Here is a 576,716-nt window from a genome sequence, read left to right as displayed (position 1 = left end):
GTAGTTGTGTTGTCCTTGCAGAAATGTGCCCACCAGTTTCTACTCAGATTTGACTTAGTCTTTTTTTTTTTGGGGGGGGGGGCACTGCCACAGTGGCAATGGTTCTGGTGGGCACGTTGCACTGCTTCCATTGCTAGCCTTGCAAAAATCCCCACACACACATCCTTCTCTTACTGAAGAGATTCTCTGGGACATTTTACTGGACTTGTATTGCCTTGCTATTTTTCCCCCATTGGAAACAATGGAGGATTGGGACACCTTCTTTGGATGCCCATAGAATTTGACCCCCTGGTTCAATCCTTCTGCAATTTGGCGATTCTTTTGGGAAGAGACTCCAACATCTACACTACAAATTTGGTGTCTCTGCTTCAACACCTCCCTCCAGATGACTGAATATACCCTAGGAGATTTACCTTTGACCATAATAGCCCCATACGATATAACGGACCTCAAATAGATTCAGGTTCCCAAATAAGTTCCTGAATCTGAATATCATACCAATATTGATATTCAGGAATATTTGGCAATATCAATATTATTTAGGTTCAATATATCCAAATAAAAATAACTGTTTTGTTTTTTTGCACACCACTATTATCTAACTAGATTTTGCTATGATAACATTACTAAGAACAAGGGAAGGCACTATAACTAAACCAGCATGTGTTTTTGTAAGGAATGCCAGAAAATGCTTTTTGGTATAGCCAAAAATAGTAATTAAAATAGAAGCAACTATCACTTAATTTTAATAGAAAGGGGCATGTAGATATTTTTTTTTCTTGAAATAAGAGAAACCAAACAAAATTAAGTATATATTTATGTCTCCATGTAGAAAGACCAAAGTGTGGTCTGAATTCCACCCAGGATGAAAAAACCTGGAACAAATAGGGAAAAAATGCAAGAGTTTTGATATTATCCTAAATGGCAGTACTTGCATAACATTCCCTAATATTCTTGATGTGTGTCCGTGTCATCTATGCAATTCAACAGAATTTGAATTTTGGATCCACATCAACAGATTCATCCTCTATTGTACATCACATAATCAGAAAACATGGTCTTTGTAACGTTTGGCATTTATTACATCCATGTGAACGCAACTACACCTATTTTTCCTCATGATTTAATTCTTACATATGCATAGACTACTTACTAGCATCACATTCTTTGATGCAACTGATAAATGATGCTGATATAGAGGTTAAACAATGGTCTGATCACTCACCGCTTTCTTGTCAGCTCCATTATGCAAATACAATAAGGAAAACAAACAGATGGAATTTAAACAGGTCAATTTTATCACAGCAAAATTCCAGATAACAGATTTTTTTCCCCAGGAAAACAAAATTGAGGACACAAAACACCAAACTACAAGGGAAGCGATGAAGGCAGTAGTCCAGAACCATGTGATCTCTATGATAACAGCCCTGGAAAAAATAAAGTAATTAATGAGGTTAAAGAGAAAAAAAAACTAGAAATAAAGCATAAGCTTATTGGAGATAATGAAAAAATGAAAAAATTAGTTGCAGAAAGGAAAATTCTAGAAACACTACTCATGCAAAAAATTCAAAAAGAGATATTCACCAAACTGAGAAATTGGATAAAGACGCCACAAACTCTAAGAATCCTTTCTTGGCATGCCAAAGAACAAAAATGCTCAAGACATATATTTATTTATTTATTTTATGATTTGTATCCCGCCCTTCCCACAAAAGTGGCCCAGGGAGGCTCACAACAGACAATAAAACAAAATTTAAATTAACATTTACATATATAAACAGTTAAAATAGTCAAAACATTTAAAACCTTAAAACATCAAGTCTTATAACAATATAAATAGCAAGAGTCTAGTAAGCTACATTTGTTTCCCATCTCAGTTAGGTGTAAACTAGCTGGAAGAGGGTTGTCTTACAGGCCCTGCGGAACTGAATAAGGTCCCGCAGGGCCCTCACCTCCTCCGGCAGCTGGTTCCACCATGTAGGGGCCATAACAGAAAAGGCTTTGTCTCTAGTTGATTTAAGGCGGACTTCTTTTGGCCCAGGGATAGCGAGAAGGTTTTGAGTTCCCGACCTCAGTACTCTCTGGGGAACATGTGGGGAGAGACGGTCCTTCAGGTAGGCAGGTCCCAGGCCATATAGGGCTTTAAAGGTAATAACCAGCACCTTGTACCGGACTCGATATGTTATTGGGAGCCAGTGCAGAGCCTGAAGACCCGGCCGAATGTGCCTTCATCTTGGGAGGCCCAATAACAGCCGGGCCGCGGTGTTCTGCACCAGCTGCAATTTCCGAGTTCGGCACAGGGGCAGCCCCATGTAGAGGGCATTGCAGTAGTCCAACCTCGAGGTGACCGTAGCATGGATCACTGTTGCTAGGTTGTCGCGATCCAGGAAGGGAGCCAACTGCCTTGCCCACCTAAGATGAAAAAACGCAGACTTGGCAGTGGCTGCTATCTGAGCCTCCATCTTTAGGGAAGGCTCCAATAGTACCCCCAGGCTCTTGACCCTATCCGCCGCTATCAGCGGCGCGCCGTCAAAAGCTGGCAAGGGGATTTCCCCCCCTCCCGGTCCCCGACGACCCAAGCAAAGGACCTCTGTCTTCGCAGGATTTAATCTCAGTCCACTCAGTCTGAGCCACTCAGACACAGCCTGTAGTGCCCGATCCAGATTTTCTGTGGCGCAGACCAGTCGGCCGTCCATAAGCAGATAAAGCTGGGTGTCATCAGCATACTGGTGACACCCCAGCCCATACCTTCAGGCAATCTGGGCGAACGCCGCCGATAGGTCCAACAACATCAGCACTGCCGAGCCACCCCGATCCAGATGCCGTTGAAGGTCATCTACCAGGGCAACCAACACCGTCTCCGTCCCATGGCCCGGGCGAAAGCCGGACTGAAGTGGGTCAAGGATGGAAGCGTCCTCCAGGAAAGTCTGTAGCTGCCTCGCCATTGCCCTCTCAATAAGTTTGCCTCAAAAGGGCAAATTTGAAACTGGCCAATTGGGCCGGATCTAGAGATGTTTTTTTAAGGAGGGGGCGGACCACTGCCTCTTTAAGCGGCGTTGGAAAATGCCCTTCCATCAGGGATCTATTTATGATGTCCCGTACAGGATATCTAAGATCCCTCTGGCAAGATTTAATAAGCCAGGAAGGGCATGGGTCCAGTTTACAAGTTGTTGGGTGAGCAGATAAGAGAATCCTGTCAACTTCCTCCAGGCTGAGGGGGCTAAAACCATCCAGAATGTGATCCGAAGACATGCTCGGGGCCTCGGTTACGCTAACTGTCTCAAAACTGGCGGGGAGGTCGAGGCGGAGTGACGCGATCTTATCCGCAAAATATTTCGCAAAAGCCTCACAGACTATTTCCAATTCAATAGAATTTGGCCTGCCTTGTGGCAGCATTGTAAGTTCTCGGATTATATCAAACAATTGTGCCGGGCGCGAAGTTGCGGATGCAATCTTGGCCACAAAGTGTGCTTTCTTTGCGGATTTGATTGCCATCTCATAGGCCTTCAAACTCTCTCTATAAGATGTTCGGGTCACTTCGTCTCGAGTACGCTGCCATTGCCTCTCCAGTCGTCTGAGTCCCCGCTTTAATTGCCGCAGCTCCTGGTTAAACCAGGGCGATGGCTTCAGGTGGGGGTGCAGAGGGCGCCTAGGTGCGATCACCTCAATGGCTCTGGAGAGTCCATCGTTCCAGGACTCTACCAGATCATCCAGGGAATCACCAGTGGGCCAGGTATCCCGTAGGGCTGTTAGGAACCGTTCCAGGTCCATCAAGCTCTGCGGGCGAGCTAAAATACGCTCTCCGCCTAAACAGGTTTGGGGTGACACATCCATACGAGCCTTGAGAGCAAAGTGATCCAACCATGGCACTGCTTCCATTGCAATATCATTCACTGGTACTCCCGCCGCGAAGACCAGGTCTAACATGTGTCCCGCCTGATCAGTGGGCGTTGTAACAACCTGGGAGAGTCCTAGTGTCGCCATGGATGACACTAGATCCATCGCCTGACTGGAGGCCGCGTCGTCGGCGTGAACATTGAAGTCACCCAAGACCAGTAGCCTTGGGCACTCCAACGCCCAGCCCGCCGCGGCCTCCACCAGGGATGGTAAGGCACTGGCCAGTGCGTTAGGCGGTCGGTACACCAGCCAGATCGCCAACCCCTCCCCAACATCCCATATCAGGCTGGCACATTCAATGCCCGGGATCTCCGGGGCCAGGAGAGCCCTAAAGGAGTAAGCCTCTCGTATGAGTAGTGCCACTCCTCCCCCCTGCCCGCTGGTCTGGGACTGGTGAAAGACCGAGTATCCTGGGGGGGTCATCTGGGAGAGAGCCACGGTCTCCCCATCTCGCACCCAGGTCTCGGTCACGCATGCCAGGTCCACATCCTGCTCCAGCAGGAATTCCCGAAGGACAGCGGTCTTATTGTTAATGGACCTGGCATTACATAACACCAGTGTCGGAGGCGAGTGAATTCGCCTGGTCCCACTACTTGTCACCGTCAGGATGGGACGCAGGCTGGAAGGTGGTCAAGCACTCTCATGTCTCGGCCTCCTTCGCTTATAGGTCTGCCTGCTCTCACCGTCATACCTTCCTCTCACCAGGAGTACCGGAATCCCCAGGCCAATCATCTACTATGGTGGGCACCAGCTCGTCAACTGATGATGACAAGTAAATCAGAGGGTAAAATGCTGCTGTATACAGAGTAGCGGAGTGATAAGTGCAAAGTGCTAAAGTGCGAAGTTCTTCTTCTTATGTTATAGAAATTTATGGAAAATTAAAGTGCGGTAGTTTCCAAGGGGTGCAAGGCAGCAAAGGAGGGGGAAATTAGTTCTTAATCTTGATCTTGATCTTATTCTTAGATGGTGTAACTGCATAGTTCTTATTGTTGCTATTGTTGGCGTTGTTATTGGGGAGGGGGGGAGGGTCATGCAGTCTGGGGACCCAAGGCAGCCTCCACACAGCACCAGGGACCCAGGGAGGTACTAGCCCCCCCCCCGTTTCCCACAGCCGCGCAGCTGTCGCCCCAGTGACTCAAGACTGCAAGATAGGCTGTAGTTCTCACTCTCTCCCACTGGGCGTCCTCCACACACTCTCCACCCTATCCGCGGACTCCACCTGTTCCCAGTTCCACAGTCACCAAGCGTTAGGGAAGAAAGGAGGAAAGAAGGGGGGAGGGGGCCGTCGTCCCACTGGTAGCCCAGCTACCTTGGTACTTTGCCCCCCCTTACCCAAAGCTGCCACCAAGCACTGCTGTGGGACTCCCCAAGTCCGCACTCTCCCCAGTCGAAAACGCTGCTCCTCACCGCTCCTCACACACTTGCACCCCCGTCCTCAACCTCCGGCGCTCCGTCTCCAGCCGTTCCACTCTCCGCTTCAGGCCCTATCTCCCAGCGGTCGGTCCACGGTCTCTGCCGACCCAGACTCCCGGCCGTCTCCGCCCGGCCGCGTTCCTGGCTGTCTCAGCACGTCTCTAATATATACTCTATTAGAGATTCAAAAGGTACTCTACATACTAATACCAGGAAAATACTGAGGAGTTTTGAAAACTATTATGCATCTTTATATACCTTACAGAATATAGACAAAGAGACAATAATTAATTATCTTGAATCAAATAAATTATTATGTGTCTTATATGAATTTCCAAAGCTCTCCTGGACAAACCCATTGAAGAAACTGAAATTTTAGATGCTATTAATAGTCTTAAAAATAACAAAGTCAAAGGTAATGATGGATTCCCATCAGAATTGTATAAAACTTTTTAAAATGAACTAAGCAAACCTTTAACAAACCTTTGTAATAGTATATTTGATTCAGGACATCTTCCCCCTACATGGACACAATCTGAGGTTGTACTCATCCTGAAATCCATGAAAGACCAAACTTTCTCATCATTATACCATCCCATAGCACTTTTGAATACAGACACTATGACCTTTACATCAATTTTTGTGAAATGTCTGAAACTTATTTTGCCAAAGTACATACATATAGACCAGACAGGTTTTTTGCCACATCGTAATATAATTGAAAATATTAAAAAAACCCTCATAGCATAATAAATTATTGTGAACATCAATGTAAAAAGCTTTGATATTATCACTTGATGTAGAAAAAGCTTTTGACAGCATCAGTATTGATTATTTGCACAACTTGCTATATTTAATGAATTTTGGTAAATTTTTCAGGACTGCTATTAAAGGCTCTTTAGAAAAATCCCCAGACTAAACTGATTCTACCTCAAACTGGATACCTTTGCATCATGGAAGACGGCAAAGTTGTCTGCTCTCTCCCCTATTGTTTATATTAGCTATGGAACCCTTGGCAATTGACATCAGGGAAAATGTCAAAATAGAAGGAATAGAGATAGATGCAGAAATGCAAAAATATGTTATGTGCTTATCTATCTCACAAACCCTTCTCAATCTATAGAAGAGCTTCAGAATATGATCTCTCAATTTAGTCTCTGTTCAGGATTAAAATTTAGTAAAACAAAATCTATAATACACCCTATAAATTTGACACAACAAGAACTGAAGAACATAGGGGCAACACATGGGTCTGTCTCCTCTGATAAACCATGGAGATATTTGGGGATTTATATCCCTAGAATGTTGAAAGATTCATACCAATCTAACTACACACAGAAATTAAAACACAACTAAATCTCTGGAATATTAAAATTATTTCTTGGTCAGACAGATTAAACCTGCTAAAATTGTACATAGTGCCTAAATTTTAGTTTTTATTCAGGGCTCTGCCGCTTTATATCCCAAATAAAGATTTAAAGCAATGGCAAAGCTCTTTAGTGAATTTTTTCTGGAATAATAACCTCACTTAAATATTAGAACCTTAACTAGATCCTCCTGCAGAGGAAGGATAGACTTTCCAAATCTAAAACTATATTATGAAGCTTTAACTATAGCAATTTTACTTAAAGCAGTGACAGCTGAACAAATACCAACTTGAGTAGAACTTGACTTGCAACCTGTTTCTAATCCTACACTCTATGAAATACTATGGGATAGAACCCATTTTAAATAAAAGTTTTAAAACAAAGATTGCCTTTTAAAAACTTCTCTGCAAATCTGGTTTAACTGGTAATACCCTGGCCTCAGGTATCTCATATCAAACTACTTTTACTCACCTTAATTAGTGTTCCCCAGGTATGTCCTCGACTCAGTTTGTTTTTTGGAAGGGAAAGGTCTGCCACCTATGCTGTCATATTATTGTCTTAATGGTTTTATTAAGTTGTTTTAATGTGTATGTATTGATTGTGGTTTAAATTATGTTGTTCTCCGCTCTGAGCCCGCTTGCAGGAAAGGGCGGAATACAAGTTAACTATAATAAATAAACAATGCATCTGTTGGAAAAAGATAGACTATTAGACAAACAAACATTAGAACACAAATTAAATAGCCAAATTCTGTATTCTTATTTGCAACTAAAACATCTGCTAGAATTTTCCTCTTTGGTTCAAACAAGGAAAAGGCAAATGACAATAGAAAAAAATGTTATGTAAGAAGAATAAGGTACCCCCCTTTCTTCTCAAACAGATTTGACAGGTGTGACCCCACTCTAAAGTGGGACTTAAAGATCACGGGCAAGAGAGGGGAGGTGTGACATCACCCTAAGGGGCATGGGGCTTAAAGGTCATGGCAAGAGAGGGTGGGACCAGGTCAGGGTCCCCCAACGAGGTCATAGGGGACCATGTGACTGTATTTCCCAATGGCGTAGGAGTTGACAGTTTGAATTTGACCCCTCCTCCCTAAGGCAGAAGGTGCTGCCATTCCCCTCCCCATGGGGGGTGTATTGGGGAATGTTGTATGTGTTTTGAACTGTAGGAAATGAAACTTTTGGCTCAGCTCTGCAAGGTAGGCCAGATCAACGTAGAATGGGGCTGCTGCATTTTCCATATCCTGCCACAGCAAAACAAAGTGATTTTAATGTGGCTGGAAGCTTGGCAACATTTAATTCAACCATACTTGTGGCTGAGACTTTTAGCGTCCTTAATTTTTCTAAGGCCTCAAGGCACAGCTATTCTCACTGATTTTAGTAGCCCATTCTTCCAAGCACAGAACCACCAGACAATATTTCATTAGGCTGTACCAGGCTGATTACTACTTCTCTATTCTAAGCACTGTCCTCCCTAAACTGAAGTTTAAGAACATAAGAGAAGCCATGTTGGATCAGGCCAATGGCCCCCATTGTGTCACACAGTGGCCAAAAAAACCCAAGTGCCATCAGGAGGTCCACCAGTGGGGCCAGAGCACTAGAAGCTCTCCCACTGTGCCCCCCCCAAGCACCCAAAATACAGAGCACTATTGCCTTAGACAGAGAGTTCCAACAATAAACTGTGGTTAATAGCCACTGATGGACCTCTGCTCCATATGCTTATCCAATCCCCTCTTGAAGCTGTTATGCTTGTAGCTGCCGCCACCTCCTGTGGCAGTGAATTCCATGTGTTAATCACCCTTTGGGTAAAGAAGTACTTCCTTTTATCAGTTCTGACCCGACTGCTCAGCAAATTCATTGAATGTCCATGAGTTCTTTCATTCTGAGAAAGGGAGAAAAGTACTTCTTTCTCTACCTTCTCTATCCAATGAATAATCTTGTAAACCTCTATCATGTCACCCCTCAGTTGACGTTTCTCCAAGCTAAAGAGCCCCAACTTTTCTTCATAAGGAAAGTGTTCAAACCCTTTAATTATTCTAGTTGCCCTTTTCTGCACTTTTTCCAGTGCTCTAATATCTTTTTTGTACACAGTACTCCAAATGAGGCCACACCATCGATTTATACAGGGGCATTATGATACTGGCTGATTTGTTTTCAATTCCCCTCCTAAAAATTCCCAGCATGGCGTTGGCCTTTTTTTATAGCAATCGCACACTGTCTCGACATTTTCAGCAAGTTATCTACCATGACCCCAAGATCTCTCTCTTGGTCAGTCGCCGCCAGTTCACACCCCATCAACTTGCATTTATAGTTAGGATTTTTGGCCCCAATGTGCATTACTTTGCACTTGGCCATGTTGAACCTCATTTGTCACGTTGACGCCCACTCACCCAGCCTTGACAGATCCCTTTGGGGTGTTTCATAATTCTCTCTGGTTCTCACCACCCTGAACAATTTACTGTCATCCACAAACTTAGCCACTTCACAGCTTGCTCCCAACTCCAAATCATTCATGAACAAGTTAAAAAGCATCAGACTCAGTACTGAGCCCTGCGGAACCCCACTGTTTACCTATCCTCCACTGTGAAAACTGCCCATTTATACTCACTCTCTGTTTCCTATTAATTAGACAGTTTTTTTGATTCACAAGAGGACTTGTCCTTTTACTCCATGACTGTCGAACTTACTAAGGAGCCTTTGATGAGGAACTTTATCAAAAGTTTGGGGGAGTTTGCTCAGACCTCTTCAAAACATGGTACATTTCTGACAATAAAATAGGATTTTAAGTGTTTTTGTGACCTTAAGCCAAAACACTCATCCTAGCCTACCTCAAAAGGGTGTTTTAAAAAATAAAATGAAGGAGGGGAGAAAGTAACATAAATGAAGTAAATAAATAATGATGACAGGGGAAATTACACATTGCAGCAGAATTCAAAGAAGGGGTCTAGACACTCCTAATAACATGGGGTAGAACCTTTTTTTCCTTACTGAATTATCAAAGAAAGCTTATATTCCTAAGAAAGTTCTTGATGTTGGCAAAGGGGCTTGGTTTTATGAAAACCCTGTATGTTTGCAGGAAAATCAAAACTATACAGCCAAAGTGTGAGGCTTTCTGCAACACGGGAGCATGCTAACAAACCACATGAAAACTTTTAAAAGAGTGTCCTACTGTTTCACAGTATACTTGGGGGAGCAGCTACGATTTTTAAAATAAAATTACAGTCTGCATAGAGCTGTATGAAAATGATTTTTTAAAAAATCAGATGATCAGCCCTGCCGAGCAGGCCTACTGCTCTGTCTTCTCAAAGAGGTTTTTGCAGTTATTAGAAGTTTATAATCTATAAATACACACTCCAAATGAGGTTTTCACAACCCTTAACATTTTTTCTCTTTTATGTAATTGCACAAATGCATACAAGTTCAGACTTTATCACTTTTTAAAAATGTACACAGATCTTCAGATACAGCACTGGAGACACAATGTTACCCATAAAAATATGCTATCTAATGTACAATGGGAGAAATACACCAGCAGAGTTCTGGGGATTGTGAAAATGTAAATGAATTTAAGATATACTGCTAAAAACGGGTTCCCGCTGAACCTCCAAAAGAAAAACGAAGTCAGTCAGGTATAGGTTTCCCAATCCCCAGGTTTTACAGGCTTCTCCCTGCCCCCAGCCAGCTGGCTGGCGGGGGAAGCCCTGCCTCCCACAATCACCATGTAGTTTTAGAGCTCCTGCAGGTCCGTTTTTAAAATATGTGCCTTTAAGGCTGAGCAGGAAGCAGGAAACAGGAAGGGCTTCGGAGAAAGGCCTCTCCCTTTGTTTTGCTTTCATTTTCAGATCAAGTAAAGTTCTGCAGGAACAAGTCCCAGTAAGTATTTGTGTGAGAGAGAGAGGGAGGGGGCAGGGGGCAGGGGATTCCCTGGTTTGGAGGCCCTCCCCCCGCTTTAGAAAGCGTGGGGGGAGGGAAATGTCTACTGGGCACTCTATCATTCCCTATGAAGAACAATTCCCATAGGGAATAATGGGAAATTGATCCACAGGTATTGGGGGCTCTGGGGGGGGGGCGCTATGTTTTGAGGTAGAGGCACCAAATTTTTAGTATAGCATCTAGTGCCTCTCCCCAAAATACCCCCCCCAACTTTCAAAATGATTGGACCAGGGGGTCCAATTCTATGAGCCCCAAAAGATGGTGCCCCTATCTTTCATTATTTCCTATGGAAGAAAGGCATTTTAAAAGGTGTTCTGTCCCTTTAAATGTGATGGCCAGAACTCCCTTGGAGTTCAATTATGCTTGTCACACCCTTGTTCACATGGCCGGTCTTGAACTTGCCTTTTTTGGGCAAAATTATCGAGAGGGCAGTGGCGATGCAGCTACAGAGTTTCCTGGAGGATGCTTCCGTCCTTGATCCCCTTCAGTCCGGCTTTCGCCCGGGCCATGGGACGGAGACGGTGTTGGTAGCCCTGGTAGATGACTTTCAACAGCATCTGGACCAGGGAGGCTCAGCGGTTCTGATGTTATTGGACCTGTCAGCAGCATTCGACACGGTCGACCATTGGCTACTGACCTGCCGCCTCGCCGACGTGGGGATTCAGGGGTTGGCCTTACAATGGCTTTCCTCTTTCCTTGAGGGTCGGGGACAAAGGGTCGTGATTGGGGGTGAACTGTCCCGGAAACACACGCTTGATTGCAGAGTGCCTCAGGGAGCGGTTCTCTCCTCAATGTTATTTAACATCTATATGCGCCCTCTTGCCCGGATTGCCCGAAGGTATGGGCTGGGTTGTCACCAGTACGCTGATGACACCCAGCTCTATCTGCTTATGGACGGCTGGCCTGCGCCCCAGAAAATTTGGCCCAGGTGTTACAGGCCGTGGCTAGGTGGCTCAGGCTGAGGCTGAATCCGGCGAAGACAGAGGTCCTTTGCTTGGGTCGTCGTGGTCCAGGAGGGGAAATCCCCCTGCCAGTTTTTGACGGTGCGCCACTGACAGTGCATAATGATATAGCTGCAGGTCCTATACTTATCCCTATAATATTTTTTCTAGGTTGTACCATTAATTCTTTATCAGCACAAAACTCCTCAGTCACTTGAATTTCATTTTTGGATGCTTTTGGTGCCATTCTAGAAATCTTTGCTTTTCACCAGAATGACCAAGTGTATCACCCAATTTAATAACTCCCCTTGGTACTAGTTTACATTCCCTATGATAGTACTTTTCTCCCTTTCTCACAATACAAGAACTCGTGGGCATTCAATGAAATTGCTGAGCAGTCAGGTTAAAATGGATAAAAGGAAGTACTTCTTCACCCAAAGGGTGATTAACATGTGGAATTCACTGCCAAAGGAGATGGTGGCGGCTACAAGCATAGCCAGCTTCAAGAGGGGGTTGGATAAAAATATGGAGCAGAGGTCCATATGTGTGTGTGTGTGTGTGTGTATGTATGTGTATATATGTATATATATGTGTATATATATATGTGTAAATTATATATATATATAATTTATATATATATAAAAAATTTTTACCACTTTGTGACACAGAGTGTTGGACTGAATGGGCCATTGGCCTGATCCAACATGGCTTCTCTTATGTTCTCTCTGCACTCCCATTCTGCAGTGGAGTGTATGGGACAGTCACTTTGTGTTCAATCCCTTCTGCTTTCAGAAATTTCTTAAACTCATTGTTGCAATATTCACCACCTCCATTTGTCAGCAAGCTTTGAGGTGCACGCCCAAATCTGTTTTTAACCATGGCAACATATTCTTTAAATTTATCAAGAGTCTCATCTTTTGATTTGAGCATATAGGCAGTGCTATATTTTGTCTTTACTTCTTTGAAAACTGAGAAAAATTTATTTCTCCCAATCGAGGCTGTTATAGGCCCAACAATATCACTGAATATTGTTTCGAAAAACCATTCATTTTTCCACTGAAGCAAGGTGCAGTTCCTTTTGCTCTCAGACAAACATCACATCTTTCCTTGCATTTATCACAATGCACAACATCAAGTCCACAATCCTTTAGCAACTTCTCAACACTTTGCATGCTTCTGTGTGCTAACTTTACATGCCAAGCATAAACACATCTCCTATGGTCACACTTTCTGCCTTCAGTATGGCAAACAGTCTTTTCCACATCAACAGCATCTGACCTTTCACTTAAGTCCATAACATAATGAGCTCCATTTCTTTCATCCAGTTTAAAACTAATTCTAGAATTCTTCTGAATAATTTCACCTTCATCTCCTTTATCAAGATATACAGCATAATTATTTATTATAAGCACTTGGCTTGAAAGTAAATTCTCAATTGATTCAGGTGCATAAGCTACATTTTTCAGTCTTACTGGCATTAAATCTCCATCAGTGGTAAGCAATTTCATTTTGATCTCATCCACACCACAAACTTGTAAGGGTTTCTGGTTGGCACCTATCATTTCAGGTCTCATTTCATCCAACTCTGAAAACATGCCCTTATATCGACAAATATGCATAGAAGATCTACTATCAATCAAAAATCTTCCTTTCACCAATAAAATTCACATTATTAACATGCATGGTACTTTCTCTGTTCCTTTCTTTGTTCCCACCTGGGCCATGTGGCTTGGAAAATTTCTGCTTTAAAAATTTCTGGCTGCTATTTTTTTTATGGCCACAAGATGGCACCTCTGTTTCCTCATTTGAAACATGTGCTTTAACATTGCTATTCCTTTGTTCAGTAGCAACATCACAATTATTACAATATCTCGCAATATGGCCTCTCAAGCCACATCTATGGCAAATTATCTCTTTCCTTGACTTATTCCTATGCAGTGGTTTCAGGCTTAAAGCAGACATAGAATTAGATAGTTCAGTGTCCTTGTCCCCAGATCTGGAGGCTGCTTCCTCCTTGATAGCATTTAACAGGCTTTCCAGACTCAAATCCTTTTTGCAGTCTCAAAATCATCTTAATTGGTTTGTAAATACTGGGTAGAGCTTTCAATATAGTTGAGATTAAGTCTCATTTTGCAATAGCCTCTCCAAGCTCCTGTAGTCTGGATTGCATGCACATAAATTCCTTCAGACATTTAGTCACATTCTCCCCTTCTTGCACTTGAAAACCAAATATTTTGCCCTTTAAATCATGAATAGTGCTTATGGGAGTTTTGTTATATTTATCTTTAAGGCATTCAAGCATTTGTTTTGCAGTTTTAAGAGTGTGCAGTTCAGGAATTTCATATGCTTCAAGAGATTCTAAAATGAGAGTTTTGCAAAACCATATAGCCGTTTAAATATTATTAGGGTTTGTAGAATCTTTCGGGATCAAGTGCCGTGTTCTACTGGAGAAAGTTTTCCTTCCAGGCGTTTCGTTCTCAGCTGCGGAGAACATCCTCAGTGACGTTGCAGCCGGAGCAGGCGCTCAGACCTTCTTGGCTGCTGTGCACAGCAGCCAAGAAGATCTGAGCACCTGCTCCAGCTGCAACGCCACTGAGGATGTTCTCCGCAGCTGAGAACAAAACGTCGAGAAGGAAAACTTTCTCCAGTAGAACACGGCACTTGATCCCAAAAGATTCTACAAACCCTAATGATGTTACCAGCCGTGAAAACCTGAAATCTTCGTTTAAAAATTAATTTTTCTTGCTCATTCTCAGGGGGATTTTCAGACAAAACTCATTCAGATCCATAAATCTCAAGTCTTTGCATTATGAGCGAGAGTCAGAATGAGAAATAATTCTTAGTTAACTTCAGGGTACTAAATCTAATCACTGGTAGGTTACTCACGGTACCAAAACCAAGATTTGCAGTGGCTGTTCCTAAAGACGTGGAAACAGAAGATTCAGTGGCTCCTCTATCTGGGTTCAACTTTTTTCACAGCAATCAGGCAGGGCAGAGTTAAAGATTCTTCCTTTCTCACTGGAGAGAAAAGGCGCTGAATGTGTGCGTGTGGTTGCAGCAAGGCTCTTCCAAGGACTCCGACATAATCCTCAGAAAAGGGTTAAAAAGCTCAAAAAATTCTCTTTCTAGCACATCTGAGAACATAAGAGAAGCCATGTTAGATCAGGCCATACACACACACACACACACACACACATACACACTGTGGCTAATAGCCACTGATGGACCTCTGCTCCATATTTTTATCTAACCCCCTCTCGAAGGTGGCTATGCTTGTGGCTGCCACCACCTCCTGTGGCAGTGAATTCCACATGTTAATCACCCTTTGGGTGAAGAAGTATTTCCTTTTATCCGTTTCAACCTGTCTGCTCAGCAATTTCATTGAATGCCCACGAGTTCTTGTATTGTGAGAAAGGGAGAAAAGTACTTCTTTCTCTACTTTCTCCATCCCATGCATTATCTTGTAAACCTCTATCATGTCACCCCGCAGTCGACGTTTCTCCAAGCTAAAGAGCTCCAAGCGTTTCAACCTTTCTTCATAGGGAAAGTGTTCCAGCCCTTTAATCATTCTAGTTGCCCTTTTCTGGACTTTCTCCAATGCTATAATATCCTTTTTGAGGTGCGGCGACCAGAACTGCACACAGTACTCCAAATGAGACCGCACCATCGATTTTTACAGGGGCATTATGATACTGGCTGATTTGTTTTCAATTCCCTTCCTAATAATTCCCAGCATGGCATTGGCCTTTTTTATTGCAAACGCACACTGTCTTGACATTTTCAGTGAGTTACCTACCACGACCCCAAGATCTCTCTCTTGGTCAGTCTCTGCCAGTTCACACCCCCATCAACTTGTATTTGTAGCTGGGATTCTTGGCCCCAATGTGCATTACTTTGCACTTGGCCACATTGAACCACAACTGCCACATTGACGCCCACTCACCAAACCTCAATAGATCCCTTTGGAGTTCCTCACAATCCTCTCTGGTTCTCACCACCCTGAATAATTTAGTGTCATCCGCAAACCTGGCCACTTTACTGCTCACTCCGAACTCTAAATCATTTATGAACTAGTTAGAAAGCATGGGACCCAGTACTGAGCCCTGTGGCACCCCACTGCTTACCGTCCTCCACTGCGAAGACTGCCCATTTATACTCATTCTCTGCTTCCTATTACTCAGCCAGTTTTTGATCCACAAGAGGACCTGTCCTTTTACTCCATGACTCTCAAGCTTTCTAAGGAGCCTTTGATGAGGAACTTTATCAAGAGCTTTCTGGAAGTCAAGGTAAACAACATCTATCGGGTCTCCTTTGTCCACATGTTTGTTCACCCCCTCAGAGAAATGTAACAGTTTAGTGAGGCAAGATCTTCCCTTACAGAACCCATGCTGAGTCTTCCTCAATAACCCGTGTTCATCAATGTGCCTACTCATTCTGTCCTTGATAATGGTTTCTACCAACTTTCCCGGTATTGAAGTCAGACTGACTGGCCTGTAATTTCCCAGATCCCCTCTGGAACCCTTTTTAAAGATGGGGGTGACATTTGCTACCTTCCAGTCCTCAGGAACGGAGGCAGATTTCAATGAAAGATTACAGATTTTTGTTAGAAGATCCACAAGTTCAACTTTGAGTTCTTTCAGAACTCTCGGATGTATGCCATCCGGACCCGGTGACTTATTAGTTTTTTATTCGTCTATCAGTTGTAGGACCTCCTCTTTTGGCACCTCAATCTGACTCAGGTCTTTTAACACCCCTTCCAAAATTAGTGGTTCTGGGGCGGGCAAAAAGTTCTCATCTTCCACAGTGAAGACGGAGGCAAAAAATGCATTCAGCTTCTCAGCCGTTTCCGTATCCTCCTTCAGTAATCCTTTTACCCCTTGGTCATCCAAGGGCCCCACTGCCTCCCTGGCTGGTTTCCTGCTTCTAATATATTTGAAGAAATGTTTATTGTTGGTCTTTGTTTTTTGCAATATGATCCTCATAGTCCCTTTTTGTCTGCCTGATCACAGTCTTGCATTTGATTTGCCGCAGCCTGTGTTCCCTTTTAATAATTTCACTTGGACTGGTTTTCCACCGCTTAAGGGAGTCCTTCTTACCTTTTACAGCTTCTATTACTTCGTTTGTTAACCATGCAGGCCTTTTCTTATACCTGTTTGTGCCTTTCCTAACTTGTGGTATGTATTTTATCTGAGCTTCTAAGATGATAGTTTTAAATAGTCTCCAAGCTTCCCCAAGGGTTTTGACCGTATTTTCCTTTCCTTTCAGTTTCCTCCTCACATGCCTCCTCATCTCAGAGAATTTACCCCTTTTAAAGTTAAACATGGTTGTGGTGGTCTTTCCGGCCAACTCCCTATTTATACAAACCGTGAAATCAATAACATTATGGTCACTGCTCCCAAGTGGCGCAATCACTTTTACATCTCTCACCATGTCTTGGGCATTACTTAGGACCAAATCCAGGATCGCTCCACCCCTGGTAGGTTCTGAGACCATCTGCTCCATAGCACAGTCATTGAGAGCATCAAGAAACTCAATCTCTTTCTCTCGACGAGAACACATATTGACCCAATCAATCTGCGGGTAGTTAAAAATCATCTATTACGACACAGTTTTTACGTTTAGCCACTATCTTTAAGCCTTCCATCATATTATAATCGTCCTCTCTCTTTTGATTTGGTGGGCGATAGCAGGGACACACAGGAATGCAGTTCTGGCTGGCTTGGTGTCAGGGGGTGTAGCCTAATATACAAATGAGTTCCTACTGGACCTTTTCTACAAAAAGCCCTATGTGAAACAACGGTGACATCAGGGGGTGTAGTCTAATATGCAAATGAGTTCCTGCTGGGCTTTTCCTACAAAAATAGCCCTGGTGGTCATTATCACAGAGATTTAGGGCAATTCTAGAGCATCATTGTGTGAAAACCATTTTTTCTCCTGCTCTTCAGTTCCTTGGAGATAGAAAATTGGCACTAAGTAGATAATTCTCCACATAGAGCAGGTAAATCAAAGAACCAGAGACAGGGCCCAAAATAATATCCTCTCACATCTTCCAGGTCTTATAAGACTTCTACTCCCAAGCTGTACCAAACACCTGGATGGTAAGGATTGGGTGGTTGCTTGGAACTGAAATAATGTGTGATACACTTTCAGCTCTGATCTACTGTTGATCTTCTTAGTGGGAGCCCCACACACAGACCCTACTGCCCAGGTGATTGGTGGCTTCGTTCAAGAACAGAGCTCCTCAAGGTGCTTACAAGGCTATGCTCAAGAGAGAACTTTAGACACATGCCGCTCCCTGATGAGTGTACTTTTGTGCTACATGTATTTGCAAAAGCTAACTTAGTCACTAAAACGTCTTAGGTGTGCTCTTAATTTAATGTGTGAAGTGCTCCTAAGAAATGGCAAACATTACACATGTTGTTTCATGACAGCATCAAAGGAATCACTTGCACTGCAAATGAAACTATGGGGATGTCTCACTATGTCTCACTCTGTTACTTTGATGACACAGGAATATGAAGAAGGAGCCACCCAAACTTACCTTAGTATTCCACATTCAAAAGATAAGCTTATCTCAATCCATTAATTTGTCAGGGGGTCTCCCCCCCCCCCAGTTTCCTTCTCTTTGATCCGAATTTCTGGCAATATACTGGCTCCAGGTGCATTCTAAGCTCCAATGAACAGTTTCGGACTGATGTTTGGTCCAATAATTAAATTGAGACAACTGCAGTGGCTGGCTGCAGTGCAACCAATTTAAAAAATAAACAAATACCCCCCCCCCCCATTCAAGGGAAAGTTTTTAAAAATGTTCAGAATTCAAATGTTAAATTGATGGTGTGTGTAATTGCCATTGTTTCAAGAGGAACAATTCTTTTTTTAAAAAAAAAATCAATCATGTAAAAAAAACAAAGGATTTGCAGAATTCCAGTAGGAGAGGTTTAACTACAACTATTAACTGTGGAACTAAACCTTCACATCCAGAGGCAAACAACTAGCAGATGCTACAAACAAGTAACAAAGGATGGCTATCACCATCTTGGCAGCTTTCCTGGAACATATGCATCACTATTGAAGACATAGGGCTAAACTTATGGCATCAGTGATCTGAACCAACACAGCAATTTTAAACAGCAATTCAAGCAAACATTGACTGATGTACCAACCTGGAACAGCCAGGAATTTTCTAAAATGTACTGTGGTGATGTTCAGTATCTGGGAGCTTCTGAAGCACCAGACATGCACCAAGAGGCCTCCTATGTTGACAGGGAATGCTGATGTCAAAGAAGTCTCCATGATGCACAGTATTCTTGTAAATTCAAATATGGTGCTAAGATTCCCCAGATCTGAAATTAATTCCAGAAACTGGTGGGAAGTTTAGTGAATATCCAGATGGAAAATAGCTAAACCGTATTGGCACTTTCACCTGTGAGATATCATGATGTGAGACGGCCAGGCTGGGCAATATGTGATATGGTAAACTTCTCTGAGTGCTGTTGAGCTGTTTGTTTTTAAAATGTTTTTATTGTATTTTATTGTTTTATCATATGCTGTACTCCACCCTGAGTCCTACAGGAAATGGGTGGAATAAAAATAAATAAATAAATAAACCTCTGTGCGAATGCAGTTGGATATCGTAAAGTTCCATAAATCTGAATATTACATGCATTTCTATACACCCCATATTTATCACATTTTCTATTTTAATGGTTTCCTTGTATTGTTCTGTTATAGTGGCATTTACCTCTGGAGAAAGGCAGGTTATAAATATTTTAATCAATAAATACATATCCATGGCTCTTTTGTTAACAGCCAGATCCCTCTTATAAATGGGCCGTTTGGGAACAGACACCCCTCTTTAATATCACCACCCAAAATCATGTGTGTCCTGTACAGCCTGACCTAGAAGTGGAACCCAAATGGAGCTGGTACAAACAAAATGTATGCTGGCCAGAGACAAGCTTGGGAAAACATTTTGGAAAGTTACTTACTAATAGCTCTCCTTCCCACCCTAAAAGAGATACTTAAGCTCAACAATGGATTTCTCAGGAAGACAAGACCCTGTCTTGATGTGACTTCATCACACCAGTGTTAGGGAAATTGCTTTGGATCTCCTCTTTAGGTGGAGGAATTAGCATAGGAGACCCTGGCAGAGCATAGGAGAGATCTTTTGCCCATTTATGGAGGTGTAATTTTTCAGGAAGGAAACTCCAACAGTAAAATAGTTTTTAAAATAAAATGTTTTCTTAGAAAAAATATATATAAATACAATCACACATAAACAATCAAACACATACAAACAAGAACTAGGAAAAACAGAGATGAAACATATAGAGACATTTAGGAACATTGCAGGTAGGGGGGAGTGATAAGGCCTGGTCCATGAATCCTTGAAGCAGAAGGCATGAAGGTGGAGAGTGGCCCAAAACAGTTTGGGGGTGCAAGTCTGTGGTAGGGTAAGACAAGACACACTGAACTTGCCATGTGCTGGCCTAGATATACCTGATTGGTGCCTTCAGGTAATGAGGTCATGTGGTGACCTGTGACACTGCAGTGATGTAAGAACCAAAAAGGAGTAGACAGGGGGAGGCTCCCAGGGGCTTGATAGGATTAGTGGGTCTTGATGGGCTCAACTATTGAAAAACTACCTTAAACAAAGAAAAGGAATTGGTCAGTTTAGAGCCACATTGTTATTCTACTGTAACACCAGAGCAAACACAATGAAGTTGTTCTGCATGATGGGCTTAAGACCTTAGGAACAGCCACTTTCTTGGGCTTCTCTGTCGTAATTCAGAAGCTGGGACCGAGTGCGTAGGTCCAGCCTATGCACTGGTGATAAGAGAGAGATTTACACCAAAAGAAAAATACACACATGCACACAAGGAGGCGCCTGGAAAGGTTATCTAGTGCTGCGCAAATCAGTCAGAAGCTTCTTCATAACTCAAAAACTCTTTATTATCTTCTTGGTACATTCTTAGTTCCTCCAGGACCAAAAAAAGAGACCAAAGACAAAAAGCAAAGACCCAAAAGCAAAGAACTCCTCCCAATACCGAGGGCTGCCTTTTATATCTTTCATGACTTAATAACATGCCACCTGTACCAGCCAATTAATTACCCTGTGCATTCTGCCCAGAGACGGTAGCTCACACATGCGTACAATAAAAACAACAGCAAGTTTCTTTGAGACATAAATCAAACTAGGCTGCAAAACATCCCGTCCAAGTTATTATCTCTCTCTGTCCTCCAAGCCTGCATTCCAACACTCTCTGTACTTCTCTGTACTTAAACTGAATGCCCACATCTCCTCTGTTTTTATTTATTTTTTCTTTAGTGGAAGTGTTTGATATTTCTGTTGAAATAATTATCGCCTTGCAACCATCAGGGCTGAAGGAGAACGTTGACTACATGTTCTAAATACATTGATTAATGAAAAAATACATTGTATATAAAAACAAGCTATTAATAATAGGAATATCATAATCACTGCCATTACAAAATTTCCCAACTACTCCCAATTTTGAAACCAGGATCATATTTTAACCATGGCTTCCTCTATAACCCTTGATTCACTTATATAAAAACAACAAGATTGATTTAAGAAAGATATAAAACCTCATTCTATAAAAGTAAGAAATCTAAACCAAGACAATTCTAAAAAACAGTATTCATTACAAAATTCATTTCAATTAGCAAAGCAGCAATAGCTATTTTTAAGCATTAGTAAATAGTTCTATATCTTTAGAAATGGTTAACAATATCAAATCATTACTAACAAAAAGCATAGTAAGAATAAAAACTTATAATATCCAATAATACTATCTGTAACTTATTCAGTGCTTGCTTATACATATATATGTGTGAGTGAGGATTATATGATACCATAATATCAGAATGCTTAACAGTATACATGTCATAAGAACTAAGAGCAATTAGAGTACATATGCTTCTCTAATAAGAAAACAAAACCTTATAAGCACTATGTTTACAAACAAAAATATACCATCTTTCAAACCATAGCTATAATTTTCAGTTGTTTTCACGTTTGTCTTTGATTTCAGAATTACATTTCCATCTCCAACTGTTACTCTTAACATTGAGATTACAAAAACAATCCAAATTCTTTACGCCATGGTTTGACACATCAAGCAGGGATCCATAGAACACCCTGCCACGTAGGGGGAATCTTTAATGCTACTACAATATATTCTCTTCCCCAGGTGATCAGGAGGACAGGACCTTTCCATTCAGGATAAGGAAACTTCTGATAGGTGACAAGTGGTCTAGGCAGTTGTTCTTCTGACCTAAAATAAAGCTCAACAGGAATATGAGACCCTGTTATGGGAAATAAACACAAATTTAATGCATAAAGCACTTTAGCCATGACTGTGGGAATATCTGCTGTTGGAATCTCTTTCCCCTCCGTCTGGCAATACAATGGCAATATAAAGATCAAATGAGCTCTCTCCACAATAGCTTGACCTGTTGAATTGAAAGGAATAGCATGAGTTAATTTCATTCCCCACAATTGACAAAAATCTGCAAATGCTATAGAAACATAGCCAGGCACATTGTCCATTTTTAAACATCCTGGCCTCCATAACTGCAAAAGCTCAAATACAATGTTGAATGACATGACATGATGTTTCTTCTTTCATGGGCATAGTCCAGATAAAACCCAAAGATGTGTTTATTGTGAGATGCAATGTGTTGAGACGAGCTAATGCTGACACAGGAGTCACATCTAATTGCAAAACCTGGTTGGCCTGAGCTTCTTGAAAATTCACTGCATCAAAAGAAAAGCTAATAGAAGTCTTACAATTAAAAAACACACAGATACAATGTCTCTTGCTTGTAACATCGAGGTGAAAAACATTCTGTGCAAGGTCTTTGCAGACTGATGGAATGCAGCATGTGACTGAATAGGATTGTCAAACAAGGAAAAAACATTATTCTGAAGAGATGCATCTGCATGTGCATTTTCTTTTACCAACATCCCTGGTAGGCCAGAGCAGGAACGAATGTGCGTGACAAAACAGAAAGCTCTTCTCTCCTGTAATAAAAACTGCACTGACAAAACATTTCATACAACTCTTTGTCAATAGATGAAACCAAATAAAACAAAAGTAAATGCATCATTAATCAGAACACATATTAAGTATCTACTACAAGAGTAATATCATTATTTTTAAACAACTGAAATGCTAAAATTACAGCAGCCAATTTTGACCACTGGGCTGATGACTGTAAATCAGTAAAGTTCACTTCCCACACTCTGGAGATCCATCTGTAAAAAGAGTTAACACATCTTGCAAAGGGTGTGAAAAAACAAGTTAGTTTTAAGGCATTTGGAAAAACAACAACAACATTTATCTTTGGGGGGGTGTTACAAACAATTGTTCCCAGAAAACCCTCAAAAGCTATTTGGAACTTTGAAGTAGTCTGCAACAACCTGTGAAAAGGGAAAATAAACAAGATTAATATTTTTTCTGTTAACTGGATTGGATTACTTCTGGATTTAAAAAACAAGCCAGAGATTGCTATAATCTTTGAGTACAAGTTCTTTTAAAAAGTATGTGGTAGATGAATCCATTCCACGACAGCAATTTCTTCAAAGGTAGACTTCAATCTTTTCTGCAGGAGATGAATGTCCAGCAAGTGCTAAAAATAAAGGTGACAGTTCCATGGTTGTGAACTAATTAATGTTTCCCAATGTACTTTGTAAGTGTATCAATGTCAATGTCTTTTAAAAGCTGTACTTGTAGAAAAACTGGAATTAATGAAGTTGTGGAAAATTTGTGCCTTAAATACATATAAGGACTTTGACGTTGAATCTTTTCTGGTGCAATCATAAGGCCATATTCTTGAAACACTTGTTACTAAAAAAAAAAATCCACATGATGACTTAATGTCCACTTCCAGCCAGCAGAATGTCATCCATATTTCCAGTGTATAGGCAGGGCATGTAATGACACTGCTGGATTTAATGATCCTTGAGCAGTTAAAACTGCAGCCAACAGGAGGCAAAACCCCACATTGTGGCACACTTTGAGCATAGATTGAATATCAGTGGTGGGATTGCTGTAGATAGGTGTCAAAGCTGCCTTGCAATCCTCATTAGCATTTTCAAAAACCAATTGTTTTCCAGCCCCAGCACTGTCAATCTGCCTCTGCACTGCCCTCATAAGTCCATTAACAGATTCAGCATAGAGGTCTGTAGCATCTTGGCTTGTGTTCTGGAATGTATCAAATCTGCCACAAACAGCTAGCTGTCCTCCCTCACATGAGCCTTCTGGGAAAACAACTTCAGTTTGGCCTTGATGTTCTGTATTTGGGCTTCCTCGAATATTTTCACCCCCCTCCTCCAGCACAGCAGCTTGGAGATCTGTAGTTAATTGTGCTGGCCTCTGCATTTTTGGAACAAGAGCAATGCTGTTGAGTAGCTGCTCATCTGACTCTGAGCCATCTGGTGATTTAGGAGGTAGATGGTAAGTTTGATCGTTCCCAGGGGTTGTGGCAAATGACCCTGAAGGCAATGGGGGCAAAATTTGAGGTAAAAAACCAGAAAACATTGCTCCAGCCTCTGTCTGCTGATTGAATAGAATGTTGGTAGGCTTAAGCCCTTCTAAACAAGCTTTTACTTTGCCCCAGGTACACAGAACTTTGGCTGTGATTTTTGGATGATCCTGAAAAGCATTCCCTATTTTTTGCCAGTCTTGTATTGTTAAAGTTTTACTCTCAGGAACCCACAGACAAATTTCTGTTATAGTTTTCACCAAATCAAAAACTTCAGATTTTCTAACAACAAGTCCTTCTTTGGAAAGAAGACAGTGTAAATATTTTCTGAGGCTGGCTTGGCCAGCTGATAAGGAACAACCCATTTTTTCAGGGTCTGTGTGCTCTTTACTTGACAAATCACTCCCACTGTCGGGATCCTTGTCCGGATGAATAAAATGTCTTTGAAGCGGAGTGGAGTGATTTTCAAGCACTAAATTAGCCTGAGCAGCACATAACGTAGACCCCATCTTCACTACAGTGTGTGTGTGGTCTAACTTGACAAGCCAACTCACCCCATTGGGACCTTGGCCAGGTGAAGTTCGACGTCGTTAGCCCTCGCCGGGCGCAGGGTGTGAGTGATGATCAATAAATCAGGTTATCTTGTCATGCTATCTCTTCTGATCCTCACACGGGGCACCAAATGTCGTAATTCAGAAGCTGGGACCGAGTGCGTAGGTCCAGCCTATGCACTGGTGATAAGAGAGAGATTTACACCAAAAGAAAAACACACACATGCACACAAGGAGGCGCCTGGAAAGGTTATCTAGTGCTGCGCAAATCAGTCAGAAGCTTCTTCATAACTCAAAAACTCTTTATTATCTTCTTGGTACATTCTTAGTTCCTCCAGGACCAAAAAAAGAGACCAAAGACAAAAAGCAAAGACCCAAAAGCAAAGAACTCCTCCCAATACCGAGGGCTGCCTTTTATATCTTTCATGACTTAATAACATGCCACCTGTACCAGCCAATTAATTACCCTGTGCATTCTGCCCAGAGACGGTAGCTCACACATGCGTACAATAAAAACAACAGCAAGTTTCTTTGAGACATAAATCAAACTAGGCTGCAAAACATCCCGTCCAAGTTATTATCTCTCTCTGTCCTCCAAGCCTGCATTCCAACACTCTCTGTACTTCTCTGTACTTAAACTGAATGCCCACATCTCCTCTGTTTTTATTTATTTTTTCTTTAGTGGAAGTGTTTGATATTTCTGTTGAAATAATTATCGCCTTGCAACCATCAGGGCTGAAGGAGAACGTTGACTACATGTTCTAAATACATTGATTAATGAAAAAATACATTGTATATAAAAACAAGCTATTAATAATAGGAATATCATAATCACTGCCATTACAAAATTTCCCAACTACTCCCAATTTTGAAACCAGGATCATATTTTAACCATGGCTTCCTCTATAACCCTTGATTCACTTATATAAAAACAACAAGATTGATTTAAGAAAGATATAAAACCTCATTCTATAAAAGTAAGAAATCTAAACCAAGACAATTCTAAAAAACAGTATTCATTACAAAATTCATTTCAATTAGCAAAGCAGCAATAGCTATTTTTAAGCATTAGTAAATAGTTCTATATCTTTAGAAATGGTTAACAATATCAAATCATTACTAACAAAAAGCATAGTAAGAATAAAAACTTATAATATCCAATAATACTATCTGTAACTTATTCAGTGCTTGCTTATACATATATATGTGTGAGTGAGGATTATATGATACCATAATATCAGAATGCTTAACAGTATACATGTCATAAGAACTAAGAGCAATTAGAGTACATATGCTTCTCTAATAAGAAAACAAAACCTTATAAGCACTATGTTTACAAACAAAAATATACCATCTTTCAAACCATAGCTATAATTTTCAGTTGTTTTCACGTTTGTCTTTGATTTCAGAATTACATTTCCATCTCCAACTGTTACTCTTAACATTGAGATTACAAAAACAATCCAAATTCTTTACGCCATGGTTTGACACATCAAGCAGGGATCCATAGAACACCCTGCCACGTAGGGGGAATCTTTAATGCTACTACAATATATTCTCTTCCCCAGGTGATCAGGAGGACAGGACCTTTCCATTCAGGATAAGGAAACTTCTGATAGGTGACAAGTGGTCTAGGCAGTTGTTCTTCTGACCTAAAATAAAGCTCAACAGGAATATGAGACCCTGTTATGGGAAATAAACACAAATTTAATGCATAAAGCACTTTAGCCATGACTGTGGGAATATCTGCTGTTGGAATCTCTTTCCCCTCCGTCTGGCAATACAATGGCAATATAAAGATCAAATGAGCTCTCTCCACAATAGCTTGACCTGTTGAATTGAAAGGAATAGCATGAGTTAATTTCATTCCCCACAATTGACAAAAATCTGCAAATGCTATAGAAACATAGCCAGGCACATTGTCCATTTTTAAACATCCTGGCCTCCATAACTGCAAAAGCTCAAATACAATGTTGAATGACATGACATGATGTTTCTTCTTTCATGGGCATAGTCCAGATAAAACCCAAAGATGTGTTTATTGTGAGATGCAATGTGTTGAGACGAGCTAATGCTGACACAGGAGTCACATCTAATTGCAAAACCTGGTTGGCCTGAGCTTCTTGAAAATTCACTGCATCAAAAGAAAAGCTAATAGAAGTCTTACAATTAAAAAACACACAGATACAATGTCTCTTGCTTGTAACATCGAGGTGAAAAACATTCTGTGCAAGGTCTTTGCAGACTGATGGAATGCAGCATGTGACTGAATAGGATTGTCAAACAAGGAAAAAACATTATTCTGAAGAGATGCATCTGCATGTGCATTTTCTTTTACCAACATCCCTGGTAGGCCAGAGCAGGAACGAATGTGCGTGACAAAACAGAAAGCTCTTCTCTCCTGTAATAAAAACTGCACTGACAAAACATTTCATACAACTCTTTGTCAATAGATGAAACCAAATAAAACAAAAGTAAATGCATCATTAATCAGAACACATATTAAGTATCTACTACAAGAGTAATATCATTATTTTTAAACAACTGAAATGCTAAAATTACAGCAGCCAATTTTGACCACTGGGCTGATGACTGTAAATCAGTAAAGTTCACTTCCCACACTCTGGAGATCCATCTGTAAAAAGAGTTAACACATCTTGCAAAGGGTGTGAAAAAACAAGTTAGTTTTAAGGCATTTGGAAAAACAACAACAACATTTATCTTTGGGGGGGTGTTACAAACAATTGTTCCCAGAAAACCCTCAAAAGCTATTTGGAACTTTGAAGTAGTCTGCAACAACCTGTGAAAAGGGAAAATAAACAAGATTAATATTTTTTCTGTTAACTGGATTGGATTACTTCTGGATTTAAAAAACAAGCCAGAGATTGCTATAATCTTTGAGTACAAGTTCTTTTAAAAAGTATGTGGTAGATGAATCCATTCCACGACAGCAATTTCTTCAAAGGTAGACTTCAATCTTTTCTGCAGGAGATGAATGTCCAGCAAGTGCTAAAAATAAAGGTGACAGTTCCATGGTTGTGAACTAATTAATGTTTCCCAATGTACTTTGTAAGTGTATCAATGTCAATGTCTTTTAAAAGCTGTACTTGTAGAAAAACTGGAATTAATGAAGTTGTGGAAAATTTGTGCCTTAAATACATATAAGGACTTTGACGTTGAATCTTTTCTGGTGCAATCATAAGGCCATATTCTTGAAACACTTGTTACTAAAAAAAAAAATCCACATGATGACTTAATGTCCACTTCCAGCCAGCAGAATGTCATCCATATTTCCAGTGTATAGGCAGGGCATGTAATGACACTGCTGGATTTAATGATCCTTGAGCAGTTAAAACTGCAGCCAACAGGAGGCAAAACCCCACATTGTGGCACACTTTGAGCATAGATTGAATATCAGTGGTGGGATTGCTGTAGATAGGTGTCAAAGCTGCCTTGCAATCCTCATTAGCATTTTCAAAAACCAATTGTTTTCCAGCCCCAGCACTGTCAATCTGCCTCTGCACTGCCCTCATAAGTCCATTAACAGATTCAGCATAGAGGTCTGTAGCATCTTGGCTTGTGTTCTGGAATGTATCAAATCTGCCACAAACAGCTAGCTGTCCTCCCTCACATGAGCCTTCTGGGAAAACAACTTCAGTTTGGCCTTGATGTTCTGTATTTGGGCTTCCTCGAATATTTTCACCCCCCTCCTCCAGCACAGCAGCTTGGAGATCTGTAGTTAATTGTGCTGGCCTCTGCATTTTTGGAACAAGAGCAATGCTGTTGAGTAGCTGCTCATCTGACTCTGAGCCATCTGGTGATTTAGGAGGTAGATGGTAAGTTTGATCGTTCCCAGGGGTTGTGGCAAATGACCCTGAAGGCAATGGGGGCAAAATTTGAGGTAAAAAACCAGAAAACATTGCTCCAGCCTCTGTCTGCTGATTGAATAGAATGTTGGTAGGCTTAAGCCCTTCTAAACAAGCTTTTACTTTGCCCCAGGTACACAGAACTTTGGCTGTGATTTTTGGATGATCCTGAAAAGCATTCCCTATTTTTTGCCAGTCTTGTATTGTTAAAGTTTTACTCTCAGGAACCCACAGACAAATTTCTGTTATAGTTTTCACCAAATCAAAAACTTCAGATTTTCTAACAACAAGTCCTTCTTTGGAAAGAAGACAGTGTAAATATTTTCTGAGGCTGGCTTGGCCAGCTGATAAGGAACAACCCATTTTTTCAGGGTCTGTGTGCTCTTTACTTGACAAATCACTCCCACTGTCGGGATCCTTGTCCGGATGAATAAAATGTCTTTGAAGCGGAGTGGAGTGATTTTCAAGCACTAAATTAGCCTGAGCAGCACATAACGTAGACCCCATCTTCACTACAGTGTGTGTGTGGTCTAACTTGACAAGCCAACTCACCCCATTGGGACCTTGGCCAGGTGAAGTTCGACGTCGTTAGCCCTCGCCGGGCGCAGGGTGTGAGTGATGATCAATAAATCAGGTTATCTTGTCATGCTATCTCTTCTGATCCTCACACGGGGCACCAAATGTCGTAATTCAGAAGCTGGGACCGAGTGCGTAGGTCCAGCCTATGCACTGGTGATAAGAGAGAGATTTACACCAAAAGAAAAACACACACATGCACACAAGGAGGCGCCTGGAAAGGTTATCTAGTGCTGCGCAAATCAGTCAGAAGCTTCTTCATAACTCAAAAACTCTTTATTATCTTCTTGGTACATTCTTAGTTCCTCCAGGACCAAAAAAAGAGACCAAAGACAAAAAGCAAAGACCCAAAAGCAAAGAACTCCTCCCAATACCGAGGGCTGCCTTTTATATCTTTCATGACTTAATAACATGCCACCTGTACCAGCCAATTAATTACCCTGTGCATTCTGCCCAGAGACGGTAGCTCACACATGCGTACAATAAAAACAACAGCAAGTTTCTTTGAGACATAAATCAAACTAGGCTGCAAAACATCCCGTCCAAGTTATTATCTCTCTCTGTCCTCCAAGCCTGCATTCCAACACTCTCTGTACTTCTCTGTACTTAAACTGAATGCCCACACTTCTCCTTTGTGTCCTGCGGTCTTCTCAACAGCTGACAGGAATAAACCTTTGTTATGTGCAGGTGTGGTAGTAAAAGTCTTTTGTTCAATTGTGGGCTACTCCATCTGCATTGACACACCTGAAGAATGTGACTCTCCTGCTTTACCTTTATGACTGCTGAGCAAGAAGATGGATTCAGGATCCTTTCCATCATGGCTTCTGCGGAAAGCTGCTCTTAGATGCTGTCTTCCTTGGATAGAAATGTAGTTTCATGGCTTGGCAGCTCCTTGGGGAAGCCTGATCTGGAATCCTTCTATGCAGGGGGATGCTCAGTCACAGCAATGGCATGAATAAACAGGGAGGCCTCTTAGCTAAGCTGGGTTGCCTGCTGCTTGGCCCCACAGAGTTAAATGTCTATATTGAGTCAGTTCTTATATCCAATGTTTTCTGCTTAACACTGAATGTTCATAGAAGCAGTTTGCCTGTGTACACACAACATAAGTTCATAACAACAAGAGTCCTGTATCCCTGACACTAGGCCAGAGTTAATTCTGTCCATAAATGGTGACAAAAAGGGGGTCTAGGGAGGCTGGAACAAGGACCAGAGTGAAAACAGTCCATTTAAAGATGGAGGAGGGGGCTTGGGCCCCACACCAGGTCATGCTTCTCCTCAATTAATGGGATTTTCATACCACCCAATAGCCTCTCCCATAGGGTTGCCAAGTCCAATTCAAGAAATATTTGGGGACTTTGGGGGTGGAGCCAGGAGACTTTGGGGTGGAGCAAGGAACAAGGGTGTGACAAGCATAATTGAACTCCAAGAGAGTTCTGGCCATCACATTTAAAGGGACAGCACACCTTTTTAAAATGTCTTCCTTTCATAGGAAATAATGGATAGGGGCACCTTCTTTTGGGGCTCATAGAATTGGACCCCCTGGTCCAATCGTTTTGAAACTTGGGGAGTACTTTGGGGAGAGACACTAGATACTATATTTAAAATTTGGTGCCTCTACCTCAAAAAACAGCTCCCCCAGAGCCCCCGAAACCTCCAGAACAATTTCCCATTATACCCTATGAGAATCGATCTCTACATAGGGAATAATGAAGATGTTTCCCTCTCTCCGCCCCCCCCCCCCCATTTCTGGCTAGTCGGCTCTGAAGAGGGGATTGGCCTCCCTACTCAGGAGTTGCTGCCACAGGAGGTGCAAAAGCACATGGTCCTGGGGCTTCCCCTCCTCCCCGTTTCTGGCTAGTCGGCTCTGAAGGGGGATTGGCCTCCCTACTCACGAGTTGCTGCCACAGGAGGTGCAAAAGCACATGGTCCTGGGGCTTCCCCTCCTTCCCCCCCCCCCATTTCTGGCTAGTCAGCTCTGAAGAGGGGATTGGCCTCCCTACTCACCAGTTGCTGCCACCGGAGGTGCAAAGGCACATGGTCCTGGGGCTTCCCCGCTTCCCCTCCCCCCACCAGCCAGCTGATTGGGGCCGGAAGCAGCCTGGGAAAACAGAAGAAAGGCTGCTGCGATCTGGCTGGGTGGGAAGGGAAGGGCAAGGAGAGAAGCTGCTGGGATCGGAGCTGGGTGGGAAGGGCGGCCATTCCACCCCCCTCCCCCTCCTCCCGCTTTCCAGATTGTTGGCCAGTGAGAGGAGCAGGTTCCAAATCGGGGGTCCCCCGCCCAGGCGGGAGATTTGGGAAGCCTACTCTCCCATTCTACATTCAAAGGTCACCAACTAACTTTAACCCTTTTAGTTTAGAGCAAGTAATCTCATCAAGGAACATTAGCCCAACTCATGCAAATTGTCACGCTTTTCCTCAAGCCTTTGTCTACCCTGGAAAATCCAGACAAGGCACTATTGTAGAGGCACACATGTCAGCCTGCCCCAGGGCTAATATTTTGTATGAATGGTTACACTCTGCCACAGTGCAGTTGTGTGTGTGTGTGTTCTCTCAGTGTCAAACATTGCACCCTTGCTCATTCACTTGTGGGTTTCCTCCTTCTTTCTGGGAAATGCAGGCTGTTTCTTTCACTGTCTTCCATGAGCCTTGACCTCTGGAACCTGGTAAATATCACCTTCCCTGAATCACTTTCCCCGCTCCTACCTTTTATTTTCCTCTTAGATAGTTTGTGTGTTCCTGGTGTGCTTTATCTGTGTTTTGCTCTTTCCTTTTTTATAATAAAAACGCCTTTCCAGTTGTACTGCACTCTGGTTTATTTTGAGCATTCTCTAAGGGAACAATGCCTATAAACATTGACATTGGTGGAGATTCCCTAGTTATCCCCCTCTTGCTGATCTCCAATTATGCTAATTTCCCCAATTAATTAGGAGACCTCCAATTTGAGTAACACTTTAACTCAAATTATAACTTGTTTTTCTTTGTAGCTTTATATATAACTATCTGCCAAGTGAGGGCCTGTCATATGCATGTGATGAAGTGGCCCATGAAGATGTTCATTAAAATAGACAATGTTAATTTTAAGATGCCACAAGACTCCTGTTTAATCTTCCAGTAACATCCTGACATCACTACCCTTCTGGATCATACAGTCAGGTTTTTACAAGAGTTGCAAAAGCTGCACTGACCCCAATTCAAAGCCTTCTCTCTCACTGAGCCTGCAGTATATAGTCCTGTACATAGAATTGCTGTGGAAAGGGTTGGTAGTTTAATCCCCAGACTTCTTTGTGGTAGAAAATGGATCAGAAGGCACCTTTTCTGAAATAATGAATTAGACATGTTTTCCTGCCTCATGTACTTGGGTCACTTTTGGATTTTGTATGCATTGTATTTGTTCATGAAATACTTTGGGATTTCCAGGGTAAAAGATACACCATGATGACAATTAGGGCACTTTCACACATGCTAAATAATGCAGTTTCAGTCTACCTCAGCAACCCTTTGCAAGTGGATTTTGCCTTTTCAGACAGTAAAATACAGTTGCAAAGTGCATTATTTAGTGTGTGTGAAAGTGCTCTTAGTCTATAAATGAATTAGGCAGATAGTTTCTATATGCAACAGAAGAAGAAAGCTCAGCAGAAATGCATCCTAACTCTCCGCCCCCCCCCCCTAGACTGAATTCGCAAAGAGCAGCGCAAACAAAAAATAAGTTAATTGTATGATACAGGAATGCTGGATTGGCATACAAAGAGGAAAAATATGGAGGCTGGAACAATTCTATGGTCACACCTTCGAGATGTGTTAGTAATTAAAAACAGCAGATATCGTGTTGTTGCAGTCCCTAAAGCATGCAGGCTGAACTGCACTGAAACCGTGTAGCTTGGAAATCACCTGTCCAGAAATGAAAGCAACAGTTGCTTGCTGAACAAGGCATGGTTTGCTGCTATTTGCAAGAACAGTTTATGTACAAGAAGCACATCCTCAAAGCCCATAATCAAATTATAAAAGAATTTTTTCATGGACATTGTCCAGCCTGCATGTACTTTTGCAGGGTGTGAATAGCGTGAGTAAATAGCAACAAACCACAGTTAAGGTCTAATAGTGCAAATCTAAGCAGTGTTACACATTTTAAAGCCCAATTCTTTCAATGAATTTAGAAGGGTGTAATTGTGTTTAGGATTGCACAGCAAGGATTGGTTTGATTTCTTTTACATCAGCCTTGTTATTGAATGAAAACACTGCTGATCTAGTCATATCTCTTCTTGCCAATCATGCTGCCAAGCCAATTCAAGGAAGTTTCTCAAATCCTTAAGGTGTTCGTTAGCTTCCAATGACCAGACTGCAAAAAACAGCATTATTTACACCTCTTGGGTAGTCAGTATAATTAATGAGCAATGCATTGTAAGGCAAATGAACATACGTTAATTGATATATGTAACATCTTATTGTGCCAAAAAGAGATCAGAAACATAGGACTGACCACTGGACAGCCTCTCTGAGGAGGATATAATTTTAAAATGCTTTCTGGGACAAAAAATGTACTCTTGATCCTTAAACAGACCTTTTTGTATGGTGACATATTAAAGGCATGTTGTCAATTCCTAAACTCTCCCAGATATTAGAATACACTTTGATTCTGCCATAAACTTTCATGGACTAAATCCAACTTCTTTAGATGCATTGGGAGGATTCCGTCCAGGAAAACTGTTGCTAGAATAATTTTTTTAAGGTACCATAACACTCCTCTGGGGTTTTTTTCTCCTGCCATAGACACAACTGCCTTTCTGAAAATATGAGGATAACAAGCAGCATGTGGCAGTTATTTTCAGCAAACCAGTACAGTAAAAGAAATTCTACCATGAAAGTTCTTCATGTCAACAAATGTGTAATATATTCTAGGAGAAAGTTGTGGAATTGAACATTCTTTATTGGCCATAAAAAGAATTAAAAACACAATTCTACTTCAGGTTAGGCCTATGAGATGAAATCTAATTCCTTCCTTTTCTATACTATTCATCTGGCTTTCTTTCAGGCAAGAAGAAAAACTGATCATTTCTCCTGAGTACAAAGGGGATTGTTCTTTGTAAAAAAAAAAAAGAGAGAGAGAGAAAATTCTGTAGGACAGCAAATGTCAGTCCCATACTGCTTTCTCTTGTAGTAAGTAACCCCACATTTCCTACCCTCTTTATATTCAAATTTAATAAAAAAAAATTAAAATCTTGTAGTAATTATTGTCTCTGGCTGTCTCCCTCTATTGCAGAACCAGAAAGAGGGAGCAAGATAAGGAGGCATTCCTTGGATGTGGATTACAGGAGGAACAGTTCTTCCCAGCTGTGTTACTTTGTTTTTCAGCAGCATGGTTAGATTCATAAATGTGCTCCTGAGTAAGCAGATATAAGGAGCAGTGAGAAAAATAAATCATTCTAGATGCCCAAAGAGAAAAGGAAACACTCACATGAACACACAAATCTTCCTTAATTCTGAATCTGAATTCTGAATATTGGTTCATCAAGGTCAGTATTGTCTGCTCAGACAGGCAGCAGCTCTCTAGGCTCTCAGATAGAAATCTTTCACATCACCTATTGCCAGATCCTTTTTACTAGAGATGCTGAAGATTAAACTTGGGGTCTTGTGCATGCCAAGCAGATGATCTACCACTGAGCCATGACCCCTCCCCTGCTCTACCAATGAGCTGCCCATCTCGTTCCAATTGCCTCATCTAGCACTGATAAGTATCTAGGCCACTTCCAGATAGGGATGCAAAAATACACCCCTGTGACAACACCAATGGGGGCAACAGAGGTTAGAAATAATTTTCATCCCCCTTTTTCAACCACACTTGCTACTATCACCACCCAACCATTACTCATCTCCATTTGTCCTGCGGTGCCTGCTTAAATGAATAGATGCAAAAGTGATTTTTGTCAGGGTTTTGTCCAGAGGCATTTGCATCACTTTGAAAATGGAACTTAGGGTTAGGGTGTGATGGTCACACACAAGAATAAAACAATTGTAAAAACGAAAGCCTAGTGGGAGAGCTATGATAAGTACTCAGAACAAGCAAAGCATAGTGTAGGTATTCTCTTTCAACCTGGAGGCTTTCTACATTGGGGGAGGGGGAGAATATCTGTGGTCTCCCCCAGATCTATGATTTCTAAGTAGCTGATTATTAGGGCAGTAATCACCTTCCCATGCAATGTTCTATATCTCTCTCACCCGACTGTCTGTTGCTACCTGGCCACTCGCTTGATTTATTGAAAGAACAAAAAAAACCCACCCTTAGGACCACTTAGGTGATTGCCAGAGTTAATTCCTGTAGCAGCTAATGTTATGTATTCCCTGGGCTGCATGTCATTTCTCATGGAATTTTCAAGGAAGAGGAATGTTTCTGGTCTGACAGGATCTGTCAATATCAGCAGGGGCAGCCCATCCACTAGATAGACATAGGCCAAGCAGCCTTGTAGCCACCTTGCTCATCTGTTGCACTGGGTCTGCCATACCAATCTGCAGCCCTTGGACATGCCCCTAGCCTTGGCAGATGGTGGCCTGCTGGGAGCCTGCTCCTTTTCTTCCTCCCTCCATCATGGGGTGGGGGTAGGGATGCCAATCCCCAGGTAGGGGCAGAGAATCCCCTGAAGGCCCTCCCCCTGCTTCAGGGTCATCAGAAAGCAGGGGGAAGGAGGGAAATGTCTGCTGGGCACTCCATTTTCCCTATGGAGACCGATTCCCATAGGGTATAATGGAGAATTGATCCATGGGTATTTGGGGCTTTGAAGGGGCTGTTTTTTATGTAGAGGCACCAAATTTGCAGCATAGCATCTGGTGCCTCTCCTAAAAGCCCCCAAAGAAGGTGCCCCTATTCTTCATTATTTCCAATGGAGGGAAAGTATTTAAAAGGTGTGTGGTCCCTTTAAATGTGATGGTCAGAACTCCCTTTGGAGTTCAGTCATGCTTGTCACACCCTTGCTCCTGGCTCCACCCCCAATTTCTCCTGGCTCCACCCCAAAGTCTTCTGGTTCCACCCCCAAACTCCCCAGATATTTCTTGAATTGGACTTGGCAACCCTAGATGGGGATGAGCCCTTTTCCTCCTTCCCTCTTCCACCTCCCAGAGTTGCAGTGCTGGGCAAAGAAGGTGGAAGGCCAACTCCTGCCTCCCTGTGGTGTGGAACTGGGCAACAAGGGCATGTGGCAGACTGCCACCTCCCCACTCTGCAGCTGTGGGGTGAGGTGTATGTTCAGTGCTCCCCTTGGTGCATTGCTGAGCAAGAAGGGTGTGTGGCAGCTTCCCACCTCCCCACAGCATAGTGGTGGCTAACAAGGACATGTGGCAGCTTCCCAGCTTCCCACAATGTGGGGAAGTAAGGATGGCAGGCTTCCTGTGCTGGGTGAGGAGAGCAGGCAGTGGTTTGCCCATGGTGTGGGAGGCAGCTTTCCTGCCCTAGCCTAGGACTCCCAAAATCCTTGGGCTGGCCCTGCATATCAGCACCAAAACAGAAAAACAACAATAAAAAAGAAGACTGATCACCTGCTACAGGACAATAGAACTTTTACCTCTAGAGCTGAAAACAAGACTGAAAAAGCCAGAACAATTACCGGTACTAATATAAAAAGCAGGGCAACTAGTCAGCTTGACCTTGTACTCAAACAGCCCTGAAAGAAATATTCCCAGCTGTACATCTCCAGAGCCATATCATCAGTTTTTTAGGCAGCTTAATCAAGCTGCAGAGATAACTTGCACAGCCATAATAAAATGCAAGCTTGGAGAAAGCTGTATAGAAAGCCTCCAGGCAATGCAAATGGGCTGTAAAGGGTCTCAGTATAGGTGGTGGGGGAGAGCAAGAGCAAGCAAGAGAAGTCTTGCAAAGTGCTGAGGCTACACAACTTAAGGCAAGCCTTGTGCTCCTCTACTCATTGGATGATATGATTGGAGAAACAAGCATCCAGCCCAGAGGTGAGAAAGGGATCATAGAATCATAGAGTTGGAAGGGACCTCCAGGTCATGTAGTCCAACTCCCTGCACAATGCAGGAAACTCACAAATACCTCCCCCTAAATTCAAAGGATCTTCATTGCTGGCAGATGGTCATCTAACCTCTGTTTAAAAACCTCCAAGGAAGGATAGCCCACCACCTCCCGAGGAAGCCTGTTCCACTGAGGAATCGCTCTAACGGTCAGGAAGTTCTTCCTAATGTTGAGCCGGAAACTCTTTTGATTTAATTTCAACTCCTACCTTCTGGAACCACAGAAAACAATTCTGCACCATCCTCTAGATGACAGCCCTTCAAGTACTTGAAGATGGTGATCATATCACCTCTCAGCTGCCTCCTCTCCAGGCTAAACTCAGGAACAATGGGCAGTAGGATCAACCTTTCTTCATAGGACCTGGTCTCCAGAACCTTCACCATCTTCGTCACCCTCCTCTGGACCTGTTCCAGCTTGTCTATATCCTTCTTAAAATGTGGTGCCCAAAACTGAACACAATACTCTAGGTGAGGTCTTAACAGAGCAGAGCAAAGTGACACCATCACTTCACGTGATCTGGACACTATGCTTCTGTTGATACAGCCCAAAATCACATTTGCCTTTTTAGCCACCACATCACACTGTTGACTCATGTTCAGCGTATGATCCACTAAGACCCCTAGATCCTTTTCGCACATACTACTGCTAAGACAAGTCTCCCCCATCCTATAACCATGCATTGGATTTTTCCTACCTAAATACAGAACTTTACATTTATCCCTGTCAAAATTCATTTTATTGGTTTTAGCCCCGTTTTCCAGCCTGTCAAGGTCATCCTGTATCCTGTTTCTGTCTTCTACTGATCTTTGATAATAGTGTAGGTTGGGGATAAATGAAGATAGGAACTGTCCCCCACCAACCTAGTTGAGCTCCTTGTCTTCACCCAAATAATTCCCTTTGTGCCAAGAGACGTGAAAGCCCAGCATGACCTGTCCTGACTCTTGAAATGACAGGCTTGCAACAGAAAACCAGGGAAGGCTGAAGAGCAGAGTTAAGCTATTAAATCTCATTTAATCCATCAGTATCTCTAGATCAGGGGTCCTCAACCTACGGCCCGCGGGACAGATGCGGCCCGCTGAGGACGTTTATGCGGCCCGCCGGGTCATGGCAAAATCAGACCGGGTAGAACGACAGGGCCCCGCTTCGCCCTTGGAAGACTATCTGCCCGGTAACAACAAATGCGCAGTAGCAAACCTCCTCGATCTATTGGCTGTGCAAATCGACGAAGGGACAGGAACAACCCTCCCCCCTCGCAACTTTTGCAGAGGGAGGGAGGACTCCGGAAAAGCCAAGCAAGACCCCTCCTGCGTTGAGGCCGCCACCCTTCTTCACTCCGCTGCAGGAAGCAAAGCGCGCTTATATGGGAACGTGCTCTTGCAATTCCGGGGGCTTTACTTCTGAGTAAATCTGCAGAGGGGCGCCCCCTCCCTTCCCACGCTCAGACTTCAGCCCGATCTCTGCCCTTACTGATTTGGAACTGGTAAGGAATTGCAGACGGCGCTTTTGAATGGAGCGCAGCCAGTGTGGGGGAAGGTTTTGCTCCCCCCCCCCGGGACTGAGCCAGCAGAAATAAACAGCTCCCCCCTCCAATGAGTGTTTTGGGGCGGGCTAGTTGTTCAGGGAGTCTTGCTCCCCAGTAAACCCGAAAGCAGCTCTCCCTTCACATTAAGCAAGTCCTCCGCTTCCTCCCGTTGAGACCAGCGGCGGGGGGAGGGCGATTAACAGTGCACGCTGAGCTCGTCTACTCAGAAGTAAGTCCCACTAGGTTCAGAGGGACTTTCTTCCGGGTAAGCGTGCCTTTAAGACTGCGATCGTTTACTAGCGAGTAATCCCCATTGCATTTAGTGGGGATTTGCTTATGACTCTGAGCACACGTGCCTAGGCAGGGGGTCTTTGGTGGTTTTAGTGCTGCTGCTGCTATTTTATTATTATTATTATTCGAGAAGGCATATGAAGAGCCTCCGGGTGCCACTTATCATTTGGGAGGCTTGAAAACTTGCAAGGGGGTTAATGAAAAATGGCAAGGCGAGTTGTGCAGATGTGCATCCTGCGTGCAAAGTTATCTTTGCTGTGGGGGGGCAGTGGAAATGGCGCTTCCCCTGCTCAGTAATTCCTAGAAAGTGCGACCCAGAAGCCCGGCGGACACCACCGCCTGTCAATCAGGTGCACCCTCGAGGGAAAGGCGGGGCTGCAGGCGAAACTTGATGATTTAACTTTACTTCTTTTTAAATATTGTATTTGTTCCCATTTTGTTTCTTCACTTCAAAATAAGATATATGAAGCATGCATAGGAATTTGTTCATAGTTTTTGTTTTTACTATAGTCCGGCCCTCCAACAGTCTGAGGGACAGTGAACTGGCCCCCTATTTAAAAAGGTTGAGGACCCCTGCTCTAGATAGTACTACAAAGGTACAAACCTGCTAAGTGGTACAAGATAGCAAGCAATCTGTTTAAGAACTGGGCTAAAACTAGACTGGTTTCATGAATGTATTTTGAGTATTTACAGGGCTTTTTTGAATATTAGGCCACACCCCCTGAAGTCAAGTCAACTGGAACAGCATTCCTGTGTGTTCCTGCTCCAAAAAAGACCTATTTAAATTGTTGTGCTCCATGCTCTCAGCCACTTACAACTGCTGAGGACTATTATATATGTGATTGGTAATGTGTCTATTATATGGAGTTCTTGCCGGGCTCATTGGAGCCTGTAGGACCAAGCTTGGGGACTCGGGAACAATGGGCAGTAGGATCCAAATCCCTGCTACTCTGCTCCAATCACGGCCCCCCTGTTGGTTTGAATGGTCCAATAGGATGCTAGCGTGGGAACCTGGAATGTATATATAGTTGACCCTGTTGACCCAGTAGTTAGTCTTGGAGTACAGCCCTATATGATGCTGTATTGAATAAAGAGCTATGTTCACTACCACCTCACCTCATCATTGCGTGGAACCCACTATATTATAAAGACATAGGTGATATCCACAAACATGCTGGATTCCTTGAGATGACCCCTGCACTTTTTAAAGAAATGTGGCTCATGTGAACTGTTTTGTAACTACTTCCCCGCCCCCACCCCAGCAACACAGCTGACAGGGTAGCAAAATAAATATGAGCATACCCCACACCAAGCTATTAACAGTGTTCCTTTCTCTCCTCTGTAGCTCCAAATATGAAAAAACATTTTAGCTCCCTCAGCTTAAATTACTTTAGATGCTGAGTAATCCTGTTAAAGCGGGCTACTGTTATCTCAGCACTTTTCCTGAGAACAACAGCTTCATTAGCACATCACAATGAGAGACATTAATGAGGAGTGACTTGAAGGAGAACTGCTGAATTTCATGGCTGGATTGATTTCTGAAAATATGGAGTATGGAAAAGAGAAACAAGAACTCAAGCTGAGACATAGCTTAAGATGTGTGCTTCATCATATGGCTATGCTTTGGGCCTCAGTAGACAGATGCAGCTTCACATGCAGGAACAAAGTTTCTGTTCCCATCATCACATGCATGAAGTGCATCTTTTTTGGATAAACAATTTTTATTAGTAACATATGGTAGCAAAACTATATCTACATCTTATAAATACTTAAAAAAAGAAAAAAATCCTTCTACCCCATATCTTACTTTTCCCCCACCCCTCCCCACATTACTTGACACCCGCCAGTGTTATTTACTTAAAAAACAAACAAATATTAAAGGTAACTTTAACTATTAAAATTATGCTTTTTTAAAAAAAACCAAAAAAACCCTTAATCATTATCAAAAATTATCCAATGTCCTTTTATTTTCCACTCTTTTTCTACGTATCTTCTGAACTTCTTCCACTCCAATTTAAAAAGCTCCAAATCATAGTCTCTTAATTTTCTTGTTAATTTGTCCATTTCACTCCATGACATAACTTTTATAATCCAGTCCCATTTCTCTGGTATTTTTTCTTGCTTCCACAGCTGTACATACAATGTCCTAGCAGCTGAGAGCAAGTACCATTTTAAAGTTCTATCTTCTTTTGGAAATTTTTCCATTTGTAATCCCAGCAGAAAAATCTCTGCATCTTTGTTGAATTCATATCCCAAAATCTTAGAAATCTCTTGCTGAATCATTTGCCAAAACATTTGAGCTCTTTCACAAGTCCACCACATATGGAAGAAAGAACCTTCATGCTTTTTACATTTCCAACACCTGTCTGGCATCTTGTTGTTCATCTTTGCTAATTTTTTTGGAGTCATGTACCATCTATACATCATCGTAAAACAATTTTCTTTAATACTTTGACATGTTGTGAGTTTCATAGAGTTCTTCCACAAATATTCCCAAGATTCCATCTTTATTTCTTTATTTACATTAATTGCCCATTTTATCATTTGAGATTTCACTACTTCATCTTCTGTAGACCATTGTAAAAGTAATTTGTATACTTTTGAAATTAATTTCTCATTATCTCCGAGCAGAACTCTTTCCATTGCATGAAGTGCATCTTTAACAGGTAGATATTAACAGAGAAAAATTGCAAACAATGGGTCAAGAGGCAATTAAATACTAGAGATCCATTCTGTGACACTTACTTGCAAAGGTTGTAGGCACACCAGGATCATTCATAACAGAAGGATGAGGTGAAAACAGCAGGATTTTCTAAGACATATTAAATGAATTTATCTCTTGTAGGATGAGAGGAAACAAACCACTATTGCTGTTTAGACCTACTGCGTATAACTTCCTATGTACTTAAGCCTAAACTGTTTTTGAAAATATTTATATTTTTCTTTGATCATGGCTTGAGTTTGCTTATAAATCATAATTTAAAGTGTTCCAGTTTTAAATCAATGAAATAGTGCTCGCTTCAGCAGCACATATACTAAAATCAACAAAATAAAACCTTCAGATAGTCCCCTGCCACAGAGAGAGACCTCACTGAAATCCCGGGGATATAAAATGGCCTTGCAGCCTCTCCAAAAATTTTCTCAAGGCAGTGATTCCTTCACCTCCTCGGGTTTTAAAGGGATGGAGAGAAGCCTGCCTTTCAGGCAGTTAGTTGTCATCTATCTTCCCTTTAAATTTTAAATTTTAAATATTCTATGCAGAACGGCTCTTTAAATTTGAGAGGGAATAGAGAAGCTGTTTTCTGGGGCTAAAGGTGTCCTGTCTTTCCTTTCCTCCAGTCCAGTCTTTTGGCCTCCTTGAAGTCCAAATTCCAATTTTGGTTTCTAACAACAACACCAATTATTTAATTTCTATTCCACTCTCCCTGTGGATAGGCTCAGGGCAGATTACAACATAGCACCATAGGAGTGTAATAGGATAGTACTCCCAGAATTTCACAAATGTTTTGGGTCATTTTGAGTATACCCAATCTGCCCCAAAGCAGTGAGTTTAAAACAAATTTTGTGTCCAGTGGCACCTTTAAGTAGGGGTGTGCAAAAAAATAATAATTCAGAATTAATCGGATTTGGAAATATACGGGGCCAAAAAATTTGGAATACTGTATATTTCCAAATATGGGTACTTGGAATAGCCGCATATACGGTAGATGTGCGGCTATTTCTGAATATATGGCCCCATTATACCCTATGGCCATTGAAATCAATGGCAAATTAGGGTATATTGGAAGCCATCTGGAGGGGAGGGGGTTTGAGGGAGAGCCCCCAAATTTGCCGGGGACCTGCAGGGGACTCTCCCCTACAAATCTCCCAAGTCCTAAAAAGATTGAGCCAGGGGGTCCCATTCCAGGGGCACTCAAATAGGGTGCCCCTATCCCACCATTATACCCTATGGGCCATTGAAATCAATGGCAACATAGGGCATAATTAGAGGCTACTGGGGGCAGGGGGTTTGAGGGAGAGCCCCCCAAACTGCAGGAAACCTGCAGGGAACTCTCCCCTACAAAACCCCCAAGTCCCAAAAAGATTGGGCCAAGGGGTCCAATTCCTGGGGCACCCAAAGCCAAACCTAACTTCACACCACAGAATCTCTATAGGACCCAAATGCACTACATCCATCTATCTACTCTATGAACCCTGCTGGCCTGGAACCAATATAAACTCAGTTGCCAATGCCAACATCACTGCCACACAAAACACAATCTGCAGCAAACCCAGATGCCAGCTCTCCAGCCCTGCCCCCAAACAACACAGGGAGAGCTAGCCAAGCACAACAAGCATGCTGGTTCTGGGTCTCTCATCCAGGTGCCAGTTTCCCTGCCACAAAACACACAATCTACAGATGCCAGCTCTCCAGCCCTGCCCCAAACAACACGAGGAGAGCTGGCCAAGCACAACAGGCATGCTGGTTCTGGGTCTCTCACCCAGGTGCCAGCTTCCCTGCCACAGAACACACAATCTACAGATGCCAGCTCTCCAGCCCTGCCCCAAACAACACGAGGAGAGCTGGCCAAGCACAACAGGCATGCTGGTTCTGGGTCTCTCACCCAGGTGCCAGCTTCCCTGCCACAGAACACACAATCTACAGATGCCAGCTCTCCAGCCCTGCCCCAAACAATGCGGGGAGAGCTGGCCAAGCACAACAGGCATGCTGGTTCTGGGTCTCTCACCCAGGTGCCAGCTTTCCTGCCACAGAACACACAATCTACAGATGCCAGCTCTCCAGCCCTGCCCCAAACAACACAACTCTCAAACAAGAGAAGTGGTGGACCACACCTAGCTCCACATCATTCTGTATCTGACACAAAGCAAGAAGCATTTAGACTTACCTTGAGTGATGGATGGTTGGCTGGTCCAGGCTCTTTTGCATTACCCAGGGTGCACCACGAGGAGGTGAGCCAGAGTTGCACCCCAAATGAGGAAGATCACTAGGAGGGCCTCAGATTGTGTGAGAGGAAGGGAGCCATTCCTTCTCTCTCAGCTCAGCAGCAACACACCAGCTATCACTGTCCCATTAGAGGGACCTCAGCATTGGTATGGCTGCTGGCTGCCTGTCATCATCACTGGCACCTCCCTCTTTCTTCCTCCTGCCCCTGAAAAAAAACCTGGGTTATCTTGGCTGGGCCTGTGGGTGCTGTTGGTTACAGTTGGGGGCTGCAATGGCCCTTTCAGTATTATTAGGCATGTGTGGATGGGGACTGGGGAAATTTGGATTGCTTTGCAGATTTTAAACCAGCATTCACTTTTGGTTTGGGGATGGATGAGGGGTGGGGAGGGGAATGTACTGCCAATCAATTTGTGAGTGAGTTTTAGGGCTGTTTTTGGACTCTAGTCTATTTTTAGTGGGAGAGAGCGTTTTACAACCACCTTCCAAGAGCAGGCCAAGAGAGGATGCAGGCACAAGTAGGTGCTCACTTCATTCACTCTCAAAGTCTATGTTCAAGGAGCCAAACAGAGGCAAGTTGACCTTCAGGAAGACCAGCTGCTCAACTGTCCAGGGTTGCAGGCAATTGCGATGTGGGCAGATAATGTCGCCCATATGCGAAAAGACACGCTTGCTCTGCACGCTCATCGGTGGACATGAGAGAAACACTTTGGCTACAGAGGAGATGGCTGGCCAGACCCCCTCCTTCATGACCCAGTAGTCCAAAGGAGACATTTCCTGCAACTCGTTGGGCTTCAAAAGATAGTCCCTCGCCATCGCAGCACCCATCTCCGCTCTCAGGGGCCTACCGCTCCCAGAGGGGTCAACGAGTCGCCCAATGAGTGTCATCTCAGGACTCTTTGTGGCGTGAGTCTGGTGGGAAACACTGCCTAGCCAGGGAGGTTGGGGAGGAACAGCAGTGGAAGTGGCAGATGAGTTGCTTCCACCCCCCTCCTCCTCAGTTACCGGCACTGGGCCCACTCTGACACTGCAACGTTCAACCTTCTGGCTTGCTCGGCGACTGTGCCCTTAAGGCACGGGTCTAACATGGTCGCCATCATGTAGACTTTATTCTGGGTGAAAGTCTGAAAGCAGGCCTCAAGCCCTTCCTGCATCCTAACAACCAGGGTGCACACCACTGGAAGAACGTCTGCACGGCCTTGAGCTGGCACTAAAAACAAGGCCAGGTCCTCATGGGCCATGTGGACCAGGGGGACAACCAGTGCGATGCTCGCCGTGTCAGATGAGAGCTTTTCTGTGTGGGTCTTGAAGGGCCCAAGAACCTCCACAGTCTGAGAAATGACCACCCAATCCTCTTGGGTGAGACAGTTCTCATACCGAAAGACCCTCGTCTCAGAGACAAAGGCATCCAGGGCTGCTTTCTGCTCCACCGTGCGCTCCAGCATAGCACAGATGGAGTTCCAGCGTGTGCTGATGTCACCAATCAGGCGGTGCCCTGGCACGTCTGTCAGTGTCTGTTTCTCACGCAGAAGATATGAGTCCGTACTGCTGCGTGAGAAGTGACCCGTGATGTACCGACACTTCTGGAGCAGAAGTTGGTACTCATGGGTCGCGCCTAGATACCAACGATCCTGGCTTTTCGTCTGGCCCAACGAGGTAGAGAAGGTGGGCCACGCAAGGAAGGCATTGTAGGCCCTGACTCTGGACAGCCGCCTTGATGTTGGAGCCAACATCAGTCATCATGAAGCCCGTGGCGATGTCCCCGCTGCTTACCTAGCCATCTGAGACTGTCCTCCGTGTGTGGTGCATCAACTGCTTCAGCGTGCAGCAAGGCCCAGCAATAGCCGGCCTGGCGGCCCAAACCCTACCTGCCGCTCCTGCCACCCGCACCCTGCAGCTCACTGGGTTGCCACCAATGCGCAGTCAGGGAGAGATACCCCTCGAACGCATGTTGAGAGCTCTAGATATCTGAGGTGAAATAAACAGTCCCCCCGACAGCACGGGACAAATGCGCCTTCACCACAGATCTGGTCGGAGTGCTGGAAGGCAGCTGTGGAGTGGCTGTATGCACAGGTGAGGGGAAAACCTGGTCCTCCCCCTCCCCTCCACCCCTCTAGTCTTCTCCTTGGCCTTGCCCCCAGGGCCCCTCTTCTGCTGCCTGCCACTCATGTCACCCTTGGCCAGTCTCACACAACCTGAACTGAGAGTGGCGTTTTTTACAAACCTAACTTACTGCACTGTACCCTGTGATAGCATTGGGTTCTTTAAGAGAGCAAAATGCTGAGTAATAGTTATGTAACTCCAGCTATACAGGATAATGCATGTCACGAGAGTAGCATGTGCAGCTAGTTTACTAATCAATGATTGTGATTGGCTAGCTGTACTATAATAGCAGAGGTCTAACTCTCAACCACTGTGGGTGATACGAGGAGAGGAGGACAGTGTGTGAGAGAGGAGCAATATCTTGAACTCAGACTGTTACTCTGAAGGATTGGATAAAGACTGGATAAGGATTGATGTATGGACTGGTATGTTGACTACTCTACTGGATACTGATTCTGTGCTGTTGCCTTGACTGGACTGACTATCTGTGTATGAACCTTTGGACTGCCTATAACTGCCTCTACCGCCTTTACCCCAAATATATCTGTTTAAACGGCTGTTTTGGAGTTTGTCCTTTTAGCACAGCAGCTGCAGCTGCACTTATCAGAGTACTCAAACCGAAGAACTTCCCACGCACACTGTCACCCTGAACCAACAGGTGCCCTGACTTCTTTTTAAAAATCCTCCCACCAAAACTTATTTGTTCGTTTTTTTGGTCCCTAACCTGTCGTTCTTTGGGTTGGGGTAGTAGTACTGGTAAACTTTAGGAGACTCGGTGATCCTGCCTCTACCTGGCTACAGTTTTTAAAAGGCTGCCTTGAGATGAAGGCAATCCTTGTTATATCCTCCTAGTTAAACTTTTCCTAACTAGATCCTGGGACAAACCTGATTTCCTTGCAAACTAGAAATCAGGTGTCCCCTATAACTTGAGAGAAGCTGTGGTTTACCCTATGGAAATCTAAGGATGCACTGGCTTTCAATGGCTGAAAGCAAGATGCACTGCAACCCTAGTCTCTTTAAAAGGGAGCCTGATGTGTCCTAGTAGTCATGCTGCCTTTTATGAGAAACCTAAAATCTTTTTAAATCACCCCTATCTGGCCTAGTTGAATTTTGAAAGAAGATAAAGCCCTGAACTGGATTTTTTTTTTTTAATTTCAAAAAACACAATCCCTAAAAACACCCTTATTATTGGAGCAGCCTATTTAGTGGCCCTAGCCAAACCGAAAGCACCCTCAGACTCCAAAAATAACTCTCTAAAAACATGAAAGTGACCCACCCCACACAGCCCATACACCAACCCCCACACCAACCAGAGGTAATTTAAAAAAACCAAAATGTGACAGAAAGAAACTTAACTTTTAAAACCACCCCCCAAAAAAACCAGAGCCAGGAAAAGGGACAATAGGACAGGAGGATGCAAAACCAGCAGCAACAGAGAATAGATCCAAACAGATCATTGAGAAAAGGCCAACAAACTCAACTGTTAAAAAGTAACCTTTTTAACAATGAAAATTAAGCCAAACAGCCCCCCCCCCCGCAAGAACCAGAACCAGAAGAGAAAAGGAACAACAGCAGCACAACACAGCAGCAACAAGTCAAACACAGAATCCTTTTAAAACAGTAAAAAAAAACTTGACTTTTAACAATACAGGAACTTTGCTAACCCCTCCCCCCTAAAAAAAACCTTCACCCTAACCCCAAGAAATCCAAGCCACCCAAATCAGGAAAAGTAAAAGGACACTGCACTTTTAAAAGTCCTCTCACTAAAGTAAGATATGGGCAAACTGGCAACCCCCCCACCCAGGCCCTCACCCCCAGCAGAACCCCCTAACCCTAACCCCAAATAAGCTACCCAGTACTCACCCACCCAAATCTGGATAAGTAAAGGAACTCTGAGTCTTAAAAAGTCCTTTTACTAACTAAAATAAAAACAAGAACCCCAAGACTATCTTACTATCGGAGAGCCAGTTTGGTGTAGTGGTTAAGTGTGAGGACTCTTATCTGGGAGAACCAGGTTTGATTCCCCACTCCTCCACTTGCACCTGCTGAGATGGCCTTGGGTCAGCCATAGCTCTGGCAGAGGTTGTCCTTGAAAGGGCAGCTGCTGTGAGAGCCCTCTCCAGCCCCACCCACCTCACAGGGTGTCTGTTGTGGGGGAGGAAGGTAAAGGAGATTGTGAGCCGCTCTGAGACTCTTCGGAGTGGAGGGCGGGATAGAAATTCAATATCTTCTTCTTCTTACCTTAGACATCTTCTCTACTCCAGGCAAGTCAGGCAAGGCTGAGAGAGAGCAGCAGCAGCTGAGGCCAAGGGCCAGTGCAGCACAATCTCTCTCACACACCAACACAGCAGCAATGGAATGGAGTCCAGCCAGGCAGACTCTGCAAAAAGGTTCTCTGGCCCTACACAGAGCAGTTTCAAAAAATAGCACTGCTCTGTGATTGGCCAGAGAACACTGTTGACTTGGATACCCAAGTAAACAAAAGAACAACAATGTTGCTGACAGCTGGGAAATTAGCCCAGCCATCAGCTACACAACAGCCCTGCAAAGCATGCATTTGCAATGCATTTTGCAAATGCATGCTTTGGATTGGCTGCTGGGGCTCCTCTACCCCTCCCTCCCTGATCCCAGGGAAGCTATGGGAGAGGCAGGAAAAGGTTTCCAAAGGTGGGAAAGGAGGCAAGCAACTCCCCTGAGGCTGCAGAAGCTCCTTTCCCGCCTTTTCCATGGACTTCCATATATTTCCGAATATCTATTCGGAAGTATACGGGGAGCCATATATGGCTTCTGTATAATGGGTCCCAATTGGTGCCGTATACTTCTGAATCAGGGGTGATTCAGTGTCTTCTTTGATTCGGCCGAACCAAATGCACACCCCCTACTTTTAAGACTAACCAAAGTTTATTCAAGGTATGAACTTTCGTGTGTAAGCGCACTTTTTCAGATGCAATGTAGCTGCCCACATGTTGGATGTGTATACCCAAATGCCCACCCATTTGCTTGTTCATTTAGAACAGGGGTCCTCAACCTTTTTAAATAGGGGGCCAGTTCACTGTCCCTCAGACTGTTGGAGGGCCGGACTATAGTAAAAACAAAAACTATGAACAAATTCCTATGCATGCTTCATATATCTTATTTTGAAGTGAAGAAACAAAATGGGAACAAATACAATATTTAAAAAGAAGTAAAGTTAAATCATCAAGTTTCGCCTGCAGCCCCGCCTTTCCCTCGAGGGTGCACCTGATTGACAGGCGGTGGTGTCCGCCGGGCTTCTGGGTCGCACTTTCTAGGAATTACTGAGCAGGGGAAGCGCCATTTCCACTGCCCCCCCCCCAGCAAAGATAACTTTGCACGCAGGATGCACATCTGCACAACTCACCTTGCCATTTTTCATTAACCCCCTTGCAAGTTTTCAAGCCTCCCAAATGTTAAGTGGCACCCGGAGGCTCTTCATATGCCTTCTCGAATAATAATAATAATAAAATAGCAGCAGCAGCACTAAAACCACCAAAGACCCCCGTGCCTAGGCACGTGTGCTCAGAGTCATAAGCAAATCCCCACTAAATGCAATGGGGATTACTCGCTAGTAAATGATCGCAGTCTTAAAGGCACGCTTACCCGGAAGAAAGTCCCTCTGAACCTAGTGGGACTTACTTCTGAGTAGACGAGCTCAGCGTGCACTGCTAATCGCCCTCCCCCCGCCGCTGGTCTCAACGGGAGGAAGCGGAGGACTTGCTTAATGTGAAGGGAGAGCTGCTTTCGGGTTTACTGGGGAGCAAGGCTCCCTGAACAACTAGCCCGCCCCAAAACACTCATTGGAGGGGGGAGCTGTTTATTTCTGCTGGCTCAGCCCCGGGGGGGGGAGCAAAACCTTCCCCCACACTGGCTGCGCTCCATTCAAAAGCGCCGTCTGCAATTCCTTACCAGTTCCAAATCAGTAAGGGCAGAGATCGGGCTGAAGTCTGAGCGTGGGAAGGGAGGGGGCGCCCCTCTGCAGATTTACTCAGAAGTAAAGCCCCCGGAATTGCAAGAGCACGTTCCCATATAAGCGCGCTTTGCTTCCTGCAGCGGAGTGAAGAAGGGTGGCGGCCTCAACGCAGGAGGGGTCTTGCTTGGCTTTTCCGGAGTCCTCCCTCCCTCTGCAAAAGTTGCGAGGGGGGAGGGTTGTTCCTGTCCCTTCGTCGATTTGCACAGCCAATAGATCGAGGAGGTTTGCTACTGCGCATTTGTTGTTACCGGGCAGATAGTCTTCCAAGGGCGAAGCGGGGCCCTGTCGTTCTACCCGGTCTGATTTTGCCATGACCCAGCGGGCCGCATAAACGTCCTCAGCGGGCCGCATCTGTCCCGCGGGCCGTAGGTTGAGGACCCCTGATTTAGAATATGTCGATGCCACCTCTTCAGAGTCTTGCTTGATGTGGATTACAATAAAAAAAACAGAATTAAAGCACAAGCCTATTCATTTCCCATGCCTTTCTGCAAATGTTGTGTCCTTATGGCAGTTTAACACACTTCTGTCTCTGCTGCCCTGCCTCCTTACGGTTCTACATGGCTGTGATTGTCCCTTGGCAGGAGAGAACCAGTGCTTCCCCTTTTGTGCCACTTTCTCCCTTCTGCCCTGGGTTTTTATCAGGGCCTGGGTTGAAGGAGAAAAAGCTGCCACACTCACAGCAGCTCCACATATTTTACAAACCATCTGTTCTTAAATCCAGCCTAAGGTACAGTCAATGTGTAGCACCAGTAACCTTCTGCCCCTAGGCCATTCCACAGAGTGGGATCTACATGGAGAAAGTATGGGTCTGAGTGATGCCAGGTGGGCTACCTTAAGTGTGTGTGGGAGTATATGGTAGCCTGAGAACTGTAGTTAGTATCCTGGATAGCAACATGGAGATATATGGAAGGAGTCAGTCCTTTAGATCTATGGGTCCCAGACCATAAAGTGCTTTAGAAGTCAAAATCAGCACCTTGATTGGGACTTGGTAACAAATTGGCAGCTAATGTTGCTGTTTTAACATGAGATATTCCCACTAACTAAACCCTGGCAGGTATCATATTCTGAATCAGCTGAAGTTTCCAGGTTGTCTCCAAGAGCAGCCCAACATAAAACATATTATAGTAGTCCAACTGCACAGTTACAAAAGCTTCAACAAATGGCTGGATTAGCTAAGTCTGAGAAGGGTGAGAGCTGGCAAGTCAGATGCAGATGACAGAAGGCACTCTTGAACACTACAAAAATTATCACCTGTTACTGAGCATGAGACCATTTTAAATAGTTTCAGGGGGTAGCTGTGTTGGTCAGCAATGGAATATCTAGGTTTGAGTGCAGTAGCAGCAACCAACAAGATATTCAGGGTATAAGCTTTCAAAAGTCAAGACTCCCCACTCCTCAAATGGGTAACACTGCATAATTAAAAACTGCATGTAGTATGTGAATGAATCTATACAAATTAATAAGATGTAGAACCCCTCAGTCCAAGAAGTGAAGCCAATAAGATAGAAGCTTCTTTGTCAGCTCAACTCTCAGTGTGGTTATGAAGCAACACTTTGGAGTGCTGAGAAGTCACTAGCAGCAAGCTTCTCTTTCCCTCTTGAGCAACAAACATCTTTTCTCAGATTCCTAATGAGAAATCAGTTCAGGAACATTTCCAAGTCTTCTAATTGAACCTGTACAATATTATGCATCTGCAGGGAGAACTTCAAGGCCATAAACTTCTAAATTCACCTTTGATTAAAAGGAGTGTAAAAATGAATACTGTCCCAAAAGACCAGCAGGTGATTGGAAGAGGGAAGGAGAATCAGTTTATGCTAGGAAGGTTGAAAACTTTGACAGAAATGCAATCATCATTCAAATTTATCTTGACTGAATTTCCATAGGAATTCAGCCCCTTATTGGATCACTTTGATATTTTTGCTCAAAGTTTGACTTGAACACTGTGTTTAGAAGCTTTGCAACTGTAAAGGCCACTGGAGGAAGCTTCAAGTGTCTTCATGCAAGGAGAACTTGATTCTTTTTTTTAAGTGAGAAAAAAGAGCATATGAAGGTAGCCAATCAGACCAGCACTTCATCATGACACCAGACTAGAGTTGTGCAGTTACTTATAGAACAGGTCTCTTCCAGAATTTTTTTTTTTTTTGAATTGTGGCAAAATGTGAGAAATAAATGTATGGACTAGGTAAGAAATCGGAAATGTAAGAAATAAACACATGGACTAGGGTTGCCAGTGGATCAAAGGCCTTGATCCAGGGTATCTGAACAATCACCCTCACCTATATGTACCCGCTCATCATTTGAGATCAACTAGCACAGACTTCTTCTGTGCTTGTCTTAACTGAGGATGCATAAGAGAGAAGGTTTTTTCCCCCAGCTGCAGTCCCTAGGCTTCAAAATTACCTGATGCAAGAGATCTAGTCAGGCATCTCATAGCTGGACTTCCAGATAGCTTATTTAAGATCTTACTCTGGTAGCAGACCTCTGAAAGGTACTGACCATAGTGAGATTTTTTTTCACTCACCCATGTTTATTAGCTTTTACTGTTGTTTTATTATTCATTATGATATGTTGCTATTTTATTGTTTTTCTTGGTGAGCTTGTATTGTCTATTTTTATATGGGCTTTAAAATTCTCTGTTTCATATTTTATATTTTATGCCTTTTGTATTGTTTTTTTTCTGTTTCATCTTTTTTTAATCCTGAATATTTTTGCAGAAGGATGGGACATAAATATACTTCCATCTCCCATGTCCCCCCAACAGATGGTTTGGGTGTTTTATTTTGTTGTTTTTCTTGCTTTGGTGGCAGTTGTCATAAAAAACAAGGCCTTTTTCTTCAGCTGATGTCTCACCCTTTGAATAGTACAGTCTGCAAATCAAGTAATAAAACAAATTCAAACTATTAATGGCAGTTAAAATGCATAAAAATCACAAAATACAGCTTGGCAGTGAAATCTGTGGAAATAATCAGATAAATGGAAGGCAACAGCAAGAATAACAAACAGCTAGGAAGCTTGGCTGAATAACCCAAAGCTCTCCTAAAATAATGGGAACACTTTGACCAGGTCAGATAAACAGTAACAATGACAAGTTGAAGGTTTCATGCCCAAGGATGGCCCTCATACCAGAATTATTTATATAAAGAGCTATCAACTCTACTTGGGTCATATTAGCCATGACATTTTTTTTTACCATGCACACCACAGAAATAGGCTGCATAGTGTCACTATTATTTAAACTGGAAAGTAAGGCTTCATGTTAAGGAAACAGTGGTATTATATCATAATTCTTACTGTATTTACCCCAAAGGAAGATAACATTCCCTCCCCACCCCCAATTCCTGCTTTTCCCTGTCCTTCCTTTCCGCATTCGAGTTTTGTTTGCAGAATGCACATTGCAACCCCTTTAGGGAGAATGTGTCATCCTTGTTTTGTAAAGTACCTAATCTCCTTTGTGCACTAAATAAAGACAAACAACCACTAATCGTTTAAAGTTGCTCTTCCTCCCCTAAAAAGCTTTTTTTTTTTTTTTTTTTTGCTTTGAACAAATCGGCAGTGGCTTTAAACTGTGTGGCCATTCTGGCTGATCTTGAGAAAACAGACTTAATTCTACTGTTGTATTTTATATATTTTGCCTGTTATCAGTCATACAATACAAAGAGAGAATTTAAAGATAAACACTAACCAAAAGGTTACTCTGACCCAAATTACTAGGAATTACAAATATTTGCAGAACAAATACAAATTTAATAGCACTAGATGCCATGAGACATCTGAATGTTAGCCTGCTTGAGAGATTTGTAGAGACTCTTTATTCCATGGGAGCTGTTATAAATTTGTATATTCATTGACTTTTTAACTTTTTAGTAATCCCTTGCCTGAGGAAATTATTGAAACAGTAAGTGAAAGTCGACGTCCTTGTCACGTATTATGATTTCATGGGATTAAATACGGTCAAAACCCTTGGGGAAGCTTGGAGGCTATTTAAAACTACAATCCTAGAAGGTCAGATAAAATATATACTGCAAGTCAGGAAAGGAAGAAATAGGTATAGAAAAAGTCCTGCATGGTTAACAAAGTAATGGAAGCTGTAAAAGCTAAGAAGGATTCCTTTAAGCAATGGAAAGCTAGTCCAAGTGAGGTTAATAAAAGGGAACACAGGCTGTGGCAAATCAAATGCAAGTCTGTGATCAGGCAAGCAAAAAGGGACTATGAGGAGCATATTACAAAAAACATAAAGACCAACAATAAATATATTTCTTCAAATAAATTAGAAGCAGGAAACCAGCCAGGGAGGCAGTGGGGCCCTTGGATGACCAAGGAGTAAAAGATTACGGAAGGAGGATAGGGAAATGGCTGAGAAGCTGAATGCATTTTTTGCCTCTGTCTTCACTGTGGAAGATGAGAAGTGTTTGCCCACTCCAAAACCACTGATTTCAGGAGGGGTGTTGAAAGACCTGAGTCAGATTGAGGTGATGAGAGAGGAGGTCCTATGACTGATAGACAAATTAAAAACTGATAAGTCACCAGGCCCGGATGGCATACATCCAAGAGTTCTGAAAGAACTCAAAGGTGAAATTGTGGATCTCCTGACAAAAATATGTAATCTTTCATTAAAATCTGCCTCCGTTCCTGAGGACTGGAAGGTAGCAAATGTCACCCCCATCTTTAAAAAGGGTTCCAGAGGAGATCCGGAAAATTACAGGCCAGTCAGTCTGACTTCAATACCAGAAAAGCTGATGGAAACCATGATCAAAGAGAGAATTAGTAGGAACATTGATGAACACAAGTTATTGAAGAAGACTCAGCATGGGTTCTGTAAGGGAAGATTTTGTCTCACTAACCTGTTCGAGTTCTTTGAGGGGATGAACAAACATGTGGACAAAGGGGACCCAATAGATGTTGCTTACCTTGACTTCCAGAAAGTTTTTGATAAAGTTCTTCACCAAAGGCTCCTTAGTAAGCTCAAGAGTTATGGGGTAAAAGGACAAGTCCTCTTGTGGGTCAAAAATTGGCTCATTAATAGGAAACAGAGAGTGAGTATAAATGGGCAATTTTCTCAGTGGAGGATGGTAAGCAGTGGGGTGCCGCAGGGCTCAGTACTGGGTCCAGTGCTTTTTAACATTGTTCATTAATGATTTGGAGTTGGGAGTAAGCAGTGAAGTGGCTTTGTTCAGGGTGGTGAGAACTAGAGAGGATTGTGAGGCACTCCAAAGAGATCTGTCGAGGCTGGGTGAGTGGGCGTCAATGTGGCAAATGAGGTTCAATGTGGCCAAGTGCAAAGTAATGCACATAGGGGCAAAAAATCCTAACTACAAGTTGATGAGATGTGAACTGGAGAGACTAAGAGAGAGATCTTGGGGTCGTGGTAGATAACTCAATGAAAATGTCAAGACAGTGTGCGTTTGCAATTTAAAAAAGGCCAATGCCATGCTGGGAATTATTAGGAAGGGAATTGAAAACAAATCAGCCAGTATCATAATGCCCCTGTATAAATCGATGGTGCGATGTCATTTGGAGTACTGTGTGTAGTTCTGGTTGCTGTACCTCAAAAAGGATATTATAGCATTGGAGAAAGACCAGAAAAGGGCAACTAGAATGATTAAAGGGCTGGAACACTTTCCCTATGAAGAAAGGTTGAAACGCTTGGGGCTCTTTAGCTTGAAGAAACATCGACTGCAGGGTGACATGATAGAGGTTTACAAGATAATGCATGGGATGGAGAAAGTAGAGAAAGAAGTACTTTTCTCCCTTTCTCACAATACAAGAACTCATGGGCATTCAATGACATTGCTGAGCAGACAGGTTAAAATGGATAAAAGGAAGTACTTCTTCACCCAAAGGGTGATTAACATGTGGAATTCAATGCCACAGGAGGTGATGGCAGCCACAAGCACCTCAAAAAAGATATTATAGCATTGGAAAAAGTGCAGAAAAGGGCAACTAGAATGACTAAAGGGTTGGAACATTTTTCCTATGAAGAAAGGTTAAAATGCTTGCAGCTCTTTAGCTTGGAGAAATGTTGACTGAGGGGTGACATGATTATGCATGGGATAGAGAATGAAATACTTTTCTCATAATATGAGAAGTCATGGGCACTCAATGAAATTGCTGAGTAGTCGGGTCAGAACTCATAAAAGGAAATACTTCTTCACTCAAAGGGTGATTAACACATGGAATTCACTGCCACAGGAGATGGCAGCTATGAGCATAGACAGCTTCAAGAGGGGATTGGATAAGCATATGGAGCAGAGGTCCATCAGTGGCTATTAGCCACAGAGTATTGTTGGAACTCTCTGTCTGGGGCAAATGATGCTCTGTATTCTGGGTGCTTGGGAGGAGCAACAGTGTGAGGGCTTCTAGTGTCCTGGCCCCACTGATGGGCCTTCTGATGGCACTTGGGTTTTTTGGCCACAGTGTGACATAAAGCGTTGGACTGGATGGGCCATTGGCATGATCCAACATGGCTTCTCTTATGTTCTTATATTCTAATGGAATTGGATTATCTATTGTGAATTTTGATTTTGGACATTGTTGTTGAAGTTCTACAATAAGTATCGACTACTAGGGATTTCTAAATATATACCTATCTGATCTAGTGTTATTAAATTTGTATTATTTTTGAAAATATTTGTAATTCATAATAATTTGGGTCACAGTAACCTTTGGGTTAGGGTTTGTCTTTGTTATTAGTCATAGTCTGGGATTATCAAATGTGATTTAGATCCTATGTAGAATTCACAGAGACAAACTTTCCCACCTGCTATGCCCCCTGAAAATACATCCCCTGGAAGGTGCAAGGTGGAACTAATGACAATGGACTCTTGTTTTCTGCTGGTGGATGTACTTCCTTCTAGATGAAAGCATAATAAGCAGCTATTTATTCCCAAAGGAGTGAGCATTCTAGGTGACAGAAGGTAAGGAGGCAGGAACAGAGGGAAAATGCACACACTTCCTTCCATTGGTAAATCATTGGCTGCAAATCAATATTTTGTACATTTTAAATTACAGAGGAGGGGAAGGTTGAGCCTCTTACTATTACTGACAGTTTAGTCAGACACTTACAGGCAGGGCTACACACCATGGCATCATTATTGTTTCACGCAGGGCTTTTTGTAGAAAAAGCCCAGCAGGAACTTATTTGCAAATTAGGCCACACCTCTTTACATCAAGCCAGCTGGAACTGTGTTCCTGTTCATTCCTGCTCAAAAAAAGCCCTGCTTACAGGACAGTGAAATTAAGCACATGGCTTATTCCCTTACACTCATTTTATGCTCTTGCTTAGACAATGCATGAACCTAACAGCAGTACTGAAGCAGAAAAAATAAGGGAATTAGTAGATGGGGAAAATGTACCATTCTCATTAAATAACCTTGAATGAAACACTCTAATGCATTATTTTCTCATCTAGAAAAGTACCATTCTCATTAACATGTCCCAGTCAAAACAGTACAGATCAAAAGATAGAGAAAATGAAAGGGAGGGAAAGGGAACTATTACTGGATAGGTACTTTGCTGCTCAAACATATACAAGGACAATATTTTGTTAGCTCTAATCATCATGATATTCAAAGATCTAGGTAAGAAAGCAAAGGGGGGAAAGCTTACTAGAATTATTTAGATACACAGATATTTCTGGCACATTAGGCAGGGTCAAAGACAATCTGACACAAGTGCTTTGTAAGGTGCATCCATTAGAACTTGTATTCTCAAATGCACCCAAATGGAAATGACAGGAAGTCTTATGCTCCTTTGCCTACCACAATTCTGGCAATTTCTCATTGACTTTGGTATCAATCAAGTGGCTGAGTATATTAGGCAACAATGACTACACAATGGGTACTGGTAATAGTTCATATTTATGGCAGCAATGCTCACTTCATGCTCTATTACACTTTCATGTTTTGGAAAGCATTAGGTTTGATATGCCTAGGGGAGATAAATCCAGAAAGTCTATGCTATGAAGTCCTTCCTGTATAGCAGAAATGGTTGTGGTTTCTGCTATATAGCCATTGAATTTCCTTTTTTATATATAGCATGAAACAGTGGCAAGCTCCTTCTTCCTACCTAAGTTAGCATTCCCTACAAAATGAGGTTCTAATTATATTTTTAATACAGAACACAGGCAAGTTATTAAACAATAATGCACACAATTAAGGATAGACCTTCATCCTGGATTTTCTAACTGCCTATTATTGTTCAAGATTTATTTGAAAACAAAAAAGTGCCAAAGTCATATATGCTGGTATGTTAGCTGTGTTCCCTAAGAGTCCCCCAAAGGAATATGAAATACTGATGCAGATGGATCCTTGAAGTGGCCAAAATATTTTCATTTTCTGGTTACAAACTCGGCTCCCCTTTTTATTGCCCTCCCCCTTTCACAGAGGCTTGATAGTATTTTATTTACCAGATGGTGCTATATATTTCTGTGCCATGAAAAGCTTTAACTGCTCATTCCCACAAATTAAGACTGTTAAAAGGACATTTCCTCTATCCCCTCCCCCTGCCCCTCCTCCAGGTTGTTGAAACTCTACTTCCTGTTAATTCTTCTGAAGCTGGTATTGGTTCTGGAAGGGGGGTATCACAAGGAGGGTGGTGTTAAATTAGGGTTGCCAATCCCCAGGTGGGGGCAGGGGATCCCCTGGTTTGGAGGCCCTCCCCCTGCTTCAGGGTCATCAGAAGTGGGGGGAGAGGACGGGAGGGAAATGACTGCTGGGAACTCTATTATTCCCTAGGGAGATTTATTCCCATAGAAAATAATGGAGAATTGATCCGTGGGTATCTGGGGCTCAGGGGGGGCTGTTTTTTGAGGTAGAGGCACCAAATTTTCAGAACAGCATCTAGTGTCTCTCCCCAAAATACCCCCCAAGTTTCAAAATGATTGAACCAGGGGGTCCAATTCTATGAGCCCCAAAAGAAGGTGCCCCTATCCTTCATTATTTCCTATGGAAGGAAGTAATTGAAAAGGTGTGCCGTCCCTTTAAATGTGATGGCCAGAACTCCCTTTGGAGTTCCATTATGCTTGTCACAGCCTTGATCTTGGCTGCACCCCTAATGTGTCCTGGCTCCACCCCTAAAGTCTCCTGGCTCCACCCCCAATGTCCCCAGATATTTCTTAAATTGGACTTGGCAATCCTATGTTAAATTATTGAATGCTACTTTGTCTCATATAAGGAGTCTTCTGGCCTTCAGACTACAGGTGGTGGTAGCTTCCTGGCTTCAGTTTTTATTTGTCTTGGCTTGCTAATCATGCTGGTAAGAAGTAGGCCCCTCTTGGTTGAAAGGACTGGTCTCTGCCCAACATTCTTGTTCACTTCTATGGGACAATCTGCTGTAGAAGCAGGACTTTTTTTGAGCGGGAACGCACAGGAACACAGTTCCAGCTGGTATGGTGTCAGGGGGTGTGGCCTAATATGCAAACAGATTTTTCTACAACAAAACCCTGTGTGAAACAATGGTGACATCGGGGGCGTGGCCTAATATGCAAATGTGTTCCTGCTGGGCTTTTTTCTACTGAAAAAGCCCTGTGCAGAAGTACAGCTCCTTCTTGAGTGGGCACCAGGCTAGTAATCCTACCTCAACATACAAAATTTTCCATTCCAGACTGGAAAGCCAATAAACGAAGTGAAAGAGAATGGAGGCAGAGATAAATAACAGGAAAATATGACTTAATTTTAGTTATATAGACTTAGTTTTGATAAGGTTTGGGGGTTATGGTTTGGGCCACAGACTTCCATAGTAAAAAGAAAAAATAAAAGATGTGGTACCCCATTTGTTTAAGGAACTGCAGGATGACTTGAGGATATATCAGCAATATGCGCTCAAGTGCTCATGAGAAAGGCAGCCATAATTTACATGGGGCAGTTTATCCAGAGTGAATGCCAGGTGAGATTTCAAAACTATTAATTAACTTTCGGAAAAGTTTTGTCCTCAACTGCAGTATTAAATTCCATATACTGCAAGTAGGTATAAAAGTCTGAGATGAAGTAGGCTAGAATAGTTTGGGGTAAATGTTTACCTTTTTGTTGTTGTCAGGGCTTTTTTGTAGCAGGAACTCCTTTGTGTATTAGGCTACACCTTCCTGAAGTAGCCAATCCCCCAAGATCTTAAAGGGCTCTTCTTACAGGGCCTACTGTAAGCTCTTGGAGGATTGGCTACATCAGGGGTATATGTGGCCTAATATGCAAAGGAGTTCCTGCTACAAAAAAAAGCCCTGGTTGTTGTTGTCAAGTCACAGGTGACTTATAGCAATCCCTTAGGGTTTTCAAGGTAGGGGAAGTTTGGAGGTAGTTTGCCATTGCCTGCCTTCATGCCACAACCCTGATATTCCTTGGAAGTCTCCCATCCAAATGCTAGCCAGGGTCAACCCTGCTCAGCTTCCAAGATCTGATAACCAGGGCTATATAGGTTTAAAAGGTAAAGGCAGTTCCCTGTGCAAGCATCAGTCATTTCTGACTCTGGGTTGATGTCACATCACTATGGGCGTTTTCGCACTGACCTTCAAGTGGTGCGACCACCCTCCTCACGCCAGCGGATCTGCAGGGATTTCGCACCAGAAGCGCCGGCGCACCCAAAAGAGCCGGCAACTTCCGTCGCGAAACCAGCTCAAACGGAAACCGCCAAGAAGCAGGAAAACGTTTGAGCTGGTTTCGCGACGGAAGTCGCCGGCTCTTTTGGGTGCGCCGGCGCTTCTGGTGCGAAATCCCTGCAGATCCGCCGGCGTGAGGAGGGTGGTCGCACCACTTGAAGGTGAGTGCGAAAACGCCCTATGTTTTCATGGCAAACTTTTTATGAGGTGGTTTGCCATTGCCTTCCCCAGTCATCTACACTCTACCCCCAGCAAGCTGTGTACTCATTTTACCAACCTTGGAAGGATGGAAGGCTGAGTCAACCTTGATCCGGCTACCTGAACCCAGCTTCCGCCAAGATCGAACTCAGGTTGTGAGCAGAGTTTGGACTGCAGTACTGCAGCTTACCACTCTGCGCCATGGGGCTCTTTATCCAGGTTAGGGCATATTGTTACTTGTTTACTCACAAAAACATTACAGACACAGGAAGCCTCAAACTTGGAAAAATCTTTCAGATCCTCATGTGGGATATGCTATTGTTTTTAGGGTGAATGCCATTATTCCTTTCTGCACTGCAGATAATTTAGTCACTAGCTATTGAAATGGATTAACATTCAGTCTATTCAAATGTGAGTCACCCAGCATCTAACCCCTGCTGAATCCACTATATAAGTTCTTTGTAAATTTCAAGTTTACACTTGAATTTGCCCTTTGGGACACTATTTTCATAATAACTTCTTACAAGTGTATTTATTATATGAATGGTTCTGTTATCAGCCAGAACACTGTGGATACAGTGGATATAGACATACAATTTTGTTTTAGGAATAATTTGGAACACACGTATCAGCAATTTACAGTTAATTCCCCAAAGGTATTCAACATCTTTGCATAAGTAGTTGTTAGATGTGGCTATTATATTCCCCATTATCTCATTTTCATGAATTCACAAATTACTAAAGGCATTTTACAATTATTTGTATATAAAACATATGAGAGCGGCCATAGAATTAGCAATATACTGGTTGTACTTAGATTCAAACATATAAAGAAAAGTAAAGTCTTTTCCACTACAAAGCACTATTGACCTGCCTTCTGGTCTTACTAGCACTTTTGAGGACAGATCTGTAGCACCTCAAAAGCACCATCCAAAGCAGAGTTAGTGGACTTCTTAAGCCCATTGAAATCAGTAGGCTTAGAAGTTTGTCAGGTCACTTAAGATTAATCAGTTAGAGGAGTCACAGAAAATAGCATCTATAACAAACCCCCCCCCCCAAAAAAATGTAAATTAATAATGCTATTAAATGTTATTAAGTTATAGATTTGTCTCATTTTGATTGCTATATATGTTACTTAGGATGGCATTGTAAAAGTGTCAGATGCAACTGGTAATATAAGCTCTTTCTTACAATGGTTTTATGCTACAGTGAATATCAACTCATGATTCAGCTAAAGTTAAAGGCAAGAATCTTAATCCTATTGGCCTTGTATGTCCCAATGGTTTCAGTGGAAGAGCTTCACATATTTTGAAATGAAGGATACTTTAAAAAGTTTGACTTAACCTTCATGGTATGAAAAAAAACCCAGACGCATGTTTTAGATTCAGATTCTAGTGTGATGCCTACAAGCAAGCATCAAGCCTACAGCGAGAGCATGATTCCCTAATAGTATGTGACTTTCCATTATTGCACAAATTACAATTGTGCATTCTTTCAAATCAAATTGTACAAAATATATCAATAAAAAAAAAGAAGTTAGCCACAGACAGTGGAGGTATTATATGCTAATGGCATACACAAAACATACTAAGAACAAGAAAATGAATCTTGGCTTTTGCTTTTACTGCAAGTCGCAGCCAGGCTAACCTCTTCAGCAACATTAGCATAGCTGCAATGGAAACCCTTACTTACTTGATTTTATTATGATCACATATCAGCAATAACATAATCATCAGTCAGCAACACATAAAAAGAAATGTGCACATATAGTAAAAAATAATCTCATTGTAAACTAAATTCCATGTTATATGCACAAAAAGATTTAACTGAGTGCTTCTTTGTTAAACAAGCTGAAACATAAAATCTGGCCACTTTAAAGGTGTCCTTAGCATGATCTGAAAGGGGAGGATATAAAACTTGTTGGTAATAGAAATTCAGTGGTTCTTGCACTTTCTTGAATAGCTTATGATCACTCACTAAAATTCACCTGCACAAGGGTGCCTGTTCAATTTACATACCAGTTCAGAAAAAAGAAGATATCAAAGACCGCAGCAACTATCAGACCTTTGCATTATTTTCTCACCTTAATAAAACAATGATTAAAATCTTAGAACAAAGATGTTGCAGCTGGCTTCAGAAGAGGAAGAGGAACTACAAATAATACTTCAACGTTGCATTGGTTATTGGAGCACATGAGTGTATTTCAGAAGAAAATCAGCTTCTGTTTCATAGAAGATATTGGATTTATATCCCGCCCTATACTCTGAATCAGTATATATTCAGAGCAGTCACAATCTCCTTGACTTTCCCCTCCCACACACAACAGACACCCTGTGAGGTAGGTGGGGCTGAGAGAGCTCTTACCGCAACTGCCATTTCAAGGACAACTCCTGCAAGAGCTATGGCTGACCCAAGGCCATTCCAGCAACTACAAGTGGAGGAGTAGGAAATCAAACCCAGTTCTCTCAGATAAGAAGGAACTGGTGGAAGGAGCATTATCAGTTTGAGATATACAAATTACACCACATTAAGAACATAAGAGAAGCCATGTTAGATCAAGCCAATGGCCCATCCAGTCCAACATTCTGTGTCACACAGTGGCCCCCCAAAAAAATTATATACACACACACACACACACACACACTGTGGCTAATAGCCACTGATGGACCTCTGCTCCATATTTTTATCTAACCCTCTCTTGAAGGTGGCTATGCTTGTGGCCGCCACCACCTCCTGTGGCAGTGAATTCCACATGTTAATCACCCTTTGGGTGAAGAAGGACTTCCTTTTATCCATTTTAACCTGTCTGCTCAGCAATTTCATCAAATGCTCACGAGTTCTTGTATTGTGAGAAAGGGAGAAAAGTACTTCTTTCTTTACTTTCTCCATCCCATGCATTATCTTGTAAACCTCTATCATGTCACCCAGCAGTCAACGTTTCTCCAAGCTAAAGAGCCCCAAGCGTTTCAACCTTTCTTCATAGGGAAAGTGTTCCAGGCCTATCATTCTAGTTGCCCTTTTCTGGGCTTTCTCCAATGCTATAATATCCTTTTTGAGGTGCAGCGACCAGAACTGCACACAGTACTCCAAATGAGACCGCACCATCGATTTATACAGGGGCATTATAATACTGGCTGATTTGTTTTCAATTCCCTTCCTAATAATTCCCAGCATGGCGTTGGCCTTTTGTATGGCAAACGCACACTGTCTTGACATTTTCAGTGAGTTATCTACCATGACCCCAAGATCTCTCTCTTGGTCAGTCTCTGCCAGTTCACACCCCCATCAACTTGTATTTGTAGCTGGGATTCTTGGCCCCAATGTGCATTACTTTGCACTTGGCCACATTGAATCGCATCTGCCACGTTGACGCCCACTCATCTAGCCTCTATAGATCCCTTTGGAGTTCCTCACAATCCTCTCTGGTTCTCATCACCCTGAACAATTTAGTGTAATCCGCAAACTTGGCCACTTCACTGCTCACTCCTAACTCTAAATCATTTATGAACAAGTTAAAGAGCATGGGACCCAGTACTGAGCCCTGCGGCACCCCACTGCTTACCGTCCTCCACCGCGAAGACTGCCCATTTATACTCACTCTCTGCTTCCTATTACTCAGCCAATTTTTGATCCACAAGAGGACCTGTCTTTTTACTCCATGACTCTCAAGTTTTCTAAGGAGCCTTTGATGAGTAACTTTATCAAAAGCTTTCTGGAAGTCAAGGTAAACAACATCTATCGGGTCTCCTTTGTCCACATGTTTGTTCACCCCCACAAAGAAATGTAACAGGTTAGTGAGGCAAGATCTTCCCCTACAGAACCCATGCTGAGTCTTCCTCAATAACCCGTGTTCATTACTGGTAAGAAACAGTGAAGATTTGAAACAACCTCTGATGAGAGCTAAAGCAGAAAGTTCCCAAGCAGGATTATGGCAAACAATCAAGAAAACAAAAGTAATGACTACTGAAGAATTACACATTTTTAAGGCTTGTTATATATTGGAACTGGAGTTTGGCTTTAGGGCCAGCAGAGACTTGGCTGAGCTGGGGACCCTAAAACAATAGCCACCTGGATTCAGGAAGGAGGCCCATCAGGGATCGTTAGGTCAGCTATTAACCTATAGTTGTGTGTAATGGGATTATGGTAATGGGATTCAAGAAGGAGGCCCATCAGGGATCGTTAGGCCAGCTATTAACCTATAGTTGTGTGTAATGGGATGATGGTAATGGTTTTTTGGGCGAGGAGGTTTGCATGCATATAAGCAGGGCCGTTGGTCCTGCCAGACAGTTATGTTCCTATCTCACTGTGCTGAATCACTGAATAAAGAGCTGAACTCACTGTCTCTTGGGTGTCCTCATGCTTTGAACCCAGTACATTTTACTGGTGACGAGGATGGGATCCTGGTGAGCGAGGAGCCCTGGCCATGATCACTGCACTCTGCATCCAGCACCACACAACGCATCGCCACCACCAGACGACATGACTGCCGCTCCAGGACACTTAGATGAGTTCGACGCCACCACCAAGGACTGGGAATCCTATGCCTCCCATTTCGCTTTCTTCCTGGATTCTTTGGACATCATGGACAAGGCAAAGAAGTGGACCACCTTCTTCCGTGTCTGCGGTCACGCTACATTTGAGATGGCACGTTCCCTGCTGGCTCCGGCTGACCTCAAAGACATGCCGTACCAGACCATCTTGAACCGGCTTCAAGAGCACATCGCACCTAAACCCGCCATCATAGTGACCTGCCACGCATTCTACGGAAGGAACCAGGCAGTGGGTGAGTCGATTACAGCTTTCGTTATGGCTCTCTGAAGGGCGACCTGCCACTGCAATTTCAACAACCTGGAGGAGGCCCTCTGGGACCAGCTAGTGTGCGGCCTCAGGAATGAAAGAATCCAACGGAGGCTCCTTGCCAAGAAGGAGCCCATGTTCCAGGTTGCAATGGAAGAGGCCCTCACTGCAGAGACAGCAGACCAGTTCACTGCAGAGGTCCATCTGCCGCCAAGCCCACCAGTTCCAAGAGGGCCACCACGGCAGCCCACTACATGGAATCGGCTGATGAAGTGGAAGAGGTCCTACAGTTGCCATAACCTACTCGCCACGCCTCACACCCGATCGCAACACCACCTCATGCTGCAATCTCAAATCTCTGCGCCAGCAGTGGAGAGCTCCACGAACAGAGGACCTGCCAGTTCCGAGATGCCCAATGCTGGAACTGTGGTAAGGTCAGCCACACCGCCCAAGTCTGCCGTTCCAAAGGGACCTGAAGGTGACAAACTGTGCACCAGGAGTCAACGGATGAGATGGAGCTCCACACCACGTCACTCTAACCACTACAGGTACTGCATCTGCCCTTGACCCCAGATAAAATCAAGGTGACTGTTAAGTTAGAGGGAGCCCCTTGCCTGATGGAATTGGACACAGAATCCTCCATTTCAATTATTTTGGAGGAGACCCTCAGGAAAATCTGTTCCAATGGATGGCCTCGCCTCCGGCCCGCAGGGTTCATCCTCAGAGACTTTTCACAGAACAATGTAGAAATAAGGGGGTGGGGAAAGTTCCAGGTGCAGTTCAGAAATTTTGATGGACTTTTGGACTTGCTGGTGGTGGGTGGCCGATGCACAAGTTTGCTAGGTCTGGCATGGTTCGCGCCTTTGGGGTTTGCAGTCACAGGAGTACATAGCTTAACCCCCACAGTCTTGAGGAGGGTTTGCGATGAATTTCCGTCCATCTTTGACGGTACCTTGGGCTGTTACAAAGGGCCGTCAGTGTCCCTAGATCTAGACCCCCAAGTGTGGCCGATCAGAATGAAGGCCAGGAGCGTTCCTTTCATGCTCAAATCTAAAATTGAGGCGAAACTAGACAGCCTAGTGGCCCAAGGGGTGCTAGAACCAGTGCCCAACGCAACCTGGGAAAACCCTATTGTCACCCCCATAAAGCCTAATGGAGATGTTCTCATCTGTGCGGACTTCAAGTGTACACTGAACAAGGCATTACAAGATCATGCCTACCCAGTGCCGGTGGTCAGCCATGTTCTAGCTTCCCTCGCTGGCGCAAAAATCTTTGGCAAATTAGATCTGGCACAGGCATACCAACAACTGCCAGTCGATGAAGCCACCACCAAGACGCAAACGATTGTTACACATGGGGCATTCAAGGTTAAGATAATACAGTTTGAAATCAGCGTGGCCCCAGGGATCTTTCAAAACTTAATGAACTTCCTCTTAAAAGGTATCCCCGGAGTCCAGCCCTTCTCTGATGATGTTCTGATCATTGCCCCGATGGAAGAGGACTTCATCAACCGTCTCCGCGCCGTCTTACAATGTTTTGACTCAGCTGGGCTAAAAGTGAAACAGGAAAAGTGTCTCCTGGGAGTCCTGTGGGTCGAGTTCCTGGGATTCTTAGTCAATGCAGAGGGCATCCATCCGGCTCCCAGCAAAGTCAGCGTCATAGTCAATGCCCCAGAACCCAAATTCAAACAGGAGCTACAAGCATTTGGGGGGCTCCTGAACTTTTATAATTCCTTCCTGCCCCTCAAAGTCACGTTCGCGGAACCCCTTCACTGTCTCCTTGACAAGAATGCTCCTTGGGTCTGGGATAAGAAGCAAGCCTCTGTATTCCGGGCCGTCAAAGACCTGCTGACCTCCAACAAGGTCCTGGCACACTTTGATGAATCCTTTCCGGTCATCCTCACCTGCGATGCTTCTCCGTATGGTGTTGGGGCAGTCCTTGGCCATTGCCTCCCTCATGGCAGGGAGGTGCCAGTGGCTTATTATTCCCGCACCCTGAATTCAGCCGAACGCAACTACGTGCAAATCGACAAAGAAGCGCTGGTCATCGTTGCAGGAGTAAAAAAGTTCGACAACTACCTTTATGAGTGGCCATACACCATTGCCACAGACCACAAGCCCTTGCTGGGTCTACTTGCTCCCGATCGGCAAACCCCCCGGATGCTGTCACCCCGGGTCCTGCGGTGGTCTATTTTTCCAGCAGGCTACCAATACTCCCTGCAGCACAGTCCAGAAAAAGCAATGGGGCATGCCGACGCCCTTAGTGGCCTGCCATTACCTGCCCAAGACCCGGACCTGGCACCGGCCTACCAGATCCTACTCATCAAGGATCTCCTCAACCGACCATTGCAAGCTACTGACATCGCCCGCCACTTGGGTAAGGACCTCAACTGGGTGGGGAGGAGCCAGACAGGCCCCAAATTTATAGCCTTTTCCGCACGCCAGGATGAACTCTCTTTCCACAAGGGATGCTTACTCTGGGGCAGCCGGGTGGTGGTTTCCTTTGCCTTGCGCCAATGAGTTTTGAAAGCCCTGCACGAGACTCACCCATGCATCATTAAAATGAAAGGGCTCGCCCAGAGCTATGTTTGGTGGCTGGGGATGGACAGTGAGATTGAGGCCTGGGTCAAGCGATGCCAGGCCTGCCAGGAAACCCGGCCAGAACCACCCCTCCCCCCTGTGCAACACTGGGAGTCCACCTGCAACCCATGGTCCCAGTTGCACTTGGAGTTTGCGGGCTCCTTCCAGGGGCAAATATTCTTTATTTTGGTGGACTCCTACACCAAATGATTCACGAGCGGAAATCTGAATGCTCCTTAGGATTTTCTGCACACACGGCATCCTGGACACGATGGTCATAAAGAACGGAATGGCCTTCACTTCAGAGGAGTTCCAAGAGTTTCTGGGTCGCTACCTCATCAGGCACATCCGCTCTGCCCCGTTCCACCCGGCCACCAACAGACAGGTGGAGCGGATGGTGCGCACCACAAAAAAGTCTCTCCAGAGATTAATTCACGGGGACTGGGACCACCAATTAACTGTGTTCCTTTTCAGCCATCAAGTGACCCTAGTGCTACCACAGGTCGTAGCCCAGCAGAGCTTCTCATGGGCTGCCTGATAACCAGACAGAACTGTCTCCACTCAGATAGAGCCCCCGAACCTTGGCCATCACCAGAGTGCCAGGTGGCGCCCTCAAGGATTTTTTCCAGGAGACTCCATATATGCTCGGAACTTCGACAGTGGCCCAGCATGGATCCTTGCCCGAGTCGTCCGAGTCACGGGCCCAGTTTCATACGAGGTCTCGACTGATGAGGGCCAAGTCCTGTGCAGCTACTAATTAAATTAAGAATTTTTAGCTAATCAATTAGAGGGGAGATTACAGGGTTGGGATTTTTAAATTAATTATTAGATTAAATTCTATTAGATTAAATCCCCGCCGACGCGGGGATTCAGGGGTTGGCCTTGCAGTGGCTTTCCTCTTTCCTTGAAGGTCGGGGACAAAGGGTCGCAATTGGGGGGGAACTATCCCAGAGGCGTTCACTTAACTGTGGGGTGCCCCAGGGAGCAGTTCTCTCCCCGATGTTATTTAACATCTATATGCGACCTCTTGCCCAGATTGCCCGAAGGTATGGGCTGGGGTGTCACCAGTATGCTGATGACACCCAGCTCTATCTACTTATGGACGGCCGACCGGTCTGCGCCCCAGAAAACCTGGATCAGGCATTACAGGCTGTGGCTGAGTGGCTCAGACTGAGTGGACTGACACTGAATCCTGCGAAGACAGAGGTCCTTTGTTTGGGCCGTTGGGGGCCGGGGGGGGGGAATCCCCCAGCCAGCTTTTGACAGTGTACCGCTGAGGCCAGCGGACAGGGTCAAGAGCCTGGGGGTGCTATTGGAGCGGTCCCTAAAGATGGAGGCTCAGATAGCGGCCACTGCCAAGTCCGCGTTTTTTCATCTTAGAAGGGCAAGGCAGTTGGCCCCCTTCCTGGACCCCGACGACCTAGCAACAGTGATCCATGCTACGGTCACCTCGAGGTTGGATTACTGCAATGCCCTCTACATGGGGCTGCCCCTGTGCCGGACCCGGAAATTGCAGCTGGTGCAGAATGCTGCGGCCCGGCTGCTATTGGGCCTCCCAAGATGGGGACACATCTGGCCGGGCCTTCGGACTCTGCACTGGCTTCCAATAATATACCGAGTCTGGTACAAGGTGCTGGTCATTACCTTTAAAGCCCTATATGGCCTGGGACCTGCCTACCTGAGGGACCGTCTCTCCCCACACGTTCCCCAGAGAGTACTGAGGTTTGGGACTCAAAACCTGCTCACCATCCCCGGGCCTAAGGAAGTGCGTCTCAAGGCAACTAGAGACAGGGCCTTTTCTACAATGGCCCCTATGTGGTGGAACCAGCTACCGGAAGAGGTGAGGGCCCTGCGGGATCTTGCTCAGTTCCGCAGGGCCTGTAAGACAACCCTCTTCCGGTTAGCCTATGCCTGATTAGATAAATGTAGCTGCCAGATTTCTGTGATTATACTGTATAGTTCTAATGTTAAATATTTTAAGGTTTTTTAGGTTTTAAATGTCTGATTTTAAATGTAATAACTCTGTTCCGATTTTATTGTTTGTTGTAAGCCGCCCTGAGCCACTTGTGGGAAGGGCGGGATATAAGTTACCAAATAAATAAATAAAAAATAAATAAAATTATTAGTGAGCTAGCCAAATTTGATTGGTGAGGGAAGGGCGAGGTTGGAAGTTCAACATCTAATATAGGGTGGTGAGGGAGGTTGTATCCATGTTGGCGAAAGCCATACCAGACACCGATGAGGATGCCTGACCTGGGGATTCCAGTGCTCCTGGGGAGGGGAAGGTATGACAATGGAGCAGACAGAATTATAAAGGAAGGAGGCTGAGACAAAATAGTGCTCGGCCCCCTTCCAGTCTGCGTCCCATTCCGACGGTGACAGGTAGTGGGGTCAAGCGGAATGGCCCGACTCCGTCATTGGTGTTATGTAATGCCAGGTCCATAAATAACAAGACCTCGACCCTTAGGGAGTTCCTGCTTAAGCAGGATGTGGACCTGGCTTGCGTGACCAAGACCTGGGTGCGAGATGGGGAGACTGTAGCTCTCTTCCAGATGACCCCCCCCCCCAGAATACTCGGTCTTTCACCAATCACGGACTAGCAGGCATGGGGGAGGGGTGGCACTATTCATACGAGATGATTACTCCTTCCAGGCTCTCCTGGCCCCAATGATCAATGGTATAGAATGTGCTGGTCTGGCATGGGATGTAGGGAAGGGGTTGGCAATCTGGCTGGTGTACCGTCCGCCTAACGCACCGGCCAGTGCCTTACTATCCCTGATGGAGGCCGTAACAGACTGGGCATTGGAATACCCAAGGCTTGTGATCCTGGGTGATTTCAATGTCCATGCCGATGACATGACCTCCAGTCAGGTGATGGACCTAGTGTCCTCCATGGCGGCACTGGGACTCTCCCAATTTGTTACAACATCCACTCACCAGGCGGGGCACATGTTAGATTTGATCTTTGCGGCTGGGGTTCTGGTGGATGGTATTACCGCTGAGGTGGTGCCATGGTCGGATCACTTTGCCCTCAAGGCTCATGTGGATGCTCCATCCCAACCCTGTATGGGCAGAGAGCCTATTTTCACTCACCCGCAGAGTCTGATGGACCCTGAGTGGTTCCAAATGGCTCTGGAGGATCTCTAGCTCCCTGGCGATTCCCTTGATGACCTGGTTTAGTCTTGCCTTGGCCAACTATCTAGGGCCATCAACGAGATCGCACCTCGATGCCCTCTGCACCCTTGTGTTAAGCTGGCTCCATGGTATACCCCAGAGCTGTGACAGCTGAAACAAGGGCTCAGACGGTTAGAGAGGCAATGGCAGCATACTCAAGACGAAGCGATGAGAACATCTTATAGAGGGTTTATGAGGTCCTCTGAGATGGCAATCAAAACCACTAAGAAGGATTACTTTGCGTCTAAGATTGCGTCTGCAAATTCGTGCCCGGCACAATTGTTTAGGATAATTGGGAACCTTACAACACTGCCTCGAGGCAGACCAATTGCTAGGAAATTAGAGATTGACTGCGAGGCTTTTGCAAAAATTTTTGCAGATAAAATCACGTCGCTCCACCACGACCTTTCCGCCACATAGGATACAGTACAAGAGCTGAAGGCTCCGTGCCTGTCTTCTGGTTCAGTTCTGGATCACTTCAACACACTTAGCTTGGGAGAAGTTGACAGAATCCTCTCTACTGTACACCCAACAACTTGTGATTTGGACCCATGTCCCTCTTGGCTAATTAAATCTTGCCAGAGGGAACTTAGATTCCTATACGGGACATCGTAAATAGATCCCTCTCAGAGGGGCGTTTTCCAACACCTCTTAAAGAGGCTGTGCTCTGCCCTCTCTTGAAAAAGATTACATCAGATCCGGCCGAATTGGCACATTATCGGCCGGTCTCAAATTTACCATTTTGGGGTAAAATCATTGAGAGGGCAGTAGCATTACAGTTGCAGAGTTTTCTGGATGACACTTCCGTCTTAGATCCTCACCAGTCCGGCTTCCACCCGGGTCATGGGACGGAGACAATGCTGGTCACCTTGGTGGATGATTTTGCTGTGCTTTTGCTGTGGTTTCCTGTTCTCCACCCGCACCCCTTCTTTTTTGATCTTCTGTCTCTCTGCTGTGTTTTTTGAGTGTTTGTGGAACTTAGGGTTGCCAAGTCCCCCCACAACTGTGGCGAGCAACTTTATCTCTCACACGCAAAGCACATGTGGCATGATGATATCATCTGAAAGTGATGTCATCGCGTTGGGTACGTCACACCAGGGGCTCTCTAGGACTCGTGATAAAACTCTATGGTACCGTAGAGCTTTACTGAGAGTCCTAGAGCGCCATGCTGGGGACACACTAGGATTCGCAATAAACCTCTATGGTACCATAGAGCATCCCCAGCACGACATCCCTGGCAAGATGATGTCACTTCTGGGTGACATCATTGCATCAGGAACAGCATGCAGCGATGGGGCTCTTTGGGGGTGGGGATGCCCCCAGTGGCCTGCTCCCTGTTATGGGTTGGGGGCCTCTAGACCAGAGGATCCCCTGCCCCCGGTGGGAACTTGGCAGCCCTAGTGGGACTCAGGGCTGTGATCCACACACAACCTCTCTGCTCATGCTAGGCAGTGGGGCATAACTGGTGGGTGCCTTGGCTGAGGGGCCACATTTACACACTCCATATCCCAATCTTCCTTTTTATCTTCTGTCTCTCTGCTGTGGGCTTTGGGTGTTTGTGGGTCAGGGTCTGATCCACACAGCCTCTCCACTCATGCTTGACAGTAGGGCATACTGGTGGATGCCTTAGCTGGGGGCTCATATTTATGTACCTCTACCCTTCCATTTTTGGCTCTTCTATCTCTCTATTGTGATCTTTGGGAGTCTGTGGGTTAGGGCTCTGATCCATTCATCCTCTCCACTCATACTGGGCATTGGGGCATAGATTGTGGGCACCTCAACTGAGAGCCCATATTAACTTCCCTTCCCCCCCCACACACACACACCCCTTCTTTTTTGGACTTCTATCTCTCTGTTGTGGGCTTTGGATGTTTTGGGTTCAGACCCATGAGGATGAAAGCAGGTGGAAGGAGTGGTCATCATGGGGAGAAGAAGCCCTTATCCTCCCATGTTCTGAAGAGTCCTGTCCATGGGCAACAAACACAGTCTCCCCTCCACAGAGGTTGTCCCCAGCACACCATCATCAGGGGTCTTGAAGCTGCCTTCCTCTGCTTTGTCCATGGAGCTCTCACATGATATAAGTTTGTTGCACAGCAGCAGTTGATAACACTGTTTGGAATGGAGAACTCCAACAACAGTGATTCAGAGGGTAGTGGTGGTTGTCAAGCATCTGCTCCTTTCACATCACAGCTCCCTGCTGCTCCTGCTGCTGTCAGTGGTGTGCCCCACCTGGCACTTCCCAGCCCAGCCCAACATCAGAAAGTAGCTGTGCTTTCCACCTGCTCCAACCATGGCTGTAAGATCATTCCACTCCACCATTTGGAAACACCTCAGCACTTTCCCCTGTGACCCCTGTGTGGTGGAGTGCCAGGTATGCCATGCCCCTGTCTGGAGGAGCAGGAACACCTAACACCTGTCTTCTAGCATTCTCCAGAGGCACCTTTAGAGGATTCACACCACTGTCTCAGTGCCAGAGAAAGGAGCGGTGGCCAGTGGGCTGCAGAGGAGATCCACTCTCTCTCAGCAAGGAGCAGCTGGGGGCGGGGGGTGAGTGGGCAGGAGGCTTCTCAAAGAAAGGCTCTGTGCACTGCAGTTGGGACCCCAGGGCAACCCACCCTCTGAGAGGTCATGCCCCCAGGGACACCAACACTGCCAAGCAAAAGGGCAAGGGGGAGGGCTGAGGAAGCAGTCACTCAAATAATCAGTGAGATTATTGTTGTTGATGGCCAACCCTTCTCCCTTATGGAGGATGTAGACTTTCCCTGCCTACTGCACCACCTGGCTCCCTGATGCCGCATCCCCTTGAGGAGCAGCATGAAACAGCAAATCTTGCCTGCCATGTACCACTCCATGGTGGTGCTGGTCAAGGCTGAGCTCTCTAAAGTGCAAGGCCAACCTGTCCATAGTGCACCTCTGGAGTGGCTGGCAGCATGGCTACCTCTCCCTCACTGCCCACTCGTGGCAACCACTGGACCTCTCTGTCCAGACTATCAGGCCCAGGCCCTAGGACAGGACAGTCTACACCTGGCTACAAGATGGTTCTGCTCCATGTGGAGCAGATGGATGCAGACCACATGGTGGCAAACATCGCTGCCATGATCCAGAGTAGCCTGAGGGTGTGGTTGGATAGCACAAATATCACCTGTGGTCATGGATGTCAACACCAAGATGTAGGCAACTGTAAGGACTGTGTGCCTCAAGGAAATTATCTGCCCGGCACACATATTTCACTTGGTGGTGAAGGATGCTCTGGGGCTTGTGAGTACTGTCAACCTCAACAGGATTACTGCCCCCCTCAAGCTTAGGCATTAATTGGAGGTTGCAAGAGACCTCGTCCTTCTTATACCACAGTCTGCAAGTCAGAGACTGTGGGGGAGCACAACATAGGGCATTGAGGAGTTGGGGGGGAGGGTTCCTCCCTTTGTTCCAGGGCTCCAGGGCCATCCTTTTTCACTTGCACCACTGTCAAGATGATTGCAAGGCATGCCCAATTTCCCAAGGAACCAATCAGCAGTTCTTCCTTGTCATGGCACCATTTACTCCCTGGCTCCAGAGTCCAGAACAATCCCCTTTCACTCACTGTCAAGATGATAGGTGTACATGGCCAACCCACACTATTCTTTCCTGTTGGGCATTGGGTGCTAGGTGGACTCAGGACTTCAAGCCAGTCTCTCACTCACACCACCGGCAAGAGCATGGCAATGCATAGCCAAAGTTTCCGGGGTATAAGATATTGGCAGAAGGTTCAAGTCTCCATGGTGTCTAGTGACATCATTGAAAATGTAGAGTTTGGGTGGGCACCCTTTTGTGGGGCCCAGGAGCCAGCCTTTTGGTCACATTGCTGGTGGTGCTCTGCATGGCCTTTCTTGGGGCTTTGTGCTGGAGTCTGTGCCTTCCGTTTGTTCCAGGGCTACAGGGCTATCCTCTTTCACTTGCACTGCTGGCAAGGTGATTGCCTTACATTGCCAAGGCTTTTCCCAGGGCTTTGTTCTGGAGTTTGGGTGGTCCTTCATTTCTGTCTCCCTTTCTCTCTCTGTTGTCTTGGGGCTCCGAGCCACCTCCACGTGTTTCTTCCATTTTCAATGCTGTTGGGTCTGGGTTATCTTTGTATCATAGCCAAGGCTGGTGTGTCCCAGTTAGCAAAGTAGGCGACTGCCTAGGGTGCCACCTAGTGGCAGGGGTGGCTACTGCAGGCCTACCTCTGGTGCCTCTATTTGTTCTTCAGATCTTTTGTCTGCAGACATAAGCTGGTGGGCATGTGTGGAGGCAGAGCTCTAGGAGTTGCTGCTGGTGGGAGGGGGGGGAACCAGGTTTCTCTTTTCCCTTTTTGCATGAGCTAGAGGTTGGCGACCTTAATTGTTGCCTGGGAGCCTCTGGAGCAGCGGGAAAGGGGCTAAGTGGGAGCGGAACAGGGGTGGGTATGCCCCCTCCCAATGCTGCAGCAAGTGAATGGAGTCTCACACACCCCAGTCCCAGCAGGATGGCCGTTGGAGGCTTCTTCTCCCAGCAAACAACCACTCCTCCTGCACGCAGAGTCTCTTCCAGAGCCAAGGCCCAACTTTCCACTAGCTTGTCTCCCCTCCCTGCTGGCCAAATAGTGAAGCGGACAGGATCCAGGAATCGTTGCACTGCTCTTTCACCTGACTTTTTGCATCTCAGAGCTTGCCGCCTTCCCTCCCTCCTTCCTAGTTCCGCCCCTCTCCCAGCCTGCCGGGATGAGGAAAGGAACTTGGAACACTCTTCCTTCCTTCCTTCCTTCCTTCCTTCCTTCCTTCCTTCCTTCCTTCCTTCCTTCCTTCCTTCCTTCCTTCCTTCCTTCCTTCCTCTTCTCCTTCTTTTTCCACCTCTCCTCGCCCCCCCCCACCCATGCATAGTGCATGAAGCTGCCACCACCACACTTCTCAGTGCCCACTCTGGAGCCTTTAAGAGCTGCAGTTAGCATGGGGGGGGGGGGAGTAGATAGGAATTCAAAGAAGAAAAGCCCAGCTTCCCAATGAATTGGGGGGGGGGATCTTCACCAGTTGGATTCTCCAGGCTCTTAAAGGTGCAATGTGTGAAGAGATGAAAGGGACTTTTGAGGGAGGGAATGTTAACCCTTCCTGACTTGTCTTCTTCCTCTCCCCATCCTCCACCTTTCAACCCTGCACCAATCGGATCCCGATTTCTTGCTTTCAGATCTGGCACTGGCAGAAGTTTCTAACGAGGGGACTCTGGCCTCCTCTTGCATTGTAGATCTTTGTAGATTTGTTTGCATTGTGTGTGCATGTTGTATAGGTTGAAATAGCACAGCTGAGAAATTCAGTATCATCCTGAGGCTCACTGAAATATATTGCACTGAAATATATTGCAAAAAATTGCAAAATTGCCGGAATAGAAAGACTCTCGGATGATGCAAACTTTCCCCTTTCTAAAGCAGATGTCATATCCTTACATGGTGAAATAGTAAGGATTGATTTTTCTCTAGTATGTCTTTTGCATCTGTTTAACTTTCCAGGTTCTTAATTCAATTATTTGGGTTAAGTTTTTTGTTCCCTTCCTTTCTTTACTTTTTGTCTAGAATTGGATTGCAACTGCTTTGTGCATGCAATAGTGCTTTTGCAATACTGCCCCTCTTCTCCTCTCCATATTTTGTCATCTTTGTTTCATTCTGGAAAAGAGAGCACTGAATTCTTATGACAATTTTGTAGTATTTGCTTTATTTACAAATACATTGTTGAGTTTCTGGAAGGGACAGGGAGAGGAGCAGAGACTGGCCCTGGCCCTGGTCAAGGCAAGGTAAACATCCATGGGCCAAGGATGGCAGCAGATGTTTAGTGGCCGATTGTAATGGCCTCTGGGGCTCATATGGGGAAGAGATGGTCCCTCAAGTATGCCCCAGGCCACTCAAGGCTTTGAATATCAGTACTAATACCTTGAAGTGGATCTGGTGCTCGATTGGCAGCCAGTGCAGGCTGCGCAACATTGGCCGACTGCTCGCCCGTACATGCGATTCAGTCAGCAAACATGCTGCCACATTCTGCACCAGCTGGAGTTTCTGGGTCAACCTCAAGGGCAAGCCTGAGTAGAGTGAGTTACAGTATTTCAACCTGGAAGTGACTGTTGCATGGATCACTGTAGCTAAGTCCCAGGGAGCCAGATAGGGCGCTAGTTGTTTGGCCTGCCGCAGCTAGTTGTTTGGCCTGCCGCAGATGGTAAAAGGCAGATTGTGCAACTGCTGTGACCTGGACCTCCATAGAGAGGGTAGCATCCAGTATCACACCCAGACTCCTTCTGAGCTAGCACAAGAGATGCACCATCCGGGGGGCGGGGGGGGAGCTGAATGCCCGATCCTAGTCCCCCTTCCCCCGACTCATATATAGGACCTCCGTCTTGGTAGGATTAAGCTTCAGCCAGCTCAATCGCAACCAACCAACCACTGCTTCCAACACCCTGGTTAGATGGTCTGGGGCAGAGTCTGAGTAGCCATCCATCAACAGATAGAGCTGGGTGTCATCTGCATACTGGTGACAACCCAGTCCAAAACCTCTGGCAATCTGGGCAAGGGGGTGCATATAGATGTTGAACATCATCGGTGAGAGAATAGCTTTCTGCAGTACACTACATTCTAGTGGGTGACGTGGGGAGGTCTGCTCACCGATAGCCACCCTTTGTCCCCGACCACGGAGGAAGGAGGAAAACCACTGTAAGGCCTCCCCCTGGACTCCAATGTCAGCAAGGTGGTGGGTCATTAGATCATAGTCAACTGTGTCAAATGCTGCTGAAAAATCTAGAAGCAAGAGCAGTGCTGACCTGCCTTGATCCAGATGCCTTCTAAGGTCATCTGTGAGGGCAACCAGAGCAGTCTCCATCCCATGACCAGGACGGAAGCTGGACTGGAAGGGGTCAAAGACAGATGTATCTTCCAGGAAAGCTTGAAACTGCTCTGCTACCGCTTTCTCAATTATCTTTTCACACACACACCATAGGATGTCTCTCCATGAAGATTAGCACCTATTGTTAAGGGACTAGTTTTGCCATAACCACAGTGTGCAACACTTATTCTTCCATAGGAATGAATGGCAGCCATTCACTTATATTGAAGAAAGTAAAACTCTTGTGGTCATCCTTGTCAAACCTCTCTGTGCTCCTAGTGATTTTTGAAATTCATTTATTTCAAACGGAGGAAGGAGGGTGCTTGAGCCTCCCACCAGACTTCCGCTACAAAGACTGTTTTCCAATCAGAAACAACCCTATAGAGCCACTGTTTGCCCAATGGAATAACAACTTCCAGGCGCTGTCCTTTCAGGTCAGGAAAATTGGGCAGGAGGAGAGGCTGACCTCATCTAGACATGTCACATTTCCAGTCCAAATCAGGCTCATGTGAACCTGAGAATTTAGTTTCAGCACATCATTACCAGGATACATTTGGAGTGGCAAGATCTGGGGTGGACCTGAAAACAGTATCACATGGCCACTGGGGTGGAGGCAAAACTTGTCCCTAAACTTAATGATCTGAGCTGGTTGAGGAGAACCAATTTGCTCCTCCCTGACAAATGTTGCTGATTGGATGTGACTTAATTCGGTGGATGACATTATCAACAGAACATAGTCCTATTCACACATTTTTATAGTCCTGCCAGAGTTACTGTTCTTTGGTTATGGCTAAGTGTGATGTAGTATATTGGGAAATACCTATTGTATCTATAGCATCCTGAGACTATTTGTCGACTGCCAACTGCAGATTTATACCCTGCTCTTCTCTCTGAATCAAAGACTCAAAGCGGCTTACAATCTCCCATATCTTCTCCCCCCACAACAGACACCCTGTGAGGTGGGTGGGACTGAGAGGGCTCTCACAGAAGCTGCCCTTTCAAGGACAACCTCTGCGAAAGCCATGGCTAACCCAAGGCCATTCCAGCAGGTGCAAGTGGAGGAGTGGAGAATCAAACCTGGTTCTCCCAGATAAGAGTCTGCACACTTAATCACTACACCAAACTGGCTCTTTGCATTGCTCCTTTAAGCTAGTTCCACAAAAGTTATGTTGAAATTGCAGACTGATCTTTCAGTGTTAATTATTGTTCTTGGCAAAACATTTGGGGCATTTTGAGAAACCACTAGGGTTTCTCTTCGTGCTGCAAAGTGGAAGCAGCGGAGTCAGGGTGTCTGCTTCCATAGAGCAGAATGGGAGCTCCTTGATTGGCTCCCAGAACTGCCAATCAAGCTATGGACAACTGCTCCCATAAATCCACCCCCAACATTGCTTAGGAATGGACTGAATCAGTGCCAGGCTGACTGGGAAAACAAACTGCAAAAATGAACCAAGCAATTCACAAAGTGAAAAAGGTGGTTTGTTTTCCAGTTTGGGTATGTTGTGAACAAACAAACCAGTTCAAAATGAACCACAAATCAACCCAATTGGTGCAACAATCAAATTCGTGGATCAGTTTGTGCCCATCCCTAATAACTACAATGAAATCCTATCATGCAACAGGCATCCTCTGCCTATTGTGTTACCAACTTTGAGAAATGGAGACAATGTAATTAGTTGTGGAAAATTTTTACAGAGCAAAGAAGCATACTGTGTACATCTGTGCCATGAAGAAGACAGTACTCCCGGACTTCCTGTTTGGACTGAAAGACAGTGCTGCTGCCCTCTAGTAAGAAGGATTTTTTTTCTTCTGTTCAGGGTATGAAAGACCCTTCTGGGGGGGGGGGTCTATGCCCATCAATCTTAGTAAAAGATTAATCCAAGATGATGTCAAGCACCTTTAGCTGTTGATTTCGGTTTTTGGGAAGGTGGGTAGCTGCCTTTTTTAAAAACCTTGAAATCCGGCCAGAAAGGAAAACGTCTAATACACATCTGCAGAGGAATAAAAGTCATTAATTTGACTTAAGCCTGTCGGAATCCAGACACTTAAAGACTGATTTATAATTGCAAGATAACAGAAGCTGGAGTGCCAATGAATATCTGTTTAAGGTACTTTGATCTATTTTTATTTCTACTCCAAGAGTCTTTGAACTTTATCTAAACGTTGTGGAGATTATAAACAGACTGAGCTGAAACGTAATTGAATGAAGATATTTGCCTGCCAAGTTTGAACTTTGTAAATATTAAGGCTTCAGCAGAATTTGGAAAAAGAGGGTGATGTTTTGACTATCTGCGGTTTGTGGTGGGTGACGCAGAATTCTTTTCACTGATGTCCTACACTCCTACAAGTTTTAAAAGTTGCTGGAATTTATAAATAGATTGAACTAAGGCATAATTGAATGAAGATACAGCCAGCCAAAACTGAACTTTGCTAACTTAATAGCTTCAAAAGAACTCAGAGAAAAGAGAAAGATGCTTTAAATATTTGTGGCTTGTGGCTAGTGACGAAGACTATTTCTATACATTCCCACAAGTCTCAAAGGCTGCGATACTAGACATGAGAACGGGGCAATCTGAACCAGGAAGTAAAAGTGACTGACCAATCAAATAAAGTCTATAAGGATTACAAAAGCTGTGACATCTGAACTAGGAAGGAATTAAGACCAAGATCAAGAAGGACCTCTCTAGGAACTGTGTTTAACCATAGAGAAAGAACGATTGCCATTTTAAAAGGAAGAAAAACTGTCAGATTTGTTAAAAATCAATATCTCAGCCTAGGAAGCTAGGAGAAAAACGAAATTAGTCTTGTTTGAAACAGCATGTTCTAAGCTATTAGACTTGGTGTTGAATTTTAGTTGGAAAACCTTTTAAGTTTCGGTGATTGTTTTGCATGTCAGAAGGGAGGGTAACCCGTGCAAGGGCCCACTCATTTGACAAAATGCAATCCAATTTGATGCTCTGGAATCGAGAATGTTAAAAGCAATGGACAAAATGCAACTGGCAATGAAAAAAGAATTTAAAAAGGAAGTTGGAGATCTTAGAAAAGATATTGAGGGCTTTAAAGATAAGGTCAAAGATAGAGTTAAAGAGATAGAGGGAAAAGTGGATACACATGCTTCCATTTTGTTAAAACTCCAAGAGAAGGTTACAATACATGACTGCAAGCTGATGGAAACACAAGTTCGTTTGAGAGGAATACCTGAAAGGAAGGAGGCAGATTTAATGGACTATATGGTGAATATTATCACTGAGTACTTAGAAGAAGATCCTGAAAAATTTAGAAGTATGTTGGATGGTGCTTATAGAGTCAACTCAGTATACGCAAAGGACAAAGGCCTGCCAAGAGACATTGTTATAAGACTAAGATCTAAAGATCTGGCAGGAAAAATCTTAAACAAAGGTTTTCAAAAAGCTTGGATTATAGAAGGGAGCAAAGTCAAAATAATGAAAGCGCTACCAAGACAAGTGATCAATGACAGGAAGAAATACAAGAAGTTAACAGACAAGCTGCGTGCAGAGGGCTCAAGATACAGATGGATATTACCTGAAGGTCTTGGCTTTGAACAACATGGAAAAAGGATTACAATAAAGAGTGAACAAGAGATGCATAGCTTTTTTGAAGAGAATAAAGTGTCTGCATCATAATGGAGTACAAGTTACTATCTTGGAATATAAATGGACTAAATTCACCACAAAAAAGAAGAACAACATTTCATTGGATTAAAAAACAAAAATGTAACAATTTGTCTACAGGAAGTTCATATACAACAAAAAGATCGTAAATTTTTGTGGAATAGAAATTTGGGGTTGGAATTTTTTCACTAGCAGAACAAAAGAAAAGAGGGGTAGTCTTTTATATCAAAGAACAACTAGAACCTAAACCAATATTTAAAGATAAAGAAGGAAGATATATTGCAGTAGAAGTGACAATTGAGGCGAAAAAAATGTTGTTACTAGGACTATAAGCGCTCAATGGAGCGAAAGATAAGTTTTTTAAAGATATTAATCGGCAATTAGATGAGAAGACGTATGATCAGATTTTGATGATGGGCGATTTCAATGGGACAGTACAAAATAATATTGACATATCAAGCCAAAAGAAGAATGACAAAGAAGGAAAACTACCAAATTCTTTCTTTGAGTTGATTAAACAAGAAAACTTGGAAGATATCTGGAGAAAATTCAACCCTGAAGTAAGAGACTATACTTTCTTCTTAGCGAGACATAACTCTCTAGAATAGACATGTTATGGGGTTCCAAGAGTTTGGGCCTCATAACTAAAAAAATAGAGATTCTACCAAAGGTCTGTGCAGACCATAATCCAATATGCTGGTCTACAAAATTGCAAAAGAAAACAAGAAGATGGAGAATTAATGAAGACTTGCTACAAGATAAAGACATTGTGACATTTTTAGAAAAGGAGACTGCAGCTTCTTTCCAAATAAATGAAACTGAGGATATGGAAATTCAAACAGTATGGGATACCTACAAAGCAGTAATGAGAGGACTGTTAATTACATTGAACAATAAAGATAAGAGGACTAAAGAAGAGCGGTTGTTAGCATTACAAAATGAAATAAATAAAAAAGAAAGAGATTTGAAAAAAAGGCCAGGAAAAAAGAAGTTAATAAAAGAAATTACAATATTACAATCTCAAGTCAAATATCTGCTGAACAAAGAACTAGAATGGAATTTAAAAAGTTTGAAACAGAAATCGTTCGAAAGTGCGAATAAACCTGGAAAATATTTGGCTTGGCAATTGAAGAAAAAGAAAGAAAATAAAACTATTAATAAAATTATAGCAAATGGAAAAGCAATAGTAGATCAAGAAGGTATCAAAAGAGAATTTTTCAAATATTATGCAAATTTATTTAAAGGTGTGAAAATTAAGAAAGAAAAAATGGAAGAGTATCTACGGAATATCCAGGTGGCACCTTTGACTGAGTATATGAAAAAGATTTTAAATGACCCAATAGAGGAAATTGAAATTGAAGCGGCAATAAAAGCAATGAAAGAAGGCAAGGCTCCTGAGCCAGGTGGATTTACATCTAAATTTTACAAAGCTCTTAAAGATGAGATAACACCCAAACTGATGAAATTGTTAAACACGATAAGAGACAAAGGAAAAATTCCAAATACTTGGAGGGAAGCTGTAATTTCTTTGATTCCTAAAGAAGACAAAGATACCATGAATGTAAAGAACTATAGACCAATTTCACTGCTGAATAATGATTATAAGATCTATACAAGAATTTTGGCAGAACAATTGAAGCAGTATTTGATTAATTTTATAAAAAAAGACCAAGCCGGATTTCTTCCTAAAAGACAAATAAGAGATAATGTAAGAGCTGTCATTAATGTTGTGGAATATTATGAGAAGCATCCAGGAAAGGAAGTGGCCTTATTTTTTGTAGACACAGAAAAAGCCTTTGATAATTTGAATTGGGACTTTATGTTTGCAGTAATGGAAAAAATAAATTTAGGGGAACATTTTATAAAAATGACAAAAGCAATATACACGGAACAACAAGCAAAATTGTGTATAAATGCAGATCTTACAAAAGAATTGAAGGTAAGCAAAGGTACAAGACAAGGATGTCCGTTATCACCATTGTTGTTTATAATGACTCTTGAAATTTTATTACAACAAATACAAAATGATAAAGAAATAGGATTAAAAATTAGAGGATTCTCTTATAAATATAAAGCCTTCGCAGATGATATTGTGTTCATAATAGAGAATCTGATCCAAGTGTCACCATTGCTGTTAGCTAGGATAAAAGAATATGGAGAGTTAGCAGGACTATATATAAACAAAGAGAAATCGAAATTTTTATGTAAAAATATGCAACCAAACAGAATTAAAGAATTGCAAAATGTGACGGGCTGTGAAGTCACTACTAAAGTTAAATATCTTGGATTGGAAATAACCATGAAGAATATTGATTTGTTCAAAAATAATTATGAAAAATTATGGTGTAAGATGGACAAAGATCTGATGAAATGGAATAGACTTAACTTGTTCTTGCTGGGCAGGATACCTGCAATTAAGATGAATATCTTGCCAAGAATAATGTATTTGTTCCAAACCATCCCGATTGTGAAAGATAGCAAACAATTCAACAAATGGCAAAGGAAGATCTCTGATTTTGTATGGGCTGGAAAGAAACCAAAGATTAAGATGAAGAATTTAACAGATTGCAAAGAGAGAGGTGGTTTTCAGCTCCCGGATTTAAGATTGTATCATGATGCAGTTTGTTTGACATGGATCAAAGATTGGATAATGCTGTTAGATAAAAAACCTTTATGGTTAGAAGCTCATGGGAATAAATTCGGCTGGCATGCGTATTTGTGTTATGGGAAGAGTAAGATGGACGTTTTTTTCTCTCACCACTATATCAGAAATAGTTTATTAAACACTTGGATAAAATATAAGAAATATGGAGACGAGAGAAAACCGCTTTGGATAGTGCCAGCAGAAGTAATAAAAATAACAGCTGAATCTGATGAAGAAGGAGCGATGTCATATAATCAACTGCTCAAGATTCAAGGAGACAAAATTGAATTAAAATCTGCAGAAGAGTTAAATAATAAATATGACTGGTTTCAAATGCAACAAATTAAAAGCTTGATGGAAAATGATATTAAATCGGATGGAATCAGACGTGAGCAAACAGAACTGGAAAGGGTCCTGCTTGGAGACAATGAAAAATTAATATCGAAAGTATATAAATTATTGAAATTGTCTACAGAAGAAGAAGTAGTAAAGTCTCAAATGGTTAAATGGGCAATCAATGTGAATAGAGAAATACAAATGGATTCATGGGAGCATCTTTGGAAGAACTCAATGAAGATCTCAACCTGTCAGAGTATTAAAGAGAACTGTTTTAAGATGATGTATAGGTGGTATATGACTCCGAAAAAGCTGGCTAGGATGAGTAAGAAGATGTCGGATAGATGTTGGAAATGTAGAAAACATGAAGGTTCTTTCTTTCACATGTGGTGGACTTGTGAAAAAGCGAAAGAATTTTGGAAGATGATACAACAAGAAATCTCCAAAATTTTGGGTTATGATTTTAAGAAAACTGCAGAGACTTTTTTGCTTGGATTACAATTAGAAAAATTTCCAAAGGAAGATTGGACTTTAATTTGGTACTTGCTCTCAGCTGCTAGGACATTGTATGCGCAGCTGTGGAAACAGGGAAAAATACCAGAGAAATGGGACTGGATTGTGAAAGTTTTATCGTGGAGTGAGATGGACAAATTAACTAAAACTTTAAGAGACTATGATTTAGATATATTCAAAAAAGAGTGGAAGAAATTTAAAGGATATATGGAGAAAGAATGGAATATAAAAAGTCATTGGACAATTTATTAGCATTAATGAGAGAAGAAAAATATTGATCTTTGATTGGTTAGAGGTACCTTTGTAATTGAATTTAAATTTATAACTTCGGGGAAGTCAAATATTGGAGGGGGGGTTGAAATATCATATGGGTTAGCATAGAAAAGAGACAATTAATTATTATAACCATATGTTATTAATAAATTGTTAAAACACAAGAAGACAGTACTCCCCACCCCCTCGGTAAAATAAATATTTTTAATTTGAGCATCACATCCTGTGGATCATGGCTTGTATTCTGCCACTCCAATGAGCAAAGTTTGAAACCTTCTGTGATGGACTGCACTTTCTAAGAGACTTAAAGGTGCTGTACATACAGTTCTCAGTTGGGGTTGGGGCTCCTCAGAGCACCACTCTGGAAACTCTAATCAGGCCCCCAAGCAAATGGCCATTTGCTTCCTTCTCCCTTGCCTGCTTTGGTCGCCATTTTTTCCCTCTCCCCTGTGATGAGGCAGCTGAGCAAATCAGCCTCTTGTTCTTTCACTCTTCCCTCTCCCTCTTCCCAAAGGGAGGAGGAGCCTTGGCCAGTGGAGGAGCTTGGCACTGTAGCTCTGCTATGTGAATGAGTTTGGCAGGGTTGCCAGGCATTCTCAATCAGACTGCAGAACTACTGAGCCAAGCTTCTCTTCCTTCTGTTTGCTGAGGCTCCTCCACCTCCTTGTACCCTGGGGAGGGAAATAAAGAGAGAAAATTTCCTTTGCCTAGTTCCCTCTATTGATTGTATGGGATAGATACAAAGAAAGCACTTTTAAGATCAGAAACATTTTATTCAAGGTATGAGTTTTTTGCCTTACTGCAGAGAGAGAAAGAGTGTGTTTTGTTGGTTTGTTATCTCCTGGGTACAACTGGATTTGCCTTCCCCTTTTCACTGTATTAATGCCTTCATGATCCAGAAGAGGAATAACAACAGCCAGGATGAGGCTGAGAGTGTATCCAGACCAAGTTTACCCAGCACATTTCCTTTTATTTTTCTTTCACATTTTTCTTTGATTGATTGGTGATTTTAAACTTGGACTTTCCAGATAGTAGGCTGATACTGACCACTATAAATGGCTGTCTCTCTATTTTTGCACTGCCTCATAGGAGCTGTAATAATTTCTCAGGGGAAGACTATAGTTTTGTAGACAAACACATAGCCTGTATCATAGTTTCTTCACATGTTCTTGACCAGCACATGAAACAGTTTATGTACAAAAGCTCACAATACCTAGCCATTTCACGTTTTCCCCTGGACCCTAGGGCACTGAGCACTGAACATGAGATTTCTGTAATGAATGTCAATAAATCAAAAGTAGGCTTACACACCTGAACAACATCTGAACAGCACAATTGTCTCCAGAATGTGATACAATAATTCAGAGCCTGAGCTGTCAATTTTCGGAGGCTATTAAACAAAATGTTTCAAGCATGCTAATGTTTTAAGCATGTTTTACGTAAAGAAAAATCTGTGTGTTTCTTTGTGCCCTTTATTAAGTTTATATCTCCACTAGCTGACATTCTGACATCTGGTGATGTCCCAGGCATGTGGTATATGCAAATGAGCTATGCAAAAAACTCCAGCATGTCTTTTTCTACAAAATGACTCCTATGCACATGCAGCTACAGGACAGTGAAGGGACAGAAAAATAGAGGGAAGTTCTAACCTCTAAGGAACGTGGACGGGATCCATCATATTTAGTGGCAGTGTTATGATACAAAGATAAAACCCAGAACCAATTTGTCCCAGCACATATATAAACTAGAATAAGAAAATATTTTATAAGATTTTGAGGAATTACCACAGAATTCCTGTCAGAAATGGCACCACTCTGTAAAGATATGGAGGGGGATAGTCAGGGAGAGGAGGCAAATGCTGAGGAAAATCCCAGTCAGGAGGTATAAATTATGTGAATTAAAGGTGAACTGGAAAAATAGAATCTGAGACAGAAAAAGCCAGAATTGAAGCAGAACAACAATTAGAGTTAGCCAGAATTCAGGCAGATAGAGAAAGGGCCAATATTGGAAAAGTACAACAATTAGAATTAGCCAAAATTCAGTCAGAACAAGAAAAAGCTATCAGGCCAAAGGGGGGAGAGAGGGGGAAGCCAAGAGGAAACATGAAGGAAAATGTATAATATGAAGATGAAGGGAATCCAGTTAAGGGTAGAATGACCACTTCCACAGAGACGTGGAGAAAGTACCTCAGTGGAACAAAAGAAATTTCCACATTATCGAAAAGGGGATGATGTGAAGACATTTCTCTTCAGCTTTGAATGAACCTCTAGAGATTTGGGGGCTCCAGATGGAGACAGAATGATTTATTTGCACCCACAAATTTGTGGAGAACTGAGTGAAATTTACTCAGAGATGAGGAATGAGGAAAGAGTTAGATTTGAGGAGGAGTCAGAGTAAGATTTGGATTGACTGCTATACCAAGTAGAAAAGCTTTCAGGGAAATTAAAAGAAAGCAGGGCAAAGCATACACACAGCTAGGATGTCATCTGGATAGAGGCTTGAATAGATGGGTTGAGGGAAGCCAGGTACAGACAGTTTGAAAAACTGAAGCAATTAATAGGCTTAGAACAGCTTTACAGACAAGTTCTCACACAATTTAGATGGCTTCTGAGGGATTAAAAAGTTAAAAAACAGTAGATGCCTGGCATCTGGGTTTGCTAAAACCAGGTCTGCAGAGCAGACCTTGAGCAGATTGTGTTTTGTGGAGCACTGAACTTGGCAACTAGATTTATATTGATGCCAGGGTGCATAGAGTAGATAGATTTAGTGCATTGGGGTTCTATAGAGATTCTCAGATTTGAAGTTAGGTTTGGCTTTGGGTGCCCCAGGAATTGGACCCCCTGGTCCAATTTTTTTTGGCCTTGCGGGTTTTGTGTGGGACATTGCCCTGAAGCTGCACAACAGTTTTGTAGGCTCTCCTCAAAACCCTCTGTTCCCCAGAGCCACTTTTCCCACAATAATTACAGTGGGGGAAGTGGCTAATTGGTTTTTTCTCATCATTGGGAACAGTGTTTCTTTTGGGGTGCCCACAGATGGGTGCAGTTTTTTTGGGCCATGGGGGTTGCATGTGGGGGAGTCCCTTGAAGCTGCCCTGAAGTTTTGGGGGCTCTCCCTCAAACCCCCAGTCCCCCAGCAGCCTTTATGCCCTATGATTATGCCCTATGTTGCCACTGAGTTCAATGGCCCATAGGGTATAATGGTGGGATAGGGGCACCCTCTTTGGGTGCCTCTGGAATGGGACTCCCTAGCCCAATCTTTTTGGGACTTAGGAGTTTTGTAGGAGAGAGTCCCCTGCAGGTTTCCTGCAAATTTGGGGGCTTTCCCTCAAACCCCTTCCCCTACAGGCAGCTTCCAATATGCCCTATTCTGCCATTGACTTTAATGGCCCATAGGGTATAATCGGAGCCGAATATCGTATATATCCAAATATATCTGTATATTTGGATATATCCGAATACCACTATTCAGTAATATTCGGAATACCGAAAAATTTATTACTGAATTTTTCCTAATCCGGATATTACCAAAAAAATTTTTGACAGCCCTACTCTAGAGGCTGCTATAGAAACTGACTGTAGCCATTTAGCAGAAGATTTACAAAGAGAGCCTAGCAAGCAGCTTGTTTCATGGAATCCATGCTGCAGAATTTCTCAGGGAGCAAAGGCAAGATGAAATCTTGCAAGATTTGTGGCAGAGGACTGAAAGGTCTCAGGGGCCAAGGTCAGACGCACATAAACTGACGAGATGGGCATGGATGAAAGCCAGATGCATGTCGGATTTTATGCGGTTGTCCAAACATCAGCATCTGGCAATGGTCGCTGGCTCGTTCGTGTCCCAAACTGCCACGACTGAGATGCGGACTTTTTTGATAGTACATTAAATCTGGGATAAGAATGCTTCCGATGACTCCTGCGCGTATTTTCTATGTTTGAACGCTCTATTGTAGCCGACTCATCGCAAGTGCACATCCACTTCCCTACGAGAGCCGACTCCAAATGATATCATTGCGCCAGCAACTGTTGACTCAGCCTTCCAACCTTCCGAGGTCGGTAAAATATGTACCCAGCTTGCTGGGGGGGGGGGGAGTGTAATGACTGGGGAAGGCAATGGCAAACCACCCCGTAAAAGGTCTGCCATGAAAACTTTGTGAAAGCAGCATCACCCCAGAGTCGAAAACGACTGGTGCTTGCACAGGGGACCTTTCCTAAATGGGGCAGGAGGCAGATCGCCCACCTTTGCTGTCTCCCTGCCAGGGAAGGAAGATGACTCACCTTTGCTGTCTCCTCACCAAGTAGAGAGATAGCAATGAGAGCTCCTGGGCTTCCCCTTCCTTTCCAGGTGTTTAAATGGGGGGGGAGGAAGATCACCCACCTTTGCTGTCTTCCCGCCAGGCGGAGAGACAGCAAAGAGAGCTCTTGGGCTTCCCTTTCTTTCCGGGTGTTTAAATGGGGGGGAGGAAGATCACCCACCTTTGCTGTCTCCCCCCCAGGTGGAGAGACAGCAAAGAGAGCTCCTGGGCTTCCCCTTCCTTTCCGGGTGTTTAAATGGGGGGAGGGGGGAAGATCACTCACCTTTGCTGTCTCTTCGCCAGGCGGAGAGACAGCAAAGAGAGCTCCTGGGCTTCCCTTCTTTTCTGGGTGTTTAAATGGGGGGGGGGAGGAAGATCACCCACCTTTGCTGTCTCCCCACCAGGCGGAGAGACAGCAAGGAGAGCTCCTGGGCTTCTTCTTTCTTTCCGGGTGTTTAAATCGGGCGGGGGCAGATCGCCCACCTTTTCTGGCACCTTTTAAAAAAAAGCCAAGCATGATATCCACAGTACTGCACTTGCGCGAGTGTGGAATGCCATCTCAAACAATGAGGTCCAGTTGAGACCTCTGATCAACCAACGACGGGACCAACGCTGCTTAGAACTGAAGGATGGAGGGATGTCTGATCAGGAAATTCGTTGTAAAAAAGCTGTGGGGTATAATAGCAACAGGTTAGGGATGGATTTAATGGTGAGTGTGACCGCGGCCAGGAAGTGACAATTGAACATCCTTATCTATTCAAGATCCTAGACCATAGACTGTACAGAGTGTCTATGAGGAGTAAATTTGCTGGTACTTGGGAAAAGCACAAACATCTAGTGATTGCCATAAAATAAAGACTGCAACTTTTACAGCTAACCTATGAGACACCAATATCTGGACATCTAGGAATCAACAAGACCAGAAATAGGCTGTAAGCCAGATTCCATTGACACAGTATGGGAAAAGACATCAGGGCATTTTATAAGTCCTGCTGGATATGCCTGCTAGTGGGCAAGGTACAAAAATCAAAAGGACTCTTACAACTGATTTTGCTTACATCAGACACATTCTCTAAGATTGGAGTGGACATTGTAGGCTCAATCTCCAGAGCAACCAGTCAGATGAATAAATATATCTTGGCCACAGAGGACTATGCAACAAAGTTCCCAGAAGCTGCACCTTTAAGGGACTTTGAAGTGAAAACCGTAGCAAAAAACTTACTTTGGCTGTTGAGTGCTATGAATAGGGTTGCCAAGTCCCCAGCTTCCCAGAGTGGGGGACATTTGCACGTGCTTTGCACATGTGCAGCATGATGACATCACCTGAAGTGACATCATCAAAATGGTAGCACCAGTGCAAGGCTGTTCTAGTTGTTTCCTGGAAAGCTCTATGGTTTTCCTGGATGCTCTAGCCATTTGGGAGGTAAAAACTCTATGATACCACATTGGTTGGAAACCTCCCTGGTGGGGGATTCCCTGCCCGGACCAGGGGCTTGGCAGCCCTAGCTTTGGACTATTAAAGCCACCTTTAATAGCCCAAATAAAATTAAAGAATTGCAAAATGTGACGGGTTGTGAGGTCATTACTAAAGTTAAATATCTTGGAATAGAGATAACCATGAAGAATATTGATTTATTCAAAAATAATTATGAAAAATTGTGGTGTAAGATGGACAAAGATTTGATGAAATGGAATAGACTTAACTTGTCCTTACTGGGCAGGATAGCTGCAATTAAGATGAATATTTTGCCAAGAATAATGTATTTGTTCCAAACTATCCCTATTGTGAAAGATACCAAACAATTTAAGAAATGGCAAAGGAAGATCTCTGATTTTGTATGGGCCGGAAAGAAACCAAGGATTAAGATGAAGAATTTAACAGATTGCAAAGAGAGAGGTGGTTTTCAACACCCAGATTTAAGATTGTATCATGATGCGGTTTGTTTGACATGGATTAAAGATTGGATAATGCTGTTAGATAAAAAACCTTTATGGTTAGAAGCTCATGGAAATAAATTCGGCTGGCATGCGTATTTGTGTTATGGGAAGAAGAAAATGGACGGGTTTTTCTCTCACCATTATATCAGAAACAGTTTACTAAACACTTGGATAAATATAAGAAATATGGAGACGAGAGAAAACCGCTGTGGATAGTGCCAGCAGAAGTAATAAAAATAACAGCTGAATCCGATGAAGAAAGAGCGATGTCATATAATCAACTGCTCAAGATTCAAGGAGATAAATTGAATTAAAATCCTCAGAAGAGTTAAATAATAAGTACAATTAGTTTCAAATGCAACAAATTAAAAGTTTGATGGAAAATGATATTAAATCGGAAGGAATTAGACAAGAGCAAACAGAACTGGAAAGGGTCCTGCTTGGAGATAATGAAAAATTAATATCGAAAGTATACAAATTATTATTGAAATGGTCTACAGAAGAAGTAGTAGTAAAGTCTCAAATGGTTAAATGGGCAATCAATGTGAATAGAGAAATACAAATGGATACATGGGAGCACCTTTGGAAGAACTCGATGAAGATCTCAACTTGTCAGAGTATCAAAGAGAACTGTTTTAAGATGATGTACAGGTGGTATATGACTCCGAAAAAGCTGGCTAGGATGAGTAAGAAAATGTCGGATAGATGTTCAAAATGTAAAAAACATGAAGGTTCTTTCTTTCACATGTGGTGGACTTGTGAAAAAGTGAAGGAATTCTGGAAGATGATACAACAAGAGATCTCCAAAATTTTGGGTTATGACTTTAAAAAAACTGCAGAGACTTTTTTGCTTGGATTACAATTAGAAAAATTTCCAAAGGAAGACAGGACTTTAATTTGGTACTTGCTCTCAGCTGCTAGGACATTGTATGCGCAGCTGTGGAAACAAGGAAAAATACCAGAAAAATGGGATTGGATTGTGAAAGTTTTATCATGGAGTGAGATGGACAAATTAACTAGAACTTTAAGAGACTATGATTTAGATATATTCAAAAAGGAATGGAAGAAATTTAAAGGATATATGGAGAAAGAGTGGAATGTAAAAAGACATTGGACAATTTAGTATTAATGAGAAAAAAAATATTGAACTTTGATTGGTTAGCAGTACCTTTAGTATTGAATTTAAATGTATAACTTCAGGGAAGTCAAATATTGGAGGGAGGGGGGGTGAAATATCATATGGGTTAGTATAGAAAATTTACAATTAAGTTTTGTAACCATATGTTATCAATAAATTGTTAAAACACAAGCCACCTGGCGATGAGCCTCTTTATGGGGCTACACCTCATTAGAAGTCACATGCTTTAATCTGTATGAAATAATGGTTTGATGGTGGCCTCTTGAAAATCAATTAATAATTAAATTGAGACAGAACACTGGCAGCTAGATTTTGCTGGTTTCATCTCAGTGGGTTTACTGAGAAAGAACAATCAGAACCAGTTGTCTATCCAGAATTCTCGTGTGTATGATTATTGTGAGCATTGTAAATGTATTCTGTGAACACTGGAGCATATTACCTTATTTCTGTATGTGTGGACTAGGACTGTTTGTATGTTTGAAGTATATGTGCAGATTATGATGTTACAATGAGTGCGTCTTTTGAACCTGTTATAATGTTTTGTGTGATTGCAACTCTATATGAATGTATACTTTACTCTAATGGCAATAATTTGGCTACATTGTATATGCAACTTGAAAATAATATGTTTTTATTAATACAACATGATTGCAACAAATTCAGTTTTTTAAGCATGATTACAGCTAATTGGATTTTAATTTTCATGTTCTGTGAGCTGTAATCCTTAAAATACTACAGTTTAAACCATGCCACAGGAAAGCCAAGCCAGCCCCAGGGTCGAGCTTAATTTTTTTTTTCCACTGGTATTTTTCAGTTTGAGTCTATTGCACTCAGAAAAATTCAGGATTTCTGAAAAATCACAGCTCCAAATACCATACCACTATTTGGATTTGGGATTTTCAGAAATCCTGAACTTTTAGGGAGTCCAATAGATCCAAACTGAAAATACTGGGGGGTGGGGGGCGTTTGCACACCCCTACCTTCTTCACATTTTTAATACCCCACTCAGTCTCAATGAAGATGTGAGAAAATGACCCCTCTTTCCCCAATATCATATTCACAAACATGGTTGCCAGGGCGCCTGGAGAAGTGAGCTTGCACCCGTCTGGCCAGAGAGTGCGAGCAAAGCTATCCAGGAACTAAACGGGACTCATGTGTACAAGTAGCCTAAGTGCATAAGTGTTTTAAACAGGCACAGAGTGCTTGCAGACACACACGGACGTTTCCCCACTACTGCGTGGAGTCCGCCATGGTGAGGGGGAGGCTACGCCGCCACGGAGCTGTCCAGGCGACTGGTGTTGAAGCGCTAAGCATGGAAGCCACTGTGTTTTGCTAACGCCACTTGTAGCCATCTTCCTGCCTGGTTGGGCTTCATTCCTTCTTAGTGGGAACCTCACATACACACCTTGAGTCATTCCTAGCCCGCAAGCAACCCATCCATTTTATGAATGGATTAATAGCTCGACTGTTGATCCTAATTGCTCAGTAATATCCTGAACAGCAGTTCTTACCCAGGAGATGATGAGAAAGAGGAAGGATCTCTCCTGCCACATCCAAGCCCTTTGTCTACACCGGGGATACCTAGGTGCATATCTGATTCCCTATTGTCACATTCCCAGATAATCCCATCTCATCCCAATCACCCAGCCATTTCCATACTGATACCACTGGAGCCGCCCCAGGCGCTGTCGCAACTTGGAAGTTTCCAGGATGCCCAGGATGAAGGTGATGTTCATTGGTCAAAGCATACACCCAATCAGGTGTCGCCAAAGACTCACCATTGGTCCAGCCGATGTCCAGCCTTCGTGGTCGTCAGCAGAACCTCCCATCTCCCCTCCCAGTCACCTCCCATCCCCTCGGGATGTAGGTGACTCTTTATAACCTGTGGACTAGCTACCCACAGGTGTGCTTTCTATTCAGCAACCCCTAATTCCCGCTGTATAGATCCATCCCCGATTCCTGATCAGTTTCGGGTCCTCCCCCATTCCCTCATTCGTCGCCATCGGAGTCTTCCTTGGAGTCTGCGAGAGGTAGTATCACCCTGTATGTTTATCCTTATATGTACCCCTATCGATCTATCTATATTTCTTTAGACCTGTGTGAATGTGTGATTGTTTTATGTTTTTACCCTGTGTGAAAGAACTATTACTCTAAATAAATTACAATTGGTTTTATTAAATTAGAGTCCATTTTATTGAGCATCACTCTCTGAATGGTTGAGCCTGGTATACATTGATAAAAAGATTCCTATTAAAGCCAGGTGTCCATCAAACTAATTCCCCAACCTCGTTTTGAGGGCATTTTGGCTTACAAAGATCTCTGTAATTTGTTGTCTAATTCTTCCACTCTCTTCTAACTCCGTTAGTTTATCATAATTTATGTGTGAGATAGCCTTTTTTAATTATGCATTCATAAACTGACATCTCCAATTGATTAATTTGAACCTGTTGATTCTCGAACTCAGAGGTTGGTAACGTCAGGCCCTCGAGATAATTTGGTCTGGCCCTTGGGGATTGCTGGGCTGAGCCAAGCCACGTGGCAGCCTCCCTGGGGACCAGCTGGTTGGTGAGGATTGGTGAGGATTGTGGGGCCCAGCTGTGCTGTGCAGTGGCCTCCCCGGAGCATGTTTGACCGGCAGGGATCACAGGGCCCAGCTGCACTGCACGGTGGCCTCCCTGGGGTTGGCTGGCTGGCCAGGATCATTGCGGGGCCTGGAAAAGACACTGTCACAGGTCAGGTAAGTTTCCCCCTCATTTCTTTATTTTCCTTTCTTTCTATTTCTTCCACCCACTTTTTTTGTTTCCTTTTATTCCCATTTCTTCCCCCCTTTGATTCCCCACTCCTCCACTTGCACCTGCTGGAATGGCCTTGGGTTAGCCATAGCTCTGGCAGAGGTTGTCCTTGAAAGGGCAGCTGCTGTGAGAGTCCTCCCAGCCCCACCCACCTCACAGGGTGTCTGTTAAGGGGGAGGAAGATAAAAGAGATTGTGAGCCACTCTGAGACTCAGATTCGGAGTGGAGGGCAGGATATAAATCCAATATCCAATATCATCATCTTCTTCTTTCTTTCTTTATTTCCCTTTATTCCCTTTATTCCCCCTTTCTTCCCCTTCCCCCATTTCTTCATTTCCCTTTATTCCTCTTTCTTCCTCCCATTTCATTTTCCTTTATTACTCTTTCTTCCCCCATTTTTTTCTTTCCCTTTCTCCCTTCTCTCCCCCCCCCTTTCTCTGTGGAGCATGAGTGGTGGGCATTATGAAGGACTGCTGCTGGAGTATATGGGTGCCTTTAAACATCTTCTGGAGCACCTGCAGTTTCCGCATGAAGGAAGGGAGGGAGGGATGGCAGGGGTGGGAGCCAGCTTATCCCAGATGGTGTGGCCTAATATGCTAATATTAGGGGATGTGGTCTAATATGCTGATGAGTTCCTGCTGGACTTTTTCTACAAAAAAAAAAAGCCCTGAACCTAGGCATTTTCCTAGGGTGGCTGGTCAGGGGAGGTATGCCAAATTAGGCTCTCCCCACTTGACCTCAAATAGAAAAACATTTTTTTACATTAATTTTGCCAGCCTGAATCGTTCTCCCTTGGCAGAGCCCTGTTTTTAAGTTGGTAATTTTGTATGACCTGCAAATGATGTTATAAATATCCAAATGGTCCTTGGCAGAAAAAAGGTTCCCCACTCCTACTCTAGCTCATGCAAATGCTTGATACCTCTTAGGTTTTCTTTCATTTTTTTCTGACCTTTCATCCACAAGCCATAATTTCTTTTCAAAGATCTGCTATGTCAAAATTATTTCATTCACAAATGTCTCTGATATCCTTCAAAGGAAGAGTGGAAGGTTCTGGATGAGAGGATTGTACCTCAGATAATTCATTAAACTTTTTATTTTGGCATTTTGATTTCTATCTTAATTTGCTCACAACTAAGGTCACACTAACCACAATTACCAATATCACTTATTATTGCCACTTCTACCACATAAAGGAGTACACTTCACACAGCTGTAAATGTATTTTGAAAAATTAATTAAACCTAATTCCTCTAAACATTCATATTTTAGACACCGTTACTTTCCAAGATCTGAAGGCCCAGTCAGAGGGCCCCACCTGTGGCATGACCACAGGCATCTCTCACTTAGATATAACAAAGGGTCTGGAAGCTTGTGTCTCTATTGGCACACTGATTAGTACTGCTAGACTGCAGTTTATGTGGGTCTAGTCTCTCCATCGCTTCTGCCCAAGCAATCAGGGAAAGAGATGCAGGCACAGAGATGAACCTGATGACACCATCTCATAGTCATGGCGAAAACAGCTGCCATGAGAAATACAATCTCAAAAAGGCCAGGCTCATGATGACCAGAGCCAGGGCCTTTTCTGTTGTAGCTCTGTGTTGGTTGAACAAGCTCACTGAGGAGGTTAGGGCCCTGCAAGAGCTTGCACAGTTCCACAGGGCCTGCAACACGGTGCTCTTCCACCAGACATTTATTAATTAAGATCACAGGCTACAACACACTCTGGAACATCAGGACCACCTCTAGCATGAACCTAAGATTTGTTTTTATATAGAACATCCAGCTGGAACAGAAGAACAGTAAAACTTGATATAAAACAGAATAGGCAGCTATCCATCTTATCAAAGAGATTACCATCTAAAGATCAATATAGCACTTGAAATGTTTTGATATTTTTATGATTTTATGTTTTTATGTCTTAATGTATTTTTATATTTCATGTATATATACATGAACAAGTAAGCTGCCCAGAGCCTGGTTTGGTGGGGAGGGTGGGATATAAATTGAACAAAAAAATAAATCTCCTCACCAGCACAATATTTTTGATGCTCATGAGGGGGCCACTGAGAAAAGGAAAGGATGGAAAAGATCTGCCTCTGCCAGCACCTTCTACAGCCATAAATAAGAGCCAAAGTGTAATGTATGAATAATCAACCACTACTGCAATCAAACAAATTACTCACCATAGCTTGCTTGTACAGATTAATTCAAGGATGTTCAAACCCGCCCCCCTACTGTCTCACATTCACTGTTGCTTATGCCACTATGAGTTTCAAAAGAAAGACAATTCTTATAGAGCTACTCACCTGACCATGGTGCCAACTTTCAGTTGAGCCAGTTTTGTGTGCATCTACCATTTGATCTCAACACCTGTGGTTGACACTCAGTTTTTAGTCACATAATCCCAAAAGCTACTATCAGGGTGATCAGGTGCCAAAAGTAATTAATGCTGAGTTCCACAGACCTGGCCAGGGAAGCAGTAGAAAGGAGTCCGCTAATTCTAGTAGCAGGTGAGTGACAACTTGCTGACTTAATTTCTTTACCTCCTCACACAGGTACTTTAGCTCTGGGCATGCCCAGAGATGCAAGCCAAAGGGCTTTTTTTCTTCATGTAGCCTGAGGCCATAGCCTGGAACTAGGAGGAAAACCTGCCCCCTATATTGTCTTTTTATTTTTAACTGTTTTTTTCTTTTTGTAGCATGAAGCCATTTGGGGTTCCCATGGAGGAGAAATACAAGATACATACATACATGTTGTTGGCACATCCATACAACAGATTCCATAGATGGGGCAGTGCAGCTGAAACCAATACAGAATATCTCCCCCCCCCCCAAAAAAATTTTTTTTTGCCGTTGACCCAAAGAGTCATATGATTGGGCCCTTAGACAAAAATAAGGAGAAGTTAACAGCTGGTTGCCAGAGGTATACTGTTAAAAAACAAGGACCACAAGGATTCCATAAGGAATTTCAAATGTAAAATTCAGAATTCACTCAAATAATCAAGGAAGAATGATTATATTCTCTTTTTTACTAGATTAGAGGGGGAAATTGTTCACAGTTGGGTATACTTCAAAGAGAAAAACCAGATGACATGTGCTATGATGCATGGAAAACAATTCCTAGGCTATGGATTTAAAGCTTATGGAACTATAGAAACATGTCCAAATTTTCGTGTTAGGTTGGCATAGCATGTGAGAGATGCCTACAACAGAAGACTTTGCTTGCCTGAAGCACACTGCATGAAGATATTTTAAAGCAAACATGTAGAACTTGTCACTAACTTGGTAGCCATTTGACTGCAAAGTACTTGACAGCATGTGGTTGTTGCAAACCTGGGCAGGTGGCATAGCTCATGGGCTGTTTTGTGCTTCGAGAATCACTAATTGCATACTTCTGTTTTAAAGTAATAGAAAAGAATAACACTGATACTTGCCATTGAGTCATAAATTATGGCAACCCCAGGAAGAGACTTTCAAGGGAAGTAAGCAGCAGAGGTGGTCTGCCATTGTCTTCCTTAGTGGTCTCCCATCCAAGTACTGACTCTGCTTAGTTTCTGAGATCTGATGGGTTTGGATTGTACATGCCACCTGCTCTCCCAATTGACCAGAATTATCTCCATGGCAATGTGAAGAAAGCAAGATGGTACTAACAGTTCCTTGGGGAAGAAGGATTCCTATGGATTCCTACTTTTTATGCTGAAATGTATAAAAAATATTGCAACCCCATCCAGAACAGAGAAATATTGTTTATTCACTGCCAGACTGCCATGGGGGTAGGTTTAATTGAACTCTATCCTCAGTCATATTTAGGCTAAGCTGCCACCAATATGTGGATGACACATTATCAACAGATCCCAGCCTGTGGAAACTGAAGAGGAGCTTGAAGGCAGTTTTGGAATGGATGAGAGCAACAAGTGGAAATTTCATTTGGACAAAATGAAAGTGCTACTGAACTGGGGAGGTATGATCTGTGAAATGGGTTATTCTCCTGGCTGTTTAATCTGCTGGGGGGGGGGGAGGGTGTTGGTGGAGTAGGTCTGGAAGACAGTAAATCCCTCCTTGAGAGGGGTTGTCACCCCTGCTTGAAGCAGGCAGTGGTGCATCCCTTCCTACAGAAACCTACTATGGAATATATACACACACACACACACACACACACACACACACACTATGGAATATATATATATATATTGCTGTCAAGTCACAGCTGACTTATGGTGATCCTGTAGGGTTTTCAAGGCAAGAGACATTCAGAGGTGGTTTGTCATTGCCTTTCTTTGTGTCATATCTTTGTGTCATATCCCTGGAGGTCTCCCCTCCAAAAAATTAGCAAGGACCAACCCTGCTTAACTGAGATCTGAGGAGATCAGGGTAGCCTTGGCTATCTAAGTCAGAGCATCCTAGACCTAGAAGACTTGAATAACTACCATCCAGTCTGAAATGTACCATTCTTGAGCAAGGTGATTGACTGATTGATGGCCAGGAGGAAGAGTATGGTAAGTGTGGGAGCCACCTGGGATCGCCTAATGGTGGCAAAGGGAGGCAGGGAGAAACTGGAGATAGGTCTGGGGACAGAGGGTGGCTTCTAGACAGGAGTGACAGCAAGGCAGGCTGAGGAGGAGAGCAGAGGGCGAGGCCACTTTAACACCTGTGGGAAAGCTAGCTCTAGCAAGGGAGAGGAGGGACATCTTGTTCCCTTCTGGCATCTGAGGCCTACTAGAAGAACAAAGAAAGGGAGGGGAAGAGCATCACATCAGCTTTGACATTTCCTGGACAGGAAATATCTTGCCATTACGGTACATGCTCTAGTAACGCCCATATTAGATTACCACAATGCATTCTACGTGGGACTGCCCTTGAAATATGTATGGAAGCTACAGCTTGTACAGAATGTTGGCTGAAGTGGGCCATTCCAGTCTTGTTCCATCTATACTGGCTTCTAGTTTGTTTGGGTCAGAATACCTTAAGGACTGCCTTATCCCATATGAGAAGGCAAGTGTCCTTATCCCATGGGTGTCCACTGTGTTATTCATTCATTCCAGAAGACACTTGTAGGTAGAGCACACTACTGTAATGCATTATGTTCCCAGGACAGAAAATGTGCAGATGAGCAGAAAAATGAGTGAACTGTGGTAACGATTTTTCCAGTATTAACATTCAACTTCCCCTTAGACTGTTTTAAATGCTTATATACGTAAAAGTACTCTTTACAACATGATATAGGTAATTATTACAACTCCAATACTGCAGATGCAGGCATATAGGCTAAAAAACAAAAGTTTGCCTAAGGGTAGCCATTTAGTTCACAGTTAAATGAGATTTGGTAACTTACCAACTTACATTATTGGCCACTATGCTATATTTTATGGCTGTGGAAGAATTCTGCATCAGTACCAATAGCCTATGGATTAACTGCTCTCAAGAGGAATGAAAAGGGTAAATTCTTCTTTTTCTTTTCTTGAGGAAATGAAATATCTCTCGGCTTGGCTTCGCGAACAAAGATTTAAGAAGGGTGCAATAGTCCACGTTTGCTGCAGGCTCGCTGGTGGCTGACAAGACCAATGTGGGACAGGCAGGTCCGGCCACAGCAGCTGCAGGGAAAAGTCTGATTTAGGGTTGGTCCTGTAGCAGTGCGATTCTTCCTCAATCTCCTTTTGTCCTCAAGACCAGCTATGCGTGTGTTCTCAAAGGAAGAGACAGCCTGGTGGATGGTGTGCCTCCATGCTTTGCGATCTGAGGCTAGGTCAGACCACTGGTGATGGTTGATGTGACAGGTGCTAAGGGATTTCTTCTATTTAAAAAGGTGATCTAGTCAGAATGTGAAATCAAGAACTTTACCATCCCTATCTAACTTTATCTTCAGTTAGAATTTAGCTGAAAAAGAGCCCAAGATCATTCAGTGAGCAGGGTGGTGGGGAGAAGGGATACCTACAATTCAGAGAAGGTTTGGGCAATCAGGCCAGGTTAAAAGCCTATTACCATACAAGTCTACTTATAGCATTTTAAAATAAAACAAACCTCTTTCATTACTCCCAAGATTGTATATGGGAAGATTATTATTAATTTTTATTGGGCCCAGAGAAATGATGCTTTGGGCCCTGCCAATGAACTTTATGGCACAACAGAACTTTGATACAAACTTATCTCCATAATACCATGCAGTAACAACACTTATTACACACAGAAATGATGTGGGATTATTTAATGTTGTGTTGCGTATTTTTGTAGCATCTCTGAGCCATTCTACAAAATTGGACTGCATCCAGTGAATGATCTGTGTAGAAATTGATTCTTGGTGGCTCAGGAATCATATAAGCAATATACGATTAAGTCAATCCTATCTCATACCATCCTTTCTATACTGTTTCCATTTGAGAAAGTATGTGAATAGCAGCCAACTGGTATGTACAAATTAAAAGAAGCTGCATGAGATTCTTGGATGGGATGATTTGAGTAATATAGCAATAAGAACAAAGAACGAGCTCAAACCACGCTTATTTAGCTCTAAACCTAATTTCACCTAGAAACCTGTAAACTTTCTAACACAATTTTCAAAGTTTACACAAAAGGCTTTAATTAAAGATAAACCAAATGCCGCATTATTCTACATGTTTCTTCCTGGCAGATTTATTTTGGAATTTCTACACAACTTTTTGCTGAAAAGGGACTCAAAGCAGCTTACAGAAATTTCCACAAGCACCAATTTAAGCAATAGAACATATGAACATATGAAGCTGCCTTATACTGAATCAGACACTTGGTCCATCAAGGTCAGTATTGTCTTCTCAGACTGGCAGCGTCTCTCCAGGGTCTCAAGCTGAGGATTTTCACATCTATTTGCCTGGACCCTTTTTTGGAGATGCTGGGGATTGAACCTGGGACCTTCTGCTTCCCAAGCAGATGCTCTACCACTGAGCCACGGTCCCTCCCCTAAGAAGAAGAACTGTCATTACCAGTACAAGGCCCTACCATTTGGCCTCTCTTGCTTCCTTGCCACCTGTTTTCTCCTCTCCCACTCTCCCTGCCACCCGTTTTCATGTCTCTTGCTTTCCCTGCCACCCGTTTGCACTTCCCCTGCTCCTCCACCACCCGTTTTAGCCTCTTTCGCTCTTCCTGTTACCCGTTTTCACTTCCCCTGCCTCCCCACCACCCATTTTCACCTCTCCCGCTCTCCCTGCCACCTATTTTCACTTCCTCTGCTCCCCTGCTACCAGTTTTTGCCTCTCTCACTTTCCCTGCCACTCGTTTTCACCTCTCCCACTCTCCCTGCCACCCATTTTCATCTATCCCGCTTTCCCTGCCACCCATTTTCACTTCCCCTGCTCCCATGCCACCTGGTTTTGCCTCTCTCGCTTTCCCTGCCACCTGGTTTATGTCTCTCTCTCTTTCGCTGCCACCCATTTTCACCTCTCCCACTCTCCCTGCCACCCAGTTTCGTCTCCCGTTTTCCCTGCCACTCGTTTTCGCCTCTCCTGCTCTCCCTGCCACTCATTTTCATCTCTCACTTTTCCTGCCACCCGTTTTCACCTTTTTTGCTCTCCCTGCCACCTGTTTTCGCTTCCCCTGCTCCCCTGCCACCAGTTTTTGCCTCTCTCTCTTTCCCCGCCAACTGTTTTCACCTCTCCCGCTCTCCCTGCCACCCATTTTCGCCTCTCTCGCTTTCGCTGCCACCTGTTTTTGCTTCCCCTTCTCCCTCACCAGTTTTCACCTCTCTTGCTTTCCTTGCCACCCGTTTTTTTCCTCTCCCACTCTCCCTGCCACCTATTTTCATGTCTCTTGCTTTCCCTGCCACCCGTTTTCACCTCTCCCGCTCTCCCTGCCACCCATTTTCGTCTCTCGCTTTCCCTGCCACCTGTTTTTGCCTCTCTCTTTCCCTGCCACCAGTTTTCACCTCTTTTGCTCTTCCTGCCTCTTTTTTTCATCTCACTCGCTTTCCCTGACTCCCGTTCTCGCTATTCCTGCTACCCCACTACCTGTTTTCACCTTTCCCACTCTCCCTGCCAACTGTTTTCACTTCCCCTGCTCCCCCTTCATTTTTCGCCTCTCTCGCTTTCCTTGCCACCCATTTTCTCCTCTCCCGCTCTCCCTGCCACCCATTTTCATGTCTCTTGCTTTCCCTGCCACCTGTTTGCACTTCCCCTGCTCCTCCGCCACCCGTTTTAGCCTCTTTTGCTCTTCCTGCCACCTGTTTTCACTTCCCCTACCTCCCCACCACCCGTTTTCACCTCTCCCGCTCTCCCTGCCACCTGTTTTCGCTTCCACTGCTCCCCTGCCACCCATTTTCCCCTCTCTCTCTTTCCCCGCCAACCGTTTTCACCTCTCCCGCTCTCCCTGCCACCCATTTCATCTCTTGCTTTCCCTGCCACCCGTTTTCACCTCTTTCACTCTTCCTGCCACCTCTTTTCGCTTTCCCTGCTCCCCCCACCAGTTTTTGCCTCTCTCTCTTTCCCTGCCACCCGTTTTCACCTCTCCCTGCCACCCATTTTCGTGTCTCTCGCTTTCCCTGCCACCCGTTTGCACTTTCCCTGCTCCTTCGCCACCTGTTTTCACCTCTTTCACTCTTCCTGCCACCTGTTTTCGCTTCCCCTGCTCCCCACCAGTTTTCGCCTCTTTCGCTCTTCCTGCCACCCGTTTTCACTTCTCCTGCCTCCCCACCACCCATTTTCATCTCTCCCGCTCTCCCTGCCACCTGTTTTCACTTCCTCTGCTCCCCTGCTACCAGTTTTTGCCTCTCTCACTTTCCCTGCCACTCGTTTTCACCTCTCCCACTCTCCCTGCCACCCATTTTCATCTATCCCGCTTTCCCTGCCACCCATTTTCACTTCCCCTGCTCCCATGTCACCTGTTTTTGCCTCTCTCACTTTCCCTGCCACCCGGTTTATGCCTATCTCTCTTTCTCTGCCACCCATTTTCACCTCTCCTGCTCTCCCTGCCACCCAGTTTCGTCTCTCGTTTTCCCTGCCACTCGTTTTTGCCTCTCCTGCTCTCCCTGCCACTCATTTTCATCTCTCACTTTTCCTGCCACCCGTTTTCACCTTTTTTGCTCTCCCTGCCACCTGTTTTCGCTTCCCCTGCTCCCCTGCCACCAGTTTTTGCCTCTCTCTTTCCCCGCCAACTGTTTTCACCTCTCCCGCTCTCCCTGCCACCCATTTTCGCCTCTCTCGCTTTCGCTGCCACCTGTTTTTGCTTCCCCTTCTCCCTCACCAGTTTTCACCTCTCTTGCTTTCCTTGCCACCCGTTTTTTTCCTCTCCCACTCTCCCTGCCACCTATTTTCATGTCTCTTGCTTTCCCTGCCACCCGTTTTCACCTCTCCCGCTCTCCCTGCCACCCATTTTCGTCTCTCGCTTTCCCTGCCACCTGTTTTTGCCTCTCTCTTTCCCTGCCACCAGTTTTCACCTCTTTTGCTCTTCCTGCCTCTTTTTTTCATCTCACTCGCTTTCCCTGACTCCCGTTCTCGCTATTCCTGCTACCCCACTACCTGTTTTCACCTTTCCCACTCTCCCTGCCAACTGTTTTCACTTCCCCTGCTCCCCCTTCATTTTTCGCCTCTCTCGCTTTCCTTGCCACCCATTTTCTCCTCTCCCGCTCTCCCTGCCACCCATTTTCATGTCTCTTGCTTTCCCTGCCACCTGTTTGCACTTCCCCTGCTCCTCCGCCACCCGTTTTAGCCTCTTTTGCTCTTCCTGCCACCTGTTTTCACTTCCCCTACCTCCCCACCACCCGTTTTCACCTCTCCCGCTCTCCCTGCCACCTGTTTTCGCTTCCACTGCTCCCCTGCCACCCATTTTCCCCTCTCTCTCTTTCCCCGCCAACCGTTTTCACCTCTCCCGCTCTCCCTGCCACCCATTTCATCTCTTGCTTTCCCTGCCACCCGTTTTCACCTCTTTCACTCTTCCTGCCACCTCTTTTCGCTTTCCCTGCTCCCCCCACCAGTTTTTGCCTCTCTCTCTTTCCCTGCCACCCGTTTTCACCTCTCCCTGCCACCCATTTTCGTGTCTCTCGCTTTCCCTGCCACCCGTTTGCACTTTCCCTGCTCCTTCGCCACCTGTTTTCACCTCTTTCACTCTTCCTGCCACCCGTTTTTGCTTCCCCTGCCTCCGCCACCCGTTTTCACCTCTCCCACTCTGCCTGCCACCTGTTTTCGCTTCCCCTGCTCCCCACCAGTTTTCGCCTCTTTCGCTCTTCCTGCCACCCGTTTTCACTTCTCCTGCCTCCCCACCACCCATTTTCATCTCTCCCGCTCTCCCTGCCACCTGTTTTCACTTCCTCTGCTCCCCTGCTACCAGTTTTTGCCTCTCTCACTTTCCCTGCCACTCGTTTTCACCTCTCCCACTCTCCCTGCCACCCATTTTCATCTATCCCGCTTTCCCTGCCACCCATTTTCACTTCCCCTGCTCCCATGTCACCTGTTTTTGCCTCTCTCACTTTCCCTGCCACCCGGTTTATGCCTATCTCTCTTTCTCTGCCACCCATTTTCACCTCTCCTGCTCTCCCTGCCACCCAGTTTCGTCTCTCGTTTTCCCTGCCACTCGTTTTTGCCTCTCCTGCTCTCCCTGCCACTCATTTTCATCTCTCACTTTTCCTGCCACCCATTTTCACCTTTTTTGCTCTCCCTGCCACCTGTTTTCGCTTTCCCTGTTCCCCCGCCACCTGTTTTCACCTCTCCCGCTCTCCCTGCCACCTGTTTTTGCTTCCCGAGCTCCTGTCACCGGTTTTTGCCTCTCTCACTTTCCCCACCACCCGTTTTCACTTTTCCCTCTCTCCCTGCCACCCATTTTCATCTCTCTCACTTTCTTTGCCACCAATTTTCATTTCCCCTTCTCCCCTGGCACCCATTTTCGCCTCTCTCGCTTTCCTTGCTTTGTTGGGGAGCCTAGGGGGTTGATAGTAATTTGTGCTGTTTGTTGTTTATGTCATATTATAGTCTCTGATCTGAAGTTTAATAATTTCCACTGTTGTTTAAGTTATATATTATCTGAAATTAAATCATATGTAATCTGTCTTTGCCTGGTCTGTGGTAGTTTAGGATCTGCAATTTATTTAAAGAGGTTTGAAAGCCTGTTGCACTTTCTCTGTGTGGGGCCTGGCCTGGCCTCCTTGGGCTGGTGCTGTGCTGGTGGAGTGACCTGTGACCGTCTGCCTTCTTATTGATACTGTTGAGGTTTTTGTTTTTTTGCATTTTGTGGCTGCCTTGGAATTTCTTAAAAGGTCTGAGACAGTAGTGCTCCTGGTTTCTGTTTTTGCTATGTGGGCTGTCTGCCCAGGTTATGTGTGAAGGTCTTCTTGTCTGCCTTCACAGAGCTTGTTCATGTGGTTGGATTGCTTGACCGAGGCCTGAAGTTAGCCTAGATAACAAAAGTTGTTTCACAGTTTTTTAAAATTGTCCTGTTTGACTTGAACTTTTTCTGAGTCCTAGGTCTAGCTGTGTAGTGGGTGATTATTGTGTTTTTGTGCAGATTTATTCTACTGCATTGTACCAGCTGTGTTAATAGATGTTATTGTAAGTTCCTCAGTCTTACAAGGTTGCTTTTTCAGGGGGAGGCCAGTTGTAGATTTCTGGTGCTGCTGGAAGAGATTTTTAAAGTTTTGATTTCCAGAAGGTTGCTTTTCAGGGGCAAGACCAGCCGGTTGCTCTGCTGCCCAAGACTGTGTGGTTGGCTAGTTCAGCAACTGCTCTGTGCTGGACCTGACTGAATGCTGTCTGCTTTTTGTATTACCCTGAGTGTTGCTCAGTGAGTGCTTCTGGGTTTTTACAACTTAGTTAGGGCTATTATTAGGCTTTTAAAAATAATTAGGGTCCAAGACAGGAAATTCTTTGAGTAACACTGTTGGCATAGGGCTTTAGCACTTCACCCCTAAGTAAGCCAGATAAGATCTTAAAAGAGGTGAAGCTTCTTTTAAAAGCAGTTGAATAAGTTGGCTACATTTAATTTTTGAAAAGCATTGCTGTGCGCTTGAGCTTCATTTTGAAGGCAGGTATACTGCATTTACAGAAGAGAATTCCACAGGTTGACTACCACTAGTTGTCTAGTTTTAGGAAGGAGCATCTGCATTTTCTACAGGAAATCAGGTGTATTCCATAGAATCTAGCTGAAGGAGAAGTTTCTTAAAGACCTCTAAACTTTTAATAAGGTTTGGCTCCCATCTCAAGATTAGTCACTTAAACATAGCCAGGGCAGCTAGGATTCACTAGTCTTAAAAAAAACAAAAAAAAAACCCTCTGGTGAGCATAAGATAGGGTCTCTTGAAAAAAAAAATCATGTTTGGGAGGGTTGGCCTATAAAAAGTTGTCAGACTCTGCTAGGGTCAAAAAGTAGTGCAGGTAGTTAGGTGTGTTGAAGCCCCTTCCCAAAAAGTTAGGTAGAGTTTGGCCCAGGGTACAATGAGCAGAAGGCAGAAAAGCACAGAGCGTGGGCTGGGTGGAAAGGCAAAGGAGAAGGCTAGAGGGGAGGGGGGGAGGGCTGTGGCTATCCCCCAAGCTGTGCGGAGGTCTGCTCCACAGCTGCCTCTCACCACTACGAGCTCTGGCCATAGTGGTACAATGAAGAGGCCTGCCCCACACTCCCTTATTGAGGCTTCTGCAGGGGCCACCCCCGCAAAGGTGCCTAAAGGTGATGCTGGCACTGAGCAGGGGCCTGCTGCTCAGGCAGTCCATCCTCCAGTTGCTGCTGAGGCTCAGCAGCAGGAGGAAGGGCAGCCTGAGCTGTCTCTGCTGGATGTGAGCTTTGGGGACAGTTTTCAGACCCAGGAGATCACAGCACAGACTCAGAGGCCTTTTGAGGATCTGGAGGAGCAGCTGGGTGACCAGCCTGCTGTTTCAGTTCCTCTAGAGTCCAGCAGCCTTCCTGAGGGAGAGGAGGGGATGGTGGAGGAAGTGGGAGAGGCAGAGGCAGCAGTGCACCCTGAGGTGTTGCTGCCTCCCCCACGTCTACCATCCCCACCTCCCCGCAAGACACAATGTGTCTGCCCCAGGGCCTCAAAGGAGGTCACTTTAGGGGCACCTGCAGTCCCAAGGAAGCATGGGTGCCCCTTCACCTCTGAAGTCTGGAAGCACTTCCAGGTGACAGAGGATCCCCATTATGCACAGTGCCAGCTGTGCAGGGACCATGTCACCCATGGGAGAGATTTGAATCATCTCATGACTGCGGGGATGTGGAACCACTTGAAGAAGCACCACCAGGCAGTGCTTCTTCAGGGGGAGAGAGAGGCTGCTGCTGGGGTGCCCAAGCAGACACCACCAGCCAGCCAAGGGGTGAATTGTCCTACGACCACCTCCAGTGCTCTCCCACAGCATTCTGTGGTAGTGAAGGAATGCCAAGCATCTTTGCCAGAGATGTTTGGTGTGGGTGGCACTAGAGTGCCTAGGGGTGGGAAATGGCAGGCTAGCAAGGTGGTCACTCGGCTCATTGCTTTTTTTTTTTTTTAATTTTCAACGTATAATAATAATAATAATAATAAATTTTATTTATACCCTGCCCTCCCCACCGAGGCAGGCTCAGGGCGGCTTTTTTTTACACATTTATGGAAACACAAAAATAAAGAACAAAAACAGTTATCTACATCTATTATCCACTTTTACAGTTAAGTTCACACTAGAAGAGGTTGATTGTGGTAAACCCCATTACCTTACATCATCTTCTTACTTGAATTAATTACTGATGCAACAGTAATATTTTCATAAAATCTGTCAGGTAAGTCATTTTTTTTCCAGCCAATTATAGAATTTTTCCCATTTCTTTATGGCTTCGCTTTTCGACATCCCTCTTACTAAATTTGATAAAATGTCCATTTCGGCGATCTGTAAAATTTTTTGGACTAATTCATCTTGATGGGGGCAACGCTTTTGTCTCCAGAATTTGGCGAAAAGAATTCTTGCCACAGTCAAAATATAAACTGTAATATATTCATCTTCTCAAGGGATTTCACTTCTGACTAGAGAGAGTAACATTATCTCCGATTTGAGTTGTATGTTTGTCTTTAGTATCTCTAATAACAGTCTGTGAACAACTATCCAATATCTTTTTGCTATTTTGCAGGACCACCACAATTGGTAAAATGATCCAATCATAATTCCACACTTCCAACATTTCGGGGAAATAGTTGGATTGATTTTATTCAGTTGGACCGGGGTAATATGCCACCTATGAAAAAGCTTGAAAAAATTTTCTCTAAAATTAACCAGTTTTATAATCTTATAATTACTTTTCCAAAATAAGGCCCATTGTTCTAGAGTTATGTTTTTCTTCAGATTTTTTGCCCACTTTACCATAGCTTCTTTAACCGTTTCATCCTCAAGTTTCATTTGTAACATATAATTATACACTTTCTTAATTACTTTATCTTGTCCTGTAATTAATATTCTGTCAAAGTCAAAATTCTCCTTAGTGAAACCTAACAATTTATCTTTATTATACTTTGTTGTTATTTGCATCATTACCCACCAATCTAGTTTGATCCCCAAGGTTTCTAGATCCTCTTTCTTTCTCAGTTTACTCTTTTCATCTAGCAAGTCTGTATATCTGATCACCTTCATCCTGTTCCATAACTGGGGTTGTACTGAGGCTTCTTCTGGCGAAATCCATCTAGGTGTTTTTTTTTATCATATATTTTTCTTTTAATTTTCAACCAGACCTCATACAGAGCTTTCCGAATCAGGTGATTTCTAAAGTACTTTTGACACTTTTCTATGTACCATAGATTAGCGTGCCAGCCTGCCCGTAAGTCAAAACCTTCTAACGCCAAAATACGATTGTCTTCTAAAGTTATCCAGTCTTTTAACCATAAGGTTGTACAGGCTATATGATAAACCTCACAGTCAGGAAGACTTAATCCTCCATTTTCTTTTATATCGGTAATAATAATAATAATAATAATTTTTTATTTCTATCCCGCCCTCCCCGCCGGAGCAGGCTCAGGGCGGCTCACAACAGAAAACACACATTACATCAATTATACTTATAAAACATGGTTAAAACAATTACAAATTATTAAAATTAACTTAACAATATGGCGTTATAAACAGGTTTCAGTAAATTTCAGAGAGTAAAAGCATTTCAAGAATAAAAGCATTTTCAGCAGCATACCTAGTTTGTCACTAGTTTTCCACTAGTTGAAGGCCATCTTGGAGAGGTGGGTCTTGCAGGCCCTACGGAATCCATCTAAACATCGTAGGGCCCTCACCTCCTCAGGGAGTTGATTCCACAGTAATGGAGCGGTAATAGAGAAGGCCCAGTCCCGGGTGGCCTTCAGTCTGGCCTCCCTTGGCCCAGGGATATTCAACTGGTTTTTCCCAGATGACCTCAGTGCCCTCTGGGGCTCATATGGGGAGAGACGGTCCCTTAGGTAGGTAGGTCCTCGGCCATATAGGGCTTTAAAGGTAATAACCAGCACCTTGTAGCGAACTCGGTATGCCACTGGCAACCAGTGCAGCCCGCGCAGCCCCGGCTGTATGTGCTCCCACCTTGGGAGCCCCAGCAACAGTCTAGCCGCCGCGTTCTGCACCAGCTGCAGCCGCCGAATTCGGCACAAGGACAGCCCCATGTAGAGGGTGTTGCAGTAGTCCAGTCTCGAGGTGACCGTAGCATGGATCACCGTTGCTAGGTCGCGGCGCTCCAGGAAGGGGGCCAACTGCTTCCACCTAACCCTGGGTTTCTTACCCTGCCAAATGAAGGATCTTATCTGTTGATTCAATTTGTTAAAGAAAGGTTTCCTGACTGCGAAATTAACCATTGTAATAGAAACAAAACTTTTGGGAGTATATTCATTTTGATTAAAGCTACCCTTCCCATAAAAGATAATCTCAGATTACTCCATTTTTTAAGAGCTAAATCCATCTCCTTTAGCAAGGGAATGTAGTTATTTTCATATATGGAGCTACATTTATTTGTCATTGTTATTCCCAAATACTTTATTTTTTTTTCCACTTTGAACGCCGTTCTTCTTTCTAGATCTTGAACCTCCTGTAAAGTCATATTTTTGGTCAATATTTTTGACTTGTGTTTATTCACCTTTAAACCAGCGACCTCTCCATATTCACTTATCTCTTTTAAAACCTCCTCCACCGATTCTAAAGGATTTTGAAGGATCAAGACCATATCATCAGCATACGTCAAGACTTTATATTCTTCCCCTTTTATCTTTAGTCCTCTAATTTTAGTATTCCTTCGTATGGCATTGTTTAAAACTTCCAAAGATAGGATAAATAGTAAGGGGGATAAGGGGCAACCTTGTCTCGTACCCTTGCCTAAAGTTATCTCCTCCGTCAAATCGCCATTAACAATTACTTTAGCTAGCTGTTTGTCATAAATTGCTTGTATATTCTTTATAAAGTCAATCCCAAAATCCATTTCCTTCAAGATTTTAAACAAAAAATTCCAGTCCAAGTTATCAAATGCATTTTCTGCATCAAGAAAAAAAAAGCTACATTTTTATCACTGTTCAATTCATAATATTCCAATATGTTTAAAAGCATTCGGATAAATCGAATAAAATAAAATGTTAGTTCTCATGTACCTCTTTGGAAGGAAACCTGTCTGGTCTGGATGGATTATTGTGTTTAAAATTTTTTTCAGTCTGTTGGCCAAGATAAGAGTGTATAACTTGTAGTCTACGTTAAGTAAAGATATTGGGCGATAGTGTCTAATATCATCAGCTTCTCCATCCGTTTTAGGGATAAGGGTGACATTACTAAATCTCCAGGATTCTGGTAATTTAGCAGAACGCCAAACTTCATCAATTAAATTTTAAAGTGGTTTATAATGGTATCTTTAAAAGTGATCCAGGGGGATACCGTCTGGGCCAGCCGCCTTATTTCTCTTTAATTTAGTCCAGGCTTCCTCTACTTCGCACATTGGAATCGGTCCATTTAACATATTCTTCTTTTCTTCTGTTAACTTTACCAATTGTTTGTTTGATAAATAATCTTCTTGTTTTTCCTTATTTACCTCCACCTTACTATATAGATTTGTATAAAAGTCTCTTATTATTGTCTTCATTTCTTCTATTCGTGATTTATGTCTTCCCTCTTTATCTTTCAACACCTTTATTATTTTCCTTTCCCTTTCTTTTCTAATTTTATAAGCTAACCATTTTCCTGGTTTATTTGCCTTCTCAAAATATTGTTGTCTAGAGTAAGCTATTTTTCTATCCATTTCCTCTAGAAATAATAAATGAACCTTGTGTTGCAGATTTCTAATTTCATTTTTAATTTCCTGTAATGACGGATTTACCTTTAATTGTCTTTCTTTTCGTTTATGTCCGTCAAATTCGTCAAAGCTCTACTTTCTTCTCGTCTCTTATTTGCGTAAAAATTAATGACTAATCCTCTAAAGAAGGCCTTACTAGTTTCCCAAACTGTCGTGTGCGAGACCTCCTTCTGTATATTTGATAGGAAAAAAAAGTTCATCTCTTCTTTTATATGTTGAACAAATTTCTTGTCTTTCATCAGACCTGAATTCATCCTCCATCCTGTTTTTCTTCTTCTGCTGGCCCCCATAGATATTAAGATAGGGCAGTGGTCCGCTATAGTAGATGGTAAAATTTCTGCCTCTTCAGTTAATTTCGCTAATCCTATTGATATTCAAACCATATCAATCCTCGACCATGAGTTGTGTCTATTGGAAAAAAAGTGTACTCTCTTATTCAGATTAAGAGTGCGCCATGCATCGACTAAAACAAGTTCCTCTACCATTTTGAAGAAGGCCTCTTGTAAGATATTACTTCCCGACACCTTATTTTTTTATTACTATTTCTAGGACTTCTGTCAATTTCAGGAGCATTAACTGCATTAAAATCACCAATAACACAGAAATTTTCATACTTGGATTTAGTCACTCTGTGATACAAGTCCTTATAAAATACTCCCTGCATGTCATTAGGCGCGTAGACATTTACCAAAAGAAATTTTTGTTGTTCTTTCACTATTTCAATTCCTTGAAATCTTGCATCCTTAGCTTCAAAAATTAAATCCGCTTGAATGTCTGCTTTGATATAGGTTACTAATCCTCTTTTTTTCTTATCTGCCTCTGAAGTTATTATCGCCTTCCCTAATCTCCTATTGATTAACAAGGATTAATCTCTCTTTTTTATGTGCGTCTCTTGCAGACAGATAATATCTGCATTTAATCTTTTAAGTTGGAGAAAAACTCGTTTTCTTTTCTGGGGGGAGTTTAAACCATTCACATTCAACGAAATAATTTTCAATTTATTAGCCATGCTTTTATTTTAAAATTCCTACCGCTCGGTCAATTGGATTTTCTTTTTTTTCTGAAGTCTCGTTTCTCTTTGGGACAGTTCTTCTCCTTGTAAAATTTCTCCCTCCTCTTGTTCATTTGCATATAAAAGGTCAACCAATTGCGCTGACTCTCTCTGAACTGTCTGGTCCTCCGAGTCCTTTGAATTTTTTCCTCTTGATTTCCTTTGCCAATTCCTAGTTTGATTATTAATAAATTCCTCTAACTTAAAAACAGAATCAATCTTGTATCTAGTATTCGCATATGTAAATAGCATCCCTTCCGGGACCAACCATCTATACATAATACATTTTTCTTGCAACATCTCAGCTAATTTCATATATTCTTTTCTCCTACTTCTTATTGACCATGGAATTTCTTTCATGATTTTGATTCTTGTCCCTTTAATCATTAGTTGCTCTTCTCTAACTTCCCTTCACACCTTCTCTTTTATAGCCTTTTGCACAAACTTTACATGTACCTCCCGAGCAAGATCATTTTTTTTGGCATACAAAGTATTAACTTAAAAACATAATCAATTTCCTTCTCAATTTCATCCTTCTCCACCCCGAGAATATCTGTTAAAGCTTCCCCCATTAATTTTAATAAGCTGTCATTCTTCTCTTCTGGTATATTCAGAAATCTAAGGACATATTCTGCCTGTCCCATTTCTATGTGAGCCATTTTACTATTAAATTCATCCTGTTTTTGTTCTAATTCCCCCACTTTATTTTCTGTTAACTTTAATTTGTCTTCTATAGATTTAGTAATTTTTACAACCTCAGAAATATCTTTCTTGGTGTCTTTAAATTTGTTGTCAAGGCCTTCCAATTTATCGGACAGCCCCTCCATCTGTTTAGTTAGTGTAGCTTGCATCTGATTTAAAGCCTCTAAAAATTTTTGCTGTATTTCTTTAAATGAGTCTTGCGAAATTGAGTCTCCCACTGCTTTCGGTTGTCCTGGTGAAAATTTAGTTTTACCTTGTTGAGACATTGTTATAAACCTTCAAAAGAGCTATTTTCCCCTATAATTTGCAATTATACACCACAGGAAAAAAAAAAACAATATAAACCAAAAGGAGCAATTAACCAGATTCTTCTCTTAGAACCCTTGGTTAGTTCAATCTTTGTAAGTTGCTTTATTTTATTTTATTTTAATTTGCTAATAAGATTAAATTAAATTAAGTTATTATATATATATATATATATATATATATATATATATATATATATATATTTTCCTCCCTTATTTTTTAAATTCCTCTATTATTTCTGTTTGTTTCTCCACACAAACCAGACATTCAACAACAACAAAAAAATCAAAAACAGAAACAAATTAATAAACTGTTTAGAATAAAGCTGAAAAAGTTCTTAATCACTGATGTTGACAACACTTCAGAGTCTGCGAATACGTCTCCCTCTCATCTGGCCCCACCAGGCTTTTTACCAACAGTAGAGGTCACTCTCCACACTCTCCACAATATTGTCCTGGCTTAAATCATCCACCCAGTTCTCTCGCCAGACTGTCTCTCTTCTCTCTTCCATCGACCTTCCAAACTTCAAAACGCTCCGAAGTCCGTCGTCTTTCGATGAAATTGCTGTCGCCACACCTAAGAAGTCTTTAGTCTTCAGTCTTCCTTAGCTTCCTCGACGCCAGTTTCTTTGTGAAGCTGCCTCCGGATCACCTCCCTTCGCTCTTACTTCTCTCCTCGTCCCTCCTTGTCTTTTTTTTTTTTTAATTCTTAAATGCCTTGGCCGGGTAGATAAAGCACACGCCCGAAGAGCCGACGAGCACCTCCGAAGGCTTCCGAGCGGCCGAAGGGCAAAACCACAACAAAGGGAAAACCAGTCCAATCAGCGTCTTTCCGGGCAGATACCAAGGCTTCCGCCTCACCCAGCCAAAGGGAAGGGGGGGCGGGGCGCCCAAAGAGAAAAAGAAAGCTCCGGAACAAAAATATCACCACCAAAAAAAAAAGAGAAACAAGACCGAATGAAAAATTTCCCTGCAACGCCTTCCACGCTCCACCTCTGTGGTCTGGTGGCTGAAGCTGAGTCACCCGAAGACGCCTTCAGCCCCGGGATAAAGGTAAGAGGGAGAAATGAGCGGAGGAGCCTTGTCAGGCTTCCCCCTTCCCCTCGCCCCTTCTGTGTACTGAACTCCTCCACCGGAGTTAGTACGGTCCTTGGGGTCCCCCGAAAGGCCGAAATTCGACTTGTCTCAGACAGAGACGATCCGAAACGCAGCCGCGCCGCCCCGCCGGATACCGGAAACACTCGGCTCATTGCTGAGATGATCGCCACAGATGGCCTCCTCTTTTCAGTGGTTGAAGGAGCTGGCTTCCGCAGGTTGCTCCAGTGCATCATATCCTGGTACACATCTCCTGCTTGCACCACGCTGAGCAGGAGTGTGGTGCCCTTTTTGTACATGGCTGCCAAGGACTGTGTGAAGGTGCATCTGTCCCATGCTAGTGGAGAACTGTGCACTTCACATCCGATCTCTGGACCTCCAAAGAATTTCATGATGTGTACCTTTCGCTGACTGTGCATTGGTGGCAACCCAGCAAAATTCTGGGTAGGGGTGGGGAAACAAGTGCTAGGCAGGGTCAGAGCTACCGGGCCGGCTATTGCAAGGCTTTGCTGCACATCGAGCCAATCGGTGCACCACACACAGCGGCCATCATTGCAACCACCTTTTAGAAACGGGCATGGGTAGGCAGGGACCTCATCAGAGGCTACATGGTGACTGATGGTGCAAACAACATGAAGGCAGAATCTGAGGGACTGGGCATCAAGTGCATTCCATGTGCTGCCCACCTTCTCCACCTTGTGGTAAGGGATGCCTTGGGGCAGGATCCTGTGATGCTGCTACCTGTAACTTCTGGCATCTCCTCGCGAAATGCCAGGCCATCGTGAGTCACTTCTCTCGCAGTTCGAGAGACACCTTTCTACTGCAGGAGAAACAGGTGCTGACAGGCGTGCCAGAGCATCGCCTGATCAGTGATGTAAGCACTCACTGGAACTCCACCTGTGCCATGATTGAGCACTTGGTGGGGCAGGATAGAGCCCTGTCTGCCTGATCTCTGAGAGCAGGGTCATTCATGCTGAAGGCAGGCTCAGCCAGCAGGACTGGTGGATCCTGGCTCAAACTGTGGAAGTCCTTAAGCCCCTTAAGGGCTACACAGAGATGCTCTCACCTGACACAGCAAGTCTGGCTCTAGTCATCCCCATAATCCATAGCACTCATGAGGGATTGGCCTCATTTCTGGGGTCAGCTGCAGGACGTGCAGATACTATTCCAGCAGTGTGCACGCTTGTGAGAAGGCTGCAAGATGGCATTGAGGTCCACCTTCAGCCCTTCACCAAGCAGAAGGTCTACATGTTGGCAAGAATGTGTGACCTGGGCATAAAGGGCAGGATCGCCGAGTGGGTCGACCAGCTCAACCTCTGAAGAGATGAGTTCTCCCAGCGAGTTGAGGACAGGAGGGCCAGGAGGTTGGGCACATTGGCATGAGCTGAGGAAGTGAAGGGCGAAAGCAACTCCACTGTTGCTGCTCATCCCCCAACTCCCCTTCTAGGCGGTGTCCCCACCAATGGCCCTGCTTCAATGAACATATGAAGCTGCCTTATACTGAATCAGACCCTTGGTCCATCAAAGTCAGTATTGTCTACTCAGACTGGCAGTGGCTCTCCAGGGTCTCAAGCTGAGGTTTTTCACACCTATTTGCCTGGACTCTTTTTTGGAGATACCAGGAATTGAACCTGGGACTTTCTGCTTACAAAGCATATGCTCTACCACTGAGCCACCGTCCCTCCCCAATGACTGAGATGGCAGTCATTGTGGACCTGTTTGGCACCTCTGGGAGTGTTGGGGCCAAGAGAGTGGAGGAAACGGCGGCTGTGATTGTGAGGGCGTACCTTGTGGAGCCCTACGAGTCACAGGACACCTGCCCTTTGAGCTACTGGACCATGAAGGAGCCAGTCTGGAAGGACCTCTCTCTTGTGGCCCAGAAGCTCCTCTCACGCCCTTCAACAAGTGTTCAGAGCGAGCGTGTTTTCGCATGCGGGTGACATCGTCAGCCCACATCACTCTTGCCTGAAACCCTGGACAGTGGAGCAATTGGCCTTCCTCAAGGTCAACTTGCCCCTGTTCAACTACCCAATACTGGACTCTGAGGGTGACTAAAGTGAGCACACACTTGTGCCTGCATCCTCACTCATTTGGTACTGGGAAGCTGTGGGGTTAAATTCTCCTCCCAAGCTTAAAAACATCCAGTCAGGGTCATTGATCATCAGTTGGATTTGGCCAAATCTGCACAAAAAACACCCCACAAATCACCCCACTGCCATTGAATCCACCTGCCTTGCCTGCACCGAATTACCTCTACAGAACAGAAACCTGGCAGCCATGTTGCCCAGGGTCATGTTGGAGGTGGTGTACCTCACAACCAGCCCCCCACCATACCAAAACTGCATGCTGAAAATAAAAGCTGCATACAGGAATTTGCTGTTCTTAATCCTAGAGACAGAAAGCTGTAGAGTGGGATGGTGCAAAACAGGAAGGAACCAGAAGCACCCAATGTAGCACCATAATGTGGCTGTAGTGGCTAAGTTTCTTCTTTGCAGGGTGGGAAGTGGGAGTGGCGAGAGCCTGTGATGAAAGGCAGCTGTGCATCACCTGGGCTTAGGCTCCTCCACTGAGGCAGCCAATGATAGCTGATGTGTTCTGCTGCTGAGGAGGATCAGGGTGCAGTGCAGAAATCCCTCTCACTTTCTGATGCCTTCCTTGGGGAAATGGTGTAAAAGGTAACTTCAAAGACTGGGTAAAGTGTGCCATCCCACCAATGAACTGGGATCTGATGCTGGGCATTATACTAATCCTGCCCCCCCCCTTGAAGCCCCCTTCCCCTTGCTTAGAGTGCGACTCTGTGCCTGACAACAGCCTTGCTGGGCTGGGGAAGATGTGCCACCTCATCAATGAACTGGGATCTGCTGCTGGGCATTGTGCTGGTTCTGCTATCCCTGAAACCCCCTCCCCCTACCTGGATTGTGAATCTGCACCTGTCAGTGTCCTTGCTGGGCTGGGGATGTTCCACAAATGTGTTGGATTCTCCTGCTGGGCAGCACCATTGGCAGTGCAGTGGGTTTAGCTGCTGTAGGGTATGGGCACTAGCAGCAGTGCTTCAGCTGCCCTTGCAAAAAGCCCCCCACCCCAAATTGCAATTCAGAGATTCTCTGATTTGACCTTTGTCCTATTGGGGTTGGGTTGTTGTTTCTTTTTGGCAATGCCATAGTGGCATTGGCTCTGCTGGGCACATTGCACTGGTTTTGCTTCTAACTGAACCCCCCCCCCCCCCCACCATTTTGTAGGTAAGAGATTCTCTTGACTTTACTCATTTTTCCCCCATAGCTGAAAGCAATGGAGCTTTCCCAGCCATTTGTTTCAATTGGGGGGGGGGGGGAGGAGGGGTCCAAGTCCACTCCAATATTCTTTGGAACTTGGGGGTGCTTTTGGGGAGAGCCTCTAGTAGGCACACTGCAAATTTGGCGCTTCTCCCCCAAACCCCATTCCCCCCAACCCATGGGTTGTGCTTTATGTGGTTTTGCCTTTTTTACAAAGGCAATTTTTAAAGTGATAGATTCTCTGATTTGACATTTTCCCCGTCATTGAAATTAATGGATTTTTTGCAGCCATTGATTTCAATGGGGAATAGGAGCACCGTCTTTGGGTGCCCATAGGATTGGACTCCCTGGTCCAATCTTTTTGAAACTTGGGGGATCATTTGGGGAGAGGCTCTAAAAGGTACACAGCAAATTTGATGCATCTACCTCAAACCCTCTCCCCCCCCCTACAGTCCACAGAATATACTCTATGGGATTTTGCCATTGACTAAAATAGCCCACAGAGCCTAAAAATGGAGCCTAAAAAATTCGGGAATACCAAATTTTTTCGGGTTTTTTCTTTTTACCTAATATGAGATTTGGCTTTCCAAGGGAATAACATATTTTTTTGTTTAATCCACCCCAAACCAAATTTTAACGATTTTTTTTCTCTGCACACCCGTAGCTGTAAACTGCAGGCCAAAAAGTCTCTAGGGTTTACAACTCTGGCCATGCCCAGACTGAGCACCTATAAGCAGAGAAGAAACAAAGTCAGCCCAGATGGTTCTCCATTGCTGGTAAAAAGCTACCAAGATCTTCCCACTTTCCTCCCCTGCCAGAGGATCATTATTTGAACAGAATCCATTCTCTGCTAGCCTGTTATTCCCCCCTCTCCCCAGTGGAGTAGAACTAAATAATTCATGTATAAAAATGTTGCTACTTTAGCTATTACAGTAGCAAGGAGTTCCATATTATGTATTAGGATGAGCTAAAACAGACTTCACAGCACTGCTGAACATCCCAGAAACAGCAGTCAAAACTGTCCGTTTTATTTTTCTATGGACAGAAATAAGCTCCATTTGTCTATTCGAGAACATTCTAATCCAGTGAAGTATGCTGAGAATTAAATTGTAGGCATGGAGAAAAGTACAGCAAGCTTGATATCATCAGACTACTTCCAAAGTGGAACTTGCTAATTTACACTGGAAAGCAAACCATTCTCCCTCCAAGATTCCCAGTGGGCATTTATTCTTTCTAGATCATGGCTTCCTATTTGAGAAGAATTGATGATGATGATGATAATGATGATATTGGATTTATATCCCGCCCTCCACTCCGAAGAGTCTCAGAGCGGCTCACAATCTCCTTTACCTTCCTCCCCCACAACAGACACCCTGTGAGGTAGGTGGGGCTGGAGAGGGCTCTCACAGCAGCTGCCCTTTCAAGGACAACCTCTGCCAGAGCTATGGCTGACCCAAGGCCATTCCAGCAGGTGCAAGTGGAGGAGTGGGGAATCAAACCTGGTTCTCCCAGATAAGAGTCCTCACACTTAACCACTACACCAAACTGGCTGCACCAGTTCTGCTGGCTGCACCATTTCCCAATTTGAATGAAGCATGTGTGGGTATTGGGAATCATTTCAGGACCAAGCACAACTATGAATTAGCAAACGGGGGGTGGGGGAGGTCTTATTGCCTTATTCTAATTAACAAGAGATTTGTCATGCATTGCAGAGTTAGTGGGTATGCCATATGTACCATGCAATATCTGAATACACATGGAGTTATGCTACATCTTGAGTACCATAGTGGAGGGAGAACTGGCTAGTTGTATCCACCTTTGCTTTATATCCATTGTAGACTGTACTGTAGTCCTAAAACTTTAGAGCATGAATTCCTGAAATAAAGTTAGCAACCAATTTCAATATGTTATGTTGGATTATCTCGGGGCAGCCTCCCTAAAGTTCACCTCAACAGGCTTCCATCAAGGATGCTTGAAATAATGATAGTGTAAGTGATAAACAGGCCAACAGTGCTGAATTTCCAAGATAGGCTTAATCTCTTTTCAAGCTATGCATATTGTGCATCTGTCTACAAACTAACCTGAAAATTATATGAGAGAGACAGATTGACAACACAGAAATGTTTACTTTAAATAAGCACCACCACCCACAAAGCTGAATTATATCAATTCATTAATGTTATGTGCCATAAATCTCATTAGCTCACCTAAAGATGTATGTCAATAATTTTATTGTTCAAATCACCAACCAGAAACAAGTTCTTAGGAGTGCTAGGGTAATATAAACCCTGAATGCAAACAAATCACTACTTTATTTTAATCCCATAAACAATGCCACAATGATCCTGTGATGATTTCATTAAGTGGAATTTAAAAGGCTAAGTAATGCCACTGTAGAGTTTCTCTCTCTCTCTCGGCATGGCTTCGCGAACGAAGATAGCTGATTTTGCTCAGTGGCACCAAAGCAAGGAAAGAAGAGATCAAAAATACAAGAGATGGGTTGTGCAAAAGTTGCCTTTTCTGGCTGTATTACTCACTCTGAGTTTGCTAAACCCAAGTCCATCTCTAGGGCTAACAAGGAATCAAGCAGACTGATTGTAGGTGTCTTCATGTGGCTTGAGGACACTCAAAAAAATTCCTATGGAAACTATAGCACTGTGAAGTTAAGCAAATAAAGAAACAAAGAGTCTGGAAAGATGTACAAGAGATTCTTCCCAATTTTGTTTTTTTAAAGAAATCAATTACTTGTAAAACTCTAGCTCTTTGTTTTTTAAATTTATTTGTTATCAAAGACAATGTTCAGAAACAGTACTAAAGAATCAGTTCATGGCATTGTTTTACAAAAGTTCCTATCAGACAATTATTTTATTGTTGGATGTACTCTTTATTAATGATGAGATGAAGTAATTCATGGAATTGCTAACAAAATTCCTGTAACAAAAGATCGTTTGATTTTTTAAAAATTTGTTGGTTGGAGGATTTTCAGTGGTCACAGCAACATCAGTTAAAATCTAGATCAAATCTTGCCCATCATCAATAGAACTAGGCATGGCTCTTCTAAAAGGTCACTGGATCTTTCCAAGAGAGGCACCGTGTTTTAAATTCTGCACATACAAAATATGCTCATGTCACTCAAATTACACAATGCAGTAGTGTTAATGTCAGTCAGTGTCTGAGCATTACAGTCTATTAATGGCAAAGAACAGAGCTCAAAGTTCATATGGGAGCGACATATCTTCAAAGAGACAACAGTATAAAACAATAAATTCCCTGGTCCATGTGTATCAGTGTGCATGTGTGCGAGTGCATATAACAAAATAAGTCCAAACAATGGCCCATCTAATTGTTTCAACCTGTGTATCCAGTCTGAATGATAAAAGCTTCCATTTAACTGCATGTTAAAATGCAAATTCATATCCAACAAAAGCCGGCAGTTAGTATGGTTGGTTGAAATCCCTTCAATGCGAGAGCTGCTGTGAGCTGTTATCTTTATTTGTCAGCCTCTGGATATGTGGGGTACTTGACAGTTTCAATTTTCTCCTGTACTTTGTAGGAAGGGTATAACCCTGTTTTTCCTAATTTTCTGTTGATGCCTTTTGAATAGCCATCCCAATGGTTTCCAGCAACACCAATTACATCTCCAGGTTCCATAGGAATTTCATCAGCAGTTCGGGGATGGTGAGCATAAATGGCAATTTGATTGTGGGCATTTTGTCCCCCAAAATAATAGATATCATCCAAAGAGTGGAAAAAGGCTGATGCATCTGGGTGAAGTGTCTGCATGATTTCATAGGCAACTCGACAAACCTAGAGGAAGAAACAAAAAAGTAGCTATTAACAAAGTTATTATTTGACACATTCTAGTCAGTTGCTGTGGCTACAGGCTCAGTGGTACAGACCTAATGGAAATCACTCAAAAACGGGAGCCCAGATTCAGGGGTCATTTCATAGAAAAAGCAGTGCCAGACCTCATTATCAGAACTCATTTGCATATGCCACATACCCCTGACATCACCAGAAGGTATGTTAAATTTTATCAGCTCAGCATCTACCCTAAAATGCTTCTTGAATTATAATTGACATAATAAAATCTTACTCCCATCCAGTGTCCCCTCTAAGCTGAATTAGTGTTAGTTAGTTCACAGATTTTTAGCCTCCAGCTCACACATTTTTTTCTTAGCTCAGGAAGGATGACCCCCCAGAGCACACTAATTTATGAAGGAGCTCACAACTTTAATGCCAGTAGCTCACGAAGTAGAATTTTTGCTCACAAGACTCTGAAGCCTAGAGGGAACATTGCTCCCATCATACTTTTTAAATTACTTTCTCCTATGTGGCCCCAGTGGCATAATGAAGCCATCTGTCTGCTTTATATGTTTTGGTTATTTTCCCTATTTCTGTGGGTGAAAATATTAGAAAATTTGTCAAATCTTAGAGTTCAGCAAAATTCTCACAGGGGTTTGGAGCCTAGAAGCAAGTTTTTTTTTGGGGGGGGGCAGGAGGAAGGAGAAAGAGTACAATAAAATGCCCAAAATGAGGCCTGCCAAGGGTAAATACAAAATACCAAGCAAAAAAACAAACAAAAAAACTAGTGGAAACTGGAGAATAACAATATATCACTTCTACTTTAAACAATTTCATAAACTTTAAGTTTATGAAGAATTATAACGAAGTGCACAACAGGAATCACAATGCAGTCTTTACCAAATATATCATACAGATTCATAAAAGTCTCTAAATATGCATACACATATAAAACCAAACTGCTCTCAAACAATAACTTATGAGCTCCTCTAGGTAAAATGAGTACCCAGCTTGCTGGGGGGAAAGTGTAGATGACTGGGGAAGGCAATGGCAAACCACCCCGTAAAAAGTCTGCTGCGAAAACATCATGATGCAACGTCACCCCAGAGTTGGAAATGACTGGTGCTTGAACAGGGGACTACATTTACCTTTTAGTAGCTATTTTAGTCCAGTGCTACTGTGGGAGCTGAAAGAGCCAAAATAATCAGCTGACCATTGCTCAATGAAAGAGTCTGGTTTTGGTATCTTGATGTACAGCTGAGTTTACCTTGGAGCAATAGCCTCATAATATGCAGTCAATGTTTTGAGGAAAAAAACTTTAAATGGAACACCAGAGTCTTTAGCACTTGCAATGATTTCCTGTTTCTCCAGAGCCTTTTGTTTCCTTTAAACACTGACTACATTATTACAAGGATATTGCTCTAAGGCAGACTCAACTGTAGATCAAGATACCAAAACTGGACTCTTGCATCGATCAGTGGTCAACTGATGATTATGGCTCTTTCAACTCTCACAGTAGCACTGGACTAAAGTACTTATTGTAGCTACTAGAGGGACTCATAAACTACTGTTTGAGAGCAGCTTGGTTTTCTATGTGTATGCATATTTAGAAACATGTGATTCTATGATATATTTGGCATTGACTGTGTATTGATTCCTGTTGTGCATTTTGTTATAATTCTTCAAAAACTTAAAAATTTATTAAATTGTTTAAAGTGAAAGTGATACATTGTTATTCTCCAGTTTTCCGCTGGTCTACTCAAAAATAAGTCCCATGCTGTTCAGTGAAGCTTATTCTCAGGAAACTTTCCTTAGGACTGCTGCCATAGCATCTGCTTTACACCCCTTACTACATTTTTAATGAAGCCTAAACCTTTCTATACCTTTCAGTCAAGAAAAGCGACCCTAACATTTCCGGTTATAGAGTTCTGGTTTGCTTGAACTTTGAGACTGTGGTGGAAATATTTGCTAAATCCCATCACAAGTTTTTAAAAGTATATTATTTACAAAATTTATATACTGCCTCTCCAGAGATCTGCTTAAGGTGGCTTACATCTAAAACTATTAAAGACCGTTAAAACAAATTATGTCCATTGAAAATAAACCAGAGTCATTTAAAAAGACAGTCATTAAAATAATTAAAAACCTGCCTGGACATAAAACACCATAAAGCAATATACAGTAATTACAATATTTGTAAAACAGGCCTCATGCTACAAGCAAAACATATAACAACTTTTTAAAAAAGATGAAACCCCTTAGTAAAAAGGACTGTTTCAGCCTGGTAGAAGAGCCTCAAAGGGGAGGACATTCCAAAGGCATGGTGACATCACTAGAAAAAAAAACTTTGTCTTTGGTTGCCACTACCTCACCTCTGCAGGCAGAGACACAAAGAACAGTGCTTGAGAAGAATTTATCCAAATTATTTATTGCATGGCAAAGTTATGTCCACACTGCACAACATCCAAAGTCTTTTTTTGTTTGTCTCCCTGCTTCAAAGTCCTGGTTATGATGCCTAAAGCCCTTCATGGCCTAGAGACCACATTTCTGAAGGACTGGCTCCTCCCACATGTGCCATACCCTAACTATGCTCTTCAAGTTGCCATCTGCAATTTGTTCCTTCACTTAGGGTGACTTGTCTGGCATTAACCAGAGTCCAGGCAGCTCCCACTCTGTGGAACAGGTTCCCTAACGAGATGAAGGGAGCCCCCTTGCTGAAGTTCTTCAGGATGTATTGCAGGTCTGGTTCATTTTCCAGAACTTTGGAAGAAGTATGAACAGCAAACATCTTTGGATAGTGGTATTTGAGCTTTTAATTTTATTAGGTTTCAATCTGCAATAATTTATAATTACTCATAGCCTTGAGCCAAGAGGAAAAATGAGGTATAAATATTTAAATGTATAAATAATGAACCAGCATGGCAGCCTGCAATTTTACCAGTTTCTTTCAGCAAATTTCAACTTTGGTAGCAAAGATCTTAGAATTTGCTACTGCTACCAAACTGTACTTTCTAAGAAACTTTTGACTACCAAAACTGGACATGCACTTCCATCTTCTTCTGTCATTGATGACTCAGAAGTCTACATTTTTGAGTCTATGAGCCTGAATCTTTTAATTCTAATAAATCTCTAAAAAGGCTTCAAGCCCCAATAAGCAAATCATTCTCCATTAAGACTACTGGAACATTACAGCAACCAAGGAGATATTTTCTGAAGTATAGATCAAATTCCAGTTCTTAGTTATGACAACTATTCCAGAGAGGTAGCCATGTTGTAGCAAAAAACAAAACAAAAAAGCGTCTTGTGGCACCTTAAGGACTAAAAAAAGTGGCACTTTAAGGACTAAAAAGGCTTCAAAGCCCAGTTAGTAATTCATTCTCCATTAGGATTACTGGAACATTTCAGCAGCCAAGGAGGTATTTTCTGAAATATAAATCAAATTCCAATTTTTAGTTTTAACAGCTATTCCAGGGAGATAGCCATGTGGCAAAAAAAATAAAAGATGGCACCTTAAAGACTAAAAAAAAGTTTATTACAGCATAAACTTTTGTTGAGTCATGCCTCCCTATGAAAGCATTTTAAGTAGGAGGTACAGAAAGGAACACCTACAGCACCTTCTAAAATTAACACCTCATCATAGGGGACTGGAATGCCGAAGAAGGAAGTCAAAAGGTAACTGGAAAAACTGACAAGTTTGGCCTTGGAGAACAAAATGAAGCTGGGCAAAGGCTAATAGAGTTTTGTCAAGAGAACAAGCTGGTCATAGCAAACACCCTCTTCCAACAACCTAAAAGGCGACTCTACACATGGACATCACCTGATGGGCAACACAGAAATCAAATTGATTATATACTCTGCAGTCAAAGATGGAGAAGCTCCTTACAGTTAGCAAAAACAAGACCTGGATCTGACTGCGACTCAGATCATGAGCTACTCATTGCAAAATTCAGGCTTAAATTGAAGAAAACTGGGGAAGCCATTAGGCCATTCAGGTTTGAGCTTGATCACATCCCTTATGAATATACCGTGGAGGCAAAGTGTAGTGTATTGCGGCAACCATTTTGTTATAACGCAACCATTTCGTTATAACGCAACCATTTCGTTATAACGCAATAGCGTAACTCAGCGCAGCCAGCGGAGGCGACTGGGGACACCCAAGCGACTCCGCGGAGCGCACTGAGCACCCGCCAATCACCAACAGTGGCGGGAAGTTGACTGGCCAGGATTGGGCTGGCCAGTCTGGGGGATTGTTCCGGGCATTGTATATAAGCGGGACCCGGCCCGCGTGCTCTCTCTCTCGTGTGCAATGTACCTGCAATAAAGTATGTTGCCCGACCTACGTCTCCAATACTGGTACGTTACAGTGGCGACGAGGATGGGATACTAGCCACGTCGGCTACACCGGAGACAGGGCAACCCGCAGGCCGCGATTGCCGCCGCCATCAGCATGGCTCACCAGAGCGGCACCACCGGCCACATCGAGACATTCAACCCCGCGAATCCCGAGGCCTGGGAGTCGTACTTGGAATGGGTTGAATGCTATCTGAGGGCCAACCGGATCACAGAGGATAGCATGAAGAGGGACGTTCTCCTGAGTGTCTGTGGGGCGGCCACATTCAAGATCGCCAAAGGTCTCTCGGCCCCCGCCCGACTCACAGAGAAGTCCTACGAGGAGGTCGTCAGGCTCCTCACGGGCCACTTCTTACCTCAACCGTCGCGAGTGGCCCGCCGGTTCCTCTTCCATAGGAGGGATCAGGCCTCAGGGGAATCAGCTGCCGACTACCTGGCGACCCTACGCCAGATCGCAAGCAACTGCAACTTCCCCCACCTGGAAGAGACTCTGGCCGGTTCACGTGGGGCCTTCGCGACAAGAGGCTCCAGCAGAAGCTCTTTGCGAAGGAAGAGCTCACCCTCCAGAGCGCCTTCAGCGAAGCCGTGGCGTTCGAGAAGACCTCGAGGACCTTCCCCAGGGCGAAGACTGACGCAGTCCACCACGAGGAGCTGGACCCCGACCGTCAGGACGAAGAAGAAGCGTTCCAGTTGCGTCGCCCAGCAGGGGCCACCAACCGCACACCACAGCGATCCCGAGCCACCGATCGACCCCCAGCGGCGGAGAGACCACCAGCCACAAAGTGCGCCAGCTGCGGCGACCCCCATGACCCAAGGGACTGCCAGTACCGGAGCTGGGACTGCCGGAGCTGCGGGAAGACCGGCCACATAGCGAGGGCTTGCCGGGCCAAGTCCAATCGCCGGAGGCCGACCACTCACCACGAGTCGGCGGAGTTCCACTCCACGGCCTCCACCACACTCCAGGTACTGAACTTGCCCCTTACCACCCCCGACAAGATCAAAATGGTGGTCCTCATTGAGGGAGCCCCATGCCAAATGGAGGTGGACTCAGGCTCCTCCATTTCCATTATAGCCGAGGAGACCCTGAGGTGGGCCCGGGTGCATGTTGAGAGGGGGTCCTTCAGCGGGCCGCTGGACATCCTGGTGGTGAAGCGCCAGCTTACCACCCTGCTAGGACTGGCGTGGTTCAAACCCTTGGGGATCCGCGTAGAGGGGGTGGGGCAAACCCTAACACCCAGGGGGTTCGGGGAGGTATGCCAAGAGTTCCCCGACGTGTTTGACGGTTCCCTGGGGAGCTACAAGGGGCCAGCCATTTCCCTACTGCTCGACCCGACGGTCAGGCCGATCCGGCTCAAGGCCAGGCGGGTCCCGTTTGCCTTGAAGCCAAAAATCGAGGCCAAACTGGACCGCCTCGTTGCCCAAGGGGTCTTGGAACCGGTGGACTATGCCACGTGGGAGACCCCCATAGTAACCCCGATCAAGCCTAACGGGGAGGTGCGGATTTGTGCCGACTATAAGTGAACAATAAATAAGGCTCTGCAGGATAACCCCTACCCCATGCCAGTGGTGAGCCACGTCATGGCAGCCCTAGCAGGGTCAAAGATCTTTGGGAAGCTGGATCTGGCACAGGCCTACGAAAAGCTTCCGGTAGATGCTAAAACGGCGGAGGCCCAAACCATTGTGACACACAGGGGGGCCTTCCGAGTGCGGAGGCTACAGTTCGGGGTCAGCGTCGCTCCGGGGATTTTCCAGAGTATAATGGACACTCTCCTTAAAGGGATCCCCGGAGTCCAGCCGTTCTTCGATGATGTTTTGATCGCTGCCCCAGACCCCGAAGAATTCGGCAACCGCCTAAGAGAAGTGCTCCGTCGGTTCCAAGCAGCGGGGCTCAAGGTCAAGAGGGAGAAGTGCTTGCTGGGGGTATGAAGGGTGGAGTTCCTAGGATTCGCCGTAGACGCAGCGGGAATCCACCCAATGGAGGAAAAGACACGAGCCATCGTGCAAGCCCCGGCCCCCACCTGCAAAGCGGAGCTACAAAGCTTCTTGGGGGTGCTCAATTTTTACCACTCGTTCCTCCCCCACAAGGCAGCCCTTGCTGAACCCCTACATCGGCTGCTGGACAAACAAGCCCCTTGGGTATGGCGCAAACGGCAGGCCGCCGCGTTTCAGGCGGTAAAAGACATTCTGATTTCCAATTTGGTGCTCCACCATTTCGACGAGCACCTCCCGGTCATCTTGGCTTGCGATGCGTCGCCATATGGGGTGGGCACAGTCCTGGGGCACCAACTCCCGGACGGGAGGGAGGTACCGGTGGCGTACTACTCCCGTACTCTCACACCAGCTGAGCGCAATTATGCGCAAATAGATAAGGAGGCTTTGGCAATCGTGGCGGGGGTCCACAAGTTTCATGACTATCTGTATGGGCGGAGGTTCACAATAGCCACCGACCACAAGCCGCTCTTAGGTCTGCTGGCCCCTGACCGCCAAACCCCCCAGATACTGTCACAGCGTGTGTTGAGGTGGAATCAATTCCTCAACTCTTACATGTACACTCTAGTCCACCAGGCCGGCAAAGCTATGGGCCACGCGGACGCACTTAGCCGTTTGCCACTGCCCGACACAGAACCTGCCCCTGCCCCTGCACACCTGGTCATGTTGGTGGAGTCCCTTCCGGAACAGCCCCTCCATGCCGCAGAGGTAGCGAAGGCCACCGGGAAGAACAAAACACTGGCTAGGGTTCTCGACTGGGTGGTGAGGGGGTGGCCAGAAGGGAACATGGGGGAAGAGTTTAGGCCCTACAAAACGAGGAGAGAGGAGCTAGCAGCCCACAAAGGGTGCATCTTATGGGGAAGCAGGGTGGTGGTCCCCCCCCCCCGCTACAGAAGCGAGTTCTGGAGTCGCTCCACGAGACCCACCCCGGCATAGTCCGGATGAAGGCTTTAGCCAGGAGCTACGTCTGGTGGCCGGGGATGGATGAGGAGATCGAGAACTGGGTTCGGAGGTGCAGCGTGTATCAGGAGTCGCGGCCAGAGCCACCCAGTGCCCCGGTTACACGATGGGAAACCACCAGGAAACCCTGGTCCAGTCTCCACCTAGATTTCGCGGGGCCCTTCCGGGGGCAGATCTTCCTGATCATGGTGGATGCCTACACTAAATGGCTGGAGGTCATTCCAGTAGCGTCCACTTCATCAGCAGCTGCCATCCGGACACTGCGCAGGGCCCTTAGCACCCACGGTATCCCAGACACCATAGTCTCGGATAATGGGGCGGCTTTCACCTCCGGGGAATTTCAGGCGTTCCTGCAGAGGTACTTGATCAGGCACATAAGGTCAGCCCCGTTCCACCCGGCCACAAACGGGCAGGCAGAGCGCATGGTCCGAACTACCAAGGAAGCCCTGGGCCGGATAGTACAGGGCGACTGGGACCACAGACTTGCAGCCTTCTTGTTTGACAACAGGGTAACCCCCAACCCAGTCACGGGGGTTAGCCCAGCGGAGCGCCTCATGGGGTGCAAACTCATCACGAGATTAGACAGGTTGGACCCCGACCGAGCCCCTGACGTGCACGGGTCCCCGGAGATCAGGGACGCGGCTAGGGGGTTCTTCGCCGGGGACCCGGTGTTCGCCCGCAACTACGCCGGGGGACCGGGGTGGCTAGCAGGGCGGGTGCTGCGAGTAGTCGGGTCCCGCCACTACGAGGTGTCCACAGAGGGGGGCCAGATCCTAAGGCGGCACATCGACCAAATGCGCCGCCGCACTCTACTGGAGGGGCCCGCCGAAGCGGGAGAAGCAATGACCGGGGAAGAGCCAGCTAGGGATCTGCCCGAGGTCACCGCGCCAGCATCGCCCCTGCCCACACCAGCGGAGCCCGGTCGATCAGCAGAGCCAGATCAGCAATAAGCCGACGCCTCACCCCCCGGAGAGACCCCAGCCGCAGAAGCCGCCCCTACACCCCAAGCAGCCCCGAGGAGGTCAACACGGGAGCGACGGCCTCCCGCCTACCTCCAGGATTATGTACATCAACTAAGGGGGGAGGAGTGTAGTGTATTGCGGCAACCATTTCGTTATAACGCAACCATTTCGTTATAACGCAATAGCGTAACTCCGCGCAGCCAGCGGAGGCGACTGGGGACACCCAGGCGACTCCGCGGAGCGCACTGAGCACCCGCCAATCACCATCAGTGGCGGGAAGTTGACTGGCCAGGATTGGGCTGGCCAGTCTGGGGGATCATAGTCAGAACCCAATACCGCCAGACTGGATCGAGATAGCGTAATAGTTTTAAACTGATAAATGTATTATGGTTTTATATGTTTTATGGAATGATTGTTTTTATGATACTGTAAGCCGCCCTGAGTCCGCTTGCGGAGAGGGCGGGATATAAATGCAAAGTAATAAATAAATAAATAAATAAATAAATAAATTGTTCCGGGCGTTGTATATAAGAGGGACCCGGCCCGCGTGCTCTCTCTTGTGTAATGTACCTGCAATAAAGTATGTTGCCCGACCTACGTCTCCAATACTGGTACGTTACACAAAGAATAGGTTTAATGAACTAGAGTTGATAGAGTGCATGAAGAACTATGGACAGAGGTTCATGACATTGTACAGAAGGCAGCAATCAGCACCATCCCAAAGAAAAAGAAATGCAAGAAAGCAAAGTGGCTGTCTGATGAGGTTAACAAATAGCTGAGGAAAGAAGGAAAGCAAAAGGCAAAGGTGAAAAAGAAAGATTCACCCAACTGAATGCAGATTTCCAGAGAACAGCAAAGAGAGTTAAGGAGGCCTCCCTGAAGGAACAATGCAAAGCAATAGAGAAAAATAATAGAATGGGAAGGACGAGAGATCTCTTCAAGAAAATTGAAATCAAGTGAACATTTCGTACAAAGTTGGCCATGATAAAGGACAAAAACAGTAAGGACCTAACAGAAGCAGAAGAGATCAGGAAGAGGTGGCAAGAATACACAGAAGAATTATACAAGAAGGATCTCAATGTCCTTGACAACCATGATGATGAAATCACTGACCTTGAGCCAGACGTTCTGGAGTGTGAAGTCAAATGAGCCTTAGAAAGCATTACTAACAACAAAGCGAGCAGAGATAACGGTATCCCAGTTGAGCTATTCAAAGTCCTAAAAGTAGATGCTGTTAAAGTGATGCACACATTATGTCAGCAAATTTGGAAAACGCGTCAGTGGCCACAGGATTGGAAAAAGTCAGTTTATATTCCAATCCCAAAGAAGGGTAATGCCAAGGAACGTTCAAACTATCACACCATTGCACTAATTTCACATGCCAGCAAGGTCATGTTAAAGATCCTACAAGATAGGCTTCAGCAGTATGTAGATTGGGAACTACCAGAAGTTCAAGCTGGGTTTCGAAGAGGTAGAGGAACTAGAGATCAAATTGCCAACATTCGCTGGATTATAGAGAAAGCACAGGAGTATCAGAAAAACGTCTATTTCTGATGCATTGACTACACTAAAGCCTTTGATTGTGTGGATCACAACAAACTGTGGCAAGTCCTTTAAGAGATGGAAGTACCAGCCCACCTCACATGTCTCCTAAGAAATCTATATAAGGGTCAAGAAGCAACTGTCAGAACAGGATATGGAGCAACTGATTGGTTTAAAATAGGAAAAGGAGTTCAACAAGGATGTATATTGTCACCCTTATTTAATTTATATGCAGAGAACATCATGAGGAATGCTAGCCTGGATGAAGCACAAACTGGAATTAAGATTGCTGGGGAAAACATCAGCAACCTGAGATATGCAGATGACACCACTCTAATGGCAGAAAGTGAGGAGGACCTAAAGAACCTCTTGTTGAGGGTGAAAGAGGAGAGCATAAAAGTAGGCTTGAAACTCAACATCAAAAAAACTAAGATCATGGCATCCGGCCCCATCACACCTTGGCAAATAGAAGGGAAGTAGTGACAGACTACATGGAAGTAGTGACAGACTTCACATTTCTGGGATCCAAGATCACTGCAGATGGTGACTGTAGCCATGAAATTAAAAGACGCTTGCTCCTTGGGAGGACAGCTATGGTGAACCTAGGCAGTATAATAAAAAGTAGAGACATCACCTTGCCAACAAAAGTCCGTATAGTCAAAGTAGTAATGTATGGCTGTGAGAGCTGGACCATAAGGAAGGCTGAGCACAGAAGAATAGATGCTTTCGAGCTGTGGTGCTGGAGAAGAATCTTGAGAGTCCCTTGGACTGCAAGAAGTTCAAATCAGTCAGTCCTAAGGGAAATCAACCCTGACTGTTCCCTGGAAGGTCAGATGCTGAAGCTGAAGCTCAAATACTTTGGCCACCAAATGAGAAGGGAGCACTCACTGGAGAAGATCCTGATGCTGGGAAAGACGGAAGGCAAAAGAAGAAGGGGACGGCAAAAGATGAGATGGCTGGACAGCGTTACTGATGTAACTAACACGAATTTGAGCAGACTTTGGAGGATGGTGGAAGACAGAAGGGCCTGGCGTGACTTTGTCCATGGGGTCACAAAGAGTCAGACTTGACTGTGCGACTGAACAACAAATACAGAAAGGAAAAAAAATCCAGCAAGATCAAGGGTCCATGTAGGTCGGGAAGTATCCCAACATAAAAGTCTACATAGTGAGGATCCATTTATAGCATCTGAAGGTGACTCTAGTCTGGAAAAGCTTATGCTAAAATAAAGTTAGAAGTCTACAATGTTAGTTTTGGAGCCTGAATCTCCTAATCCTAATACACCTCTCTATCAATTGTTTATGAGCACTTTGAGAGCCTCTCTTCCTTGTGACTGATCTTGCTGGGCAACTATGCAGCTGAGTAACTTCTAGGCTTAAGAACACATCTCATCTTATAGCTGGGTAAGGTCATGCCTTGGCATTAGACCCAAGACATTGGCTAATGAGGGACATTTAGAATGACTAATCATATGACCTTCAAAACAACGTCTAACACTCTTCTGGTTTTCGAAGTTATTACTAGATCAATTAAATGGAATATGAATAAAAAGAGACTGAGTCTGAAACAAAGAATAATAGCAGTAAGGGAAAAAAGGGAAATGAAAAGAGCCATTTATGGCCATTAGAATCATATATTGATTTGCCTCAGACCAGCTTCAAAGGAAGTCTGAGGTTGGACTGGCTGGCTAGGATGCAGTCATCCAATGGAATGGCAGGCAGGATGATTAATCATTCTTCCCTTACCTCATGCTTCAGCTTTGCTCTTGCTGCTGACCCACCCACCCATAGGACTAGCTGCTGGTTGGGGGCAAACAGGAATTGGGGGGGGGGGGCTCTCACTGACTGGCACTTGGGAAGGGCCCTTTTTTAGACTGCCTCAGGACATCTGGGCTGGTGGTAGTAATGGTTAAAAATTAAAGGAATAATTGAAACTAGGATTAAGTAGACGTGGTCTTTGATTGTTTCGGCCATAACTAGCTCAGTGGGGATAGGGTGGGTTGCTCATTTAGGTCGGGATAAGTGGTGAGTACCCTGAGCCATCAGGTGTGATGGAGAGCATATCTTGAACAGGCCATCACTTACTGGATGGTGGGATGGGGCTTGGGAAGGAGCACCTTTTGGTGCTGAGCAACATCTTCCCAAACCTGGTAGTGGCTTAACAATGCATCAGGATAGGGGGCTGGGCACTTCTCAGCACTCTATATGTAGGCAAGGATGAGCAAAGTGGGTGGTAGCTGCTGGCTGAGTTTGATGTCAGGGTTGATATGCAGCCCACCTTTAATTAAATATTAGCATAATTGATTGATGATACAAATCAGCAGATCTGAATACATTTAAATAAACTATTTGGATCTTCATTGGGGCACTGGGACAACTGAATAGCAAGCAACTACCAGGGAATGCACAAAGAAGAAACCACTGGCAATTAAAAAAAACACCCTTACACTTTGAAAGGAGGTCAAGAATGGTAGCAAATAAACACTTTAATAAAAATGTGGATTGATAATAAAATATGGAGCATGATCACACATATAATTTTTAATAAACCCAAAGCACAATGTTATCAGGAATTCAGATTTACATATTCTTTGTTGATTGATCTAAAAGAAAACTGAGCAATAACTTGCAATACATATTATACCATCTTTTGCAGAACATTCTGGCTGCTTCTGAAAAGGATGCATTTTTCTCCCTTTTAAAGAAAACCAGATAGCCTTATCTATTACTTAAACCCAGGATGGAATTTTAGCAGGAGCTCCTTGCATATTAGGCCACATATCCCTGATGTAGCCAATCCTTCAAGAGGTTACAAGTAATGTTCCCTCTAAGCTGCAGAGTCTTGTGAGCAAAAATTCTACTTCGTGAGCTACTGGCATTAAAGTTTTGAGCTACTGCATAGATTAGTGTGCTCTGGGGTCATCCTTCTTGAGCTAGGACAAAAATATGTGAGCTGGAGGTGAAAAATTTGTGAGCTAGCTCACACTAACTCAGCTTAGAGGGAATACTGGTGGTTACAAGGCTCTTTTTTGTAAGCTCTTGGAGGACTGGCTACATCAGGAGTGTGTGGCCTACCCCTGCTTAAAACAATTTTGCTCATTTTGTTTACAAGCAAAAGCATACTAATTACTTCAGGAATTTTCATTTGATCTTCACCTAATTTCTAAACAAACAAACTGTATTTAAATCCCCAGGTTTAAACATGTAGATAATAGGGGAAATATTTTGGAAAAGGATAATGTCCTTTCAAGACCACATTATTTTTAGAAGTAGCCAAAATAGATTTTCTGCAAAGTCTCAAAACATGAACACAGAGCTTCTCAATAACAAATTAAAACACTTTCTGAGAGAACTTGTGCACTTGGGGAGTGGGGAATCAAACCTGGTTCTCCCAGATAACAGTCCACACACTTAACCACTACACCGAACTGACTCTCTACTGCTTATTCTGCTGCTGAAATCCATTCTCTGATTTCTGGGATGAGAATAGCTAGTATTCAAACCACTGAGAATTTGTTTGCACAAGACCCACTGATATAGGTAGGAAAACCAAAAGAACATAGACATGCTCATCTACAGTTTACTGGTTTAGAGAGCCAGTGTGAAATAGTGGTTAAACAAGGAAACTCTTACCAATGCCCACTCAGTTGCACAGCCTACTGGTAGCCTTGTACCAGTCAAACACTTGTACCAGTCAGTATCTCCCTCTCCCTAACCTACTTCATAGTGCTAGTATGTGGAAGGAACCATGTCCACCATCCCAGAAAAAGGGCTGGGGGAAAAACAATGTCGTGTTACATACATAAATATATGTTGCTCAGTGGCATACCTGGCATATTTGACACCCAGAGTGGATCATTTTTAAACACCCTCCTCTATACAACAAAACTATTTACAACAATAATCATAAAATAAAAGCAATCAGGGCTTTTTGTAGAAAAAGCCAAGCAGGAACTCATTAGCATATTAGGCCACACCCCCTGACATTACCCAAAGTGACATCACCCTTCAGTAGGTTACTTTTTTCATATTGGCACAGAACAGTACAGTGCCATCAACTGCATTTCATGGATGTGTGTTCTCACACAGCTCAATGAGAGACCTTGTTTCGGGCCCCCCCACCACATGGCTGGAGAGAGCCATGTGTGCTGGAGGAGGCTGTAGCAGACCCAGCTTCTCCTGGGAGGGGGTGCTCATGGGCAGCTCCACATCTCTCACTCTCTTCGCAAGCCCATTGAAGGCTGGAGATGGCAGAGAGGATGGAGCGTGGAGTCTAGGGGCACATGGCTGCCTAGTGCCTTCCCTCTGCCAAAGACCTTTTTTTGAGCCAGAGTCGTGGTCAAGCTAGCTGGAACTGCATTCCTGTATGTTCCTGCTCAAAAAAAGCCCTGGAAGTAATACAGTTTAAAAATAGGAATATGTAGTCACAAGGGCAAGACTAGGATTGCCAACCTCGATGTGGTTAGAGATTTTCCATTATTAAAATTGATCTATAGGTGACAGAAATCAGCTCACCTAGAAAAAAACTGAGGCTTTGGAAGATTTGGAGTTTTGGCTGCCCTTGTGCATGTGGTCTTCTAGCACAAAAAGAAGAAGACTGCAGATTTGTACCCCACCCTTCTCTCTGAATCAGAGACTCAGAGCAGCTTACAATCTCCTATATCTTCTCCCCCCACAACAGACACCCTGTGAGGTGAGTGGGGCTGAGAGGGCTCTCACAGCAGCTGCCCTTTCAAGGACAACTCCTGTGATAGCTATGGTTAACCCAAGGCCATTCCAGCAGCTGTAAGTGGAGGAGTGGGGAATCAAACCCGGTTCTCCAAGATAAGACTCCTCACACTTAACCACTACACCAAACTGGTGTGTGTGTGTGTGTGGGGGGGGGACTGAACATCCTTTTTCCTTCATGGTGTGCTCCTGAGCTGATTTGTGCTCCAGAACATTTGGGGGCCCATCCTTAGGATCCATCTCCAAGTATTTCCAGGTATTTTTTTGAGAATCCTTTCAACAGCAGAGAGGTAGCTGGTGGCACTCCATAAAACTGACAGGAAATCGGGATTCCAGCAACAAATGCCTACTGCACTGAGGAAGTCTACAAAATGCGCAAGCCATCTGGACATGTGTCAGTGGTTTCTTGGCATTGTATTTGTTCTAGTCTACAACTAAGAAATCTGCAGCTTCTGACAGCATTAAATCACCACTATTAAATCTTTTTCCAGTGGACTGAAGGACCACCTTGGTTTTTTAGGAACCTTTTATTAATTGACATTGGCTATTTGTTTGTATTGCAAAATGCATATGATTTTGGTGTCTGTACTTTTAAATTTTGTAAAGCACCTGTGAGCACTTCCTGGTTGTTGGAACTGTTACCGCCAGCTCTATTTATGTACTTTGTGAATGTACTTTACTGTTTTCTAAATATCCACTTGATTAAAACTGTAATTATTGTGTTTAAAAAAGGTGATGGGTTTTCCTCAGTGGGCTTTCTTTTTTGGCATCTATTTTATGTTGAGAGTTCCTATTTATATTACAAGACCATGTGTAGCATAATCTAGATTGTACGTGACAGGAATTAGCAAGATGGATAGTTCCTCTGTCAGCTGGTTGGCTTCCAGCCCAATTGTTTGATAGGGAACAAAGCCCTCAAAGTATGCTGGGGCACAAATCAGCTTGGGAGTGCAGCATGATGGGAAAAGGGTGCTTTAGTCTCTCCCCCCTCCTTTTCCTACGGCAAAACATGTTTGACATGCTATAAGCATGTTTGTCATGCTAAGTCTAAGCATGCTTGTCATGCTATAAGACCATGTGCTCAAGGGCAGCCAAGCAACTCCTCTGAAGTGAGCACAAAGTTAGCAAAGGAGGGATGGAGGCAATAAGCATTGCCTCCATCCCTCCTTTGCAAACTTTGTGCTCACTTCAGAGAAGTCGCTTGGCTGCCGTTGAACTTGGTTGCCAGTGACACCAGCATCATACCAAGGATGAGGCGGAAGTGCAGTCTGCCCTGGGTGCAGGCAATGCTTATTGACATTGGCTATTTGCTTACTGCCTGCACCCAGGGCAGACTGCACTTCCGCCTCATCCTTGGTATGATGCTGGTGTCACGGGCAACTAAGTTCAATTTAATGCATGCCATGATATGCCCCATTAGTATGTATGGGTGTGAAAGTTGAACAATGAAGAAAGCTGACTGGAAGAAATCTGATTCATTAGAAATGTGGTGTTGGATAAGAGTTTTACAGATTCCATGGACTGCTAAAAAACTTAGCAAGTGGGTTTCATATCAAATCAAACCTGAACTCTCCCTAGAAGTTAAATGAGTAAATTGAGGCTTTTGAACTTTATGAGAAGGCAAGATTCACTGGAAAGATAATACTGCTAGGAAAAGTTGAAAGCAGCAAGAAAAAAGCAAGACCCAACATGAGATGGATTGACTCAATCAAGGAAGGTATGGCCCTCAGTCTGCAAGATCTGAGCAAGGCTGTTAAATATAGGACATTTTGGAGGGCATTAATTCAAAGGGTTACCATGTTGGAAGTGACTTGATGGCACTTAACATACACAGATCCAACAGCTCACGGAAAGAGTTGGTATAGCCATATCCTTCCACAGTCTGACCATGGGAATTCCCATCTACCACTGTCTTCTGCTGTGGTATCACTGGATTCAAGCCTGTAATTTTCCTTATTATGAAATCTAATACTTTCCTGGAAAGTGCCTACAATTACTCCCTAATCTGACTCGACAGTAAATCTGATCAATTAGAGAAGCAGTACATGGGCACTAAAGTAATGCATGATATAATTTGAGTGGGAATTTTAATTTGGGTCTCTCCAACCCTAATGCAACATTCTATTGTGAAACTCACTGGGTGATCCTGGGCCAGCCCCCAGCTTTTAGTATTTCCAGGGTTACTGTGATGATAGAGTTATGATGATGAATTATTTTATTTATTTTTATTTTATTTTATTCAATTTTTAGCCCACCCTTTCTGTAGAACAGGCTCAGGGCAGGTTACATCATAAAAATGGTCAACAGTAAAAATGGTAAAAGACCAATTTAAAATATCTAAAATATAAAATTACAAAGATTCCACCTCACAGACGTGACCGATTGTCCAGGTCCAGCAGATCTTATAGCGCTGGGATGAAACGAGGGAGGGAGGCTGGTAACAAGTGACATCCACTGCCTCAGCTGAAAGCCTGGTGAAAAAGCTGTTTTACAGGCCCTGCGGAATTGAAGCAGATCCCGCAGGATCCGGATCTTCAGGGGAAGCTCATTCCACCAGGCAGGGGCCAGGGCTGAAAAGGCCCTGGCCCTTCTCAAGGCCAGATGGACGTCTCTGGGATTGGGTATTACCAAAAGTTGTTGGGGCACTGATCGTAAGGATTTACGGGGCTCAAAAAGGGAGAGGCGATCCGGAAGGTATGCTGGCCCCTGGCCATATAGGGCTTTAAAGGTAAGTACCAACTGGTACTCAATGGGTAGCCAGTGAAGTTCACGCAGCACAGGATAGATCCGTGCCCATACACTATGATGGTTACTTTGATGATAAACAGAATGATAATACATGCTGCATCAAGTACCTTTTTGTAAATATCTAAAATTCTAGTCTACAGTCTCTTGGTGGTAATGGAAAGTACCATCAAGTTGCAGCCAATTTATGGCAACCCTGTAAGGTTTTCGAGGCAAGAGACTAATGCAGGTGGTTTGCCATTGCCTGTCTCTGTTTTGTGACCTTGGACTTCATGGTCACACATCTAAATACCAACCAGGGTCAACCCTGCTTCACATAGTACAAAGCAATGTATGGAAAACCACTTGATGCACCAATTACTGGCACGTAGTCAAACTTACTGAATATAGGATTTTTATCTTCCTTGAAAAAGCATGATTTACAAATTTAATTAATGTATTTAATTTATAGCCGACCTTTTGGCCTATACCAATGTTCAAAGCAGTTTACAATATAATGTACAATTTTTAAAAATTTAAGAATGCCTTATGAAATAAAAACTCTATTGTATAGTAATGGTATAGGGTTGTCAACTCCAGGTTGGGAATTTTCTGGAGATTTGGAGGAGGAGCCTAGGGAGGGTGTGCCTTGGCGGGATATAATGCCATAGTTCCATTCTCCAAAGAAGCCATTTTTTTCCAGAGGAAATGATCAATGTGGTCTGGAGATTAGTTGTAATTCCAGGTTGGTAGCCCAATATGATTTTTAGATCTCTCTCTCTCGGCTTGACTTTGAGAACTAAGATTTAAGAAGGGCGCAGTAGTCCACGTCTGCTGCAGGCTCGCTGGTGGCTGACAAGACCAATGCGGGACAGGCAGATCCGGCCACAGTGGCTGCAGGGAAAAGTCTGATTTGTGGTTGGTGCTGTAGCAGTGCGATTCTTCCTCAATCTTCTTTTGTCCTCAAGACCAGCTATGCATGCGTTCTCAAAGGAAGAGACAGCCTGGTGGATGGTATGCCTCCATGCTTTGCGATCTGAGGCTAGGTCAGACCACTGGTGATGGTTGATGCGACAGGTGCCAAGGGATTTCTTCAAGGAGTCCTTGTACCTCTTCTTTGGTGCCCCTCTATTTCAATGGCCGGTGGAAAGTTCGCCATACAGAGCAATCTTGGGAAGGCGGTGGTTTTCCATCCTAGAAATATGCCCTGCCAGCGCAGCTGCGTCTTCAACAGCAGTGCCTCGATGCTTGTAACCTCCGCCCTCTTGAGGACTTCAGTGTTGGTCACAAAGTCACTCCAGTGGATGTTGAGGATGGTGCGAAGGCAGCGCTGATGAAAGCGCTCAAGGAGTCGCAGGTGATGACGGTATAAAACCCACGATTCAGAGCCGTAGATGAGGGTTGTCATCACAACCGTTTTGTAAACATTGATCTTTGTGCCTTTATTCAGATGATTGTTGCTCCACACTCTTTTGTGCAGTCGGCCAAATGCACGGTTTGCCTTTGCCAGCCTGTTGTCAATCTCCTTGTCGATCTTGGCATCTGAGGAGATGATGCACCCCAGGTAGCTGAACTGCTGGACTGTCTTCAGAACTGATTCACCCACAGTGATGCAGGGAGGGTGATAATCTTCCTGGGGTGCAGGCTGGTGGAGAACTTCTGTCTTCTTCAGACTAACTTCTAGGCCGAATAGCTTGGCAGCCTCTGCAAAGCAAGACGTCATATGCTGCAGAACTGATACCGAATGGGAGACGAGTGCAGCATCATCAGCAAACAGTAGCTCTCGGATAAGTTTTTCCATTGTCTTGGAGTGAGCCTTTAGTCGCCTCAGGTTGAACAGGCTGCCATCGGTGCGATAGCGGATGTAGACACCATCGTCATCATCTAGATCTACTGCGGCTCTTTGAAGCATCATGCTAAAGAAGATCGTAAAGAGAGTTGGCGCGAGAACGCAGCCTTGCTTTACACCTGTGCCTATTGGGAAGGGCTCCGAGAGGTCGTTGCAGTGTCTGACTTGGCCTCGCTGGTCTTCATGTAGCTCGATGATCATGCTGAAAAACCTTGGGGGACATCCTAAATGTTCCAAGATTTGCCACAGGCCTTTCCTGCTAACGGTATCGAAAGCTTTGGTAAGGTCGACAAAAGTCACATATAGACCCTTGTTCTGTTCCCTGCATTTCTCTTGGAGCTGCCTGAGAACAAATACCATGTCGGTGGTGCTCCTGTTAGCTCTGAAGCCGCACTGGCTCTCTGGGAGGAGTTCTTCTGCAATGGTGGGCACCAGCCTGTTCAGGAGTATTCTGGAAAGGATTTTGCCTGTGATGGAGAGCAGGGTTATCCCCCGGTAGTTGGAGCAGTCTGACTTTTCCCCTTTGTTCTTGTGTAGAGTGATGATGATTGCATCGCGAAAGTGCTGTGGTAGTTTGCCTTGTTCCCAGCAGGTGACAAGTACTTTGTGAAGTGTGCTATGTAGTACTGTGCCCCCATGCTTCCAGATCTCTGGTGGGATTCCATCAACTCCCGCTGCCTTGCCACTTTTCAGTTGCTTGAGTGCTTTAACAGTCTCTTCTAGGGTGGGGATCTCATCCAACTCTGTTTTCACTGGTTGAAGTGGGGTGAGGTGGATTGCTGAATCTTGAACTACGCGGTTGGCACTGAAGAGAACCTGAAAATACTCCGACCACCGGTTCAGTATGGATGCCTTGTCTGTGAGGAGCACTTGGCCATCTGCACTACGCAAGGGACTCTGAGCCTGATATGATGGGCCATATACTGCCTTCAGGGCTTCGTAGAACCCTCTTAAATCACCAGTGTCTGCTACCAGCTGGGTTCTCTCTGCAAGCTTGGTCCACCATTCGTTCTGAATGTCTCGAAGCTTGCGCTGGCGGTTGCTACATGCAGTGCGAAAGATTGCTTTTTTCCCGGGACAGGAGGGCTGAGCAAGATGTGCTTGGTAGGCAGATCTCTTTTTTGCTAGTAATTCTTGGATCTCTTGATTGTTCTCGTCAAACCAGTCCTTGTTCTTCCTTGTGGAGAACCCGAGGACTTCTTCAGAGATCAACAGGATGGTAGTTTTTAGGTGTTCCCAGAGTGCTTCTGGAGAAGGGTCTGTGGGGCAACTGGGGTCCTCAATTCTTGACTGGAGTTTTGCCTGGAAGGCAGCTTTAACTTCGGCTGACTGAAGGCTGCCAACCTGAAGCTTCCTCCGAGGGATGCCTCCTCTCCTGGGTGTGGGTTTAAAGTGAAGACGGAGATTGCAGCGTACAAGACGATGATCTGTATGACATTCTGCATTGGGCATTACTCGGGTGTGTAAGACATCTCGAAGGTCTCTCTGGCATACCAGAATGTAGTCGATCAGGTGCCAGTGCTTGGACCGTGGGTGCATCCAGGTTGTCTTCAGGCTGTTCTTCTGCTGAAAGATAGTGTTGGTGATGGTGAGCTGGTGCTCCGTGCAGAATTCTAGCAGGAGGCGCCCGTTATCATTGCAGTTGCCAATGCCGTGTTTGTCAAGTACTCCTTTCCAGGCTTCTGAGTCTTTACCTACTCTGGCATTGAAGTCGCCAAGGATGATCACCTTGTCCTCTGTAGGGGTCTTCCGTACGAGGTTGCGTAGATCAGCATAGAACTTGTTCTTTTCTGCAGGATCTGCTTGAAGGGTTGGGGCATACACACTGAAGAGTGTTGCATGCTGCTTGTTTTGAAGTGGGAGGCGCATGGACATGATGCGATCTGAGTGACCTGTTGGCAGGTTTTCGAGTTTGGAGGCAATGGAGTTCCTGACCATGAAGCCAACGCCAGAAAGGCGGCTCTCAGCCTTTGACTTACCCGACCAGTAGAGGGTATAGCCAGCACCATGTTCTTGAAGACTACCTTCCTCAGGGAAACGGACCTCACTGAGAGCTGCTATGTCAATATTCAACCTGAGAAGTTCATGGGCAACTAGAGCAGAGCGTCGTTCAGGGCGACCACTGTCTACTGTGTCAAGCATGGTTCTGATGTTCCAACACGCAAGCTTTAGTGTTTGCACACTTTGTGAGGCAGGTGCATGCCTTTTCTTTGTTGTTATTTTTTGACCGTAAGTAAGGATGCCCGTTGACCGCGGCTAGCCAACTGGGGTGGGGGAGACGAGCTTTGTTTAAGCCACCTTTTCTAGGCCCCTCTCTGTGTGGAGCAAGCAGTGCTGTCCCTAGATAAGGCTGCTTGGTCGTTCAGGGTGCTGCCGAAAAATGCTTTCGTTTCCGGGTCAGCATCAGGTGACCAATACCCTGAACCGCCTACATGCAGGATCGGGACTGCGGCTTCCAGTGGCATCTTCCACCTGCCGTTTTGCCCCTTGCCCATCGCTGCAGGACTTGGTGTGTTGTGGTTGTGGATGTGGATATGCCCTTCAGGCCTGCGCAGAGGAATTTTTAGGTGAAGCACAGTGTGCGCAGTACTGGCTCCACCCTTTCACCTTGGGGTCATCTGCCATGGCCCAATAAGCCGGGACGCCGGCAGCGAGTCCTCCAGGTGGTAGGTGTTACATTAACCAGCTCTATCTGCCCGGGTTTGACGTTAGAGTTTTCCTTCTCTTGACTGGCGAGGTTGGAGAGCCCAGCCTGCCCATCCGGTTATACCGCCGGACATTCGGTCGCACCATGACGTGGCAAACTCGGTGAGAAACGGGGGGGACCAGCGGGAAGGTGTTGCCACGGATGCAGTAATGCAGGAGAGGCCATTGCAGTGACCATCTGCCAGGCATAGCCGGACAGTGACCACGTGGCATTCACTACACCGGGAAAGGAGAGGCTATGTATTGCGCATACACTTTCCCTGGGGGGGCAGGATACCCAAGAGGGAGCCCCCCCTCCCCCCCAAGCTTAGATATCTAGGGGGAAGGAAAAAGGAAAGGTCCCCTGTGCAAGCACCAGTCATTTCCAACTCGTTCTCACGGCAGACTTTTTACGGGGTGTTTTGCCATTGCCTTCCCCAGTCATCTACACTTTCCCCCCCAGCAAGCTGGGTACTCATTTTACCGAACTCGGAAGGATGGAAGGCTGAGTCAACCTCGAGCCGACTACCTGAAAACCCAGCTTCCACTGGGGATCAAACTCAGGTTGTGAGCAGAGCTTAGGACTCCAGTACTGCAGCTTTAACTTCCCAAAGATTTACATGCGCATGAAAGCTGCCTGGACTCCTGACTAAAAGACTAACCATGAAATGTTCTGAATGAAAGCAAACAATTCATACATTTTTGCCCTGAAAACCCTTAAGAAGTGACTTGGTAAAATGTTTGAGACTTTAAAAGTTTTTATTTCATATTGCTCATTTTTTCATGATTCTAAAAGCCATATTTCTCCAGTACAAGTCTGAAGAAATAGCACTGCTGAAAACACTTGTAATCTTTTGTAATCCTATAATCTCTCCACCACACTTAACAATTGAGACAAATTCTCCACAAAAAAGGTAATTTGAAAATCGATTAATGTAAGTAGTTAATCCATATTTTGCCATGTACTGCAAAAGATAAGAGAACACCTTAATGCTATTCAGGAAATTTTAAATTTATACTATATTTCATACTAGTAGCTGTGAAATGTCTGAATGGCTCAGTAATTGCCCACAACAGAGAAGTAAGCAGTTTGAAAATTTTCATTCCTCAGAGAAGTTGGACTGTAATCTGGTAATACATGGGGCATCGGACTGGAAAAATGCTCTGGGACATAGGATCAAGTGATTCCTGATGGCTAAATGAGGAACAGCAAAGTAAAGCAAAGTCTTGAATAAATGGAAGAACCAAGGAGAAAGTGGAACTGCAGCAAGGCTCCACAAATTGATCTGAAGGAATGAATGACAGAAATAGCAGGCAGAAATGTGAAATTTGGAGGGGTGGAAAGAGAAGGCTAGGAAGCCAAGGAGATATTGGGTTGCTAGGGTTAGCACTTTAAGCCTAATAGGCGAAACAGGTTCACAAGACTTTCTGAGCTCTAGGAGAATGCAAGCACAAGATCCCATCATTGAAATGCAGTGACCACAAATAAGTTCTATCACTACACCATTCTAACATGACAACCCAAAGGGAGCAATGAAAGCAAAATAACAGAGAGGATCTAAATTCCATGTATTGGCAGGTTATCTTTGGCTGTAGTCTAGCATACATGTGTAGGGCTCATAGTACATTCACAGCACTTTGTGCTGGCCTTTACAATGAAGCTATCAAGCAATTTCTATTTTGCCCTTCCATTTCTCTCCCTCATTGCACTGCTGGTGTCTTCTCTTGTCCATTACTGCCTGCACAGCTTCTCAGCTGCACAGGATAAATTTAGGCACCAGCTGATCCATCCTAGTGATATCTTTTTTACTGTGTAAACCATATGTGGTGGACTTGCGAAAAAGTGAAGCAATTTTGGCAAATGATTCAACTAGGGATTTCAAAAATCTTGGGTTATAATATCAAGAGAGCACCAGAGACCTCAAATGATAAAATGGGCAATAAATATGAATAAAGAAATACAAATGGAGACATGAAAACACCTATGGAAGAACTCTATGAAAATATTGACGTGTTACAATATAAAAGAGAATTGTTTGAAAATGCTGTATAGGTGGTATATGACACCTAAGAAATTAGCAAAAATGAATAACCAAGTATCAGATAGGTGTTGGAAGTGCAAAAAACATGAAGGTTCTTTGCCAAAAATTAAATTGTTTATTGTCTTTCACTATTGGAATTTTTTGGAAAAGAAACATCATTCTTGGTAGAACATTCATTTTGATTGCAGAGATCCTACCCAGCATAGACATATTCAGTTTGTTCTATTTTAACATATCTAATTCAATTTTACGCCAAAGCTTTTTGTAGTTATTTTTATACAAATCAATATTTCTCATCGTGGTCTCTAAACCTAAATATTTTACTTTTGAGGTAACTTCACATTCAGTTAAGCTTTGTAATTCTTTCTGCTTGCTCAATGACAGATTCTTACTTAAAATTTTTGATTTTTCTTTATTAATATGAAAGCCCGCTCTCTCCATACTCTTTAATTTTATTTAACAATGGCGTCACTTGTAGTGGGTTTTCATTAATGAACATCACATTGTCTGCAAATGCCCTATATTTGTAAGAAAAACCTTTCAACTTCAGTTCCTCTATTTCTTTGTCCTCTTTGATTTGCATCAGCAAAATCTCTAAAGTCATTATAAATAACAACGGCGACAGAGGGCAACCTTGTCTTGTTCCTTTGCTAATTATCATTTGTTCTGTCAAGTCTGCATTTGCACAAAGTTTAGCTTGTTGTTCTGTATAAATTGCCTTGACCATTCTTATAAAATCCTCTCCCAATTTCAATTTCTCCATCACTGCAAACATAAAGTCCCAATTCAGATTATCAAAAGCTTTCTATGCATCGGCAAAAAATAATGCAACCTCTTTTTCAGGATACTTTTCATAGTATTCTACAATATCTATTACTGTTCTGATAGTGTTTCTTATTGCCTTCTGGGGAGGAAAACTGCTTGCTCCTCTTGTATAAAAATATTCAAATGCTGTTTCAGTCGTTCTGCTAGTATCCTAGAATAAATTTTATAGTCATTGTTAAGTAGCGAAATCGTTCTATAATTCTTAACATTTGTGGCATCTCTATTTTCTTTTGGGATCAATGAAATAACTGCTTCCCTCCATGTATTTGGCACTTTCCCAACGTGTCTGATACTATTCATCAATTTTTGAAGTTTGGGTACTAATGTATCTATCAGAACTTTATAAAATTTTGCTGAAAAGCCATCAGGACCCAGTGTTTTTCCTAATTTCATTGAACTTATTGTTGCTTCACTTTCAACTTTTTCAATTGGTTCATTTAAAGTTTTTTCCATGCTTTCTGTTAAGGGCTTTACTTTTATTCTCTGCAAATACGCTTCTACTTTCTGTCTACTTGTTAACCTTTAAATAGTTTAGCATAATATTTGTAAAATTCCCTTTTAATTCCAGTTTGATCCACAATTTCTTTACCTTCTGATAAAATTGTTTATAAATTTATTCTCTCTTTTTTTCTTAATTTGCCATGCCAAATATTTTCCAGGTTTATTAGCACCCTCAAAGGATTTCTGCTGCAGTCTTTTTAAGTTCCATTCCACCTCCTTATTCAATAAATGACTCAATTGACCCTGTAATATTGTAATTTCCCGCAAAATTTTCTTTTTCCCCGGTCTTTTTTTCAGTTCCTTTTCTTTTTTACCTATTTCTTTTTTGTAAGTCCACCATTTGTTTTTCTTTGTCTCTTTTATTTTTATTGTTCAATGTAATTAATATGTAATTATATGGCCGAGGGCCTGCCTACTTGAGGGACCGTCTCTCCCCATACGAACCCCAAAGAGTGCTGAGGTCAGCTGGAAAGAACCAGCTGAATATCCCTGGGCCAAGGGAAGCCAGATTGAAGACTACTCGGGATCGGGCCTTCTCTATTGCAGCCCCACTACTGTGGAACCAACTCCCGGAGGAGGTGCAGGCCCTGCGGTGTTTAGACCAATTCCGATGGGCCTGCAAGACCTACCTCTTTAAAATAGCCTTCACTTAATGCCAAGATAGATTCGCTGGAAATGTTTTAGCCACTGAATTTTATTGATCAGAGTTATAGCACCATAATGTTAATTTTAATCCAAGTTGATTTAATGATGGTTTTATATAATTGTAATTATCGTGTATTATGGTTTTACTGTACATTGTATTTATGTTGTGAGCCGCCCTGAGCCTGCCTTGGCGGGGAGGGCGAGATATAAATAAAAAGTATCATTATTATTATTATATTCCTTTCATCACAGCTTTATATGCGTCCCACATGGTTTGAAATTGAATGTCCTGATCTTCATTTATTTGGAAGAAAGCTTTAGTTTCTTTTTCAAGAGATGCCACTTCTTCCACTTTTTGCAGTAAATCTTCATTTATCCTCCATCTCCTCACCTTTTTCCTATCTTTTGCCAACTACATTAATGGATTATGGTCTGCACCTATTTTTGGAAGAATCTCTATTTTTTTTTAATGTCCCAAGTCTTTAGTAAGCCATAACATGTCAATTCTTGAGAAGGAGTTATGTCTTGCTGAAAAGAAAGTATAATCATGCATATTAGGATTGAACTTTCTCCATACATCTTCCAAGCTTTCTTGTTTAATTAGTTCAAAAAATGACTCTGACAGTTTGCCATCTTTATTTTTTCCCCCGGATCTGTCTAAAGAATTGTTAATAGTTCCATTAAAATCTCCCATTATCATTATCTGATCATATGTCACTTGATCTAGTTGTTGCGTAACATCTTTGAAAAAAGCATCCTTTGCCCCATTTGGGACATAGAGTCACAGTAACAATGTTTTTTTCTCATTCATCAGCACCTCCACTGCAACATATTTACCTTCACTGTCTTTAAAAATCAACTTTGGCTCCAGTTCTTTTTTAATATAAAAAATCATTCCCTTTTTTTTCTTTAGCTAATGAGAAAAATTCTTCACCCAAAGATGTATTCCATAAAAATTTGTAATCCATTTGTTTGATATGTATTTCTTGTAGACAAACTATATTACATTTTTGTTTTTTAATCCAATGAAACGTTGCTTTTCTTTTTTGCGGTGAATTAAGTCCATTTACATTCCAAGAAATTAATTTGTAATCCATAGTGATTCTTCAGTTATTCTGTATCTCCAAATTCTTTACTGTCCGCAAAAAACCTCTCCATGCCTTGAGTATCTATTATTGTAATTCTCAGTCTTTTATACTCAAAGGTAAGACCTTCAGGTAAGATCCATCAGTATCTTATTCCCTTCTCTCTTAGCTTGTCTGTCAGTTTCTTAAACTGTCTTCTGTCACTTATGACCTTCCTTGGCAGCTCCTTCATTATTCTTTCTCTGCTTTCCTCCACTACCATTGGATTTTCAAATTGTTGACTTAAAATCCTTCCCACCATATCTCTTGTAGTAAATTTTACTACCACATCCCTTGGTAACTTGCGCTTTCTAGCAAATTCTGAGTTGACCCTATAAACATAGTCACACAAATGTCCCATCACCTCAGGGTCATCTCTCATAAACTCAGCAATGATTGTTGAAATGTACTTCTTTAAGTCCTCTTGGTCTTTTTTTCAGGCACACCTCTTAAGCAAATCATGTTTTCCATTAGCTTACAGTCCTGTAATATTGCTTTCTTCTGCATCTTCTTAATAGTAGCATCTTGGTCCTTAACTTTAGCTTCTATCTCCTGTGTCTTCTGTGCTGTTGCTTGTGACTCTTTTCTGAGATCATCAATCTCTTTTTTAATCTTTTTCTTGACTTCCTCAGCACTGGAGTTTATTTCTTTAGTTTCTTCTCACCTCCAGTTATTAGATCTTTCCTCACCTTTGCCAGTCTTGCCTCCATAGCATCCAGTTGCTTTTGCACTTGTTCAGCCATTTTTCCTTCCCCCACAGAGGCTGTCTCAGACGTGTAAGCCTTGGTCCCAACTTCTGGTCAGACATCACTGTCCTCCCATTGCATAAAATGGGTTCTTGAGTTGACTTCACCAATCAGCAATCCAATGACAGAGTTCAATAGATTAGAGCATGCCCTTTCCAACAAGCCTAAAATCGCTGTCCTCTGAGCTTCCTAGCTCAAGATATTAATTTTTAAAGTTCTTAATTTTTCCAAAATGGCGGCCGCAACATTTCCAAGCCCCTTTTAAAAAAAATTTTCCTTTTTTCAATAGCCCTTAAATTTTAATTTGAAACATATAGTCCAAAATATTTCATCTTTTTGGGATGATTCCTGCCGGTTTTATAAATTTTTAAAGTCTCGTTCTATTTTTAAAAGTTTAAAACCTTTGACCCTTCTTTAATGGCCGCCGCTGTTTCTCTATGGTTTTTGGTTGTAGAGGTGGCCTGGAGACTTGAAGACTTCCCTTCTTTCGATAATCACTTCTTGACTTTCTGGCCATGAAGTCTCGTTCTCAATGGCTGGTAATCCCACGATAGTTGTAAAACGTCACTTCCGGTGTCGTCTTGAAGATCAGCAACTCTGCTATGTCGGGGGGGGGGGGGGTTCAAAGCCACAGGTATTTCAAACAGCAGTTATTTTTCTGCACTTTCCTGCTTAGCTTAATTTCCAAAAGTTCCAAATTTACCCCCTTCTCTTTCTTCTTAACTTTATGCTCCTCCCCGATTTTTTAGGCGGCTTTCCCAAGGCTTTTGAAGGAGGCAGTTCTGAGATCTCTGCTCAAAAGGCCTTCATTGGCTAGGGATGAGGTAGGCAATTACAGGCCAGTCTCCAATTTACCTTTTCTCGGGAAGGTGACAGACTGTGTGATAACAGAGCAGCTCCAGGGTTTCCTGAATGACACATCTACCCTTCACCCATTTCAATCTGGTTTCAGGCCTGGGTTTGGTACCAAAAAGGTTTTAGTTGCATTGCTGGACATTGCATTTAGTTGCTTTGTTTAAAACAGGACAGGGGGCAATGTTCTTGTTGATACTATAGGACTTTTCAGCAGCCTTTGGTACAAGTGACCATGCCACACCTATCCACCAGCTTGAATATGGAATTCATATTAAGGGCATAGCCTTTCAAGCTTGTCTGTCTAATTCAACACAAAAAAATCTCCACCAGAAGTGCATAATCAACTGGGTGAAATTTATCTTTTGGCTGCCACAAGGTTCTATTCTTTCACCCTTGCTCTTTAATATATAAAATCTATATATATAACATATAATATACATGTCAGATAGAATACTGGAATTATAGAGTTGGACCTCCAGGGTCATCTAGTCCAACCCCTGCACAATGCAGGAAATTAACAAATACCTCCCTCAAAGTTCAGAGTGTTGTATAAAGACAGCCCTTTATTATTTGTACTACCGGTATAGAGACATATAATATTATACCATAATACATAATCACTTACCTGTGATGAAAATGTACAAACCAGGAAGTCTGCCTGAGACAAAAAGTGTATATCCAGAATAACACCACGCAGAGAATTTTCAGTGTACCGATTATGGAGACCTGCTGACCATGATATGGAGTTGTCACTAATAAATTCATAGTTTGGGTATCTGGAAAAATACATCATAATATCAAATAAAACAATATTTAAATCAGCATACATTTTGCTGTCAGGAAGCTACTATTTATAATTTCCTGCTACCTGATACAAAATTAGATCTGAGGTTTTTTATTAGAGTATTCTAAACAGATATTAATAATTGATGACAGGGGTGTGAGAGAGAAACAAATATTTCAAGTGGGGGACACCCTAGGACTTACAAGGAGCATCTTGCTCTCTACATGTTATTTCCTCCCTCATAAGAACATAAGAGAAGCCATGTTGGATCAGGCCCATCCAGTCCAACACTCTGTGTCACACAGTGGCCAAAAAAACCCCAGGTGCCATCAGGAGGCCCATCAGTGGGGCCAGGACACTAGAAGCCCTCCCACTGTTGCTGCCCCCCAAGAACCAAGAACACAGAGCGTCACTGCCCCAGACAGAGAGTTCCATCTATACCTTGTGGTTATAGCCAGAGATGGACCTCTGCTCCATATGTTTATCCAGCCCCCTCTTGAAGCCGCCTATGCTTGTAGCTGCCACCATTTCCTGTGGCAGTGAATTCCATGTGTTAATTACCCTTTGGGTGAAGAAGTATTTCCTTTTATCAGTTCTAACCCAACTGCTTAGCAATTTCATTGAGTGCCTACAAGTTCCCGTATTGTGAGAAAGGGAGAACGTACTTTTTTCTCTACCTTCTCTGTCCCATGCATAATCTTGTAAACCTCTATCATGTCAACCCGCAGTCGATGTTTCTCCAAGCTAAAGAGCCCCAAGCATTTTAACTTTTCTTCATAGGGAAAGTGTTCCATCCCTATAATCATTCTAGTTGCCCTTTTCTGCACTTTTTCCAATGCTATAATATCTTTTTTGAGGTGCCGTGACCAGAATTGTACACAGTACTTCAAATGAGGCCACACCATCAATTTATACAGGGTATTATGATACTGGCTGATTTGTTTTCAATTCCCTTCCTAATAATTCCCAGCATAGCGTTGGCCTTTTTTATTGCAGTCGCACACTCTCTCAACATTTTTAGTGAGTTATCTACCACGACCCCAAGACCTATCTCTTGGTCAGTCTCCTCCAATTCACACCCCATCAACTTCTATTTATAGTTAGGATTTTTGGCCCCAATGTGCATTGCTTTGCACTTGGCCACATTGAACCTCATTTGCCACGTTGACACCCATTCACCCAGCCTCGACAGATTCCTTTGGAGTGTCTCACAATCCTCTCTGGTTCTCACCACCCTGAACAATTTAGTGTCATCTGCAAACTTAGCCACTTCACTGCTTACTCCCAACTCCAAATCATTAATGAACAAGCTAAAAAGCATCGGACTGAGTCCAGTACTGAGCCCTGCACCACCCCACTGCTTACCATCCTCCACTCCAAAAATTGCCCATTTATATACTCACTCTCTGTTTCCCTCCCTCAGCAGCCCCCCGTAGCATCTCCCTTTCCTGGCACCATTCTGTACCTACTGTTTATTTATTACTTTTGATTTCTATCCCAACCTTCCCTGTGGTGCAAGGCTGAGTGCAGGTTACAATTTGATGAAATAGTTAAAAATAACTTTACAATAATAACAGTAACAATAACAATTAACCTATGATAGCGCGCAATCAAACCAATGTATTGCAATTACAGCTAATACTATCTGTAAGGAATGTTTGATGGACAGTATTACAAAATTGGGGTAGTGTTCATTTAACCGTTGCTATCCTCAACCATATACCTGATGGAACATCTCCATCCTGCAGGCTCAAGTAGAATTGTTTCAAGTCCTGCAGGGCCCCACTTGTGAACTTCCTGATGACACTTGGGTTTTGTTTTGTTTTTTGGCAACTGTGTGACACAGAGTGTTGGACTGTATGGGCCATTGGCCTGATCCAACATGGCTTCTCTTATGGTCTTAGGGTTTCACTAGACAGAGATCCACCAGGTTGGGGCTAGGGATATGCATTAGGCTCAGCTGAGCCAGGAAAAAAAAAGTATAACACTTATATGGTGCTATATTGGCTCCCCAGAAGCTGAATCAGAGTCTCTGAACTGATTCGGCTTCCTGATTAGATATCCCTGTATATGAGTTTAATAGATTCAGCTCCTATACGGTGATCCTGAAAGCCAGGCAGAACTCAGGCTTCCCTTTAACTCCCCACTTTCCATTCCGCTTGGAAGTGAGGGAGAGAAAGGGGGGTTTGAAAGGCTGTCAGGCATTTCTGCCTGACAGCTGGGCTGGCACGTTGGCCCCTGCTGCCAGGCAGAAATGCTGCCCTTTAACTCCCCCCTTTCCCAGTGCCCTGCTTCTAAGCGAGACAACAGAAAGGGAGGTTTGAAAGGATCCAAGGCATTTCTGCCTGACAGTAAGGCTGGCACATTGGCCCCACTGCCAGGCAGAAACACCTGGCTTCCCTTTAACCCTTTAACCTCCTCCTTTCCCTTCGCCCTGCTTCCAAGTGAGGTGAGGGAAGGGAGGGGGGGGTTGAATGGATCCCAGGCATTTCTGCCTGGCAGCAAGGCTGGCACATTGGCCCCACTGCCAGGCAGAAACACCTGGCTTCCCTTTAACCTCCTCCTTTCCCTTCGCCCTGCTTCTAAGTGAGGTGAGGGAAGGGGGGGGGGGGGGTTGAATGAATCCCAGGCATTTCTGCCTGGCAGCAAGGCTGGCACATTGGCCCCACTGCCAGGCAGAAATACCTGGCTTTCCGGATGTGAGGATGATCTGGATTCAACATCTGTCACCCCACTGATCGCCTAGCTTCCCTTTAACTACCCCTTTTCCCTGCTTCAAAACAAGGCAACGGAAAAGGGGTTTTTTTTAAAGGATCCCAGGCATTTCTGCCAGGCAGCAAGGCCGGTGCACTAGCCCCACTGCCAGGAAGAAATGTCTGGATTCTCTTTAACTCCCCTCTTTCCCTTCACTCTGCTTGGAAGCAGGGCAGGGGAAGGGTTGAAATGCTGTCAGGCTTTTCTACCTGACAGTAGGGTTGGTATGCTGGCCCCATTGCCAGGCAGAAACGGCATGGCTGGAGGAGGAATCTCTTATCAGGCCCTGGGGTCACCTCACAGCTGCAGAGCGATCTCTCCACTGTACCCTGTGGGCCCACAGGGTACAATGGAGAGATTGTGCCACCACTGCAGCGCAACAACTCTAGAGTCATGCCACAGCAGCAGCATGATCTCTCTCTCACTTGTATCATATGAGCTGAAAAGGCCCTGTCACTGGTTGAGGATAACCGGATTGTTCTCAGGCCAGGGATCACTAATCAGTTGTCATTGGCTGAGTGCAATGCTCTTTGGGGGATGTACCGAGAGAGACGGTCCCACAGATATGCTGGTCTTGGACTGTTTAGGGCTTTAAAGGTTAATATCAAAACCATAAACCTAATCTAGTACTCAACTGGAAGCCAGTGTAGCTAGTGGAGCACAGGTTGAATATGTGCCCTCAATGAGGTACACATGAGGACCCATGCAGTTGCATTCTAGACCGGCTGCAATCTCTGGATCAGCCTTAAGGGAAGCTCAGTGTAGAGCAAGTTATGGTAATCCAGCCTAGAGGTGACGGTTGTCTGGATTACTGTGGCCAGGTCTTGGCAAGACAGGTAGGGAGCTAGTGACATAACCTGGTGTAGATGAAAGAATGCTAAGTATGCTAGCTACCCTCCTATGGTAGGCAATCTCCTGTTCCTACATGTTATCACTCACACCCATTCCATCAGTCAGCAGGAGAAAACTGGGGAAAATAACATTAGAAATGCTGTTTTGTCACTTCTGGTTTTTACACAAGAGATTGGAAGGATCCCTAAACTGTTGCAGATGCATGACATCACTTCTGGGTGATAACTTCGAAGTGTCATCATGGTGTCTACGAGCGATGCTCTACCTTCCTGAGGCTCCACCCCCAAAAGCTCCTGAAGGTTGCAGCTGCAGGTCTGGCCATCCTAATACCCACCTATCTTCCCCTCTCACCTCACAGAGTATCTGTTGTGGGGGAAGAAGATAAAGGAGATTGTAAGCTGCTCTGAGACTCTGATTCAGAGAGAAGGGTAGGATATAAATCTTCTTCTCCTCCTCCCCTCCCCACACAGGCCTCTGTTTTTGCTCCTTTCCCTCCTTTGGCATCCGTTTCCTTTTCTTCTATCCCTACCTATTTTTCTGTTCTCTCCCCTTTCAGCTTCTCCTCCCTTGCTTGCTTCTCTCCTTTCCATCTTTACCCTTTTGCAGTCTCCCCCTCACCATGCCTTTGACTAACAGAAACAAAGGCTTGGACAGCTTGGCAATGTTATTGTAGTTGCCTAGTAAAGTTAAAGGTAGTCCCCTGTGCAAGCACCAGTCATTTCCGACTCTGGGGTGACATCATATCACGATGTTTTCACAGCAGACGTTTTACGTGGTGGTTTGCCATTGCCTTCCCCATTTATCTACACTTTACCTCCAGCAAGCTGGGTATTCATTTTACTGACCTTGGAAGGATGGAAGGCTTAATCAACCTTGAGCAAGCTACCTGAACCCAGCTTCCGCCAGGATTGAACTCAGGTCATGAGCAGAGCTTGTAGTTGCCTACCAACCCCCAAAATGGGCACTGAGATCTCAGAATGTTGTCTGATGAGATAATTGGGCATTTGTTCATTAAAGCTATAGATATTGGTTCTATTATTTGTTGTGTTTTGTTTTAGATTTGTTGTGTTCTGTTTTTAGATTTCAGGGTGTTTTATTTTTTGCAAACCTGGGGTTTTCCTCAAGTTTGTAGGGAAAAAAAATCCCCCTGGACCCAGGTCTCACTGTGTGTTAATAGACAAGCAGGATATGGCCACTGAGCTAATTCCCGGGCAGGAACTGCCTAAAGCCAAATTATACTCCATGGGGTGGGCGGAGAAGGCCGAACTGAGAAAATTCATAGACAAAAACCTCAAAAGAGGCTTTATTAGACCAGCCACCGCCCCGCACGTGGCACCGGTGCTATTCCAGAAAAAGAAGGATGGGAGCCTCGGGCTTTGCACTGACTTTCGTGGGATAAATGGGATTTCTATGTCAAACGCCTATCCCATCCCCCTGATCAAAGACCTACTAAGCACAGTGTCCGAAGGATCCATTTTCACCAAGCTGGATCTGGGGGACGCATATTTTAGAGTGTGGATCAAAGAGGGGGACAAGTGGAACACAGCTTTCAACACCCCGATGGGACAATTTGAATACCTGGTGATGCCTTTTGGACTACAAGGGGCTCCGGGAGTGTTTATGAATTTTATAAATGAAGTGCTGAGAGAGTACTTGTATAAGGGGGTGGTGGTGTACCTGGATGACATCATTATTTACTCGAAAGACATGGCGTCCCATGTCCAGTTAGTGAGGAAGGTACACACTACCTTGTATGAGCACAAGTTGTATGCCAAACTGTTCAAATGCAAGTTCCACCAAACTGAATTAGACTATTTGGGGTTCAGAGTGTCCGGGAAAGGGCTAGCCATGGACCCCGCCAAAATACAAGCATTATTAGACTGGGCAACCTCAAGGACATGTAGACAGTTACAATCTTTCCTCGGATTCGCAAATTTTTACCGAAACTTCATTCAGGGGTTTGCCCAGGTGATGCTCCCCCTTACTTAAGACTAAGAAGAAGGGTCCCGAAGTGAAAAAACTGGGGGCAAAACTGGCCTGGACTCCCGCCTGCCAAAAGGCGTTCGAGAAACTTAAGCGGTTCTTCACAAGCGAGCCAGTACTAACCCACCCCGACGAACTTAAACCCTTCGTGGTCCAGTGCGACGCTTTTGACATGGCCATCGGAGCCATATTAATGCAGAGAGACTCAGAGGGGAGGTTACGTCCCTGCGCGTACATTTCAAAAAATTTTTCACAGGAGCAGCGCAACTGGTCGGTGTGGGATAAAGAGGCGTTTGCAGTGATTTTTGCATTAAAGACATGGCGGTCTTGGCTAGAGGGAGTGAGAGTGCCATTTGAGATCTGGACAGACCACAAAAATTTAGAAGCACTGACGGGGCGCAGGAAATTGATCGAGAAACAAATTCGGTGGGCAGGGTTCTTTGCGAAATTTGATTTCACTCTGAAACATATCCCCGGGTTGAAAAATTTCTTAGCTGACGCCCTCTCCAGATTGCCCCAACACGAGAGTCAAAAAGAGGAGGTAGTAGACTCTATCATCCCTCCCAGTGCTGTAGCAGGCACAGTGACACCCATTCGGGGAAAAAGAAAGGAATGGAAGAACCATGGTGGGGGGGAATAGACTGATCGAGGAAGCGGAACGCGAAGGAGAAGAGAGACCAGAGGGGTTGATTAAGGGGACCGGGGGGTTTTGGTATCGTGATGGGAAACTGTATGTGCCAAAGGCACTAAGGCAAGAAGTTCTGCAACACTGTCATTGTAACAAACTATCTGGGCATTTCGGGTATGTGAAGATGCTACATTTGGTCACTAGACAATTTTGGTGGCCTCAAATAAAAAAAGATATTTCCGAATTTGTGACTACTTGCCCAGTGTGCATAATGGCCAAGAAGCGAGGTGGGAACCCCCCTGGGGTCTTCTCCAAACCACCCCCACGGCAGAATGCCCATGGTCTGTGGTCTCAATGGACTTTGTAGTAGAGCTACCAGCTTCCCAGGGGCGGACTGTGATATTGGTGGTAGTAGATAATTTTTCAAAGCAAGCACATTTCATCCCTTGTAAGAGATTGCCCACCGCAAAAAAGCTAGCCTACCTATTTTTCCAGCATGTTGTTAAGGTCCACTCATTCCCGGATAAGGTCATTAGCGACCGCGGGCCGCAATTCTTTGCCAACTTCTGGCAGGAGTTTTGTAAACTAACAGGCATGGAGCAAGCTGCAGGTCTGGCCATCCTTAAGCTCTGCCTATCACCTGCAGACGTAACGCGTGAACACACTTCTAGAGCAATACTTGCGGTGCTATGTAAACTACCAGCAGACCAACTGGGTGGAGCTACTGCCGTTTGCAGAATATGGGTACAATAATAGTCTTCATAGCTCAACCAAAGCAACCACTTTTAAGATTGTGAATGGCTATGAAGGGAAACCCTTCCACCTGTTACCTAGTAATAATGGGGCCACACCACCTACGTCTTGTCAGCAGTGGTGGGAAACTTTGGGAAAAGGGTGGGCCATAATCCAGGAGAACCTGGAAATGGCTAAACGAGACTACAAGGCTCAGTATGACAAAAAGCACACCCCAGAATGGAATTTCAAATTAGGGGAGACTGTTCTTATCTACAAAGAACTTACCATTACCCCAGACTTCCAGGAAGCTCGCTTACAAATATCTGGGGCTATTCAAAATAAAGAGGGTGATAAACAAAGTGACAGTGGAGCTGGAACTACCAAAACTAGTTTAGTAAAATCCACCCTGTTTTCCATTGCAGCCTTCTTTGGCGAGATCCGGGGGCTACGAGTTGGCACCCCCGCCCACCAGAGCCCAAACCTATTCAGGTGAAGGGTCAGAGTCACCATGAAGTGTGGGAGATACTGGATGCTAAAGAAAAAGGGGGGGGGCGCTGTATTATCTAGTCCGTTGGAAGTACTTTCCCACCAGTTGTGATGAATGGGTAAAGTCCTCTGACCTTAGAGCCCCCCTCCTCGTGAAAAGATTTTACCTACTGCACCCAGACAAACCCTCAGCAAGAGCTTAGGGGGGCAGTATGTCAAGCATAGTTTATTCCTTTCTGATGGTAGCTATTAAAATATAGAAATGTTACTAACCATGAATAAAACCTAGGCACATCAAAGTAGAGAACTCTTTCGCTTTTACTAACAAATGCAGGAATGCACTCTTTGAAGATAAAACCTCCTGGCACCAATTCCCAGGCCAGCCACGCTTGGACCCAGGAAGCGCCAGCCATAATAGAGATAAGGAAGTTACAGTGTGAAGTTTCACACGTGAATGTAGAATGGTTTATAGAATCCTTTGATGTGCCATCTTTAAGTATGTATCTCACTGTTATACTGTATCAGTTCCAATACCTAGCTCGGCTGAGCCACATGGAATATCAATAAACCAAACTTTGTATCAAAAACCAAGGACTGGTTATTCTGAAATCTAATGCTTGACAGCGGGGGGGTTGTTTTATATGGGATGGAAGAAGTTATTAAAGAGAGTGTTTTCTCACTCTCCTTAATACTAGATCTTGAGAACACCAATGAACTTGATGGTTAATAGATTCAGGTCAGACAAAAAAAAAGTAATTTTTCACTCAATAAATGATAAATTGAAACCTATCTTTTACATCAGTCACCAAATCCTAGTTAAAGGTATTGGATGCTATTGTATTGGAAAATTGAAAACCTGGTGGTAAAGTTCCAGCATTAATTGCAGATAAGCTGATTATTATTATCTACAATGTAATCATACTTAATCAGTTTGATCTTCTTTACTTACAACAATCTCACTTTAATTTTATTTATGTATCATAAATGTTTCTGATTCTGAATCTAAAGCTTTCTTGCAAGCATTCACTTCAAAGTGCAAAAACTATTCACTGTCACTGAATCATTATCTAAGTTTTAAGTAACAGTGACATGTTCTTCTCTGTCTTTTAAAAAAAGACAGAGAATAAATGCCTCCCTTTTTAAGGGAAACAGTTGCCAGCCATCTCCTGCTCCTGACAGTAGGAATCCCTTTTCTAACTCAAGGGAGAACTGAAGTGATGTATCACTTCAAATAGGTCTTCAAGGCAGGCTGCATTTCCCCCAAAAAACAAATGTTTTCTGTGGCCTGATCTAATAATGTTAACAAAACTCCTTTGACAATCTCCATCTGTAAAAGCAGGCCGCTATTCTTAAAAACTGTTTTTCAAACTGAGAAAAACTACATGTTTTTGTGGTATTTTCAGATTTTATCTTCATAAATATGAAAAACAGAAACAACATTTTAAAAAATGTTAACATCTTTGCACTTTTGGAAATTAGCACTGTTTATAAAGCAACTTATAATAACTCACTGTGGTCTGCTACTGAGACGATGGGGGATGGGGTGCGGTAGGGACACGCCCGTAGCCAGGATTTTTCCAGGCGGGGGGCATTGGAGAAATTGGGGGAGGGGGGCTGACAAAATTGAAAAGTCCTCCCTGGCTCCTCTGTGCCACTGTCTGGCCTCATTGTCCTTTCTTTCCCCTCCAAAGACTTTCTCCCCTCTTATCAATTGCCTGGGCTTTTAAAGGCCCAAGAGGCTGGGGCTCCATGCTTTTGCAGCTGGCTTTAAAGCCAGCTGTGAGAAGCAGGAAAACTCGCTACAGCTACCTCTCGCCCTCCTGTCCTACTTGGATGGGTCAGGGGACCCTAAGCTGGGGGGCCTCTGCTGGAAGTCAGGGGGCAGAGCCCCCAGAGGCCCCACTGTATCTAAAGGCCTGGGTGGGGACAACAGGTAACAAATACCATGGGGCTGGGATTCAGAGAATCAGATAACCAACTTATGTACCTAAGAAAATTTGGGGCTTGTGTTTCTTAAAAAGCAGGCTGCATTTCATACGACGCATTAGTTTTATCAGTGTGTTTTAAAACTGTTTTTAATTATATATGTTGTGAATTTACATTTGTTGTACACTGCCCTCAGCGCTGGCTTGGCAGGGTGGTCTAAAATCAAATGAAGAAAAATTAAAAAAATGAGGGAATTTTCAAAACCAGACTGTAAATCAACACAAAAGTTTATTGATCAAAGGGGAAAAAAATCCACTGGGCATGTGCAAGCCCTGAACACACCTCAAAGAATTTCTTTGGTGCATGAACATCACAAATATGATTTCAGATTTTAACCCATATTTTTATCTTAATGATGGCTAGAGTCTGAAGTAGTTTAGACAACTGGCTTTAAAATGGAAATTAAAGATTGGTTCATAGTAGCTGAACACATGAGATTCACATTGCAAGTTAGTTCAACTCTCATGGTTTGATGTACCTTGTCTTGTGTTACAAAATGTTATTCCCTTCCAATTTCTAACATGACAGGGAGGTCAAAATATTTATGTATATTCTACAAAAATCCATTATATTAAGTTTCAAAACAGGAGAATTCAGAACAGTCAGAGTTCATTCATTAGTAATAGCTCTGAATATGCATATATGAAAAACATTGATTTAAGGTGGCATCGAATATTGCTGTCCCGCTTACAAAAACTAAACAGATTTAAAAATAAACAGTAAATCATGTTTGAATGCATTTACTCTATGTAAATTCACGTTTGCACCTACTATGTACAGAGATGGTCTTACTTTGATTTTGCCTCTTGCAATAAAGAAGGATCATCTGTAGCCAAATAAACACGCTTTTTGTCAATATGCATTCTCCGGGAAAGCAGTTGGAAACGTTCCTCAACATGAACCATGTATTCTTCAATTGGATGAAACGCTGCTTCTGTTCCCACTTTGTCTGTTCTTCTGACGTGAATGCTGGAAGCGGAAAAACATTTTTTGGATTAGTTCTCACCAGAATGAACCTTAAATGAGCATCAAGAGACAATTTTATTCTGAAAACAGAACGCATGGAACCACAGTGTTTGTATGGTTCCATAGGGGGAAAGTATGTTACTCTGTCTTTGAAAATCAAATATAAATGCTATACATTTTTGGAGGCCAAATGCTAATATGTTCTATGCATGTCTGAGTGGAATCATATCTACTGATGAACAGGCAACCTGCCTGTTATACAGACACATAGTAGGTTCAAATTTAGTTGCCATTTTGCAAAATATATTTTTGATACAATGTACTTCAAGTGCATACTTCAATATACTTCAAGTGCATATTTCTCAAGATCATAAATTTCTTAATTCAGTACAAGTTAGACTTACCCAGGGCTTTTTTTGTAGCAGGAACTCTTTTGCATATTAGACGACACACCCCTGATGTAGCCAATCTTCCAAGAGCTTACAGGGCTCTTATTACAGGGCATACTGTAAGCTCTTGGAGGACTGGCTACATCAGGGGGATGTGGCCTCATATGCAAAGGAGTTCCTGCTACCAAAAAAGCCCTGGACTTATCCTTTTACTCTGCTTTTGACTACCATAAAACAAGCAAGTTACACTAATATGAAGTATGTAAAAGGACTCAGATGTTTGATACTTCTGTTAGTTTTTATTTTCAAATTTAATGAAAAGCCACTTATAACTCTAGTTTAACTTTTTTAGCAATTAAATCTGGGTTTCAAAATGAATGGGTGCGTTGCTGTTTACTTCATTCATAATAGCCAGAACAGATTCAAAACAAGAAGACCACCACTATAGATTTACACCCTACCCTTTCTGAATCGGAGTCTCAGAGCTGCTCACAATCTCCTTTATCTTCCTCCCCCACAACAGACACCTTGCGAGGTAGCTGGGGCTGAGAGAACTCTCTCAGAAGCTGCCCTTTCGAGGACAACTCTTGCGAGAGCTATGACTGACCCAAGGCTATTCCAGCAGCTGCAAGTGGAGGAGTGGGGAATCAAACTTGGTTCTCCCAGATAAGAGTCCACACACTTAACCACTACACCAAACTGGATCTAAGTGATTTGATATATCATGTAATTATATTCCAATGTAATGAAACTGAAAAATAAAATAAGCCCAAGAAACTACCCATAGTGTGATAAAGTTAGTATAAACAACAAGGAATAGAAATTGTGTTTGTGTAATAAAATGCACCGATCTCTGCCTCTAAATATCGTAAGTACTAGGGGCATTATAGATGAGAGGAGGAAGTTGTGATTTGTTTATACATATTTCTACCCCCTTTCCAAGCTAAAGCAGGAGAGGCTTCTTCTTTCCCTTGATGCTGCTGTTTGAAGCATTCCTTTCCTCAGCCTGATTTACGTTTTGTAGCAGATGTGAGAAAAGTGCCTGTAAGAGCACATTTTGTTATATGTATTAGAAATAAAATCTTCCTTACCAACTTTAGATGTAAATAACTAGACACATAAGCAAACGTGGCTGCCCCAGTTTGATCCATAGATACTATGTCTGTATGTGCTTACTATTTAAGGAAGTTATCTGCTAAGCAAAGAAGACTAGTCCTTTAAGAGAAGATGCTTTAAATATACCTAATAAGACTGCTACAGATATTCCCAAGCACAGCTGTATTACAAAATAAGGCATGCTTTTAGCATAACATGGGTTTTTCAAAGGTTTTTTTTTCCAGAATAAAAAAAAATAACAGACTTTGTACTTTAGGAGCAAACTGCAAGGCCCTCATGGCTGCATCTTCTAGAAAGCTGAGAAACTGCTAGTCAAAAATGAGAACATGCAAGATTACCAGCTGAAGTATTAGTTTTTCAGGTGGGGAAATCAATGTTCAAATCCTTGCTTAGCCATGATACTTCTTGGGCAGTTCTGAGCAAATCACTTTTTCTTAGACTTTTTCTGCATGCTCAACTTACTCCTGATTTTCTTGGCAATCAATCCAGAAGAAATGGAATCGGTTTGCACACAATTCTTCTGCATGTCTGCCCTCCCTGAGCATATTCATCATTGTAAATTCAGTTTTTTTTCTTCTTCCAGACATGCCTAAAATAATCAGGATTTTCAAGGGAGGGTGCTGCCATCTTTGATGTTGTCACTGGTTGAGTCACAGCACCTCCCCTTTTTTAAAAAAGGTCCTAAAATATCAATATAGCAGTGTAGTGTTGTAATGATAGTTTAAGCAGCTTCTCTAAATCCCCATCTTTAATTTTTAAAATAAGTATCTAGCCTCTTCCCTTGCAGAGAGATAAGGAAAAGGGCATATCTGTGCAACAGAAGGGGCTAGTGTCACGGCTCGGGCCGGGTCAGGCAAAGTCCAGAGGCAGTCCGAGGTCTGTAGCCAGCAAGCAGGAGTGTCCGAGGTGCCAAATCCAAATCGCTGTACAAGTATCGCAGGTCCGAGGTCCAGAAGCCGAGGTCAGGGAGTCCAGAAGTCAAAAGCCAAAGTCAGGGATTCAGGAACCAAAGTCAAGCCGGAGTGGATGCTAGAACGTCAGGGAGATGACTAGTTGCTTCCACAAAGCCTCTTCCCAAAGCCCACAGCTATATAGCCCTCTGCTGGCTGTTGCCCATTTGGGCTAATTGCTGGCTCAGAGAGGCAGCCAGGATCCTCCTACAACTCAAGTATCCTTGCCCTTCGAAGGGCCAGAATCCTTTCAAACCTCAGGGCTCAGGGAGCGTCTTGCTTGTGAGCGTGCCACCCTCCTCCGATCCCTGAGGTCCTGACGGAGGCGGTCACGCACACGAGCCACCCGAGAGGGCGAGGCAGGGGGGCTGGGATCTTCTTCAGCAGGAGGCAGGGGTACTGGTGCAGGTGGCAGGGGTACAGTTTCCTCGGCAGACTCGTCTTCCTCCGCAGGGTCCCCAGCACCCATGACAGCTAGATACTTTTTTTAAAAAAAATGAAAGCTGGGAATTCAGAGAACCTGCTTAAGCCATCATTACAACACTGCATCAATATCTTGATTTTAGTGCCATTTAAAAATATTAAACCACTTGTCTTCAGGGTGAAGTGAGGAGAGGTCAGGAAAGGTCCTGCTGTTGCTCAAATAAAACTTTCAATCCTTCTGGCTTGGTGTGCTTGTGGAATTATTACAAATACTTTACGGCTGGATACATTTATTCAAGATTGTATCATATTTTTGTGAAGTGTTATATTATTTTGTTTATTAGAAAGACCTAAAGGGGGACATGATAGCCCTTCAGAAATGTATAACACTAAGGTAGTTGATAATTTTTCTCCTCAAAATTAGTGATCATCAAATGGAACTGACTGACAGTATAATTATGGCATGGAAAAAAAATGTATTTTACATGCATGTCTGGAACTAACTAACACTAAATGCGATGATGGCCACTAGGTGAGTGCCATACTATGGGTAACACTGTGAAACCCATGACTGATCTTTCTCCTTTCTTTTCATTATTAAATCCAACTGAAAATCTGATCAGGGTGGGCAAATCAGAGGTGGGAAATATTTACCCTCCCATATGTTCTCAGTTTGCAAGATGTGACGTAAGCAAGGCTGCTAACAATAGGGCATTTTGGAGGACATTAATTCATAGGGTTGCTATCAGTTGGAAGCAACCTGACAGACCTCACACACACAAACACACACCATACTGTTTTCTCAATCTAGGCTGCTTTCCTCAAGCTGTTTGTCCTTTGGAGGAAAGTATATGCAAAGAGCTTAAGGGGAGAATTAGGTCAGGAAAAAAATGAGGGCAAACTATTGGGAGACCTTCCATTATATGGAGAATACAGCATCTTCATATTCAGGCACAGTATGCCTCTGAATACTAATTATCAGCACCTAGCAATTGGGACTAATTGGAAAGGGAAGAGGAGGAGAGATATAATAAACAATATATAATTTCTTTTACTGTAAACCACTTTGCAGAATGGTATGGAAATAAGTAGATAAATAAATACTTAAGTACTAAGCACGGGGGATAAAGAGAGAGAATACTTGTCTTCGGGTACTGGTTTGTCAGCATGAAACAACAAGGAACAATAATCAATTTCAAAAAGACAGTGTTCTTTTTCCTGATGTGTTTTGAGTAGTAAATTTTCCAGGGATATATGGCAGGACACTGTTGGAGGCAGGATGCTGGACTATATTCGACCGGAATCTGGAAGTACAATGCTAGAGTCTAAGTTCTGCTGATTTCCAGATAGGGTTAAAATTGCAGAATTAGTTGTCTAAAAATTCTTACCCAATAACTGGATGCTTAAAACCAAGCTTCCTCGTAGCTTCTTCCATTTCTTTTTCTAACCAAGGCTGTGGACGAATCAAGTATTTGACAAACTGTGAGACCCACCACACTGCAGGATCTCCATGGACACGAATTAGTCTATCAGCCAGATCTTCTGGAATAGCCAGTGGTAAATATGGAGGCCTTGGATGCAGGCTATCAACTATTGGTAGCTCTATTACTTGAACATCTTTATCATTTGCTTCCCCTGAAAGACATCATATGAATGAAGTTCTTCAGTTCATAAACACAGATTACGATATTCCAAACATGTACTCTGGAGAGCATTCTGTATCTAGAGGTACAATAGCCAAACTATTCACAGTAGGGATCTAATTCTGTACTTTTGTCAATACATTGTTCAAATAACCCACAAATTTTCTTATTTGATTCTCAAACTAGTGATATATCTAAGAACATTACTAAACATAGCTATTTTCTGTATCCACCATTATTAAGAGGAACACATCAATTAAAGAAAAAAAACTCCATTGGGGAGGTGGGGGGGGGGAACCTGACATGAAAACGAAGAGCGGGTCCAGAATTTATATCAGAACATGATTGAAATTTATGACCAATAGTAATTTATGGATTTAAATGTGAAGGTTATTTTGGCAATTTAAACATTACTGAAAGTAGGTTGAAAGCAATATTTTGTCTACTTTGTGAGTCTTCGGGGTCTCCTAAAGTTTATGTATCCACTCAGTACCAGAGTACCTAAAGGACTGTCTCCTGTACTATTCAGCCCACCAATTAAGATCTGCCTTTCAAACTCTGCTCTCTGTGCCCCTGCCTTCAGAGGTAAGGGAGATGACAACTAGAGACAAGATATTTTTTGTGATGACACCTACCCTTTGGAATGTCTTCCCCCTTTGAGGCTTACCTGGTACTTATTTTACTTTCTTTTAGGCATCACACCAAAACACATTTTTTTTAAAAAACTCAGGCTTTAATTAGGGGTTTTATATCTTACCAGCTTTTTAATGGTCTGCATCTGTTTTATTGATAGTTTTTATATTTATGTCCAATGGCTCATTTGTAATATTGTGACATTTTAACTGTAAGCTGGCTCCAGCAGGTGGCATAGAAATAACCTAAGTAAATAAAATACCATGATAAGTGCATATGCTAACTACAAAGAATTCAAGGGTTGCTGAGACATCAAATACATGTGGAAATTCAAGTCTAGATGAAATTAACTGATAAATTTACTAGTTTGTCTCTAGCAATCTTTAAAAAATTGGAACAGAGTAGTAGCTAGGAATGAGAAGCTGATAATCCCCAATTAAGGTTGTTCCTCAGCTATCACCAGTAAGGATGTAACATCTTCAGAGCACTGAGACAAAGAAGCTGCAAGAAACCTGCACAGTGCTGAACTGACAGCTGCAGCAACAACAGGGAAACTACACAAACAGGGAAACACAAAGTTCTAGTGTGGGAACTCACCACACTAGACACCGTATACTTGAATTTCTAAAATGATTTTTGACAAAATCCTTCCAAGGATTAAGTAAACTAGTTGTACTGAATAAAACAATAAGCCTTCCGTGAATTAGAAAGTTGTAAACAGGAAACAACCTTTAAAGGATCTAATTTGGTTTTGGAAAGTATGATTAGAATTTATTAATCCACTTTTAAAAGTAATATATTCAGAATGGTACAATGTTAAATTGTCTTTAAACCCTAGTCTTTTTCCATTAAACTCTGCATTAATTAACGTGCAATCACAGAAAATTCAAGATTTGGATGAACTTAAGGTTTGAAAGAATCTGGATGCCATGGAAAATCTGATAAAGGGTTATCAGGTGTTGAACTGAATATATGTGTTTGTTTTTTAAAAATGGGGCAGATTTTGATCAAATCATACATTTTGCAATCATGTTATTGAGGAATGACAGTGGTTTATGAGTAAAAACACCCCTTGACCTTATAAATAGGGATTATAAATACCTGATGGTTTAGTTACTCAGATCTATTTCTTCTTATTAAATCTAGAGAGTGCTCCTTTAAATTATGTTTAGGTGGTGAGCATATTTATGCTCACCCACAGAGCCAGACGGACCCTGAGCAGCTTCAGAAAGCTCTGTAGGATCTGATGCCCCCTGGCGGGTCATTAGATATGCTAGTGGAAGACTGGCTTTTGTGACTCTCTGCAGCCGTCAATGACATCGCACCCCAGAAATCTCTTAACTGTCGCACCAAAACAACCCCATGGTACACCCTGGAGTTGCAGAGGATGAAGCGACATCTTAGACAGCTAGAGCAAGTGTGGCAGTGTACTTGTGACGAGGAGGCAAGAGCTTATAAAACGTTTATGAAGGTCTATGAGAAGGCAATGAAGTCTACCAAGAGGGAGTTTTATGCAGTCTCCATTGTCTCTGTGAAGTCATGTCCAACCCAACTGTTTAGGACAATTTGATCTTTAACTACATTGCCATTAGGCAAATAAATTGACAGGGAATTGGATATTGGCTGAGAGGCTTTTGCGACCCATGTCTCTCTGCCAGAACCTCCCAGCCACAATTGATATAATAAGGGAACTGGAAGCTCCTTGTCCATCTTCAGGTCCGATTTTTGACCACTTCAATGGGCTCTCTCAGGAAGATGTTGACAGGATTGTGGCTACAGTGAAGCCTACTACCTGCCTTCTTGACCCATGTCCATCCTGGCTGATTAAAGCATGTGGGAATGGCATTTGGGACCCACTGGGTGAAAATGTCAACCCGTCCCTTTCATTGGGGATCTTTCCAGAGGGACTGAAGGAGGCGGTGATTTGCCACTTTTAAAGAAATCAACGCTGGACCCTATGGTCCTGGCCAACTACCACCTACCTTCTGTTCCTGGGTAACGAGAAAGTGGTGGCTGAGCAGTTTCAGGCTTTCCTGGAGGATGCATCTGTCCTTGATATATTCCAGTCTGGCTTCTGCCCTGGTCATGGGATGGAGACTGTATTGTAAGGCAATCCCCTGAACTCCAACATTGGAGTTCAGATGACCTCCGAAGACATCTAGATCAAGGCAGGTCAGCACTGCTGGTGCTTCTCGATCTTTCAGCAGCATTTTACACAGTTGATTACAATCTTATGACCTGCCTCGCCAATGTTGGAGTTCAGGGGATTGCCTTACAGTGGTTCTCCTTTCTCTGAAGATGGGGACAAAGGGTGGTGCTCAGTAAGCAGATCTCTTTGTGACTCTGACCTGAATGTGGTGTGCCGCAGGGGGCAATTCTCTCACCAATGACGTTTAACATCCATATGTGCCCCCATGTCCGCGGTTTTGGGCTGGGTTGTCACCAATATGCGGATGGCAATCAGCTCTATCTGTTGATAGATGGCCATCCAGACTCTGCCCTGGATCATCTGGCTGAGGCTTTGGGAGCTTAGGCTGGGTGTTGCAACAGAGCTGGCTGAAGCTTAATTCAACTAAAACAGAGGTCCTGTACCCTAGCTGAGGTGAAGCAGAATTGAGTATCCAGCTCCCAGCCCTGGATGGTGCACCACTTACCCCAGCCCAGAAGAAGAGCTTGGGAGTGACACTGGATGCCTCATTTTCTATGGAGGCCCAGGTCACTGTGGTTTCCAGATCTGCCTTTTACCATCTCCAGCAGATCAGGCAGCTAGCACCCTCAGAACTTAGCTACAGTGACCCACACAATGGTCACTTCCAGGTTGGATTACTGTAACTCACCCTACGTGGGCTTGCCCTTGGGACTAATTTGGAAACTTCAGCTGGTGAAAAATGCAGCAGCATGTTTGCTAACTGCATTGCCTCTACGGGCATGCATACAGCCAGTGCTATGCCAACTGCATTGGCTACCTATTGAGTATTGGATTCACGTCAAGGTTTTGGTACTGACATTTAAAGCCCTGTGCAGCCTGGGACCAACATATCTGCGGGACTGCCTCTTCCCATATGTGCCACAAAGGACCTTATGTTCAGTCAATCACCATCTGTTGGTTGTCCCCAGCTCGAAGGATGCCCACCTTGTCTTGGATGGAGCCAGGGCTTTTTCTGCCTCTATTCCTTCATCCAAATCATTTATAAAAATGTTGAACAAAACAGGTCCCAGGACAGATCCTTGAAGCACTCCTCTCCAAGAGGATGAAGAACCATTCACAAGCATTCTTTGGGTGCCATCTGTCAACCAGTTACAGATCCACCTAACAAGATAATGTGGAACCTTATAAAAAAAACCTTACTGAAATTCACTTTTTAGATGATGATATTGGATTTAAATCCCGCCCTCCACTCCGAAGAGTCTCAGAGCGGCTCACAATCTCCTTTACCTTCCTCCCCCACAACAGACACCCTGTGAGGTGGGTGGAGCTGGAGAGGGCTCTCACAGCAGCTGCCCTTTCAAGGACAACTTCTGCCAGAGCTATGGCTGACCCAAGGCCATTCCAGCAGGTGCAAGTGGAGGAGTGAGGAATCAAACCCTGTTCTCCCAGACAAGAGTCCGCACACTTAACCACTACACCAAACTGGCTTTTTAAAAAGTTATGGCCATTTGATTCCACTTACTGTCTCTAAATGGAATTTCTCTTTGATTTCTGTTTACTACAGTCAGCCCTCACAGCTGTCTTAAATTATACACCATAGACTGGTGCAGTAGCATGAGGAAGACACTGTCTACTTCTGAGCATGTACAGAGCCAAATTTAAAACTCTACAGAACCTCCCTTCCTTCTCCCCCTCCATTAGAAACAGACTACACATTCCTAAAAAAGAGGGAAAGAAACAGATTGAGAGATTTCAGGGAGAAACTGGGTAGAGAGAAATCAAGAGACAAACTGCATGGGTTTCTAAAAACACTTACTACCCCATATGTGTGGACTTTGGGTACCAGCCATAAGCCGAATTCTCTGCAGGCCGTTTGCTCGGAAGCAAATCCAATTCACTTTGGAAGGGCATCCAATTGATCCCCAGTAAATAAAAGCAAAGGGGGGGGGGGAATAAATCTTCTTGCATTAAAGCAAGGGGGTCAAGGTTTGCTGTCAAAAGCCCATCTACCTTACAGATGCCTCGACCAGCTTGTGCAATGTATGGACCATTCAGCCCTGGCAGGGAAGATTTTTAATTTGGGGACTGAAGTGACTGGTCAGGGGAAATGAAGGGGCATGCATGGCAGCAACCGCTGCCTGCTGAATGCAAAAGACTGTTCTCCAAGACAGGAAGGGCCAGTGTGTGCCTGTGTGTGTGAATGTCTGAGTGAGTATGTGTCTCTCCCTCTCTCTCTCTTTTTAATCTCTGTGTCCAGTTCTGAGTTGCCTTTTGATTGCCTTCCTGGCTGGTGCTCACTCAGACACATGACACAGAGAGAGACAGAGAATGAGATTAATCTAAAATTAAACTGCAGCCAAACAACACAAAAGTGCAGGTTCCTTGGTAGAGGAGAGAGAGGGAGGGAAAGAGGGAGGGACATTTCTTTGGGGGGTGGTGAACAAACATGTGGACAAAGGAGACCCAATGTTCCAGATAATGGAACTGGCTATGCTTGTAGCCACCACCACCTCCTGTGGCAGTGAATTCCAAATGTTAATCACCCTTTGGGTGAAGAAGTACTTCCTTTTATCCGTTTTAACCTGACTGCTCAGCAATTTCATCGAATACCCATGAGTTCTTGTATTGTGAGAAAGGGAGAAAAATACTTCTTTCTCTACTTTCTCCATCCCATGCATAGTCTTGTAAACTTCTATGTCACCCCGCAGTCGACGTTTCTCCAAGCTAAAGAGCCCCAAGTGTTTCAACCTTTCTTCATAGAGAAAGTGTTCCGACCCTTTAATCATTCTAATTGCCCTTTTCTGGACTTTTTCCAATGCTATAATATCCTTTTTGAGGTGCGGTGTCCAGAATTGTACACAGTATTCCAAATGAGACAGCACCATCAATTTATACAGGGCATTATGATACTGGCTGATTTGTTTTCAATTCCCTTCCTAATAATTCCCAGCATGGCGTTGGCCTCTTTTATTGCAGTCGCACACTGGCTGATTCTACATTTGCCATTTGCCTTCCTTTCACTCCGGGGTTGTTCAATGCAGGCCTGATTTCCCGATTCTGCACTACAGGATTTCTCCCGGATTCGATTCCCAATCTGTTCTGTGTGTTTTGATTCCGCAGTACTGTTGCTCCCGGAGTTTCTACCATAATCGGAGTAATTTCCCCCTCCCCTCCCTCCTCATTCATGCCCCTCCTTCCTCACTCATCCATGTAGTTCCTTTTTTTTTACACACATGCGTGTTTGCGTTACAACGTAACCTTTTTTATTGCATTACGATGTAACACCAGAGGCCCGATACTTGCAAAGTCACGTGTTTTCCTTCCCACCTGCCATTGGTCATTAATCTGCCCCCTGGTCTATTGTCTAAAGCAGGAAGCACACATTTCAGCACACATTTGCTGGAATGCTAAGTACACAGTTTTCAGGAAAAAACTATAAAAAAGGAGCCCAAAGGGGGGGTGGTGGTTTCTAAAGTATTGTCCCCAGCACATCAGCAAATGTCTATAAACATAGCCAAGTTCCCTCTTGAGGAACATGCGTGGATAAAAGTGGCATCAGCACATCTTAAAATTAGTTTGCATAACATCGATTTTCATTTCATGACGTTGCAACGAAACTATTGTAAAAAAAAAAAGTATGATAGCATGAAGTGCTTTCAGTTGGGGGGGGGAATAACATGTGGAATTCACTGCCATAGGAGGTGGTGGTGGCTACAAGCATAGCCAGCTTCAAGAGGGGGTTAGATAAAAATATGGAGCAGAGGTCCATCAGTGGCTATTAGCCACAGTGTGTGTGTGTGGGTGTGTGTGTATAAATGTAATTTTTTTGGCCACTATGTGACACAGAGTGTTGGACTGGATGGGCTATTGGCCTGATCCAACATGGCTTCTCATGTTCTTATGACAGGTGATGTGTCAGCAGTAGCAGAGCCAGCTGCAACAGCAGAGGTGGTGGGTCTTGCTTGCCTTTGTGGGAAGCCAAGTGTGCATTTGAACAGGAACACGGAATAGTGTGCAATATATTTTTCCCTTTGGGGAAGCCCCCCTCCCCGAGAGAAATCCAGAGGAAATTCAGCTTTGGAGAGCTCTTCAGTGGATACACTTGCCAGGAGCAAGGAGGAATGTCCAGCATTTCCACAATGTGCCTACGTGATCAAGGCTTTTTGGTGGGACAGGACACATCTGGGGGTGGGGCATAGCTCTTGTCAGCCCTCTCCTATGTGGCTATGGCCTGGAAAGGAGGCTTGGCTTTGTATCTCTCCCATGCAAAGCTGGAAGCAGGAAAGAGCCAATTGCTTGTGGACCAGATATGAGCCATGCAGAGGAAGGTCCTGGTCTGTGGGCCATGTGTTTAACACACTTACTTTACGAAAGCAGTAGTTCAGATAACAAATTGTTGGGCTGTAATACAAACTCTCATCCAGAAGTCATTCTGTTGAGTTAGGTGGCTAAAGGACATGCCTTCCTTTCAGATGTAAGATTGGTCTGACACTATTTACTACTGCTAAACTGCCAACAGAAGCAAAATTGAAAATGTCAGGACCTCTCTCCAAGAGTGAAAGTATGGACTACTGCCATTAATTAAATTAATATATTACCACAGGGCTCAGAAAAATAATTTTCAAAGTTCAGATAAATTTATTGTACATTAGGCATTATTTATACTGTTATAGAATGATGAGACAAGGTATTTCTTAAGCATTTTATGAATTATGACTCTTTACTAGTTTTGTGCATGAAAACTTATTTCTTGTAGTATAGTTTGTATTCATATTTTGTTATATTAAAAATATAATACAATGCAAAAAAAACCAGGAAGCAGAGCAGAGGAGTAAGTGAGACAAGTTGGAGGAAAGTGAACAGTGACTTCCACAAGGATCAGTACTGGGATCAGTGTTATTTAAAAGGTTTGTAAATTACCTGACAAGGAGGGTGAACAGTTAAATTTCTGAATTTGCAAAAGTCTCCAAATTATTTAGGATGGTGAGAACCAAAGACCAACATAACCACTAAAAGACCAACACAACTGCTTTTAACTTTAAAAAGGGTAACTTCTCTGAGAATAGGAGGCATGTGAAGAGGAAACTGAAAGGAAAGGTAAATAGGATCAAAACCCTTGGGGAAGTATGGAGACTATTTAAAACTACAATCCTAGAAGCTCAGATAAAATATATACCACAAGTTAGGAAAGGCACAAATAGGTATAGAAAAAGGCCTTCAAGATTAACAAACAAAGTAATGGAAGCTGTAAAAGGTAAGAAGGATTTCCTTAAGTGGTGGAAAGCTAGTCCAAGTGAAGTTAACAAAAGGGAACACAGCCTGTGGCAAATAAAATGCAAGTCTGTGATCAGGCAGGCAAAAAGGGATTATGAGGAATATATTGCAAAAAACAAAGACCAACAATAAAAATTTCTTCAAATACATTAGAAGCAGGAAACCGGTCAGGGAGGCAGTGGGGCTCTTGGATGTCCAAGGGGTAAAAGGATTACTAAAGGAGAATACCGAAATGGCTGAGAAGCTGAATGCATTTTTTTGCCTCTGTCTTCACTGTGGAAGATGAGGAGTGTTTGTCCACTCTAGAAACACTGATTTCGGGAGGGGTGTTGAAAGACCTGAGTCAGATTGAGGTGACGAGAGATGAGGTCCTATGACAGATAGACAATTTAAAAACTGATAAGTCACCAGACCCAGAGGCATACATCCAAGAATTCTGAAAGAACTCAAAGGTGAACTTGTGGATTTCCTTACAAAAATATGTAATCTTTCATTGAAATCTGCCTCCGTTCCTGAGGACTGGAAGGTAGCAAATGTCACCCCCATCTTTAAAAAGAGTTCCAGAGAAGATCCGGGAAATTACAGGTCAGTCAGTCTGACTTCAATACTGGGAAAGTTAATGGAACCCAGAGAATTAATAGGCACACTGATGAATACAAGTTATTGAGGATGACTCAGCATGGATTCTGTAAGAGAAGTTCTTGTTTCGCTAACCTGTTTGAGTTCTTTGAAAGGGTAAACAAACATGTGGACAAAGGGGATCCAACAGGTGTTGTTTACCTTGACTTCCAGAAAGTTTTTGATAAAGTTCCTCATCAAAGGTTCCTAAGTAAGCTCGAGAGTCATGGGGTAAAAGGACAAGTCCTCTTATGGATCAAAAACTGGCTAATTAATAGGAAATAGAGAGTGAGTATAAATGGGCAATTTTTGCAGTGGAGGGTGGTAAGCAATGGGGTACCGCAGGGCTCAGTACTGGGTCCGATATGGTGGTTCTGGGTTTTGGCATCTCAAGCTCGGTGGGGTCTGTGCAGCTCGCTTGTGGCGGCTTTCCTGAACCTGGCAGTAGGAAGGGTGCCACAGCTGTGGCGCTCCAAGGAAGAATCTGGAGAGGTCTTCTGATAGCAAAGGGCTCTACCGGAGCCAGGGAAATGGCAGCAGCCGGTCCCTGTCTCTTCTGTCTGCCCCGATGCTCCTCCGTCGTGGTTGCCATGATGGCAGCAAGAGATGAGTACCCAACTTCCTTTTTCTAACAAGCTTCTACTATACTACCTTAAACAATGAGATGCTACAGTGCAAGTAAGTCTTTCTTTTGATTACCACAAATTAATGGATCTTCTGGTATAACACCAATTGGGACTGTTCAAAAAAAGGGGGAAGAGGAGGATATTCCACCCCCCTTCTCTTTTCCCGAGTGTGGCTTCAAAAAGGCAAAGAACAAACTTAACAACTCCTAAAAATTTAAACTGATCTGAACAGGGATATTAGAATGGATTTGGCTTACAACTAAACAAGCTACAATAAGAGTATTATTTTATCTTAATACGGTCTGAATAAATGTCACGTATATTTTTAAGAGAAATGCTTGTGATATCTGACTGGGATGGAATTGATTACAAGCAGACTGTAAGAGGAAAACACATAGCTGAAGGAAATTCAGAAAGATAGGTTATCTGGGACTTGGAGCTGGTTGTTTAACTTTGATTACCAGACTGAGTTTAACTGTAGAGAAGATGGCAATTCAACCAAATGAAGCGTTTGGAAAAAAAAAGATATTATGGTTGCCATATCTTCCTTAAAGCAGGAAATCGGTCTATTGGCAGAGTTAATACAGGACAAGGTAGAAATCTTTGTTTTAAAACACAGCAAAATGGAAAATATATCCGAGTGGAGTGATGAAGGGATCCCAGTGATGTCTATGGAGATGAAAGAGCTGGATAAAGATCCAGTAGGAAAAGAGTTGAAAGAAATCAAAATGGAGACATAGACATTGTGCGTAGCTACAAAAAGGAGGTGAAAAGCAAGCTGGATTAAAGTTTTTGCAGGAAGAAGTGACGGCGTGGAGAGCTCATCGTTTTCAATAAAATAGATATATGTGCTAAAGGGAGAAAAGGCAGACTACTTAAGAAGACCAAGTTGTGGAAAGCTTTTATAAAGAAAGGATTATAGAGTATTGTTCTTTCTTGTAATTGGTTAACATGGAATTAATAAAAGGGATCTGGCATACAGCCTTGAATGGCTCAGAAACAACAAGCGAGACTTCCAGAGAAGCGTGACTTTGAAATGGCAAAGAGACTCTTAAAATCAGAATGCTTCTTTTCTGCTTGCTATTTGATTTATGAAGCGTATATTTTAAAAGTTAAATAGAGCAATTTAATAGAGGGTGGATTATAGAGAGGTATGATTTTTTCTATTGGTTAAAATAAATAAGGGTGAGAGAGGAGGCCATTTTAACTTAGAGATTCTATTTTTTTAAGTCGAATAGAGCACTTTAATAGAGAGTGGATTATAGAGAGTATATAATTTTTTTATTATTTAAGAAGAATAAGTATGGAAAATGAGGCTGTCATTGTTTATTTAATTTGCATCTGTTATTCTTTCTCTCTTAGGGTAATATGGAAATAGGAGATATAGTCTCCAAAAGTTTAATGAAGTTAAATACTTAAATATCTAACTTAGATAAATAAATAATTTGGGTCAATTTATAATAATCTAAACAACACGGGTATTTGGAATCTTTAAAGATCTGCTCCTGTTTATTATTTTTTTTAATAATAGATCATGTTGATATTGTAACAGATAAAGTACCGTCTACTACTTTTCTTTTGGTATTTTGTTATTTCTATTTTTTATGTTGGGAACAATTAAGGTAGTATTAAGGATAAAATGATTATACTATCTTCTCTGCTTATGATTATGGTTATTACTGTGAAAATTAGTACTTATCCCTATATGGTTAAGATTACTTAGTGGCTTTTATTTTGTGGTTGGCTTTGATGCTTTTCTCATTTGTTGGTATCAAAGATGAATAGTTTAGATTCATATTATAAGCATAAATAGAAAAAAACTATAATAAAATAAATGACTGTAGAACGTAATGGTTATATTGGATTAAAATTTAAGACTTGCAGGAAGAAAAAAATTAATATCAGGTTTGAAAGGTAGAAATGTAACAGCTATATCTACTGCTTTTCTCTGTTTTGTTTTTCCCCCAATTCCTTTCCTTCTTTGCTTCTGTATCCCCACATTTCCCCCCCTTTATACTGAAAACCAATAAAAAAATTTAAAACTGAGTACTGGGCAGTTTTCCCTCTAAGCTGAGTTGGCGTGAGCTAGCTCACACATTTTTGTCTCAGCTCAGGAAAAATGGCCCCAAAGCACAATAATTTACACAGTAGCTCACAACTTTAATGACAGCAGCTCACAATTTTAATACCAATAGCTCACAAAGTAGAATTTTTGCTCACAAGGCTCTTCATGTTAGAGGGAACATTGGTACTGGGTCTGATGCTTTTTAACTTCTTCATCAATTATTTGGAGTTGGGAGTAAGCAGTGAAGTGGCTAAATTTGTAGATGGGACCAAAAATCCTAAGTATAAATACAAATTGATGGGGTGTGAATTGGCAGAGACTGACCAAGAGAGATATCTTGGGGTCATGGTAGATAACTCACTGAAAATGTCGAGAGTATGCACGACTGCAATAAAAAAAGGCAAACACTATGCTGAGAATTATTAGGAAGGGAACTGAAAACAAATCAGCCAGTATAATAATGCCCCTGTATAAATTGATGGTGTGGCCTCATTTAGAGTACTGTGTACAATTCTGGTCACCACACCTCAAAAAAGATATTATAGCAATGGAAAAAATACAGAAAAGGGCAACTAGAATGATTAAAGGGTTGGAACACTTTTCCTATGTAGAAAGGTTAAGATACTTGGGCCTGGAGAAACGTTAACTGAGAGGTGACATGATAGAGCAGGGCTGTCAAACTCATTTGTTATGTGGGACAGATATGACATAAATGAGACCTTGTTAGGCTGGGCCATGCATGTCATAAAATGTAATGCCAGGTAACAGAGATATAAACTTTATAAAGGACACAGGCAAACACAATTAAAGGTTTTTTCAAAAACTTAAAATAAAACATGCTTTAAACCATGAGTGTCAAACATGTGGCCCGGGGTCCGAATCAGGCCCCCAGAGGGCTACTATCAGGCCCCCAAACAACTGGCTGTCATCTGCTTCCTTCTCCCTCTCTCTTGCTTCCTTCTGTATAACAGCTCTATGTTCTCCATTGGCTGAGGCTCCTCCCTTGGAGAGGAAGGGGGGAAGGCAGAGCTTGTTTTTCCAGGCTCTCTCAATTGCACAGCAGAGCTACTGAGTCAAGTCTTTCTCCTTTCTAATTGCTGAGGCTCCTCTCCCTCTGGTCCCCTGGGGAAGGAAGGAAAGAGCCAAAGCTTCCTTGACCCAGTTCCCCAGATCCCATGGGAGAAATACAAAGAAAGCACCTTTAAGACTGAGTGCTAATGTTTTAAGCATCTTTAAATTTTTTTAAAAAAAATTGTGTTTGTGTCCTTTATAAAGTTTTTATCTCTGCTACCTAATCTTTAATAGGTACTCACATGGCCCAGCCCAACTCAACATGGCTCGGCCCAAAAAAGTCTCATTTATGACAGATCTGGCCCTCATAACAAATGAGTTTGACACCCCTGCTTAAAGGTTTTGGTCTTAAAGGTGCTTTCTTTGTATCTCTCCCATGTGATCCAGAGCACCGGGCAAAGGAAGTTCTGGCTCTTTCCTTCCTTCCCCAGGGGACCAGGAGGGTGAGGAGCATCAGCCAATAGAAGGAAGAGAGGCTTGGCTCAGTAGCTCTGCTGTGCGATTGAGAGAGCCTGGCAGCAAGCTATTCCTCCCCAAGAGAGGAGCCTCAGCCAATGGAAAAAATAGAGGATTTGCTCTGTAGCTTCTGGGCGATTGAGCAAGCCTGACAAAGCAAGCTGTTATTCAGAAGGAAGCAAGAGAGAGGGAGAAGAAAGAAAACAACAGCCAATTGCTCTAGGGCCTGATAGGAGCCCTAGGGGGCCTTATTTGGCACTCGGGCCACATGTTTGACACCCCTGTGATAGAGGTTTACAAGATTATGCACGGAATGGAGAAGGTAGAGAAAGAAGTACTTTTCTCCCTTTCTCACAATACAAAAACTCGTGGACATTCAATGAAATTGCTGAGCAGTCTGGTTGTAAAGGATAAAAGGAAGCACTTCTTCACCCAAAGGGTGATTAACATATGGAATTCACTGCCACAGGAGGTGGTGGCAGCTACAAGCATAGACAGCTTCAAGAGGGGATTGGATAAACATATGGAGCAGAGGTCCATCAGTGGCTATTAGCAACAATGTATTGTTGGAACTCTCTGTCTAGGACAGTGATGCTCTATATTCTTGGTGCTTTTTGGGAGGGGGAGGGTTTCTAGTGTCCTGGCCCCACTGATGGACCACCTGATGGCACCTGGGGTTTTTGGCCACTGTGTGATGCAGAGTGTTAGAATGGATGGGCCATTGGCCTGATCCCACATGGCTTCTCTTGTGTTCTTAAAGAGAATTGTAAAGAGCTTCAAAAAAGCTTTCCGAACTGGAAGAACAATGTTGGAAATGTGGTTCAATTTAAGTGTAAAGAAAGGCACACATATACACAGAGTTTGAGCTGACAGTGACTTACCAAGAAAAAGATTGTGAGATTGTGAACAATTTGATGAAAATGCTGATTAGTGCATTGTGCAACAGCAACAAAAAATACAAATTCTGTGCTAAAGATTATTAGAAAAGGGACTGGAAAAAAAAACAGTCAGTATTATAAATCTACAGTGTGGTCCTCACCTGAAATGCTGTGAACAATTGTGATTGCTGTATCTCACAAAGGATGTTGTGAGATAAAGGTGCTGATAAAGGCAGCCAAAATGGTCAAGTCATTTGGAGCATTCTCCATATGAACAAGGTCCAAGGAGTTTGAGACTTTTTAAAACTTTAGATGAAAGATAGCAAGGAGAGAGACTAGAGAGGTTTATAAAGTTATGCATACGGTGGAAGTTCTCTGTCCCACATAATGTCGATGGTCAGTACTGGGGAGCCAGTTTAATGCCTAATGCCTACTTTTCTCAGTCAGATATTAGTCCAAGATATGCACAGGAAACTTTGAGATTTACCTTGGCTAAAAGGGAGTCCCGGGGGGGGGGCTCCTTTGAGGCTTTGAGGGGTCTCCGGGAAGAGTTGCATTTTCATCATCTACAAAAGTTTTCAGAGTCATTTATTTGACATAAGCTCGACAGAATCCTAACCTTCTTGGACATTGCTAAACATCTAAAGCTACGCAAGACCGGTGGGAACTTGGATAATTGGAAGAGAAGGTACAGATTACTATCTTTCACTCCGGGACTATTTACAATTTAATGGAGTAAATTTTAAAGGTGGGAAATTAAAATCTAAAAAGCTTGGAAGAAGAAGGGAAAAGAGGTGAAATTTGGACTTGTGCTAAAAAGTGGAAAGGAATTTATTGTTTGGTCTACTTGCAGTTTTGAAAAAAAGAGCACCATCGTCACAGACCTGCAGCATATTCAAGCAAAACAGGAAGTACGTCAAGTATCGTGAGATCTCCTTACTAGTGTGGATGAGACTTCGTGGCAAGTAAACCAGGAAGTAGTGGATGGAAAACCTACTCTAGGAATATAACACCATTGAGAAATAGCGGTAGCCATTGCTTGGAGGTCAAAATTAAAATAAGATTTTTAAAGTGTTCAGGACATTAAAAAATGTTGGAATAAACTCAGAAGAGGACAAGAAGATAAGTATTATTGGACATATTATGTGTGTGGACTTTAGAAGTTTTTAAATAGGAAAAAAATTATAAGAAGCAGCAAAAAGTTGCGACGGCCATTTTAAAACATTTAAAGACTTTAAAAATTAATATCTTGATTTTGGAAACTTGGAGGACGGTGAAATTAGGCTTATTATAAAAGGCAAGTCCTATTCTTTTGAATCTGATAGTTGAATTTGAATTTGGTGAGGTCTAAATTTTCACTGTTTTTTAAATGTCAGAACACAAGCAACCCCATACAAGGGCTTCTCCATTAGAAAAAAATGCAGGACCAATTAGAAGCAAAGGAGGCCAGAATGATGAGAGGTATGAGAGAGATGATAACTGAATCGAAAAAAGAAATTATTGAAGTGATTAAAAAAGATATGGAGGATCTCAGAAAGGAAACTGAGGAAACATCTAAGAAAGTGCAGGAGGTAGAAGGCAGAATAAAGAATATGATTCCACCTTGTTGAAAATGCAAGAAAAAGTGACAATCCATGACTGCAAACTGATGGAGACTCAGATACGTCTGAGAGGAGTATCCAAAAAGGAAGATGGTGATCTAAAAGAATATATAATAAAAATAATAGCATAATTTTTAGAGGAAGATCCTGAAGAGACTAAAAACATATATGATTATATGTATAGAGTGAACTCACTTTATGCCAAGAAAAACAACTTACCAAGAGATGTTGTTATAAGATTTATGACAAAGGAAATGGTAGGAAGGATCATGAATAAAAACTTTGAAAAGACATTGATAGTGGGAGGCAGTAGAGTAAGAATTATGAAGGAGTTGCCAAGGCAAGTGATAAATGATAGAAGAACATATAAAAAATTGACAGAAAAATTAAGAAATAATGGAATAAGATTTAGATGGATAATACCTGAAGGTCTGAGCTTCGAACTTCAGGGGAAAAGAATCACAATTACAAATGCAAAGGAAATGCGTAGATTTTATGAAGAAAATAAAGAATTTGCATCATGATGGATTACAAATTATTGTCTTGGAATGTAAATGGACTAAATTCACCACAAAAAAGAAGGGCAACATTTCATTGGATTAAGAAACAAAACTGTAATATAATTTGTTTAAAAGAAGTGCATATTAAACAAAAGGATTACAAATTTTTATGGAATAAACAATTGGGACTAGAATTTTTTTCATTGGCTGAACAGAAGAAAAGGGGAGGGATTTTTTATATTAAACAAGAATTGGAGCCAAAATTAGTGTTTAAAGATAAAGATGGGAGATTTGTAGCAGTAGAAACAATATTAAATGGAAAGAAAACATTGCTATTGGGACTGTATGTGCCTAATGGTGCAAAGGATGCTTTTTAAAAAGACATTATACAACAGCTTGATGAACTGACCTATGATCAAGTTTTGATAATGGGAGATTTTAATGGAACAGTTAAGAACTCATTGGACAGGTCTGGAGGGGAAAAAAAACAACAGTAAGGAAGGAAAACTGCCAAAGTCTTTTTTTTTTGAATTGGTTAAACAAGAAAATCTAGAAGATATATGGAGAAAATTCGGGACTATACTTTTTTTTCAGCAAGACATAAAACTTTTTCTAAAATTGACCTGTTATGGGGAACTAAAGATTTAGGTCTTATAACAAGGAAAATAGAGATTTTTACCTAAGATTGGGGCTGACCATAACCCAATAATGTGGATTACAAAATTGTCCAAGAAGTTGAGAAGATGGAGATTGAATGAAGATTTGCTACAGAATAAAGAAACAGTGACATACCTAGAAAATAAAACTAAAGCCTTTTTCCAAATGAATGACAAAGAGGACACAGATTTCCAGACAGTCTGGGATGCTTACAAAGCAGTAATGAGAGGAATATTGATTACTTTGAATAATAAGGACAAAAGAGTAAAGGAGAAACATATGTTGGACATTCAAAATGAGATAAAGAAAAAAAGAAGGGGAGTTGAGAAAAAGGCCAGGGAAAAAGAAAATTATAAGGGAAATTACAATATTACAAACTCAAATGAGACATTTGTTAAATAAAGAAGTGGAATGGAGTTTGAAAAGATTGCAGCAGAAAACCTTTGAGGGAGCAAATAAACCGGGAAATTATTTGGCTTGGCAATTGAAAAAAAAGAGGGAAAGTAAAATTATTAATAAAATTGTGGTGGATGGAAGAGAAGTGGTTACCCAAGAGGGAATAAAAAGAGATTTTTTAAGTATTATGCCAAATTATTTAAAGGTGTTAAAATAAAGAAGGAGACGATAGATGAATATTTACAAAAGGTAAAAATAGAGCCCTTAACTGAAAAAATGCAAAAAGTTTTGAACGATCCAATTGAAAAAATAGAAATTGAAGCAGCAATCAATGCAATGAAAAATGGAAAAGCACATGGGCCAGATGGATATACAACTACATTTTTTAAAATCTTCAAAGAGGAATTAATACAAAGTTGCAGAAGTTGATGAATATGATAAGAATGAAAGGGAAAATACCAAACACATGAAAGGAAGCTGTTATTTCGTTGATACCTAAGGAAGATAGAGATGCCACGAATGTAAAAAATTATAGACCAATTTTGCTATTAAATAATGACTATAAAATTTATACAAGAATCCTGGCAGAACGGCTTAAACAGCATTTGATAAATTTTATAAAGGAAGATCAAGCAGGTTTTCTCCCCAAAAGGAAAATAAGAGACAATATTAGAACTGTTGCAAATAGGGGGGGGAGGAGTGGCATTATTTGCACGGGAGGCTTACTCCTTCAGGGCGCTCCCAGCCCCAAAGATTGAGGGCATTGAATGTGCCGGTCTGGCGTGGGGGGATGGAGAGGGGTTGGCGATTTGGCTGGTGTACCGTACGCCTAACGCACCAGCCAACGCCTTACCGTCCCTGCTCGAGGCGGCGACAGGCTGGGCGCTAGAGCACCCAAGGTTGATAATCCTGGGTGACTTCAACGTCCATGCTGATGACCCATCCTCCAGTCAGGCGGCGGACCTAGTGTCTTCCATGGCGACACTGGGACTCTCTCAACTTGTTGTAACCCCCACCCACCAGGCCGGACACATGCTAGACCTGATCTTTGCGGCTGGGATTGTAGTGAGCGATATAACCGCAGAGGTAGTGCCATGGTCGGATCACTTCGCCCTCAAGGCCCGTGTAGATATGCCTCCCCAAACCTGTTTAGGCGAAGAGCCGATTATGGCTCGCCCGCGGAGCCAAATGGACCCGGAACGGTTCCAGATGGCCCTGCGGGACCCCTGGCCCTCTGGCGACTCCCTCGATGGCCTGATTGAGACCTGGAATAGCCGGCTCTCTAGGGCCATCGAGGAGATCGCACCTCGGCGCCCTCTGCGACCTCGGACTAAGCTGGCTCCGTGGTACACCCCGGAGCTACGCCAGCTGAAACAAGGCCTTAGACGGCTAGAGAGGCAATGGTGGCGTACTCGTGACGAAGCGACTAGAACATCTTATAGGAAGTTTATGAAGTCCTATGAGATGGCAATCAAGGCCGCAAAGAAAACATACTTTGCGGCTAAGATTGCATCAGCAAATTCGCGCCCAGCCCAATTATTTAGAATAATTCGGAACCTCACCACACTGCCTCAGGGCAACTCAAAAGCTAAGGAATTGGAGATAGGCTGTGAGGCTTTTGCGAAATTTTTTGCTGATAAGGTCCAATCGCTCCGCCATGACTGCCCTGCCAATTTGGATGCAGTAAGCGAACTCGAAGCCCAATGCGTGTCTTCTGATTTAACCCTGGATTGCTTCGACCCGCTCAGCTTGGAGGAGGTCAACAGAATTCTTGGCACTGCACGATCCACAACTTGTGATTTGGACCCATGCCCCTCCTGGCTAATCAAGGCCTGCCAGGAGGAACTAAGATATCCTATACGGGATATTATAAATCGATTCCTTTCAGAGGGTGCTTTCCCAACACCCCTGAAAGAGGCATTGGTCCGCCCTCTCTTGAAAAAACCGTCATCAGATCCGGCCGAATTGGCACACTACCGACTGGTCTCAAATTTGCCCTTTTTGGGCAAAATTATTGAGAGGGCTGTAGCGTTGCAGTTACAGGATTTTTTGGAGGACGCCTCCGTCTTAGACCCATGCCAGTCCGGCTTTCGCCCGGGCCATGGGACGGAAACAGTCCTGGTCGCCCTCATGGATGACCTCCGACGACAACTGGATCGAGGCGGTTCAGCAGTACTGCTGCTGCTAGACCTATCGGCTGCGTTCGATATGGTCGACCATCGGCTGCTGACCCGCTGCCTTGCCGACGCAGGAATTCGGGGCTAGCCTTACAGTGGCTCTCCTCCTTTCTTGAAGGTCGGGGACAAAGGGTGGCAATTGGGGGGGGCTGTCCCAGAGGCACCCACTTCACTGTGGCATGCCCCAGGGAGCAGTTCTCTCCCCGATGTTGTTTAACATCTTTATGCGCCCCCTTGCCCAGATCGTACAGAGGTATGGGCTGGGTTGTCATCAGTATGCAGATGACACCCAGCTCTATCTATTGATGCAGGGGTCCTCAACCTACGGCCCGCGGGCCAGATGCGGCCCGCTGAGGACCTTTATGCGGCCCGCCGGGTTATGGCAAAATCAGACCGGAAGTGACGTTCGACCTAAACTTGCGTTAGCAACGCACACTTCCGGCACTGGGCTGAGGCGGTGGAGACAGAGTATGAGGTGATACCGAGGTGAGGTGAGTTCCCAGGCCGGGGTGTGTGGTGTGGGGAAGGGAGAGAGATGCAGAAGACGGAGAACTGATGGCCCGCGGCCTTGTACAGTAACGGCAGTCCGGCCCTCCAACAGTCTGAGGGACAGTGAACTGGCCCCCTATTTAAAAAGGTTGAGGACCCCTGTATTGATGGATGGCCGGGCTGGTGATGTCCCTATAAATCTGGACCGGGCAATACAAGCCGTGGCTGACTGGCTCAGGCTGAGCGGGCTGAAGTTGAATCCGGCGAAGACTGAGGTCCTTTGCGTGGGCCGCGGCGGACCGGGAGGGGAGATTACCTTACCGGCTTTTGACGGTGCGCCACTGACACCAGTGAACAAAGTCAAGAGCCTGGGAGTGCTACTGGAATCCTCTTTATCAATGGAGGCCCAGATAGCTGCCACTGCTAGATCCGCCTTCTTTCATCTCAAGAGGGCGAGGCAGTTGGCTCCCTTCTTGGAGCGCAGCGACCTAGCAACTGTGATCCACGCAACGGTCACTTCGAGATTAGACTACTGCAATGCCCTCTACATGGGGCTGCCCTTATACCGAACACGGAGACTTCAGGTAGTCCAGAACGCGGCGGCCAGGCTGCTAGAGGGACTACCACGGTGGGAACATGTGCGGCCTGGGCTGCGGGATCTGCATTGGCTGCCGGTTGTGTACCGTGTTCGCTATAAAGTGCTGGTTATCACCTTTAAAGCCCTATATGGCCGAGGACCTGCCTACCTAAGGGACCGCCTCTCCCCATATGTTCCCCAGAGAGCACTGAGATCTAGCTCTCAGAACCTTCTAACAGTCCCTGGGCCAAGAGAAGCTAGGTTGAAGGCTACTAGGAAGCAAGCCTTCTCAGTAATGGCCCCGCATTGGTGGAACCACCTTCCAGAGATGATACGAGCCCTGCGGGACCTGAATTAATTCCGCAGGGCTTGCAAAACATTTCTTTTCCAGCTTGCTTTTGAAACAGAACCTGATTAACTTGACGTGCGGCCACCTAGCCATCTTGTGGATATTATGACTTACAGTATTTTAGCACCCATTTTATATATTTTATCTATTTTAAATAATTTATTATGTAATTGATTGTATTTGAGCCTGTTCGCATTGTTTTATTGAATCATGGAATTCCATGTCTGTGAGCCGCCCTGAGCCCGCCTTTGGCGGGGGAGGGCAGGATATAAAATTGTTGTTGTTGTTGTTGTTGTTGTAGAATATTATGAAAGACATCCAGAAAAAGAAGTAGCATTATTCTTTGCAGATGCAGAGAAAGCATTTGACAATTTAAACTGGGACTTTATGTTTGCAGTAATGGGAAAAATGGAGCTTGGAGAAAGCTTTATAGAATGATTAAAGCAATATATTCTGAACAAAGTGCAAGGTTATGTATAAATGCAGATCTTACAGAAGATATGAAAATCAGTAAAGACAAGGTTGTCCACTTTCACCATTGTTGTTTATAATGACTCTTGAAATATTATTGATGCAGAAACAAGAAGAAAAAGATATAGAAGGATTAAGAATAAAAGGATTTAGTTATAAATACAGAGCTTTTGCTGATGATATAATGTTTATAAATGAAAACCCCATACAAGTTACACCTTTGTTGTTAGCTAAAATACAAGAATATGGGGAGTTGGCGGGACTTTGTATTAATAGAGAAAAATCAAAAATTCTGTGTAAAAATATGCAGATAAATAAACAACAAGAATTGCAGAAACTAATGGGCTGCGAAGTCACCTCCAAGGTAAAATATCTGGGGGTGGAGATAACAATGAAGAATATTGATCTGTTCAAAAATAATTATGAGAAGTTATGGCGTAAAATGGATGAAGACATGTTAAAATGGAACAAGCTTAATTTGTCATTGTTGGGTAGAATAGCTGCAATTAAAATGAATATTCTACCATGAATAATGCAGTTATTTCAAACTATTCCTATTGTGAAAGATAGTAAACAATTTGATAAATGGCGAAGTAAAATTTCAGAATTTGTGTGGGCCGGGAAGAAACCAAGGATTAAAATGAAAATTTTGACAGATGCAAAAGAGAGAGGTGGATTTCAACTACTGAATTTAAGATTATATCAGGAAGCAGTTTGCTTTGTGTGGATAAAAGAATGGATAATGCTGTTAAACAGAAAACTTTTAGTGTTGGAAGGTCACGGAAATAAATTTGGCTGGCACGCATATTTGTATTATTGAAAAAAGATGGACGGTTTTTTCTCTCACCATTATATAAGAAATAATTTGTTAAGTACAGGGAGGGTGGCTCAGTGGTAGAGCATCTGCTTGGGAAGCAGAAGGTCCCAGGCATCTCCAAAAAAGGGTCCTGGCAAATAGGTGTGAAAAACCTCAGCTTGAGACCCCGGAGAGCCGCTGCCAGTCCGAGAAGACAATACTGACTTTGATGGACCAAAGGTCTGATTCAGTATAAGGCAGCTTCATATGTTCATATATATATATGTTCATATATGGATGAAATATAAGAAGTATGGAGATGAGAGAAGACCGTTATGGATAGTACCGGCAGAAGTAATAAAATAAGAGCTGAGATTGGGGAAGAAAAGTGGTTGTCATATAGTCAACTGTTAAAAATACAAAGTGGCAAAATAGAACTGAAAACTGCTGAAGAGTTGAATAATAAATATGATTGGTTTCAAATGCAACAAATAAAGAGCTTGGTGGAGAATGATATTAAAACTGAAGGAATATGGAAGGAGCAAACAGAAATGGGAAAAGTTCTGCTTGGAGACAATGATAAATTAATTTCAAAAGTATATAAATTACTTTTACAATGGTCTACAGAAGATGAAGTAGTAAAATCTCAAATGATTAAATGGGCAATTAATGTAAATAAAGAAATACAGATGGAAACTTGGGAATATTTGTGGAAGAACTCTATGAAACTCTCAGCATTCCAGAATATCAAAGAAAATGGTTTCAAGATGATGTACAGATGGTATATAACTCCTAAAAAATTGGCAAAGATGAATAACAAGATGCCAAACAGATGTTGGAAATGTAAAAAGCATGAAGGTTCTTTCTACCATATGTGGTGGACTTGTGAAAGATTTAAAATGTTTTGGCAGATGACTCAGCAAGAGATTTCTAAGATCTTGGGATATGAATTTGACAAAGTTGCAGAGACTTTTCTGTTAGGATTACAAATGGAAAAATTTCCAAAAGAAGATAGAACTTTAATCTGGTACTTGCTCTCAAGTGCTAGGACATTGTATATGCAGTTGTGGAAGCAAGAAAAAATAGCAGAGAAATGGGATTGGATTGTTAAAGTTATGAGATGGAGTGAAATGGATAAGTTAACAAGAACTTTAAGAGACTATGATTTAGAAGTATTTAAGATGGAGTGGAAGAAGTTTAGAAGATACATAGAAAAAGAATGGAAAACTGGACAATTTTTGATAATCACTAAGTATAAGTGGGGGGAAGATATGAACTTTGGTTCTTATTAATTAGGGGTACCTTTTAAAATGATGTTTTGAATTTAGTACACCAACAGGGGTCAAGTAAAGGGGGGAGGGGGAGGTAGAAAGTAATATATGGGATTAAAAAAAAGTAGTTATTAATGATATAAGAAATTGAACATATTGCCATATGTTACTAATAAAAAATGTTTGAAATCGAATACAGCCTAATCAGGTGCTATTTGGGGTTGTATTCATTCGGCTGAACTGAATGCAAACCCCTAGTCAGTACATTTAAGACAGACAAAAGAAAGCATAATTAAGAGTTGGAATTCACTGTTACAAGATGGTCTGAGGGCAACTAGTTTTGTTGGCTTTATAAGGGGATTACATATGTTAAGCAACCTCCAGGAGCTTTTGTGCGAATACCTAGGCATCACTTCTCATCACATAACTGGAAGTGGCAGCATGAATCACCACAATGCTTTAGCAATCCCCTAAATCTCTATATTACAGTGGGAGATCTGTTCCTCTTAAGACAAGTCTATGGAGCATAGGTTCATCAGTGGCTGTTAGGCATGACAACTGAATGAAGCTTCCAAATTTACAGGTTGTGACCCTGTGGATACCAGTGCTGGGAGCAAGAAGTAGAGGTGGTCTTCATAGTGGTATATGCTTGGCCACAGTATAAAACAATTCTGAACTAGTTGGACTGCAGGTTTGATCCAGGGCAACTGCTCTTTAAGTATTTATGAAATCCTTAACTTTGGCAAAGTGGGATCTCTTTCTCACCCATTAGAAGTTAATCTTCATACTAACCAATAGACTCCTAACTAATCTTCTAACCACCTCTTCCAGAAGTTGCTAATTTATTTGTTTTTGTACACAGCAACATGATGATTTCTTGCAGTTTTCATTTAACACTGCAATAATAATTACAGCAATACAGAAAAGCATTACTTCCCTAAAGACCTACTGGGAGTCCTTGAAGTCCTTCTATTCCTACAGTTTGGGGAGAAAGCCCAGTGCACTTTCTCCCCTTCCCCAGCTATAGGTATTTAAATTCTGACACCTTGGCCTGCTATCATCATCTTGTTTAATTATTTAAAATTTGAACTTAACACCCACAAGTTGCCTAAGATATCCAAGTACAATTTCTTTAAAACTGCAGTAACATCAACCCTGATTTAAGAAAAATGCAAGAATTTATTTAGTTTATCTGTTTATGGAAATATTCTCATTTGAACCCAGAAAAGAAACTCCCTTACCATAATAAATTAATGAGTAAAAACATTCCTTTTGTCATTACAAAACAGAATGGTGTATGTGCTTAAGATCAGAATAATTTATTGTGATGGCCTCTCTGTATGTGGTATGTTTTTTAAATACACACAGGCTTCAAAGAAGAAAAATTTGCAGCTCTAATGGAAGGTGAAGTAAGAAAAACTGAAGGATTTAAGTCAGATGAATAGGCAAATAAATTTAATCTTTTATACTTCATTCCTTTTCTAAGTAAAATGTCAGTTTTGCATTCAATAAGATGTATGTTTAATTAAGATAAGACAGATACACTTTCTAGAATGCAAAATTGACATTTTAGTCAGGAAAGAGTCTACCAATAATAGAAACTCTTTGCTGAATGCACAAACATGATTTCAAAACAAAACAACCTAATCTACAAAGTACAGGGAATAGAATAACTACTGGATAACATTTGAAGGGCAAGTAACAAAAGAAATTATGAAACTGACATGAGCAGAGGATTACATATGCAAGAGACTGACTAGAAGAGTGATGTATAATATGGAAGACGGAACTGTGAAATCCTATCTAAGACATCCCCCCAAAACAATATAACTGAAATGCTAAAATTCTTGACTAGTCTTCCAAAAAAGAACTACCAACTTGCAGCAGCATGGGTGTTTATTCTGGAAAATGCCTTTTAAGTCAATGGAAGGTTACTGCACTCTAACTTTAAGCTCTTTGCAGCACTAAGGTTGCAGATTCTTCCCCCCTTTCAGCCAAGGCTTTTCTGTTCCTGAAAAATGCTTCTACTGTTACAACTGTGCTTTATATGCTCTTTCTGCTCCGCCTCCTCCCCCCCGCCCGGTATTTCCCCAGCCAAAAAGTGACAGAGGGTGAAGAGAAAGAAGCAGACAGGATATGGTACTATAAAGAGCATCTCATTTTGCCACAGATTTTGCACTACTTAGCAGGTTAGAATAAAGAATTCCATTTAAAAAATAAAATCAGATTTGCTACTCATTTCTAAGAAGCTTTTCCATACCCATTGAGACCAGGAAGGTTCCGTGATACCGAGTCTGACTATTCATGTATTTTTTTCATTTAATAGGGTTTACTACATGTCACTTGAAATATGAACTCCTTTATAGTGAGTCACTCCACTGGTCTACCTAGCCATTTTTCTTTTCTGATGAGCAGTGCTATTAGAGATCTACCTAGAAGCCAGAGAGTTTGGAGCCCTCTGCATTCAAATCATGGGCTCTAAATGAAGCAACTTTTATCTAGAAAACTCTATCTAAAACAGCAGACTCTACAAACTCTTGCCACCAAAAAATTGTTGATCTTTACGATGGCACAGAACTTCTTGTTCTTCAGAAATTTCAGTCCTTTGTTATAAATACTTCTTCAGAGAACCAACAACTCCCATGAAGTTGGAATACAAGTCACCAAGAATATTATTCTGGCTATTACAGTAGTCACACAAAGATTACCACTTTGACGGATTCCTCACTAGCCTTTGTCCCAATTTTGTGCTCCTTTTCCCCACAGCTCTTCTGCCCAATTTTGCACATGTTGTCGCAGGGCTGCAACTTGCCATGCCTCTTTCCCAAGCTCCCTCCATGGCTTCAGGATTCTCTGAAAACCAGGATCCAGAAACGGCGAAGAGAACCTCAATTCAGGCTAAACCATAAGCACTGCTGTGACAGATACAGGGGTCTTGGGGGTGGGTTCCTGGCAACAGAAGGGACTTAAGCATGTATCCTCAGTTCTATGATTTGTAGGTCTCTCTCTTTTTTTGGTGATTCACTGGAGATATTTCAATAAAATCTATTTTCTTCATCACTTGTTTATTCATTCTTCTTGTCAAGCATGAGATTTCAAAATAACCAGTCCTTGGATTTTGAAACAAAGTTAGGTTTATTGATAATCCATGTGGCTCATTCCAGCTGGAGATTGGGACTGATACTTTGTAGCACTAGAATACAAACTTTAAAATGGCACATCAAAGGTTCTATAAACAATTCTACATTCACATGCGAAATTCACACTCTGGGTTCCTTATCTCTATTGCGGCTATCGCATCCTGGGTTCATGCCTTGCTAGGCTTGGGAACAAGTCCCAGGAGGTCTTATCTTCAAAGAGGATATTCCTGCATCTGTTAGCGAAAGAAGAAAGGTGGGGGTTGCTACTTTGATGTGCTCACATTTTAACTTTGGGTTAGTAACATTTCTACCATCTATAGCATAAGAATAATAATTCTAAGCTCTTCCTCGGGGTTTGTCTGGGTGCAGTAGGTAAAATCTTTTGAGGAGGAGTGGGGCTCGGAGGTCGGATGCTTTCACCCACTCATCACAACTAGGGGGAAAATACTTCCAGCACACTAAGAAGTATAATATCCCCTTTTTTTCTCTTGCATCCAATATCTCCTGCACCTCATGATGACTCTGACCCTTCACTTGAATAGGTTTGGGCTCCGGCGGGCGGGGATGCCAGCTCGTAGCCCCCGGATCTTGCCGAAGAAGGCTACAATGGAAAACAGGATGAATTTTACTAAACAGTTTTGGCAATTTCAGTTCTACAGTCACTTTATTTATCACCCTTTTTGGTGTAGTGGTTAAGTGTAGTGGTTAAGTTTGGTGTAGTGGTTAAGTGTGCGGACTCTTATCTGGGAGAACCGGGTTTGATTCCCCACTCCTCCACTTGCACCTGCTGGAATGGCCTTGGGTCAGCCATAGCTCTGGCAGAGGTTGTCCTTTAAAGGGTAGCTGATGTGAGAGCCCTCCCAGCCCCACCCACCTCACAGGGTGTCTGTTGTGGGGGAGGAAGGTAAAGGAGATTGTGAGCCGCTCTGAGACTCTTCAGAGTGGAGGGCGGGATATAAATCCAATATCATCTTCTTCTTCTTCTTCTTAAAGGGTCCCAGATATTTGTAAGCGAGTCTCCTGGAGATTTGTGGTAATGGCAGGTTTTTTGTAGACAGGAATACAGTCTCTCCTGCTTTAAAGTCCCATTCTGGGGTGTGCTTTTTGTCATAATGTGCCTTATAGTCCCGTTTGGCAGCATCCAGGTTTTCTTGGATTACAGTCCACCCCTTTCCCAGCGTTTCCCACCACTGCTGACACGAGAAGGGGTTTTTGGTTCCATTGTCCTCAGGGAGCAGGGGGAATGGTTTCCCTTCGTAGCCATTAACAATTTTAAACGGGGAGGCTTTGGTTGAACTATGGAGGCTATTGTTGTATCCATATTCTGCAAATGGCAGCAGCTCCACCCAATTGGTCTGTTGATAGTTCACATACTACTGTAAATACTGTTCTAGAAGCGCGTTTACGCATTCCGTCTGCCCATCTGTCTGAGGGTGATAGGCGGAGCTCAACCCATTCCATACTTGTCAGTTTGCAAAACTCCCGCCAGAAGTTGGCAACGAACTGTGGGCCGCGGTCACTAATGACCTTATCGGGGAATGAGTGGACTCCAACAATGTGTTGGAAGAATAGGTACGCCAGCTTCTTTGCTGTAGGCAGCTTTTTGCACGGAATGAAATGCGCTTGCTTCGAAAAGGTGTCCACTACTACCAGTATTATGGTTCTGCCCTGAGAAGCTGGCAGTTCCACTATAAAGTCCATAGACACTACAGACCATGGCCGTTCGGCTGTCTGAGTGGGTTGAAGTAGCCCGGGGGGTTTCCCACCTCGCTTTTTTTGTCATTATACGCGCTGGGCAAGAAGTTACAAATTCTGAAATATCTTTCTTCATTTGAGGCCACCAGAATTGTCTATTAACCAAATGCAACGCCTTTACATAACCAAAATAGCCGGACAGTTTATTACAATGACAGTGTTGTAATACCTCCTGCCTCAATACTTTTGGCACATATAGCTTTCCATTGTGATACCAAAAGCCCCTGGTTCCTTTAGTTAATCCTTCTGGCTTCCCTTCACCCTTTCGTTCTGCTTCTTCTATTAGTCTATTATCCCCCCACAGTTCTGGCATTTCTTTTTTCTTCCCTGACCGGGTAGTCACGGCTCCAGCCACCACATTGGGGGGAATGATGGAATGTGCTTAAGAGTGAAGTCAAACTTCGCAAATAACCCCGCCCACCGAATCTGCTTTTGTTAATTTTCTCCGACCAGTCAGCGCTTCTAGGTTCTTATGATCGGTCCAGATCTCAAAGGGCACCCTCGCCCCCCTCTAGCCAGGGCCATGTTTTCAATGCAAAAGTCACTGCAAATGCCTCCTTGTCCCACACCGACCAGTTGCGCTGCTCTTGTGAAATTTTTTCAGAGATGTAGGCGCATGGTTGTAGTCTCCCCTCCGAGTCTCTCTGCATTAATATGGCTCCTACGGCCACATCGGAGGCGTCGCATTGGACCATGAACAGCTTAAGTTCATCAGGATGGCTTAACACTGGTTCGCTCATAAACAGCCATTTAAGTTTCTCGAAAGTTTTTTGGCAGGCGGGAGTCCATGTCAACTTCGCTCCCAGCTTTTTCGCCTCCTGCCCCTTCCCCTTAGTCTTAAGTAAGTCCGTTAGGGGCAACATCACCTGGGTGAACCCATGAATGAAGGTTCTGTAAATATTCGCGAACCCAAGGAAGGATTGTAGCTGTCCACGTGTCCTCGGGGGTGCGCAATCTAATACTGCCTGGATTTTGGCAGGGTCCATGGCGAGCCCCTTCCCGGAAACTTTGAACCCTAGGTAGTCAAGTTCGGTTTGATGGAACTCACACTTGGATAGTTTTGCAAACAACTTGTGCTCATACAAGGTGGCGAGCACCTTCCTCACTAACGGAACGTGGGAAGCCAGATCTTTGGAATAGATAATGGTGTCATCCAGGTACACCACCACCCCCTTGTACAAGTATTCTCTCAAAACCTCATTGATAAAGTTCATGAACACCCCTGGGGCTCCCTGTAATCCAGAAGGCATCACCAGATACTCAAACTGCCCCATTGGAGTGTTGAAAGCTGTCTTCTACTCGTCCCCCTCTTTGATCCGCACTCTAAAGTACGTGTCCCTCAGGTCCAGTTTTGTGAAAATGGATCCCTCGGACACCATACTCAGTAAATCTTTAATCAAGGGGATGGGATATGCATTGGACATCGAGATCCCATTTATCCCGCGAAAATCAGTACAAAGCCTAAGGCTCCCGTCCTTTTTCCGGAAAAGCACCAGTGCAGCGTGTGGGGCGGTGGCCAGCCGGATAAAGCCTCTTTTGAAGTTTTTGTCTCTGAACTTCCATAGTTCTGATTTCTCAACCCACCCCACGGAATATAGCTTGGCTTTATGTAGTTCCTGGCTGGGGATTAGTTCGATCGCGCAATCGGTGCTTCGGTACAGGGGAAGCTCATTCGCCTCCTCCTCGCTGAATACTTTGAGCAAGTCTCTGTACTCTTTGGGGATAGAATGAATTTCTTCCACCAACACACACATTTTTTCATTCCTGGGGGGAGGATTAGTCCCCAGGCCCCCAGCCAGTGATGGTGTTTGCAGCTTCTGTCGGTGAAATCTATCGTTTAGTCCCCCCACTGTATGTCCGGTTGGTGCTTAGCTAGCCACCCGACCCCTAATACCACATCAAAGGAGGAGGAGGGGGCAATCATGAACATTTCTATGTCCCAATGGTCCTCTATCCCGACTGGTACTCCCTGAGCCTCTTCTACACAAGGCTCCCCCTTCATTATGGACCCATCCATTTGCTTGAATTGAATAGGGTGGGGTAGTGCCGCCGACATTGTGGTGCTTCCCCGAACTGACTCCTTGTGTCTGGTCGACGTCTTCTTCGGTCCCGCCACCGTGGGTTTAGGAGTAAGGGAGGGGGGCTCGAGGTTTCTCCGGGCAGTTGGCCGCCAAGTGATTTGGATCACCACATCGGAAGCACTTGCGCCCTGGGGAGGTTTTGGTATTCCCCCCTGGGCCGCGTTCTTCCCGTCTGGCTTGGGCCCCGACCGAGTCTCACGTCCTCACTTTCCCCCTTGCTGCAGTTGGCATTGGAGGGCCACCCGCTTCATGTTGGTCTCTACCTCACCTGCCAGTTGTACCCATCCCACCAGAGTGGTAGGGAGGGCTTGCTGCAGGGCTCGGTCCAGCAAGCTCGCGTTTAGCCCTCTCTGGAACTCTTCGATCGTCATCATCTCACTCCATCCTCGTACTTTGGCAGAGTGGGCCCTGAAATCAGCCGCGTACTCACGCACAGACTTCACCCCTTGTTGCATCTTGCACAGGGCCGTGATGGCCCGGGTCTCCTGAAGTGGGTCTTCATACTGAGTTAGCAGCGCCTGCAGGAACCCGCCCACGGTGTCGAGCTCGGGGCCCCTCGTCTCGTACAGGTTTACATACCATCTTCTTGCTGCTCCCTTCAGTTTTGACCCGAAGTAATCCACTCGGCTGAATTCATCAGGGAACATGTTCCCCTAAGAGTGCATGTAACTATTGGCTTGAATGGTGAAGTACTCCACTTCTTCGGGGTCACCATTGAAGGTGGCATCTAGTTCTCGCCCCCTCCCGTAGTCTTGAGGGGCTGGGGGTCCCACTGGCGGCGCGGGGCCTCCTGGTTGCCCAGGGGCCACTGGGGCCGCTGGGGGTGCTGGCACGGCCGGTGGTGCCGGTGGTACTGGTGCTGGCGCAGCTGGTGGAGCTAGTGGTGGTCTCCCGAAGTCACGCCTCAGCATCCAATCAATCTGCCTTTGCATCTCTTGTGCCATGAATGTGGCATTGGCTTGGATCTCGTCCGGTAGCTCCCTCGCCATAGCAGTCATTTCTCCTCTTATAGTTTCCAGGATGTCTGGCTCTTTCGGGTTGCCCTCATCTTCCTCCTCTAACTCGGACCCAGCTGGACGGCCGTCCTCTGGTCAGGGTCCACCCCACTCGTCCTCATCTCTTATGGGGCAATCCTCTCAGCCTCCCCCGGGGTTCCCGCCACTTTTGCTCCCTCGCGCCAGCCTCAATAGAATGATTTCGTGGCATGCTGGCGCCTCGTCCATTAAGGCTGTAGAGGTGCGCAGCTCCCACTTCTGTGGGGTGATGAATAGCTGTTGTACGTGTAGTGGGGATCCATGGCCTCTGACTCTCCAAGTCCCAACGATGTGCCAGGGGGGAGTCTGTACTTCTACTCCTTCGAATGGATCAGTAGGTTCTCTGTTATCTGGTGCTCTTTCAGCCATCTGGCTTAAAAGTTGCCAGGTCAGATGAACTCTTAATAAGGGATCAGTCCCAAAATGTCAAGCATGAGATTTCAAAATAACCAGTCCTTGGATTTTGAAACAAAGTTAGGTTTATTGATAATCCATGTGGCTCATTCCAGCTGAAGATTGGGACTGATACTTTGTAGCACTAGAATACAAGCTTTAAAATGGCACATCAAAGGTTCTATAAACAATTCTACATTCACATGTGAAATTCACACTCTGGGATCCTTATCTCTATTGCGGCTATCGCATCCTGGGTTCAGGCCTTGCTAGGCCTGGGAACAAGTCCCAGAAGGTCTTATCTTCAAAGAGGACATTCCTGCATCTGTTAGTAAAAGCAAAAGAAGAAAGGTGGGGGTTGCTACTTTGATGTGCTCACATTTTAACTTTGGGTTAGTAACATTTCTACCATATGAATTCTCTAGCATAATAATAATAATTCTAAGGTCTGACTTCAGCAATATAGAATGGGTATACAATGCTTAGTGCAGGGGTGGGGGATGTCCGGCCCGAGGGCTGTTTATGGCCCTTGAGATCACTTGGTCTGGCTCTCAGGGATTGCTGGGCCAAGCCGAGCCATGTGGTGGCCTCCCTGGGGTCCAGCTAGCCGCTGAGGATCGTGGGGCCCAGCTGTGCTGCACAGCAGCCTCCCTGGGGCAAGTTTTCCCCTCATTTCTTTATTTTTTTTCTTTCTATTTCTTCCCATTTCTTTATTTCCCTTTATCCCCCTTTCTTTATTTTCCTTTACTACCCTTTCTTCCCCCATTTATTTTCCTTTCTTCCCCACATTTTTCTCTTTCTTCTCCCCTTTATTCCCATTTCTTTATTTCCCTTTCTCCCCTCTTTCTCCTTTCCTTCCTCTCTTTCTCTCTGTGGAGCCTGAGTGATGGGCATTGTGAAGGACTGCTGCTGGGTATGTGGATGCCTTTAAACGTCTGATGGGAGCAGCTGCAGTTTTCACATGAAGAGAAGGAGGGAGGGGTGGCAGTGGTGGGGATGGGAGCCAGCTACATCCAGTTCAATTTGCACTTGATTATCCCAGATGGTGTAGCCTAATATGCTAATGGGTGTATGACCTAATATGCTACTATTAGGGGATGTGGTCTAATATGCTAATGAGTTCTTGTTGGGCTTTTTCTAGCAAAGATAGGCCTGGACCTAGGCATTTGCCTAGGGTGGCAGGTCAGGTGAGTGTGTGTGCGCGCACCAAATTAGGCTATCCCCAAATGACTTCAAATAGAAGAACAATTATTTACATTAATTTTGCTGGCCTGAATCATTCTCCCTCAGCGGAGAACTGTTTTTAAAGTTGATAATTTTGTATGGCCTGTGATTATAATATCCATGTGGGCCCTTGGCAGAAAAAAAGTTCTTCACCCCTGCCTTAGTGGAAAAGAACCATTTGTCTCTTGACAATCCTTGGTATTTTGACAGACCCATTGAATTATGTCCCGAATTTTTATTGGACATTTCTGGGGAAGGAAAATCTTGTCTTGCAGAGTATCTATGCAGACCCTCAGATGAACTACACACTGTGCAAGAACAAAGCATCTCTTCTCTTTGTTGACTGTGAAGCTGTGATGCTGGAGACAGGTTCCAAGTCCTTCAGTCCTTGCTGAAAGGAGAGAAGATTTGATGAGGATGTCATTGAGGTAAGGGACGATGGAAATCTATTGCATTTGCAGTGGTGCTGTTAGGGAAACAAGCATCTAGGGAAGACTCTCAGGGTTATCTTCAATCCAAATGCCAAGACCTAGTATTGTTGTTGCCCTGCATAAGCAAACTGAAGAAATCCCCTGTGAAACCAGAGGACTGGAATGTGGAAAAATGCTTCCATGGGGCAATCCCTGTTGTGGATTGCTGCAAATATTGATCAGAAAGTTTTCATCCTGAACTCTTTTTATCCTGTAGTTGAAACATGTCAGATCCAAGATAGCATGCACATCTCCATTTTTGTTAGACTAAGGAAGAGACCTCCAGGTGTCTTTTGTTCCTCTGGGACTGGCTCTACTGCTCCCATTTCCATATGGTGTTCTATAGCTGAAGATAGAAATCAACATTTGTTTGGGCAGCAGTGTTTTGGGGCCTCAATGAATCTATTTTTGGGGAAAGTCTTTGACTCCAGAACATATCCTTTGAAAGACCATGTTTATCATCTGGCAATCACTGATAAAAAGCTTCCAGGTGATGGTAAAAGATTGAAAATGCCTGGCCTAGCCTCCGGAGGCCCAGGGACTCATAACATCAAGCAGAGGAGTTTTGCTTTCCCCATTTGTGCTGGGAAGACAACTTAATGAAGGAAGCACCTAAGCTAACCACCACCCCCCCTACAGGATTTGAAGAATGTGGAACTGATGCTGCGTCAGGATTCATGAAAGGAGTGGAGCCTCTTCTTGTGTTTACTTTCCTTCCTATGCTTTGGGAGCACTTTTTTCTTGTCCCTCTCCTCTAAGCCATCCACAAACAGGTTTACTCCCTTGAAAAAGAAATTAGCTTCCCTTGCTTGAGAAGTGGTACTCAGTTGCCAGCTGCGGACCCAGGTGATGAGCCTGCTCGTCATGTTCAATGCCACTGCTCTTCCAAAAAGCTGAATACAGTCCAGGAGTGTATCAGTCAAAAAAGCCATTGGAGGGCAATTTTCTTGAGGTTAAACTTTATTTATTTAAAACAATTCTAATCTGCCTTTCTCCCAAATAGGGTTCGCAAGGCAGTGAATGAGTTGGAAGGGACCACCAGTGTCATCTACTCCAACCCCCTGCACAATGCAAGAAATTCACAAATACCTCCCCCTAAATTCACAGGATCAGCATTGCTGTCAGATGGCCATCTAGCCTTTGTTTTAAAACCTCCAAGGAAGGAAAGCCCACCATCAACTGAGGAAGCCTGTTCTCCTGAGGAACTGCTCTATCAGAAAGTTCTTCCTAATGTTTGATGCTAGATTATTTTAAGTATACCTCTCTGTACCCTCAATAACCCACTACAACGTTGAACCGGAAACTCTTCTGATTTAATTTTAAACCATTGGTTCTGGTCCTACCTTCTGGAGCAACAGAAAACAATTCCACACCATCCTCTATATAACAGCCCTTCAAGTACTTGAAGATAGTGATCATATCTCCTCTCAGCCACCTCCTCTCCAGGCTAAACATGCCCAGCTCCTTCAACCTTTCTACAGGACTTGGTCTCCAGACCCTCACCATCTTTGTTGACATCCTCTAGAGCCGTTCCAGCTTGTCTATATCCTTCTTAAATTGTGATGCCCAAAAGTGAACACAATACTCCAGGTGATGTCTTACCAGAGCAAAGTAATACCATCACTTCACATGATCTGAATGCTATATTTCTGTTAATACAGCCCAAAATTGATTTGCCTTTTTAGTCACAGCATCACACTCTTGACTCATGTTCAGCATATGGGCCACTAAGACCCTTAGATGCTTTTCATACATAGTATTGCCAAGACAAGTCTGCCCCATCCTATAACTACGCATTGGATTTTTCCTTCCTAAATGCAGAACTTTACATTTATCCCTGTTAAAATTCATAAAACATGAACACTTTCCAACATTAAAAAATCTTTTAAGCATACTAAAACAATTCAAGTTAAAAAATATATAAACACAGATAACACCAAAAGCAGGGATGAGAGCCTGTAACAGTTATTGGGGGTATGCCAAACAAAACAAAACAGGCTTCAACTGCTGGCAAGGGGGACAGGCAAATTTTCTTGAGGAGAGAGTTCCAAAGTTTTGATACCATGACTGAGAAGGCCCTTTCTTGGGTTACCATTTGTCTAGTGTCAGATGGCAGGAGCACCCAAGCATGGTCTTCAGTGATAACAGGAGTGGATGTGGGAGAAAGCGATCCTTAATGTATGCTGGGCCCAAGCCATTCAGGACTTTAAGGGTCAGTAGCAGCAGCTAGAACTAGGACTAGAAGTAAATTAGGAGCAAGTGTAAAAGGAACAAGACTGAAGCGGTATGTTCCATAAAAACCAATCCAGTCAATATTCTGGCCACAGCCTTCTAACCAACTGTAGCTTTTACACGGTCTTTAAGAAAACCCCCACACAGAATGCACTGCAGTAATCTAATCTAGATATTTACAGCAGGCACCACAGTGGCAACATCTTTCCTGCCCAGGAAAGGCTGCAGCTGGCTCACCAGCCAAAGCTAGTGAAAGACAACCTTGGTTGCCACTGCCACCTTTATACAACAGAAGGTCCAGATCCAGGAGCACCTCCAAGCTATGAATCTGCTCATATAGGGTAAGTGCAATACCATCCAGAATAGGAGATATCCCACTTCCTGGCTCTAACCTTCCTCCCACCAGTTTCACCTCAATTTTGTCTGGATTAAGTTTCAGTTTTTTAGTCCTCACCCATTCCCAAACTGACCCCAGGCACCCATCCACAGTTTCAACAGTCTCTCTGGGATTAGCTGGAAGTAAGAGATGGAGAAAAGTATCATCTGCATATTACTGGCTTCAGCTTTTGGAGTCTCAGTGCTGGCTGCTAAGAGTTGTGAGGTCCAGAGGTAAACCACCACGGAGAAGAGGAGCCTGATGTTGAGGCCTGCGGAGCTGCATCCAAGTCTTTTTTCTCCTTGCAAGAACAAATCAATCCTTTAATCACATGGGCCCATAAGGAATTATGTCTGCCTCCCCTGGAATCCCTCCGCTGGAATTCAGATCGGACTCCAGAACATCCAGCACTAAGAAGCTTGAAGAGATCCATATGTTCTGGGACCAGGAATAAAAATGTGAAATGACTTGACACCTCTCCTTCAGTCTTGATTACCTTGTTGAATACAGATAGGAATGGAATGCCTGAAGAAGATGTATCCATGTGAAAAAGGCTCTTGCCAGCAACTGGTGTGTTAATTGGAAAATTAACTTTGTCAATTAAGCTAAGATAAGCAGCTGTCAAGTTGCTATTAGAACCAGATTGCAGAGGGATAGATTTTACACATAAAGGTGAAAAAGACCACCCACCCCCAACTGTTAGTATGCACAATCATGTTATTCAAGAATACTTTTCCTGAAACCATAACCTGAAATTCATCATGGGAAAGCCCCAGAATGTACTGCTGATTGCTGATCAAGCATGGAGACTGTCACCCATCTGATGAACACCTGCAACTCTGATGAACAAGAAGACCAATAAGAAGAGATTAGACTAACATACTGCTTCTTTGTGATATTGAGAAGATTTTATGGGTATGGGGTTTTGCTGTCCTATGGGTTCCAAAGTAAACAATGAATGAATTAAGTCATGTTTCTGTCTCCACCTCTTAGGAGTGACATGCCACCATGGTAGCACCACCCCTGTCCAAGAGAAACGTAAAAATTCCAGGAGGAAAGCAGGTTTTGATAGCAGCTTTTCTTCTCAAGCTAGAAATAGCTCTTTCAGTTTAAGGTCCTCATACTTTGAGGATGTACTGAAGCTTCCAAAGTCCTATACTCATCCTCGCCTCCCTTTTCTTCCAAGAAGAGGACCGTAGATTTATACCCCTCTTCTCTCTGAATCAGAGTCTTAGAGCGGCTTACAATCTCCTTTATCTTCTTCCCCCACAACAGAGGGGGAGGAGGTGGGGCTGAGAGAGCTCTCACAGAAGCTGCCCTTTCAAGGACAACCCTGCAAGAGCTATGACTGACCCAAGGCCATTCCAGCAGGTGCAAGTGGAGGAGTAGGGAATCAAACCCAGTTCTCCCAGATAAGAGTCCACACACTTAACCGCTACACCAAATGAGGAGTCTGAAGGTTCAGAGGCTCACAAGCCAGTGAGAGTCGTGACTCTTCAGCCTTTCTAGGTCCTTGGATAGACAGCTATGAAACTGCATCAGCTTTCTTGCTAGGAAACTGAATCAAAACCAGAGCTTTTTTTGAGCAGGAATGCAGTTCTGGCTGGCTTGGTGTCAGGGTGTGTGGCCTAATATGCAAATTAGTTCCGGCTGGACTTTTTATACCAAAAAAGCCCTGGTTAAAACGAAAGGGACAGAAGGGTGGCAATTAACAACATTTAGATTTAGATCAGGTAACATACACTAAGTCTCCTGTCATGTTTGCAACTTCTTGTCTCAACTTGTTTTTTTATGCAGGGAGGGGGGTGTAGAACTCATTTATATGAGGACTGGATCTGACATAAATGAGACGTTGTCAGGCCTGGCCATGTTTGTCATAATATGTAATGCTAGGTAGTGGAGATATAAACTTTATAAAGGACACAGAGATTTTTTAAAAACTAAACATTAGCATTCTTGCAATATTTCGTTTAGTTAAGTGTCTGATATCTGACACCACTTGCTCTGAATTACTGCATCAAAATCTGGAGACAATGTCTGCGCTGTAGCAATCTTGATTATGCTATTCAGGAGTTGCTCAGGTGTGTATCTGTAAGTTGCAAACCTCCTTCTGATTTATTGACATTGATTACAGAAATCTCATGGTCAAATGCTTTGAGCCAAATTCAGAGGAAAACATGAAATGGCTGGGCATTGTGAGTTTTTGTATATAAATTGCTTCATGCACTAGTCAAGAACATGTGAAAGCAGCATGACACAGACTGAGACACAGACTAACTCCATATGATTAACTGAAAACTAGTACATTCCTATAATTGTTTATCCATTCTTGGAGAGGTGATGAAAAATATTTGTCTTTCAGAAATACAATGTTTATTTAATCATATTACAGAGAAAGAAAAATGAGATGTTAAAGGATTCATTATGTTTCCAAACTGCATAGATGCAAATTAAATTTTTTTTATTAAGCCCTATCAATATAGTTGGACACACAGAGATGGACCAGCTCTAATGAGTAGAATTTGAATATAGATGCCACTAGAAAAAATAATTTTGATTTCAGATATTACTCACATGAGTTTATCTACTGAATGTAATGGAGACGGAAGCCAAAAACTCAAGGCTGATTACAAATTAGTGTGTCTAGAACAACTGGAGTAATACTCTCATTATTACACTGTATCTTGTCTAAATCCTGCTTCAGTGCCTGGACAACCATAAAAAACGGGAACAGGAGAAGAAACCTTAATCTGGGTGGGTGAAAACACTCTTGCTACAACTTCTTAATTGATGCATACAAAGCATTCCATGGCTTTAAATTATAATAGTGACTCTATCAATCCTAATTATCATCTCTGTAGGAATTGCATTTATAGATGGGAAAGCCCATAAGCAATTTAAGACACCTTGATCTAATGGACTTCCCAAAGGAATTATTCACATACCCATGTATGTGTTACCCATGTACTTTAAAAGACAGATACATTAAAATACTAAGGTCTTAACTGCATCCCTTATGCTGCAGCCCACCATGCAATATCAGAAAAAGGGGGTTTACTTAACATACTTATGTTTGCACAAGACATAAGCGACTAAAAATTCAAGCACCGATTTTTCATTTCTGATTAATGTTACTGTGTACCAAAAGTCAAGAAGCTATATGAGGCAGTCATGACAGTCCAATCTGGAACTGCAATATGATTCGATTGAAGGTCCTTATTGGGAAGGTTACTGATTATTCCTTGTACTATTTCTTACACAAGTGAGAATGCAAGATGGGACACCAATGCTTAGTACAAGGATACTTGAAATGAATGTGGTTTCACTTGCACAAGAGTTCTTGCACCTGTGGAAATGTTACTTCCTAGCTGGATTACAGTAACTAACTTTATGTAGGGCTACCCTTGAACCTGATCTGGAAACTGTAGCTAGTGCAGAATGCTGCGGTGAACCTGCTGATGGCGACGTCTCTGTGGGTGTGCATTTCACTGGTGCTCTGCCAACTGCTCTGGCTGCCAATCAATTACTGAATCTGGTTCAAGGTTCTGGTGCTGACCTTTAAAGCCCTATACAGGATCAGATTATCTATGGGACCACCTCTCCCCATATGTGCCCCAGAGAGTCTTGTGATCTGTAGACCAACATCTCCTGGTAATACTTGGCCCAAGAGATGTCTGCTTAGCCTCAACCAGGGCCAGGGACAGAGCCAATTCAGCCTTCATCCTGGCTTGGTGGAACGTGCTCCCACTCAAGATCAGGACCCTGTAGGATGGAGCTATTTGACCAGGCCTTTGGATGAGGCAGCAAGCAGTGAACTATCTCAGCTCTCCTTGCTTTCTGTTACCTGTCCAGTGCCTAGATGTTGCATGCTACTTATGGGGAACTTCTGTATGACAGGATACCATCACCATCTGACAAAAATGATTATGATTCAATCTACTTAAAATCACCCGTAAAATACTGGAGGAGATTTGGGCTATTTTAGTGCCATCTTATTTTAAATTGTTTACATTATTTGATTGTAGGATTCTATTGGTTTTATTGTGATTTTACTATGTTGTCAGCTCCTCTCAGTCCACTTGTGGGGTAGAGCAGGATAAAAAATAAATATTCTATGGATCTAACCACCATCCCAGAAATGAGTTCCTGCACAATAATCTCTATCCAAATAATATTGCCAATGATGTTATACAAAAATACCAGGCAGGTAAAGAAAACTAAAGGAAGGAAGGAAGGAAGGAAGGAAGGAAGGAAGGAAGGAAGGAAGGAAGGAAGGAAGGAAGGAAGGAAGGAAGGAAGGAAGGAAGGAAGGAAGGAAGGAAGGAAGGAAGGAAGGAAGGAAGGAAGGCAGGCAGGCTGTGGTTTGCTACTAGTACGACAGCAGCATTTTTTTCAAATTGCTCAAAGTGACAATTTGAAAACCCCTTCATCATTCAGAGCGCTGTAACTAATCCACATGTTTTATACATAAATAATGCACCCTGCATATATATGGCTGATGCCAAGCCACAGCAAGTGCAAACTTACTCTCTGATGCCACTTGTGCTGGAATTGTTTGATTCTGTGCCTTTATAGAAGTATCCTTATAGGAAACAATTATTTTCATACTGAAGAATAAAACTTCAGCTGAGAGACAAAGCTAGCTGAGTGACAATGTAACCTGATACTGCAAATCACAAATGTTCAAAATTATGAGATACCTTTTTGTAATCAAGTAATACCATTTTCAAGTAATTCATGAATGCTTTTGAGGGTATGAGACACAAGGATAATGGCAGTCATCATATATAATCTAGAACAAAAACCCCCCTAGTTTTATAAAGCTGTTCACATGCAATGCAGAGCTTTTCATTTCTGTAACAGTGTACTATAGTTTATTTCTTTGCTTTTCAATTTAATTTTTAAATTTAGTGTGTATTCCACTCCAGAAATAGGTTTCTACCTGGGTCCAGTGATAGTAATAGTAATTTATGATTTAACCATTAGTGATAATATACAGAAGAGTATGTGTAACACATTACCACAATAAGATAAAATAAATAAATATGGTAACCAAATACGATAAAAATTTAATTACAACAAATGATAAAAATCCATTACTACAAAGAACACTGTTATAGAAATAACTCTGCATTGCTAGTCACGGAGACTGTTTTTCCGTGACTAGTGCTATGTGAAGTGTTTCATTGTATTCCGATGCATGGGCTATGCCTCTTGGAAGAAGGTCGCTACAGAAACAGCATCATATGTGAGTGCTGCTGTAAGAGGCTATTTCCAACCCCACTGCACAAATAATTCTCTTTGAGGGATTGAAAGCTTAGAAGTCACGCATTTTGAAAACCGAAGGAATTTTCAATAGAGAATTTAAGGACTGTTTTACACAGAATCCTTTATGCACTAGTACTTTAACTAGCACGCAGGAGCGGGTGAAGTGGTTTTTGAACACTATAGTTGGACATTGATGCATATATAGCGTTTTAAAAGTTTGCTACACTTTATTTGCACTATGTATCTCCCTTTTGAACTCAGAAATTGTACATTGACTATTTGAATACTTGAATGTGATTTATAATGAATTAATGGAATTGTTTCTAATATATTTTTCATATTGTAAAATTGAAGTTCTGATTATTTTTCATTATTTTCCACAGTTTTTCTTGATTATTTTGCTGTACTTTCTGTGGTACTCTGGGATTGCTAATCCCCAGGTGAGGGCAGGAGATTTCCAGGTTTGGAGACCCTGCTTCAGGGTCATCAGAAAGTGGGGGGTGGGAAATGTCTGCACTCCATTATTCCCTATGTGGAGACCAATTCCCATAGGGTAAATGGAGAATTGATCCACATGTATCTGGAGCTCTGGGGGGGGGGGGGTGTTGTTTTTTGAGGTAGATGCACCAAATTTGCAGAATAGCATTCAATGCCTCTCCTCAAAACACCCACCAAGTTTCAAAAAGACTGGACCAGGGGTCCAATTCTATGATCCCCAAAAGAAGGTGTCCCTATCCTTCATTATTTCCAGTGGAGGGAAGGCATTTAAAAGGTGTGTGATCCCTTTAAATGTGATGGTCAGAACTTCCTTTGGAGTTCAATTATGCTTGTCACAACCTTGCTTCTGGCTCCAACCCCAATGTCCCCTGGTTCCACCCTCAAAGTCCCCAGATATTTCTTGAATTGGCCTTGGCAACCCTACTTACAACAGGCCAGTACTGCTTTTTGAAGCTTTCAAGGCAATATACAATATACACATGTGTAAAGTGCCATCAATTCACAGTCAACTTATTGCAACCCCATAGGTTTTTTAAGGCAAGAGAGATCCAGAGGTTGTTTGCCACTACCTTCCTCTGCATAGCAACCATGGAACACTCTGGTGGTCTCCCTTCCAAATACTAACCAGGGCCAACCTGCTAGCCTAGTCCATCTGAGTCATAAAAGACATAAAACCAGACCTGAAACTATGTGAAACAAGCACCTCAAAACCTATAAAAGGACTCTCTTCTTTACAACTACCCTTCACAACACAGAGTGTATCTGAGGCCAAGTACTATATCATTTTAGAAATTAGTAGCGACACTGAAATTTACAGTCAATATTTGCAGGTGTACAGTCAGAGAAAAAGGCCAGGCATACTAAGCTGAATGGAGATTGGGGTGGTCAACCAGCAGCTGGCAACCAGTGGGTGTCAGACAACAGCTGGATGTCATTTCTGGGGAAGTGGCATCACACCATTCTAGGAATCGCCAAAGATGCTATAGTAAAGCTATAGAGTTTCCTGCAATTCCTAGGGCAAACTGTTGTCAATTCCCAGATTTTACTGGAAGCAACGTTATGCTTCTGTTATGCTGTGATTTGACAGCAATTTTTCCCGTTGTCCAGCAGCAGGAAATGGGAGCCAGGGTCAGGAGGTTCCATACCTGCAGCAGGAAAATGGCAAGCCTGATGGAGGTATGTCTGTTTTCTAAAATGAGGTGTTTTCTCTTTTCATAGCATGGAGGTATGTCTCTTTTCTAAAATTTCTCCGTATCCATATCCCTCTCTTGGACACAATATTTCAGAATTTCAGTCTATCCCCAACTCTTCATTTTTATTCCTGCTATAACGCAAAGGGAACATGCCAGTATGCATGTTCAGAGTCCTTCAACAGCAGTTTGTTCCCACTCACAATTAAATAGCAAAACACCATTGGATACACAGCAGATCACCATAATCACACACAGGCTTCATTTTGAAAGATCTGCTCACATTTCCTGTGTCAAGGTTCTGAACAGCTTAAGCCATTAAATCAAAAAGTCTACTTCAGTTCCCCCTTCACTTCCAGTTCTTTTTTCTAAAGGCTTGAAGGAATTCAATCTCCAATCCACTACTGCTATTTTCTTTGATGGGTTTTGCTCTTTACCCTAAATTCAACAATCTTTTGTGCAAACAGAGTGCATCAGCTGCAATGACAAAAGAAATGTCTTCAACTTGTCTGGCAAGAAACCACTGCTTGGGTGGAATGGGGGGAAGTGCTAGGTTTTTGAGACCTTTTGGCCTTTAATCACTATTATATACATGGAACAGTGAGGTAGCAGCAAGAGTATATGGGCTTGGGCATATGTAAAAGCTAGGATTTACCCTTTCTCCAACAGAATTATAGTACAACATATATGTACTTGCATGATCGTACACAAAACAAAAATTAAATATCAAATAAAATGTTTTAAGTGCTTGGAACAACTATAGAGCAATGGTTTCACACACAAAAAAGGAAGAATGAGATCATACACAGGTAACGTATCAGTAGCATCTGACCTGCAAATATATACCTATTTAGTTGCACATGGCTTGAACACACATTGAAAAGAAAATCCAGCAACTTATTTGGCCAGTTAATATTCAATGCAGGAAATTCACAAATACCTCCCCCTAAATTCACAGGATCAGCATTGCTGTAAGATGGTCATCTAACCTCTGTTTAAAAAACTCCAAGGAAAGAAAGCCTACCACCTCCCAAGGAAGCCTATTCCACTGAAGAACCACTCTAATTATCAGGAAGTTCTTCCTGAACTGGAGAGCCAGTTTGGTGTAGTGGTTAAGTATGCGGACTCTTATCTGGGAGAACCGGGTTTGATTCCCCACTCCTCAGCTTGCACCTGCTAGCATGGCCTTAGGTCAGCCATAGCTCTGGCAGAGGTTGTCCTTGAAAGGGCAGCTGCTGTGAGAGCCCTCTCCAGCCCCACCCACCTCACAGGGTGTCTGTTGTGGGGGAGGAAGGTAAAGGAGATTGTGAGCCGCTCTGAGACTCATCGGAGTGGAGTGCGGGATAGAAATCCAATATCTTCATCTTCTTCATCTTCTTCTAATGTTGAGCCAGAAACTCCTGATTTAATTTCAACTTGTTGGTTCTGGTCCTACCTTCTAGTGCAACAGAAAACAATTCCGCACCATCTATATCTTTGGCCCCCAACCTTTTTGGTACCAGGGACCAGCCCCAGGCAGGCCCGCCCACAGCAGCCCCAAGGCCGGCAGGGTGGGGGCACCAAATTTGGTCTTCCCTCACCCCACCCCACCCTCTCCTCCTCCCTCTGTAATTCACCATTTTAAGGCCCGGGAAGGGGCGGTGAAGTGTCACCTTCACCGGCTCTTTAAAGACCGAGCCCCCCCCCCCACCAATCAGTGGGAAAAACCACAGCAAAGGCTGGGCTCCTACACCCCTCTGGTCAGCAATGGTGGCAGCAATAGCAAGCGACCCGCTGAAAAAGTGGTGCCACCCTTGACTCCTCCCCACTTCCTTCCTGGGCATGGAAAAGAAGTGGGGAGGAGGCAAGGGCGCTGCTTTTTCAGTGAGTTGCTCACTGCTGCTGCCCCCAGAACTGATCATGAGTGCGCCTGAGAGGCATAGGAACCCAGTCTTCACCACAGTTTTTCCCGCCAATCAACTGATCATGGGGGGAGGGGAGGCTGACCTTTAAAGAGCCCAGGAAGGCAGCACTTCACCACACCTTCCCGGGCATTAAAATGGTGAATTATGGAGGGAGGAGGAGGCACTGCGGGGTGGGGGTTGGCAAGGCCATGCACAGCCTGGTCGCTAACAGGCCACGGACTGGTCCACAGTCCAGGGGTTGGAAACCCCTGCTCTATATGGCAGCCCTTCAAGTACCTAAAGATGGTGATTAGGGCTTTTTTTGTAGCAGGAAAAGCTTTTGTAGCAGGAACACATCTCTGATGTAGCCAATCCTCCAAAAGCTTACAGGGCTCTTAGTACATGGCCTACAATTCCAGGAGGATTGGCTACATCTGGGGTGTGTGGCCTAATATGCAAAGGAGTTTCTACTACAAAAAAACTCTGGTGATCATATTCTCTCTCAGTCGCCTCCTCTCCAGGCTAAACATATCCAGCTCCTTCAACCTTTCTTCATAGGTCTTAGACTCCAGACCCCTCACCATCTTCATTGTCTTCCTTTGGACCTGGTTTCAGCTTGTCTATATCCTTCTCAAAATGTGGTGCCCAAAACTGAACACAATGTTCCAGGTGAGGTCTTACCAGAGCAGAGTAAAGCGATACCATCACTTCACATGATCTGGATACAATACTTCTGTTGATACAGCCCAAAATTGCATTTGCCTTTTTAGCCATCGATTCACACTGGACTCATGTTCAGCATACGGTCCACTAAGACCATTAGATCCTTTTTGCCAAGACAAGTCTCCCCCATCCTGGATTTTTCCTTCCAAAATGGAGCTGCCCTGAGCCTGCTTTGGTGGGGAGGGCAGAATATAAGCCAAACAACCAAACATGCAGAACTTTACATTTGTCCCTGTTAAAATTCATTTTATTGGTTTTAGCCCAGTTTTCCAGCCTGTCAAGATCATCCTGTTTCTGTCTACTATTGTATTTGCAACCCCTCCCAATTTCATATCATCTGCAAATTTAATAAGCATTCCCTCTATTCCATCATCCAAATCATTTAGAAAGGTGTTGAACAAAACAGGCCCCAAGACAGATCCTTGAGGCACTTCACTTGTCACTCTTCTCCAAGAGGATGAGGTACCATTCACAAGCACTCTTTGGGTGCGATCTGTCACAGATCCACCTACTAGTGTTACAGATCCACCTACCAGTAACAGGATCAAAACCACATTTTACCAACTTGTCAACAAGGATAATATGTGGAACCTTATCAAAAGTCTTACTAAAATCAAGATAAACTATGTATCAAGTCATGTCAAGTTAGCCTTTATTGGCATAATATATATAAATATATCTATCAGAGATGGAAGGGACCTCTAGGGTCATCTAGTCCAACCCCCTGCACAATGCAGGAAACTCCCGAACACCTCCCCCTAAATTCACAGGATCTTCATTGCTATCAGATGGCCATCTAGCCTCTGTTTAAAAACCTCCAATGAAGGAAAGCCCACCACCTCCTGAGGAAGCCTGTTCCACTGAGGAATCTCTCTAACGGTCAGGAAGTTCTTCCTGATCTTGAGTCAAAAACCCTTTTGATTTAATTTCAACCCATTGGTTCTGGTCCTAACTTCTGGGGCCACAGAAAATAATGCCACACCATCCTCTAGATGATAGCCATTCAAGTACTTCAAGATGGTGATCATATCACCTCTCAGCCGTCTCCTCTCCAGGCTAAATATCCCCAGCTCCTTCAACCTTTCCTCATAGGACTTGGTCTCCAGACCCCTCACCATCTTCGTCACCCTCCACTGGACTCGTTCTAGCTTGTCTATGTCCTTCTTAAAATGTGGTGCCCAAAACTAAACACAATACTCCAGGTGAGGTCTTACCAGAGCAGAGTAAAACGACACCATCACATCACATGATCTGGACACTATACTTCGGTTGATACAATGCATCACACTGTTGACTCATGTCCCGCGTATGATCCAATAAGACCCCTAGCTCCTTTTCACACACACTACTGCTAAGACAAGTCTCCCCCGTTAAAATTCATTTCATTGATTTTAGCCCAGTTTTCCAGCCTGTCAAGGACAATTACCCCCAGGCAAACAAGCTCTCCTCACTCAGCAACAGCTACACAAAAGACACAGAAAAGCAATCAGAAACCCCTCTCCAGCAGGCACCAAGCACTCCCACAGTTACCTCCCAGAGCAACCCTAGGTAATGCTCCCCAGCAGTTTTAGAAAAGCAAATCAAGTCTCACTCACCTTACCAGCAGCTCTGTTCTAGATCCAAACACCTTCTACTGCAGCTGAGCAAATTAGTTAAAAAGGTAGAATGGAACGATTGCATACATATACATCAAAGTAAGTATAAACATTAACTGTTTCTATGAGATTCCTTGGCATGCCTTTAAAACAAAGTAAAGAAAAGACAGGTTGCTTACCTGTAACTGTAGATCTTCGAGTGGTCATCTGTGCATTCACACTCATGGGATAGAGCGCCTGCGCCAATCCCCAAATCGGTACCTAAAAAGCCTGGGATTTTTTGCGCTCGGTGCCAACGGGCATGCGCAGGCGTCCCAATGCGCATGCTCACCAGCGCCAGAGCAAAGATCCTGCCAGTTCCTTCCTGACCGCTGGAAGCCCCTACTGGAGGGAGACTGTCAACAGTAGGGACGGAGGGTGGGTAGTGTGAATGCACAGATGACCACTCAAAGATCTACAGTTACAGGTAAGGAACCTGTCTATCTTCTTCGTGGTCTCTGTGCTTCACACTCATAGGAGATTAGCAACCAAGGCATACTTGGAGGCGGGAAGATGGTCAACCGGAAGAAACAGCTTGCAGCACTGCAGTTCCCAAACGAGTCCTCTGTTGAGCATGCACATCCAGTGCGTAGTACTTCATAAAGGCATGCGGAGAGGACCAGGTGGCAGCCTTGCAAACATCCGTAAGGGACACGCCTTTCAAGAACGCCACCGACGTCGCCATCGCCCTTGTAGAGTGGCCGCCAATAGGCCCAGGTAACGGCTTATTAGCCAACAAATAACACAGTTTAATAGTCTCAGTGAGCCATTTTGACAGCCTCTGAGATGAAATCCTGGAACCTAACTTAGGGGCAGCGTATGAAACAAAAAGCTGCTCGTCCTTGCGAAAACTCTTGGAATGACTTAAATAAAACAATAAAGCACGCTTTACACCTAAAGCATACAACCTACGTTCCTCATCTGAGGAAGGCGTAGGATGAAAAGTGGGCAACCAAACTTCTAGGTTGAGGTGGAACTGAGAAACCACCTTGGGGAGAAAAGAAATATCAGGAAACTCCAGCTTCCTGAAAAACAAGATACGGGTAGTCACAACGCATCGCCATGAGCTCCCCCACACGACGTGCTGATGTGATGGCTACCAAAAATGCAGTCTTCCATGAGAGAAGCTGTAACGAACATGTGGCCATCGGCTCAAAGGGACGACGAGTCAGTCTGTGCAACACCAAAGTCAAATCCCACAACTGTGGGGGCGATTTGGATGGGGGATGAAGCCTAAGCAGACCCTTCAAAAACCTCTTAGAATGAGGGTGTGCAAAAACAGAATGTCCCTCCACTGGTTCAGAGAACACAGATATTGCTGCCAAATAAACCTTGATGGAGGAAAAAACAAGGCCAGCATCCAGAAGGGATAACAAAAACTCAAAAATTACCGACAATCCCACCCTTTGGGGAGAAACTGAAGAATCAACTAGGAACTGAAGGAACTTCCGCCACTTCCTATCATAGGAAGCATGGGTGGAAAGTTTCCTGCTATTCAGGAAGACGTGCTGGACTCTGCTAGAGAACCCACAGGGTCGATAAGCCAAGCTGTCAGCTTCAGGTGGGGCACGTTGTGATGCAGTACATGACCTCCCTGAGCTGACAGAAGGTCCGGTTCCGCCGGGAACTGGTAGAAGACCCCCCTCGCCAATTGGAGCAGGGTTGGGAACCAGTTCTGGCGAGGCCACCAAGGAGTCACCCGGATGCAGCATGGTCTCTCTCTTGCGATTTTGTTGACCACCTTCGTCAACAACGGCAGAAACAGATAAAGGAACCAACCTTCCCACGGAAACAGCAGACCGTCTCCCAACGACTCTGGATCCACACCCCCTCTGGAACAAAACAGAGAACACTTCCTATTCTCAGCTGTGGCAAAGACATCCACCTGAGGATACCCCCAAAGCTGAAAGACAGGTTGGAGGAAGTGCCAATGCAGTTCCCACTCGTGCGGGGAAGCTGCACCCCTGCTGAGGGAGTCTGCCTGCAAGTTGAGGACCCCAGGGAGATGTGCAGCCTTCACGAAGATGTCGTAGTCCAGGCACTCCGACCACAGGTCCAGTGCCAATGCACAGAGCCATCGAGAGACTGTCCCCCCCTGCCTGCTGATGTTGCACAGGGCAGTGGTATTGTCCGTTAGCAGAGCAACAATCTTCCCCGCCACCAAGGGGTGGAAAGAGCAGAGACCAAAATGAACTGCCAGCAGTTCTAAATAATTTATGTGGCAGTGAGTCAATTTCAGAGGCCAAGGGCCCCCCACACACAGACAGTCCATGTGGGCCCCCCAACACCACAAAGATGCATCTGTTGTGATAGTCACAGAAGGTGCAGGGAGATTAAATGGAGCTCCCTGACAAATGTTGCTCTTTGACTTCCACCATTGCAGAGTTTGAAGAGTCAAAGGTGGAATAACAAACCTCTTTCGAGGTGAGTCTCTCAATGGTCAAAACTGACAAAGAAACCAGAGTTGTAGGCCTCTCATCCTCAGCTTCGCAAAGAGTAGCACGCTTGTCGTTGCCGCCATCAGCCCCAGCATCCACTGCAGCTGCTGCACTGTGCCCCACTTTTGACTTTGCAGAAGTTGCACAAGGTTGATAATGTCCACCGCTCTCTGCTGAGGCAGGAATGCATGATGCAGGTTCGTATCCAGCAAAGCCCCTATGAACTGAACTGTCCTCGATGGAGTAAGGGGTGATTTCTCCAAATTGACCTGCAGACCCAAGGTGTCAAGAAGACGAAGAGTGACGGCAATGTGGGATGACAGAGTCTCTTTCGACTCTAACACAAGGAGCCAGTCGTTGATGTATGGAAAGACGACTATCCCTTGAAGCCAGAGATGGGTAGCCATAACGCTCATCATCTTTGTGAACACCCGAGGTGCAGTGGACAGGCCGAACGAAAGGGCTTTGAACTGGAAGTGTTGAGAACCTACTGCACACCGAAGGAAATGTCTGAACGCAGGATGGATGCTGACATGGAAGTATGCATCCTTGAGGTCCAGAGTTGCCATCCAGTCCCCTTGGTTGAGGGGCAGGATAGTTTGCAGAATGGACATTCTGAACTTCTGGTACAGAATAAATTTGTTTAGATTCCGAAGATCCATGATTGGTCTTAAACCCCCGTCCCACTTGGGAACCAGGAAGTAACGAAAGTAGAAACCTCCTGTCCTGGCCTCCATTGGAACCTTCTCTATGGCTTGTTTCTGTAGGAGGCTGTTCACCTCCGCCAGCAGAGGTGGGGAAGGGGGAGTGGTAATTACCACGGATTGGTTCGGAATCTGAACAAAATCTATTTTGTAGCCTTCCACTACGATGGAAAGTGCCCACCTGTCGGTAGTGATGGACTCCCAGGCCGACAGGAAAGGGCGGAGGTGGATAGAGAGAGAAGAAGTGGGGACGATGACGCGTGCTAAGAGAAAGTCAAAGGCCCTGCTTTTGAGGGCACGTGCCCTTAGACTTGCCAGTGTTTTGAGCCAAAGCGAAACGATTTCTGTTGTTTCCCCTGTATGAGGACCTACTCCCAGGTTGATTTGAGCGAGGTCTCCATTGTTGATCAGGGGAGAACTTCTGGTACTGTTTCTTTGACCAAGGCTTGTGCCACTGCTTCTGCTTTGCAGCTCTAGATGACACCTGCACTCCCAGGTTCCTGGACGTTTTTATGCGCTTGTCCATTTCCTGGAGCGTACTATCAGTGGTGGAACTGAACAAGCCTTCGCCCTCAAAGGGTAGATCTTCCACAAAGGCCCTGGTATCTTGCTGGAGAGCTGTGGATCGAAGCCAAAAGTGAGGTGATGGTCTTTGCTGAGACATCGACCATATGCTTCGCTGCAGCCAATTGTTGTTTGGCTACAGCAAAGCCCTCCTTCTGCAACTTCTTTGCAGCTGATCTTTTCTCATCACTTAGGGAAGACAGAAGGGGGGTAAGTTGTTCCCATACCGAGTATTGGTATCTAGCCATGCATGCAGCATAGTTAGATACCTTTACTCCGAGGGCCCCAGCCGAGTAGAATTTTCTCCCATTATCCAGCTTCTTTCCCTCCTTATCTGGTGGAGAGAGTGTGTTTTTCAGGCCTTCGATGAGGAGGAAACGACCACTGAATTAGGTTTCGGATGAGTGAAGAGAAACTCCGCTCCCGACTCTTGGACCCGATACATATGGTCCAGCCTCCTCGATGACATCGGTGTCAACGCTGGCTTCGCCCAAGGCTCCTTCACGGCTTGAAGAATGACCTTCGTTACCGGTAGGGCAACCGCTGTAGATGTGTCCCATTGCATAATGTCGAACACCATGTCATCTACAATGGGTTGTGGTTCGGTCACCGGCAGCGAAAGGGAGAGTGCCATCCTCTTCACCAGGTCCCCATATGACTTCAGATCCTCCGAAGGTGAGATAGGAAGATCCTCAGCCGTATGAGACACAGGCGAAGGCTCCAAAGCCCGATCCGGCTCATCAGTACCGCCCTCAGAGTACGATGATGAAAACTCTGTGCAGGGAGTGTTCCGAGAGCACCGGTGTTGACTCCCTCAAAGGAGACTGAATCAACCCTGACGATTGAGGTTGGACTTCTTACACCACCACTCCGCGTCTGTCGGGCGGGACGGAAATTGATGCCGATGGATGCCTTCTGGACTGCTGAGAGAGTCGGGACATGTGAGACACCTCGGACTGCTGGTCCCAGTCTGCAAACTCCCGTGGAGGGTAGCATTGGTACAGTAGATAGGGAAAGGCATATGGAGGCCATTGATGCTGTTCCCATGGTGGAAGCGGTGGGAAGGGATGAGCTATCACAGTCGGTTCTAGCTCCCTCCGACCTTTCGCCTGATCCATCGGTGCTGAAGGATCTTCCTCGGTGGAGCTGTCGATGCCGAAGCATCGTGCGAAGGCGAAGGAGTGCGGTCTAGTCTCTTCTTCCGCTTCTCCTTTGATTTCACCTTCTTCGGCGCAGATGATCTGGTCCCCAAATCATCCCAACGCCTCTTAGCCGGGGTGTCCCCAGACCCTTCAGAAGGCCGTTTAGTGGAACACCCATGCTCGACCGGCATCTCGGTCCTGATCGGTGAAGCCTCAGCCGATATGCCCGTCGGAGCCACGGCCTCTCCCCATTGGTACCGATGGGGCCGATGCCATCTTCTGAGGACGAAGTGCTGACTCGACTAGCGCCGCTAAAAACCTCGCTGCTCGATTCTTCTGAGTTTGTTTCAAGAAACTCAGGCAGTGGGTGCAAGAATCCACGCAGTGTTCCTCGCCCAGACAGAAAAGACAGAGGGAATGGCCGTTGGAGGGGGGGGGGGCAATCTTCTTCCCACAGGAGCGGCGCCTCTTAAAAAAACCCTAGTGTCTTTCCATAGACGCCCAGGAAAAAACCCACTCAGGAAAGTCTCTGAGGGGAAAAATAGGGGGGGAAACTAAGTCCCGAAGGGCAGTCCAACAAACTTTTTTTTACAACAACGCTAACTATCTAAACTACTAACTACACTAAGAAAACAACAAACGGGCTATATACAATAGGCAGAAGCAATCCAAAAATTACTTTACTGACCAGGGACACAAAAGGAGATCCTCTCAGCGCAGCGGTCAGAAAGGAACTGGTGGGATCCTCGCTCTGGCGCTGGCAAGCATGTGCATTGGGACGCCTGTGCATGCCAGTTGGTGCCAAGCGCGAAAAAATCCCGGACTTTTTAGATACTGGGGATCGGCGCAGGCGCTCTATCCCATGAGTGTGAAGCACAGAGACCACGAAGAAGATCTTAGTCACCTTCTCAATAACACTAGATGACCTTAAGCGCATCAGAACAATCAACCATGCTAACTAAAAGAGGATATAAATACTTGTGACAAAGATCTGTATACAAATGACAATAAAGAAGAATATGAGTAATGGACTCAATACATTTTTGTTTATAGAGATAGTATCTGACTGAGTAGACTGTCTTGTTGAATCTGCCATAAAGAATGGCAGAGGGCATGGCATTACATCTGGCAAGGGAAAAAGCTCTACGCTGCTATGGCACTTGCAAGACGAATAGATATGAGGCCATTTTCCCAGTACTGAGAGGGATCTCAAAGCTCAGTGGGGAACAAGTTTTTTTTGCCAGACTGTATAGTTCTTGGCACTCAGTATCTAGCAACCTGTTTTTAATTTGTTGGGACTACGACGCTGAAGGACAGTATGGACATTAGTTCTAGAGATAAACCCATTGCTTTGATTTTTTTTCTCGATATGTGCTGACCAGTTTGAAAAGTTAAGCTCAGAGAACATTTGATATAGTTCCCCGGTTCATAGTTATAGTGCAAGCGTAGCCAGAATTTGAAGGTCATGACTCATGAGCCATGCACTAGTAACCACTAAGGACATGCCAGTTTCTAAGCAGATAAATGCATATGGGACACATTTGGGCATGCCCATAATTTTAAGCAAGAATTTGGATTGGGCATGTTCAATAGCACATTCAAAAGATCCAATCCAGATAGGGATGCCATACAGAAGTTGTGAAATCACTTTGGCTTTGAATAATTTTATGGCAGCTGGCACAAATTGGTTACCTCTGCCATAAAAAAGCGTGCTATGGCTGATGCACTGATGTTAGCTGTCTTCACTGCATACTTGCAATGGGTAGACCAAATTGCATTATATTGAAAATAAACAACTAAGTATTTAAAATACTTGACTTGCTCTATCTCTTTGCCATCAGTAACCCATTTGAAAAATCTCCACTTTTTTGAGAAAATTAAAATTTTGGACTTCTCATAATTCAGCTGGGATAAACTATGTATATAGCATTCCCCTGATCTAGCAAAGTTGTAGCTTTCCCAAAAAGAGAGATAAGGTTAGCCTGACATGACTTGTTCTTGAGAAACCCATATTGGCTCTTAATAATCACAGCCATTCTTTCTAAATGTCCCAGGACTGACTGATGATTTGTTCTAAAACTTTTCCAGGTACAGACATCAAGCTGACAGGTCAGTAGTTACCCGGATCTTCATTTTTCCCCCTTCTTGAAGATGGGGACAACATTTGCCTGCCTCCAATCTTCCAGCACCTCTCCTGTTCTCCAAGAATTCTCAAAAATAATGGCCAGAGGCTCAGAAATTACATCTACAAGTTTTTAGTACCCTTGAATGCAGTTCATCTGGCCCTGAGGACTTTGTTTCATTTACAGAAACTAGGTGTTTATGTACTACCCCTATGCTGACCCTAGGTTGCAACTCCCTACCCTCATTAAATGAACTGTTTATGCCATGTTGAGCACCGTTTCTCTGAGAAGAAGAGGAAAATTAGGAATTGAGCCATTCTGCCCTTGCTTCACCTGTTACAATTGTACTTTCCTGTCCCTGCAATGGCCCTGCTATGTCCTCGCTCTTATTCTTAATTTGAACATAAGAAAAGAATCTTTTTTTGTTGTTTTTAGCATTTCTTGTTAGCCTAAGCTCATACTGAGCTTTAACTTTCCTAACTTTTTCTCTACAAGCACTGATTGCTTATATTCACCCTGGGTTATAAGGTCCTCCTATTTCCTAAATGAGTCTTTTTTATTTCTCAAGTCTTTAGAGAGCTGTTAAAGGAGCCACCTTGGCTTCTTTAGGTTTCTCCATTTTTTTTCTTCTCATAGGAATTGTCTGTGATTGTGCTTTTACTTTTAAGGATTCCCACCCCTCTTGAACCCCCTTCTTCTTAAGTATTTCTGACCATGGGATTTTACCCTGCATAGTTCTAAGTTTGTCTTTCTGAAGTTAAACCTATACATCTGACTACATGCAGCATTTCCCTTCCCTAAGACTGTAAATTTCAAACGCACATGGTCACTACTGCCCAAGGTGCCCACTATTTCCACCTCATCAACCAGCTCTTCCTTATTGGTGAGAATCAAGTCCAGATCCCCCTGTTTCTTTCTCTACTTTCTGGAAAAGGAAGTTGGCAGCAAGACAAGTCAGGAATTTATTTGACTTTTCATTTTTAGCAGAATTGGATTTCCAACAGATGTCTGGGTAGTTGAAATCTCCCATGACCACTGTGTCCCTTCTCTTTGAGAACTTTGCAATCTATTGTAGGAGTATCACATCCAAGTCCTCTGCTTGGCTTGGTGGTCTATAGCAGACCCCCACCACAATATCACTGTTGTTTCTTATTCCTTTTATTTTTACCCAGAGACTCTCAACTGAGCTGCCATGCTCAGATTCATGTTTCCTCCCAAGCATATACCTCCTTCACATATAATGCTATGTCTCTGTCCTTCCTTGTCTTTCCCTTTTGTCACAGAATTTTGGGTTCGGTCTCTTATGAAATGGCCACTAAGCTCTTCAAGCTCTTTGAGGTGGCCCTCTTTATGATCTTAAACATACTTTTTATGAAATTGGTTACAAGAACTCTTTCTGAAAGTAGCCATGTTCTTATGAAATGAGCACTAAACTCTTCAAACACCTATGATGTTTAATATCTATATGCGCCCCCTTGCCCAGATTGCTCAAGGTTTTGGGCTGGGCTGTCACCAATATGCGGATGACACACAGCTCTATCTGTTGATGGATGGCCATTCAGACACCACTCTGGAGCATTTGACTGGGGCCTTGGAAGCCGTGGCTGGATGGTTGCGACAAAGCCGGCTGAAACTCAATCCAACCAAGACGGAGGTTCTGTACCTGAACCGTGCGGGACTAGAGTTGGGCCTCCAACTCCCAACCCTGGACGGTGCATCTCTTGAACCAATTCAGAAGGTGAGGAGTCTGGGAGTGATACTGGATGCCTCACTTACCATGGAGGCCCAGGTCACAGAAGTTGCTCGATCTGCCTTTCACCACCTTTGGCAGGCCAGGCAGCTGGCGCCCTACTTATCCCCCCAGAATTTAGCTACTGTGATCCATGCAACGATCACTTCCAGGTTGGATTACTGTAACTCGCTCTACGCAGGCTTATCCTTGCAGCTGATCTGGAAACTCCAGCTAGTGCAGAATGCGGCAGCACGGCTGTTAACTGTATTGCCTTTACGGGCAAACATTCAGCCAGTGCTGTGCCAACTGCACTGGCTACCTATTGAGTACCAGATCCACTTCAAGGTTTTGGTACTGACATTTAAAGCCTTACACAGTCAGGGACCAACATACCTGAGGGACCACCTTTCCCCATATACGCCCCAGAGGTTGTTGCGATCGGCTACGCAACACCTCCTGACCACCCCTGGCCCTAAGGATGTCCCACTTGCCTCAACCAGGGCCAGGGCCTTTTCAGCCCTGGCCCCTGCCTGGTGGAATCAGCTCCCTGTGGAGATCCGGGCCCTACCTGAATTACTGCCATTTCGTAGGGCCTGCAAGATGAAGCTGTTCTGCCGGACCTATGGTTGAGGCAGCGGGCATCCTATTATTTCATCATTTGGCCTCCCTTGTGGTGACATCATGCTTTTTACAGTGCAAATGGTTATTGATATGCTGTGCCCTGTCCGCCAGTGGTGCGTTTTATTTGTTTTTACTGTTAATTTTAAATTGGCTTTTTAACTTTGATACGTAGGTTTTTATTGCTATTTTTATATGTTGTGATCCGCCTTGAGCCCGTTTACAGGAATTTAAGCCTATTAAATAAATAAATAAATAAATAAATAAATAAATAAATAAATAAATAAATAAATAAATAAATAAATAAGAAGCCTCTGTATTTCTCTACAATTCTTGGTTGCAGTTATGAACTTGGCCACCAGAGTTCTAAGCTATTCAGCACTATGCATTCCTATTGCTAACAGGGCAGCAGAATAGAAAAAAAAAACTAGGGTAAAGTTGAGTCTCTTCTGGGGACAGGAATCTCCTTATTTGGTATGGCAGGAAACAAAATAGAGGAAGCAGCCATGTATAAGACCCAGAAAGTAGGTGAAAGGGAGAGGGCAATCGGGGCTCTGATTGCTTATTTGGTTGCAAAATTGTTTACATCAAAAATGCAGCTGGAGAGAGGCTATCAGATAAGGTAAAGATAAGTGATGTCAGTGCTCCGGGGAAAAAGGTTTAAAAACCCTGGACTTTTGAGCAAAAGGGGCTGATTGCATGAGAGGCAGGGAGCTCTTTGTCAGTCGTTTGGGGCCTCAAACATAGAGAAAATGCTCAAACATTGAACATAGAGCATAGCTCTGCTACAATGGGACTTGGACTTATTTTCTAAATGGGAAAATGTAGACCAACAGGTTAAAGTCTTATTGCTTTGGGGACTTATAGTTTTCAGTATGCTCTCTGCTTTATTGTATTTATGCTTTATATTTGATTGAATTCTAACTGTGTAGCTGTTTTCTGTTTTATTTTCTATCCATATATTTTAAACCACCTATCTAATGTAGAAACTGAAATGTACTAAATTTGACTAACTGCTTTGTTTTCTATCCATTTGAAGCCTTCTGTCTAAAGGAATTGTGTGAGCAACTGTACTAATGTAATCTCTTGTTTTGGCTTTCTAACTATATTTTAAGCCTTCTGTCTAAAAGAGAAACTTGGAGACTAGTAAACTGTTTTGCTTTGAGAAACTTGGAGTCTAATAAAGTTTATCTACAGGTCTTAAAACTTATTGGTGAGTAGGTATTAGTCTTCTGATAACTGCAGGTTGTTTTGGTTCCTGGAGGTTGATTTTGGGTTTGTGCTGTTGGGAGTACAAAAGAAATCCCCCAACAATTTTGGTGACCTGTACATAAAGAGAATTCACTAACACTTTTTAAATAAATTGTACCCCTGCATCCTAATATTCCAATTATGAGTGTCATCCCATCAAGTTTCAGTAAGGCTTATTTGATCATAGTCTTCTTCCTGTATTAGGACTTCCAGTTCCTCTTGCTTGTTTTCCATACTCTGTGCATTAGTGTAGAGACATTGGAATCTGTGTTTTATGTATCTTGATGGTTTTGTTTCCATACATACCTACAAGTTAATGTTACCTAGCGTATTTGTCACTCTTTGCAAAGCTTTAGCATTCTTATCTTCAGTTATTGGCATTATATTAGGCTTTGAATTATTGTCTTGCACCCCCATGCAATTTAGTTTAAAGCCTTCCTTTATTAAGTTAGCAAGGCTGTTACCAAATACCCTTTTCCCTACCTTAAGGTGCAAACCATCTCCTGATAGAAGACCACCATCCCGAAAGTATAAGCCATGGTCCAGAAATCCAAATCTTTCCTGATGACACCAGTCATTTGTTTGAAGTATTGTTCTTTCTCATCCTGAGCCACAGCCTTTGACAGGAAGAACTGACAAAAACACAACCTGCACTCCCAGCTCCTTTACCTTCTGACCCAGAGCCACAGAGTCTCTTTTAATACGATCAGGGCTGTGCTGGGCAGTATCATTTGTTCCCACATTGATCAAGAAGAAAGGATAGTAGTCTGTGGGCTTGACAAGTCTTCCTATCCTTTCTGTCACATCCTGGATGCATGCACCTTGTAGACTGTATACCTTTCAAGACAACAGCATCTCTCTCGAGACAGCACACTTTGGGCTCTACCGCTCTGAGGAAACTCCAATTACCAGCACCCTCCTCTTCCTATATTGGGGAGCAGAAGTTCCAGGCTTCTTATCCCAGAGTCCTGAGAAACTTCCTTCAAGCTTCGTGGAGGCTGGGGAAGTAGCCCTTGTTCCAATGGTTCAGAATCAGTAGCATCTGCAGGGAGATCCCAGAACCAACTGCTAAGCAGCAGACACTCAGAATGTCTCCTGATTTTCCTGCTCCTGTGGCTTACATTTTTCCACGAACCCTCCCTCCTGTGTTGGGTTTGCTGATATACCTTTTCCTCTTCCTCCTGTTGTCTTTTGAAGAGCACTTCATGGGTTCTGTCAAGAAAATCCTCACCTTCCTTTATACACTGTAGTGTATAAAGTCAGGAATTTATTTAATGTACTTCTTAAAGAAAAAATGGACTGTAGGCAGAACTAGCCAAATCTGAAATGAAGGTGGAATTAGAGCCATGTGAAAACTGTATAAGGTCTTGAAGGTGGTTTTCAAATGATAGTGCACAATTATGTTTTACATGATAATAAATGCAATCCTCACAAAGCAATATACTGGTGATAACACTAGCCTCACTTCAGTTAATACATTTCTCTAGATGTGCTGGCATATACTTTAGGTCAGGGGCGCCAAACATGCAGCCCGAGGGCTGAATCAAGCCCCAGGAGGGCTATCAGGCCCCTGAGCAACTGGCTGTTGTCTGCTTTCTTTTCTTTCTCTCTTGCTTCCTTCTGAATAACACCTTACAAAAGTGGCAACACAGTCTATAGCAGAAAACAACAACTGTGTATAAAACATTCTCTCTCTCTGTCTCTCTATACACACACATACACACATAAGAGTCATTCTTATTTGTCTATGTTTGTTTCCAACAATAGCAAATACACAGTATACCAAAATAGTTCACAAAAGGAAAGGATCCACAGTATTTCAATGTCCAGAGAATATCCACTCCTCCTCACTTCTTGTTCAATCCTGTATAGTATCCAAATTCCTTACAAATCCTGGCTCCAAAGGTGATGTTCCCTTTATGTGCCCATCAACTTGGATCATGTTTCGCATAAAATGCTTCCTTGAAAAGCCAATCTGTTGTGTAAAGTGTAACACATACTCAATTTTTCTTTTTGATGTCAACTAAGATCACTTGATCAAATTTCCAATAGGCACTAGCTCCATCGTCCCCCTCCCGCCGAGGCTGATCTTTACCCCCCTGCCTCCCTCCTTCCCTTCACAGTGCTGCTTTGCAGTGCCACATTCCATCACCTCCCCAGGCTGATCCTTACCCCCCGCCCTCCTCTCCTTTGTGGTGCTGCAAGCCAGCACTGCGCTCCGTCGCCACCCCCCCCCCCCAAGCCAAGCCGAGGGTGGCGATGAAGCTTGGCGCTGGCTTGCAGTACTGCGGAGGGAGGATGGCGGGGGGGGGGGGGAAGAGGGAGGCAGGCAAACTAGGTGTTTGGCATGGGGGAGAGCCCAATTCGGCATCCCCACCTCCTGGTGCCCTAGGCAACCGCCTAGTTTGCCTAGTGGGCAAGCCGATCCTGCATCCATAGCATATCATGCAGAGCCCTCTGGCTGTGTTGAAATCCATCAACAGCTTTCAGTGCCTTGGGTTTCTTCCCCCCCTCTTAAATTTAAACAGTGCTGTTTTGTCTTCAAAATTGTACAAACATTATTCCAATAAAAATAATTATAATGAAGTTTTGGATTTGCTTTAACATATCATTCAATCCAATCATATATAACATAATTTTTTCCTAATCAAAAATTTCAGTTCAAGCATTTCTTGCTATTGAGAATCAAAACTAAGATGAGTTGCTACTCAATTCGAAGTAAATTAAATGAGATCACACTCTATTTAAAGTATCAGACAATGTTCCAGGAAGCTTTCCAATTCAAATGTTTGCAGAAAAATCACACATCATCATGGGGACATCTCTGTACCAGGCAGTCAGGTACTGAGTGAGAGCAAGAGCCACTGTCCATACTTTCAGCCCTCTGGAACACCCCCTTCACTTCTAGTTTGGTTCCTCACTTACCTTATCTTTATTCCCCACTGAGAAAAGTAGCTGTTAGGAAAAGGAAGGGTTTTTTCCCCCTGGGGAACTGCAGGAGAAAAGTTAACCTACCCTCCCACACATGGTTACTTCATCATCATCATCATGGATTTCTCATCTGGTTCATCTGTAAGTTCCTTCTCATCTCTTATGTATTCCTAATTTCTTCAGGGCACATCTTATTGAAAGTAGATGGTGACTGCCTCTATTGCCCTACTTAAACCATATATGCAAATTTTAGAATTTTTAAAAGCAAATTAACTGCAACAACTCATTGTAATAAAAGAGAATAAGTTCTATTTATATGGCCCACATATATTTAGTCAATATGCATATTACACTTGAGCACCCTCTACTGGCCAAATTTTCTTTAGCTTCACAGTTCTAGAGCCACGCTGTATCCTGCTTAATTCAGATTAACTGGAAGCAATATTCAAATTATAGAATTGTTTTCTAGATTTTGTAATCCACACTAAATCTCTGGGGCGGGGGGGCGGAGAGAGATAAATATGGTAGAATAAAATAAGCCAGCAGAACCCATTCTTCTTAAAGTGACAGATTATTTTCTCAGTGATTATATAATACCTTTTTATTAGGACTGACCAAAGCATCACTATATAAACATTTAAATTTGAAAGCTTGCTATTTTGTGAGTTTGGTTGGTCGTCTTAAAAATGTATTATACAAATGATATACAAATGATATACTCTAGTTCTAGAATATAATACCAAATTGAACTAATTACATTCTGAGATGAAAAAGAAGAAATATTATGGATTATACCATACTCAGTGGATCAAGAGCAACCTGTGGCTCTGTCAGTAGTTGAATCTATCTTTACACAGTTTGACAGCTCTATTATGACAGCAGGTGATCTAGCTGGCATGCTAGGTCACAGTGACCTTATCTACAAGCCGGTTCTAGCCGGCAGAGGACAGGTGGAAAGGACCTGCTGAGTCAGCATGACCGTGGACTGCCAGGATTGGCTGATAGAGCTATATATGGACTGTGCTTGCAATGCACAGGTCTCTCTTCGAGAGTTCACATGCTGGCGGAGCACTTTGGTCCTGTGCTTAATGTATTTTTCTGCACTAGTGAAGCACGTTGTATATATATTGTAAATACACTGTTTTAGCACTAGCTGCAGGTGTCTGGCTCACTTCTTTACTGGGGCTCACCGTTGAGCACATCACACCGCTCTCTCTGCAAACACCCGCACCGACAGGCTCTTCTGAGCACTGTTTCCCAATGTGGTACCTCTCCCATGTTTCAGGACAATAACCAAAGCCCTTACTATGTGGCTTGAGGTAGGCAGGTGGTTCCCACTAACACACAGCTGCTGTTGAAGTAACAAGTAAACTGTAAACTTCATGTCAAGTATGGAAGTCGATGTGGCTTTTTGGCTTGATGATGATTGCAAAAGTGGCTCTCTGAAGCCACAAACTTAATTTATTTATACCCTATCTCAGGGGTTGGCAATGGTAGCCCTTCAGATGTTTTTTGCCTACAACTCCAATCAGCCCCAGCCAGCATGTCCAATGGCTGGGGCTGATGGGAGTTGTAGGCAAAAAAAAACATCTGAAGAGCTACCATTGGCCACCCCTGCCCTATCTTTCTCCTCAGTTGGGACACGAGTGGATTACATCATTCTCCTCTCCTCCATTTTATCCTTGCAACAATTCTGTGAGGTAGGTTCGGCTGAGAGTGTGTGACTGGCACAAGATCACAGATTGAGCTTCCTTGGCACAAGTTGGGGCTCCAGCCCAGGTCTCCCAGATACTAGTCTTTTAACCCACTATATTACACAGGCTCTCATAAGAACATAAGAGAAGCCATGTTGGATCAGGCCAATTGTCCATCCAGTCCAACACTCTGTGTCACACAGTGGCCAATATATGTGTGTGTATACACACACACACACATATATATACTGTGGCTAATAGCCACTGATGGACCTCTGCTCTGCTATGTTTATCCAATCCCCTCTTAAAGCTGGCTATGCTTGTAGCCGCCACCACCTCCTGTGGCAGTGAATTCCACATGTTAATCACCCTTTGGGTGAAGAAGTACTTCCTTTTAATCTCAGTGAGCTCTCAGATTAATAAACAGAAATAATCCTGAAGATGGAAAGGCATTTGGTATTTTCAGTTTCATTAAAAACATGCATGCCTTGTACACTTGGAAAAGCGCTCAGCCTTTCTTTAAACAGTAGTCAGAAAAATTAGCCACCTGGTAATATGAAATACAGCCATAACCCCCCCTCCCCTTTTATAGTATATTTAGGCATGCTAAATACATATACTTTCACTATACTAGAATTGACATTTGCAGATTTGCTTATTTTGATATAATATCTATGAATGCATTTCTTTTCAATTAATTATCCAAATTATAAACACCTTTCCTACAACTTCTCACATATCATAAATACAATACACTGCCTGGTCTAAAATGACACAAAATGGATGCCAGCCAGGGACAAGTCTAGACATACAGTTTGCAAGTGTGGGAAAGAGTGGCTGGCCAGATGATGACCACCTCCCCACCCTAGAGAGATGCATAATTTAGGACAGATCCAAGTTGGTCCAAAGCAGTAGAATAAAGTAGTAGTCAAGTTGCACCTTTAAGACCAACAAAGTTTTATTCAGAATGTAAGTTTTCGTGTGCTCTAAAGCACACTTCAACAGACAAGGAATTCCTCGTTTGATGAAGTTTGCTTAGAGCACACGAAAGCTTACATTCTGAATAAAACTTTGTTGGTCTTAAAGGTGCCCCTTGACTACTACTTTGTTCTATAATTTAGGATAGTTGATCTCCCAAGAAATCTCCTCATCCTGGGATTAACCTCATCCACACCCAGCTTCACTTCCCCTCACCTATTTATCCTAATTAAACAATACTTAACACTGTTTACCAAATCGGGTAGCTTTTCCCATCTGGTACTTACAGGGTCATGAACTGCCATTAACGCCTATAGTTCTCCTCTGAAAAACCCATCAAGTTATTGTTTTGCGGGCCAATATGTCAGCTTACCCCAGGGAACATTTTGCCCTATAAAGTATGGCATCCTGCTTCATAGGAGTGTGTGTGTTTTTGGCATCATAATCAAAACTCCAAATCCATTTGGGTTCTCTCTTCTTTGCTCCATGAACGCTGGTCATTTCACTGCTTTTTCTATGGACCTCGCTCTTAACTATAGCCTTCCCAAAATTGTTTTCTCCCATCTCCTCCCTGATTTCCTCTTAGCTAGCTTGTGTATTTTCCATGTGTTTGTATGTGTGTGTTTTGCTCTTTTAATCCTATTTTAATAAAACCTTTTCCAGTTGTACATATGACTGGTTTATTTCAAGAGCTCTCTAAGGGAAAGATCCCCATATATATAGGTGGAGAATCCCAGCTACTCCCTTTCACTCTGTCTCCTTGAAGCTAATTTTCCCAATTAAAGACCACGTCTTTGGGTGACACCCGGACTGTGCACAAAGGGTTTGAAATGTGTAACTAATAATATGTTTGTCAAGCTGATACATCTTATACTACCTCCTCCATCTTTCCAAAGGTATCATAGATTTAAAAAATATTCCCAGCATCTCCACATGTCGTCAATTCAGAATTCATTCTCCTGTGATTTGCACTGCAGACAGTTTCTTTCCCAAGACATGTATACAGCATGATACTACAGAGGTATTGTGGTTGTAGTGCATATACTCATATCATATACATATGAGTATATACATACTCATATGTAGTGCATATCTCTAGTAAAATAGGCTTTGCAAATCTGAGTACTTAAAAACACTCTACAAAACCTGTTCAAAAGATTTACAGTGGTTTAAAAAATGAATACACATCACAGAAACTATGTGTTCATCATTTGAACTTCAAAGTTGCTGGGTTTGTTTGTTTTTTGCCTGCTTGTAGCTGGAGAAATCAGCTTGCATCACAAACTGAATAATGTTGAATGGTCAGGTTTGTGGCCATTTTGCTGTAAATTACTCAATTTTATGACATCTTCTTTTGCTACTTTTGTGGCTAGCAAAACAGCAAAACCTGCAGGTTCACAGACACCATAAATATCCCACAAGTTAAAACTAATACAAAATTAAAACTGCCTCCAACAACAAAACCAATGCAAAGGTGTGTCAGATGGCCTCAGCAGGAAATGCTGGTAAAGGCAAGTACACTGCCACCACAGCAGCAGTAAAACCAGCCAAAAGGTAGGTTAGGAACCCACCCCTACAAAACCTGGCCCTTTTTCAGCTGCAGCTTCCTACCGTAAGAACCTCAAAAGAGCCTTGCTGGATCAGACCAGTCGTCAACCTAGTCCAACATCCCATCTCACACAGTGGCCAACCGATTTCTCTGGAGGTCCAACAACAGGGCATAGAGGCCGAGGCCTTCACTTGATGTTGCCTCCTGGCACTAGGACTTAAGAGGTTTACTGCCTCTGAACATGGGGGTTCCTTTTAGTCACCACAGCTTGTAATCATAGCTGGCTATCTTCTCCACAAGTCTGTCTAATCCCCTTTTAAAGTTGCCTGTGCCTGTAACCAGTTTCCAAACTGAGATTTGGAAAAGCAAAGCCGAAAAAAAGGAAATCGTATTTTTTTCTTTAGGTTTTAAATTTTAGATTTAGATTTTAAAGCATCTTTGAATATGGCCAACTACCACTCAGTGCCAAACCCTCTGGTCCTGGGTAAGGTAGCTGAAAGAGAAGAAGTGAAGCAACTCCAGGTTTTCCTGGATAACACCTCTGTCTTAGACCCAGTCCAGTCCAGTTTCTGCCCTGGCTTCAGGATGTAGGCAGCTCTGGTTGCCCTCACAGAAGACCTCCAGAGACACCTTTACCAAGGAGGGTTGGTGCTGCTATTGCTCTTAGATCTAATAGCAGCATTTGACACAGCCAGTTATGATCTTATGGCACACTGCCTTATTGACACAGGAATTTGGGAGGCTGCCTTGCACTTCAGCTACAAGGATCAATTTCACATCCAGATCAAAGGGAGCCTGGTAGCCCCCAGTATAGCACATCATTTTATGATTGATTTAGAAGCAGCTACAATTTGTAATCTTTCAGTTAATCCCTTTTATCAGGAAATAGGTTGCTATAAACATTTTATAGATGATATTGTGCTCATCTATAATAATATCCAGAGAGTAGAAGAATTCATTTCTTGGACTAATACTTTGCAACCCAATATACAATTTACAGGATACTACCAGGAAAGTTCCATTTCTTTTTTGGACACTGTACTGTATAAATGTACTAAGAACATCATTACTTTTAGCACATATAGAAAACCGATAGACTGAAATACATATTTACATTTCTCCTCCTTGCACCCTAGGACTTTGAAGAACAATTTACCATTTGGACAATTCCTTAGGATTAGATGGAATTCCACTAATACCACTCATTTTTTTCCAAGACAGTCAAAGTATGATGACCTAGTTTCAAGAGAGGGGTATCCATATGAAGTTATTAATAAATCTAAGAAAAGAGAAGTGGTACTGATAGACGAATGATTCTAGCAGAAAAAGAGAGTAGGAAAAGTAGCAGACTTACCTTTGGTTTATTATACAGCACAAGAGCCTTATCCATTAGGCACATAATCTGGAAACACTGGCATCTATTATCTCAAATTCTGGGTTGTGAGTTTATACCTAGAGCAGCATTTAGGAGAATGTCTAATCTGAAAAAGAACCTTATTCAGACTGACGTCAGGACTTCTGTTATAGAAGTGACTGCAGGAAACCACAGGTGTGGAAATTGTGCCATGTGTAAATATATAATTGAGATTTCAGAGTTTTCACATAATACTGGTGGCGCAATCAAATTTAATTTCTTTAGCACTTGTCAGTCCAAGAGGACCATGTATTCAATCACGTGCCCCTGAGGCAAATTATACACTGTAAGTACAAAAAGGGTCATTAAGACCAGGATGTAAGAGCACAGGTCAAGAATTAAACATTTAATAAAAGAAGCACCTCTTATCATACACTACATGGCCAAAGGGCACACAGCAGATCTAAAATTCTGTGTTATTTATAAAGTTTGGACCCATCCATACAATAGAAAGGATATTATAAAGACTCTGTTACAGAGGAAACAGACAGTGAGTATAAATGGGAAATCTTCTCAGTGGAAGACAGTAAACACAGTGGGGTGCCGCAGGGCTCGGTACGGGGTCCCATGCTCTTTAACTTGCTCTTTAATGATCTGAAGTTGAGAGTAAGCAGTGAAGTGGCTAAGTTTGCAGATGACACTAAATTGTTTAGGGTGGTAAGAATCAGAGATGATTGTGAGGCACCCCAAAGGGATCTGTTGAGGCTGGGTGAGCGGGCGTCAACGTGGCAGATGAGCTTCAATGTGGCCAAGTGCAAAGTAATGCACATTGAGGCCAAGAATCCCAGCTACAAATACAAGTTGATGGGGTGTGAACTGGCAGAGACTGACCAAGAGAGAGATCTTGGGGTAGTAGTAGATAACTCACTAAAAATGTCAAGACAGAATGCGATTGCAATAAAAAAGGCCAATGCCATGCTGGGAATTATTAGGAAGGGAATTGAAAACAAATCAGCCAGTATCATAATGCCCCTGTATAAATCGATGGTGCGGTCTCATTTGGAATACTGTGTACAATTCTGGTCACCGCACCTCAAAAAGGATATTATAGCATTGGAAAAAGTGCAGAAAAGGGCAACTAGAATGATTAAAGGGTTGGAACACTTTCCCTATGAAGAAAGGTTAAAACGCTTGGGGCTCTTTAGCTTGGAGAAACGTCGACTGCGGAGTGACATGATAGAGGTTTACAAGAGTATGCATGGGATGGAGAAAGTAGAGAAAGAAGTAGTTTTCTCCCTTTCTCACAATACAAGAACTCATGGGCATTCAATGAAATTGCTGAGCAGTCGGGTTAGAATGGATAAAAGGTATTTCTTCACCCAAAGGGTGCTTAACATGTGGAATTCACTGCCACAGGACGTGATGGTGGCTACAAGCATAGCCAGCTTCAAGCAGGGTTTGGATAAACATATGGAGCAGAGGTCCATCAGTGGCTATTAGCCACAGCATATTATTGGAACTGTCTGGGGCAGTGATGCTCTGTATTCTTGGTGCTTGTTTCATTTAATAATGGACACTACTGGTCTAATCAATGGTAGCATCATCTGCACTGATATTTATGATGCATTGCAGGGTAATAATATTACTGGTTAGGGTCTTTTAAAAGAAATGAAACCTGGTTCTGCACATAGATCTTTTAAATTATTCTTGTATAGACTGTTACTTTAAGAGAGACTGTTGACATCTGCTTTGTATACATTGTATACATTCAGCATTGATATTTATGATGCATTGTAGGGTAATATTACTGGTTAGGGTCTTTTAAAATAAATGAAATTTGGTTCTGCAAATAGATCCTTTAAATTATTCTTGTATAGACTTACTTTAAGAGAGATTGTTGTAGTCTGCTTTGTATACATTCGCAAATGACACAGTGTTAGTAATGAGGTCTGTTGATAAGAACATAAAGACTGTTATTTTTAGTGTGGCAACTTGACTGTAATGTAGTGTTGGGATAATTCCATATATAGGTCCTTTAAATCTAATAGGTCCTTTAAATTATTCTTGTATAGACTGTCACTTTAAGAGAGATCACTGCAGTCTGCTTTGTATGCATTGAACATTTGGAGTTTAACACTGATTTGCAAATGTCATGGTGTTAGTAATAAGGATTGTTCATAAGAACATAAAGACTGTTATTTTGAGTTTTGAGACTTGATTGTAATGTGGTGTTCGAATAATTCCATATATAAATCTAGTGCTGTCACTGTGAAAATGTATATGACTTGTTTCCATAACACATATACGTCAAGAGTAGTAACTTTTGATGTATTAATTAATATTCACCCCTTCTCATTGTTGGTATGAGATATGTATATTGATTTGAGATGTGAGACGGCAGCCCCAATAAATGAAATCTCTACCGATTGCACGCACCTGTCTTCAACTAAGTGAAGATTTAACCATCTAAATTTTGGAAGAGGTAATGCACATTAAGATGGATTATGTCCCTAGAGAAATTTAAAATTTGCTGCATTCAAGGCACGGTATGAAGTTCTGAGGTTGTGGTTGACAACTGAAGTGAACTGGATGATGTGTTAAGTGAAAGAGCTAGTGTATTTCAATTAGTGAGTGAAGATACTTTAAGAAGAATTTTATGGTTTTTAATGTGATGTGTTTCCATACTGGTCTGTCTACATCATGTATTCATAAGATTTAACAGCTCTAGTGGAATATAGCCTATCATATGATTCTTGATTAAGAGTGCTGGAAATAGCTGCTGAACATGCCCACCATTGAATCATATTGAAATAAAAACTGGTTATTTATAGAAAAAAGAAGAGTTGACACTGTATTATATTGCACTATATATATATTGTATTTTGATTATGACTACATTGTTGTTTAATTTGTATGGTTTTTTTAAAAAAATTTTTTATTGATTTGCTTGCTAGACATTGTGCGGCCCCCCCCCCCCCTCTTTTTCTTGTACTTTATGGTTACTCAGACACTGCAGGCTGAAATTCAAATTTTCATCTGGGCATGCTGTGATCTGTTGGTTATCAAAGACAAATTTTACTATTGAATTAAGTTTTGTAAATTGACTTTTATCCAATGTTGTAACCACCCTGAGGTCTGTATCTCAGGAGAGGGTGGGATATAAATCTAAATAAATAAATAATGCTATGCAGAATGCTGGACCAAAGCTTTGGTTTTTGTTTTACTGTAAAGAAGCACATTTGTGCTCCTAATGACAGCAACTAAGCATTCAGACATTCATCAGAACTCAAATTTGGAACAAACTTCGACCTGGTAACTGGCATTTTGTAAAGATAATACACACCTCTGAACTGGAACCAGGCTGGAAGTTCACAGTTGACAAAAAAGAAAGGGATGGGGAATGGGTAAGGTCCCAAGCAAAGAGCATTCCAGTGCTCAGTTATACAAATGGACCTAGCTGGAGTGAAACAAGTGGATTACCACCTAATGCTTTGCTGCACTGGGAAAGCTAATAGGCTAAATTGCATTTTTTTTCCTTTTGCAAGATCAAATCTAACTACAGACTGTGATGGATTTCCAAAGGGAGAGTATAAATTCTCAGGACATGAGGAAGAAGTTCTCTTATGCTGTCATCTCTCAGATGGACACCAGACATGAAGGACTAAATCTTTACCTAGGGAGTCCCTCTTGACCATATGTAAAGGGACAGTTGGTGAAATCTCAGTTATGTGAACAAAAGTAATGCTAAACTTCTATCCTAATTAAACATAATTTAGGATAAGTATAGAATTTAGGGGTTTAGAGGATGGCATGGTTTCACCATTCATTCCATCTTTACTCAACTTGGTGGTTGAAAAGACCACAGTTTGAGCAGACTTTCTGTTTATTAAACTTCCTTAAACTTTAGATCCAAGCGGGCAGCCGTGTTGGTCTGAAGCAACTGAACAAAGCAGGAGTCAAGTGCACATTTAAGACCAGCAATTTTTATTTAGAACATAAGCTTTCGTGTGCTCTTAAGCACACTTCATCAGACGAGGAATCCGGCACAGGAGAGCCAGTTTGGTGTAGTGGTTAAGCGTGCGGACTCTTATCTGGGAGAACCGGGTTTGATTCCCCACTCCTGCACATGCACCTGCTGGAATGGCCTTGGGTCAGCCATAGCTCTGGCAGAGGTTGTCCTTGAAAGGGCAGCTGCTGTGAGAGCCCTCTCCAGCCCCACCCACCTCACAGGGTGTTTGTTGTGGGGGAGGAAGGTAAAGGAGATTGTGAGCCGCTCTGAGACTCTTCAGAGTGGAGGGCGGGATATAAATCCAATATCTTCTTCTTCTACATTTCTTTGAGGGGGTAAACAAACATGTGGAAAAACGGGATCCAATAGATGTTGTTTACCTTGACTTCCAGAAAGCTTTTGATAAAGTTCCTCATCAAAGGCTCCTTAGTAAGCTGGAGAGTCATGGAGTAAAAGGACAGGTCCTCTTGTGGATCAAAAACTGGTTAATTAATAGGAAGCAGAGAGTGAGTATAAATGGGCAATCTTTGCAGTGGAGGATGGTAAGCAGTGGGGTGCCGCAGGGCTCAGTACTGGGTCCCATGCTCTTTAACTTGTTCATTAATGATTTAGAGTTGGGAGTGAGCAGCAAAGTAGCCAAGTTTGCAGGTGACACTAAATTGTTCAGGGTGGTGAGAACCAGAGAGGATTGTGAGGCACTCCAAAGGGATCTGTTGAGGCTGCGTGAGTAGGCATTAACGTGGCAGATGAGGTTCAATGTGATCAAGTGCAAAGTAATTCACATTGGGGCCAAGAATCTCAGCTACAAATACAAGTTGATGGGGTGTGAACTGGCAGAGACTGACCAAGAGAGAGATCTTGGCGTCGTGGTAGATAACTCACTGAAAATGTCAAGACAGTGTGCGTTTGCCATACAAAAGGCCAACGCCATGCTGGGAATTATTAGGAAGGGAATTGAAAACAAATCAGCCAGTATCATGATGCCCCTGTATAAATCGATGGTGCGGTCTCATTTGGAGTACTGTGTACAATTCTGGTCACCGCACCTCAAAAAGGATATTATACCATTAGAAAAAGTGCAGAAAAGGGCAACTAGAATGATTAAAGGGTTGGAACACTTTCCCTATGAAGAAAGGTTATTTATTTATTTATTTATTTATTTTGTTCGATTTATATCCCACCCTACCCCACCAAAGCGGGCTCAGGGCGGCTTACAACACAGAATGCTAACAGCAGATCAGTTTAAAATACATTAATAATTTATACAGTAAAATACATAAAACACACATCAATATACTATGCTACCTCTTCCTTAAGTCGGTTCTTCAAGTATTCCAGTATTCAAATATTCTGATGTTCATAAGTTTGGATATTCAGGCATCCAGGTATCGGTCAGTTGTATGCCAACCGGAAGAGGGCTGTTTTACAGGCCCTGCAGAACTGTTCAAGATTCCGCAGGGCCCTCACCTCCTCCGGGAGCTGGTTCCACCAACAGGGGGCTGCAATCGAAAAGGCCCTGTCTCTGGTCGCTTTCAGACGGGCCTCCTTTGGCCCAGGGATTATGAGGAGGTTCTGAGACCCCGATCTCAGTTAAAACGCTTGGGGCTCTTTAGCTTGGAGAAATGTTGACTGCGGGGTGACATGATAGAGCTTTACAAGATTATGCATGGGATGGAGAAAGTGGAGAAAGAAGTACTTTTCTCCCTTTCTCACAATACAAGAACTCGTGGGCATTCGATGAAATTGCTGAGCAGACAGGTTGAAACGGATAAAAGGAAGTACTTCTTCACCCAAAGGGTGATTAACATGCGGAATTCACTGCCACAGGAGGTGGTGGCAGCCACAAGCATAGCCACCTTCAAGAGGGGTTTAGATAAAAATATGTAGCAGAGGTCCATCAGTGGCTATTAGCCACAGTGTGTATGTGTGTGTATTGGCCACTGTGTGACACAGAGTTTTGGACTGGATGGGCCTTTGGCCTGATCCAACATTGCTTCTCTTATGTTCTTATTCTTTTGGTGTTCTCTTTTCTCGCTCTATAGGCCAGCCACCTTCCAGGCTTATTGGCATGCTCAGAAAAATTTTGTCTGGCATCTCTCACTTTTATGTCCATCTCCTCTATGAGTAACAAGTTCAATTGGTGTTGTGTTTCTTTAACCTTATTTTGGAACTCCTGTCTTGTCGGTTGCGTTTTTAAATTCTTTTCAGCTTTTTCAGCTTGCAACATTAATTTTTGAAAATTTTCAGTTCTTTCTTTCTTTTTCTTGGCATTATATCTAATTGCAAGGCCCCTGAAGTATGCTTTAGCAGTATCCCAAACTACTTGCATCTTTACATCTTGTGCTATGTTCTGTTCAGAAGGATTCCATTTCAACCTTAGATTCCTTGAGAAAATCTTTATCTTTCAGGTATTTAACCTCCATGATCTTCTCATTTGTGTATCTTTGAACTTTATCGTTACAGGACTATGATCTGATATGACTCTTGTTTGAATTTCTGTATCAACTAAATCTTTTACTAAATTTGTAGAGAGCCAACACATACCAATTCTTGGCCACGTTTGATGACTAGGTGAACAATAGGTAAAGTCTTTCGAATTTGGGTATCTTATTCTCCTTGCATCAACCAAATCCAATTCCTTTGCTAGCTTCCAAAAGCTTATTGGCAATTGAAGACTTTTACTTTTAATCTGTTTGTGGTTTTTGTCCAGTTGTCTATCAGAAACTGCATTAAAATCTCCTATTAAACAGTATTCCACATACTCCAAATTTGATAATTTAAGATGTAAATCTTGAAAGAATTTCTCTTGCTGATCATTTGGGGCATAAATATTTGCCAGTAGGATTTTTTAATTGTCCACTGCAATTTCCACTAATAGGGTTCTTCCATCTTCAGAGGCATACTGCAATTGTGGGTCAATATATATTGCCACTCCCCTTTTCTTTTTATTCATATCTGTTACTGTAGATAAACTACCAAGTTTCTTATTTTTCAAAAGGTGTTGGTCTTTAGTTAAAATATGAGTTTCTTGTAAACAAATTATATCCATTTCCAATTTTGTCAAATATCTGAAGGTCTTCCTCCTTTTAACAGGAGAATTGAGTCCATTCACATTAATAGAAATTATTGATGCCATTATGGATTTTTCTTATCACTATCTTTTTTATCTTTTTTAGTCTGTTGTCCATGGTTCATTTGGATTCTCTTCACCAGAGCATTCTTCTTCCTCTTTATCGTCCTTCTTTTCCTTCCCCCCTTTTTCCTTCACTCTCTCCAGAAAGTTCTGGACTTTGAAAATGGAGTTTATCCTGTACCTATTCTCCTGATAAGTAAAAAAGAAGGCCTTCCGGCATTAGCCATGTATAGGGTATTTCTCTTTCACTCAGGAAGCCTGTTAAAGATTGGTATTCTCTCCTCTTTTGTCTCACTGGCCATGGTACCTCTCTCAAAATTTTCACCATATTTCCAGCTATCATCTCTGGTCCTCTTTCTTCTAAGCTTTAAGTGAACTTCACTGGGTAGTTTATTCCATCTTGTAAAGCTTGATGGCACTCATCTGGCTTGATCAAACTCTTCTTCCATCCTTTGAGGAGTCACCTGTAGAATTTCAGCCAAGGCTTCACTTAGTATTTTCTGTAAATCTTCAGTTTTCTCTTCTGGTATGTTTTGGAACCTCAGCATATAGACAGCTCTGTCTATTTCCAATTGCAAGAGTCTGGAATCATGTATATTCTGTTCTTTTCCCAGTTGTTCCACCTTTTGCATATTATCTGTCACCTGGGCATCTAATGCCTTTAAGGCTTTATTGGTCTCTGCTGTCTGTTTGCTGTTCTCTAAAAGCTCTTGTTTGATCTCTGCCATCTGCTCTCCAACATTATCTACTTTACTAGTTAACTGTGCTATGGCAGTTAATAGAGTATTTTGCATCTCTTTCATATCTCCCTGCATAGTCGTAAATTTCCCTGGCCCAGATGAGGAGCTGGGTGAAGATATTGGTGGTTTACCTTCTCAATGTTTTTTTTTTTACTGTTTCTTTAAAGCCAATCACAGCTTTATTTTCCATCCTTATTGAAGTAAATGCACTCACAGCCACCGGGTCCATATGCTGCCTTTTCGAGGTTTGTTTTGGAACTCAATATTCCTGTTTATAATAGATAAACTAATCTCTGCCAGGCAGTGCCAGTATTATGGAATGATTTTAAAAGGAAAACAGCCTTCTAGCTTCTGTCAACAATTTGCCATACACAAAACAATGATAAGACTAGTAATAAACAGAGGCTTTTTAGTACAACACCCTTAGTACCACTTAGACAAAACAGTTCAACTCACTAAAACAGAAGCAATTCACTATAACAGGTCTTCTAACAATGAAAGTTCAATTAAAATCCAAGTCACTACAGGATCATCTGACTGCTTCAAGGTATAAATTTGTAATCAAGGGCTGAATGCCCTATTTACAATCCACAAGTGAGATCAAAAATTAAAAATTAAACGAACAACCAAAGAGAAAAATAAAAACACAAGCTGGACCAGACACTCCCCCCAAAAAATAGTAGCTAAAATAACGAAGACTCCAAATATGGTAAATAAAAAAGAAGAAAAGTGGGAAAATGAATCCAAAGCCAAAAATATTCAAACCATATATATAAATTAAAGGGTTATATCCATAACATCCACCATCAGAGAATTATAATCCACTTCAAAAATTGACACAGGTATTCCTCCTTCAACCAACAATCAGGTTATGTTTTATAATCCAATATACAATGCCCAACAGGATTTAAGAGTCTAGTTGGAGCTCGCATAAATTTGTTCAGAGCACTTCAGTCTAAGCTTCAAATTACTTCTTAAGCCAGCTGTCCTTCTCATCCATATATGCTTGCAAACAACTTTCCCAAAGTCAAATCTTTCTCCAGAAGGAAGTTTAAAACAAATCAGTTAAAGTCAGCCATCAAGTCTCTTCTATGTTTAAAAATTAGTGTGATTCTTCTCATGCAGGGATTATAAGCATCACCAGGTTAGGCAGAAACTTTTAGAAGCCTTGAAAGAGAAGGAGAGTTGCCCCCCGCCCCCTTCTCTACCTTTGTCTCTATCTGAATTCCGCTTCAGCCCCCGTTCTCCATTTTTCCTCCTTGTCAAAGACAATGCCTCAGAGATCAACAGTAAGAAGAAAGAAAACGTACAGTCTTAATAGTGGAGATGCAGCTTGTCTCACTACTGCAGAGTCACCTGAATCAGAAGAAGAGGAAAAGTCTGGCAGTCGACCCTCGAGCCATTTAAAAATGGTGATCGAGACAAGTGAGGCTTGGAGCGAGCTAGTATCGGGGGGCAGCCGCCTCCGCTGTCACCCCCGTTCAACCGCTCAAACTCCCTGCCTTCCAGGACTCTTCTTGGGTCCCAGACTCGAGTCGCCCCTCATGTGGGACCCCTCCACAGTCCAATTTAGAAGCGGCTCTGGACGCGTTGGTCCAAGCTGCTCCTAAAGGCATGTCGCCAAAACCGGAAGTCCTCAAGATAGGGGAGATGTTAACCAGTGAGGGGAGGGGGGAGAATCTGCAGAAACAGCCATGTTGGTCTGCAGTAGAGCGATCAGATTCAAGTCCAGTAGCACCTAAGAGATCAACAAGATTTTCATGGTATAAGCTTTTGAAAGTCAAAGCTCCCTTTTTCAGACACAAGTAGGAATTGAGATGGGTGTTTTTTTTATCTCAGTCTGGTACTGGTACTGTAAAGATTCAAAGGTAAAGTACATATTGTAATCAGCTTGAATACAATATGCACAAGAAAAACGCTTGGGGCAGAAAAACACTACCTGTAGTAAGATAAGAATTCCATTTATTCTTTGCACAGGGACTGACTTGTTTGTCCAATGTAGAGAGCGGAACAGCATTGTTGACATTTTATTCCAAATCAAATGCGAATAAATGAACATAAATCTGACAGTAAAATCTGCAGCAAATCAAAAACCAGTGAGAGAACATTTTAATCTTCCACATTATTCCATTGCTGACCTAAAAGTGGCAGAACTGAAACAAAGAAACGTCAAGGGGAAACTACAATGTGAGGTGGCTGAACATGAGTTAATTCACAAGTTCAAAACAATGCACCCTTGGGCTGAATAGGGACACAAGATTCTTATATTGCAGCAAATGCTAATTTTCTGCCCCCAGACATTTCTCTTCTACTTTAATCAAATTGATTACAACGTGCTAGGGTTGCCAAGTCTAACTTGCAAAATACCTGGAGACTTTGGGGGTGGGGCCAGGAGACTGTGTATGGAGTCAGGAAACTTTCCCATTCCCTAAAACAAATAAATAAAAATACAGCAGTGCAGGTCACCTGAATATAGTCTTCATATCCCCAGCAGCTGGCTGCACTTTCACTCTCTCTCTTGCACGCACAAACACACATACACACACAGAGCAACCAAAATAAATGCACTTTGGAAGCACACACATTGCGGTCTCACTGAAGCAATTTACTCACCAATTTATTCTGCAAACAAGAAATGGAGGGACTGGGCTGCTTCCCTTCCTCCTTTCCATGTTGTTTTGCAGGCTCACCCCATCCCCCATTCAGCCTAGCTGAAGATTTAAAGGTACACAAACCCTTCAAAGGGTAAACTGTCCCAGCATCTTAAGCCTTCCAAGGTTTGAAAACACATGGAGGCTATTGGAGCGGAGCTTTCACCCTGCCGGCCAGCTGACTTGAGGTGGGAAAGAGCCTGCCAAATTGGGAGATCCCCCACTGGGACCTGAGGATTAGCAAGCCTACATGCATTGCAGTTTGTATCCTATAAAAACATTCTTTACAGAAACCCACCCACCTTCTGACTAGGATAAAAAGACTCATATCTTCGTACCCACGCATCTTTGGTGAAGGAAGCTTTGACTCTCAAAAGCTTATATTCTGAAAAACTTGTTGGTCTTTACGGTACTACTAGAATAAAATCTAACTGTCCTAACTAAAGTTACATTCTTCTAAATCTACTGACCTCAATAGACTTAGGTATAACTCTGCTTAGGATGACACTGACTGTCTGAAAAATGCCATGTATCTACAACTTATGTAGAGTACATTTCCAGCCACAATATGTCACCTGAAATAAATGCAACATAAACACCTAATGTAAATCAGTAAACAGCAGAAAAATGTTTTTATTTTCAACGTAAACTCTGTAAAGCTGCTTTTTTTTTGTTTCCCACCCACTCCAAGTCATTTTTAAAAATCATATATTTCAACTACCTTCACATATGATGATGCCTTTCAACTGGAGGATCCTGCAGTCTAATTCAGGGTGAAGAACCGAACCTGAACTCGAACCTGAAAACCGGTTCACAGAGCATCATTTCAGAGAACTATAACTTAACCCGAATCTTTAAGTTCTTAAGACACTTTGAACATGAACTAAACTCCTGAAAATAGAGATTATAAAGTAATCCACTTGATGGATCGATATGTTGCCATGTTAGTTTGTTTCTAGCAGTAGAAAAGAGTCTAGCAGCACCTTAAAGACTAACAAAATTTATGGTATGGTTTGAACTTCTGTGAGTCATTGCTAATTTCAAATACAGATAGAATGTCAAATATAGCTAGAATGACATTCTATCTGTATCTTAAAAAGTAGTGACTCACAAAAGTTCATACCCTACTGCAAATTTTGTTGGTCTTTAAGGTGCTACAGGACTCTTTTTAACTAATACACATAAGATTAAGGCATCTGAAGAAATTCAAGGAGTTCTGTAAAGTTGCTGAATGTTGGTTAATGTGGTTAATAGGTGCTTATAATTCAGCTTTCCTTGGATCTAAACAAACTGTAGAATGCATTGTATATAACAATAGGTCAAAAAAATTGATGTGAAGTGATAAACAGAAAAAACAATCTTTGTACTTATCCATACAATTTCAAGATTAGTCCCTACTAAGGTAACTATTTCTGCAATTAGGAAACCTGGGAGGAGAGAATCTAAAGATCTTTCTCTGCATTATGCACTGAGGACTTTATCTCAGGACAGGGCTGCTATCAGGTCACTTGGGTCTAGCGCCTTCTTTGGCTATCTGGTCACTCCCTGGTCAGTAGCTCCCTCAGCTCCTAGGTTTCTTCCACTTCCTGGGAGAAATTCTCCAGTGAAGATTCAGTGATATCAGTCTGCCCTGGATTGTCCTGGGGATTTGTTGCAGCTCTTTGGTAGGTTCAGTTCTGTTTCTCTGAGGGTATCTCAACATATGCTGCCACTGCTCAGTTGGCTAGGTCTGCTTATACCTTGCAGAATCACTGAAAATGCTATTTTTATTAGGTCCTTTCTAACTGTGCTAGAAAGTCAATAAGGTTGCTATTTTACTCTCCTTTTTAAATGGTTTACTCCACTATCATTGATTTTTAAAAATTTGCTTTTGTCTCTGGTCTTGTTTGTGTAGCTACTGAGTGCTTGTTTCAATTTGTCAGCAAACAAACAGGCCTTAAATAGCAACACAGATATCTACTGACACATATATAAAGGCTTTTTAAGAGCAAGGTCCATCAATGTGAAGAGACCACAAAATATTTATGTTGAAATATCAGTTCTTCAAATTCACCCTCTCATTTTCCATATCTTAGCGTCAAACTAAACACAACAATGTCCTCCTGGCTGCCACAAGAATGTTCCCACCATTTTAAAGACAGTTTGCAATGCTGTGTTCTTGCCCCATACCAGCACTTTTTCAAGTGCTAGAACAGCTTTTTTTTGGAACCTGAAAAAGCATGGGGGTGGACAAGAACACTGAGCTATGGCATTTTAAAATAACTTTAAAAAGTTGACAACTATCATGTTTAATTTGACTCATACCCAAAAGACCTAATTTGAAAAATATCAATGTGAGATGCATTTCAAAACAACAACTATTACTATCACCACCCCCACTATCATCAACTAACATTTCTATACCTCTTGTTGCCAAAGCTCTCTGGGTGGTTTACAACAAATATAAAACAATAAAATACAATAGATAAAAACATTAAAATCTTGCATTCTGGATCTATTTCACATTAGTACCAACTGCCTAGGATCTGACTGCTTTGGAGAAAGGAAATACTATATGATCCTGCTGAATATATAAAGTAGCACCATTGTGATTTTATCTGATTGTTTTACTGTTTTAACATTGTTTATCTTATGTTGTTAGCCGCCTTGAGTCGTGAAATGGGTGAGATATAAATTTAAAGTAATAAATAAATAAAAATTAAAGATAACATAAAACATAACATAAAAGAAGCCATGTTAGATCAGGCCAATGGCCCAACCAGTCCAACACTCTATGTCACACAGTGGCAAAAAATTTATATATATATACACACACACAAACACTGTGGCTAATAGCCACTGATGGACCTCTGCTCCATATTTTTATCTAAACCCCTCTTGAAGGTGGCTATGCTTGTGGCCGCCACCACTTCCTGTGGCAGTGAATTCCACATGTTAATCACCCTTTGAGTGAAGAAGTACTTCCTTTTATCTGTTTTAACCTGTCTGCTCAGCAATTTCATAGAATGCCCACAAGTTCTTGTATTGTGAGAAAGGGAGAAAACTACTTCTTTCTCTACTTTTCCATCCCATACAATATCTTGTAAACCTCTATCATGTCACCCCGCAGTCAACGTTTCTCCAAGCTAAAGAGCCCCAAGCGTTTTAACCTTTCTTCATAGGGAAAGTGATCCAGCCCTTTAATCATTCTAGTTGCCCTTTTCTGGACTTTCTCCAATGCTATAATATCCTTTTTGAGGTGCGGTGACCAGAACTACACACAGTACTCCAAATGAGACCGCACCATCGATTTATACAGGGGCATTATGATACTGGCTGAATTGTTTTCAATTCCATTCCTAATAATTCCCAGCATGGCGTTGGCCTTTTTTATTGCAAACGCACACTGTCTTGACATTTTCAGTGAGTTATCTACCATGACCCCAAGATCTCTCTCTTGGTCAGTCTCTGCCAGTTCACAACCCAACAACTTGTATCTGTAGCTGGGATTCTTGGCCCCAATATGCATTACTTTGCACTTGGCCACACTGAACCGCATCGCCACGTTGACGCCCACTCACCCAGCCTCAACAGATCCCTTTGGAGTTCCTCACAATCCTCTCTGGTTCTCACCACCCTGAACAATTTAGTGTCATCCACAAACTTGGCCACTTCACTGCTCACTCCCAACTCTAAATCATTTATGAACAAGTTAAAGAGCATGGGACCCAGTACCGAGCCCTACGGCACCCCACTGCTTACCATCCTCCACTGCGAAGACTGCCCATTTATACTCACTCTCTGCTTCCTATTACTCAGCCAGTTTTTGATCCACAAGAGGACCTGACCTTTTACTCCATGACTATCAAGCTTTCTAAGGAGCCTTTGATGAGGAATTTTATCAAAAGCTTTCTGGAAGTCAAGGTTAACAACATCTATCGGGTCTCCTTTGTCCACATGTTTGTTCACCCCCTCAAAGAAATATAACAGGTTAGTGAGGCAAGATGTTCCCTTACAGAACCCATGCTGAGTCTTCCTCAATAACCCGTGTCCATCAATGTGCCTACTCATTCTGTCCTTGATAATGCTTTCTACCAACTTTCCCGGTATTGAAGTCAGACTGACTGGCCTGTAATTTCCTGGATCTCCTCTGGAACCCATTTTAAAGATGGGGGTGAGATTTGCTACCTTCCAGTCCTCAGGAACGGAGGCAGATTTCAATGAAAGATTACAGATTTTTGTTAGAAGATCCACAAGTTCAACTTTGTGTTCTTTCAGAACTCTCGGATGTATGCTATCCAGACCCGGTGACTTATTAGTTTTTAATTTGTCTATCAGTTGTAGGACCTCCTCTTTTGTCACCTCAATCTGACTCAAGTCTTTAAACACCCCTTCCAAAATTAGTGGTTCTGGGGCGGGCAAAAAGTTCTCATCTTCCACAGTGAAGACGGAGGCAAAAAATTCATTCAGCTTCTCAGCCATTTCCCTATCCTCCTTCAGTAATCCTTTTACCCCCTGGTCATCCAAGGGCCCCACTGCCTCCCTGGCTGGTTTCCTACTTCTAATATATTTGAAGAAATTTTTATTGTTGGTCTTTATGTTTTTTGCAATATGCTCCTCATAGTCCCTTTTTGCCTGCCTGATCACAGTCTTGCATTTGATTTGCCACAACCTGTGTTCCCTTTTACTAATATCACTTGGACTGGTTTTCCACCGCTTAAAGGAGTCCTCCTTACCTTTTACAGCTTCCATTACTTTGTTTGTTAACCATACAGGCCTTTTCTTATGCCTGTTTGTGCCTTTCCTAACTTGTGGTATGTATTTTATCTGAGCTTCTAGGATTGTAGTTTTAAATAGTCTCCAAGCTTCCCCAAGGGTTTTGACCGTATTTACCTTTCCTTTCAGTTTCCTCCTCACATGCCTCCTCATCTCAGTGAATTTACCCTTTTATAGTTAAACGTGGTTGTGGCGGCCTTTTTGGGCAACTCCCTATTTATACAAACGGTGAAATCAATAACATTATAGTCACTGCTCCCAAGCAGCGCAATCACTTTTACATCTCTCACCAAGTCTTCGGCATTACTTTGGACCAAATCCAGGATCGCCCCACCACTGGTAGGTTCTAAGACCATCTGCTCCATAGCACAGTCATTGAGAGCATCAAGAAACTCAATCTCTTTCTCTCGACCAGAACACATATTGACCCAATCAATCTTCGGGTAGTTAAAATCACCTATTACGACACAGTTTTTACTTTTAGCCGCTATCTTTAAGCCTTCCATCATATTATAATCGTCCTCTCTCTTTTGATTTGGTGGGCGATAACAAACTCCCATAGTTAAATTTCCTTTTGGGCCTTCTATTTCAACCCAAAGCATTTCTAAAAATGAATCTAATTCTCTGACCTCAGTCTTACTGGACCGTATATCCTCTCTGACATACAGAGCCACCCCACCTCCAACCCTTCCCTCCCTATCCTTCCGATATAACTTATATCCAGGATTCACCGTGTCCCACTGATTCTCCCCATTCCACCAAGTTTCTGAAATTCCCACAGTGTCTATGTTTTCTCCCAACACTAAACATTCCAATTCACCAATTTTACTTCGAACACTTCTAGCATTTGCATACAAACATCTATAATTTCGCAGGCAAGCTAGGCCCGCCACCTTCCTCCTGCCGCCTCGAGACTCTGGCAGGCAGTCCATACTGTTTGTCACCATCACAGTGGACAACTCTGATCTGTTACCCGGTAAAAAAATAGCAGCTAACCCTTCATCTCTTTGAGACGAGTCCTCCCGAACCAGAGACATTTCATCTCCTGTTGGCTTTCCCCCAAGATTTAGTTTAAAAACTGCTCTGCCACCTTTTTGATTTTAAGCACCAGCAGCCTGGTTCCATCCGGGGACAAGTGGAGACCGTCTCTTTTGTACAGCTCCCGCTTGTTCGAGAAAGCATCCCAGTGCCTAACAAACTTAAACCCTTCCTTCTTACACCATCGTCTCATCCACACATTGAGACTTCTAATTTGTGCCTATCTCTCCTGCCCTGCACGTGGAACAGGTAGCACTTCTGAGAAGGCTACCTTGGAGGTCCTGGCCTTAAGTCTCCCGCCTAGCAGCCTAAATTTTTCCTCCAGCCCCTCATGACTGCATTTCCCCACATCATTGGTGCCAACATGCACCACGACCACAGGCTCCTCCCCAGCACTGTCTATCAGCCTATCTACTACACGTGTAATGTCTGCTACCTTCGCACCAGGCAGGCAAGTCACCATACGGTCAGTACGCAGTTTCGCCACCCAGCTGTTTACTTGCCTAAGGATCGAATCACCAACTACCAACCCCCCCCTCCCCCTGACCAGGGATGGTTCCTTGGCACAAAAGGATTCCCGCTCACCAACCGAAGAAGAGGTCTCTTCTGAGGGTGCATTCCCCTTATCCTCAGCACGGTGCCCTGTTCCCTCTCGACTCTCACGCTCTCTGGCAGCAGCGGGGCTGCTACGTTCAGAGCGGGGCTCATCTAATATGCCCCCGAGAGTCTTCCCCAAGTGCCTAACTGACCGTCTCTGCTTCTCCAGGGCAGTCACCTCGGCCTCAAGGGTATGAACTCATTCCTTAAATGCTGTTTGTTTAAGTGGCTCCCCTTCTGAAAGGTCAACTTACCTTATTGGGAGAACAAGGAAATCAGGGATCTGGATTCCTGGTCCTTAGGGAGCCCCTAGGCAAAGAGCCACAGGCCAAGAGCACTTTAGCTCTCGCCCTTTGGCAAGGCACACCTTAAAATGCGAAGAGGATGGAGCAGAGGCACTCCTAAGCAATCAGCAGCAATCACTCTCAATCGCTTTCACCTTTAGCCCACTCAACCAAACAAAGAGCAAACGACAAAACAAAGAGCAGTTCCCCAGCTATCACAACTCAGAATTTTAGGCAGCCCCACAAACCTCAGAATGAAGTCTTTCAAAACTCAGAAATTCTCAGCAACTTCTCCAGCTGTCTCAGCTATCAGAGCTGCTCTGCTCTGTTCTGCTCCTCTCAGACCTCTGAGATGTGCTCAGCCTTTGGCAAGGTGCAGCTTAAAATGCAAAGAGGGTGGAGCAGAGGCACTCCTAAGCAATCAGCAGCAATCACTCTCAATCACTCTCAGTCTCTTTCATCTTTAAGCCCACTCAACCAAACAAAGACCAAACAAAGAGCAGTTCCCCAGCTATCACAACTCAGAATTTTAGGCAGCCCCACAAACCTCTGAATGAAGTCTTTCAAAACTCAGAAATTCTCAGCAACTTCTCCAGCTGTCTCAGCTATCAGAGCTGCTCTGCTCTGTTCTGCTCCTCTCAGTTCTCTGTGAGATGTGCATTAAAACATTAAAGAACAATACACTTGACCCAAAAGATCTGACCCAAAGTAAAAAAAACCCACCTGGCTAATCGTATTGGACCAGTGCATAACCAGGGAGATCTTTAAAGCCTTCACAAAGAGGGCTATCTTGATCTGGCACCCAAAAGATGGCAAATTTGGCGTCAAGTGGGCTGCAGCCGAGAGGTTGTTCCAAAGACAGGGTTCCACCACTGAAAAGGCCCTTTCCCTAGTTGCCACCCTTTGAGTCTCTCAAGGGATTGGCACCTGAAAGAAGGTCCCAGGGGTTGAGCATAGTGGGGTTGGGAGTAGATTGGGGTTGGAAGAGGAGCTCCTAACAGCTATTGTGGTCCCAAGACAGGTAGAGCTTTTTAGATTAGGACCATCACCTTGATTTGGGATTGAAAACAAACAGGCAACTGATGCAGGCAGGCCAGAACTGGCCTTATACGTTCAGCTATCTGGGTCCCAATTATTAATCTAGCTGCCACATTCTGTACTGGCTACAGCTTCTGAACTGTCTTCAAGGGCAGCCCCATATACTGCAGTAATCTCGTCTGAAAATTACCAGAGCCTAAATTAAGGAAGTCTGGCTATCCCTGTCCAGATAGGAGTGCAACTGGGCCACCAGCCAAAGCTGGTAGAAAGAACTCTGAGCCACTGATGCCACCTGAGCCTCAAGTGACAGAGATGGATCAAAGAGCACCCTCAAGCAGAAAACCTGCTCCTTAAAGTACAGCCTCATCCAGTCAAGGGAATCACCCACCAACAGCATTTCAGTCTTGTCTGGATTGAGTTGCAGTTTGTTAGCCCTCATCCAGTTCATTCTCATATCTAGACACTGGTTTTAAAAATCCAGTTTCACCTTCCAACGATGAAAAGGAGAAACAGAGCTTTGTGTTATCAGCATACTGAGGCAACACACTCCAAAACTCCAGCTGACCCCAATAAGTGGTTTCATATAGATCTTAAATAGCATGAGGAACAGAACAGACCACTGAGAAACTCGATGCTGGAGAATCCACAGGCTGAACAATATTTCCCAAGCACCACCTTCCGGAGGTGACCCTCCAAGTAGGAGGAGAACCACTGCAATGCAGAACCCCCCATGACAGGCTTAAAACAAGCCATGTGTTCTGGCTATATACACTATCTAATCACTATTAGCCTACTGTTGAGCAATCCCAAAATTTCTGTCAAACTCCTGCACATACACATGAGACCCACAAGAATTCACAGGAGAAGAGCAATCCTATTCCCTCCATCACTCCACTGGCCGCTGTTCTCTCCTCTAGAGCTCTGTCTCTACTTGCCCGCCCGGACTCTTTCCTTCTTCCATCTGTTCTGTCTCTGATTCCTCGCTCCTCAAAATTCCTTCCCATTTGCTCTTCCTCCATATCCCCTTGCCCAATCCCCACATTCCTCTTTTCCCACTCTGGCCATGCACACATATTTGTTTCTCCCTCCTTTCCTCCCCTTTACAAGCACCATGGTTTCTCTTCTCCATCCTCTCCCTTCTCCTTTCCACCCATTTGACTTCTTATATTTGCTATTATCAGGAACAACTGGGAGTCATTACAGACATCTGAAGTTTTTTTCTTACAATGTCTGCACAAACATCTTTTGGGGTAGTTCTCAATTTAAAAAAGCTCTGTTTCTCTATAAACTTGGTATTTCCCCAGCCTTTGCAGAAATATGTACCATAATTTGATTCACAGTGGCAGAAGGATCGTACTTGTGTATTAGATACACAGCAAGAATAGTTGAATGAATTTTCAGAAAATACAGATAAGTCCAGCACAACATGAGGTGGTGGGTACCATATAGTTACCGGTAATGATGACTCCTACAAGCAGTTGAATACGTTTCAGCTGAATCTAAACAAACTGAATCTCAAAATGTAAATACAACAATAAAAAATAATTCAGGTTTCAAAGACTATTTATCTTATTAAGTCAATCTCACCATGTCAGGCCAAAATTCAAATTCATCTACTTAGTTAAACTCAGAATAAGAGCTGAATACTATGGTGTAAATACTGCTGATAGGAGAGTTGTCTAATGTGGTCATCCTCCATTCACATTATGATACCCTGTCCACTTCCCTCCTTCAGAAACAAGATTTCCCCTCCATTTTTCTTTCCCTTTACTGACTGAGCCATCCCAGTTGTCTGTTTTCTTCTTTTCTGAAGAATTCTGGCTGTCCCACCCTGTCACAGTATGATATTTTGGCTATTGGTTCAATCCAGGAACCTGAGGGAAGAAATGGGAGTTCCCTTTAACTCAAACCACTGAAAATGTAAAGTTTTTATATTCAACATAGTATTTCATTCAACATAGAAGGGAAAGGTCAGGTGGAGTCAGGGTGAAAATTTATGAGGTAAGGTAACATGGATAACTCTGAGATAAAATCAGTAACATGCACAGACTTTAGTTTTTATGTTTCAGGCTAATAAGAGTTTCTTAAACTTATCACAGTGACTTAATTTTTTTATGTTGAGAGGCTTCTGTACTAGTGTTTCCCCCAAACACTGCAATACACTTTCTTTGAGTATTCTTTTACTCTTTTGGTTTCTAGAAGGCTAGTATAATCTTTCCAGTACCCAAACCCCTTATTTTGAAACACCAGTACTTGTCTTGAGTTTTTAACTGACTCTTTAGGTCACTACAGGTCTAAAGTCACAATACATCAATCAACCTTATAGACAATACAATTCACTAATAACATGCACCTGTACGTCCAAACTAAGATCACTTAAGAGGATAATGTCCAGGTACTTAGATACAATAAAAACCACAGAATAGACATGAATAAAATATGGTTACAGAAAGGAAGACAATTGCACATTCAGATTAAGTCCTGACAGAGCTAGAGTTCTAAGTGTGTGAATCCAGTAACACTCTCCACAGAAACATCTATATATCAGGGCCAGATCTGGGGGAGGGGGGTAGAGTGAGGTGCTTGCCCCGGGCACCGACAGAGGGGGGGGCGCCATTTTGGGTATGGAATCCAGTGTATTCTATGGGACCATAAGACAGAATGGCCCATAAGGGGGCGTCATTTTTTAATTTTGCCCCCCCCCCCTCAAAGAACATGTAGATCCAGTCCAGAGGGCTCCTATCAGGCCTGTGAGAAACTCACTGTTGTCTGCTTCCTTATTCCTCCTTTGCTTCCTTTGGCATCCCAGCTTGCTTTGACAGGATTGCTCAATCACACAGGAGCTACAGAGCAAAGTCTCTTTTTTCTCCATTGGCTGAGACTCCTTCCTTGGGGAGGAAGGGGGGAGGGAGAGCTTGCTTTGCCAGGCTCTCTCAATCACACAGCAGAGCTACTGAGCTAAGTCGCCTCTCTTCTATTGGCTGAGGCTCCTCTCCCTCCTCTTCTATTGGGGCAGAAGGGAAAGAGGAAGAGCTTCCTTTGTCTAGTTCCTTTGATTGCGCAGGAGAACTACAAAGATCAACAAAGTTTCATTAAAGGTATGAACATTTTGCCTTGCTACAGAGAGAGAGAGAGATTCCGCATTAGCCTGGTTCTGGTCTCGTTCTTGGCTCTTGAGCTTGTGTGGGGCAGGGAACAAGCAGGGAACATGCAGCCCTGCTTCAGAGATGCCAGTGCTATCTTCACAGTGCTTCATTTATTAGACTCTCGGGCATTTGATATTAAAATGCTAGACTACATGTCTGATTTCACAGGCTATTAGTCATACACTTAAAGCATTTCTCCCAACAGAAAATACCAGAAGCATAATCTCACATTGCTTCTCTGAAAATCTAATATGAAGTACCTGAACAACTGATTCAAAGTGAAGAAGATGCAGAGCTCAAACTACATAAATATATTATATTCAAAATATTTTTCCTATAGAATAAAGAATTAACAAAAAAAATACTCAAATATTTGCTGCTTCCCACCCCACAAAGGGAAAGGCACATAGTGTCCCAGTGTTTACTGTACAATACTGACAAAAAGCATCTGTATCATTTATTGAGACTTACCTGACCAGTGCCCAGTAGTACTTCCTGATCTGTCAGTGCACGTTTCACTCACTGGTCTAAAAACAGTCTCCCAACCTCCAGTAGCATAACGCCAATTTTGAGACTCCAAAATTAACGTCCTTTGAGTACCATATGCAATCATGAAACAGTAGACTACGTGATGAAGTTGGCAACCATAACCACAACCTTTGTTGATATTACAGACTAGTTTCTTGGCTTTGCTGCAATCCTTGGGGTTCTATAAACAATAAAGTAGACATGAAGACAACAGATGTAAGTATTCCTCACATTAAAAAATAAGTAGTCTCATCAACTATAAAGACATTTGATGATAAATATGCAAAAGAGGGAGCAACCTTCCGCTCAGTGAAAACTGGCAGTAAAAACAAAGGCTAGTGTAAATTTTTTACTAACCTAAAGTAAAAAAAAATGTTTTAACACTTTAAAATTACTCTTTTACTTCTGAATTTTTCAGAATGTTTGGTCAGAAAAATCCTACCAACACTGATTTGACTGTGTTGGAATGTTCTTTATTTCAGCTAACTACATTTCAAAATTGATAGTTCACTTTGCTGAACTATTGATAGTTCATTTTGCATAACTATTTCCTTCTCTCCCAGCCTCCTGTGTATGGTTGATGGGCCCATGATACGGCAGCCTTGCTGGAGTTAAGCTAAAATAGTATAGTACATGGATGGGAGAGATCTTGGGAATACTATAAAAGTGGGATATAAATGCAACAAAATAAGTAAATCCACTAGTTCATCTATAAAACAAAGCAAACTCTTACTTCCTGTACCAGGCCTTAACAAGTTTTCTTTGACTCTTGGCGCATCCCTAAAATAAAGGACACACATAAATGTTCAGCATTCAGGATTTTATATTTAACAAGTGGGAACACCCAGGGACTTGTGGGGGCACTTAATTTCTTCCTCCCTTCCTCTTTCCCTTTCCTAGCAACACCCACAGCCTCTCCCCGTTTTCAGCTTCCTTCTCTTCTTCCTACTCAGCAACCAAACCATCTTCAGCTTCGTCCTGCAACCTCTATCTAGGAAAACTGTAGCCCAATTGTGTGAAACCAGCTGCTGTGCCAGGTCCGCTTGCATGGTAGGGAACCCTCAAGGACTTGTGAGGGGAAACATTACTTTCCACTGTATCCCTCTTGTCACATTATTTCCTTTTTCCCTCCTCCTGACAACACCTATATCATCCCCTCGATCCCTGCCTCAGTCTCTCTTCAGCCTTTCACCAAGCTACCTTTTATCTGTCTCCTATTTTCAGCTTTATTTATTTTCTTCATTTATACTACACCTTCACTTATATGCTGTTGTTGAACAGTAGTAAGCAGACATGACTAGGGAAATCATGAAAACCAAGTAGACAGACTAGTAGTTGCTGCCAGGCCTGGTCAAATAACCAAAACAGTCCGGGATCAAAGGCCAAAGCAGCCCTGGAAAAAGCCATGCATCCTTGCCTTTTACTGACAAAAACCAAGCCTAGAATGTCTGATTGTTTAGCAAAAGTCACAGAGAGTTTTTGTTTCTTACAGCTACAGGTACTCCTTTTATCAGTTGGGTTTTTTTTTTTAAAAAAAAAGTTTATTTTTGTCCAGATCTCAGATTTTTTTCTGCAAATCTGGGTTTTTTTAGATTAGTAGAGAGATTCGTCGTAAGACTTCATTGTTAGAACATACAATGTCCTTATTTTCTTGTTACTGAGAGAGATGTAAAACTTGTGGAAAGTTTAAAGCCACATTTTAAAAAAGATTCCCCTCCCACCGTGTTTTGGCAGGGGGAGAAATTTGAGGAGAAATTTAAATGTATACAGTACAAAACTTATTTTACTGCTTTATCATATACATTAATAATTTAAGGTAAATGTGAAGGTAGTTCCCTGTTCAAGCACCAGTCATTTCTGACTCTGGGTTGCTTTCACAACATTTTCATGGCAGACTTTTTATGGGGTGGTGTGTCATTGCCTTCCTCAGTCATCTACACTTCCCCCCCCCCCCAGCAAGCTGGTACTTAGAATATAAAATTGTACTAGTTTGTATATTTATGCAATTTAGAATTATAAATACTTTTGTCTTCTAGTAGTAGTTGCTGCCAGGCCTGGCCCAAATTGCAAATATAACCAATATGAGAGAGCTGCAAACTGCTATATCCCATGTTAGCTCATGTATATTAATTTTGCCTCATGAAATGCAGAAACAAAATAAAAGTGGGATATTGAAAAAAAACTGTAGCAAAAGTCACAAAAGATAGGACCACCAGACTATCTGAATATCAAGTTCAGTCTTATAACACTAAAAATGCTGAATTATGTTACAATTAAATATATTAAAACATGTAAACTGTTGCCAACCTTATCCGCATTTAACCAACAAACATATCCTTGAAAATATGTCTAAAGTAAACTTAGGAAGTATTAACTTTAGATCAACTTTCATTTAAAAAAAAACTTTCATATTATAAATTTTCAGTGAGCAAAAATCCCTTTCTTGCAAAGCATTTCAAAATAGAAAAATAATTCAAAGAAATTTTTTCAGTAGTTCCCAAAGCTTATCAATTTTTCTATCAGCAAAAATGAAAAAAATGCCCTTGGAAAAATGCAGGAAAAATCCCCCCCCCTTGAATTGTCCATTTTTCTTGAGTATTCACATCTCTAGTGATTACTACAACAAAACCAAATTCTAAACTCTTCCCAGTTTCTTGTAATGTTATTGAAGCCAAAACAAAAGTATTGTAGTACATAAATACGTATGCACTGTCATCATCACAAGAAAAAACTAACTCTAACCTTAACACCTGATTTCTAATTTTCTCATAATGTCAATGTTGCTTTAAAAAGCTTCTTTTAATTGAATATGGAAGCCAGCATCAAAAGGTTAAGTAATTAATTTATCCTCTGTTATTGAATTTAAGTGTAAAAATACTGTATAAACAAGCAATGACAATAATGTCCATAAATATATATTATACGACAAAACATACTGATGTAAAATGATACATTTTGTATTACTGAGGATTGCCAAGAAACACTACAATATAATCACTGCTGAAAATACTAGGCACCGCAATGAAATTTCTTTGTGCCATGGAAACCTGGCACTTGTAATTAGTTGAGCCTTTACCTACACCAATGTGGAATATAAATAAAACTAAGACTATGAATAAAATGACAAGGTAAAGAATTTGGCAAGACAAACATACTGAAGAATACTTTAAAGCAACATGTGCAATTGATGAGATTTTAAAAGATGCTTCAAGATAAAGCAATTGAACTTTAAGCATTAGCTGTTTATCACATCTTATCACTGGAATCTATGGACAACTGGAATCTATGGTATATGAGAATTCATAAAATTATAACTCAGAATTCATAAAATTATAATATAATATTAATACGGCAGCTTTTCCAGGGAGACCTGTGTTCAAAATTCCCACTCAGTCACAAAGTTCAGCCTTTAACCTTGCAACTATGGTACACTCAAAGTCTGCCTGAGGCCAGGCTAGTCACCACCTCTCAACCTAACCAACCACAAACAGCTGGTGTAATAAAGCAGAATGACCCTGTGCATGCCTTTAAGGAGAACAAGATAAAAACACAGAGAAGAAATAAGAGAGTTACTTGTAGTCTGATTTGCGTTGGTTTGTAAAACCTGCTGCCTCTTGGACAATATACCTATACAAACTGGAACCTGCAAGAATTTGTGGGGGCATCTTATTTTCCCTCCCCCATTACTTCTTCTTGTCCTTCTCAGAAAGCTTCCATAGCCTATTTTTCCTGCTTCCTTCTCTCCTTCCCACCTACCAGCCAACCTACTTTCAACCACCCCCTTTAGTTTGCCCTCCTTCCTCACCCTTGGCAGCCTCAGTTAAGTTCCAAAGAGCCAGTTACCAGGTTGAGTCCAGCTGGACACTGGGTAACTGTCAAGAACTCACCTCATCTCCCCCCCTTTCACCTCCCCCCCACACTATTTCCTCTTTCACTCCTCATGACAATCCTATGAATTAATGTTCTCTAAAATATCATTAACAGCCTTGCTCAGGTCTTGAGGACAATGACATTTTATGACAGTCCATATAATGATGGGTCTTCCTCTTTTCTTGTTGCCTTCAACTTTTCCTAGTGTCACTGTCTTTTCCAATGACTCTTGCATTCTCATATGATTAACAGGCCCGGAGCATGGAGTTCTGTCACCCAAGGCAGAACCCCAACACACGCCCCCCTCCAAAGTAGATTTTGCACGTGCACTTTGCGCACGGCATGATAACATCATACCAAGCGCTCGGCAGGCACTGGAGAGGGGAAGCCCCAATTTTTTGGCTTTGAGGGGTCAGTGGAGCTCCTCTGACCCCTTAAAACCAAGAAAAAAACCCAGTCAGTTTCCCCCTGCAGTGCTTGCTGAGTTCAGCAGGCGCTGGAGCGGAAAAGCCCCGTTTTTTCTTGGCTTTAAGAAGAAGAATTGCAGATTTATACCCCACCCTTCTCACTCAGAGCGGCTTACAATCTCCTGTATCTTCTCCCCCCACAATAGATACCCTGTGAGGTGGGTGGGGCTGGAGAGGGCTCTCACAGCAGTTGCCCTTTCAAGGACAACCTCTGCCAGAGCTATGGCTAACCCAAGGCCATTCCAGCAGGTGCAAGTGGAGGAGTGGGGAATCAAACCAGGTTCTTCCAGATAAGAGTCCACGCACTTAACCACTACACCAAACTGGCTCCTCTGATCCATAAAAGCCAAGAAAAAACCCAGTCAGTTTCCCTCTGCAGCACTTGCTGAGTTCGGTGGGCACTGCAGAGGAAAAGCCCCATTTTTTCATGGCTTTAAGGGGTCAGGGGACCCCTTAAAGCCAAGAAAAAATCCTGGTGAGTTTCCCTCTGCAGTGCTCACCAAGTTTGGTGGGGGCTGCAGAGACTCAGGGACTCGGGGATGGCGCAAGTGGGGAGGGGGTGCCCACCCACGCTGGGAGCTGGCACCCTACGCATTTGCCTAGTTTGCCTACTCCCACGCGCTGGCCCTGATAATCAAAATATGTTAGTTCAGTTTAGTCATTCTAGCTTCTAGAAAGAGTCAGGCTTGATTTTATCTAGAACCCATTTGCCTTTTTTGTGATCCACAGTATCTGTAGAACTCTCATCCAACATATGTTATTCCACCTGGCAATTCCCAAATCCTCACCCTCCTTTTCTCCTTCTGGCCCACCAACCAACCTACCTTTTATCTTCACATATATTTATTTGCGTCATTTATACCCCACCTTTCTCCACAAAAGAGGCCCAAAGCAGCTTAGATCATTTTCTTGTCTTCCAGTTTATCCTCGGAACAATCCTGTGAGCAGGGGTGGACTGAGAGTGAAAAACTCTGGGCAAGGAGTCCTCCCCTAGCTCCCTGGCCCTGCCTTCCCCAAAGGTGGCAGAGTGAAAGGAAGAGACCATCATTATTGCTGTTGTTGTTGTTATTAATTTGATTTTGGCTGCCCAATAATTGGGCTCAGGGTGGTTTACATCAGATACATACAAACGTAGATTAAAACCAACATAAAAGAATAAAACATCAAATTCCTAAAAAACAGATAGCATCAAAGTCCCAATAATGCCACAATTATGTGGCACTACCTAACTTCCAGTGCTGCTGCTATCTCACGGTGTGTGTTTGTGTGTTGTGTGTATGTGTGTGTAATCCATCAGTTCTTAGCACCACAGCACTACCCAGCCTCCTGCTCCTTCTTACAAATCTGTTTCTCTCTCCTCTTCTGCTCAATCTGGGAGCTTCTCTGATACTGCACTAATAATGGCCTTCCAGACATAATCTCTGGAGAGAGCATCATCACTGCCAGTTTCAAAGGCAGATGCAAGACCATTCTGTTTGAGCACTTTTAACTGAGATTACAACTTTTCCTAGTTATGTTGAGAGCATTAAAAAGGTCGTAAAATAACTTTTAATTTAGGTCTATTTATTTGTAGACATTTTTGTATTTTCATGATTTTATTGCATTCTGTTTGTCTGCAGCTACTTTATTATTCACTTTGGATCTTTGGCGAAAGGCAGAATATATACATACAAGCATGTATGCGAATATAAAAACCTCATCATATAAGCAGTTTTACTCCTCCAGGACTGGCAAGGTTACTTGCAGTTTTGACAGCTGGCCTACAGAGTTTTGTCCAATTTATACTGTTAAATATCCTTTAAAAGCAGGTTTACAAAAAAATTAGAAAAAAATCAGAACAGATATCTGATCACAGCAGAATACCCACAGAAACAGAATCCAAAGTATCTCTTGTAATAACTGAAAGCTACTTTCAACTTCCCATCAGAAGACATGCAGCAGCAACAAGTCTCTTCGGAGAAAAAAGAATGCAGGAAGCATTTTCTGGTTCAAGCCTCTCCTCCACAGCCACCCAGATGATTGAAGATGATGGCAATGGTAAGCAAAGAGGGAGTGGAAGAAGTAGAGGTATAGGATTTCCTTTTCCCCTCAAATTTATTGAGGATCCTTGCCAGGGAAGGCCCTAGAGCAAGGACCTGTTGCCTTGTTGTTCTTTAGACTGCTATGCACATTAATGGTGCTATGTAATAATATTAATGTAGGAAGGGCAATGCATATGTATGTGTTTGCCATGAATGCACATGTTGGGAATCAAATAAATTGCCTCCCTAGTGCAAAAAGAAATAATTGCACAGTCCTCCATACACTGTGGGTTACATATTATTTCTGATATGTAAATGATATCAGAAATACAGAAAACAGCCCTTAAGTCTTTTAGATTTTTTAAAGATAATGAACATATCACTGTATTCTCCCCTATATCTTTAGCATCACTGTTTAGTTTGAGGTAATCTTATTAATAGGTTATATGGTGAAGTTTATTTTAACAATGTAAAATTATTAAACAGCTTGCAAAGCAAAATAAAATAGCATGCTGCAAGAATGTTACATTTACTTAGTTTTAGTAAAGGATGAGAAGGTGCTGAGTCAAAGGTTTCATGGGAAAGTAGATTTTTAAGAAAAAATATGGAGAAAGAAACAGTATCTCACAGGTTCTGGACAGAAGAGGAAAAGGGATTGAGATGCCTAAGAAATCTTTGGGTAGCTGATGACAGACCTAACAAAAGTCATGTGGCAGAAATATAAATACTGAAAGTTGGAAGAAGGCAAGGATAAGGATCAGGGTACCGGGATCAGGATCTGGATAATAACTAGTGTTGCCAGGTCCATGTTGGTAAATATATGGAGATTTTGGGGGTGGAGCTTAAGAATGGCAGGATTTGGGTAGGGGAGAGACTTCTGTGGCATGTAATACTAGAGAGTCCACCCTCCAAAGCAGCCATTTTCTTCAAGGGAACTGATTTCTGTCACCTGGAGATCAGTTGTAACCCCAGGAGATCTCCAACCATCACCTAGAGGTTGGCAACCTTAATTATAACACAGCCACTGTTCCTCCTGTTCCACAGGAGCTTTTCCTGTTGTCGGATGAAAACATAAGAACATAAGAGAAGCCATGTTGGATCAGGCCAATGGTTCATCCAGTCCAACACTCTGTATCGCACAGTGGTAAAAAAAAAAAAAAAAGTGCCATCAGGAGGTTCACAAGTGGGTCTAGAAACCCTTCCACTTTGCCCTGCCCCCAAGCACCAAGAATGCAGAGCATCACTGCCCTAGACAGTTCCAGTAATATACTGTGGCTAATAGCCACTGATGGACGTCTGCTCCATATTTTTATCCTCTTGAAACTATGCTTGTAGCCACCGCCACCTCCTGTGGCAGTGTATTCCACATGTTAATCACTCTTTGGGTGAAGAAGTACTTCCTTTTATCCGTTTTAACCCGAATGCTCAACAATTTCATTGAATGCCCACAAGTTCTTGTATTGTGACAAAGGGAGAAAAGTACTTCTTCCTCTACTTTCTCCATCCCATGCATAATCTTGTAAACCTCTATCATGCCACCCCGCAGTCGACGTTTCTCCAAGCTAAAGAGCCCCAAGCGTTTTAACCTTTCTTCATAGGGAAAGTGTTCCAACCCTTTAATCATTCTAGTTGCCCTTTTCTGCACTTTTTCCAATGCTATAATATCCTTTTTGAGGTGCGGTGACCAGAATTGTGCACAGTATTCCAAATGAGACTGCACCATCGATATATTCAAGGGCATTATGATACTGGCTGATTTGTTTTCAGTTCCCTTCCTAATAATTCCCAGCATGGTGTTGGCCTTTTTTATTGCAATCGCACACTGTCTTGACATTTTCAGTGAGTTATCTACCACGACCCCAAGATCTCTCTCTTGGTCAGTCTCTGCCAGTTCACAACCCATCAACTTGTATTTGTAGCTGGGATTCTTGGCCCCAATGTGCATTACTTTGCACTTGACCACATTAAACCTCATCTGCCACGTTGACGCCCACTCACCCAGCCTCAACAGACCCCTTTGGAGTGCCTCACAATCCTCTCTGGTTCTCACCACCCTAAACAATTTAGTGTCATCTGAAAACTTGGCCACTTCACTGCTTACTCCCAACTCCAAATCATTAATGAACAAGTTAAAGATCATGGGAACCAGTACTGAGCCCTGCGGCACTCCACTGCTTACCATCCTCCACTGCGAAGACTGCCCATTTATACTCACTCTCTGCTTCCTATTAATTAGCCAGTTTTTGATCCACAAGAGGACCTGTCCTCTTATTCCATGACTCTCGAGCTTACTAAGGAGCCTTTGATGAGGAACTTTATCAAAAGCTTTCTGGAAGTCAAGGTTAACAACATCTATTGGGTCCCCTTTGTCCACATGTTAGTTCATCCCCTCAAAGAAATGTAACAGTTTAGTGAGTCAAGATCTTCCCTTACAGAACCCATGCTGACTCTTCCTCAATAACCCATGTTCATCAATGTGCCTACTCATTCTGTCCCCGATAATGGTTTCTACCAACTTTTCCAGTATTGAAGTCAGATTGACTGGCCTGTAGTTTCCCGGATTTCCTCTGGAACCCTTTTTAAAGATGGGGGTGACATTTGCTACCTTCCAGTCCTCAGGAAAGGAGGCAGATTTCAATGAAAGATTACATATTTTTATCAGGAGATCCACAAGTTCAACTTTGAGTACTTTCAGAACTCTTGGATGTATGCCATCCAGACCTGGTAACTTATTAGTTTTTAATTTGTCAATCAGTTGTAGGACCTCCTCTCTTGTCACCTCAATCTGACTCAGGTCTTTCAACATCCCTTCCAAAATTAGTGGTTCTGGAGCAGGCAAACACTTCTCAACTTCCACAGTGAAAACAAGAGGCAAAAAATGCGTTCAGCTTCTCAGCCATTTCCCTATCCTCCTTCAGTAATCCTTTGACCCCTTTGTCATCCAAGGGCCCCACTGCCTCCCTGGCTGGTTTCCTACTTCTAATATATTTGAAGAAATTTTTATTGTTGGTCTTTATGTTTTTTGCAATATGATCCTCATAGTCCCTTTTTGCCTGCCTGATCACAGTCTTGCATTTGATTTGCCACAGCCTGTGTTCCCTTTTATTAATCTCACTTGGACTAGCTTTCCACCACTTAAAGGAATCCTTCTTACCTTTTACAGCTTCCATTACTTTGTTTGTTAACAATGCAGGCCTTTTCTTATACCTGTTTGTGCCTTTCCTAACTTGTGGTATATATTTTATCTGAGCTTCTAGGATTGTAGTTTTAAATATCCTCCAAGCTTCCCCAAGGGTTTTGACTGTATTTACCTTTCCTTTCAGTTTCCTCTTCACAAGTTTCCTCATCTCAGAGATTTTACCCCTTTTAAAGTTAAACATGGTTGTGCTGGTCTTTGGGGGCAACTCCCTATGTATACAAATGGTGAAATCTATAACATTCTGGTCACTGCTCCCAAGCGGTGCAATCACTTTTACATCTCTCACCAATTCTTGGGCATTACTTAGGACCAAATCCAGGATCGGCCCACTCCTGTTCAAGCAATGGATTCCCTACCAGTTGCTGCGTGGGTGCATTTTGACCCGCAGCTCCCTCCAATTCTCCCCATGCCTTCCCGATCTCTAAAAAAACAAGATTGCAGGGAGAACTGGTGGGAGCTTCAGATCAAAATGTGCCCATGCAGCAGCTGGTGGGGAACTGATCACTTGATCCAATGAAAGGAGAAGTCCTGAGGCGGAGCAACAGTGACTGCAGAATTGGTCACACACTTTTTCCTGACACCAAGAAGAACTAATTTATGTCAGAACTATTAGCATATGTTCTCATGGTTTAAAAGCATATGATATACCAAACTCACTGAAACCAAGCACCCACGGGTCTTGTCAGTGCCTAAACTTCTTGGTAACCCAATGTATGTTACCGTGATTTGCATGCAGGAAGATATGAAGCGTCCTTAAAGCCATGTCTTAATAGGTGGTTCTTTCTCTGTGGTACTTTAGAACCGGATATAGCGCAGTCTTTATCAATTCCACTGGTATTTCTTTAAGCCATGCAGACACATGGGAAGGGATAACAGAGGCTGAAAACCTATGGGCTTGTGGACTATGAAAACTGCCAATGCACCAATACTAAAGAATGCTCACACAGATATCCTAAAAGCTTCAGTAATACAAGTTGATCAGACTACGAAGGGGATAGCAATTTAAAGGGGAAAAACCTTCACTGTAAAGTTTTTTCATAAACACAAAGATTTGTAGTGTAAATAGACTCTCCTAGGTCAGATTTAATGATAGAATGGTTTCAACAGCTAAACAATTGTATGGCATTTCAAGTAGGAAATTGATGGATTCCGTTTTTTTTTGTTATTTTGTGTGTGCGCGCACATGCGTGTGTGTGTGCCTGGAAGTCATGGTTGAATTCTGACAACTCCTAGTGAGGCTTGGACATTCAAAGAGCTGGCTCTATTGCCTGCCTCTGTGTCCCGGCCCTGGTATTCCTTGGAGGTCTCCCATCCAAGTACTTACCAGGGTCGGCCTTGCTTAGCTTCCAAGATCTGATGAATTAGGCTTTCCAAGGCTATCCATGTCAGGGCAATGGACCTAAAAACTGAATTTGTTTGAATATCTTTATAAAGCTTATAAAGTGATAATAAACAATAACCTGCCACATAGTATATGAAATATTTTCATTATACTGTGTGAAACTCTATTTTATTGAAGGTGACTTGGCTTTTTAAATCACATTTTACCTATGCTAGCTAGAGCAGGGGTGTCAAACTCATTTCTTATGAGGGCTGGATCAGACATAAATGAGACCTTGTTGGGCTGGGGCATGTCGGATTGGGCCGAGCCATGTCAGGCCAGGCCGTGTGTGTACTTATTTAAGATTAGGTAACAGAGATATAAATTTTATAAAGGACACAAACAAACACAAATATATAGATATATATATAGATATATATACACACACACCTTAAAACATGCTTAAAACATTAGCACTCATTTGTCTTAAAGATGCTTTCTTGGTATCTCTCCCATGGGATCCAGGGAACTGGGAAAAGGAAGCTCTGGCTCCTTCCTTCCCCAGGGTGCTAGGAGAGGGAGGAGCCTCAGCCAATAGAAGGAAGAGAGGCTTGGCTCAGTAGCTCCACTGTGCAATTGAGAGAGCCTGGCAAAGCAAGCTATTCCTCCCCCCATCTTCCCCAAGGGAGGAGCCTCAGCCAATGGAGAAAATTGAGGCTTTGCTCTGTAGCTCCAGTGCAATTGAGCAAGTCTTGCAAAGCAAGCTGCTATGCAGAAGGAAGCAAGATATAGGGGAAAGGAAGCAGATGACAGCCAGTTGCTCAGGGGCCTGATAGGAGCCCTCTGGGGCCTGATCCGACTCCCGAACTGCATGTTTGACACCCCTGAGCTAGAGTTTATTCAGTAAATTATTTTAATTTATTTCTGTTTAAGTACTCTTTCTTCAGAATTCTTACCTGAAGATATGTTATCCTCCTCTGTACCAGCTCTGTTAAATCTTTGGCTTCTTTTTCTCGCCAATCACCTGCTCCATCTGTTTGACTGAGGTAGTACAGATCTGTCATTACTGACCTGTTTAAAAAAAAAAATGAAACTAGCAACCCTTGTGGCTAACTAAATCAGAATTATCAATGACAAAAGGAAGCATTTTACTGCAAGAAATATATTTCAAAGGATAGATACCTTAAACTAAGAATAACCATAAACATATAAACAAGTCTTTAACTTTACTGCTATGGCACATTACTCTTATACATACATATCTCAGAAATAATCCACAGAGTACATTCCGCTCACATGGCCTCATGCCTCTCACATGTCTTCTTTTTCTATTTCTTGATAGCTACATTTTGACAATCAGAAAGCAATTGTTCAAATCAGAACTGATGGTGCAAAATGAGTTTATGATTCAAGTTTGGGCCTCAGAACAATGGTAGCTGTGGTTTTCAGTACAGACATCATATCATACTCGTTAGTGCTAAACTGTAAATGGAAGGGAACCCACATAAGAAAGGAAGTGGCTCATTTCAAAAAAACCATTCTCCTAATAAAATCCCTGTACGGCAAGCAAACAATGCAAGTCATGGCCAATAAATACTAAGAAATCTAAAACAGTACTGCTGTAAAAGCTTCCTGCTCTTCAGTGTTCTCAAAACCCTTTTAGTTTGCTTACTCTTAGCAAAGATGCAAGAAAGAAGAAGTGACTGGATTTATACCCCACCTTTCACTTGAAGTCTCAGAGCGGTTTACGGTCTCCTTCCCTTCCTCTTGATCTTAAAGGTACTACTTGACTCCTGCATTGTTCTCCCCACAACAGACACACTCTATGAGATAGACTGGGCTGAGAGAACTCTTTTGAGAAACTGCTCTTAAAAGAACAGCTCTGAGGTCACCCAGCAACTGCATGTGCAGAAGTGGGGAATCAAATCCAGTTCTTCAGATTAGTCCACTACTCTACACCAAACTGGCTTTCAATAGAGAGCATGCTGACCACATGAGAATGACAAGAAGCAGCAATGTAGCAAAGACAATGAAAAAATGTTCCATTTTTCTCTGTATCTAACCACTGCTATCAGGATTTTATTAAGTTGGCAAGAATTTTAAAGATATGGATCAATATATTAAAGGCAGAACAAAACCCTCCAAACAGTTTGATAAGATCTGTTGAATTTAGCCATTTCCTCCAATTTGCCTCTGAAGTAGATTCAGGAAGCAGTTGCAATCACTTAAATAATCAGTAACTTGAGGTGTTTGTCTTGTTGGCACTGGGAGATGTAACCAGTAAAAATATGCATTTAGTCTTAAGCAGTATCAGACAAACATTCAAATATCTTTGGGGAAGAAGGCCAAAGTCGCCTACAATAATAACCATATGACATGGAACTTGCATATATGAAATTCCAACCTCACAAATATCCTTTCTTATTACTGGAATGGTCTTAACTACTTCATAGAAGCACTAAACCTGTGTGACAGGGACAGTTAAAGAGGCTGTTCCATAGTTATGGAATTGCTCCATGTGTTCAAAGCATCACTATATTTAAATACGGTAAGACCCTGCAATTTGGACTAGGCATTAGTACCGATAGCTGAACCAGCTGTTGGCCATTTAAAATATGGTTTTGTGTCTGGAGATTTGCCTTTTTTCCTCTCAGCAGTTTCAGACAGTGTCTTAATCTATGCATTACTCAGGAATGATTCTATGCTGTCCTGTTCATAAAAGGGGAAAAAAAGTAGAGAGCATTTATCACCAACTATTTATTTATTTATTTCTTCAACTTGTAAACCGCCCTCCACTGTGTACAAGGCTGAGAGCACTGGACAACATTTCTAATAACAGCATTAAGAATCCAGTTAAAACAATTAAGATGCAATAGACAATGCTTAAATCTACCAGCTAGTATCATTACCCCAGTGGAGCAGAGAGAGAAGGAAGGAGCCAAGCTAAATATAGACCATTGCACTCCTCAACCATAAAACAATGCACCCTACTGAAATGGACAAGAAGCTAATTTGTGAGAATAAGAGGCTTAGGAGTTCTGTCATTGATTTATTCTTCTTCATTTTGATTTCATTTGCAGGTTATGAGGATATTACTCTACTCTTTAATCAGCTTCTGAAAAACATTCCAAAACTGGCTCCAATATCGATTACACTGCCAATCCAGCTGATGATGTCCAGTTTCTTCAAGTAGCACTGAACTGAATGTATAGTTTTCTTGTATGATGTTACCAAGCTACACTAGAGGACAGTCATTAATTTCATGAGATCAACTTCAGCTGATGATGTCATGACTGCAAGGTTCCTTGAGCAGCACTGAACTAAACGTATAGTTTTCTTGTATAATGTTACCAAGCTACATTAGAGGGCAGTCATTAATTTTATGAGAACAACTTTGAGCTTTATATAAAATATTTACGCAACATGATTAAATCACATATATGATTAAATCACATATATGACTACTGAAATTGTGTGATAGTATAGCGTCATTCTTGATATTATACTATTACTGACATAGTTTATGAGACTTTTGTGATTGTTATTTTCACAGTGGTTTATTTAGTCTTCGGGTCCTCAACCATAGGCCGATCTCTGTCTTAAAGGCCCTGAGGAACTGTGCTAGGTCCTACAGGGCAGAAATGTCACTTGGTAGAGTTCTACCAGCCCTGGCTTTGGTTGAGAACAGCTGGATATTTTTCAGCCAGAAGTAGTGAGTTCTTCTCTTCTGAGTGTAATGCTCTTTGGGGGGAATACCAGGAGACGTGGTCCCACAGGCAGCCCCATAGCCAGAAAATTTAGTGTGGAGGAGCCTGGGCAATAAAAAAATGTGGTTGGGGGTATGTAGGGCTTGGCTGCTTCTTCTCTCCAGCGGCCAGCTCTCCTGGTCCCAGCTCTCTCTCACCCCCAAAAAGAAAAAAACGGGGGGGACGCACATGGAAAGAGATGATCCAAGGCACCTGCCCTAGGAAGAAGGGGTAAGAGGGGAAGGAGGATGAAGGGGGAGAGTTCCCGTCTTGTGTGCTTGACACCTAAATAAATTTAAAAATAGGTAAGGGAGTGGGGCAGGGAGTTATTTTACAGTGTGTCTTCTCTTCTGTGGACGTGCAGCATTTCTGATCCAGCCCCAGACTCTCTCTCATGCTGTTGCTTTCTCACTCTCTCTCGCTCTCCCCCTTGGTGTCGCTCTCTCTATCTTTCGCTGTTGCACTCTGGCTCTCCCCCTGCTGCTCTCTTGTTCTCCCCCTCACTGCTGCTCTCTCTCACTCTCTGTCACTTTCTTACTCTCTCTCTTGCTGTCGCTTTCTCGTTCTCATGCTCTCTCTCTCTCTTGTTGCTCTCTTGCACTCTCTCCCTCCCTTTTCCTCTGGTGCAACAGAGGGGCCCTACAGAGGAAAGGGGGGTTAAATAGAGCAGCCTTCCCCCTTGGGCCCCCTGTAGCTACAGGTCTGCCCACAGGTATGTTGGTCCCAGACCATTAGAGCCTTGGTTAATACCAGAACCTTGAACATGATGTGGTATTCAACCTGGGGCAAGTGCAGTTGGCAAATCACCAGTTCTTTGTGGGCCATCAGTGGAGTTCTGTTAAGAACCCATGCCATTGCATTCTGGACTAGTTGTATTTCCAGGTCAGTCTCAGGTTAGCCCTGTGTAGAGTGAGTACAGTAGTCTACACTAGAGATGACTGTTGCATTAATTACTGTTGCTAGGTCAGAGCAAGACAGGAAGGGAACCAGTTGCCTGATCTGGCATAACTGGAGGAATGCTAGCATAGCAACATTTGTGATCTGGACCTCCATCAATAAGAAGGCATCCAGAAACACACCCAGGCTCTTGACAGTCAGCACCACTGTTAAAGGTACACCACCAAGGGCTGGGAGTTGGCACCCCAGCCTTGAATTTCCCCTACTCAGCCACACAGCCTCTGTCTTAGATGGATTCCGTTTCAGCCGGCTCCGTTTCAACCATCCAGCCACAACCTGCAGCTCCTCAGCCAAAATAGCTGGGGTGGTATCCATCCATCCACCAACAGATACAGCTGGGTGTCATCTGCAATTCTGCACACTGATGACAACCCAGCCTGAAACTCTGAACCAGGCAAGGGGGCACTGGAGAAAGGATTGCCCCTGAGAGACTTCACATATCAAGGGGTGTCCCCCGAGGACCATCACATACCATGGTGACACCCTCTCTCCTAGCACCACCCTCTGTCCTCAACCTTGGAGAAATGAGGTGTCATGATCCTGGGCCTAGTGAGGCCTACAGGCTCCAGAGAAGCCTGCCTAGGAGTTACTAAAGAAAGCCTACATTTCACAGGATCCCTTCTGTCCTTCTGATTGACTGGCAAGGTTTTGCAGAGAAACTAGCCCAGAGAGGAGTGGGGTCTGGGAAGAGGGCATAAAAGGGCCAAGTCCAGATAGGGTGTGTTCTTTCCTGGAGAGGCTGCAGGCAGAGAGGTTCTCTGTCTCGAGAGGTTGCAGATAGAGAAGGCGGGCTCTCTGGAACAGGCAGAAGGAAAAGATCCCTTACCCAAGAGGGTGAGTTCTGATACGAGAGTACAGATTGTATAGTTAAACGCATCAGGTCTTTTGATTCTTTGCACCAACCTTTACTGTTTCATATTATCTATAGCACTAAATCTTTATAACCCACTTATTGTTTTTAGAGCACTAATAATAAACTTCTTTTGTTGTTACACTGCCTGGGTTCTCACGTCTCCTTGGTCACAGTTAAGAGGTATTTATTAATAAGGAAGACAAGGGTGGTTGGGTGCTCTGGGCCTTCCAATGCAGACCCCTACCAGAGTGGTGTCAGCCAGTAGAAGGCCCTGCTAGGCCCCTGCTGTGTGACATGAGGTAACCCACTGCAAGGCCATTCCATAAACTTCTATGTCAATGAGACATCAAGTCAACAAGTCATGGCTGACTATGTTGAACGCTGCCGTCAAATCAAGCAATAACAGCAGACCAATCCACCTTGATCCAGCTGCCTACAAAGGTCATCTGTGAGGGTGACCAGCACTGTCTCCAGGGCAGAAACTGGATTGGAATGGATCTAGAGCCATCATGTCCTCCAGGAAACTCTGGAGCTAGCAAGCATCTGTAAACCAGACATTTATTCCCTAGATTTTCAGATTTCATCAGTTTTGGATAAGTGACCAAGAAAAGGAACTGGGAGGCCACAAAGAGATCTCTACTAATTATGTAGATAGCTGCACTTAATAAGTAGATTGCTTAAATCAATCTTTGACACATAACAAATAGGCAACTGTTGGCAAGCAGAAAGCTTGGCATGTGTCTGCTTTATGAAAGTCAGAATCAAACCCTCAAAATGGATTCAAATATGGAGGTGAGCTAAGCATATGCAGGCCAAACTGCATCCCTAGATTCAGTGCAGGACTCAACTGCTTAGGGAATAGAGAACAAAAAATAAAGCTCATCAGAACATTACTGATGCTTAACACTTCAAAGCAGCAGAAAATCCATCTAGTCCATTTTGTATCAAGTGATTTTACAAGGGATTTTAGGGATGAACAACAAAATGAAATCCTGGAAGGATTTTTCAGTGACAGCAAGGAATTATCTGGCCCAAAATGCCCATATTCACTCAACAGTGATACCACAAACCCTTGCAAAACTCTGTCAAATTTGATGGACTTTACCAAAGTCCATCAAATTATTTAATAAGGTGAGAAGGGACAATCTCCCCTATCCACCGGTTAGGAGAAATGGTCAACCAGACCACTAACACCATTAAAATATTAATGTCAAACTGAAAGCCACAATGTCAAAGGCCAAGAAAGCATCTCATTCTAGGTAACACTAGAATAGAAATCATTTAGTACTACTTTTTGTGGGAAATAAAAAGCTGATTCATCTACTTAATATCTGATAAAGCTAGACATCTATAAGTCTGTTTAACTGACAAATACTTCTTTAAATCACAACAATTAAATTGTACATGAACAGTTCATTCATTTAATTAAAAATGTGAATTTGTTCTCCTATTAAATAATACCTGTATCTCAAACTTTGTCAACTATAATCACCAGTGGGCATGGTCATTTCTATTCATCTCCACCAGATCAAGTTACCTGCACATATCAAGGGTAGGATGGGATGAGGCTGTTGATGTCATGATGATCTCTGGCTGCACCGTGGCTAAACCCATATTGGAAGCAGCAGTGCCTTTATCTGGCACCACTGAAAAGACACTGGACATTTAAATATTTGTACTATCTGCAGTTAGCATTCCAATTGTACTATCTTTCTTGAAACTATAATGAAATGGAATTAAAGTGATTTGATTGTTTCAGTAAAGATTACTATGCTTAAGAGCAGACATTATGGCCAACAACTTATAACTGCAGCTGTTTCTCCCAATGTAGAAATCTAATTTGCCTCCAAACCTAATCACATCTAAAAAACTCTTGATATAAAATATTATTTTGCCAATGGTAACTGAAGTATCAGTTTTACAAAAATGAACAAGGACATAAACAATTCACATGTTATTAAGTTTAATGCTAGGTCTAGATAAAAGCAAATTTAATATGTTCCAGTTGTCAAAGTAAAGAAATGTACAGTTATTGAACATCCAGGCAAACAAATTAATGCAGTTAGAACTCAAATTGGCAAGTATAAATCATCTTCAGTATTACCGCAGTCTCAGATTAGACTTTTATGACTTAAGGTAGATTCTCAAGTAATACATTTATAACCTCCTCCCTTTAGTACTGCATGTTTTCAAATAAATCTACCTTAATAGAAAAAACAGAATTCATAGCTATATTTTACTTAAAAATTTAACTTTAAACACAGAACTGAAAAGATATGCATGTAACTGCCTAGAAACATGAAGGTCTGGGGAGGAGGGAAACATTTTTCCCCTTTTTGTCATTGTTGGTTCCCCCCCCCAACTTTTCCAATGAAAAACTTGAACATTTTAGGGAGTACTGGAAAAACTTCTATGACATATTTTCTCTAAGAGCCAGTTTGGTGTAATGGTTACGTTCTAATCTGGGAGAACCGCATGTAATTCCTCACTCTTGTTCTTGAAAGAGCTCTCAGTCCCACCAACCGCACAGAGGGTCTGTTGTGACAAGAGGAAGGGAAAGGAGACTGTAAACTGCTCTGAGAGTCCAAGTGAAGGTGGGATATAAATCCAATCTCTTCTTATTCTTCTTTTAGAACAAATGAAATGTTTTTAAAGGCAAAAGGTGGGCATGCTGTAGACATATACAGCTCTTAAATCCAAGATGCATTTCTGCACCCAGAATGATACCTAATCTTCATGAGGAGAGCATTGCTTCTCAACAGTTGCATGCCTTCTGTTGTCCTTTTGACCTGATATGGTAGATCTTTTCATCTGCTCTCAAACAACCATGACACATTTACCCACAGACTAGATAAAACATAACTGAGTGCCCCACCTTGCAAGAGGGAGAAAAGATCAGAAGGAAATGGAGCAGAAACTGGACTACAGTCTCAAAGGAAAAGTGAAAGATTCATTGAGAACTTGTGTCTCTCCAGCCAGACAGCAAAAATTAAGGTACATGTGCTAAAACAGCACAGGATGCATCAGCTTATAGTTCCCTCTCAAGTACTGGGTATATTTGCAAATTTGCTTGTATGAAACTAAGGCATGTATAATTTTATACACTAAGTTATAAATGAAGCATCTTATGTTACTAAAACACTAGAAGTTGCTTTAGATTTGACAGGACAGTAAGTATTGCATATATTGGAATTTTTCTCAAAACCTCAGATTTTCCCGGGGGGCAGGGGGGAAGCCTTGGGCTTCAAAATTTCTGGAAATTTTACATCTCTAATCTGTACAGCATGCCCAGAATAACACTAGACTTATTTCATATACAGTTATAACAAACCAACAGTGAAAAAGTTCTTCATCCACATAATGTTCAGTTCCTCTTATTTTGTTGCTCAATTTCTAGAGGCTGCAGGAAAGTGTCAAAGTTTTTAGATATGGATTTGTTTTTCAGTTTTATTGTTCAAGACCCTGGTCTAAGAACATGGGATAAAAGAAGAATTATTCCCAAAAGGCCTTTAAAACTCCTTTCCATAATTTCATTCATGTTTTAATGTATGGCTATGAATACTATTTGAAACCATTTCTATTATGAGCATGCTGTTTCACATCAGATTTAATACACACAGGTGCCCCTCATTAATTTTTTACGTTTTTAAAAAAATTTTGTTTCCATAAAGAGGTTCTGGAACTTCACTCCGCTGCATTCCCCCAGAAAAAAAGCCCTATGTAGACAATACTTTTGATGAGCCAAATGTCTTAGTTTCCTATTAACACAACTGGAAATACACTAAATACCTGAGTGAGGAAAAATTACAATAAATTGACATCTTGAGGAGAGCCAGTTTGGTGTAGTGGTTAACTCTTATCTGGGAGAACCGGGTTTGATTCCCCACTCCTCCACATGCACCTGCTGGAATGGCCTAGAGTCAGCCATAGCTATCGCAGGAGTTGTCCTTAAAAGGGCAGCTGCTGTGGGAGCCCTCTCAACCCCACCCACCTAACAGAGTGTCTGTTGGGGGAGAATTTATAGGAGATTGTAAGCCCTCTGAGTCTCTGATTCAGAGAGAAGGGCGGTGTATAAATCTGCAATCATCTTCAGTTTGGTGTAGTGGTTAAGCAATCATCTTCAGTTTGGTGTAGAGCCAGTTTGGTGTAGTGGTTAAGTGTGCGGACTCTTATCTGGGAGAACCAGGTTTGATTCCCCACTCCTCCACTTGCACCTGCTGGAATGGCCTTGGGTCAGCCATAGCTCTGGCAGAGGTTGTCCTTGAAAGGGCAGCTGCTGTGAGAGCCCTCTCAGCCCCACCCACCTCACAGGGTGTCTGTTGTGAGGGGAGAAGACATAGGAGATTGTAAGCCGCTCTGAGTCTCTGATTCAGGGAGAAGGGCGGGATATAAATCTGCAATTCTTCTTATTCTTCTTCTTCTATTTTAAAAGACTTACAAAATCAGTATAAGCTTTCATGGCGTACAGCCCATTTGTTCAGATCCAGTCAGTGGATCTTTACTATGAAAACACTTTATGTAGAAGGTATATTTTAAAAAAAAAACAGAGTGAAAAACCATGAAATGAAGTGCAGAATGAAATGTAATTACGTAAAAACCAAATCGGATGAAGAAAAATACAGAGACTAGTCATTACTTATGCTAAGCCAGTTAACCTCTGTAAGAAGTTGCAAGTCCTAGACCTTGCTAGCATAATAACTACAGTGAGATAAAAATTCAAAGTCCCTGTGTCAGCTGGGTGGGAGAGACTGTGAAACTCTTTAGTGAATCCAGTTCAGCAGTTCTATGCTAGAGTTCATTTAAAGTTTTTTGTTGAAAAACAGCAACCTTCAAGACAAACAGATAAAATCTAACATCAAGAACTCTAGAAACCACTGGGAGAACATTCAAGTAAAAATCATAAAACAAGAAATGGAAAAAAAAAATATATATATATATATATAATATTTATATAAGTGTATCGGCACTTTCCGGCTCTTCCATTGGCTGTGGTCTGCACTCCATCAGCCATTGGCCCATCAACTGTCACTCAAGTTCCATTGTGTTCAGTTGGTTGAGTCCACTCCTCTCTCCTGCTCACTATCACCTACCCACTCTTTGTGGCATTCTTAAGAGAAAGTAAGCAGTGTGGTGGTGAGCAGGCGAAGAGACAGGGAACTAATGTGGTAATGCAACCAGACAGAAAGGTCTGGCCCCACTGGGAGTGTTTCCTCAGAGGCCATGGCAGCTGCCTCTTTCCTCTCACTCATTCCCTCCCTCTTCCCCTCACCCTAGGAAAGGCAAGCATTGGGGAAGCTGCTAGGCAATGGCTGTTGCTAGGCAATCAGGCTTGGTTCTGTCAGTAAAAATAGGCCTCAGATGAATATAATGCTGGGAGAGACATCTGTTGTCTGCAGTTCAGTTGTGATACTAGATTGTTAGGCTCCACCTGGAGGCTGGCTACTCTAGGCCTGGCTGCCTATTGTTCAGCAGCAGCCCCCCTAGGACAGCCAGTGTGGTGTAGCAGTTAGTGGGTAGACAGCACTTGCCCAGAGCCTCCTTCTAGAGCCTGTTATATTTTTCCCTTCAACAGGCCTTATTCTTAGTGTTTAAATATTACAATCCTGGAAGTGAACTAAAATGGACTGGGTTAGGTCAGAAAATTACAAACTGTTTTACTCTGGAAATGACACAGAAGAAGTGAAGCTGTTCTAATAATGAGGAAACATATTGCATAAACAACAGGGGCATTAATGTAAACTCTGACCAAATAATATCAGACTTCAAGGAAATCCCATCAACCATCATTTAAGCTCACACCGCAAAAAAGACGCTGACAAGGAAGAAACGTTTTTACGTAAGTATCCAGGAAGAAATTGATCACATACCTAAACAAGATGTTTACCTAAACAAGAATAACAGGTGATTGAAACACAAAAGTAGGAAGCAAAACAGGATCAAATAGTGTCAGAAAATTAGAGCTAGGAGAAGAAAACCAACTCACAAGATTCTGTGAAGACAATTTGTTCATTGCAAACACATGTTTCAGGTCAACCGAACAGAAAAATACACATGTGGATGTCACTCTATTCTCTCTTCTAAAACATGACCATTTGATTGTGGTACAGACCATGAATATCAAAAATTAGAATAAAGTTGAAGAAAAACAGCAAATCATTCACACTGCCAAAATACAATCTAAATAATAATCCTGAGGAATTTAAAGACCACGTGAAGAACAGATTTGCATAACTAAATTCAAGTAAACACAAACAGGAATAACTATGGGTTGAAACCAGAGATATTATCTAATTATTCTGTAGCCAAAAGAAATAAAAAGCCTTGATGAATGACTCATGAAACTCATAAAATTGCTAGATAGATGAGAAGCAAAAGTAAAAGGTGACAGACATAAAATCTGAAGTCTAAATGCAATTTTCCAGAAATCTGCAAACAGAGACAAAGGAAACTATTATAACAATCAGTGTAAAGAAATAGAAAATAAAAAAGTAGAACAAGATCTGTTCCACAAGAAATTATAGGGTAATGTAAACTACAGTTAGGAATGCTAAAAGATCAACATTAAAAAACATTCACTGAAGAGCACAAAATAAAGAAAAGATGGGAACAGTACACTGAAGACCTACACAGAAGAGATAAAAGGATGACACATTAATTCAACGAAGAATCTTTTGAAGAATCACCTGCAATACTAGAAAGTGAAATGAAAGCTGCACTGAGAGTGACTGGGAAAAACAAATCACCAGAAATAGATGGGATGTCAATAGAGCTATTTCAAGCCAAAGAAAGAGCCCATCAAAATATTGACAAGAATACACCAACAAATACAAAAAACAAAATAATGGCCCACACAATGGAAGTCTACATTCCAATTTCCAAAAAAGGAGACATCCAAGAACTCAGCAATTATTGTACCATTGCATTGATTTCTCATGCATGTAATGTGATGGTCAAAATCTGTCAACAAGGATTGCTACCATATATGGAATGAGAAATGCCATGTGTTCAAGCTGGATTCAGAAGAGGTAGTAGAGATCATATTGCAAATTTATTTTGGTTAATGGCGCATATGAGAGAATTCCAGAAGAAAATCAGCATGTGTTTCAGAGACTACAGCAAAACTTTTCACTGTGTGGATCATAAAAAGTTATATTAGGATTCAAAAGAAATAGGTGTGCCACAACATCTGACTGTTTTGATGTGCAACCTATTCTCTGGACAAAAGGGTGCTATCAAGAGAGAATATGGAGAAACAGAATGGTTTCAGATTGGCTCAAATATCAAACAAAGATGTATTTTATCTTCCTATCTCTTCAATCTATATGCAGATCGTAAGAAAAGGTGGATTATATTTAAAACAAAGTGAAGTGAAAATTAGCTAAATGAGAATTAATAACCTGAGTTACACAGATTGACACAACGCTACTGGTAGAAAACAGTGAAGACTTGAAATAACTACTTCTGAAGGTTAAAGGAGAAAGTGCCACAAGGAGAAAGGACACAATTGAGACCCTGGAGAGCCACTGCCAGTCTGAGAAGACAATGCTGACTTTGATGGACCAAAGGTCTGATTCCGTATAAGGCAGCTTCATATGTTCATATGATATGTGGCTGGTGGTCAAGATCAAGATAATTCATACTATAGTATTCCCCATTGCTATGAATAATTATGAAAGTTGGACAATGAAGAAAGCTGACAGGAAAAAAATTGATTCATTTGAAATGTGATGTTGGAGGAGAGTTTTGAGGATACCATGAACAGCCAAAAAAGAAAAATAAGTGCGTTCTAGATCAAATCAACATAAAATGGAAGAAAGGAAGAAAAAGCTTTTCATTTACAAGACTTGAGCAAGGCTATTAATAATAAGGAGGTTTTGGAGGTCATTAGTTCACTAGGTGGCTCAGCCGCCCTGAGCCACCTAGTAGCCGCCCTAAGCCACCTAGTGGGAAGGGCGGGATATAAATCCTAGATAAATAAATAAATAAGTCAGAAGTGATGTGACAGCACTTATCTCATGTTCATCTGTGTCCACGCATAGTTAGAAAGATACCATCTACCCTGACCTGGATAGCTCAGGCAAACTCGATCTCTTCATATCTTGGAAGCTAAGCAAGGCCAACCCTGGCAAGTACCTGGATGAGAGACCTCCAAGGAATAACAGGACCAGGATGCAGAGGCAGGAAATAGAGCCACCTCTCTGAATGTCCAAGCCCCAGTATGGGTCACCACACCAGAATTCGACCATGACTTCCAGGTACACACAAAAAAGAAGAAAGAAAGATATACAATCTGATGTATGCATTCTGTGGATCCCTGGGAGCCACATTTGCATATACCACATTACCAATTACCGCATTTCATTACCAGCAATCAGGGGTGCAGTCACACGTCACATTTGAACCGCTGAATATTGGTTCGATGCAGGGCCGATCAGACGAGCATCCAAGAATGCGACTCATCCTGTTGTTGAGCGATCAGACATCCAATACTATCACGCTCTTTTCTTGGCGCATCAGATAGTGATTCCTGGGGGGGGGGGGTTCCATTAAACATGCGCCCAACTGTATGGAGGTGGGAAATCAAACATTGCATCAGAGGCGGGGGGGGAGGGGTGAAAGTTTTCGGAATTAACATTGCCAAGTCAAACCAGGGGACTGCCAGGAACTACTTTCCTGGAAATTGGCAGTGACAATATCTGGAAATCCTCCACATTGAAAAAAAAATATTTTTTTTCCTGTTCTGAATAGTGGGATAACGTTCCCCACCCCCCGATCCTGGATTGATCGGAGAAGCAGAAGCGTCACCTCAGATTCCCGGATGATCTGGCAATGCACATGTCTGCTAGGCCTTTAAAAAAAAAAAAAAGTGGGAGGGGCGGTAAACATTCCAAGGGGCAGTATTGCGCATGAGCTGTCCAAACAGGAAAAAACCTATCGTGTGCCGCTTCTGTGAAAAAGGGCCGGACTTTCTGCGCTATCAAATTAATGCAGCATTGATCCGCAGCAAGCCGGGATGACCCCGAATGATGCTCGACTGCCAGATGTGGATGTCTGGACGAATGTATTTAATCCATCAGCGAGACGGAGCTGTGTCGCCACTAATGATACGTCTGAACGCACCCCAGAAGAGCCATGCTAAATGTGTTGTGTACTACATCAGTAAATACTCGCTTACAAATGATGACCTAAGATATAACTATAAATATGTAAGTTATTTTAATTACCAGAGTACTTCTCAGTACATAGGCTTTGTCTCTCTCCCATTTCTGACTTTTAGCCTTGTGTACCTGAAGCCAGAAGCCTCCCTGCCTTCTTGCTATCTCCTCTACATGACAGTAACTCAAGTGACAGAGTAAGATGGCTAAGGAGCCAAAGAAGAACCAGCTGGCTGTGAAGAAATAAAATTACTACCATTCCTCCACTATGACCAACTTGTTCTTTTCCCCAGGTGGCTGCCATGTCGTGGTGATGGTTCTGCTCTTTCTCTGCAGTCAACTTGCTGTCCTCCCAGCACTCACCCAAGTGCTGGGATGACAACTCTGAGGGTGCAAATAAGGGTGGGGGCTTCATGGAGAGTATGGGCCTTTTATTTCTATCCCTGGTAAAAAGCCCACCGTTCAGGGAAGTTCAGTTTACCTACCCTCCAGTTCATACCAACCCCACTGGCAATGGCCTTTGTCATTAACTGGTGAGTGCACACTGGCGAATGGTGCCCAAAAGACCCATGGGGGACATATAGATATGTCTAAAAGCCACATATGGCTCTTTAGCCCTTGAGTATGACATTATAGATCAACATCAAATGGGGTACATTAACTTTCCTGTAATAAGAAAGCCATTCAGAGTATTTAAACAACAACAAAAGGCAACATTAAGTGTGCTAATGAAATCTATTTTAATAACTGTATGTTCTAGTCTTTTGTACTTTATATGGAGCACCACATTCATGCTGCCAAGATTATGTTTTTCTGGAGACTTTCAATGCAAAGGGATTTTCTGAAAAACTGTAGTGTCACAAAAAAATCATGGTGCTGCTAATATCCGCATACACCCAGGCCTGGCGTGTGGGAGTAGGCCAAGTAAGCAGCTGCCTCGGGCGCCAGTCGGCCTTGGGGCGCCTCTCCCTGCGGCCACCGCCTCCTCGTGTCCGCCGCCGCCTCCCCGCACTCGCCCGGTGCCTCCCCGCACTCCCACCAGTCTGTCAGTTTTGATACAAAACATAAACTGAGCTATTCTATGTAACTTCAAGCATGATGAAATAAACTTCTGAACATCAACTGTACACTAATTTTATGCTACTAGATTCTTTCTGCTGAATAAAAAAATATTAAGCAATAACATTTACAGAATTGAGGCATAGAACTTCTGCTGTGCGGAGCAAATCTGCATCAAGTAGCAGGTTCCCACCTGAAAACCATTCCTTTCATATGTGCAAGAGTAAAATATGTAGGCATGAAATGGATTTATGTAGGGAATTACTATTAGCAGTTACCTATATGCATCTCTGTCTACCATACAAAAATATTTTAAAAGACTAGTATCTCATTACTCTATTTTATTCAACATTTTTTAAAATTAGGAAGCATTCAGGAATAATTTATTTGTACCTTTCATGGTCACCTAAGTCAGTCAAAAGCTCATCAATTTGCCTTTGGAATTCACTTCCTTCCATATTTTTAAGTTTCTTCAGTTCACTCCGGAGAAAAAACCACAGCTCCTTGGCTCCATTTTCAATCCTCCTCCTCAATATTTCATGGTCTTTTCCTAAGCCTACTAATAAAATAGAGCAAAAATGAGAGAAAATTGTCAACACTGATTTATAGTTTAAAAACACACATATTTGTGGAATGCTGTTTCCATTCTACTCAAGAAAATATTCATATACTAACCATCTACTGTTTGCCGCTTGAAGTTTTCTATCTGTTCTTTGGCCTTTATTAGCTGTTCTTCTAAAGCATGTACTCGTCCTGCAGCAGGGCCCTGATCAACAGGACCCTCTGGTATCCTACAGGGACAGTAAAGAATGTAGTAAATCAATTTGTGCATAGCATTTACTTGTTTGTCAACTTTGTCAAAATATATACTGATAAAAAAGGCACCAAAACATAAAGGTAAAGGCAGTCCCCTGTGCAAGCACCAGTCATTTCCAACTCTGGGGTGACGTCGCATCACAATGTTTTCACAGCAGACTTTCACATACAAGTCAATAATATATACACAATATAGTAATTTCCAGTATATCAGCCATCAGAGGAGTAAGCAATTTATCCAACACTGAAAATTGCTAAGAAATACTCAGCTTTATATATTTAAAAAGGTTGCTTACCTATGTCTGTTCTTCTGAAAGTACCTATCTGTGCATTCACAGTTTTACAATAGTGTAGAAAAACAAATTCAGAAAGTTTTTATAGCTATAATTTATCTGTGAAAACCTCCTCTTTTCAGCAGCAAAACCTCTAACTGTACGTGCCCCCAAGTGGAGGGTTTGTGCCTATATTGCTAAGTTCCTTTTTGTCCACTGCAGCACAGGCAATTTTAGGGAGCTTTTCACCTTGGGGTTTTGCTTCAAAGTCTGCATGTTTATTGCTCTGTAAAGACACAAAGTTCCTCAAATGTGACACACAGAGACTATTAAGTATATATATATATATATATATATATATATATATATATATATATATATATATATATATATATATATATATATATATATATATATATATATATATATATACATATACATATATATATATATATACATATACATATACATATACATATATATATATATATATATATATATATATATATATATATATATATATATATATATATATATATATACATATATACCTGAAAACATAATTATAGCTTTAAACCTGAATCCAAAGACTAAGAACAGAAAGTAAATAAGTACTCCTGTAGATTTAAGTATAGATAACACAAGAAACTAAGCAGTGAAACAAGTTGCCAGTCTTGGCTAACAAATATGTATATACAAGTAGGAATCTACAATGACTTGGCAGAAGGCATCTCACTTCCACCTTCCCACTATTTTCTCTTTCCTGAAAGCCCCCATAGTATCTCTCTTATTCCTACCCCTTCTCTTCTCCCAAGGTTGGGAGCTGGAATCACAACCGATCTCCCAACTATGGAGACCCATTCCTCTTAGGGTTGCTCATCTGAAGTTACAAAATCCCTGGAGAGTTGGGGGTGGAGGGCAAGATTTAGGGAGGAAAACAACCTCAGCAGGGTATAATGCCATAAAGTCCACCCTTCAAAGTAGCCATTTTCTCCAGGGAAACTGATTTCTGTCATCTGGAGAATAATTCTGGAGGATATCGTGCCCCACCTGGAGATTAGCAACCTTAGTTCCTCTGGGAGTGGCATCTATGGCATTATGCCCCACTGAGGTCCCTCCTCAGTCTTCCTCCCCCCCCCCCCCCCAAAAAAATCTAGGAATTTCCAAACCTCTTTATTTCCTCTTTGGAGGGTGGACTCTATGGCATTATATTCAACTGAGGCTTCTCCCCTCTCCGAACTCTGGCTTTCTTAGACTCCACCACAAAATCTCCAGGAATTTCCCAACCTGGAGCTGGTAACCCTAGTCCGGACTGGTCCCAATGAATTCTCCCTCAAAGGCAAAAATAGGTCTGGAAAGGGCCTCCTTCCCCCACCTTTTACTGACATAACCAAGTTGGAATACTATGGTTGTCTAGTAATAGCCACTAAGGGAAAAGTGACTCATTGGCAAAGGCAACTTCCCCAGTGGTCCAATCCTCATCTGCCCTGGGGCTGGAGGGTGCAGTTGCTCTCTGTTGAGTCTGAGCAACACGGAGCTCAGTCAACGAAGGGCAAGGTGAGTCATAAGCAACACAGCTTGCCTTTTATAGAGAGAGAGAGAGAGATGTGTGGTAGTTATGTCCAGGGGTGTCGAACTCATTTGTTAGGAGGGTTGGATCTGACACAAATGCCTGAAATGGCATTGCAAGCTTCTCCCCCCACAGGGGTCTACTCAGAGTGGCAATGGCTCTCCAGTGCAATATCCCTCTTTGGCTGTGTGTTCCCAGGTTAGGGTACTCACTAGGTCAGGTCCATTCAGCAGAGACAAGCTGGCTCAAAGCATCAACCCTTTATTTGCAAGAACACAATTTCAGATAGAAACACTGAAAGTGAATGGATTTTCCATTAAGCTCTCTGGGCCCTATCTATCTGGGCACATATACCTTAATGGAAAATCCATTTCTCATTTCCTTGCAGCTTTGCTTCCTGCTACAAAGACAAGGCATCTGGGAACTTCAGCAGCCTTGGAGCTTCAAAGGGTAAGGACAGGAGGGGGAGGGGGGAGAAAAGAGCCCTGCAGGCCTGTTTAAAGTCATGGGTGGGCCAGTTCTGGTCCACAGGCTGGACATTTGATACCCCTACCCTATAGTGTTACAGTTTTGGGAGAAAATATTTTCAGAAATGGGAAATATCACTCATCAAATTATACATGCCACATCAGCAGTGGCTCTGTTAACAATCTGGGTAGGGGGACAAAATGAAAAAGTGACATCTAATGGATTAATAGTGTTTCTGTTGATGGCAGCCTATAGGATAATAGCAAACAGCTGAAATCTGCAGAATTTTTAACATTACACTTTTAGTATCTTGAGCTATGGCAAATAGCCATGGCAGAAAAACTAACATATCAACAATCAAAGGTAAAACCAAAATGTCAGACATTTTCAAAACGTGGCATAATTTTTTCTTATATACAAATCGAAGAGACACTCAACATTATCCAAGCCCTTCCTCAAATTATGGGGGGGGGATTAAATATGAAATACATAAAGAATATCTCATAGGAAAATAACAATCTTTAAGACCATCAATATTTTTCTCTCTCTTAACTGCACCTGTAAGATAAATTCCCAAAATGTGCTGAATATCAAACCCTCTGTCAATACTTTGATTCAACAATATTTCTTTGTATTCTATGATTTTTTTTCTTATTACTTTGTCCTTTATGTTAGTAATTTAGACAGTTACTTCCTATGTTTGCATTGCCTCATTTGTAGAGTGGTGGTTATTCCTTTTTTAAATACTTTTTTATATCTCATTTAAAACTAATAGGTTTTTTAAAAAGTTAAAGGTCCCACCAGAAGTTGTTTGTGCAAAGAAAAACACTTCCTTGAAAATGGTAAATACAAAAACAAAAGATATTATACATCCACATCTCTTAAAAATAAAATAAAAGCTGGCATTTCCAGAACTGCTACCACCCATGGGCTGCAATAAAGACTCAGTATCTCCATGCAGTTTCTCTTATAATATCAAAGAAAACTATCTATGGTGAGCAAAAGTGTGCTCAAAAATGAAATTTGCAGCACTCCACCATATGTATATCACTCTTGAGCAACTGAGTACTTCATAAGTAAGCAAGTAGAATGGCACTTTCACTTATGCACAATTTTGATCATCTCCAAGTGCAAGCTCCCACACCACATCTGGGTATTTCTCCAGTTCCCATGAGCCACATTTTGGGGAAGCACAAGAGGCAGTGTTGCTCATGGCCTTTGTGATTCTAATGGCTATAACCATATTAAGGTTTACAGATGCATCTTTGATCCAAAAATGATTGAAGCAAAATACTGTAGTTAAAGAATCTGGTTAAATTTGAAAAGGTCTGGATACTGGGGAAAATGTCACTTTTGTCTCTATTGCAGTATCTGCCATTTAGCAAAGGTCATCTCTATCTAGCTAGAACTAATGTGATAATCCATTAGTTGGGTTCGACCCAAACATTTTCTGCCATTATAAGGTTCTTTCAATAGCCATGGCAGTTGGAGACAGGTGGGTGCTTCCTTGTTCAATTTCAATCCCATCCAAAGAGGACTCTTCTTTGCACCTTTTTGAACTGGATGTTGTTAAATAAACATGTCCTTTAAATCATTATTTGCTTCTAGAAGAGTTTTGATTTACATGACCAAAACCTGGCTGGACAACTTACAAATGTTGGGTTCTCATATGGAGTCACCTAGTTACAGTCTTTCATCTAGCTTAAATTAGGTATGCAGTCTTGCATCTACCTTAAATTGGGAGTGCAAAGTGGAATAGTTATAGTCCTCCATGTCTATCTCGCTTTTCTGTATTGAGCTGGCCTTGGTTCAAGTGGGCTAGCAAAAATGCCTGCTCATGCTGCATTTATGAGGGGTTGGTGTATGAGAGTTCAAGACTGCTCAATGTACCATCATTGCCTCAACCATGTTCATGCCTGGCAGAACATCTCTGTCTTACATGCTCTGCTGAAAGGAAGTGAATCCCACAGGGCACAGATGTCATTTGGCAGAGAATTTCACCAGGTAGGCCAAAAAGGCCCTGGTCCTGGTTGATAACAGCTAGATCTCACTCAAGCTAGAGACCATCAATAAGTTCTTATTTTCAGAGTGAAATACTCTTCTCGGGGCATACAGGAAGAGGCAGTCCTAAATGTATGTAGGTCTCTGACTACTCAGGGCCTTAAAGGTCAAAACCAACACCTAGAACCTGATCCAATAGTCCACTAGAAGCCAGTGCAGCTCATGCAGCACAAGTCAAATATGTGCCATCCGAGGGGTACCAGTTAGGGTCTGTGCAGTCATGTTCTGGATCAGTTGGAGCTTGCGGATCAGTCCTAAGGGACTGGCCCATGTAGAGTAAGTTACAGTAGTCTATCCTGGAGGTGACCATGGCGCAAATTACTGCAGCAAGGTCAGAGTGAGACAGGTAGGGAGCAAGCTGCCTGGCTTGGCATAGTTGAGGGAACGTCAGCCTAGCAACTTGGTGACCTGGGCCTCCATAATCAAGAAGGCATCCAGTGTCATGCCCAAGCTCTTGACAGCTGGTACATGTATTAGAGCAGGGGTGACTAAACTGTGGCTTGGGGGCCACCTGCGGCTCTTTCATGCATATTGTGCCAGCTATGCAGGTGCAAATGAAACAAATACTTCTCGGTGTACTATAGGAGTTCCACCCCCAGTCTGAAGTTTTGTGAGAGGGATAATATTCTCTAGGTGTGCTGTCTGGCATTGCATTGCAGAGGTAATATAGTCTGGAAGCTCACCAGAGGTCGAGGCGGCACTTAATGCAGGCTTACTTTCAAATAAGCATGCTTAGCATTGGGACCTCAGTCAACCTCTGAGTGCTGACCCACAGGTATGTAACTGTTTCTGCCATGTGTGAAGCAGGGAAGGAGGGAGACATAGGCAGGTTTGCAAGCTCTTCTCTTCCACCACAGAGGTCACCCAGAACCTAGAGCAAGCAAAGAGAATGCAAGTGCCAAGGAAGCCACTGGAAAGAGGGACAGAATTAAAGAGGGTGGTGAAGGGTTCCCCCTTAGTTTCATAGCTCTAACTTTGATGTCGAGGCAAAGAGAAAGGCATAATGATGCAAATAGTGATAAGAACATAAAAGATGCCATGTTGGATCAGGCCAGTGGCCCATCCAGTCCAACACTCTGTCACACAGTGGCCATAAAAACCAAGTACTATCAGGAGGTCCACCAGTGGGGCTAGAAGTCCTCCCATTGTGCCCCCCCAAGCACCAAGAATACAGAGCATCACTGCCACAGACAGAGAGTTCCAACTATACGCTGTGGCTAATAGCCACGGATGGACCTCTGCTCCATATGTTTATCCATTCCCCTCTTGAAGCTGTCTATGCTCGGAGCCACCGCCACCTCCCTTTGGGTGAAGAAGTACTTGCTTTTATCTGTTCTAACCTGACTCCTCAGCAATTTCATTTTCATTGTATTGTGAGAAAGGGAGAAAAGTTGGCTCCCTTCCTGGAGTGCGTCGACCTAGCAACTGTGATCCACGCAACGGTCACTTCGAGGTTAGACTACTGCAATGCCCTCTACATGGGGCTGCCCTTGTACCGAACACGGAGACTCCAGGTAGTCCAGAACACGGCGGCCAGGCTGTTGGAGGGACTACCAGGGTGGGAGCCTGCACGGCCTGGGCTGCGCAATCTGCACTGGCTGCCGGTTGTCTACCGTGTTCGCTATAAGGTGCTGGTTATTACCTTTAAAGCCCTATATGGCCGAGGACCTGCCTACCTAAAGGACCGCCTCTCCCCATATGTACCCCGGAGAGCACTGAGATCTGGTTCCCAGAATTTATTAACAATCCCTGGGCCAAAAGAAGTTAGGCTGAAGGCCACTAGGGAGCAGGCCTTCTCGGTGATAGCCCCTCGTTGGTGGAATGACCTTCCAGAGATGGTGCGAGCCCTGCGGGACCTGAACCAATTCCGCAGGGCTTGCAAAACATTTCTTTTTCAGTTGGCATTTGAGACATCTTGTGGTATTTGAGACAGAACCTGATTAACGAACGAACAGATACTTAGCCATCTTATATACATCAGGACTATATCATTTTAGCACCTATTTTATATGTTTTATGTATTTTAAATAACTTATTTGTAATTAATGCTTAAATTGCTATGTTTTATGTGAATCATGGGACTCCCATGTCTGCTATACTGTTTAATGTGAATCATGGGACTCCCATGTCTGTTAGCCGCCCTGAGCCCGCTTAGCGGGGAGGGCGGGATATAAAAATAAAATATTATTATATTATTATTATTATTACCTTCTCTATCCCACGCATAATTTTGTAAACCTCTATCATGTCACCCCGCGGTCAACGTTTCTCCAAGCTAAAGAGCCCCAAGCAATTTAATTTTTCTTATTAGGGAAAGTGTTTCAACCCTTTAATCATTCTAGTTGCCCTTTTCTGGACTTTTTCCAATGCTATAATATCTTTTTTGAGGTGCAGTGACCAGAATTATACATAGTACTCCAAATGAGACCACATCATCGATTTATTCAGGGGCATTATGATACTGGCTGATTTGTTTTCAGTTCCCTTCCTAATAATTCCCAGCATGGCATTGGCCTTTTTTATTGCAATTGCACACTGTCTCGACATTTTCAGTGAGTTATCTACCACAACCCCAAGATCTCTCTCTTGGTCAGTCTCTATTAGAGGCACCCCATCAAGGGCTGCAAGTTGGCATCCCATTTCCAGTCCCCCTCCACCGAGCCACAGAACCTCCATCTTACTAGGATTCAGTTGCAACCAGCTCTGCTTTAACCATTGCACTATGGCCTCCAAACCCTCAGCTAAATTCACAGGAGTGGTGTCTGGCTGGCCAACCATCAACAGAAATAGCTGGGTGTCATCCGCATACTTGTGGCAAAGCAGACTGAAACTCCATGCCAGCTGGGCAATGCGGCACAAGTAGATGTTAAATAACATTAGGGAGAGATACCTCAGCAATATTGTCTCCCCAAACACCACACTCTGTCCGCCATCTTGGAGAAATGAGGAAAGCTGCTGTAGGACAACCCCACAAATTCCAGCATCGGCAAGACAGTGAGCCAACAGGTTGTGGTCGATTGTGTCAAACACCACTAGTAAAATCAGCAGACCAACTTGCTTTGATCTAAGTTCCTGCAAAGATCATCTGTGAGGCAATCAGTGCCGTCTCCCTCCCAAAGCCAAGGTGGAAGCCAGACTGGAACAGATCCAAGACCAATGCGGCATCCAGGGAGCTGTTCCGCCACCACTCTCTCAATGACCTTGCCCAGAAACAAAAGCTTCAAAACTGGGTGGTAATTGACTGGCTCCATAGGATCCAAGGGGTTTTTTTAAAGAGCAGAATAACCATCACCTTCTTCAGTCCCCTGGGGAAGACCCCTGAACCCAGGGACAGATTTATAATGTCTTCCAGGGGGCCTTGTCGCTCCCCCATTGCTGGTCTTCACTAACTATTAGGAATACAGATCTAGGGGAGAAGTGTCAGTCTTCACGTCTCAGGAGAGCCAACTGAGGTTGTCAAAGACTGAATCCAAAGATGGCCAAGGGACCTCCAGTTCATGTACTATATCAGCATTGTCTCAGAGGTTGTGGCTGAGCAACGAGACTTATCTGACAAAAAAGCTCACAAATGCCACACAGCTTAAGGCCAAATTACTACTATTTTGTCCCCTCTCAGAGAGAGATGTAAGGCACCGAATTACTCTAAAGAATTCTGCCAGGTGAGAGTTAGAATACACAATGGATACCACATAGAATTCCTTCTTTGTGGCCTTCGCCACCATCTCATAGGCTTTCACAGACACTCTATAAGATGCTTTTGTACCTTCATTGTGAGTTTGCTGCCAAACTCACTTTAGTCATCTGAGTTCCTGCTTCATCCCCGAGTTCCTCAGGATACCAGGGAAACACTCTTTGCCGGAATGAACAGGATGGTGGGGGGTGACCATCCATGGCTTCAGAGAGACAAGAATTCCAGTCCTCTATCAGCTCATCCAATGAACTGCCAGAGGTCATCGGTTCCTGCAGAAATTCTCACATTTGATCCAAGTCCTGTTGGGTTTTTGGCTCTGCCACAGTGACACTTGTTCTGCTGAGTGGATTGCACTAGTTCTGCAGCTTGCCTTGCTAACATGCCCCTTCTCCACACTTTACTTTCTACTATAGAGATTCTCTGGGACAATCTGTGCTGAAATTGTTTTGTTGGGATAGGACAAGATCTAATTTTCAGTCATTATAGGGTTAACATATTTGTTTTGATTCTAGCAAAGACCTGGCCTGGAAGTACAACCTGGCTCAGAGTCAATCCTGTGTGTTAATTGGTGTATTTGATAGACCGATAGGACAGTTTTAATTTATCAGTGTTTCAGTTGACTAATGAGTCAAGTTTCTTCCTATCAAAATTATAGAAAAGAGGTTAATTGCCTATTAGCCTCAGCTACATCTCTGTCTGTATTGTGCCTGCCACCCTTATTTTATGTACCTTTGTAGAATAAATATGTAGTTCTTAGAACTTTGTTATTTTCCTAAGAACCATCCCATCTTTTCCCTTCTTAATAGACTTAAAGAGCTTTATTTTAAATAACAATCCATAACTTTCATGCCTTGTTTACCGAACATGTTTCAGGTGGGGAAACGTGTTGGTCTGAAGCAGCAGAACAAAGTTTGAGTCCAGTGGCACCTTTAAGACCAACAAAGTTTTATTCAGGATATAAGCTTTCAGGTGCAAGCAGACTTCTTCAGATACAGTAAGATGTTTTTATTGTATTTTGTTGTTTTATCATATGTTGTACTCCACCCTGAGCCCTACGGGAATGGGCGGAATAGAAATATACTAAAATAAATAAATAAAATAAAACAGAATTTCCTCTTTTCCTCAGCCATTCCATATTGGGGTGGGGGGCTTGTTGTATGCCAAGAGGTGTAGAATTCATGACAAACCGCTTCCTCCCAGACTACTGAATAAACTCCAGGAGATTTGACATACACTATAATGGCCCCATAGGGTATAATGGACACAAATATATTTGGTACTCCTGAATATTTCCTGAATCCAAATACCATACTGATATTGGTATTCAGGAATATTGGTAAATACCAATATTTTTCAGGTCCAATATACCCAAATCTGGAAACAAAATTATTGAATGTCTGTAGTGGTTAATGAAACCCTTTGTGTTCCTTATCATAGTTGGATACAAGTTCATAAGAAGAGATCTTATCCCATTACTAGCCAATATGTATGTCTTCCTTCTTTTGAAATATTAGTTATATGTACAAAGCAGATAACATAGAAAACAAGTTACCTCTAGAGAGGAAAAAGAATTATCTTTTTTCTCTCCCCATCGGTGGTGACTAGGCTGCACCAAGAAACTTCAACAACATTTTTCAGGGCAGTTCATAAATAAAACTCTTAATTTTCTTTAGCTTAAACTGCCCAAGTACATAATGTGTCATAATGATTAAAAAAGATTCTAACAGGGAAATACCAAAGTTCACCATTTCCTTCATCTTTCCCTTCTATTTAGGTGACACGAAGGGAAATTTTAAAAAACCAGGAAAATAGATGGGTAAATCTTAAACAGTTTCTTAGGATTAGTCAAAGTTAAATTAAAATAGTTTAAGTATTCTTGTTTGTTCGGTCTTGCTAGATTTTACATTCTCAGAAGGGATCCTGTCAGTCTTTGCCTTCCTCCAGAGCAAAATCTGTTTCCCATCAGAGGAAGGCACTGCATTTAGGGTTGCTAACCAGTAGTATTAAACCAGTTTTCTTCCACCCAAAGCCTACCACACAAGTCTACATAAAGACAGTACAAAGAAACAAGTACTAATGCACACACAGTACCATTATATTTCTATTATGAAAGAGCACGTGCAAAAAGGGGGGGGAAGCCCTACAAGGCTATTTCAGGACAGATCAGGCAGCATTTATACACAACTCCAAATATGGAATTCAGGGACGTTAGCAAGAGTTTGTATTACTATGATTTTTGGTTACTTATACAGAGAACATGAAACATAACATCCATATTTTAAGAAATAGTTTTTAGACGCCTACCTGAGAGATTCTGCCATCCGTCTTAAATCTTCATTTTGCTGTTTTAACCGTTCAAGTTTTGCAAGTATCTTTGACAGTTCTCGACTAGAATGATCTGGATGTTCATTGTCTCGTACCAAATGTCCACCTATGTAAAACAGCAAGGTTCCCCAAGCAAAGAGGATGAGCATAATCCAACGCCAGGAACCAGTCCATGGCCGCATTTTCAAATGTTCAGTCCACCACCAAATAGATTTTGTTCACAAAGCAAACATTGTAACTTCTTTGTACAAAGATTCCAAGGTGTCTTCACTTTTGATTTACCACATTGTATATGTCACAGCATATCTCCAACAGCAAATCTTAAGAACAATTATAATTAAGAATGTGTAATCCAAGTTCTAGTGTCATTGATGTTTTCTTTTAATAGTCTGTGGAAAAGAAATAAAATGAAAGTTAAATTTCATCTGTTATAAGTTAATAATGTACTTAAAAACATCGAAAGTTCTTTGGCTACTAAAAAGCCCACTGACAGCATTACAACTTTTCAGCAACTATACAGGAATAACTTTCTACATCCACTGAATAACTATGTTTAAGAATATAACACATTCCACTCTCTAATGGCAAACTTTTAAGCTCTCAAGCCTATCCATCAGGAAGCAAGATGGGCCCATAAACAAATATGCAGAAAAAGATTTGTTTGTAAATTTAAAGGCCCAAAATTGGTCCCAACAAGCATTACCCTGCTCTCTGCTCCCTATGAGTCTTGGAACATTGAAGGCAACTGAACATCAGCAAAAAGCGGGGGTGAAGAGGAGAAAAATGGTCAGTTGAGCCCCTTATACTATCCTAGAACAGGCCAATTATTATTAAATAAATACAATACGGATTTATCCTCTCTTATACTGGGCTATATAATTGGCAGAGACAAAACATCACAAATGCTAATTTGTACCTGCTCAATTTCACTAGCAACTCTAAACATACCTGTTGTCTTAATATTCAAACTGAAATATGCTCACTCAGGCTTGTATCTGAACAGGCTCTTTGCCATTTGAAACTTACCTTTTGCTTGTAGAAAACCTATTTCACGCTTAACACTAGAGCCGTGCACAAGAACAGTGACACAAAATACAGAGAATTTCTTCCACTTGCTGAAGTATGACAAGTATTGTTTGGTTACCTGCCAAGAGTAACCTGCTTTTGAGCAGGTCAGGATCTTTCCTGGGTGACCTGTAATAATGCAGCCTGCAGTCAGCCAGGTTAAGGTCTAAAGGCCATTGGTCCCATTCCCCCAAACACATGCAGGATTCCCCAGTTCAGCCAGTTGGTTATTCAGTCCTTATGGCATACAGTACAATGAAACAGTGGACAGCACCCTTCCTGCCTCACGGCTCACAAGTTCCCCTCATTACTCCAACTGTCATCCTCCCCTCCCAGCCTATAACTGCTGTTTTAAGTTTTGCCTTAAGAAGCACCTAGGCTTGGCTAACCTGCTGCCCCACCTACTCCCAGCTGCCGCTAATGGCTGCTGGCTTGATCCCTCTCCAAGGCTGTTAAGCCCTCACCAACTTCACCTGGGATTTGTCTTGTCTTTTCTGAGCCAGGCTTCTCAGAGCTGTTGGAATACCCTTTTTCTTATATAGGCATGCTTCAGGGTTTTCCTCACAAGGAGCACCTCTCTGTCCTGTCCTGTCACATGTTTCAAATAAAAAACAGGCTTTATTTATTCAAAGATATTTTGAAACGTATGGCCAATTTGTACCAATATCTCTATCACATACATAGCTGTTCTAACCATAGTCCAAATGCATTCATAACAGACCTAGCACTGAACAACAGCAATTACTTCCAAGAGTGCGGAACAATTAAAACAAAAAGTACCTCAAGATCTTTTCCCCTCTCAATCTCAGCAAGTTCATATCCCATTAGTTTATACTTGAAGCTGAGATTTTTTGTTACAGTGTGCATCACCTTACACTTATCAACACTGAATTCTATTTGCCACATTGCCACCAAATCACCCAATTTAATAATAATAATAATAAATTTATTCTTATATCCTGCCCTCCCCCGCCAAGGCAGGCTCAGGGCAGCTCACAGAGCATGGTATACCATGATTACAATAAGATACAATCATTACTATAAAAAGCAGTTAAAATATAATTACATCACATTAATCAGTTAAGTTAAATACACATTAAAATATTATAAATTATAGATTAAAGTGCTACAGTTCGATATATGCATAGGATGGCTTGATGTCATTTCCCGGGTTCCATCTTAAAAGCAAGTTGAAAGAGGACGGTTTTGCAAGCCCTGCGAAATTGATTTAGGTCTCGCAGGGCTCACACCTCCTCTGGTAGTTGATTCCACCATTGGGGAGCCATTGTAGAGAAGGCCTGTTCCCTTGTTGTTTTCAGTCTGGCCTCCCTTGGTCCAGGGATTTGTAAGAGGTTTTGAGAACTAGATCTTAGTGCTCTCTGGAGAACATATGGAGCGAGGCGGTCCCTAAGGTAGGCAGGTCCTCGGCCATATAGGGCTTTAAAGGTAATGACCAGCACCTTGTAACGAACTCGGTACACAATCGGCAGCCAGTGCAGCTCCCGCAGCCTAGGCCGCACATGTTCCCACCATGGTAGTCCCACTAACAGCCTGGCCGCTGCATTCTGCACTAGCTGCAGCCTCCGCTTTCAGTACAAGGGCAGCTCCATGTAGAGGGCATTAAAGTAGTCCAATCTCGAGGTGACCGTTGCATGGATCACAGTTGCCAGGTTGCTACGTTCCAAGAAGGGGGCCAACTGCCTCGCCCTCCTAAGGTGGAAAAAGGCGGATTTAGCAGTGGCAGCTATCTGGGCCTCCATTGTCAAGGAAGGCTCCAGTAGCACCCCCAAACTCTTGACCCTGCGCACTGGCATCAGTGACGCACCGTCAAAAGTTGGTAGGGGGATCTCCCCTCCTGGCCCACCGCGACCCATGCAAAGGACCTCTGTCTTCGCTGGATTCAGCTTCAGCCCACTCAGCCTGAGCCAACCCGCCACGGCTTGCGGTGCCCGGTCCAGATTTATAGGGACATCATCAGTCCGGCCGTCCATCAATAGATAGAGCTGGGTGTCATCAGCGTACTGGTGGCAACCCAGCCCATACCTCCGGGCAATCTGGGCAAGGGGGCGCATGTAGATGTTAAACAACATCGGGGAGAGAACTGCCCCCTGAGGCACCCCACAATTAAGTAGGTGTCTCTGGGACAGCTCTCCTCCAATCGCCACCCTTTGTCCCCGACCTTCAAGGAAGGAGGAGAGCCACTGTAGGGCTAACCCCCGGATTCCTGCATCGGTGAGGCGGCGGGTCAGCAGCCGATGGTCGACCATATCGAACGCAGCCAATAGGTCTAACAACAGCAATACCGCCGAGCCACCTCAGTCCAGATGTCGCCGGAGGTCATCCATGAGGGCAACCAAAACTGTCTCTGTCCCATGGCCCGGGCGGAAGCCGGACTGGCACGGATCTAAGGTGGAAGCGTCATCCAGAAAATCCTGTAACTGCAACACCACAGCCCTCTCTATAATTTTGCCCAAAAAGGGCAGATTTAAGACCGGCCGGTTGTGAGCCAATTCGGCCGGGTCTGATGTGGCCTTTTTCAGGAGAGGGGGGACCACTGCCTCCTTCAGGGGTGTTGGAAAGGAGCCCTCTGAAAGAGATCTATTCATGATGTCCCGTATAGGACATCTTAGCTCCTCCTGACAAGCCTTAATTAGCCAGGAGGGGCATGGGTCCAGATCACAAGTTGTTGGGCGTGCAGTGGCAAGGACTCTGTCAACTTCCTCCAAGCTGAGCGGGTCGAAACAGTCCAAGATCAAACCAGAAGACACGCATTGGGCCTCGAGTTCACTTACTGTATCCAAATTGGCAGGGCAGTTGTGGCGGAGCGACTGGATCTTATCTGCAAAAAATTTCGCAAAAGCCTCACAGCCTATCTCCAATTCCTTAACGTTTGGGTTGCCTTGTGGCAATGTAGTAAAGTTCCGAATTATCCTAAACAATTGTGCCAGGCGCAAATTTGCAGATGCAATCTTAGCCGCAAAGTATTCTTTCTTTGTGGCCTTGACTGCCATCTCACAGGACCTCATAAACTTCCTATAAGATGTTCTAGTTGCTTCGTCACGGGTACGTCGCCATTGCCTCTCTAGCCGTCTGAGACCTTGTTTCAGCTGGCGTAGCTCCAGGGTATACCACGGAGCCAGCCTAGTCCGAGGTCGTAAAGGGCGTCGAGGTGCGATCTCATCAATGGCCCTGGAGAACCGGCTATTCCAGGTCTCCACCAGGCCATTGAGAGAATCGCCAGAGGGCCAGGGATCCCGCAGAGCCATTTGGAACCGTTCCGGGTCCATCTGGCTCCGCGGGCGAGCCATAATGAGCTCGTCGCCTAAACAGGTTTGGGGTGGCATATCTACACAAGCCCTGAGGGCGAGGTGGTCCGACCATGGCACCGCTTCAGCAGTTATATCATCCACCATCACCCCGGCCGCAAAGATCAGGTCTAACATGTGCCCGGCCTGGTGAGTGGGGGTTGTAACAAATTGAGAGAGTCCTAGCGTCGCCATGGAAGACACTAGGTCCGTTGCCTGACTGGAGGCCGGGTCATCAGCATGGATGTTGAAGTCACCCAGGATTATCAACCTTGGGTGCTCCAGCGCCCAGCCTGTCGCCGCCTCGAGCAAGGACAGTAAGGCACTTGCTGGTGTGTTTGGCGTACGGTACACCAGCCAGATCGCCAACCTCTCTCCAGCCTCCCACGCCAGACTGGCACATTCAATACCCTCAATCTTTGGGGCCGGGAGCGTCCTAAAGGAGTAAGCCTCTCGTATAAATAATGCCACTCCTCCCCCCGCCCGCTAGTCTGCGATTGGTGGAAGACTGAATAGCCCGGGGGAGCTGTTTGTGAGAGGGCCACTGTATCTCCCTCTCATACCCAGGTTTCAGTCATGCAAGCCAGGTCCATGTCCTGTTCGAGTAGAAACTCTCGAAGGACTGAGGTCTTATTATTAATGGACCTGGCATTGCATAGCATCAATGACGGAGGTGAGTTATTCAGCATGACCCTACTACCTGTCACCCTTGGGATGGGACACAGATTGGAGAAGGATCGAGCACTATCTTGTCTCAGTCCTCCTCCCTTATATTGTCTGCTCCCACCGCCATACCTCCCCCTCCCCAGGAGCACTGGAATTCCTAGGCCAGCCACTCCCCCCTGGTTGCAACCACTATCTTAGCCACCACCAATGCACTACTATCAATAATACTCCTCAGTCTACTCCGCCCTACTAGATCCCAATATTCAAATTAACCCAGTAAACCCCAACCCTCAAATTCCCTTGTATATTAATTGGTAAAAGTTTAAATCAAAAAGCAATAATTAATCATAAATCCCACCCTGTTAGCCATCCCTAAATTAATTAGCTAAAAATTTATACAATTCAAATCCAATATATATACAGTAAACTAATCAAAATGAGTTAATTAGTAAAAACTTTAAACTAGTAGTTCGTGAGTAGATGGGGGTAAGATGTTATTAGAGTGCAAATAATTCTTCTAATTAAGGCAAGTACAAAGTAGGGTGCCAGGGGTGGTGTGTTGCGAGGTAGAATGTTAGCTATAGTAAAGTGCAAAGTGCAAAGTCAAACGCCAGCGTTGAGGGAGTGCCGTACCAGACGTAATGCTGAGAGCAGTAGAGATTCTTCCAGAGTCATTCCAGCTATTTATAGAGATTCTTCCAGAGTCATCCTTGGTTTTCACCATCCTGAGTAATTTTGTGTCATCTGCAGACTTGGCCACTACATTACTCACCCCTAGTTCCAGATCATTTATGACTAAAGTAAATAAAACCAGCCCCAATACTGATCCACTGTTTACTTCCCCCCAGTGTAAGAACTGTCCTTTTATTCCTACTCTTCACTATCTGACATTTAACTCATTGTTAATCCATGAGAGAACCCACCCTCTTATCCCACAACCTTGTCAAAATCCTTTTGAAAGTCCAAATATATAATGACTATCATCATAATCAAAATCATCATCTCTACTGCTTGTAGCCAAAGCTCTCTGGGCAGTTTGCAAAAAATATAAAACAATAAAATACAATAGATAAAAACATTAAACATTACCAGGTCACTGCTGTCTACATGCTTGTTCACTTTCTCAAAGAACTCCAAAAGGTTGGTGAGGCAGAACTTTCTTTTACAGAAGCCATGCTAATTTTTCCTCAGCAGACTTTGTTCCTCTGTGTGCCTAATAATTCTTATCTTTGACTACAGTTTCTACTAATTTGCATAGGAAAGATGTTAGGCTGAATGACTTGTAATTTCCTGGTTCCCATCAAGGCTCCTCTTTAAAAATTGGCATAACATTTGCTACTCTCCAGTTTTCTGGTACAGCTGCTGAATTAAGTGATAAGTTTACATATGAGTTACTATATTAATCTCACATTTGAGCTCCTTAAGAACTGTTGAATATATTCCATCAGGACCTGGAAATTTACTGGTTTTTAATTTCCCCAACAGATCTAGAGTTTCATCTCTGGTCACCTCAATTCGACTCAGTTCTTCAGACTCCCTTCCTGAAAATAGTGGCTGTAGCATGGGTACATGCCCACTACGCTTTCCACAGAAAAGCAAAAAATTCACTGAGCTCCTCTGCCATCTCCCAATCTTGCTTAAACAACCTCTTTATTCCTTGATCATACAAAGGCCCAATTGCTTCTTTGGCTGGTTTCCTGCTCCATTTAAAGAAATGTTTATTATTTGCCTTGACACTTGTATCAACCTCCTTGGATTCTCTTTTTGCATGTCTTTGTTTCTCAGGGACTTTACTACACAACTGATTGGCAGATGATTGGCAATTTTTTTAACTGTCAGATCTGTGACAAGCTACTGTAGACAAGATATGCTGACATTAAAGTGGCCATCACAGCGCAGTTTTTGTTTTTTCTTTACTCAGGCAAAGACTCAGCTAGTAACATATAAAGGAAGCACCTAATCTAAAATATAGTGCATGGTTAAACAACACTGGTTATGTTATAACATGATTAAAATTATGCACATTAAATCCTGATAAGAACAGGAGAGGGAACCTCTGTTAAAGTAGGGGAAAACCTGTCAATTAGACCTCATACTAGTAAAATTACAGAGCCATTTTCCATAGTATGATTCACTTTGTACTTCCCCAGCTTGGCCACTTGGGGCTACTGTGATATCACACAATCATCCAGTTGTGTATGTGCAGGCATTCTTGTGTGCCTATGTGTGGGCATCTCTTCCATCCTTAAGACAATGCCACATGCTTGTTTATTATAAGCCTCCATACCACAAAATTACTTTATCATTAGTACCAGCTTATAACCAAAATCTCTGCTATAGGCACAGCAGTTCACCAACATCTACCATCTCCAGATATGTCAACTTACCCTGCCCCTTTACCTTTGATACGTCAAGTATTTGGCAGCTGAACATTAAGATCAGACTTAAATACATTGTCTATTTCTAATTCATCTCAATTAAATATTTGAAAGTATTAGCCTAAGTCATCCAGAAGAACCTTCAGAAAGTCTTAAAAATGTGATGTCTTTCTCCCTTGAAATCCAGGATACAAATGTGGCTCTGTAAAACAGCAAGTCCAACCATATCAGGAAAAAAATGCTGGACTCCACCTTCTCACACTTCAGCATGCATCAAATTCAAATGAGAGAGGACAAAAGTGCAGTCATATAGCAGCCTAGACAGGAAAAAGAAGGCACAGAGCTATGCCCACTGCATTCTCATGTAGGGTTGCCAGGCCCCCATGTGGAGGTGGGGTTCCCTGCCCCCCATCCACCAATCAGCTGACCAGCATCGGGACTTACCAGCAGAAAGAGGAAGGCCCAGGCTACATTGCTGGTGTTGCACAGAAACTGACTTCACCACACCAGCAACTTCCTGATGATGCTCTGGTAGATAGATAATTTTAGATAGATAGATAATTTTATTTGTATCCCGCCCTCCCCGCCGAGGCAGGCTCAGGGCGGCTAACAACATCATACAAATTTCAATTATACAAAAAAGCAAAAAACACAAAATTACATTTAAGCATTAAAATTCTGATTAGGTTTAAAATTAGTTAATTAAGTTAATAAAAGTGCTAATACTGTTCTTTAGGATGGCGGTTATCATTAACAATTTCTTCCTTCGTCAGCGAAAGCTAGTCGGAAGAGGAAGGTCTTGCAGGCCCTGCGGAATTGTTCAAGGTCCCGCAGGGCCCGCATTTCCTCTGGAAGTTGGTTCCATAGGCTCGGGGCTACAGAGGAGAAGGCCCGGTTACGGGTACATTGCAGCTTCACCTCTCTCGGTCCGGGAGTAGTCAACAAGTTTTTTCCGGCTGACCTCAGTGCTCTCTGGGGTTCATATGGGGAGAGACGGTCCCTAAGGTAGACAGGTCCTCGACCATATAGGGCTTTAAAGGTAATGACCAGCACTTTGTAACGAACCCGGTATGTAACTGGCAGCCAGTGCAGCTCGCGCAGTCCAGGCTGTATGTGCTCCCATTTAGGAAGCCCCAGCAACAGTCTAGCCGCCGCATTCTGCACCAGCTGCAGCTTCCGGGTTCGGTACAGAGGCAGCCCCATGTAGAGGGCATTACAGTAATCCAGTCTCGAGGTGACCGTTGCGTGAAGTACCGTTGCCAGATCTTGGCGCTCTAGGAAGGGAGCCAACTGCCTTGCCCGCCTTAGATGGAAAAAGGCTGACTTGGCGGTGGCTGCAATCTGGGCCTCCATTGATAATGAAGGCTCCAGTAAAACTCCCAGACTCCTAACCCGGTGCGCCGCTTTCAGCGGCACCCCGTCGAAGACCGGAAGAGGTATTTCCCCTTCCCGAGCGCCCCGACCCAGACAAAGGACTTCTGTCTTCGCTGGATTCAATTTCAGCCCGCTCCTCCTCAACCAAGTTGCCATATCCTGCAAGGCCCGGTCTAAATTCTCAGGGACGCAGTCAGGCCGGCCGTCCATCAGCAGATAGAGTTGGGTGTCATCTGCGTATTGATGGCACCCAAGTCCGTATCCCCTGGCAATCTGGGCAAGAGGGCGCATGTAGATATTGAATAACATTGGTGAGAGAACTGCCCCCTGGGGCACTCCACAGTCCAGTGTGTGCCTCCGGGATCGCTCGCCCCCAATAGCCACCCTTTGTCCCCGATCCTCGAGGAAGGAGGAGAGCCACTGTAAGGCAGACCCCCTCACCCCTATGTCGGCGAGGCGGCAGGTCAGTAGCCGATGGTCGACCGTGTCGAACGCGGCCGACAGATCTAGCAGCATCAGCACCGCCACACCACCCCGATCCAGATGCCGGTGGAGATCATCTACCAGGGCGACCAGTACTGTCTCCGTCCCATAGCCCGGGCGAAAGCCGGACTGGCAAGGGTCTAGGATGGTATATGGGCAAAACTTGTATGGTAGAAGCCAGTTTTACCATAGGGCTTTTGCTCAAATACCAGAGCATGGCCCAGAAATTGCTGGCATGATGACATCACTTCTAGTGCAACGCTAGCAACATGATCTGGGTCTTTCTCTTTCTCCTCATAAGCCCCCCCCCATCCCCTGCCAGTTGCCAGGAGGGACCTGGCAACCCTCTTTCCATGACACTGATGCCAGATATGTAAAGAGAAAGGGCTAATGACAAAAGTGAAACAAGCAAGTCAAAAATATTCTGTTCTGCATACAGAAGGCCTTCTCAGTCATTAATGTTAATAAGAATGCCAAATGGGTAATCTCGGCTTGACTTCGCGAACGAAGATTTAAGAAGGGTGCAGTAGCCCAAGTCTGCTGCAGGCTTGCTGGTGGCTGACAAGACCAATGTGGGATAGGCAGATCCAGCCACAGTGGCTGCAGGGAAAAGTCTGATTTGGGGTTGGTGCTGTAGCAGTGCGATTCTTCCTCAATCTCCTTTTGTCCTCAAGACAAACTATGCGTGTGTTCTCAAAGGAAGAGACAGCCTGGTGGATGGTGTGCCTCCATGCTTTGCGATCTGAGGCTAGGTCAGACCACTGGTGATGGTTGATGCGACAGGTGCCAAGGGATTTCTTCAAGGAGTCCTTGTACCTCTTCTTTGGTGCCCCTCTATTTCTATGGCCGGTGGAAAGTTCGCCATACACAGCAATCTTGGGAAGGCGGTGGTTTTCCATCCTAGAAATATGCCCTGCCCAGCGCAGCTGCGTCTTCAACAGCAGTGCCTCGATGCTTGTAACCTCCGCCCTCTTGAGGACTTCAGTGTTGGTCACAAAGTCACTCCAGTGGATGTTGAGGATGGTGCGAAGGCAGCGCTGATGAAAGCGCTCAAGGAGTCGCAGGTGATGACGGTATAAAACCCATGATTCGGAGCCGTAGATGAGGGTTGTCATCACAACCGCTTTGTAAACATTGATCTTTCTGACTTTTTTCAGATGCTTGTTGCTCCACACTCTTTTGTGCAGTCGGCCAAATGCACGATTTGCCTTTGCCAGCCTCTTGTCAATCTCCTTGTCGATCTTGACATCTGAGGAGATGATGCACCCCAGGTAGCTGAACTGCAGGACTGTCTTCAGAACTGATTCACCTACAGTGATGCAGGGAGGGTGATAATCTTCCTGGGGTGCAGGCTGGTGGAGAACTTCTGTCTTCTTCAGACTAACTTCTAGGCCGAATAGCTTGGCAGCCTCTGCAAAGCAGGACGTCATATGCTGCAGAGCTGATACCGAGTGGGAGACGAGTGCAGCATCATCAGCAAACAGTAGCTCTCGGATAAGTTTTTCCATTGTCTTGGAGTGAGCCTTTAGTTGCCTCAGGTTGAACAGGCTGCCATCGGTGCGATAGCGGATGTAGACACCATCATCATCATCTAGATCTACTGCGGCTCTTTGAAGCATCATGCTAAAGAAAATCGTAAAGAGAGTTGGCGCGAGAACGCAGCCTTGCTTTACACCTGTGCCTATTGGGAAGGGCTCCGAGAGGTCGTTGCAGTGTCTGACTTGGCCTCGCTGGTCTTCATGTAGATCATGGTCTTCATGATGATCATGCTGAGGAACCTTGGGGGACATCCTAAACGTTCCAAAATTTGCCACAGGCCTTTCCTGCTAACGGTATCGAAAGCTTTGGTAAAGTCGGCAAAAGTCACATATAGACCCTTGTTCTGTTCCCTGCATTTCTCTTGGAGCTGCCTGAGAACAAATACCATGTCGGTGGTGCTCCTGTTAGCTCTGAAGCCGCACTGGCTCTCTGGGAGGAGTTCTTCTGCAATGGTGGGCACCAGTCTGTTCAGGAGTATTCTGGCAAGGATTTTGCCTATGATGGAGAGCAGGGTTATCCCCCGGTAGTTGGAGCAGTCTGACTTTTCCCCTTTGTTCTTGTGTAGAGTGATGATGATTGCATCGCGAAAGTCCTGTGGTAGTTTGCCTTGTTCCCAGCAGGTGACAAGTACTTTGTGAAGTGTGCTATGTAGTACTGTGCCCCCATGCTTCCAGATCTCTGGTGGGATTCCATCAATTCCCGCTGCCTTGCCACTTTTCAGTTGCTTGATGGCTTTAACAGTCTCTTCTAGGGTGGGGATCTTATCCAACTCTGTTTTCACTGGTTGAAGTGGGGTGAGGTGGATTGCTGAATCTTGAGCTACGCGGTTGGCACTGAAGAGAACCTGAAAATACTCCGACCACCGGTTCAGTATGGATGCCTTGTCTGTGAGGAGCACTTGGCCGTCTGCACTACACAAGGGACTCTGAGCCTGATATGATGGGCCATATACTGCCTTCAGGGCTTCATAGAACCCTCTTAAATCACCAGTGTCTGCACACAGCTGGGTTCTCTCTGCAAGCTTGGTCCACCACTCGTTCTGAATGTCTCGAAGCTTGCGCTGGAAGTTGCTACATGCAGCGCGAAAGATTGCTTTTTTCCCAGGACAGGAGGGCTGAGCAAGATGTGCTTGGTAGGCAGATCTCTTTTTCGCTAGTAATTCTTGGATCTCTTGATTGTTCTCGTCAAACCAGTCCTTGTTCTTTCTTGTGGAGAACCTGAGGACTTCTTCAGAGATCAACAGGATGGTAGTTTTTAGGTGTTCCCAGAGTGCTTCTGGAGAAGGGTCTGTGGGGCAGCTGGGGTCCTCAATTCTTGACTGGAGTTTTGCCTGGAAGGCAGCTTTAACTTCGGCTGACTGAAGGCTGCCAACCTGAAGCTTCCTCCGAGGGATACCTCCTCTCCTGGGTGTGGCTTTAAAGTGAAGATGGAGATTGCAGCGTACAAGACGATGATCCGTATGACATTCTGCACTGGGCATTACTCGGGTGTGTAAGACATCTCGAAGGTCTCTGGCGCACCAGAATGTAGTCGATAAGGTGCCAGTGCTTGGACCGTGGGTGCATCCAGGTTGTCTTCAGGCTGTTCTTCTGCTGAAAGATAGTGTTGGTGATGGTGAGCTGGTGCTCCGTGCAGAATTCTAGCAGGAGGCGCCCGTTATCATTGCAGTTGCCAATGCCGTGTTTGCCAAGTACTCCTTTCCAGGCTTCCGAGTCTTTACCTACTCTGGCATTGAAGTCACCAAGGATGATCACCTTGTCCTCTGAAGGGGTCTTCCGTACGAGGTTGCGTAGATCAGCATAGAACTTGTTCTTTTCTGCAGGATCTGCTTGAAGGGTTGGGGCATACACACTGAAGAGTGTTGCATGCTGCTTGTTTTGAAGTGGGAGGCGCATGGACATGATGCGATCTGAGTGACCTGTTGGCAGGTTTTCGAGTTTGGAGGCAATGGAGTTTCTGACCATGAAGCCAACGCCAGAAAGGCGGCTCTCAGCCTTTGACTTACCCGACCAGTAGAGGGTATAGCCAGCACCATGTTCTTGAAGACTACCTTCCTCAGGGAAACGGACCTCACTGAGAGCTGCTATGTCAATATTCAACCTGAGAAGTTCGTGGGCAACTAGAGCAGAGCGTCGTTCAGGGCGACCACTGTCCACTGTGTCAAGCATGGTTCTGATGTTCCAACACACAAGCTTTAGTCTTTGCACACTTTGTGAGGCAGGTGCATGCCTTTTCTTTGTTGTTATTTTTCGACCGTAAGTAAGGATGCCCGTTGACCGCGGCTAGCCAACTGGGGTGGGGGAGACGACCTTTTTTAGGCCACCTTTTCTAGGCCCCTCTCCGTGTGGAGCAAGCAGTGCTGTCCCTAGATAAGGCTGCTTGGTCGTTCAGGGTGCTGCCGAAAAATGCTTTCGTCTCCGGGTGAGCATCAGGCGACCAATACCCTGAACCGCCTACATGCAGGATCGGGACTGCGGCTTCCAGTGGCATCTTCCACCTGCCGTATCGCCCCTTGCCCATCGCTGCAGGACTTGGTGTGTTGTGGGTTGTGGATGTGGATATGCCCTTCAGGCCTGTGCAGAGGAATTTTTAGGTGAAGCACAGTGTGCGCGGTACTGGCTCCACCCTTTCACCTTGGGGTCATCTGCCATGGCCCAGTAAGCCGGGACACCGGCAGCGAATCCTCCAGGTGGTAGGTGTTACATTAACGAGCTCTATCTGCCCGGGTTTGATTTTAGAGTTTTCCTTCTCTTGGCTGGCGAGGTTGGTGAGCCCAGCCTGCCCATCCGGTTATACCACCGGACATTCGGTCGCACCATGACGTGGCAAACTCTGTGAGAAACGGGGGGGGGGGGGACCAGCAAGAAGGTGTTGCCACGGATGCAGTAATGCAGGAGAGGCCATTGCAGTGACCATCTGCCAGGCATAGCCGGACAGTGACCACGCGGCATTCACTACACCGGGAAAGGAGAGGCTATGTATTGCGCATACACTTTCCCTGGGGGGGCAGGATACCCAAGAGGGAGTCCACCCCCTCCCCCCCATGTTAATAAGAATGCCAAATGGGTAATAATCACAAGGTAACAATTATTTCTGCTAAAATTAAAACTAAATCAATGGAGTTGAAAAGAAGAAGACAACTGCAGATTTATATCCCGCCCTTCTCTCTGAATCAGAGACTCAGAACGGCTTACAATCTCCTATATCTTCTCCTCCCACATCAGACACCCTGAGGCAGGTGGGGCTGAGAGGGCTCTCAGAGCAGCTGCCCTTTCAAGGACAACTCCTGTGTGCCTTACCTGCTTAGTGTTGCATGAAGATTTAGGAGAAAATGCTACTTCCCTTTAATCCAGCTGTGAGTTTTAATAGCTTTCAAAATGGGATGACTTGGATAGAATTTGCATGGAATAACAAAATCCTTTTCCAAGTATAAATGCAGGGGTGGAATTCTAGCAGGTGCTCCTTTGCATATTAGGCCACACCCCCTGATGTAGCCAATTCTCCAAGAGCTTACAAAAAAGAGCCTTGTAAACTCTTAAAGGATTGGTTATATCAGGGGTGTGTGGCCTAATATGCAAAGGAACTCCTGACAGAATTCCACCCCTGTATAAATGTATATCCTTATGCTTTGATGGAAATCTAATGCTTTGTGAATTAGAGCATATTTTCTAGAAATCATTATTTGAACATTTAATTATATGCTTTCGATGGTATATGAAATCCTGAGATAAATATTATATTGTCACATAGTGAATGTGAATACTTTGGAAGCCAGCATCAAATATTAGCTGTCAAGCCTTCAATGCTGCAAAGATTTTCTCTGTTCCTGGGCACTAATACTGCCATTTTCATGAGATTAGGACCTGCTACTGGCAGTTAATAAACCAGCGTAACAACTTGCATAGTAGAGAAACAGGTAGGCTCTCTTCATTTCCACCACAGAAAATAACTGGATGTGATACTTCATGCAAAGATTCACATCATCAGTACAGTTCCCTTCCTTGTTTAAGGGGAAAGAATATGCAAATCAGACTGTCACAGACATGGGTCCCCCACATGGAATATTTAGTTACTGGCCCACTTTTCCTAAGGAAGTGACAGCCTTATAAGTGCCTGAATTAAGCCTAGGAGATGAGGCACTTAAGAATTTCCAGATGAAAAAGTCCAAATTCTTGAGAACACTAAAAAAAAGTCCCATGAATATTTTTTTCTTTTAACTGCTAAAAGTTTTAGGCAAGATGTTACTCATTAAAGATGTCTAAGAACCAAGTCATATGTAGATTTTTTAAATGGAAAATGGAAGATTTGTCTCACTTACCATGCATCTTCCTTTTGGTGGTCCTGGGGTGGGGCAGTCTCAATGACTGGGAAGAAGCTCCTTCCTGGAAGCAGGTAAAGTCACTGAACTTTGTGATTCCTGGAGAGAAGGGGCTTCTCTCCCAGTCTGCAGGCTGGCACCAAAGCCATACAATTTCCTCTCCAAAAAGTATCAAATGTGGATGGGATTCAACATGGCGAAGGAATGAAGCAGCATATTTAATTATGTTCCTTTGAGCTTCTCCACATTAAGGGCAATCTGCCAGGCAAGGCTAGTTTAATAGCCCCAGCCCATTTTTTGGTTTCCTTAATAAGCATTCCTGCCACTCTGTCCATAGGTAGATAGCAGGATTTTTAAGTCTTCTGACTCCTATTAACACAGACAACACTGAAGCTGCTGTGGAGTACTGCCAATAAGATAATTGCTAAGTCAACCAGATATCGAAATATATTGTTTTATATTTTATACCAGGAAAACTTGAACTTATTTTATCTACACAAGTCTCTTATACAGTTAGTTTGAAATTCTATATAATATCAAATATAAAACAACTCTTTTTTTGTGTTTTCAATATCAGTACAGAATAGGGGGAGGTGAAGAATGCCAGCTCTCTTTTCTCTGTTCCTTTTTCTCTTTTGAATCCTGCCTTTGTGACATTTGACTTTTAACATCAGTCAGTTGGGAAGATTAAAATACAACAAGCTGAGCCTTCTGGATTTTGCAACTAATTTTTTTTGTTATAAAGAACTGCATGTTGTTATAAAGAACTACATGTTGATCTGTGATATATTTGGACTACAAGGAGAGAACCTTGACTCACAGCCATTTTTTCTTTCTAAAAAACTTACTTGCTGACTTTTAACTGATTAACCTTGCAGAAGAATTTAAATAATATTGTAGAAATACAGCAAAGTATATTACCAGACTGATCATCTGTTTCAGCTTCCCCCAAACACACACTGGTTCATACATATATTATCTCCAAAGTTTTATGTCCATTTTATCATACAGTTTTTACTTGCCCTGTTTCTGTATCACACTGCGGTAGCATTTTATACATTATTCTTAATAGGTGTTTTAGATTTCCAGTGATTAAAGTTCAAAGATCATTTTCTCTCTTAGTCGATCTCCTTAGACAATTCTTATGAGAAGAAAAAATGGAAAAAGCCTAAAGTAGCCGAAGTAGCTCCATAAACAGCTCTCTAAAGATTTGAGAAATAAAATAGACTCCTTTAGGAATTGGAAGGAGGGCCTTATAACCAAGGATGAATTTAAACAAATCACCAGTGCTTGTAGAGAAAAAGTTAGGAAAGCTAAAGCTCAGTATGAGCTTAGGCTGGCTAAACATGCTAAAAACAACAAAAAAGGGTTCTTTTCTTATGTTCAGAGTAAGAAAAAGAGCAAGGACATAATAGGCCCATTGTGAGGGCAAGAAAGTGAAATTGTAACGGGTAATGAAGAGAGGGCGGAACTACTCAATTCCTACTTTTCCTCAGTCTTCTCTTCTGAGGGAAATGGTATAAGGAGGGTATGAAGTTTCAATCTAGGATCAGCATAGGAGTAGTACATAAACTAGTTTCTTTAAATGAAACTAAGTCCTCAGGGCCAGATGAATTGCATCCAAGGATTCTAAAAGAGTTTGTGGATGTAATTTCTGAGCCTCTGGCCATTATTTTTGAGAATTCTTGAAGAACAGGAGAGGTGCCAGAAGATTGGAGGGGAGCGAATGTTGTCCCCATCTTCAAGAAGGGAAAAAAGATGATCCGGGTAACTACCGACTCGTCAGCTTGACATCTATACCTGGAAAAGTTTTAGAACAAATCATCAAACAGTGGGTCCTGGAACATTTAGAAAGAATGGATGTGATTACTAAGAGCCAGCATGGTTTTCTCGAGAACAAGTCATGTCAGACTAACCTGATCACTTTCTTTGAGAAAGTGACTACCTCATTGGATCAGGGGAATGCTGTAGACATGGTTTATCTTGATTTCAGTAAGGCTTTTGATAAGGTTTCACATACTATCCTTGTTAACAAGTTGGTAAAATGTGGTTTGGATCCTGTTACTGTTAGGTGGATCTGTAACTGGTTGACAGACTGCACCGAAAGAGTGCTTGTTTTCAAATAAACAATTTTTATTAATAACATATGGTAGCAAAACTATATCTACAACTTATAAAAACTTAAAGTAAAAGAAAAAACTTTCTACCCCATACCTTACTTTTCCCCTACCCCTCCCCCCGTTACTTGACCCCCGCCAGTGTTATTTACTTAAAGGAAACAAATATTAAAGTTACCCTTAACTGTTAAGAAAAACCCAAAAGTTATATTCTTATTTAAAAACCATAATCATTATCAAAGATTGTCCAATGTCCTTTTATTTTCCACTCTTTTTCTACGTATCTTCTGAATTTCTTCCACTCCAACTTAAAAAGTTCCAAATCATAGTCTCTTAATTTTCTTGTTAATTTGTCCATTTCACTCCATGACATAACTTTTGTAATCCAATCCCATTTGTCTGGTATTTTTTCTTGCTGCCACAGCTGCGCATACAATGTCCTAGCAGCTGAGAGCAAGTACCATATTAAAGTTCTGTCTTCTTGTTTTACCAATTTATTGATAGCATATGGTTACAGAAGTTAATTTCCCTTCGTTGCTTCAATACTAACCCATATGACTTTTCAATCCCCCCTCCCTCCAATACAGACTTCCCCGAGGTTATAGATTCTAATTCAAAACTAAAGATACATCTGACTAATCAAAATTATATATATATTTCCCCCCCTTCTTGCTTCTTCGTTTCCCCCCCCCCATTATTACTAAAAAATTGTCCAATGTCTTCTTACATTCGACTCTTTCTCTATGTATTCTTTAAACTTCCTCCACTCTTTTTTAAATATCTCCAAATCATAGTTTCTTAATGTTCTAGTTAATTTATCCATTTCACTCCACGATAGAACTTTCATAGTCCAATCCCATTTATCCGGTATTTTTTCTTGCTTCCAAAGCTGCGCATACAATGTCCTAGCAGCTGATAGCAGGTACCAAATTAGAGTCCTATCTTCCTTTGGATATTTTTCTAATTGTAATCCAAGCAAAAATGTCTCTGCAATTTTCTTAAAGTCGTAACCCAATATTTTGGAGATTTCTTGTTGTATCATCTTCCAATACTCTTTCGCTTTTTCACATGTCCACCACATATGGAAGAAAGAACCTTCATGTTTTTTACACTTCCAACATCTATCCGACATTTTCTTACTCATCTTAGCCAATTTTTTCGGAGTCATATACCACCTGTACATCATCTTAAAACAATTTTCTTTTATGCTCTGACAAGTTGATATCTTCATTGATTTCATCCAAAGGTATTCCCATGCATCCATTTGTATTTCTCTATTCACATTGACTGCCCATTTGACCATTTGAGATTTTACTACTTCTTCTTCTGTAGACCATTTCAATAATAACTTATATACTTTTGATATCAATTTTTCATTATCACCAAGCAGGACCCTTTCCAATTCTGTTTGTTCTAGTCTAATTCCTTCCGATTTTATATCATTTTCCAACAAGCTTTTAATTTGTTGCATTTGAAACCAATCATATTTATTGTCTAGCTCTTCCGAAGATTTTAATTAGAATTAGAATTAGAATTAAAGTTCTGTCTTCTTTTGGAAATTTTTCCATTTGTAATCCCAGCAGAAAAGTCTCTGCCACTTTATTGAATTCATATCCCAAAATCTTAGAAATCTCTTGCTGAATCATTTGCCAAAACATTTTAGCCCTTTCACAAGTCCACCACATATGGCAGAAATAACCTTCGTGCTTTTTACATTTCCAACAACACCCAAAGAGTGCTTGTGAATGGTTCTTCATCCTCTTCGAGAGGAGTGACAAGTGGAGTGCCTCAAGGATCTGTCCTGGGATCTGTTTTGTTCAACATCTTTATCAATGATTTGGGTGAAGGAATAGAGGGAACGCTTATTATACATGCAGATGATACTAAATTGGGAGGGGTTGCAAACACAGAAGAAGACAGAAACAGGATACAGGATGACCTTGACAGGCTGGAAAACTGGGCTAAAATCAATGAAATGAATTTTAACGGGGATAAATGTAAAGTTCTGCATTTAGGTAGGAAAAATCCAATGCATGGTTATAGGATGGGGGAGACTTGTCTTAGCAGTAGTATGCGCGAAAAGGATCTAGGGGTCTTAGTGGATCATACACTGAACATGAGTCAACAGTGTGATGCGGCGGCTAAAAAGGCAAATGCAATTTTGGACTGTATCAACAGAAGTATAGTGTCCAGATCACGTGATGTGATGGTATTGCTTTACTCTGCTCTGGTAAGACCTCACCTGGAGTATTGTGTTCCATTTTGGGCACCACATTTTAGGAAGGATATAAAAAAGCTGGAACGAGTCCAGAGGAGGGCGACAAACATGTTGAGGGGTCTGGAGACCAAGTCCTATGAAGAAAGGTTGAAGGAGCTGGGGATGTTTAGCCTGGAGAGAAAGTGCTGAGAGGTGATATGATCACCATCTTGAAGTACTTGAAGGGCTGTCATATAGAGGATGGTGTGGCATGGTTTTCTGTGGCCCAGAAGGTAGGACCAGAACCAATGGGTTGAAATTAAATCAAAAGAGTTTCCGGCTCAACATTAGGAAGAACTTCCTGACCATTAGAGCGATCCCTCAGTGGAACAGGCTTCCTCAGGAGGTGGTGGGCTCTCCTTCCTTGGAGGTTTTTAAACAAAGGCTAGATAGCCATCTGACAGCAATGAAGATCCTGTGAATTTAGGGGGGAGGTGTTTGTGAGAGTTTCCTGCACTGCTCAGGGGGTTAGACTGTATGACCCTAGAGGTCTCTTCCAGCTCTATGATTCTATGATTCCTCCTGCTATCTGTTCTTTATATTTAGATAACATTGGATAATATAACCACAGAATGTTCTTCCCTTCATTATAAATCTCTTCCAAGGTTTGATTTTTCTAAGTCTTATCATATAGTCGTAAGTTATATGGTCAATTTTCTTTCCTGTATTACTGTCACAATAGACATCAATTGGAGCTGTCAGTGGTGAGATCGATAGATTTATTCTATTTTTGCATTTGAACCATATTCTTAAAAGTCCATCTCTCAGAATATGGTTACCATCTTGTCTTTGAATTGTTCTTAATTTCTTAATCCATAAATAACTGTGGACTCCTTTCTTGCCAGTTGTTTTTAATTTGACATTCATTCTTTTTGGATCTATGATCCAGTTTGAGATCCAAACCCAATGTCGCTGCTTGTTGATACGATTCAATATTCAGAACCACTAAACCTCTTTTTAAAAAAAAAAAATAGCCAGCAGACACTGTCAAAAGCTTTCTCTGCATCCAGAAACATAAATGTCATTTTTCTTCCTTTTCTCTTTTAATACTCAACTGCATTTAGTAGATAATCTAATGTTATCTTTCATAATTTTTCTTGGAACAAATTCTATTTGATCTTTGTGAATTAATTCTGGAATACATTTTCTTACATTTTAAAACATTTTATTGAATTTAGAAAGAAAAAGGGAAATCAGAATTTAAAAAATCGCTATTCCATTTCTGAATTGTACAAAAATAGATAATACATTAAAAGCAAAGAAAAGTATTTTTCCATATGAGTAAGTGCCAACAAATTACTATTTTTGATCGGTTAGCATAAACTCATTTTAATAACGAAAATTCAACTAATAAATAGTTTCATACTACTAACACTGCCTATAAAAGACAAAATTATCAATGTGTGTCTAGCCAAATCTAGAAGGGATTCCAAAGGATCTCCGTTTCTCGTACCAATCTTTCCTTCAGGAGAAAAGAAAGTTTATCCAACTCAGCTGTTTCTAATATTTTTCAAATTAGTTCTTGTTTTCTTGGTATGCCCAGAAGCTTCCAACTATTTGCTATTAAATGTCAGCAGCAGTAATGATATGTATGATCAAATGTACTATCAAATGTCTTACTTCTTTTCAATGATCTCTTGGGAGAATATTTAATTAAGAACATAAGAGAAGCCATGTTGGATCAGGCCAATGGCCCATCCAGTCCAACACTCTGTGTCACACGGTGGCCAAAAAAATTATATATATATATATATACACACACACACACACACTGTGGCTAATAGCCACTGATGGACCTCTGCTCCATATTTTTATCTAAACCCCTAATGAAGGTGGCCATGCTTGTGGCCGCCACCACCTCCTGTGGCAGTGAATTCCACATGCTAATCACCCTTTGGGTGAAGTAGTACTTCCTTTTATCCGTTTTAACATGTCTGCTCAGCAATTTCATTGAATGCCCACGAGTTCTTGTAGTGTGAGAAAGGGAGAAAAGTACCTCTTTCTCTACTTTCTCCATCCCATACATTATCTTGTAAACCTCTATCATGTCACCCCGCTGTCACGGGCTGGGGCCGGGTCAGGCAAAAGCCAGGGGCAGTCCAAGGTCTGTAGCTGGTGAGCAAAGAGGGTCCAAGGCGCCAAAACCAAATCACAGTCCAGGTATCGCAGGTCAGAGGTTCAGAAGCCGAAGTCAGGGGGTCCAGAAGTCAAAGCCAAAGTCAGGGGGTCCAGAAGTCAAAGTCAGAAGCCAAAGTGGATGCTAGAACGTCAGGTAAGTGACTAGTTGCTTCCACAAAGCCTCCTCCCAAAACCTACAGCTATATAGCCCTCTGCTGTCTGTTGCCCATTTGGGCTAATTGCTGGCTCAGAGAGGCAGCCAGGATCCTGCTGAGACTCAAGCATCCTCACTCCTAGAAGGGCCAGAATCCTTTCAAAACTCAGGGCTCAGGGAGCGTCTTGCTCATGAGCGTGCCGCCCTCCTCCGATCCCTGAGGTCCTGACGAAGGCGGTCACGCACAGGAGCCACCCGAGAGGGCGAGGCAGGGGGGCTTGGATCTTCTCCAGCAGGAGGCAGGGGCACTGGTGCAGGTGGTAGGGGCACAGTTTCTTCTGCAGGCTCAGCTTCTTCTGCAGGGTCCCCAGTACCCATGACACTATCCCCCCCCCGGGACCCCTCCGTCGAGGGGCCTGGGAGGTCGGGGTGGTCGTTGTGGAACCGTTGCACCAAGTCCGGGGCATGAAGATTGTCCACGGGCTCCCAAGACCGGTCTTTCGGGCCGTATCCCTCCCAGTCCACAAGGTACTGGAGGCCTCCACGATGGTACCGGGAGTCCAGGATCTGGCGCACCTCATATTCTTCTTCGTCATCCACCAGCACCGGTGGTGGTGGCGGTGGGGAAGGAGGCCGAGCTGGGTCAGGGGGTGCAGCCGGAACAAGGAGGGAGCGATGAAACACAGGGTGAATGCGGAGGTGGGGTGGCAACTGGAGCCTGAAGGCGACGGGGTTTATTTGTTCCATGACGGGGTAGGGTCCAATGAACCGCGCATCCAGCTTGTGAGACTGACCAGACCGGCGCAGGTAGCGAGTTGAGAGCTACACATGATCCCCCAGCTGCACTGGAGGGCCTTCTTGCCTCTTCCGGTCCGGAGCCAGTTTATATGCCTCCTTGGCCCGCTGTAGCTGCTCTCGGAGCAAGTCTTGGCTGGCGCAGAGTTCTTGCAGGTAGGCCTCGACGGCGGGGACATTCGTGGGTGGCAGGATCACCGGGAAGAACCGAGGGTGGTACCCGTAGGTTGCAGCAAACAGGGTCATTTGGGTGGATGAATGGACCGCATTGTTGTATGCAAACTCCGCTAGGGGCAACAGAGTGGTCCAGTCATCCTGCTGGTAACAGGTGTAACAGCGGAGATATTGCTCTAGCGTGGCATTGGTGCGCTCTGTCTGACCATCTGCCTGTGGGTGGTAGGCTGAGGACAGGTGCACTCGAGTACCCAGGCTGGAATGGAGGGCTTGCCAGAACTGAGAGGAGAACTGGGGGCCCCGATCTGAGATCAGGTGGGCTGGGAGTCCGTGCAGACGAAAGATGTGTTGCAGGTAGAGCTGGGCCGTCTCCTGAGCTGTGGGAAGTTTCGGGCACGGAATGAAGTGGGCCATCTTGGTAAATAGGTCAACGACCACCAAGATACAAGTCTGACCATTGGATCACGGAAGTTCCATGATGAAGTCCATCGAGATGGTATCCCAGGGTCCTGAGGATGTGGGCAAGGGCTTTAACAACCTTGAGAGTTTGGCTGGGATGTCTTTGGCCCGTCGGCAGACGTCACAGGAGCTGACTTAACGGGCAACATCGGAGCGAACTCCTGGCCACCAGAATTCTCGTGTCAGCAAGTGGGTAGTCTTATGCTGTCCAAAGTGCCCGACGGGTAACGAGTCGTGGGTCAGGCGTAGCACTTCTGCCCGCAAGGGCCCGGGCGGCACATAGAGGCGCTCGCAGTGTAGCAAAAGGCCGCCTCGAGTCGTGAATTCGCCTGTTGAGTTATCTTGGAGTGCCTGGAGGTGTTGCTGGACCCAGGGATCATTGGCCTGGCTAGCACGAATGTCCTCCACGAGTGCTGGTGAAGTGGAGGTGGCTGCAAACACTGAGGGCGGCAGGATAGGAGCAGCGGGCGCGGTCTCAGTTGAAGCAGGTGCGTATTCCGGTTTCCGTGAGAGCGCGTCTGCTTTCCGGTTCTGGGTATGGGGGATGTAGGAGACCCGGAAGTCGAAGCGGAAGAAGAATAGGGACCACCGGATCTGGCGCTGGTTGACGGCGGGTGGTCTGGAGGTGTTCCAAGTTTCGGTGGTCAGTGAGCACTTGAACAGGGTGGCGAGCCCCTTCGAGGTAATGTCTCCAAACCTCAAAAGCCGCCTTGATTGCGAGCAACTCCCTCTCCCAGATGGTATAGTTCCTCTCTGCAGCAGTGAGCTGGTGCGAGTAATAGGCACAGGGCTGGAGTGGCTGGGACGGCTCCTCACGCTGGGACAGCACTGCTCCCAGGGCCATGTTGGAGGCATCAACTTCCACCGTAAAGGAAAGCTGGGGGTCGGGGTATCTCAGGAGTGGCCCGGTGGCAAAGCGGGTCTTCAGGGTGGAGAAGGCGTTATCGGCCTCTGGGGACCAGCGGAAGGGTTCTTTGGGGCGGAGTAGTTGAGTCAGGGGTGTGGTCAGGGATGCATAGGCCGGGATGAATTGCCGATAGTAGTTGGCAAAACTAAGGAACCGCTGCAGGTCTTTGCGATTCTGAGGAGCCTGCCAGGTCAGGACCGCTTCCACTTTTCTCGGGTCCATGAGGATTCCCTCCGGTGACACAATGTGACCAAGGAACTCGACAGAGCGCAAGTCAAAGTCGCACTTCTGCAGCTTGGCATAGAGGCCATGGGCTCGTAGGCGCTGCAGGACCTGGCGGACGTGCTCGGCGTGCTGGGCAGGATTGCGGGAGTAAATCAGGCTGTCATCCAGGTATATGATCGCGAAGCGGTCGAGCAGGTCCCGGAATACGTCATTCATGAACCTCTGGAAGACAGCGGGGGCGTTGGTCAATCCGAAGGGCATCACCAGGTGCTCGTACTGCCCGTATCGGGTCCCAAACGCGGTCTTCCACTCATCTCCGGGCTGTATGCGTACCAAATTGTACGTTCCACGGAGGTCCAGCTTGGTGTAGATTTGGGCTCCCTTTAAGCGATCCAAGAGTTCAGGGATCAGTGGTAGAGGGTACCGGTCACGGATGGTGATCTTGTTCAGGGCCCGGTAGTCATTGCAGCCGGAGTTCCCCACTTTTCTTCTTCACGAAGAGGACTGGGGCAGACAGGGGAGAGGTTGAGGGTCAGATGAATCCGCATTTCAGGTTCTTGTCCAGGAAGTCTCACAGAGCTGCCAACTCAGGCTCCGACATTGGGTAGAGACGCCCCACTGGGAGTAGTGCCCCAGGTACCAAATCAATGGCACAGTCATAGGGCCGGTGAGGGGGAAGCTGATCAGCTCCTGTCTCTTCAAAGACATCGGCGAAATCCGCATACTTCTGAGGGAGCTGAGGACCACCACTCGGGATGCCGGCTGCTAGAGTGGTGGGAGGAGTCAGATGGGGGCATGGGTCTCGGAAGCGTAGTTCCTGCTGGGCCCAGTCCATGATGGGGTTGTGCAGCTTCAGCCAGGAAAGGCCTAGAATCAGCGGGAAGCGAGGCATAAGGGCGACATCAAACTGCAGCTGTTCTTGGTGCTGCTGGACGTGGAAGGTGATGGGACAGGTCTCCTGCGTGACGGGGCCAGAACGGAGGAGGCGCCCATCAATAGCCTCCACCAGCGTTGGATTCTCTTTTGTCTGCACTGGGATCTGGTGCTGCTTTACAAAGGCGGCATCTACAAAACAGTGGGCCGCTCCCAAGTCCAGCATGGCATACACGAACAGCCAGCGTCCATCGGGCAGACGGAGTTTGACTGGTAGCAGGAACGGGCCCGGGGTATCAGCCTGCTGTTCGGAGGACCCAGCTAGTCGCCCCAGGCTGGAGGGTCCACTTACGCCTGGGGCTGCCCTTTTGGCGGCGGTGGCAACGAAGGTCCGGGTATCCAACGCTTAGCAGGGCAGCCAGAGGCATAATGGCCTGCCGTGCCGCAGTAGAGGCACAGATTCTGCGTGCGACGTCTGGCCTTTTCTTCTGGAGTCAGGCGGGGTCGAGCAGCTCCAAGCTGCATAGGCTTACCCTCGTCTCTGGTACTAGCTGGGGATGGGAGAGGAGCCAAGTGGCACGGCGCAGGGAGCTGGCGCCCTCTGGTCTTGGCTTGGCTTGGCAAGCGACTTTCCAGGCAGCCATCGATGCGGAGGAAGAGGGTGATAAGTTCTTGGAGCGTGGGTGGCTGCTCCACCCTGGCCAGTTCCTCCAGGACTTCCTCTGCTAACCCCTCGGTAAACTGGTCCATCTGGGCAGCCCCATTCCACGCCAAGTCTTGGGCCAGGAGCTTGAAGTCGGTGGCATACTGAGCCACCAAGGATTTGCCTTGTTTCAGGGCCCTGATTTTCCAGTTGGCTGTGGCTGCTTGGACTGGTTTTGAGAAGGCAGCAGACAGGTGGGCCTCAAACCCCTGGTAATCAGTCAGTAGGGGAGAGGACTCAGCCAGTAGGGGTGTGGCCCACTTGGCCGCCTGCCCCTTTAACACACTAATAACAAAACACACCTTTGTTTTTTTCATTGGGGAAGTCCCGTGCTCTTAGTTCGAAGTACAGCCGACACTGCGCCAGAAAAGCAGGAAATTCTTCCACGGCACCCCCAAATCTGTCAGGTGGGGGAACTGGGCACTTGGCTGGAGCACTGACCACAGGTTGTTGCTGCAAGTGCACTACTGCCTGTGTCAGCTGCTGTACCTGGGCTTGGAGGGCAGCCAGTAGTCATGCGGTTCTACTTGCTTCAGCATCCATCCTGTGGAATGGGTGTTTGTTGGGGTGGAAGCAATCTGTCACGGGCTGGGGCCGGGTCAGGCAAAGTCCAGGGGCAGTCCAAGGTCTGTAGCTGGTGAGCAAAGAGGGTCCAAGGCGCCAAAACCAAATCACAGTCCAGGTATTGCAGGTCAGAGGTTCAGAAGCCGAAGTCAGGGGGTCCAGAAGTCAAAGCCGAAGTCAGGGGGTCCAGAAGCCAAAGTCAGAAGCTGAAGTAGATGCTAGAATGTCAGGTAAGTGACTAGTTGCTTCCATAAAGCTTCCTCCCAAAGCCTACAGCTATATAGCCCTCTGCTGTCTGTTGCCCATTTGGGCTAATTGCTGGCTCAGAGAGGCAGCCAGGATCCTGCTAAGACTCAAGCATCCTCACTCCTAGAAGGGCCAGAATCCTTTCAAAACTCAGGGCTCAGGGAGCGTTTTGCTCGTGAGCATGCCGCCCTCCTCCGATCCCTGAGGTCCTGACGAAGGCGGTCACGCACATGAGCCACCCGAGAGGGCGAGGCAGGGGGGCTTGGATCTTCTCCAGCAGGAGGCAGGGGCACTGGTGCAGGTGGCAGGGGCACAGTTTCTTCTGCAGGCTCAGCTTCTTCTGCAGGGTCCCCAGTACCCATGACACCCGCAGTCGACGTTTCTCCAAGCTAAAGAGTCCCAAACGTTTCAACCGTTCTTCATAGGGAAAGTGTTCCAGCCCTTTAATCATTCTAGTTGCCCTTTTCTGGACTTTCTCCAATGCTATAATATCCTTTTTGAGGTGCGGCGACCAGACCTGCACACAGTACTCCAAATGAGACCGCACCATCAATTTATACAGGGGCATTATGATACTGGCTGAATTGTTTTCAATTCCCTTCCTAATAATTCCCAGCATGGCGTTGGCCTTTTTTATTGCAAACACACACTGTCTTGACATTTTCAGTGAGTTATCTACCACGACCCCAAGATCTCTCGGTCAGTCTCTGCCAGATCACAACCCATCAACTTGTATCTGTAGCTGGGATTCTTGGCCCCAATGTGCATTACTTTGCACTTGGCCACACTGAACCGCATCTGCCACGTTGGCACCCACTCACCCAGCCTCAACAGATCCCTTTGGAGTTCCTCACAATCCTTTCTGGTTCTCACCACCCTGAACAATTTAGTGTCATCCGCAAACTTGGCCACTTCATTGCTCACTCCCAACTCTAAATCATTTATGAACAAGTTAAAGAGCATGGGACCCAGTACCGAGTCCTACGGCACCCCACTGCTTACCATCCTCCATTGCGAAGACTGCCCATTTATACTCATTCTCTGCTTCCTATTACTTAACCAGTTTTTGATCCACAGGAGGACCTGTCCTTTTACTCCTTGACTCTCAAGCTTTCCAAGGAGCTTTTGATGAGGAACTTTATCAAAAGCTTTCTGGAAGTCAAGGTAAACAACATGTATTGCGTCTCCTTTGTCCACATGTTTGTTCACCCCTTCAAAGAAATGTAACAGGTTAGTGAGGCAAGATCTTCCCTTAAAGAATCCATGCTGAGTCTTCCTCAATAACCTGTGTTCATCAATGTGCCTACTCATTCTGTCCTTTATAATGGTTTCTGCCAACTTTTCCCGTATTGAAGTCAGACTGACTGGCCTGTAATTTCCCGGATCTCCTCTGGAACCCTTTTTAAAGATGGGGGTGACATTTGCTACCTTCCAGTCCTCAGGAACGGAGGCAGATTTCAATGAAAGATTACAGATTTTTGTCAAAAGATCCAGAAGTTCGACTTTGAGTTCTTTCAGAACTCTCGGATGTATGCCATCCAGACCCGGTGACTTATTAGTTTTTAATTTGTCTATCAGTTGTAGGACCTCCTCTTTTGTCACCACAATCTGACTCAGGTCTTTCAACACCCCTTCCAAAATTAGTGCTTCTGGGGTGGGCAAAAAGTTCTCATCTTCCACAGTGAAGACGGAGGCAAAAAATGCATTCAGCTTCTCAGCCATTTCCCTATCCTCCTTCAGTAATCCTTTTACCCCATGGTCATCAAAGGGCCCCACTGCCTCCCTGGCTGGTTTCCTACTTCTAATATATTAGAATATATTATAATTAAAATCACAATATATTATTAAAATAGTTCTGGTTTAAATTGAAGTTGAGTCTTCAATATCTGTTTAAATTGAAGTTGAGTCTTCAATATCTGTTACATTTCATGCACCATTTCCCAGTATTTTTTCACTCGGTCCTATTACCACCATATATGGTAAAATGTACCCTTTATGAATATTACATTTCCAACAATTATTAGACATATTCTCAGACAGTTTATCCAGAGTCAAATACAACCTATAAAACATTTTATACAAGTTTTCTTTAAAAGTAATGGATCTTGTCATAAGAACATAAGAGAAGCCATGTTGGATCAGACCAATGGCCCATCCAGTCCAACACTTTGTATCACACAGTGGCAAAATACACACACACACACACAGTGGCTAATAGCCACTGGCTACTTTCTCCATCCCATGCATAATCTTGTAAACCTCTATCATGTCACCCCGCAGTCGACATTTCTCTAAGCTAAAGAGCCCCAAGCGTTTTAACCTTTCTTCATAGGGAAAGTATTCCAAACCTTTAATCATTCTAGTTGCCCTTTTCTGCACTTTTTCCAATGTTATAATATCCTTTTTGAGGTGCAGTGACCAGAATTGCACACAGTATTCCAAATGTTTTAGATTTCCAATTTTTTTTCTTTTCTTGATTGTATTTGGTGCTAAGTCTTTTATTTGTATATGGATGAACGAGGGACCTCTGAAGGAGGAAGTCCTTCCTGCCCAGAAGGCACCAAGGTTCCATGGAGGATAGCCTCAGAAGATCTTGGAACCATGACCTCTGTGGCCAGAAGAGAACTACTAACGCCACTTCTGCTCTGAGGTCTTTCAAGAATCCCCAATCCAAAAGATTGGACTAGTCCATTCCGAGGATAGCTCATCATCCTCATGATAGCTGCATGTGCTACAAAGAGCAGAAAAGACTAACTCTTACGGCCTAAGATTTGAAGGGCTGGGCCCCTGCCCAATCAAAAATCATAACATTGATTATGTTGACATGAACATGTTACAACAGATGGCTCAGAGGGGAGCCACTTTACGACAGGATGGAAGATTATTTGCAGTCTAACGCAGGCATGTCAAACTCATTTATTATGAGGGCCAGATCTGATATAAATGAGACCTTGTTGGGCCAGGCCATGTCAGGTTGGGCAGGACCATGTTGAGCCAGGTCATGTATATACCTATTTAACATTAGGTATCAGAGATATAAACTTTATAAAGGACACAGACAAACAATATATATATATTTAAAAACCCTTAAAACATGCTTAAAACATTAGCACTTGGTATTAAAGGTGCTTTCTTTGTATCTCTCCCATGGGATCCAGGAAACTTGACAAAGGAAGCTCTGGCTCCTTCCTTCCTTCCCCAGGGGACCAGGAAGGGGAAGGAAGAGAGGCTTGGCTCAGTAGCTCTGCTGTGCAATTGAGAGACTGGAAAAAACAAGCTCTGCCTTCCCCCCCCTTTCTCCCCAAGGGAGGAGCCTCAGCCAATGGAGAAAATAGAGGTTTTGATCTGGAGCTCCTGTATGACTGAGCATGCCTTGCAAAGCAAGCTGTTATGCCAAAGGAAGCAAGAGATAGGGAGCAGGGAGCAGATGACAGCCAGTTGCTCGGCGGCCTGATAGGAGCCCTCCAGGGGCTGATTCAGCCCACAGGCTGCACGTTCGACACCCCTGGTCTAACTCTTTCTTGGTATAATGTAAAGCAAGCACCAAATGTAGGATGCACTGATGCCAGGTCCTGTTCCAGTAAACAAATGGTTTGTGATTGTCATCCAAAGTTCACAAGGGCAATTTGCCAACCCTACTTTATCACAGCCACAGTCCCCTTTTGGTCTCTTCACTCCAATTGCTGTCCTAGATTTTAATATAAAGCCTGAGTGTCTAATGAAAGACCAAAAAATTGAACTAAAGGGTCCAATTTCTTTACAAAGTCTCTGATTCTCTGGATTGCTCTCTGACTTACATCTAGCCATCACATTGGATACCAGAGCTCTAGCTGACAGTTGGACTCCAAAGAAGGCTGCTAAAAGGACAATCTTTTTCAGTTCACTCTTAGGTTCCTTGGAGATGTCACTACCTGCTGCTGAAAAGTCTAAGGCCCAGGAACAGACTGCCCTTGAAAAGAGTGAGCTTGCTGTAGGGGCCCTAAAGGCTGTCAAAGAAGCTTCAGAGTTCTTATGTGAGGACTGTTCAATCCTTCTGACACAAGGATCCCTTGGAAGACTATCCACCTTTGCTGGAATGACTGAATTTAAACACAGGCTGGCCCCTGGATTGTCAATGGATGGGAGCTTATACCCTGAGGCTGAACTGTTCTTTGGAGCAGTGTGTGTGTGTGGGGGGGGGGGTGTCTCACCACAGCAATCCCCGCTCCTAGGCTCTTTTCAACCACATCAGCTCTCCTGTTCTTCTCTACTCCCAAGTAGGCATCAAAGTTCAGGGGGAAAGGTGATGGCCTTCATACCCCCTAAGGAACAAAACTTCCTAGGAAACCCCCAGCTACTGCCTGTGAAAGAGGGGAAGAAGAAAGGAAGGAAGGGCTAGCCAAGAAATAAATAAAATAGAAATTTAAAGAAAAAAGAAAAGCTATTTGGAATCACGATAAGAGAGCACAACCATTAACACCTAAATGCCCTGCAGGCAGGGCCACGACTGTGGCCAGGGAGAGAAGCCCCTCCCCTATAGGAATCACAGAGTTCAGCAACCCTGCCTGCCTCCAGTTGCTTCTTCCCTGAGACTGCCCCATCCTGGACCACTGGAAAACTATCCATTACAACAGATTAGATCATCACTACATACATCACTACATACATACATGCCCCGTGGTACAGATTGGTAAAGCTGCAGTACTGCAGTCGGAGCCCTCTGCTTATGACCTGAGTTCAATCCCAGCAAAACTGGCTCAGGTAGCCGGCTCCAGGCTGACTCAGCCTTCCATCCTTCCAATGTTGGTCAAATGGGTACCCAGCTTGCTGGAGGGAAACTGTAGATGACTGGGGAAGACAATGGCAAACCACCCCGTAAAAAGTCTGCTGTGAAAACGTTGTGAAAGCAACGTCACCCCATTGTTGAAAACGACCGGTGCTTGCACAGGGGACTACTTTTTTTTTACCTTTTTTACATAGTGTAGGTACAATTTTCCAGAAATTATGGTCTGTACATGTAGACATTATGTATGGGGATTATAGAGAAAAACACTAGAAAAAAAACCTCCACAACAATTCAAGATAAACTATGTTTTTCTCCATAGGCCTCCATAGGGAATGAAGAATAAACCAGTACCTATGATTAGCATACAGTTTAGCAGGCAGCTACAGGCCTTTCCAATTGCTTCCCAAGGGAAAGGAGTTCTGGATTGGCACAAAATGGCCTCAGGAAGTTGTTGTTGATTCTCTTGTAGGTCCCTAGGAACTCATCCACTAAACAATGGCTTCCTTCATATTAAAAAGTCTTTAAAATATTTCTAATTCACTTTCCTCCCAAACCAGGTGTACAGAAGACCTAAAATCATAGGACTACAACAAACACACATATGCCAGAAACACAACAACAAAACCATATAATTATGCCCTCATAAACAGCTTGATTCTGCAGAAATGAGGGAAGGTGCTTCTCACTGTCTCAAAAGGATGCTTCAAAGTACCAAAGCCACCATGGGAAATCCCCTTTTATTTGCCCAGATGATGAAATGGTCAGCAAGAAGGTTGAAACTGCTGCATAGCTTCATAACAGAAGAAATGGGCCTTTACACCAGAGCCAGGCTGGTGTGATGGTTAATTGCACGACTCTTATCTGGGAGAACCGGGTTTGATTCCCCACTCCTCCACTTGCACCTGCTGGAATGGCCTTGGGTCAGCCACAGCTCTGGCAGAGGTTGTCCTTGAAAGGGACGCTGCTGTGAGAGCCCTCTCAACTCCACCCACCTCACAGGGTGTCTGTTGTGGGGGGAGCAGATATAGGAGATTGTAAGCTGCTCTGAGTCTCTGATTCAGAGAGACGGGCGGGATATAAATCTGCAATTCTTCTTCTAAGCGAATAGACTGAATTTCTTACAGGGGTTCCTTAGCACAGATGTTTCGTTCATGTTCTACTTCTCCACTCAACTTTCTATCTCTGCAAACCTTACCAAGGCTTGAAATCCTGCAATCTATTCCACATCTGATATGTCTGCTCTCTTCCCCCCACCTCCACTCACCCAAGTGTGGCAATCAATTCCTGGTTGCTACTTTCAAGCATAAGGGCATCACGGCCTGCATGTAGTACCTGGTGTCCAGATAATATACACATTCAGACTTGAGCCTGGGAAAGTGGGAGAACCCCTGCTGGGATCTGGGGATTGGCAAGTCTAATGCCCTCACAGACCAATTATCTAACTCCAATTTGCATATACTTTCATTCATGATGTGCTAAGCAGATGAAGAAAAAAATCAGTTTCAGCAAACTGACATTTCGGCTTCTAACACTGCATTCCAGGAACTTTATAATTTCTTGATATGGCAGGAGTTAACCTTCAGCTATGAGCTCAGTGTTAGTGAATCACATTTAAGCTTTTCATTTTCATTTTTCAGCATGATTCAGAAAAACTCAATATTCACAGATGTTTTCAAAGAGTTCATATGGACTGGGATAATTCTCATGCAGGCATTCTAAATATGATTTGAGGTAGAATTATGCAGATAGCATTTCCCATGATGTGTACAAATTGGGATTCACATACTGCTTTTAGCAAGATCGGTTCCATGTGTGAATTAAGAATATGTCGCAGAATGCATGCATGTTTTGGTTTGCACTAGAATGCTCTCAACCCATGCTGGGGGGGGGCTAAATTAGCCTTATATAGAGACATAAAAACAGCAATAAAATATTGGTCAAGAAGAATCACTAAAGCAATAACAAATAAAAGTTTTCACCTGCTGATGGAAAATGCGACAGACAACTCTCCCCAGGGAAAGAGTTTCAGAGTTGTGGTGCCACAACTGAGCAGGCCCTATCCTAGGTTTTGACACTCACCAAATCTCACAAAGTGGGAGTACCCAAATTACCATAGTGGTCAGATGGGTTCATGAGAGAGTAGGAGGCCCTTCAGGTATATTGGTCCCACAACAGATAGGGCTTTAAAAGTAAACACTTGCCTAGATGCAAACTGAGATACAGTGCAGATGGGTCAAGACTGGCATATAGTTCCCTGCAATTCATTCCAATCAGCATTCTGGATACAGAACCCTGCATCAACTGAATTTTTCAAACTTTTCAAGTGCAGCCCCACATTAAATTGCATTGCAGTTTCATGTAGATGTTGAAAGGTCTTGGGGATAAGATGGAACCTTGTGGCAATACACAAGCCAAAGGCCAATGGGCTGAGTAACAAGCTTCTAGCACCATGTTCTGAAACCTACCATACAGGCAGGACCACTGCAAAATAATGCCTCCCAGCCTGGAAACATAGTCCAGAATGATACCATGATCATTGGTCTCAAAAGCAACTGAGAGATCCAAGAGAATCAGCTTCACCCTCTTTTCACGCATCTCCCAGCGCAGGGCAACCAAAGCTGTTTCAATCCCATAACAATGCCTAAAACCAGATTGGAAACAACTTGCCTCATTCAGGAAAGCTGGAAGTTGTTCAGCCACCACCCATTCAATCACTTCACAAGAGTGAAACACTTGAGACTGGTCACCAGTTACTGAAATCTCCTGGGCCTGGGTTTGGTTTTGGGGGATTTTTTTGCAGTAGAGCAGATCAGAATGTACTCTGGGGTTGGGGAAACCTCTCTCTCTCTCTCTCTCTTTCTCAAGGAGGCAGTAACTACCTTTCAGACCTGGTCAGTTAGCCCCCTATGGGAGATTTAAATAACCAGAAAAGGCAAGAGTCGTATAATAAGGTGGTAGGGCTCAAAACTCCAGGGACCCTGTCCATATCTTCAGACTGAATAAACTAAAAAATATGCTAGACATCACAAAGCAATATCCATGGAAGAGCAAACAGCATGAGCATTCTACTAACTCTGGTGCTTTGGTGGTTTCTGAATGGATACTTTTCCATATAGACTGTTTAGGTGTTAGGTAGACTCAGGGCTCTGAGTCTATTTAAGTTGAGCAGAGCGGCTTAGCTGCTGGGTGCCTAGGCTGAGGACCCACATTTTGATCTATGAATTCCTCTCTGCTGAGGTTTGGAGGAGTTAGGTCTCTAAGCCATCCTATCACTCTGCTCACACCAAGCAGAGTGGCTTAGCTACTGTATGCCTTGACTTATAACCCTCCTTTTGATTGTGAACTCGTTTGCCCTGCTGGGGCCACCCAATCTCTTGCTCATGTTGAGCAAAGAAGCTTAGCTACTGGGTGCCTCAGCTGAGAGCCCACATTTTATACCCTCCCACCCCTCCCTATTGTGAACACCACTGTGTCATGAGAGCGAAAGCAGGTGCAAAGGGTGCTCATCCGGGGGGGGGGGGGAGAGAAGTTCTCCACCCATCGTGTGTCCCAGGTCACAGTTCCTGGGCACCAAACCCATCTTGCAAGACCACTGGAGCCTTTAACTAGCACAACATTACAGCAGGGGTCTCAAAGACTCCTCCCTCTACCTGATCTGTTTCTGGGGCTGTCCACAGAGACAAAAAAGTTCATACTCCAGAATCCAGATACAAGAGGTTGCTAACACTTTTTGGAGAGGACTCTGACAGCAGTGATTCAAGGGTAGGGGGGAAGCACCCTCCCCTTTCACCCTCCCTGTTGCTGCTCCCACCTCAAGTACACCACTCTGCGGCCCCTCCCAGCAAAGCACCAGAAAGCAGCTGTAGTTCCCACCTTCTCAAAACTTGGGGTTCGGTTTCTAACCTACACTTTGGAAACATTTCAGCACCCTCACCAATGACCCATATGTAAGAGTGCCAGGCATGCCACACCCATGTCCGGAGCAGCACAAACTCCCAACACTTATCTTCCTCTGTCCTTCACAGGCACCTGCAAAGGGTGCACCTCACTATGTTGCCTCTGGAGGGAAGTGGAAAGAAGAGGATCATGCAGAGGACCATGAGCAAACAAGTCTTGCCCATCATGCACCATTCTGCATTGGTCATGGCTAAGATCACAAGACAGAACCATACACTTCACACCAGACCTCTGGAGCAGCCAGCAGCATGGCTACCTCTCCTTTACCACCCACCAGTGGCAACCAGAGGACCTCGCTGTCTGGGCCCCAGGAGGGAACCATTCTGCCATTGGACTACGAAGTGGTTCTGCTCCATATGCAGGGGGGAAATGCAGAACACATGGTACAAAACATCATCATCATGTTACAGAGTAGCCTGAGGGATTGCATAGGCAGCAGCAGTATTGTCTATGGCTACTGGATCACAGACCCCAGTGCCAAAATGCTGGCAGCCATGAAAGGTGTGTGCCTTAAGGGCATTGTCTTCCTGCAGCACACACTTCATCTGGTTGTGAAGGATCTCTGGGGCCGAGGAGCACTGTCAAAGCCACCTGGGATGCTACCACCCTTGAGATGTGGTCCTTGCTGGAGACCTGCCAGCACCTGGCTGCCCACTTCTTGCACAGCATCAAGTCTACGCATTTGCTACACTATAGGCATGGACAGGGGGATGAGCCTGAACACTAGCTCTTCCTGGACTTACCAACTTACTGGAACTGATTACACATCTGGTGGAGCAGAGCAGCATGGTGCAAGATAGCATCTCCTCGATAGCATCACCCTGCATGAAGAAGAGGAGCTCAGCATCAACTCCAATGACTGACTGACCCTCTCACAAATGGTGTGTGTCTTCAAACCTTTCCAGGATACCACTGACATGCTCTGCACCCATATGGCCAGCCTGGGGGCAAGTCATCCCCTTGATTTGTGGGCTGAACCAAACATTGGCCTCTGTACTGGAGCTGTGCCCGGAGGAGACATGATGTTCATGTCTTGCGGCTCTCAAACTTCTGACATTCTGTTTGGCTCTTAAGTTAAACATGTTTGGTCACCCCTGCCTTATTCAGTAGAAGAATTTGCAGCGGTGTTTCAGCCAGGGTAGGCTGTGAGAGTTCTGGGCATGCTTCCCTTGCTTGCCTGGTGGGACTTGGTTGCCCATCAAGCTGCCATGGCATTACTTTGGGGCACCCCTATAGAAACTCCAGAGATGTCATGTCTGCCTTTCTGTCATTCAGAACCTGCCTTTAGAGACTTGTGGGACTGTGAGCATAGGAGGGATGCTTGCCTTGCTTCCAATGTCTGGCAGGGGGGTCGTCTGTCCTGGTGAAGTTCCCCTTTGAGTTTGGTGTCACTGGCTTGTTCCTCAGCCATTCCTAAGAACATAAGAGAAGCCATGTTGGATCAGGCCAATGGCCCATCCAATCCAACACTCTGTGTCACACAGTGACCATAAAAACCAAGTGCCATCAGGAAGTCCACCAGTGAGTCTAAAAGTCCTCCCACTGTGCCCCCCCAAGCACCAAGAATACAGAACCCCAGACAGAGAGTTCCAACTATAGCCACTGATGGACCTCTGCTCCATATTTTTATCCAATCCCCTCTTGAAGCTGTCTATGCTTGTAGCCACTGCCACCTCCTGTGGCAGTGAATTCCACACGTTAATCACCTTTTGAGTGAAGAAGTACTTCCTTTTATCCGTTCTAACCCGACTCCTCAGCAGTTTCATTGAATGTCCACGCGTTCTCGTATTGTGAGAAAGGGAGAAAAGTACTTCTTTCTCTATCTTCTCTGTCCCATGAACAATCTTGTAAACCTCTATCATGTCACCCCGCAGTCGATGTTTCTCCAAGCTGAAGAGCCACAAGCGTTTTAACCTTTCTTCATAGGGAAAGTGTTCCAACCCTTTAATCATTCTAGTTGCCCTTTACTGCACTTTTTCCAATGCTATAATATCTTTTTTGAGGTACAGTGACCAGAATTGTACACAGTACTTCAAATGAGGCAACACCAATTTATACCATCATTATGATACTGGCTTATTTGTTTTCAATTCCCAGCATGGTGTTAGCCTTTTTTATTGCAAACACACACTGTCTTGACATTTTCAGTGAGTTATCTACCAAGACCCCAAGATCTCTCTCTTGGTCAGTCTCTGCCAGTTCACAACCCATCAACTTGTATTTATAGTTAGGATTTTTGGCCCCAATGTGCATCACTTTGCACTTGGCCACACTCAACATCATCTGCCACGTTGACGCCCACTCATCCAGCTTCAACAGATCCCTTTGGAGTGCCTCACAATCCTCTCTGGTTCTCACCACCCTGAACAATTTAGTGTCATCTGCAAACTTAGCCACTTCACTGCTTACTCCCAACTCCAAATCATTAATGAACAAGTTAGAAAGCATTGGACCCAGTACTAAGCCCTGTGGCACATCACTGCTTACCATCCTCCACTGAGAAAATTGCTCATTTACTCTCACTCTGTTTCCTATTAATTAGCCAGTTTTTGATCCACAAGAGGACTTGCCCTTTTACTCCATGACTCTCGAGCTTACTAAGGAGCCTTTGATGTGGAACTTTATCAAAAGCTTTCTGGAAGTCAAGGTAAACATCTATTGGGTCCCCTTTGTCCACATGTTTGTTCACCCCCTCAAAGAACTGTAACAGGTTAATGAGACAACAGCTTCCCTTACAGAACCCATGCTGTCTTCCTCAATAACTTTTTTTCATCAGTGTGCCTACTCATTCTCTCCTTGTTAATGCTTTCCACCAACTTTCCCAGTATTGAAGTCAGACTGACTGGTCTGTAATTTCCCAGATCTCCTCTGGAACCCTTTTTAAAGATGGGGGTGACATTTGCTACCTTCCAGTCCTGAGGAAAGGAGGCAGATTTCAATGAAAGATTACATATTTTTGTCAGGAAATCCACAATTTCACCTTTGAGTTCTTTCAGAACTCTTGGATGCATGCCATCTGGGCCTAGTGACTTATCAGTTTTTAATCTATCAGTTATAGGATCTCCTCTCACATCACCTCAATCTGACTCAGGTCTTTCAGCACCCCTCCCAAAACCAGTGGTTCTGGGCAAACACTTCTCATCTTCCATAGTGAAGACGGAGGCAAAAAATGCATTCAGCTTCTCAGCCATTTCCCTATCCTCCTCCTTCAGTAATCCTTTGACCCCTTGCCATGGTTTTGGTTCTCCTGCCAAGGAGCTCTGCTAGAATTCCACATTGATTCAGCATACTTTTTTGAGGCAAAAGCATGGGGTACAGACATTTTTTTCTTGAAATACAGAAAAAGCCTCAGATTGGTTTCCTGACTTGGATGGGCCAAGCTAGCTTGATCTCAGAAGCTAAACAGGATCAATCCTGTGTAGTACTTGGATGGGAGACCGCCAAGAAAGTCCAGGGCCATTGCTATGCAAAGGAATGCAATGGCAAACCCCCTCTGTAAACATGTTGGATTTATTCTTGATGACACACTAGTTTCCCTTTAGCAGCCTCCTCTGTTTCTATTCTGGATGGCCCAGGCTGTGCCCCTGAAAAAGAGAAAGGATACAGATTGCTTTAAAGATGTTTGCCCTGTTTGGAAGTGCAAGATCAAGAGAAATTATGCTTTGGGAAGCATGCATAGGATTGCAGCTTTATGTGCTGGTATCTCTTAGCCCTAGAGGTCATGCTGGGAACACGTTATTGTCTCTGGTAAGATACTGTATCCATTTTTCCCTCCCACCATAGTTCTTGTCTTTGTCTCTATTGTTGAATCAATCTAAGGTTTGCACATGTGTGCGTTTGTGTGCAGTTTGCTCTGTGCCAAAGATCAAATACTCCTGACGGCATAGTAATGTTGGTTTTATAATGGCTATATTTGATGTCACTAAAAGAAGGTAGGCCTTATTGCGGATATTACAATTGCAGATCCTTCACGCTTGCAGGCTGTGTTGTTGTTATTGTTTTAATTTGTGGGAAATGTCTATGTCAAGTGCTTGGTGTCACTGTTCTGTTTTATTTTGTAGTGATTTCCTATGGATACTGGTAACTATAACATACTGTTTGTGTGCACACCTGGAAGTCATGTCAGCCTCTGGTGACTGACCTCTACTGGGGGCCTGGAGGATATTTAGAGGGATGGTTGAACAGAGCTGTCCTCCCAACTTTGCTATTTCAAGAAGTCTTCCATCCAAATACATGCCATAGTTGGTCCTGCTCAGCTTCCAAGCTCTGACAAGATCAGGCTTGCCTGGGCTATTAGGGAGCAATTTCAAGTGTGTGTTTTTCATTTTTCCCACAATTCATCTCTTTTAAAAATTGGTTATCAGTGGTGGGTGCACCAGAAGTTAGCCTTGCCTAGGGCACCAGATAGTCCAGGGTCGGCCCTTCTAGCATTGCCCCAACTAGTCAGAGTGGAGTCCGTGAAGATCCACTTCACCTCCAGAATGCAGCATTTCTTATCTGAAACAGACTGAGAATCCTCATCCACCAAGCAAGACTTGATTTTACTGTAATGGGTGAGGACCTGATGGAGGGCCCTTGTAGACAAAAATGTCTCAGAAGCCGCTGAAATAGTCGCATGTATAAACTAACTTGCTGTGTGGCATCGATGCTCAAAATCAATAGGGCCATCAACTGCAAACATCATCAATGATGAGGAACTGCCCTAGGGATTGTTTGTGATGAATCCTTCATTTCTTGCCTTCTACTCCAATGGAGAGAGGAAATCACATTTAGTGTACATCATAACATTTTTAACTGCTCTAATTTTTGAGTAGGGTCCAAGAAACCTAACTGAATATCAACAAGGAATCCATAGCCCTGTAAACAAGGCCTGGTTGTGTCTGCTTGTGAGTGCAGCTTGGCCACAGAACTTGATGTGACCTACAAGATGTCCAATACTTGATCAAGATCTATTGAAGTTGGATACTCACTCAACTATAAATGCCCAGTGAGAAAAATGGAGAGTATCCTTAACCTCCTTCTAAGGAGGAGACAGGATGTATGTCCTAAATGCTAAGAGATGGTGTGTAACAGTATGAGTTCTGCAAAACTTCTACTGGCCTTTGTTCCTGAGGGGGGAGTGAGAAAGGAATCCCAACATAGTCTGATGAACTCCACAAAGTATCCTCTGACAGCTATCTGCAGGGGACCCATTGTCAGTTGAGGAATGAATCTCTTCTGAAGGGTTGTGTGGGGTGCCCATAGCTATGGTGGGGACTGGGGGGGAAGGCCACTCTATTTAACCCTCCCCCTTCCCTCTGTAGGGCCCCTCCATTGGAGGGCCTCTAATATGCTTCTAATTCATACGGCCAGCAACAGGACCCAAGGAAAGGGGAGGGAGGAAGAGAGAACAAGAGCGAGAGAGCATGAGACAGAGGCAGTGAGAGAGAGACAGTGAGAGTGAGAGCACAAGAGAACAAGCGACAGAGCACGAGAGAGAGACAGCGAGAGAGAGAGCAACAGGCAGAGCGACAGGGAGGGAGGGAGGGAAGGTGACAGCATGCACACAAGAGAGAGTGAGAGAGCATGAGAGAGTGACAGTGTCCCCCCATCAAAAAATTTACCCCCTGGGCCCCCAACCACCCAAAATTTTCTGGCTACAGGCCTGTTGTTTGGGGAAATCCAGTAAAAACTTCTGCTATTTTTGTTGAACCTCAGCAGGACATGATGGAAACAGAGGAGTAGTTCTCAAGACTCCTCTTGTCAAGGCATTTAGTATTTAGCATAACACATTTCTGTATTATCAGGTTTCTATAAAAACTTTCTTGAAGTGACTCCAAACAGCCCATCACTTTTGAAGACATAGGCCAAAACTATTGACCTGACATGTAGGAGCTGTAAAATTCTTAGCTGTATTTTATTTGAGACTACAGAGACTGCTGCAGAGGCCTTAATGGTTACAAGTAACATTATCAGCTTTTCTCAGGGCCAAGTTACCCCTCATGTACCAGCTATGTCATCCTCTGACCACAGTCCAGATGACTGCAAAGCTAAAATGAAGCATCCAGTAGTAGGACCTGCAAAGGAACTGAGTAGTAAGTGATAGTACATAACAATTATGTATCTTGTAGTTGCTGATGGGCCATAGGTTTTGCCCATTCAGTCTTTAATTGTTTTACAATCAATGGGAGGGGAAAACTTCCTCTGCTCTACTAGACGTAGGGAGTACTTGATATTCTCTTTGGCCAACTGCTGATCTGAGAACTAGAGGATTGGACATGCCTTTTGAAGTAGTCAGCTTCGACTCTAATGCTGCGATGGCCTTAGATTAGGGGCAATTTCTCCTTTCACTAATCTGCTGCTGTATATGGATAACAGCTTTATATCCAAGTGAAAGTTTGCATTAAAAGGATGGGACCCATTCATTTAACCCTTGTCAGACATATACTGATGCTTATTAGTCATTGCACATGTAGCCATTTCAACAAGCAAGTACTTGGGGGGGGGGCACTTTAGCTTATTTGTTATTATGTAAGGTTGTGTGGTTCCCTGGACCACTGCCGGGCAAGGCAGTTGGCTCCTTTCCTGGAGCAGGACGATCTGGCAACAGTGATCCATGCAACGGTCACCTCAAGGTTGGATTACTGTATACCCTCCACATAGGGCTGCCCCTGTGCCGAACCCAGAAGTTGCAGCTAGTGCAGAATGCTGCCACTCGGCTGTTATTAGGGCTCCCTAGATGGGAGCACATTCAGCCGGGGCTCCGGGGTCTGCACTGGCTGCCAATAATATACCAAGTGTGGTACAAGGTGCTGGTTATTACCTTTAAAGCCCTATATGGCCTAGGACCTGCCTACCTTAGGGACCATCTCTTCCCATATGCTCCCCAGAGAGTGCTGCGATCCGGCTCTCAAAATCTGCTTGTAATCCCCGGGCCAAAGGAGGCCCGGTTGAAATCAACTAGGGACAGGGCCTTCTCAATCACAGCCCCTTGCTGGTGGAACCAGCTACCGGAAGAGGTCAGGGCCCTGCGGGACTTTGGACAGTTCCACAGGGCCTGTAAGACAGTGCTCTTCCGGTTGGCTTATAACTGACCGGCATTAAAATATTCTGAAGGAAGACAATAAGATAGCAACTGACATTGATTGATACATTGATATACTGGTTGTTTTTAATTATGTAAATTATTATTGTATTTTAATTTTTAAAACCTTATTGTTAGAATTGTTATGTTGTGAGCCGCCCTGAGCCCGCCTCGGTGGGGTAGGGCAGGATATAAATCAAATAAAATGAAAAAAAATGAAATGCCAGGAGCAAGGTTATATAATCTCTCTCTCTTTCCCTGTCTGCTGCAAGATCCCTTACTAACTGCCTCAGGGAACCAGCTAGGTCTCCCTCTGGAAGGGGCTGTGTTTTCCAAATTGAAAAGAAGAGTTGGAGAGGGACTTACCTATTCATCTCCTCCATGATATTATCTGGTAGCCTCCTCCGGCATGGTTAGACTGAAGAAGACTAGAATTAAGGGGGAAAACTTTCAGGGTTGAACCAGGCACATTACGCACAAGTTCCCTCTAAGCTGAGTTGGTGTGAGCTAGCTCAGTTTTTTAGCCTAAGACAAAGTTAGCTCAGGAAGGATGGCCCCAGACCACACTAATTTATGCAGCAGCCAAATCGCTCACTCACAATTTTAATGCCAGTAGCTCATGAAGTAGAATTTTTGCTCAAAAGACTCCACAGCTTAGTTGGAGCATTGCCATAGACTCACTGTCAGTAGTGGACACAGCTGTCATTGCTATTTGGCATACTGAGTAATTGCTTAGATGGTCCCCACTAGGCATTATGTTGTTTGCACAGCTTATGGAGGAGGGGAAACCACGTTGCAGCCTTCTGGACTTAATGAAAGATAAATTCGGAAATTCATCCGAGCAGCCTGGATTCTCACAAGTTACTGTGACATTGAAAATCTGGCACATAATCTGGGACCATAGAGTTTCCTGCTCTTAGCCTGTTGTCACGGCTCCATGACAATTCCCATGTAGACATGAGGTAAGAACATAAGAGAAGCCATGTTGGATCAGGCCAACAGCCCATGCAGTCCAACACTCTGTGTCACACAGTGGCAAAAAATTTTATATATATACACACACACTGTGGCTAATAGCCACTGATGGGCCTGTGCTCCATATTTTTATCTAAACCCCTCTTGAAGGTGGCTATACTTGTGGCCGCCACCACCTCCTGTGGCAGTGAATTCCACATGTTAATCACCCTTTGGGTGAAGAAGGTCTGTGGATGTAAGAGAGATCTTGCTGTGATCACAAAATGGGTAAGCAGAGTGACTGCCTTAATTGCTGGGGTGAATGAAGTAACCACAGGCTCCAGAGCTGGAAGTAGCAAGTGGCATTTTTTGCACTCTTTTTGTCACCATCAGATTTAGGCAATCATGTCAGGGATGCCCACTACTGGTCATGCTGGATCCACTTTAATGTCCATAGGCAATTTCACTGGGGATGCCAAGGCAAGCCAAAAGGACATGCTAGCTCCAATTATGCCCATAGGCAATTTCGTTGGGGACACTGAGGCAAGCCGAAAGGACATGCTAGTTCCTCATGTGTCCTATCTGACACCAACAATGAGGGGGAGTGCCCACTCCTCAACAAAAGGAACACTCTCGCTGTCTCCTTGTCAATCTGCATAATATGAGCAAAGGGAACTCATTCAGTAAACAAAAGAACTCTTAAAACGGTCATCGAAGCAGAAGACTGCCTCTGCATATAACTCCCAAAGAAGTTAGAATGTAAAGAAGAACACGGAAAGGAATTAAAGGAAGTATAAAAAGGTAGCTATGAGGGAAGATATATATGACTGAATAAGGCTGATTAAGAAATCTAGAGTTCAAGAAGAATATAATAAATGGCTGCTGCAACAGGTGATGGCCTCTGTATATCTTGTTGTTCTTCTCCAAAAGAGTTAGGATGTAAGGAAGAGCAGTGAAAAGAATTAATGAAAGTACGGTATATATAGGCAGTTATAAGGGAAGATATAGCAGATTGAATAAGGCTGAGTAAAAAAAATAGGGTTTAAGAAGAACTCTTAAAATGGCAGTCGCTGCTGAAGATGGCCTCTATATGCTACTTGTTGGTCTTCACCAAAATGAGTTGAATATAAGGAAGAACAATGAAATAATTAAAGGAACTATTTAAAGATAGTTATGAGGGGAAAATGTAAGATTGAATAAAGCTAACAAAAAATTCGTTTAGGAGTTAGATAAAGTCAAGGCCTGATCTAAGGTGTTCTCCCTATAGAGGCAGGAAAAGAACTGAAGAGGTTGGCTCCCACAGGGAAGTGACAGGAAATTTTTAAAAAATTGTTCCTCCCTCCCTGATTGAACAGCGGGAAACACCCATCAAGATGTCCTCTGCCTCAGAGGGAGAAAGGGCACTGCTGACACATGTCTACATATATCATGTCCAACAATGTACAAGAGAATGAGCCCACTGCTTAAGGAAGCTTACAATCCATAATTAAAAACAAAATAAATCTACTGTATATACAGCTCAGGCTACAAACTGACACTCATTGGGGGGGGGGGCAGATACTCAAGCAGAGGGTGATTTTACTTTCCTAGACAAAGTACAGAATTGTAAAATAAAATTATAGCAACATGAGTCAGGAAACCTGAACTGTTCACTGACAGGAAATCTGAACTATATAGTGGCCATTTACTTGTGAAAAACCAATCAACCATTTGGTTTGCCAAATGCTAGTGTCTAACCATGGTCCGACTAGTGCCCAATTACAGTTTAGCCCAAAATGTGTTTCCTCCTTGTGGATCTTTCAAACATTTCTGCCACAGAGAGAAAGAAGTTGTAGGGACTGCTCCAAAAAGAATGCAAAATACAAAAAGGCAGGAGGGACAGTAGAAAAGAGTAAGAGTCCAATTCCACTTCTGAAGAAGTGAGCAGTTACTCGTGAAAGCTCATACCCAGCCACAAATTTTGTTAGTCTTTAAGGTGCTACTGGACTCTTAATCTTTTCTATGGCTACAGACAGACAAACAGAGCTTCCCATCTTGATCTATCCATGCAGGAAGGAGGGACAATAAGTATGGATGAGGGAAACAGGGAACCCCTAGCAAGGAGAGGAAAGGGGGAGCAGAAGACTGCAATCAAAAGTCAGAGGTCTGGAAGATGATTAGGGAGATGAGCTAGAAGGTAGGAAGGGATGGATGGAATCAGTAGATCTGAACACCTGGCCTCAGCTGTATGTGGTTGTTCCAACGCTGTACCACTTTCTTGCTGTACTGTATACCTAATTGTTTTGTATTTGGAGCGGGGGGGGAGACTCAGTCTCACTAGCTTCACACACAAATGTTGCTTTCGCAGCCCAGATGCTTATCAGAATGCCATAGTAACTGCACTCTCTGACAGGATTTCTCCTCTAGGCCGGCTGACCTTGAAGGCACTGAAAATAGTTTGCTGGGAGACACCTGAATGCAAAAGTTTGAGTGGAGTGGGGTTATTCTGGTGGGGTAGTTTAGCACTCATCATTAACCACTAATTGCTTGCACACAAAAGTAGAGGCATGCCCATTATAGTTAGTCCTGACAAGAGCTAACTTGTCCAAGCATAGAGATGTGATGGCCCGGAAAAAAAACAGGTTTTTTTCCGTTTTTTTGTTTTGTTTTGTTTTGTTTGGGGGGGGGGGGGGGATTGAAAAAAAGAAAAGAAAAAAAAACTGATTATGGAACGTTTTATTTTAACATGATGAATTAAATATTTTAAGACAAGGTGTTCAAATATTTTCCAAATCATTTCTAAAAAATATATATGGTATCACATTATTCTAATTTCTGTGCACTGAGGACAAGCAAGTCCTAGGTCATGCCCATGCATTGAAACTTAGTCCTACATTCTCTTCTATACACTTCCCCCCCCCTTCTTCAATTCTTTTTATGAGAATGAGTTTTTTTTTTATTTAATACTGTGGAGAGGAAATATGAATAATTGTTACTTCTGGATTTTTAAAAATTGGGTTTTGGAGGGGTTTTTTTATCTGTTCTACATAAACTAGTAAACAGTTTAGGAGATTGTTGCTCCATTTGTTACAATTACAAATAAATATTACTTAAAAAGTAAATTCTGTTTGTAATAATTGTTTGGATACACTATATTTTTAATACGCTAGTTGTGATAATTTCATGCCAAGTAAAATTGTCCATAGTCATATTTTATGTTCCTAAAGTAACAGAATGACTTTCAATCTGGAAAAGAAAAAAGAAGTGCTAATGTAGCATTTTTTTTCAATTTTTCCAAAAATTTCCAATTTTTTCCAGGGGAAAAACGGAGGGGGGGGTTCCGAGCTTCAAAATTTCCAGAAATTTTGCATCTCTATCCAAGCATTAACTTTGATCTTCAGTTTTAATAAAGTATCAGTGAACCCATCTGAGAAGTTTATTTTTATTTTTTATTTTATTTATTTATCTGAGATTTATATCCCGCCCTTCCCACCAGGTGGCTCAGGGCGGGATATAAACTGAAGCTGACACCTAGCTAAACTTGCTATGAGTTCAGCTACAAAGTGAATACAGACTCCCTGCAAACTACATACACCAAACACACAGGAAACCTCACCCTGTCACCCATTCCTCTACAATCAACAAAATTAATGAACCTGGTCTTAAGAAATGTTTATTTGCCTCAGCAGTAAGTGAAAGTCAACTGTTACTCTTTGGGGTTAGTCTGACCACTACATACACTATCTGACTTGCAGATATTCTAGGTCAAGGGTGTCAAGCACATTTATTAAGAGGGCCAGCTTTTACATAAATGGGACCTTGTCAGGCCAGGCCATATGTGTCATAAAATGTAAAGTCAGGTAGCACAGATACAAACTTCATAAAGGGCATAGACAAAACACAAAGATATTTTACTTAAAATAAGACATGCTTAAAACATCAGCATGCTTGCAATGTCTTGTTTATTTAGCAGTCTCTGAACAGACATTTCTTCGTCTGACAGGAGACAATGTCTGAACTGTAGCAATCTTGAGTATGCTGTTCAGGTGTGCATCTATAAACTGCAAACCTACTTTTGATTTATTGACATTCATTATAGAAATCTTATGGTCAATGCTTTGATCCTAAGACCCAGAGGAAAACATGAAATGGCTGGGCATTGTGAGCTTTTGTACATAAGTTGCTTCATGTGCTGGTCAAGAACATGTGAAGGCACCATGGCACAGACTGAGGGCTATGTGTTTATCTACAAAACTGTAGTCTTCTCTAGAAAAATAACTGGAGCTCTTATGAGGCAGTGCAGGAGCAGAGAGACAGCCATGTATAGTGGTCAGTACCAGCCTACTATCTGGGAAGTCTAAGTTCAAAATCCCCAATCAATCAAAGGAAATGTGCTGGGTAAACCTGGGCTGAACACACACTCTCAGTCTAATACTGGCACTGTATCATGACAGCATGAATAAAGGGGGAGGCTCACTCAGCTGTACCCATAAGACGACTAACAAAACACACACACACTCTGTCTCTCTGTAGCAAGGCAAAAATTCATACCTTGAATAAAACGTTGCTGGTCTTACAGCTGCTTTTGTTGTATCTCGAAAGTGGGATCATGAGAACTGGGCAAAGGAAGCTCTCTCACTTTCCCTCCTTCCCCAGGAGATGAGGACGGGGAGGAGCCTCAGCCACTAGAAGGAAGAGAGGCTTTGCTCACTAGCTCTGCAATTTGAGGGGGAGGAAAGAGAGAGTGAGAAGTTGCTTTGCTCAGCTGCCTCCTCACAGGAGAGAAAGAAAAAACAGCGACCAAAAGAAGCAGGTGAGGGAGAAGGAAGCAGATGAGCCTGATTGGAACCTTTTCGGGGCCAGATCAGGCCCACAGGCTGTACATTTGACACCCCTGTCCTAGAGCATCTCATATTTTTGCAGGTGATTTTAATGCACATACTGGTACAGTCCTAGAAGTATTTCATTTTGTGTCTTAAGGAATATTAATGGAAAAAACAAGTTGATTTAACCACCCTTAAGTGATAAGATAAATTTATCTGGTAAACTAATCACAAGATAAATTTATATGGTAAACTAATAGCCACATATATAGTAAGCAGAAAATGGATTATTTTCTTATCTCTGCTGATTTGATTAATCTGATTTGACTGATTAGTTGTACATTACCATTTTGAACCCCCTGGAACTGAGAACACTGACATGCTTAAGGTTGAATATGGACTGAAGACCTCCATCTTTCTTTGGAACAGAGAGGTACCAAGAGTAGAAACCAGTACTTTTCAGGAAAATAGTACCTCTTGTTTCCAATTCCTCCAGAATAAGGTGAATCTCCAGAAGGAACATGAAATTGGGAGTGTCAGGTAGAAATGAGAAGGGTATTTTTTGGAAGGGAGCGGAAGAATGGGGCTTTGACAGGACTTTTTTCAATGTTTCCGAATGGAGAGAAATTGGGGAACACTATAAAACTGGCTTGATTTTTTTTTCTTTTGGAATTAGTGAAATACTTTTTAAGACAAGGTTTGTCTCAGAATATAAAGCGTAAAAATAGTAATTCCTATGCAGACATATACAAATTTTTTCAAGGGTATGTTTATCATTTAAATGTGAATATGTCACATTGAATAACAATGTGATATAGTATGTTTGATGATAATAATATGTTTGATGATGATAAATTATTAAAGAGTTCAATATTAACATTGTTACCACGGTATAAACAGAGTTAAAGCTCTGTAAGTCTACCATGGCATATCAAGAGTTCTCTGGAGCTCTACATGTATTGACTGATCCAAGAGCATCCAAAGGCTGCGGATACAAGGTACCAGAGAAATTAAAATGACAAGAGTTTTTATCCTCTGCCAGTCATTACTGGTTTACTGTTGCCCACAATTTACTACATTAGAAGCAGATCACAGTAAAGCAAAATAACAAATACCTACACATCAAATCAAAACAATTACTGCTTTCTCACTAACACTGCTCCACTCCCAGGGTTCTGTTTTCCCCGGCATAAGCAATCAATTTCTCACCAGCTGCTCCATGAGCGCATTTTGATGCGGGGTTGCTTCCAATTTTCAGTGCAGCACCGTAATCCTTAAAAGACAGTAAACCGTGTGGGGAACTTGAGGAAACCCTGCATCAAAATGCACCCATAGAGCAACTTGTGGGAAATTGATCGCTTGTACTGAGGAAAACAAGCCTGAGGGAGGAGCAGTGCTAATGAGAAATCAGTCCTAAATATCTGCTTCCAATAAAATAGTATCCACCACCAGACAAACCTTCTTAAAACTAAAAAAACAACCCAAGAACAATTCATAGACTTCACACTAAATAGACCCTCAAAACTGCAGCATCAAAATTCCATAAAACACACTTTCAGAGAAGTCAGGTCCAAGGACACATTTAAAAAGAACTACTTGTTCTTTTCCTGAACCTTGCCAAAGAAGTCACCCCCTGTATCTCAGCTGGAAGGCAAGAAGTCACTTTCCATACGTCAGCTGGGATGCTTTTCCACAGGAATGGGGGTGACAGCTGAAAAAGACCATAAATCATTCCCTCAAGAAAATATGTATTTGTACCAATGCTTACTCCTGCCAGTCTGGATTTAGTTGTTTCCAAAGGGAATAAAATCAAACCAGAAACCACATTGTATAGATTGATAAGAAAAGGAAGAACACTGTGAAATTGACAAGTTTTGAATAAATGCAATACAGTCCTCTGAAATGCTCAATTCGTTGAAACTTTTCAAAATATCTTTTAAACCGAATTCAAATGAGTCAACTGAATTCAATATATGGAAACATATCAATGGTTCCAAAAAAGTCCACATACAGTGCTGTATCAGTTCTCTGTTCGATCATGCAAACAAGGGATGTAAGCTATTGTATGTGAGCTGTTGCCTTAGCACAGGTTCCTGATAAAAATACAGGCAGCCAGTGAAAGTGGCAAATGAAACACGAATGCTGCACCTGTTGGATGGAGGACTGCTACCTCTACATTATGCATATATTACGGTACACCTGTGTCTATCAGGAAACGGGACATACAGACAGCAGGATATGTAACCAATTTATTACAGCATTGAATGTGGACTTTTTTGGAACCATTGATATATTTTCTATATATTGAACTCAGTTGAGTCACTTGAATTCTGTTTAAAAGATATTTTGAAAAGTTCCAATGAATTGAGCATTTCAAAAAACTGAGTTGTATTTATTCAAAGCTTGTCAATTTCACAGTATTCTTCCTTTTCTTATCAGTCTGGATTTAGTTGCAGCTTGTTTACCCTCATTTACCTGACTATGGCCTCCAAGTAACAGATTCAGAACATAACATTTTTATTTGCAAAATATCATGCAAAAAGTATCACATTGTGCTTTTAGGATGACTAGGCATCACTAATCCCTAAACAACTTTAGACAACTCCATCAGATGATACTCAGTGGATCCAAAGATGGCAGAAAATAATACCTTTCTTTGTTGTTGTCACTTCGAGGGGGGGGGGGGCTGTGGGAGGGTTTGCCTCATTATTTTTCCAAAGCTTTTCTGCCCCATTTTTTCTGATGGAAAAAAGTGCTGAAATAAATAAATAAATATTTACTGGAATGAATAAATAAATAAAAGTGCATTTTAAGAAGGATATAGACAAGCTGGAATGGGTACAGAGGAGGGCTACGAAGATGGGGAGGGGTCTGGAGACCAAGTCCTATGAAGAAAGGTTGAAGGAGCTGGGGATGTTTAGTCTGGAGAAGAGGTGGCTGAGAGGTGATATGATCACCATCTTCAAGTACTTGAAGGGCTGTCATATAGAGGATGGTGTGGAATTGTTTTCTGTGGCCTCAGAAGGTAGGAACAGAACCAATGGGTTGAAATTAAATCAAAAGAGTTTCCGGCTCAACATTAGGAAGAACTTCCTGACCATTAGAATGACTCCTCAGTGGAACAAGCTTCCTCGGGAGGTGATGGGCTCTCCTTCCTTGGAGGTTTTTAAATAGAGTCTAGATGGCCATCTGACAGCAATGAAGATCCTGTGAACTTAGGGAGGGGTATTTGTGAGTTTCCTGCATTGTGCAGGGGGTTGGACTAGATGACCCTGGAGGTCCCTTCCAACTCTATGATTCTAGAACTTGGTTCTCTCTAACCAGATAGGGAAAAGTAAGACACAACAAAGGGTGCACTGGCTTTCAGTTTTCTCTTTAGTACTGGGTACATACACAATTTTGCTTGTGCATAACTAATGCATTTATCACTTTTAAATTCCATAAATTTGTCAAATATTTCCATTTTATATGATAAATATAAATTATGCACTTCATGCTGTTAAAGCAGGAAAACTGATTTAGATTTGACAGAATAAGCATTGCATATATTTCAATTTTCTCCAAAATTTCAGGGAGGGCTGCAAAAATTGCTGGGGGGGGGGACTTTTTTCCATTACTTCAAAATTTCCAATTTGATATAACAATCCATCACAACTGGATTATCTGGTTTGAACGGAACAGTCCAGTAGAAAATTATTGCTGCTATAATGCAATTATAGTGTAATATCCAACAATCTCTCAATGCAGCCTTAGTTTGTGATGCCTGTTATGTAACAAGATGGGTGCTAAGCAATCCACACTATTGGGTTATGGTCAGCCCCAATTTTAGGTAAAATCTCTATTTTCTTTGTTATAAGGACTAAGTCTTTAGTGCCCCACAACATGTCAATTCTGGAAAAAGTTTTATGTCTTGCTGAAAAAAATGTATAGTCCCACACTTCGGGATTAAATTTCCTCCATATATCCTCCAAATTTTCTTGTTTGACCAATTCAAAGAAAGACTTCGGCAATTTTCCTTCCTTATTATTTTTCCCCCCAGACCTATCCAGTGTGTTCTTAATTGTTCCATTAAAGTCCCTCATTATCAAAACTTGGTCATAAGCCAGTTCAACAAACTGTTGTATAATGTCTTTTACAAAAGCATCCTTTACACCATTTGGTGCATACAGTCCCAATAACAATGGGTTTTTTGCATTTCATATTATTTCTACCGCTACAAATCTTCCATCTTTATCTTTAAACACTAATTTCAGTTCCAATTCTTGTTTAATATAGAAAATTACTCCCCCTTTCTTCTGTTCAGCCAATGAATAAAATTCTAGTCCCAGTTGTTTATTCCATAAAAAATTTGTAATCCTTTTGTTTGATATGCACTTCTTGTAAACAAACTATATTACAATTTTGCTTTTTAATCCAATGAAACATTGCCTTTCTTTTTTGTGACGAATTTAGTCCATTTACATTCCAAGATAATAATTTGTAATACATCACAGTGCAAATTCTTTATGTTCTTCATAAAACCTACGCAGTTCCTGTGTGCTTGTAATTGTAATCCTTTTTCCTTGCAGCTCAAAGCTCTGACCATCTATACCTCATTTCATTGTCACGTAGTTCTTCGGTCAATTTTTTGTATGCTTTTCTGTCATTTATCATTTGTCCTGGCAATTCTTTCATGATTCTTACTCTGCTGCCTCCCACTATCAATGTCTTTTCAAAAATTTTATTCAAGATTTTTCCCATTTCTTTTGTCATATATCTTATAACCACATCCCTTGGTAGATTATTTTTCTTGGCATATAGTGAGTTCACTCTATACATATAGTCATACATGCTTCTAGTTCCTTCAGGATCTTCCTCCAAAAATTCTGCAATTATTCTTATTATATATCCTTTCAAATCAGTCTCTTCATCTTCAGGTACTCCTTTCAGATGTATCTGGGTTTCCATCAATTTGCAGTCATGAATTGCCACCTTTTCTTGCATTTTTAGCAAGGTGGAATCATGTGCTTTCACTCTCTCTTCCACCTCTTGCACTTTCTTTGATGTCACCACAGTCTCATTTCTGAGATCTTCTGTATCTTTCCTTAGCTCTTCAATGTCTTTTCTAATTTCTTTGTTAGAAGCAGTTATCATGTCTCTCACCCCTTTCATCATCCTGGCTTCCATTGCTTCTAATTGCTCTTGCATTTTCTCCTCTCCAAATTAAATTTAAACTATCAGGTTTGATAGAGTAAGGCTTGCCCTTTTCAATAAGCCTAATTTCGCCATCTTCAGAGCCTCCTGGGCTCAGATATTAATTTTTAAAGTTTTTAATTTCTTCCAAAATGGCGGTCGCGACTTTCTGCTTCCCTTTAAAAAAAATTTCCTTCAAAAGCCTTCTAAAATAATTATCAACGATAATGACCAATAATATTTACCTTATAATTGTCACCTCTGTCAGCTTCACCAATTTTTAATGTCCCAAACACTTTTAAAACTTTGTTTAAATGACCTCCTAGCAATGGCCGCTGATGTTTTTCTATGATATTATAGTCCTAGAGTAGGCTAGCTGCTTCAATGATTTCCCTTTTCCATCTGCCACTTCCTGCTTTTCTTGACACCAAATCCCTTTTTCACTGGTAAAAAGATCTCGCGATGTTTGACGTATTTCCTGTGTTGACTGTAAGAGCTGCAAATCTGTGATGGGGCTTTTTCACCAAAACCGCAAGTAGACAAAACAATAAATTCCTTTCCACTTTTTAGCACTGTCCTTTAAATTTACAAAGTTCAAATTTCGCCCCTTCTCCCCTTCATATTCCAAGCTTTCTGAATCTCTATTTCCCACCTACTGATTTTATTTTGTTTAACTTTAAATAGTCGCGGAATGAAGATAGTCATCAGTACTTTTTTCTGCAGTTATCCAGATCCAACACCGGTCTTGTATAGCTTTAGATGTTTAGCAGTCTCAAAGAAGGTTAGGATCCTGTCGAGCTTATGTCAAATAAATGACTCTGGAAACTTCTGCAGATGATGAATATGCAACTTGTCTCCGGAGACCCCTCAAAGCCTCAAAGAAGACCCCCCCCCCCCTCGGGACTCCCTTTTAGCCAAGGTAAATCTCCTCAAAGTTTCCTGTGCATATCTTGGACTGATCTCTGACTGAGAAAAGTAGGCAGTAGGCATTAAATTGCCCTCCACTACCCCGAAAAGAAGCCCCAGCCTGCTCCCTTTCTGAGAAGCAATTCAGCTCAGCATTTTCCAACCCCGGAAGTCTAAGAAGTTGAGAAGATGGAGACTGAATGAAGATTTACTACAGAATAAAGAAATAGTGACATCTCTAGAAAATGAAACTAAAGCTTTCTTCCAAATAAACGATAAAAGGATATAGAATTACAGATGGTGTGGGATGCTTATAAAGCAGTAATGAGAGGAATATTGATTACATTGAATAACAAAGATAAGAGGGCAAAAGAAAAACAGATGTTGGACATTCAAAATGAAATAAAGAAAAAAGAAGGGGAACTGAGAAAAAGGCCAGAGAAAAAGAAAATTATAAGGGAGATTACAATATTACAAACGCAAATGAGACATCTGTTAAATAAAGAACTGGAATGGAATCTGAAAAGATTGCAGCAGAAATCTTTCAAGGGAGCAAACAAACCCGGAAAATATTTGACCTGGCAACTGAAGAAAAAGAGAAAGTAAAATTATTAATAAAATTGTGGTGGATGGAAGAGAGGTGGTAGATCAAGAAGGAATAAAAAGAGAATTCTTTAAGTATTATGCCAAGTTATTTAAAGGTGTTAAAATAAGGAAAGAAAAGATGAATGAGTACTTACAAAAGATAAAAATAGCACCCTTAGCAGAAAATATGCAAAAAGTTTTGAACTTTTGAACAATTGAAAAAATAGAAATTGAAGCAGCAATTAATGCAATGAGAAATGGAAAAGCACCTGGGCCAGATGGATATACAGCTAAATTTTTTAAAACCTTCAAAGAGGAGTTAATCCTGAAACTGGTGAATATGATAAGAACAAAAGGGAAAATACCAAATACGTGGAAGGAAGCTGTTATTTCATTGATTCCAAAGGAAGATAGAGATGTTACGAATGTAAAAACTTAAAGACCAATTTCATTATTAAATAATAAAATATATACAAGAATCTTGGCGGAATGGTTTAAACAATATTTGATAAACTTTTTAAAGGAAGTTCAAGCGGGGTTTCTTCCCAAAAGGCAAATAAGAGACAATATCAGAATTGTTGTAAATATTGTAGAATATTATGAAAGACATCCAGAAAAGGAAGTAGCATTATTCTTTGCGGACGCTGAGAAAGCATTTGACAATTTAAATTGGAATTTTATGTTTGCAGTAATGGAGAAAATGGAGCTGGGAGAAAGCTTTATAAGAATGATAAAAGCAATATATACTGAACAACGTACAAGGCTATGTATAAATGCTGATCTTACAGAAGACATGATAATTAGTAAAGGTACAAGACAAGGTTGTCCACTTTCCCCACTGTTGTTTATAACGACTCTTGAAATATTACTGATGCAAATTCAAGAAGATAAAGAAATAGAAGGATTAAAAGTAAAAGGATTTACTTACAAATACAGAGCATTTGCAGATGATATAATGTTTATAAATGAAACCCCCATACAAGTCAACCTTTGTTGTTAGCCAAAATACACGAATATGGGGAGTTCACGGGACTTTGTATTAATAAAGAAAAATCAAAACTTTTATGTAAAAATATGCAAATAAATAAGCAACAAGAATTGTAGAGACTAACGGGCTGTGAAGTTACCTCCAAGGTAAAATATTTGGGTTGGAGATAACAATGAAGAATATTGATTTGTTCAAAAATAATTATGAGAAGCTATGGCATAAAATGGATGAAGATATGTTAAAGTGGAATAAACTTAATTTGTCACTGTTGGGTAGAATAGCTGCAATTAAAATGAATATTCTACCAAGAATAATGTATTTGTTTCAAACTATTCTGATTGTGAAAGACAGTAAACAATTGAATAGATGGCAAAGAAAAATTTCAGAGTTTGTGTGGGCGGGGAAGAAACCAAGAATTAAAATGAAAATTTTAACAGATGCAAAAGAGAGAGGCGGATTTCAATTACCAGACTTAAAATTATATCATGAAGCAGATTTCTTAGTACGGATAAAAGAATGGATAATGTTAAACAAAAAACTCTTAGCATTGGAAGGTCATGGAAAAAAATTTGGCTGGCACGCTTATATGTATTATGGGGGGAAAAAGATAGATGGCTTTTTCTCTCACCATTATATAAGAAACAGCTTGCTAAATACATGGATGAAATATAAGAAATATAGAGATGAGAGAAGACCATTATGGATAATGCCAGCAGAAGTGATAAAAATAACAGATGAAGAAATGTGGTTGTTATATAATCAACTATTAAAAATAAAGAGTGGCAAAATAGAATTGAAAACTGCTGAAGAGCTGAATAATAAATATGATTGGTTTCAAATGCAACAAATAAAGAGCTTGGTGGAGAATGACATTAAAACTGAAGGAATAAGAAAAGAGCAAACAGAAATGGGAAAAGTTCTGCTTGGAGACAACGAAAAATTAATTTCAAAATTATATAAACTACTTTTAAAATGGTCTACGGAAGATGAAGTAGTGAAATCTCAAATGATTAAGTGGCCAATTAATGTAAATAAAGAAATACAGATGGAAACTTGGGAATATTTGTGGAAGAACTCTATGAAGCTTTCGACGTGTCATAGTATTAAAGAGAACTTTAAAATGTTTAAAATGATGTATAGATGGTATATGACTCCTAAGAAATTGGCAAAGATGAATAATAAGATGCCAGACAGATGTTGGAAATGAAAAAAAAATGAAGGTTCTTTCTACCATATGTGGTGGACTTGTGAAAGAGCAAAAAAGTATTGGCAGATGATTCAACAAGAAATTTCTAGGAACTTGGGATATGAATTTAAGAAAGTTGCAGAGACTTTTCTGTTGGGGTTACAAATGGAAAAATTTCCAAAAGAAGATAGAACTATAATTTGGTACTTGGTTTCAGCTGCTAGGACATTATATGCGCAGTTGTGGAAACAAGAGAAAATACCAGAGAAATGGGATTGGATTGTAAAAGTTATGACATGGAGTGAAATTAGGCTTCCCAATCCCCCCGCTTTTCCGGGAGGCTCCTGGGTTCCCAGCTTCATCCCCCGGTCTCCAGAAATCAGGAAGCGGGGGGGTGGGGGGGTGGAGGGGGGGGGAGAACATACCTGAAGCGTTCATGTTGGTGTAGAGCTCCTGAGTCCTGAGCAGTTTGTAAAATTTCTGCCCCTTTAAGGCTGGGCAGGAAGGAGGAAACAGGAAGGGCTTCGGAGAACGGCCCCGCCCTTTCTTTGCTTTCGTTTTCAGAGCAGGCAGAGGGAAGAAGACCAAGTGCGGTAAGTGTTTGTTTGTGTGTGTGAGAGAGGGAGGGGGCAGGGAGGGGGGAATTCCCTGGTATGGAGGCCCTCCCCCTTCCTTTAGAAAGCGTGGGGGGGGAGGGAAATGTCTACTAGGCACTCTATTATTCCCTATGGAGAACAATTCCCATAGGGAATAATAGGGAATTGATCCGTGGGTATTGAGGGCTCTGGGGGGGGCTATTTTTTGAGGTAGAGGCACCAAATTTTTAGTATAGCATCTAGTGCCTCTCCCCAAAATACCCCCCAAGTTTCAAAACGATTGGACCAGAGGGTCCAATTCTATGAGCCCCAAAAGATGGTGCCCCTATCCTTAATTATTTCCTATGGAAGAAAGGCATTTAAAAAGGTGAGCTGTCCCTTTAAATGTGATGGCCAGAACTCCCTTGGAGTTCAATTATGCTTGTCACATCCTTGTTCCTGGCTCCACCCCCAAGGTCTCCTGGCTCCACCCCCAAAGTCTCCTGGCTCCGCCCCCAAAGTCCCCAGATTTTTCTTTAATTGGACTTGGCAACCCTAAGTGAAATGGACAAATTAACAAGAATTTTAAGAGACTATGATTTAGAAGTTTTTAAGATGGAGTGGAAAAAGTTCAGAAGATATGTAGGAAAAGAGTGGAAAATAAAAGGACATTGGACAATTTTTGATAATGATTAAGTCTTAGAAAAAAGAAGAATATTAATTTGTTTTTATTAGTTAAGGGTAACTTTAAACATTAGTACTTTAAGTAAATAACAGGGGTCAAGTAACGGGGGGAGGGGTGGGTAGAAAGTAATATATGGGATAGATAAAAGAAGTTATTAATGATGCAAGAAATATAATTTGTTACCATATGTTACCAAATAAAATTGTTTTAACCTCAAGATGGGTGCTAAGCACAAATCAGAATGTGAAGTGACACTTGGAGGTATTTATTTATTTATCCTTGGATTTATATCTCGCCTACCTACAAGTGGGCTCAGGGCAGGTCACAGCAAAAAAAGCAACAATGATAAACACAATAATGATTAAAATTTAAAACAACCAACACATAACCATCTCTGGCACCCACCAATGTCTCCTACTAGGCAGGGCACAATAAACCAATAACAGTGCCCAATTCATCAGATGACAAGATGGGTCTTGAGAATCATTCATCCGGACAGTTTAGGCAAGGGAGGCCAAGGTCTTCAAATGTCCGCCGTCTCACTAACACCCTGGTGGAACAGCTCTGTATTTCAGGTCCTGCAGAACTGCACTATATCCCTCAGGGCCCTGATCTTGAATGGACCAAGTTTCACCAGGCTGGGGCCAGGGCGGAAAATACCCTGGCCCTAGTTGAGGTTAAGCAAACATCTTCAGGCTGGGGATTACCTGCAGATGTTGGTCAGCAGAGCACAGAACTCTTCAGATCACAAAGAGAAAGAGGCAGTCCCATAAATATGTTGGTCCTAGGCCACATACGGTTTGAAGGTCAATACCATAACCTTGAACTAGATACAGTTCTCAATAGGCAGCCACAATGATTAGCACAGCACTGGCTGAATGTGCATCCGCATGGGTATCTTCTGGAATTGGGTTTTGTAAAATACCGTAATTTTCCCTTGAGGCATCTTACAATATATTTGCTACCATATGGCCTTTGTATTTAACACAAACAGTCCTTTAAAGACTTTTACTGAGGTCAGACAGATAAGAAAATAGTTGTCATCCTCATCTCATGTATTTAAATACAGCATGCTCAAAGCCTTCAAAGTCTTTCACAGGAAATCCTCTGGGTTTTTTTAAATATTTTTCTCTTTTTCCTCAAACTATCTATTCACTATATTCTTGAGAGCAAGCCAGAACTTCGAAACTTATCTGTATTTCATTGCCTTCAGTTAAAGAAACAAACTCAAATTTGAATCCAGCTGACTGCAACTTTTTGTGATGTTTTACATCAAAATATCCCTTTTAAAAAGCAAACTGAAATTCATCAACATTCATCATTTCAACAAAACAGAACATGTATCTTTCTTACCTCTGCTAAGTCTTGGAAACATTATCCTTCATTACAATAGACAGCCTTGCTGAGCAATCTCTGACTATACATGCGCTGACAACAAGAAAATGTTTTGAGCATTTTTAAATCTGAACAATTCTTTCTAATCATATGTAGTTTGATTTATGCATATTTCCTCAGATGTCCAACCAACATAAATGAGATGCACTCCAGGAAAGTATGCACAGGACTGCAAAACTATCAATGACAATTAAAATTAAATTCTCAATTGCATTCCCTCTTTACATGAGCAAATACCTGACAATAGGCCCAGAGCCAAATCCCCCAAACACAAAAAACAAACTAATTTCATTACAACCATTCACAAATCTTGTAGGATAAACAAACAGAGAACACACCAAAGACAGTATGCATATAGTAAACATACAAAAGAATAAAGACTTTAAAATATTTTAACAGAAATGGAGAAATCTCATTTATTTGGATTGGAAGTAGGCAGCTCATTTATAGGTGTGTAATGAGCTTACATTTCCCCTGTTTGGCTTTCAAGTTCTCAAGTAGATGGAGGGCCAGATAAGGCATTCACAAAAATTCCCTGCCTTGGGAATATAGAACGGTATGAGTTAATAAAGTTGATAGCAAGTAACCATTACTGTGCACACGTGGGAGAAGAAAACTAAACATGATAGCAGCTTTGTTCTATTCTCTCCATCAAATAACATCAACTGTACTTCTTCCTTTGATGAAAAAGCATGTGAAAACTTTGTGGCTTCCCCCTCTGGTAGCAATGCAACAAACCTGAAAAGATTATGTGCCAACTGGTCAGAAAGACAAAAGAGATATATGATAAGCAAAAATGAGAGGCTAAATAACAGACCACAACAATATACCTACATGTATGTCTTCTGTCAAACAAATTTTTGTTTACTTCAAAATTTGTTTCCTAATTTCAACTTTTAGTCTTGCTTCTTAGATAGTGAAAAGTAAGATATAAATGCTAAAATCGCATGGAGTCCAACAGTTTATAGCTCTCTCTAAGTACTGTTCGGGGGCCTGATAGGAGCCCTCCAGGGGCCTGATTTGCCCCCCAGGCTGCATGTTTGACACCCCTGTGCTAAACGCTAAAATGTTACATGCCAACTAAGTTATAGTAGTAAAATACGTTTAACATGGGGGAAAATACTGTATATATTTCAATTTCCTCAAAAATTCTGTTTGCTTTTAGAAAAAAACATATTCCCCATGGACCAAGATTTCCAGAAATTCTACCTCACTCATTTGATATCATTTAAACTTACACTCCAGCAACAGATAACTGAAGAGGATGGAACTGAAACATGGGAACAACTTCTTTGATTTCACAGAATTCTATGAATTGTTCATTAAAAAAAGTTGATTATGTTTACATGAAGGTAGAGTGAAAATTGGTGGAACATTAACAAAATGACACCACATAAATGGCGTAAAACAGTGAAGACTTGAAACAACTACTGCTGGAGGCTAAAGCAGAAACTACCAAAGAAGGATTACAGATGAAGATTAAGGGGATAAAAACAATGACTACTGAGGAATATCACAACTTTAAGGCTGACAATGACAACATTGAATTTGTTATTCTATTCTTGGGCTCCATTATCAACCAAAAGGGAGACCGCAACCAAGAAATCAGAAGGAAATTGAAACTGGGAAGGACAGCTAGAAAAAATTATGTAGAAGTACCATATGTGTCACTGGCAAACAAGATTAAGATAATTCACACTACAGTATTTCCCATTAGTATGTATGGGAGTGAAAGTTGGACAATGAAGAAAGCTGACAGAAAGAAAGTTGACTCATTTGAAATGTGGTGTTGGAAGGGAGTTTTATTCATGGACCAACTAAAGACACATAAGTGAGATCTAGATCAAATTAAGCCTGAACTCTACCTAGAACCTAAAATGACTGAACAGAGGCTATCATACTTTGGTCACAATATGAGAAGACAAGACTCACTAGTAAAGACAATAATACTAGGAAAACTTGAAGACAGCAGCAAAAGAGGAAGACCCAAAAAAGCCACAACCCTCAGTTTGCAAGACCCAAGCAACACTATTAGTAATAGGATGTTTTGGAGGTCATTCATTCATAGGGTTGCCATAAATCTGAAGTGACTTGACAGCACACACAATTTGTTTAGTTTAAAAGGAAAGAGATGAAGTCTGAATCAAGACAATATTTCCCTCATTGTACAGTGATGCGATTAATAGATTGCCTCCATTTCCTTATAAATTTAAATCCTAGCCTTTCCCTTGCCACAATTGCCAAAGAGAAACTAGTGTGTCATCAAGAATAAATCCAACATATTTACAATTTATGGGACTTGCCAATGCACATCTTATTGCCAAATCTGAGTTGCCAATGTCAATCAACAGTAAAGTTACCCACATGACTAAACTGCAGTAACTCTATTACTATTCCTTGCATGAGGATATTTAAAACTTTCTAGTCAGCTACAGGACTAGTACACTAAATCTTGAACAGCTGGGTCACTTTCCCACACAACAATTTTTAAATGCTACTTTAAACTGATTTGCACATACTTAGAAAACGTTAAAGCAGATATCCCTCTTTGCATTCTTTTATGCAAGAACCCCAAAAGAGCAGAGCGCATGAATACTTTTGTGCAGACAATATCTTTTCTGGCAGCACACATAAGAAACTGCATCAGATAATCCATACTGTTCAGGAAGACTGCATGCAGAAGAGAAAAAGATCAAGACAAAAAGGACATTAACAGTGCAACCCAAAGAACACTTTCCTAGGAGTAAGCATCATTTACTTGACCTGAGTAGGATCCTAAACAGACCTGCTTAGGACTGCTGTTAGTTGACTCTCAGACCACATTTTCTAATGTGTTCTTTGGTGTACCCCCTTTTCCATCACAACTACCTTCTTAATAGACAGGTGTGTTTTAGTATTTACAAAAGGGGACTCATGAGAGCTGCATGGGGATCCCATCCTCTCCCCCTTTTGCTTCCTTGCCTGACTACCATTCCTCCTCTAAACAAACAAACTTGCAGGGAAGGGGAAATATGGCTCATCTGCCCCTCCCTCACTCTGCCCAGGCCTGGCACTGGGGGTTCTGCCACTCCAGGCAGACCCTCGCTCCCTGCCCCTGGTCTTGGCAAGGTCATGATGGCAATGGGCACACTCAGAGCTGGGCTCTGAGCGTGCTCACTACCATACCCCCCAACTTTGCCGAGGCTTCCTGAGCTTCGGAATGCCTTGGTGAGGTCAGGAAGGCAGTGGGCGCGCTCAGAGCTGGGCTCTGAGAGCACTCGCTGACATACCCCTGGCCCCCGCTGACTTATCCAAGGCTTCATGAGCCTCGGGAAGCCTCGGTGAGGTCGGGAAGGCAGCGAGCATGCTCAGAGCTGGGCTCTGAGTGCGCTTGCTGCCACAGCCACCGACTTTGCCGAGGCTTCCCACAGCGCGTGAGGAGAGGGGGCACCTCGTGACACCCCTAGGCCAGGTGGTGCCCTAAGTGGCCACCAACTTGGCCTACTCCCATGCACTGGCCCTGACTCTGCCACTCACTTATACTCCTCCTCTGAAACTCTGCCTCCCCATCGATCCTCCTCCTCTCTGTTCTGCCTGCTGCCCACTACGCTAACCACCTCTATTTGTTCTCCTTCCTGACACTCTGTGAGGAGCAGCAAAAGCTTTTGCCACTCCCCTCCTGCATTGTCACAGCCTCTCTGGGGCAGTGACTGCAGTAGTTCCTCCTCTTCCTCTGTCTACCACACAGCATGAGGCAGATGGATGTTCCTCTTTTGGGGGGGGGGGGCAGATGACGGGATTCAACCACCCTAATTTTTTTTTAACTGTCAATTTGTTTTTAAGCAAACCTGAGGGTTTCCCTAGGTTTGCATAAAAATATCTGTTCTCCGTACATAGCCCCATGTTGAGAATAGCTATACTGACTAATAGGTTTCCATGAACCAGACACAGAAGTCAACAGGAACTCCAGTACAGCAGAGTCACTGCTAATGAAGTCTTTGTCAACTCTTTTCTCAGCACAATCACTTTCATAAAGTAACACTACAACTCAACACATTGTATAGAATAGTACCCAAAACCCAGAAAGATGCATGGAAAGGCGGATGCTCACATTATTAAGTGTTGCAAGGATATCACATGGGGTGGTACAATGAATAATGCTAGTCAATCACTGTCACCAACACGCCATTAAGTTACCAGATAATCACATGATAATGTTACTGTACTTCCATGAATGCTTATGAGATTCACATTCAAAGAAAGATTATGATAAGAACTGGACAGGAAAAAATACAGTGATTCATGTTATCTCAGACCTAAATTTTACACACTTCTGTTTTGCATCTTCCAAGGTTAACAAATTAACAAACCCCATGATACACGCATAGTCAAGTTGGAGCAGACTGCTTCTACTAAGCTCAATAATATTAACAGTGACAACAGTCTTAGAAGGGTGTAACTCTGCTTATGACTGCACTTAGTTAACTGAAGTCCAAACACCACAACTTCACTAAGTTATGGATCAAACTGTAAATTCTGTTCTAACATTTTTAGCTTAAAGCTAATTATGTTGCATGGGTTTTCCAATCATAAAATATAATGCAATACTAGAAACTAGAAAATTTGATTTGACATTTTGACAAACATGCATGCATGCAGCAAACTCTCTACAAGACACTGACATATGCATGCTTCAATAAACTACATTAATATAGTGTATATAATATAGTGCAGTACAAAAAATACCTTTATTTTACCCTCAAGCATTTGACATGAGGATACCATAACCAAAACAGATACACATCTCTAAGCTTTGAAAGATTCTAACATACGTAAATGAATTTTTATTTAACTTCCACACTAGCTCCCCCTCCAGACCAACTTAACATTGTAGTTATTCCCCCCCCTCCCCTTTATACTACACCAAGCAACCTAAGGCACAATTTAAACATTATTCCAAACCTTTAGACAATATGGCACCACAGTATCTAGGCAAAAGGACAAAAAACCCTCCTTCTCAAAGAAAAACAGAGATAATATTTTGTATGGATTTGTAATAACACATATTCACAATATGCTGAACCTGCCCTGGTTAGAACAGTATTGACACTCATTCATCATTTGTTTTGACATTAAATGCTGAACATAATACCTGCTCAATATTAATAATAATAATAATAATAATACTTTTTATTTATATCCTGTCCTCCCCACTGGAGCAGGCTCAGGGTGGCTCACAACATATTAGTTCAATACAATACAATAAAATCATTATAAATATTATACACTAACCTGCTTGTTTATAATCTTAATATGATCATAACACATTAAAGGAGATTAAAGAATCAAGCAATAAATCTACAGTTTACTAATCCCTGGTTCCTGTAATTGTTAAATTGTCCCATTAGTTACTGAACACAGTAAACCCTAATATATCACATGAGCCAATCTATATGTTCTAGCTCACTAACACACAACCGTCTGCACAATAATATAAACCACCCTTTAAGTGCCTTACCAAAACAATACATCTTGTTTATTAACTGTGTAAGGCTGTCACCTTTAGCAACTTGTATTTCTGAAACAACAACTCTCAGGTCAAATGCCCAATTTAACCCTTACTGTATCCAAGTGCTTACATATTTAAATATTGGACAGTAAAGCTTTCCAAGCTTTAAATCTGAGAAGATTTCCCTTCTGTGTTACATCTGTATGTACATCTGATACAAGCAGTCACTGTTTTGTGTACATTTTTAAGGCCACATAAATTAACAAGCCCATTACTCAAAATTAAACCAGATTAATTACTCAACTTCCTAACATATATTGTATTTTAAGAACCATGTAAGTGATAAACATTCTCTTTGTAACAGTGCAACTTTCTTAGCTTTATCATTTAATAAAAGGCATTCTAAAAAATTGAGAGTGAAGCAAATCTGATATAACATATCCTTGATTATTTGCAGATATTTCAAATAATTTAAAATGCATTATCAGTGTCTCCCCTGCCAGGTAAGCATTCTCTCTCATCTCTCCTTTGCTTTCCTCCCCTTTTATTTACGCATGAAAAGTAAATTTCTTTTAATTAAAAATGTGATTCATATAGGAATGCATGTTCCTCACATTAGATTTTTATTTGAAGAAATATTTATAATTTATTTATAATAACATCTGCAGATACTACAATGCAACAATTTAACTCATCGCTCCAAATATAAACTTCCAAATACATGGAAAATGGAAAGTTTTTAACTATATTAGCACTTCACATGGCTAGGATGTGATCCTCAGATACATACCATCATTATTAGTGCCAGCCACCTGAGAGGACCACTCCCAACAGTCAAACAGAATAGCCAACAGGCAAATAGATGTAAATATTTACAATCCAGGCCTAGACCAAATTGTAGAAGCTATACAATACAATATGAACTTCTAAAATAGGTGGAATTGTATTTACAGGCCACCATATGAGCACGACAAGAGGAGAAAGAAAGAGTGATGACTTGTATGTCAAAGGTCTTTATACCCTGTCTGTGTGTCCATTCTTGTGAATGTTTTGACACAGATCATCCTTGAATGTTTGGAAAGCACATTACAAGCTATGTATAACTAAATTAGCATGGGTTTTGCATGCACATTCCTCAAAGTTTTGGCACTATTCTTCAGCATACTTTGGTTTTACATTCTGACAAGAAAGTATAAGCTAAAAATGTACTGCAAGAACAAGTCCATAAAAGACAAAAGCCATGCTAACACTAATACATGCAAAACAATTTAACGTAATCTATGGTGGTAATCAATTTCTATTTGCAGTGGATGTTCAACTGACCATGTTAACCGGGCCCCTGAAATGAGACCTTACGTTAACTGGCATGCTTGACACATCATTCTGAAACACTAAGTGCAACTAGAACCTTTGCTAGTTACCTGCGCGCTTCCTGATTCCAAAGAAAAGTTTAAAGCCCCACCGGGGAGACCAGGAACCTCCACCGTAGATCACCCCAAGGCACGTTCCCCGCACATCCGATCCCCACCCCCTCCATCCCGGTCTATTGCCCCGATTGCACCCTCCCGGTTTCTGCACACTGGCGGCTATCTGCTCCTGCTGCATTTCTGCACAGCTCGCCGTGATTCTCGCGGCGCCTCCGTGCACGATGCTCTGGGCTTTGCCTTGCGCACGTTCTTTTCTTCTTCGCATCAGCCTCGCGGCCACTTCCTTTTCCCTCGGTGCCCACATAGCAACGGCGTTGTCGCCACTGCCAGCAGACCTGGAGCACCCTAGTTCCTTTTTCAGGGGGCCCAGGCAGGCCCCGGACAGAACGACATCCACACCTGCCTCTCTCTCTTGGAGGACTTCGTTCCGGGGAGCCACTGAAGAAGCTCAAGAGTCAGGCAGCCTCAGCGGCTAGAGGTCCTCTCCCCTTCCTTCTCCTCCTCCCGCCCTGTCCCCCGAGTGTGCAGCTGCTGCCGCGCCAGGCCCGTGAGGACGAGGAATGAGTGGAAGCGAGAGGCGCCCCCGTTCGGCTCCGAGCTCAGCCTCCCCTCAAGTGCCAGGAGCGCCCCCACAGAGAGTCCCCCTTCCCAGCCTCGCCTTACCAGAATTCGGCGTTGCCCGCCCGCAAGCTCCGGTTGCTTTCTGGCCACCTCTATCGAGGCCGGCGCTGCTCGAGCGCTGGGTCTGAAGAGCCGCGCGGAGGGAGAAGGATGTGATTGAAGACGGCGAGAGGCTGAGGGTGGTGGGAGATGAACAGACGGAAACAGGAACCCGCCGTCACGGAGTCTCCTGTTTAACGGAGCCCCGAGCAGACCGAGGAAGCGCGAGAGACCAACAGAGCACAGACGGGGGGAGGGGGGGCGAGCACGCTCGCTCCCGCGCGCGCACAGAATGCGAAGGGGAGGAGAAGTCAGCCGAGCTGAGAACTGAGGAAAGACGAGGGCGCGCAGACTGGGGTGGGACGGAGCGCCCTCGTCGGCTCAAAGGCAGAGTAGGGAGCCAAGGAGGGCGTGGCGTAAACGCGCGTGCTGGGAGGAAGGCAGCCAATGACAGCGGACTTCTATGAAAGCTCCACGCGGGTGGGACTTTCGCCTCCGAGGCAGCAAAGCGCCGGTCGCATGCATACGTATTGCGCAGCCGCCACTGTTGTTCCTTAGGCCCTCCCTTCTTTTAAACGTTAGTAACGGGGGGGGGGGGGGTCTGGTAGTGTTTTCGGGAGGTAGTGTGGGTTGGGGAGGGTTGTCCTGTCCGCCTGCAACAAAGACAGTGGAGGAGCTCCGGCCTTGTCTCTTGTGCTCTGCTGGCCTCAGATACGGGGGCGAGTTCCGCCAGCGCGGTGACAGCGGCCCTCGAGCGGGCCCCCACTCCACAGAATGCAACTCGCTGGGACTGCCACTCTTGCTGCCTTTGAATGTGTGGCGGGGGAGTGTCTCTAGCAGACCAGAGCCGTAAGAGGAGACAGGGAATGATGGATTCGAGATAGCCAGTCCTAAAATATTATGCACTGAATAAAAATGCATTTTCTGAGGATAACCGAGGATTCTTTTTTTCTCCCAAATGCGAGACGATATCAGTAATGTTAGTTTCAACAATTATTTACCAAAACGGTGAAATAAAATGAACTGTATTTTCGTTCATATGACGCACCTACATGGGCTCGTTTCTTGACAGCAAGATTGTGTGTCTATAGCGTTTATACTATTATCCACATTTACCGATCGTAAAATGATATGTTATTTGTTGTACCTGTGGTATGTTTTAATTTGTTCCAGGTTACTCTATTCTAAATTACAATTGATTGCTTTAATGTATCAGAAACATTTTCTAAATAAAATAATTTTTTATTTAAAAAAGTTTCAGTTTGTGGTGCTACAATGTAGCCATGCATCCACCATGTGGGAAGGGAAGAGGGAAAAAGGGTGTCATATGTAACCACAGTGGTGTGGAAGTAATTTCTCCCAGATCTTATTGCTACTACCATAGTGCCTTTCTCAAGTAACCACATGGCTGGGACCCATCTTTTTTTCCCCTCATGCTTTCAGATCAGATTTATACTTGCATGGGAAGAAATCACATAATTAACTGCCCTGATGTGTTTCCTTCATTTTGTGTGGAGCAACGTGGAATCATAGTACAGTGAAAAAACTGAATCCCTATTGTAGTATGTATTACAACTGAGTCTTAACATGGGTTCAATACAAGTGCACATGTTCAGAAGGTCTTGGGTAAGGGAAAGGCTATACACCAGTGGCAGAGCACATGCTATATGAGCTACCCTTACCATTAAACATTCAACTGGGCACTACCTTCCAGACATGAGACTATTTTTCTTCCTACAACTTCTGTCTCAGTATTGCATTTAAAAAGCTCCAACCTAGATCAAGGCCACTGTCATATTGATTTGGGTACAAAAATTCCTAAGGCCAGCACTTACTATTGGGGTTAGCTGGTAAAGTTAGTCCAGTACCCACTAGTCAGCAGAGTGCTTTAAATAAAGCTACAGATGTAGCTGCATCTCTTCACCAGGTTACTCGGCTTATAAAGCTACATAGAGCCACATCACAAGTTTCAAAGAGAAATACCTGTCTATTTTAAAACTACACTTTAGATCAGGACTGTTGAATTCATTTGTTATGAAGACCAAATCTGACATAAATGAGAATTTATCTGGTCAGGCTACCAGGGGAAAACATGAAATAGGTGGGTGCTGCAAGCTTTGCAAGACTGCACAACCTCTCTGAAACAAATACCTGTCTTCTAGCCAGGGCTCTGGCAGCCAGTGCACTGACAAAGACCTGAAAGGGTAGGACGTTTGGAATCAGCTGGAAAGCACGGGCTGCCAGAGCCCTGGCTGGAATCAGCTGGAAAGCACCATTTGGGTCATAGAGCATGGATTCTGTTCCCAAGAGCTGTCATTCCACTCTGGGGACTAGCATTCCCATCTCAGACACTTCTCCTTCTCCCTGGGACCTTCATTCCACTCTGCAACCTGTCCTTCCAGTCCCAGAGCACAGATTCTGTTTCCAGGAGCCATCATTCCACTCTGGGGACTATCATTTCAGTTCCAGAATGCTTCTGCTACACTTTTGGGCTGTCATTTCACTCTGTGCCATGTAATACCAGTCTGAGAACACATATTCTTTCTAGGAACCACCATTTCACTCTGGCGGCTGTCATTCCTGTCCCAGAACGCTTCTGCTTCTCTCAGGGACCATCATTCCATTCTGGGAGCTGCCATTCCAGTCCCAGAGCACTGAGCCTATTCCCAGGAGCTGTCATTCCACTCTGCAATCTGTCATTCCAGTTCCAGAGCACAAAGTATGGCTTTATGGCAGTGGCTCCCAACCTTTTTGGCACCAGGGACTGGTTTTGTGGCAGACAATTTTTCCACGGACCGGTAGGGGTGCTAGGGTTTTTGCTGCCCCAGGCAGATTGCAAGCCCAATCAATCTCTCTGAAACAAATACCTGCCTTCCTTTGCAGCTAGCAACCCCACTGAGACACAAACCTCTGGCCAATACAAATGTACAAAAATGGCCTCAGATACGGGAGCAAGTTCCACCAGCGTGGCGACAGTGGCCCTCAAGCGGGCCCCTCACTCCACAGGTGGGGGGTGTTTGGAATCGGCTGGAAAGCACAAGTATCACATGGCCAGTGCCTCCAGCCACATGCAGCCAGCAGCAAGGGGCAAAAAAAAGAACACACCTAGGAGGGGCAACTAGATACGCAGGCAGCCTCCAACTGATGCCAAGAGAGGGTGGGAGGGGTGCATGCCTGAGTCCCCCTCCAAAAAGTCTCCTGGGAAGCTAGTTAATAATAAAACACAGGAGGGAGGTGGCAGCACAGAGATTAAAAAATGCACACTTGGCTGGATGGGAGAGAGACTTCTCTCCCTCTTGCTGGCTGATATACATATACGCAACCCAGGAAATTGTGGCTCTATGCCTACTTGCTCCCCCACCCCACCCCTGCACTGAGTGGAGTAGCTGATTTTTATATTGCCTGCTTGCTCTTAACAATGAAGAAGCTGCATTTGATTTTTAATTCTGTTTTTCACTATGTTAAATTTTCAAGCTACTCCATGAGCCATTTTAAGCTAAGCAACAAATGTAGTAAAAGGAGAAAAATATCAACAAGTAAAGTTTTGTTTGTACTGCTTGCCTCAATACTTCAATAGGAAATTCAGGGAGCAATCTTAAGATATATTCATAAATCAATACCTTGTTATTGAATAGGGATTACTCCCAGGAAAGTGTCTTTAGGATTGCAGCCTCAGTACATTAGAAACACTGGCTACAAGAACAGCAGAACTACAGAAGAAGGCATGCATATTTTAAAGCCAAGAGACTAACATGCCACAGGGAATAAATAATATTTTTCTAACATATTGGGTTGATCCTTCAGATTTTGGTAGCATTTCCAAGCATAGCTTTACAAAACAAATACACACACACATACTACATCCAGAATAAAATAGTGAATCACAAACACAAAGTGTGCAAGCCTAAGCAACCTCTTTGAAACAAATACCTACTTTCCCTTCCAGCCAGGGCTCTGGCAACCCAGTGCATTGAAAAAGATCTGAAAAGGTGGTTGTGGGAATGTTTGAAGTCCACTGGAAAGCACAGGCACCAGGGTACTCAGCCTGCAGCCACATACAGCAAGGGGCAAAACGAGGAACATCTGAGAGCACATGGAAGAGGGGCAACTAGGCAGCTGGCAACCTCTGACTAATACCGAAAGAGAGGGGTGCACACTTAAGTCCCCCTCCAAAAATGCTCCCACAAAGCTGATTACTAATAAAACAGAGGAAGAAGTGCCATGATTAAGAGGCACACACAAGACTGGGCAGGAAATAAACTCTTGCTGGCTGCTGCACATACACAGAGGAAAGAGCCACATGGCTCCACGCCACCCAGAGGACAGATTAAAGCCCTGGGCAGACCGGTTCCAGCCCGCTGGCCATATATCTGACATCCCTGCTTTACATAGAAAAGAGGAGAGATAGGATTGAGTACTAATTTACTAGATTAGGATGGGAGCAGATGGCAAGAGGGCCATCTGCTTCATGGTGCCAAGAGAGGACAGCATGTTATCCCTCTTGATGTGTGCAAAGAAAAGGGGGATCTGAAAAAAAGTTAACAAAAGGAATTGAACAAAGCAGGAGTCAAGTGCACCTTTAAGACCAACCAATTTTTATTTAGAACATAAGCTTTTGTGTGCTCTTAAGCACATTTCATCAGACGAGGAATCCAGCACAGTGAGCAAAGTCATACATAGCTGAGCAGAGCCATACATGTAGGCAGTGGCCCAGAATGCAACATGATACAGATTTAAGAACCAATGACAGTGAAGTAAAATTATCTGCTAGGCAGTGATTTAGAATGTGAAATGGTACAATGTCAGAATAGTAAAATTAACAAATTGAGCAAACCTTTGATCTGAGTAGCATGAGTATGCAAAAGCAACAAAACAGTAGTATGTCAAAATGTGAGATTGTCTGTCAATGACAATGGGAGATGGGTTCAATAAATGTAATGGGACAAGCAACCAAAGTCCCTGTTTGAGTGTGTCAATGCAGCTAAAAGAGAAATACATTGGATAGTAATGTTCTTGTCCACCTAATTTACTTTTTAACATGTAAACATAATTCTAGTTTGCCATAGGGAAAAGGAATACAATAAAATATAGTGAAAATGGGTAAAGCATATGTAATAAGATATATAGCCAATATCCCTATTTTGAGTATGTCAATACAAATAATTATATTGATACACAATTCTAAAAGAGAAACACATTGGAATACTGTGGATATATAGCTATATTCACTGAGAGTGGGTTTAGCATCTGTAATGAGATAAAAAAAAACAATATCCCTGTTCAGTCCTGAGGAGGTGTTTGTTCCAAGTTCCATAATAATTTATAATTCAGCAATTTCTCTCTCCGTTCTGTTCTTGAAGTTCCTTTGCAGTAAGTTGGTCTTAAAGGTGATACTTGACTCCTGCTTTGTTCAACTGCTTCAGACCAACAAGGCAGCCCGCTTGGATCTATTAACAAAAGGAAGGAAGTTGTCCCTGAGAATGCAATCTACATTTTAAAGGGGACAGTGGCACAAGAGTATACACAGGAAAGAAAGGTCAGTATGTCTATCCAGCTATCTGTTCTCTCTTGCTCCAAAGTCTGGAGGCTGAGGCAATGCCTTACATCTTAGATAAGATCTTAGAGAGTTTCTGACCAGAAACATCCTCAATGGCCATCGGGTTCTTGAGGTTCCATGATGATTTTTAAAGAAATTAATCAATAACATGCTATTAACTCACTAAACTCGGCACCCAGCATGTAGAAAGACATTCTAGTTGCTGGCATGCAACCTTGAAAAATCTCTTCCCCCTATAATGTAAACCACAGTATTTTCTGGTAATACTGTGTAAACTTCTTGTCTGGATAGTCTTTTCATGTTAATGTTCATTTACTTGCATTCTCTAGCAAACCTGGCCCATGTCCAGCTTCTCCTTTTCCTTTTTCTCTCTGGGTTTCAACCTGAGCATGAGACTTGTGAATACACTTATGGCTTTAATTATCTTTGTTTAAAGATGTATAACAACAATTGTATGCTTTTGATCTTGCTGACCAAGATCATTCAGAGGATGCTGTGAGGTGCCATTAGTATACCAATCATAGAATCATAGAGTTGGAAGTTATCTCCAGGGTCTAGTCCAACCCCCTGCACAATGCAGGAAATTCACAAATACATGATGCAAGCTACTGCATCTCTTTTCCTCCTTACACACAAGGTATGGCCTCAGTCCATGAGACCTCTAAGAGAGTTTGTAATTCCCCTTAAGCGTTTGTTGTTCATGTTCAAAACACCATGGTGTTTTTCATCAAGGAAAGAAAATCTACAGCTCATGAAAATGTTTGACTCTAGCAAGACCTGTCTTATCTCCGCATAATAAATGTGTAATAATTTTGCTTTTGGGAGGTTTCACTGTATTCAAGCATTGAAGAAGGTAAATGTTTAACTTGCAGGGAGTATTTAAAGACTAGAAATTTTTAAAAGCATTTGGAAAATAGTGGGGATTGCAGTGTAGAGGGGAGATAGTAGATATACTTGAATTTTCTACTATGGTTACTCACTTCTAAAGGGCTTTGTGAAGTCTCCCATGCTTGACTGGCAAAGCAAAGGAGCACTTATCCTCCAAAGAATTTTAATAATTTCTGCTTGTATAAGGTCACAAAACAGCATGGGCATTGTGGGTGGGGGAGAATTTACTTATAGTTAATAGTTATCACAGATAATATCCAATAGGTGCAAATGATCTGAAGGTGGCTGCATTCAACATAAAAGTCATTTTTACGGATAGTCAAAACACTTGAAATAAAGTAAAAGGGATTGGTGTCCTTTATAGGTATTGAAAGGGAAAAGCCCTGCAATATGAAAATGACTGGGAAGCGAATAAGGCAATTTCCCGTGTTCAGCTAGTTGTGCATAGAACACTGAATTCCCATCTGAAGGACAACTCTACCCCACTACTGGTAAAAATCAATGTGATGACCTTCTCTTGTTCCATGACCATAATCATCTGTTAATAATCGGTACTGCCTTTGAACGTTTAGCTATCATGGTTAGCTGTTGATAGATCTATCCTCTATGAAATCTTAGACTTTTAAAAAGTCATCTCAGCATGTGGCCATCAGCACACCTCAGGCGGTGAATTCCATAAGTTAACTGTCCCTTGTGTGATGAGGTGATGTTTGCAGAATTGTTTTACAAGGCTGCATGGTTTGGGGGTTGCTGGCTATGTTGTTGGGTTTTTTGTTGTCGTTGTCCCTGCAATCATGAGAAGTCATGGGAAAACAAAGCAAGCACATGGCACATGAAGGATGGCTTCAGTTTACCATAGAAACAAATGCTGAATCAGAGAACTGGGAATTTGATAAAGGAAAAGGTTGGTGGGGGTTGGTGCCTGGGGCTCAGAGCTCACCTCTTCCTTGTACTCACTTGGTGGCCTTGGGCAAGTTATTTGTCTACATCTTATGCTTATGCTTACAAGCTGAGCATCAGAGAGAGCAACAGCCCTCTATACTGCTGTTTCTTCCAAGCCCCTACATTAATATTTTCTTTTAATACAGAAGTCCCATCTAGCTATAATACAACAACAACAACAACAACAACAAATTTTATTTGTATCCCGCCCTCCCCGCCGGAGCAGGCTCAGGGCGGCTAACAACATGATTCAGGGTTAAATTATACAAGTAAATAAAACTACATTAAACATTATCAGCATTTAGTTAAAATCTGGTTAAGCTTTAAAATTAAATTAGTTAATTTTTAAAAGTGCTAGTGCTATGTTTACTTTTTCTGATGGCGGTTTCCTTCGCAATTTCCATTTTCATCAGGGAAGGCCAGTCTGAAGAGGAAGGTCTTGCAGGCCCTGCGGAACTGTTCTAGGTCCCACAGGGCCCGCATTTCCTCTGGAAGTTGGTTCCATAGGCTCGGGGCTATAGAGGAGAAGGCCCGGTTACGGGTGCTTTGCAGCTTCACCTCTCTCGGTCCGGGGATAGTCAGCAGGTTTTTCCCGGCTGACCTCAGTGCTCTCTGGGGTTCATATGAGGAGAGACGGTCCCTAAGGTAGACAGGTCCTCGACCATATAGGGCTTTAAAGGTAATGACCAGCACTTTGTAACGAACCCGGTATGTAACTGGCAGCCAGTGCAGTTCGCGCAGCCCAGGCTGTATGTGCTCCCATTTAGGGAGTCCCAGCAACAGTCTAGCCGCTGCGTTCTGCACCAGCTGCAGCTTCCGGGTTCGGCACAGAGGCAGCCCCATGTAGAGGGCATTACAGTAATCCAGTCTCGAGGTGACCGTTGCATGAAGCACCATTGCCAGATCTTGGCGCTCTAGGAAGGGAGCCAACTGCTTTGCCCGCCTTAGATGGAAAAAGGCTGACTTGGCAGTGGCTGCAATCTGGGCCTCCATTGATAATGCAGGCTCCAGTAAAACTCCCAGGCTCTTAACTCGGTGCGCCGCTTTCAATGGCGCCCCGTCAAAGACCGGGAGAGGTATTTCCCCTCCCCGAGCGCCCCGACCCAGACAAAGGACTTCTGTCTTCGCTGGATTCAGTTTCAGCGAAACTGTTAGTTGATAGGATGGGCTGGATTGGGGTAAACCAGGTAGGAGAAGCTTTGGGTGGATGAAACATTAAAAAGCTGCAGTAGGTATGGCCTGAGAGGGTGGGTGGGACATGGAACACCTCAACATTTGGGAGTCCCCATCTACTTGGTTGTGGACATGCAGACAAATTCTGCCACACTCCCTACTGCACAGTAGACAGCTTCAGCATTGGACTGAATCATTTTAAAGGCAGTTCCCAAAAGATAAAGGATCCCTTTCCAGCCACTTGACATGAAATTGCATCTCTATTAACATTACTATGATATACTCCCATCTAGTTCACTGGAGTCAGATTTTCATTTGTGCCTGCTTTTATTTTCCCATATGGTTATTCTGAATAAACTACCAGAGAACAGTGGTATGGAATTGCTAAATATCACTGGGGAAAAAGAGAGATGTCAGGCCACTCAGTTTCATAGGAAAGCATCTGAATAGCTTCTACACAGGCTTTCATTAGACAAGCGGCCTCAGCACACAGAAATGCGTGGGCTAAAATAAATGGAGGATGTTTGTGGTGTGTCCAATTGTGCTATCAAGTGTATGAAATTAAATGCATCCAAAAATTGATACGCTTCACAATTGAAGTTGTTGTTATTTTAACTGCCCCATTCTGGCTCATGCTGGACTCTGAGCAATGTACAAAATACATCATAAAAACAATGTGTAAGTTTAAAATGACACAACACATTAAAATTAATGCTTCTCAGAAAAAAATCCAGATGGTGTCCTCTGAGTTATTATTATGCGCATTCTGGGCTACCAGGGCATCATACTGGACGGAGAGGAGAGAGGAAAAAATTACGAAGTGTCTAGTGGGTGAAGTGGTCAAGGAGAGAAAGGTGCCAGTCGATGACAAACCATTGCTGTCCTCAACCAAAGGTCTGGTGGAATATCTCTTCTTTACAAGGCCCGAGGAATTGCATAAGGTTCCACAGGGCTCTGATGTCATTTGGCAGAGTGTTCCACCAGGTTGGAACCAGGACCCAAAAAGGCCCTGGCCCTGGTCAAGCACAGCTGGACCTCCCTAGGGTCAGGGATCACCAGCAGGTTATTATCAATGGAGCTCAGTGCTCTTCCAGGGACACACCGGAGGAGATGATCCTGCAGATACATTGGTCCCAGGTCCCATTGGTCTGGGCAAGCCACAGCTCCAAGAGAGCAATGTATCTGCACAGGTGCAGCTCGCCTGCAGCCCCCACTCGACCTTCTTGGGCAAACCCAAGAAGGCTGAATAGGGGCTGCAGGCGAGCCGTACATGTGCTCTCAGAGGCACTCAGAGACAGCTCTTCTTAAGCCAGTCTTGGCTCACCCACAGCTCCCATTCAGCCTTCTCAGGCAGACCCAAGAAGGCTGAGCGGGCCTGCAGGTGAATGGTGCCAACGCCTCCCCCGCCCCGCAGCTGCCCTCACCTTTAAGACGAGAGCAGTAGGGCAGGGCACGTACTCCTCTGAGCCCAGCTTCCCTTGCAAGGGAAGCTGGGGCTTAGAGAAGCCATGCTGATGCCCCACCTGGCTGCTTTCACCTTCAAGGCAAAAGCAGTCAGGCAGAGCATTGGCATGTGATCTCCTGTGAGCCGGCCTTCCCGAAGAAGAGCACATGCCAATGCGCCATCCTGCCTCTCTCAGCTTCCCAGGTAGGATTGCCAAGTACCTTTAAGCCCCTGGTGGGGGACTCTTTTCCTATTGTACCATAGAGTTTTCCCTCTCAAATGGCTAGAGCATCTGGGAAAACCATAGAGTTTTCCCAGAATCACCTAGAGCGGTCACCATGCGACATCGCCAGTGCAATGACATCATTTCTGGGTGATGTCATCGTGCTGGCGATGTTGGGGGAGGTTCCCCCCACCAGCCCAATGTGGATTGGCGGGTTGGGAACCTTCCGGGTGGGGGAACCCCCACCCGGACCAGGGGCTTGGCAGCCCTATTCTCAGGGCTGTGACCCGGAAAGTTGAGAGTAGTGGTGAGGGGGAAGAGGGTGCCTGGTGGTACCTCCGTAGACAAAGTAGCACCCTAGGCAGCCACCTACCTCATGTACTCCCACGCACTGGCCATGGCTGTCCCAAAGCTATCTGCGATGTCTGGAAAAGTGCAAATATGGGGACCTCATATGATGAGGATGCTTAAACTTGTAATGTTAAAGTGGGGTGAATGATAGACCTTTCTAATCCAAATGGACCCAAGTGTAGCATCCTATTAGTATTACCAACCTCAAGATTGGGTCTGGAGTTCTTCTGGAATTACAACTGACCTCCGGACCTTTGAGATCAGTTCTCCTGGAGGAAATGGCAGCTTCAGAGGCCAGATTTATGGCATCCCATCACTGCTGCACTGCCATCCCTCCCAAAACTCCACCCTTCCCAAGTACTGTCCCCCAAACTTGGACTCTCCCAAGCCAGAGTTGGCAACTCTACACACTATATAGTTGTTCTGCTTGCATCTCACCTTTAGAGCCTCCCAACAACCCTGTAAAGGGGGTTGAGAGATAATTACTTGTCCAAACCTGTGGTGTTTTTATTGTATATGTTACAATTGGAACAGTCTGTTCTGCCCCAGGGTCCCCCCCATGACCACTGGCTGGCATCCCTACCTCCCCTCTGATATTTCTATGTGTTAGAGTGAAGTCCTTGCTCCTTAGTACTTAGACTTGTAGACTGCATGAACTCCCTTGTCCTGAAACCAGTTGCTCCCATCCCTATATCTCCTCGCTAATAAATGGATGTTGTTTTGAATATACCTAACAGTGTTGTATCAGCCTAAGACCAGAAACCTGAGTGAATACCCTATTCCTGACTTGCATTCACAAAGGAACATCGCATGTTGTGATCCATCCTGAGCCCGCTTGCAGGGAGGGTGGAATATAAATTTAAATAATACGTAAATACATAAATACTCAATGATCTTTTTGTATTACCTTTGCATACATTCATCTGAAACACCAGGGAAGCAAGGTTGCTAATCCTGACTTGGAAAATTCCTGGAGATTCATGAGTAGTGCCGGGGAGACCAGAGTTTTGGGTAGAGGAGGAACTCTGCACAGAAGTGATGCCACAGCACCCACCCTCCAAATTTGCCATTTCTTTTAGAGGAGCTGATTATTGTAATCTGGAGAACAGCTATAATTCCAGCTATAATTCCAACTATAATTCCAGATGAGCTATAATATAATGGCAAATGTGGAGGATGGATCTTACCAGGAAGAGAAGCAACTTGTGGGGGAAAGCAACATGCAGGAGAAAGTGTAAACGTCCTACTTCTACTCTACTCCACATGAACCCAAATAGTATTTGTATGTAACATATGGTCCTACCTTGAGCACAACCTAACTGACTTTCTCATATCCATAACTAATACTGTAGCCACTACTGTTCTCAATTTTGTGTTGGTTATATCACACCTCTGATATTTTACATTCTTTACATTTTGGTATGTTTACTGAGTTCTGCTTTTTGGTCTGGTTTTTTTTAATTGCTGCTTCCTTGTTCCTTCTGCATCTAGCCATGTGTCAACAGTCATTTGGAATGTCACAATTGGCAACAGTTATTTGGAATGTCACATTAGCGGTTTCTTCCCTTTGACCTTTAAAAGAAATTACCTTAAAACAGATTTATCTAAATATGATAGTCAATACATGAAGCTGCCTTATACCACCACTGTTCACACATTACAGTGAAAATGTGTACCTCTTGCCTGAACATACATATGTACATCTGTTTGTAAAAAAGAGCCAACATGAATTCACTTTACAAATGAAACGAGAGATAAGTACTAGTATAAATGTGCGGTATAAATCACATAATTCAGCTGTACATTTGATTAATGTAATATGAGAATTACTAAACACACACATAAAGAAAAACCAAGTGTACACTGTACATGGATTGAACTTGTACACTGTAACTTGTGAACAGGGCTACTGAATCCGAGCCTTGATCCATCAAGGTCAGTACTGCTTATATGGTCGAGGACCGGCCTACCTGAAGGACCGCCTCTCCCCGTACGAGCCCCAGAGAGCACTGAGGTCAGTAGGAAAAAACAGACTGACTACCCCTGGGCCAAGAGAAGTTAAACTACAGAACACCCGCTCACGGGCCTTCTCGGCTGCGGCCCCATATCTCTGGAACCAACTCCCAGAGGAGGTGCGGGCCCTGCGGAACCTTGATCAGTTCCGCAGGGCCTGCAAGACCACTCTTTTTAAATTAGCTTTTATGAACAGCTGAAGTACATTTTACAACGAAGAAAATCCGCCATTAGCACTAACTAGAATAGCGTCAATGATAATGTTATAGTTTGTTTTAATTAATGTTCTACTGGTTTTTAAGGTTATATTAATGCTTAATTTAATGTTCTTAATGTAATTGTTTTATTAATGCACCATTGGTTACTATGTTGTTTATTAATGTTTTATTTATTAATGTACCATTGGTCACTGTGTTGTTAGCCGCCCTGAGCCTGCTTCGGCGGGGGAGGGCGGGGTACAAATAAAATTTATTATCATTATTATTATTATTATTATTATTATTATTATTATTATTATTATTATTATTATTATTATTATTATTATTATTATTACTGTGACTGGCAGTGGCTCTCCAGGGTCTCAGGCTTAGATCTTTCACATCACAGAGTGTTATGATATTTGCAAATTCACTTTCTGATGTCATGAAAGAATTAACCTGTTTGACTGTATTTTAATTGTTAGCTTAGAAACCAATGGGCTGTCCTGCATGTAATTGCACTAGAAGGGGAAGTCATATTCATAATGAAGTGATCTTTAGCTTGGTCATTGGCTAGTCAATAGTTTGGTCGTGTTACCTGATATTTTGCACATATGCATTTAGGGTTTTCTTCTTCCTCCCTTTGTTCTAAGATTAGACTCAAGTATTCATCTTGGAGTAATCAGTAACTAGAAAGATGTAATTAGCTAGACTGTTTTATTGTTTTTACCCTCATGTAATCCTTCCTAATATTCTTAGTAAACTTTCTTTTAGCTGTTCATACATGTGTGCTGTGTAATTGTTTACATTGCTAAATTATCCAGCACATAGTAATGTGTGGAACTGGCAGCCCACCCCTCACAGCCCTCTTCTCCTCATAGAGGCACACTGCATGGAAGAGAGAGAATGATGAAGCCCCTCCTGCAGCCACCCTTGTGCTCGGGAGCTGATCCCCCCCCACACACAATTATTTTGAAAATTAGTGCAGTTACATGTTAAACAAACACAAGCTGGGTCAGGGTTTCCCCTAACCCAACTTGCATTTAACGCCTCATATAATCAGACTGGGACTCTTCCATCTCATGAATTTCTCTCCCTCACAACTTTTCTTCCAAAAGTAAACCTCATCAAAGGAAAAAGCAGCTGGAGTTTGGACAAAAGAGACAGAGAATGGGCAGGCAGGAAAATGATTCCATATCCCCTCCGTCCTGTCCTTATCAATATGTAATTAAACTCCCCCCTCACAACTTTATATGATGTTTGTAACAATTCCATTGATTGATCCAGACCAATATTTCAGACAGTCCTGGATCAACCACATGTTAATTCAGTCCAAAATGTATAGCAGACTAGAAGGAAAACAAAAAGGTCTAGAAGAAAACTAAGTAAATGGTGGCTGTGTAAAGAAGGAAGTTCTTTAATAATCTCTGCACCTGTTCAAACCTCATGCAGCCTCCTGATTCTCATGCCTGGTATTCTGGGTGCAACACTTTAGACCTGTTATGTTGCTGTCCTCTTGTAAATTATGTAATTAACTTTTTCCTAATTTGTTAACATCCTGACCTGGCTAGCCCTAGTTCGCCTGATCTTGTGAAATCTTAGAAACTAAGCATGGTCAGCCCTGGATGGGAGACCACCAAGACATTGCAGTCTGCTACACAAAGGAAGGTGATGCAAACCACCTCTGAATGTCTTTTGTCTTGAAAACTCTATGGGGTCACCAATCAGCTGTGACTTGACAAAAAAAAGAAATGTCAACACAGCAAGGGCATTTCTAGTTTTCTTCTGTTGTAAAGTTGCTCCGGTTTTGTTTCAGATTTTTCCAAATAAAATTGTTTCTTATGTTTGAAGTCATGTATTCCAATTTAAAACCAAACAATGAAATTCTGGAAAATAAGTAGAAGCGGAAACATGTAATCTCAGCTATAGGCATTCCTAAGTGATCTGCCTATAATTATACTGAAGAGTGAAGGCTGAGTGGATAAAATTTTGTGGTCTGAGGGGAAGTGCTTCTATCCTGAGTTACTACTTATTTTCCCAGTATAAGATCAAACCACAAAGACCATGCCAAGGAGACTGGCTTTGCTGTTTGGAAGTATAATTTAAAGTATATATATTTTCTTCCTTCATATTTTGAGTTAGCTGTGTCTTGATAATGAGATATGAAATATACAATAATCAGTTTGTAAAATGTCCACAATGAAACAGGGTATTGGGGGGGAGTTGGGGGGAGATAACACCAGAGGTGGAATTCTAGCAGGAGCTCCTTTGCATGTTAGGCCACCCCCCCCCCCCAATGTAGCCAATCCTCCAAGAGCTTGCAAGGCTCTTTTTTGTAAGCTCCTGGAGGATTGGCTACATCAGGGTGTGTGGCCTAATATGCAAATGAGCTCCAGCTAGAATTCCACCCCTGGATAACACTATGCTACAGTAACACTATCATACTTAGTCATTGTGAGAATAAAGCAACTTCTTGAAAGATGGGTGGTGGACAGGGCTTTTTCTGGTAGAAAAAGCCCTGCAGGAATCCATATTAAATTGCCAGAGGACATTTAATTAAAGCTTGCCAGAGGGAGCTTAGATGTCCTATATGGGACATTGTAAATAGATCCCTCTCAGAGGGGGTTTTTCCAATGCCTCTAAAAGAGGCTGTGGTCCGTCCCCTCCTGAAAAAAGTTACATCAGACCCCGCTGAATTGGCAAATTACCAGCCAGTCTCGAATTTACCCTTTTGGGGTAAAATTATTGAGAAGGCAGTAGCATTACAATTACAGAGTTTTCTGGATGACGCTTCCGTTTTAGACACTCACCAATCTGGCTTCTGCCCAGGTCACGGGACAGAGACAGTGCTGGTCGCCCTGGTGGATGACCTTCAGTGGCATCTGGATCGAGGCGGCTCGGCGGTGCTGATGCTGTTAGACCTATCAGCTGTGTTCAATATGGTTGACCATCAGCTACTGACCTTGCCGACGTGGGGATTCAGGGGTTGGCCTTGCAATGGCTTTCCTCTTTCCTTGATGGTCAGGGACAAAAAGTGGCAATTGGGGGAGAACTGTCCCGGAGGCACCTGCTTAACTGTGGGGTGCCACAGGGGGCGGTGCTCTCCCCGATGGTGTTTAACATCTACATGCTCCCCCTTGCCCGGATTGTCCGGAGGTATGGGTTGGGTTGTCACCAATATGCTGATGACACCCAGCTTTATTTACTGATGGATGGACGGCCTGCCTGACTGTGTCCCAGAAAATCTGGATTTGGTGTTGCAGGCTGTGGTGTCATGGCTCAGGCTGAGTAGGTTGAAGCTAAATTCAGCGAAGACAGAGGCCCTTTGCCTGAGTCGGGGCGGTCTGGGTAGGGAAATTCCCCTCCCAGCCATTGACGGTGCGCCACTGAAATGGCGCACAAGGTCAAAAGCTTGGGGGTGCTGCTGGAGCTTGCCTTAACAATGGAGGCCCAGATAGCAGCCACTGCTAAATCCACTTTTTTTCATCTTAGGCAGGTGAGGCAGTTGGCCCCCTTCCTGGAGCGCGACGACCTGGCAACAGTGATCCATGCAATGGTCACCTTGAGGTTGGATTACTGTAACACCCTCTACATGGGGCTGCCCCTGTGCCGAACTTGGAAACTGCAGTTGGTGCAGAACACTGCAGCCAGGTTGTTATTGCGGCTCTCTAAGTGGCAGCACATACAGCTAGGGCTGCGGGAACTGCACTGGCTGCCAATAGTATACTGGATTCGTTACAAGGTGCTGGTTATTGCCTTTAAAGCCCTATATGGCCGAGGACCTGCCTACCTTAGGCACCTTCTCTTCCCATATACCCCCCAGAGAGTGCTTTGATCCGGTTCACAAAATCTACTGGTAATCCCTGAGCCAAAGGAGGGCAAACTGAAGGTCACCAGGGAAAGGGCCTTTTTGATCGCCGCCCCCCTCTGGTGGAACCAACTCCGAGGAAATGCGGGCCTTGTGAAATCTTGGTCAGTTTCACAGGGCCTGCAAAACTATCCTCTTCCAGCTGGCCTTTAATTGATATGGAGCCTACATCATAGATGGAATACCGTCGCACTGTAAAATCTAACAAGATAATATCTAGATCTGAGAACTAAATGATTTGTTGTTCTAATCTGTAAATATATAATTTTATAGAATGTACTATTTTATAATATGTATTGTTTTAATTCTATGAGGTTTTATGCTGTGAGCTGCCCTCAGCCTGCTTTAGCAGGGAGGGCAGGATACAAATAAAATAAAATAAATATTAGGCCACATCCCCAGACACCAAGCCTGCTAGAATCCTGTGTGTTTCTGCTCAAAAAAAGCCCTGGAGGTGAAATCTCACAGAGGTCTGAGAGAGAGCAGAAAAGAGCAGAGCAGCTCTGATAAGCTGAGACAGCTGGAGAAGTTGCTGAGAATTTCTGAGTTTTGAAAGACTTCATTCTGAGGTTTGTGTGACTGCTTAAAATTCTGAGTTGTGATAGCTGGGGAACTGCTGTTTGTTTGGTTGAGTGGGCTAAAGGTGAAAGTGATTGAGAGTGATTGTTGCTGATTGCTTAGGAATGGCTCTGCTCCACCCTCTTTGCATTTTAAGCTGCGCCTTGCCAGAGAGCTAAAGGGCTCTTGGCCTGTGGCTCTTTGCCTAGGGGCTCTCTAAGGACCAGGAACCCAGATCCCTAATTTCCTTGTTCTCCCAAAAGGCAAATTGACCCTCCAGAAGGGGAGCCACTTAAACAAACAGCATTTAAAGAGGACTGTGTGTGTGTGTGTGTGTGTGTGTGTGTGTGTATATATATATATATATATATATATATATATATATATATATATATATATATATATATATATATATATATATATATATATATATATATATATAAAATGAAGATAGAATGCCAGCGGGGGGGGGGGCTTTCCAGCATTCTGTACTGAGTGTCACATGTATGACTATCTGCCCACAGGACAGAAGTCTTGGGTGTGTGCTCAATGCGAGAAGCTCCTGGTCCTCAGGGAATGAGTTCGTATCCTTGAGGCTGAGGTGACTGCCCTGGAGAAGCAGAGACGGTCAGTTAGCACTTGAGGAAGACTCTCGGGGGCGTATTAGATAAGCCCCGCTCTGAACGTGGCAGCCCTGTTGCTGCCAGAGAGTGTGAGGGTCGAGAGGGAACAGGGCACCATGATGAGGATAAGGGGAATGTGCCCTCAGAAGGGACCTCTTCTTCAGTTGGTGAGCGGGAATCTTTTGCACCAAGGAAGCATCCCTGGTCAGGGGGAGAGGGGGGTGGTGGTAGTTGGTGATTCAATCCTTAGGCAAGTAGACAGCTGGGTGGCGAAACCGCGTACTGACCGTATGGTTGCCTGCCTGGTGCGAAGGTAGCGGACATTATGCATGTAGTAGATAGGCTGATAGACAGTGCTGGGGAGGAGCCGGTGGTCGTGGTGCATGTTGGCACCAACGATGTGGGGAAATGCAGTCGTGAGGTCCTGGAGGAAAAATTTAGGCTGCTAGGCGGGAGACTTAAGGCCAGGACCACCAAGGTAGCCTTCTCAGAAGTGCTACCTGTTCCACGTGCAGGGCAGGAGAGACAGGCACAAATTAGAAGTCTCAATGTGTGGATGAGACGATGGTGTAAGGAGGAAGGGTTTAAGTTTGTTAGGCACTGGAATGCTTTCTGGAACAAGCGGGAGCTGTACAAAAGAGACGGTCTCCACTTGTCCCCGGATGGAACCAGGCTGCTGGCGCTTAAAATCAAAAAGGTGACAGAGCAGTTTTTAAACTAAATCTTGGGGGAAAGCCGACAGGAGATGAAATGTCTCTGGTTCGGGAGGACTCATATCAAAGAGATGAAGGGTTAGCTGCTATTTTTCTACCGGGTAATGGATCAGAGTTGTCCACTGTGATGGCAACTAACAGTATGGACTGTCTGCCAGAGTCTCAAGGCGGCAGGAGTAAGGTGGCAGGCCTAGCTTGCCTGGGAAATTATAGATGTTTGTATGCAAATGCTAGAAGTGTTCCAAGTAAAATTGGTGAATTGGAATGTTTAGTGTTGGGAGAAAACATAGACACTGTGGGAATTTCAGAAACTTGGTGGAAGTAGGAGAATCAGTGGGACACGGTGATTCCTGGATATAAGTTTTATCGGAAGGATAGAGAGGGAAGGGTTGGAGGTGGGGTGGCTCTGTATGTCAGAGAGGATATACGGTCCAGTAAGACTGAGGTCAGAGAATTAGATTCCCTTTTAGAAATGCTTGGGGTTGAAATAGAGGGCCCAAAAGGAAATTTAACTATGGGAGTTTGTTATCGCTCACCAAATCAAAAGAGAGAGGACGATTATAATATGATGGAAGGCTTAAAGATAGCGGCTAAACATAAAAACTGTGACGTAATAGGTGATTTTAACTACCCACAGATTGATTGGGTCAATATATGTTCTGGTCAAGAGAAAGAGATTGAGATTCTTGATGCTCTCAATGACTGTGCTATGGAGCAGATGGTCTCAGAACCTACCAGGGGTGGGGTGATCCTGGATTTGGTCCTAAGTAATGCCCAAGACATGGTGAGAGATGTAAAAGTGATTGCGCCGCTTGGGAGCAGTGACCATAATGTTATTGATTTCACCGTTTGTATAAATAGGGAGTTGCCCAAAAAGACAACCACAATCACGTTTAACTTTAAAAGGGGTAAATTCTCTGAGATGAGGAGGCATGTGAGGAGGAAACTGAAAGGAAAGGTAAATACAGTCAAAACCCTTAGGGAAGCTTGGAGACTATTTAAAACTATAATCCTAGAAGCTCAGAAGAATACATACCACAAGTTAGGAAAGGCAGAAACAGGTATAAGAAAAAGCCTGCATGGTTAACAAACAAAGTAATGGAAGCTGTAAAAGGTAAGAGGGACTCCTTTAAGCAGTGGAAAACCAGTCCAAGTGAGATTAATAAAAGGGAACACAGGCTGTGGCAAATCAAATGCAAGACTGTGATCAGGCAGGCAAAAAGGGACTATGAGGAGCATATTGCAAAAAACATAAAGACCAACAATAAAAATTTCTTCAAATATATTAGAAGCAGGAAACCATCCAGGAAGGCAGTGGGACCCTTGGATGACCATGGAGTAAAAAGATTACTGAAGGAGGATAGGGAAATTGCTGAGAAGCTGAATGCATTTTTTGCCTCCATCTTCACTGTGGAAGATGAGAACTTTTTGCCCGCCCCAGAACCACTAATTTTGGAAGGGGTGTTGAAAGACCTGAGTCAGATTGAGGTGACAAAAGAGAAGGTCCTACAACTGATAGACGAAATAAAAACTAATAAGTCACCAGGTCCGAATGGCATACATCCAAGAGTTCTGAACAAACTCAAAGTTGAATGTGTGGATCTTCTAACAAAAATCTGTAATCTTTCATTGAAATCTGCCTCCATTCCTGAGGACTGGAAGGTAGCAAATATCTTTAAAAAGGGTTCCAGAAAAGATCCGGGAAATTACAGGCCAGTCAGTCTGACTTCAATACCGGGAAAGTTGGTAGAAACCATTATCAAGGACAGAATGAGTAGGCATATTGATGAACATGGGTTATTGAGGAAGACTCAGCATGGGTTCTGTAGGGGAAGATCTTGCCTCACTAACCTGTTACATTTTCTTGAGGGGGTGAACAAACATGTGGACAAAGGAGACCCGATAGATGTTGTTTACCTTGACTTCCAGAAAGCTTTTGATAAAGTTCCTCATCAAAGGCTCCTTAGAAAGCTCGAGAGTCATGGAGTAAAAGGACAGGTCCTCTTGTGGATCAAAAACTGGCTGAGTAATAGGAAGCAGAGAGTGAGTATAAATGGGCTGTCTTTGCAGTGGAGGACAGTAAGCAGTGGGGTGCCGCAGGGCTCAGTACTGGGTCCCATGCTCTTTAACATGTTCATAAATGATTTAGAGTTGGGAGTGAGCAGTGAAGTGGCCAAGTTTGCGGATGACACTAAATTGTTCAGGGTGGTGAGAACCAGAGAGGATTGTGAGGAACTCCAAAGGGATCTATTGAGGCTGGATGAGTGGGCGTCAACGTGGCAGATGCGGTTCAATGTGGCCAAGGGCAAAGTAATGCACATTGCGGCCAAGAATCCCTGCTACAAATACAAGTTTATGGGTTGTGAACTGGCAGAGACTGACCAAGAGAGAGATCTTGGGGTCATGGTAGATAACTCAATGAAAATGTCAAGACAGTGTGCGTTTGCAATAAAAAAGGCCAACGCCATGCTGGGAATTATTAGGAAGGGAATTGAAAACAAATCAGCCAGTATCATAATGCCCCTGTATAAATCGATGGTGTGGTCTCATTTGGAGTACTGTGTGCAGTTCTGGTCGCTGCACCTCAAAAAGAATATTGTAACATTGGAGAAAGTCCAGAAAAGGGTAACTAGAATGATTAAAGGGCTGGAACACTTTCCCTATGAAGAAAGGTTGAAACGCTTGGAGCGCTTTAGCTTGGAGAAACGTCGACTGCGGGGTGACATGATAGAGGTTTACAAGATAATGCATGGGATGGAGAAAGTAGAGAAAGAAGTACTTTTCTCCCTTTCTCACAATACAAGAACTCGTGGGCATTCGATGAAATTGCTGAGCAGTCAGGTTAAAACAGATAAAAGGAAGTACTTCTCCACCCAAAGGATGATTAACATGTGGAATTCACTGCCACAGGAGGTGGCGGCGACCACAAGCATAGCCACCTTCAAGAGGGGGTTAGATAAAAATATGGAGCAGAGGTCCATCAGTGGCTATTAGCCACAGTGTGTGTGTATATAATTTTTTTTTTTTGGCCACTGTGTGACACAGAGTGCTGGACTGGATGGGCCATTGGCCTGATCTAACATGGCTTCTCTTATGTTCTTAAATATAATTCTTTCACAGTTGTAGATTAGTAATGTAGTTTTAAACAGTCAGTGGGCGTAGATAGGTATGGCACTGCTTAGGATGGCACGGTCATCTTCCTCAGTATCTATTCTAATAGAGTAGTTGCAGCTTCACATTAGAGAGTAACATACAAATTCCTGAGGGTCAGCGCTGAATGGGTCATAGCAATTGCACAAGTATTATCTGTCATTTTACTAAAATAATCAATTTCAGTTTCTGAAGGTTGAATGCAAATTTTGATTGCCAGATATTGGTCTTCAAATCAGTATTCAAATTTTGTTTGGAAATTCTAAAATGCATTTGAAAGTCTTCCTCAGGCTGCAGGCCACTTTTCTAAGCTAAATTCATTTTAGCCCTACCAACAGAACAGAAGTGATTCACAATATCCTGTGCCAAGGGCAGGCCCATGAAGCTCTTTTTTCAGAGTTCACAAGTAGAAACAACTTTCTGACAGTGAGTGAAGCAACTGGGAACACCTTTGACAAACAATTGGTTCAGCTGATTTGTATAGGACATACTACTGTTTAATTTTATTTGACTGGCACTGTAAAATAAATGACAGGCCAATCCTTAAAAAAACACTGACTAACATGCTACATTCATACATATAAGCCTCAGATGCATAGAGACACTCATCCTGACAAATGGAAGTTCCCACCCCCATCATCAGTATAAATGAGTTCTGTGGGCTGTAGGTATTTTTCCAGAAGAATATCCTCAGATATAAATGATGCTACTAAAATGACAGTGTCTTAATATTAATTTAAATGTCATGAAGTATCTGTAATATATGTACTGTAAGATCTATAGTGGAGTCAAACATTTTAGTCTAGACACCCATACTTTAGCCAATTTTTTTTACTTTTTGGTATGTTTCCTAGGTTTTCTTTTTTTAGTACTGAACTCAAAATTTACATTTATAAACAGGCCTCAGATTCAGTGGGAGCTCACAGGAGTGCAGCTCCTGAACCTTTCTGAGAGTTCCACCTCCTTGTCCATTGAATAGTATGTGCAGCTGCATAACAATCCCTGGATGAGCTCCACCACCTATTTTTTGACAAAATGACCTCTGCTTATAAATATGAGAACTTCTATCATTTCTTCTCCAGGGAAGGTATCATTTGAAAAGTATTGCTTTTGGAAAAGTAAAGGCTTGTAAGAGGCTATCAAAATTAAAGTAGTAAAACATTCTCATTTATTTAAAAAACTCATCCCTAACTCAGAATGCAGAGGGAAGCCTGCATGATATAGTCTGCTCGCATCAGATCTTGAAGCTAAGCAGAGTCAGTACTTGGAAGGGACACCACCAGGGAAGCCTTCTGTAGAGGATGGCAATGGCAAACCAGCTCTACTTCTCATTTGCCTTGAAAGCCCCTTGCTGGAGTCACCAAATGTTGGCTGTGACTTGATGGCACTTGACGCACAAACAACTCTGAGTGCATAAAAACCCAAGTAAACAGAATGGCTGTACAATATTTCTACAACCTGCTTGATGGAAAAATGCTAAAAAACGCTCTGTAGTTTATCAACATATGCTCATGGGGCCAAGTTTATCATTGCGTTCAGCAATCTTTAGCCTAGCTTGGGAAGCTCCTAAACCTACTTCCAAAGGTGGATTTCTGTTATTGTACTTTTCAAGCAGAGTAAATGCATTTTAGAATAGTTTTGTTGTCATTAGGCTGGATTCAAAGTACCAACAGTGAAGCTCTGCTGAAGAAACAGAACTTTTCTGTCTCCCATGTTCTCCAAAATGCAACTCCTGAAGGACAGGAAGAAAGAACAAGGTATTAAAGTGAGGGTCTCCTATGGGAGAGGGAATAGACAAAAATACTCCGTTCCTAACCAATATCAAATAACTGTCAAAATGCTAAGAATCTTGTTGGTCTTTAAAGTGCTACTGGACTCAAACCTTGTTCCAGTTTCTACTGGTAGTGTCTTACACCAACAGAAGACTGAGATCCAATATTGTGGGGGGAGCTCTGAATTGGCTACTCCCACTATATATTAGCACATTATATATGTTCAAATGCCCAAATTTTGCCACCTGTGAGGGCTTTTGGTTAGCACGCAGTTTCTGTAGTGCTCTCAGAGCATCCTTCAGGTGGAGGATACTCAGAGAGTGCTACAGAGACTGAGCGTTGCCAGGCACCCTCTCTGCTTGCTTTCTGATTATTCCGATCATCAGAGAGCAGGTGGGGAGGGTGCCTGGCCGGTGCACAGTCTCTGTAGCACTCTCTGAGCATCCTCCAAATGCGGTAGGGGTGGTGGGGGGGTTGGCATTGCAGTGCCATGTTGTGGCACTGCAGATAAAAAAAGAGGGGAGAGGGTGGTCCAGGGGCTGGCACCATGGAGGGGGCAGTTGGCAAGTTTGCTTGGGGCACCGCACACCCTAGGGCCAGCCCTGTGTTCAAGCAACAATTCAGGGGAATCTTTTGCCACATTGTTGCCAATAACACTTTATTTTAGTAGTGCACCCCATGCAGCAGGTTTTCACAAATGTTAGAGATATATGCCAAATGCAGAAGTCCATCCTGAGTATATAAATGATCCTTAGGATCAGAGCTCAGATTTAGCAGAAGCTCACAGGAACACAGCTCCTGAACCTTTCTGCTGGCTCCCCCTCTTCTTCCCCACCTACCTTGTCCATTGAATAGTAGGTGCAGCTGCATAACGATCCCTGGATTAGGAGAGCTAGCAGCCAGCCAGCCACCAAGGGCTTTGCCATAACCCAGCAGCCCATATTAACTCCTGAAAAAGCCCGTGCAACCCTTTCTCCACTTCTTATGTGATTTTGGGTGGCAGGTGATTTGCTGGCCTTTTGATTGGGGGTGGCCCAGGAGAGGCCTAGGCAAGCAACTCTGCTCCAGTGTTCCTTGCCAATCTCCAGCCAGCTCCCTGCTTGTGCCTATTTGTGCATGCTCTGCAAAGAAGGACTCCAGATCATGCTTCTCTCCTGAGTTGCTCAGCTATGCAGATCCTAACTGCGTTCCTGTCCATGGAAGCCATTAAGCAGTCTCTCTGCAGGCGCCATTTTCCTGTGACATCCTAAAACAACAACTCCAAGCCTCTCTGGATGCCATGAGAGCCAAACAAAAGCCCCATGTTCTCAGGATATGTTTTGGAGATGCAAATGGAGGAGGCCCAGGTGAACCATGGACTTGTTAATTTCATCTTCTTTCACATGACAAAAGACTGTTCCTGCCAGACAGCCAAAGCACCTACTTACATAATACAATTCTAGCCAGGATGTTTGCTTTACAAAGACCGGCTCCAGCCACGGAAACCATCCCCATTGTGTTTAGCTCTGGTGTCACAATAGGAAGCAATTTGGCCCCAGATTATCCCATCATGTGTCTTGGTTTCAGTTAGGTAAACTCATCATGACTCACTAATATTATCAAACTCCTGAGAGCCTCCCTCTTCTGCCCCTTTTTGATGACATCAAGGGTTACATGTAGTGGTGTCATGTAGTGTCATAAGTCACCTGACCTCTGTTCATGGACCACTTGATACCATCACTTGGGAACACAAATTTGGTAATATAAGACCATGTGGTCAGCCAGTTCAGTGTGTCTTGTCTTACCCTACCACAGACTTGCACCCTCAAATTCTGTTTGGGCCACTTTCCACATTCATATCTTCTGCTTCATGGATCCTTGGACCACTCCTAGAAAGGTAATATCACTCTCTGCAATAATTCCTAAAAATCCCTATCAAAAATCTCTATTTTTCCTAGCTCTTGTTTGTAAGTGTTTGATTGCGTATGCATGATTGTATTTCCTAGGGTGCAGCCAGATGTACCATTAGTGGCGACACAGCTCCGTCTCGCTGACGGATTAAATGTGTTTGTTTAGACATCCACATCTAGCAATCGAGCGTCATCCAGGGTCCGCAGCAAGTCGGAATGGATCAGTGCCACATTAATTTGACAGCGCAGAAAGTCCGGCCCTTTTTCAAAACAGCAGCACAAAATCGGCTTTTTCCTGTTTGGACAGCTCACACGCAATACTGCCCCTTGGAATGTTTACCGCCCCTCCCACCTTTTTTTTTTAAAGAAAAAAGCCGCAGCAGACATGCACACTGCCAGATCATCTGGGAATCTGAGGCGACGCTTCTGCTTCTCCACTCAACACAGGATCGGAGGGGGGGGGGGAAACGTTATCCCACTCTTCAGAACAGGAAAAAAAATCATTTTTTTTCAATGTGGAGGATTTCCAAATATCATTGTCACTGCCAATTTCTAGGAAATTAATTCCTGGCAGTTCCCTGGTTTGAATCCGCAATGTTAATTCTGGAAATTTCCCCCCTTCCCCCCTGCCTCTGAAGCATTGTTTGATTTCCCACCTTCAAACAGTTGGGCGCATTTTCAATGGACCCCCCCCCTCCCAGAATCAACATCTGATCACACATGCTCCAAGAAAAGAGCGTGATAGTTTTGGATGTGTGATCGCTCAACAACAGAATGAGTCGCATTCTTGGATGCTCGTCTGAACAGCCCTGCATCGAATCAATATTCAGCGGTTCAAATTTGAGCGCTGCACACCCGCTTTTAATGTGAGGTGTGGCCGCACCCCTACATATTTTATAGTAAACATTATTAAAATATATATTTATTCTGGAGTCTTCTTTCTGAAACTGGACCTCTGTAAAGTGGTAACAGATCCCTCCTAAGCTCTACCAGGGTCATCCTCTTGCTAATTCCCTCATCTAAGAGGAGACCCCCAGCAATTTTGCTAACAGTCTTTTTTTAATTGGCTTTCTAGGGAAGGAGCCATATCTCAGTGGCAGAGCATGTGCTTTGCATACAGTTTCAGTCCCTGTCATCTCTAGGCTATGCAAGTCCCCCAGCCTGATAGTCTGGAAAACCAAGGCCAGCCAGGGGGAACAATCCTAAGCAAGTCTACTCAGAAGTAAGTCCCATGTTATTCAGGAAAGGGTCCTTAGGAATGCAGCCAGGGTACACAATAGTGGGCTTGATAGATTAATGGTCTAAAGCAGCAGTCCCTAACCTTTTTGGCGCTAGGAACCGGTTTTGTGGAAGACAGTTTTCCCATGGACTGGGGTGGGGGTGGGGGGAGGATGGTTTCTGCAATTGTGCACTTTTTATTTAAAAAGTGTGCACTTTATTTCTATTACTTTGGTGTGGTGGTGAAGTGTGCGAACTCTTATCTTGGAGAACCGGGTTTGATTCCTCACTCTTCCACTCATAGCTGTTGGAATGGCCTTGGGTTACCCTTAGCTCTCACAGAGAAAAAGAAGAATGGCAATTTATACCAAGCCCTTCTATCTGAATCAGAGACTCAGAGCGGCTTACAATCTCCTATATCTTCCCCCACAACAGACACCCTGTGAGGTGGGTGGGGCTGAGAGGGCTCTCACAGAAAATGCCCTTTCAAGGACAAATCCTGCCAGAGCTATGGCTAACCCAAGGCCATTCCAGCAGGTGCAAATGGAGGAGTGGGGAATCAAACCCGGTTAGAATCATAGAAACATAGAGTTGAAAGGGACCTCTAGGGTCATCTAGTCCAACCCCCTGCACAAGGCAGGAAACTCACAAACACTTCCCCCTAAATTCACAGGATCTTTATTGCTGTCAGATGGCCATCTAGACTCTATTTAAAAACCTCCAAGGAAGGAGAGCCCACCACCTTCCGAGAAAGCATGTTTGACTGAGGAATCACTCTAATGGTCAGGAAGTTCTTCCTAATGTTGAGCCGGAAACTCTTTTGATTTAATTTCAAGCCATTGGTTCTGGTCCTACCTTCCGGGGCCACAGAAAACAATTCCACACCATCCTCTAGATGACAGCCCTTCAAGTACTTGAAGATGGTGATCATATCACCTCTCAGCCGCCTCCTCTCCAGGCTAAACATTCCCAGCTCCTTCAACCTTTCCTCATAGGACTTGGTCGCCAGACCCCTCACCGTCTTCGTCACTCTCCTCTGGACCCGTTTCAGCTTGTCTATATCCTTCTTAAAATGTGGTGCCCAAAACTGAACACAATACTTCAGATGAGGTCTTACCAGAGCAGAGTAAAGCGATACCATCACATCACGTGATCTGGACACTAGACTTCTGTTGATACAGTCCAAAATTCCACTTCCCTTTTTAGCCACCGCATCGCACTGTTGACTCATGTTCAGCGTATCATCCACTAAGACCCCTAAATCCTTTTCGTACATACTACTGCTAAGACAAGTCTCCCCCATTCTATAACCATGCATTGTATTTTTCTTACCTAAATGCAAAACTTTACATTTATCCCCATTAAAATTCATTTTATTGATTTTAGCCCAGTTTTCCAGCCTGTCAAGGTCATCCTGTATCCTGTTTCTGTCTTCTGTGTTTGCAACCCCTCCCAATTTAGTATCATCTGCAAATTTAATAAGCATTCCCTCTATTCCTTTATCCAAATCATTGATAAAGATGTTGAATAAAACAGGTCACAGGACAGATCCTTGAGGCACTCCACTTGTCACTCCTCTCCAAGAGGATGAGGAACCATTCACAAGCACTCACAAGTTACAGATCCACCTAATGGTAATAGGATCCAAACAACATTTTACCAACTTGTCAACAAGGATAGTATGTGGAACCTTATCAAAAGCCTTACTGAAATCAAGATAAACAACGTCTAGAGCATTCCCCTGATCCAGCAAGGTTGTCACTTTCTCAAAAAAAGAGATCAGGTTAGTCTGACATGACTTGTTCTTGAGAAAACCATGCTGGCTCTTAGTAATCACATCCATTCTTTCTAAATGTTCCAGGACCCACTGTTTGTTGATTTGTTCTAAAACTTTTCCAGATATAGACGTCATGCTGACGGGTCAGTAGTTACCTGGATCATCTTTTCCCCCTTCTTAAAGTTGGGAATAACATTCGCCCGCCTCCAATCTTCCGGCACCTCTCCTGTTCTCCAAGAATTCTCAAAAATAATAGCCAGAGGTTCAGAAATTACATCCGCAAGCTCTTTTAGAACCCTCAGATGCAATTCATCTGGCCTTGAGGACTTAGTTTCATTTAAAGAAACTAGGTGTTTATGTACTACCCCTACACTGATCCTAGGTTGGAACTTCATACCCTCGTTATATGTTCTGTTTTTGCCATGTTGAGCACTGTTTCCCTCAGAAGAGAAGACTGAGGGAAAGTAGGAATTGAACAGTTCCGCCCTCTCTTCATTACCCGTTACAATTTCACTTTCTTGCCCTCGCAATGGGCCTACCATGTCCTTGCTCTTTTTCTTAAGAACAGAAACCTTTTTTGTTGTTTTTAGCATTTTTGGCCAGCCTAAGCTCATACTAAGCTTTAGCTTCCCTAACTTTTTCTCTACAAGCATTGGTGATTTGTTTATATTCATCCTTGGTTATAAGGCCCTCCTTCCAATTCCTAAAGGAGTCTTTTTTATTTCTCAAGTCTTTAGAGAGCTGTTTATGGAGCCACTTTGGCTTCTTTAGGCTTTTTCCATTTTTTCTTCTCATAGGAATCGTCTGTGATTGCGCTTTCAATATTTCACTTTTAAGAAACTCCCACCCCTCCTGAACCCCCTTCCTCCTAAGTATTTCTGACCATGGGATTTTACCCAGCATAGTTCGAAGTTTATCAAAGTTTGCCTTTCTGAAGTCCAACCTATAAGTCTGACTACGTATAGCTTTTCCCTTCCCTAAGACTGTAAATTCCAAAATCGCATGGTCACTACTGCCCAGGGTGCCCACTATTTCCACTTCTTCAATCAATTCTTCCTTGTGGGTGAGAATCAAATCCAAGATAGCAGATCCCCTTGTTTCCTTCTTCACTTTCTGGAAAAGGAAGTTGTCAGCAAGACAAGTCAGGAATCTATTTGACTTTTCATTTTTAGCAGAGTTGGACTTCCAACAGGTGTCTGGGTAATTGAAATCTCCCATGATCACTGTATCCCTTCTCTTGGAGAATTTTGCAATCTGCTGTAGAAGTATCTCATCCAAGTCCTCTCCCTGACTTGGTGGTCTATAGCAGACCTCTACAATAATATCACTAGTTATTTCTTACTCCTTTTATTTTTTCCCTGAGACTCTCAACTGAGCTGCCATGCTCAGATTTACATATTTCCTCACAAGTATATACCACCTTCACATATACTGCTACACCTCCTCCCTTTCTCATTTGCCTGTCCCTTTTAAATAAGTTGTACCCATGAATCCTAATATTCCAGTTGTGAGTGTCATCCCACCACGTTTCAGTAAGGCCTATTATGTCATAGTCTCCTTCCTTTATTAGGACTTCCAGTTCCTCCTGTTTGTTTCCCATACTCTGTGCATTAGTGTAGACATCGGAATCCACATTTTATGCATCCTGAGGGTTTGGTTTCCATACAAGCCTGCAAGTTAACATTACCTAGCATATGCACCACTCTCTGCAAATCTTTAATGTTCTTATCCCCAGTTTCTGGCATCATACGAGGCTTTGAATTATTGTCTCGCTCCTCCATACAATTTAGTTTAAAGCCCCTCTTATTAGGTTAGCAAGGCTGTTACCAAACAACCTTTTCCCTACTGCCATAAGGTGCAAACCATCTCCTGATAGAAGACCACCATCTCGAAAGCGTAAGCTATGGTCCAGAAATCTGAATCTTTTCCGATGACATCATCAACATAGCCAGTCGTTTGTTTGAAGTATTCTTCTTTCTTGTCCTAAGCCACAGCCTTCAACAGGAAGCACTGACAAGAACACAACCTGTATGCCCAGCTCCTTCACCTTCTGACCCAGAGCCACATAGTCTTTTCTAACACGTTCAAGGCTATGATGGGCTGTATCGTTCATTCCCACGTGGATCAGCAAGAAAGGATAACAATGTGTGGGCTTGATAAGTCTTCCAATCCTTTCTCTCACATGCTGGATGTGTGCACCCAGCAGGCAGCAGACCTCTCAGAATGACAAGTCCAGTCAGCACACTTTGGGTTCCACCCCTCTGAGCAAGGAGTCTCCAATCACCACCACCTTCCTCTTCCTATATTGGGGAGCAGAAGCTCCAGGCTTCTTATCCACAGGATCCTGTGAAACTTTCTTCAAGCTTCGTGGAGGTAGGGGAAGTAGGCCTTGTTCCAATGGTTCAAAATCAGTTACTATGGGGAGTTCCTGGAACCTATTGCTGAACAGCAGGGGCTCAGAACATCTTCTGATTTGCTTTCTCCTTCAGGTTACATTTTTCCAGGAACCCTCCTCCTGTGTTGGGTTCTCTTCTAATTGCTGAGATACCATTTCCTCTCCCTCCTCTTGTCCTTTCAAGAACGCCTCATATGTTTTGTCAAGAAAATCCTCACCTTCCTTTATACACTGCAGTGTGGACAATCATGCCTCCAATCCCTGTATCTTCTCCTCCAGCAGGGCCACTAACTTACACTTGCTGCAAGTGTAATTCATGCCACTCTCAGGTAGAAATACAAACATCCCACGGTCTTTACACGTCACTGCCGCTGCTCCCTCATCAGCCATACTGCTGAATCCATTTCAAAATTTTCTTTATCTTCACTTATCTTTACATCCCACTATCAACTGTTACTTGAAACTGCTTGTGGGTAACTACCCACCTATCTACAGAACCCCCAAGCTAGACCCCCAGGCTAAGAGCCACAGGCCAAGAGCCCTTCAGCTCGTGCCAAAGTCTCACACCTCTAGCAAAGATGAGCCTTGTAAATTAAAGGCTCAAGCCCCCACCCACCTCTGACCCAACAGCCAGAGCAACAGCAGAGGGTGGAGCCAGCCATTACCCCCAGGCAAACAAGCTCTCCTCACTCAGCAACAGCTACACAAAAGGCACACAAAAGCAATCAGAAGCCCCTCTCCAGCAGGCACCAAGCACACACACAGTTACCTCCCACAGCAACCCTAGGTAATGTTCCCCAGCAGTTTTAGAAAAGCAAATAAAGTCTCACTCACCTTACCAGCAGTTCTGTTCTAGATCCAAGCACCTTCTCCTACTGCAACTGAGACACTTCTGCCGGAAGTGTCTCCCAGAAAAGATTCCACACACTTAACCACTACACCAAACTGGCTCTGACCAAGAGCTGACCTTGAAAGGGCAGCTTTCTGTCAGAGATCTCTCAGCTCCACCAACCACACAGGGTGTCTATTGTAGGGAAGGAAGGTAAAGGAGATTGTGAGCTGCTCTGAGATTCGGAGCATAGGGCAGGATATAAATCCAATGTATTATCATCATCATCATTATATTGCAATATATAATGAAATAATTATAAACTCATGTCCCGGTTGCTAACAGGCCACAGACTGGTACCAGTCCATGGACTGGGGGTTGGGGACCCCTGGTCTAAAGCAGTGTAAGGTTGTCTTGTAATAGTTACCAGCTTGCTTAACAGGAGCACAGTTTCCATCATATTTTAACTTTTGTCCCCATACAAAGGAGAATTTATTCCTGTTTCACCCCACTTGACTCTCCTGTTTCAGATTTTTCTGCACAACCTGCTTTGAATGTTTTGCCTACAGAAGGAATCAGTTAAGAGATAACTCCTAGGACAGAAGCCAAGAGAAACCACTGGAACCAGCAATGTCAAAGGCTTGTTTATACCTTGTTTGAGAGCCTGCAGATACTAGACAGAGCTAGCTTTTGAAATTCTCTCTCTCCGCTGGAAGTTGTCTTTAGCATACCTCCTCACTATATGTTTGTATAAGTCAGTTTTGCTGCACTGGGTTATTAGAACAAAGGGAGACTTTTTGTGGCAAGAGTGGCACAAGCCTGAGTATGAGAGAATGACCATCCAATGTACACTACAAAAAATACTCTGACATCCCATTGTACAGGGTGGGGGTGGGAGAGGCTTTCCAAGGAATAAGCAGAAGCATAGTGCTGCAAAAGCAGGCGGGTGTATAATTCTCTATATGCCATAGCCAGACTCATAGACCTTCCTCGTGCCAGAAGAAGTGGGGATAGCAAGGCAGGGTGTAGCCAGTCTAGGCAGCAGTGAAAAAACAACTGCAGCAAGAATCAGTGCAATCCTAAGTGGAGTTACATCATTTTGAGGCCATAGACATCAGGGGACTTGAGGTAGTTCTACTTAGAATTGCACTGTAAATCTAGTCTACTCTAGCCAGAGGATACAAATTGCACCAAGGAAAGCAAAATTTTGCAATTCAAGTGACCCATGTAAATGATGCAAATGACACCAACTTTCTTCTGTTTCTATTAGCCTTTACAACTCTTTAAAGTTAGTAAGAGTTTGTATGGTTTCAAACTTATCTCTGTAACCATGAGGGCCAGCAATTGTCTATAAATCAAAGTGCTGAATTCTTCATTTGATACTAAATCTGTGCTTAGATCAAGATGGGTAGCTGTGTTAGTCTGTCTTTTGCAACAGAAAAGAACAAAAGTCCAGTAGCACCTTAAAAGACTAACAAAATTTGTGACTGGGTATGAGCTTTCATGAGTCACTGATCACACCCAGCCACAAATTTTGTTAGTGAAGAAGTGAACAGTGACTCACAAAAGTTTATGCCCTGCCACAGATTTTGTTAGTCTTTGAGAAGCTACTGGACTCTTGATCTAATCTGTACTTGTATGGTCCAGCAGAAGATGTATTCTTGGGTGCAACAAGATCCATAGGATAACTTTGGATCCCCATGGCATATAAAGAAAGGATTTGGGTATAAGTAGCACTGGCCCGAAAGCACATGGCGCCCTTGGCAGACTGGTGGCCTGCCGCCCCCCTCCACAGCGCCCCCCATGCCTCCCCCCCACAGTGCAGTGCTCCCTCCAGTGCCTCCTCCTCCCTCCCTTCCCCACCCCAGGTCTATTTCAATGACCGGAAGGGCGATTGAGCACTGCTCCCGGGCTGTCTAAAGGTGCCCCCCACCAATCAGCTGATTGTTGGGTAAAACTGTGCTGCACGTTCACTCAGCACCTGGGCAGGCCAGCAGCAGCATGAAGGAACTGTGTCCCAAAAGGTCACCACAGTGCTCCCTCCTCCCCACTTCCTTCCCATCCAGGAACAGCCCAGGAGCAGTGCTCAATCACCCTTCCGGGCATTGAAATAGACCTGGGGTGGAGAAGGGAGGGACAAGGAGACTGGGAAGTGGGCAAATTTGATGCCCCTACCCTGCCAGCACCCTGCCAGACTATAGTTAAAAGAAAGAGAAAAATGCAGTTGAAGAATGGAGCATAGAAGAATGAGGGAGAAAGCATAATAAAACTATTTTCCTATTGGCACAAGAAGGCATGGGAATTTGTAACTGGTTACTTCTTGGCTTGGCTGTGATAGGTTCAGTTGGTAAGCTGCAAGCATAATTAGTAGACTTCTTTTTTTAAAAAAAATATCTAGGACTGTTATAGCTAGGATCTGAGAGACACAAGTTTGAATCCCTGTTCTGCCATGATCACTCACTAGCTAAACTAGGGCCAGTCATTCTCTCTCAGCCAAACCTGCCTCATGGGATTTTTGTGAGGATAAAATGGAAGAAAGGACAACAATGTTGTAAAGTCATGTGTAAGCAAGGTATACATTAATAAATAATAAAATAAAATAAATAAGATTATTGGAACAGCGAAAGTAGGTCAGGTGAAAGAGTAGGTGACAGAAAGTCAATTGAAAATAGGCCTGTAAATGCATGGAACAAAAGCAGCCAAGGAAAGAGTATACAGTTTAGGGCCAAACAATATGTTCTGCTTTTTAAGGTGGTGTTGTGCCTAGGTTCCCTCAATCAGATTTTGACTCAGTCATGCATAAGCAGCCATGGAAGTTGTTTTCCAAGCACATAGGGCCTGATTCAGATCAGGAAAATTGTATAGGGGAGAAGGAGCTTCAGGTCCACCTGCTGCCACCACTTTCCAGACCCAGAATAGTCTTGGGTGGGCACTATTTGCCCCATTGAGAACTTGTATGTATAGCCCATCTGTACACATTTACCCCCCAACATAGTGGTCCCAGGGCCATTTCTAGTCAAGAAAACAGCATGGTGGAAAGGCTGATGCCCCTCCTCCCCTTGTGCTACAGTCCTGGACCCCACATGTTTTGGCAAAATGCTCCCTTACAGAGGATATGTGACTGTAAGAGGCAAAGTCAGGCCAGGGGAACCAGACACAGCATGTCAAAAACTGTGGCATATTGGATAAAATTCATTAAAGAGGGAGATGGCCCGGGATTTGTGTTGTGTGAGGATAAATCTCAGTGACACTGATGCTAGTTTAGAGTTAGGGATGGGGAGGGGTTCTGCTTGCTTAGTTAACTTAATAATTTGAAATGTGTGGAGTTATTTAAGTCATCAATAAACAACTAAATTAAATCAATCCCCACATTTAAAGCTCATTTATTTCACTTTAAGACTGAATAGAACTAATTCCCAAAGTATACTTGTACTTTTGACTTTGAGTAAAAGAAGGAAAAAACCTTAAGTGGTGTCAGTTCCCTTGGATCAAGCAGCATCTTTTTTTCAGAGTGACGTATCATGCACAGAGATTGTGTGATCTCCAAAAGCTTATACTTTGCCATTTTTGAAGGTAGTGCAAGTGGGTTTTCTGTCTGGAACCTGTTGAATGTTGCTGGTTGCTATCCACCAAAGGTGGAACACCCATTTATGCCACCCTTCTTATGATTTTTGGTGAGCAAACTCACTTGCAGTATGCCAGTCAGAACATAAAATGAGGCCAGAATAAAGGAAGGCAAGAATAATTCCCCAGATGTTGCGAAAGTCAACTTCAAATGGTTAAGGGTTATGATCCAGAAAGAATATTGGGTTTTCATTGTGGGGGGACCTCCGCTGACGTGGAGTATAAAACTTTTCCTTTCTGGAACTGACAGTAAGAACTGTGCGCTTGTAATTATCTGGATCACAGCTAATGGCTGTTTATACAAAGCCTTGATGAGGAGCAGCCAGTTTAAGTATAAGCCTTGTGCAAAAGGAAATGAAGGAAGAGTTCCTGTGTTAAAGAAGAGGCAAGAAGCAGATGTTGCTTTAAATTCAAAAAGATTCATTCAGAAAAGGTTTCTTTTTATGTTCATCTTCCTGATGTGCACCATGAAAGTGTAGGTGCATCCAGAACACTGGATCCCAGAGCTCAAAGTTTCGCAATTACCTTGCCTGCCAATAAGGCAAATTCAGAGACTGTACAGTAAGCCCAATTTGTAGCCCAGATAACGAAGGCTTCACTGAGTCCTGGATGCACCATCATATATATATATGATACATCCCAGGCAGCTGAGCATTTGGGGAACTACAGTTTCCATGATGTCCAGTTGCCCTTATTGGTATTTACATGCAAGGGAGCACCCAGGGCTCAGGAAATACACTGCAGCTTCCACTGGGTTCATTTTGATGTTCATAGCATTCATTGAATACCATTTACTTTGAACAAGAAACCAGCCTTTCAAAATGCAGTCTTGCTATTACATGAGCATGTTACGAAGCAGTGGAGTGATGACAGAGGAGATTAAACACCTTGTTATGTGTGTGTAAAGTTGCCATTAAAATGCTTAGTGCTGTTTGTGGAGTTGCAGCTATTCTGTTCTCAGTCTTTGCAGTGGAGGCAAAGGCAAAGATTCTGAAGTTAGCAATGTTCAAGTCTAGTAGCACCTTACTGTCAAGTCTGCTGTATTGTCTGGGTAGTTTAGTCACAAACTCTGGTTCAGAAAAAGAATCCTGGGTAAAAAACCACTCTGTATTCAGATGCTGCTAGCTTAAGCTCTCCTTCCCCCCTCCCTTCCTTTGTTATGTAGCAATGCTTAGAAATGGGAATATGGGAACAAGATTGTGGTGCCTTCTCAGAGATAGCCAGTGCTAAGGAAGCGCCCAAGGCCAGCCAAAGCTTGAGAATGATAAAGTAACAACAATGTGTGAATGTGCCCTGCATAGAGTGCCCTCCCCTAAGGAATTCCTTTGATGTATACCTTAAATGTTTGCTCTTTGTGCATGCTCGCCAGTCTCTTAATCTGCTTCTACAGTCTAGCAATATGTTACAATAAACTAGAAACTTTTTATCAAGAAGGTCTCGTTATTGAACATCAGACTTGACATTTTGAGAGACTCCCTTTTTGGAGTTCAACCTTTCCGGCAACTTGAAAAGCCCGATGGCTGACCAGACAACGGAGAACTCCCACCCGATACGGGACTGGATGGAGCTGCCCCGTGGCACGTCTTGGACCCGAGAAGAGCCGCGGAATCTCCCCCTGAGTTTCAACTGGTGTTGTCACCCTGGCAGTATCAACCAAGGACCTCGACCACCATCATGGATCAGGCCCCTCTACACCGGGAAGCCATCCTGAACCGCCACACCAGGCTGATCCAGGGGGCAGGGACGGAGACCGTGAACCCGGGCTCAGGGGAGACGGACAGCATCATCATCGTCCAAGTCGGGGAGGACGAGGACAATGGGGCAGGATGCCGGGGGGCCGACAGCGGTGAGCCGAAACCCAAAGACCAGTACGAGAAGGACTACAAGTTGTTCCGCTCGATGGTCCGCAAAGAGATCGATGGGGTCCTCGGAGGACTGAGGGATGAGGTCCGCGACCTGATGGTCCAGCTGGGGAGGACCCTGGGGGGGCAACCTCCCGAAGACTGGCGGTGGCCCAAGCGGGGACCCGAAGCCAGCCAAGCCAGCCAGCAGCAGCAGCGGCCCCAGGCCCCATGAGGGCAGGTACTACACCAGTGCCTGCCCCCCAACCTCAGGCGGGGCCGCGCAACGTGGGGAGAGAGCTGGATGCCACCTTCGATGGGGACCCGGAAGAGGTGAACTATTTCGGGATCCAGGCAAACAGCTACATGCATTATTGGGGGCACTCCTTCCCCGATGAATTCAGCCGGGTCGACTACTTGGGTTCGAAACTGAGAGGAGCAGCCAAAAGGTGGTACGTGAGCCTGTGCGAGACCAGGAGCCCGATCCTGGACGATGTGCACACCTTCCTACAGGCCCTGCTAACCCAGTATGAAGACCCGCTACAGGAGTCGTGAGTGCTGGCGGCCCTGAGCGACATGCAACAAGGGGCCCGGCCCATACGCGAGTATGCAGCCGACTTCCAGGCCAACGTCGCCCGAGTCCGAGGGTGGAACGAGGTGATGAAGATAGAGCAGTTCACTAATGGACTGAACGCGAGCATCCTGGATCGGGCCCTCACCCAAGCTCGCCCAGCTACCTTGGTGGGGTGGATTCAGCTGGCAGGGGAGATGGAAAACAACCTCAAGCGGGTGGCCATGCTGCGCCAGCACCAGTCTGGGAAAACCCAGGCGAGGGGGAGCCCCGCAAAGGCCGAGCCCCCTAAAGGGAAGAAACCAGCTGCAGCAGTGCCGGTGGGGCCCCGCCGGTGCTTCAGATGCGGAGACCTGAACCACCTGGCCTCCAACTGCCCACACACCCCACCGCTGCCGGCGCTGCCGGCCCCACCGAAGCCGATTGCCCCCACCCCGAAGAAAGCCCGGCCGCCCTAAGGATGCGGCGAAGAGCAGCGCGGTGGCGGTGCAAGAGGAGTTGCAGGAGGAAGAAGTGCTTCTGTCTGCGGAACTGGCCGACCTAGCATGGGTGGAAGAGCCGGCGGGAAACGAGCCCGACCTGCTGCTCTGAAGGGTGCCCAACAGCAGGTCGATCACGATGAGGCGCCGCTGACGGTGAGAGTGACGGGGAGACTGTATTTTGTGACTGTGAAACTGCTGAACCCTAAACTGCGGAGGTTCCTGCAGATACGAGCCCTTATAGACTCGGGGTGTAACAGAGAACTGATCTCCCCCAAAGTGGTGGAGGCTTTGGGATTAGAGAGCTCGCAGCTGCCCCACCCCATGCTGTTTGAGCAAATGGATGGGTCCGTGATGTGCGGAGAGCCCTGCACACGTGAGACGCAACCATGCCCCATGGGGATCGAGGAGCATTGGGATCAGGAATTCTTTGTGATTGCCCCTTCGTGCTCATATCCTGTAGTACTGGGGGTGGGTTGGTTAGAAAAGCAAGAACCTCTAATCAGGTGGAGGGCGCAAACCATCAGGTTCCTGGACCCTGGGTGCAAAACACACCTCTGGAACACGGTGTGGGGGCCGAAAGCCCCCGCCACGAAAGAGAGGGTGTGTGTGACAGTGGAGGAAGTACACCCGATCCCAGAGGTTTACCGTGACCTGATGGAGGTGTTTAGCGAGAAAGAAGCCAACCAATTACCCCCCCACCGGAGCACGGACTGTGCTATAGAGCTAATCCCAGGGGAGGCCCTACCCCGAGCCAAACTGTACCAGATGGGGTGGGCGGAAAAGAAGGAACTCCGCAAGTTCCTAGACCAGAACTTGGCAAGGGGGTTCATCCGACCAGCCACAGCCCCCCACACCGCACCCGTCCTGTTTAGGAAGAAAAAAGACAACTCGCTTATACTTTTGTACTGATTTTCACGGGATTAACGCGATCTCCATGTCAAACGCCTACCCCATCCCCCTCATCCAGGACTTGTTGAGCACGGTGGTGGGGGGGAAGATTTTTATGAAGCTGGACTTGCGGGATGCGTACTTCCGGGTGCGCATCAAGGAAGGGGACGAGTGGAAAATGGCTTTCAACACACCGATGGGACAGTTTGAATATTTGGTGATGCCGTTTGGGCTGCAGGGAGCCCCTGGTGTGTTTATGAACTTTATCAATGATGTGTTGAGAAAATACCTGTACAAGGGGGTGGTGGTGTACCTGGATGACATCATTATTTATTCCCAAGACGAGCAGTCGCATGTAAAACTGGTGAGGGAGGTTCTCAGCACGTTGCTGGAGCACCAACTGTATGCCAAACTGTCCAAATGCGAGTTTCACCGGACGGAGCTAGACTACCTAGGGTTTCAGGTGTCTGAACGCGGCCTGGCCATGGATCCGGCAAAGGTCTAAGCAGTGCTAGAATGGGCTCCCCCGAGGACACGTAGACAGCTCCAATCGTTCCTCGGGTTCGCAAATTTCTACAGGCAGTTCATAGAGGGGTTCGCCCAGATCGCCCTACCCTTGACCGATCTCCTAAAGACCAAAGGCAAGGGGCCGGAGGCCAAACGGCCGGGAGCCAGGCTAAAATGGACGCCCGAGTGCCAGGACGCGTTCTATCACCTGAAGCGCCTGTTCACCAGCGAGCCTGTCCTAAGCCACCTGGACGAGCAGAGGGCCTTCGTGGTTCAATGCGACGCTTCCGACGTGGCCGTAGGAGCCATACTCATGCAAAGGGATGGGGAGGGGAAACTACGACCCTGCGCCTTCATCTCCCGAAAGTTTTCAGACGAACAGCATAACTGGTCTGTTTGGGACAAGGAGGCATTCGCCGTCATGTTCGCTCTGAAAACCTGGAGATCTTGGGTAGAGGGAGCGAAGCTCCCCTTCGAAGTGTGGACCAACCACAAGAATCTGGAAGCGCTAACAGGAAGGCGCAAGTTGAGCGAAAAGCAGATTAGGTGGGCCGGGTTCTTCTCCAAATTTGACTTCACCCTAAGACACATCCCAGGGACAAAGAATTTCTTGGCAGATGCGCTGTCGAGGCTTCCGCAGCACAAAAGTCAGAGGGAGGAGGTGGTAGATTCGCTAATCCCACTGTCCCAAGTGGCGGCCATGGTCACCACCTGCTCCCAAAAGAAAAGGGAATTGGACGGGGTCAGTCGAGAGCGCATCGCCTTAGAAACCGAAAGGGAGGGGAAGGAACGACCCGAGGGGGTGCAGAAAGGTAAAGACGGGTTGTGGTACAAAGGAGACAAGCTTTACATCCCAAACTGTTTGAGGAGGGAAATACTGCAACTTTGTCACTCCTCCAAACTGGCGGGGCACTTCGGCTATGTAAAAACGCTGCACTTAGTGAACCGACAGTTCTGGTGGCCATCCTTGCACAAAGATGTGTCCGGATTTGTCACAGGCTGCCCCGTGTGCATAATGGCCAAACGGCGAGGAGGAAAACCGCCCGGGCTCTTACAGCCACTCGAGACAGCCAAACGGCCCTGGGCAATAGTCTCCATGGACTTTATAGTAGAGCTCCCGCCTTCCCGAGGCAAAACAGTCATCCTGGTAGTAGTAGACACTTTCTCCAAACAAGCTCATTTCATCTCTTGCACACAACTGCCCACAGCAAAGAAACTAGCGGCCCTGTTCTTTGATCACGTGATAAAATTACACTCATTCCCAGACAAGGTCATTAGTGACCGCGGGCCGCAGTTCGTTGCCACCTTCTGGCGGGAGTTCTGTAAATTGGTGGGGATGGAACAGGGCTTGAGCTCGGCCTATCACCCCCAGACAGACGGTCAGATGGAGAGGGTAAACGGGGTGCTGGAACAGTACTTAAGATGTTTTGTAAACCAGCGCCAGTCTGACTGGGTGGATTTGCTCCCCTTTGCTGAATATTGCTACAACAACAGCATGCAAAGCTCCACCAAAGCTTCCCCCTTCTCCACTGTATTCGGATACGAGGGGAAGCCCCTCCCATTACTCTCCAGAGGGGGCAGCAATGACGCTCCCACCACCTTTGAACAATGGTGGAAAGGGCCAAGCAACAACTGGCCGGTCATAAAAGAGAACCTCGAGGCAGCCAAGGAATCTTACAAAAGGCAGTATGATAAGTCTCACGCCCCGGCGGGAGAGTACAAGGTGGGGGATTCGGTGTTCTTGTCAACCAAAAACCTCCCCCTTAGCCAACCCTCCCGGAAACTTGCTTATAAATTCCTAGGGCCCTTCAGAATCAAGAGAGTGATCAATCCTGTTACTGTGGAGTTGGACCTGCCGGCTGCCCTGGGTAAAATCCACCCTGTGTTTCATTGCAGTTTGATTCGTCGGGACCCCGGGCCGTCCAGTTGGCACCCTCCACCCACGGGGCCCGCCCCTGCCTCGATCGACCGCTGCCTCGCCATGCAAGACACCCCGGAATGTAGACCAACCAAGCTCCTTCCCCCTGCGGTGGAGGGGGCTTAGGGGGGGCAGTATGTCAAGTCTGCTGTATTATCTGGGTAGTTTAGTCACAAACTCTGGTTCAGGAAAAGAATCCTGGGTAAAAAACCATTCTGTATTCAGATGCTGCTAGCTTAAGCTCTCCTTCCCCCCCTCCCTTCCTTTGTTATGTAGCAATGCTTAGAAATGGGAATATGGGAACAAGATTGTGGTGCCTTCTCAGAGATAGCTGGTGCTAAGGAAGCGCCCAAGGCCAGCCAAAGCTTGAGAACAATAAAGTAACAACAATGTGCCCTGCATAGAGTGCCCTCCCCTAAGGAATTCCTTTGATGTATACCTTAAATGTTTGCTCTTTGTGCATGCTCGCCAGTCTCTCAATCTGCTTCTACAGTCTAGCAATATGTTACAATAAACTAAAAACTTTTTATCAAGAAGGTCTCGTTATTGAACATCAGACTTGACATTACAGACCAACAAGATTTTCATAGCACAAGCTCACAAGAGTCAAAGCTCTATTTGTTTTGCAGACTTGTATCCCAAAACTGTGTTCATCTCAAGAAAGCCACTGGACTGGAGTCAAGCCCTCCTAAAATGAAACTCAGGGGTTGCAACCTTCATGCAAATCACCTTTCCTTCCAAATTTCATGCAGAAAGGATAAAAGCATCCATGCTCTGTAAGCAGTTAAAATTCTCACTTGCAAAGCAGGAATAAAAGGGGATGCATGTGTAAACTTCTTCTGATTGTATCTGAAGAAGTATGCTTACACACCAAAGCTCATACCTTAGATAAAACTTCGTTGGTCTTAAAGATGCCACTGGACCCAAACTATGTTCTCCTCCTTTCCCAATAACCTCAAGCAGGGGGTGGGATGGTCTGTTGTTTTGTAAAAATGGACCACGTGAGAGAGGGAAACTAAACCCCATCTCGTCCTCCACTTCCTCACTAGTTTCCATTTCTTTCAGCGTTTTTATTTCAGTACCATATATTTCCTTATCATGATCTTATTTCCTTATCAAAAATATACTTCAAACAGTAAAACACATTGTGATAAGACTGGAGAAGAACAGGGTTAGCTGCCATTGCCTGTGTGCTCTAGTATTGTTTAAAAATACACCCACAACACTTGACCCATGAATGAGTGGACTCATACATATTACATCCTCTACACAATAGTTGCCCTTCTTTCAAATATAATGAAGATACCTGAGTGTTCTTGAATCCTGAATCAAAGGCTCTTTTTCTGGGAATATAAGAACATAAGAAGACCCTTGCTGGACCAGACCAGTGGTCCATCTATTCCAGCAACCTGTTTTACACGGAGGCCAACCAGTTGCCCTGGGGAGCCAAAAAATGACATAGAAGCCAAGGTGTTCTCCTGATGCTGCCTTCTAGTACAGGTATTCAGAGGTTTTCTTTTTCTGAATATGAAGATTCATTCTACTCAATGTGGCTAGTAGCCATTGATGGACCTCTGCTCCATGAACCAGTCTACTATGGTTAAAGTCATCCATGCTTGTGGCCAACTGACCTTTGGACATTCCTAATCTCTCTTATTATTTGTATATGAAACAGGATGTGATCTTTAAACCTCTACCTTTAATAGTCCCTGGTGAGCAAATCCTCTGCTAGTATTTTCTTCCCCGCCCACCTTGGCGTAACAGTCTACGCAAACAATGTCTTTATTCTTGTTCCATCTGTGGGCAGTAGGCTTGCCAAATGCCTGCTGGGGTGGGAGATCTTCCACCTCTAGTGGCCATTGCCTGCTGGCACACCAGCACCCAGCAGGGAGGAAAAACCTTTAAGCCAGCAATAGCTGGACACACAATTAACTATAGAGTTCTGGTGATTCTTAGAAAGTACTAGTGGACAGACTTCCTATTACTGGAGGACAGGATATAACCTGGGCCTGAGCCTCTGTCTCTGTCCCATTTCTAGGAAGTTAAATTTCTATCCTGCCCTTCCCACATGCAGGCTCAAGGCTGTTACAATATGTAAAACACAGAGCAATAAAACCAATTCTGATACTATAAAACCACTAACCCTTAAAAACAAGATGACATTATGAACAATCATTTCACAGTGTCCCAGCACAATATAACAGTAAAGAAGAGGCCAGATGGTACAGTTCATTGCTCTCAGACGGATCCTGAGCAGGCATTGTAGTCCAGTGTCTCAACAAATATAGCAGATTATAACAGGAGGTGCCAGATGGTGTTTGACATCCACTTCCTCACCCAAATGCCTGGTGGAACAGCTCCATTTACAGTGCCTGTGGAACTGTAACAGATCCCACAGAGCACTGATCTCTATTGGGAGCTTGTTTCACCAGGTTGGGACCAGGGCCAAAAACACTCTGGTCTTGGTTGAGATCAGACAGATGTCCTTTCAGCCAGGGTCTTCCAGTAAGTGCTGGTCTGATAAGTGCAAGACCTGTCAGGTGTGTATGGGGAGAGGTGGTCCCGTAGGTATGGTCCCTGGCCACTAAGAGCCTTGAAGGTTAACACCAATACCTTGAAACAGATCCAGAATTCTATCAGCAGCCAGCACTGGTTGAATGTACACCCTTGGAGACAACACTGTTAGCAGCATTCTGCGCTAACTGCAACTCCCAGATCAGGTACAAGGGTAGGCCCACATAGAGTGAGTGACAACAGCCATATATATATATAAAATTTACTTACTTACATACTATTTTTCTCCCTGTGGGGTCTGGAGATCTTCCAGAATTACAGTTGAACTCTAGACTATGGAGATCAGTTCCCTAAGAGAAAATAGCTGCTTTGGAGGTAGATGCCTGCTGAGGTCTCCACCATCCCCAAAACTCCACCCCCAAATGTCCAGGAATAACCCAACCTGGAGTTAGCTACCCTACTTTGGGGGGACCCAAAATGGCTTTTCACATTCTTCTCCCCCACCTCTTCTCAGCAATGACCTTGTGAAGGTAGGCTAAGCTGAGAGATTGTGATGTGCCAAAGGTCACCAAGCAGGCTTCTTTATTTGTATGAGAGAGATTCAGACCTGGTCATTTTAAGTCCCAGTCCAACACTCTAACCACTGTGCCACACCAGCCCTAGAACTATGCTGCTATTTAATCAGAAAGTCTTTCCCAAACCCCATCTTCAAGATGTTGTCCCCGGGTAACTTCCGACCCATCAGCTTGACGTCTATACCTGGAAAAGTTTTAGAACAAATCAACAAACAGTCGGTCCTGGAACATTTAGAAAGAATGGATGTGATTACTAAGAGCCAGCATGGTTTTCTCAAGAACAAGTTATGTCAGACTAACCTGATCTCTTTTTTTTGAGAAAGTGACAACCTTGCTGGATCAGGGGAATGCTGTAGACATCGTTTATCTTGATTTCAGTAAGGCTTTTGATAAGGTTCCACATACTATCCTTGTTGACAAGTTGGTAAAATGTGGTTTGGATCCTGTTACCATTAGGTGGATCTGTCCTGGGACCTGCTTTGTTCAACATCTTTATCAATGATTTGGATGAAGAAATAGAGGGAATGCTTATTAAATTTGCAGATGATACTAAATTGGGAGGGGTTGCAAACACAGAAGAGAAACAGGATACAGGATGACCTTGACAGGCTGGAAAACTGGGCTAAAACCAATAAAATGAATTTTAACAGGGATAAATGTAAAGCTCTGCATTTAGAAGAAGAAGATGATATTGAATTTATATCCCGCTCTCCACTCCAAAGAGTCTCAGAGCAGCTCACAATCTCCTTTGCCTTCCTCCCCGCCACAACAGACACCCTGTGAGGTGGGTGGGGCTGGAAAGGGCTCTCACAGCAGCCGCCCTTTCAAGGACAACCTCTGCCAGAGCTATGGCTGACCCAAGGCCATGCTAGCAGGTGCAAGTGGAGGAGTGGGGAATCAAACTCGGTTCTCCCAGATAAGAGTCCGCACACTTAACCACTATACCAAACTGGCTCTTTAGGTAGGAAAAATCCAATGCATGCTTATAGGATGGGGGAGACTTGTCTTAGCAGTAGTATGTGTGAAAAGGATCTAGGGGTCTTAGTGGATCATACACTGAACATGAGTCAACAGTGTGATGCAGGGGCTAAAATGGCAAATGCAATTTTGAGCTGTATCAACAGAAATATAGTGTCCAGATCACGTGATGTGATGGTATAGCTTTACTCTGCTCTGGTAAGACCTCATCTGGAGTATTGTGTTCAGTTTTGAGCACCACATTTTAAGAAGGATATAGACAAGCTGGAACAGGTCCAGAGGAGGGCAACGAAGATGGTGAGGGGTCTGGAGACCAAGTCCTATGAGGAAAGGTTGAAGGAGCTGGGGATGTTTAGCCTGGAGAAGAGGCGGCTGAGAGGTGATATGATCACCATCTTCAAGTACTTGAAGGGCTGTCATATAGAGGATGGTGTGGAATTGTTTTCTGTGGCCCCGGAAGGTAGGACCAGAACCAATGGGTTGAAATTAAATCAAAAGAGCTTCCGGCTCAACATTAGGAAGAACTTCCTGACCATTAGAGCGATTCCTCAGTGGAAGAGGCTTCCTCGGGAGGTGGTGGGCTCTCCTTCCTTGGAGGTTTTTAAACAGAGGCTAGATGGCCATCTGACAGCAATGAAGATCCTGTGAATTTAGGGGGAAGTGTTTGTGAGAGTTTCCTGCATTGTGCAGGAGGTTGGACTAGATGACCCTAGAGGTCCCTTCCAACTCTATGATTCTATGATTCTTCTTCTATGAAACCTCTGAGAAAGTGGAAATGTTATACATAGTCTGGCCACCTGAGACAATCCTGTCTGGCAGGATGAAAGGCTAACTGTTCTAGTTGGATGGTGTTCTTGCCAGTTGTATATCAGCTGAGTCACTCCTTTCACTGCTCCTCCTGCCTCCCACTGCCTGGAATGAAGCCAGTCAGGATGGTATAGGAATAGCTGTCAGCTCAGAAGCTTTCCAACCACTATTAAACATCAAAAATAATTCTGTTTGGTTTTAGAGCTTTTACTATATTTATGAATGAGGTCACCTTGGGTTGAGCCTTATTAGAAAATGAGAGATCTCATTAGAAAATGTGTGACTGCAGTGCTGTATATCTTTACTATATTGTTAGTACTCCTATTAATCCCTTTCCATTAAGGTCTAATGAAATAGGAATGTGTATATTTTACAATTTCATTTCAAAAGTATCTTAATTCACTGACATGTTTCATTCTATTTTTATATAGGTGCCTAGAGAAGAAAAGCCTTATGAATCTCCATATAAGCTATCACATTTCTATTTTTAGCTCTCATTTTCTTCTGTTTGAGAACAAGGTTTGTGTATATATTATTGCGAATCATCAGCCTTGATTAGCACTGATGAATATGAAACTAATCAGTTTCTTCATATTGGAAGTAACATTTCCTTACCAGGGTGTGGTACAATCAAATGAAGCAACTCAGTGTATAAACTTGTTTGGTGGTTCAGGAAATATTGTGACACTAAAATGGCACTTTCCTTGTGTACCCTTGGAAATAAGGAACACAACAGCCCTGTCCACATTGTTGAAATTCAGGAATACTGAACACTTTAACCATTTTCACAAGTTCAGTGTATATGCATTCAGTTCATATTTATTGTATGCAGAGAGACTATATGATTATACACATGGAATCACTTTCACAATGCACATTCATTCAACATGTGTGCATTAGTACCCACAACTTTCTCCCTGGATTTTATAGTGTATTGATCCTTGCATACAAAACCAAAATAAATGCACATTTAGATATCCATGTACAAAAACTGTACACACAGAGTCTGAATGTACATGAGTACAACAAAATGTCTTGGATCTAGCAATGCTCCAGCAAAAATATAAACGGACTCAAGGTAGTTCTGAGTGCTGCTTTCCTCCTTATATATTATAGTGTCTAAAAACTGGTTGCACAAAAACTTGTATTATAGGAAACACAGTCTGACTAAGCACAAGCAGTTACTGTGATGTTTTTCTTGCATTTGCTCTTGTCCAAGCGCTCTGGGACTAGATCTAACCCAATATGTGAAAAGTCCTTTAGAGGAGGAGCATGCCCTCTTGCAACTTTTGACCTCCAAACATTAATGATTCCTTTGTGAACAGAGCCTACACAAGTTTATGCACAGGGTCCGTACGTACAATGAAGAATCCTGCAACAGGCAAAATGATCACATGAAGAGAGCTAGGCATATACCAATTGCATCTCTATAGGCAGAGCCATGATTGCTGAATAATGGACTTTCATTCCACTTTGCAACTGGGTTTTACTATCTGAAATGGCAAAATTGATTTGCAAATAATTGCTGAAGTGCATTGAGATTGAAAGTGCATTATTTAGTGTGTGTGAAAGTGTAATGCTGCTGCACCTTCATACAGTCACTATCCTTGAAATGTGTTGCTGCGTGGACTTGGCTAATGCTACTGACAAAATTGCAACATCTAGTCAGGGCTGGTGCTAGGGTTTTTGGCACCCTAGGCAAGCTGCCCACTAGCGCCCCCCCTTACAAATTTTAAAAAACAGAGAACTGTAGGAAAAATGAAGAAACTTGAAATTTTTTTTTGTTTTAAACAATTTATTGGTAGCATATGGTTACAAAACTTATCTATTTCTTAATTTTTTTTCCTTTTTTCACATTAACCCATATGACATTTCCACCCCCCCTCCCTCCAATGTTGACTTCCCCGAGGTTATAAGTTCAAATCCATACTAAAGGCACTTCTGACTGCTCAAAGTTCCATATATATATTCTTACAACTAAAAAATTGTCCAATATTTCTTTACTTTCCAAGTTTTCTCCATATATCCTTTAAATTTTCTCCACTCCCTTTTGAATATCTCTAGATCATAGTCTCTTAGTGTTCTGGTTAATTTGTCCATTTCACACCACGATAAAACTTTCATGGTCCATTCCCATTTCTCTGGTATTTTTTCTTGCTTCCAAAGCTGCGCGTACAAAGTCCTAGCAGCTGATAACAGGTACCAAATTAAAGTCCTATCTTCTTTTGGGTATTTTTCTAATTGTAATCCAAGTAAAAACGTCTCTGCAATTTTCTTAAAATCATAACCCAAAATTTTGGTGATTTCTTGTTGTATCATCTTCCAAAATTCTTTCGCTTTTTCACATGTCCACCACATATGGAAGAAAGAACCTTCATGTTTTTTACATTTCCAACATCTATCCGACATTTTCTTACTTATCTTAGCCAGTTTTTTCGGAGTCATATACCACCTATACATCATTTTAAAACAGTTCTCCTTAATGCTTTGACAAGTTGATATCTTCATTGAGTTCTTCCAGAGGTGCTCCCATGTTTCCATTTGTATTTCTCTATTCACATTAATTGCCCATTTGACCATTTGAGATTTTACTACTTCTTCTTCTGTAGACCATTTCAATAATAACTTATATACTCTTGATATCAATTTTTCATTGTCACCTAACAGGACCCTTTCCAGTTCTGTTTGTTCTCGTCTAATTCCCTCTGATTTTATGTCGTTTTCCATCAAACTTTTAATTTGTTGCATTTGAAACCAGTCATAATTGTTATTTAACTCTTCTGAGGTTTTTAATTCAATTTTATCTCCTTGAATCTTAAGCAGTTGGTTATATGACATTTCTCTTTTTTCTTCAGAATCAGCTGTTATTTTTATTACTTCTGCTGGCACTATCCATAGTGGTTTTCTCTCGTCCCCGTATTTCTTGTATTTTATCCAAGTATTTAGTAATGTATTTCTGACATAGTGGTGAGAGAAAAAACCATCCATTTTATTCTTCCCATAGTACATGTATGCATGCCAGCCGAATCTATTTCCGTGAGCTTCTAACCACAAAGGTTTTTTGTCTAACAGCATTATCCAATCTTTTATCCATGTCAAACAAACTGCATCGTGATATAGTCTTAGATCGGGAAGTTGAAAACCTCCTCTCTCTTTGGCATCCGTTAAGATCTTCATCTTTATCCTTGGTTTCTTTCCGGCCCAAATGAAATCAGAAATTTTCCTTTGCCATTTGTTGAATTGTTTTGCTTCTTTTACAATCGGGATGGTTTGAAACAAATACATTATCCTTGGCAAAATATTCATTTTGATTGCAGCTATCCTGCCCAGTAAGGACAAGTTGAGTTTATTCCGTTTCATCAAATCTTTGTCCATCTTACACCACAGTTTTTCATAATTGTTTTTGAATAAATCAATGTTCTTCATTGTTATCTCTATTCCAAGGTACCTAACTTTGGTTGTGACTTCACAACCTGTCACCTTTTGTAGTTCTTTTGTTTTATTTGGTTGCATGTTTTTACAGAGGAATTTCGATTTCTCCTTATTTATGTATAATCCTGCTAGTTCTCCGTACTCTTTTATCTTAGCTAACAGCAGTGGTGACACTTGAACCGGATTCTCCATTATGAACACTATATCGTCTGCAAAAGCTTTGTATTTATAAGAGAATCTTCTAATTTTTAGACCTTCTATTTTTTCATCTTTTTGAATTTGTTGTAACAGAATTTCAAGAGTCATTATAAACAACAATGGTGATAGCGGGCATCCTTGCCTTGTTCCTTTGCTCACTTTCAATTCTTTGGTAAGGTCTGCATTTATACACAATTTTGCATGCTGATCTGTATATATTGCTCTTGTCATTTTTATAAATTGTTCCCCTAAATTAATTTTTTCCATTACCGCAAACATAAAGTCCCAATTTAAGTTGTCAAAGGCTTTCTCTGCGTCAACAAAAAATAAGGCCACTTCTTTTTCCGGGTGCTTTTCATAGTATTCCACGACATTAATAACAGCTCTTACATTGTCCCTTATTTGTCTTTTAGGAAGAAATCCCGCTTGGTCTTTGTTTATAAAGTTGGTCAGGTATTGTTTCAGTCGCTCTGCTAAGATTCTTGAAATTTTTTACATTTTTAATTTACAAGTTTATTAATTTATTTTTTTAAAAAAAATTGTGAGATTAAGCAATAAAATTGTGAGAATAAGTAATTTTTTTAAAAAAAATCATGAAAATGGTAACAACATCATCATCAATCTAGGTGTAGTGGTTAAATAGTTGAACTGGGTTCTGGGAGACCCAGGGTTGAATTCCCACTCTGCCTCCCAGTCCTAGTATTCCAAGGAGGTCTCCCATCTCCCAAGTATTTCAGAGTTGGCCCTGCTTAGCTTCTGATATCTGATGAGATTGGGCTTGCCAGGGCTACCCAGATCAGGGCTCTTTTTGATTTTTATGCAGCATAATCTAGTTTAAGCATCCCTGCCTTGCTCTCAAACAAACTGCGCCTTGCCAGAGGCTGAGCACATTTCAGAGAGCTCTGAGAGAGAGCAGAAAAGAAGTGCTATAAGGGTGAGCTTTGGCTTTCTAAACAGCTGGGGGAGTTGCTGAGAATTTCTGAGTTTGTGTGACTGTGTGGTTGCTGAAAATTCTGAGTTTGTGGTTGCTGGGGAACTGCTGTTTGTTTGGTTTGAGTGGGCTGAAGGTGATTGTTGCTGATAGATTAGGAGTGGCTGTGTTCCTGGGGCAGATTGAGGTCCCACCCTCTTTGCATTATTAAGCTGCGCCTTGCCAGAGGCGCGAGCCGAAGGGCGAGAGCTAACGGGCTCTTGGCCTGTGGTTCCTAGCCTGGGGGCTGTATAAGGACCAGGAACCCAGATCCCTATTTTCCTTGTGTTCCCAATAAGGTAAGAAGACCCTCCAGAAGAAGAGCCACATAAACAAACAGAATTTAAAAGGGGACTGTATATTTTTAAAAAGCTATCATGAAGGTAGAATGCCTGCAGGGGAGTGGGGGTTTTTCAGTGCTTTGCACTGTGTCAAATGTATGACTATCTGCCAACAGGACAGAAGTCTTGGGTGTGTGCTGGATGCAAGGATCTCCTGGTACTCAGGGAACAAGTTTGTACCCTTGAGGCCGAGGTGAGTGACCTGGAGAAGCAGAGACAGTCAGTTAGGCACACGGAGAAGATTCTTGCGGACGTGTTAGATGAGCCCCACTCTGAACATGGCAGCCCCGTTGCTGCCAGGGAGCATGAGGGTCAAGAGGGAACACGGCACCGTGCTGAGGATAAGGGGAATGCACCCTCAGAAGGGACCTCTTCTTCAGTTGGTGAGCAGGTATCCTTTCGTGGCAAGGAACCATCCCTGGGCATGGAGAGAGGTGGGGTCTTGGCAGTTGGTGATTCGATCCTTAGGCAAGTAGACACCTGGGTGGCAAAACTGTGTACTGACCGTATGGTGACTTGCCTGCCTGGTGCGAAGGTAGCGGACATTACGCATGTTGTAGATAGGCTGATAGACAGTGCTGGGGAAAAGCCAGTGGACGTGGTGCATGTTGGCACCAACGATGTGGGGAAATGCAGTCGTGAGGTCCTAGAGGAAAAATTTAAGCTGCTAGGCAGGAGACTTAAGGCCAAGACCTCCAAGGTAGCTTTCTCAGAAGTGCTACCTGTTCCACATGCAGGGCTGGAGAAACAGGCACAAATTAGAAGTCTCAATGTGTGGATGAGACAATGGTGTAGGGAGGAAGGGTTTAAGTTTGTTCAGCACTGGGATGTTTTCTGAAACAAGCGGGAGCTATACAAAAGAGACTGTCGCCACTTGTCCCCAGATGGAACCAAGCTGCTGGAGTTTAAAATCAAAAAGGTGGCAGAGCAGTTTTTAAACTAAATCTTGGGGGAAAGCCGACAGGAGATGAAATGTCTCTGGTTCGGGAGGATTCATCTCAAAGAGATGAAGGGTTAGCTGTTACTTTTCTACCGAGTAATGGATCAGAGTTGTCCACTGAGATGGTGACAAACAATATGGAGTGTCTGCCAAAGTTTCAAGGCAGCAGGAGGAAGGATGCGGGCCTAACTTGCCTGGGAAATTATAGATGTTTGTATACAAATGTTAGAAGTGTTCGAAGTAAAATTGATGAGTTGGAATGTTTAGTGTTGGGGGAAAACATAGACATTGTGGGAATTTCAAAAACTTGGTGTAATGAGGAGAACATGGTGGGACATGGTGATTCCTGGATATAAGTTATATTGGAAGGATGGGGCGGGAAGGGTTGGAGGTGGGGTGGCTCTGTATGTCAGAGAGGGTATACAGTCCAGTAAGACTGAGGTCTTAGAATCAGATTCCCTTCTAGAAATGCTTTGGGTCAAAATAGAGGGCCAAAAAGGAAATTTAACTATGGGAGTTTGTTATCACCCACCAAATTAAAAGATAGAGGATGATTGTAATATGACGGAAAGATTAAAGATAGCAGCTAAACTGTTGTAATAGGTGATTTTAACTACCCGCAGATTGATTGGGTCAATATGTGTTCAGGTCCAGAGAAAGAGATTGAGCTTCTAGATGCTCTCAACGACTGTGCAATGGAGCAGATAGTCACAGAACCTACCAGGGGTGGGGCGATCCTGGATTTGGTCCTAAGTAATGCCCAAGACTTGGTGAGAGATGTAAAAGTGATTGCACCGCTTGGGAGCAGTGACCATAACGATAATGATTTCACCATTTGTGTAAATAGGGAGTTGCCCCAAAAGACCAGCACAACCACGTTGAAATAAAAGGGGTAAATTCTCTGAAATGAGGAGACTTGTGAAGAGGAAACTGAAAGGAAAGTTAAATACAGTCAAAACCCTTGGGGAAGCTTGGAGGCTATTTAAAACTACAATCCTAGAAGCTCAGATAAAATAAATACCACAAATTAGGAAAGGCACAAACAGGTATAAGAAAAGGCCTGCACGGTTAACAAACAAAGTAATGAAAGCTGTAAAAGGTAAGAAAGATTCCTTTAAGTGGTGAAAAGCTAGTCCAAGTGAGATTAATAAAAGGGAACACAGGCTGTGGCAAATCAAATGCAAGACTGTGATCAGGCAGGCAAAAAGGGACTATGAGGAGCATACTGTAAAAAACATAAAGACAAACAATAAAAATTTCTTCAAATATATTAGAAGCAGGAAACCAGCCAGGGGGGGGGGCAGTGGGGCCCTTGGATGACCAAGGGGTAAAAGGATTACTGAAGGAGGATAGAGAAATGGCTGAGAAGCTGAATGCATTTTTTGCCTCCATTTTCACTGTGAAAGATGAGAAGTGTTTGCCTGCTCCAGAACCACTAATTTTGGAAGGGGTGTTGAAAGACCTGAGTCAGATTGAGGTGACAAGAGAGGAGGTCCTACAACTGATTGATGAATTAAAAACTAATAAGTCACTAGGTCCGGATGGCATACATCCAAGAGTTCTGAAAGAACTCAAAGTTGAACTTGTGGATCTCCTGACAAAAATATGTAATCTTTAATTGAAATCTGCCTCCGTTCCTGAGGACTGGAAGGTAGCAAATGTCACCCCCATCTTTAAAAAGGATTCCAGAGGAGATCTGGGAAATTACAGGCCAGTCAGTCTGACTTCAATACCGGGAAAGTTGTTAGAAAGCATTTATCAAGGACAGAATGAATAGGCACATTGATGAACACAAACTATTGAGGAAGACTCAGCATGGGTTCTGTAAGGGAAGATCTTGTCTCACTAACCTGTTACAGTTCTTTGAGGGGTTGAACACACATTTGGACAAAGGAGACCCAATAGATGTTGTTTACCTTGACTTCCAGAAAGCTTTTGATAAAGTTCCTCATTAAAGGCTCCTTAGTAAGTTCTAGAGGCATGGAGTAAAAGGACAGGTCCTCTTGTGGATCAAAAACTGGCTGAGTAATAGGAAGCAGAGAGTGAGTATAAATGGGCAATCTTTGCAGTGGAGGACGGTGAGCAGTGGGGTGCCACAGGGCTCGGTACTGGGTCCCATGCTCTTTAACTTGTTCATTAATGATCTGGAGTTGGGAGTAAGCAGTGAAGTGGCCAAGTTTGCAGATGACACTAAATTGTTCAGGGTGGTGAGAACCAGAGAGGATTGTGAGGCACTCCAAAGGGATCTGTTGAGGCTGGGTGAGTGGGCGTCAGCGTGGCAGATGAGGTTCAATGTGGCCAAGTGCAAAGTAATGCACATTGGGGCTATGAATCCCAGCTACAAATACAAGTTGATGGGTTGTGATCTGGCAGAGACTGACCAAGAGAGAGATCTTGGGGTCATGGTAGATAACTCACTGAAAATGTCAAGACAGTGTGCGATTGCAATAAAAAAGGCCAACGCCATGCTGGGAATTATTAGGAAGGGAACTGAAAACAAATCAGCCAGTATCATAATGCCCCTGTATAAATCGATGGTACGGTCTCATTTGGAATACTGTGCATAATTCTGGTCACCGCAGCTCAAAAAGGGTATTATAGCATTGGAAAAAGTCCAGAAAAGGGCAACTAGAATAATTAAAGGTTTGGAACACTTTCCCTATGAAGAAAGGTTAAAACACTTGGGGCTCTTTAACTTGGAGAAAAGTTAACTGCGGAGTGACATGATAGAGGTTTACAATGTTATGCATGGGATAGAGAAAGTAGAGAAAGAAGTACTTTTCTCCCTTTCTCACAATACAAGAACTCGTGGGCATTCAATGAAATTGCTGAGCAGTCAGGTTAGAATGGATAAAAGGAAGTACTTCTCCACCCAAAGGGTGATTAACATGTGGAATTCACTGCCACAGGAGGTGGTGGTGGCTATAAGCATAGCCAGCTTTAAGGGATTGGATAAAAATATGGAGCAGAGGTCCATCAGTGGCTATTAGCCACAGTATGTGTGTGGGTGTGTGTATACACACACACACACACACATATTGGCCACTGTGTGACACAGAGTGTTGGACTGGATGGGCCATTGGCCAGATCCAACATGGCTTCTCTTATGTTCTTATCCCCGCCTTACTCTCAAACAAACATCCCTGCCTTGCTCTCAAACAAACAAGGTGACAGGGCTCACATAAAGCATAAAACAGCACAAGACACTTCCTTACATCAGAGCCTAACTAGGTGTTTACTTTTCAAAGGATTCTTGGACCTAACTTCGGTTCCCCATGGGGAATGGCTATTAGAAGATAAAGCAGAGCCCCTTTGTCTAAGTGGGGTGAGAAAGGACTTCTCCCCCCCCCCCCCACTCAAACTTTCTGCACTGAAACAGAACTGGGAGGGGGAGTTATTTCTCTCTTTTTGCTGTTCCACATGCAGAGAATACACCAGACTCTATAGCACAACATGGTCTGGACATACATCCCAGAAAAGGAAAAGTGAAAGAAAGAGACCGATCAACCCCACTCATCTTTAAACTAAAACTGTCGCTGTGCCTGCACAACTCACTCCCATTGTGTCACCAGTTCCAGAAACTGTAAAGCATTTTGGGGGAAGGGAATGGAATGACAATCTGAAAGAACACATATTCATTGTCAGTCTTTGCTGGTTTCCCACCCTCCCTCCCCCCTGGTGATATACACCCCGGACCAGAGAAAGCAAAAGAAGTAGAGTAATGATCATTCCAGCCAGATGGTGATTTAAAGGGAAGAGGAGAGGGGTTCCATTCATGCCATTTCCCACCACCTCTCCTAATCACACACACTCCTGTGAAATCCTATGGGGGGGGTTCAAGGTCCTGGATCTTGCTGCTGCTGCTACTCCTCCATTTAGGAGGCGTGGCTGATGAAAGAAATGAAAGGAAAGAAAGGAAGGAAGAAGAGAGAGAGGAGGACAGAAAGAAAAGAGAAAGAACTGAAAGGAAGGAAAGAAATAAGGAGAAACAGAAAGGAAATGGGGGGAGGAGGGCAGGCAGAGGCGCTTGGGATGAAGCCCTTCCTTTTGGGCAGTCGCCAGTCCTGACCCACTAGCCAGCTCACTCACCTGCTGCTGGAGTGGGGCGGTGATGGGACTGGCTGTGGTTGCTGCTGCTACTGGCGAGGGGCGGGGGTCCTGCTGGCAGGACACTGATGTGCAGGGTGAGCAGAAGGAACCCCAGCAGGAGCAGCAGCTTGGCAGTCAGGCACTCGCACCATCCTCCTGCATTTGGCACCTTTCTCCTTGGTGCTTGACAGCGTTTTTTCTGATGCTCTGCAACTGCAGCAGCAGACCAGCCTCTGACCAACACACATTTCCAGATCCCTCTTATTTTAAGGTGACAACACCAAAGGAAAAGAGGAGGGGGAATGGATCTTCCTTATTTCACAGCACCCCTGTGTCTATGTACTCTTGCTGGAGGTGGGGGGGGGCGATCCCTCTTGCAACCCGGAAGTCAAACACTCAAACCCAAACAGCGAGACTTCCTACACACTTCCTGTAATGTACTGAGTGACGAGACATGTTGAAGGCTTTATTAGCGAGTACATCACAAGAGAGAGAAATGCGGGCCAGGTCCTGATTATATACATACCCCAGAACAACCCTCAGCCTGGCCTGGTCCAATCCTGGCCAGTTAAACTTCCCGCCACAGATGTTGATTGGCGGAGCATATTTGCGAGCTACGTCCGGGGACCAGTGGACTTCCACTGGTCAGCTCTGTAGCGTTCACTGCGTTGTAACTTTAGGACTGAAATGCAAGACACAACATTCCTCCCCCCTTAGTTCAAGACACAAAGTCTTTCAAGTAGGCTGGAGCCCCGTGTTCCCTGGTCGACTTCCTCGGGGTTATTTGGGGAGTTGGAGCGGCCTCCATGGCTGGCGGGGTGGCTGGTTCCTCGTGGTGGGGTGATGCTGGAAGAGGGCTGTCCGCCACTTGTTGCTGTTCCAGAACCTCCTCTCTGGGGGGGGTCTCTCTCTCCGCTGTGGTGCTCTTCTGCCTGCATAGTTGGTGCGGCTGGCCTAGGCTGGGTAGCTCCCGGGGTTGTTGCTGTTAGTTCTCCCCCGCTTCCCCGATCACTGTCGGTTCTTCCGGCAAGGTGCGGTGGCACAGCTGGTCAATACGCCTCCTTAGGATCTGGCCCCCCTCTGACGAGTCCTCGTAGGAGCGGGACCCATTGACCCACAGCACCTGGGCGGCTACCCACTCTGGCCCGCTTGCAAAGTTCTTTGCGTATACCGGATCCCCTGGAAGAAATCCCCTAGCGGCTTCCCTGGTTTCGGGGGAACTGCGAAGGTCCATAGCCCGGTCAGGATGAAACCTATCTAGCCTAGTGATCAACTTCCTCCCCATTAGCAACTCGGCAGGACTTAACCCGGTGACGGGGTTGGGGGTGATTCTGTTCCCAAATAGGAAGGCTGCCAGGCAGTGATCCCAATCTCCCTGTACAATGCGACCCAGGGCCTCTTTAGTAGTGCGCACCATGCGCTCTGCTTGGTCTTTGGTGGCTGGATGGAAAGGGGCGGACCAAATGTGCTGGATGAGGTACCTATTTAAGAACTCCTGGAATTCCCGGGAGGTGAAAGTGGTACCATTGTCCATGATGAGGGTCTCGGGAATCCCATGAGTGCAAAAGACCCTTCGCAAGGCTCTGACCACTGCCACGGTGGAGATTGAAGCTACGGGAATCACTTCTAACCACTTGGTGTATGCATCGACTAGAATAAAGAATATTTGGCCCTGGTATGGCCCTGCAAAGTCTAGGTGTAACTGGGACCATGGCCTCCTGTTGGACTCCCAGTGGTGGACAGGGGCACTGGGCGGATCAGGCCGGATCTCTTGGCAGGGTTGGCACCTTTGAACCCACCCTTCTATCTCCTCGTCCATCCCCAGCCACCATACATAGCAACATGCCAGGGCCTTCATACGCACTATCCCCAGGTGTGTTTCGTGTAAGGCTTCCAGCACTTGCTTCCGCAATGGGGGGGGAACCACCACCCTGCTACCTCAGAGAATGCACCCCTTGTGTATGGACAGTTCTTCTCTGTGTTATGTGAATGTCCTGTATTCGGCGTCCAGTTTGCCTGCGGGCCACCCCCTTCCTACCCAGTCTAAAACGCGTGCGAGGATGCGGTCTCTACCCATGGCCCTAGCTACCTCCGCGGCATGGAGGGGCCTCTCTGGTAGAGTCTCTAGAAGCATCACATGGTGGGCAGGGGCGGGATCCGGGTCCATAGAGGGCAGCGGCAGGTGGCTGAGGGCGTCAGCGTGTCCCATGGCTTTGCCAGGGCAGTGGACCAGGCCATATGTGTACGAGATGAGGAACTGGTTCCACCGCAGGATGCGCTGTGACAGAATTTGCGGTGTCTGGCAGTCTGGGGCGAGAAGGCCCAGTAGCGGCTTGTGGTCCGTGGCAATCGTGAAACGCCTACCGTACAGGTAGTCGTTGAATTTATGCACACCACGTCATCGCGCCTGGGTAAATTACATTACATCATTTCTAGGGTAAATTACATCACGTCAAGCGATTCAATTACCCAATGAGGAAGCAGAGTGTCACACCAATGGAAAATCAGAGTGTCATATGTGGAATATCCAATCAGAGATCATTGTGTCATAGAGCCATACCCCAATGGAGGAATTTTAATTACACTGGCCAAATGACTTTTTATGGCCCTGTTTTTCCAAACTGATTCCTTTGAAGCTCCCCAAAAGTGATAGATTTCTCCCTTAATGTCAAAATGGATAGGCATCCACCAAGTGTTCAGGAGACTGGCTGACTTTTATAGCCTTAGCAATAATAAAAGAAAAATAGAAAATTTGTTCCCTGTCAGAAATGTGAGACCAGTTTACAGGTGTACCACACATTCACAACAAGATGACCACTTAACCTTTAGCCTTTGTATTTCTGCTGTCTTGCCCGGAAGAATAACAGAACATATATAAACAAGCCATTTATTTGTGTTGCAGGGTTCCTGGTAACCCTTTTTTTATGTTTTGATAACAGCACTTAAAAGGTTGCCAAAAGAAGTGAATGAACTTTTACAGCTCTGCCTACCGTGTGTCCCTCTTTGGGCCTGGAATTCTTCATTTCCAGGAACAGAAAGATGGATGCTTCTTAAGCTTTCAGCATTGGCCACCATGTCTGTCCAGCCTGTGAACCAGACTTGACATCATTCCAGCCTGCCTGAGGAACGGAATCTCCTGCAGCCTGCTGCATCGCAGCATGGCTGCTGGGGAGATTTTGTCCCCCCCCCCCAGAGGAAGAGCGGACAATTCGGCGCGCTTTTAGACACGTCTTTAGGGGCGGGGCTTCAACATGCATCCAGAAGCCTCCACACCCCTCTTCTCAGTCTTCCTGCGGTGCTCGGTTGGGAAGTAGTGTGCTCTCATGCTCATAGCTGGCACCGGGGGGGGGGGGGGGGTAGGCATTTAGAGGCCGTTTCGCGCAAAGCGGTTGCAGCACGGGGATTTTGGAGCACATCGTGGGACTGGCTTCAGGGAGTCCTTTTTAGTGTGGCTGGGCATTCTCCTTTCCCCCTTACTGGTGGCCCCCTTTTTTACATCCTGCACAGCGTTGGGACCTACATCTTCCCTCATTGTTGGTGTTTTAGGGGGAGGGATTGAAGGGGCACTTTATAGGGACAGCGGGGGGCTGCCTCGTTTTGAGGGTATCATTTGTCCAACGCCCCCTTTTTTAATTAGTGAGCCTCTCTCTTATGGCCTTGGGGCCTTGGTGGCCATTTTAAGTTGGGCTGAGGCGGCAGTCAGGGGGTGGTGAGCTTCGGCCATTTTGTGAGACACTGGGGTTGTTTGTTCTTCCTCCTCGCCTCTGGTCCTTGGCAGCCATTTTATGCTGTTCTTCCTCCTCGCCTCTTGTCATTGGCAGCCATTTTTAGTGCTAGTGAGGCGGCAGCCATTTTAGGTGTGGGCTTTGGCCTTTTTTTGGGTGAGGAAGCTGACTTGTTTTTGGGGGTGTTTTTGGGACTCAGTCCCTGGCACGGAGTGGTAAAGCTGCTTTACTGCAGTTCAAACACTCTTTAATTTTGACTCGTGCCGTGATCCCTTAGGGTGGCGAGCATGTAGGGGCGTAAAGGTGGTGGAAAATCAAAGGGTAAGCAGCCTGCACGTAAGGCTCCTAAGCCGCCCCAGAAGCATCCTCCGCCTCCCTTTTCTTCTGATGAGGAGGGAGAGGACGATGTGAATGCAGTCATTTTTCAGAGGCTGCAGGCCCTGGAACGGGCATCTGGGTTTCCACCTTCTCAGATGCCAGGGAAAGGGTGGGTTCCTAAGCTGGCTTTGTAGGCGGATATACTGACCCGTTTGTCTGTTTTGGAGGGCAGGTCAGCTGCGACTGCTAATGGAGGAGCTGTTGGGCTGGGCAGATCGGATGCTGGATCGGGCCCGTCGTCCAGTGTGGTTGGTGCGGGAACAGCATTGGTGCCTGTTGTACCTCTTGGTAAGTCGGGGGATGTTTGTTTGCCCTATACTGGGCCAGTGTGGCCCTGGGGGTCTTGGGGATCTGCCGCACCTAATGGGGCTGTGCTGCTCTAGGTAGTTCTGGGACTCCTTCAACTTTGGGCGTGGGACAGCAGAATAACTGGATGTGGTCACATGGTCAGTTTGGCCCATTTGGTAATTGGCCTGGGGTGGGGCAGCTATGGTTTGACTGGCGGATGAGGTTTCCCATCTCCTTATGGGTTGGTCCCTTTTGGCGCTATGCCTTTTGGTGAGGTTGCCTTACCTTTGGGCAATCATCTGCTGCCTGCCACGAGAGACAAAATCCTTAAGGGGGAATATGTTGACATATTCTCCCTTTTATTTAGGGAATTAGAAAAGAAGGACAAGGAGGAACTTGATGATAAAGAGAAGGAGAAGCTTAAGAAGAGGAAGGTTGATCGGACCTGGACCAATTGGCTTCCAGGGTTTTTTATATATGCGGGAGTGATAGCGCATGCTCAGCCCTGGCGAGCGGCAACGCTGATCCAGTACATGGACATCATATACAAAGGGTATACGATGTTCAGCGGCCCGGCCTGGATTCAATACAACCAGGAATTCAGGATGAGGGCCGCTTTGTACCCTTCCCTCCCTTGGGATCGGATTCACCAACAGTTGTGGCCGCAGGTGATATCACCTGCGTGGCCCAATCTGGGGGACCGCTCTGACAGTGGTCACTTAGTGGCTAAGGGTTCCTCTTCTCCTTCCATTTCATCATCATCTTCCCACAGCTCTGCGGGACAGGCGGTTCAACCCTGCTTGCTTTGCTGGGAGTTCAGGTCTCAGGGGGCATGCAGTCGGAAAGCTTGCCAGTTCAAGCATGAATGCCCTCTGTGTGCTGGCCCACACTCATTTAACGTCCAAGAGTGCGGCCATGCAAGAGTCAGAAGAGACAGGGTGGGGGTCCTTCCCAAACTGGAAAAGGGCCCCAGCCCGATAAAGCTGGGTCCTCTTGAGCAATGGCTTTGTAGGTACCCACGTAGGGCGGACAGTTTATATTTGTTGAACGGTTTTACGTCAGGTTTTAGAATTCCTTTTCAGGGTTCTCAGGTACCAACTTGGTCTCGGAACCTCAGTTCCATTTAGGGTTTAGAGCACGTAGTGGAGGCTAAGATTGCCAAGGAGCTAGCGGAGGGCAGGATTTTAGGCCCATTTGCCAGTCCTCCAGTGGTTAACCTTAGGGAACTCAGGGAACGAGTTCGTACCCTTGAGGCCGAGGTGACTGCCCTGGAGAAGCAGAGACGGTCAGTTAGGCACTTGGGGAAGACTCTCGGGGGCATATTAGATGAGCCCCGCTCTGAACGTGGCAGCCCCGTTGCTGCCAGAGAGCGTGAGGGTGAGGGTCGAGAGGGAACAGGGCACCGTGCTGAGGATAAGGGGAATGCGCCCTCAGAAGGGACCTCTTCTTCGGTCGGTGAGCGGGAATCCTTTCGCGCCAAGGAACCATCCCTGAGCAGGGGGAGAGGGGGGGTATTGGTAGTTGGTGATTCGATCATTAGGCAAGTAGACAGCCGGGTGGCGAAACCGCGTACTGACCGTATGGTGACTTGCCTGCCTGGTGCGAAGGTAGCGGACATTACGCGTGTAGTAGATAGACTGATAGACAGTGCTGGGGAGGAGCCTGTGGTCGTGGTGCATGTTGGCACCAACGATGTGGGGAAATGCAGTCGTGAGGTCCTGGAGGAAAAATTTAGGCTGCTAGGCGAGAGACTTAAGGCCAGGACCTCCAAGGTAGCCTTCTCGGAAGTGCTACCTGTTCCACGTGCAGGGCAGGAGAGACAGGCACAAATTAGAAGTCTCAATGTGTGGATGAGACGATGGTGTAAGGAGGAAGGGTTTAAGTTTGTTAGGCACTGGGATGCTTTCTGGAACAAGCGGGAGCTGTACAAAAGAGACGGTCTCCACTTGTCCCCGGATGGAACCAGGCTGCTGGCGCTTAAAATCAAAAAGGTGGCAGAGCAGTTTTTAAACTAAATCTTGGGGGAAAGCCGACAGGAGATGAAATGTCTCTGGTTCGGGAGGACTCGTCTCAAAGAGATGAAGGGTTAGCTGCTATTTTTCTACCGGGTAACGGACCGGAGTTGTCCACTGTGAAGGTGACAAACAATATGGACTGTCTGCCAGTGTCTCGAGGCGGCAGGAGGAAGGTGGCGGGCCTAGCTCGCCTGGGAAATTATAGATGTTTGTATGCAAATGCTAGAAGTGTTCAAAGTAAAATTGGTGAATTGGAATGTTTAGTGCTGGGAGAAAACATAGACATTGTGGGAATTTCAGAAACTTGGTGGAATGAGGAGAATCAGTGGGACACGGTGATTCCTGGATATAAGCTATATCGGAAGGATAGGGAGGGAAGGGTTGGAGGTGGGGTGGCTCTGTATGTCAGAGAGGATATACGGTCCAGTAAGGCTGAGATCAGAGAATTAGATTCACTTTTAGAAATGCTTTGGGTTGAAATAGAGGGCCCAAAAGGAAATTTAACTATGGGAGTTTGTTATCGCCCACCAAATCAAAAGAGAGAGGACGATTATAATATGATGGAAGGCTTAAAGATAGCGGCTAAACGTAAAAACTGTGTTGTAATAGGTGATTTTAACTACCCGCAGATTGATTGGGTCAATATGTGTTCTGGTCGAGAGAAAGAGATTGAGTTTCTTGATGCTCTCAATGACTGTGCTATGGAGCAGATGGTCTCAGAACCTACCAGGGGTGGGGCGATCCTGGATTTGGTCCTAAGTAATGCCCAAGACTTGGTGAGAGATGTAAAAGTGATTGCGCCGCTTGGGAGCAGTGACCATAATGTTATTGATTTCACCGTTTGTATAAATAGGGAGTTGTCCAAAAAGACCACCACAACCACGTTTAACTTTAAAAGGGGTAAATACACTGAGATGAGGAGGCATGTGAGGAAGAAACTGAAAGGAAAGATACATACGGTCAAAACCCTTGAGAAAGCTTGGACGCTATTTAAAACTATAATCCTAGAAGCTCAGATAAAATACATACCACAAGTTAGGAAAGGCACAAACAGGCATAAGAAAAGGCCTGCGTGGTTAACAAACAAAGTAATGGAAGCTGTAAAAGGTAAGAAGGACTCCTTTAAGCAATGGAAAACCAGTCCAAGTGAGATTAGTAAAAGGGAACACAGGCTGTGGCAAATCAAATGCAAGACTGTGATCAGGCAGGCAAAAAGGGACTATGAGGAGCATATTGCAAAAAACATAAAGACCAACAATAAAACTTTCTTCAAATATATTAGAAGTAGGAAACCAGCCAGGGAGGCAGTGGGGCCCTTGGATGACCATGGGGTAAAAGGATTACTGAAGGAGGATAGGGAAATGGCTGAAAAGCTAAATGAATTTTTTGCCTCCGTCTTCACTGTAGAAGACGAGAACTTTTTGCCCGCCCCAGAACCACTAATTTTGGAAGGGGTGTTGAAAGACCTGAGTCAGATTGAGGTGACAAATGAGGAGGTCCTACAACTGATAGACAAATTAAAAACTAATAAGTCACCGGGTCCGGATGGCATACATCCGAGAGTTCTGAAGGAACTCAAAGTTGAACTTGTGGATCTTTTAACAAAAATCTGTAATCTTTCATTGAAATCTGCCTCCATTCCTGAGGACTGGAAGGTAGCAAATGTCACCCCCATCTTTAAAAAAGGTTCCAGAGGAGATCCGGGAAACTACAGGCCAGTCAGTCTGACTTCAATACCGGGAAAGTTGGTAGAAACCATTATCAAGGACAGAATGAGTAGGCACATTGATGAACACGGGTTATTGAGGAAGACTCAACATGGGTTCTGCAAGGGAAGATCTTGCCTCACTAACCTGTTGCATTTCTTTGAGGGGGTGAACAAACATGTGGACAAAGGAGACCCGATAGATGTTGTTTACCTTGACTTCCAGAAAGCTTTTGATAAAGTTCCTCATCAAAGGCTCCTTAGAAAGCTTGAGAATCATGGAGTAAAAGGACAGGTCCTCTTGTGGATCAAAAACTGGCTGAGTAATAGGAAGCAGAGAGTGAGTATAAATGGGCAGTCTTCGCAGTGGAGGACGGTAAGCAGTGGGGTGCCGCAGGGCTCGGTACTGGGTCCCATGCTTTTTAACTTGTTCATAAATGATTTAGAGTTCGGAGTGAGCAGTGAAGTGGCCAAGTTTGCGGATGACACTAAATTGTTCAGGGTGGTGAGAACCAGAGAGGATTGTGAGGAACTCCAAAGGGATCTGTTGAGGCTGGGTGAGTGGGCGTCAACGTGGCAGATGCGGTTCAATGTGGCCAAGTGCAAAGTAATGCACATTGGGGCTAAGAATCCCAGCTACAAATACAAGTTGATGGGGTGTGAACTGGCAGAGACTGATCAAGAGAGAGATCTTGGGGTCATGATAGATAACTCACTGAAAGTGTCAAGACAGTGTGCGTTTGCAATAAAAAAGGCCAATGCCATGCTGGGAATTATTAGGAAGGGAATTGAAAACAAATCAGCCAGTATCATAATGCCCCTGTATAAATCGATGGTGCGGTCTCATTTGGAGTACTGTCTGCAGTTCTGGTCGCCGCACCTCAAAAAGGATATTATAGCTTTAGAGAAGGTTCAGAGAAGGGCAACTAGAATGATTAAAGGGCTGGAGCACTTTCCCTATGAAGAAAGGTTGAAACGCTTGGGACTCTTTAGCTTGGAGAAACGTCGACTGCGGGGTGACATGATAGAGGTTTACAAGATAATGCATGGAATGGAGAAAGTAGAGAAAGAAGTACTTTTCTCCCTTTCTCACAATACAAGAACTCGTGGGCATTCGATGAAATTGCTGAGCAGACAGGTTAAGACGGATAAAAGGAAGTACTTCTTCACCCAAAGGGTGATTAACATGTGGAATTCACTGCCACAGGAGGTGGTGGCGGCCACAAGTATAGCCACCTTCAAGAGGGGTTTAGATAAAAATATGGAGCACAGGTCCATCAGTGGCTATTAGCCACAGTGTATGGAGCACAGGTCCATCAGTGGCTATTAGCCACAGTGTATGTGTGTATATAACATTTTTTGCCACTGTGTGACACAGAGTGTTGGACTTGATGGGCCGTTGGCCTGATCCAACATGGCTTCTCTTATGTTCTTATGTTCTTATGTTCTTAGGGTTTCCCCTTTAGGGGTGGTACCAAAGAAGGCGCCTGGTGAATTTCGTTTGATTCACCATCTTTCTTACCCCAAGGGTTCTTCCGTTAAAAATGGGATACCTGAGGAGCTATGCTCAGTTAGGTATACTGCCTTCGATCAAGCCGTGGGCGTCGTCCAACGCTGTGGTCAGGGGGCTGAGTTGGCTAAATGCGATATTAAATCTGCATTTTGCCTTCTCCCTGTCCATCCGGATGATTTTGAGCTTTTGGGTTTCTCTTTTGCAGGGCAATTTTACATGGACAGGGTATTGCCTATGGGCTGCTCTGTATCATCTGCTGTTTTCAAGTGTTTCAGTGCATTTCTCGAATGGGCTGTGCATGAGAAAGTGGTTTTGCAGGATGTTGTTCATTATTTGGATGACTACCTGTTTGTGGGCCCTGCGGGTTCTGGAGGCTGCGCTCAGTTGTTGTACGGCTTTATTGAGCTGGCCGCTGAGTTGGGAGTGCCATTGGCCAAGGAAAAAACAGAGGGCCCGGCCCACTGCCTTGTGTTTTTGAGGATTGAGCTGGACACTTTAGCGCAATCGTCCAGGATTCCTTGCCAGAAGCTGGAGGATTTGAGGGACAGGATTAGTACTTTCCTCCTCAAAAAGGTTACGCTTCTTGAGCTTCAGCAGTTAGTTGGGCATCTTAACATTGCTTGCAAAGTGGTTGCCCCGGGTAGGGCTTTTCTTCGTAGGTTCTGTGACGCTATGGTGGGCCTTCGCTTGCCCCAGCACAGGACCAGGGTTACTAGCAGCATGAGGGAGGACCTGTGAGTGTGGCAGGAGTTTTTGGAATCCTTTAATGGGATTTCTTTTTGGAGAGAGGACATGAGGCTTGAGGCAGAGCTTCAGGTCATGTCCAATGCTGCTGGGTCATTAGGTTTTGGGGTCTACTTCCATGGACACTGGTGCATGGAGGTGTGGCCGGATTCATGGGTGCAGGCCGGTTTGAGCCAGGATCTCACGTTTTTGGAATTTTTTCCCATCTTGGTTGCGGTTTGGTTGTGGGGGAGCGATATGGTTGACCGCACTGTTCATTTTTGGTGCAATAACATGGCTGTTGTTCATGTTATTAATTCCCTTTCATCCAAATCGCAACAGGTTATAAGGTTGGTGAGGGCCTTCACTCTGCGTTGCCTGCAGCTTAACATTTTGTTTTTGACCAAGCATGTTCCGGGGGTGAATAACGGGGTGGCTGACGCTCTCTCTCGTAAACAGTTGGAGAGGTTTCGTCAGTTGGCCCTGGACGCCAATCAGGAGGTGGCGCCAATGCCCCAGGCTGATTGGAGAGCCGAGGCCTGCAGAGCGATAGACCTAGCCATTCCGCCTAGCACCAGGAAGTGTTACGAACGTGCTGTGCGGCAGTTTGAAGACTTTAGGGCTGAGGTAGGGTATCGCATTGTGTGGCCCCTCCCGGTGGAGCAGTTGCTCCATTATTGTGTTTCCTTAAAAGGTAAGGGATTGGCCGTGCGGTCAATTAGAGGACGCATGTCTGCACTGGCCTTTGCTAGCAAGGCGTTGGCGTATAAGGAAGAAACAGCAGATTTTCGTATTTGAAAGATGCTGGAGGGGTGGTCCAGAGAGGTTGGGCCTAAGCCTGATACCAGGAGCCTTATGTCTCCTGAGATTCTTAGGGGTTTGAAAGGGGTGTGGAGAGCAGTCTGTGCATCTCATTTTGAGGCTGTTTTGTTTTATGCAGCTTCTTTGGTGGCCTTCTTTTGGGCGCTGAGGATTAGTGAATTGGTGGCAAGCTCCAGGAATGATATTTCTGGCAGGGCCTTGTCACTGAGGGATATTAGGTTAGTGGGGGGTAAGGTGGCTCTTACCATCCGCCGATCCAAGACGGATCAACAGGGCATTGGGACCGTGGTGGAGTTGGGTCTGTGTTCAGAGGCGGAGCTTTGCCCAGTTTCTGCATTGGCCGATTATTTGGCTGTGCAGGGAGTCTGCAAAGGGTTGTTGCTTTGTCATTTTGCAGGCAGCCCTCTGACAAAACATCAGTTTTAGGCAGTGATGTCTAGGGCTTTAGCTTTATTGGGGTTGTCTGAAGTGAGGCTTGGTACTCACTCCTTTAGAATTGGAGCGGCCTCTGCAGCTGCGGCCTTGGGTTATTCTTCTTTGTCCATCCAGCGACTTGGCCGTTGGCAGTCTCAGGCTTATAAAGGTTATATTCGCCCTTTGCTCCTCTCTTAGTTTTATTATGGGGAGCTGGGGTAGTTTAAGGTTTGGGTTTTATAACTTGTCTGTTTCTCTTTTTAGATGCTGTTGTTCCTGGCCAGAGGAGCCGAGTTCTCATCTGCGGGCACAGTTATGTGTTTTGGGTGGCACAGTAAGCTCGGAGAACTGCTGTTGGCTCTCAGCTGGGGCTCAGCAAATATGTTACAGTAGAATGGCAGGGGCACCGGGGTCTTCAGTGGCCTGGCTTGCTCCCGCTTTTGTTTCATGGGTGTGTGGGCCCTCCTCCTCAGGTTTTAATTATTCACCTGGGAGGGAATGATCTTGGGCTGATTAAAGGCAAGGCTTTGACCTTGCAAGCTCGAGATGATTTCAAGTACATTAGGAAGAGATGGCCTGGTACCATTATAGTTTGGTCAGCCATGATTCCGCGCTTGGTGTGGTGCAGTGCTTGGAATTCAGCTGGGATAGAGAGGGCTCGTTACAGAGCAAATAAGGAGATTCGCAAGGCGTTGGAGGGTGGTTTGGGCCACTATTTGCCCCATCCGGATATTTCTACGGAATATCCTGGCCTCTACAGAGGGGATGGGGTGCATCTCTCAGAAAAGGGTAATATGCTTTTCCTGAGGGATCTTCGACAAGGGCTTGTGTTGGCTTTGGGCCTTTTGGTGGGTGCTAAGCCCTAAGTAGAGACTTGGCCTTAGTTGTGGCAGGTTTTACAGGGTTTATGGCACCATGCGGCCTGGGGAGGAATGGTCAGCCTCCCCCTTTTGGGGAGTTAGGGGTCTGGCAGGATCAACCTTTGGGTATTGGTGACCCAAGGTGTGTGAATGCAGACTGTTCTGGAGACTCAATTGGATGGGTGCCTTTTGCTGAGACTCGCGTCTGGTGTCTGGGCCCTCCGGTGCGAGCCTCCCTGCTGGGCCTGCCTGCTGGGAGCTGTGACACACAGCTCCGGCTGGGGGGCCGGGTCTCTCGCCTGCTGGAAAAGGCAGGGGAGCGGTCTGAGGAGACCCCTGGCCCTGACCTGGCCGCAGTTTGGTTGCCCTTGCTGTTGCTGTGTTATTTAATAAAGTGGCCCATAGTTTTACCAATCTAATTGTGTCCGCCTCTTTATTCCGACTTGGGGGGGCAACTGGATTTTTCTCCCTTATACGCAAGAAAGACCATTCCAATTCAAATGGGCATTGCTGTGTCATATTAATATTCTAGGGTTACATTGCAATATCACATTCCAGGGGTGCATGGCTTGGGAATAAGCACAGGGGTGTCTTTCTGGATATCAGTACCAGCAGCTTATTCATTATTATATGGTGGTCCACAAGGTTTATATGTAGTTAACACTGAAGTTATACTGGAGTGGGGGTGGAATTATGGCTGGAGGACCTGTAATGAGTTCTGGATAGTATTGGTGAAGATGCTTTATTGAGTACTGTAATTTTAACTGATTTAATATATTGTATTTTACTATAGTGACTATTGTTGATTGTTTTATGTTTACATGGCCATAATGGTTGTTAGCTGCCCTGAGCCTACTCACAGCGAGGGCAGAATATAAATCTAATTTTAAAAATAAGGAAACGTCCAAAAAAAATAAATAAATGACCACATAGAAATATACCAAAAGTAATTCATACCAACCAGGATACAAATGTTTTATTAAGTAAACAATAAATGCATCATTTTACTAACAGGCTGTTCACAAGGACCCACATAGCCATGAAGTCTTCCAAGTGGGCTTGGTCAGAATGCTTAACTTTCTGCCAGCCACTGCTTCTCCCATCCAATCACCCAACCTGGAGGGAGAAAGTAATTAAAAACAAGAGGCCATTCAGAATCTCATTGGGAAGTAAGAGATGGCATTGACAACTGACTGGAGGGGGGGAGTGATCCAATACTTTTTAAAAAAATGCTGGGCAGTTGCCAGTATTTTTGGTACAAAAGCAAGAAATGTGTGGCTTTAAACTACAGTGCCAAGTGGTTAAACTCAATGCATCATTTCACCTGTGATGACATGGGAAGTTTTACTTATTTAAAACATTTATATGCTGCTTTTACAACCAAATAGCGTCCCCTATTATAAAAAGTGTGGTGCAAAATGGCACAATGCCTGTATGATACAGTTGTAGCAGCTCTGGCAGTTTCTGTCCTACCTATTTCCCTCTTTTAGGTTCCATTGCCCCACCCCACAGTCTCCTTTGGGAATCAAAATTAGAAGTCAAAAGTTGGCAGCTCTCCAAAAGGCACCCATGATGCTAGTGCAACCTCATTCTCAGGGTGTGGGTGTGCAAAAGTCAATGCTGCTGGGAGATGAAGTGCTCTTTCCCAGCAACTATGGTTACTGACATCATTGCTGGGAAACACTGATTCATCCCATCATGAGAGTGCTTCCTAGGTGAAATCATCTGTTCCAATCGGTGGTGTTTGTACAATTTGTCCAGGGAAAGGAAAGCATCCGAAAAGGTCCAGAGGGAGGAGCAGTCAGGTAATGCTAACATCAGCCAGAACCTTTTGATGTTTTCCATCATTTGGGACAACTATGGGGAAGTCGCAGAACTGTTACTGTAAAAGAAACAGATTTTCCTAGTAGAGGACAGATTGTACCTATTTTATTTCTATTTCATTTAGTTCTTAGACACAAAGGTTGCTGAAATTGCCAGTCAGTTTACTTGCTTAGACATAGATGAGTCAATACTGTTAACACACTATTGGGAAACATGCCATTGGGAGCACTTGATTCAGTAGTCCAGGTAAACTCATATTCTGTTGCTTCTAGCACTATTTAATTAAACTGTGAAGAGGAGACCCAAAGCTTCACTCATATGATAGACACACACAAAGGAGCAGATCACGATTCCCTAGTCTGGTGTATGGCCTCAGTTTTGGGGAACACGCTTTTCTTCCTCATACATTAATCCAGTAGATCAGTGTTGTAACTACACTGCCAGATAAAATGTAAAGCAACAGAATTTTGACTGTTGTCCCTCAGTGGGCAATAAACTCTCCAGTGGACTCAAGCTGTCAGGATAATAATATAAGAAATGGCATTGGTTTTTTAACCTTATCATTATTTGCAAAAAAAAAAAAAAATTCAATGTCGTTTACAACCAGTACCAAGTTTCCACTCTCTACATCATTAATAAAATAGTTATGACAGGATAACAAGTTAGACCAGTAAAATTCTTCTTGAGCAGCTGTAAATGAGAGCAAGTCACATAATAAGGCTGGGTTCACACATGAAAGAGAATAAGGAAGCAACCACAGTGGCAGAGAATCCTAAAAAAATAGCCAATCAAGCAAATAGAGGGGTTAGATCCTTCCCCCCCCTTACTGAGCTACCTTTCTGCTTGCATGGGACTTTGTATGTGAATGTTCAAAACTGAAATCTGCTACCTTCTGTCTCAAACGATACCATTAATTCTTCCACCCCAGGGCTCTGCCAACTCATTCTCTTGCAGGTGTGAATCAGGACTACGTCTCTTGACTAAGCAACAAGAGGTTCTTGCCAATTTCAAAACACACACACACATAGAGTGCAATCTAACATGGATTTATGCCAGTCTGTCCCCACTGAAACTGATTGGTTTAGACTGGAGAAACTCTCCATAGGATTGTACTGTTAGTCACATCTTGCCATATGACTTGGCAGGAGCTGGGTCTGGCACCCACACTGCTGGATCAGCATGCTGTCTTGAATCATTTTGAAATATCTGTATAGTGCTACAGGTCGTGGGCACATTCCATAGAATGGGCTCCTTGATTCTTTTGGAAAAAATATGCAGCATAATTGTATGCACATTGCACACATTAAATGGACAATTATGTAGGATGTATTTGAAACTCAGTGATCTTTAATGGTTGGCATAGTTGATCTCACTGTTGGATCTAGTTTTAAACTGAAAATAATTCATTCTAATCATATTCACTAGAGAGGAATTGATTGCATTGCTTCCTGCCTTTATAATTTAGAAAGAGTGGTTTCGGTCATGATTTTCTGTATCACACAAAGGATTGTTTCAGCTGTATGTGTATGCATGCAAGATCATTTTTCTGATTTTTTTTAAAGTTTACATTTATTATTGATCTTTCTAAAGCACTTTAAATAACTCTAGGATTTGTTTTATATTAGCTTTTTTATATATTATTATTTTAGATGGTAATTTTGTATGATCTTCCAAACATATACCCATATTAATTTCAGCAAGCCATTTTAAAACCATAAATTAGAGAAACTATATTGCCAGTTTACAAGAATCTATTCAGAGCCTGAACTTGAAAAGATGTTCTGATACCTTGACATGTCAAAAATTAAGATCTTCCAGTATCATCAGTCTTGCCTAATCAAATGCAGCCCAATGCATTCACACAGTGCCCAAGAGATCTCAAAATTAAGATTTATTCATGGCAGGCCAAGAAGACAGCTGTTTTTTACTGTGATCATTAGGGATGGGCACAACCAAAAAATGAGGTTCAGTTCAGGATCAATGGTGGCCCACAGATCAAACTGGTCTCACATGAGCTGAGCCAGTCCAGTAAGTTCCAGATGTGACAGAACAGCCCCCTGAAGTGCCAGAGAATCCAAACACATCAGATCTCCTGCTACTCTCCTGCACCTGCCCACCAAATTTGGTGAAGACTGGACTTAGGGGATCCAAGTTATGGCCCTCCCAAAGAAGGTGCTTCCAGGAAAGTGCTTTTGGAGGAGAAACAGAGTCAGAAGATCCAAAAGAGAGAAGTGGGGTGCAGTGTGTGTGTAAATGTATGTGATCCCTCAGCCAAGGTACCCATATCAGCTATGCCTCATCACCTGACATGAGTGGAGAGTCTGTGTGAAATCAGAACCCTGACCCACAGAAACCCAAAGCCCCCAGGAAACAGTGAGCCAGAAGATTAAGAAGATTGGGTGGGGTGTGTAAATGGATGAGTCCTCAGATGAGGCACTTACCAGCTATGCCCCATTGTCCAGTATGAGCAGAGAGGCTGTGGAATCAGAGACCCAGAAGTAACAGAAACCTGCCACAGTAGAAGTAAAGCAAAGCCCAGGCTGGGCATGGGACATGGAATCCTAGCCCAGCAAATACACCACACACAGCCCAGAAAATTAATCAGCAAAAGGAGTGGGTGTAGAAATCTGAGACCTCTTCAGAGGAACCCACAGGTCAATGTGAGCAGAAAGTCTGAGTGCTATGGCACACAGAGCTAAGAGCAAAGGAATGCCCAGCAAAGCTGAATCTGATCAACTTCCATGTGCTATTAATCACAGATCTGCAAATACAATAGTGATCTTCTACTCACTGCAAACCCTCAAGAAAGGAATATGTGGATGTACCCATTCCTTATATAGTTTTCAGATCCCATAGAGCTGAATGGGAACTCTCTAATTGGCAGCTAACAGTGCCTGCCAAGCTTTGGAGGGCCCCAATTGGTGTTTCCAAGGTTGTATGGAATTCTACCCCTATGTTGCCTGGGACTTTGCTGCATTGATGCTGGGTTTTTCTGGGAGATGTTTCATTTTCCCAGACTGCCCCAGGAAAGTTCAGGAAATGTCCATGAAGCATGTGCTCCACCGAACATTGCTTCCTGGACCCTGGACCAGCCCAAATTCAGCAAGGATTTCGCTTTGTACTCCAGTTTGTCCCCATCTCTAGTGGTCATAATGATCCAATTTCACAACTACATTATACCCTGGTGCTCTGTGTAAAGAAATAGGAAGAGTCCTTGCCCAAAGCTTTCCATTTTTCCAAAAAGAAAGCAGTTGATTCAAGTGTGGAAGTATGGATAAAGTTAAGGGAAAATATGAACAAAGGGAGCAAAACTGAGAAACAGGAACTAGGAGAGGGTAAAAACTTCAGAGAATGAAAGAAACTCAAAGTAATCATGAAAGAAACTCAAAGTAATCAGCAGTGTCAAACAATTATGCCTGGTGTGGTACCACAGTTCACAGTCATGAGAGACCAATGCATGTTCAGATTATTCATGGAATCATAGACTTGGAAGGGATCTCCAGGGTCATCTAGTCCAATCCCCTGCACAATGCAGGAAACTCACAGACACCTCCCCCTAAATTCACAGGATCTTCATTGCTGTCAGATGGCCATCTGGCCTCTGTTTAAAAACCTCCAAGGAAGCAGAACCCACCACCTCCCGAGGAAGTCTGTTCCACTGAGGAATCACTCTAACGGTCAGGAAGTTCTTCCTAATGTTGAACTAGAAACTCTTCTGATTTAATTTCAACCCATTGGTTCTGGTCCTACCTTCCGGGGCTACAGAAAACAATTCCACACCATCCTCTATATGACAGCCCTTCAGGTACTTGAAGATGGTGATCATATCACCTCTCAGCTACCTCCTCTCCAGGCTAAACATCCCCAGCTCCTTCAACCTTTCCTCATAGGAATTGGTCTCCAGACCCCTCACCATCTTCGTCGCCCTCCCCTGCATCCGTTCCAGCTTGTGTATATCCTTCGCAAATTTGGTACCCAAAAGTGAACTCAATACTCTAGATGAGGTCTTACCAGAGCAAAGCAATACCATCACATCACGTGATCTGGACATTATACTTCTGTTGATACAGCCTAAAATTGCATTTGCCTTTTTAGCCACCGCATCACACTGTTGACTCATGTTTCGCATATGGTCCACTAAGACCCCTAGATCCTTTTTACACATACTATTGCTAAGACAAGTCTCCCCCATCCTATAACCATGCATTGGATTTTTCCTACTTTACATTTATCCCTGTTAAAATTCATTTTATTGGTTTTAGCCCAGTTTTCCATCCGGTCAAGGTCATCCTGTATCCTGTTTCTGTCTTCTACTGTATTTGCAACCCCTCCCAATTTAGTATCATCGGCAAATTTAATAAGCATTCCCTCTATTCCTTCATCCAAATCATTTATAAAGATGTGGAACAAAACAGGTCCCAGGACAGATCCTTGAGGCACTCCACTTGTCAGTCCTCTCCAATATTGAAACTGTTAATGAGAGGTGTGGCTAAAGATGCAGGCTGAGCCCGCCTTCTGATGCGTACCATGTTTATTTCTTCCATTGATAACCGTGCTCCCAACAACCACTGCCCTTTGCCTCATTCCGTTTAAATCCTCTATCTGTGCACCTGGCACCCACCTGGCCCTTAAAGGGGCCAGCACCCTCCTCTATACCATCATACACCCTCCCCCTTAAGGAATCTGTTCTCCATGGCCTGAGTGGCCCATCAGGAAAGAAGTCTACATTGGCATGTAGTCTTCCAGGGCAGTGTTGCACTTGGAAAGCATACAGTTGCAAGGCCAGCATCCACCTCTGGACTCTGTCGTTCTGGTCTCCATGATCTTTCATCCACTTGAGGGCAGCGTGATCTGTGATGAGGGTGAAAGAGTTGTACAGCAGGTATAGCGGAGCGACATGACCGCCCACTTGACAGCCAATGCTTCCTTTTCTAATGTGGAATATATACGCTCCTGGGGTTGTAATTTACAGCTCAAAAAGGTTATGGAATGTTCTATGCCCTCCTGCTCCTGGGCCAATATGGCTCCCAGTCCCATGCCCAAAGTGTCTGTATAGAGGCAGAAGGGATGGGTGAAATCAGGGGCTTGTAGGATGAGGGGAGAGGAGAGGATCCAGCTGAGCTTCTCTAGAGACTGCTGGCAATGTTGTGAACCAGGGGAGTGGTTCCTTGACTTCTTTCTATAACAAGTCCAATGGGGTGCCGTCAGGGATGTGTAGTGGGGGACGAACCTGCTATACTACCCTGTAAATCTGAGGAGCTGACTAACTTGTTGTTTGGGGTGTGGGGTTGGGAGACCCTGGAGTGTCTCCACCTTTGAGAGTACAGACCAAATTTTCCCTTCTCCAACCATGTGTCCGAGATATTGGCGATGAGGACGAGCAAAGGAGCATTTTTTTTGCATTTAGTTGTAGGCCTGCCTCAGCAATGAAACCTAACATGGTATCCAGATGTTGGAGGTGTTCTGTCCAGGTGCAATTGAAAATCACCACATCATCAATGTATGCTGCAGCATGATCCTGTAGGGGTGTACATTTGGTTCGGCCGAACCGTATATACAGCCGAATCAACACTGATTCGGCTGTATACGGAATTGGCCGTAGCCGATTCCCATTGCCGCCTATTATGCGGCAGCCGAATACGGCTCGCCGTATACTGCCGAATAGCTATTCGGAAGTATACGGCTGTCAATGGAAAAGGCAGGAAAGTAGCTTCTGCAGCCTCAGTGGAGCTGCTTGCCTACTTTCCCGCCTTTAGTGGCCTCTTCCCACCTCTCCCATAGCCTCCCTGGGATCGGGGGGGGGAGGGGGAAGAGGAGCCCCAGCAGCCAATCCAAAGCATGTATTTGCAAAATGCATTGCAAATGCATGCTTTGCAGGGCTATTGTGTGTAGCTGATGGCCCAGCCATCAGCTACATTGTTGTTATTTTGATCTTTTGCTTACTTGGGTATCCAAGTAAGCACTGTTGTCTGGCCAATCAGAGAGCAGTGCTATTTTTTGAAATTGCTCTCTGTAGGGCCAGAGAACCTTTCTAAGGAGTCTTCCTGCCTGGACTCCTCCATTGCTTCTGTGTTGGTGTGAGAGATTGTGCTGCTGCTGGCTAGCCCTTGGCTTCAGCTGCTGCCTGCTGCTCTCTCACTCAGCCTTACCAGACTTCCCAGGAGTAGAGAAGACAAGGTAAGACAGTTTTGGGGTTCTTCTTGTTTTAGTTTTTGTTGGTAAAAGGACTAGAGTCCCTTTACTTATCCAGATTTGGGTGGGTGAGTACTGGGTGGGTAGCCTATTTGGGGTTGGGGTTAGGTTCTGCTGGGGGTGGGGGCCTGGGGTGGGGGGGTTGCTAATTTGCCCATATCTTAATTTAGTGAGAGGACTTTTAAAAGTGCAGTGTCCTTTTACTTCTCCTGATTTGGGTGGCTTGGATTTCTTGGGGTTAGGGTGAAGGATTTTTTTTGGGGGGGGGGGGGGTTGGCAAAGTTCCTGTATTGTTAAAAGTTGAGTTTTTTACTGTTTTAAAAGTATTCAGTGTTTGATTCGTTGCTGCTGTGTTGTGCTGCTGTTACTCTTCTCTTCTGGTTCTTGGGGGGGGGGGGGTGCTGTTTGGCCTAATTTCCTAAGTTCCTGTATTGTTAAAAGTTAAATTTTTACTGTTTTAAAAGTACTGTTTGATTTGTTTACTGTTTGATTTGGTTGGTGTGGGGGTTGGCGAGGGTGTGTGGGCTGTGTGGGTTGGGTCACTTTCTTGTTTTTATAGAGTAGATTGTGTGCTCTGTGGCAGGGAAGCTGGCACCTGGGTGAGAGACCCAGAACCAGCAGGCTTGTTGTGGTTGGCCAGCTCTCCCCGTGTTGTTTGGGGCAGGGCTGGAGAGCTGGCATCTGTAGATTGCATGTTCTGTGGCAGGGAAGCTGGCACCCGGGTGAGAGACCCAGAACCAGCAGGCTTGTGGTTGGCCAGCTCTCCCCGTGTTGTTTGGGGCAGGGCTGGAGAGCTGGCATCTGTAGATTGCGTGTTCTGTGGCAGGGAAGCTGGCACCTGGGTGAGAGACCCAGAACCAGCAGGCTTGTTGTGGTTGGCCAGCTCTCCCCGTGTTGTTTGGGGCAGGGCTGGAGAGCCGGCATCTGTAGATTGTGTGTTCTGTGGCAGGGAAGCTGGCACCTGGGTGAGAGACCCAGAACCAGCAGGCTTGTTGTGGTTGGCCAGCTCTCCCCATGTTGTTTGGGGCAGGGCTGGAGAGCTGGCATCTGTAGATTGCGTGTTCTGTGGCAGGGAAGCTGGCACCTGGGTGAGAGACCCAGATCCAGCAGGCTTGTTGTGGTTGGCCAGCTCTCCCCGTGTAGTTTGGGGCAGGGCTGGAGAGCTGGCATCTGGGTTTGCTGCAGCCAGGTCTGCAGAGCAGACCTTGAGCAGATTGTGTTTTCTGTGGCAGTGATGTTGGCAACTGAGTTTATATTGGTTCCAGGCTTGCAGGGTTCATAGAGTAGATAGAGGGATGTAGTGCATTTGGGTCCTATAGAGATTCTCTGGTGTGAAGTTTGGTTTGGCTTTGGGTGCCCCAGAATTGGACCCCTTGCTCCCCAGAGCCACTTTTCCCACGACAATTACAGTGAGGAAGTGGCTAATTGGGCTTTCCCCATCATTGTTGGCAATGGGCCTTTTGGGGAGCCCAAAGACAGGGACCCCCTGGCCCAATCTTTTTGGGACTTGGGAGTTTTGTAGGGGAGAGTCCCCTGCGGGTTCCCTGTAGTTTTTGGGGCTCTCCCTCAAACCTCCTGCCCCCCAGTAGCCTCTAATTATGCCCTATGTTGCCATTGATTTCAATGGCCCATAGGGTATAATGATGGAATAGGGGCACCCTCTTTGGGTGCCCCTGGAATGAGATCCCCTGGCCCAATCTTTTTGGGACTTGGGGGGGGGGGGGGTTGGAGGGGAGAGTCCCCTGCAGGTCCCCTGCAAATTTGGGGGCTCTCCCTCAAACCCCCTCCCCTCCAGGTGGCTTCAAATACACCCTATTTGCCATTGATTTCAATGGCCCATAGGGTATAATAGGGCCGTATATTCGGAAATAGCCGCGCATCTACCGTATATGCGGCTATTCCGAATGCGGTATTCAGGAGTATACGGGGATTCCGAATTTTTTTCCCCGTATACTTCCGAATCCGTGTAATACCGAATTTTTTTTTTTTTGGCAGCCTTCCAGGAGAAGATCTACCAGCCACCGGAATGTGGCAGCTGCTCCATGTAAGACAAATGGCATGGCTGTGAAGAGGTAGCAAACGCTGTTTTTTCCCTATCCTGTAGGCGTAGGGGCACCTACCAGTTCCTCTTTCTAATGTTCTAAGGGTTGCGGGAAACAGGGCATCAGATATGTATAAAATTTTGATATCGTTCACTGCCCTAAAATCCAGGCACATCCTGATACTTCCATCCGGCTTTGGAACCAAAACCGTTGGGCTGTGTCAAGTGCTTTTAGATGGCTTAATGACCCCTGCCTGCAGCATCACTTCCACCTCCTTCCTCACAGTTTCCCAGGCCTTGTGAGGAAGCAGGTGCAAGGGCTCCCTCACATTCTTTCCTGGTTCTATGTCAAAGGCATTTTCCACAAGGTGTGTGCAGCCTGGTATCATGGAGAAGATGGCCTGGTGACAAGCCAATAGGGCCTCTAGGTCATCTTGTTGCTGCTTGGACAACCCCTCCATGGGGCCTTTCAGTCCTGAGCAGTCCCCTTCCCCCTGGGCCCAGACAGCAATGGCCTAGTCATCAGGGACTTTATCTGCCATGGCAAAATGAACCGTGTCTGAGGTCTAAGACTTCAGCAGGCTGATATGTAGCCATAGAAGGGGGACTCTTGGAGAGCCAATCCAGACCCCATACACATGGTTGCCGTGGTGACCCTCCACCTGATACAGGCCTACCCAAGGATCACCACCGGTCCAGCAAAGGGTGGTGGCCTTCACCAGCACTAGGGACCCTAAGGAGATGCCCTGTGGGCGAGCACAGCAGTCGTACAGCTGCTTCTGTTGTGCTTGGACCACCAACAAATTCTGCTGTGGGGCTAGACATACTTGGGACAACATCCCACCCAATCTGGCCATGTATTTGTCTGCCAGACATGACTTGGGTAGTTGGGAACCCCTCCACCCCTCTGCCAAAATGGCTAAGGGGCATTGGGGAGACTGGCCATAAAGGAGCTGGAATGGGGGAAATGGAATAGACTCCTGGGACCTCCCAGATAGCGAATAAGAGGGGATCCAGGAGTTGGTCCCAGTTAGTTAGAGCCTCCCCAGTGCTCCTGCATAACATACATTTCAAGGTTTGATTAAACCATTCCATAAGGCTGTCTGTTTGTGAATGGTAGACTGAAGTCTTTAGGTGTTTGATGCCCAGGAGTTGGCACAACTGTTTGATCAGTCAGGAAGTGAAGCTGGACCCTGATCTGTCAAGCTGGACCCTGATCTGTCAAGATTTCCTTAGGGACTCCCAACCAATCAAACAAGAAGATAAGCTCTATGGCTTTCAATGAACAGAGCGGAAAGGTGACTGGAAAGTGGGTGGCATATACTACTACTACCAAGATGTACCTATTTCACCTCATCATCCATGGGAACGGGCCTATAAAGTCCATCCTCATTTGTGAGAAAAAGTCTGAAAATAGGAGCATGGGCTGGAAAGGGAATGGTGGGGGCCCTTGTGGATCAGCTCATTGAAAGTGAGGGCAGGCTTGGCAATACCTTCTTACATTCACTGCCACTGAGGGTGAAAAAAATACATCAGTATGTGCTTCAGCATTTTTGCTTTGGCTAGGTGTCCTGCCCAATCACTCTTGTGTGTGTGCTTTAATACCTCTTTACACACCTTCTGTTCCCATGCTGCTGTGGGAGTCCAGGGGTCTCCTTCATTGACAGCCAAGTGGGACCAATGAATCATCTTGTTCTTGCCAGAGCAGAAACTCTGGATTCTGTGTCCAAGTCGAGGTGTCAGCTCCAGCAGCATCAGGATCAGGGTGTGTTATTTCTGAGCTGGGATTCAGCTCGGCCACCATCACTTGAGGTTCTACCTGATCTATCAATCTTGGAAGAGAGACCGCACCAACCACCATCTGTCGCCAATACGGAAAGTCTCATCCCAGCAGAAGGGGGGCTGCTAGGTCAGGCTTGATGGCTAATTCCATTTCAGCATGGAACAGCCCCACTTTGAGGAGCCCCTGCACTGTGGGCCATTTTTCCAGCATCCCATGCGTGCATTTGGCAGCTCAAGGAACAGCCCGGGAGCAGTTGGGCAGCACTTACTTGGGGTGTGTAATAGTGAGGGCAATGCCAGTGTCAATCACTGCCCAACAGCTCTGCTCAGCCAGAGGTGGAGCAACTGCCATGCCAGCTATTTGCAGAACTGGCATGGACAGATCACATTCCATATAGGGGTAGTCCCTTTGGAAACATCCTGGCTGACTGCATATAAAACACAAACCCCTGGCTGGCTGCACCATGGACTGCTGCTCTTCATTGCTATTGCCCTCTTTTGATTCTCCCATTGCCTTTGGCTTGTCCTCGAGCTCTGTTGCACTTTCAACAGGTGGGGAGTGCATAAGCATCATGGTGTTGTGGAAGTTGGAAGTTCCTTTGGACTGGAAATGCAGCATTCAAGCCCTGCCTTGTGTCCCCCAAGCTCACTCCACAGCTGGGGACAGGTCTCTTCTCTTTTGAGGCTCTTTCTACTATTCACATCTGCGGTCGATGGTTTCAGCTCCACTACAGGGAACACCTTCTCTGCAGACCAAAAACTGTCCCAGAATTGTACTGCAACTTCTAAGTGGCAGGTTGCTAGTGCAACACCCATGCATGACAGGTGGGCAGTATGACTTGGATCAACTGGTCTATCACTACTTTCTCAAGGACATAGTCTGCCGAGGCTCCATCCAGCTTCAACCACTTCCAAGCCAATTTTTTCAAAGTGTAAACAGCTTTGAAGGGGCTCTCACTTTTCTTCAGGGTGTAGGAGCAAAATGTCAGTAAGTCTCGGGCGTGAGATGCATCTTTTTAAAGATTGCCTTTTTCACCTTGTCATAATGGGTGGCATCCATGGGACTGAGTTTGGTAAGTCACCAGTGCTGGCCGCATAAGGAATGGCCCCAGAATTGTCACCCACTGCACCTTCAGCCAAACCACCACTGTTGCTGTCCTCTCAAATGCTCCCAGAAATGCCTCAATGTCATCTGTGGCTGCCGTCTTCGGGAGCTTGAAAGGACCCAAGAAGGAAGGGTCTGGAGTTGCTGGCTTCTGGGCCCAGAGCCAGGCAAACTCTTGCAACCAACAGTCTTGCGCAGCCTGTTGGAGATCCATGACTCATTGTATTAGCTCATCCTGAGCAATGGCAAGCCATTCTCCAAACTACATTAGATCCAATGGGGCTGCTGCCGTATCTGTCATTGTGCCCTGTTTCTGAGTGGGTCATCTGCTTCCAATCCCAGTGGTGCCTCCACTTGTGGCGAAAAAAGCAGACCAAGCCGACTTTCTTATGCCCGCTGTGTTTATTCCTTCCGTTTACAGCTGTGCTCTCAACAAGCGCCACCCACTGCCTCGTCCCACTCCTGTTTAAATCCCCTGTCCATGCACCTGGTGCCTGTCTAGCCCTTAAAGGGGTCGGTGCTCTCCCCTATTCCATCACAGGAGGGTTTAGCCTGGTGGTTAGTGGGATAATAAAGAAGAATACAAATGAATAAAAACTAATAAAGCAAGACTGGAACTGGTGGAATTAAAAACTAATAAAGCAAGAGTGGAACTGGTGGAATTAAAGTCAAGAGAAAAGAAAAGAAAGTTGATGGAGTTCTAAGGACCATAGAGTAAACTCAGGTATTGTTTCTGATTAGGGTTTCTGATTAAAAGTGTTATGGCATATGTTTTTTTAAAAAAAATTACCTGTTCTTGAAAATCAAGTATGAGACAAAAAGCATAATTGCCAAGCTAAGCTTAGTGTTATTCAGTGCATTCAGAATATTTTGTAACAGACATTAAAATAACAAACTCTTTCCCCTCCAGTTTCCACATCTCTCCCGGTTCAACCAACTACTGTGTCTACCAAGCTCACCTCGACTTTGGTTTGTTATCTTTCACCCAACTGATTCAATAGCCACAATGAGAAGGAACTGGCTTTGAGGCTTGTGGCATGTTTCAGTTTCTAGTACACATTGTGTGGTTAGCTGCAGCGAGACTACTGGACTTGACACAATAGAGAAAAATATCAGATTAATGTCTACAGGTAAAAAACACTGGTATAGCATGTTAAGCAGAAATTGTTTAAAATTACTGTTTCTTCATCCAACAGAGGCAGAGGAGGTATATTTAATGTCCGGCATAGTAAATCTTTATATTACACAAAAGGAAGTCCTGTTGATTTCAACAGAATGTACATCTCTACAAAGGTGACAGTCTTGGAATTCACATGTGCAGCCACGCACTTTTGCTTAAGCTCAAGCAACACCTCCCTGCCCCCAGTCTCAAAAAGTGTTTTAAACAAAACAGGCTTAACATTTAATTGGTTCACATAGTACAAATGAAAGCAAAAAGCCCTGTGTGACTAGGGGTGTCAAGCATGTGGCCCAGGGGCCGAATCAGACCCCTGGAGGGCTCCTATCAGGTCCCTGAGCAACTGGCTTCCTTCTCCCTCTCTCTGGCTTCCTTCTGCATCTCAACTTGCTTTGTAAGGCTTGCTCAATCACACAGAGGCAACAGAGCAAAACCTTGATTTTCTCCATTGGTTGAGGCTCTTCCCCGTCCTGGTCCCCTGAGGAGGGAGGCTGAGGAAGAGGAAGAGCTTCCTTTGCCCAGTTCCCTGGATCCCATGGGAGAAATACAAAGAAAGCACCTTTAAGAGCAACAGGTAGTAAAGTTTTAAGCATGTTTTATTTTAGTCGTGTTTGTCTGTGTCCTTTAAAAAGTTTATATCTCTGCCACCTAATCTTAAATAGGTGTACACATGGCCCGGCCCAACACGGCCCAGCCTGGCCCGACAAGGTCTCATTTATATCAATTCCAGCCCTCATAACAAATGAGTTTGACACCTCTGCATATGACAATAGACAAACTCAGATTCTTGTAGGTCACCCCAGTCCCATAGCCAGAATTTTTTTCATGGGAGTGTGTGCCAGGGGTGCTAATTTAATTAAACTGAAATTAGAGTAACTACATAAGCCCATTTGGCAGCTCAAGGAGCACCCCAGGATGCAAAGCAATTACTGGATGCAGACAGAACAAAATCTCTCAGCCTGCAGAATCTCATGCTGCAGCTCTTTGCAACAATCAAAGAGCACTGAAGTGCATGCACGAAGCCCCCAGCAGGCTCCAAAATGAATGAGGGAAGGGTCTACTCATGAGTCAAAATTATCTACTCATGAGCAAGAAAAGGTAGGAGTCCAGAGAACTGGCAGCTGGGAGCATTTTAATAAGAGAGAGGGTGTGTTCCCCCTCTTTCACTGGCGGTGGCAGCAGTGGCATCTTCTAGGTTCTCCACTTGAATGGAGTGGATGAGTCATAATTTCTCCAGGTTCATATCTTTGCCAACCAGTCTCCCAAGGGGACGGGGTCTGGCATCCTTCCAGGGAGATCAAAATAGTAATAGAAATTTGCTGCAGTAGCACCAGGGAGGGCTGGCACCTCCAAAAGCCCCTTTGTGGTTACGGGTCTGCATCACCCTGATTCCTATTCCACAAAACAGATGATTAGCAGGAGCACTGCCTGCACTAGCAGGAAAGATGGAGATCGCCACAAATGCATCAATAGAGAAACAGCCTGCTGCTTGCTGGAAATAGCAGGTTTGGAACCATTCCAAGTTCCTTATTTTGACCATGACCTTTAGCTTGCTTACACATATAGAAATATATTGTAGCAAATCCAAAGAGTCTCATTTCCAAGTAAAGTAATTTAGGACTAAGGATTAAGATTCATCAGCTCATATTTCCAGTCTTCTGGTCCTTATCTCAAGAACAGTAGGAAATGGTGACTTGAATCAACCAGGGCTAACCTAGGTATCTGAATTGTAACAAATTGTGCTTCAGAAAATTACCATGTTTCTTGGAGAATGAGCTGTCCAAAAAAGACCCAGCTTCCTGATATGATCACATCAAGGCTTAAGTACAAGGAAATAACATCATATACACATTATAGAAATAGCATATAATGCTAAGAATTATACTAGCAATTCAGGAGGTAGCACTTTTTTTTACTTCAGCCAGTGCAGCAACACTGTAATGGTAAGCAGTGTAGTGCCAGTGGGTCTGGAACAAACCATGGAAGTGTAATCCTGACAGCTCATCCTTATTCAGGCTTTCTCTGTGCATATTTGTGAAACTCAGACTGTTCAGACCAGTATCCTGGCCAACTCCCAGTTTGGATAATTATATTCAACCCACCTACATAGATTGGCAAGGACAGAGAAATGCATTGTGTAGCTGTCACAGTAGGAAGCAATAAGAACAAAGTCAAATTAAATCACTGCTTCAATAAAAGCTCTTGTTTCAAACTTTCTCTATGGGAGGTGAAAGATCCCACAGGTCATGCGGTTATCATTTAAAGAGTAACACAATTGGAAAGTGTCCACCATAGACATTTCCAATGGATTCCTTTGAGCTATTGAATAATATGTTCTACCAGCTCTGCCTGGTTTTTTAAAAAATGGTGTAGGAAGGCAAGATTTATTAGGAAAGATAAGCACTGTCAGGGTTTCAGACAAAACCTCTGAACAATGCAGAGGTTTTGACAAGCTGGGTTAAACTAGTTGTGGGAAATGCCACAGGCGATGGTGATTAACAATCGTGAAAAATAAAGTCAAGGAGTTGGCAACCAGCACGGACTCTGTGAAAAATAATAGTAACTTTGTCTGACTAGCTTAGCTTAATTATGTTGAAGGGAGCTTGACAAGCAATTTGTTGGAAAAGAGCATTATGGATACATCTAAACAAGAAATGTCTCTTACCTGCAATTGCCAAGGATGCTTTCTTTCATTTTCCAGATGACTTATGTTAGTTAATAAGTAAACAGACATGATTGTATGTTCAGGCTCTTCAGTACAGTACCACAGCAAAGAGAGGGAAAGAGAACTGAATGGCAGCTCAATTTGCCACTTTCTTTGGGGGCTCATTCAACCAGCAATGATACATTTTGTTTACACAATTCTGACTTCTGACGCTGAGTGGCTTAAATTGTGACAGGTCTGCTATTGCATATCTCAATGGCATGTGCTGAGATCAAAGGACCTCACAGGGAACTCCATACAGAAAACTCTTGGTTCCTTCTTTCAATACCATCTTAATATCTGTTGTGGGACAGGAGCTGATCATACAGAACTCACTTTCACCCTCTGGCCCTTTCTACATTCTGTTTTTACTCCACAGTTATCTCAGTAGTGAAGTTGTTATGCTTTTGATTTGGATCACTCTCTGTGGATTATACTTGCTGTATTTCCATCCCATGGTGAGGGATCTGTAACTGGCTAGTCTGGTTTAAAACAATTTTTTTGGTAACATATGGTAATAAATCTATATCTTACATCTTTAAAAAAACCCTTATTTTATATACCCCATATATTACTTTCTACCCCCCTCCCCCCCCCGTTACTTGACCCCCGCCGGTGTTATTTACTTAAAATGCAAATATTTAAAGGCACCCTTAACTATTAAAAGAAAAAAATTATATTCTTCTTTTTTAAAACTTAATCATTATCAAAGATTGTCCAATGTCCTTTTATTTTCCACTCTTTTTCTACATATGTTCTAAACTTTTTCCATTCCATCTTAAAAACTTCCAAATCATAGTCTCTTAAAATTCTTGTTAATTTGTCCATTTTACTCCATGTCATAACTTTTACAATCCATTTCTCTGTAACTGGCTAGTCTGGATGGGAAAGTTCCTACTACTGTGGCAGCAAATAGAAAGCCAAGACCACAGAAGAGGGAACCCCCACCACAGGGAGGGGAGAGCTGAAGAGGATCCTGGTTGAACATTAATGGCATTTTCCTCTGACAGGGCATGAGAAGAAAGAATAGGACAGTGTACCTTTAAGAGAAACCAAAGCAGGAATCCTCACTCTGATGCCCTGAGAAAGTGTTTTTCAGCTTCCCCGCCTCCAATCTTCAAAAAGAAAGGGAAGGAAGGGGAAAATCCTCTAGTCTTTTATATTTACCGATTCGTACTTACGCTTTCTCTGGCTATTTTAAAGTTTGCTTGTCTGGGAGGACACATCTTCATCTTTTGTCTTTGGAGAAGGGGGGAAAGAAAACAGAATGGAGAGGGAGCATAAACCTAAAGAGAGAGAGAGGACATTACAGGGGAGAGCAATGGGCAGGCCTCAAAGATCCACCAGAGAAATTCCACTTCTAAAGAGAGACCCAGTTCAAGCACAGAGCTAGCAAAAGGTCCACCCCAAAAGGAGTTTTGGAAACTACGGGGAGAAAGAAAGCTGAAATCGGTGTGAGTTCTAGTTGCACAAAGCAAATGTAGAAGCTAGAAGTTAATTTGTTGTCATCAGCCACCCTGAGCCCATCAGGGAAGGCAGGATATAAATTTGATAAAGTAAAATAAAATAAAACTGCAAGACAAGACTGAACAGAAGGTGGTAGTTAATGCAGAAGGTTACTTTGAAATGCTCACAAAGAAAAGAAAGGGCCTCTCTTCCTTCCATTCTGCCCTTTGTAGTCAAGGGTCACTTACAAAACAGAAAGGAATGAGTAGAGTGATGTTAATCCTCTCTGCTTACATAAGTGCAGAACCTTCCTCCAGAACAAAGTATCTTCCTTTGACAGGAGATCTTCCTCTCAAGGACAACTGCTTGCTTTAAAGGATGACTCCATACTTTGCTGAGCAGAGTAGTAGGATGCAACTCACTAGGCTTCCCAAACCTCCCGCTCTGGCGGGAGACTTCTGGGTTCCCAGCTTCATCTCCCGCTCTCCAAAAATTGGGAAGCGGGGGGTGGAGGGGGGGAGAACATACCTGTAGGCTTCATGCTGTTAGCTCCTGAGCAGTTTGTAAAATGCCTGCTCCTTTAACGCTGGGCAGGAAGGAGGAAACAGGAAGGGCTTCGCTTCGGAGAACGGCCCCTCCCTTTCTTTGCTTTAGTTTTCACAGCAGGCAGAGGGAAGAAGACCCGGTAAGTATTTGTGTGTGTGAGAGAGGGAGGGGGGATTCCCTGGTATGGAGGCCCTTCCCCCCCTTTAGAAAGCGTGGGGGGGGGAGGGAAATGTCTACTAGGCACTCTATTATTCCCTATGGAGAACAATTCCCATAGGGAATAATAGGGAATTGATCCGTGGGTATTGGGGGCTCTGGGGGGGCAATTTTTTGAGGTAGAGGCACCAGATTTTTAGTATAGCATCTAGTGCCTCTCCCCAAAATACCCCCCAAGTTTCAAAACGATTGGACCAGAGGGTCCAATTATATGAGCCCCAAAAGACAGTGCCCCTATCCTTAATTATTTCCTATGGAAGAAAGGCATTTAAAAAGGTGAGCTGTCCCTTTAAATGTGATGGCCAGAACTCCCTTGGAGTTCAATTATGCTTGTCACATCCTTGTTCCTGGCTCCACCCCCAATGTCTCCTGGCCCCACCCCCAAAGTCTCCTGGCTCCGCCCCCAAAGTCCCCAGATTTTTCTTTAATTGGACTTGGCAACCCTACAACTCACAGTTATGAAATTAAAGCATTAGGAAGCCCCTCCCCCAAAAAATAGGTGGAATCAAAGTGATGATTTAACCAGCCTTGGGAAGTCAAGCTTACCCAAAACTTCTAATAGTAACTTATTAGAAGTTACTATCTGAAATCTAGAAATCTAGGTTGGAAGCAACTGGCTTCAAGCTTCTATATTCAGGAGCTTCACACAGATGTGATGGTCAGTTTCTCCCCAGTGAAAGACTAAGGTCAACAGACACATGCCTGATTAAAAGATAGTAGGTCCAAGTCTAGTCCAAAAGCAGAAGAGAAGAATGAGACCATATATGTTTTTTTAAAAAAAATATCTAAGGGATAAGGGAAGGGATAACAGAAATTATGTATATGAATCCAGGTGGGTAGGCATGTTGGTCTGAAGCAACAGAATAAAGTTAGAGTCCAGTAGCACCTTTACTTTCCCATTTATTCTCCAACTCTGCCTATAAGTTTGAATGGTTTTCTCCCATTTCACTGAAGAAGTGCATGTGTACACACAAAAACTTACACCTTGAATAAAACTTTGTTAGTTTTAATGGTGCTACTGGACTCTAATTTTATTCTGAAATTATGTATGTATTAGATTTAGAATTTTTTATGCTGCCTCTTCAGGAAACCTGCCTGGAGAGGCAGCATAAATAAATATAAATAAAAATATGAAACAAACAAAAATATAAAACATTGAAAATCGTTAATTAAAACAAAGCATTAAAGACAAAGCCAGAGCAAAAAACCACAAATAAATGAGCAATTTAAAATGAATGTATCAGTTTCCAAGAAAAGCACACTATAAAAGTTGTGTTAAAAGATCAGTTCTTTAATTAGAAGCCTGGATAAACAGAAATGTTTGGGGCTGGCACCTAAGGAGAATATCATAGGTGCTAGGTGAGCCTTAAAGGAGAGGACATTCCATACGTGAGGTGCCACCACCAAAAAGCCCTGTCTCTGGTTGCAATTTGCCTTACTTCTGAAGGCAGGGGCACAGACAGCAGGGCTAGTGATGAATTCTTTAGTTTCTTTTAGCAAAATCAACAAGAATGTCGGAGCACTTTAAAGATTTTGTTCTGCCATAAACTTTTGCAAATAGAGTCTACTTCACATGCAGAAAGTATCATCATCAACTGACAGATATTCATGGGTAAAAAGAAAAAAAAGAAGATAAAAGACTATTAAATATAAGAGGTGCAGTATATCTGTGCAGAGCTCTGGCATTGCATAGCCTTTTCACACAATGTTTACGATTTTTCATTTGTGTGTGTGTGTGTTGCTGCAAACAGAAGCTAACACTTGCATTTGATGAAATAGGCTCTAGGCCATGAAAATTTGTGATACAGTAATCTATTGGCTTTTAGGTCTCTCTATAAGTTTAGCATCCCTTTCTTGAACCCCCCAGTATAAAGTAGATATTTAAATTTCCAAGATGTAAGGTTCAAGCTTATGTCCTACAAATCACAGATATAACAAAATTAGATTTTTAAAGGAAAACTTACAAACTTAAGGTTGGGCCCAGGAAACATTTTCCATCTACAGAATGGAACTCTCCTGCCTCCCATCTCCCATTGTAGCCCACTGACCTCCACGAAATTTTGCTCCTGGGGGATAGGAGACCCTGGGTGAGGTTAGACGTTCATAAAATCCCGCTACGAGCATGAGTGGAGTCTGGAAGCATGTCGGATTTTAAGCGGTTGTCCAAACGTCAGCATCTGCGAATGGTGGTTAGCTCTTTCGAGTCCCGTGTCGAGACAACTGGGGCGCAGACTAATTTGATACTGTTTTAAATCAGGAACAAAATCCTTCTGACGGTTCCTGAGCGGAGTTTCTCTGTTTGAACACTCCATCGTTGGCGACTCATTGGAAGCGCACCACCTCTTCCCTCCCAAAGCCCCTGCAAGTGATATCACTGCGACAGTGAATGAGCGAGCAAATGTTGGCTCGATAAATCGTTTACCCATCCTTATGTCCGGAAACAAAAATCACTTTTGAAAGTAGATGTGAACTAGATGTGAACCGATTTGAATTCCTGTGTTTTTCTGCACGCGTCGTGCTCATGCTGGAAAAGTAGTGCCAACGGACTAGCAAAACTTTAGTGATCTGACCCATTTAAAAGCGACGCGCTGCAGATAGCGGGCATCACTGCACCTGCGCTAATGCAGATAGACATTTCATGAAACAAGGTCCAGTAGAACAATCTGATCGACCAGCGACGGGACCCACATGGGATAGAACGGGAGCCTGGCTGTTGTCTGAGCGGAAAATTGGTTGTGCGGATTATAATACAGGCACGTTGCAGATGGATTTAATGGTGAGTGTGACTGCACCCCCTGAGAAATGACATGCAGCAGGGAGGAGGAATCAGTGGAAAGTGCAAATTTCATCTGTATCTATCCACCGTTTTATCTTCAATCAATCAATCAATCAATCAAAACCTTTGTTGGCATAGAAGTTTTACCTTATGAATATGGCTTTGCACTCAGTAGTTAATATAAGCAGAGCATTTGGTGGCTTAGCGTGGGTTCTCAAACAAAATATGTGAACTTTTAGAAGTAACCCCCCCCCCAAAAAAAAACCCTGGTTCAGTTCCTGAGGTTTGTGATGTGGTAGAACAGTCCCTCACCATATTAGAGACACCAAACTCACAGGGGATCTCCAGCTGACTCTCCTATACTTGTCTTCCAGGTTTGGTGAGAATTTAATTTACAGGGTCCAAGTTACAGCCCTCCAAAGAAGATGCCCCAAGGAAAGTACTTTCTGGGAAAATGGGAGGCACAAATCCAAGAGGTTCAGGAGTATATAGAACAAACCCTGTGTAAGCTAGAGACATCAGTCTCACAGGAGACTGCCCCTGATGCTCCCCTACAAGCCCTCCAAGTTATGTGTCTATTGGACTTGGGAGGTCTGAGTTATGCCCCCCCCCAAAGAAGGCCACCAGGAAAGTTCTTTGGGGGAAAATGTCAGATGCAGGTTCAAAAGTGTATAGAATGGATCTCCTGCAAGCTACACACACAAAATACATAGGGAACCTCACCTTGCTGCTAGCTCCTCTACATTCTGTACAAGTTGTTGGTGTATTACATTTCTGGGGTCCCAGAAGGCCCCCCCATAAAGGCCCCCCCAGTGCTCTCTCTGGAAAAGACAGCTGAAGTTACAGGAGTCTATGTAGTCTATGAAATGGCTCAGGAACAAGGCAGAGACACCAAACTCACTGAAAACTTCATTTGAGCAGGACCCTGCCCCAGTAAGACACTAAAAACAAGGCAAGCATCCTCCCTATGCTTACAGCCCCCCCACTTCCAAATGCAGATTCTGAATGACAGAAAGGCAAACATCCCCAGAGTTCTGACATGGGCTCCTCAAAGTAACCCCATGGCAGCTTGGCAGGCATCCTAGCCACACAACACTAGCAAGGGAAGTGTGTCAACAACTTTCACAGCCTCCCCACCCCAGGCTAAAACACACAGGTCCAGAGCACACCCATTAATCAGGGTGTATTCTACACAGCAAACAAATGGAAACACATATTAAGCTGGCAGGCTCACCCCCAAGTCACCAAAGGCAGGTTCTAAAGGCAGACATCCTGAGAATTTCAACAGAGCCCCCCCCCCCCAAAGTAAATCCATAGCAACTTGGCAGAGACCCATGGTAAGCACTGGAACCCAGCAAGGCATGCACACAATGCTCCCAGGCTCCCTCAGATCCTCTGTTCGTAGCCCACCACAGGTGAAATTTCTGGTTGTTGAGAAGGAGGAGATTGGATTTATACCCCACCCTTTACTTTAAGTCTCAGAGAGGCTTACAATCTCCTTTCCCTTCCACTCCCCACAAAAGACATACTGTGAGGCAGATGGGGCTGAGAGAGCTCTGAGAGAATGGCTCTTAAGCAGAACTGCTCTGAAAGAGTTCTGACTGAAACAAGCTAATTCCAGCAGCTGTATGCAGAGAAGTAGGGAATCAAACCTGGTTCTCCCAGAAGAGTCTGCTCACTTAACCACTACATCAAACTGGCTCTCAAACTCAGATGGTGAATTTTAAATTATTTCCTGACCTCCTCTCAGGCGGGGGAAAGAGGAACAAGTAAGTCTGGAAGGTAAGAGAGGATGCCAGCCAGTTTGAAAACTGTCACTGCCCTCAACCAAAAACATCTCCACCTTTAAGGCCCTGCGGAATTGCATAAAATCCTTGATGGTGTTGGGCCCTGATGGTGTTGGGCAGAGTGTTCCACCATGTTGGGGCCAGGGCCAAAAAAAAGTTGAAGATAGCCAGATGTCTTTGGGGCCAGGGACCACCAGCAGATTTCTATCCAATGAACACAATACTCTCTCAGGGACATATTGGAGGAGACAATCCCATAGATAGATTGGTCCCAGATCACTCAAGGCCTTAAAGGCCAACACCAGAACCTTGAACTTATATATGTGCCATCCATGATGTTCCCATAAGGACTCATGCCACCAGTGCAGCCCGTGGGTGCGTGGTGCCCCAGACAAGCTCCCTGCCCACCACCCCCTCCCCCCGCTGCCACCCCCACTCCCTTCGAGGCGCTGCCAGGCAGCGCTGCGCTACATCGCCGCCCCCCTCTCCCTCCCTCCCTGCCGATGCAAGCCCACTGACACCACAGCCCTCCTTCCTGCTCTGTCACCGCCCCCCCCTCCTGCGCTGCACCGAGGCTGGTCCTTATTGGCTTCAATGTGGCTGGCGCAGCTTCTACTTCTTTGAACAGCCCGCAACGCGATAGGAGACTTCGCTCCCCCTCCTTCCCGAAACCGGAAGTGATGGGGAGCGAAATATCCTCTTGCATCGCAGGCTGTTCAAAGAAGTAGAAGCTGTACCAGCCGCATCAAAGCCAGTAAGGACCAGCTTTGATGTAGTGTGGCATGGTGTGCGGGGAGGAGGGCGGCGATGGAGCGGGACGGAGGACTGCTGCAGTGGCGGGCTTGTGGCGGTAGTGGGGAGGGAGGGGGAAGGGAGTGGCAATGGAGCATGGCGCTGCCTGGCAGCACTGTGAAGGGAAGGAGAGCTGCAGCGTTGGTGGGAAGGGAGGGAGGCAAACTAGGCATTTGTCATGGGCACCGGGGGGGGGAGCCCAATTCAGCACCCCCTACCTCCCAGTGCCCTAGGCAATTGACCTAGGCCTAGTTTGCCTAGTGGGCGAGCTGGCCCTGCATGCCACCATGTTCTAGATCAGCTGAAGCTTCTGGATCAGTCTCAAGGGCAGGCCAGCATAAAGCAAGTTACAGTAGTCTAGCCTGGAGGTGACTGTTACATGGATTACCATGACAGGAAAGGGGTCAATTACCAAGCCTGGTGTTGAAAAACACCAGCCTAGCAATGTATATGACTTGGGCCTTCATATTTAAGGAGGCATCCAAAATCACATCCAGATTCTTGATGGACAGTGCTGGTATCATGAGCTGAAAGTCTATGTCCCATCCCTGAAGCCTCTCACCCCCCACCCCAGCCACAGAACATCCATCTTTGCTGGACTCAGTCTCAACCTGCAATTTTTTAAGGTCCCTACCATGGCCTCCAAAACCATGGCCAGATTCATGGGGTAGGTGTTGTTTTATGAGGTAGGTGGCAGAACAGGCCTGTTCTGGCATGCAGGCCCTATTCCACCCTGCCTTTCAAGGTTTTCCAACACCTGGAGAAGATTTTCTTTCTTGGGTAGCCCACCACCACCATCTGACCTTGTAAGGAATGGCCTGCTGAGAGGGTCAGGACACCCAGCTTCACTTGCAAGATCTGAGGCCTTGTCTCTGTGTCTCCCACTGCCCAGCACCTGGTCACCATGGGACAGCTTACTGCCAATTGCCAGCACCCCCCCCCCCCCTCGGTGCTCATTTTAAAATAATGTGTCCAAGGCTGTGGAGGTCTATGTGGTACAGAGAACCACTACCAGCATCAAAAGTTATAAACTATTTATTAGAAAAAATGTTCACAAGCCTTCTTTTAGCACAGCAACAGAATGAGCAAGGGATTAAAAAGCAATGGGTGAAATGCAAATCCTCTGTCCCTCTCTCTTGTACATGCCCTATCAGATATTACAATTTACGACAGGCTCCCAAAGCTTATGAAGTTACAGATCTCTACAGATTTGACCTTGAAACTCTCTCCAGCTCTTCAGTTAGGGGAGCACATAGTCAATGGCCCCCTGCTTCAGATCTCAGTTAAGAGTTCTGTCTGCTCTGATGGACCCAGTACAAAAAGAGACCTTTTTCCTTGCTGCAAGGGGTCTTTATCATATCTGTTTCTCCACCCACTGACCAGATTAGAGAGGTTTTTCCTGAAGATTCTTCCTGGAGATTCTACCTGGAGCCTTTTTAGCTTAGAATCCTCCCAACTTCTGTTCCCTGCTTGGAGAAGGGGGAGAGCTTGACCCTCCCATTATTTCTCCTGCTAGATGTATTAGTATTTCTACAAAGGCAGACTGAGGCACACAATCAAAGGTTTGGACTGGAGTCCATCTGAGAAATCTTCTACTGCAGGAGCTGTGGATGTTTACCTGAGGAGAAAGAAGATCAATTGTATTAACATTTTGAACCTTACCTGTTGGACTTTAGAGTTTTACTCCCCACTCTCCATTGTGTTTTGTTTTGTACAATTTTGTAATTTCTATGATCCTTTGAACAGTATGAATTGTCTTGTTCTAAGTAATTGTAGTTGTTTTCAGTCACTTTAAGATAATTATTTACACAGAGTCGGTGCCTTTTTCCACATGGAGGTTGGCAACCCTACTATAAAATGACCAAGAATAAAAATAGGGACTTCCGAGGTTGGGAAAGTGCTGAGCTGAATTGCTTCTCAGAAGGTGAGCAGGCTGGGGTTTCTGTTCGGAGTAGCGGAGGGCAATTTAATGCCTACTGCCTACTTTTCTCAGTCAGAGATCAGTCCAAGATATGCACAGGAAACTCTGATGTGATTTACCTTGGGTAAAAGAGAGTCCCTGGGGGGGCTCCTTTGAGGCTTTGGGGGGTCTCCGGAGACGAGTTGCATATTCATCATCTGCAGAAGTTTCCAGAGTCATTTATTTGATATAAGCTCGACAAAATCCTAACCTTCTTTGAGACGGTTAAACATCTAAAGCTGTACATGACAGGTGTTGGATCTGGATAACTGCAGAAAAAAGTACTGATGACTATCTTCATTCCAAGACTATTTAAAGTTAAACAAAATAAAATCAGAAGGTGGGAAATAGAGATTCAGAAAGCTTAGAAGAAGAAGGAGAGAAGGGGTGAAATTTGAACTTTGTAAATTTAAAGGACAGTGCTAAAAAGTGGAAAGGAATTTATTGTTTTGTCTACTTGCGGTTTTGGTGAAAAAGCCCCATCATCACAGATTTGCAGCTCTCACACTCAACACAGGAAATACGTCAAACATCGCAAGATCTTTTTACCAGTGAAAACGGGATTTGGTGGCAAGAAAAGCAGGAAGTATCAGATGGAAGAGGGAAATCATTGAAGCAGCTAGCCTACTCTAAAACTATAATACCATAGAAAAACATCGGCGGCCATTGCTAGGAGGTCAACATTTAAACAAAGTTTTAAAAGTGTTTGGGACATTAAAAATTGGTGAAGCTGACAGAGGTGACAATTATAAAGGTAAATACTATTGGACATTATCGCTGATAATTATTTTAGAAGCCTTTTGAAGGAAATTTTTTTTTAAAGGGAAGCAGAAAGTCGCGACCGCCATTTTGGAAGAAATAAAAACTTTAAAAATTAATATCTGAGCCCAGGAGGCTCTGAGGATGGCGAAATCCTCTCTCTGCTTGACTTCGCGAACAAAGATTTAAGAAGGGTGCAGTAGTCCACGTATGCTGCAGGCTCGCTGGTGGCTGACAAGACCAATGCGGGACAGGCAGATCTGGCCACAGTGGCTGCAGGGAAAAGTCTGATTTGGGGTTGGTGCTGTAGCAGTGCGATTCTTCCTCAATCTCCTTTTGTCCTCAAGACCAGCTATGCGTGCATTCTCAAAGGAAGAGACAGCCTGGTGGATGGTGTGCCTCCATGCTTTGCGATCTGAGGCTAGGTCAGACCACTGATGATGGTTGATGTGACAGGTGCCAAGGGATTTCTTCAAGGAGTCCTTGTACCTCTTCTTTGGTGCCCCTCTATTTCGATGGCCGGTGGAAAGTTCGCCATACAGAGCAATCTTGGGAAGGCGGTGGTTTTCCATACTAGAAATATGCCCTGCCCAGCGCAGTTGTGTCTTCAACAGCAGTGCCTCGATGCTTGTAACCCCCGCCCTCTTGAGGACTTCAGTGTTGGTCACAAAGTCACTCCAGTGGATGTTGAGGATGGTGCGAAGGCAGCGCTGATGAAAGCGCTCAAGGAGTTGCAGGTGATGACGGTATAAAACCCACAATTTGGAGCCGTAGATGAGGGTTGTCATCACAACAGCTTTGTAAACATTGATCTTTGTGCCTTTTTTCAGATGCTTGTTGCTCCACACTCTTTTGTGCAGTTGGCCAAATGCACGGTTTGCCTTTGCCATCCTGTTGTCAATCTCCTTGTCGATCTTGGCATCTGAGGAGATGATGCACCCCAGGTAGCTGAACTGCTGGACTGTCTTCAGAACTGATTCACCCACAGTGATGCAGGAAGGGTTATAATCTTCCTGGGGTGCAGGCTGGTGGAGAACTTCTGTCTTCTTCAGACTAACTTCTAGGCCGAATACCTTGGCAGCCTCTGCAAAGCAGGACGTCATATGCTGCAGAGCTGATACCGAGTGGGAGACGAGTGCAGCATCATCAGCAAACAGTAGCTCTCGGATAAGTTTTTCCATTGTCTTGGAGTGAGCCTTTAGTCGCCTCAGGTTGAACAGGCTGCCATCGGTGCGATAGCGGATGTAGACACCATCGTCATCATCTAGATCTACTGCGGCTCTTTGAAGCACCATGCTAAAGAAGATCGTAAAGAGAGTTGGCACGAGAACGCAGCCTTGCTTTACACCTGTGCCTATTGGGAAGGGCTCCGAGAGGTCGTTGCAGTGTCTGACTTGGCCTCGCTGGTCTTCATGTAGCTGGATGATCATGCTGAGGAACCTTGGGGGACATCCTAAATGTTCCAAGATTTGCCACAGGCCTTTCCTGCTAACGGTATCGAAAGCTTTGGTAAGGTCGACAAAAGTCACATATAGACCCTTGTTCTGTTCCCTGCATTTCTCTTGGAGCTGCCTGAGAACGAATACCATGTCGGTGGTGCTCCTGTTAGCTCTGAAGCCGCACTGGCTCTCTGGGAGGAGTTCTTCTGCAATGGTGGGCACCAGTCTGTTCAGGAGTATTCTGGCAAGGATTTTGCCTGCGATGGAGAGCAGGGTTATCCCCCGGTAGTTGGAGCAGTCTGACTTTTCCCCTTTGTTCTTGTGTAGAGTGATGATGATTGCATTGCGAAAGTCCTGTGGTAGTTTGCCTTGTTCCCAGCAGGTGACAAGTACTTTGTGAAGTGTGCTATGTAGTACTGTGCCCCCATGCTTCCAGATCTCTGGTGGGATTCCATCAACTCCCGCTGCCTTGCCACTTTTCAGTTGCTTGATGGCTTTAACAGTCTCTTCTAGGGTGGGGATCTAATCCAACACTGTTTTCACTGGTTGAAGTGGGGTGAGGTGGATTGCTGAATCTTGAACTACGTGGTTGGCACTGAAGAGAACCTGAAAATACTCCAACCACCGGTTCAGTATGGATGCCTTGTCTGTGAGGAGCACTTGGCCGTCTGCACTACGCAAGGGACTCTGAGCCTGATATGATGGGCCATATACTGCCTTCAGGGCTTCGTAGAACCTTCTTAAATCACCAGTATCTGCACACAGCTGGGTTCTCTCTGCAAGGTTGGTCCACCACTCGTTCCGAATGTCTCGAAGTTTGCGCTGGAGGTTGCTACATGCAGCGCGAAAGATTGCTTTTTTCCCGGGACAGGAGGGCTGAGCAAGATGTGCTTGGTAGGTAGATCTCTTTTTCGCTAGTAATTCTTGGATCTCTTGATTGTTCTTGTCAAACCAGTCCTTGTTCTTCCTTGTAGAGAACCCCAGGACTTCTTCAGAGATCAACAGGATGGCAGTTTTTAGGTGTTCCCAGAGTGCTTCTGGAGAAGGGTCTGTGGAGCAACTGCGGTCCTCAATTCTTGACTGGAGTTTTGCCTGGAAGTCAGCTTTAACTTCGGCTGACTGAAGGCTGCCAACCTGAAGCTTCCTCCGAGGGATACCTCCTCTCCTGGGTGTGGGTTTAAAGTGAAGACGGAGATTGCAGCGTACAAGACGATGATCCGTATGACATTCTGCGCTGGGCATTACTCGGGTGTGTAAGACATCTCGAAGGTCTCTCTGGCGCACCAGAATGTAGTCAATAAGGTGCCAGTGCTTGGACCGTGGGTGCATCCAGGTTGTCTTCAGGCTGTTCTTCTGCTGAAAGATAGTGTTAGTGATGGTGAGCTGGTGCTCCGTGCAGAATTCTAGCAGGAGGCGCCCGTTATCATTGCAGTTGCCAATGCCATGTTTGCCAAGTACTCCTTTCCAGGCTTCCGAGTCTTTACCTACTCTGGCATTGAAGTCGCCAAGGATGATCACCTTGTCCTCTGAAGGGGTCTTCCGTATGAGGTTGCGTAGATCAGCATAGAACTTGTTCTTTTCTGCAGGATCTGCTTGAAGGGTTGGGGCATACACACTGAAGAGTGTTGCATGCTGCTTGTTTTGAAGTGGGAGGCGCATGGACATGATGCGATCTGAGTGACCTGTTGGCAGGTTTTCGAGTTTGGAGGCAATGGAGTTCTTGACCATGAAGCCAACGCCAGAAAGGCAGCTCTCAGCCTTTGACTTACCCAACCAGTAGAGGGTATAGCCAGCACCATGTTCTTGAAGACTACCTTCCTCAGGGAAACGGACCTCACTGAGAGGTGCTATGTCAATATTCCACCTGAGAAGTTCGTGGGCAACTAGAGCAGAGCGTTGTTCAGGGCGACCACTGTCTACTGTGTCAAGCATGGTTTTGATGTTCCAACACGCAAGCTTTAGTCTTTGCACACTTTGTGAGGCAGGTGCATGCCTTTTCTTTGTTGTTATTTTTTGACCGCAAGTAAGGATGCCCGTTGACCGCGGCTAGCCAACTGGGGTGGGGGAGACGAGCTTTGTTTAGGCCACCTTTTCTAGGCTCCTCTCCGTGTGGAGCAAGCAGTGCTGTCCCTAGATAAGGCTGCTTGGTCGTTCAGGGTACTGCCAAAAAATGCTTTCGTCTCCGAGTCAGCATCAGGCGACCAATACCCTGAACCGCCTACATGCAGGATCGGGACTGCGGCTTCCAGTGGCATCTTCCACCTGCCATTTTGCCCCTTGCCCATTGCTGCAGGACTTGGTGTGTTGTGGTTTGTGGATGTGGATATGCCCTTCAGGCCTGCGCAGAGGAATTTTTAGGTGAAGCACAATGCGCGCGGTACTGGCTCCACCCTTTCACCTTGGGGTCATCTGCCATGGCCCAGTAAGCCGGGACGCCGGCAGTGAGTCCTCCAGGTGGTAGGTGTTACATTAACGAGCTCTATCTGCCCAGATTTGATGTTAGAGTTTTCCTTCTCTTGGCTGGCGAGGTTGGTGAGCCCAGCCTACCCATCCGGTTATACCTCCGGACATTCGGTCGCACCATGACGTGGCAAACTCTGTGAGAAACGGGGGACCAGCGGGAAGGTGTTGCCATGCATGCAGTAATGCAGGAGAGGCCATTGCAGTGACCATCTGCCAGGCATAGCCGGACAGTGACCACGTGGCGTTCACTACACCGGGAAAGGAGAGGCTATGTATTGCGCATACACTTTCCCTGGGGGGGAAGGATACCCAAGAGGGAGCCCACCCCATCCCCCCCATGGCGAAATTAGGCTTATTGAAAAGGGCAAGTCTTACTCTATCAAACCTGATAGTTTAAATTTAATTTGGAGAGGTCAAAATTTTTGGTGTTTTTTTAAATGTCAGAGCATAAGTTAACCCATGCAAGGACTGCCTCAATGGAGAAAATGCAAGAGCAATTAGAAGCAATGGAAGCCAGGATGATGAAAGGGGTGAGAGACATGATAACTGCTTCTAAAAAAGAAATTATAAAAGACATTGAAGAGCTAGGAAAGATATAAAAGATCTCAGAAATGAGACTGTGGTAACATCAAAGAAAGTGCAAGAGGTGGAAGAGAGAGTGAAAGCACATGATTCCACCTTGCTAAAAATGCAAGAAAAGGTGGCAATTCATGACTGCAAATTGATGGAAACGCAGATACATCTGAGAGAAGTACCTGAAGATTAAGAGACTGATTTGAAAGGATATATAATAAGAATAATTGCAGAATTTTTGGAGGAAGATCCTGAAGGAACTAGAAGCATGTATGACTATATGTATAGAGTGAACTCACTATATGCCAAGAAAAATAATCTACCAAGGGATGTGGTTATAAGATATATGACAAAAGAAATGGTGGGAAAAATCTTGAATAAAAATTTTGAAAAGACATTGATAGTGGGAGAGTAAGAATCATGAAAGAATTGCCAAGACAAGTGATAAATGACAGAAAAGCGTACAAAAAATTGACAGCAAAACTATGTGACAATGAAATGAGGTATAGATGGATAATACCTGAAGGTCTGAGCTTTGAGCTGCAAGGAAAAAGGATTACAATTACAAGCACACAGGAACTGCGTAGGTTTTATGAAGAACATAAAGAATTTGCACCATGATGGATTACAAATTATTATCTTGGAATGTAAATGGACTAAATTCACTACAAAAAAGAAAGGCAACGTTTCATTGGATTAAAAAGCAAAATTGTAATATAGTTTGTTTACAAAAAGTGCATATCAAACAAAAGGATTACAAATTTTTATAGAATAAACAATTGGGACTAGAATTTTATTCATTGGCTGAACAGAAGAAAAGGGGAGTGATTTTCTATATTAAACAAGAATTGGAACTGAAATTAATGTTTAAAGATAAAGATGAAAGATTTGTAGTGGTAGAAATAATATTAAATGCAAAAAAAAGTTGTTATTGGACTGTATGCACCAAATGGTGCAAAGGATGCTTTTTTAAAAGACATTATACAACAATTTGATGAACTGACTTATGACCAAGTTTTGATAATGGGGGACTTTAATGGAACAATTAAGAATACACTAGACAGGTCTGGTGGGGGGGATAATAAGGAAGGAAAATTGCCAAAGTCTTTTTTTGAATTGGTCAAACAAGAAAATTTGGAGGCTATATGGAGGAAATTTAATCCTGAAGTGCGGGACTATACCTTTTTTCCAGTAAGACATAAAACTTTTTCCAGAATTGACATGTTGTGGGGCACTAAAGACTTAGGCCTTATAACAAAGAAAATAGAGATTTTACCTAAAATTGGGGCTGACCATAACCCAACAATGTGGATTACAAAATTGTCTAAGAAGTTGAGAAGATGGAGATTGAATGAAGATTTACTACAGAATAAAAAAAATAGTGACATCTCTAGAAAATGAAACTAAAGCTTTCTTCCAAATATACAATAAAGAGGATATAGAATTTCAGACGGTCTGGAATCCTTATAAAGCAGTAATGAGAGGAATATTGATTACATTGAATAACAAAGATAAGAGAGCAAAAGAAAAACAGATGTTGGACATTCAAAATGAAATAAAGAAAAAGAAGGAACTGAGAAAAAGGACAGGGAAAAAGAAAATTATAAGGGAGATTACAATATTACAAACGCAAATGAGACATTTGTTAAATAAAGAACTGAAATGGAATCTGAAAAGATTGCAGCAGAAATCTTTCAAGGGAGCAAACAAACCTGGAAAATATTTGGCCTGGCAACTGGAAAAAAGAGAGAAAGTAAAATTATTAATAAAATTGTGGTGGATGGAAGAGAGGTGGTAGATCAAGAAGGAATAAAAAGAGAATTCTTTAAGTATTATGCCAAGTTATTTAAAGGTGTTAAAATAAGGAAAGAAAAGATGGATGATTACTTACAAAAATTAAAAATAGCACCCTTAGCAGAAAATATGCAAAAAGTTTTGAACTTTTGAACAATTGAAAAAATAGAAATTGAAGCAGCAATTAATGCAATGAGAAATGGAAAAGCACCTGGGCCAGATGGATATACAGCTAAATTTTTTAAAACCTTCAAAGAGGAGTTAATCCTGAAACTTCAGAAATTGGTGAATATGATAAGAACAAAAGGGAAAATACCAAATACGTGGAAGGAAGCTGTTATTTCATTGATTCCAAAGGAAGATAGAGATGTTACGAATGTAAAAACTTAAAGACCAATTTCATTATTAAATAATAAAATATATACAAGAATCTTGGCGGAATGGTTTAAACAATATTTGATAAACTTTTTAAAGGAAGTTCAAGCGGGGTTTCTTCCCAAAAGGCAAATAAGAGACAATATCAGAATTGTTGTAAATATTGTAGAATATTATGAAAGACATCCAGAAAAGGAAGTAGCATTATTCTTTGCGGACGCTGAGAAAGCATTTGACAATTTAAATTGGAATTTTATGTTTGCAGTAATGGAGAAAATGGAGCTGGGAGAAAGCTTTATAAGAATGATAAAAGCAATATATACTGAACAACGTACAAGGCTATTTATAAATGCTGATCTTACAGAAGACATGATAATTAGTAAAGGTACAAGACAAGGTTGTCCACTTTCCCCACTGTTGTTTATAATGACTCTTGAAATATTACTGATGCAAATTCAAGAAGATAAAGAAATAGAAGGATTAAAAGTAAAAGGATTTTCTTACAAATACAGAGCATTTGCAGATGATATAATGTTTATAAATGAAACCCCCATACAAGTCAACCTTTGTTGTTAGCCAAAATACACGAATATGGGGAGTTCACGGGACTTTGTATTAATAAAGAAAAATCAAAACTTTTATGTAAAAATATGCAAATAAATAAGCAACAAGAATTGCAGAGACTAACGGGCTGTGAAGTTACCTCCAAGGTAAAATATTTGGGTGTGGAGATAACAATGAAGAATATTGATTTGTTCAAAAATAATTATGAGAAGCTATGGCATAAAATGGATGAAGATATGTTAAAGTGGAATAAACTTAATTTGTCACTGTTGGGTAGAATAGCTGCAATTAAAATGAATATTCTACCAAGAATAATGTATTTGTTTCAAACTATTCTGATTGTGAAAGACAGTAAACAATTGAATAGATGGCAAAGAAAAATTTCAGAGTTTGTGTGGGCGGGGAAGAAACCAAGAATTAAAATGAAAATTTTAACAGATGCAAAAGAGAGAGGCGGATTTCAATTACCAGACTTAAAATTATATCATGAAGCAGATTTCTTAGTACGGATAAAAGAATGGATAATGTTAAACAAAAAACTCTTAGCATTGGAAGGTCATGGAAAAAAATTTGGCTGGCACGCTTATATGTATTATGGGGGAAAAAAGATAGATGGCTTTTTCTCTCACCATTATATAAGAAACAGCTTGCTAAATACATGGATGAAATATAAGAAATATAGAGATGAGAGAAGACCGTTATGGATAATGCCAGCAGAAGTGATAAAGATAACAGCTGAGACGGATGAAGAAAAGTGGTTGTCATATAATCAACTATTAAAAATAAAGAGTGGCAAAACTCAGACATTAAAACTGAAGGAATAAGAAAAGAGCAAACAGAAATGGGAAAAGTTCTGCTTGGAGACAACGAAAAATTAATTTCAAAATTATATAAACTACTTTTAAAATGGTCTACGGAAGATGAAGTAGTGAAATCTCAAATGATTAAGTGGCCAATTAATGTAAATAAAGAAATACAGATGGAAACTTGGGAATATTTGTGGAAGAACTCTATGAAGCTTTCGACGTGTCATAGTATTAAAGAGAACTGTTTTAAAATTATGTATAGATGGTATATGACTCCTAAGAAATTGGCAAAGATGAATAATAAGATGCCAGACAGATGTTGGAAATGAAAAAAGCATGAAGGTTCTTTCTACCATATGTGGTGGACTTGTGAAAGAGCAAAAAAGTATTGGCAGATGACTCAACAAGAAATTTCTAGGATCTTGGGATATGAATTTAAGAAAGTTGCAGAGAGTTTTCTGTTGGGGTTACAAATGGAAAAATTTCCAAAAGAAGATAGAACTATAATTTGGTACTTGGTTTCAGCTGCTAGGACATTATATGCGCAGTTGTGGAAGCAAGCAAAAATACCAGAGAAATGGGATTGGGTTATAAAAGTTATGACATGGAGTGAAATGGACAAATTAACAAGAATTTTAAGAGACTATGATTTAGTAGTTTTTAAGATGGAGTGGAAAAAGTTCAGAAGATATGTAGAAAAAGAGTGGAAAATAAAAGGACATTGGACAATTTTTGATAATGATTAAGTCTTAGAAAAAAGAAGAATATTAATTTTTGTTTTTATTAGTTAAGGGTATCTTTAAACATTAGTACTTTAAGTAAATAGCACCAGTGGGGGACAAGTAATGGGGGGAGGGGTGGGTAGAAAGTTATATATGGGATAGATAAAAGAAGTTATTAATGATGCAAGAAATATAATTTGTTACCATATGTTACCAAATAAAATTGTTTTAACACAATGACCAAGAATACAAATAGATGAGGAAGAAGAAGATTCTTGACTGGGCAATGCAGTCCTGAGCAAAGTAGCAACTGTCTAAGTTCACTGAAGTAAATGAACTCTGCTTGGGATTGCCCTGTAGATCTTCAACTGTGACACTTTCTCAGTCTAAATTCCTTTATCCATTACTACTATTTGCCCTCCAGAGGACATATAAACATCATATGGGTTCATAATAACAGTTAGAGTATGCAGTTCAGCAGGGCTTTTTTGTAGCAGGAACTCCTTTGCATATTTGGCTACATCCCCCTGATTTAGTCAATTCTCCAAGAGCTTACTGGGCTCTTCTTACTGTAAGCTCCTGGAGGATTGGCTACATCAGGGGGATGCAGCCTAATATGCAAAGGAGTTCCTGCTACAAAAAAAAGCCCTGCAGATCAGGAAAATGGCATGGTAGAAAGGGTTATAATCTTCCCCCTTTGCTGCAGCCCTGATCCAGCCCCCACCATCACCATTGCTGTCCCCATGGCTGCTTCTAACTTCTAAAAGAAGAACCATGCGATCTGATCACAGACGTCCTTCAGTCTCATATCAAGATCTCTTTTCCTCAAGCTGCTCTTCTGGTGCTACCTTTGTTAAAGGAAGTGGTGTTATCCTTTCACAAGTACTTGCAAACAATAGGCTTCCCAACCCTCCCGCTCTGGCGGGAGTCCCCTGGGTTTGCAGCCTCATCTCCCGGTCTTCAAGAAGTGGGAAGCGGGGGTGGGGGGGAGGGGGGGGGAGAACATACCTGTAGGCTTCATTATAGAGCTCCTGAGCCGTTTGTAAAATGTCTGCCCCTTTAAGGCTGGGCAGGGAGCAGGAAGGGCTTAGGAGAACAGCCCCGCCCTTTCTTTTGCTTTCACTTTCACAGCAAGAGTTCTCCGGAAGAAGATCTGGTAAGTGTGTGTGTGTGTGTGAGAGAGGGAGGGGGCAGGGGATTCCCTGGTTTGGAGGCCCTCCCCCCTTTTAGAAAGCGTGGGGGGGGAGGGAAATGTCTACTGGGCATTCTATTATTCCCTATGGAGAACGATTCCCATAGGGAATAATAGGGAATTCATCCGTTGGTATTGGGGGCTCTGGGGGGGCTATTTTTTGAGGTAGAGGCACCAAATTTTTAGTATAACATCTAGTGCCTCTCCCCAAAATATCCCCCAAGTTTCAAAACGATTGGACCAGAGGGTCCAATTCTATGAGCCCCAAAAGATGGTGCCTCTACACTTCATTATTTCCTATGAAAGAAAGGAATTTTAAAAGGTGTGCTGTCCCTTTAAATGTGATGGCCAGAACTCCCTTGGAGTTCAATTATGCTTGTCACATCCTTGTTCTTGGCTCCACCCCCAATGTCTCCTGGCTCCACCCCCAAAGTCTCCTGGCTCCACCCCCAAAGTCCCCAGATTTTTCTTTAATTGGACTTGGCAACCCTAGCAAACAAACAAGTGTCAGGATGTATTCGTAACAAAACTGTAAGATGGAAACCTTTCTACTTCTTTTGTTATAACCAAAGTATATAATACAAGGCTCCATGGATGCAAATATTTTCCACATAAAATATACTTTTAAATTCTTTTTTCTTGGTCTCCATTCAACTCTTTCTTGATGTCTTCACTTGATATTTTCACTCCACTGATTTGGCTGTACTTGTTCTACATCTGTGTCGTATGATCTTGTGTGTTTTAAATATTTTGTCATTTTAAATTTGTATTTGAATCTGTGTTTCAGTGTTTGTTAATTGGACTATTACATCCTTGCTACTTAAAACAAATACTTTCCTGGGATTGAATAGGGATATTGGTTTCATATCTCATTACATATGCTAACCCATTCTCACCAAGTACAGTTATACATCCACTGTATTCCAATGTATTTTTCTTTTAGAATAATGTATCAGAATAATGTATGTGATATTATGCAATCTCTCTCTGACAGAACTAAGAATAGTATGTTGTTAGTTTAACCCATACTTGAGAGGTATACATCCACTGCATTCTAATGTATTTTTGCATTAACATTTGAAAAGAGTAGACTCCAGCTTCATTCTACAGAAAAATGTTATTGTTTTAACCCATGAACACTATAACAGACCAATGAACACTAGAACAGACTCTAATTTATTACTCTTAACAATTAAGACACCTAATGACATAGATATCAATCTCCAATTCTGACATTTATTGCCTTTGCTATTTTTTCTGCTCAGTCAACCCAAACTGACAGTTACCGTACTTGTTATTCTCTTAAACTGCTAAAAACGTTTTCACTAATTTGCATACTAATTCACTGCGCACTCTGTAGGGCTTCTAATTCTATGCCATACTATTGTCTAATTAAGTGTGCTTTCAGCACACGGAAGCTTACATCCTGAATAAAAACTTGGCTGGTCTTAAAGGTGCTATTGGACTCCAGCTTTGTTCTGGTTGCTACACGGTTTGTCACCTTGAGTCCTCATAGATAAAGCACAATAGAATTGTTTAAATTAAGAAGCTCAGCTAGGCAGGCTTTCTTCTGAACAATGGTAACAGTCTTAGAATGGCATTAAGCATCTCTCAGCCTTCTTAAATGTCCATCTATGCTTAGTCATCATCCTTCTTTTGTTGCCAAGGCTGTCACAGTCCTGAATGTAAAAAGAATGGAAGGAATGCCCATGCCATATTAGGCTAAAATTCTCCGCTGTGCGCTTGTCTCCAAAATCCCTCCCTTTTGGCAGCCCAGTCAGTCAGTGTTGCTCCTTGAAGAATCCTGCTGATACAGAGTTCATTTAAGAAACAGCTTCTGTTTTAATTCCCAGTACCAAATAACTGTATTTCTAATTATCCAGTGGCAGGCACAAATTAATTGACTAGAGATGTAGCTATTTGTGTGGGTGTTGGAAGCCAGCGAGCACCTCACCTGTGTTATACTTAGTCATGTGTGTGTTTATTTCTGCGCTCTTGCCCCTGGAGAATGAGTGGAGTGAGTAAAGAAGGAATGAGTTTCAAGAACACCTGCTGCTGAAATGCCAAGGTCTCATTGCTCAGTCTGCTCCCGTTCAGATGCTATTATGGGGTGGGGGTGGGGGCAGTCTCCACAACTGCAGGCTGCTGTTGCCCAATATCACATACAGTGAGGATTTTTTAAAAAAAAAATACATACACATTAAAATAAGATTTAATTTTTTAAAGTGTTTTGTTAAATTGAATTTAATGAAGACTTAAAACTGAACTTGTTACCCTCATTAATTATAAAATGTTTTTTCATGGTAAAGAACTGAGGGAAATGCAAAAGCTATTTTTCAGACAGCACAATAGTTCATGTATGATCCAATGATTAGGGGGCAGGCACTGGCAAGAAGTCATCATAGGCACTGCCCGTTAATCTACCTGGGTCACTTTTTATTCCTGTTGATCATTTTTTGAGATGGGGGGGGAGCACAGCAACTCTCTTTGCTGTCTCTCCGCCTGGCGGGGAGACAGCAAAGGTGGGTCATCTTCCTCCCCCCCCCATTTAAACACCCCGTCGTGGTGTTTAAATGGGGGGGGGAGCCCCCAATACCCGCGGATCAATTCCCCATTATTCCCTAACTACTGATCTCCACATTATAGCAATCACTATGAATTTTTATTTAGGATCTAAATATGGAATGGTTAATTTAAAAGCAGTGATTTAAATCTACCCTTATCTTGTGGTTTCAATCACCTCAGTTTAAATCAACAAGATCATATGTCTCCAATGACCCGTCTTCCCTACAAACAGTACTCAGGGACTGAATCTGTTGTGCTCTATGAGATGCAGAGCATCTGTAAGCTTCCACATAACACAGGGCTTTTCCATTTCAGGGTTCTTAACCCACTTTCTGGCAGGTGGATCACAGCATTTTGTCCTGTCCCTCCTCCTAGGGTAAGGGTGTATAATGTACAGCCCATAAGCCAGAGGCAGCCCGCCAACATGTTCTATGGCCACTCACTCCCTAGCACCCCAGGTTAGATAGGGCCTGCCATACTAGGGTTATCAGACACCCTGGTAGAGGCAGGGATCACCTGCTACCAGACCCCACCACCTCACCGCTAATCAGCTGGTCAGCAGGGGAGTGTCATGGTCGATGAGGACGAGATGGCATCTGAGCCTGCAGCCAGCCCCTCTTGTGCTCCAGAGGTTGACAGCTTGCTGCCAGCAGTCCCCATGCCTGACTCACCCCCGCAAGAAGTACTATTAATGGAACAGCTATCCTGCGCTTAGCAGCCCAGTGGAGGGACACATGCCTAAGGGGAAGGCGGTCATTAAGCCCTGAATAATAGTAGGAGCTTCCCCGCTGTTAATAGAGCACCACCAGACGCCCATTTAGCCCCTGTTTGGGGCTGGGGTCTCCGTGGAAGCAACAAGTCATTTTGGTATGATGCACATCCACTTCGGCCCCTGCATCCTCACTCAGACTCTTTGGTATCCTGACTCCTGGCTCTAGACGACCTCGCTTTCCACTCCCTGACTTGACTTCGTGACTCGGCTTTCATTGGAACTTTTTGGCTAGACCCAGGACTGGACTCAGACTTGCTCACGCCTGTGCCCAGCCCATGACAGGGAGATTTATCCAGAAAAAGTGCAAGGCCAAGTCAACACTGTAGCAATGTATCTATGCTAGCTCCAGCATTACCCAGAAGTGATGTCATCACGTTGGTGATGTCAGGGTAACTTTCTGGTATTTGAGCAAGAGCTCTATGGTACAAGCCAAAATTTTGACCAGTGTCACACTGATGGCACTGCATGATGATGCCAATTCCAGGTCATGTTGCAAGTGATGTACACATGTTGTTACAATGTCAGCTGGGCTTACCTCTTGCTCCTGGAAAGATATGTCAACCCCCTATGCTGCCGATCCCACCCTTCAAAACTGCCATTTTCTTGAGGGGAATTGATGTCTGTAGTCTGGAGATCAATTGTAATCCTGAGAGAACTCTAGACCCTACCTGGAAGTTGGCAATCCTAGTTGGGATGCCACCCCCAGGCCATCAAGTCCACCAGCACTTTCCCCAGTGGCCAATCTCCCCTTGCTCACAAAGCAGAACAGAGCCTACCAGTCATGTCTTGCAGTCCACTAAAGGTTAATTAAAGCTCCTGCTTTGGCTGATTGTTTGGGACTGAAAAACTGGGACATTGTCAAGCTGCAGGCAGGCCACCATATATAGGCAGTGGGTGGCATTCAAGTTGGTGGACTTGTTAAAGGCTAGTTAAAGAGGGATCAATTTTCCAGGAGAAAAAAAAACATCTGGGTGATTAAAAAATCTATTTAAGATAGAAAATCTGCCAGACACAAATATTAAATACTTGAACTATCATGTTGCCTGTCCATTTGTTTGTTTTGTAATGTGAATGACAGCAGCAATCATGTTTGGAATTTGTTTGACATTCAGCATGAACAGGCCATAAATTTTCTAGTCCTGTACAAGCAGCCCAAGTACAGTTTTCTTCCAGTGCCAAAGTAAGGCTTGTGGGAAGACTTGAGCTTCTGCTCCTGTTGTAAAACACAATGTAGGTACAGAAGGGAAGAAAAAAGAGAGATGGAGTCATGTTAACAGAGCAGCACTATAAGCAGCTGTTTTTCCTCCCATCCCCACAGTGGTGTGACATAATGGGATTTAGCACAGATGCTAACAGCTAATGTGATACCTTGGGAAAATTTCCATCACTTGATAGCTGGTCTGTCCCTCTGTGACTTGGTATGAGTACACTGAGCAGTACCACAAAGCCCTCAGAAATACAATAGGCTCTTGACTTGGCAAAAGGCTTTGGCTCAGGTGTAACCTGCTCCACTGTGGAACTATAGAAGCTTTATCAATCCTTTATTTATTTATTAAAGATTAAACAGAGCCACTTTAAAGAATGAGTAGAACAGTGTTTACAAGAACATGCCATACGTGAGCAGCATGGGAAGTGCTAACAGATGTGAGAATTAGATAATCAGAGGGCATCTAGACCTTTTTAAAATTTCCCTTTGTCATGGCAGAAGTGAAGGAGCTGCTCACTAGAAATGCTCTCTGAATACTCCCTATAATGCCTACCCACTTTCTGTCTATATCAGGGTCATGTTTATGGCAATTTTTCCAGTGTGGTATAGTAGCTAGAGGGTCAGACTAGGACAGGAGAGACTCAGGTTTAAATCTCCTCTCTGCCATAAAGTTCCTTGGGTGACCTTTGGCTAATCATTTTCTCTCAGGTTAACCATTTTAACAGGCTTCTGGGTTCCAGGAATGGAGACCCACTTATGCAAACAACGACATCATTTACTTTCAGAGCTCATGCAAATAGTGATCAGAAAAAGATTTAGATCCTGCTCATATATGTTTACAAGAAAACCCACAACTTACTCATGTACATGCCTTTTCTCTGCAATACAGTGTGAGAAAAACTACTGTTCTCACTCTGAACTGGCTTAATGATATCTGATTGGTTTTATGATATCATGGTGTTACATAGGGAACAATGATGTGACAGAGTCCCCATGTCAGACATGAGGACACCACTGCCATTTTAATACCTAAAAGGGCCAATTTAAAAATACCACAAGAGCCTGATACTGATCAGGTCCACAATGCACTGGAACCAGGCACCCTTACTCCCCCATTCATGCCTTTTCAAGTGCTGAAACAGCCATCACCACCACAGCATTTTTGGCACACGAAAAAGTACCGTGGAGAACAAGAGCTCTTGGTCCTACCATCCTATGAGCTGGATCAGGCCCTTGTAGGGTTGCCAAGTCCCTCTGCCACTCCGGAGGACTCTTTTCTTGCACAGTGATGTCACCTGGAAGTGACATCATTGTGCCAGGCACATCATGCCATGGACACTCTAGGATTTGTGGTAAAACTCTATATTATAGTTCCACAGGGCCTGTAAAACCACCCTTTTTCAAATGGCCTTTCAAGACTGAATCTTGAAATGACATCCAGCCATCTGACATACATCCGATAGGTTTTGTATTATAGCACCTTAATTGTAAGTGTAATGGTTTTAATTAATTAATTAATTAATGTATTGTTGTAATCATGGTACTCTCCATGTTTGTGAGCCGCCCTGAGCCTGCCTCGGCGGGGAGGGCGGGATACAAATAAAAAATTATTATTATTATTATTATTATTACTACCATATAGTTTTACCACGAATCCTAGAGCATCCACAACGTGATGTGCCTGGTACAATGACAGCATTCATCAATGACATCATCACACGGGGCACATTGCAGGGGTGCAAAGGCAGGGAGAAAGCCTCCACTGCCCGCACCTCTTGGGAGATTCCTGAGGGGTGCAGGGGGACTCAGAGAGGCAACCACTGGGTAGCTGCCTCACCAAGTCATGTGGGGAGTGCCCAATTCTGCACTCCCAGTCTGCCAGTGCCCTAGGCAACTGCCTAGTTTGCCTAGTGGCAGAGCCGGCCCTGATTATAACTGATCTCTAGGCTAAAGAGATCAGTTCCCTTGAAGAAAATGGCTGCTTTGAAAGTGGACAGTATGGCATTATACCCCACTGAGATCCCCTCTCTTCTCAAATACTTGCCTCCTCCAGGCTTCATCCTTGACTCAACAGTAATTTCTCAATCCAAAGCTGGTAGTCCTAATGTCACTATACTGGCTATGTGATTCATGATTGACTGGAATCACAAACTGCATTCTTGCCATGTCTGCTAAGCAAAATAAAGAGTGCTGAAGCAGCAGCAGCCCATCTGTGCTACAAAAAGCATCCCCAAAAATACTGAGTTGCTGAGTAAGTTATCCCTAGCTCACCCCAGAAACAGTTCCATTTTTCCAAGTTATTGTAGAAAAAGACTTTTGCATTTCTAAACTGTTCTGAGAAAGCTCAGAAACATGGGAGATAACTGTCCCAGTTCTCCTGGCTGGGTCCTAGGTATGTAGGGGAGACATAAAAAACCTACACACCCCCAGGGCTTTTTGAAAGAATAAATCCAGCAGGGACTAATTTGCATATAAGGCCACACCCCCTGATAGCACCATTGTTTTGCAGCAGGAACTCATTTGCATATAAAGCCACACCCCTGACACCAAGTCAGCCAGAACTGTGTTCCTACTAAAAAGGAAAACAGGTTTCTTCCCCTGTTATTAAAGCATCCACTTCAATAACAGGGGAAGAAACCTTAAGATTTGTTCAGGCTGAAAGGTATTTGCTTGAGTTTGCTGCTCTGTAGGAAAAAGCAGCCTACAGCAAACTACATTAAGCAGATGATTAAAAAAACCCCACATTACGTATTGCTCAAAGTAATATTTAAAGTTCAGGTTACTCTAGCCCTACAGTAATGAAGTAATAAAGAAAAAGTATGCATTGACAAAAAATATAATAGCCAGAGGTAAAGAACTTTGCTGCCTCTTTTCAGGCACCTTTCATGGAATTGTTGTAAGGCCGCAGATATATAGTAAATACATATTAAAAGAAGCAATAATTTTAAAGCAGGAAATGTATTTGGCAAACCACAAAGCAATCCAGTTAATACTTGACGGAACTACCCAGAGCATTGAGGCATTGTACCATCTGAGAATGTAGTCCCTATCCCCAAAGTGGAGCACAACTCTGACAATAGTCATTTCTGCACAGTAGAGTTCTCTTCTGCACAGTAGAGATCTCCCGGGCTGGATGACAACACTCAGTAGATTCAAAGAACTGGAAAGTGACAAAAGGTTATACATTACAAACTTGCCATAAATTCCTGCAGAATCAGCAGCCTCCCCCTTCCCTGATTAACATAGACAATTAGAAAGTGCCACACCCAAAGAGCAGCATGTTCCAGAAAGGTGCTAACAAAACCAATATTTTCCTATTATTAATACAGCTATGTATGAAAAAGTATAACCTGAACTGCAATGCCATTAAGCATTTATATCCTGCCTTTTCCTATGACTTGATTAAAATCAATAAATAAAATTATGGGCAGTAGGAGAAAATAAATCAGCTGACTCAATATCAGCAAGCAATACCTAAACATGGCAAGTAGATCATCAGGGGCAAGAACACATTGTAAATTCCTAATGACTTAACAAAACAGAAATAAAATAAAAATGTCTTTGCCTAATGTCTAAAATGGTAACAAAGATGGAATCAGCCAAATCTCCATAAACTTAGTGCCACCATAGAAAATATTGGTATCCTGAGGGCATTCTTAGCTCAACAGGATATAACTTTATTCAAAGCAAACAATATGAACGAATGAGACCCACCAGAGTCCTTCCTTATAAAGAATTCCAGGTTGCAAAAAGACTAAGACCGATTTCTCACTAGGGCTTGTTCCGGGTGGAGAGCCCTTTTGTCCCTAGCACTTCTCTCGGTTTTTGCACAAGCTGCCCTGAAGCTGCGAGTTGGTGCGCTGCGTTTCCACTGCAAACAGAAACTGCTTGCAAGCAGAAACCGCTTGCTGTACATAGCTCTTTGATATCCCACCTGTGGTTCTTCTGAGTGCTGTTCTCTCTTGTGGCACCTTCTGCATGTTTCAGAAAAGTGGGCAGGTCATAGCCTAGTGGTGGTTTGTGGTTGGCAATTGGCTTTTGCCTTGAAACGGCCACCACCAGAAGAAGTTAAGTTGTCGTGCAGGCCTCATGCTAGTAACAAAAGTAAATGTGGCTCTTTCGATTGATGATAAATACAAATGTCGTGCTTTATGAACTGTGAACTGAACACCACAGCTCCAGCATGAAGCATAATATGCTTTGTTGTTCCTACAACCACTGCATATAGATACCTTGTGGAAGAGAAAAATAGAAGGTTTTTATACTCCACTTTTCTCTACCTTAAGGAGTCTCAAAGCTGCCTTCCCTCCCTCCTCCCACAACAGGCACCTTGTGAGGTAGGTGGGGCTAAAAGAGTTCTGAGAGAACTGACTGGCCCAAGGTCATCTAGCAGGCTTCACTGCTAGGTGATTCTAACACCTTGTGCTTCATACAATGCTGACATTGGAAAGACTGGGGTGAAATGGAAATTGATGTAAAATAAAAGATCCCAGCATATCATTTTATATTCTAATAAAGAGTGTTCTCAGACAACTGCAGAGAATATGCTTTACCTCCCGTGCTGTCCCTTGTCAATTGGAGCTAAGAGGCCCAGTGGTGGCTGCAGCAGAACTGGGGAGCTATGCTGGGCCCAGTGGCAGATACAGGGGAGCCCAGGAGCCACTCCAGGTCCAGTGGTGCCTGAGGCAGAGCCCAGGATATGTGGTTGGGCTCAGCAAGCAAGGGTGGGATGGGCCTTCTTTATAATCCAAGAAGCATTGCATACTGGGAGGACCTGTAATCACTATAAACTGCATCTCTACATTCAATGAAGATGCCACCATCTTCTTATACTCAGGTTTTCACTTCATCATAAAAAAGTGAATAAGTGGATGTGTGGTTTGTCAATTTTGTGAAAAATAACAAAGACTTGATAATTGGAAAGTTCTTCTGTAGGACATCACACGCACAAATTTATCTATGTGCAAAATACAGTGTTGGTGGGACTCCTTCTATCTGATTTTTTTTTAAAATCTATTGTCCTAGGAAGAGAAAGTTAAATGAAAACCTGGCACAGGAAGTCTACAATATTTTAAGAGCATTTACCCAAAGGACTGTAGTTATTTATTTATGACATTTATAGGCTGCCTACCTCTAGATACTGGACTCAGGTTATATTTATAACAGACAATGATACGACAGTAAAAATGTCTCTCAAAATGAAGATGTCAAAGAAGAAAGTACTTCAAAAAAGGGGGGGATCTCAATACAAGCAACCAAGTCAGATTCCAGGAGCAATGTCTTGTTGAGAGGGAATAGCCAGATGTTTGGAACAAAAATTATTAGGTAGTCTAACTTTATTTTACAGGGGCTGCAGGGAAGAAATAGATCCAAAGAGGCCACAGACAATCATGTCATTTTCACCTGGCTCTCACTGTAGACCAGCAGGTCAAGGACCAAGGAGCAATCTGAGCTCTTCTGAACAGGAACATCTTCCAAATCCTAGTCTGGAAGAGGGGCAAAATATTCCTGAGACAAGAACAACCTTCCCCCTTCAATCTGCCTGGATTACCCTTCATTGTAACATGTGGAAGTAATATAAGAAATAGAAGGACAAGAGTCAGTTTGGTGTAGTGGTTAAGTGTGCATATTCTTATCTGGGAGAACCGGGTTTGATTCCCCACTCCTCCACTTGCACCTGCTGGAATGGCCTTAGGTCAGCCATAGCTCTCGTAAGAGTTGTCCTTGAAAGGGCAGCTGCTGTAAGAGCTCTCTCAGCCCTACCGACCTCACAAAGTATCTGTTATGGGGATGGGGGAGGTAAAGGAGATTGTGACCACTCTGAGATTCAGAGTATAGGATGGGATATAAATCCAATTTCTTCTTCTTCCTCTTCTTCTTCAATATTTGTCAGTGGTTATAAGATTTATAACATTAGATTGGCATATATCTAATCTGGGAGATATCTAATGCTAGAGATACCAAGTATGGTTTAGTAGTTAGAACATCTGGATATGACTTTGGCAACCCAAGTTTAAATCCCTCCTCGGCCACACAGCTCACTAGGTGACCTCAGATCAGTCAGCATCTCTCAGGACCTCATATTGCATCTAAGTCTACCACAAGGACTTTCGGTAAACCACTCATTGCAAGTTTACTGGGGCCTGATTCAGGTTGGAACTATGGCATGTGGGAAGAAAGTGCTTAAGGATTTTCCCTGCATCATTTTCCAACATGAAACAGTGACATGGAGTGCTGTTTGCAGGGGTGGAATTCTAACAGGAGCTCCTTTGCATATTAGGCCACACACCCCTGATGTAGCCAATCTTCCAAGACTTTACAAGACTCTTTTTTGTAAGCTCTTAGAGGGTTGGCAACCCTAGGAAGTCACACACTCTCAGCCTAATCTGTGTATGTAAAATGGAGACATACAGAGTGATATATGTTGCGTAAATATGTTAAAAGCATAATCCTGAGGGAGAGGGCACAAAACCATGGGGAGCTGACCAGCTGCTGCAGTAGCATATCTCAGAGATCTGCATTCTGTTGCTGCTGAGCAGCAGCTAGGCACCAGCGAGGCAGTGCCAGTGCACCCCTCTGCTGCAGCAGGGAAACAGGTAGGCCCAGGGACATGCCACCCCAGCCCAAGAACATCTCCCAGGAACAGTTTGAATTTACACCAGCAAAAACTACAGCATAGTCCATAACCACCCATACACACAGGTGCAATCTTCCCACAAGCCCAGGATACCTTCAGAACTGCCTCTCTCCATATGAGCCCCCTAGGACTTTAAGATCAGTGACTCAACTTCTTCTGGTGGTTCCCAGCCCCAGACATGTCCAACTTGTCTCAACTAATGCCAAGGCTTTTTCAGCACTGGTCCCTGACTGGTGGAATGTGCTCCCCTTGGAGATTAGAGCTCTGTGGGACCTGCTGCAATTCCACAGGGCCTGCAAAACAGAGATAATAATAATAATAATAATAATAATAATAATAATAATAATAATAATAATAATAATAATAATAATAATAATAATAATAATAATAATAAACAGGCTCAGGGCGGCTAACAAAACATGGTATCCCATGTCATCCCATCCCATGTTCTTCCGTCAGGCCTTCAGTTCAGGCAGTGGACGTTGTTTTCTATTAGTCCTCCCCACAACAGCCATCTTGGGATCTAATGGACTTCTGGACCTGATTGGTCATGACTGTCAAGGCAGTATTTTAAAAGGTTTTTAAACTGTTTTATACTGTAAATTTTAATGTTTCAATGTTTAACTTCTGATGGGACCTACCCTGAGCCTGCTTGCAGGAGGACAGGATATATAAATTGAATTAAATAAATAAATAAGCAAATAAACCCAATCACACTCCTCCTCAGGAGCAGCCAAATTCCCACACTCAATCACAGTCTCCACCCAGCACTACATAAACATGAGCTAGGACTTCCCGTAGCTCAGATGATAGGGTATGCAGCACGGGACTGTCTCAGAGGTCTCTGGCAGGCACACTAAGAGCACACAGTGTTTCACTCTACTGGTGAGGTGCACATTCCATGAGGGCTATTAGCAGAAGGGAAAGAGCAAATATCCTTGCTGTGTGACTAACGTGTCTCATTTCAGAACCCTTACAGGTACCCTATCTCTGAAGACATACCCAAGAGGCAACAACACACTGACAGATGAGTAGGGGTAGAGATCCTGATAAGTTGGCCTGGGAGTCCACACCCACTCCCCCTTCGCACATCCCCTGGGTGCCAGCCAATGATGCAAACACCTACCTCCAGGGCTAGCACTGTGTGTGCATGAGGACAACCTGAAGCAGCTGCACCCAGCAATCAAGGCTCTGTTTCTGTGAAGAATTAACCCTTCACAGTCCTTTACTCTGTTTCTACAGCACTGCTAAGCTTTTAAAAAGTACAGTCTGTCACACCTAGCCTACAGGCCTGCTCCAGGGATGAGGAAAGCCTCTACTCTGCCAGCCGTTTTATTCACTATGCTTGGATGCAATTTTCTTTTGTCACCATTCTGGGAAGCCCCTCCCCCCCTTAACTCAGAGTTAAGAAATCCATAGATTCTCATCATGGACTCACCCTGAATTCCTGGACCTTACGGCTTTGAAATTATTTTGTGCTGACTTTTATAACTTTTGCTGCTCTGCTGCCAGTCAAAACTGTGCAGTCTCATTCTCACCTCTTGCACAGAGACTGCCAACTCCAGTTTTCTTTATGTGGGACTCTGGGACATTTACTTGCCACACAGGGCCACCCCTCCACAGCTTGTCTTATTTTTCCTTGGGGACTTTGGAAGTTCTTCCTAAAGTCCCTACTCTCATTCTGTGGATCATTGAATCAGACAATGTACTGGAAGTTAAGGTGATTTTGGTATCATGGCAGTTGATCCCAGGACTTGCAGTTTTAGAGAAAAAAGAAATGGGAGATATGGGAGTGTTTCTCTCCACTACTCTTATATGTTATATTTCTTTAAATAAATCCAATATTGGTTTCTTAACTTAAAGCAAGGGTCTCTGCAAATTGTGAGATAGTGTAGCAACCATTAGACTAGGCCACACTGCTGCACTGAAGCTCAGAAAGAGCACTCTGCTAAGTGAAGATAAGGGCAGCTGTCTGACCAGTCCACCCATCCTAAACCAGACCCAACTCCTTATTCAACCAAACAAACACTTCATATTTCCAGGTCAGGGTATCTGAGATGCATTTGGCGATTCATACTGGGTATCCAGTATGTGAGTGGTGTGTTGATGCGCCAGTGTTTAGTGAGGGTGGTCTTTAGTGATGCAAAGAATGAAGGCTTGCACACAGCAGTGGTAAAACTACTATATACAATTTATTTACACCTCCACTCTCCAAACCAACAGAATGCTCCACTGCAACACCACCATACATAACCCACACAGAGTAAAGGGTCTCTGTACATTTATACAGTTCATCTCCCCAGGTGACCAATCAGCTTGCTGCTGAGTCATGCTGACATTGTCCAGGCTGATGCAATCTGGCAAGCAGCCACCTCCTGTCACCTAGATGATTTACCTGGCAGATCAGTTACTTTCACTTTCCCAGCATGTGCTTAGAAACTGTCATTGTCTTCCTTAATACTGACATGGTGTAGCTGTTAGAGTATTGGTCTAAGGTTGGGAAGACCAGAGTTCAAATCTTCACTTAGCCACAACATACACTATTTTACCCTGGGCAAGTCACATACTCAGCCCACGTTGTGAGAGAGAAAGAGAGGAGGGGGAGAAGTATTTCCTTTCATACATGAGTGAAATGTTTACTCAGAATGCTCATCTTGAATGTGGGAGCTGTGGGTTCATTCCTGACCTCTGTCTTTTTTTCTAGGGGAAGAGTGTGTAGCTTAGTGCAGGACTGGTTGCACATGGGCAGCACTTTTGCTGTCACTCAGACCATTGCTGGAGAGGAGAGGTGGGCATCCTGTTTGTCACCTAGGAGCCCTTCTGTGGGCAATGAGGGGGGGAGGATCCTCAGGCTGCATGACTCTTTAGGATTGCATTGTCTTCCCTCCCTGTCCTGTAGGGGTTCTTGGGGAGGAGTGGTATTGAGGGGCAGTGGCCACATCAGCATGAGTTGTTTGGCTGTGGCCATGTGCAACACAGAGGGACATCACAGGATGCCACTGCCTGATTGATGGGTATTGCCAGTTACTATGAGCTCCACTTGCTCTGTAGTTTACACCTCTCAGAAGAATGCAGGTTGTTTTTTCTCCTAAAAGACCAACATGACCACTGTTCTGCCAGTTTGGTGTAGTGGTTAAGTGTGCAGACTCTTATCTGAGAGAACCAGATTTGATTCCCCACTCCTCCACAAACACCTACTAATGTGACCTTGGGTCAGCCACAAGTTCTCTCAAAGCTGCTTTTCTCAAGAGCAGTTCTGGGAGAGCTCTCTCAGCCCCATCTATCTCACAGGATGTCTGTTGTGGGGAGGGGAAGGGAAAGGAGATTGTAAGCCTCTTTGAGACTCCTTCAGGTAATAAAGGGTGGAGTATAAATCCAATCTCTTCTTCTTCTTCAGTGACCAGCTATCACCACCAAAGCAGCCCTCAGTATTGCACTGCCCATATGGTCACCTGAACTATCCTATGCTACAGCAGTGTAGATGCCTGGTGGATGTAGGGCCAGCTGAGAGCTTGCTGGGAGTCCTAAGTCAGCTGCTTTGACCATTGCAAAGGAGTAGGAAAGAAGCATAATGCCATCTTCATAGTGGTACCCAAGTAGCAGCCAAACAACACAAGAAGCAATCCTAAGAAGGTTTACTCAGAAATAAATCCCCTTTAATTTGGTAGACATTATTTCCAGATAAGAATACATAACATGGCAGCTATATCTTGAACACCAGGGTTTGTTTGTTTTTTAGCAGGAACACAGTTCCGGCTGGCTTGGCTAGGGTTCCTGCTGGCTTTGCTAGAGTTCCAGTTGGTTTGGCCAGGGTTCAAAGGGTGTGATGTTTATCCATGTTAGTTGTCACATTTGCATTCCTGCTTGGCTTGAGGACAATGGCATAGCACAGTGTCTGTCCCAAAGGACCATCAAACACTATGCTTTGATGATAAAAAAATTCAAATGCTTCAACTCGGGGGTGGGGGGGAGGGGGAAAATTATAAAAATCCTTGTTTCCTGGGCTTTTTCTGGGCAGGAACACGTAGGAACATAGTTCCAGCTGGCTTGGAGTGAGGGATGTGCAGGCTAACATGCAAATGAGTTCCTGCAAAAAAAAAAAGCCCTGTTGAACACTAAGAAACACACCAGCTTTTGAGCCATAACTCACTTTCTCACACATTTGACACAGTCCATGAAAATGTTTACAGAAGATATTTGTTAGCTTTTAAGATACCATAGGACTCACCATTGTAATTACATAATGAATTCTAAAGTTTTGTAATACTAGCTCTGGAAAAAAGACATTATTCCACCTTCCCCAAAACATATTGCAAATCCACTGCTGCCAGCTTCTAAAGGAAGTAAAAAAGACAGGCCATTATACAGGCACAATCAACTTAGTAAATAGATACCCCACAGGTTTTTTTTTAAGTGTTCCAGAAAGCTCACTTTTAAGCACTTCAAGGTAAAACTAATTTTTAAAAATTCATAAGAGGAATGAATCAGCTGAACAACACTGATGGTTACAAAAAAAAGTTTTCCTTGAAGAGCCTAAAAAAGTGCTAAACTCAATAACAAAGGGAATTGTTGTTTTTAAGACTGTTTTTCCTTCTCAGAAACAGGCACAAGTTCACATATGTGGAGAAAACAAAGGTTCCCCACTCCCCCAGGAGAGCTGCAGACCCTCGTTGAATGATATATTGCTTGGACATAGCAAAAAGTGCAGTAGGGGGGACTCTGCTTCTTTTAATACATCTTCAGAGAGAGGGCCCTGAAGGAACAAGAGACACCCAGATGGATGAGGAGAGTGAACTGCATTAAAAGGAGAGAAACGGGGATGCCAGCTTAACAATGATAAATGCTTTAAAAAAAAAAAGAGGCTTAGATGTTCTCTCTCTGAGCTGTACCTCATGATGTTTTCAGTGCCTCAGTATCCCAAGCAAACTGCTTTCATTCTTACCCCAAAGAAATTGTCAGTTGCTTGAGGGGTAGTATGAAAAGCGTGACACTCTTTGTTTGCTTTGATGATTTGGGCCAAATCTGGGAAATGTTGTCCTTGGTAGCAGTTGTGCCTCTGGGTCTCTCTAAAAATGAGAAGAGAAAATGAAAATGCATTTGAGGGGGAGATTAAATACAGGTAATTAGTTTTTGAAACCTACTTTGTAAACTCTTCTAATGAAGCATAAATAATGTGATTTTCTGAGGCACCAAGAAGGCTAATTAAGGATTAGGAGGCACCCAGTGTCCCAAAAAAAATGGCCCTGGGTTTCATTCTGGCTCCCAAATGTCAATCTTGTCAACACAGCTTCTATTAGCTAAATGATACTCTCTCTTTTTTTGTTCAAAAAGCTTTATTAATGCTATTAAAATATACATAAAAGACAAGATTGCAAAAAATATGCACATTAGAGAAAATAATAAATGTAACAATAACAACAACGAATGTAACAATGTGTAACCAAGTTTTTCTGTTTCTATTAGAGCTAAGTTAACATAACACAATGATCTATAGCATAAGTTATAAGGTAAGTAGACTTTGATTGGATTTTCCTTTTTCCGTTTGTTTTTTTCTCTCTCTCAAAAATTTAACAAAATTTTATAATACTCATTGGCTAGTAGTACATCTTGTTGAAGCCAAATGATACTGATGCCACATAGAGTCCCTGCCCCATTACTGTAGAACAATCAGTTGCGGCTTTGTTTGAGATATCCCATATCAGAAGGAGGAATTGCCATTTTCACATAAATTTTTGATCTTCTTTTCAAATAATCATAACAGTCACAAATAGGAGAGGATTAATTCCTTGAGCCATGCCATCTAAATGTTAGGAAAACTCACCTGATATTTGAAGTCAGCTTTCCCAAGCAGAGATTTCGGTTTTGAAACACTGTGGCCGTTTTCGCACTAGCATTTACTCCGGCGTAGCACCCCATTTACCTCCGGATCTTTTCCTGGTTTTCCCACCTGTTGCTCCGGCGCTGCGGTTTGCTCCGGCGCTGCAGGGGTTTCACGCCGGAGTATCTAGATCCACCTCCTTCCGGAGTTTTTGAAAACCTCCGGATCCACACCGGATCCACTCCTCGGAGTTTGCTGTGGGAAATCCATCCACGCCGGATCGACTGCTTTGTGGGCGTCACCCTCTCCCTTTCCGTCCTCCCACCCCATCCACCCCCTTGGCCAATCATCAGCCTTTCGCGGCGCTTCCCCAAAGTGCCAGCACGGCCATTTTTTTTTTAAACTTCACAGTTTTGCGTAATAGCGATATTTCGAAATTAACAAATAGAAAAAAAAAACCCTCCTGGAATAGCCTCAATTGCCACTTCAATTGGTTTCGTTAGAATTTTTTTTTATTATTATTGACTTTAGTTGCGTTATTTCGCTGTTGCGTTATCTCGATAATGCGAAAACGACCATTGTTGGGGGGGGGAATCTAGTGCCGGTGCGGGCCAAAGCGTTCATGTGTGTGTGTTTTAAAAAGGGAATGCCTCCCTCAGCTGTGCCACCAGGATTTCTGGACCTGCACAAAATCGCCATGTATAAAATGGGAAGTTGGAGTCCTGCATTCTTCTCCCTGTCTACATTCCGCTCGGTTAGAAAATAGACGCGAGCTCGCTCTTCACACGCGCCACAGAAGGGGAAGGAGAGAATGGGGCGGGGGGGGAGCTCTGGCAGCAGGAATCAGTCAGGTCCCCGTTGCAAGCGCCAGCCGGGGAGGGAAAAGAGAGCGGAGGAAATCCCAGCTTCGCCACCCGGGAGGGAGCGAGGCTGGGAAAGGAAGAAGCTGCCACACACACACACACACAAACCCCTCGATTTCTCTCTCTTCGTTATTGCGATATTTCGCAACTTCAGAATTTGGGGGGGGAATCTAGTGCTAGGATTCTCCACTGTGAATGCTTCTGTTAATACATAAAGGGCTGTGGAGGATTCTACAGCTGCAGCCAATCCATAAGCAGCAGCAGCACACGTGATGCGGTTTGTCCACGAAAAGAAGGGGAGGGAACAGCTGTGCCTGCTCCGATGTTACGTTAGTACGTTAGTACGTCCTTACACAACCAGACTTGCGCTTAAAAAAAAAATGATTGACAGGGCATCAAACTCAAGTCGATGCCAGTGGGAAAACGATTTGAGCCGGGGCTTCAGGGAAGGCGACTCTGCAAAGAGTCACTAGTGCGAAAACGAGAAAAATGATCCGGACATAATTGCGCCGCGGAATAAGGGGAGCAAACGCTAAGTGCGAAAACGACCACTCTGTTCATGGATACTGATCTACTACCTTTTAACCAAGAATCTGAGTAGTTTTATATGCCCCATTGCAGTCTCTGTGCCTTTCTTCAGGTTTCCCCAGATGGTTCACACATTGTATCACCTTCTCTCTCTCTCTCTCTCTCTTTCTCTCTCTCTCGGCTTGGCTTCGCGAACGAAGATTTAAGAAGGGTGCAATAGTCCACCTCTGCTGCAGGCTCGCTGGTGGCTGACAAGACCAATGTGGGACAGGCAGGTCCGGCCACAGTGGCTGCAGGGAAAAGTCTGATTTAGGGTTGGTGCTGTAGCAGTGCGATTCTTCCTCAATCTTCTTTTGTCCTCAAGACCAGCTATGCGTGCGTTCTCAAAGGAAGAGACAGCCTGGTGGATGGTGTGCCTCCATGCTTTGCGATCTGAGGCTAGGTCAGACCACTGGTGATGGTTGATGTGACAGGTGCTAAGGGATTTCTTCAAGGAGTCCTTGTACCTCTTCTTTGGTGCCCCTCTATTTCGATGGCCGGTGGAAAGTTCGCCATACAGGGCAATCTTGGGAAGGCGGTGGTTTTCCATCCTAGAAATATGCCCTGCCCAGCGCAGCTGCGTCTTCAACAGCAGTGCCTCGATGCTGGTAACCTCTGCCCGCTTGAGGACTTCAGTGTTGGTCACAAAGTCACTCCAGTGGATGTTGAGGATGGTGCGAAGGCAGCGCTGATGAAAGCGCTCGAGGAGTCGCAGGTGATGACGGTTTTAAACCCACGATTCGGAGCCGTAGATGAGGGTTGTCATCACAACCGCTTTGTAAACATTGATCTTTGTGCCTTTTTTCAGATGCTTGTTGCTCCACACTCTTTTGTGCAGTCGGCCAAATGCACGGTTTGCCTTTGCCAGCCTGTTGTCAATCTCCTTGTCGATCTTGGCATCTGAGGAGATGATGCACCCCAGGTAGCTGAACTGCTGGACTGTCTTCAGAACTGATTCACCCACAGTGATGCAGGGAGGGTGATAATCTTCCTGGGGTGCAGGCTGGTGGAGAACTTCTGTCTTCTTCAGACTAACTTCTAGGCCGAATAGCTTGGCAGCCTCCGCAAAGCAGGACGTCATATGCTGCAGAGCTGATACCGAGTGGGAGACGAGTGCAGCATCATCAGCAAACAGTAGCTCTCGGATGAGTTTTTCCATTGTCTTGGAGTGGGCCTTTAGTCGCCTCAGGTTGAACAGGCTGCCATCGGTGCGATAGCGGATGTAGACACCATCGTCATCATCTAGATCTACTGCGGCTCTTTGAAGCATCATGCTAAAGAAGATCGTAAAGAGAGTTGGCGCGAGAACGCAGCCTTGCTTTACACCTGTGCCTATTGGGAAGGGCTCCGAGAGGTCGTTGCAGTGTCTGACTTGGCCTCGCTGGTCTTCGTGTAGTTGGATGATCATGCTGAGGAACCTTGGGGGACATCCTAAATGTTCCAAGATTTGCCACAGGCCTTTCCTGCTAATGGTATCGAAAGCTTTGGTAAGGTCGACAAAAGTCACATACAGAGCCTTGTTCTGTTCCCTGCATTTCTCTTGGAGCTGCCTGAGAACAAATACCATGTCGGTGGTGCTCCTGTTAGCTCTGAAGCCGCACTGGCTCTCTGGGAGGAGTTCTTCTGCAATGGCGGGCACCAGTCTGTTCAGGAGTATTCTGGCAAGGATTTTGCCTGCGATGGAGAGCAGGGTTATCCCCCGGTAGTTGGAGCAGTCTGACTTTTCCCCTTTGTTCTTGTATAGGGTGATACAAGTACATAGCTCACTTCACAAAGTACTTGTATCACCTTACTCCTGTGGGATATAACTGAAATTTGGTTTGATATAGGAGGGAATAGGGAGATGATGGATTGATGAAGAAATGATTGATGAAGAAACAGAATGGGAATGATAAACAGATCATACAGATGCATCATCTCTTGCTTCCTTGGAACATTTGAAAATACACTCACTCTCCAGGTTAAAACTTAGCAATCATTGTTTCATATGTGCCCTCTTCATGTTATGTTGCTTGCTACAGTAGACCAGAACAAGGGCTTGCAAATGGCAAAGTGGCCTTCATTAACTAGCACCAAAAATACTTCAGCAAGGAAAAAGATTGTGCTCCTTATTGGCTGGAGTGAGTCAGGCAATAATTCATCTTTTTTAGTATAAAAAACTGTGTTCCAGAAGCATGCCAAAACATTTTGGTGGGATAAGCATTTAATAGCTGTGGGAAAGCAAATTGTTTTCATAGGGAAAGGGTTGTTGCTGTTGTTGTTTATATATCTAAATACTTAAATAAAATAAGGAGTGCAGAGTTATGCAAGGGTCAGCCAGCTCTTCTTGATCCAGGAATATTAATTGGACATTAGACCCCAGGGTAGAGTGGGATGGGGACTGATCCAGTCTCATAAAGAATGTTCAGCTCACATCAGGCAATTTCAGTTCATCTTCTGGCATGGTTTTGGTATTTCGCCTCTCTTGGTCATTTTGATAGGCAACCTATGGTGTGAGATGGACAGGGGGAGTCCAGTCCTAGACTGAGTCAGACCACAAGCTCGGGGTGGCAGCATGCCTACTCAGATGTGATCCAGTGGAAATAGAAATGCCCTGGGCCATCTAGACTGCACGCAACCTACCACTGGAGCAGGGATGGGCCACAGGCGCCTTGGAGGAGCATCCACAATGCTCATGCACCCATCTGCCACTCCCTGGGGCACTTCCAGGGCACTTCCCAACCATCCAGATGGCCAGGGAGGTGCCTCAGGGACACCTCAGCAATTTGGTACCACTTTGAAAGTGGTACCTTTTTGAGGTGGCTAGAATGCAGGTAGGGATGGTGTGAGGGCTGGGGCGGGGCAGGAGCCAGATGTGCATGTTCGGATGCTCTTTTCTGATTTGTTTGCCAGCCGTCCCTGGGGTGGCTTATACTGCCTGTCTGGAACCAGCCCTCTTGATCCTCATGAACCACTCAAGACTTTCAATGCTATAAACTAGATATTGTTATGGACCACCTCTCTTGAATGGGGGCATGGTAGTTCCATTTCACCTCAGGAGGTGGGTGGTTCTGGGGTTTTTTTGTTCTGCTTCATGGGATGCTGTAATATTCTGTGGCTATTTAACATCTAAATGAACCCACTGGGAAAGGTAATCTAGGGATTAAGAGTAAGATGTTATTATACCAATAACACTCTGTTGTTCTTATAATCTAGCAATTGATATGCTGAACAGATATCTGGGGTTGGTGATGGGCTGGGTGAAGGCTAATCAACAAAATTTCTTTCTAGGTAAGATAGGGATACTGTTGACAAAGTATTTGTTTGATTATAAAACAATGTAGAGCCTGAGATGAATGGGGTTGCATCCCACCACACACACACACACAGAGGAGTAAACTCACAAGTCCTGGATACTTATAGGTATAGATATAACTAGCAGTTGTGAACTGGCTTTCACAACATGCAGAATCTATCACTAGCGTCAGCAGTGTCCTAGCCATGTCTCTTCCTGTGAAAAAAATGATCTTGTCATAGTGGCCAACACCGTTGTAAAATTCCTGTAACACACCCTATGTGGGGCTGCCTTTGAAGAGTCTTTGGAAATGTCAGTTCAGAACATAGTGCTAAGCCTGATAATTCAGACTTGCACCATGCATGATTTTTTTTCCTTATCATTACAAAGACTCAAAACTCCATCTCCAATTATTAATCCCGGATCAAGAAAACCTGGCTGAATCTTGCATGGTGATAACTCTACACTCCTTGATCTATTTAAGTATTTAGATACATTTGTAAAAAAAAATTAAAAAATCCTTTCCCCAAAGAAACAGTTTTTGTTTTTTAAAAAAATAATGAATTTATTTGCCATATTAAATCTCTTAATAGCTTCTAGTAAAAAGACCACTCAGTGCTATCAAATTGTGTATGTAACACAAAATCTGATGCATCATTCCCAAGTGTGAAGGGTCTATAAAGTCAAGCTTTCTTTATATTAACCTTACTGTTAATCCACCATGGTCTTCATTATTTCTCTTTACAAAAGCATTAAAATCCAGTGTAATAATTATATTGATAGCAAGGATTTGACATCAAAATGTTCTTTCCCTGGCTCTGGTATTAGAAGTATTTTCATTCATTCCATGACAGAGGTAACTGATTTCTAGAAATGTTCTCATTCATAATTTTAGTTAATAACAGAACAGTGTGTATATATATATGTGTGTGTGTGTGTGTGTGTGTAATTTTTTTGTCCACTGCGTGACACAGAGTGTTGGGCTGGATGGGCCATTGGCCTGATCCAACATGGCTTCTCTTATGTTCTTATATTCTTAACCAATAATCCTAATGACTCTCTAGGAGCATCCAATACATTTTGTTCCATAAATTTTCTCCCTCTTCAGAATCTACATTTTTTTTACTCTTAAACTGAAAAAATAAAGAGGAATACCATCTGAAGATAATCTTTTCCTGCAATGCTGTGGAATTAAATTTCTGAACATCTATATTTAGGTTATAATAGGAAAAGGAAAAATTGCTGGGTTGGAGAGAAGTATTCATTCCCATTCATGTTCAACTTTTTAAAGTCGTTCCAAATTTTAGATCCAGCAGATTTGATCAGCCCATGGTTTTTAAATAATGGTACTTGAGGAAATCCTGGAAGTTGATGTAATTTCAATAACATATTCAAATAGTGGTAGACTTTATAAAAGAAATCTTGCAAATATACCCTCAGATTTCTTTAATGTTTTGGAAAGTTTCATTTTTCGATCCCAGCAGAAGCTCGGTTCAGGTAGCCAACTCAAGGTTGACTCAGCCTTCCATCCTTCCAAGGTCTGTAAAATGAGTACTCAGCTTGCAGGAGGTAAAGTGTAGATGACTGGGGAAGGCAATGGCAAACCACCCAATGGCATAACAAAAAAGTCTGTCAAGAAAATGTCATGATATGACATCACCCCATGGGTTTGTAACGACTAAGTGCTTGCACAGGGTACTACCTTTATTTTTTATGTTTTTTTATATTTTTTGTATGTACATATGAACATACAAAGCTGCCTTATACTGAATCAGACCCTTGGTCTATCAAAGTCAGTATTGTCTTCTCAGGCTGGCAGCGGCTCTCCAGGGTCTCAAGCTGAGGTTTTTCACACCTATTTGCCTAGACCCTTTTTTGGAGATGCCAGGGATTGAACCGGGACCTTCTGCTTCCCAAGCAGATGCTCTACCACTCAGCCACCGTCCCTTCCCAAAGGTAAGTACTTCTCAGTCTTGATACCAATAGTCACATTTTATTATGTTATTATTCAGTTCTTTTTCACTAATACCACTTCAAATAGTATTATATTACATTTGTCTAATCACAGTTTGTCCTATTATTAGCTATCAACATGTTAGTAATTTACTTATTGCCTCTTTGTTCTTTTCCGTGTCCTATTAATCTGTTTTCTACTCCTTCCACTTCAATACTGCTAGCAATCTCTTTCAATCTTGACAAAAGTGTTCCCAATTTGTTGTTACTATTCAACATCTTCTAAAGTGTTGTCTTTGACCTGTTCCTACAGCACACCTTTCATTTGTTTTTCTTTGTAGTTCTTGCATCCATTATGAAATACGAATAAAAATTAGCTTCAATGGTTTCTTTTCCTTAGTCATAGTTATAAAAAAAACTCCTTACAGCCTCCTATGGCTTTAGCCTTCTGACATTACATTCAGTAATGAAAGTAAGTACAATTCACCCATTTACTAAATGGCTCAGTTGCACAGTACATGCAGAATGCCCAGGTTCATTCCCTGGCACCATCTGTTAAATAGGATTGCCAGCTTCCAGGTGGTGGCTGGAGATCTCCTGCTATTATAACTGATCTCCAGGCAACAAAGATCAGTTCACCTGGGAAAAAATGGCTACTTTGGAAGGTGAATTGTATAGCATTATACCCCCATTGAAGTGCCTCCTCTCCCCAAACCCTGTCTTCCTCAAACTCTAACTCCAAAATCTCCAGGTATTTCCCAACCCAGAGCTAGCAACCTTACCTGTTAAAGGAATACAAGTAGAAGATACTGAGGAAGACCTTTCTCCACTTGACACCTTGCAGAGCTGCTGCTGGTGGTCAGAGTAAATACTGAGCTAAATAGAGAGAGATGCTAAACAGTTCTATTTAGAATTAAGTCCACATTATTCCCAGAAAAGTATCATTAGGATTTCAGTCATAGATTTACTATAAAAAGCATATAATATAGGTCATAGATCTAGGGTTGGCAGGTTCTACTTACCTGGCTGGTGTTGGCTGGGAAGGAGTTTTCTGGGAGTGGGGAGGGCAGGGAGTGGGGAGGGCATTGCTGCATGCAATGTCATCAGCGTGATGATATCACACAGAGGTGAGGTCATCACACCAAACACTTCATGCAGTAATGCTCTAGCATTTTGGTAAAAAAGTCGATGGTTGTCATAGAATTTTGGCCAAAATGCTACAGTGTCACTGCGCAACCTGTCTGCCGGAATGATGATATTACTTTTGTGTGATATCATTGTATCAATGTTGTCGATGTGGGAGGGGGCTATTTGGGAGTGGGGCTTCCCTCGCCAGCCAGCTGGCCAGCAGCAGATTGGAGCTCCCAAATTGGGGAAAACCCCACCCTGACGGGGGGTCTGGCATCCCTACATAGAGCAGGAATCTCCAATCTTTTTGAACCTGCAGGTACCTTTGGAATTCTGAAACAGCATGGTAGGCAAAAACCAGCATACAATGACTGACTTAGGAGAAAGAGCCTGCCACAAAATATCTGCTGCAGTTTACCTTCATCCACACAGTGAAAATCCTTGTGTTATAGTGGCAGCTGAAGCAATTTTTTTTTTTAAATTCACAGTCAATAAAATATCCAACCAATCAGAAGCCTTGCTAGGCAAAAGACCCACCTGGCCCCACCAACTTCCTACAAGCACTGGTGAACACCAGAAAAGGTGTTGCTAAAAAGGTGTAGCACCCACAGGTAGCACATTTGGGATCCCTACCATAGATCATCACACAAATTCATTAGATAACAATGAAACAAATAATCAAAAATGAATTCTCATTGATCCTACCTTTTTTATTACCGATTATTAATTGTGTCAAATTCACAAGTCAAAGTAAATTCATTAATACCCAATTCCTTCCTTATCAGTTAACAATTATATGTACCAAAGAGATGTTCAAATTTCCCAAAACTGTTGTCATTTGGATTTAAAGAGAATATAACTTTGTAACAAGGATTAACAAAAACTCATGTTTGTCTCACTAGAGGGCCCTGCATTTCAGCCTCCATAACTGTAAACAACCAGCAGAGGAAAGAAGTTAACAGGACTGAGAAGGGGCAGCAGATGCTCCAGCAGCAGAATTACACTTCACTGTTTCCTTCACTTGGTGATCTCCATGCTATGAAAGGTTTCATTTACATAATTCTGTGAATTGTAGTTTTTAATGGCAGAAGAGCTTGCTGTAGCATACCTTGGCTACCAAACTACTATTAATAGTTTATGTATTATGTATTCATATCATTAATACCTGCTTCCCCCCCCCCCAAAAAAAAAAACAAAACCCAACAACTGTGTGGCTCAAAACAGCTTAGTAAGAAAATCACTAAAATGGAGATCCAGAAAATCACATAGATATAAAGCTTCTAACAGTACTATAAAATAAACATAAATTTGTTGTTTGTTAAGAGTTATTTTTGTTCCTTCCTTGGGGTTTTCTGTGCTCAAAGGTTCCTGCAAAAGAAAGGTACCTATCACAGAGCTGGTGAATCATGGCAACATGGTTTGTTTTTAATTTTGTACAGCCTGAAATCCTTTGGTGGATTTCTTTCCATGTAAATTAACCCAGAAAATTAAATTAAATAATAAAAAATCATAGAATAAGTCCTCCAGTACTAACTATAAAGATGGACATAAGATGAATTGATGTAATTTTATTTTCTAAGCAAATACCGCTGTGAAAGCTTTGACAAACACATAGATCAGAAGCAGCTGAGCTCCTCTTCTGGATATTCCTCATCTTTATTACTTGCTATTTGCAAGAAAATGAAATCTTAATTTCATATGCATCTGAACCTATGGCATAATTTCCTGTTTGTGATTTTGTTTTTTGCTGTGGGTTGGGGGACCTTTAGTGTGAGATGAAGCTGATTGTGAAAAGGCAGAAAAGCAAACAAACCAGATGAAAACATAAGACTATATAATTTATGATGAACCAAGGCGCTGTGATCTGCTAAACCCTTAATAATCTGCACCATATTATGAGAGCAGCACAGCCTTCATAATTAAACACAGGAATGTATCTAGAACAGGGCTTGTATGAGCAGGAACACACAGGAATGTAGTTCCAGCTGGCTTGGTGTCACAGGATTTGGCCTAATATGCAAATGAGTTCCTGCTGGGCTTTTTCTACAAAAAAGCCCTGATCTAGAATATCCACCAGGGCAAAACTTAAAATTAATGCACTTATTTATTTCTTGCTTTCTCGTTGAACCTACTTGCAGTGCTTTTTTTCTAGGGGAACATGGTGGAATGGAGTTCTGGAACCTCTTTGCTGAAACAAAATTCTCAAAAAATGTTTAAAAGTTCATGAGAGGCATTGAAGGAGCATGATGTCACTTGTGACATCCCAAAAATATTAAAATAAAATGTAAAAAATAAGATTTAAATTAGGGGGTGCATGAAAGCAGCTGCTAGCACACAGGGAAGCAGCCAGAAAGCACAGAAGACTCTTTGCTTCCGTTAAGGGCGAGGCATGGGCTATGTAGCCCAGTGGGGGTCTGGGGCAGGTTTGGGTAGGAGAGAGAAAATCAACTGCAGCCTACCTATGGAGGCTTATCTTCCCTGACAGCAGCATGCCCCAGCTGCTGCTCCATGAGCTGATTCCCAGGTGACTGTGGCTTGGATCTAGGGCTGCCAAGCCCCTGGGCCAGGGTGAGGTTCTCCTGCTCTGGAAGTTCCCAACCGCAGGCTCACATTGGGCCGGTGGGAGGAACTTCCCTCGACGTTGCCGGCACAATGACATCACCTGGAAGTGACGTCATCGCACTGGTGATGATGCGCATTGGCCGCTCTAGGCGTTTTTGGGAAAACTCTATGGTTTTCCTGGACGCTCTAGCAATTTGGGAGGGGAAACTCTATGGTACAATAGAGCAGCTGGTACACGGCATCACCAGCATGATGATATCACTTCCGGATGATGTCATTGTGCTATGCATGCATCGCACGTGTGAAAAGTCCCCCACTGGAGGCTGCAGGGGACTTGGCAACCCTACTTGGATAACAGCCCTGGTGGGCCTGAGTCAAAGCTACTTGGCTGCAACCCCCAACCAGTTCCTCTTCTGCACTGAAGTCTGCATGGCCTTGACAGGGCACTCCTTGTGTGCTCTTTGGCCATCTAAAGTTTGGGAACTGCTTTAAAAGTATTAAAATAATATTGTTTCAAAGAATCCCATGTGTTTCTCCTTCATTTCGCTCTTGAGAGTTCTGGCACCTCTTTTTCTGGGAGAACCCTGTCTATCTGTCCTGAGTCCTTCTGACTGTAGCAGTAACCAGGGCTGCCGAGAATCATCATGGCCTCCAGGTAAAGATTCCACTGGGCCACTCATATAACCCTGATCCAAACCATGTGCCTAATTTTATATTTAGATTTACATATTTGTACCAATATAGGACACACTTGTTACATCTGATAAAGGGGGCTGTGGCTCACTAAAAATTTATATCACAATAAATCTTTACTAAGTAAATCAGTAAGAAATATAAATTTACCCTTGTATCTTTATCTACACTAAAGCAGGGGCTTACATAGTAGTTCTGGATGAGAAGTATTGGGATTGATATTGCTGATGTATTTTCTAAAAAGATTAAGTCATTTGTTAAATAACATGAAACTTAATGTCTACAGTAGCAAAGTAGCACTTACAAAGGAATATTAGATGCAATACTATTACAACAACAGCCCAATCCCAGAACAGTGTTTAAAGTGTAATTAAAACGAATGGTGTGTGTGTGTGTGAGAGAGAGAGAAGCTCAAACCTCTATTCCATGTGTGTAACTGCTAAAACAGATTAAGGTTGCGGTCACACACACCTTTAGATCCATCTTACTCACAGTTCCTGTTCAGATTTTATGAGCACGTCCAGACAACCACATCTGTCCCTCGAATGCAGCTCATCAGCATCCCGACTTGCCCTGGTTTGATGTTGGGGTTATTTGACACTGGAGAAAGTCCGGCCCTTTTCCTCAGAAGCAACACACATTCAGGTTATTCCTGTTTGGACTGCTCATGCATGACACTGCCCCTTGGGATGTTTGGTGCCTGCCATCTGCCCCTCCCATGTTTTTTTTTTTAAAGCCCCAGCAGTCATGTGCAGGACCAGATCATCAGGAATCTGAGATGGGCCTTCTGCTTCTCCGATCAACACAGGATCCACAGGAGTGTTATCCCACTATTCAGAAGAACAGGGAAAAAAATCTTTTTTCAATGTGGAGGATTTCCAGATGTCATCGTCACTGCCCATTTCCAGGAAAGTAGTTCCTGGCAGTCCCCTAGTTTGAACTGGCAATGTTAATTCCCAGAACTCCCCCCCCCCACCCCCAAAGCAATGTTTGATTCCCCATCTTCCAATAGTTGGGCACATGTTCAATTAAAACCCCACAGCAGGAATCATAGTATGATTGCTCAGCAAGTAAATGAAAGTGAGATGACTTTGGATCTGCTTGATTGTGCTCATGCTCCAAGAAAAGAGCGTGATAGCATTCAATATGTCTGATCATTCAACAACAGGACAATATCGGGACAAGTTGCATTCTTGGATGCTTGTCTGATCGGCCCCTTGTCAAATCAATATTCAGCGGTTCAAATTTGAGTGCTGCATGTCTGCTTTTAATGGTACATGTGACTGCACCCTAAGTTTTGATTACCGTGCGTATAAAGGAGCAGGGGAGCATCATTTTACTAGTTTTACAGATCTTGAAGAAATACTTTTTTAAAAAACCAAAAACCTCTGCTTCTGTTCATAATATATGTGGAGAAACGCCATCTTAGGTGGGAGGGAAAACATGAAACTCCTAAGCAGGCTTGGGCCTGGCCTTCCCCTCACTCCCCCCTCCCTTCCAGAGCCAAACCAACAACGCTAGGGGGAAAGTCTCCTAGAGAGACAGGAAGTTCTTTTGTTCTCTGCATGTGAGTTAGGAGGAAGAGTTTTCAGTTCTCAGCTGCAGCTCGAAGGAAGAGGTTGCCAGGTGGGGGCTCCTGCCTGTGCATGCGGCCTAGTCAGGAAAATGAGGCCTCCAGGCAGTAAGACCAAGTAAGTCATCCCAAAAGGCAAGGTGTGTTTAGATCAGGGACAGTAGGATGCGTTTATAACACATTTTCTTTGTCATGCTGTTTGCTGTGCAGGTGCTGTGCTGTGCTTACATGCAAGTGTTTTTGTTTTGTTCTTCTTTTATTTTCTTTTTCTCTTTTAATTAAATATTTTTACTGTTTTAAATGCTGGCAGTCCATCTCTGTACCACATAGATTCCCAACCGCCTTAGACCACACTGTTTTATAAAGGGGGCCCCGGGCAAGGGGGAAGGCATGCAGTTGGATAAGGTGCCAATCCTCCAGGGGTTCCCCAAAGAAGTGCTGAGGTCTCTGTGATACCCAAGTACAGGGTGGCAGAGGACTTTGAGGCCCAGCCTCATAGCTGGAGAGGGGGATTGGGAGTCCTGTTCCTCTCAATCTGAACCCCTAGACTGAGCAGGTGGTGGCAGCGAGCCCAAGGGGCAGGAGGAGAAATAGCTCCCTCCAGGAGTTGGTGACTCAATAGGGAGCTGACGGGACCGGGTCTGAAGGCAGAATCGGGCCGGTTCCGTCACAATATAAATAAGGGTTTGTCGCCATACTACTATTAAGTATGTTCTAAGCTGCCAGCCATGGATGAGAAGGAGCTGAGACCAAGTCTGACAAATAAAGGGGGGATTAGAAGAGGAGAGAGAAAAATGAAGGTGTATCATGAAAGGAAGAGAGCAAAACTAAGCAGGAGAAAAGTGTGGAAAAGAGGAAAGAATTTTCTCCCCCTAAAACACGCTAACAGGGAAGATCCTTGTTAGCAGAAAAAACTATGAAGCTGGCTGGAAAGCAAGGAAGAGAAAAACAGACTAGAAACAATAACCTTGTTAGGAGGGTACAGCCTGGCAATGACTCCAACAGCCATTAGCTGTGCCACTTGGTCTTCCTTTGCTCCAGTGCTGGCTTGGTTGATGGATTTAATGGGATATGTAAGTGTTTGCCTTTGTGTAGTAAACTTTGCAGAAGGTGCAGTACAGAACTGCATCAGAAATGAAATAAATTGACGTATATCCTGACTATAGCATGATGCTGGCTTTGGGGGCTCTCCAGCAGACTTGGGGCCCAGGAATTCTGTCTCTCCCAGCCCCCTACCTGCAGCATTAGCAGTAGGTGCAGCCTGAAATCAACGTGTAGGGTTCTTATCATGGTGTGAAGCTGAAATTCAGCTCTACTATTGCTGAAAAACAGACATGGCAGTTTCTATGTATTTATAGTCTCAGACAGCAAAAGCACAAGAGTTTTTGAGTTTCTGTTGATGCGCCGTACATTGTTTAAGAGCTATTTTCACCACTGTGTCTTATAAAGAAAAAATAGTGAAATAATTCTTTTGTACAAAGGGTTGTCAGGCCTGAATTTGGTGCAGGATATTTTTGTCTCAGCCACTGAAAAGCAGAAACTGTTGCCCAAAGAGGCAGTCTTCTATTTAATTAGGAAAATTAGCATAAGGAAACAGACTAAGAGGCAAGTAACTGGGATCTCTACCAATGTATACAAGGATTTTTTTCCCTTTAAGAGAACTGGCAAATAAATAGGGATGGCAGTCCCCAGGTAGGGGTAGGGGATCCCCTGATTTCACAGAATTCAACCTACCGTCAGCCAGGTAGCTGGTAGGGAAGACCCCATCCCCAAGCCCTGCCCCCAAGAGCAACCATCAGGTGGCTCAAGAGCAACCATCATGTTAGCATATGAAAATGCTCAGTAAGGCATGAGGCAAGTAAAGCATGCTGATCTGACAGCTAGTGTCAAATAGATGACATCAGTGTTCTAGCAAGGCTCTGCCAAGTAAGAACTGGTTCTAACCAGGATGATGAGGTAATAAGGTGATGAGTGCAGAATGACTGAAAGCTCATTGGTACAGTGACTAAATGCATATGTATATAAGTAATGCTGTGCTGTACATAACTACCCTTCTACTCTATATGATCGATTGGTGGAGCACTTTGATGGGAGTCTGTATAAATGTAAATAAACCTGTATATACTTAAGTACATAGAGTGTTGTTGGACTGTTTCTTACTATAGCAACTTACCTACGTGGACTGGTGGTGACTTATGTGGACTGGTGGTGTTAGGATTGGCGGTCACACATCTGCTCAAACAACGACAGGGTTATGGGCCCAGTCTGCCCAGTCCACCCCGTCCATTCAGTCTGCAGTGCCTGGTGAAGTGGTTCTAGACTGCCTGGTCAGCAAGGCTCTCGGTGAGGTCAGCCTGCTGTGGTGTGTCGAGCCGGACTGGACGCCTGCTGCCGTTGTCGGAGCACGAGAGTGAAGACTAGCTCGGAGAGGCTTTGAACAGCAGTGCTGGGAGGTTTTCAACATGGCTCTTATCACAACAGCTCAGATTATGGAGAAGCTCACCTCCACTAATTACAGTGTGTGGGCTCTCCACATGGAGCATTACTTCAAACGTGAGGGTTTGTGGTAAGTGATCGAGGCAACTCCAGCCCAGCTCAGTGAGGAGGACACAGTAAGGGACGAAAAGGCGAGGGCAAATATCGTCCTGAGTGTGGGAGACGACCAGTTGATCCATCTGTCGGGTAAGAACACGGCCAAAACTGCCTGGAAATGTTAAAAAGCACTTTACGTGCAAAATTCAGCCAGTTCTCTTATTGCAATTACTCAGCAGCTTTACAGAACAGTAATGAAGCCGGGGGAGTCCGTAAGGGCACACTTAAATGCCCTGGCGCAATGTTGCCATGAATTAGAGCACAGAGGGAAGACAGTGCCAGAGAAAGATAAAGTCTACTTAATCCTCAGCTCGCTGTTGGCTGAATATAATATGCTTGTAACGTCGCTTGAGACAGCTGAGACAAGCAAATTAACCTTGGAGTACGTGACTGGTTGGCTGATTGAGGAGGAACAGCATCTGCAGGAGTCCGGTTATCCACCAGCTTGGCAGAGTTCCAGACTGGGGAAGAGGGTGAAAGGAGATGCTAGGAAGGAATCGTCAACCAGGAATCAGCTTGGAGAGGTGTCGGAGGTTGCCCTGAGGGTGAAAAAAATGTTTTTGCTGTGGCTCGACAACACATCTTAAACATGCTTGTCCAGAGTGGAAAACCAGGCGGAGGCAAGGAGGACAGTCTGCAGGTTCCAAGGACTGCTCCAAGGCATCGTTTGTGGTGACTAAAAATGCTGCCATTCCAGGAGTGTGGATTTTAGACTCCGGGGCTTCGCAGATCTTTTGCAAAGACAAACATTTGCTACAAGATAAACAGCCATCTAACCATCAACACGTCAGTTTAGCTGACGGCCGCAACTCTGAGGTAGGGGTGTGCATTTGGTTCAGCCGAACCGAATCAACTGCCGAATCACCCCTGATTCGTCTGTATACGGAATCGCATACAGCCAAATCCAATTGGGGCCCATTATGCAGGAGCCGAGTATGGCTATTCGGAAGTATACGGAATTCAATGCAAAAGGTGGGAAAGGGGCTTCTGCAGCCTCAGGGGAGCTGCTTGCCTCCTTTCTCGCCTTTGGTAGCCTTTTCCCACCTCTCCCATAGCCTCCCTGGGATCAGGGAGGGGGAAGAGGAGCCCCAGCAGCCAATCCAAAGCATGCATTTGCAAAATGCATTACAAATGCATGCTTTGCAGGGCTGTTGTGTAGCTGATCCCCCAGCAATCAGCAACATTGTTGTTCTTTTGATCTTTTGCTTACTTGGGTATCCAAGTAAGCACTGTTGTCTGGCCAATCACAGAGCAGTGCTATTTTTTGAAACTGCTCTCTGTAGGGCCAGAGAACCTTTTTAAGGAGTCTGCCTGGCTGGACTCCTCCATTGCTGCTGTGTTGGTGTGAGAGAGAGATTGTGCTGCGCTGGCCCCTGGCCTCAGCTGCTGCTGCTCTCTCTCAGCCTTACCAGACTTGCCTGGAGTAGAGAAGACGTCTAAGGTAAGACAATCTTGGGGTTCTTGTTTTTATTTTAGTTGGTAAAAGGACTTTTTAAGATTCAGAGTCCCTTTACTTATCCAGATTTGGGTGGTGGGTAGCTTATTTGGGGTTAGGGTTAGGGGGTTCTGCTGGGGGAGGAGGCCTGGGGTGGGGTTTTTTTGCCAATTTGCCCATATCTTACTTTAGTGAGAGGACTTTTAAAAATGCAGTGTCCTTTTACTTTTCCTGATTTGGGTGGCTTGGATTTCTTGGGGTTAGAGTGAAGGTCTTTTTTAGGGGGAGGGGTTGGTAAAGTTCCTGTATTGTTAAAAGTTAAGTTTTTTACTGTTTTAAAAGGATTCTGTGTTTGATTTGTTGCTGCTGTGTTGTGCTGCTGTTGTTCCATTTCTCTTCTGGTTTTGGTTCTTGGGGGGGTGCTGTTTGGCTTAATTTTCATTGTTTAAAAGGCCACTTTTTTAACAGTTGAGTTTGTGTTGGCCTTCTGTTTGGATCTATTCTCTATTGCTGCAGATTTTGCATCCTCCTGTCCTGTTGTCCCCCTTTTCCTGGTTCTGTTTTTTTTTTGGGGGGGGGGGGTGTTGTTGACTGATTTGGCCTGAGGTTTCTTATTGGTGAAAAGGCCACTTTTTAAACAGTTGAGTTTCTTGGCCTTCTCCTGTTGTCCCTTTTCCTGGTTCTGTTTTTTTTTTTTGGGGGGGGGGAGCTGGCACCTGGGTGAGAGACCTAGAACCAGCAGGCTTGTTGTGCTTGGCCAGCTCTCCCCGTGTTGTTTGGGGCATGGCTGGAGAGCTGGCATCTGTAGATTGTGTGTTCTGTGGCAGGGAAGCTGGCACCTGGGTGAGAGACCCAGAGCCAGCATGCTTGTTGTGCTTGGCCAGCTCTCCCCGCGTTCTTTGGGGCAGGGCTGGAGAGCTGGCATCTGGGTTTGCTGCAGCCAGGTCTGCAGAGCAGACCTTGAGCAGATTGTGTTTTGTGTGGCAGGGTTCATAGAGTAGATAGATGTATATAGTGCATTTGGGTCCTATAGAGATTCTCTGGTGTGAAGTTAGGTTTGGCTTTGGGTGCCCCAGGAATTGGACCCCCTGGCCCAATCTTTTTGGGACTTGGGGGGTTTGTAGGGGAGAGTCCTCCTGCAGGTCCCCTGCAAATTTGGGGACTCTTCCTCAAACCGCCTCCCCTCCAGGCGGCTTCAAATATACCCTATTTGCCATTGATCTCAATGGCCCATAGGGTAGAATGGGGCTGTATATTCGGAAATAGCCGCGCATCTACCATATATGCGGCTATTCCAACTACGGAATTCAGAAATATATGGGATTCTGTATTCCCCCCCCCCCCTTATATTTCCGAATCCGTGTACTACCCATTTTTTTTTTTTTTTGCACATCCCTACTCTGAGGTACTTTGTGAGGGGTGTGTGACTTTTTCAGCATTGCAGCACACTTTCTCTAATATGCTGTGTGTACCATCATTAGAGAACAACTTGTTAAGTGTGTCTGTTCTTGACAAGGCCGGATTTACAGTTACATTTACTGACAAGGCTTGTAAAATAATTAAAGGGGAGGAAGCGCTGAGAATTGCAAGACTGCAAGGCAATGTTTATGTGTTTGAAAACACTGCTGAGACAGCTAAAACTGTATTAAATGTTAACCCACATGATAACTGTGTTCATTTAATGTACCAGAGATTGGGGCATGCTAGCTTTTATACAATCAATAAGACACTATCTATTGTGGGAAAACAAGGTGTAAAGGATTGAAGTAAATACTTGGATTGTGAAGTATGTAAATGTGCAAAATCTCAGGCATTCCCTATAGCTCAAAGGAGCGATAGAGTGACTGAGAGGCCACTAGCCTTAATTCATGCAGACCTGATAGGTCCATTTCCAAAGAGCCACTCCAGTAACAGATATACATTAATACTGACTGATGATTACTCAAGATTTTCCTGGGTGTATGTCTTGAAACAAAAGTCTGATATATGCAATACTGTTAAATATTGGTACAAAAGCGGTACAGAAGCAATTAGGTAGTGTGTGTGCCATCCAGACAGACATGGGAGGAGAATTTATGTCCTCAGCATTTAAACACTGGCTGCACAGCCAAGGAATTGATCACAGAGTGGCAAACGTAGCTACACCTCAAGAGAATGGAATTGCAGAATGCAGAGGTGGAGTGTTACAGACTATGATGCATGCTATGCTAAAGGATGCAGGGTTGCCTATAAGTTTCTGGGCAGAAGCCTTAAAGGCTGCTTGCTATATAAAAAATAGGCTTTGGACAAAGCCCATTGATAACATCCCCGACAAGATGTTATATAATCAAAACCCTAATCTGGATCATTTCAGAGTGTTTGGAACCAAGGCATGGGTAAACATTCCATTAAACCAGAGAAGAAAGGGGGGCAATAGATCTAATAAACTTTTGTTTTTGGGGTATCAAACGGGCATGAAAGCCTACAGGTTTGCAAATGAGCACTAAAACATTAGTTTTAGTAGATCAGCAAATTTCTGTGAAAACCATGGGTGGAACAAGATACATGCTAATGATTTGCCTGAGCAGGTGGCACTACTCATAACAGTGGAGGAAGAAAGCCCTACTATAAAACAAGAAATAAGTTCACCTAGTGTATCTGAGAGTGTACAGAGTACAGAAGGACCTAGTAGGTCGACACGAAGCACAAAAGGTGTACTACCTGAGAGATATGGTTATGCAAATACCTAAGGCGCCGCAAAGCTATGAGGAAGTATTAGCTATGGCTAAACCAGAGAGAGCTGCTTGGCAGCAGGTCATGCAGTGGGAGTACAACTCAGTAACTGATAAGAATGTGTTTTCTGTAACATGTAGGCCAACAGAGAAAAAGGTTATAAGGTGCAAGGTCAAAACACTACCAGATGGGAAACTGTAAAGTAAAAAAGGATGGTAGATCCACAACGGGATATGTTGTATAAGTAATATTATGAAATCTGTAAAACAAACATGTATGGCTGCCAGCTTATGTGAAGCAAAACATGCTGACTGCGTGATGCAAGGTGAATGAATGTATCAACTATTGCTTGACCTGAAAATGCAATGTAAATATGTAGAACAGTATACAAAGGTGAGATCCAATCTAGGTCTCATTGCCTATGCCTTAGGGGGGAGTGTTAGCATATGAAAATGCTCAGTAAGGCATGAGGCAAGTGAAGCATGCTGATCTGACAGCTAGTGTCAAATAGATGACATCAGTGTTCTAGCAAGGCTCTGCCAAGTAAGAACTGGTTCTAACCAGGATGATGAGGTAATAAGGTGATGAGTGCAGAATGACTCAGCACCGAAAGCTCATTGGTACAGTGACTAACTGCATATGTATATAAGTAATGCTGTGCTGTACATAACTACCCTTCTACTCTATATGATTGATTGGCGGAGCACTTTGATGGGAGTCTGTATAAATGTAAATAACCTGTATATAGTTAAGTACACAGAGTGTTGTTGGACTGTGTCTTACTATAGCAACTCACCTACGTAGACTGGTGGTGACTTACATGGACTGGTGATGGTAGAACTAGGCGGTCACAAATCTGCTCAAACAACGACAGCCCTGCCCCCAAGAGCAACCATCAGGTGGCCATCCCTATCCCTCCCCTCCTTTGAGAAAAGAGAAAAGAGCAGGTGCTGCAGTTGCCTGCCCTGCAAATGGCAAATTCCATGGCAGGCACACACTGTACCCTTTCTTTTCAAGTGGGGGCCACTTCCTCCTGCCTTGCAAGAGGTGAATTTGCCTTTTGCAGGGCAGGCACACAGGGCACCATCTCTTTCTAAGTGGGAGCTGCTAACTCCTGCCCTGCAAGAGGCAAGTGGACCTTTTGCAGAGCAGGCATGCATGGCTCTCACTTTTCCCCTCTCCATTTAGACGATACTCTTTACATACGTGGAAAAAGTGGGGGCATGCATATGCTGCGACTGGGACATGATGATGTCACTCTGCATGACATCATCATGTCACTGATGGTCATGTCCCTCCTGGGACACCCCCCCCCCCAATACCCCGACTGGGGAACATTCCCACTTTGCTGACACTGTTGAAATTGAAGTACCATCTTATGTAGCCCATTTTATGAAGTTGGAGAACAATGATCCCAGCTGAAAAACCTGCATTCTGTAAATTTATACTTTTTTACTGGTCTTTAAATTTGTTATTTATATTGATTTTAATATGTTTTTATCTTTATGTTGTGATCCATCCTAAGCCCACTTGCGGAGAAGGTGGAATATAAATGTGAATAATAAATAATAAATAAATAAGATTAGAACATAAGAACATAGGAGAAGCCATGTTGGATCAGGCCAATGACCCATCCAGTCCAACACTCAGTGTCACACAGTGGCCAAAATTTTTATATATATATATATATATATATATATATATATATATATATATATATATATATATATATATATATATATATATATATATATATATATACATACACACACACACACACACACACATACATATACACACTGTGGCTAATAGCCACTGATGGAACTCTGCTCCATAATTTTATCTAACCCCCTCTTGAAGCTGTCTATGCTTATAGCTGCCACCACCTCCTGTTGCAGTGAATTCCACATGTTAATCGCCCTTTGGGTGAAGAAGTACTTCCTTTTATCTGTTTTAACCTGACTGCTGAGCAATTTCATTGAATGCCCACGAGATCTTGTATTGTGAGAAAGGGAGAATTGTACTTCTTTCTCTACTTTCTCCATCCCATGCATGATCTTGTAAACCTCTATCATGTCACCCCGCAGTCGACGTTTCTCCAAGCTAAAGAGCCCCAAGTGTTTTAACCTTTCTTCATAGGGAAAGTGTTCCAACCCTTTAATCATTTTAGTTGCCCTTTCCTGGACTTTTTCCAATACTATAATATCCCTTTTGAGGTGCGGTGACCAGAATTGCACAGTATTGCACAGTATTCCAAATGAGACTGCACCATCAATTTATATAGGAGCATTATAATACTGGCGGATTTGTTTTCAATTCCCTTCCTAATAATTCCCAGTATGGCGTTGGCCTTTTTTATTGCAATCGCACACTGTCTTGACATTTTCAGTGAGTTATCTACCACGACCCCAAGATCTCTCTCTTGGTCAGTCTCTGTCAATTCACACCCCATCAACTTGTATTTGTAGCTGGGATTCTTGGCCCCAATGTGCATTACTTTGCACTTGGCCACATTCAACCTCATCTGCCACGTTGACACCCACTCACCCAGCCTCAACAGATCCCTTTGGAGTGCCTCACAATCCTCTCTGGCTCTCACCACCCTGAACAATTTAGTGTCATCCGCAAACTTGGCCACTTCACTGCTCACTCCCAACTCCAAATCATTTATGAACAAGTTAAAGAGCATGGGACCCAGTACTGAGCCCTGCGGCACCCCACTGCTTACCGTCCTCCACTGCAAAGACTGCCCATTTATACTCACTCTCTGCTTCCTATTAATCAGCCAGTGTTTGATCCACAAGAGGACCTGTCCTTTTACTCCATGACTCTCGAGCTTTCTAAGGAGCCTTTGATGAGGAACTTTATCAAAAGCTTTCTGGAAGTCAAGGTAAACATCTATCGGGTTTCCTTTGTCCACATGTTTGTTAACCCCCTCAAAGAAATGTAACAGGTTAGTGAGGCAAGATCTTCCCTTACAGAACCCATGCTGAGTCTTCCTCAATAACCCATGTTCATCAATGTGCCTACTCATTCTGTCCTTGATAATGGTTTCTACCAACTTTCCCGGTATTGAAGTCAGACTGACTGGCCTGTAATTTCCCGGATCTCCTCTGGAACCCTTTTTAAAGATGGGGGTGACATTTGCTACTTTCCAATCCTCAGGAACGGAGGCAGATATCAATGAAAGATTACATATTTTTGTCAGAAGATCCACAAGTTCAACTTTGAGTTCTTTCAGAACTCTTGGATGTATGCCATCCGGACCTGGCGACTTATTAGTTTTTAATTCGTCTATCAGTTGTAGGACCTCTTCTCTTGTCACCTCAATCTGACTCAGGTCTTTCAACACCCCTTCCAAAATAAGTGGTTCTGGAGCAGGCAAACACTGCTCGTCTTCCACAGTGAAGACAGAGGCAAAAAATGCATTCAGCTTCTCAGCCATTTCCCTATCCTCCTTCAGTAATCTTTTTTACCCCTTGGTCATCCAAGGGCCCCACTGCCTCCCTGGCTGGTTTCCTGCTTCTAATATATTTAAAGAAATTTTTATTGTTGGTCTTTATGTTTTTTGCAATATGCTCCTCATATTCCCTTTTTGCCTGCCTGATCACAGTCTTGCATTTGATTTGCCACAGCCTGTGTTCCCTTTTATTAATCTCACTTGGACTAGCTTTCCACCGCTTAAAGGAGTCCTTACCTTTTACAGTTTCCATTACTTTGTTTGTTAACCATGCAGGCTTTTTCTTATACCTGTTTGTGCCTTTCCTAACTTGTGGTATATATTTTATCTGAGCTTCTAGGATTGTAGTTTTAAATAGCGTCCAAGCTTCCCCAAGGGTTTTGACCGTATGTACCTTTCCTTTCAGTTTCCTCTTCACATGCCTCCTCATCTCAGAGAATGTACCCCTTTTAAAGTTAAACGTGGTTGTGCTGGTCTTTTGGGGTAACTCCCTATTTATACAAATGGCGAAATCATAACGTTATGGTCACTGCTCCCAAGCGGTGCGATCACTTTTACATCTCTCATCAAGTCTTGGGCATTACTTAGGACCAAATCCAGGATCGCCCCACCCCTGGTAGGTTCTGAGACCATCTGCTCCATAGCACAGTCATTGAGAGCATCAAGAAACTCAATCTCTTTCTCTCGACCAGAACACATATTGACCCTGACAATCCTACAAATAAACTAGTCAGATGTTCAACCAGAGAGGCTTTTTATTATAAGATAAATAAAAGGGAAGATACACACACAAACACACAAGCAAGCTGAGAGAAAAATAGGGAGGAGTGGGAATAGTTGAGGGAGGAAGGGGCTATAATTACCAACTCTTGTAGAGGTCCATGGAAACAGTGACAAAATGACCAGCATTTCATTTTATTATTTTTAAAAAATTTACCTTAGATTTCTATCCCGCCCTCTCCACAAGTGGACTCAGGGCGGTTAATGGTCATGTTAAAAACAATTTCCAATTACTATTTTAAAACAATAACAATTAAACAATTTAAAACTACATATTTGGTGTTATACAAGAATTTTGGTATAGGCGAATCAAATTATGATGGTGGCATAGTTCTTCTGTCAATCGGTTAGTGATCCTTCTGATGGTATTGCTCAGCAGCATAGAGTGGCAGCCTTCTCCCACTTAGTTATTATAGGCCTGTTGGAAAAGTTCAGTTTTACAGGCCCTGTAGAATTGGGAGAGATCCCGCAGGGCTCTTCATGGAGAGAAGAGAAGAAACCCACAAGTTGGGGTTGCATACTGTTGGTACTAGACACACACTGCACACACTGTTGGTACACACACACACTGCACTGGTGACTAGGTGCTCTTGATACAGGGCAAAATGCTCCCTGGGGCAAGCTGACATATTCACCTGAAAAACAATAACTTGATGGGCTTTTCTGAGGTGGACAATGATTTAGGAGAGGCTTGATGAACCTACAAGTACTGGAAAGAAAAAACTAATGGATTTGCTGAATAGAGTTAAGCATTGATTAACTCAGGGGTGTCAAACATGCAGTTCAGGGGCTGAATCAGGCCCCCAAGCAACTGTCTGTCATTTGCTTCTTTCTCTCTCTCTCTTGCTTCCTTCCGCATAATATCTTGCTCAATTGCACAGCAGAGCTACTGAGCCAAACCTCTCTTCCTTCTATTGACTGAGGCTCCCCCCCTTGCTCCCCCAGTCCCTGGGGAAGGAAGGAAAGAGCCAGAGCTTTCTTTGCCCAGTTCCTTGGATCCCATGGGAGAAATACAAAGAAAGCACCTTTAAGTCCAACGAGTGCTAATGTTTTAAGCATGTTTTAAGTTTTAAAATATATATATATATATTTGTGTTTGTGTTCTTTATAAAATTTATATCTCTGCCACCTAATCTTAAGTAGGTACACACATGGCCTGGCCCAACATGACCCAGCCCCTCAAGGTCTCATTTGTGCGAGATCTGGCCCTCATAACAAATGAGTTCGAAACCCCTGGATTAACTGGTTAAAGTAAGTGTCAGTAGAGGAAGTGTTATGTCTTGAAACATAAGCTGATGTACCGCATGGCGATCGCTACAGAGGCGACCCCGCAGCTCCCCGGATGTAGCTCGCCAGACGCCCCGCCCATCAAGATCTGTGGTGGGAAGTTTGACTGAGCAGCATTGGACTGGTCAGACTGGGGGGCAGTTCCGGGTAATGTATATAAGCGGGACCTGGCCCGCGTGTTCCCTCTCTTGTAATGGACTACTGAATAAAGGATGTTGCCTTCAACCCGTCTCGCAACTCAGTACATTACAGGAAGCAAGGTAGGACATTGATAGGATTAGTTCAGGTGAGTCAATGGGTTCTTGGGAGACCCATTGTCCTAAATTGTGCATCTCTGCAGGGTGCATAGGTCATTAGCTAGCCAGCTCTAAACAATATGTCCAGGCTTATCTTCAGCTGGCATCCATTTTGTGTCATCGTGGGCCAGGCAATGTATTGCACTTATGATATTTGAGATGATATATTAGGAAGGTGTTTGTGGTTATGCTAGCTATAAACTGTCCTTCAGCAAGAGGAGGGGTCCAACTGCTAACAAAACAGCAGCTATGTGGCACACATAAATCCAATATATAAACTTTTTCCCAGCACAGAGACAGAGATAGCAGTGGAGGCGGGTGTGTGTGTGTAACTTTTCTAAGGCACAGGAGACCTACTTTTCTTAAAAGAAAATACTCTCTACTTTGTGGATGAAGTAAGAGCTCTGAATTCAGTCTTTTGTTGAATTTAAACTTGCTTGGGCAAGTTACTTAATTTGTCTACCATTCTTCAAAATGTGAATAACCACATTTACCTGGCAAGAGAATTACAAATGACAGGTATGGCTGTCACAAATGCAGATTAAAAAAAACTTGAAGTGCTACTAGGCTGAAAACACATAGATTAAATGAGTTAATTGGTTTAAGCAGCTTGTATTTCCAAGGTGACTCGGCAGTCCCTTAAAAGGAGCTTTGTATGGTAATGTGACATTTTGCAGCCTGTGTGCAGCCAATTATCAATAAGAAGGGGGGAAATGACTACCTTGGTTTGCTAAAAAGGGACTTGGATTGAAAGACATGCTTTTGGGAGAATTGAAATCTGAGGATATAATGCCACACTGTGCAGGGAAGCTGAAAAATAGTAAATCTGCCAGCCTTTTGGCCACAACTATATATATTAAAAATGGTTTCTTACAGAGCTGGCTTCTACTTACCACCAGAGCCTTAACTTCTCTGCAATTCAATGTATAGGAATGATATCACCCACTAGGCAGACTATACCTTGGGATCCTGAACAGCAGCCCTTTCCAGACAATTTTAATAATTTTCTTGTTCCCAAAGTGAGACTCAAAATAGCCTACATCCGATAAACAATGCAGCATAATATCCCATCACATGTAATTACAGGCTTTTTACTGGCTGTTCTCTTCTGACTTTGACAATGCAAAAGACAAGCAGAGGACCTGCAAGGACTTGTAGAGGACATATGATTTCCCCCATCCCAACTATTTCCTCCTTCCATTCTATAAAAGCCCTTCCATTCTATAAAAGCCTATAAAAGAGACAGTTTGGTGCAGTGGTTAAGTGTGCAGACTCTTATCTGGGAGAACCAGGTTTGATTTCCTTCTCCTCCACTTGCAGCTGCTGAAATGGCCTTGGGTCAGCCATAGCTCTCGCAGGAGTTGTCCTTGAAAGGGCAGCTTCTGTGAGAGCTCTCTCAGCCCCACCTACCTCACAGAGTGTTTGTTGTGGGGGAGGAAGGTAAAGGAGATTGTGACCCCTCTGAGACTCTGAGGGTGCTTTCACACTAGAGATTTGGTCCGACCTAGGAACGCCTCACACTCAATTTAAATGTGCACGTTCACACAAGCACATCTCCCCTCCGAGCCCAACCTGTCCCCACCCCGTCCCCAGACGCCTCCTATTCACAGTAAAAGGCTACCTGGAGCTTCCCGGTAGCTTCGGATGTAAGTCACATAATCCCCTGCTGTCTGAATGCCCCAGTGCGACTTATGGACGGAAAAGCTGTGTGATCATGCCAAGCTGTTTTCAGCACCACAGGGTGTTTTTTTTTTATGAGGCCTTCTTGGAGGTGCACTTCTGCGTTTCCCTGCATGAGCACACACACAATACTTTTAAAGAAAAACCACCTTTTCAGCAGCGATGGTTACTTGCAGCGCACTAGCTGTGTGAACACTCAACCTCTGATGGCTGCCGGGATCCTGCGATTCAATGGTGGCTGTCTGATCCCTCTAAAACAGACCTGACTGGATCAGGTTTTCTCACCTTGGGATACTACTACATCAGTTTCCCAGTCTGAAACCACCCTGAGATTCAGAGTGAAGGGTGGGATATAAATCCAATATAATCTTCTTCTTCTTCTTCTCCCCTTTTTCTCCTTTCTTCTGTCATATGAACATATGAAGCTGCCTTATACTGAATCAGACCTTTGGTCCATCAAAGTCAGTATTGTCTTCTCAGACTGGCAGCAGCTCTCCAGGGTCTCAAGCTGAGGTTTTTCACACCTATTTGCCTGGACCCTTTTTTGGAGATGCCAGGGATTGAACCTGGGACCTTCTGCTTCCCAAGTAGATGCTCTACCAATGAGCCACCGTCCCTCCCTGTCCTTTTCGTTCACCTGTCAACTTACCTTTATCTGCATCCCATGTTTTGAGTTTTCCTGCCATCCCTCCCCATGGCAGCCTTTATCTTAGAAAACTATAGCCCAGTGGTACAGTGCCAGGAATCAAGCTGGGCCCAGTTGCATGCAGAGCCAGCTTCAGGGTGTCTGGCACCCAAGGTGAGGCCCTGCCCCCCTCCCACTGCCTGCACCCTTCCTCCCTCGCCCCTGGTGAGGGTGAGGGCAAGCACCATGGTGGCGGTGTGGCACCTGTGCCTCAGAGCATGTGTGCCACCTGGCTCCTGTCACTCAGCCTGGCTACTATCACTTCCAACTCAGCACTCCTCACATTCTGATCATTCCCTCCTTAAACAATGAGGGCCCATGCTTTTCCTCTGAATGCTCCTACTTTATGGAATGGGCTCCCTGAGAAGGTGGCCTCTGTTGGTGTTAATAGAAATCTCAACGACTGTGGGAATTACATTTCCCATGGCTCTTTGCAATCCTTGGGGTACCACACCTGCACAGTAGCATCCAGATCATTATATACCATTGAAACTTTATTTACTATTGTTCCTGTGATCCAATATCTCTCTCTCTCTCGGCTTGGCTTCGCGAACGAAGATTTAAGAAGGGTGCAATAGTCCACGTTTGCTGCAGGCTCGCTGGTGGCTGACAAGACCAATGTGGGACAGGCAGGTCCGGCCACAGCGGCTGCAGGGAAAAGTCTGATTTAGGGTTGGTCCTGTAGCAGTGCGATTCTTCCTCAATCTCCTTTTGTCCTCAAGACCAGCTATGCGTGTGTTCAATATACCCTCTGCATTAAAGCTGATATCTGAAGCACTCCAAAATAAGGGATACATTATGCAACCATATGAAAAATGACATGCTACACACGTCAGAACGCTAACAGTATTCTATAATAGTACTTTATTAAAATATACAGTCCTTGAAATATACAAAATTTAAGTTGCTTTTGGAGCTACAATGCATCTCTTGTTTTCCATTAGTACTAAATAAAGAACAGTTCCTTGAAATAAACAAGTGGTGGTAAGCCCACACTACACATCCAGCAGCAGCCTCTAGAGCAGGGGTCCCAAACATGGTGCCACCAAGTATTTTTAGAAAGGGTGTGGGCTCTTGCCCACCAGAGCTTCTGACTGGGCACTGGAGAGCTAATTAGCTGTGCAAATTAAAATAAAGTTGTTTCAGCAGCAGCTGCCTCAAGTGTTGACTTCATCCTTTCTCACTCCTCTTTCCAGTGTGTTTTTAAAAGGCCCCTCTTTTTCCTTGCACTTGCGCTTCCTGTGTGTTTTGCATCACCTCCTGATGCTGCCATTTTGTGGCTGTTACCCACCACCCTGTGTCAGAATTCCAAAGATGCCTACCGGCTCAAAAGGATTGGGAGCCCCTGCTCTAGAGCTTAGCAGACATGCCACCAAGCGCTGCTTTCTAGCATGGGAAGGCAGGAAGGCTAACAGTGTGAGATAAGACAGTAATGCCTTTAGATATTTAGATATTTAGGGCCTAGCTCGCCTGGGAAATTATAGATGTTTGTATGCAAATGCTAGAAGTGTTTGAAGTAAAATTGGTGAATTGGAATGTTTAGTGTTGGGAGAAAACATAGATATTGTGGGAATTTCAGAAACTTGGTGGAATGAGGAGAATCAGTGGGACACGGTGATTCCTGGATATAAGCTATATCAGAAGGATAGGGAGGGAAGGGTTGGAGGTGGGGTGGCTCTGTATGTCAGAGAGGATATACAGTCCAGTAAGACTGAGGTCAGAGAATTAGATTCACTTTTAGAAATGCTTTGGGTTGAAATAGAGGGCCCAAAAGGAAATTTAACTATGGGAGTTTGTTATCGCCCACCAAATCAAAAGAGAGAGGGCGATTATAATATGATTGAAGGCTTAAAGATAGCGGCTAAACGTAAAAACTGTGTCGTAATAGGTGATTTTAACTACCCGCAGATTGATTGGGTCAATATGTGTTCTGGTCGAGAGAAAGAGATTGAGTTTCTTGATGCTCTCAATGACTGTGCTATGGAACAGATGGTCTCAGAACCTACCAGGGGTGGGGTGATCCTGGATTTGGTCCTAAGTAATGCCCAAGACTTGGTGAGAGATGTAAAAGTGATTGCACCGCTTGGGAGCAGTGACCATAATGTTATTGATTTCACCGTTTGTATAAATAGGGAGTTGTCCAAAAAGACCGCCACAACCACGTTTAACTTTAAAAGGGGTAAATACACTGAGATGAGGAGGCATGTGAGGAGGAAACTGAAAGGAAAGGTACATACGGTCAAAACCCTTGGGGAAGCTTGGACGCTGTTTAAAACTATAATCCTAGAAGCGCAGATAAAATACATACCACAAGTTAGGAAAGGCACAAACAGGCATAAGAAAAGGCCTGCGTGGTTAACAAACAAAGTAATGGAAGCTGTAAAAGGTAAGAAGGACTCCTTTAAGCGGTGGAAAACCAGTCCAAGTGAGATTAGTAAAAGGGAACACAGGCTGTGGCAAATCAAATGCAAGACTGTGATCAGGCAGGCAAAAAGGGACTATGAGGAGCATATTGCAAAAAACATAAAGACCAACAATAAAAATTTCTTCAAATATATTAGAAGTAGGAAACCAGCCAGGGAGGCAGTGGGGCCCTTGGATGACCATGGGGTAAAAGGATTACTGAAGGAGGATAGGGAAATGGCTGAGAAGCTAAATGAATTTTTTGTCTCCGTCTTCACTGTGGAAGATGAGAACTTTTTGCCCGCCCCAGAACCACTAATTTTGGAAGGGGTGTTGAAAGACCTGAGTCAGATTGAGGTGACAAAAGAGGAGGTCCTACAACTGATAGACAAATTAAAAACTAATAAGTCACCGGGTCCGGATGGCATACATCGGAGAGTTCTGAAAGAACTCAAAGTTGAACTTGTGGATCTTCTAACAAAAATCTGTAATCTTTCATTGAAATCTGCCTCTGTTCCTGAGGACTGGAAGGTAGCAAATGTCACCCCCATCTTTAAAAAGGGTTCCAGAGGAGATCCGGGAAATTACAGGCCAGTCAGTCTGACTTCAATACCGGGAAAGTTGGTAGAAACCATTATCAAGGACAGAATGAGTAGGCACATTGATGAACACGGCTTATTGAGGAAGACTCAGCATGGGTTCTGCAAGGGAAGATCTTGCCTCACTAACCTGTTACATTTCTTTGAGGGGGTGAACAAACATGTGGACAAAGGCGACCCGATAGATGTTTACCTTGACTTCCAGAAAGCTTTTGATAAAGTTCCTCATCAAAGGCTCCTTAGAAAACTTGAGAGTCATGGAGTAAAAGGACAGGTCCTCTTGTGGATCAAAAACTGGCTTAGTAATAGGAAGCAGAGAGTCAGTATAAATGGGCAGTCTTCGCAGTGGAGGACGGTAAGCAGTGGGGTGCCGCAGGGCTCGGTACTGGGTCCCATGCTCTTTAACTTGTTCATAAATGATTTAGAGTTGGGAGTGAGCAGTGAAGTGGCCAAGTTTGCGGATGACACTAAATTGTTCAGGCTGGTGAGAACCAGAGAGGATTGTGAGGAACTCCAAAGGGATCTGTTGAGGCTGGGTGAGTGGGCGTCAACGTGCCAGATGCGGTTCAATGTGGCCAAGTGCAAAGTAATGCACATTGGGGCCAAGAATCCCAGCTACAAATACAATTGATGGGGTGTGAACTGGCAGAGACTGACCAAGAGAGAGATCTTGGGGTCGTGGTAGATAACTTACTGAAAATGTCAAGACAGTGTGCGTCTGCAATAAAAAAGGCCAGCGCCATGCTGGGAATTATTAGGAAGGGAATTGAAAACAAATCTGCCAGTATCATAATGCCCCTGTATAAATCGATGGTGCGGTCTCATTTGGAGTACTGTGTGCAGTTCTGGTCGCCGCACCTCAAAATGATATTATAGCATTGGAGAAAGTCCAGAGAAGGGCAACTAGAATGATTAAAGGGCTGGAGCACTTTCCCTATGAAGAAAGGTTGAAACGCTTGGGACTCTTTAGCTTGGAGAAACGTCGACTGCGGGGTGACATGATAGAGGTTTACAAGATAATGCATGGGATGGAGAAAGTAGAGAAAGAAGTACTTTTCTCCCTTTCTCACAATACAAGAACTCGTGGGCATTCGATGAAATTGCTGAGCAGAAAGGTTAAAACGGATAAAAGGAAGTACTTCTTCACCCAAAGGGTGATTAACATGTGGAATTCACTGCCACAGGAGGTGGTGGCGGCCACAAGTATAGCCACCTTTCAAGAGGGGTTTAGATAAAAATATGGAGCACAGGTCCATTAGTGGCTATTAGCCACAGTGTATGTGTGTATATAAAAATTTTTTGCCACTGTGTGACACAGAGTGTTGGACTTGATGGGCCGTTGGCCTGATCCAACATGGCTTCTCTTATGTTCTTATATGATTGTATTCCCAAAAGCATAATTAGGAACAGAGCTGGGCTTAAATGCGTTCTCTTGAGCTTTATCCAAATCGTCTTTTTACCTCTTCTGAGTCATTTGCCAGTCACAACTGTCTTAATTCATGTTTTCAGCCCAAGGAGACAAAAGTGAGAAGCAGTAAGTATAAGTTTTAACTGTGAACAGCTTTGTGTGCAGTTAAGGGTTTGTTCACACTTGCAGTTATTTTCATGCATGTACTTGGATGGAAAGCATGGGTTCTGCTCCAAGAATTCCAGGAAGTTCCTTTCCTAGAAGAGAACAGATATGCCATAATGGCAATCTGGGAAAGGCTAGAACTTCCACAATTAAAAAATGTTTTACTTCTTTTTTTAATATATTTTTAAGCCAAGATCCCCAAGACAGCAAAGAATGAAAACATTAAAACAAGATTAAACACATGTATACATATATAAAATTGAATTTAAAAAAACACAAACCCATAAATACAAGAACAGGAGGAAGTGCCGGACAAAACAAAGGAAGATCAGTGAGGTAGTGCCAGGCAAAACAAAGAAGTCTTCCCCCACTAGCAAGAAACAGTGATAGAATTAAATAGCCAGAATTTCCAACATTTCTTTTTCTGTTTCTTAGATTCCACTTCAGGGCTGTAGCAGGCAGGGGGGCACAGGGACGGTATCCCCTATAGCAGGGGTGTCCAACCTTTTGGCTTCCCTGGGCCACATTGGAAGAAGAATTGTCTTGGGCCGCACATAAAATACACAAACACTAATAATAGCTGATAATGAGCTTAAAAAGCTCCATGCATAATTTTTGTGATATCCACCACCACATATAAGCAGAAGGGGGAGGGGGATCAGTAAAAAAAATCATCCCATCCCTCCCAGAAACACAGAGCCTTAATGTCCTTTCGGATTCCAAGTCCTGCTGCAGATGGCCCAGAGCCGAAACAGGAATAGGGTTGCCAAGTCCAACTCAACAAATATCTGGGGACTTTGGGAGTGGAGCCAGGAGACTTTGGGGGTGGAGCCAGGAGACTTCTGTGATGTCATTTTTCTGTGATGTCACTTCCACTCATTCGATGATGTCACTTCCAGCACACTCCACTAAAACCCCACTTCTTCCTTTGACATCACTTTCTGGGCACTCTCCCAAACCTGCCTTTTCCTCTGAAGAAACTTCTTCCCACCCCCAAACTTCAAACATACTGTCGTATATAACTTCCCACCCCCACCTTTTCCCCATTTTACATTACCTCTAGGTCAAAATTGCTTAATGCTAAGAATCACATAGAATAAACATCAAATGTCTGAGAGCCACAAGACATGAACATCAGCTGTTTGAAACAGGCACATAGGCAAATAGATGGGGGCAGGGCTTGAATTTGGTAGAAGCTCACAGGAGCACAGCGCCTGAACCTCCAGCCAGGGTCTGTATGCAGTGGGCAGTTCTCTCCCCACTGCACACAGATTCCAGGGCACACACAAATGAGATATGCTACTGAGCTCCCACACCTTTTTTTCTACAAAATAACCCCTGGATGGGGGAGGAGGGAGGGAGAGGTGGAAAGAAAGCAACTTTAACTTTAAATGTATTCTCCAAGCTGCCAGCTGGCTTGGAAAAATGATTCAGAGAGAGAAATGCCTTCTCCAAGCTGGCCAATGGGGCAGCAGTGGGGGCTTCAGGAGCCACACAGTATGCGTGAAAGAGCTACATGTGGCTCCTGAGCCTCAGTTTGGCCACCCTTGCTCTAGACTTTTAGGCCTCCTGCCTGTGGAAAAATAACAAAAATAACAAAAATTTTGCATAAAGCATCAAGGATGCTGTAGAACCTTACTGATGGGGAGAGTTATAGATGAAATAGCAAAACATATATTTACTTGTACCAAAATAAATAACCTAACCAAAGCACTCTGGATTGGTTTGTTTTTAAAGAAGGTCAAATTTCAGCAGAAAACAAAGCAGGCCAAAAGAAGAGAGTTTGACTTAAGCAGCAATAGGGAACTCCAGTAGATACATTTCACTCAGCACACATACCAAGCATAATTCATAGCTTCAAAACAGACAAAAAAAAAAAACCTCACCACCACAAAAATGCAGTGTTAATTTGAAAATTATACTGCCATCAGATTGTGCTTTAACAATAAGAAATAATACCAACAGAATACTTTCTGCATATACTCCACAACTAATTTAAGAAGATATATACAACACACAGGTAGAGGCTATCCAACATATAACATTAGTATTGTTATCAGCTTCATTTATAGCCCACCTTCCTCACTGAGACTCAGGACAGAATACAAAAAATGAAAAGCAATTCAATCAGACAGCAAGAGCCTTTAATAAACAATGTATTAGGACTACAATTACTGAAGTGGAGAACAATGCAAATGAATTACCTGGTAAAATATTCAAAAACAGTATAGTGCAGGGGTGGCTAAACTGTGGCTCAGGAGCCACATGTAGCTCTTTCACACATATTGTGTGGCTGTCAAAGCCCACACCACCCTGTCAACTGACTTGGAGAAGGCATTTCTCTCTTAAATTCAAGCCTAGTCAACCAGTGGCTTGAAGAATGCATTTAAAGTTGCTTTCTTTCCACCTCTCCCTCCCCTCAGCTATTTGCCTGCCTGCCTTCCTGCTCTCAAACATCTGACATATCTTGTGGCTCTCAAACATCTGACATCTATTCTATGTGGCTCTTACATTACACAAGTTTGGCCACCCCTTGTCTAGAGCACAGCATAAAAGTTCTGCCAAAAATGAAGCCCTTTACTTTAGTAGGAAAGAGACGCATGCAATGTTGATTCTGTTAACTTCTTCGTGAATTTCCTGCATTGTGCAGGGGCTTGGACTAGGTGACACTGGAGGCCCTTCCAGCTTTAAGGTTCAATGATTCTATGCACTGAACTGCACACTTCACACTATGTAAAATGCACAACAGAAAACTGTATGAACCTAGGGATGCCAGCCTCCAGGTGGGACCTGGGAAATCCCCTGGAATTACAGCTCATTTTTAGACTACACACTGGAGAAAACTGCTGCTTCAGAGGGAGAACCGTATGACATTATACCCTGCTGAGGAGCCTTTTCTCTCCAGGTTATGTCCCCAAATCTCCACAAGTTTCTCATCTGGATATGGCAACCCAACTCCCCCATTCCCTGCCCGTGGCCAGGAGTTCCTATATTTCTTTTCTGTGGAAGGTAGCCTTTTGATACTTTTATTCTCCTAGCAGAAACTGCCTGCATCTTAACTATGATATATAACTAAAAGTACTACTGAATTTGTTTACTTTGCAAATTAAGTCAACTGAAAACTTGAGGGTATAACTGGGTTTCACACATTTCCTTCCCTGAGTCATAGGCAGGAGTGGCCAACAGTAGCTCTCCAAGTGTTTTTGCCTACAACTCCCATCAGCCCCAGTCATTGGCCTTGCTGGCTGGGGCTGATGGGAGTTGTAGGCAAAAAAACATCTGGAGAGCTACCGTTCGCCACTCCTGTCATAGGGCGTTCCAGCCCCTCTTCTTTACAGTGCCAGCTGCTGGTTTGAACAACTAGCATCCACTGGATGTTATTTTGCTTTGTAATCAGTTCACAAATGTCTAGGAATCAGGCCTTGAATTCAGCAGGAGCTCACAGAAGCACAGCTTTTGAACCTTTCTGAGGGTTCCCCTTCCTCCTCCCCACCTACATTCCTTGTCCATTGAATAGTAGGTGCAGCTACATAACAATCCCTGGATGAGCTCCATCACCTATTTTTCTACAAAATGACCCCTGCTAGGAATTATTACAGGCTGCCAAAGAAGGAAGGCACAACTAGATTCACAGCAACAACAGTCCCAAAGCAATTGCATAACTGGCATAAAGAAATCTCTTAGCACCTCTGTCAGCCAAATCCAAGATGAAAAACTATTTCTTTGCATATGTCTCATGTCCACCTTTTAAACAGACTTGTGGGCCATCAAGGACCAAACCCTGACATATTTGCATAGCTGGAAAATATTCTTCACAACAGGCTGTTTTTAAACATTTGTAACTATGCATGGCTCTGATATGTTGCATGACTATACATAGCAAACTGGTTCTAAAACAGAGAAATACCTTATCCTTTCAGTTCCCCTGGAGATTAGCACAGAATAGCTCTTGTCCACTTCTGATCTTTGTATGTTGGAGATGACCTGTAATTTTAGGGGAACCCCAGCTCCCACCTGGAGGCTGGCATCTTTCCAGGATATGCTGCAGAAAGACTTCTGTTCTTGGTTTTTTAGCTCCTTGCTTTTCTGCTTCTTTCTATTCTCCACCCCTCCACTGTGCAAGTCTTTCCCCCTAGAAAATCCTCTTCTGTGCCCTTTATTTTATTTTTAAATTCAAAACTGGCCCTGAAATCCTGTTGCTGGAGCCCTGTTTTGTCCAGGTCCAAACCTCTCCCCCACGCCCACCTTTACACTCAGAAAAAAAAAATTACAACTTACAGTGCAGTTGGGAGAGAAGAAGAAAAGTTTGTTTGGGAGACCACGTGGAAGGAAGCCGAGGAAGGAGGAGGAAAAGCTGAGTCTGGGAGGAGCAAGTGCTGAAGTGAAACTGAGTTGGGAAGGGAGGAACTGAGGTGGTGGGGGGGAGGAAGCTAGAGAACCTGTTTAAAGGAGCAGGGGAAATTTATTGCTCCAAATGCCGCACTAGGCAGGCAAGTCCCAACTCTTCCCGACTGTTCTTAGCAACCCACGAGTGAGCACATAGCTCAAAATAAAAGCTCCCAAGCCTCCCAGCCTCAGTGAAGCAACGAGCCTGATAGTATCCTCCACCCTCAAGCTCCGACAGCAAAGTGAAGCCTGCCTGGAGAGCCTGCATTCTCCTCCCTCCCCCCCCCCGCTTCCAGATTTTTTGAGAACGGGGGATGAGGCTGCTAATTTGGGGGTCCCCCGCCAGGGCGGGGGGGGGGTTGGGAAGCCTAAACAGGAACCAGGCCAGGCAATGCACTAAGCCAGGAGTAGGACTGGGAAAGGTCTAGCCTGGGGTAGGCAGCAGCTAGCAGCAGACCACCAGACTATCTCAGTCACCTACCCCAACAATAAAAGAAAAAAAAGCATAACATCAGAAAATGTGCCAATATGGTGCCTGCCAGAATCAAACAAGAACCAGGCCAGACTGCAGCAAGCACCACAGTGAAGAGATGGATGGGGAATGCAACGGAATACACCCAAGGCAGTGGAGCATCTCCATTTTGGGGACAGCAAGCCCAGCTCCGCTGTACACACCCCACCTCCAACCTTCACAGAGAGGGGCCAGCAGCCCCCTGACAGGGAAAACTCCCACCCCACAAGCCCGCCCAGGAGCTTAGGAGGCTGGCTTTGCTACTTCCCAGCTTTCCCAGAGAGGGGCCCACAGCCACCCCTGATACCTCCAGAGCAAAGCCAAGGGCTCTTTGTCCTGGGTGGGAGATCCAGGGGGCCACAGCAGAAAGAAAGAAGAGCTGGAGAGTGCCCAGGAGAAAGAAAGAGCACTCACACACACATGCTCTGAGTCAGCTCTGGCACCCTCTCTGGTGGTAGGGGGAAAAGCAAGCAGGAGGAAAAAGCAATCAGATGTAGCCTCAGTCCCAGGATCTGCCGCTGCTGCAGCACACAGTTCCAGGTGCTGTTTTAAGAAAGTTTATGAGTTTGTGTTGGGGCCGTGTTCAAAGCCATCCTGGGCCGCATACAGCCCTTGGGCTGAAGGTTGGACAAGCTTGCCCTATAGAATCTGTAGAAGATTGTCGGTGCGGACGCTAGCAGAGTGAGCGGTGTGATGAGCCCGACACTGAGCTCCAGGAAAGAAATCAGCCAGACACCTGCAACTAGTGCCAAAGTAGTGTATTTACAGTATATACAATACGTGCTCTCTAGTGCAGTCCAATATATTGATCACAGGAACAAAACGCTCCGCCAGCAATTCAATTCTCAGAAAGAGACCTGTGCATTGCAGACACAGTTCATTTATAGTCCAGTCAGCCAATCCTGGCAGTGCATTGTCATGCTGACTCAGCAGGTTCCTTCACCTGTCCTCAGCCGGCTCAAACCAGCCTTCTGATAAGGTCACTGTGACCTAGCATGCCGGCTAGATCACCAGCTGTCATTACAGAGCTGTCAAAGCTGGGTTAAGATAGATTCTTTCTCCAACAGATGCTACAGATTCTATAGAAGATTCTGCTACAGATTCTGCAGAAGATTGGGTGGGGATGCTACAGATTCTATAGGGGGCACTGTCCCTGCCACCCCCCTCTGGCTACAGCCCTATTCCCCTTCCTACCCAGAACTAAAGCAGGTAAAAATTAATATTAAGTTTTATGTAGGCAGGCAAACTATCTAGAGTTAAAGAAAAATTATGGAAAGACCTTTTAATGAAGGGGGACTTGTTCTTCCTAAAATAATTGTATACTATGAGGCTTCACAGCTAAAGCACTGCTTTGATAATAATAAACATAATATTGGATTAAAACAGTTGCACATTATAAAGCCTTTGAATGATCTGCAATGGTTAAGTAAGGAATAATGAATCAGAAAATAAAATAAATTACAAGACAAAACAAGAATTCAAGCAGAACAGAAGGCACCTCCCCCAAAAAAGAACATTAAGGGTGGAAAACCTTTCAAATTAAGTTATCTATTTGATATTCAAATTAAATTATCTATTTGATATTGAAGGCCTTATACATAACTTGTAGCGGGGTACCATCTCCTATTTGATTACTTTTATTGAGGATAGTAGGAAAAACTTTAGGATGTTTTTGGCTGAGTTGTTCATGTGCATTATTCTGTATCCAACTCAAGTCAGGTGAATTATCAACTAGCTAGTAATTTACCACATTTGGTAGTACTAGGAGCTACCAAAGCCAGTGTCTTCCAGGATCTACCAATGATTTGCTAGATTCAACCAGGCTCCAGCAACAATCTATTTGATGTCCCATAGTCTGCATGCCAGACCAGCTGAATTTCCCCCTTGATTTTTGAGATCATGAAGTCAATACAGGTTTGATGAGTAGAAATGTACAGATGAAGCTGGCATGAAGATAAATAAAATCACCTGGTAAATAACATCCTATGAGGCCTCTAATAAAGAGATGGGATTTCCCGCCCCGCCCCCCACAGGCAGTTGGCAACCTGTAAAGTCCCAAACCCTACATACTACTTACTATAAAAGGAAGCCAGTTATATGCAAGGATGCAGAGTGGGACTTGAAGGTGTGATATCTGAGTTCAAAGCTTAACTTGGCTTTGAATTGTAGCTGATTTCAATCAATCAATCATTTTATTTATATCCCGCCCTCCCCGCCGAGGCAGGCTCAGGGCGGCTAACAACATCAGTCAATACAGTGAGTTATAAATGATTTAAACAATAGCTAACAATTTAATTACAATTCTAAAAACAATAAAACAATAAAATTAACATCTTGGTGCTATTCCAGCAGATGGTAAGAATCATTTACAAACCACCATCCCTCAGCCTCAAATCCCCCTTTCCAAGCACCCTACAAATGCATTGCAGTTGATCAACAGACCAGAAACCATATTTTGATGTCCCACTAATGTAGCCTGTAATGTTTTGCTTCTTTTCTGAAACCCCCATTATGTAACACCTGTAATGGTACCTTTCTGTAGTGTTCTGAGATGATGTGTGTTATACTGCCTCCTTGCCTTCCTTAACATTTCCTTATTCTTGCTGCCACCAAAGGTTCTTGCTTAGGCTTCTTGGATTAACTCAGAGAACAGGATGGCTTAATTATACTTGGTAGAATGATAAAACAGTGGGGGTGGCTCTGCAGTAAAAATGGGAGCCTTTACTCTAAATCAGGGGCCCCCAGCCTTTTGAAGCCTGCAGGCACCTCTGGACTTCTGATACAGCATGGCACAAGTCCTTCAGTACATATTGCACATTCAGGCCTGTCCCAAGAATCTGGGAAGACTTCTGTCCACATGATACAGAGCAATCCTTACTCTCCCTGAAAAGCAGTTAGGCCGGCACTAGCACAAGTCAATAATCTCCATAATAAAACTCACAAGTGTTATGATTAATATTTTACATTTTTATTACATGTGGGGGTTAATTATTTAAAAGCAGAACATTAAAGCTCTCTTAGGAAGTCCAAAGTGTCAGGTCAATTAGTAGAATTACTAGCAGGTTGGCTTGGAAACATTTGTTCAAGTTCTGTTATGTGGGATGTTGATGCGTTGCAGGAACAGAATAAACTGCCAAGTAAAAGGCTAGAGAAATCAGCAAGGAACAGATCAGGGTGAAGATAGGAGAGAGGCACTCTGATAAGGGTTATCCAAGGCCTCACAAATCTGCTATAATTAGTAGCTCAGGTGCCTCTGGCAGCAACTCCCCCAAGACAATATACAGACTGTGTGCAATACAGATGATTCTGTCAATAGGACTGCAGTGTAAAGGAAACCGCCTCTGTGCCTTTAACAACAGCCTGATATGCAGCTATTAAAGTGGCAGTGGGAATCTCTTCTCCATATCGCCATACTTTAGGTTAAAGGTACAGCTTCAAAAAGGCTGACAAGGGCCAGCTACCAGTCCTAACTTTTTAACCAGATCCTGTCCTTTGAATGGTGGTTGCTCTATGGTGATCCCACCAATATCCATGCTATGGAGAGCAGCACTTGCTGAATTTGACAGGTTCCTTCTAAAGGCCCAAGAGATGGTAAAATCTTTTCAAGTGGATAACTCTTTGAAAGACCCTGATCTTATGTCTTTAATCAGGAAAAAAACACCACCTCTCCATGTATGGCGTGCTAAAAATAATCTATTAGATAAGTGTCTACTAGCAAATCCAAAAAATAGTTTCATTCAAAACAGTGTGTATATTACAAAGAAATTGATACAGTGAGAAAACCATTTACTGCGCACAACGCAACTACTGTCCATATATGATAAAAAGTCCAGATCTAAACACAATCTTCTTATGAAGGTCCCTTTTTCTTATGGCCCCCAAGACATATTATCAGCACCAGGGCTTTTTTTGTAGCAGGAACTCCTTTGCATATTAGGCTACACCCCCCTGATGTACACCCCCTTTAAGAGGTTACAGTAGGTCCTGTAAGAAGAGCCCTGTAAGCTCTTGGAGGATTGGCTACATCAGGGGGTGTAGCCTAATATGCAAAGGAGTTCCCACTACAAAAAAAGCCCTGCTTGTGTTACCTCTTATCTTCCATCAGACCTTTAAATCCCATAATGTGAGAAGAGAGAAGGCAGATGTAAAGCCTTTATAGGACTGTCAACTTTTCAACTGGTTCCTGTAGCTACCTTTACCAGAAATTTGAGCTGTAAGTCACCAAGTAGAAAATTTTAATCCCATGCCATGGAACATTTCCCTTGCTAATTTCTACAAGTCAGATTTGTGTTAACTGCTGAATGATATGAAAGTCCAGTGTCACCTTAAAGACTAACATTTATTTCAATATGAGCTTTCATGCATTTTCAGGGGAACGGGTGTGCCACAGTGGAAGAGCATCTCCTTGGCATGCACAAAATCCCAGGTTCAATCCCTGGCACTTCTAGTTAAAGAGCAGGTAGTAGTTGCTGCCAGTCTGAGTAGACAACAGGTCTTCTACTCATTGCTTTCTAATCTTCTCTACCTCCTGACATGCTCTACCCTGCCTTCTCTCCAGGCCTCAGGAAATGTAAAGGTGTATGCTAGGTGTCTGGGATAAGAGAAGGTCAGCCCATTGACCATCCATCATGTGCAGATGGCAGCTCATGCTGGCTTTCAATAGGTATATTCAGGTAATGGCCAAGAAAGCAAATTTCTAGATATGATCAATTGTTGTTGTTTATGGAGCTAACAATAGAGAAGGTACCCCTTGATTTAATACTGAGGGATATCCAGGATCTACTTAAAGATCTAACTTGGGAAGAGAATAAACAAAGTCACCCATTAGCACAATGTTCTTTTGGCAGAATCCCTGATTTCTTTTTCCATCTTCTGATCATCACCATTACAACTATGGTTAGAGTGGGGGGGAGAAGAAGGTTCTAATATATCCCTGCTGTTTTCAGCTTGATATTTCTACAAGCAATGGCTATGGCTGGGTACAGACCAGTGGTTTGGGGCAGCAGCCTCCAGTCCTGGAAGAAATCTGGCAGAGGAGAAAGTGCCCCCAGGGTGGTCAGACAAGGACGGGCTGTGCACACCCTGGAGGAGTGGTCAGACCGCTCAAGTGCTTAAGTAGCACTTCCCAGGAATGGCCGGGAAAGACAGCAGGGAAGCACTGTGGAGATTTGCTACCACTTAGGAAGTGATAGCTTTTTAAGCCACTTCAATGACGCCGCAGGATGGGGTGAGTACGGGAGTGGGACGGTTGCCAGATGTGTGCATCCGAACATTCTTTTTTAATCCATCTGGGGGCCGTCCCTGTGTTGCATCATATTGGCCGTTTGGACCCAGCCTATGTGACTGAAGTTGTTTTTCCAAAGTGTTCTAAGGGCTTGACTAAATAGGACTCTGTACTGCTGTTTCTTAAACTTCATGAGCTTCTCCAGGGATGATTCAACAGTGTATCACTAGCTATCATACGGCTCTCTTATCCACAGATCTATAGGACATGGATTATGTTCTTTAAACTGACCTTCCATCATTGCAACTTCCTACATGCTGAATGGGAAATGAAAGACTTTAGAACAAAAATATGGCATTATGAATGATATGGAGCATATGGAGAGAGAGATTATTTTTCTTCCTTTGTCATAATGCTATAACTAGGAGTAACCCAATTAAATTGATTATAGTAGGTTTTGGAAGTGATATACGGAAGTACAACACATAATTTTAACTCATAGCATTTACTACCACAGGATGCAATGATGGGGATTGACTTAGATGACTTTTAAAAAAGGTTTTCATGTATAGAGGTTAGGTCTGACAATAGCTATCAACCATGGTAAACAGAATTGTCATATCAAAAGACAATATACCTTTAATGCAGATGCTTGTGACATAAGATGCAGAAGGGCTTCTGCCTTCATATTCTGTTTGTGGGCTTCCCAGGGGTATCTGGCTGATAGCCCTTCTGTTCTAGATCCCCCTCTCCCAGCCTCAAATTCTACTAGCAGAAAATTCAGCATACAAGCATAATAAAACTATTCTATATGGAGCAATTCTGAATGGGTATAATCAGAAGTAAGTCCCATTTTATGCAATGGGAAAGTGCTATTAGTATTAAAGCCCTATGAAAGTATGAAAGATCTGAACCAGATTGAGGTGACAAGAGAGGAGGTCCTGCAACTGATGGACGAATTAAAAACCAATAAGTCACCAGGTCCGGATGGCATACATCCAAGAGTTCTGAAAGAACTCAAAGTTGAACTCGTGGATCTTCTGACAAAAATATGAAATCTTTCATTGAAATCTGCCTCCGTTCCTGAGGACTGGAAGGTAGCAAATGTCACCCCCATCTTTAAAAAGGGTTCCAGAGGAGATCCGTAAACTACAGACCAGTCAGTTTGACTTCAATACCGGGAAAGTTGGTAGAAACCATTATCAAGGACAGAATGCGAAGGCACATTGATGAACACGAGTTATTGAGGAAGACTCAGCATGGGTTCTGTAAGGGAAGATCTTGCCTCACTAACCTGTTACATTTCTTTGAGGGGGTGAACAAACATGTGGACAAAGGAGACCCGATAGATATTGTTTACCTTGACTTCCAGAAAGCTTTTGATAAAGTTCCTCATCAAAGGCTCCTTAGTAAGCTCGAGAGTCATGGAATAAAAGGACAGGTCTTCTTGTGGATCAAAAACTGGCTAATTAATAGGAAGCAGAGAGTGAGTACAAATGGGCAGTCTTCGCAGTGGAGGACGGTAAGTAGTGGGGTGCCGCAGGGCTCAGTACTGGGTCCCATGCTCTTTAACTTGTTCATAAATTATTTGGAGTTGAGAGTAAGCAGTGAAGTGGCCAAGTTTGCGGATGACACTAAATTGTTCAGGGTGGTAAGAACCAGAGAGGATTGTGAGGAACTCCAAAGGGATCTGTTGAGGCTGGGTGAGTGGGCGTCAACGTGGCAGATGCGGTTCAATGTGGCCAAGTGCAAAGTAATGCACATTGGGGCCAAGAATCCCAGCTACAAATACAAGTTGATGGGGTGTGAACTGGCAGAGACTGACCAAGAGAGAGATCTTGGGGTCATGGCAGATAACTCACTGAAAATGTCAAGACAGTGTGCGATTGCAATAAAAAAGGCCAACGCCATGCTGGGTATTATTAGGAAGGGAATTGAAAACAAATCAGCCAGTATCATAATGCTCCTGTATAAATCGATGGTGCAGTCTCATTTGGAATACTGTGTGCAATTCTGGTCACCGCACCTCAAAAAGGATATTATAGCATTGGAAAAAGTGCAGAAAAGGGCAACTAGAATGATTACAGGCTTGGAACACTTTCCCTATGAGGAAAGGTTAAAACACTTGGGGCTCTTTAGCTTGGAGAAACGTCGTCTGCGGGGTGACATGATAGAGGTTTACAAGATCATGCATGGGATGGAGAAGGTATAGAAAGAAGTACATTTCTCCCTTTCTCACAATACAAGAACTCATGGGCATTCAGTGAAATTGCTGAGCAGTTGGGTTAGAACGGATAAAAGGAAGTACTTCTTCACCCAAAGGGTGATTAACATGTGGAATTCACTGGCACAGGAGGTGGTGGCAGCTACAGGCATAGCCAGCCTCAAGAGGGGGTTAGATAAAAATATGGAGCAGAGGTCCATCAGTGGCTATTAGCCACAGTGTGTACATATATGTATATATATATATAAATTATTGGCCACTGTGTGATGCAGAGTGTTGGACTGGATGGGCCGTTGGCCTGATCCAACATGGCTTCTCTTATGTTCTTATGTTCTAAAGCCATTGTTTAATAGTGTTTAATTCATTAATGTCCTCACCAGGATAGCCTGGACAAGCCCAATCTCATCAGATCTCGAAGCAAAGCAGAGCCAAACCTGGCAAGTAATTGAATGGAAGACCTCCAAGGAATACCAGAAGTCCGGAGGCAGAGACAGGCTGTATCAAGCCACTTCTCTGAATATCCTCCATACTCCAGTAGAGGTCACTAGAAGTCACCATGACTTCCAGGCATGTATGCACACACAAAAACACAAATACAAAAAATATCCCCCCTAATTAATTTGTTAATAACCATGAATGCCAATTCACTAGCTAGGCAATAGGCTTCCTATTTGATTCTGTAATCTGCTGCCCTGAAGTTCAAAGGCTGGGCAGGAATAAGTTGTGTGTCCATTGACACTGGGGACTGTCGGCCTTGTGGGCCCTTCAAGCAGCTTGCCATCTTTTCCCTCCACACACCCCTGCCTTCCATATGCATTGCCTTATATGTGTAACATTTCATATTTCCATAAACTACTTACCTTCCACTGAGTTGACTGAGGCCTGGTCAACATGTGTGGATGAATCAGACAGTGCTAGGGGGACTGTGCTGAAGCAGTAAATTAACTATACCTCATCAGACCACAAGTGCAGGGTCACATTTTTCCAAGTTCCTCTGCATTCACTATTAAGTGAAAAACTATGCCATCATGGAAGGGGCTAGGTTAGAAAGGTTAGAACCTTTCTCTCTGGTGTGATTTTCTTTTTTGAGGAGAAGCGTTAAAATATAAGTTTTCCCATTTGCTTTAGTCCATTCTTCCACCTCAATCTGCTGCTTTGTTTGACCAGGTCTGACTAGTTCCCAGTGTGGTGGTATGTCTTCATGGCTTTTTCTTCATGCCACCAACTTTCATATTTTGTGCTCGGTGAGATCCTGTAACAATCAATTCAGACTAATGAAAGATTTTCAATCTCAGCAAAGGGCTACAGTAATTTCCTTGCTTCCTGTGTTTTCATATCAGATAATTACACAGTGAACCTTTGACATGTATAAGATGAATTTGTCAACATACTTCAGTAAAGATTACTATCCTTTGTACATGTTCCTTGGTGAAACAGAACTGAAGTGCACAATTGCCCATTGTTTTGTCAGCCTTTTAAAACGCTTGGTGTGACGTCTTATCTTTCAAAGTACTCAAAAGTTCATGTAAGAGATTTTGTCCATTGGAAAGTCGCATTTTGTCCTGATTGTTCTGTTTAATCTTCTCTTTCTCCAATATTAGCTTATTGCCAGTCAACCTTTTGTAATTTAAGCACAAACTTATTATTGTTAATATGTAGATATTTCCATCAGATCTTTAAACTCTAAACCTTCTCAAGTAGTGCAACATCAAATGCAAAGGACCTCATTCTCTGATAGACTTTGTGACTGTGCTGCTGGAAATATAGACACTTTGAAGCATTGCTTGCTGGAGTACAGTACCTTTTGCAGTGTTAGGGATTTGTGGATCACTCCTCTATTCTGTGATAATGATGGGTTTTAACATCAGATAAGAAACTCTTGGCAAGCATGAACTTAGGAGTTATATTGACTGTAACCATCAGATCTTAGCCTTCACCTCTCCAAGTTGCCAGCTCCTTTCCCTTTCCTGACTCCTCAGCAGAGAATAAAAGAAAATGCAATATTAGTTTGTTCCTGAATCCTGGGGGTGTTCTCAGAAGCCTCCAGAGAAAAATGGAGAAAATTTTCTGTTTCCTTCTATCTTGGTTATTAGTTTTGATTTTCTGATTTTGCTGTCGGTTTTATGGGTTAGTTTGTATTGTGTGTATATATTGTATTGTGTGTGTATTAGGGGCAGGATAGGGGAGGGCAGGCTATAAATATAATAAAACAAAAATAAAATAAATAATGCCCAATTTGTGTAGTGTTTATGTACATCAGCTACATATAACACTGTGCATAACACTGTGGCTAGAGTGCCAGCTTAGGAACTGGGGAACCCAGGTTTAGATTTCTGCTCTGCTGTGGAAGCTCACTGGATGACCTTGGGGTGGTCACTCTCTCAGGTAGAGTTGCCAGTGGCTGGGAGGGGGGAACACAGGGGGCACTGTAAGTGCAATGGCATTACATCACTTCCAGGGAAAACCCAGAAATGATGTCAGGCTTTTTTAGGAATGCAAATGATCACTGAACCTACAAGGTTGGAGGAGATCCTGGACTTGGTCCTAAGTAATGTCAAAGACTTGTAAATGTGATAGCACCAGTTGGGAACAGTGACCATAATGTTATTAAACTCAACATTTATGTAACTAGGGAGTTGCTCCAAAAGCCCAACACAACCACAAAAGCCCAACACAACATCTACAATAATAACTGCAGTGGACTAGAATCCTATTCCGTTATATGATACCCTTCAGGATTTTCCATTCTGCTACAATTCTAATCTCATTTGAAAAATGCCATCCAGAACATCTTTGTTTTGAGAATGATAGAACTGTGGGAGTCTTCCTGACTTTCTTAGACAGGCTGTTCTACAAGGTAGCAACCCTCACCGAGAATGCATATGAACAGGCAGCTGCCTGCCAATCTTCCTCATTGGTAGGGTGGCACAGAAGGGTTTGCTCAGATGAGCAAAACTTTTGCAGTGAAGCTTAGTGGTAAAGCTGGTCCTCACATATTTTGGTCAAGACCATAAAGAGATTTGTAGGTGATAACTAGCACCCAGGGCTGTCAAGAGCCACCATGGCCCCTTGGACAAAGATTCCATCTGCCCTCCCCATATGACCCGGATCCAAACAAAATATCATAACAAAACAAATCACATGGCTGGCTGTTGCCATGCAGCTATAATAATAAATGGACCCACATGTCCATCTATCTGTCCATTTATGGAAGGCATAACTTGGGGGGGGGGAGACCTAGAAAACTCAAAATTGGCCAGCAGCTTCAGGATAATCATGGGAGTTCTAGGGACAACAATGAAATAAATTGGAATATCCTAGCCCAAGGTATCTCCAGACCTCCCCACCGCCCCCATCCGTATGCTATTTGCAACCAAAGCTATATTTGTGTAGTGATTACAGTATCAGGCTAGGATCTGGGAAGCCAGGTTCAAATACCCATTTCTATCAGGGAAGCTCATTGGGTGACCTTGGGCCAGTCATTCTCTCTCAGCCTAACCTACATAGTAGGGCTGTTCTGAGGATAAAACAGAGGAAAGTATAATGATGTAAGCTGCTTTTGGTCTCCACCTTGGAGAGAAAGGAGGGATATAAACAGAGTAAATAAGTAAGTAAGTTCTAATGTTTCCCTCATTCTTGTGGTAAACTGCCCAACCAGCTGAGCAAGCTCTTTTTACTGTCCTCTGCCTTCCCTGTGTCCCTAGTGGCTGCAGTCAGAAATGTATGAGGGGAAAAAATGTAAATGCATTTGATGTAAGCAGAATGGCTCCAGCCTCTAGGGCCTGCTTTCTGACTTGGGCCCCTTGAATTTTGTTCCCCTCCCAGTCCCCCACTGTTGGTGTCCAATTTTCTACTGTATCTCTCTTTCCAGGTTTTATTAAATTTACATGTTAACACTTAGTTCTGCCCCCCCCCCCATACCATCTTTTACCTGCCTGCCAGTTTCCTGCCACTTTCACAAATTCAGCTCTCAGTTCACTCCCTGGCCTGCATCCTGTGGCAATAGACTCACCACAGTCATTGAATAGTGCAAGTAACATGCTAACCAATGAAAGCTGTATGGGAAAAGCCTTCAGTCTGGAAAGACCAATTGTCAGCAAGCAGAGTCAATACCTTTCTCAGAGCTAACACTGAAAAATAATACGATACTTTGCAAAACAGATCCAGTTATAGAACAAACACACTGGAAGGAAGAAAGGGCCATATCCACAATCAAGTCTTTGTGATAAGAATTGATTTAAAGACTTTAAGTGAGACCTGCTGCTAAAAATTGAGCCAGTCTGAAACAAGCCACAAAATCCCATGTAGGACAGAAACAAAGGCATAAGTTGCAGGGAAGGAGAATAACAGATCCAAAATGCCTGCAGGGTAGTCAGGAGGAACATGCAGGGATGTAGCAGACTACAGAGGGAAAGAAGAGGGACAATAAATACTATATGGATTTGAAACACATAAAGGCAGGTTTGTTGTTCTGCAAGTATTTGGGTCCTTCTTCCTATTTGAGTCTTTTATATAATAAAGTCATTTCTGATTTCTTAATCTCTCAAAGAAAATATAAGGTACCAATTCAGTGGGATATTCAGAGGACTTTTTCCAGATTTCTGGTATTTCCTTGCTATTCTAAGTCCTCGGGACTTGTTTTCAGCCTTATATGAAGGCTTGCCATATTCCCACTTGGCAAACAAAATAATAACTGTGGAAAATCATGAAAAGCAATGGATACTGATTCCCAATACTATGAACAAAATTCAAAAAGCAGCAGTCAAATTAATTTCATAGAAAATTTGCAAAATACTTGTTACTACAGCATCTATAAGATCATATACACAACAATACAATTGATAACATCACTCAAAAATCATAACAAACAGTTCATTAAAGTCCTAAAGCATGTTATTGCTCCAGAAGACTTTCAAAATTTTAGAAGAACGATCCTGCCACTCCTTTTGCAATGGATTAAAGTGCTAGTGCGCTCCAACAGTCCTGTGGCCAATATTGATCTTAAATAGATCCAAGTAGGCAGCAGTGTTGGTCTGAAGTAGAAGAACAAAATAGGAGTCGATTGCACCTTTAAGACCAACTTAGTTTTATTCAGAACGTAAGCTTTCATGTGCATGCACACTTCTTCGGACGAGGAATGAGGTACAGTAAGCAGAGCCACATATAGCTGGTCGGGTTTGGAATGCAAAGTGGTACAAAGTTAAAATCCAATAGCAAAATAGCAAAATTAACAAATTCAGAAAACCTTTGATCTGGGTTGCATTAGAGTGGGAGACCATAAAACAGTAACGTGTCAGAATGTGAGAATGCCTGTTAATTATTCTATTGCTAATACACCTGGGTCAAAATGAGGGCATTTCTTTCCCAGAAGTTTTTCCTGTCCAACTAATTTACCTTTTAACATGTAACATAAATATATACATCATTCTAGTTTGCTATTAGGAAAAAATACATTGAAATATAGTGGAAGATGGGTTTAATGATGTAATGAGATAAAAGCCAATATCCCTTGTTTGAGTATGTCAATACAAAATCATTATTCTGATACACTATCCTAAAAGAGAAATACATTGGAATACTGTGAATACATCGCCATACATGGTGAAAGTGGGTTTAGCATATGTAATGAGATAAAAAAACAAAACAACATCTCTGTTCAGTCCTGGGGAGGTGTTTGTTCCAAGTTTCATAATAGTTTGTAATTCAGCAGTTCCCCTCTCCATTCTGTTCTTGAAGTTCTGAGAGTGGGTTTAGCATCTGTAATGAGATAAAAAACCAATATCCCTGTTCAGTCCTGGGGAAGTGTTTGTTCCAAGTTTCATAATAATTTGTAATTCAGCAATTTCTCTCTCCATTCTGTTCTTGAAGTTCCTTTGCAGTAAAACAACTACTTTGTGGTCACCCATTGAATGCTTTGGAAGGTTAAAGTGTTCCCCCACAGGTTTCTCAGTTCTGTAATTTCTGATGTCAGATTTGTGTCCATTTATCCTTTGGTGGAGGGTTTGTCCTGTTTGCCCTATGTAAAGAACTGAATGCATTGTTGGCATTTAATGGCATATATAATGTTGGAAGATGAGCAAGTGAATGAGCCTGAAACAGTGTAGTTAATGCTGTTAGGTTCAGTGATTGTGTTGTCTAGGTGTATGTGGCAGCAAAGTTGGCACTTGGGTTTATTGCAAGTTCTGGTACCAGTGTCCTTGCTCAGATGAGATTCTGTATTGTTGTGGGTGAGGAGTTGTTTGAGATTAGGGGGCTGTCTGTGTGCAAGAAAAGGTTTACTCCCCAGTACGGTACTTTAGAAAGAGAGCTGTCACTATTCAATAGAGGTTGTAAGTTGCTGATGATATGTTGAACTGTTTTCAATTGAGAGTTGTGTGTGACGACTAGTGGTGTTCTGTTATTGTCTTTTTTGGGTTTGTCTTGTAACAGGTTTTCTCTGGGTATCATTCTGGCTTTGTTAATCTGTTTCCTGATTTCATCAGGTGGGTACTTTACTTCCAAAAAGGTTTGTTGTAGATCCCTCAGGTGGGAATCTCTCTCAGCAGGATTGGAACAAATGTGGCTGTAGCGTAGAGCCTGGCTGTATACAATGGGTCGTTTGGTATGTTTGGGATGATAGCTGGAGGCATGCAGGTATGTTTGTCGGTCAGTAGGTTTCCGGTATAAGGTAGTGTCTATGCATCCATTGTGTATTTTAATAGTGATGTCCAGAAAATGTATTTCTTACGTAGACTGGTTCATTGTCAGGTTGATAGTGGGGTGGAATACCTGGTGAAATGTATCCAGGGCTCCTTTACCATGTGTCCAGACCATAAAAATGTCATCAATGTAATGCAGGTATAAGGTAGGTAGGAGTGGGTGGGAGTCTAAGAAGCGTTGCTCCAAGTCAGCCATGAACATGTTAGCATATTGTGGTACCATGCGGGTGCCCATGGCTGTACCATTGATCTGTAGAAAAAGTTCATTGCCAAATCTGACGTAGTTATGGGTGAGAACAAAATGGCACAGTTTGGTGGCAAAGTCAACTGTGTTTTTATCAGAAATTATATTACTTGCAGCTTGTGCTCCATCTTGGTGTGGGATGTTGGTATATAAAGATTCCACATCCATGGTGGCTAAGATAGTGTTCTCTGGAAGGTTGTTCAAAGATTGTATTTTCCTTAGAAAATCTGTAGTATCACGAACATAACTGGGAGTACTGGTGGCATAGAGTCTTGATGGTGGCATAGATTGTTGATAGATGTATCAGTAAGAATTTAAATCCAGCCAAAATCAAGGCTTCAGTTCTTGGAAAAATAAACCAGTGGGTACATGGAAAACCTCTGACAGGGACGCACATATATCACCGTTTCAGACTCAGTCCTTTATTGAAGAGGCATCTCCCACTAATCTAGAAACACAGAGCCACACAGTAATTTTGACAGCATTATACAAAATACATAACTCAAATCAGAAACCCTTTATAGAACATTTATAATTTAAGTTGCTCACCAACTAGCCCAGGTAACAGCCTCACAGCACTATGCATGGAGAAACTCTCAACATAGCTAACAAACTTACATCCTTATAAATGCTAATACACAACAGCTGCTCCTTATCTTAAAGAAATAACACCAGCGAGGAAACCACAGACACACCGAAACCAAATTAATAACTTACAACCTGTCTATATAACCAAAACTATCTCACATTAACAAAACATCCTATCTCAGGCTAAGCTAAGCCCTCCTATAAATAACAATTTCACTCAGAATACAGAACTTGGTGCAGAATATTGCATCATGGGGATATCAACTGAATTTAGCATCTGAAAATGCACCCACAAAGATAATCTGAAGAGTTAAGAACACATTTTAACCTCCATCCATCAAAAACAATGCTGCCTCATTATACATTTTGTACACAAAAATGCTCTCTGAGAATTATGCAGATAGCCAGGTTTCCTGCATGTATGTGTGAGCAATCTTTTCCACCCTTCCCAGTAGTGTTTTCCATATTTATTTATTTAAAATGTTTGTAAACCCACTTTTCTCCTAACAATTGAGACTTAAGTCAGATAATAAAGGGGGGGGGGGTTGTTTGTGTGGTGGTATTTGTTTGTTTGTTTTTTGCAGTACACAGTCATGTTTCAGCCAATTCATGGCAACCTCATAGAGTTTTCAAGGCAAGAGATGTTCAGAAGTGGTTTGCCATTGCCTATCTCTTCATAGCTACCCTGGTATTCTTTGTTGATTTCCCATTCATATACTGACCAGGACAGACCTTGCTTAGCTTCCAAGATCTGATGAGAATGGGCTAGCCTGGGCTATCCAAGTCAGGGCAAAGTGAAAATGTACTACATAGACCAACATTACTGAACATTTAAGAGCCCCAAAATCCCTCCTGAAGAGTTTAGTTTTACAGTCCCTTTGGAATGGCATCAGCATGGGCCTTCCTGAACTCTTTGGGGGGTTCATTACATAAAGCAGGGTTGACCACTTAAAAATCTTATAAACAGACAGCAACTGACCACCCCATAATGGAAGAAAGCACAGTCAAAAAGTGCTGCTGTGTAGAATGAAGTTTCCCCTGGGCTTTTATTGGGAGATACTGACCTTCAGATATTTGGACCCCAGGTCATGAAATACTTTAAATGTGTCATTACCTGAACTGACCTGAAATCAAACTGACAAAGGATCACAAAAGAGGAGTGATAGTCCACATGACAAGTCCATGGAACAAACTGGTTACCACATTCTGTACCAACTGCTGTCTTCAAAGAGATTTTCAAGGCAGACCAATATAAAGTGTGTTTTACAATAATCAGGCCTTAAGTTTACTGTAACATGGATCAGCATGGCCAAGTCTACAGTGTTAGCCTAAATGCCTTTTTCAAGTTAATTGGCGGGATTTTAGTCAGTTAGGCAAGATGGCATAAATATTACTGGGTCGATACCAGGGTCTACCAGGTATCAGTTTTTCCAGGAGCCCCTTTGTCAATTATGAGGAAAACTCAGACATACGAGATAAAAACACACATTCAACACAAGTAGTTCAGAACTAAGAAAAATAGGTAAGAAAAGACAGGGATGTTTGCATTAGATATCATTGGGGGTAATACTTTACTTACCCTGAAGAGAAGGAAAGTTCCGCAGCAAGGATGGGGGCGTGAGACGACCGGTGTCACCCACAATAATGGGTTTAAACTGATCAGGAATGGGGCTAGCTTTTCCAGCAAGGTAGGGGTCTGGAAAGAGTCACACCTAAATGGCAGAGGGGTCTACCTTAAATACCCAATTTTGTGACTTGAGGCAGGATCTCGTGATGAGATTACTTGGCTGGACAACAGTTCCCAGGAAGTTTGACAAAAGCTTCGAGTTAGTGATAATTGCTTCTCTGAGTGGATCATATACTAAAATAAATAAGAACTATGTAGGACAATTTGGGATCTAATGTTTGTTATTATGACACCTCTGGGGGAGACATAGGGAAAACAAAGGAAATGGGAAGAGGGAAGATGAGTGACAGGATCTGGCTGATGATCAGCGATTAATACAACAATGTTCTATTGACAGAAGTGATTTCTTGAATAGGTGGCAGGAAGAGTTCTGAGGTTGGGTGGCTCACATTTACATAACTAAAGCTTCTGCAAGTGTTCTGGAATGCAGGACGTGATGCAGGAGTGGTTTCTATATGGCGACCACAGGAAAATATATTGTCCATTTGGAAATCTTCCAGGAGCATAGCTTTCCTTTGGTCTGTAGCTACTCATGTCTCCACAAAGACAAGGTTGCAGTTGTTTGTCTGCAGTGGCAATGCAGCCAAGGAGGTGAAGCCCAGTCTGGAATCTTTGTGACTTTGTGAGTAGGAGCTATCCACAGTGTAGTAGTCCAAGCAGGGATGCCCTGTGCCTGATTGGCTCAGCACAGTAACAATCCATAAGGGCCAGCTGCTCTCTACTATTTCTGCTATTCTTGCATTTCTCCTAGAGGCTCACCAGAGATTCCTCAAAAGAACTTCCAGATTCTCCAGAACTCAGTTTCTGTCCTGATCAGGGCTTTTTTTGTAGCAGGAACTCATTTGCATATTAGGCTACACTCCCCTGATGTAGCCAATCCTCCCAGAGCTTACAAGGCTCTTCTTACAAGGCCTACTGTAAACTCTTGGAGGATTGGCTACATTGGTTGGGGTGTAGCCTAATATGCAAAGGAGTTCCTGCTACAAGAAAAGTCCTGGTCCTGATAATATGTCTTGGGAGCCATCCAAAAAGTATGCCACTTATTCTTGGGGTAGTGTTAGACTCAAGTCCAGCAGCACCTTCAAGACAAACAAGATTTTCAGAGTACAAGATCATGAGAGTCAGCACTCCCTTCATCAATGCTCCTTCTGAAACTATTTTCTTGGCGTATTATTGCCAACTCTGAGTTGGTAAATTCCTGGATATTTGGGGGTAGAGTCTGAGTAGTTGTTATTTGGGAAGGTGAGGAACCTCAACAGGGTACAATGCCAGAGTCCATCCTCCAAAGCAGACATTTTCTCCAGGGGAACTGATCTCTGTACTCTAGAGATCAGTTGTAATTCCAGGAGATCCCCAGGCTTGGCAGAAGCATCAAATGGGGAGGGAGCACAGAATTTATGAATAAGGACTGGGGTCATAGTTAAAAAGCGGGCTGATAGTTTAAAAGGTGTGACAAAATGGAGAGGAAGATAGATTTTAAAAGTCTTAAATGTCTTACTTTATAGATGGTCCCTTGAATGTATATTGGCAGACACAAGTAAAATTCTCCCAGACAGCAAGTCTGGGACAATCTTCGTAAACAATCATTTTGCAACAGAACATTTAACCAATTTCCCAGAAAACAAGGAGCAGAAAAATCACCAAACATTTTGATTTATAGCTATCATAATCAGATTTATGGCACAGCAAAACCGACTGAAACAGCTAAGAGATAGAATAGAAATGCCTGTGACATCTCTGTTAATCCACACATTTAAAATACATGATTGCCCTCTGCTGGAAGGAATTTTAACCCCCACACACATTCTCTTTATAAGCAGACACGAGTGCAGAGGGGAAAAGTTCATTTGAGTATGTTGTTGAGAGCAAAGATCTTGTATGTAATATTTCCCTAATGTTCACATATGAACATCACATAAATCTAAACATCAGGTAAACTTAGAAGACCCAATAGATTTGAAAAGTCTTTGGGACCCCTGGAGAGCTTATGCCAATACCTTGTTGAATATTTTTCATTGTATACTTGTGTACACTCACTGAGGGACTTGATACTTCTATTGTCTATATTTAGTAGTGTTTATTTTGAGATTATCACTAAACATTTTGTGATGTATTTTTGAGTGTTTACGGTAATGTGGGGTTACAATATCACTTGGTATTTCCTTGCATGCTTTATAAATAGTCTTCCCCCTTGTTTTTTGTTAGCCACCAGGTGGGAGTTGGGGATCTCCTGGAATTACAGCTTGTCTTCAAACTACAGTGTTCAGTTCCCCTGGAGAAAATTGATGCTTCCCACAGGAAGACATAAGGCACAGAGGTTGGTGTGACTGTGACTATCCATCTGAACTACAATAGGTCAAACTCCCTCCCAGGTACCTTTTTACTAACAAGATGACAGCTTGGGAAAGATTTCCAGCTTTTCACCTTGCATAGGCAAATCTCAAGTAATATTCCCTCCACTGCTCTGACACCTAGAGGAGCTTACCAAATATCCCTTATGTTCTCTTTCACCCCTTCCCGTAAATCTGCACTGTACCTGACAGTTGTGACATACAAACATTAGCCAGTTAAACCAAATCACTTTCCAATTCCAACCATAGGTTGGTGATGGCTATTTGACTTCTATGAAATGGTGACTTTTGTTACTTCTGGCCATGCTCGACGCTGCCTCCCATGTTTGCAACATAACAGTACCAAAGTTATGATGATAGCACTTTGCTAGTAGATAATTAACCTAATAGAAAAACCCAGGAACAAACAGTATGGAAAGGGGAGAGAAAAGTTTGTCTAACAACACATAATAGTAGTTTAAATAATTTATTGTCACTGTTTCAGGCTGCTTACTAAAAGCGAAGAACTCAATGGAAAGATGTTGTTCTGCCATCTCAGAGGCCAACATCTAAGCCAGTATCAGTCCACTTGCCAACAGTACAGATGCCAAGCAATTTTCAGCCATGCCTGTGGAGCTCCAGCAAGGTCTGCAGTTCCACTACCTGGGGGTGCTCCATTTGCCTTGGAGTCACCTCAAGGCACATGCTGTAGCCATCCAAATCCTGTAGGGAAGTGCTTTGCAACTGCAACTGCTCTGTTCACTGCTGCTGATGCTGCTACTGCTGCATAGGGCTCTGGTTCTGCAAGGCAATGGATACCCTGGTTGCTTGACCAGCTGATCCACAGAGCACAGTGGGGCAGCTGCCAGTCACCCCAACACAGTTTTGCCCTGTTCCACGTGTGGGGGAACGAGGTGCACTGGCAAGGGAGTGTACTAACAGCCCAGTACAGCCCACCCCCCACATCATAGACAGTTCTCCTGTGTACACTTTCCTATGCATATGCTCCATTGCATGACATGGGACATATCACTGGGTAAGCTTGGCTTGGGTCACCTCCATATGCACACACTGAAAGCTTCAGGGATAGGAGCCAACATTGTCAAGGCAGTGCTGGGGCCATGCGAGGGGGATGGGGGAGGTGGGTTCAGACTCCCAGCCTAAGGCAGCCGGATTCCCACCCCTACTCACCTCTCATTGTGTGGTCCCCCCTTCCACTTGTGTCTTCAGAGATGGGTTGACACACGTAAGTTACAAAGCATGGACATTACTCTTCCCCTTTGGGCATTAGTGCTAAGTGATTCGCCCAGTGCTGCTAAATGCATCTCTGTGGCTGTCCTGTCATCAAAGTGTGCATGGCAGAGACCTCTGAGACAGAGTTGTATACCACACCCCCTACCTACTGAACTAGGAGGCATCCTGGCTGGGGTTTATGGAATGCTGGGGACAGTTGTGACTGGGTGCAGAGAAGGGGATGATTTGTTGCAGCTGCAGTAGGCATCTGGTGCTATGCCAGGGTTTGTGGGCAGGGAAGTGGTTTTTTTTGGGGGGGGCTGCCTTTTCTGCTGTATAGATGCCTGTGGTGTGGAGAAAGATTTCAGACGGTTGGTCCGAGTGTAAATGGGAAGTTACATGCCAACAGGTCTGGAGATAAAATAGCAGTGATCAAGCTCCCAGCAAAACATGGCAACAAGGAAGCTAGCAGCCCCTCTGTGGAAATTGTGGGAGGGACAACATTCAGCCTTTCAGTTTATGAAAAGGAGTGTTATGGAAATCTTTTGAGACTTTTGGAAATGAATATTTAGGCTGCAGTGGAACCTTGTATGTATTTTCTCTTGTTGTTTCATGTGAATGGCAATTTTGTATTTACTGTTTTGTGATTGAGTCTGAGTCTGTGAATTCATATTATAGTTGTATCAATTGCCTTTAACTTTAATATTTGAAAAGGAAAGCAACTGTGTTGTAGTATAAACAAAAAAAGAACAGTGTTGAACATTTTCAGAGTTGTTTGATTACATTATTAAGCACAGCTTTTGTTGTTTTGCCTTGCTTATCTGTGCTTCTCACTTTGTGGACTATGCCATGGCTTCTGTTGGCATAATTTCCTGCCAGTTCTGGGGGGCACTGTTGGCTTGGGGTCGTGCAGGGAGCCAACTGACTCATGACACACCCCCTCCAGCACACAAGCTTGGGAAGGGATTGCTCTGTGCCATTGCCATGCTGGCACCCAGCTTAGGCACTGGCATGCTCTGATGACATATTTCAGAGATGTACTGGTATCAACTGCTTGTGGACTCCCCCCCACCCCCAATTGCATTGTTAATCTCATTGCCAGACAATAAACAATGCACTAAAGTGAATGGTTGGAGGGTTGTTGTGATAGGGAACAATAACTTAATTTCAACAATTGTAAAAGCAATCAAAATGGGTTTTTTTGGAGTCTGCAAAAAGAATCTGCTATGCTAATTCTTTGCTCATACTGAAATATCACCATGTATTAATTCCTACACGAGCTAGACTATAAAAAAAATAGAATAATAACATACTGCTTTTTTCCTGTTTGTCCTTCCATTACCACCCACCCTTTATTGTGTAGCTGTTTGCTTTTAGTTCTTATGATGCCTCATCAGAAGCTGGTTAGTGTACTGATGGGGACCTTGGTTTACGTGGCCAGGCCAAAATGATCCAGAACTTTGTTGCCATTATTGCCATCAAGTCATAGCTGAATTATGGAAACCCCATAGGGTTTTCAAGACAAGCAAACATACAGATCCTTATCTAAACCTGCCTATTTACCACAACTGGGCAAGTAACCTGTCTGTTACTTTACAGGTCAGAAAAATGGCAGAGAGGTGGCCTAAACCCTCTCTCCTCCTGTACCAATATCAACTGGGTCCCAACTGCCTGCTTTTGTAAAATTTTTAATTTTATTACTCACACAACAAATATGCAAAACATACAACAAAAACATAATAAACAATGAGGAAAACCAAAAAGGGAAATATAAAACAAAATTTTAAAAAATAAAAGGAAAAAACATTTTGCAATGATTGTTATACTTTTTGTACCAGTTCGAATAAGATATTTTTTTCACAGCTTTATCGCATAGACCTGCATTATTTACTACATCACATATTTCCATAGGTTCTTAGTATTAAATTAAGGAAGAAGAGTTGTGGAATACTGGCTAGCAAAAGATATAAATAGATTCCAAACAGTATAAACAACATCCATAGTCACTCTGCTTTTTAAAAGAGGGGAAAGGCAATGGACACATTATAAAGTCTGTCACTGGTCCTGTCAACTGATGTGCTTTAGAAGTTCCATGCTTGGGACTTAATTCCCAAATACATGTGGTTCCCAGACACATGTGGTTGCAGTTCAGATTGGAAGCACAGCACACTGGGGGAGGGGCTCCAACTCATTTCCTGGCTGGGAGGCATTACCTAGTGATTGTCATTTTAAAAAGCTAAAAGTAGTCCCCTGTGCAAGCACCAGTTGTTTCCGACTCTGGGGTGGCGTTGCTTTCACAATGTTTTCACAGCAAACTGTTCTGAAATAGGCACGTATCTTCACTGCTGGATAGAGTGCCCCAAAATTTCCACTTTCTGGCACCAAATTTTAAAAAGAATTCAACAAATAACAGGAACACTCATACCTCTCACATTTGATCATATCTTATTAAATTTCAGAAACGGACTTAAATTATCCCCCCAGATAAACAAAAGGATTGCATTTTTATTACTTGCAGCAAAGTTATCAATAGCACAAAGATGGAAGTCAGAAAAACCACCAGATATAAACTTATGGCACTCAAAGTTATGGCACTTATACGTAATGGCTAAACTTACAGACAACATCACAACCCAATCTCAACCTCAACTTGGGTACACTGATTTTTTCACAATATGGAACCTGATACTTGAATATCTGCAAAATCAAAATGAAATTCCTAAAATAGTAACAGATATGCAACTATGGTAAATATAGATAATAAGTTATCTGAATTGGTAACAGTTAATATTGTAATTTTTCTTATGCTTAAATACTAACTAAACTTTCTTAAGTATGTATTTTGTAGATAGACCAAGAAATACTAGATATTATGTTGGATAAGGATAGAGTTATAGTACCTCAACAAGTTGTAAGTGTATAAATGCTATTATATTACCTTGAATTTATATTCTCTTTAGCATAGGAATTGCTATATTCACTGATGTTGTTTATTGACACTTATAGAAGCTTAAATTTGTTCGGAAAAGACTCAGCAATTGTAAATTTTGCAAGTACTCTCAATTGTTTGGGGTTTTTTTCTAAGTTCACTTTATTATGGCCCTTTTCACACTTACCAGTGGAAACCGGAAGGGAGTCGGTATTGTGCCGCTTGCAGTAATCCGAGACAGGGATGGGAGCTTTCAGACACATGTTTTTTTTTCCGGTAGGGTTCCATGATTGAAGCGAGCCATTTCACACTGTTCCGCTCTTATCTCGCTTCCACCAGCGCCAGCCGTTTTTGCCTGCCGGCTAGCGATCTCCAGCTTTTTTTTTTTTTTTTTGGAATGTCGGGCTAAGATTGCTATAGTGCTATAGCGACGTATCACAACAGCAACAAGTTACCAGGTTTCAGCGGTGGCGATATCTGGCATCTTAATGGAGCCCAGGCATCCCTATGGTGATGCTATTGTGATACGTTGCTATAGCGCTATAGTGATCTTAGCCAGACGTTCCCCCCCCCAAAAAAGCCGGAGATCGCGCATGCCGACAGGCGAAAAAGGGCGCGAAAACTGCTCCCGGGTTAGATACTGGACATTTCACACAGCACCCCATAGCAATTTCAACCCGGAAGGAGGAGTTGAAAAGTGGAAGAAGCTGCTCTTTGTTTGTAACGACTCAGGCATGCCTCACTACCGGGACAGCTGCGGGAGTGTGTGAAAAGGTGAGAGTATTCCGGTAGCAGCCAGTTACTGAATCGGGTCTGTCTGAAATGCCAGCAGAAACCCGTTACTGTTCAGTAACTGACCAGCTTCCATACCGGAATACATAGACTGTGTGTAAAGTCCTATATTTTTGTATTTCTATGCTCTTGAAGGACTACTGCTATTGTTATGGCAATAATTGTAATGCTGGTTAAAAATAAATAAAACATATTTGGAAAAAATATATAGGGCCCAGAGACCTTAATGGAAAATCCATTCTACCTTTTTCTTCCAACTATCTGTGCTGCAGTGTTTTTTGATGGGGTGGTGATCAGTTTCACTTTCAGCATTCCTATATAGACTGGTGAAGCTCATGCTTCCTGGATTTTAATCCTTGGTTTCTTCCCAGCCCACACAAATTCTGAAATTTTCCTTCGCTATTTATCAAATTGTTTACTATCTTTCACAATGGGAATAGTTTGAAACAAATACATTATTCTTGGTAGAATATTCATTTTAATTGCAGCTATTCTACCCAGCAGTGACAAATTAAGTTTATTCCATTTTAACATATCTTCATCCATTTTACGCCATAGCTTCTCATAATTATTTTTAAACAGATCAATATTCTTCATTGTTATCTCCACACCTAAATATTTTACCTTGGAGGTGACTTCACAGCCCGTTAGTCTCTGCAATTCTTGTTGCTTATTTATTTGCATATTTTTGCATAGAAGTTTTGATTTTTCTTTATTAATACAAAGTCCCGCCAACTCCCCATATTCTTGTATTTTTGCTAACAACAAAGGTGTGACTTGTATGGGGTTTCATTTATAAACATTATATCATCTGCAAGTGCTCTGTATTTGTAAGTAAGTCCTTTTATTTTTAATCCTTCTATTTCTTTTTCTTCTTGAATCTGCATCAGTAATATTTCAAGAGTCATTATAAACAATGGGGAAAGGGGACAACCTTGTCTTGTACCTTTGCTGATAATCATATCTTCTGTAAGATCTGCATTTATACATAGCCTTGCACGTTGTTCAGTGTATATTGCTTTTATCATTCTTATAAAGCTTTCTCCCAGCTCCATTTTCTCCATTACTGCAAACATAAAGTCCCAATTTAAATTGTCAAATGCTTTCTCTGCATCTGCAAAGAATAATGCTACTTCCTTTTCTGGATGTCTTTCATAATATTCTACAATATTTACAATAATTCTGATATTGTCTCTTATTTGCCTTTTGGGAAGAAACCCCGCTTGATCTTCCTTTATATTATTTATCAAATGTCGTTTAAGCCATTCTGCCAAGATTCTTGTATATATTTTATAGTCATTATTCAATAGCGAAATTGGTCTATAATTTTTTACATTTGCGACATCTCTATCTTCCTTAGGTATCAACGAAATAACAGCTTCCTTCCATGTGTTTGGTATTTTCCCTTTTGTTCTTATCATGTTCATCAGCTTCTGCAATTTCGGTGTTACCTCATCTTTAAAGGTTTTAAAATATTTAGCTGTATATCCATCTGGCCCAGGTGCTTTTCCATTTTCCATTGCATTAATTGCTGCTTCAACTTCTATTTTTTCAATTGGATCATTCAAAACTTTTCACATATTTTCAGTTAAGGGTTCTATTTTTATCTTTTGTATATACTCATCCATCATTTCTTTCTTTATTTTAACACCTTTAAACAACTTGGCATAGTACTTAAAAAAATTCTCTTTTTATTCCCTCTTGGGTAACCACCTCTCTTCCATCTACCACAATTTTATTGATAATTTTATTTTCTCCCTTCTTCTTCAGTTGTCAAGCCAAATACTTTCCAGGTTTATTTGCTCCCTCAAAAGATTTCTGCTGCAGTCTTTTCAAATTCCATTCCAATTCTTTATTTAACAAATGTCTCATTTGCGTTTGTAATATTGTAATTTCCCTTATAAGTTTCTTTTTCCCTGGCCTTTTTCTCAATTCCCCTTCTTTTTTTTCTTTATTTCATTTTGAATGTCCAACAACTGTTTTTCTTTTGCTCTCTTATCTTTATTATTCAAAGTAATCAATATTCCTCTCATTACTGCTTTATAGGCATCCCAGACCGTCTGAAATTCTATATCCTCTTTGTCATTCATTTGAAAGAAAGCTTTTGTTTCATTTTCTAGATATGTCACTATTCTTTATTCTGTAGCAAATCTTCATTCAATCTCCATTTTTTCAACTTCTTAGACAACTTTGTAATCCACATTATTGGGTTATGATCAGCCCCAATTTTGGGTAAAATCTCTATTTTCCTTGTTATAAGACCTAAATTTTTAGTGCCCCACAACATGTCAGTTCTGGAAAAAGTTTTGTGTCTTGCTGAATAAAAAGTATAGTTGCGAACTTCAGGGTTAAATTTCCTCCATATATCTTCCAAATTTTCTTGTTTGACCAATTCAAAAAAAGACTTTGGCAATTTTCCTTCTTTGCTGTTATTTTTTTCCTCTCCAGACCTGTCCAATGAGTTCTTAACTGTTCCATTAAAATTAACAAAACTTGGTCATAAGTCAGTTCATCAAGCTGCTGTATAATGTCTTTAAAAAAAACATCCTTTGCGCCATTAGGTACATACAATCCCAATAACAACTTTTTTTCCATTTAATATTATCTCTACTGCTACAAATCTTTCATCTTTATCTTTAAACACTAATTTTGGCTCCAATTCTTGTTTAATATAAAGAACCACTCCCCTTTTCTTCTGTTCAGCCAATGAAAAAAATTCGATTCCCAATTGTTTGCTCCATAAAAATTTATAATCCTTTTGTTTTATATGCACTTCTTGCAAACAAATTATATTACAATATTGTTTCTTAATCCAATTAAATGTTGCCCTTCTTTTTTGTGGTGAATTTAGTCCATTAACATCCCAAGACAGTAATTTATAATCCATCATGGTGCAAATTCTTTATTTTCTTGAAAAAATCTACACATATCCTGTGCATTTGTAATTGTGATTCTTTTTCCATGGAGTTCAAAACTCAAACCTTCAGGTATTATCCATCTGAACTTCATTCCATTGTCTCTCAATTTTTCTGTCAACTTTTTATATGTTCTTCTATCATTTATCACTTGCCTTGGCAGCTCCTTCATGATTCTTACTCTACTGCCTCCCACTATCAGTGTCCTTTCAAAATTTTTATTCATGATTCTTCCCACCATTTCCTTTGTCATAAATCTTATGACAACATCTCTTGGTAAGTTATTTTTCTTGGCATAAAGTGAGTTCACTCTATACATATAGTCTTACATGTTTTTAGTCTCTTCAAGGTTTTCCTCTAAAAATTCTGCAATTATTTTTATTATAAATTCCTTTAAATCCTCCTTTTCAGGTACTCCTCTCAGATGTATCTGAGTCTCCATCAATTTGCAGTCATGGATTGTCACTTTTTCTTGCATTTTCAACAAGGTGGAATCATACATTCATTCTGCCTTCTACCTCCTGCACTTTCTTAGATGTTTCCTCAGTTTCCTTTCTGAGATCTTCCATGTCTTTTCTAATCCCTGCAATAATTTCTTTTTTCGATTCATCTATCATCTCTCTCACCCCTTTCATCATTCTGGCCTCCATTGCCTCTAGTTTGTCCGGCATTTTTTCCAATGAAATAGCCTTTGTACGGGGCTGCTTGTGTTCAGACATTTAAAAACAGCAAAAATTTGGACCTCACCAATGTCATATTCAACTATCAGATTCAAAAGAGTAGGATTTGCCCTTTACAACAAGCCCAATTTCGCCATCCTCGGAGCTCCCAAAGTCAAGATATTTATTTTTAAAGTTTTTAAATCTTCCAAAATGGCGGCCGCGACTTTTTACTGCTCCCTACAATTTTTCCCACTTTTAAAAACGTCCAAAGTCCACACAAATAATATGACCAATAGTATTGATCTTCTTACCCTCTTCTCAGTTAACTCCAACAATTTTTAATGTCCCGAATTCTTTAAAAACATTGTTTTTATTTTGACCTCCCAGCAATGGCTGCCGATGTTTCTCAATGGTATATATTCCTAGAGTAGGTTTTCCTTCCGCTACTTCCTGCTTTTGTTGCCACGAAGTCTCATTCACACTGGTAAGGAGATCTCACGATACTTGACGTACTTCCTGTCTTGCTTGAATGTGCTGCAGGTCTGTGACGATTGTTGCTCTTTTTTCAAAACCACAAGTAGACCAAACAATAAATTCCTTTCCACTTTTTAGCTCTTTTTAACACTGTCCTTTATATTTATAAAGTCCAAATTTCATCTCTTCCTCCCCTCTTCTTCCAGACTTTCTAGATTTTCCTTTCCTACCTTTTAAATTTACTCCATTAAGCTGTAAAAAGTTCCAGAATGAAAGATAGTAATATGTACCTTCTCTTCCAATTATCCAAGTTCTCACCAGTCTTTCAAAGCTTTAAATGTTTAGCAAAGTCCAAGAAGGTTAGGATCCTGTCGAGTTTATGTAAAATAAATGACTCTGAAAGCTTCTGCAGATGATGAAAATGCAACTCTTCCCAGAGACCCCTCAAAGCCTCAAAGAACCCCCCCCCCCCGGGACTCCCTTTTAGCCAAGGTAAATATCCTTAAAGTTTCCTGTGCATATCTTGGACTAATCTCTAACTGAGAAAAGTAGGCAGTAGGCATTGAATTGCCTTCCACTACCCTGAACAGAAGCTCCAGCCTGCTCCCGTTATGAGAAACAGCTCAGCTCGACATTTTCCTCCCCCAGAAGTCCCAAATTTCTTTGATATCTTGAAGCTTATATTTCTCTATTCCATTATTATCTCTCAAAGAGGTTATCATTTTTTTTCCTTTTTCTTTCCGAATTCAGTGAGACATCCATCTTCCAGGCTTACTTGCATGTTCAAAAAATCTGTTTTACATATTTCAACTTCTTCTCCATTTCCTCTAAATGAATGGTATTCGGTTTATGTTGTAGAATTTTGATCTCTTGTTTCAGTTTTATTGATCCAGGATGTATTTTGAACTCCAATTCCTTCTGGTTCATCAGATCCATTAACTCCTGAATATTCTTTCTTTTTTTCTTATTTTGTCTAGCAGAAAATTTTATCACTAGCCCCCTAAAAAAGGCTTTACTAGCCTCCCAGATCACCTTATAGGAAGTTTTGACATTTGTATTTATGTCAAAATAAGACTGCAGCTCTTTTTTAGTCTGTTGTACAAAGTTTTTATTTCTCAGGATGTGTGTATTAAGTTTCCAGCTGTATTTCATTTGTGTTCCCTTTAAAGTTATGAGCAATGGACTGTGATCCATGAAGGTTCTTGATAGAATTTCTATCTCTTCTAGGTGTTTTGTCATTCCTAAGGTCATCCAGCACATATCCAGATGTGACCAAGAGTTATGTCTGTGAGAGCAGTATGTAAAGTAGTATGCATGTTCCTAATTATGGAGCCCAGCTGGCCCCCAATTTCCATCTCCTAGACTGGAGGCAGGATCAGGGTATCCAGGCAGCAGCCTTGGATTCCACTAAAATATATTCTTCCGTGATTTGTAGAAAACTTCTTGGAAGTAGTTGGCCTGTCTTATTTGTTGGATTTGATGTCTTTCTATCTTCCTTTTTATCAAATACTGCGTTGTAATATCCAACAATGCATATGTTTTCATAGTCGTATTCAGCCAGTATTTGGTGTAGTCTTTTAAAAAACGGTTCCTGTTTCTCATTTGGTACGTAGATGTTAACCAACAAAAATTTCTGCTCCGCATTTACTAATTCTACTATTAAAATTTTCGCATCTTCTGATTTAAACAATATTTTGGAGTTAAATTTCCCCTTAACATAGACTGCCACACTCCTCTTTTTCTTGTCCTTATCTGTGGCTGTATATAGTTTACCCAGTTTCTTGTTTTCCAAAAAGGGTCGGTCTTTTTCTCTTACATGTGTCTCCTGCAAACAGATAATATCAACATTCACGTTGATGGAATGTTTTCCTCCTCTTTTGTGGTGAGTTAAAAACTTAAAATAATGTATTTAACTGTGTTTGTCTGTGCAGGCAGTGTGGGAAACTGGCCATAGATGGTGGAGAGGCTACAGCAGGTGGGGAAAGGAGACAGGTGGGAGGGATGTGGGTGGCTGGGCATAAGGGATCCCTGGGCGCTGTCTGCCTGGAGTCCACCAAATCCTGGAACCAGCCTTGCATCAGATTATTGTTAAAGAGACAGGAGTAGGACAGGACAGCTTTTTCATTGACCATTTAGTAACTAGTAGCAGAAATAAATAAAATACATTTAAGCAATAGAATGGATATTAGAAGTCCAGTGCTGGGAGCTAATTAAGCAAAATGGAAAGTTTTGCCCAAGTTTTTGGTTTCTGTGTTATAGTTGTCACTTTTTTAACAGAGAGAGGATCTAACAGTCACATGAGAGGCAGAAACCCATAGGTGAAACTTTTCTCAGCACAACAATGCAGTAATGAGGAAAGCCTCCCCTCATCAATTTCTGTCATTTTATATTTTAAAGGCAAAGAGCTACTATCCAGTAGAAAAGTTGGTGCTACCTTGAATGGGTTTATATCTGTAGGACTGTAAAGAAAAGGGGTGTGGAGGCTTTAATTAACCTGATAATAGGATAACCTCATTATTCTGATAATGGTAAGTACATGTTTAAAAGCAGAATCCAGTCTGCCAAGGGGCTGTATTAGAATTAGCTAAAACATGTTAAAATTCCCCAAACTCCACCCCCAACAAACAGACCCATGAAGATAACACACTACAATGTTGAACCTGATTTTATATTCACTGGAAGCATTTATGTCCTTAATCTTGTTATGGCTCATTTCTTCAGTTCTGGTCACGCTGAGCTCATTCAGATCCTCATGGATCCAATTATGCACCAGCATATTCCTAATTATGGAGTCCAGCTGGCCCCCAATTTCCATCTCCCCTAGACTGGAGGCAGGATCAGGGTATCCAGGCAGTAGTCTGTGAATTTTAAAGTCAGGATGCCTTAGAGACATACTAATAATACTGGTAAAAGTGCAAATACAAAGTGTTTGTATCAGAAACCTCTTTCTAGAAGTTGCTCATGTTGCGAACAATTCAAACTGTGCTTTACAGAACTTATAATGGGTGAAGCAACGTGCACAATTTTCATTGACTCTGAGCATTAACTAACCCACCATACCCCTGTGGTTATTTCTTTTATACTGGAACATATTTAAGATTCATAGGAGAACTTCTGGTCATCACACCAGAAGAGTGAAAAGTTATCCTGTTGCGAGAAGCTTCATTATGGGAATTTGTCTTTGATTAGTCAAGCTTTCTATGCAGCAGTCTAAGAATACTTCCACTGCTTTTGCATATAGCTTTTTCCAGTTTCCTGCACAATCTCTGTGCCTTTCACAACTGCCGAGCAAATGGAACCCCAGTTACAACATGCATATCATGCGCCTCTGTCTGTCAGAAACAAAGGTAGCAGTCCTGCTTTGAGGTGTGTGCACTATCTTAGATGATCTGCCACATTTAGGAGTCTGACAGTCCAAGTCATATAAACAGCAAGTGAGATAGTTAGAACTTTCTGGACTGTACCGCTTTGCTCTATAGAGGGGCTTTACATATGTGGGCATTTTCTTTGACAAAAGTTCCCCAAGGAATCACATACAAAAACCAGCATATCAATGACATCTGTTTGCCATCTAGCTTTCTGAGTGCCAGGCTGTAGATAATGGATGTTGCCATGTGATGGGGCAGACATGTGACTGCTGACCTTCACACATAGAATCTGCATGAATTATCCTGCAGCACAGGTAGCCAACCTCCAGCACAAATGCCAGAACCACAAGGACTTATGCCACATGGGCAAAAACAGTTGGGCACAGAGTCAGGACTGTACCTTGTCTGCTTCTTCCAGACACCCAGTTCAATAGATAAGGTTAAAATAACTAAAAGGCTTGGAAGGCTGCAATGCATGTTGCTCTAGAATAGCAGTTGTTCAAATTTTGGACTAGGAAGTAAATAGATAATGGGACTCAGAGGCATCTGTGTTCTCCAGGGCAACAAGCCTTGGTCCTGAGCTTGTTGACTGGACTGAGTAAAGGAGCAGAATTGGGGTTTTACCTTTCATTTCCATTAAAAGTGTTCTGTATTGTTTATTAAAACTCACTGGTTTTAGCTTAATAGAAGAATTAAATGGTTTTACAGTAAAATTTTGAAAGTAAACATTTTAAGGTTTTTTGTTCTTTTTTCATTGTGGACATGATAGGGCTAGGGTAATGGGAACTAGCCATGCCTGATTGGATCAGTCCCTTGCAGGGTCAGCATTAATGTCTCACTTCTATAGCTGTGCTCTTTGGAGGTTTGGGGTGGAGGCAGTGGGCCTCAGCTTCTTCCACATCAATTTTTTTTAGTGAATGCCATGTTAATAGTTGCAACTTGCAACTTTCCACTTACACAAAAGAAGCCTGGAGACTGGCAGCGCTACGGCCTATGCTCAAATTATTTAACCAATTTTCATTGCAAACAGAAGTTTCACTGTTAGGTGGAAGTCCCCTGCCGCCTGTATTTCATCCTCAGGAGTCCATTGGAAGTGGAGTGTGGCATTTCTTCTTTTGTGGCACTGGGCAGGCTTGATTGTATATGTAAATATATAAATGACTGTACAGCAACACTGCTAGGTTTACCAATCTCCAGGTGGGCTCTGGAGCTGTCCCAGAATTATGACTGAGGCCCAAACAGAGATCAGCTAGGAAATGGCAGCTTCAGAAAGTGGACTTTATGGCATCACATCACCACTGAGCTCCCCGTCCTCCCCAAACACAGCTCACCCTAAGGACCACCCCCAAATCTCCAGGAACTTCCCAAGCTGGAGCTGGCAAGCCTGATGGAAATTGAAGGACATCTAACTATGGCAGGCAACAGCCCAGCAGCCCAGAGAGGACTTGTGGGGTTATGAAAGGTGGGCTGGTGTCATGGGTGCTGGGGACCCTTCAGAGGAAGTTGAGTCTGATGAGGAAACTGTGCCCCTGCCACCTGCACCAGTGCCCCTGCCTCCTGCTGGAGAAGATCCCAGCCCCCCTGCCTCGCCCTCTCGGGTGGCTCGTGTGCGTGACCGCCTCCGGCAGGACCTCAGGGATCGGAGGAGGGCGGCACGCTCACAAGCAAGACGCTCCCTGAGCCCTGAGTTCTGAGAGGATTCTGGCCCTTCTAAGAGCAAGGATGCTTGAGTGGTAACAGGATCCTGGCTGCCTCCCTGAGCCAGCAATTAGCCCAAACGGGCAACAGCCAGCAGAGGGCTATATAGCTGTGGGCTTTGGGAGGAAGCTTTGTGGAAGCAACTAGTCATCTCCCTGACATTCTAGCATCCACTCTGGCTTGACTTTGGTTCCTGACTCCCTGACTTTGGCTTTGGACTTCTGGACTCCCTGACCTCGGCTTCTGGACCTCAGACCTGCGATACTTCTACAGTGATTCGGATTTGGCGCCTCGGACCCTCCTGCTTACTGGCTAAAGACCTCGGACTGCCTCTGGACTTTGCCTGACCCGGCCCCAGCCGTGACAGATTGCTTCCACCGACAAACACCCACTCCACAGGATGGATGCTGAAGCAAGTGAAACCACAGAACTACTGGCTGCGCTCCAAGCCCAGGTACAGCAGCTAACACAGGCAGTAGTGCACTTGCAGCAACAACCTGCGGCCAGTGCTCCAGCCAAGTGCCCAGTTCCCCCACCTGACAGATTTGGGGGTGCCGTGGAAGAATTTCCTGCCTTCCTAGCACAGTGTCGGCTGTACTTTGAACTGAGAGCACGGGACTTCCTCAATGACAAAACCAAGGTGTGTTTCGTCATCAGTCTGTTAAAGGGGCAGGCAGCCAAATGGGCCACACCCTTACTGGTCGCGTCCTCTCCCCTACTGACTGATTACCAGGGGTTTGAGGCCCACCTGTCTGCTGCTTTCTCAAACCCAGTCCAAGCAGCCACAGCCAACCGGAAGATCAGGGCACTGAAACAAGGCAACTCCTCGGTGGCTCAATATGCCACTGAATTCAAGCTCCTGACCCAGGACTTGGCGTGGAATGAGGCTGCCCAGATGGACCAGTTTACTGAGGGGTTGGCAGAGGAGGTCCTGGATGAACTGGCCAGGGTGGAGCAGCCACCCACGCTCCAAGAACTTATCACCCTCTGCCTCCGCATCGATGGCCGCCTGGAAAGTCGCCGCCAAGCCAAGACCAGAGGGCGCCAGCTCCCTGCGCCGTGCTACCTGGCTCCTCGCCCGTCCCCAGCTAGTACCAGCACCAAAGATGAGCCTATGCAGCTTGGAGCTGCTCGACCCCGCCTGACCCCAGAGGAAAAGACCAGACGCCGCACGCAGAATCTGTGCCTCTACTGCGGCACGGCAGGCCACTATGCCTCTGGCTGCCCTGCTAAGCATCGGATACCTGGACCTTCGCTGCCACCGCCGCCAAAAGGGCAGCCCCAGGCGTAAGTGGACCCCCCAGCCTGGGGCGACTAGCTGGGTCCTCCGAACAGCGGGCTGATACCCCAGGGCCATTCCTGCTACCAGTCAAACTCCGTCTGCCTGACGAACGCTGGCTGTTCGTGTATGCCATGCTGGACTCGGGAGCGGCCCACTGTTTTATAGATGCCGCCTCTGTGAAGCAGCACCAGATCCCTGTGCAGACAAAAGGGATTCCGTCGCTGGTGGAGGCTATTGACGGGCGCCTCCTCCGTTCTGGCCCCGTCACCCAGGAGACCTGTCCCATCACCTTCCACGTCCAGCAGCACCAAGAACAGCTGCGGTTTGATGTCGCCCGCATGCCTCGCTTCCCGCTGATTCTAGGCCTTTCCTGGCTGAAGCTGCACAACCCCATCGTGGACTGGGCCCAGCAGGAACTACGCTTCCGAGACCCATGCCCCCATCTGACTCCTCCCACCACTCTAGCAGCTGGCATCCCGAGTGGTGGTCCTCAGCTCCCTCAGAAGTATGTGGACTTTGCTGATGTCTTCGAAGAGACAGGAGCTGATCAGCTTCCCCCTCACCGGCCCTACGACTGTGCCATTGATTTGGTACCTGGGGCACCACTCCCGGTGGGGCGTCTGTACCCAATGTCGGAGCCGGAGTTGGCAGCTCTGCGAGACTTCCTGGACAAGAACCTGAAACGCGGATTCATCCGACCCTCAACCTCTCCCCTATCTGCTCCAGTGCTCTTCGTGAAGAAGAAAAGTGGGGAGCTCCGGCTGTGCAATGACTACCGGGCCCTGAACAAGATCACCATCCGCGACCGGTACCCTCTACCACTGATCCCTGAACTCTTGGATCGCCTAAAGGGGGCCCAAATCTACACCAAGCTGGACCTCCGTGGAGCGTACAATTTGGTGCGCATACGGCCCGGAGACGAATGGAAGACCGCGTTTGGGACCCGATACGGGCAGTACGAGCACCTGGTAATGCCCTTCGGACTGACCAATGCCCCCGCTGTCTTCCAGAGGTTCATGAATGACATATTCCGGGACCTGCTCGACCGCTTCGCGATCATATACCTGGATGACATCCTAATTTACTCACGCAATCCTGCCCAGCACGCCGAGCACGTCCGCCAGGTCCTGCAGCGCCTACGAGCCCATGGTCTCTACGCCAAGCTGGAGAAGTGCGACTTCGACCTGCGCTCCGTCGAGTTCCTTGGGCACATCGTGTCACCGCAGGGGATCCTCATGGACCCGAAAAAAGTAGAAGCGGTCCTGACCTGGCAGGCTCCTCAGAATCGCAAAGACCTGCAGCGGTTCCTCGGTTTTGCCAACTACTATCGGCAATTCATCCCGGCCTACGCATCCCTGACCACACCCCTGACTCAACTACTCCGCCCCAAAGAACCCTTCCACTGGTCCCCAGAGGCCGATAACGCCTTCTCCACCCTGAAGACTCGCTTTGCCACCGGGCCACTCCTGAGATACCCCGACCCCCAGCTTCCCTTTACGGTGGAAGCTGATGCCTCCAACGTGGCCCTGGGAGCAGTGCTGTCCCAGCGCGAGGAGCCGTCCCAGCCACTACAGCCCTGCGCCTATTACTCGCGGCAGCTCACTGCTGCAGAGAGGAACTATACCATCTGGGAGAGGGAGTTGCTCGCGATCAAGGCGGCGTTTGAGGTTTGGCGACATTACCTCGAAGGGGCTCGCCACCCTGTTCAAGTGCTCACCGATCACCGGAACTTGGAACACCTCCAGACCACCCGCCGTCTCAACCAGCGCCAGATCCGGTGGTCCCTATTCTTCTCTCGCTTCGACTTCCGGATCTCCTACATCCCCCATACCCAGAACCGGAAAGCAGACGCGCTCTCCCGGAAACCGGAATACGCCCCTGCCTCAACTGAGACCGCGCCCGCTGCTCCAATCCTGCCGCCCTCAGTATTTGCAGCCACCTCCACTTCACCAGCACTCGTGGAGGACATTCGGGCTAGCCAGGCCAATGATCCCTGGGTCCAGCAACACCTCCAGGCTCTCCAAGATGACCCAACAGGGGAGTTCACGACTCGAGGCGGCCTCTTGCTACACCGCGAACGCCTCTATGTGCCGCCCGGGCCCTTGCGGGCAGAAGTGCTACGCCTGACCCACGACTCGTTACCCGCCGGGCACTTTGGACAGCATAAGACCACCCACTTGCTGACAAGGGAATTCTGGTGGCCACGAGTTCGCGCTGATGTTGCCCGCTATGTCAGCTCCTGTGACGTCTGCCGACGGGCCAAAGACATCCCAGCCAAACCCTCAGGGTTGCTGCAGCCCTTGCCCACATCTTCAGGACCCTGGGATACCATCTCGATGGACTTCATCACGGAACTTCCACGCTCCAAGGGTCAGACTTGTATCTGGGTGGTCGTCGACCTATTTACCAAGATGGCCCACTTTGTTCCGTGCCCGAAACTCCCCACAGCTCAGGAGACGGCCCAGCTTTACCTGCAACACATCTTTCGTCTGCATGGACTCCCAGCCCATCTGATCTCCGATCGGGGCCCTCAGTTCTCCTCTCGGTTCTGGCAAGCCCTCCATTCCAGCCTGGGTACTCGAGTGCACCTGTCCTCGGCCTACCACCCATAGACAGATGGCCAGACAGAGCGCACCAATGCCACGCTAGAGCAATATCTCCGCTGTTACACCTGTTACCAGCAGGATGACTGGACCACTCTATTGCCCCTAGCGGAGTTTGCATACAACAACGCGGTCCATTCATCCACCCAAATGACCCCGTTTGCTGCAACCTACGGGTACCACCCTCGGTTCTTCCCAGCGATCCTACCACCCACGAATGTCCCCGCCGTCGATGCCTACCTGCAAGAACTCCGTGCCAGCCAAGACTTGCTCCGAGAGCAGCTACAGCAAGCCAAGGAGGCATATAAACGGGCTGCGGACCGAAAGAGGCAAGAAGGCCCTCCAGTGCAGCCGGGGGATCAGGTGTGGCTCTCAACTCGCTACCTGCGCCGGCCTGGTCGGTCTCACAAGCTGGATGCACGGTTCATTGGACCCTACCCCGTCGTCGAACAAATAAACCCCGTCGCCTTCAGGCTCCAGTTGCCACCCCACCTCCGCATTCACCCCGTGTTTCATCGCTCCCTCCTTGTTCCGGCTGCACCCCCTGACCCAGCTCGGACTCCTTCCCCACCGCCGCCACCACCAGTGTTGGTGGATGACGAGGAAGAATATGAGGTGCGCCAGATCCTGGACTCCCGGTACCATCGTGGAGGCCTCCAGTACCTGGTGGACTGGGAGGGATACGGCCCAGAAGACCGGTCTTGGGAGCCCGAGGACAATCTTCATGCCCCGGACTTGGTGCACCAGTTCCACAACGACCACCCCGACCTTCCAGGTCCCTCGACGGAGGGGGGCCCTGGGGGGGGGGATAGTGTCATGGGTGCTGGGGACCCTTCAGAGGAAGTTGAGTCTGATGAGGAAACTGTGCCCCTGCCACCTGCACCAGTGCCCCTGCCTCCTGCTGGAGAAGATCCCAGCCCCCCTGCCTCGCCCTCTCGGGTGGCTCGTGTGCGTGACCGCCTCCGGCAGGACCTCAGGGATCGGAGGAGGGCGGCACGCTCACAAGCAAGACGCTCCCTGAGCCCTGAGTTCTGAGAGGATTCTGGCCCTTCTAAGAGCAAGGATGCTTGAGTGGTAACAGGATCCTGGCTGCCTCCCTGAGCCAGCAATTAGCCCAAACGGGCAACAGCCAGCAGAGGGCTATATAGCTGTGGGCTTTGGGAGGAAGCTTTGTGGAAGCAACTAGTCATCTCCCTGACATTCTAGCATCCACTCTGGCTTGACTTTGGTTCCTGACTCCCTGACTTTGGCTTTGGACTTCTGGACTCCCTGACCTCGGCTTCTGGACCTCAGACCTGCGATACTTCTACAGTGATTCGGATTTGGCGCCTCGGACCCTCCTGCTTACTGGCTAAAGACCTCGGACTGCCTCTGGACTTTGCCTGACCCGGCCCCAGCCGTGACAGCTGGCTTCACACCTGCACATGTCACTTCCTGAGAAAAAGTAATGTCATGGCATTGGGAGGACACTCTAGGGTTTTCCAGAAACTCTATTTCTCTACTTCCTCAGTTTCCCCTCCACTGGCCTTTGAGATGCAGGTGGTCAACTGAGAAGATTGCTGGGAGGTTCTCCTTCCATAGTGGGAGACCTGACACCCCTAAGGACATTTGATTCTAAAACGTTATGTGTGTTTCACTGAACCCAATTTTTTATGTTGTTCATTGCCTGGCAGGGGGTAGTGGTGATGAAGGCCCCCTTTATTGTTCCTTTGGGGGGGCATATGTGAAGCTGTGCTGCCTCTCTTTTCCCCTCAAAGACATTGTTTCTTATGGATAAGGGAGGGGAGAAAGAAGGGGATCTCTAGTGGCTAATGAACTGTCCCTTGTTGGCTCTTATGTAAGCTTTGGTTTTTCTGAACAGAGGTTTATAATGTATCTAGCCTGTGCTAGGCTGACTTCATTGAAGTGCTTGGGCAAAACGTGTACTTCCTGGAGGTGGAACAGGCTGCTGGAGCCACTGGAACATCTCCTTGTTCTTGATCTAACCTCCTCCCTTTCCTTGGCAGTGGCCATGCCTATGGCATTGCTTGCACAGCTCAAGTTGTTCTTCAGGTATTTGTTCCTATGTATTGCTGTGAGCATGCCAGTTATACTTCTTGTAATTAATGTCTTTCCAGTAAGGCAGAACAAAAAGTGAGGGGAGAAGTAGAAGGCATAAATCAGAAGTGAGCAGTTGCTGCACAGGAACATATGGGGAGACACAGCCCTTCAGATACATAGGGCCCTAGCCCATGAAATCCATCCTCTGTCCTGCTCTGCCACACCCCCTCTACCCACACATGGCTTTTTCAAGGCCTCATAGAATGTCTACACCATTCTGAGCTGCTCTTCCAGCCTAGTGATGTTTTGCTTCCACAATGCAACTGTACAAGCAGTGTCCTGGTACTAGAAAAGCAAACAAGCTCTCTGACAGCTCCTGCAGAGCCAGCCTTACTTGGCTCCTGTTGACGAATTTGCATTCAAATGAAACATTTTTTCCAAACTGAAATTCTCCTCCACCTCTCAGTCTGCATTCTTGGTATGAAGCTTGCCTTTGTTGTTTATGTCTCCAGAAAAATGATCCTGGCTGACTGGAGAGGATGCTGTATGACTGGAGAACTGCCATCTGCAAGGACAGAGCCAGCCGTGTTGCAGAAAGGTCAAGGAGAGCTGCAGGGCAAGGGGAGCGAAGCTGCGCTAAACTAATAAAGAGGAAGAAAAATTCCAGTGTAATCTTTGCCTCCTACCTGCAGCTTGCTCTGTTGCATTTCCCTTAGCAACCTCGAGAGAGCAATGAGCAGACTGGATAGAGACAGTGCTCCAGGCATCACCTGACATAATTAATTTTAGATCAAACTCGGCTCAACATCACGGACCCCTGCCCTATGGTTTCCTCAACATCAAGGCAACTTCAGTACAAGCAGCTGAGATTTCAGGAAACAATTTTATAATAGCCTGAAACGCATTGGTATGTTGGAATGGCAAGGCCTCCTGTCAAACCACGCTGCTGCTCTACAAAGCATATCCTCTGGCTCAGCATTTTGCAAGACAGCCTGGAAACTCAGTGAATAATGAAAGGGTCCAGAGCTGAAAAGATCATTTTTTGTTTGAGACCAAGTTCAGTGAAGCTGTTTTGCTCAAATACTGTTTGCAGTCCCACAAAACTGTTCACAGTTCTTCACCCAAAACAAACTTCACCCACCCACCCTCCTCCTCCTATGCCCACCACCAGGAGCCCTGGCCCTTCCAACATACCTCCACCTGCCTGTGCATCCTCATCCTGCCTGCTCATGACCACTCCCACAGATACCTCAATGGTGCTATGAGGTGTGTGTGGCTGGGAGTGTCACTGCTATGATTTTCACTATCCGCAAAGTCTTTCCTGGGTGTGCTGGGCAGCCAAGGTAATTGGGAGTGCAGGAGGGGGAGCTCCTGCAAGCAAGTGGGCAAAGGACAGTTGCACAGGCAGAGGAGGTGTGAGGGCAGGGGTCAGTAGCATTGAGCCTTGCCAGCATTGAGCCTTGGGTCCTGCCAGATGCTCCAACTCAGGGTATGCTGATGCTGCCCCTGAACAGCCTCCTGGCACTATATTGTAGGATGTCCCAAAATGAATTCCCAATCCAAAAATAAATTTTAAAAATGCCGTTTGGGGTTGTTGTCAACCACCCTGAGCCCTGTGATCTCAGGGGAGGATGGTATAAAAACTGAAATTAAAAATAAATAAATAACTGCAATTTCCTGAAATGGGATTAGGAATCCAGGATTCTTAGTGAAACAAAACTACCATCCCCCCAAATGTGTGTTGATTCTGAGTCTGGGTATTTACCAAGCCAGCTGCAGCTTGTGCATATGTTCATTGTGTTGTTCTTTAATTCCATTTGCTTTCCCAAGAAACAACAAGCATCGTTCAGTTCCTACCAATCAGTTCCTGGCAAGGAAGAGGTACAGTTTAGTGCTCTTAGTCAAACATCTTTGCAAACAAGCTACAAAGAAGGAATGCAGGTTGTGCTCCTGTTTTTTTCTGATTCCACTGGTTTCCTGGACAATAGCATCCTTCCTTCCAACTGGATTCTTTCAAGGGAGGAGCACAAAGCACTTACATAGAAGTATATAGAGTGATATGCATACACAGAAACTTGCCTACTATGGGGTCTGGTAGAACTGATTCCCTTTGTTGCATGTGCTTAAAAGGGGGTGTGGTTTGCAAAGGGAGGACTGTTTCCATGCCATTTTGGTGCCATTTTATGACTGCACAAATTGGCTGTGCATTGAGAAGAATGGTACCAAAAATCCATAACCCAAAAACATCCCATGGATTTTTAACCTGAACCCATAAAATTCTATCCAAAATGAAGTAATCTCAGTAAAAACCCACTGTGAATCATTACTTTTTCACCTCCCCCTGTTATGGGGGGGCATATTTTGGATTGCAGTGGCTTGGAGGAGACAAGAAAGTCATGCTCCATAGGCAGAAATTTTCTGTTGCATCCAATGCCAGTAAACACAAAACAGAACTGGATATCTTGAGGGTCTCAGGTGGAGGTCTCACACATAACCTACTACCTGATTCTTGTAACTGGAATTGCAGAGGATTGAACCTGGAACCTTCTGCATGCAAAGCAGGTACTCTACCCTTTAGTCACAGCTCCTACCTTGCAGTATAGCAATATAACATGATGGTATTCCTTGTCACAGGCTTCTCTTTGATTCATCTGGGTTACAAAACTTGCTGCTTCCTTGGCAACATCAGGGTTTCACATTCATATGTTAAATCAACTACCATAGCAGCATTCAGAGCATCAAGCTCCAAGGCTGATCTAAATTCATTTGATGCACTGTTAAAGTTCTCAATAAAAGGCTGTTTTCATTCCACAGTCATGTGATCCTTCTGCATCTTGGCATACTGTACACTTGGGAAATGTTCAAGCAGGGCTCCTCAAGAATTTATTCACTTCACTAAGGGCCAGGTCAGATGATATGAAGGCAACCTGCTCTGCTACATATGGTTAGGAAGGAGTGTTTTTCTAACCACATTTTTCACCTGGCACCCCTGTGCCACCTCTGCTGACCCTGACAAGGGATTAACATTCAAATCAGGTGTACATTCATAAAGATTTCTCAGAATTTTTCAGGGAAAAAAAGTAACTGAGCACATGATCTGGACAAATGCACAATTTGAATACTAAGCCCCTGAGGTGGATACTCAGAAGTCAGATGCCAGGATCAGGCAGATGTACCCTTGCCCCCTACCTTATGTAAAAGAGCACTTTCATCTCATCTAATCAGGCCTTCAGTGACTGGCAAATGTATGTGTGAACTGGCTCAAGCTGAAGAACAGTATTAAGATACTCCTAAGGAGTCTCAATGGAGTTTGAGTTAGGATTTATTCCCACATGAATTCATTCCTGGTGTGGACCAGCATGGTCAGGTCAGCCAAGTCCAGAAAATCAACCAATTTATGTGCTAAATGAAGGTGAAAAAGCACTTTTTTTGCTATAGCATCCCACTGATCGTTTAGTAAAACAGCAGACTCCAACATAATGCCAAGACCCCTAACAATCTGATAGGGATAATTTGATTCTATCAAAGGAAGGACGAGTAGGACTCTCAAGAATATAAGTTTTGCCGACCAACTGTGCAGATTCGGAGAAAGGCAGACACTTGTTTCTTTGCTCCTAAAAATGCTAAGTTGTTTTCAATCTTCTAACTTTTATCTTGCCTTGATAGAAGGAATTGTTTTAAATAGTCTTATCATCACCTCACTTTTAATTTTTGGTGCAGCTGTTTCATCTTTCTCAAGCTCTGGCTGTTTAATCAGTTATAAGCTTCTGCCTTCTCTTTCTGACTCAAAAGCTGCTGCAGCTAACGAACTACAGCTGATGTTTTATAAAGTTTTACAAAGTCTTACGTTGTCCCTCAAAGACAGGTTTTTTTAGAGTCTCTTAATTTGAACTGTGAATCTAACTGAAGGTTGAAATTAAGTCAACTCCTGCAAAGCAACATGGCAGAGTGCAGTCGGCTACAGCATTGGCTCTGACAAATTTGGCTTTTAAAGACATTTCATGATATTCTTAGCAGATGTTGTGGCTTTTATCTGTAAGTTTTAAGACATTAGTTGTTTGGTATGTGTTTTATTTATATTTTTTATCAGAACACTGCCAATTGCCATGCAACAGAACCCTCTTAATGGCATCGGGCAAGCGGCCAAGAGAAGTGGAGGAGGAATCTGCTTCTTTGCCAGTTTGCAAACAGTTTAGGATAGAGGACTTTTTTACCTTAAACGGCAAGTCCAAATCTGCTCTGCCGTCATTTGCTATTAAAACATCAAATCGCTTCTCCCATCTAGAAGATGAGTTAGAGCCAGCAGAAAAGGAGGAACTGACTAATGAGTCTGACAACGAAGATGTCGTAGACTCAACTCCAGTCTGGGGTGGGGGCTTTAAAGGTGCAGCAGAGACAGCATGAGTTACAAATATGCTGTGATAATGAAGAAAGATCCATGTCTTCTGATGAGCTCGCCCCAATTACCTGTCATGGCTGGGGCCGGGTCAGGCAAAGTCCAGGGGCAGTCCGAGGTCTGTAGCCAGTAAGCAGGAGGGTCCAAGGCGCCAAATCCGAATCACTGTACAAGTATCGCAGGTCCGAGGTCCAGAAGCCGAGGTCAGGGAGTCCAGAAACCAAAGTCAAGCCGGAGTGGATGCTAGAACATCAGGGAGATGACTAGTTGCTTCCACAAAGCCTTCTCCCAAAGCCTACAGCTATATAGCCCTCTGCTGCCTGTTGCCCATTTGGGCTAATTGCTGGCTCAGAGAGGCAGCCAGGATCCTGTTGCAACTCAAGCATCCTTGCTCTTAAAAGGGCCAGAATCCTCTCAAAACTCAGGGCTCAGGGAGCATCTTGCTTGTGAACGTGCCGCCCTCCTCCGATCCCTGAGGTCCTGACGGAGGCGGTCACGCACATGCGCCACCCGAGAGGGCAAGGCAGGGGGGCTGGGATCTTCTCCAGCAGGAGGCAGGGGCACTGGTGCAGGTGGCAGGGGCACAGTTTCTTCTGCAGGCTCAACTTCCTCTGCAGGGTCCCCAGCACCCATGACACTATCCCCCCCCAGGGCCCCCCTCCATCGAGGGGCCTGGGAGGTCGGGGTGGTCGTTGTGGAACTGTTGCACCAAGTCTGGGGCATGAAGATTGTCCACGGGCTCCCAAGACTGGTCTTCTGGGCCCTATCCCTCCCAGTCCACAAGGTACTGGAGGCCTCCACGATGGTACCGGGAGTCCAGGATCTGGCGCACCTCGTATTCCTCTTCATCATCCACCAACACCGGTGGTGGCGGCGGTGGGCAAGGAGGTCGAGCTGGGTCAGGGGTGCAGCTGGAACAAGGAGGGAGCGATGGAACACGGGGTGAATGCGGAGGTGGGGTGGCAACTGGAGCCTGAAGGCGACGGGGTTTATTTGTTCTATGACGGGGTAGGGTCCAATGAACCGCGCAGCCAGCTTGTGAGACCGACCAGGCCGGTGCAGGTAGCAAGTTGAGAGCCACACCTGATCCCCCGGCTGGATTGGGGGGCCTTCCTGCCTCTTCCGGTCTGCAGCCAGTTTATAGGCTTCCTTGGCCTGCTGTAGCTGCTCTCGGAGCAAGTCTTGGCTGGCGCGGAGTTCTTGCAGGTAGGCCTCGACGGCGGGGACATTCGTGGGTGGCAGGATCACCGGGAAGAACCGAGGGTGGTACCCGTAGGTTGCAGCAAACGGGGTCATTTGGGTGGAGGAATGGACCGCATTGTTGTATGCAAATTCCGCTAGAGGCAACAGAGTGGTCCAGTCGTCCTGCTGGTAGCAGGTGTAACAGCGGAGATATTGCTCTAGCGTGGCATTGGTGCGCTCTGTCTGACCATCTGTCTGTGGGTGGTAGGCTGAGGACAGGTGCACTCGAGTCCCCAGGCTGGAATGGAGGGCTTGCCAGAACCGAGAGGAGAACTGGGGGCCCCGGTCTGAGATCAGGTGGGCTGGGAGTCCGTGCAGACGAAAGATGTGTTGCAGGTAGAGCTGGGCTGTCTCCTGAGCTGTGGGAAGTTTCGGGCACGGAATGAAGTGGGCCATCTTGGTAAATAGGTCGACGACCACCAAGATGCAAGTCTGACCCTTGGATCGTGGAAGTTCCATGATGAAGTCCATCGAGATGGTATCCCAGGGTCCTGATGGTGTGGGCAAGGGCTGTAACAACCCCGAGGGTTTGGCCGGGACGTCTTTGGCCCGTCGGCAGACGTCACAGGAGCTGACATAACAGGCAACATCGGAGCGAACTCGTGGCCACCAGAATTCTCGCGTCAGCAAGTGGGTGGTCTTATGCTGTCCAAAGTGCCCGGCGGGTAACGAGTCGTGGGTCAGGCGTAGCACTTCTGCCCGCAAGGGCCCGGGCGGCACATAGAGGCATTCGCAGTGTAGCAAGAGACCGCCTTGAGTCGTGAACTCGCCTGCCGAGTCATCTTGGAGTGCCTAGAGGTGTTGCTGGACCCAGGGATCGTTGGCCTGGCTAGCACAAATGTCCTCCACGAGTGTGGGTGAAGTGGAGGTGGCTGCAAACACTGAGGGCGGCAGGGTGGGAGCAGCGGGCGCGGTCTCAGTTGAAGCAGGTGCGTATTCCGGTTTCCGTGAGAGCGCGTCTGCTTTCCGGTTCTGGGTATGGGGGATGTAGGAGATCCGGAAGTCAAAGCGGGAGAAGAAGAGGGACCACCGGATCTGGCGCTGGTTGAGACGGCGGGTGGTCTGGAGGTGCTCTAAGTTCCGGTGGTCAGTGAGCACTTGAACAGGGTGGCGAGCCCCTTCGAGGTAATGCCTCCAAACCTCAAAAGCCGCCTTGATCGCGAGCACCTCCCTCTCCCAGATGGTATAGTTCCTCTCCGCAGCAGTAAGCTGGCGCGAGTAATAGGCGCAGGGCTGGAGTGGCTGAGACGGCTCCTCGCGCTGAGACAGCACTGCTCCCAGGGCCACGTTGGAGGCATCAGCTTCCACCGTAAAGGGAAGCTGGGGGTCAGGGTATCTCAGGAGTGGCCCGGTGGCAAAGCGGGTCTTCAGGGTGGAGAAGGCGTTATCGGCCTCTGGGGACCAGCGGAAGGGTTCTTTGGGGTGGAGTAGTTGAGTCAGGGGTGTTGTCAGGGATGCATAGGCCGGGATGAATTGCCGATAGTAGTTGGCAAAACCAAGGAATCGCTGCAGGTCTTTGCGATTCTGAGGAGCCTGCCAGGACCGCTTCCACTTTTTTCGGGTCCATGAGGATCCCCTGCGGTGACACAATGTGTCACACAATAGCATTAGCACTTTTACTAATTTAATTAATTTAATTTTAAACCTTAACCAGATTTTAATTAAACGCTTATAATGTTTAATGTAATTTTATCCATTTGTATAATCAACCCTGAACTATGTTGTTAGCCGCCCTGAGCCTGCTCCAGCGGGGAGGGCGGGATACAAATAAAAATTTGTTGTTGTTGTTGTTGACCGAGGAACTCGACAGAGCGCAGGCCAAAGTCGCACTTCTCCAGCTTGGCGTAGAGGCCATGGGTTCGTAGGCCCTGCAGGACCTGGCGGATGTGCTCGGCGTGCTGGGCAGTGTCGCTGGAGTAAATTAGGATGTCATCTAGGTATATGATTGCGAAGCGGTCGAGCAGGTCCCGGAAGATGTCATTCATGAACCTCTGGAAGACAGCAGGGGCGTTGGTCAATCCGAAGGGCATCACCAGGTGCTCGTACTGCCTGTATAGGGTCCCAAACGCGGTCTTCCACTTGTCTCCGGGCCATATGCACACCAAATTGTACGCTCCACGGAGGTCCAGCTTGGTATAGATTTGGGCCCCCTTTAAGCAATCCAAGAGTTCAGGGATCAGTGGTAGAGGGTACCGGTCGCGGATGGTGATCTTGTTCAGGGCCCGGTAATCATTGCACAGCTGGAGCTCCCCACTTTTCTTCTTCACGAAGAGGACTGGAGCAGACAGGAGAGAGGTCGAGGGTCGGATGAATCCATGTTTCAGGTTCTTGTCCAGGAAGTCTCGCAGAGCTGCCAACTCAGGTTCTGACATAGGGTACAGACGCCCCACCGGGAGTGGTGCCCCAGGTACCAAGTCAATGGCACAGTCATAGGGCCGGTGAGGGGGAAGCTGATCCGCTCCTGTCTCTTCGAAGACATCGGCGAAATCCGCATACTTCTGAGGAAGCTGAGGACCACCACATGGGATGCCGGCTGCTAGAATGGTGGGAGGAGTCAGATGGGGGCATGGGTCTCGGAAGCGTAGTTCCTGCTGGGCCCAGTCCACGATGGGGTTGTGCAGCTTCAGCCAGGAAAGGCCTAGAATCAGCGGGAAGCGAGGCATGCGGGCGACATCAAACTGCAGCTGTTCTTGGTGCTGTTGGACATGGAAGGTGATGGGACAGGTCTCCTGGGTGACGGGGCCAGAACGGAGGAGGCGCCCGTCAATAGCCTCCACCAGCGTCGCAGTATCGCAGGTCCGAGGTCCAGAAGCCGAGGTCAGGGAGTCCAGAAGTCACAAACCAAAGTCAGGGAGTCCAGAAACCAAAGTCAAGCCAGAGTGGATGCTAGAACATCAAGCAGATGTCTAGTTGCTTCCACAAAGCCTCCTCCCAAAGCCTACAGCTATATAGCCCTCTGCTGGCTGTTGCCCATTTGGGCTAATTGCTGGCTCAGAGAGGCAGCCAGGATCCTGTTGCAACTCAAGCATCCTTGCTCTTAGAAGGGCCAGAATCCTCTCAAAACTCAGGGCTCAGGGAACGTCTTGCTTGTGAGCGTGCCGCCCTCCTCCGATCCCTGAGGTCCTGACGGAGGCGGTCACGCACACGCGCCACCCGAGAGGGCGAGGCAGGGGGGCTGGGATCTTCTCCAGCAGGAGGCAGGGGCACTGGTGCAGGTGGCAGGGGCACAGTTTCTTCTGCAGGCTCAACTTCCTCTGCAGGGTCCCCAGCACCCATGACATTACCCTGACTGCAAGCACAGTGGAATGTATCTTTTAAAAGTTGAAGGGATTAGAAGATCAAATTCTTGACCTTTCTTTGGAAATAAAGAGACTATCAGTGTCAATGGATAAAGTTCACTTAGCCCAGCTGGATGATTCCTCTATTGGAGCTTTAGCCCCTTTAAAGCAGTGTCTGTCTGCAACACAGGATGTGGATCCCCGAAGCTCCTTTACAGAGTCTAAGGTCAGCGTGGGCCATGAAAGGAATGTGCAACAATTGGTTCTACAGCCCACTAAGGTAAGCATCACAATTTGTCCTTATGGCAGGAAGACCCCATGCTGGAGAAGTAAACTTTTAGTTAAATCTCATCTCTGTGAACGTCTTCATCTGAACTATCACAAAATTGACTTGATTACCATCGAATCTCTTAATGATCAGTCTCAAATGCACAGGATTCGGCTTACCTTTCAATTCCCCAACATTTCTTCACTAATTTTGAGGCGAAAGAATTACTTATGGTCGAAGGGGGTTTTCCCTGTGTGATCCTTTATTAACTCTCAAACTAATGCTCGGCTGCCTAACCTTCCTCAAGGGACAGTACGTGAAGTAATCCTCATCTTTTGAAGAAGGCATCATCTTCAGCGGCAAAATATAAGGCTTCGATGTGTTTTAAGGTATCCAGAGCATGCTCTGGTCAGTCCCCATCAAACCCCGAGTTGGATAATGAGTCATCAGTGCAGCCCTCTATGGATGTGATGCAAAGTCCCCTTAATGTTTCAATAGAAGGTGACCTTCTGCAGTCATTTGGGAGCCTTCCAGCAAAAGAACAACAGGCGATCCTCATAAGACTTGAATGTACTAAGCGGCAGCTGCAAGGGTCTTTAGAGCCAGGGAAATCAGTTCCTTCAATCAATCTGGATCCTGCAGGCAACCCCCTTTCCCCTTGTCCCCCTTGATGCCAGGGTGCTAGAAAGAATATCCATTATCGATTGACTACCAGCTAGGGAAGCCACAAGGAATATCCACATTGTCTCCTGGAACATAGCTGGGTGGAAGAGTAAAGTGAATGAGATTTTTTGGACTTTTTGAAATCCTTTGATTGTGTCTTCCTTCAGGAAACATGGGCGGAAGACAGCTTTAGACTGATGGATTTTAAAGTTTTTAATCTCCCTGCTTATAGAACTCATTCTAAAGGTTGCAGTAAAGCAGGCCTGGCTGCTTTGGTGAAATCCAACTTACCATTTAAGGTGGTATTCTTGGATCCTTGCCCGCCATTTGCCCAAGCTTTATTGCTGTCCTCTCCAGCACTGACTCTAATCATGATTAATGTTTATTTAGCCCCTTTTAATGGAGAGCTGGAGTTTGATGCTGTCTGGGAGAAATGTATGATTATGTGATGTCTTTGTCTAGAAAATTCCATACTGCTCAGCTCATGATTTTTGGTGATTTTAATGCACGGATAGGCAGTAATAATCAGAAATGGATCTCTCATTTTGGCTTTGAAGCGGCTGAATCTCTTCCACTACAATTATGTTTGTCCCGTTGTTCTAAAGATACTTTAACCAATAAGGCGGGTCTTAGATTAATTGAATTCTGCATAGCGCACAATGCTATAATATTTAATGGTCTCTCCAAATTTCCGGCCGCAACTAATTTTACTTTTTTTTTCCACACAGGCTTGCAGTGTGATAGATTTTTGTTTGGGTTCACCCAACCTTCTGTCATCTATCGATAACTTTTACATTGATTCGCACACAGAAAGTGACCACTTGCCCCTAATTCTATCTTTAAGATTGGATCTGGAGGTTAATATGGTATCATCTTCCCAATCTGTGAAGGCCTCTGAGAATGTTCTAAAAAAAATCAAGTGGTCCCCGGTCCTAGAAAGGGAGTTTTCTTCCCTCTTTGGCTCTGAAGCACTGTGCAGATTTAGGGATTCAATCATAAATTCTAATTCAGATGATACAATCCTTTCAGGATTCTCATTATTAATTGATGACTGTAGTGCTAAAGCTAAACCTGTGAACTTGTCTAGGTCTAGTTTCTTTAGCTAGTTCGATACAGATTGTTTAGCTTGGAAACAAGAACTGAGAGCACAATTTAAAGAGGCCTGTCACTCCAAAGACCCAACAAAAATTAAGACCTATATTGCTTGTAAGACAGCCTACCTGGAGCTTATTACATCCAAAAAGAAAGTTTTCTTTCAGAATAAATGGGACCAACTTTACCACTCGATAAAATCTAATGATAATAAGGCTTTCTGGAGAATCATTTTGGGTAATCTAAAAAACAATTCTGTTATTGACCCAAATATTTCTGTGCAAAAATGGGTTGATTACTTCTCTTAACATTTTTGCTGCTCCATGTGTATCCCCTCCTATCTTAGCAAACCCCACAGTTACTGATATGCTGGTCTGGCCTCCAGTAACCTAGAGGAAATCAGTGATTTATTGAAGGATTTAAAAGCGGGTAAAGCACCAGGCCCTGATGGCATTCCCGCTGAGGTATTCACAAAGTTTGGCGATTGGTGGCTCTTGCCCCTTGCAAAATTGTTCTCTTTCATTGATCTTCATGGCTTCATCCCAGACTCTTGGCTTGATTCTATAATTATCCCAATTTACTAAAAAGGGGGGGGGGGTTGGAGTTACCAGAAAATTTCCGCCCCGTTAGTTTATTATCTATAGTGGGCAAATTATATGCCAAATGTTTAGAACTCCGATTAACTGACTGGATGCACCTAGGCAACATCATAGGTCCTGAACAAATTGGCTTCTCCAAAGGCAAATCTGCTATGGACCATTGCTGCACTCTGGCCTTCCTTGCTGAAAAATATATGTATACCGGGACAAAAAAATTATATGCTGCCTTCATTGACTTGAAGGGTGCATTTGATTCAGTAGATAGAGCCCAACTATGGATTAAGCTAGGTTACCTGGGAATGGACCCTCATCTGCTGTTTCTCTTGAGGAAACTTCATTCTAATACTTTTTGCCAAGTGAAATTTTCTTCTAGTGGTGACTTGACTAGCAAAATCCCAGTGTTAAAAGGTGTTAAACAAAGTTGCATGCTGGCCCCACATCTTTTAAATTTATTTTTAACTGACCTGGTACAATTTTTGAACCCTATTAATGGTCATCCGCCTAAACTAGCAGGCCGAGCGGTCCCCTTATTACTTTATGCCAATGATACTACCATCCTCTCTTGCACAAGTGTGGGCCTGCAAAGGTATTTGAATGCCTTCTATGACTACGGTAATTGTAATTCACTCTCTATCATGCCAAATCTAAAGTAGTTGTCTTTTCAAATTGCTGGCACCCACAGAGATGGTTTATTGGCAACTCAACAACTGAGCAAACAAAATTTTTTAAATACTTGGGGATCGCTTTTAATCACAAGTTAAGCTGAGTTTCACATCGTAACAACACCGTCAACTTGACTAAATGTTCGGCTGCTCAAATTAAACAGTTTTTCTTTGCAAGGGGCAACCAATTAGTTCCAGCAGCAATTAAGGTGTTCAAAGCTAAAACGCTAGCCCAAATTCTCTATGGTATCCCTATAAGGATCTCAGCATTTACCAGGAAAGTGGAGGGCATTCAAGCCTCATTCTTTAGACAAATTCTTGGTATGCCAAAATGTGTGTCCTACTTTGCTCTCTGCTCTGAAGTAGGTCAGTCTTTGGTGGAGATAAAAGCCTGGATTGCAGTGTTTAAATTCTGGCTCAAAATTCACTTTAGGACAGATCCTAACAGCCTTCTTGATTGTATGAAAAGAGACCCATATATTTCATCCTGGGCAGCAGTGCTTATGTCCAAACTTAACCAGTTGGGGATAGAGGTTGATGATTTTTTTTACTTCTGATGAGTCATATATCTTCAGATGTATTAAATTGAGATTGTGGGAGTTGGAGGAAACGAAACTACGGCCAACAGACCCTTATATTTGCTCCCCAGCTTCCTTAGGTCTTTATGCTTTCTGCGGCAAAATGCCCCATTATCTATCAGACTTAACCATTCCAAGTCATCACAGGACATTTATGTTGGCTAGACTAAATGAGTTTCCCTCCAAAGTTTTACAAGGGAGATATCATCGAGTCCCTTTAGGCGACAGACTCTTTTCCTGTGGAGCGAATATTCCTGAATCAATTCAGTATATATTGCTTGATTGTTCTTTTTATCATAATCTCCGTAAAGATTTATTTTGCAAGCTTTCTTTCTCCCCAGATTTGTCTATTCTGCCACTCTGTTATTATTTATTGAATGATACTGAGGGGGAGGTTAACGAGGCTGTGGCAAAATTTTTGGCTGACATCCTTAAATTTAAATCTGAGCATGTATGAATGCATCTGTAAGTTCGGTTTCATTTTGATTTTGATTTTATCTCCAATGTTTGCATTTTTATATTCTGTGTATTTTTATTTGCAACTGTTATGCCATTAAAGGTTTGGTATGGTATAAGTTTTGCCAGCCAGCATCACCTCTGTCTTTGAGAGCTACTGGCATTAAAGTGAGCTACTGCATAAGTTATTGTGCTCTGGGACCATTTTTCCTGAGCTAAGACAAAAAGGTGTGAGCTGGAGGCTAAAAACTGTGAGCTAGCTCATGCTAACTCAGCTTAGAGGGAACACTGGTCATGGCGCAGTCACCATAGCACATCACAGTCAGAGTGGGGAGAGGCAGCTCTGGAGAGGCTGATTGTCTGTCCCTCCCCACCCACTGACAGAGAACTGTGCCAATCGTAGGCACATGGCCCAAGTAAAAGGAGAGAAGTCTCACCAATGTGGGGAGGGGAAAGGCATGAGGCTGGGTGTGTTCACGCATGAAAGAGAAGTCTGGCTTGCTGCTGAGGTGGGGGCAGGGGAAAGAAAGGGGAAGTATGGAGCTGCAGGATTGGCCGGTCCCTTAGCTATGCCCACCCACTGTCAGAGACTCATGCCAATGCAGAGGTGGAGGGGAAATGTGTTTTCGGGAACAATGGGTATTACAATGGGTACCTATGGGATGCACCAGCATTTTGCAAGGTGTAACTTTGCACCTCTTGGGGGGCGGCATGTCAGGGCCCAAAGTTCTTAGGGTGTCAACCAAGCCTGGGCATGCCCCTGACTCTGCTGGGCTCTCTGCTGGACCTCTGCTTGCACTCGAGCGCAGGGCAGAAACGCTGCTGCCCTGGGGCAAGGACCCGCTCAGGCGGGCCCACACCTGCTTAAGTTGCCTCCACTCCTACATAAGTGGACTTAGAGTGGCATAACTCTGATTTATGCAGGCGTGGGCCTTAGTTTGTTTCCAAAGGACTTTTGCTCCCCCCCACCTTAGGATTGCGCTCTAACAACTCTTTTCTAGAAGCAAGTGAATAATGAATAAGTAGACCTACTTTAGGCTGACTATATTAATTTCACAACCCTATGAGGAGTTAGAGAGAACTAAATCACTCTTTTCCAAAGCCAAGACTGAATCAAGATTGAAAAAGGTTGACAGCGGATGTGTCATCCAGAAAACCCTGCGGTTTGCTCTGCCATCACCCTTTGATCACCTTCCCTTTTAAAAAGAAAATAGAGACTGTTCTATAATTAGTCACAACCACCAGGAAGCCTTCTTTAATAAGGAAGGATGACAGTTTCCTTCAAAGATCTGGAGAGATTGCCTTCAGATTAGGAAGTACTAATGATCTCCATAAGTGGCTGTTTTAAGTAATCTTTGCAAGATTTAACCAGCCAGGACAAGCAAAACCCTCTGCTACAGCAATTACATGCCTTGCCATCCAGACAGCATGAGACTACACACTCCAAAATGATTTTCCCAAAAAGAAAATACAAAATCAGACTTGTGGAACAAATACAGAGAAAAGGAGGACACTTAGAGCACTGTTAGAATTCAATGTCTCATGGATTCTAAAAAAAAAAAAAAAAAGTGCTACAGTTTGGATGCCAAAGTGGAGAAAAACCTCCATGGAAAGCACGTGAAACTATAGAATCTGCCCCCCGCTGCCACACTGAGTCAACATTTTACTGAACTGCACACTGTGACCCTAAGAACTCTTTCCTGGTCTTGTCCCCACCATTTTAGACCCTGTTATTGTTAAAGTTTGGATTTTTGCTCCCATATGACCATTTTACATTTACCTGCCTGTAGCATTTAGTTGCATATTGCTGCCTACTCACCCTGTTTGAAGAAATTCTCTTGAAGCTCTTAAAAATCCATTCTGTTTTTTGCTGTCCTAAATAATTTGGTGTTATCTGCATACTTGGCCATTCTGCTGCTCTCCACATGCTACATCTTTTATGAAAAAAATTAAACAGCGCCACATCCCTGGGGGACCCCAAAACATTCTTCTTCCATTGTGAGAACTATCAACACATACTCAACTTCCTATTGTTCATCCAGTTACCAACCCACAAGTAGGCCTATTTTCTTATTCCATAACTGCTACGGTGATTCAAAATCCTTTGATGATGGATTTTGTCAAAAGAATCTGTAACAAAAATTCCAAATGAGTTACAGCAAGGATAGTTTGGGTCAATCATATGTATTTGGTATCATTCCAAGCAAAGATCAATTGAAAGCCCAATATTTTCTACCCCAGCCCTTTGTCTTTGCTGAACATTAATCTGGCCTTACTACACACTCAAAAGAACAAGTTTTGCTTGGAATGGCTGGAATGGCTGAAGTGTGAGTAACATTTTTTGTGAAACCTCAGACAAAAATGAGAATAAATTAAAGCACTAACATAAACTCTTATCCTTTTGGCATGTGAAGCTGAAAATCCAGGCACTTTATGAAATGCACATCATTATCTTTCCACAAAGATGTTGTTTAACTCTTTCACTATTGTGAAAAAAGCAAAGGATTCCTACTGCTTTGATGAGAGAGAAAATCCAAAAGTGAACAGGAGGGATAGAGAATTGTGACATTTTAATGATAGTTTCAAAGTAGCAGAATGTCTGTGCTGGAGACAGTCTTCTGTTCATTACTTTTCAATATGAATAGCTGTCTGCTTTCAAGTTCAAAACCATCTGGTGAAATTAGTACATTAGCATTTCAGCACTGGTGTCCTGGGCATACATTCTGCTGCAGGACAGACATTATTATTCTGCTTTAAAAAAGCATTAGGTGACTAGTTTGTCTCTTTGGGGCATTTGTGATTATATTAATGGGCACATTTGCCCATATCATAAAGGCAACCCATGACTATCACAACCTTGAGCAAAGGTCATAGACTGTAAGATATGATTCATTATATGGCCACTTTACATCCAAATCATAGGAATGGAGTTACATATGGCATCTTCCTTATATGCAGCATTTGCTATATGAATCTGCCACTTTGTTCAGATTTCTTCGCACTAGTGTTTCTTTTTTAAAAAGTAGTTATGCTGTGTTAAAAGCAGTGAACTTGAATAGAAAGCAGTTATATGGGAATTGCTGTGCAATCTGAATTTAAAATAGCCATCATACACCTTGCTGTTTGTGATTGTACCTTAAATAAATTTGTTGCAATAGTTAAAAGAGAAGAACCCATCTCCCTGGTTTAGCTATAAGACCATAGAGTTTTCCCACAATTGCTGGAGCATCCCCTGCTTGATGTGCCTGGCATGATTAAGTCACTTCCAGGTGGTGTCATCATGGAGGGCATGTTGGGTACACTGGTGCTCTTTGGAAGCAGGGCTCCTCCCACTAGCCAGTTTTGTGGCGATGGGTTGGAGATCCCAAAACTAGGGAAAACCCCACCCCTACTGGGAGGATGGGGGCCCTATTCACCATCCATGTCTTTTTATTATTATTTTTATTACAAAAGAGATACAAGAAATTAAAACCTACAATGTTTTCATTTCTAAGCAGTTTGAGTAAGAGTTAATCAATCTCTCCCTTAACATGATTCAGTTGCCTCCTCTCCAAATACCCCACATATTGCTTCATGGGATTAAAAACATTCCCAGATATTTGCATGTAGGGAAATTCCATCCTCAGTTTAACATTCATCACCAACTACAACTGGGAATACTAGACAGTACCAAACAATATCAAAATACCATGCATGTCTTAACTTGTTCTGTTTCTGGGTCATATTATGGTAGAACGTTTTAATGTGTCCTAAAAGATTATCTTTTTTATTCAATATTATCTTTTCAAATTCAGTCAAGTTTCTTAGTCTATCTCCTTCTACATGCATAACTTTAAGTCTCAGAAACTTAACTACATTTGAGACAGTAATGGAACTGAAAGCCCATTGTCTGTCTTCAGGTTCAATGTTGGATCACTTCAGTCAGCTCTCCCAGGAGGAAGTCGACAAGATTCTGGCAGCTGTGAGGCCCACCACTTGCCTCCTCAACCCGTGCCCATTCTGGCTGGTGAAAGCCAGTGGGGATGGCAATTGGGTCCTCCTGGGAGAATTATATATGAGGAAAGGAACATTCCCAGCAGGATTGAAGGAGTCAGTGGTACACCTGCTCTTTAAAAACCATAGTTAGACCAACAGTCTTATCCAACTCCCACCCAGTTTTGAACTTACCATTCCTAGGAAAGGTAGTTGAGAGGGCGGGGACTGAGCAGCTCCAGGTTTTCTTATCCTTGATCCATTACAGTTCAGTTTCCACCCTGGCTATGAGATGGAGATGGTGCTGGTCACCCTCATGGATGACCTCCAGAGTCA

At 43.7% G+C, this 576,716-nt stretch overlaps 1 protein-coding gene across 2 annotated transcripts; it reads right to left on the bottom strand.

Annotated features, from left to right (window-relative positions):
* Positions 1-122,043: 122,043 nt before the first annotated feature.
* Positions 122,044-529,150, bottom strand: LOC132590572 (alpha-(1,6)-fucosyltransferase). 2 transcript variants are annotated; one of them, XM_060263509.1, is made up of 10 exons: positions 360,443-360,607; positions 293,091-293,500; positions 282,584-282,699; positions 282,302-282,467; positions 267,095-267,209; positions 255,204-255,441; positions 167,054-167,300; positions 162,614-162,790; positions 152,239-152,389; positions 122,044-123,090 (listed from the first exon to the last, which is right to left on the bottom strand). In XM_060263509.1, the coding sequence occupies exons 2-10, from the start codon at positions 293,291-293,293 to the stop codon at positions 122,773-122,775; spliced, it is 1,731 nt and encodes a 576-aa protein (XP_060119492.1). In that variant the 5' UTR covers positions 293,294-293,500; positions 360,443-360,607; the 3' UTR covers positions 122,044-122,772. The 2 variants fall into 2 exon arrangements, with proteins under 2 accessions (XP_060119492.1, XP_060119493.1); XM_060263510.1 differs by lacking the exons at positions 282,302-282,467; positions 282,584-282,699; positions 293,091-293,500; positions 360,443-360,607 and adding an exon at positions 529,145-529,150 and having other exon boundaries at positions 267,095-267,231.
* Between the last annotated feature and the right edge of the window lie 47,566 nt (positions 529,151-576,716).

This window comes from Heteronotia binoei, unplaced genomic scaffold (genome assembly GCF_032191835.1).
Source record: "Heteronotia binoei isolate CCM8104 ecotype False Entrance Well unplaced genomic scaffold, APGP_CSIRO_Hbin_v1 ptg000314l, whole genome shotgun sequence".
NCBI classification, from domain to species: domain Eukaryota; kingdom Metazoa; phylum Chordata; class Lepidosauria; order Squamata; family Gekkonidae; genus Heteronotia; species Heteronotia binoei.
This window is presented reverse-complemented; position numbering and strand designations above follow the sequence as displayed.

Excerpts from the sequence above, each read along its gene's own strand:
- LOC132590572 (XM_060263509.1), bottom strand. The coding sequence starts at position 293,293 with ATGCGGCCATGGACTGGTTCCTGGCGTTGGATTATGCTCATCCTCTTT. Across the intron at positions 282,700-293,090 it reads CGGATGGCAGAATCTCTCAG|GATACCAGAGGGTCCTGTTG; the intron begins GTAGGCGTCTAA and ends CTGTCCCTGTAG. Across the intron at positions 282,468-282,583 it reads CAAGCGGCAAACAGTAGATG|TAGGCTTAGGAAAAGACCAT; the intron begins GTTAGTATATGA and ends CTATTTTATTAG.